We start from the raw sequence: 487,587 nt of genomic DNA, 5'->3' as shown, positions 1-487,587 counted from the left end.
TACCGTTGGCAGTGAAAAAGCACCCCTTCCCTTTAAGAGTTGAAGGCATGGTCTTAAGCCGCTCTAGCCAGCTTCAATTGGTACCTGGTTCGCTTAAGTACCCCGGTGGGCTGCCACTCTTTGTTACCTCCTGCAGATTTCCCGCTCACGACCATCTCACCTCCCGAGTCCCTGGGATACAATCAGGTGGACGTTGCTGGCGCTTTGGAAGCAAGACCCACTTTGACACCCGCGCTCACGCCCGCGGTGAACGAGGCGCAACTTCACGCTTTGCTATCATAGCGCGGCTCGCGATCGCATTGTCTTTCCGATTGCACGAGGGAGGGTTGTGATCCTTGTTTTATTTTAAAGCAGGAGGGAGAGGGGTGGGCAGGGGCTGATGTCTGACACGGCGAATCCGTTTTGAAATAAAATCCTACCCGATGCTTACTTTGTCGCTGGCGGCACCACACACACACACACACACACACACACACACACACACACACACATTGCCAATCAATTTGACCGGAGTCCCGCCCCGGCGCGTCACATGCGGCTCCCCAGTCAAACAGACAGTCAGAGAGACAAGGAGAGAGAGGTGGTGCTGCTTGAGGGTTGAGTGCACGCGTCTGTGACCCGGCCGGGAGGGGTGCTCGGCACGGAGCGTTCACACCTGAGAAAGCGCAAGAGGAGAGACGAGAGACAAGACGCCGTCCTCCCCACACCCTCCGCTCCTGGATAAAGCCTGCCAGCTCCCGGGGACCGCGGCGGCGGCGGCGGCGGCAGGATGGCTCGCTCCGCCGCCCCGGCGATGCTGTCGGCGAACGGCTTCGGCTTCCCGCCGCAGAATTTCGCTCGGGTGGTGGTGTGGGAATGGCTGAACGAGCACGGCCGCTGGAGACCGTATGGCGCGACCGTGTGTCACCACATCGAGAACATCATCAAATGCAATGCCAGGGGGAGCGTTGTGCTGGGACAGGCGGACGCTCAGCTCTCGCCTTATATCATCGACTTGCAATCCATGCATCAGTTCAGGCAGGACACAGGTTAGTGACACTTTCACCTTCCGACTGCTGTCACAACTCTCTCAAAAAACACACACAAATAACCACACCCACTTCCTGTGACATCCCTCTCCCCCTGGAAACCCGAAAATGTTTTAATTTTTATCATTCATTTTATGCACTGGTACCAAATACAAGTGGTTGCCGCTGTCAATCGGAGACCGTGCTTAAGTGGTTCCAACGCAGCATTGGCAGTGCATACGAGGGAGATCAATGGGCGTGCGATCAATGTGGCTTCACACCCAACATACGAGCTGCTCCCGCGTACAATGGCAAACACGGCTCCCCGGGGGTATCGAGTTTCAAGGGAGCTTCCCATTTGAGACATTCCATGTGTCTGTGGGTGAGATTTATGTCCTTAGTGCGGCAAAATATCAATTGCAGGGTTCTCTAGCCTCCCACAGCCCCTCACCCGCTCGCCAACCCAAAATGAAGCCCCCCCCTTTCCCATACCCTATCTGTCTCTCACACACACACACACACACACACACACACACACACACACACACACACACACACACACACACACACACACACACACACACACACACACACACACACACACACACACACACACACACACACACACACACACACACACACACACACACACACACACACACACCACCCCGACCGAGTCGAGATTGAGTTGGCCATCCGTCCAACATCTGCAGTAATGTCAGCGTGTTCCCACTTTAGTTGCGCTGGGTTTTGCTCGGAGGTGCTGGAGCTGCAGGCTGGATAAGCGAGGAGATAATGTTCTGGTTGTGTTGCGTGCCGAATATTATTATCATGCCCAGGCCCTTTTTGTTGGAGAACTCCGCTCAACAAAATGGTGTTCTGCGCGATGTGCGGTTGTGGTTGCTCACCCGGGTAATCTTGGGGTTCGGGGTTGAAAGAGACGGGCGCCAGTACAGCGTTACGGGTACTGGATCCATCCTTGAGAATTCTGGCGCAGCGGCACCGCAATATTCAGTAAAGTCATCCGAAGATTAATTCAGTTGAAGTGGCGGATAATGGCCCGTGTCTGACCTCGATAGAGTTGGTGAATAGGCTGTCAAAAGAACCTAAGACAATTGAAACGCATTCTTCTGATCTATCTTTGCTCCCATGATAGAGTGGCGACATATGTGCAGCTTTCTGGATAATCTAGGCATAGTGTTAGACATATAAAATGCCGTGCATTCTTTTGGATTTTGGACTGAGAGTTGACACTCTCTAAATATTTGAAGTTCATTCTGAAACTGTTTATATGACGATAATTCCAGCAGCACTGTACTCCCTGTTTACTGTGCAAAGACAGGAATAAGTCTTCCAAATTTATGCCAGCACATCGCATGAAATATTTTTGGCAAGGTTAGTTGATTTACTACAGGAATAGATAGAGGCTGCCTTTGTTTTACCCTGATGCTGAAAACAAAATAACCCAATAACACAACAATCTGAAGTAATGTGGCTGCCACTGACTGCACTGATGTGGTGGCCACGGTGAAGCCTATCAAATGCCAAGTCATCTTTCTAATACAGTTGATGCATGCAAGTAGCTTATCTTCTCAAGGAAATGCAGGTGATTATCAGATCATGTCAAATAGATAATGCAGTGACTGGGGGATGAATCTCAGAGCTACAATGAGTCTAGTCTTGATTTTTATCTCCAGATTTTGCCCAGAGTAGCAATAAGTAACAGCTATGAGCCAGCTCTGAGAAACCACTCATTTCATCATTTCTTTTTTCCCCATTACAATGCCTCCACTCCAGTGCTGTTGGATTGGAAGTCACAGTGGTGAAGTAACCTTGCGTCTTCATCACTGAACTGATCTGATGACCTCTCTTTGTTAACAGCAGAGTGCAAAATACCATATAGGTGCCAGAGATTTGTTAATGCAACATATGTTCAGATAGTGATGGATCTGAAAATGAATCTTGGGCTACCATATATGAACTTTGATAATAAATTTACTTTGAACTTTTCTTCACCCCACCCAAGCCTTTAATTTTCTCCAGCTTCCTAACCCAGTGCATCGTGCAATCTGTCATGCTTAACTACTGACAGTTGTGTGTCTTCAGTCACCAATGTTCCCTCCACAGGTCTCTCTGCTTCTCTATCTCCCTTTCTTCCTTTGGTGTTACTTTGATATTCAGCCCAGATATATAATCTCTGACATGTTTTGACTAAACCCATTGAAGAATCAAGGGACATTCTAATGTTAAGGGGAAGGGTGCTACACATGAGTCATTTAAACAAGATAAGAGCCCATGGTGTAGCAGGAAATAAATTAGTACAGATTAAAGATGGACTGACTGACAGAAGGCAAAGAGTGGAAATAAAGGGGGACTTTTCTGTTTGGCTGCCGGTAACCAGTGGTGTTCTACAGGGGTTGTTGTTGGTGCCTCTATTTTTTAATGATCTGGATGATGGAAACGATGGCTTTGTGGACAATACAGAGCTGGGTGAATGGGCAGGTAGTGTTGAGGAAGCAGTGGGTCTGCAGAAGGACTTAGACTGATTGGGAGAACGGGGAAAGATGGAATACAGTGCAGGGAAGTGTATGGTCATGCACTTTGATAGAAGGAGTAAAGGCATAGACTATTCTCTAAATCGGGAGAAAATTTAAAAAAAATCAGAGGTGCAAAGGGAATTGGGAGTCCATGTGCAGGATTCCCTGAAGGTTAACTTGCTGGTTGAGTCGGTGGTAAGGAAGGCAACTGCAAAGTTAGCATTCATTTTGAGAGGGCTAGACTATAAAAGCAAGCACGTAATGCTGAGGTATTGGTGGGACTGCATTTGGAATATTTTGAGCAGTTTTGGACCACTTACATGAGAAAGGATGTGCTGGCGTTGGAGAGGGTCCAGAGTAGGTTTGCGAGAATGATCTCAGGATTGAAAGGGTTAATGTGTGAGAGGCATTCGGTGTACTCAACTGGAGTTTAGAAGAATGAGCTAGGATCTCATTGAAACCTACCAAATATTGAAAGGACATGGAGAGGTGGAAGAATCAAGGACCAGAGGGCACAGGCTCAGAAAAGAATGGCCCTTTAGAACAGAGATGAGGAAATTCTTTATCCAAAGGTTAGTGAAGCTATGGTATTCATTGCCAAGATGGATGTGGAAGCCAGGACATTTGGGTATCTTTAAAGTGGAGTTCATAGGTTCTTGACTAGTAAGGGCATTAAAGGAAGCAGTGAAAAAGTAGTGAGGGGAGGAAGGGCTGCATTGTATTAGTTGCTCGCAATGTGAATGACCAATGTTAGCAACACATTGCAGAAGGAAAATTAATTTCAGGGACATGCTGACACATTATTTGGAGATTTTCCTTAACTTCATACCCTGCAGATTCATTCTGCTGGGTCTTACTAGCACGGGATTACTGTTGTCAAAGGATCCTGATTCGCAGATAAACATTCAGTAACTTGCCTTTCAAAAGAAAATCTGGGCATTTAATACTTGTGGGGGGGGGGAGTTTACTCAAATACACTCTAGCATTTTAAGAAAAATTATTAGAGCATCACTTTTATTTTGAGGTTCATACCAAAACATTGAATTTATTTTTTTTAATCACTGATTCTGATTTGACAGGATTAATCCATCTACGCACAGATGCTAAAGAGTGTTGTAAAAGCTGAAATTGAAGTATTCCTCATTGGTAACAATTTGTTTAAATAACTTGGAAGATTTTCAAAGTAAATTTTTTTAATGTCATTTCCAAACATTATGCCACTAACATTTCGACATGAAACCTGGAACTCAAGACAAGGTTGGCTTGGGGCTTTGATTCCAATAAAAAAAAACAGACTGTAGCTTTCTTCATCTTAAATTCAGAGTTCAAAGTATATTTATTGTCAAAATATGTATGCAGTATACAACCTTGAGATTAGTCTTCTTGCAGACAGCCACAAAACAAAGAAACACCTTAGAACCTCTTTAGAATTCAGATCGGCAAACAGTGAATATGATAGAAGTGATGATCACTCCACAATGCCTGTCAGTAAGTTAGCTACCAGTTTTACATATAAACAGTCCGAAACAGTTTAATATTCATTGTGGAAATCACAAGTACTTTTAAAAATGGGCACTATTTAATATTATGTATCTAACTTTCTGAATTACACTGTAGACAGTATTGGCATTTTGTTTTAAAGTTTTATGTGCCCTGTAAGCAGACAATACCATGGAAAAGGCACTGTAGGCAAATTTTGATGCATGTTGTTACAGTCAGAATACTCTGGTATAACCGAGGCTCGAATATTAACTTCATATTAAAATTGAATATTAAACTCTTGAACGATGCTTATGAGGCCAGAGTGCTTGTTATTATTAATTTCGGTTGGAAATTGTTCTGAAGGGTGCAGTATTACTTCAGTGAGAAATGGTCAGAGCAGACTTAATTTGAAGATAAAACTATTCCAAGATAAATGCAGCAAGCTGTCATTGCGACAGCCATCAATTGACTTGATATGTTTATTTATTGCATGCAGTAGGACGGAATTCGGTACAAAACGGGACATAACGTTGTGCGCCCTTTGATTCTGCATTTGCATCTGTGTAAATGTAATAGCAAGCTTTATCACCGAGGGACTCTTTTTAGCCAAGTCTCCTCCAGGCAGACTTTACTGGGCCTGGTGATGGGACAGAATTGGTGGTTGATGGCTGCTGAATAAGCTTCCAAATACTTTCAAAGGATAATATGACTCTGGCTTTCCTGGAACAACTATCGAGTGCTGTTCTTAAAGAGCAAACACGAGGAAATCTGCAGATGCTGGAAATTCAAACAACAACACACACAAAATGCTGGTGGAACGCAGCAGGCCAGGCAGCATCTATAGGGAGAAGCACTGTTGACGTTTTGGGCCGAGACGCTTCGTCAGGACTAACCGAAAGGAAAGATAGTAAGAGATTTGAAAGTAGTGGGGGTAGGGGGGAAATGCGAAATGATAGGAGAAGACCGGAGGGGGTGGGATGAAGCTAAGAGCTGGAAAGGTGATTGGCGAAAGTGATACAGAGCTGGAGAAGGGAAAGGATCATGGGACGGGAGGCCTCAGGAGAAAGAAAGGTGGGGGGAGCACCAGAGGGAGATGGAGAACAGGCAAACAACTAAATATGTCAGGGATGGGGTAAGAAGGGGAGGAGGGGCATTAATGGAAGTTAGAGAAGTCAATGTTTCAAGGATGGGGTAAGAAGTGGAGGACTTCTCTAACTTCTGTTAATGCCCCTCCTCCCCTTCTTACCCCATCCCTGACATATTTAGTTGTTTGCCTTTTCTCCATCTCCCTCTGGTGCTCCCCTCCCTTTCTTTCTCCTGAGGCCTCCCGTCCCATGATCCTTTCCCTTCTCCAGCTCTGTATCACTTTCGCCAATCACCTTTCCAGCTCTTAGCTTCATCCCACCCCCTCCGGTCTTCTCCTATCATTTTGCATTTCTGCCTCCCCCCACTACTTTCCCCCCTCTTACTATCTTTCCTTTTGGTTAGTCCTGACGAAGGGTCTCAGCCCGAAACGTCGACAGCGCTTCTCCCTATAGATGCTGCCTGGCCTGCTGTGTTCCACCAGCATTTTGTGAGTGCTGTTTTCGTGGTTTTGCTCCTTTCCTCACCAGATCAAATTATATTCAGTGGCCACGTTATGAGGTACAGGAGTGAAACCTGGTGTGGTCTTCTGCTGCTGTAGCCCATCCCCATCAAGGCTGGACATGTTGTGTGATCACAAGTGCTCTTTTGCACACCAGTGTTGTAACATGTGATTTTTTGAGTTACAGCTTGAACCAGTCTGGCCATTCTCCTCTGATCTCTCTCAGTAACAAGGCATTTTCTTACACAGAACTGCTGTTCACTGGATGTTTTTCTCTGTAAGCTCCAGAGAAGTGTTCTCGACCTTTTTTTTTGTCATGGATACCATTAACCGAGGGGTCAGCAGACCCCAGGTTGGGAACCCTGCTCTAGAGACTGTTGTGTGTGAAAATCCCAGGAGATCAGCGGTTTCTGAGATACTTAAACAAGCCCGTCTGTGACCAACGATCATTCCATGTTCCAAGTCGCTCGGATCACATTTCCTCCCCATTCTGATGTTTGGTCTGAACAACAACAACAACTTAATGTGTCTTGACCATGCCTGCATGCTTTTTTATGGCATTGAGTTGCTGCCACATGATTGGCTGATTAGATATTTGCATTAAGGAGCAGGCATACCTAATAAAGTGACCACTGAGTGTACACGGCAACTGAAATTGCCTTAAAATGTTGTGTGTGTGTGTGACTCAACATCCTGTTTGGCAATTGGAGTGTATCAGAGTGACCCAATGTCAAGTCTGGTACTGGGACTCTCAGTGGCCAGTGTATTGAACCATGCATTTCTGATTGCTGTTCTATATTTATGTTTCCTATTTTGTGCTTGAACACTTACTAAAAAGTACGTTAAGAGTAATAACATAGGAATGATTGATACATTCAATAACATGGAATTAGTGCTCAATGCCATTACGCTGTTTTGGTGATCAAAGTATGTATAAACAGGTATTTAACTCTTCCTAAATCCCATCATAGAATTAAAGTCATTTTTCATTAAGACTGGAAACATAGATTATAATTACAACATTTGTTTAAAGTACCTATGGCAAGAACTACTTAATCTATTTATTATTATTTTTGTATTTGCACAGTTTGTCTTCTTTGGGACATTGATTGCTTTTCAATCATCGTATGCAGTTTTTCATTGAATCAACTCTAATTCTATGTTCTACTGTGAATCCCTGCAGGAAAATGAACCTCAGGGTAGTATGCGGTGAAATTATTTACAAACTTTGATTATAAATGTACTTTGAACTTTGAATACTTGTGCCCCAAAACTTCACTCCTGTGTCATATGAAGCACCATGCCAAACTGAAGCTTCACCCCTTTTTTAAACAAAAGCTGTAGAAAATAAGGGATTTCAGGCATAAGTTTAGGCAGTCAAATGTATCACTGTAGGAAAGAGTATAAAGATCAGTTTGTGGATATGTTTCCCCACTGCTTGAATCTGTTTGCTTTCTCAACCCATGAAATATTGCAGATGGTGATTGAGGGTGACTGTGTAACAGAGGCTCAAACCGCAAATAATTCTTAATGCTCTGGCCATGAGTAAAGGACATTTGCTTTCTGTGTGGTAACTTATGAAACTCTTGAGGATTTTTAAAAAAACCATTAGTACTTGGAGCACCAATGGTTCAGTCTATAGATAAATAGGATTACTTTTGTGGGAAAGGAAAGAAGGTGCTGCACATGCAAAATGCTGGAGGAGCTCAGCAGATCAGGCAGCATCAATGGAAAAGAGTAAATGGTCAATGTTTCAGGCCGAGACCCTTCATCAGGATTTCCAGTATGTGCAGATTTTCTCGTGTAAAAGGTAATGCTGATTTGTTTTGATCCTTGGAGACAATGTAGAAGGAACGCTGCCTGCTAGTAAAGCAATGATTATCAAGCAGCTTACATTGACGACATCAAGACTAACTTTCTTTGGTCCTGCCTTTAGGTTTATATACTGTGAACCAAATTCAAATGAACAAGCAAACTAATAACTATAGTATCAAATGATGAATTCCAATCTAAAGTAATTGTTATTGAATCACATTTTTCAGGATTGTGTGTTCTTTTTAAATTGTAATGAGTTGTGCAGCCAATGAAAACAGAGCAAACAAAGTCTGACCAAAATGGTGGTGAGCACTTTTGGAATTGTAATAATGAACACAGCTGGAGCTATTTGTTTTGCAGTTGGAATTGTGTCACTTTGCAAAGATATTTTTACATCTTTATTGTAGATCCCAAGTGCTCAAGCAGCGTAATGTTCTGCTCCATAATTGAGGCTTTACTGAATTGAAATTAGTAATGTAGATAGAAGGTTTTGCTTGACTCTAAGGCCAGACATTTACAGGATATTTAATGAATTGAAACTGATCTTTTGTGTAAACAAGTGCAAGTAGATTGAAGGAAATGATTTGGAAGTGAATGGAATCCTTCCTCAAATTTAATTGTTCCAAGTGCTAACAAAACATGGTCTTCCTTTGTTTCTATGATGGATTCTTTAACTCTCAATTATAAATTTATGAGGATTATTATATCTTGCCAAGATTCCGTGTTGTAAACGTATGGAGAGCATATTCCTGTTCAGTAAACATCATTTTCTCCTTCAGTAAATTAGATCTGGAATGTGTGTTCAGTTTTCCAAGATATCTTTCATGACACATTGGAAGAATGTTGATATTCCCTTGTTTCAGTTTATATAGATATAGGATCATCATAATTTGTGGTTAAATTCAATCCCTTTATCTTCTATTTATTCACCAAATGGGTCGTCACATCTATCAATGCTTATTGTTTACAACTGTCTTTTAAGTTATCGTCTTTGGCAGAAGTTTCTCAGGGCATAGGCATTACAGAAAAAAAAGTACATCAGGCATATCAAGTCCAGTTTATTGCTATTTAACTACATACATGTATATAACCATATAATCTATATAGAAGCAAGACAATGTTTCTTCAAACCAGGCTGTAAAGCACGTATCTGGCTAGTTCCCAGAAAATGGTTATGTGTGACTGATTCGGCATGTTCACCCTGTTCTAGTAACCCTATCATTTTTACTGTTAGTTGTTCAGAATGGCTGGATTTGTTTAGAACGGTTTCTACAATTATTTTCCTTTATAAATATGTTTTTATTTCCTTGACCTTTCAAAATTACTTTTTGTGGTTGTTAATGTGTAACTTAATGCAAAGACTTTTATAATGTCAGGCTGTCATTTAACTCTTGCTCAATGAAAATTGGGGTATTTTTGCTGTGGTCATTTCTTCTTATCAACTCAACCATTAAGATAAGGTGGAAAATCCATCAATTTGTTTATTCTGGGTCAGAGCCCAGGAATACTAAATGATTATTTTCCCTTTTTTAAAAGGTTAGACTAACATATTTTGTTACTAAGAAATTGCAGATGTATTACAAGTCGCTATTTTCACTTTTTTTTGTAGATTGTACAATTGCCACATGATATTGATGGGGAATTAAAGAGCAACCAAGGGTGGAGTGGGGGAAGAAATAAAGTGTTCGTGCCATCAGGGCTAGTTGAGGAGCCGAGCTCTGGTGGAACAGCAAATCATTTTCCATTTGAGTCAAGTGACCTGTTTCAATGTTCTATATTTCTTATTATGTTAGTAGATAGTCCCAAATCCTTTTCCATAATCTGCTTGGAAGCACACATTACTTAGAAAATAATGTGACATTTGTGCTGGTGTGGCAGATTTTCTAGCCCAGCCATGGCATAATGAAAGTTGGGAACCCTTGTTCCAGACCATAGGAGATGTTATTCCTATTAATAACCCCAGCACATTTTTAGGTTGCTTTTTTATCCACTTATTACACAGTAGCATTAGAAACTTTATGATGATCAGTAAAGTAAGCAGAGGAAACAGTACTCCAGTGAGCTGAAAGAGAAGCAGGGCCCTTGTGAGTGTAAAGTGAGAGCAGGAAACAGCAACTGTTGACTCAGATGCTGACTCGTTGGCGCTCATTGGGCTAACAGAATGCTGGAGCTTTAGTGTATGGAATGATAGGTCACTGACAATGTGTTCAAAATCATTGGGATACTTGTGTATTAATGGTTGTTCGACATGTTCTGTACTTTTAAGCTTACTACTTAATGCCTGTTACGCCACTGGCATTTAGAGCAGCAATAAAGGTCCTCCATCTCTGGCGGTGTTCAGGGCTTCCTTCATTGTGTCAGTAGCTTCCTCTTGGTTTTCTCTCTTGTCGGTGATACAAGTCCCGGGTGGAGACTCAGGAACACCGTCACACTCTTCATTGATGTTTCCGTAACAGTTCTGTTTTATCAGTCAGGGTTGTTAGCCCTGAGCTGAACCCCTAAACCTGGAGGAATGGTGGGCCACTCTTAGTCTGCCCTCTACCCTTTGACCTGTTTGACATGGGTGACCTTACCAAGAGCCAAAGCATAAAGCCCTGACTCCACCCAGCACAGCTCTCCGGGTCATTGAGGCTCGCATGCCTCTAAACCCTACGGCAAGGCTGTGGTCCTCTAGGAGGACTTTTAAGCTTGGTATTATATTGAAACAATGTAATGTTTCATTTTGTGGTTATAATTTTTGTGTTGTGGTTTTCTTATCATTATTTATCAGTAATTGGCACTGATTTCACTTTGCCTCAGTCATTTGTCATCAATATTTCTGCAATAATCTTGAACTTGAAGTTTTATTTGTTTGACTATAATCATCCCCAAATCTGTTGTGGTGTCTTATGATGCTGAGGTACATCCTAGGATGCGCGGGACACATCATCAGTGATGTAACCTGCGGTCATCAGATGTCAGTCACCCTCACCCAGGTGACCCAGCCAAGGTTGAACAGGCTTGAGTCCCAGCAGTGTTGGTCCACGGGCCACACCTCTTGATCCGTGGCCATCTGGAGGCTCGCTCAGCAGCCTCTGTGACGGTCCTGATGGCTCTTTGCCAAGGAGAGGGTAGGATCTGCACAGTGAGCAGCCAGCAAAACCTCTAACACCCTACCCTGCTAGGTAACAAGGATAGAAGATGCTGTAAACATTCATCAGGAAGTTATCCATTTTCTGATATTAATCTCAGATTTCCAGCAGTGCTAAATTTGTTTGATTCTCATGACGTGGGGTAATGCGTGGTCGCTCACAAAGCTGTCACATTCTGAACAAAGTACTTCTTGTGCACAGTTTGCAGGGCCTGAGTATCATCAGCAAGTACACTGTTTATTGCCCATGATTAAATGACTTTGAAGGTAGTAATGAACCACTGTTGTCCTTTGAGTGGAGGTTCTTCCATAGTGCTCTCAGCGACTGAGATTCAGGACTTAATACCAGTCATGATAAAGGACAGATGTTGCATTTACAATTTGGACGATGCATGACTCGGAGGGGAACCTGCAGATTATTGTGCCACCCGTATCATTCCTAGTGGTGGTCATGGGTTTTGCATGAGAGCATTTTAGATAGATACGATAAATACAAGCATGCTTTTTCCACTGAGAAGGGTCCTGATGAAGGTTCTCGCCCTGAAATGTCGACTGTTTATTCATTTCCACGGATGCTGCCTGACCTGTTGAGTTCCTCCAGCACCTTGAGTGTTGATTTTTCCACTGAGGTTGGGTAAGACTAGAACTAGACGTCATGGGTTAAGGGTGAAAGATGAAATGCTTAAGAGGAACATGAATGGAGATTTCTTCACTTGGAGCAGGGGTTCCCAACCTGCGGTTCGGGGATCTCTCAGTTAATGGTAGGGGTCTGAGGCATTAAAAAAGGTTGGGAACCCCTGACTTAGAGAGTGGTGAGAGTGTGAATTGAGCTGCCAGTGGAATTAGTGGACTTGGGTTAACTTTCAATATTTAAGAGAAGTTTGGATAAGTAAAAGGATGGGAGAGCTATGGAGGGCTGCAGTCCAGGTGCGGGCCGGTGGGTTTAGGCAGAATGATTGGCATGGACTAGATGGGCTGAATGGCCTGTTTCTATTCTTTAGCACTCCATTTTCTAGATAGTACACCCTGCACCCTTTTCACTGAGTTGTACAGGGAATTAATGCACTGGGTGGTTAATTGGGTGCCATTTGTGTGGGCAGTTTTTGGGTTTCTTGAACACTGTTGGTGCAGCTCTCATCCAGGCAAGTGAAGAGTATTCCATGATTCTCAGACTTGTGCCTTGCAGGAGGTACAAATTGAAATGAGCTCCTCCAGCAAAAAAAAAGTCTCTGATCCACTCCTGAACCATTAGTATTATATTGAACTACTGGTGACTGCCAGGATGCCAATGGTGGGGAGTACACAATGATAATATCTTTGAATATCATGGTTACGGTGCTATGTTCCCATTTCTTGGGGGTGGTAATTGTCTGGCACGTCTGTGGTACCAGTGTTGCTTGCCACTTAACATCTCTAGCCTATTTGTCGTTTGGGTCTTGCAGCATGCACATACGGGCTGCTTCGTTTGCCGAGGAGCTGTGAATGGAAATCAAAATTCATGTAATGGTCAGTTCGCATTAGCATTTCTGCCACTGGGGGTGGGGGGGGGGAAGGAAAGTTTTTGAAGGTGGGCTGGGCTTGGACACTGTTGAAGGTTGGGTTGGCCTTGGACGCTGTTGAAGGTTGGGTTGGCCTTGGAAGCTGTTGAAGATGGGCTGGCCTTGGACGCTGTTGAAGATGGGCTGGCCTTGGACGCTGTTGAAATGGGCTGGCCTTGGACGCGGTTGAAGGTGAGTTGGCCTTGGACACAGTTGAAGATGGGCTGGCCTTGGACGCTGTTGAAATGGGCTGGCCTTGGACGCGGTTGAAGGTGGGTTGGCCTTGGACACGGTGGAAGATTGGGTTGGCCTTGAATGCTGTTGAAGGTGGGCTGGCCTTGGACACTGCGCTGAGGAACTCCTGTGGTGGGAATGTTAACATCTGGCAATCATAAACATCTTCTGTACTTTTCCAACTAGAATCTACTATGAAGAGAATTACTAATGATGATAATTTGGACATAAAAGTTTTATTAATTGACAAGGCACAGCAGTCACCATATAAAATAATCTGAACATTTATTATCACTGCATGGTAACTGAGATGAGCACTTCTAACAGTGACTGTGCCATATAAATTTAATCTAGAGAACAAACAATCTAATAGAAAAATCTTGAACATGCATTTTCATGATGTAATCCTTTAATTTCAATAAAGACCAAGTGCACTTTTCAATTGTATCCAGCAGCCACTAAATGAAAATTGGCTCCCCGTGATGCTCATTCATGCCCATTTACTTGAGGGATCCATGATGGCATACTCAAATCAAATGCTGCCTTGGTGTTGAGGGCAACCACTCTCACCTTCCTTCTGAAATCCAGTGATTTTGTCTGTGCTTGGATTACAAGCTTTGGTGAGGTTTGTCACCGAGTGTTCCGGGTGAAATCCATACTGGGCAATAGTGAGCAGGTTATTGGTGAATAAGTGCTGTTTGATGACATCTTCTATGGCATCCTCTTGGCCTCATCTATCACTAAGGTGGACAGTAATCAATGCTTTGAGGCTGAGAAAGGTGTTATTAAAATTACAAATCATCCTTTCTGTCTTCAATATCCATCTGTGCAGCTATAATCTAAATGCAAAGTAACCCACACAAAATGCTGGAGGAAACCAGCAGGTCAGACAGTGTCTATGGAAAAAAAATAAAGAGTCAATGCTTTGGGCTAAGTCCCTTCATCAGATTTTCAGCATTTGCAGAATCTCTTGGGGTTGTGCATCTAAATGCAAACACTTAATTTAAATCAACGGGCATAAATGGGAAAGGTTCTAGTGGTTGGAGTCGTACAAAATAAGAAGATTGTGGTTAGAGGAGTTCCTCAGGGTAAGTTCTCTCAAGTTCAGATGGACTTGTTTCCCTCCTTCCAGTTCTTATGAAGGATCTCAGGCCAGAAGTGTTAGCAATTTCCCTTTCCACAGAGGCTGCCGAATGATTTCAGGTTTTCCAGCATTTTCTGTTTTTATTTCAGATTTCCATCGTCTGCAGTTTTCTGATTTTCATGACCAAGTAACTTGTGTTCAAAAAATTATTTTTTTCCTCATCGCCTATTTGGCCATCAGAAGGCATGTTAATGTTGCAAAATCTTGAAATTTAAAAGCCTGTGAATGACCTTGATCTCTCTTTTCGTACCTGATTTTTTTCATTGCTGGTATCTAGTATTACCATTCTGGTAATACATCACTATTCTCTCTGTCTGCCAATATCCTTTCTTTGAAGTAATATGGAGGAAAAAAAACGCAAAGCGATACTTAAAATTAGGGCCAATGGCTGTGTACAAGTTTTCCTGTTTACTGATGCAGAATTCTACGTACATAGAAACATAGAAAACCTACAGCACAATACAGGCCCTTCAGCCCACTATGTTGTGCCGAACATGAGCTTACTTTAGAAATTACCTAGGGTTACCCATAGCCCTCTATTTTTCTAAGCTCCATGTACCTATCCAAAAGTCTCTTAAAAGACCCTATCGTATCTGCCTCCACCACCATTGCCGGCAGCCCATTCCACTCTCTATGAGTAAAAAACTTATCCCTTACATCTCCTCTGTACCTACTCCCCAGCACCTTAAAACTGTGCCCTCTCGTGTCAGCCATTTCAGCCCTGGGAAAAAGCCTCTGACTATCCACACGATCAATGCCTCTCATTATCTTGTGCACCTCTATCAGGTCACCTCTCATCCTCCGTCGCTCCAAGGAGAAAAGGCCGAGTTCACTCAACCTATTCTCATGAGGCATGCTCCTCCAATCCAGGCAACATCCTTGTAAATCTCCTTTGCACCCTTTCTGTGGTTTCCACATCTGTGGTGTTCAATTGCCTTTTTCCGTCAACAGTCCCATCCATCGAGAGCTCTGGGAAATCTTTTGTCATTCTGCAGATTGAAAGTCAAGACTTCAGATGTAATTGGCTGAGGGATAATTGGACCAGGAAGTGCAGTCTCTCAATTCCCATGCAGGTCATACACTAGGGGATGGTTCAATTACTGTGATGAGTTTACAAAAGCAATTTCTGTTGTAGATGTGGATGTAACAATTTAGAATGGGGTGGGTTGATGGGAAGTGCATGCTTTCCTAGATCTTGTTGTTCCATTAAAGTTTCATTTCAGTTTTGTTAGTATTTTTATTTTCTGCTTTCTAGAGTCATAAAGTCAGAGAAAAGTACAGCACAAAAACTGGCCTTCAGCCCATCTAGTCCATTCTGAAATAATTTAAGCTGCAGACTCCCATCAACCTGTACCTGGACCGTAGCCCTGCTGTACACGTACGTACCTATCTAAACCAGTTAGACATTGAAATCAAGCTCACATGCACCATTTGTGCTGGATGATTGTTCCACATTCTTATGAACTTCTAAGAGAAAAAGTTTCCTCTTGTGTTCCCCTTAAACTTTTCACCTTTCACTGTCAACCCATGACCTCTGGTTGTAGTCTCACCCAGCCTCAGTGGAAAAACTCTCCTTGCATTTACCCTAACTATACCCCTCAGAATTCTGTCTACCTCTATCAAATCTCCCCTCAGTCTTCCACATTCTAAAGAATAAAGTCCTAACCTATTCAATCTTTCCTTATAACTCAGGTCCTCCAGACCCGGCAACATCCTTGTAAATTTTCTGTGTAGTCTTTCAACCTTATTTACATTTTCCCGGTAGGTAGGTGACCAAAACTGCAAACAAGACTCCAAATTAGGCTTCACCAATGTCTTATACAACTTCAAAATAACATCCCATCTCTTGTACTCAATACTTTGATTTATGAAGGCCAATGTGCCAAACGCTGTCTTTACAACTCTATCTAGTTCTCATTTACATGTTGAGATTAGTAGATTAGTGTCTCAATATATCTGTTGACTATTGTGTTTAGAAAATACTTGCTTGACATATTTCATACCTGTTAATTTGTTCCCAGTGATCCCATATCAATCAGCTTATTCCAATTTTGTGCTACTCATGGTTTTCCCAAAGCAATATCAAATGGACACTTTAATGGTTATGTCCTCGATTCTTCCTGTTTCAAAATCAGGATTGTTTATTATCACTCTCTTAAATGATGTGAATTTTTTTTTTGGTGTCAGCAGTATAGAGCAAAGACACAAAATTACAATAAATTATATAAACAGTGCCGAAGGAAAATGAACATGTTCAGGAGCCATTCACAAAATCTGATGTGGGAGTCTAACGGCAGTAACGAAAGGAAATGTCCTCAATGGCGAGGTGCTTGGTTATAAGCGCCTCCTTCGTGAGGCACTGCCTCTTGAAGGTGATCAGCAGGTTATGCCCACAGTGGAACTGGCTGAGTCTGCAAACCTCTGCAGCCTCTTTGAATTGGAGCTTCCATACCAGGCTTGATCCAGACAGCCAGAATGCCCTCCAGCATCCATCCATAGAAGTTTGCTAGATGCCTTAGTGAGTACCTAATCTCCTCAAACTCCTAACAAAATAGTGTCACTGGTATGCCTTCTTTGTAAAGTACATCGGAGGACAGATCTCTGAGATGTTGACACCCAAGAACATAAAGCTGCTCATCCTTTCAACTGCAGACTACTCAATGTGTCTGTTCTCCTGATTTCCCCTTTCTGAAGTCCACAATTAATTCCTTAGTGTTGCTGACTTTGAGTTGCTGCGACACCCCTCAACCAACCACTCTTGTCTCACTCCTGTACACTTCCTTGTCACCATCAAGATATTTTTCCAACAGTGGTGTCATCTGCGAATTTGTAGGTGGTGCTTGAGCTGTGCCTAGCCGCACAGTCATGACTGTGGACGGAGTAGAGCTGTGGGCTAAGCATGCATTCTTGAGATGGGCCAGTGTTGATCGTCAGCGAGGAGGAGACGTAAGCACTGATCTGCACTGTGTGGTTTCCTGATGAGGAAGTCAAGGATACATTTGGAGAGCAAAGTACAGAGACCAAGATTTAAAAGCTTGGGTGATTAATATTGAGATGATGATGGTATTGAATGCTGAGCTGTAATTGATAAACAGCAGCCTGACATACAAAGCAGCTCACACAACATGCTGGAGGAACTCAACAGGCCAGGCAGCATCTATGGAAAAGAGTAAACAGTCCATGTTTTGGGTCAAGAGCCTCCTTCAGCCTGAAACATCGACTGTTTACTATTTTCCATGAACACTGCCTGACCTGCTGAGTTTCTCCAGCATTTTGTGCGCATTGCTTTAGATTTTCATCATCTGCAGATTTTCTTGTGTTTGTGGGAGCATCATGCTTTCCTGTTTATAGGTGTTCTAAACCAGAATGGAGAGCCAATGAGATTGTGCCAACTGTAAACCTGTTGTGACAGTAGGAAAATTGCCGTGGGTTCGGGTCCTTGTTCAGGCTGGAGTTAGTCCTTGCCATCACCAATCTGTTGAACCACTTTGTCACAGTAGATGTGGGCATATATATGTATTATGAAGTTTTGCCAGCCTTGAGCTTTCAGTAAAGCAATATTAATATTGCAGGAATGTCACAGGTACTGTATCATTTAGGAATTCCTGTAATTACACTTCTCTGAAAGTGAAACATTATTTATTGTGCATAATGGGAATTGGTACATAAGCATATAATTGTAACTGCAGAAGGCTTGCAGCTGATGTATATGAAGTCAGAACCAACTGTAGAAGCTGAAAGGACAATATATCTGGTTGAAATGAGAATTTTGGGTGGCTAAGTATAAGTTATTAATTAGTTTATAGTTCCATTGACTATAATTTTAAAAATTATTTTTGTATTCATTGATTCCTGCATCGGCTTTGACGATTTTAAAAGTAAAAATCCCTTCAATCTTAGGAAAATCACAAATTAGATCAAAAGTGCCAATACTTTATGAGGTTATTATTCCTTGCAAAGTAACTGTGGAGATAATAATCTTCTGGAAATGAAAACAGTGCTTACTTCCTTCAATAAAAATGACTTGAAGATATTTATGCATGACAAGATATTCAAAAGCACTAAGCAGTGATGCGACTGAAGTTTACAAAACTGAGAGTAGTCCAATGTTGTATCTAAAATACAGAAACATAACACTTATGAATGCTAAGTGAATAACACAGATACATACTATGCATTCTTTATACAATATTGATAATATTGTGAACTATATCATGAATACTCCATAGACTTGTGCATTCTTCTACAAGTGATACAGAGTTATGTCCTGGGATGTGCTGGGACAGATCATCAGTGATGTAACCTGGGGTCATCAGGTGTTTAGGTTCTTTCGCTCTCACCTAGGTGATCCATACAGGGTTGATCAGGCTCTGGTTTGTGTCTCAGTAGCTTTGGTCCATGGATGACACTTCTTGACCCACAACCATCTGGAGGCTCGCTCAGCAGCCTCTGTGACAGTCCTGATGGCTCTTTTCTTTGCAGCCCCCACAATGCCAAAGAGAGATTAGGTTCTGCACAGCAAGCAGCCAGCAATACTTCTACACTCTACTTCTCTAGGCTCACAATGTGCCCTCCACCCCTGTCTCGGGCATGGCTCTACCAGCTCTGGGTATTTGGCCTTCTTGCACTCAAATGCCTCCTCAATTCGGTCTTTCCAAGGAACTCAGTTCTACCATAGCCACCTGCTTTGAGGTTTCTGACAGAGTGACCATCTCAGGCCTCAGGGATGATGATGAAGCGATCAATATTTATATTTAAAAAATTGCATTTATGATGAAGTTATACTGGAATTGGATCATCAGTTTAAAAACGCAGCCTGTAATTTGGTTAAATTATGCAGCTCGAACATAATGAAATAAGTGTACAACAGAATCTGCATTTTAGGTTTTCAATTAAATATGATTAAACTGACTTTTGTGATAAATAGAAATATTTTGAAATTTTCATTCTGTTTTTCTTCAACGCAATTGCACCTTTGTGGTTAAAACTTTACTGGAAGTGCACGCAAAGTATTTTGAATGTTCATTTTGAAATGATATTGCAAACACTTGTGGTGCATTAAGTATTAATCAGGTAGAATATGAAACAATAATTATGTAAATGAATTGATACTTTGTGAGGTAGACATGATATGATGATAAGTGTATTTCTAATTGCAATGCTAGAAATCGAAAACAATTGCAATCCATACTTTCTTGGATATTTAGTATCCTCTCAAATAGAGTAATAGAAATATTTTAGGTATTTTCTCTGCTTAGATGTCATTTGCAAATTTTTAATCCTCTATAACTATACAAGAAACTGTTGATTTTTGAAAGATATTACTAATGCCTGCACAATCTCTTCCCAGGGTTCTGAAAGAGGTAGGTGGTGTATTTCATCTGGTCCAGGCGACTTATCTACCTTTAGACCTTTCAGTTTCCCAAGCACCTTCTCCTTAGTAATAGCAACTACATTCACTTCTGTCCCCTGACACTCTTGAATTTCTTGCATGCTGCTGTTGCCTTCCACAGTGAAATACAATATTTGTCCACCATTTCCTTGTCCCTCATTACTACTCTCCAGTGTCATTATCCAGCAGTCCAATATCTACTTTCATCTCCCTTCTATTCTTTATATATCTGAAAAAGTTCTTTGTATCCTCTTTGGTATTATTGGCTGGATTATCTTCATATTTAATCTTTTCTTTCGTTATAGTTTTTTTTAAAGTTGCCTTTTGTTGGCTTATAAAGACTTCCTAATCCTTGAACTTCCCACTCGATTTTTCTGTATTATATACCCTCTGTTTTGTTTTTATGCTGTCTTTGGCTTCCCTTGACAGTCACAGTTGCCTTCTCCTCCCCTTAGAATACTTCTTTGTCTCTGGAATGTATCTATCCTGTGCTTTTTGAATTGCCCCTAGAAACTCCAGTTAATGCTGTTCTGTCATAATCCCTTCCTATCAACTTCGGCCAGCTCCTCTCTCATACCTTTATTCCACTGTAATATGGGTACATCTGACTTTATCTTCACCATCTCAAACTACAGGTTTATTACACAATACTAATCCAAAATTGCTTTTCCCCTAGTGGGCTTAACCACAAGCTGCTCTAAAAAGACACCTCATAGGCATTCTACAAATTCCCTCTTTTGAGTTCTAGCGGCAATCTTGATTTTTCCAATTTACCTGCATATTGAAATCTCCCATGACTATCATAACATCGCCCTTTTTACATGCTTTTGCCATTTCCCGTTGTAATTTATATCCCACATCCAGAGTACTGTTCGGGGGGTCTGTGTGTAATTCCCGTTAGGGTCTTTTTACCCTTGTAATTGCTTACATTCTACAAGGATTCTACATCTTCTGATCCTATGTCACCTCTTTCTAAAGATTTGATTTCTTTTTTCATCACCAGAGCCACCCTTTCACCCTCTGCCTACCTGCCTGTCCTTTCATTACGTTGTGTATCGTTGAGTGTTGAGTTCCCAACTATGATCTTCTTTCAATTATGACTCCATGATTCCCACATCATAAGACCATAAGACATAGGAGCAGAATTAGGCCATTAGGCTTTTTGTACAGGTCATACCTTCCCCAGAAGAGATCCCAATGATCCAGAATTCTGAAATCCTGCCCTCTACACCAGTTCCTCAGCCACATAGTCATCTGTACTATCATCCTATTGCTGTCCGTGGTTCTGGGAGGAATCCAGAGATTACTACCTTGGAGGTTCTGCTGCTCACTGCCTATACTCACTGCCCAGAACCTCTTACCCCTTTCTACATCTGTCATTGGTGCCAATGTGCACCACGACCTCTGGCTAGTCACTCTCCACCTCAAGAATTTTCTGCAGCTGCTCTGAGACATCTTGGACCCTAGCACCTGGGAGGCAACTTTCCATCTTGGCTTTTCATTCACGGCCACAGAATCTTCTGTCCATCCCCTATCACTCTGCCTGACTTTACCCTTCCCTTCTGAGCTTCAAAGCCAGTCAGAGTGCTACTGCTCTGGTTGCTTCTGCTGTGCCCTGAAAGTTCATCCCCCCAGCAGAATCCAAAGGGGTATACTGGATGCTGAAGGGAATGGCCACAGGGGGCCCCTGCACTGACTGCTTACTCCCTTTACTTCTTCTGGTGGTCACCCATCTCCTATGTGAAGCCTGCACTCTGGGTGTAACTATCTCGGTGAAAGTCTCACCTATGAAGTTTCAGCCTCCTGGGTGCATTCAGCTGCAGCTCTAGATTCTTGACCTTGTCGGTTGGAAGCTGAAGTTGGGTGCACTTCCTGCAGGTGTAGTCATCATGGAGACCGTTAGGTACCCTGAAATCCCACACCTCACAGGAGCGCTTCAACACTTTGGTGATGTGGTCAGTCATGGCAGGGGTCTCAGGAGGGGACAGAGAGAGAGAGAGAGAACTGACGATCTCGGAGGGGTGATCCCCTGGGAGGTGGTTGATCGTGCATTTGTGTGGTCTGTGAGGCGGCAGGGTGCTGACTTCCTTTTCACTGAGTCGTGGTATTCCTGTGGGAGATTGAAGTTGAGGGCTTCCTCCAGCTCTCACCCCAAAGGATGTCCATCAACGGCCATGATGCAGAAGGCATGACAGATAGACTTGGTAGGGAGTCCAAATTGCAAAACCGAGTCCAGAATCTAACAGAGCCTCCTGTGCATGTAGAGCTGTCAGGGTCTGGAGAAGGACAGAAAGAATGAGCCAGGCAACGGTGGTGGAACAAGGAGATGGTGGAGAGCTTACTGGATAGACAACCCCTTGTCTCGATCTGACGGTGCCCTTACCTGGATACATTTGGGGTGTTGGTGATCGGCTGCTCCGTAGTAAGTGCACAAGATTTTTCTCCACCAACACTCGGGCTCTTGGGGGTTAAGGGAGCTCTCCCCAGCTGCATTGGTTCTGGAGGCACTGCTGATGAGGGTTCTGCAGCCTGAAATCGTCCTGGGAAATGAACTGGGCTTCTGACTGATGATCCAAAGAATTGTTCCATAAGATGCTTGACAATATCAGAGGGCCAAAGTGATGAGGGTTTTGAGGTCAGTGGGCATCTCTCAGGCAGACAACTCTGCCCTCCCCCCCCCCCCCCCCCACCACCTTTCAAATCTACTCCTCAGCTTTTTTTCTCCAGTCCTGCCAAAGCGTTTCGACTGTACTTTTTTTCCATAGATACTGCCTGGCCCACTGAGTTCCTTCAGCATTTTGTACGTGTTTCCTGGGTAGACAGCTTGCCTTTCAAGCATGCTGAGAGGCCATGGTGGTAATGGGCCAGCAACCCTTCAACATTCCAGCCACACTCCGCCACGAGGGTCCTGAATTCCGCCGTGTAATCCAGCACAGAGCGTGAGCCTTGATGTAGGCAAAGTATCTACTCCTCTGCTTCTCTTCCACTTCCCGGGTGGCTAAAAACCCGGCACACCTCAGCGGTGAATGCCTCTTATTTATTGGCTTTATTGTCCTGGTTGTTGGCAGCCCAGGTCAGAGCTTGTCCAGAAGAGAGAGAGAGATGACAAAGGCAATCCTGGCTCCGGCCATAGAATACAGAGATGGCTGGAGCTCGAGGGTAAGAGGCACTGGGATAGGAAGTTCTGGCATTGAATTGGGGATCTGTTGAAGCATTTTGAGCACTGGGACTCTGAGGGAGGGTTTAGATTGGTGCGTGGTTGCCATAGTGAGGCAGAGAGATGGTCGAGGGTGGCAAGCAGATGTTCAGTGGTTTCCTGCTGCTTCTGGATGGTGTCCTTGTGTCATTGGATGACTCCCTTGAGGCGAGCAAACTCTGCTGGGTTGATCGCTGGTTTACTCATCCCGTCAGGAAACATAGAGGAGGCTTGACCCGAGAGGAGAACAGCGGAGGCAACTTAACAGTGAACACTAACTTTAATAATGGACTACAAAGTAACAAGGCACAAGGGGCCACAAAACAAGAGAGAACAGATTCTAAACACAACACACAACAAGGTAACTGGAGGCTAGGAGCAACTGGTTGAAGCCAGCTGGTTCGCTGGGTGAACAAGGACTGTGGATGAGAACTGGGTTTAAATAGGCTGCAGGTAATCAGTTGGAAACATTGGCAGGTGAGTTATGTCAGCCGGGTGGAAATTGGGAGTTGCCTACCCATACAGGCCTGACAAGGCTGGCAAGTTGGAATCACCATATTCATAGAGTCGATACTTTTCTCAATCATAAAACTCTTAGAATTGTTTAGAAACATTACGTATGGATGTTTGAAATTCATGTAACTTCACAGCAGTACAGGAAAATTCTAGTTTCTGATCCTATAGGCTCTAGTAAACTACCCATGTGCATAATTTCAATAAGAAAAAAATAGCAACAATGACAACACCAAAGTAAACAAGTTGTAATTATGTCATTGAGTAGATGCCTTGATTCTATCTGTTATTTCTGGTGCCCATTCATTTCCATGATGATGACTTTAAGATTGAACTGTGTGTGGCTGGAGAAGTGCAAGAGAAATTAGTAGTATTCCATTCCGTAGTACTATTCTTTGCTTCATTGAATACAGGATCAGAAAGACATGGGACTTGTGTAAATTTCCCAGCTGAAAGTAGACACGTTACAGGAAACCACCCACTTAGGTTTATTTTTAATTGGGCTGAAATTTACACAAGAGGAATGGTACTGAGTATTAATGTTACATTCTCAAATATGATGACCCGATAGTGTGTAATTGGGCTGATCTATGCCAGTGTGTGAGAATTTTGGATGGCTTAACTGAGGGGCAATTATTTATAATGGCCTAACAAAAGATTCCTTCTCAACTTACAGAAAGGAACACCCCCACAGACAAATAAAACAAGGTTTTATACAGAACTGGGTTACATCAATTTACGTTCTTTGCACCCTGATTAAAAATTCATGAATATGCAGATTTGATTTCTGCACTGCACCAACCTGGTTACCAGTTTGCCTGTAGGCTTGCTGCTTGAACACTAGAAATCACTCTCTTCCTTTTCCAGCTGCATGCTTTACCGAAGTCCAGATAAGTCACAGATTCCTTCAGCTTCCAGCCTAACCTGAGACTTGCTGTCGTGCAGTATGTTAAGCCTGGTTTGATCCAAAATAATGGGTATCTTTATAAACCTACTTAACATACACGTTCCATTGCAAGACTGAAGGGGAAAGGAACTTGTTGAACTGTAAAACTGTTTAACTTCACATTGCATGTTATTTAGAATATCTTTGCCAATGCTCTATTATAATGTCTCTATACAGAAATATAACACATTTATTTACTTTTTTCTTTACTGAGATACAGCACAGAATAGGCTCTTCTGCCCTTTGAGCGGTGCTGCCCGGTAACTGACCTAACCCTAGCCTAATCATGGGACAATTTACAATCACCAATTAACCTATAAAACGGATACGTCTTTGGACTGTGGGAGGAAACTGGAGCACCCGGAGGAAACCCATGCGGTCACGGGGAGAACAGTCAGCACAGGAATTGAACCCGGGTCACTGACACTGTACAGCGTTGTGCTAACCACTAAGCCTCTGTGTCGCCCTTTTTATGTGAAAAATTACTGAATAGGTATTCTTAAATCTGAGATCTACAAAGAGTTCACATTAAAATTTACCAGTTTAATAACCTCACAATAACCAAACTTAATACGTTCACTGTGATACAAATGAAATTCTTTTGTATTTGTCATTTTTCTATGTTGGAAATGTAAAATGGTTGTAATTACCATTTTAATAGTAATCACCTTTGGTTGGAATCATTTTGCCCACCTGCACCAAGCCAATGGGTGCATGCAAGGGAAAAGAATTAGAGAACTATAGCTCTCCCTTCTGCTTGCACACACCTCTGTTGGGCCATGGGGCTCCTTTAAATTCTAACTACTGAACCTGCCACATATTCCAGATTTTAGGCAGAGTAATGGGGTTTTTACATTCCATTTCTTTTTAATTTCTTTCTCTCTGCTTCACACCAGCTGTTTGTAATACTGCCCCTGTAAATTAATCATTTGAATTTCTTAGGCTGTACTTTGAGATAAAATGCTTGTTTTAAAACTAGTTTACCAACCCCAGTTGTAATTGTATAGCTTTTCCTGGTGTTTGAGTACAGGACATTTACACTTCAAGGCTTGATGAGGCTTTTTTAAAAAATTCTGTTTTATCCTCCACTGTGGCCTCTAATTTTCATCTCTGTGTTTTGAAATCTGTTTTGCTCCATTTTCGGCCTTCAGTGTTCCAGCTCTTTCTCAATCATCAGTCTCAGCAGTTGTATCTGGGATATTTATTTTGCAATTTGTGTTGCCTGGTAACAAAAGAAGAAACGTAGAACTCTGTCTCGACACATCATCTTCTTCACTCCATTCCTCTTAGCTTGAACTTCCTTTTCCACCACAATGAGTAAAGCTAGTGATGAGGTTCCTTGTAGCTTCGGATCATGATGAACAAGAACCCGTGAAGCAACCACTTCAAATCTTGGAACTCTTGGCCCTCTTCCATGCTGTGTTATAGCTCAGCAGTTCAGCTAGAGCTCCTACACTTTGCTTAAGAATGGCAGGAAGCACGTAGTGAAGTTGAGGAATCCTAAGTAGGCCTCAACCCTGTCACTTTGGTCAACTTGGTGCACCCAGTGGTGTGGAGTCTGTCACCAGCTATCTCACAACCAAGGTGGACTATCTCCAAGGCAGTAGAGTTGCCCTTGACTTTCCTCATCTTTGCTCCTTTCCTCAAAATGGTTCAAGTATGCCTTCTAGATTTTTCTTGTGTTCTGAGTCTGCCCTTCCAGAATATTCCTTGGTAATCTTGAACTCTGAATGAACTTCGGATTTCCAGAAGATAGTCAGAAATGATGCAGTCAAGGTTGTATTGAAACACTCTAGGCCAGGGGTTAGAAAAAAAACACAGAAAACATAGAAAATCTGCAGCACAAGACAGGCCCTTTGGCCCACAAAGCTGTGCCGAACATGCACTTACTATAGAAATTACCTGGGGTTACCCATAGCCTTCTATTTTTCTAAGCTCCATGTACCTATCCAGGAGTCTCTTAAAAGACCTTATCGTATCCGGCCTCCTGTTCCCTTCTAGTAAAGCAAGCAAGTCATCAGCCAGAAGTAAGAGATATTGGTTTACCTCTACTATAGATTGTCTGCAGATCCAAAAAATGCTCCTTGTCTTCGCTACAGGAATGGTTGTTGCAACCTAATGAGATAACTTCAATAGCTCACCGATGCCATTGCCCTGCAAACTCTTCACCTTTTCCTTTACTCTTGGAGGCCACTGTATTAGGTACACCTGTACACCTGCTTGCTAATGCAAATATCTAATCAGCCAATCATGTGGCAGCAACTCAATTCATAAAAGCATGCAGACATGGTCAAGAGGTTCTGTTGTTGTTCAGACCAAACATCCGACTGGGGAAGAAATGTGATCTAACGTGGCTTTGACCTTGGAGTGATTGTTGGTGCCAGATGTGGGTGGTTTGAGTATCAGAAACTGCTGATCTCTTGGGAGTTTCAGGCGCAACAATCTCCAGGGTTTACAGCAGTGGTTCCCAAAGTGGGCGATGTTACCCTCCCAGGGAAAGTGGGAGTTTCTAAGGTGAAGATAGAGATAAAGGGGGCATTGGGGGTGGTACTTGTAGCAAGGGGGCAGCTGAGGGATTACAGGCTCACTTTAAGAAATGAATTACTTATTATAAGCAGTTGGTCCTCAGTAGTTACAATGATCACCTCATTGCCTCATCTCTTGCTAATCCACTGTTCTCTTAGAATTTGCTTGAAAGGCATTATAGTTGTTGAAGAGCATTTGACACTTCTGTTTTTTGGCATATGATGAGGTCTGGACTGAAGAAATTGTGTTATTTCTGGTGCTGGCCCATGCGTTATTGCTGTTTGCCACTGTAGAGTGTTAGCTAGTACAATTCCCACACTCCCGTTGTGCAGTGACACAATTCCTGTGAACTAGGATATGGCTTTCAACAGGGTAAAGTTCAGAAACTTCCCTTTTGGACAGTCTTGATCACATTTCTCTAGCCCATGACCAACTGAGACATCACTGCCCCACTTCATGTACCCTCAGGCGCAGAGTTTTGCCTGAGCTATCATGATGTCATAGCTTTCCCCTTTCTGAATCATAGCATTTGAGGTTGGACTCAAACAATAGGTGATTGTCTGTGGCTATTAATCCATAATGCAAACGTATCTGAAATATAGATTTATGCCAGCACCTAATTAAACTTTACACAATGGTCAACAGCGCGCAGAAGATGAGAGTTGGTTTTGTTCTGATTGGTTATGAGTTGAACCTCTCTAATGTTAACTATGCTTGTGTTAATGTGTCGGTCATCAGTAATGGGAGCAAATAATGAGACTGAGTCGACAAACTGACCTGCAATGATTTGATTTTAGATTAGATTTCAATAAGAGATTTCTTTTGGCGAGCTTTTTCGAATTTCAGTGTAGTGGAAAGTTATAAGCTTCTGTCACTGCTGATTGGTGAATAAGGCAATTCTCCAATTGGGTCATTACCTCTCACCAGTGAAATTAAGCACTGTTGTACCTATCAGAAGCGCCCAACCATGTTCCCTCCAGAAGGTGCAAGAAGGGTGAATGTGGAAGGATTTTCTCATTCTCTGTTAAACAGTTGCTGAGACTGTAGAAATATCTGGACCAGGAAAATGCAGAGCTGACAAAACTCAATCCAAGGCCAAGTCTCGCCCGTTCTGGGCCAGACTGCAGTTCCCAGTGATCTGTGTTCAACAAAACAGTGATGGTTTGCATGCTCCATACATTTCGCTGCTCATTGCCAAATCTGGAAAGCACCAGACAATTGGAGAAGAACTGACTCTGCCAGCAGTAAGGGAGGTTCTGAGTACAGTTTTGCTTAAGTCACCAGACCAAATAAAATTATTCCACTGAGTGATAACTCTGTTCAAAGATGAATAGATGAAATATCTGAGAATGTGGAAGATGCATTGTGCAACATACTTAGGACAACATAATTTGCTCTGCAGTTGGTTGAGCCAGCTATGCCAAGCAATGAATCTTTGCTTCTTGGTTATGTTTGCTTCATAAAAGATGAATGTGTGGTTTAAGAGTTGTTATTTGCAAGGGGACTCAAAACAGGTACAAAGGAGGAGTCAATATTTTGTGTTGTTGAGCAATGTCCTCCTCAGAGGGGAGGACGTTCCGCTCACCGGCTTTCTTGCTTGTACCACAGATGGGGCACCATCAATGACAGGACACCATCGTGGGGTTATTGCTTTCTTGAAAAAAAGCTGTAGCTAACATATTTACCATTCACAGACAACATCTTGTCACAAAACGCCTAAGTGATCGGCTGCACAAAGCATTAAATACTGTTATCACAGTAGTAAATAAAATCAAGTCCCATGCTCTCTCTCAACTATTTCAAAGGCTTTGTATTGAGAAAGATTAACAGTTTGAACACCTACTGTTGGCACGCAGAGGTCAGATGGCTCTCAAAAAGAAACTGCCTGAGATGTTTTTATGTGCCTTTTAAAACTGTGATACTGTAAAATTCTTTGAAGACTCAAACACATTCAGTAATCAACTCAAGAATATCAGGCATACCATTGCTTATTTGTCAGAATTATTTGCGAAGTTTAAATCAATCTTCAATTGCAAGGAAATGATAAGAATCTTATCAAAGTTAAATAGGTCTTTTCCACATTTCTGTCCAAGTTAACCCTATTTAAGTGCAACATTAGCCCCCTTGACCATTTCCAATGTTGGAGCCTCTCTGAGTTGGAAGAGGAAGAAAGAATACTAGATGATAATCTTCAAGGAGAATGTGCCCACCCACCCAGCAGAGTTGCATAAAGACATGTCAGAGAGACTTCAGGATCTTCTCTTGATCCAAATTCCAGCTTGCGTAATAAATCCATTCTTGAACATTTGTAATGTGGAATATGCAGGAAGAACAGATCTCACTACAAAATAACTTTGAGCTAAAGCTGAGGTTCAAAAACTAACTTCAAGACTTTTGGTTGCAGAAAGGAAATCTCCGAATGTGATCCTGCATTGTGGGAAAAAAGTCTAGATTTTCTTTATTGCCTTTCCAACATCATATTTGGTGGAGCGCAGTTTCACTGCAGTCACCCAACTTCTTTCAAATCAAGGAAACAGACTGGAAATGACTGAATGTGGATCTTAGATTCCCTCATGCACCCCTCATACAATCTCTTCTTCCTCCTGCCGTCTGGGAAAAGGCTCCGAAGCATTCGGGCTCTCACAGCCAGACTATGTAACAGTTTCCTCCCCCAAGCTATCAGACTCCTCAATACCCAAAGCCTGGACTGACACCTTGCCCTATTGTCCTGTTTATTATTTATTGTAATGCCGGTACTGTTTTTGTGCACTTTATGTAATCCTGTGTAGGTCTGTAGTCTAGTGTAGCTTTCTCTGTTTTTTTTTTACATAGCTCAGTCTAGTTTTATGTCTATATCATGCCATGTATGTCTATGTCATGTAACACCATGGTCCTGAAAAACATTGTCTCATTTTTACTATGCACTGTACAAGCAGTTATGGTCAAAATGACAATAAAAGTGAATTGACTTGACTTGAGTGGCATACAGCCTGACGTTGAGAAGCATCAACATCATGAAGAGCCGAGGGGACGGTAACCCGAAAAAGTTTGGGAACCCTTGGTTTAAAGAGAATGGTGCAAAAGACAAAAACATCTAGTGAGTGTCAGTTCTGTGGGCAAAAAGGCCTTGTTATTGAGAGCGGTCAGAGGAGAACGGCCAGACTGGTTCAAGCTGACAGGAAGGCGACAGCAACTCAAATAACCACACGTTGCAAAAGAGGTGTGCAGAATAACATCAATGAACACACAACAAATTCACACACGAAATGGATGGGCTACAGCAGCAGAAGACCGCACAGGTACCAGAGGTCTCAGTGACCACGGCGTGTAGATTAAAAGAAATGTGCTTTTTACGGCCAGGTTGCAACAATTTTAGTCTTTGTTTCAGAAACTTTCAAGTTTATTGTGAAACACTTTCTTCACATTCTTGTTCTCTCCCCTACTTTGTGTCTTCGATAATTCAATGGCCTGGAGCTGTCAGAGGAGGAAAGCTCTTTTCACTGTTTCTCACTGTAACCTCACATGTCCCCAGCAATTTGACCCTCTTCCCTGCACTGGGTGTTGAATTGATTTTATTACTCACATCCTTCATGCACATAAGGAGAAAAAATCTTTATGTTACGTCTCTGTCTAAATGTGCAATATGCAATTTATAGTAATTTGTAATAAATAGTATGCACAACAGGACAGTCAATATAACATAGAAGTACAGTTGTATCAGCATGAATTAATCAGTCTGATGGCCTGGTGGAAGAAGCTGTCCCGGAGCCTGTGGGTCCTGGCTTTGATGCTGCGGTACCATTTCCCAGATAGTAGCAGCTGGTACAGTGTGTAGTTGGGGTGACTTGAGACCCCAATGATCCTTCGGGCCCTTTTTACACCCCTGTCTTTGTAAATGTCCTGAATAGTGGGAAGTTCACATCTACAGATGTGCTGGGCTGTCCCCACCACTCTCTGCAGAGTCCTGCGATTGAGGGACGTACAGCTCCCATGCTGGACAGTGATGCAGCCAGTCAGGACGTTTTCAATCATACCCCTATAGAAAGTTATTTGGTTTTGGGAGCCCATACCAAACTTCTTCAACTGTGTGTGAGTTGGAAGAGGCGCTGTTGTGCCTTTTTCACCACACAGCCGGAATGTACAGAGATCCTCGGTGATGTGTATGCCGAGGAACTTGATGTCAATAGGGTTTAGCCTGTTTTCATTCCTCCTGTAATCCACAACCAGCTCCTATGTTTTTGTGAAAGGAAGGTAGAGAGTTGAGCTTCACTGCACTATCTAACCAATGATACTTAAGTTTCTATTCACTTATCACTGAGGACCGTGGCACGGTGTACTTTCCATTAACACTTTTTCCTTTAGATGTATAGCAAGATTAAGTAGAATTCTGACTTGGTACAAAGAGTTCATAAAATTTGTGGAAATCAAAAAGTCATCAGATGCTGGTAATCTGAGCAAGATTAAGTAGAATTCTGATTTGGTACAAAGAGTTCATAAAATTTGTGGAAATCAAAAAGTCATCAGATGCTGGTAATCTGAATGCAATCAGAATGTGGTTGGAAAATTCTGCAGCTCTGGCAGCATCTGTGGAAAGAGAAGCAGATAACACGTATTTTCATCAAAACAGAGAAATGAAGTTCACAAAAATTCCATGAACTTAAGATGTCTTACCTGAATATTGTCACTATAGCCACCTATTGTCTGTCAACTGCAGTAGAGCTACAGGAGTTGCAGTCATTCATGAAGTTCTGCCTTCCCTGGGTATTAACTGTTATGTGGTCTTGCCTCTTGGTCAAGTGTCATGGATACAAGTCCCACTCCAGACATTTGAGTGGACTCTTGTCTAGGCAGGAGGTAGTGATATATTATCAGAGATGTTATCTTTCAGATTAAAATGGGGCTCCCCCAGATGATCATTAAAGATGAAGTAGCCTTATTTTAAAGAAGAGGAGAGAGATTCTCCCTACTCTTGTAAATGATATTTAACCCTCAGATAATAATCAGGTTCAAGTTCAAGCTTATTGTCATCCAACCATACACATGTACACAGCTAAATGAAACATCATTCCTCAGGGGCCAAGGTACAAAACACAGTCCATGTTGCCCACATGGGAGGCCACAAAATAAAATTAGCAGAAGCCCTTGAGTGGCAAGGCCTGAAGATTGGCAGGTTTGACGTAAAGTGTGAATTGCACGTTTATGTAAGACAGTATAATGTTCCTGGCACTATTATAATAAAAGAAGCAGATCTATAAATATACAAAAGAGAAGCAATAAAAAATAAAAGTGATCAGTACAATATGAGAGTGTGTCTGTGAATTGGGGAGTTGGAGTGGTGGTGGCAGGCCGCAGATTAGATTAACTGGTGATACTGGCATGACTGTTTGTGGAATCCTGTTGTTCTCCTTGCATTCTAGGAACCTGTTAGGGAATATTTGGCCACATACTTAACAACAATCCATGCTGATTATCCATAGCCTCACCCAGGTTTTTAATCACCGGGTCTACCACGTGCTCCTGTCTTCATGCTAAAACAGGAAGCTGTATGACCACATCGTGAAGGACCATGGGCACTTTTAATTCTCCACCAAATTACAGACAGATGGGCCAGGTTAAAATTGTCCCTTTTGTCGAGATCGCAGCACTTTCTCAAAGCAATATACTTAGCCATCTCAATCAGCCGCTTAAATCTGTGTAACAGCCTAATTGGCTGTAAGATGGGAATTATCTATTTTGGTACACTTTTTAAAAGTGGCTTTTGGACAGCTGGCCATTTTAACATGTAAGGGATGTCTTGGCACAGCTGGAAGGTCTTTAGTACAGAATGCAGTCCCATTTAAGATTGTAGACTCCAATAACATTTGCTTGAAATCTTTGTCTTCTAATTGCACACTGACGGCAAATATTATCCTGATGCAAATTAATGCTTATTAATCACAGCATTCCTTCGTATCAGTTTAATGCACTCACATAGAATAAATTACAATTTTTAAAGACTAATTTTAATATCATCTGTTATTTTCAAATTCTTTGGTAAGGTATTGGAATATCGTTAGCGATTAACACAGCAATGCAGAGCGGCAGTGCTCGTTTCAGTGAGCTTGTGCATCAGCTGTCTGGAGCGCAGTCTCGGTTCTTGGACGTCTGCTAGTGTTTCTGAAAGCTCTGTGTGACATGCTCTGACATAATCCATATGAACTGTACTGGGATTTCAAATGTACTTAGAAACTGAAAAGGTCAGGTTAAGTAGGGAACTCTGTGGGAGAAACTCTGTGAGGGGAAGTTTCTGGATTAAAGCTCATTGTGAGGAAAAGGACTGTTTCTGAAATCTTATCACATGATGTAAAAGTCAACTAGGCCATTCTTAAGAGGTGGTTTAAAATCTAATGTGTGACTTTCCGAAAATTCGCGTGTTGGCAAGCTTTACATGGTGGTTAAATGTTTTTCATAAATTTGTGCTAGGTTGCTTCAGTGAATTGAGGGATTGATGCTGTGGTCTCAAGTGTTCAGTTCACATCAGTTATTTGGATGAAAGACCAGGTTTCTGATGAATCAGAGCTGGGAGATAGTATGAGAAGTAGCAAATAGACTTCAAAGACATATAGATAGACTACAAAACTGAATGAGAACATGATGGAAAAAGGTAAGAAAAGGTATTATTTTTAAGACACAAGAGGTACTGCAGTTTTCTGGAAATCTAGAGCAATACACACATTGTTCTGGAGGAGCTCAGCAGGTCAGGCAGCATCTATGGATGGGAATAAACAGTTGGCGTTTTGGGCCGAGACCCTTCATCAGGACTGGAAAGGAAGGGGGAAGATGTCAGGGTTAGAAAGTAGGGGGGAGGAGAGGAAGAAGTACGAGGTGTAAGGTGAAAGGTGAAACAGGAGAGAGAGGGAGGGGTGAAGTGAAGAGCTGGGAAATTGATTGGTGGAAGAAATAAAGGGCTGGCGAAGAGTGAATCTGATAGGAGAGAACAGAAGGCCATGAAAGAACGGGAAGGGGGAGGTGATGGGCAAGCAAGAAGAGAAGGTGCGAGAGGGAAGTGGGAATGGTGAAGGAAGGGGGGCAATAACCGGAAGTTTGAGAAATTGATGTTCATGCCGTCAGGTTGGAGGCTACACAGATGGAATATAAGGTGTTGCTCCTCCAACCTGAGTGTGGTCTTATTGCGGCAGTAGAGGCCATGGACTGACATCTCGGAATGGGAATGGGAAGTAGAACTAATCTCTCCCATTGAGAGATTCTGCTTTTTGTGGCGGATGGAGCGAAGGTGCTCAATGAAGCGGTCTCCCAATCTATGTCGGAGGCCACACCGGGAGTACCGGATACAGGAGATGACCCTACAGACTTGCAGTATTATTTTCGGAGACACCTGGATATCGTTGAATAAGCTATCATTCAAAGTTAATATACAGGTTCAGCAAACAATTAGGGAAACAAACATTATGTATTTCAAGAGAATTTGAACACAAGAATAAACATGTCCCACAGCAGTTACAAAAGACTAATTAAACCATACCAGGAATATTGAATACATGTCTGGTCCTTCTATTTAAAACTTGTTCTTGCAGTAGAGAGCAACTGAGATTTACCAGCTTGATTTCTGGGATGTGAATGATTGTTCTATGAGGGGAGATTGGAAGATTGGGCTATACTGCAATGAATTTAGAATTACCAGTGATTTCATTGATATTCCAAATTCGTATGGGATTTGACAGGAATATAGAGACAATTCCTTCCCTGGGCCCCTGTATATAGAAATAGTTTCAAAATAAGGTGTAGGCCATTTAGGATTGCAATGGAAAATGACAATTGCTACACCAGAGGTTCGTAGATCTTTGGCTTTCTGTGCCCGAGATGGCTGTGTAGGCTTAGTCATTGAGTATACCCAAGACTGAAAGATTGAAATATCTTTCTATTAAAGGATTCAAAGAATATGAGATGACAAGATATTTAATTCCTCTGAGGAATTTCAATTTAAACTTGTTTTTTCTTTCCAGCCAGGTTGGACTTTGAGTAGAACACAGCCAATAGCATTCTTACAGAGCCCAGACCATTTAGTTGATAGTTTTGACATCATGTGGCTGTTGCAGATTTGAGGTGGTGAGATGCTGTCTGGTTAATCTCTTAAACCTCAGCTGTATGTTTGTGAGCCTCAAGCATTATGAATGATAAGCTCTTCAGTAGTTAATGACTAACTTGAGATCTAAAAGGCAGATTGGAGCTGGTCCAATGAGGCAGGTTTAGTGATAGTGGCACACAGTCGGTTAGCAAAGAACTAGTGGATTTGGAGGAGATGGTGAATGTTCCTGACACACTTTTCTGAAACTGATGCTTTCGTTAAATCGTTATTTCTTACAGCTTGGACTCCTTTCACTAAACAGTTAAATGTGACGATGTTACTTGTGAAAAATCTGATATAAATTTGACCTTTATTCAAGAGTGTTTTCTTTGCTGCACATGGTGTAAATAGATATTAATCTAGTAAGTGTATATTGAAGCCAAGCAATTTCTCCAGATAAACTGCTATCAGAAAGCTATCATGTGACGAGGGGCTAGGGGAATCAATTAATTAGGTCGAGTAAAGAATAGCACTGAGTGTAGCAGTGGAGGAAGTCCATATTTTGAATTGACGGGGCGATCTAGTTTCGAGGTGCTTACCTGGGGAATCTCACTGATAACTAAAGTGCATGGGCTGTCCTTCGCAGCAGTTCCATATCCTTGATTCAAAGGAGAGAGTTGATGTCAGGACATTTCAAACCAGGGCTATGAACCCCTTAATTTCTCTAAATAAATTATGTCTCTGCCAAGTCCCTTACATCCTTGTATATGCTCTTTTGGGCTAGCATGGGAAACTTAATGCAGCCCAAGCACATGGAGCACAAATGGATTGTATTCCATTTTGTAAAATAAATGAATTCTGGGCCCTAGTTAGTTTTAACTCACTTTATTCATAATTTCTACAAAGAAGTCTCCAGGCCATTCTCTGTGCATTCCCTGAGCTGGAGCAGGTGTATCCACTGATGTTTAATGAGGGGGTGGACTTGTTCACATTTTAAGTGCACAAGAGTTCCTGGGTTTAGTCCTGGGATATGTCTAAAAATGTACTGCACACTCATTTGGTATTGGATCATAGCAGTTTCTTAAATAAAATTAGACTTCATGTTGAAGCGATAATGAGCGGCTCAGTCCAATATACCACAAATTTCCATTTATTTATTTACTGAGCTTTACAAAGCAGAATAGGCCCTTCTGGCCCTCCGAGGCGAGCCGCCCAACAAGCCCCCAATTTAATTCTAGCCTAATCACGGGTCAATTTACAATGATTAATTAACCTTTGAGCACATCTACATGAAAGGTTGCCATAGAAAAGCAGCATCCACCATCAAAGATCCTCACCACCCAGGACGTGCTCTTTGCTCACTGCTGCTGTCCGGTTAAGGGTGCAGGAGCCTCGGGACTCTCATCACCAGATTGAGGAAAGTTTCGACCCCTCAACTATCAGGCTGTTGAACAAAAGGGGATAGCTACATTCATTTAAGGACTTTTTTATATTGTTATTTCATGCTCGCTATTTATTTATATCTGCATTTTCACAGTTTGTTGTCCATTGCTCCTGTTTACAGTTACTGTACTGTAGATTTGTTAAGTATGCTTGCCCTGAAAGAATCTCGGGGTTGTATGTGGTGACCTGTACGTACTCTGATATATTTTGGCTTGCATGGTGTGCTATTAGCTTGTATACCTCAATTGCCAGTCCAAGCCAATCAATTGCCTGTCTGTGAGTTTAATCATCACAAAATTACCTTCTACCCCTTGCTCTCTTATGTGTCATTTCATCCTGAATTAAACTATAACTATGATCAAGTTTGATACACATTGATCAAGTCTGTGGAGATTAAACTGGTAACATTACGCCTGTGTGGAAAAGAATGATTTTCTGAAGTAAAATGATTTGCCAGCCCTTCCCTTTTTATTGGAGGAACATCTTTTTCCCCAGGCTCCTGAAATCTCCATCCGAAATACCTCCTGTTGCTTCTTTGCCTGACAGAAGCTGTTACAAAGACACTTTTGTGATTAAAATTGACCATAATTCAGAGCATTTTAATTGTTTCCTTAAATGTGCTGTGTTTGGCTGAATCGTGATCATGGTCATAAAATTGTTCCCCCTCTGATATTCGTTTCCCTGGCCAGTATCATTCCTTAAAGCTCTATCCAGAATTCCTCCCCCCCCCCCCCCGCCCCAAACCGCTCTATCAACTATTGTATCTCTCGCCTCAATATAACTGTGCCCATTTCTATCATGGCAAAATGTTTTGCCATTCTGTTAAATAGTTAGATACTGATAATGACATTGAATTGCAGTGGTTTCTTGGGAAATATGACACCACTTTGATGTTGTTATAAACTAATAGTAAAATAAATCTGATTTAAAGTGAGATAAAATCATTGAGCAGCAATTCATTACGGACGTATTTGGTAAATAACTTTGCTGTAATAATTCACCGCTAATGTGAAAATGTATTTAAAAGTTTGGTTAACTTTATTTTTGAAATAATACTCATTAAATTGCTTTATAATTCTGTGCCTATCATAATGCCAATTTAAACAATATATCCATTTCCCTTGTAACTGCTTCCAAAACATCCAGGCACCCACCACTATCTGTGTCTAAAAACGGCAGATCTTTAAATGGTGAGGGTGGAGCACCGCGGGAGGGTTGTGGGACAGGTGGCCAAGAAGGAGTGCTAAGGGTGGGGTTTGGTGCGGGTGCAGACACATCCAACCCTGAGACACCAGGCAAGGTCATTTGAGAATGTCTTTCTGGTGCTTCCCATTCCCTTCCCCCTTTCCCAAACATGATTCCCCTCTCCCTGTTCCCTTCTCACTCTCATTCTACTATACAGACCCGTAATCAGGATCAGGTTTATCATCACTCAATATGTCATGAAATTAGTTTTTGTGGCAGCAGTACAGTGCAATGCATAAAATTACTACAGCACTGTGCAACAGTCTTAGGCTACCTATATATATGTGTGCCTAAGACTTTTGTACCCTGCAGTACAAGGTCTTCGGCTTACCTTGAGATCAACTATGATACCAGTGTATCAATGGAAACTCAGACATTTTCCAGAACAGATAAAGTCAGAGGTTAGGGAATGGAGTTTGTGATGGAGACCAAAGACATAGCTTTCTTTAAAATATCTTTCTTTTTCAATCTTTTTATTAGTATTAATAATATTATGAACAAAATACAATTGATATATTAATAAAGGGATTACAAACATACAAATTCCCATTACACATGAAAGAATACATAAGCAATGAATACAGTATAAATAAGTTTTCCCAAAACATGAACCATATAGTATATATATATGAACAAGGTAAATCTAGATATTTCATAATATATAATATAAAAAAAGAAAAAAAATATATATATGCAAAATTGACTAACCTACTAATCTAGTATCTAAAGAAAAAAAGGAAGCAAAAAAAGAGGGAAAAAAAAGAAAAACTAAAAAAAAGAGAAAAAAAGGGCTGTTTATAGTATCTCACAAGAATACATAAACATCAATGTTGTCAACTCCGATTCTCTCAACATAAATACGATTAAAGCTGAAAAAACCAATAAGCTTGGAACAGGGTCGTATTACATCATATGAAAATATTGAATAAATGGTCTCCATATCTTTTCAAATTTAATAGAAGTATCGAATACACCACTTCTAATTTTTTCTAAATTTAAACATAACATAGTTTGAGAAAGCCAATGAAATACAGTGGGAGGATTAATTTCCTTCCAATTCAACAAAATAGATCTTCTAGCCATCAAAGTGAGAAAAGCAATCATTCGACAGGCGGAAGGAGATAAGTGAAGTGAGTCCATCATCGGTAAACCAAAAATTGCGGTAATAGGATGGGGTTAGCTTTCTTTAAAATATCTATCTCGTTTTTAAATACAACTTCATTTGAACATTCATCAATCTTCTGCACTCAAGAGACTGCAAGCCAAGTTACACAACCTGTCCTCAAAAACCAATCCTTTTAGCCTTGACATCATTCTGGTGTATCTGTGCCACAGTCCCAAAAAACCAGCTTCTCCTTGGATGTTGAAAGCGACGCTCCTGATGGAGCCCGATAGGTCACTGATGGAAAGTTGTCTTCTTCTCCTTTTCTATTTCAGTGTCCTTGAAGTAAGGGTCACCTTGAAATAAAGGCCTTCCTGATTGCTTTTGATACCTACACACGGGCCTTTCATGATTTGTCTGCATGAATAGTGAAGCCTTTGCTAAGCATTCCAGGTTTTCATCCTTTTGAAATTAACTCTGAAATCACCGTTATTGATCAGTTGTGGACACCTGCGCATTACCCACGTTGCCCCCACCCCCATTCTTGGTACGGCTCCTGAAGTAACAAAGAGAGAGGGATTCGTATCCACAGCAGGGAATTCTGGAAATTTTTGGAATCCTGAGTTCCTGCCAAATGCCCAGAGGAGACGCTTGGTGACGAGAAGCCCATAATAAAACAAGTAACTAATCAGGTTGACCTTACCTCAAGTTCTCACCGTCCTGGGATGGCCACTGGTCTTAAATTGTCCAGGTAACACCCGAGAATTCCTCCCACTGGGTTTTGTAGATTGATGGTTAGTGTAGTATTTTGTAGTCAGGACAAATCTTGCATTATCTGGAAATTTCCTTGTAAGAATTAAAAGCCTGGTCTAATATCTTACTTTCTCTTAAACAATATCAAATTTGACCTGGAGTAACACTCTGACTTGGGTTCTCTGTGGGAATGGGACCTGCTCTCAGGGCCTCACGACCAGCTGGGTTTTGATATCCCAAGGGTGCGGCTTGGAAGACTAGTGCACCTTCTGGGTGCCAGATTTTCGAGGCTCTGGAGACGGGCTGATTCAGGGCCACTGCCCCTGACTGAGGCGTCATGGGAAAACCTGGAACATTGGGAGCAGCGGGATAGCTGCTGGTTGCGTGTCCAGAGACCTGAGCCTTTCCAGGGCTGTTTCTGTGCGCACAGAGCTCGGAAAAAGCGGTGCAATAGACTTTTAACATCACAAATCAGCGAGCTGTTTGTCTTGGCTCCCCTCTCACTGTGAAACAGGAACACCTAATTTGCATGTGATCTGATTTTGTCTTCCTCGGACCCATACGTAGGGCAATCATCGCAAATCCCTTCTGATTGATTCTCTATTTTTCTGTGGCAATCCTGGCTTTTCAAAGTTGGTGAAAATATTTCATGTTTTGCAATGAATTTTAATTAGTAATCAAATGACATTAGGGCTGCTAATGGGTTAATTTTTAATAATTAATTCAGACTCACATTGCACTTGGCTGTAACAATTTAATTTTTGTTTTTCTCACTGACTAAATATATTACTAATTATCTTAAAGTTACATATTGGCTCAAATTATAAAGCAGGACTGTACACTTAATGGCCACATTATTAGCTACCTCCTGTATTTATTAAAGTGGCCACTGAGTGTATGTTCCTGATCTTCTGCTGCTGTAGCCCATTGACGTGTTCAGAAATTCAGGAATGCTCTTCTGCACACCTCTGTAACACATGGTTATTTTAGTTACTGTCAGCTTCCAGTCAGCTTGAACCAGTTTGGCCATTCTCCTCTGAACTCTCCCTCATTATCAAGGCATTTTTGGCCACACAACTGCTGCTCGCTGGATGTCTTCTGTTTCTCACACCACTCTGTAAACTCCAGGGATTGCTGTGTGTGAAAATCCCAGGAGATCAGCAGTTTCTGAGATACTCAAACCACCCCAACAGTCATTCCATGGTCAGTCACTTAGATCACATTTCCTCTCCACACTGATGTTTGATCTATATAACAACCAAACATCTTGATCATGTCTGCATGCTTTTCTGTCTTGAGTTGCTGCCACATAATTGGCTGATTAGATATTGGCACTAAAGAGCAGTTGTGCAGCTGTACCTAATAAAGTGGCCACTGAGTGTACAATCTGGTTTACTTTAAAATGCATTTTAAAGCTGTAAAAATGATATATATGAAGTAGGGGCTATTAATTATTTTGCTTGGAATGTTAGTATGCAGTTAGTAATTCCAGAGAGAAGAAAAGAACTCCACAAAACATTTTCAAACAGAAGCCGCATCCAGTGAAATGCTGGCACCAAATGAAATACTTGTGAAACTGTAATGAGAAAAGAGGTACTGGGCAAAGAAATGAAAGTGCGAGTTACCCGCCTGCATTTTACACTCAAACCAAAAACCTTGTTGACAGTATAATCTTCAAAATGGGACTTATCTTTCGTTCCTCAAAAATCCAAACACTTCGCCACTCACATCAATACGATGCCAGATGAAGTCCAGATCCTTTGACTTAGATTTTGGTCATTCCTTCTAATTTTGTCATTGTCAGGGTTTCAGTGGTTCAGAAGGTTAATTGGTAAACTTGTTCATTCTCGTCAGATGTCTGCCCTGTTGGTGTGGTCTTTCATTGGCTCTATTATGGTTCGTCGATTCCTCGTGGGCGTACACAGTAAAACGAATCTCAGGGTTGTGTATGGTGACATTTATATAGTTTGAACAGTGAACATGTGCGGTGTTTCATGTACTATCCATATAGAGGGTGGCATGGTAGCTTAGTGGTTAGCACAACGCTTTACAGTACCAGTGACCCGGGTTCAATTCCCACTGCTGCCTGTAAGGAGTTTTTACACTCTCCCCATGACCATGTTGGTTTACCCTGGGTGCCCCAGTTCCCCCCACAGTCTTTGGAGAAAACTGGTAGGTTAATTGGTCATTGTAAATTGTCCTGTGATGAGGCTAAGATGAAATTGGGGAATTGCTGGGAGGTGTGGCTCAAAGAAATTACTCTGTGTAAATAAATCATCATTTCATTGCACGAGTACATTGAGGTTGTTTAGAGGTGGTGGGGGTGGGGGGAGTCCAGACAGACAACAAAGTGTAGGGTCATAGGGTTGATTGTGGGGTAAAGGTTCCATCTTATCGTACTCAGGGCCTGCTCAGTCTTATAATGAGGTTAGAAGACGTCCCTGGGTATAGTGGTCTGTTCTTTGAGGCTTTAATGTAGGGGCTCCCAACCTGGGATCCACAGATCCCTTGGTTAATGGTATAAGATAGGTTGGGAACCTTTGCTTTAGTCTCTTCATCATTATGCAAACCAAGGCATTTGAAAAACCATCCCCATTGAATCCTGCATTTTTGATGAGAGGAAATCAATGGAGCATCTTCAGATACACTGTTTTTTTGAATGCTAGTTTTTAAGTACTCTGCCAGCAAAATTTGACATTATATTTAACTCATTTCAGTGTGTATATGAATCTGGCAGTTGTCCACTGTAAAAGCGAGCAAGCCACTCGCTAGTTAAACAGCTGGGTTCGAGCAGTTGCTCTCCCCGACGCTCTCAGAGATGTTATCGAAATCCTGAGGTTAATGGCTCGGACTGTAGTTCATATTGACCTCTTTCAGTTATGTTCTTTTTTCTCATGTTCTCACCCAGTCTTTCTTGTTGCTGATTGGTAGGCTGGGGGTTGGTGGTTTGGGGTTTGCTGTTCCTGTTGCTGTTTTTTCGTGTGGGGTGATATATTAGTTTATTTTGTGCGAGGGAGGAGTTGGGAGGTTTGGGGCTTGCCAGTTCTTGTTTTTTCCTCTTTTTGTGTGGGGGGGGGGATTGATGTATTTTCTTTCAGCTACTTCTGTAGTTTTTTCTGTATTTTATGGCTATCTGGAGAAGACAAGTCTCAGAGTTGAATTCTTTAATAATAAAATAAACCTTTGAACCTTTGCGTATACAGCATGAGCTCTGAGCGGGTAAAACTGACGAACAAACATTTTCTTAATTTAAAAAAAAATTCTGAAATCTGTTCCATTTCACAGAGAAAAATGTGCCGCTTCACCACTGCTCTGTAAAATTATCTCTCCAAATTCTTCAGAGAGCCAAGTAAACTTGTGATTGATTGTTGTGCTCTTGTTTCATTCATTCCTCCCACTTCTGTCCTCGACTGATTGCCTTTGTAATGAGGATGTTGTTCGACCTACATATGTTCCTTTGCACACAAACGTTGAAATGTTCCGCCGCTGTTTGCAGCCTTGACAAGTATTCTCAACAGCATTCAACTTGGTGTTGTGTAAATATAAATTTCTGTGATGCTGTGACAGCAAGTTAATGGATGACAGAATCAGAATAACGTTTAATATCACCGGCATATGAAATTCGTTAACTTTATGGCAGTAGTGCAATGCAATACATGATAAGTATAGGGAAAAAACAGAATTGCAGTACAGGCAGTCCCCGGGTTACAAACGTCCGATTCACGGACAACTCGTACTTACGAACGGACTGCCATAAAGCTTGTCCTTCTCTCCAAACACATGCTGCCTCTAGCATTTTGTGTCTGTTGATTGGGAAATCTGCTCTCCGTCTGGAAGGATAAATCTCGGGGAGATACTGGTTGTCTATCCGCTGTAGTTAGATAAAACCCTGGAAACAGTTCCTGTCGGCTACCCAACTGTGCCTGAGGCTCAGCGGCCTTCTCCCCAGTCCTGTAGGCCGTGTTGCCCGAGTCTCTTCCCCATCTGTCGCTCTGGATGTTGAAGCGATGCATTGGGAAATGGCGGTGTCTGAGTGTCGGAGGAGTGTGAGATGTACCGGAACACAAAGGGACCTCACTGACACTGGGAGGAGATTCACAAGCTGGGCTTGTATACTGGGATCAGAGGGATTCACATCACGGAGGTGCAGGTGGCGGGGAATTGGCGCTGGGGTCTAATGCATAGAAAGGTAAAATATATGCTATATACTAAGACAAACATTTTACTAACTGATGCTTAATAAGAAGAGTATGTACCTGTTCCTACTTATGTACAAATTGGACTTAAAGACAGACTTAGGAACGGATCTCATTCATAACCCGGGGACTGCCTGTAAGTGTGTGTGTATGTATATATGTGTGTGTGTGTATATATATATATATATATGTGTGTGTGTGTGTGTGTATGTGTGTGGTTAAGTTTAAAAATAAGTAGTGCAAAAAAAAAAGCAAATAAAAAAAAAGTAGTTCATGGGTCCAATGTCCATTCAGAAATCAGTTGGCAGACTGGCAGATGCTATTTTTGAATTGTTGACTGTGTGCTTTCAGGCTCCTGTGCCTCCTTCCTGATGGTAGCAATGAGAAGAGGATAAGGACCTGAGTGATGGGGGTTCTTAATGATGGATGCCGCCTTTCTGAGGCTCCACTCCTTGAGGATGTCTTGGGTACTACAGAAGCTAATACCCATGATGGAGCTGACTAATTTTACAAGCTTCTGCCACTTACTTTGATCTTGTGCAGTAGCCCTCTCCCTCCATAACAGACGCTGATGCAGCCAGTCAGAATTCTCCCCACAGTACACATGCAGAAGTTTTTGAGTGTTTTAGTTGACAAACCAAATCTCCTCAAACTCCAAATGAAACATGCAGTTAAATCAACTATGGGTAATGAATCAATAACAGCAGGTTATTTATTTCAATATAATTTGGTGCTCTGTAACTTTAGGGAACTGTTTACATAACTTTTTCCAGTCTACTCCCATAGGTGTTACTGCATATTGAACTGACGTTCCATGGCTGCCAAATATTGTCGTGTGAACAAAGTCACTGGAGAGATTTAGCTGGTGAACATGAAGTAATGTCTTTATTTGACAAAACGAGGCACAGCAGGCGTCATGTGGAGACCCTTTCGGAAGAAGAGGTCTTCTCGATCCAACACTTCATGACATTTTATGTGCTAAAGATCAAAGGACAATTCCATATTTACAATACATCCACAATGAACGACACATAACCCTCACACCTCCCACTTTGCACCCACACCACAGACATTTGAATGCATTTTTATCAGCAGTGTCTGGTCTTCCCTGTGATTCATGGCTTCTGGGATCCCATTGTTCAGAGCTGCATTTCAAATTTAATTTACAGTCTATATTCAGATCTGATGGTGGGTGGCCAAAGTTATTTGTTGCATGTGCTACCCCCAAAAGTGCCCTAAAACCAATCTATCTCTACTCTCTTGAGCAAATATGGATGGTTAATGTTGTATCGATGCTTAAATCATGGGGTCATTCCAGCTCAGCCTTAGCCTGTTAAAAGGAACAATATCATTCACTTGTCCCACCACTGACACACCTTGTCTGGAGTGTGTGTTGTGACTGTGATTGAAGTCCCCGGTGATAAAGAAGACTTCGTTCAGCACCACGAGGAGGCACCATATTGGAGACGCTCTTGGACGAAGAAGCCTCCTGACCCAGGACTGAGGTTTGTCACCTTTCAGGCAGCCTCTAAAGCAAGAAACCCAAAAGAACCAGTTAAAAAAAAAAGACTTAGCAAAACACCCAGTGTGCAGAGAGAGGGGAAAAAGACACAAACTGTGCAAACGACAAAAGCAAGCAACAGTATTCAGAAGTAAAGTGAGTCCTTAGAGATGAAATCTGGAGCAGCCAGAACAGGCCCACAGTCTTAGCCTTCGTTCATCACACAGTGGAACGAAACGGAGCTTGCAGACCCAAAGCCCGAGATAGCCAGAGCAGGCCACAGCCTCTGCCCCAGTTCATCACACAGTGGAATGAAACGGAGCTTGCAGACCCAAAGCCCGAGACAGCCAGAGCAGGCCACAGCCTCTGCCCCAGTTCATCACACAGTGGAACGAAACGGAGCTTGCAGACCCAAAGCCCGAGACAGCCAGAGCAGGCCACAGCCTCTGCCCCAGTTCATCACACAGTGGAATGAAACGGAGCTTGCAGACCCAAAGCTCAAGGCAGCTGCAGCAGGCCACAGCCTCTGCTTTAGTGGCGTGGAGAGCGGAGTAAACGTCGCAGATCAGTGAGCAGAACTGGCCTGACCCTCGCCTCCCGTCTTGACACTCTGCCTTTTCAGTCCAACTGGCATGGCACTTAAATTGTCCTTCTCCGCACTAAGACCCGGGTCTGTCACTTCGATATGCTCTGGGTCTGGACTCTCTGCCTCATTCTGGCCCATGCCTGTCCTTTCCAAATCAGCCCGGTGCTTAGATAGGTCAGACCTTGCTCCTAATTTAGGTGGACGGGCTCAGAAACTTCTCTGCTCCGAAACTTTCTCTGCCTTCACACTCCATCTCGACCTCAGAAGTTATGAAAATAATGAAAGTTATTCATCAGAGTCTTTGCATTAAATAATGCAACAAGGGCTTTGATATTTAGAAAGAAGCCTTTTATCTCTAGTACTACTCTTCAAAAGTCCTTCATTGACTATAAAGTAATTCAGGATATCCGTTGTGCTGAAGGGTGCTCCATACATTCAGGTTCTGTCGCTGTTCCATCTAATGCAATGAAACACTCTGAATCATGATTCTGATTGAAATTGGTTCTGGGAGAGTGAAGTGGAAAGCAAAGAGGAGGCTTATTCCTAACGTGTGAGCTTGAAAGTGCAGTTGTTGGGAATCTTCAATACAATAGTGTACAATAGTGTAACAATCCTTGCTGATTTGATTTGACACAAATGACGCTTTATCAATGTATTTTTCGATATACACTTGACAAATAATGCTAATCTTTATCTTTTGAACAACATCCTCAACCCCTTCTCAATGAATAGACTTGTTCTACATTGGGTGAAATAGAAATGGTAGATGGCTGTGTAAGATAAGGTCAAGAAAATGTTAAAATGTGGTTATTGATGTATTCTTTTTCCAGTGTACTTAGCATGAGACTTAGAATTTTGTTTGTGCCTGACAAAGGCTGTGTTTAGCCTTGTTAACTAAGCCAGAACTCATTTGGTGGCTATACTGAGCCGAGTAGGAGGAACACTGTGATGAGCGCAGGCCTAGGTGGATCCGCCACAGGTACAGAGCTTGGCAGTTGTAGGAAATACTCAAATGAGAACTTTTCAAAGCTACAAAACGTACCAACTTTCACCTCTAAAATCAGAAGGTTCCGGGTTTAAGTCCCATTCTGGAAGGGTGAGCTTAAAGCCTGGACTGATTTTCTACCGCTGTCCCGTTGGATGAAGCTTCAGACTGAGTCTCCATTTGTGTTGTGGGATGAATGCAAAAGACTGAATAGTAAAAACTTTTTTTTAAAAATGCAGTTGGGGAGCTCTTGCATTTCACCTGGTATTTCTCCCTCTACCAATATCACTGAATTAGAGTGCTGTTCATTGCAGCCTCCTGTCTGCAATTGTTTTGCTATGCTTCACATTTTAGAGGAGTGCTTGGGTTGCAAAAGTGACAATATTGAGTGTGAGCTATGAGTTATGTGTAGTTTATACCATATTCCTTTAATATTTGAGTTGTAAATATATTGTTTGATTAAGCATTTTTTTTGCATAATTCATTATGGGTTATACAATATGTAAAAGTACGTGAATGGCGTATGTCATTGCACCACCAGGCCGTATGTGAGTGCCTCACCTAAAGAAAAGCTAGGTAGGCACGTTTTTCCGGTTCCTATGTTTTTTTTTGGATTAGTTTTTGAAGTTACAGTGTACACCTCCATGAAAGGTGGTACAGAGATGAATATTTTTCCTTTACAGAAAATCAGAAAAATCTGCGGATGCTGGAAATCTGTAATAAAAACTGAATTACTGGGCAGGTCAGGCGGCATCTGCAGAAAGAGAAACATTACTTGTTGTAGACCCTGCTTCAGCACGGAAAGCTACAAAAAAACAGGTTATTTTTAAGTTGTGGAGAGAGCGAGGAAGGGACAATTAGACAAAGAGAATATCTCTGAAGGGTTAAATCTGCAGTTTACACAGTTGATTAATGAGGGAATTTGGAGGAAACATAAAAATGATATGGAAAAGCTGCACATCAGGCAGTACATGATGGTACCATGATGAAGTAATATTACAAATAGATGACCTTAAAATAGAACTAGCCAGTATGAATACAAACAAATAAGGTGAGTTACCCAAATTGTTGAATTTGATATTTAGTCCCAAGGGCTGCAATGTGCCTGTATAAAAGTTAAATGGCGTTCCTCAAGTTTACATCGAGCCTTGTTGAATCATTTCAAGAGCCATGCACTGTGACAGATCTGAGTGAGGGGGTTGCTGCTGTGAACTGATCAAAAATGCCCCCGAGAAGAATCGCTCAATCTGCATTTCGGTTCTCCAGCGTTAAGGAAACTATAGAGTGGTGGAGTTCAAAGGCAAAGCTGCAGCAGAACGTGGATTGCACAAGAAATAAAGAATATGCTCCATGTTACCATCATCGAGTAATTCAACATGAAGTCCTTTGTCAACAAATCCCAAATCCTCAGCTCAAAGTAGTGAAATTTTTTCAAAGCTAAATCAATGCCTCTACCATTTTTGGTTTATGCAAAATAGTACAGAACACAGAACTGCAAATCTTCAATCTGATTTGTGTTTAGACACCTGGCTCTTCGGACTGGCACTTTGCTGTTTATTGAGCATAGAGGAAACCTCAGCAGAATGCAATGAGGAAAATGTTGATAATACCTGTGTTGCAATTCTTCATCTTTGAGTCTTGCGTTACCTTGTGCATGTCCTTTCAAGTATTAAGTGTAGAAGATATATTTGCTGCTGAATGTGTCCATAAAGCTTTCCACTGAGGTTGGGTGGAGCTGCAACTGGAGGTGATGTGTGAAGGGTGAAAGGTGAAACGTTTAAGGGGAACATGAGGGGAGACTTCTTCACTCGGAGGGTAGTGAGAATGTGTGGAATGAGCTGCTGGTGCAAGTGGTGCATGCGAGCTCGATTTCAATGTTTTAGAGAAGTTTGGGTAGGTACATGGATGGGAGTAGGTACTTTAAATGGTTTGGCATAGGCTAGAAGGGCCGAAGGGCCTGTTACTGTGTTGTACTTTTCTGAGTCTTCTATAGCTGGAAGAATAATTTGCCGTGCATGATCACTCTTTTATTTGATACATGGTAGAATTATAACTAGGGAGAACATTGTGCGTACTGTAATTAAACTAACACACTTCATCTGGGTTGCAGCAGCTAGCGTGATGGTACTACATCTCAGGATGTTTTGCAGTTCAATTCCGGCGCTGTCTGTAAGGACGTTAGATGTTCTCCCCGTGAACCATGTGAGTTTCCTCCAGGTGCTCCGGTTTAGACGTAGAATCATAAAAAATCTACAGCACATCACAGGCCCTTCGGCCCACAATGTTGTGCCGACCATGTTACCTACTCTAGAAGGCTACCTGGAATTACCCTACCGCGTGGCACTCTATTTTTCTAAGCTCCATGTACCTATCTAGAAGTCTCTTAAAAGACCCTATTGTATCTGCCTCCACCACTGTAGCTGGAAGTGCATTCCATGCACCCACCGCCCTCTGTGTAAAAAAAAACATCCCTGATATCCCCCTTGTACCTACTTCCAAGCACCTGAAAACTATGGCCCCTTGTGTTAGCCATTTCAGACCTGGGAAAAAGCCTCTGACTATCCACACGATCAATGCCTCTCATCACCTTAAACACCTCTATCAGGTCACCTCTCATCCTCTGTCACTGCAAGGAGAAAAGGCCGAGTTCACTCAACCTATTCTCATAAGACATGCTCCCCAATCCAGGCAACATCCTTGTAAATCTCTCTTCACTCTCTCTATAGTATCCACATCCTTGCTGTAGTGAGGTGACCAGAACTGAACACAGTACTCCAAGAGGGGTCGAACTAAAGTCTTATATAGCTGTAACATTTCATCCTACAGTTCAAAGATATGCCAGTTAGTAGGTGAATTGGTCATTGCAAATTGTCCCATGATCAGGACTAGTGTTAAATTGGCGGATTATTAGGTTGGGCCAGAAGAGCCTGTTATTGGTAAATAACGAAATAAATAAATAAATTCATATGCTTATTGGGGAGAAAACTATTTTACTGACATTAGAGGATTTTGGTGTTGAAACAGCTTTTTGCTATGGCGGGTCAGTAAACAAAGGGAACATGATTGATTTGGGGATTATTTCATGGAACCAGCAGTCTCGAGGCATTGAAGCAAAAGCCTATGGGTTAGAATTTGAAATGAGCTGAAAAGAACTGTGGAGATAAAGGCTTGGAGGGTGTCTTTGTTTGCTAGGGTAAGTGATTACAAGACTATCAGCTGCTTGTCGTACTCCTCCCCCGCACAAGGGTTATTTTGATTTCGGTGGAACTGGATGTGTGGGCGTATGTACAGCTGACATTCCTGCACTCATTTACAGCTCACAACCAAGGACGCGCTCCTCCTCACTGGAGTTTCCACTTGCTTGTCTCTGTGGGCTTCACTGGTGGTGCAAATCTCCCCTGATGTTGGTGTAGCCACTGCAGAGGATGGTGAAACTGCAAGCACGTTAATGTTCTGCACTGAGGAGGCCTTCTGCAGTCCCTCGCATGTGGCTCCATTCCCGAAGTGAATCAGTCAAAATGTCACAGATGATCAAAATCAGAGTCATGCTAAAATATTCCTGGAACTGCTCAGCGTGACGAGGAGCATCTGTTGACAGACAAGTAGAGATGAAAGAGTTGTGTCTGTCGTCTTTCTGACAAAGTGTCAGGTGAAACAATGAGAAAGACACCTGCTACCCTCATCTGGTCATCTGAACTCCAGTTCCACACAATTGGCTCTCAGCTGAAGGAATTGAAACTTCTGCCCTTTTATCTCATCCCATCAACCAAGGACCTAAAGAGTTCCCCCAGATGAAGCAGTAATTCACCTGGAAATCTTCTGATGTAGTGTAGTACTTTTTATGCTCATAATGTGTTCTCTTCTACGTTGGAGAAACCAAATGCAAATGAGTAGGCAAGGTGTTACAGATGGGAGACCTACCTACAGTTGGGTGGCAGGGTGGAGAAACGTCTCTACCAAGGCAGGGTAAGGCACTCCTGCCCTCCGCTAGCCTGCAGGTCACCCTTGGGCAAGGTGTAGCACCTGCTTAGCCCCCACCCCCCGATCAGGGTCACGTAAAGTCACGGGAGCAGGTGGAGGATGGTCGTACGAGCAGCCGGTGCAGATCACAAGTCCTGGTTATGTGACCACAGATGCCAGGCAGACAATCTCTGAAGAGTATTGATAATGTCTAGGGTCACCCGTCTTGTAAAGACACTGCCCAGAAGAAGGCAATGGCAAACCATTTCCGTAGAACAACTTGCTAAGAACAATCATGGTCATGGAAAGAACAAACATACATAATGAATGAACAAACTACCTCACAGTACTAGTGACATGAGTTCAATCCAGACTTGGGGCTCTCTTGTGTTGATTTCCTCCAGATGCCCTGGTTTCCTTTGGAATCTCAAAAGATATGCTAACTGGCCGGTGTATTTTGGCCTTGGGCTGATGGTAAAATCTCAGAGGAAGTCGATGAAAATGTGGAAAGAATTTTTTTAACAAGGGATTAATGGGAGAATCAGTGTAATGTGCGTGGTTGATGTTTGACACAGGCTTGATGGGTTGAAGGCCATGTTTCTCTGCTGTTTTCTTTTGCCCTTCACTCTGACTAAACGTAGACTGGGTGATGACTTTGCAAAGCCCTCCTTGCAGCCTGCATGGATGGTCCTGACATTCCAGTTATCTGTTATTTAATTTCCCATTCCATCCACACGCTGACTTTTTTTGTGTGTGTTAGACCACTGATGCTGTTCCAGCAAAGTCCATCTTCAGCTTGACGGGCAGCATTCATCACCTGTCTAGGCACACCTCAACCTCAGTATTTAGTGTTGTAGATAACCAGCCATTCCAGTCTGGGTCAGAGCTCACCAATTTAGGTGTAAAAGGGCTGTTGGCCTTCCTCGGTTTAAATCTCCATTTTGGATTTCCAGAATCTGCGCTATTTTGTATCTCATTTTTCCAGTGTTGTCTTATTTTTGTAAGCTCTGCTTGTCCTCTAGTTCCTTCTCTTCCAGGCAAATTAGTTGCCATGGCAAACCTTCAGCACCTTCTGGTCCTCGCGGATCTGTGTTGCTCATTTTCTCTGACCTATCAGAGTCATTTCCTTTGTTCCCTGCTGAGTCTAACGAGTTTCCAAATTTTTCCCAGTCCTTAATAAAGGCCATCAGCTCAAACCATTGACTGCTCCTCTTTCTACAGGTGCCGTCTGACTTTCTGGCTGTCTCCAGTCATTTCAGTTTTTATTTTTGTAACTCATCTTCCCAACTAGCTAATTGTTTCAAACCAGTGCAGCCAGATACGGAGAAAGCCCATTGCTTCCTTTGCGAAATAGAAGGGGAGGGACAATACTGACTGAGCCACCGGGACCTGAGCACTGAGAAACTATTGAGTGTTTGAACACAGTAAAGCAGATGTCGGGAAAGGCCCGGGGCAGGTACTGATATTGCCGAGGCTGGCTGTGAAAGCTCTGTTTACTGGCTTGAGACGTATGCATAGAGTTTGTAAAACCACATCAAGACCACTCAAAACACTTAAGAGACTCTTAGATAAGCAGGAAAATGGAGGGTCGTGTGGGAGGGAAGGGTTAGATTGATCTTGGGTCGGAACAACATCATGGGCCAAAGGGCCTGTATTGTGCTGTACTGTTCTATGTTTGAAGACCACTGTCCACCTCCCTGCAGAGCATATTGATGACACCATCTTGTATGTGTTCTACAGCATGGAGGTAGAATCAGTGTGAAAGAGGAAGGCACTGGGAAATGCACCAGGGAATGAGAGGAAGAAATGTAAAATGTATCCAAAATCATGTAGGTTGTGATCTTTCCTCTTAAGAATCAATAATTCTCTCCTAATTTGTTTGAAAGTTGTCAGCTTGTTCACAGAATCTTGATGCAGAAATGTACCGGTCCAGCTACTTTGGCAGACTGTAAAGACCACAGGATGTTCACGTTGCAATTGGTGCTAACATGTTTCATTAGCAGAATCAGTTCTAATTAACATTAATTAAAACAGTAGTTTGGCTCTGATTCAATATTCAGAGATGCAAAGTACACTTATTATCAAAGTATGTATGCAGAGTACAACTCGGAGTTTCATCTTCTCCACAGACAGACATGAAACAAAGAACCATAACCAGTTCGGGGAGAAAAAATATCAAACCCCTTCCCATGCATTTTTAAAAAACCCACAAATTGCCTAAAACAGCAACAACAAAAAAACGAGCAAAAATGCAGAATATAAAACACAAAATCACAAGTTCAGTTCAGCTCAGTGTTCGTTATCTGCAGGCTGACCTGATTCAGAATTGGCCAAACTAGCTACTAAAGTCAGAGTGACCAGAAGACGACAGTCGCATCATACGTGACTTAGAGTCCAGAATCCACAAACCTCTGGCACCATTTTCCAACAGCACCGGGGAGAGGGAGGGAACAACAAACACCAAGAGACAAGCTTTGCCTGGGCATGTGGCGATCCGACAGCTGGCTGTTAGTTGGACTTTGTCAGTTATTTACTTGGGACAACTTGTTTCTTAAAAGGTGATTCTTTCTTTGATGAAACCATTTGTATTGCCTTTACTAACGACGCTTTAGAATACCATTCATCCTAGCTCTGTATATGTCTTCGGCATTGCAGATGGTTAACTGTATTTGTGTTCAATTAAGTCTGCAGTGGTCGTGTTCTAGTTACTTTGAAGTACCATTTACTGTCTGTGCACCTTATTGTTATGGTCACAGCCTATCCATTCATAGCCATGCCAAAGGCAGTCGGCATAACCGTGAATCCCACACAGCGCTCAGTGCACTTGTATCCACATGCTGATAACTTCTGTCTTAAAGTGCATTCCTAACAAAAAAGTTCCAAAATTTTGAGACTTGGTGACAAAGACCAACAGATTGCAGATGATGGAACAAGCTGAGATACAGGTTCTCAGTACAGCTTCCAAAGATAGTTAACTGGAGTTTCTATTCTTAATAATAACTCAAACTATCTGCTAGAAAATGCCCACATTGGTGACTCTGGCCAGCATCATGATGGTCTGTTATGTCTTCCAATGACCAAACAGCTTTTGGGAACTCTGTCTTCAAAACAATAAAACAGGAGATCAGCATGAGTGTTATGTTTAGTAACTTCAAAACATATAACTGATTCAAAGGAAGACACGGGACTTTACTTCAAGTGAAGCGTGCACTTATCACATGATAGTGTGCTGATGTATGCAGTCATGTATTTTTATATATAGCCCATAATGAATTATTTAAGGAACATGAATGCTTAATAAAAACGGTCAGAAAAGGTTCATTTATTATCGAAGTATCCATATACAACTCTGAAATTTGTCTGCTCCAGATAGCCATGAAACAAAGAAAGACCATGAAAGTTGTTCAGACAGAAACATCAAACCCACACCCCCGTACAAAAAAGATTATCAACCGCCCCAAAACCCCCTCCCCACACACAAAGCAGAACAGGAACATCCACCACCGAAAAACAACCTCCCCCGCACAAAAAACTAACAGTACACTACCAGAGCATCAAACCCCAAACACCCTATCCTCGCACATCAAAACAGAAGAGGAACAGGCAATAAAAATAACAGGGAATATAAAAAACCATGACTCTGAAGAAAGTTCACAATCCATAAACGCAATAGTCCAGGCCATCAGCACAGAACCATGATAGCATCCTATGACATTCAGTGAAAGAGAGGGACACCACAGGAAGCAGAGAGGTCTACCTGCCTGCCACAGTGAGCGATGCGGTGATAGGCCGCTCACAGACTCCTCCTCCTCACAGATCAAAAGTCAGGTGGTCAGTGCTGAAACTCTCACTCGCCTTCTGCAATGTCTCGGTCTTACTTGATGCTTTAATCGGCGACTAAGGGACGCTTTAACTGGCAAAATGGAGATGAACACTGACTTTGCATCGAGGCTGTCTGAGTACGCACTCACTTTCCAGAATCTTCTGGGAGACAGCAAAGTGCTGGATCACTCAAACAATATCCAAACTGTAAAGACTCTAACGGTCCCAGAAACACATTTAAGGAGAAAAACAGACCAATATGTTTTCAAGATTACTCAAATATTATTGAAATATTAAATACACAGCAATGAGGGAGTTCTTTTGAGGAAAAAATTGATTAAAATATTTTATACATAAAAGATGTATACATTAACATGTATACAATGGTTAATTTTTGACTTTAAAAGTTTGACCACAAATCAAAGTAAATTTGAAAGAAAGGGAATAACTGTGAAGACAACATTTCAGTACACTAAAGAAGAAACACTCACTACTCCTGTAGAGTAAGGTCTAATCCAAACATTAAATTTGCATTCATTATTTCTCATTGATCATATTGTATTGTATAAATCCAGCCCAGCAAATACACATGTTGCTGGTAGCCAGCTATGCCTTAGAATATGTTTAAGTTAAATAGTCATCTGAATAGTGCTCTGATTTTTGGTCAATTTTTGGTGAATATTACCACTTTTTTGTACTACTTATTTTTAACTTTATTTAATAGACATATATATACTTAATGTAACTTAGTTTTTTTCTCTATATTTATTTTTCATGTATTGCATTGTACTGCTGCCGTAAAGTTAACAAATTTCGTGACATCTGCCAGTAATATTAAACCTGATTCTGATTCTGATGCTGGTTTTGCAAAGTACAGATTCTGTAATTTGACATTTGGAATTGAAAGGGGGATGTATGATCTGCAGTTAAAAGAAGCGGAGTGGTTCAACAAGTTAATTCATTAAAAGTGTTAGTGTCATAAAGGATCGGAGAGGTGAATTAACAGAGTAAAGATAAACATTTTAATAAGAAGGAAAATCACCATGCTCATAAGACAGTAAACGTGGCTAAGGCTGGGATTGTATTTTGAGTAATCTTTAATTGTTTTCACTATGGACAATTACTTTGTGCCGTACACCTCTTCTCAACGGCCCTGATCCTTTCCGGAGTGCACCACACTACTTCTGCCAGCAGTGCAAGCGGCCCATCGGCACTTCCGAAGAGAGATTCTGAGCTCCCAGCAGTACAGTGACCACCTTCATCAGTGAGGTGGGGTTCTGGTCACCTTGTGACCGAACACCAGACTGGGTAGTCTACAATCAGTACAAGGTGGCGGGGTGGAGATATATTTTTAACAAAAGGAGGTGTAAGGCGCTCCTTCCCTCCACTAGCCCGCCAGTCACCTTTGGAGAAAGGTGTTGCACCTGCTTACCCCCCCCCCCCCCCCCCGCCGAGTCGTCAGGGTCACGTGAAACCACGGGAGCAGGTGGTGGATAGTCATACGATCAGCTGGTGCAGATCGCAAGTCCTGATTGTGCGACTACTGACACCAGGCAGATGATCTCTGAAGAGTATTGATAATGGCTGGGGTCACCTTTCTTGTACAGACACTGCCCAGAAGAAGGCAATGGCAAACCACATGGAGAGATCATGATCGCATACAGCATGGCACATAACGAACAACTATCAGTATAATGATCCCTTTAGGGCGAGTTTTCAGTCTTCACCCACATCGGGGAGCTTAAGGTATCACTTGTCAAACTTATCTGGAGTAACCTTGTTTAAAAATGCCTCTGACTTTCCTGAAGATGCAATCTTGTTCTTTCTCGTTCATAGATTTGTCATAGGGTCCTACCAAGTACTGACTAACAGGAACAGGGTGGTTTATAAATAGTTGTTCAGCCAACTCGAAAATGAGGCATGCTCTGACATTTGGTGAAAATGTGGGAACCGACATGAACCTTAATCTTACTGTCACCTGCTTGTTGCTAGATTTAGTATAAACCAGTCCCCTCTCCGTCGCTCGGTGTAGTGATATAGCATTGCATGTTAGAGCAGGAAAATGCAGCTTTTTGCACTGGTAGAGCAGGTTGAGCCACTTTGTCCCTTCACTCCCCTTCTAGCCGTTTTTCCACTCCTGTCTGTTCAGCCCCAGCTCATCTGTCTGCAGGAGGGCAAGAGCTAAAATCAGAGAAGAAAAGCAATAAAAGCTGTGTTTGGATTTTCCAATCACCACTTCACATAATGCATGCATTGTATGCTGTTTGGTGGGAAAACACGCTCAATCAAAGCCCAGGTCTGTGAAACCGACTTGCACAATTAGCAACCTTGAATTTCTTGAGTGGTGAGCTGGGAGGGAGAAATTAGTTGTGACAAGGACAGAACGTTTTGATGGATGCTGTGCATAAACACAGATCTAATCAGTGTTAACATGCAATCAAAGTTCAGTCGAGTGTCTCGGATACCCAGAGGTTGCAAAAGCTGGGTATTAAGTAAGAATTTGAAATGAGTTCAGAAAGTAGAAAGCACACTCATTGGGAGTTATTGATTTGTAACCAGAAGGCTACAATGGCAAATATTTTAAAATCAAATGTTGCACTTTGCCAGTAGAGGTATATACAAAGTCCTGGAGTCAAGTGAGAATGAAAAGTTTCCTCATCACTGTAGGGATTGGAAATGTGTACAGACACCACACACACCAACGTGGAAAGACTGAGCAGTTTCAAGTTCATGGGTGTCAATATCTCAGAAGATCTATTCTGGCCCAACATATTGATGCAATTACAAAGTCAGCAGCTATATTATTAGGAATTTGAGGAGATTTGGTATGTCACCAAAGACTGGCAGATTTCTACAGATGTTCTGTGGAGAGCATTCTAACTGTTTACATCACTCAGTGCCTTGTGTGGCAGAGGGTTGCAAACTCAGTTTACATCGAGGACATCTTCTAGGCCTGGGTACTGTCACTAAAATGAAGAGATGTTTGCCAGAATGGCTGTGTGTTGGGGAGGCACAGGTTGTGAACCTGAGATTGTAAACCTGTTGGAAGTTTGGGTGTTTGTGTACCAACAAATATCTTGCAGGACACATTCCGATGTCAGAAGCAACGACGAAGTAAACTCTTTGTGGGAGCCATGCATCAGTTCTCTTACTGCATTGTATTCTGTGGTGCGTGTTTGTAAGGGGACTAGTCACATGAGTGGGTGGGTAAAAACGAAGGGAATAAGTTCTGTATTCTTGCTTATTTTGTGGTAGTTTGTAGCTTGGGACCAGTGCATGTCATATCTTCTGCTGATTGCTCAATAAGGCTCAATTATGCTTAGCTTGCACTTGGGTATGGTTAAGTTTCATCACTTCAGGATCGTATGTTTGCTTATTGCTAATAAAGGATTTGGCTTTTGGAGCAATCACTGGAGCTGGGGGAATGTCATGGAAGAATAACAACTCCGCAGGGTCACAGGCAACAGCAATTATTTTGGTTTTTGGTTTTGCCGCTACACTTTATTTAGCTGATATTAGAGTTGGATAAACACTTATGTCAATACATTCAGTAGTTGTTGAAGGTGCAATTCATCTGTGCAGTTCTTGAGCAAGTCTCCAAAATCATTCCTGGGAGTTAATAAAGGGAAAGATGTTGATTTATTCACATCTAGGATGTGTTGCATTCTAGTTCAGCACCTTTTTCCTCTGCTCATGATCTCCATTCAGATGTTTTCAGTGAAAGGCACCCAGACATCAGTTTGCTCAACAACCTCTTTTGCTTCCTGCACCACACTGTAAAGTGATACTTTCAACCACCAAAATATCTCTGCTGCGTCCAGGAAGCGAAGGGAAACCACAGATGTGCGGGGGACCGGTCTGTGCAGAAGTGAGCTAATTTCGTGGAAATGAAAGGCCAGTTTAATGGGGAGATTTTCCTGAAACCAGAGTGGGCTGCTGCTTTTTGTGTTTCAGTCAGAGATTTCACTGGTGTTTCTTGGGTTTCGTTTTCATGTTTGCAATGTGTTTTTGCAATTACAGATCTTACTCAATTAGTCCCTTTAAAAAGAACCTCCAGTACACAAGCATACTCCCATTCATCTGCTTGGTGTGGTAAACTTTTGGCCAGATGTTCGCTCTTTCTTCCCTGTCGTGTAGGCATACAGCAGTCTTGAGTTCTGAACTGAAGAATTCTCACATTAAACTTACCCACCTTTCTATCTCCCTACTTCCCTATCCTCCCTTAAGATTCTGCTTATACCTTCACTTTTAATCAAGCTCACTTGTTCTAACACCACCAGTGTATCTCAGTGTCGACCCTTGCCCAATTTCACCATATTAAAGTTGTTCTATGAATGTCCATTTGTCTATTTCATTAAACTTCAACTTCTATGACTCTGCTGCTTCAGTTGAGCCTATTTTTCAGATGCAGCAATTTAAGTCTAATGTATTCTGTTCCAAAGGTTCAAAGATTAATTTATCGTCGAAGCATGTATGCATTATACAACTCTGAGATTTGTCTTCTTCAGATAGCCAAGAAACTAAGGAATCCATAGAAAGAAGAACATCAAACCCACACCCCACACAAAAAAAGGAACATCAGCCCCCAACCACCACTCCACCTGTACAAAAAATGAACCAAGTGCAACAAGAAGCAGTGGCAACAGCAAGTGACAAGATCCACAGGCTCTTTCTCCGGTATCAGAGATTCAAAAGGCAGGCAGGCAGTCGGCGCTGAACCCTTGCTTGCCTTCTGCATCCACCTCGATGCTCCAAACCCCTGCCCACCTGCACAAAAAGAAAGTTAACCAAACACAACAAGAACACTATCCTGAACCGCCTCCCCTCGCACAAAAAAAAAACTAACGAAGCGCACCATATGGAAAGAACAGGTGGAAGCACAGAATATAAAAACCATAAAACTGAAAGAGTCCACAGTCCAGTCCATCGGCGCAGAACCTTGGCAACATCCTCTGACACCTTCGGGAGAGGGAGGGAGGGGGAGGGGGAGAGAGAGAACACACGAAAGCAGTTCAATGGTAAATGGTATTATGCACACACAGGTTGTAATATGCTTAGTGGCTGTCCCCTATCCCCAGAATTGTGTGTGTGTCTCCATTGGGAAGAAAGTCCATGCAGAACAGAGATGAGGAGGAATTTCTTGAGCCGGACGGTGGTGAATATGTGGAATTGCCACAGTTAGCTGTGGAGGCCAAGTCATTGGGTATATTTAAAGCAGGGGTTGATAGGTTCTTGATTAGTAATGGGGTCAAAATTTATGGTGAGAAGGCAGGAGAGGGAAACTAAATTAGTCATGATTGGTGGAGCAGACCAAATTACCCGATTCTGCTCTAATGTCTTATGGTCGTGTACCTTCATGTTAAATGTTCAGCAGTCTTGCCTGTTTGTCCTGTTCAATGTGACATGTTTTTAAAAAATGTCACTGGCATTCTGTTGGTATAGTGACTGGTTGCTGAAATGGGAGAGCTCTTGGGGCATTGAACAAAGGCTGTGCTCTGCCAAGGGAATCAAAGAGAAAGGAATTAGTGCAAGAAAATGGTACTGAGGTAAAAGATCAGCCAAGATCTTAGTGAATGATTGAGCATGTACAATAGGTTGAATGGCCTACCCCTGCCTCTATTTCTTGTGCTTCTGTGGATATATTAACCTCTCATTCATAAAGGGTGAAATCTCACCCTTGCCTGTAGCCGGGCAGCTGTGACAAACCCTGGCACAAATAAATTCCACAGGGTTACTGCACTTTTGCACAAAAGGTTTGATGACACTCCTTTGAAGAGAGCTCACAGTGTCCTGGCCGGTGTTTACCCCTCGCTCATCCAAATGAGCGACTCTCATCACATCAGTGAGAGCTTGGTTTTTTGTAGAGTGTGGTGTCAGACACAGGTTTTATTGCCGACAGACAAGTAGCTATTTTACAGCAGCAGTACAGTGCAATACATAAAATCTACCATGAATTATCATAAGAAATGTATCAAAAAAATTAATAAGTAGTGCAAAAAATTTCCCCACATCCTTTCAAAACAACTAAAAGGTAGTTAGTACTGTTGTCTACAATGTTCTTTTCTATAAACAGTGTGTGGTTATGGTTCTGTTCACACATTGTGACTCGTACAGTTGCTGAGAGAAAAAAAACAGTCTGAAGCTCTGGCCGAAATTAAAATGGCATTGTGAAGAATGTTGAGTGATTGGAACAATGATGTTCTTCTCGTCAGGATAGACTAGGGTAGTCCATGAAAAACAGTTATATTTTCTTTCCTTCCAATCAGATAATTGTTTCATGAAAAGCTGTATTTTAGTATTGCTTTGAAAATCAGTGAGTTGTTTTGTTCTGTGAAACGGGGACAGCTCTTTCTCCCTTATTAGGGGAGAGAGAGAGAGCCTGTGGTTTGTCGAATTACCAGGTGAACGAATAGTCTTTAGTGTACTGCAAGTCTGTGTCTTTATCGATGCTTTGCTCCATGCTCGAGTGCTCGGTGGGGGGGCGCTGATGCTTTTTTACTGGTGGGGGAGTGGGAGTCATTGCTTTACTGCTGCTTATGCATGGGGGGGAGTTGGGTGGGTTTTGGGTTCTAACTGTCATTCATTCTTTTGGGGGAACTCCTCGGTTTTCATGGATGTTTGCAAAGAAAAAGAATTTCAGGATGTATGTTGTATACATTCCTCTGACATTAAATGTGCCTATTGGGACTTATTGAAAAGGAAATACCTTGTATGACGATATGAGATCAAAAGCCTCAAATGTTCACTCTTTTCTCTCTCCGTCAATGCTGCCTGGCCTGCTGAGTATTCACAGCATATTGTGTTTTTTTTTGTTCTGAAATAAAATCATTCATTGGTTTTGGTGCTGAGGGCAAGGTGTCCTGATCAGCAGCTGCTTTTTGATCTATACTGCCACAACATGTTAGCTTGTCAGTTGCTGTGGTTTGTCGAGCTATGCTGAGCTGCTTCAGTTATTTAGTTGTGCTTACATAACTGTAATTTGCCATGAAATGTCTTGAGACAACCCCTGCAGATAATGGTGCTAAATTCAGTTTAATTCTTTTTTTTAAAAAAGGGCTCCTTAGGAGTCAGCGGAGATTCGGCAAGACATCTTAAACTTTGACAAACTTCTATAGATGTGCAGTGGAGAGAATATTTACTGGCTGGATCACGGCCTGGTATGGAAACGCCAATGCCTTTGAATGGAAAGTCCTACAGAAGGTAGTGGATTTGGCCCAGTACATCACGGGTAAAGCCCTCCCAACCACTGAGAACATCCACATGAAAGGCTGTTATAGAAAAACTTCCTACCATCAGGCAGGAGACTCCGAGTCATAAAGACAGGAATGGTCAGGATGGGAAACAGTTTCTTCCCTCAGGCCAGTAGGCTTCTGAACTCCTTGTTGCATCATATTTGAAATATCATTGGTTAATCTGTTCCATACCTTACAGAATTCAACTTATGCTCTTCAGTTGATTATATATGTGTGATTCAGCTGTAGATTTTATCCTTACCTTCATAAATTATTGTGTGTTATATGTATTTTAACACCCTAGTTCAGAGAAACATTGTCTGATTTCTCTATACGTTATACAATTATATACGTTATATACATGTATATAGTTAAATGACAATAAACAACTTGACCCAACATCAGAAATTGCCACCACCCAGGCCATGCTCCTTTCTCACAGCTGCCATCAGGTAGAACATGCAAGAACCTCAGAATTGGCACCACCAGGTTCAGTAGCAGTTACTACCCCTCAACTATCAGGCTCTTGAACAAAAGGGGATAACTTCACTCACTTGCCCACCCATTGAGGTATTCCCACAACCAATGATCTCACTTGAAGGACTCTTTATCTCATTATCTCATGTTCTCATTATTTATTGAAATTTATTTATGTTTGCATTTGCACAGTTTGTTGTCATCTGCACTCTGGTTGATCTTTCAGTGATTCTGGAGATTTGCTGAGAACACCAGCAGGAAAATCAGTCCGAGTTGGATGTGGTGACATATATGTACTTTGATATAAAATTTACTTTGAACTTTGAACTTGAATTGTGCATTTAATATAGAGTCACTTTCCTGGACCTGGAAGTGATGATCAAAGCTCACTTTCTGAATTCAGGTGATTTTATGCAAACATTCCTTTGCGTTTATTAACATTGGATAGCAACCTGATAGGATTAGGCTTATCAGTTTGACATAGTAATTATACTTTGGTTTATTTTACCTACAGAAAATGGAGTTGAAAACGTCTTGTTTATTGAGTTATTAATGGAATGATGTTTCTTCATTTATTTTCCAAGAAAACAAAGCTAATCCTCTAGCTAAACCCAAATTAGAGAATGTGTTTGATTGCATATATATTTGTAATCATTGTTTCAACCTTTCTTGGCATATTTTTTACTTGCTGGATTAAATGACAATTTAATTGTTAGTTTCATCAGACTTGAAGGTTGTGTTGGACCACTTCAGACATAGTACTAATCCACACTCCTCTAATATGAAGGGTTCTGTTGTGTATTTGATATTTCAATAATATTTGAGTGATCTTGTGTATATAGAAATATAGTTAGATTAAGCATTCTTGTTCTTTAAATAATTCACTACGGGTTACATGTACAAATACATTAATTGGTTATGCCATCATGTACCATGTGATACATGCACACCTCACTTAAAGGAAACTCAAAATTGCACCGTAGTCCCATACTCCCTTCTTCATTTGAATTAATTTAATGTTTTGAAGTTACAAAACGTAAAGACAGATTCTGCTTAGTAAATTAATCTATCCTTTTTCTCTAAACGTACTGACCCTCTGTTTCATTCAAACATTTTCTGACGCAAGCTGTTATTTTTCTACTGATATTTATTTTGCACTGTCTAAATAGCAGTTTGAAATGTTGTCATGTTGGGGCTGTTGTTCCCTGGGCGAGATTGGAATTTGGCTGAATTGAAAACGCAGACAGTGCACATTTGGCCATAAGAGATTTATTCTGTGGCATTTATCTCTAACCCAAGTGCTGGACACTGTAGTAGATCAGACATATTTGTTTTTTTGAAACAATGTTTTTGCACACAGATGGAGAAGACATTTATGACAGCCTGCTGTGCAGTTTCACCCAGAGCGAAAACATGGGCACATGTTTCAGAAGGTAGCTTAATACTCCCTATTGTTTGATCGATGCCTTTGTGTTTGGATAAGCCCCGAAGAATAGCACAGAGAGTTGTGATTACCTTATCCAATCTGAATGAGATCTCTGTGGAGCTCAGGATATAGATGAGGCACTAGATGACAAAACAACCACTCGTGTTAAGATGTGGGTCTTTTTTTGTGGGAAATCAGGAAGAACTTCCAGTGTTGATGGAGAAGATGAATGAAATCAATTGCTCACAACTTGGTGACACTAGCTGATGGGAAAAGTTGGGAAGTTATTTAGATTCTAAATGAGAGTTTTAAGAAATAGGTCTTAAGAGCTTAAAATCAAAGAAAGAAGGAAAAAATGACAAGTGTATGAAGTTTAATAGCCGGGAGCATGAGAACTTCCATTACCAGTCAGTAGTGGATACTAGACTGATGATTTTTTTTGAAATTTCAACTAGTGTAAGTATTGATTCTCTGGATGAGATTGCGCTGTTTTGTTTAGAGTTGGATAAATGTGTGTGGCCTCCGTTGGTCGTGGTTGACCGTGGGTACTGCGCCTCTGGTAGTCACTGGTTTGTCGAGCAGCATTGACTGTGTCTATTGAGGCCAATCTGGAACGGTAGGCTCTGCCATAGTTGCTGCATGTGTAGGGCGTCATGGAATTGTTGACTGCTGTGCTCCCCGTTTAGCCCTCTTCTCCTCCAACTGACTCAGGATCACACTTTCGCCTTGCTCTAGGTGTTGTTGAAGAGTGCCTCGCCATTTGTTGTGGTCATCTGCTGTATCCTCCTGGCACTCTGTGTTGATCTTTAAGGCTTTCATGTTGCGCTTACAGAGATCCTTGAAGCGAAGCTAGGGTCTACTAACGTTCCTCTTGCCTGTTGCTAGTTCTCCGTAGAAGATGTCCTTTGGCACTCTACCATCCTTCATAGGACGGAAGTGGCCCAGTCAGCGCAGTCTGCGTTGTCTTAAAAGCGTGAACATTGTGGGAAGTGCAGCGCGGGAGAGGACCTCAGAGTTTGGGACTTTGTCTCTCCAGGTGATGCCGAAGATGTGGCGAAGGCTGCGCAGGTGAAAACTATTAAGTTTCCTCTCCTGTTTGGAGTAGATGGTCCAAGTCTCACTACCATACTGGAGGGTGCTGATAATGCATGCATTGTACATGGCAGTCTTGGTCTTTGTAGCGAGTTTTGGATTCTCCCAGACCAGCGAGAAGAGTCAAGCAAGGATCGATGTTGCTTTGTCAATACGCCTGTTGACTTCAGCATCGAGGGAGAGAGTGTCGCTAATGGTCGACCCCAAGTATGTGAACTTGTTGACCACTTCTAGATCGTAATTGTCGATGGAAATGACTGGTGTCTCCACTAAGTTCTGGGCAAGGACATTTGTTTTCTTTAGGCTGACGGTGAGTCCGAAATCCTTGCATGCCTTAGAGAAGCGGTCCATGAGAGCTTGTAGTTGCTGTTTGGTGAGTGAGGTTATAGCAACATCATTGGCAAAGAGCATGAGGGGAAGAAATGAACTGTTCTTTAATGCATCAAAATCATTTCAACAGAAAGAAAACATAGCACATGTTGAATACCCTTTATATGAACTTCCAAAATCTGTAAATCTCCAAGTTCTGAATTTTTTTGAGCATTGACATGACGTTACAAATGGAGGATTTGACAAGACACTGAGAAAGTTCCCAGGCAATGCACATGTCTCTGTGCACCACAGACACTTCTGAGAAGTGACCTCACATGGGCAATGAACAGAAGTTAATAACCAATCGAAAAACACTGCATAAAGCGAGAAATGGTGATCAAGATCATGTATTGAAAGAGTGGATTCATCAGCGTTGGGGTGAACATTAGCCAGTTAATGATATGCTGATCACGAAACAAGCAAAGATCTATCACATTGAACTGAAAATTGCAAGTATTTGTGAATATTCAGCAGGCTGGTTACAGAAATTTAAGAAAAGGAACAGCATTAAATTTTTAAAGCATCTGCTGATCATGAAAATATAACACTAGAACAAATCTACGATGCTGATCATTTTTATAACTTACATAAAAACCTAAAAAAAAGTAAAATACAAATACAATGTAGTGTAACCTTTTAATCAAAACACAGCATTGTGGGTGGAAACAGAAAGCCTGCCGTTGGGTGTTATTGTTCAACAGCTGATTCAGCTGATGCTTCTGTGCTGCCTTTGTTACAATGCATACATTATATTTTCATTATATTAATGGTATGTATGGGTGATGAGATATGCTTTTACCAAAGGAGGTGGAAGACACTCCGTCCCTCTGCTAGCCTGCAGGTCACCCTTGGGCAAGGAGTAACACCTACTTAGCCCCCCGATCAGGGTCACGTGGAGCCATGGGAGTAGGTGGTGGATGGTTGAATGAGCAGCTGGTGCATATCACAAAACCTGGTTATGTGACTACTGATGCCAGACAGACAATCTCTGAAGAGTATTGATAATGACTGGGGTCACCCATCTTGTAAAGACACTGCCCAGAAGAAGGCAATGGCAAAAGACTTCTGTAAGAAAAAATTCCCAAGAACAAACATGGTCAAAGACCATGATTGCCCACGTCATACAACACGGCACATAATGATGATGTCATACAAAACAGCAGATAGTGTAATATTTTTTCACTGTTAAGTACATACCGTATGTGCGATGGATAAATGTAAGTCAAAGACTACTTACCAGTAGCACGTAAATTCAGTGTTGGAATTGATGGCAATCTCAAGCTATCTCATTATATATACTAAAATCCAAAACCCTTCCAGTCCATTAGACCATAAGATATAGGAGCAAAATTAGGCCATTTAGCTCATTGAGTCTGCTCTGCCATTTTATCATGGCTGATCCAATTTTCCTCTCAGCCCCAATCTCCTTTTCCCCATATTACTTCATGCCCTGAATCTATCAGCCTCTGCCTTAAATATATTTCAAGACTTGGCCTCCACAGCTGCTTGTGGCAAAGAATTCCACAGATTTGCCATTCTCTGGCTAAAGGAATTCCTCTTCATCTCTGTTCTCAAAGGATGTCCCTCTATTCTGAGGCTATGTCCTTTGGTCTTAGAGTCTCCCAATATAGGGAAACATTCTCTCCACGTCCACTCTGTCAAGGCCTTTCACCATTCGATAGGTTTCAGTGAGGTCACCCCTCATTCTTCTGAATTCCAGCAAATTAAGTCCCAGAGCCATCAAACATATGACAAGCCATTCAATCCTGGAATCATTTTTGGCTAAAGGGTATTCAACTTGTATCAATATCCCTTGAGTTATATTTTCAAAATTCTAACATCATTTCTGTTAATATATTAGGCACATTTTCCCTTTTGATGATTGGAAGTATTTTCCCTTCTCAGTCCAATAGTGACTTCTCAGCTCACATTACCAGAGGAAGGGATGCTCCAACTTGCAGTGTTGGGGTGACTGATGATTTGAATTTTGCACGGTGTTGATTTTGCAGTGTGTTGCGGTGGGAAAATGGCAGTGAGCTTTGCAGAGCTTCTTGGATCACATGAATGCTCCTCGTGCTTTGCCTGATCCAAGCAGTCTGCCTCAACACTGAAAGTTCAAAGATGATAATAATCGTCAGTGACTTAGGAAATCACATGCTGCCGTCTATCCAAAGTATGTTAGGGAGCAATGATTCATTCCATGTGTTCACAATTTAGTCCATGCATATGTTTCTATTGTCAATCATACATGGGTGTTGCAGATACAAAGTATTCAGCTAATTGTGACTTGGAGTATTCCAAGCTGTGGCTGGGGGCCATGGGTGTGGCAGGTAGCAATGCATTTCAGCTAATTGCGACTTGGACTTTTCCAAGTCATGCATGGATGCCACAGGAAACATTCCATGACTGAGAAGGCAGTCAAACTTAGTTTTTCCATTTTCTTGTCCTAATTTAGAACCATCTCTCAAAGCAGAATTACGGATATTCCATCCAAAGGAATGAGGCTGAACACCAGACAATCCAAATCAGTAAAACATTTAATCCATGTTTACGTCCTTTCCATTCAAGACATTTTTAGCGGAGAGATGATGAAGGTCACTCTGTGGCACCAGACACAAACTCAATTAGAAGCAAAATAAGCATTAAAAACCTCACCCACTAAAAATAGTTCCTGGTTTACTTCAGGGTTATAATTTGAAGTACATCGAGACCAGAGAACGCGAGTCCATGGAGACTAGATAACGTATGAACATCGGGTTTTCAAGAGGAAAACAGAACAGGGCAAAACTGAGCTGAGAACAGAAAATACAAAATCAGAATCAGGTTTATTATCACTGGCATGTGACATGAAATTTGTTAATTCAGCAGCAGCAGTTCAATGCAATACATAATTTGGCAGAGAGAGAAAAAAATAAATAAAATAAAACTTATAAATAAACAAGTAAATCAATTGCATATATTGAATAGATTATTAAAAATATGCAAAAACAGAAATACTGTATATTTTTTTAAAAGTGAGGTAGTGTCCAAAGCTTCAATGTCCATTTAGGAATTGGATGGCAGAGGGGAAGAATCTGTTCCTGAATCACTGAGTGTGTACCTTCAGGCTACTGTACCTCCTATCTGATGGTAACAGTGAGAAAAGGGCATGCCCTGGGTGTTGGAGGTCCTTAATGATGGATGCTGCCTTTCTGAGACACCACTCCCTGAAGGTGTTCTGGGTACTTTGTTGGCTAGTATCCAAGATGGAGGTGACTAGATTTATAACTCTGCAGCTTCTTTCGGTTCTGTGCAGTAGCCCCTCCATGCCAGACAGTGATGCAGCCTGTCAGAATGCTCTCCACGGTGCAACTATAGAAGTTTTTGAGTGTATTTGTGACATGCCAAATCTCTTCAAACTCCTAATAAAGTATAGCCGCTGTCATGCCTTCTTTATGATGCATCAATATATTGGGACCAGGTTAGATCCTCAGAGATCTTGACACCCAAGAACTTGAAGGTTCTCACTCTCTCCACTTCTGATCGCTCTATGAGGATTGGTATGTGTTCCTTCATCTTACCCTTCGTGAAGTCCACAATCAGCTCTTTCATCTTACTGACATTGAGTGTCAGGTTGTTGCTGTGGCACCATTCCTCTAGTTAACATATCTCATTCCTGTATGCCCTCTCGTCACCACCTGAGATTCTACCAACAATAGTTGTATCGTCAGCAAATTTATAGATGGTATTTGAGCTATGCCTAGTCACACAGTCATAGGTATAGAGAGAGTATAACAGCGGGCTAAGCACACACCCCTGAGGTGCGCCAGTGTTGATTGTCAGCGAAGAGGATATGTTATCACCAATCCACACAGACTGTGGTCTTCCGGTTAGGAAGTCGAGGATCCAGTTACAGAGGGGGATAAAGAGGCCCAGATTCTGCAAATTCTCAGTCAGGATTGTGGGAATGATGGTATTAAATGCTGAGCTATAGTCGATGAACAGCATCCTGACATAGGTGTTAGTGTTGTCTAGGTGGTCTAAAGCACGTGATTTCCTCAATTTGCTCTTTGCTGTGATATTAAAAAAAGTAGGTACATATGATAGTAGTTCCAAAATCTGGCACCAAAATGAGTTGTGGAGAAACTTCTCTAATATTACCAGACCACATAGACAGGTGGAGGGAGGAATTTTTGTGGGAACTCAATAAAGTTGCAATTTTACCCAGCAGTATTGAATTTCTTTTTTAGCCAACTTTATCCAAACTCTTGGAAGAATCACTCGGTAGAAGAGATATAATGGAAGTTAAGAGCATTTGCTCATTCATCACAACGAACTAAATTATAAATAGCGAAATGGAGTTATTCGGGTAGACAGAGGGTGTGAGATGTTTTGGGAAGATTGATCAAACTAAAAGTGAACAGCAAGAGGGCAGGCAAAATATCCTTGTGTTGGTTATAAGCTTCCATTTGGCTGATGTACATGTTGAATAACATAATGCAAATTGAGGTTAATCCCAGACTAAAATGTCTTGTTAGTGTTTTGGAGCATCGCACACATAATCCAAATGGCAGCTTGGAATCTCAGTGCCAGATGTTGAATGCTTTTCTGTCACTTGAGAACCTCACAGTAGAACATAATATGAGGTTTATATGGGATGAAACTATTTTCGGCAAATGCTCAAAGCAGCTGGGATGAATGGAAGGCCTAAATGCAGCGTGGGGATTGTATTGTGAAAGCATCACAGGCAGAATTGGGAACTAAATATATCAGGTTGTGGAGTCCACAAGCTAAGGAAAGATGTTGAAGAAAGAGGGGTAACATTAGTGATTAATAATGAATTTAATGATGAGGTGGTCCCTTAAGATTGTTAGAGCAATGACAAGCTCCCTCTGCCTATTAAATGCTCCCAATGGAGTGCGTCTCGAATAGCCTCTGACAGCCAAGCCCAGCTCCTGGCTTTCACGCGCGGCTTAGCTACTAAGCCCAGTGGAACTGTTTTTACTGACAGGAGGAGGGGCAAAGGCAGGTTACTGGTGCCTTTTAACCAATTGCTTCAGGCAGATGGGGTTCGTCAGCCATGTTTGGCAGTTCATCTAGTGGAAGGAAGGCTTTGATCTCAACCCTCCACTACCCACTCAAATTGAAGGCTTCAGGAGTAAACTCGGAGGGAAAATCCGGAACTGGAGTCCCTAAGGCAATCTTACGTTGAGCTTAATGCTGACTGTCAACTCCTGCAATGCCGCTGGTGCCAAACTTAATCGGTCTCGGCCGTTCTTTTGAATTAATCAGCTGTGTGGAGAGGGGAGAGCCTGCTGCATGGGGAACAGCTTGCTCTCCATATTGTACTGCTTTGGCTTGCATATCAAGTAGGACATGATATCCATGGTCGATGGAGGATCACACAATGATGAGGCAGATCGATAAGAGTTAAGCAGAAAGTAGAATGGTTATTGATTGACCTGATTGGATTTTTCAGCAACATTAGTATACCTGCCCCTTGGTAACAGTAAGAGAGTGGAAGGCTTACGTGCAGAAATTAATACAAACAGGATTCAAGGGTAGAGAAATTTGTAGATTAGGATGTGGACAAGCTGACACCTGTGGATTAATTGGGTGTGTACAAAATAACCTTCTACTACAGTGTGTTGTAACATTAACAACTGAGCAGCCATTTTGATTTGGCACTGAGCCAGCTGTAGTTAACAAACTAAATGGAAGTATGTCACTGATGGGGTGGCACAGTAGCATAGTGGTTAGCACAATGCTTTACAATGCAGGCAACGGCTGCTGCTGCTGCCTGTAAGGAGCTTGTTTGTTCTCCCCGTGACTGCGTGGGTTTTCTCTGAGTGTTCTGGTTTCCTTCCACAGTCCAAAGATGTACCAGTTGGGAGGCTAATTGATCATTGTAAATTGTGCCATGATTAAATCGGGGGTTGCTGGGTGCTGGGACTTTAAAGGGTCTATTTCACTCTGAATCTCAATCAATTAATCACTATCAATAGTATTGAGTTTGTTGCAGTGTTTGAAAGCGAAAAACATGAAACAGTTACTATTGCTTAGAAGTCAGACCTGTTTGAAGATGACTTTTATATATTGTGCATCAAAGGTACTTTGTGCACATTTCATTTGTGCCCAATTCTTGTTGGAAAGTTACCCATCAGGAAATTGGAATGTGCACTACTCCTTAACCCTGGCTCTCTTTCCTGTTCTGTTTCATGTACAGGACTATTCGATCAATGCATGCCATTTGTTTTAATTGCTTTAACAATAGAAATTCCATCTGAAGATGACAACTTTCATAAGTAGCTCACAATTGAATAAGGTAAACATCACTCTGGCAGGAAGGAATAGTACATGAATGGGTGTTTCTTCCCTCTATCTCCATCTTGTATACAAAATAGCCTCGTAAAATATTCTGTAATCTTTATGTTAAAGAAAATCAGTGCAGAAAAATCACTGCAGCAGGCATATCATCAGTTCATAGATTGATGTGTCATTGAAGAGATCAGGTTTCACCATCGGACTAGAGAACAAATTAGGCTATTTAGCTTATCACATCTCTGCTGTTCCATCATAGCTGATTTCATTATCCCTTTCAACCCCATTCTCTCCACATCAACTCTATCTGACGGTGTAGGTGATGCCTCCCTCCCAAATGCGCTGAATAACTTCTACGCCCGGTTTGAGGCGGAAAATGACGTGGCGGCGAGTAAGTCCACCCCTCACACGAATGCCCAGGTGCTGTGTCTCTCCGTGGCTGACGTGAGAAGAACCCTGTGGAGGGTCAACCCACGGAAGACTGTTGGACCAGACAACATCCCTGGTAGAGTGCTCAGAGGATGTGCAGACCAGCTAGCAGATGTTCTCACTGACATCTTCAACATCTCCCTGAGCAGCGCCACCGTTCCAACATGCTTCAAGGCCGCCACCATCGTCCCCATGCCGAAGAAGTCTTCAGTGTCCTGCCTAAATGACCAGCATCCCGTTGCACTCACATCCATCATCATGAAGTGTTTCGAGAGGCTCGTCATGAGGCATATCAAGACCCTGCTGCCCCCCTCACTGGACCCCCTGCAGTTTGCATACCGTCCCAACTGCTCAACAGATGACGGCATTGCCACCACCCTCCACCTGGCCCTAACCCACCTGGACAAAAAAGACACATACGTTTGGATGCTGTTCATAGACTTTAGTTCAGCATTCAACACAATCATCCCTCAGAAACTGATTGGAAAGCTGAGCCTATTGGGCCTGAACACCTCCCTCTGCAACTGGATCCTAGACTTCCTGACTGGGAGATCTCAGTCAGTCCGGATCGGGAGCAGCATCTCCAACACCATCACACTGAGCACGGGGGCTTCCCAGGGTTGTGTGCTCAGTCCACTGCTGTTCACTCTGCTGACCCACGACTGTGCTGCAACACACAGCTCGAACCATATCATCAAATTCGCCGATGACACCACCGTGGTGGGTTTCATCAGCAAGAATGACGAGTCAGCTTACAGAGAGGAGGTGCAGTGGCTAATGGACTGGTGCAGAGCCAACAACCTGTCTCTTAATGTGAACAAAACAAAAGAGATGGTTGTTGACTTCAGGAGGGCACGGAGCAACCACTCCCCACTGAACATCGATGGCTCCTGGGTAGAGATCGTAAAGAGCACCAAATTTCTTGGTGTTCACCTGACGGAGAATCTCACCTGGTCCCTCAACACCAGCTCCATAGCAAAGAAAGCCCAGCAGCGTCTCTACTTTTTGCGAAGGCTGAGGAAAGTCCATCTCCCACCCTCCATCCTCATCACATTCTACAGGGGTTGTATTGAGAGCGTCCTGAGCAACTGCATCACTGCCTGGTTCGGAAATTGCACCATCTCGGATCGCAAGTCCCTGCAGCAGATAGTGAGGTCAGCTGAGAAGATCATCGGGGTCTCTCTTCCTGCCATCATGGACATTTACACTACACGCTGCATCCGCAAAGGAAACAGCATTATGAAGGACCCCATGCACCCGTCATACAATCTCTTCTCCCTCCTGCCGTCTGGGAAAAGGCTCCGAAGCATTTGGGCTCTTACGACCAGACTATGTAATAGTTTCTTTCCCCAAGCTATCAGACTCCTCAATACCGGAAGCCTGGACTGACACCTTACCCTACTGTCCTGTTTATTATTTATTGTAATGCCGGTACTGTTTTTGTGTACTTTATGCAGTCCGGTGTAGGTCTGTAGTCTAGAATAGCTTTCTCTGTGTTTTTTTTATTACGTAGTTCAGTCTAGTTTTTGTACTGTGTCATGTAAACCAGGTTCTGAAAAACATCGTCTCATTTTTACTATGCACTGTACCAGCAGTTATGGTCGAAATGACAATAAAAGTTGACTTGACTTGACTTGACTTGACTTGACCTAGTCTGTTCAATATTTGATAGGCTTCAAAAACTGGAGGAATAAGCAATCATTGTCATTGTTGTCTTATGGGCCAACATCCCCAACACTGACACCTGATTGTACTTTCTGAAGCAGGGTCACAATCCTGAAATGTTAACTGTTTCCCTTTCCATAGATGCTGTCTGTTTTGCCGAATGTCTCTGTTTCACTCCAATTACGCTCAAAGATTCAGAAGGCATTGACATAGCTGTCACCAGATTCCCAAAACAGGTGCTCTATTCCAAACTCTGTGGTTGGGAGAAGTTTTCTACTGATCAGAAGAAAATAATCAAGTATATATTCAAAATTTCCTTTGTAAAATGCCTCATCTCCACAGAATCATCAGGAAGAAGGTACAGGAACCTCAGGGCCCACATCACCAAGTTCAGGATACAGTTATTAGCCCTCAACCATCAGGCTCTTGAACAAGGGGATAACCTCACTGAGCTTCTTTGCCCCATCATTGAAATGTTCTGACAACCAATGGACTCACTCTCAAGGACTCTTCATCTTATGTTCTCAATCTTTATTGTTTATTTATTTATTATTGTTATTTCTTTCTTTTATTGTATTTGCATGTTTGCTGTCTTTTGCATACTGGTTGACTGTCCAAGATGGTGTGGTCTTTCACTGATTCTATTATGGTTATTATTCTATTATAAGTTTAAAGTTCAAATTGCATTTATCATCAAAGTATGTGTACTTATATACATATATGTACTTTGATAATAAATTTACTTTAAATTTTGAGCTTTGATATTCTGGGAATTCCTGGCACATGACAGCTTAAAGTGGTAAAGCAGTATTTGGGGCGGGATTAAGATCTACAAGTCCATGTTTCAGGAACACAATACAACCACTGCTCTCCTGCCCACCCACCAGGAGTTCCTGCCCCTTCTCTGGAAGAGTCGGTGGTTACATCCATCGGCCTCTTTCCAAAATCCACAAAACCAAGGCAGAAGGAAGTCATCCTTGTTCCCAAGGGAATATCTAAGAAGGGCAAGAATACAGGGATGAAGATAGTTAAATTAGATTAAACAACTGCAAATATTCATTCCCGAATGAGTACAAACTCTGGCTATGCTGCATTTTCAGTGATGTTGGGGAAAGGCTCAGATGAAAAAGAGGAGACTGTGAAACTTCGCCAATAAATAGTGAGCTTGAGGTTTGTTATGTTCCATGTCATGACTGAAGCGATCATGGTCCTTTGGTAAAGATGTATCTCCACCCTGCCACCTTTGAAGATTAAGCAACACACATAAAACGTTGGTGGAACGCAGCAGGACAGGCAGCATCTATAGGAAGAAGTACAGGTGAAGTGTTTCGGCCCGAAACGTCGACAGTGCTTCTCCCTATAGATGCTGCCCGGCCTGCTGCGTTCCACCAGCATTTTGTGTATGTTGCTTGAATTTCCAGCATCTGCAGATTCCCTCGTATTTGCACCCTTGAAGATTAGGTTGTTTTAAGACTTAGCAAAGGATGGCAAAAGCGTTTAATGATGAAGCAGAAAATTAAATGTCTCGGTAAAATAGCACGGTGTATTACAACAGGTTTTATGGAGTAGGTAGGCTGTAAAAGGGAAAAAAGTAATCATGGCTGCCTTGGAAATTGAAAAAGTGGAGATAATGAGCAATTATTATGTAGGTATCTTCCCAATTGAAAATCCAAAGAACAAATTGAAAATTGTGAGAATCTAGGGTGTAGTGACAGTGAGTGTCTTAATAGTAATTACAAAGATCCAAACCTTCTGAGTTTGCTCTTTTATCTTTAAAGTGCCCTCCAAACCAATTGTTTTGACAGGCTCTTGAGCTAATTGCCCTGCTGTCTTCTTTTGTGGTTTGTGTCAAATTTTATTTGAGACTTCCTTTGAGTGCTCTGGGACTTAACATGCACAGCACAAAAGTAAATTGTTAACTTGTTTCTAGTAAATAAGTATGGGGGAAATGAGTGGGATTAATGCTGACAAAACCCAAACATTTGATAGCCTACATCTTTGGATTTTAACAGAACTGGCTGCACAGATTGTGATCTTAGAAACTTTATGATCTTAAAAAAAAAGTCTGGCTGTTTGAAAGAAAATAACTTGTTAAGAAAAAAGGGAGCAAAGAATGAATTATATGTCAGGTGGCCTATCCTCAATAGGGGGGGTAAATATTGGACCTTCCATTAAGTCATTTTGTTAATCGAAGAATGCCAGTGTCTCTGCAGAGTTGCAGAGTGTGTCCACAATACAACTTCAAAAAAAATATATGTTAAATAATGCAGTCACTGTATTGGATTTTTCAAGTATTGTATTCATGAGTTCATGGCCATTCTCCCAATAGAAATTAAATTTTTGCTCGATAAAAATTAAGCAAAAGTGGCACGTAGTTGATACTGAGTAAAAATTAACATGACATTTAATAAGGTTGGTTAAAGTTTTTACAAAGTGTTACCTCAGGGAAACTGTATACAGGGAGATCAAGTAACATGTGTTTGGCACCGCTTTGTGGTGTGACCCAGCTTTCCTTACGCTTGTAACTCTAAGAAATACAATTGCTGAATTACGTGGAGCTTCAAAGACCTCAGTATTTTGCCAATACATTACTAACTGATCACAGCACAGCATGTTATTCATCTCCTACTTGATGGCATTGGCTATTCAAGTGGATAAGGAGCATTCAGGGTGGTATAGAGACCCTCAAGGTCCTGATTCAGGAGCACAGAGGGGAGCTGCAAAAGCAGGGCAAGGAGCAGAACATTTTGGCATTCTCTCATCAGTTGTACTACTTGTTCACCACCATCTCACCACCAAAGATCTCAGAAGGATCTGTGGCCTCATTACTCACCTCAGAACCCACAAGGCCAGAGTAGAAGTTAGTCATCTTTGATCCTGAGGGAGAAGGATAGACATCATTTGAAACAGTCATCCTAAGTGCATTGTACATCAGTTTATCAGTATAGCAAACTGGTAAAATTAGTCAGCTCTGTCATTAGGAGTTTGAGGAGATTTGCTATGTCACCAAAGACACTCAGAACTTTCTACAGATAAACTGTGGAGAGTATTCTAACTGGTTGGTTCACTGTCTGGTGTGGAGGTGGGGGGAGTGGGGGGGCTACAACACAGGATTGAAATAAGCTGCAGAGAGTTGTAAGCTTACTCAGCTCCATCATGGGCACCAGCCTGCATAGTATCCAGGACATCTTCAAGGAGCAATGCCTCAAAAAGTTGGCCTCCATCATTAAGAACCCCATCACCCAGGACATGGCCTCTTCTCAATGTTACCCAGATCCTGAGGCTGAATAGTACTTTAATTTAATCAATGGATCTCTTTTGTGCTTATTTCCAAATCTATCAGATATTTTAAAATATTTATTTCTCTCTGTAGTATCTTATTACTCAATCATTCACTTGGAATTATTGTTTTTCCAGTTGGAACCATTCTTACGTTTATTACTTGAGAGTTTTAGTGCAAACTGTATAAAGATTTAGATGTGATAATTCTTTTATGGAATTAATGAGAAAATATCTCGGTCATGAGTAAAAAATAGAAAGAAATGACTGTGTTACAGTAATATTTGTAAGGATAAGAGATAACTGAATCTTTATACCACTCTTTTTTTTTCAACAACCCTGAGCACTCCCAAAATACCACAGAAGAACAGATGTAGGCCATTCAGTTCCTCAAACTTGTGTTGCTTTTCTGTTACAGTTGCTCGCTTAATCTCAGATCTTGCTCTCTGCCTCGATCCCATTACTTCAGTCAACCAGCCTCCATTTTGATGCTTTTACTTGACCTAAATTCAACAGCCTTTTTGTGTGTGAGAGAGCTACAGATTTCATCTATGTTGAAACTTTCCTTGGGAAAGTAACTTATCTCTAGTCTCTATGAAATTTTCCATTTGTCTTGCACTCAATGTGTATCATGGCCATATCCGTAATCCTGGTCTGCAGCCGGTCTATAGTCTTTTAATGCTGTCTGATATAACCTGTAAGGCACCTTGGCTCACTCTGTGCACTGACCATGATGCTGAATTAAACAAGCCCCATCTACTCGCACATGCTCCATATACTTACCTTCTCTGCCTGTTCATGTGTTCAGGAACAGTCATTACCCCTCAACCATCTGGCTCTTGAACTAAAGGGGATAACTTCACTCAACTTCATTTGCCACATTATGGAAATGTTACCACAACCAATGGACTCACTTTCAAAGACTCTTTTTATGTTCTCGATGCTTATTGAGTACATTAATTATTATTATTATTGTTATTTTTTCTTTTATTTTGTATTTGCACATTTTGATGTCTTCACTCTGGTTGAACTCCCTGGTTGTGCGGTCTTTCATTGATTCTTTTATGGTTATTATTCTACATATTACTGAATATGACCACAAGAAAATGAATCCCAGGGTTGTACAGGTGACATTTAACTACTTTGATGATAAATTTACTTTGAACTTTAAACATCTTTACTGTATCTGCTTCTACCACCTCTCCTGGCTGTGTGTACCAAGTACACTCTCTGTCGTTAAAAAGAAATACTTGCCTTGCAAATCTTCTTTAAATATCCCCCCTCGCACCTTAAAATCTATGTTCTCTTTCGCATCTTTCCTGGTGGAAAATTTGTTGGTGGAAATTGCAGGGTTCTGTATAATCTTACAGAACACACTGGCCAATAGTTGAAATTAACAAAAGGTGACAAATAAGAGCAAAACTAATTCTAATTAATGGGACCCTCTGGCAGCGAGACATTGTTAATCTTTCATTAGCTCAAGAAGCTTTGGATTTCCAGCATCTTCAGACTTTCTTGTGTTTATACAGTAACTATTTATGTGTACCCACTGTTTAGTTTCACAAAGTTTGGACGTTAACCTTGATTTATCTCAGCAAATATGGGACTTAGTTGTCGAACTACCTTGTGATAAATTAAGTACTTAAATATTTTATTGTTAAAAACATATCCTGGACAAAGGCAACTAGGAATAAGCTAACTGTGTTTTCACAGGCTCATGAAAGTTCTTATTAACAGTAAAGACCTTTGTCCTTTTTTTGAAGGTGAATCAGAAATCTTGACATGTAAAACAAAGTTACCCCTTTCCTTACCAGATCTTGCCCAGAGCACAAAAATAGTCAAAGACTCACAGCATTTCACTCCTGGACTAAAAATTACAACAGCTGAAATTGGCAGCAAGGAAGAATGCTTGGAGATCAAGTAACATCAGAAGTATCTATAGAACTCAGACTTGGAAAATGAAAGAGCTATGAGTGAATATAGGTCGGAGCAAAGCATCATCAGGAATGTATCTGCAATTGGATTCACCTCAGAACACAGGACCTGAGAACTATTTTGCTCAGATAATGCTGATCAAAGCAAGAAATTGTGATAGTCAATAGCTTTGAAATGAAGGAGGTGGAGAGGAAGATACATGACTCAGTGCCATAAAGGTGGGGGGGGGGGGGGGGTGAATGGAGATAAGTTGTAAAAAGTGGCGAAGTTGGCATAATCCCAGGATTTTTAATTGCTTGGCACATAATTTTAAGAAGCTGTCTAAAAGGAGAACCATGCATTCCCATATCTGAATTTTTTTGAGAAATAGAAGCTCAGTGTGTTGCAGGAATGTTTTCAGCATGGGTCCGCTCGCACAGACAACAGAACAATGTGTGAAATGATTTAACAAAGTGTGCACACCCACCTTTTGATGGGTAGTCAGGTACTTCATGAATCTCAGAAACAGAGTTGGGGCAGCTCGGCAGTCGCAACGATTTACAATTCCAGTGGCTGGGGTCCAATTACTGCTGCTGTTCGTACGTTACCTCCGTGACCGCGTGAGTTTCCTCTGGGTGCTGCGGTTTCCTCCCACACTCCAAAGACGTACTGGTTGCTAGGTTAACTGGTCATTGTAAATTGTCCCTTGAATAGGAGAGGGTTAAGTTGGGGCATTGCTGGGCGGTGTGGCTCAAGGGACTGGAGGGCCTACTCCGCGCTGTATCTCAGTAAATAAATATTAAGTAGTCAGAGCATTTCATGAAGTACTGAGGGATTGCTGTATTGTAAAAGTCTTTTTCTTTTTCACTCACTCAGTCTCCATGTTTTAGTTCAGATGAGTTTGGAAGACCTTGGTTCCAATACTTCCCTCAGTTCATATTGCCAAAGTGGATAACTCAGCTCTGTGCAAAATGGTTGTCCTGTTGATCTGTGTGTAAATACTAACAACAGTAGAAAGTAATGTGTTGCGTCTGAAGTCCTGGTGGGACGTGCTGCGAGGTGTGAGATGTACTTAGCATTTTCTTTTCCCTTTCACTTTCTATCCAAAGTACCTCGAGTGATGTGCAGATCATTTGAATAAATGATATAGAGTTTAATTTTTTTCTCGCTCTGTTTTGTTCAAAAGGTTACAGTCAAATTATTCAGGTCAAATAACAATCAAGTTACACTATGTCCCGTTGTCAGCAGGTTCAAAGTAATTGGTTGAAAAATAAGTGAACTCACAGGCTTGATAACAGACAAGTGCTATATCTTCTTTGAGTGCTATTTCTCATTTGTTTTGAACTTATAATACCAGGGTGGTATGATAGTGGTTTGTATGTAATAGATTATTCTGAAAGCTGTGGACCATTTTTATTAATAAACATAAAAATGAACTTCTGCTTAGAAACATTATTATCATTTTCATTAAATCAGAGCTGGAAATCTTTAGGCTTGGAGTTAAAGGAAGTAAATTCTTACAAACCTCTTGTACTGTGTGATAAAACACTAGAATAAAAAAAATTGTCTCTCCCTCTCCCCCCCTCTTCACACCCCCTCCCCAATGGAGGCTTGTGTGCCTCAATGATGCAGAGTGGCATGTTGGCTGGAGTCGGGGCATTGTGCTTTGGCTCTTGGTAGGGTCACCCATGCCAAACAGGTCAAAGGGTAGAGGTCAGACTAAGAGTGGTCCACTGGTCCTCCAGGTTCAGGGGTTCAGCTCAGGGCTGACAACCGTGAATGGTTAAAAAAAAAAATTATTATGGAAACAGCAATGAAGAATCCTTCTATATCTGTGTGTGACAGTATTGACAGAGAGAGATGGAGGACCTTCATTGCTGCCCTAAACACCAGCGGCGTGACAGGCATTAAAAAAAAAGCGGTCAAACGGTAAATTTTGTTCACAAAAATACAACTGCAGATGCTGTGGATCAAAGAATACGTACACAATGCTGGAAGAACTCAGCAGGTCAGGCAGCATCCGTGAGCAAAGAGCAGCCAACGTTTCGGGCCGAGACCCTTCATCAGGAATGGGGGGGGGGAAGAGAGGGCCAAAGCCCAGTAATAGAGATAGGGGAGGGGTCCCTATAACTATATATATATATATATATATAAAACTCCCTGCTAACATGAATCTAAAGTGAATGTGCAATATGAAATGTCTAAAGTAGAAGAAAGCTTCAAAGTTTGTCCCTGAAATGCTGAGTGTGTTAAGTTGTCTCTGTCTATTTCATTGACGTTTATGACCAGATTGGAGGGTAATTATAGACGCTAAGAGAAGTCGCAGGGTTTTGCTTCAATTGTTCACTTAAATCAAACTGGATGAAGCATGAAGCAGTAAATACTCAAAATATGAAGTAACTGATTTTTGAGTTTGGTAGATTTCTAAAATTTGTAGAGGATGTTTCCATTGCATGAAGGAACATCAGGTTTTTATATCTGAACAGTGATATTGTCCTTTTTAAAAACCTGCCAACCAAGTTTTCTAAGGTAGTACATTTGCCCATTTTCACCTTTACTTCCATGTATTTAATAAATGTAATTGGCCAGCTGGTGGTGGAGTGGCATCAGCACCGGACTTCGAGGTGAGTGGTCCCAGGTTCGAATCCGGCCGGCTCCTTGCACGCTTTCCGTTCGTGCTGGGTTGAGTGTCGAGCTGGCAACTCGGCCTCAGAAACTTGCCAAAGAAACGGCAAGGTTGACACCCAATGCACCACGAGGCACGGAAAGAAACAACAACAATAAATGTAATTGGTAAACTTGGCAGTTAGCAATAGATGTCATAATATTGGATGCTACAAGTGCACATTTCAAGTGGATTACGTCATGTATTACCTCATGGGAGGGAGAGTTAACTCATCATAATTATAGCTTGCAGCCAGGGTCTGGGAATTGGTACTGATTATTATAGTGAGGTCCATGAATACATGTGCTGGCCTTTGATTGTGTTTACAGTAAATTATGGTCATTGACCCTGTCGTGGAAACAAATCCACTTTGATCTACCTCCCATTTACACTTAGGATACCAAAATGAATTGGAGATTTTTCTTCCCTTTAAATCAAGGCTACAATCTAGCTTATAAGAAATGAAACTCTCTCTCCCCCACCCTAAGGACATTGCTTGACTTGGATTCACATATTTTCCTCTTAGCTAGAAAGCCATATTATATCCCTTTTCAGTATTGACAGAGAGACCCCAAAGGATATAAAACAGACATTGTGCTTGTCATTTATTCTTACAACATAGTACCCAGCCCTTGCAGCTGAACTCTTGCACCTTAAAATTCTGCAGTTCTAATTCAGCATCCACCCTTTAGAACAATCCCTCATGGTTTTGACTTGCCCTGCTTGATTAATCCATTTGAGTGTCAACCCTTGAGTTTAAAAGGAAACTATCTTTTAGTGCCATAGTTATAATTTTATTTTATTTTCTCTGATTTTGACGCATTTTTAGCTTTTGTAACTTCCTCCTTTCTGTCAAACTGCCACTAAAGAAAATGTTTTAACATTGCTAGATATCGCAGTTCGCCTATTTGTTTATCTGTGGGATTGGGGAGAGGGGGATGTTGATGCTCCTGGTGCCATTGCAATTTAAACTTGGGGCAATTTGTAAGTTTTATGTGTGTGTGGTGGGGGGGCGAGGTTTCTTTGAACTGACTTGTATGGTTTTCTTTGTTTCGTGGCTGATGAATCTCAGAGTGGTACACAAAATGCTGGTGGAACGCAGCAGGCCAGGCAGCATCTATAGGAAGAAGCGCTGTCGACACATCTTTGATAATGTCCTGTGAACCTTTGATACTGGTATTAGAATTGAATCATCTTTTTACACTAATCTTAGCCTGACTGAACACAATCTAATGGGAAAAGACACTATCAAGTTAAATATTATTCCAAAGTGGCTCGAACATAATGGAATCGGCCTTAAATTTTATTCTATACTATCTTAGAGTTGTGTTGCTATCTAGAGTCACTTTGGAATAAAATTTAGATTTTATCTGATCTGTGCCTTAGTTTGTATGTTTCAGTCATGACCTGCTTAGCAGCTATCTGCCAAGGTGTTGGAGTTTCAGATACGCACATTTATCCTATCTTTCATTATTTTGTTCATTTATTATGTGCTGTATTGTATGATGGGGCGATCATGGTCTTTCAAGCTTATGAGAGGCATAGATGAGAGTATCGGTTTCCCAGTGTGAAAATGTATAATACCAGAGGGCATGCATTGAAAGTGAGAAGGGGTAGGTTGAAAGTAGATGTGTGGGTAAGTCTTTTTACTCAAGCGAGTGGTAGATGCCTGGAATGTGCTGCTAGGTATGGTGGTAGAGGTAAATACATTAGAGGCTTTTCAGAGACCTTGGGATAGGCACATGGAAGGAAGATGGAGGGATATGGACATGGTGAATGCGGGAGGGTTTAATTTTGATTTGCTTTTCAGCTGGTCCGGCACATCGTTATGGGCTGATTGGCCTGTTCCTGTGCTGTACTCTTCTATGTTCTGTGATTGTTCTTGGCAAGTTTTTCTACAGAAGTAGTTTGCCACTGGCTTCTACAGATGGGTGACCCCAGCCATTATCAATACTCTGCAGAGGTTGTCAGCCTGGCATCAGTGGTCACATAACCAGGACTGGTGATACGCACCAGCAGCTTGTACAAACATCCACCATCTGCTCCTATGGCTTCACCTGACCCTGATCAGGGGCTAAGCAGGTACTACACCTTGCTCAAGGGTGACCTGCAGGCTAGCAGAGGGAAGGAACACCTTACACCTCTTTCAGTAGAGACGTATCTCCACCCCACCACCCAATCATTACTTAGAATCATTTTTATTTCTCTCCTCTAATCCTCCTTCAGTGAACACTTTTGCACACTTTGCATCGAATTAGAACACCACACCCTGTATTGCCTAACCATTGTCTTCTGAAAATATAACCCCTGTGAACTTACACTGCTCTGTGCTAGACATGTTACGGAATTGTTCTTCGCTTTTTGTCTGACTATTGACCGGAGCTGTGGCCACGAAGCCAAAATCTCTGCACCTTGACCTGCAATTTATTTATCTTTCCACATAATGCTGCTGACCTGTTGTGTTACCAGCTGTGCACCTCACCCTTATGATAACACTAAGTTTGGACAAACAGTAAATGGGAGAAAGAAAATTCCAAATGGACATTGATAGATAGAATGAGTTCGCAAAATCCTAACAGGTAGAGTTAGGGCAAAGAGAATTGATTTTATTTGTGAATACCACACCTCAAGAACAACATTCTCTCTAGCTTTTTTATACCTGCTCAGACCAACCATTGCTCTGAGCAAGAAATTTTTACATGGCTTGAAAACTGTATGGTACTTTATAAACAATAAGCCATAGGGCTGGCGGTTTATTAACAAGGAGCTACCGACTTCCATTCTGTATTCATTGTTACAGTGTTGTAACTTGAGATACCGTCAAGGTAAATACATGGAAGTTCTAAAATGTTTCAAAGTAAAGGTATGGTACATCTATTATTTAGAAAATTTATGGATTATGTTCATTAACGCATAATTAATTGCAGGGTATTTCACAATTATATTAACGTGTTTCAAAATTATATTAACATAACTCAAAAATTGTATTAATGTTATAGAGAAGAAAATTCCAGCTGCGTGGCAACAAGGGCTATGTGCACGGGAGCATTTGAGTTACTGTGCGGCCTTGCAGCTTAGAAGGGACAGTGCTCAAGAAGAGGAAATAGGAAAGGACACAGGGCAGGTTTACTAGAATGGTTGCAGAGAAATGGTTGTGCGTGAGAACAGAAAATGCTGGCATTACTCAGCAGATGAGGTGGGCCTGTGGAAGACTCAAATGAAAATCTGGAGTAGTGACATCCCCCCCCCCCCACCCCCTTTAAAGAAAAGGTCAGGGTTTAACTGTATGCCAAAACTGATACTTCTTTATTAGCTAAAGTGTTAGTAGTTACAGAAGGCAAGTGGGTGGAGATAAAATCCAGTTAAATAGCAAAATGAATATGAGGGGCTGAATGGCTGGTCCCCGTTCTGTTTCTGTGGGAGTCTTGCACTTGGCAATTTGTCAAGTGTTTTGAAAGTCTTGAAATCACCAAGTACTGTATTTTGAATGTTAATATTTGTCAAGCACAATCCTTGTCTTTCAAAATCTTTGTTGACAGCACTTTGTATTTTTTTTTACTGCAGTTGAATGTTGTTAACCTGCTCTTTGGAATAATTTCTCCTTTATTTGCTTTGGTTGTGTTGGTGATTACTCAGTTGGTTGGTATGTAAGTAGATCATTGGGAGGGGATATTCGCAGAAATGAGGTGGAGACAGCGGAGTAGGAACATGGCTCTGCCCCTGGCTGGGTTTGCTTGTTTAGAAATGCTTGATTTTTCAGGGGACAGCACAGCCCAGCATTTAGATCAGAAGTCGCCAACGTGTGCGCAGGGGGTCGTTCGGAGAATTTTGTGTGGAGGCCGTGGTGCCGTCTATGTAGGGTCTCCCACGATGAGCGTTCATGCATACTTAATCACTTTTGTTGCCTTGACTACAGTTACAGAGATCTAACAGATGTACCTTCCTCAGACAGAGTCTCTGCAAGCCAGGCAGGGGCTTTCACTTTGCTGTTCTCCTCATTGAAACAAAGCTTTTGTGAAGTGTGGCTGCTTGGCAGATGGAGGAAGTCTAGGAAAAGATTTAATGAACTTAACAAAGACCCACCTGTTGGAAGCAGTCTTTGTCAACTGTGATTTTTGCAAGCTATTTAAAATACCTGAGCTTTCATGATGGCATCATTCGGTTCCAATGCATCTAATCTACGGCTGAAACTTTTTGTTCAGATTGTCAATTTGATTCCTTTTGATTAGTCTTCCTATTGGACATTTCTTGGAAGAATAACACAAGGAGAATTTTCACTAGAGAACAAAATACATGGGGAAAATAATGTTTGTGTTAGTATTTCTTTGATAAATGTGCCATTTTTCCCAATCTGTACTGTTCTAAGCTCTGTTTTATTTTGTGGGGTTCTCAGTGTATATTACATGTGATCCATTGTCAGTTTATTGATCATCTGGAATTGCATAAGTCATAGGAGCAGCAATAGGCCACTCAGCCCATCGAGTCTGCTCTGCCAGTCCATCATGAATGATTTATTAGCCCTCTCAACCCCATTCTTCTGCCTTCTCTCCATAACCTTTGACATCCATATTGATCGCAAACCTTTGCTTTAAATATACTCAATGACATGGCCTCCATAGCTGTCTGTGGCAATGAATTCCACAGATCCACCACGCTCTGGCTTAAGGAATTCCTCCTCGTCTCCATTCTAAAGGGACGTACTTGTATTCTGGAGCTGTGCTCTCTGATCCTAGATTCCCCCCACGATAATAATAATCATCATCTTCACGTTCACTCTATCGAGACCTTTCAATCTTCAATTTTCACCTGTCAATGAGATCCGCCCTCATTCTTCTAAACCTCAGCGAGTACAGGCCCAAAGCCAACAAGTGCTCTTCATATGTTCTCATGAACCTCCTCTGGACCCTCTCCAACACCAGCATACCCTGTTTTTTAGATCAAGGACTCAAAACTGTTCATAATGCTCCCAAGTGCAGTCTGACCAATGCCCTGTGAACATCAGTACTTGGACTCAATAAGAGGCTAATTTAGAGACAAAGAGAAAAGGGGGAGCAAATCGTAGACACAGTACAGATGGAGTCCATTTGGCAGATTGCAGGTGCTCAATCTCCTTATGGAACTAATTTGAAGAGTCAGCACTGGCCTAATGGGCCGAGTGGCCTTTTCCCCCCTGTGGGCTTCTATTACCACTGTCTGACTTTTAAGCCAAGTTGCTATGGGAAGTTTGTGGGTAGTTCCGAGAGAAGCGAGTGGCCTAGAGATGGAATGTGAGCCCATGATCGACTCCATTTCTCACCAATCTCGTTGATTAAATCCTGGAGGGTGAGGGTGGATGGCAAGCGCTCGTTCAGCGCCGTCTACCTGTGATTGACTAGTCTCTCTCACCCTCTGGCTGGCTGCTGCCGCAGGAAGGTGTCTGCTTGTGACGGCCCATCACTCTCCCTCTTGCCCTGTGCTCCCGGAGGAGGGTCCCTGCTGCTGGAGGATGGTGCCACACTCCTGGGTCTTGGGCAAGGTTTCGTCGACACAGTTTGTGGATTTCACTCTGTAGTTCGCGTTATGCTGTGTTTCTGGTTCCTGGTCACTCCTGTTTTCGGTTGCTGTTTTGACCAATTTTGATCAGGGCAGACTGGCTCTGAGGCCTGAAGTTAACGAACAACACAGTGCAAGATTGAACTGAAAAGAGTTGAACTGAATTTACCTGGACTGGTTCAATGATCTGTGGTTTGGTGTTTTATATTTTGTGTTTTTTACCTTGCTTTTTTTGCCATTTGCGTGATTTGTATTTTTTTTGCACATGGGGGGGGGTTTGACGTTTCTCTTTCAGTGGGTCCCGTGATATTTTTTTCTTCGTTTTCTGGTTGTCTGTGGGAAAAATGAACCTCTGGGTTGTATACTGCATATATATTTTGATTATAAATGCACTTTGAATCTTAAACACTCTTGAACTCTGTCCTTTTAGCAATTAAGGGTAAGGGATGTGTCGGCTGAGCAATTGCTGGTTAAAAATAACTTGGCCAAGGTAGGATGGGGATTTGGATCTCTAACACTTGGAGGTCAGTTGGAGCATCCTCCTCGTCGTAGTGGAAGGAAGAAAAGGGTGATGGCAAGCTTTTAGGAAGCATCTGTTTGCAAACTGTTACAACATCCATACAGTCAGCATGAGAGCGTTCATGTTTCACTTAGCTGGAATTGATTTTGCCGTTCACTTGATACCTATCCAACACACGCTGTTTCCAAACAAGTGTCAATATGATGCAGCAAATGAAATCTGCATTTGCTCAGAGATCCACTGGGGCTTTTTTATTTTGAATTATTGCCCTGCGCGTAATTCTATTTGTCATTGCCAATAATGCCTAAACATTGTCAACCCTCAAATGCTACTTCACCTTAAAAACAAATCTGAGCTATGTTTAAGTAAAGCAGTACTGTAGTCTCTCGTCGACTGGGACCAGAGTAAGTGGCATTGCACAAGGTGTGGTAATCATTATTTATTCCATCTATTTATTGTCCCCGTGTTTAGGAAAAACTTGACATCAAGGGACAATTTTCAAAACTTCCGATTTTCAGTTTATAATTGATGAGAAAGAGAGGGAACTGTTGGTCATTGTTGCTAGATGAAGAAACCCTTGGAGAATAGCTGTACTCGGAGTACAGACATCATCATTGTTAAGTGCCGTGTCGTATGAGCAATCATGGTCCCATGACCATGATTATTCTTGCCAAATTTTTCTACAGAGATGGTCTGCCATTGCCTTCTTCTGAGCAGTGTCATAACAAAATGGGTGACCCCAGCCATTATCAATACTCTTCAGAGATTGTCTGCCTGGTGTCAGTGCTCACATAACCAGGACTGGTGAGGTGCAACAGCTGCTCAGACAACCATCCACAATCAGCTCCCGTGGCTACGTATGACCCTGATCGGGAGCTAAGCAGGTGCTACACCTTGCCCAAGGGTGACCTGCTGACTAGCGGAGGAAAGGATAGATAGATAGATAGATACTTTATTCATCCCCATGGGGAAATTCAACTTTTTTTCCAATGTCCCATACACTTGTTGTAGCAAAACTAATTACATACAATACTTAACTCAGTAAAAAATATGATATGCATCTAAATCACTATCTCAAAAAGCATTAATAATAGCTTTTAAAAAGTTCTTAAGTCCTGGCGGTAGAATTGTAAAGCCTAATGGCATTGGGGAGTATTGACCTCTTCATCCTGTCAGAGGAGCATTGCATCGATAGTAACCTGTCGCTGAAACTGCTTCTCTGTCTCTGGATGGTGCTATGTAGAGGATGTTCAGAGTTATCCATAATTGACCGTAGCCTACTCAGCGCCCTTCGCTCAGCTACCGATGTTAAACTCTCCAGTACTTTGCCCACGACAGAGCCCGCCTTCCTTACCAGCTTATTAAGACGTGAGGCGTCCCTCTTCTTAATGCTTCCTCCCCAACACGCCACCACAAAGAAGAGGGCGCTCTCCACAACTGACCTATAGAACATCTTCAGCATCTCACTACAGACATTGAATGACGCCAACCTTCTTAGGAAGTACAGTCGACTCTGTGCCTTCCTGCACAAGGCATCTGTGTTGGCAGTCCAGTCTAGCTTCTCGTCTAACTGTACTCCCAGATACTTGTAGGTCTTAACCTGCTCCACACATTCTCCATTAATGATCACTGGCTCCATATGAGGCCTAGATCTCCTAAAGTCCACTACCATCTCCTTGGTCTTGGTGATTGGAGCACCTTACACCTCCTTTGGTCGAGGCGTATTTCCACCCGTCTGTCCAAGTATAGTATAGGGAGAGTACTGCAATGTTGGGGTTGCTATTTTTCAGCTGAGGAGTTAAACTGAGGACTCGCCTGCTTTCTCACATGGATGTAAAAGATCCCATGGAAGTATTTCAACAAAAAAGCCAGAGGCATTATCCCCGACATCCTGAACACTATTTACTCTCCTCAAACAAATAGCTGAGCATGACAAGCTTGCTGTGTGTAAATTGATTCCTACGTTGTCACAAAGACAACACATAAAGAGTGATTCAATAACTGTAAATATTTGCAATATTCCGGAACGGATGTGAAATCTGCTACATGAATTACGTGTGATTTTTTTCCCCTAAGAGCACATACTTGTGTTTCACTGTTGTGATTCTGAGGTGTTGCGCTAAGGCTCGGAAAGCACAAAACTAAAAAGTTCCACAGAAATGTTGGTTCTTATTTGGTTCGCAAGTTAGGCTTGGTATTCTCAGTTCTAAGAGAAAAGTATGTATTTCTCCAAATCGTTGGCTTTGGTCTTAGTCGGGGAGAAAAGAATTGAACCTTCTGTGCCAAAATGGTTAATTTGTCAGAGGTCTGCCTAGTTGTCGAACTCCCAGCGAAGCTTCACTTTTTCAAAGTATTTCTGGGAAAATTGCGGCTATACTGTATTCTCTATATCATGCTTCTTTCATAAGCATTGCTCATGCCTTCAGGACATTTTTGAAAATCTTTCAAGTACTTTATTCTTTAAGAATTTACAAATAGTTGCAGGATTATAAGGTTATCTCCGACACAAGGCTAAAATTCCAGTCAGCACAAAGAGTGTTGAATACTTGGAAATAGTGGGAGAGTTGTGGTTAATCCAGATGCAAGTTTTTAAGTGTCACTTTAACCTTCCGTCGCTTCACATACGGTGAGAAAGAAGTGAACTTGTGGCCTAAGTTCTTTTCCTCTCTTCACTGCATGTTGCTGGTTGTAGGATGAGGCAGCGTGCAGAATGAGAATTTTATGAGACCAGTCGAGATGATAAGCCCATGCGCGCTGCCAGGATACAGCAGGCTGCAAGAGGGTGCTGGGCAGGATATGGATAGCAGGATTCTGACTGGAAAAGAGTGCAGGGTAGGATATGGATAGCAGGATTCTGACTGGAAGAGGGTGCAGGGCAGGATATGGATAGCAGGATTCTGACTGGAAGAGGGTGCAGGGCAGGATATGGATAGCAGGATTCTGACTGGAAGAAGGTGCTGGGCAGGATATGGATAGCAGCATTCTGACTGGAAGAAGGTGCAGGGTAGGATATGGATAGCAGGATTCTGACTGGAAGAAGGTGCAGGGTAGGATATGGATAGCAGGATTCTGACTGGAAGAGGGTGCAGGGCAGGATATGGATAGCAGGATTCTGACTGGAAGAGGGTGCAGGGCAGGATATGGATAGCAGGATTCTGACTGGAAGAGGGTGCAGGGCAGGATATGGATAGCAGGATTCTGACTGGAAAAGAGTGCAGGGTAGGATATGGATAGCAGGATTCTGACTGGAAGAAGGTGCTGGGCAGGATATGGATAGCAGGATTCTGACTGGAAGAAGGTGCAGGGTAGGATATGGATAGCAGGATTCTGACTGGAAGAAGGTGCAGGGTAGGATATGGATAGCAGGATTCTGACTGGAAAAGAGTGCAGGGTAGGATATGGATAGCAGGATTCTGACTGGAAGAAGGTGCAGGGTAGGATATGGATAGCAGGATTCTGACTGGAAGAGGGTGCAGGGTAGGATATGGATAGCAGGATTCTGACTGGAAGAAGGTGCAGGGTAGGATATGGATAGCAGGATTCTGACTGGAAGAGGGTGCAGGGTAGGATATGGATAGCAGGATTCTGACTGGAAAAGAGTGCAGGGTAGGATATGGATAGCAGGATTCTGACTGGAAAAGAGTGCAGGGTAGGATATGGATAGCAGGATTCTGACTGGAAAAGAGTGCAGGGTAGGATATGGATAGCAGGATTCTGACTGGAAAAGAGTGCAGGGTAGGATATGGATAGCAGGATTCTGACTGGAAAAGAGTGCAGGGTAGGATATGGATAGCAGGATTCTGACTGGAAAAGAGTGCAGGGTAGGATATGGATAGCAGGATTCTGACTGGAAGAAGGTGCTGGGTAGGATATGGATAGCAGGATTCTGACTGGAAGAGGGTGCAGGGTAGGATATGGATAGCAGGATTCTGACTGGAAGAAGGTGCAGGGTAGGATATGGATAGCAGGATTCTGACTGGAAGAGGGTGCAGGGTAGGATATGGATAGCAGGATTCTGACTGGAAGAAGGTGCAGGGTAGGATATGGATAGCAGGATTCTGACTGGAAAAGAGTGCAGGGTAGGATATGGATAGCAGGATTCTGACTGGAAAAGAGTGCAGGGTAGGATATGGATAGCAGGATTCTGACTGGAAGAGGGTGCAGGGTAGGATATGGATAGCAGGATTCTGACTGGAAAAGAGTGCAGGGTAGGATATGGATAGCAGGATTCTGACTGGAAAAGAGTGCAGGGTAGGATATGGATAGCAGGATTCTGACTGGAAGAAGGTGCAGGGTAGGATATGGATAGCAGGATTCTGACTGGAAGAAGGTGCAGGGTAGGATATGGATAGCAGGATTCTGACTGGAAAAGAGTGCAGGGTAGGATATGGATAGCAGGATTCTGACTGGAAAAGAGTGCATGGTAGGATATGGATAGCAGGATTCTGACTGGAAGAAGGTGCAGGGTAGGATATGGATAGCAGGATTCTGACTGGAAGAAGGTGCAGGGTAGGATATGGATAGCAGGATTCTGACTGGAAAAGAGTGCAGGGTAGGATATGGATAGCAGGATTCTGACTGGAAGAGGGTGCAGGGTAGGATATGGATAGCAGGATTCTGACTGGAAAAGAGTGCAGGGTAGGATATGGATAGCAGGATTCTGACTGGAAGAGGGTGCTGGGTAGGATATGGATAGCAGGATTCTGTCTGGAAGAAGGTGCGGGGGCAGGATTCTGGTTGGAAGAGGGTGGGGGGCAAGATTCTGTTTGGAAGAGGGTGCAGGGGCAGGATTCTGACTAGAAGAGGGTACAAGGCAGGATTCTGTTTGGAAGAGGGTGCGGGGGCAGGATTCTCACTGGAAGAGGGTGGGGGGCAGGATTCTGTTTGGAAGAGGGTGCTGGGGCAGGGGATTCTGACTGGAAGAAGGTGCAGGGGCAGGATTCTGACTGGTAGAGGGTGCGGGGGCAGGATTCTGACTGGTAGAGGGTGCTGGGGTAGGATTCTGACTGGAAGAGGGTGCAGGGGCAGGATTCTGTTTGGAAGAGGGTGGGGGCAGGATTCTGTTTGGAAGAGGGTGGGGGGAAAGATTCTGTTTGGAAGAAGGTGCAGGGGCTGGATTCTGACTGGAAGAGGGTGGGGGCATGATTCTGTTTGGAAGAGGGTGCAGGGGCTGGATTCTGACTGGAAGAGGGTGGGGGCATGATTCTGTTTGGAAGAGGGTGGGGGCAGGATTCTCACTGGAAGAGGGTGGGGGCATGATTCTGTTTGGAAGAGGGTGGGGGCAGGATTCTCACTGGAAGAGGGTGCTGGGGCAGGATTCTGTTTGGAAGAGGGTGCGGGGGCAGGATTCTGACTGGAAGAGGTTGCAGGGGCAGGATTCTGACTGGAAGAGGGAGGGGGTAAGATTCTGACTGGAAGAGGGTGCAGGGGCAGGATTCTGTTTGGAAGAAGGTGGGGGTAAGATTCTGTTTGGAAGAGGGTGGGGGCAGGGTTCTGACTGGAAGAGGGAGGGGGTAAGATTCTGACTGGAAGAGGGTGCAGGGGCAGGATTCTGTTTGGAAGAAGGAGGGGGTAAGATTCTGTTTGGAAGAGGGTGGGGGCAGGATTCTGATTGGAAGAGGGTGGGGGCAGGATTCTGTTTGGAAGAGGGTGCGGGGGCAGGATTCTGACTGGAAGAGGGTGCGGGGGCAGGATTCTGGTTGGAAGAGGGTGGGGGGCAAGATTCTGTTTGGAAGAGGGTGCAGGGGCAGGATTCTGACTAGAAGAGGGTACAAGGCAGGATTCTGTTTGGAAGAGGGTGCGGGGGCAGGATTCTCACTGGAAGAGGGTGGGGGGCAAGATTCTGTTTGGTAGAGGGTGCAGGGGCAGGATTCTGACTAGAAGAGGGTACAAGGCAGGATTCTGTTTGGAAGAGGGTGCGTGGGCAGGATTCTGTTTGGAAGAGGGTGCAGGGGCAAGATTCTGACTGGTAGAGGGTGCTGGGGCAGGATTCTGACTGGAAGAGGGTGGGGGGCATGATTCTGTTTGGAAGAGGGTGGGGGGCAGGATTCTGTTTGGAAGAGGGTGCTGGGGCAGGGGATTCTGACTGGTAGAGGGTGCTGGGGCAGGATTCTGACTGGTAGAGGGTGCGGGGGCAGGATTCTGACTGGTGGAGGGTGCAGGGGCAGGATTCTGTTTGGAAGAGGGTGGGGGCAGGATTCTGATTGGAAGAGGGTGGGGGCAGGATTCTGTTTGGAAGAGGGTGCAGGGGCAAGATTCTGACTGGTAGAGGGTGCTGGGGCAGGATTCTGACTGGAAGAGGGTGGGGGGCATGATTCTGTTTGGAAGAGGGAGGCGGTAAAATTTTGTTTGGAAGAGGGTGCAGGGGCAGGATTCTGATTGGAAGAGGGTGGGGGGCAGGATTCTGACTGGAAGAGGGTGCAGGGGCAGGATTCTCACTGGAAGAGGGTGGGGGGCATGATTCTGTTTGGAAGAGGGTGCAGGGGCTGGATTCTGACTGGAAGAAGGTGGGGGTAAGATTCTGTTTGGAAGTGGGAGGGGGCAGGGTTCTGACTGGAAGAGGGAGGGGGCAGGATTCTAATTGGAAGAGGGTTGGGGGCATGATTCTGTTTGGAAGAGGGTGCAGGGGCTGGATTCTGACTGGAAGAGGGAGGGAGTAAGATTCTGACTGGAAGAGGGTGCCGGGGCAGGATTCTGACTGGAAGAGGGAGGGGGTAAGATTCTGTTTGGAAGAGGGTGCAGGCGCAGGATTCTCACTGGAAGAGGGTGGGGGGCATGATTCTGTTTGGAAGAGGGTGCAGGGGCTGGATTCTGACTGGAAGAGGGTGCAGGGGCAGGATTCTGTTTGGAAGAAGGTGGGGGTAAGATTCTGTTTGGAAGAGGGAGGGGGCAGGATTCTGACTGGAAGAGGGTGGGGGGCATGATTCTGTTTGGAAGAGGGTGCAGGGGCTGGATTCTGACTGGAAAAGGGTGCAGGGGCAGGATTCTGTTTGGAAGAAGGTGGGGGTAAGATTCTGTTTGGAAGAGGGAGGGGGTAAGATTCTGACTGGAAGAGGGTGGGGGCAGGATTCTGTTTGGAAGAGGGTGGGGGCAGGATTCTGTTTGGAAGAAGGTGGGGGTAAGATTCTGACTGGAAGAGGGTGCAGGGGCTGGATTCTGACTGGAAGAGGGTGGGGCAGGATTCTGTTTTGAAGAGGGTGGGGGCAGGATTCTGACTGGAAGAGGGTGGGGCAGGATTCTGACTGGAAGAAGGTGCAGGGGCAGGATTCTGTTTGGAAGAGGGTGGGGGCAGGATTCTGTTTGGAAGAGGGTGGGGCAGGATTCTGTTTGGAAGAGGGTGCGGTGGCAGGGTTCTGACTGGAAGAGGGTGCAGGGGCAGGATTCTGTTTGGAAGAGGGTGCAGGGGCTGGATTCTGACTGGAAGAAGGTGCAGGGGCAGGATTCTGTTTGGAAGAAGGTGGGGGTAAGATTTTGTTTGGAAGAGGGTGGGGGCAGGATTCTGACTGGAAGAGGGAGGGGGTAAGATTCTGACTGGAAGAGGGTGCGGGGGCAGGATTCTGACTGGAAGAGGGAGGGGGTAAGATTCTGACTGGAAGAGGGTGGGGGCAGGTTTCTGACTGGAAGAGGGAGGGGGTAAGATTCTGACTGGAAGAGGGTGCGGGGGCAGGATTCTGACTGGAAGAGGGTGCAGGGGCAGGATTCTGTTTGGAAGAAGGTGGGGGTAAGATTCTGTTTGGAAGAGGGAGGGGGCAGGATTTTGACTGGAAGAGGGTGGGGGGCATGATTCTGTTTGGAAGAGGGTGCAGGGCAGAATCAAGAATGGGAGCCCAGTCCAAGAGAATTTGGGAGTAGTTGAGGCTGGAAGGGACAGAAACATGGATAAGAATTCAGCAGTAGATAGGTTGAAGGTAGGCAGATGGTAATAGATCGCCTCTCTGGTACTGAGAGATACGGAGGTAGATATCAGTTATCCTTGTTTGCAGAACCGTTCAGGGTTGGTAGATGTGAGATGAAAAAATAACACAATTTATGGTGGGCTCAGAGTAAATAGATCCACTCATTCTCATTTTTAATTGAACCAACTGTGACATATTATGGGTGTCATGTGGAGCCTGACCAAAGTGGGTGGATGGAGAGTTTTGCTGGGAAGAACTGGGAATGCTCACTGTGTATTACATGCTTGTAGATAATGTTGCCCAGTGACAGGAAGTTTGTTTTTCTAATTTTCATTAATTCTTCAAAAACAGAATTTTATTGTTTAGTTTTCTAATGCTTCTCTGTACTCTTTGCAAAAGTTCCAAGTTTAAAGTCAAGTTATTAACAAAGTACATATATTTCACCTTATAGAAATTGGAGATTCATTTGCTTCTGGGCATTCACAGTAGAACAAAGAAATACAAGAGCCAATGTAAAACAGCACAGAATGATTGACAAACAGCCAATGTGCAAAATACGATGTGTAAATACAACAAGTAAATAAGTAAACAAACAGGTAAATAAATGAAACTGAAAACATGCGTTGTGGAGTCCTTAAAAGTGAGTCCATAGGTTGTGGAATCAGTTCAGTGTTGAGTTGAGTGAAGTTATCCATGCTGGTTCAGGAGACTGACAGCTGAAGGGTAATAACTGTTCCTGAACCTGGCGGTGTGAGACCTAAGGTTTCCCTTACCTCCTGCCTGATGGTAGCAGCGAGAAGAGATTTTTGTAAAGAATTGTTTCAAAGACCATGCTCATTGCTCTTCCTGATTCCAACCAGAACTACCATGTGAAATAATATTAGAGGAAGTCTGCCGTGGAGGAACATTCTTGTCTCTTTAATATTGATTCTGAAATGGTAAATATGCAAAGAGATTATATTAATTCGCGACAAGCATTACAACTAGTGGAGCACATTTTTGTCTCAAGGCACATTGATCTTAACATGGCATCCATTGTGATTTGGTTCTCCAAACATAATTGCTTGATAAAGTTACTCTTTGCTTCACTCATTCAAAGGCAGAGCAGACTCGATGGGCAAAAAGGCCTAATTTCTTCCTCTATCTTTTATTCTTATTAGAGTTTGTTTCCTGTTGCTGTCTGTTAGGAGTGCTTATGTTCTCCCTGTGAATATGTGGGTTTTCTCCAGGTCTCTGGTTTCCTCCCACATTCCAAGGATGTATGCTTCGGCTTCGTGAATTATGGGCGTGCTACACGGGCATTTCACTGGAAAAAAGTACAGTGGACGTTTCGGTCCGAGGCCCTTCAAAGGTCTAAAACGTCGAACATAGATGCTGCCTGGCCTGCTGAGTTCCTCCAGCATTTTGTGTGTGTTGCTTTGGATTTCCAACATCTGCAGATTTTCTCTTGTTGGTGAACACATTTCACCGTATGTTTTGATGTGACATGTGACAAATGAAGCTATTATGTCTCCCTTCTCCTCCAAGCCATGAACTACTGTGGCTCAGCGATGTATCAGTTGTTGTTTGGGCCAAACATCAGAAAGGGGAAGAAATGGAATCTAAGTGACTTTGACTGTGGAATGATTGTTGGTGCCAGACAGAGTGGTTTGAGTATCTCAGAAACTGCTGATCTCCTGGGATTTTCAAGAATGGTACGACAAACAAAACAAAACAAAAAAAATCCAGTGAATTACATTATCTTGAGGCTTCATTATCTTGAGGCTGGCCCTGCCCACCAGAGGTTCTGCAGTGGTTCAAGAAGACAACTCAAGGGCAGTGGGGGATGAGCACTGAATGTTGGCCTTGCCCAGATCCAGAACAAAAATGAAAAGGACTGCAGTGGTTGAAGAAGGCAGCTCACCATCTTCTCAGGGGGGATTAAACACCCTCATCCTATGAAGGCCTTAAAAAAAAAAGATGCATAGTGCACTCAGTGGCCATGTGGGTGACTCCTGTACCTTTTAGAGGCCACAGTGTCTGTGTTCATGACCTTTTGCTGCTGTAGCACATCCACTTCAAGGTTTGATGGGTTGTACGTTCAGAGATGCTCTGCTGTACACCACTGTTGAATTGTGTGGTTATTTGAGTTAGAGTAATAGTCGTAGAGAGGAACAGCACAGAAGCAGGCCCTTTGGCCCATCTACTCCATGCTGACACCATTTAAACTTAAACTGCCTACTCCCGTCGAGTTATTGGTGCCTTCCTGTCAGCTTGAATGCGCCTAGCCATTTTCTCCTGACCTCTCTCGTTAACAAGGCATTTTCGCCCTCAGAACTGCCATTCACTGGATTTTTGTTTTTGTTTTGTTTGTTGTACCATTCTTGAAGATCCCAGGAGATCAGCAGTTTCTGAGATACTTAAACCACCCCGTCTGGCACCAACAATCATTCCACAGTCAAAGTCACTTAGATTCCATTTCTTCCCCTTTCTGCTGTTTGGCCCAAACAACAACTTGACTATGCCTGCATGGTTTAATGCATTGAGTTGCTGCCGCACGATTGGCTGATTAGATATTTGCATTAACGAGCAGGTGTACCTAATAAAGTGGCCGCTAAGTGTATGTGGTTGCCTTGCATGATTGGAAAGATGACATGTCTTTAGTGTCTGCTCCAGCTTTCCATCAAAGAATTTTTCTCACCTCTTGGGTGTGAAGTTGATTGTCGCAATGTGGCAACGCTTCATTATTGGTGCAAACATGTTGTTACCCAGCTGGTGGAAGGTGAAGCAAACCTTGGTGTTATATTTCTTACAGGCCCCCACTCACCTCTTCACTGACTGTATTGTGGAAGGAGGTAGGATAGTGTGGAAGGAGCTGTGGTGTATTTATGCCAAGTGTCATCTCTCAAACTTCAGTTGTTACTGTTTCTGTCAGACAAATCAACATCTCAGGAAGAGACAATTCACAGAAATAATCAGACTACAATGACATAGGCACATTAATTCCGGTAATTATTTTTTAACACATAAAAGAACATCCACAGGATTGGCCAACTGTGTGTTGATTTCTCAGTGGAAAATCCCGCTCACCACTGATGAGGCCATATTTTCCAAAGAAAGATGCTCCTGACCCACAGGAGGCCTCTGGAAACGGTTTGCCTGCTTTTTAGTGACACTCAAAGCTGAATAGCAATTGGCTGATGAAATCTCTGTTAGTGAGCTGTCTTTGTGGCATGTGTTGTTGAAGTCTGCTAGCATCCTCTTTCCTTGAGAATTTTGAAGATGCGTTTTGTTTTCACAGGCTTCAAAGATATATAATTTGTGAATCACAGAAAAGCAGTTCCTGTGCACAGTATGGGTCACACTTGTGGGGTCAGCACACATTTCAAGCTGTTAATTACCTTTAATGACTTGTCAAGCTGCATTGAAACGCCTTTGGAGACAGAATGTTGTCATTCTCTTGTTTACCAATCCACTGGTGACACGGTAGCGTAACGTTTTACAGTGTCAACTGTAAGATCAGGGTTCAAAGCCCGCCGCAGACTGTAAGGCGTTTGTACGTTCTCCCAGTGAATGCGTGGATTTTCTCTGAATGAATGCTCCAGTTTCCCATCACATTATGAAGATATATGGGTTAGGTTTAGTAAGTTGTAGGCATGCTACATAACATAGAAAATTTACAGCACATTACAGGCCCTTTGGCCCACAATGTTGTGTCAACCATGTAACCTACTCTAGAAGCTACCTAGAATTTCCCAATCACATAGCCCTCTATTTTTCTAAGCTCCATGTACTTATCTAAGAGGCTCTTAAAAGATCCTATTGTATCCACCTCCATCACCTTCACTGGCAGTGCATTCCACGCACCCACCACTCTCTGTGTGAAAAGCTTACCTCTGACATGCCCCTTCTACCTGCTTCCAAGCACCTTAAAACTATGCCCCCTCTTGTTAGCCATTTCAGCCCTGGGTAAAAGCCTCTGGCCATCCATATGATCAATGCCTCTCATCATCTTAAACACCTCTATCAGGTCACCTCTCATTCTCCGTCGCTCCAAGAAGAAAAGGCCGAGTTCACCAGACCAATCCAGGCAACTTGCTTGTAAGTTTCCTCTGCACACTCTTTATAATATTTTCAGACAATCATTTGATGTACATAGAACATCTAAGAGCACAGGAACAAGCCCCTCAATGTTATACCCAACTCATTTAAACTCAAAATGAAATGCCTAACTGGACAAATCCCTTCTGCATGGATGAGGTCCCTGTTCCTCCATTCTCTGCTATTCCATTTGCCTATTTAAGAATCTAGTGTTTCCTGATCTCATTAATGGAGATTCAGTGTCCCATGGGCCTGCCACTTTGATCTGGCCCACGCCTTCATTAACCAGGCCCAACACTTGAATCTTCCTCCTCCTTGCATAAATTTTAAGGTTTATGGTTATGAATATGCTAAGGTGATGGGGTTATTATTCATACTTGGTTCACGTGTGTGTGTTCCATCACTTATAAACAAATAGCAAAGCTTTCAATTAAGGAATAGTATTCCTGCAGTCGCGTTGTATGTACACTGATCCTACATGAACTGCCCCATATCCCTTCAGTAACATTTCCGATTGGAGTTAAGCACCTGAAACAAGAAAGATTACCTACACTTGGTGGAAGATAGAACATTATAGCACCATATAGGCCCTTTGGCCTATGATGTTGTGCCAGTCTATTAATCTACTCTAAGACCAATGTAACCCTTCCATCTCACATAACCCTTCATTTTTCCTGTATCTATGTGCCCACCCAAGAGTCTCAAATCTAAGAAGTTCATTGATTGTGTGAAGAGATATTCCTAAAAAAATGCCAGTTTTATATGACTGCCCCTTTGCCTTCCAACAGGAAGTCTGATTGATATCCTGTAGCTCGCCTAGTGAATTTTACCGAGGCTGGAGCTTTGAAACAGTGGTATCTCTTTCCCAATGCACAGCATCTGCCCACTAACGATGTAACAGTTGCCTGTGGATACTCCTGCTGTTCATTACCCTGTTTCAGGTTGACGCCCCCAGGATCAAGATGGTGGGTGGTGGGTGCAGGGGACGGAAGATTGTGCTGGATGCAGAAGTCCACAAGTGGTCGCGGTTAGAGTGGAGGAGTTGATGCACCGGTGTGTGTCCTTGTTCATGATGCTCATTTCCAGTGAGGAAAGCCTGTGTATTCTGGTCGCTATAGAAATGATGGCCATCAACATCTCCGACTCAGAATCAGGTTTAATATCACTGGCATATGTTGTGAAATCTGTTGTTATGTGGCAGCAGTACATTGCAATACGTAATAAAAACTGTAAATTCCAATAAGATGCAGCGCTGAACCCTCAAGCTCCCAGGTCTCTGGTAGAGTTAGTGGATATATATATATACACACACACACACACATGTATATTCTTCTTTCTCACCCTTTACGGGTGATGTGTATCATCCCAGAGGCCTGGGAGCTTGAGGATTCTGCGCAGTATCCTTGCTGTTCCTAGTAGTGTGCTCTTCTGGACCGAGATCTCAGATGTTTTTCCCAGGATTTGGTGGAGCCACTCTTCCAGTCCAGGCATCACAGCTCCAAGTGCTCCTATCACCACTGGGATTACTCTGGCTTCCACGCCCTTCCTATCAGCTCTTTCAAGCCCTGGTATTCCTCCAGCTTCTCATATACTTTCCTCCTGATGTTACCGTCATTCGGGATTGCCACATCTATCACTATTGCTTTTTTATGTTCCTTGTCCAGTATGTATGTATCTACACACATATATTACATAAAAGTTAAAATAAATAATTAATACAAAAAGAGAGGGAAAAAAAGTGATGAGGTGGGAGTTATGGGCAGCAGATCTTCAAATGTAAGCCATTTGCCTCTGTTCCCCTTTAGAGAAACAGGGCCTTTTCTCTTTTGTATGCCTTTTGCTTTCATTCTTGCCACATTAAAAATAGAATTATCTTTTTCTCTTCACTTCCATGTACCTGCGTCCATGCCTCTGATCCAGCCTGTTCCATAAAGTTACCTAGAATCACTCCAACCGGTTTCACAAACAATGTAAGATCTTTCCCAGGGCCCGTTCTCAATGCATTGAACGTTATTGAAATACGGTGATTTGTGCATGTCTCCTGCATGAAAGAATGCAGGAATCTGACATTGGTAAAGGAGAACAACACAGAAGTGTCAAGGAGAAGGAATTTTGGATGCAAGCCTTGCCCCATTTGGATGCTGAAAGAATGCTACTCTGAGCTGCCTGTGCTATACTAGGATGTGCCAGTTTCCCAACATTATCTTGGTTTGTGAACCCATTACGTCAATCACATTTGCTCTAGAAAAGTAGCTTCTTCAGGGAATTGTTGGAGATTTCTTTGGTTATTTGTGTTCAGAGCAAAAGGCCCATTCTTCCTCCTCCATGTTAATAGCTGGGATATGAACCCTCACAGCTGCCCATGCTGTAATGGTACCGAGCTCCAGAGGAGATCTGACTCATATACAGTACTTCAACCAGATTTAAACCTGAGCCTAACCCACCTGGTGGGAGACTGAAAGGACTAACTGATACTTCCTAGTAACTCCTAGAAAGTGACATGCAGTCATGGGTGTACACAGAGCACGGTGTATAATGGGATTATCTTCATGCAAAGTACTGTTTGTATGATGGTTGTATGTGTGCACCATGCTTGGTGTATGTTACATATGTACATGACGTTCTGCATGTGTTAATTGTGCCCACAGTGATTCTAAGTCCATTTAAAATTAAAAGATTTGCAACCCACGACCGTGTGGTTAGGTACAGCTCAAATGGCATCTATAAGTTTGCTGACGAAACAGCGGCTGTTGGCAGAATTTCAGATGGTGCTGAAAGGCCGTACAGGAGCAAGATACATCAGTTTGCTCGGTGTAGGGAACAGACACCAGCTCATAGAGGGATCAGAAGTGGAAAGAGTGAGCAATTTCAAGTTCCTGGGTGCCACCATCTCCCAGGATCTAACCTAGGCTGAACATATTGATGTAGCTACAAAGAATGCATGATACTAGCTATATTTCATTAGAAGTTTGAGGAGATTTGGTATGTCACCAAACATTTGCAAATGATGTACCATGGAGAGCATTCTAACTGGCTACATAACTGTCTGGACTGGGGAAGGCAGGGGGCACTGCACAGGATCAAAATAAAGCTGCAGACAATTGTAAACTTAGTCAGATCCATTATGGGCACTAGCCTTTGTAGTATCCAGAACATCTTCAAAAAGATGTTGTCTAAGGACCTCTATCACCTAAGTCATGCCTTGTTCTCCTCTCATTGCTAGCATCAGGGTACAGAAGGCTGAAGACACACTGTCAATGATACAGGAACAGCTTCATTCCCTCTGCCATGAGAGAGAGAGAGAGAGAGAACGAGAGAGAGAGAGCGAGAGAGAGAGAGCGAGAGAGAGAGAGCGAGAGAGAGAAAATAAAAAATGTGTGTCTATATATATTTACTGTAATTCACAGGGTTTTTTTCTATCATGTATTGCATTGTACTGCCGTCGCAAAGACAAATTTCACAACGGACCCCGGTGATATTAAATCTGATTCTGTATTGTTTTAACAATCACATCTAATTTCTTGAGCCATTGACTGTGGGTTTGGGGGGATTATTCTGCTCAGCAGCCATTGATTCGGGCCTCATGGTAACAGCTGACTGCACCGCATCGTATGTGGTGGGATGAGTGAGGCTGCTCCAATCATTCCGTCCCTCTGCAGCCAGCTGGATGGACGTTTTGAAACACGTAGAGGATTGAGCTGCGTGTGGCTCACACTAGCAGCTAAAAACTGTCTTGCATCGATCTTGTGAGACATGTGTACCCCCTTCAGTGACATCGAGGCTTAGGCTGTGGGAAATTGAAGCATTTGACAGAGGAAGCGACCAGTAAATGCATTTACCTCCCTCTTCCATCACCCTGATCTCTCTCCAGTTGACGTGTTCTTTTGCCCATCCCCCATTCTCTGCAGTTCACAATTTCTACTTCTCTACCAGCTCTGTCGAAAGGTCACCAGTTTGAAATGATAGTTCAGATTTCCTCTCCTTGCCATATCTGCAGCCTGAACTGTTCTGTACATGCACCATTTGCAGTGCTTTTGTATTAATCATCCTGATTGAATGGGTCCCCTTTAAAGCAGAATGTTGTGCATGGCCTGCTGATTGCGATGGAGAACATAGAATCCAATGCCACTGACACCAGAAAAGGTTTTTTACGAAGATGGTATACAACAGGGTAAGGTATCTTTGACAGATCTGTGGTATTATTTATAGATTAATGATTACCTTTATTTCTCACATATGCATCAAAACATAGTCCAAAATGTGCGAGTGTCGTCACGCATCTCGCACCAGTGTTGCATGCCGCAACTTGCTCATCTGAACCCATATGTCTCTCCATCATGGGCACAGGCGTTCCCAGCATCCAGGACATCTTTGAGGAGCAATATCTCAAAAAGGCAGCATGCACCATTAAGGACCCCTATCACCCAGGACATGCCTTATTCTCATTGCTACCATCAGGGAGGAGGTACAGGAGCCTGAAGGGGCATGCACTCTCATATATCTGTGTGTGTGTGTGTGTGTGTGTGTGTGTGTGTGTGTGTGTGTGTGTGTGTGTGTGTGTGTGTGTGTGTGTGTGTGTGTGTGTGTGTGTGTGTGTGTGTGTGTGTGTGTGTGTGTGTGTGTGTGTGTGTGTGTGTAATTGTAATTTACAGTTTTTACAGTTATGTATACCAATGTACTGCTGCCACATAACAACAAATTTCATGACATATGCCAGTGATATTAAACCTGATTCCAACTCTGGAAATTGGGAGAAAGACAGATCGCCCGATGGTAACCAATATGGTCATGGGGAGAACAGCGGCAGATCGCTCGTGCTGTAAAACTTTATGCTAACCACTGCCTGAGTTATTGCTTCTACAATTTGGCAAAAGCCTCCTCACTGCAAATGAGCGGAGAGTATTGGATCGACCAGTGTAAAAGCCTCAAGAGTATCTCTCAGTTCCGATCCTATTTACCAGGCACCACTGGTTGACACCTAGGAGCAGATTGGCCCTCTGCCATGCCCAGTAAGTTCAAAGTAACAGTTTTTCAGTCATGTGAGTTGTTTATTTTGTAAGCTGTGGTGAAAAGATAGTTGTTTTGAGGTACCTTTAAAGGAAATTCTGAAGGAGTTCTATTTATTTGGGTTGGAGTTGAGGCATATTCATCCCATTGCCTTTCTCTTATCTCCCATCATTAACACAACATATCCGGCCGGTGGCTTAGTGGCATCTGCATTGGACTTCAAGGGAAATGGTCCTGGGTTCGAATGTAGCAGGCCAGCTCCTTGCACCCTTTCCATCCATCCTGGGTTGAGCGTTGAGCTAGCAACTCAGCTTCATAAAAAAACAGACAAAAATGCTAACGAAACAGCAAGATTGCCGGCCAATGCGCCACCAGACACGGAAAGGAACAAGCAACAATTAACACAACGTGGATTTGACAATCTCCACTGTTCTTGGCTGCTGGAAGCCTCATAATCGATTAATAGTCGATGTTTCAAGATGAGTTGCTTCATTAGCATTTTGTGTGTTTTGCTCAATATTTCCAGGATCTGCAGACTCTGGTGTAAATGATTTATCCCTCAAGGTTGAGATCACTTGTTTTCACTCCATTTTCCTGTTGGGATTCTCTACAAGGGCACAGATATTCAAGGCCCTGAACTTCATTCTATGGAGTAGGCATGGTTTCTTTGAATGTGAGGTAGACATTGTGCATCAACTATGACATGGACTTCATAGAGCAAGATCTCGATCCTGTGGTAATGAGGACCAAGATGACTCGGAGAGCATACATGGAAAAGTGTAAACAGTCGATGTTTTGGGCTGAGACCCTTCTTCAGGTCCTGAAGAAGCGCTTTGGCCCAAACCTTCGACTGTTTACTCTTTTCCATCGATGCAACCTGACCCGCTTGGGGTGGGGGGGGGTGGGTGGTGTGTGTGTGTGTGTGTGTGTTGCATGTTGCTTTGGATTTCCAGCATCTTTGGTTCAAAGTACCCAATTGAAGAGGCCCATATCACTACCAGTAGACAAGCATCTGTTATAAATAGCAGAAAATCTGACATCCAAGTAAAACACATAAAATGCTGGAGGAACTCAGCAAGCCAGGCAGCATCAATGGAAAAGAGTAAACAGTCAATGTTTCAGGCCGAGACCCTTCATCAGAGCATCTATTATATCAGATTCACAACCTGGGGGTCCAAGAACCCCTTGCTTAATGGTCTTGATTCATGGCATAAAAAGCTGGCAACCCTTTGTATTACATTAACTACCTTATTCTCACAGCTTCAATGACCTAGGTTCAATCCTAAGCTTCATTGCTGTCTGTGTGGAGTTTGCACGTTCTCCCTGTGACTGCACAAGTTTCCTCTGGGAGTTCTGGTTTGCTCCCGTGTCTGGATTGGTAAGTGTTTTTGTAATTTAACTGGCCGATGTAAATTGCCCCTAGTGTGTAGGGGAGTGTAGTAGGTTGGGGGGGCAGGGAATTAATGGGAATGTGGGGGAATAAAATGGGTTTGGATAAATGGGTATTTTATGGTTAGTACAGACTTGATAGACCAAAGAGCTGGTTACCAAAGGATGAATGAGGCAGAGGTGTTAGTTGAATATTGTCCTAATTGGAGATTTGAGTTTAACCCCCATACAGTTGATCCTTTTTTCCTCTTGCTTTTACATATAATCTTGTTTTCCTGGTGGGATAAACTTTGCGCATTGTCACAAGGACAGAAGCCTGCTAGGGCAAATCAGGTGCCCTTTGTTCAACTCGCGAGCTCTCTTTGACAATGATGTCCAGCTTATTTCAGTCCTCTTTTGCATGTGCTGTCTGCCCTACATCCTCTGCTGTTGTCCTTTCCCCTTCATGTGGAGTGGAGAATTAAAGTGACTGAAAATTAGTCTCACTTTTGGACTGAGTGAAGGTAATCTGCCTTTGTTCTTTTTCCTATAATGGGCCATTGTGAGTGTCTAATTGATTAGTTTTAACAGAATAAACCTGAATAAGTGCTTAAACTGTATTTTCAATGTCCCTGTGTAAACCCAACTCTCCATGCTGTAGATTGATGCATAATTATCAACATTATTAATGTCATCATTCCCATCAATGTTAGCAGATTTATAGTATTTCTTATAAACTTAATTGGTAAGCGGAACTGGATTCATTAGCTTACAGTGTATCGGTTGCAAAACACACACACACGCACACGCACACATGCACACACACACACACAAAATACTGGAGGAATTCAGCAAGTCAGGCAGCATCCTCATAGAGGGATCAGATGGGGGGGAGACTAGTAGGTTTCAAGTTCCTGGGTGTCAAGATCTCTGAGGACCTAATCTGGTTCCAACAGATTGATGCAACTATCTAGAAGGCAAGGCAGCGACTATATTGATTAGGAGTTTGAAGAGATTTGGTATGTCAACAAAAAACACTCAAAAACTTCTACAGATACACCATGGAGAGCATTCTGACAGGCTTCATCACTGTCTGGTATGGGGGGGGGCACTACTGCACAGGACCAAAAGAAGCTGCTGAGGGTCATAAATTTAGTCAGCTCCATCTTGGGTACTAGCCTACAAAGTACCCAGGACATCTTCAAGGAGCGGTGTCTCAGAAAGGCGGTGTCCATTATTAAGGTCCTCCAGCACCCGGGGCATGCCCTTTTCTCACTGCTACCATTGGGTAGGGGGAACGGAATGTACTCAGTGATTCAGGAACAGCTTCTTTCCCTCTGCCATCCAATTCCTAAATGGAAGTTGAATCTGTGAACATGACCTGACTTTTTAATATGTATTATTTCTGTTTTTGCATGATTTTTAATCTATTCAATATATATATATATTGATTAATTTTTTTCTATATTACATATTGCATTGAGCTGCTGCTGCTAAGTTAACAAGTTTCAGAACGCATGCTGATAATAATTATCCCGATTCTGATTCTGATCTACAGAAAAGTGTAAACAGTCAACAGTTTGGGCTGAGACCCTTCTACAGGACTGGAAAGGAAGGGGAAAGAATCACCCTTTTCCTCTATTCCGTACTTAGCCTTTCACCTGCCTATCTCTTCCATTGGGTCATCTCATCCTTCCCTTTCTCCTATTGTCCACTGTTCTCTCCTGTCAGATTCTTTCTTCTCCAGCCCTTGACCTTTCCCACCCACCTGGCTTCACCTATCACCTTTCAGCCAGTCCCCCTTCCCCTCCCCTCCACCTTCTTACTCTGGCATCTTCTCCCTTCTTTTCCAGTCCTGAAGAAGGGTCTCAGCCCAAAACACCGACTGTTTATTCTTTTCCATAGATGCTGCCTGACCTGCTGAGTTCCTCCAGCACTTTGTGTGTGTTGCTCTGGATTTCCAGCATCTGCAGATTTCTTATTTATAATCAGGAAATAAATCTGATGGAAGATTTCATGATCCGTCAGAAAGCTGGACTGCTTGTTCCATCACTTCAAGAATCATGCAGTTAAATCTTATTTATGTTTGTTCAACTTTGTCCGAGTTGATCCTAGTCAGGGCTGAAGCTGAGTGAAAATCACTGACAGTTGTAAAAAGTTGACTTTCTTCTGAAGTTTCCCATGGGAATTGCTTTATAAAACATCTGTGGTATTTTTTCTCACTATAATTACTCATTCTAAACACTAGCAATGATCTATTTAAATGTCACTTTATTTTGAATCTTTTATATTGAGGTTTTGGTTCAAATCCAGCAATTTCCTGGTCAGAATCAAGTCTTTGGATCCTCAATGATGAAGAACATTCAGGAATCTTCAAAGGCTGTTTTCACATTAATCAAATTAGAGCTGATGAGAAAAATAATTTTTAACTTCCAGATGAGAGTGTTGTCTAATATTTCTGAGAGTTTTTGGGTTATTACCACCTTGGTATTACACTGTTTGGAGTGAACTTTGGAAACATTTCCCGAAATTGGGAATATTTGACCAATGCAGTAGCATAAAGCTGGATGGCTCGGTAGCATAGTGGTTAGCACAAAACTGGGCCAGCTGCAAGATTGAAATTGGGTTCTAGCTGCAGTCTGTAAGGAGTTTTTATGTTCTCCCCATTGTGACTAGCAATGAAAGCCAACAGAGAGACATGCTGCTGGCAATAGAAAAGTATTTATTCAGCACACACTAGCTGGCAGCATATGGAGTTGCTCTGGAGAGAGGCTCCCTGACCCAACATTACATCACATTTTTATATGCTAAAGATCAATGGTAACAGCAGGATAATTCTGTGGTTACAGTGCATTCATACCGCTTCCTTTGATTCAAACACCTAGATTTTCAGAGCAACACTAATGACACCCTAAACTGAATGTCAATCACCACTGTCTCTGAATTGCATTCATGCATATGCAGACATCTCAGGTCAATGGGGTATTTCCAGGTTTGCAATCAACCCCAGCCTGCAGCTCCAAGAACACCATTGTTCTGAGCTGCATTTTAAATTTCAGTGTGCAATCCACATTCAGATCTAAAGAATCTGTTAGAAATTAGTATTTGCTAAATTCCAGAAGTCCAGGATACATCCTAACACTTCCCGAGGTTATGCTGATGCTCAGGTTTCCTTCCACATTCCAGGGATGAACATTTCAGGTCAGGGAGTTGTGGCCATTCTGTGTGGGCACAGGAAGTGTGGTGACACTTGTGGGCTGCCCAACACCATCCTCGTTGATTTGATTTGATGCAAACAACGCATATCATTGTACGTTTTTGATGTACTTGTGACAAACAAAGCTAATCTTTATCTTTAAAACATGCTGCAAAGGAAATATCTGCAGACAAAGCTGCTATTGAAAGGAAAGAAACTTTTAATTCCTTGTGTGGCATAAAAGTGCTTGAAATGAAATTTTTCCTTTTGATATTTTTAAAACAAACAGTCTGCAATAATAGTGTGATGAATTACTGCTTTCATTGGAGTCTCTAGAATTAGCAAAAACTTGGGTCCTGCTGCATTGCCTTGCATTAGTTTCAGCTTGAGCCCGGGATACAGATCCCGACACCAGTTCAGTCTAGCTTTGCTCTGCAGTACGCCTGAATGGTTCACCTTCTATTTCCTCAGACAGTGATAAGAATAAATTGTTTTGAAATATCTGAGTGCTTTTGCTGAATTCGGCCTGTAGAAAATATTTGCCTTATACAGATATTAGAGCAACTGTAGATGTTATCAACCAGACTGCAGGGTTTCTCAGAAATACACTATTTTTGAAATTCGACAAAGCCCTCTTGCCAATCTGTATCCAATCAGAGGGATATAGCCAGGGCATCTATCACGATATGAAAATATGCATGTGTTTAATTTCCTTAGAAAGTTCAGAGAGTCCAAATGTGCTATTTCAACAATTAAATGATCTGAATGACCATGTGATACCCTGTCCAGCTCAAAACATCAATTGTATAAGAATGTAGGCGGGGAGGAGCACAGGCTGTTCACCCACAAAGTTCTGCCAAAGTAATTAAAAGTTGAAGTAATAGTTAAAGTAAAGTCAAAGTTGGTATTTTCTTGCAGGCCTTTTGAGAAAAATGAATACAATAGAATTTATGAAAAACTATATGTAAACAAAGACTAACAACCAATGAGCAAATGATAGTTGTGCAAATTTGAAATATATCAAGAACATGAATTAAACATCTAACTAAACTAATCCCTACACAATGTCAAAATCCTTCAATTCTCTGCACATTCATTTGGTTATTGTTAGATACATGGGTTACAACCAAAGGGAAAAAGTGGCTGAGTTGCTAAGCATTTTAATGCAAGGGTGTTTATTAAGTGTGTTAAAAATCAAACTTACAAAAATTAGTGAGAATCGTGAATTTGAAAACTGCCATTATTTACAAAAAGTTCTCTACCAGAAAACAGAGTAATAGCTGCATACTTTGTCCAGTGTTAACTTCTGGCAGCCTCGATCTCTTTCTCTCTCACTGAGAGCGATGAGCCCCATTTACTTGGCACCAAGACATACCATCTTTAATTACCCACAAAATTAACTTAAGGCAACACATGAATTAGAATATGATGCACTGCACAATGTAGTACAGAAGTATCTACCTTCAATAGAGTATACAAACAACATATACACAATTATATATCCTGAGACTAAAGGAATGTCTGGTAGGAAAGGCACCATAACACCAACCATTAGGACCCATTAGTTGAATATACTGGGGAAGACATTGAAGTACACACACTCAGCGCAATGACAGCAGAATGACAAGGCACAGTGCGTGTGTGTAAATGCACACGTGCAAGGAGTGTGTTTACCGAGCGCTCTCCATCACAGCTATATAAGAGCATTTTAAATGTCTCTACCGCATATGTGTACCCACGAACATCCCTGGCATTCCAGGCACATGTCAGCATGTGTAAAAAAAAATCTTGCCTTCACATCTTTGAACTTGTTCCTCACCTTAAGTGCATGCCCTCTAGCATTTGATGTTTGACATGCGTTGAACAATGAGAGACAGTAATAAACCCTAGGTTTATTTAATGTAAACCACACAAATGTATACATTTCTCTGACATTAAATGTACCTATTGAACCTATTGAAGGGTTGTAACCTTGTATATCAGGTTGTGTCACCGTCCAGCTATGTTGTGTCAGCTGATTTGATAGCCGAGATATTAAAAGAATGTCAAAACACCCGGTCAATTCTGTGGCATTTCCCCCCCCCCCCCCCCTTTTCAGCGTATACCTAGTGGTGACATGAGGGCTTTCTCAAAGTTTTACTCCCTTTGGAATTCCACGAGTGGAATTGGAGGTGGTGGACTCTGGCGTGGGAGGAGGATCCCTCCGCTCTCTGCTTCAAACTGCCTCACTTCACAATCAGTCATAAAAAAGCAAGGACCGCTGTTTGCTTGGAGTTAGTTCGGAATAACATTGATGAAGCACTTCTATCTTTGTATGAACGTGCTGTTCTCTCCATTTCTATAGCAGCATGTATTTTTAATTCTACAAAGGGATCGTTAAGAGCACCAAATTTCTTGGTGTTCACCTGGCGGAGAATCTCACCTGCTCCCTCAACACCAGCTCCATAGCAAAGAAAGCCCAGCAACTATAAAAGTGACTTGAACTTGAACTTATTAAGTGAATTATTGGGAAGGTTGATTGTTACCGTCCTTGCCATTTCCCAGAGCTGCACACTGCTCGTCCCTCTATCCTTTGGTCTCGCCTGGGTCAGACTGTTGGCTGCCGTGCTGCATTAATAATTGCCACACCAATATCCTCCCTATTCCCAAGAATGGTCTGACAGAAATCTTGAAGCAGGTGGTCATGGTAGAACTGACGGTCCTTGGGGAGACTGGATTGAGGAAGCATTTGAGTGTAAGCCAAATACCAGGAGCTGGTAGAGCGGTTCGAGAGACGGGGTGAAGGGCATGTTGTGAGCCTACAGAAGTGGGGTGTAGAGGCTTTGCTGGCTGCTTGCTGTGCAGAACCTACGAGAGTTCATGGGGGCTGTAAAGAAAAGAGCCATCAGGACCGTCACAGAGGCTGCTGAGTGGCTGTGGGTCAAGAGGTGTGACCCGCGGACCAATGCTGCTGGGACACAAGCCAGGTCCTGATCAACCCTGGCTGGGTCACCTGGGCAAGAGTGTCTGATGTTGAAAGACCAAAAACACCAGATGATCCCAGGTTACATGGCTGACGATGAGTCCCAGCACATTCTAGGATATACCTCAGCATCTTCTTCGATCTCTGCTAGACCAGTGATCGTCATTCAGCTCTTAGCCGATCTCCAGCTGAGGCTTTCACCTATAGATTTCCTATTAAAACTTTAATGCTCTGAAATTTCCTGAGTCAACCTTTAACTTAGTATTTCCATAAATCATAGACTGCCCAAAGCTCTGCTGCCTGTACTCGTTTGTTGACTGTCCCACTTAGCCCACTAGCTGTCCTCACATTAGCTGCCTGGCTAAAATGCCTCAAAGTCAAAGCTTTGACTTTGCTGGTTTCATAATATTGTTCCCCTCTCCCTCCCCAGTCTCCAGTTATGTATTCAACTCTGTTTTCTTGGTTGTTGCCATCCTGCACAGCAACCCTTTGGTCCAACCTTGCAACTGTGGTTTTGCGACTAAAACTCCATTTTCCGTCTCCTTAAACTTCTCGAGCTCTCCTCATCCTTAAAAGCCTTCCTCAATAGAAGCTCAACCTTTGGTGCTCCATTTTCCCCACTACCACCCCCTTTATCTTTCCTCTTTATATCTGCACTCATTTCAACTGTTTAAAATAATATGTGCACACTTTTGTTTATTTCCTCCTGAATTCATGAGCAATCCAATGCAGTATTAGAGACATTGAAACTTTAGATAAGTTAGAGACAGTTTTAGAGACATTAGAGTATTACTCAGAGAGAGTCATTCCTCCTAAATTGCACTAAGAACTTTCAGATTTCTCTAAACCACACCTTCAGATGTGATTTATATCTGTATTTTTACAGGGTTTCTGTAAATGTGCTCCTGACCAAGGAGAGAAGATCCTGGAAACTCATTGAGAATTAATCTGCCCCCGTTTTTCAGTGTGTCATTTCTTTTTGTTTCAGCATCCATTGTCCTGACACCAACTGGCCCGCCTCAGCGCAAAATGTGTTTCTCCTTACAGAATTTGATAACTACAGCTGGCTAAACTTACAGCACTTGGGAAATGGAGTTGGCAACGTTCACATTAAATATGAACCATGAAATTGAGAAGTGAAGGCATGGGCTTTATAGTGACTTGGCCTGTCATTAATCTCCTTCTCAATAATAGACCAACTGAGACAGAGAGCAAGGAGTCACTGTACAAGTTGGATCAGAGACACCTATCTATTCAGGCAGTCTCTTTTGCAATTAGCTTTCTCTTGAGAGGGAATTCAAAATTCAAAGTAAATTTTATTATCAAAGTACCATATACAACCCTGAAGTTCATTTTCTTATGGGCGTACTCAGCAAATCTATAGAATAGTAACTATAACAGGATCAATGGAAGATCAGGCAATGTACAGAAGACAACAAACTGTGCAATGCAAATATAAAGAAACAGCAATAAATAACAAGAACCTGAGATGATGAGATAAAGAGTTCTTAAAGTGAGATTATTGGTTGTGGGAACATTTCAATGATGGGGCAAATGAATTCAGTTATCCCCTCTTATTCAAGAGCCTGATGGTCGAGGGTTGTAACCGCTCTTGAACCTGGTTTTGTGAGTCCTGAGACTCTTGTACTTCCTACATTGCTCACCCTTCAATGAGGATTGGTATGTGTTTCCCTTCCTGAAGTCCATAATCAACTCCTTGGTCTTGCTGATGTTCAAAGTAAAACTTAATATCAGAATACATACATGTCCCCACATACAACCCTGAGATTCATTTTCCTGCAGGCACACTCAGCAAATCTATCGAACTGTAACTGTAAACAGGATCAATGAACAACAAACTGTGCAAATGCAAATATAAATAAATGAAAATAAATGATGAGAGCATGAAATAAGAAGATAAAGAGTCCTTAAAGTGAAACCATTGGTTGTGGGCATACCAGAAATAGAATGAGTGTAGTTATCATATTTTGTTCAAGAGCCTGATGGTTGAGGGGTAGTAACTGTTCTTGAACCTGCTGGTGCAAGTCCTGAGGCTCCTGTACAGCTTTTAGAAGAGAGCATGACCGGGGTGGTGGGGATCTCTGTTGATGGATGCTGCTTTCCGACGACAGTGTTTCATGTAGATGTGCTCAATGGTTGGGAGGGCTTTGCAGGTGATGTACTGGGCTGAATCAGTCAGATAGATAATTACTGACTGTATGCTGTGAAATGTGTAGTATTGTGGCAGCAGTGCAGCGCAAAGACATAAAGTTACTATAAATTACAAAATTAAACAAATATAGGGTAGTGTTTATGGGTTCAGGGATCATTCAGAAATCTGATAGTGGAAGGGGAGAAGCTGTTCTTGAATCATTGAGTGTGGGTTTTCAGCCTTATGTATCACCTCCTCAGTGGTAGCAGCAAGAAGAGGCATGCCCTAGATGGTGAGGATGCTTGGTGATGAATGTTGCCTTCTTGTGTCACCACTTCTTGAAGATGTCCTCGATAGTCGGATGTGTTGTGCCTGTGATGGAGCCGGCTGTGTCTCAACTCTCTGCCTCCTCTCGAGATCCAGGTTGGATTATCCGAGATGTCGACGGCGAGGACTTTAGAGCTGCTCATCCTTTCCATCGTTGACCCCTCAGTGAGGATGGCTGTGTTTTTCCCTTCCTGAAGTCCATAATCAATTCCTCGGTCTTGCTGATGCTGAATGCAACACCACTCAACTTGCTGGACTGGGTTGAAGTAGACTGAGAGTGCTATGTGCCAGTAGATCTACTGCTGACAAGTGGAAAGAACTTAAGTTTGGATAATGTATGTCCTGTAAAGCAGATTTATCATGTCCTTGAAACTATGGATATTGAACGCTAGATAAAGAAGCTTATGGAAAACAGAGCACTGAAACTAAGAGTGTACAGGCATGGGGGTGATACTTAAGGAGATCAGGAAGGCAAAGGGAACATGAAATATCTCTGAGAAGCTTTAATGAAAATCTCAAGGCTTTTTTTTCAAGTATATAAAGGTCAAAAGGTAACTGGGGGAGAGATGGGTCCATGAGAGACCAAACTGGATGTGAAAGCAGAAGTCATAGTGCTAAAATGAATAATCCTCATGTGCATTCACCGTGGAATGGGTTACTGTAATTGGAGACACAAGGGACTCTGTAGGTGCTGGAAATCCAGAACAATACACACACAATGATGGAGGAACCCAGCAGGAATAAACGGTCGACTTTCCAGGTTGAGACCCTTCATTAGGATTGAATTCCATCTCATAGGACAAAAGTAGACCTGATGAAGGGTGTTGGGCTGAAATGTCGACTGCTTATTTCTCTCCATTCCTTTTCAATAATTTTGTGTGTGTTGTAATTGGAGAATTCGGGGGGGGGGGGGATTATGAAATTAACATTAATGAGGAAGTAATTGTCTTAGCAGGGCTATAGGTGGACAAATCCCTAAGACCTGATGAGATGGACCCCAGGCTTTTGGGAAGACAAGACACTTTTAAATCTTCATTGGCCCACTCGTGACAGGAGGTGCCAAATGACAGGATGGAAAAAATTGGTATTTTTAAATGCAGATAAGGTAGCATGGGTGACCATGTAATGACAAGCCTGTGAGCCTGGTGTAAATGGCTAATTCAAATCAAGTTTGATTATTATTTAAGCCCATATATAGATACAGCTAAATGAGACAGTATTCCTCTGGGACCAAGGTGCAAAGCATTCAAAATAGCAAGCAAACATTCAAAATAGCGAGCAACATTCAAAATAGTGAGTAAAGAAGCTTATTCACTCAGAAAGACATATATATATAGTCCAAGACCCTGAGCGACAATGTCGGGCAATCGATGGTACAATCTCTCGGCAGTATGCAGATAAATCCAATTCAGCCTGCATTTCCACTGCTCAAACATGGGAGATCAGCACCGACTAGAGAGGCCAGGCCCCAGCCGAGTGAGGATGCCATGCCTGAAATGTTTCTTCATCTTCAGAGGAGTTGTTGGAAATGGTGGTGAAGAAAAAAATTAATCAACACTTGCAAAGGCATGAATTAATCGGAGATAGCATATGCATCAACATGATATAAGCGCAATGCTTAGAACAGTGTGTTCATGATGCCTTGAGAGCCTTTGTAAAACCTGTCCTGCCATGTAGCATCCACCCTGCCTAAACATGCCCAGGCAAGCCTGGACGAGATAGAAAGTTTCTCAGCTTACATTATGGGCAACATTTTAATTGACTTGAATTCTGAATTGAAATAACAAATACAGGTGATGTCAAAAAGAATGGTGTGTGTGAGGGAAATTTCATGGTGATTTTATAATCAGCAACCCAAAGTCCAAAAGATACACCCAAAAGTATTCAGGACCCAAAATATTTGTTGTCCAATGTAATCGGCGTGTTTTTGTTAGAATGGTATCCTGTCTGACCAATTGGAAATTTTCAAAGCACCAAAATGAGGACAACGTCATTGTATAGTCTGTTTGGACTCCAGTAAGGCATTGACAAGACTCCATGTGGGAAATTAGTCCCAAACATTAGAGCCCATGAGATTGTAAACAAGCCGACAAGTTAGATCCGAAGTTGGTTTGGTGATGGTTGATAGTTGGACGGTTGCTGTTGTGAACCACAATCAGTAGGTTTGCAGATGATACAGAAGTTGTTTGTGATGTTGACAGTGAGGATGGAAGACTAGACTGGAATATGAATGTCGATGGGCAGAGCCATGGCAGATGGAATTTAATCCTGATAAGTGCCAAGTGATCCGCTTTGCAAGGACAAATAAGGATAGGACTTGCACAATGAATGGTAGGGTTCTAGTTCAAAGTTTGAAGTAAATACATATGTACGTGTCACCATACACCACCCTGAGATTTTTGCGTGTGTTCCCAGTAGATTCAAAGAAACACCATAGAATCAATGAAAAACTATGCACAACGCGGATAAGCAACCCTTGTGCAAAATTTAGCAAACTGTCCAAATACAAAAAAATAATAAATATGGAGAACATGAGAGGAAGAGGAGTTCTTGAAAGTGAGTCCATTGTTTGTGAGAATGGTTCACTGTTGGGGTGAGTGAAGTTATCCCCTCTGGTTCAAGAACCTGGTGGTTGAGGGATAATAACTGTTCCTGAACCTGGTTGTGTGAATCCTGAGGCTCCTGCACCAATGGATGGTGGCAGTCCAGTATTGAGAACTGCAGGAACCTAGATATCCACGTCCAAATATCTTTCAAGGTGGCAGGCTACACAAGCAGGTAATGAGTTGATAAGGTGTGTGGGGCATAAACTTTCAGTAACTAGGTAAGAGAGGGTATGTTATGATATAGGGTTCGGCCACTGCTGGAGCATTGTGTGGAATTCTGTTTACTGAAGTGTAGGGACATGATTAGAGAGAGTGCAGTCAGATATTGCCTGGGATGAAATGAGGAGTTATGGAGAAACCTCAGGCTGGAATAGACGAGGATGACTGAGGTAGAAAAAGTTATGAATGGTGTGGCTAATAGGTGGCGGGGTGGAGATACATCTCTACCAAAGGAAATGTAAGGCACTCCTTCTCTCTGCTGGCCTGCAGGTCACTCTTGGGCAAGGTGTAGCCCCTGCTTAGCACCCCCCCCCCCCCAATGTGCAGGGTCACATGAAGCCATGGGAGCAGGTGGAGGATGGTTGTATGAGCAACTGGTCCGTATAACAAGTCCTGGTTATGCGACCACTGACGCCAGGCAAACAATCTCTGAAAAGTATTGATAATAGCTTGTAAAGACACTGCACAGAAGAAGACATTGGCAAACTACTTCTGTAGAAAGTTTGCCAGGAACAATTATGGTCAATAGACCATGATTGCCCATGTCATATGACATGACACATAATGACGACATAGAGAGTGAACGTTTTCCCAGAACAGAGGCATCAAGTACTAGTGGATATAGATTCAGGAAAAAGAAGAAGAGATTTGGAGGAATTGGAGCAAGAATCTTTACACACGGAGGGTGGTTGGAATCTGGAATGCACTACCTGAGTACCTGGTATGGAAATACCAGAATGAAAAATCTGACAAAATGTAGTGAATTCAGCCCAGTACATCATGGGTAACGTCCTCCCATCTATGTGACACACTGTGGTAGGAAGGCAGCATCCATCATCAGAGATCCTCATCACCTGGGTCATGTTCTCTACTCGTTGCTGCCATCAGGAAGAAGGTACAAAAGCCTCAGGACTCGCACCGCCAGGTTCAGGAACAGTTACTACCCCGCAACCATTAGGCTCTTGAACAAAAAGGGATAACTACACTCACTTGTCCATCCGTTGATGTGTTTCCACAACACATGGTCTCACTTTAACGACTCTGTCTCATTATCTCACGTTCTTGTTACTTATTGCTATTTATTTATATTTGCGTTTGCACATTTTGTTGTCTTCTGTACTCTGGCTGATCTTTCAGTGATCCTGTTATAGTTACTATTCTATAGATTTGCTGAATATGTCCACAAGAAAATGCATCTCAGATTTGCGTATGATGACATATATGTACTTCAATAATAAAATTTAATTTACTCTTAATTTACTTTGTTGGAAATAGCTTTGGGCAGTGGATGAATCACATGGTATGTAAGACTATCAATTAAATGGTGGTAAATGGGATTAGTGTAGGTGGCTGTTTGATGGCTGGCAGGAATACAAAGGGCTGAAAGGCCTCATTCTGTGCTGTGTAGCTGACTGTTAACGTTTATTTACTGAAACCCTTCAGAAGTGGCCACATTTTAAACTCCTGAGCACACCCTGCCTTTGCTTAAGCATTGAGTGCTGGTGAGCAGAGGAAATGAAGTGGCTGCAGAGGTTTGGATCTGATTGTGGGAAGCTAAGTAAGCCATCATATTGGAAACAAGAAGCAGGGATGACTGTACGTTTTGCTGTTTCACAACCAGGGAAGGATTCTTGTGGTTTGTTGTGTGCTTTACAGTATTGTTACTGTAATCGAGAGATGATTATTCATTTCAATTCAAGTTTAATTGTTATTCAAGTACACATGAATAGAGCCAAACGAGACCGCGTTACTCCAGCGTCAAGGTGCAAAACACAGTACCAACAGTAAACACGGCACAAAGCACACATGAGATAGCAGGCACAAACAGTACAACAACCACGCAATAACTGAGTCACGCCATTGAAAGCTGGGAGGGGGCATGACTCAGAATTCAGCCTGGAGGCCGTGCCCCCACCCCCCGGCAACACAGGGGCTTAAGGCCCAGTCGTCGCACGTACAAGACAACAAGCACAAACAGAATATTACTAAAATACAACGGTGCAGAATATACGTGTAAATAGTCGAGACACCCCCAGCCCAATGAAGTCGTCGGTCAAACACGACGGAGTGAACACTGTGAAGAATTTGTACTCCAGCATTTTGTGTGTGTTGTTCTAAATGTGTAGTAATATAGGACTGGAGAAGGTCCCTGACATAATCTGTACTGTGGTATTCCTCCTCTCAAATCGCAATGATGCACAAAGCCCTGTTTGTCACTGACTACAGGCTTGACAATGTGGGAGACACTTTGATTGTTGACCCTTAGAGTTGCAGTTCTGTGTTTTGTTGTCAAGTGCACAAAAAGGACAAAGAAAAATCTCAGCAAACATTCCAGTGTAACTCAGTATTTCCTTCCATGAAAGTACTTGTAATCCGGCCTCTAAACAATTTCTCCGTATGATTTCAATATCAGTGGCATATGTTGTGAAAGTTGTCTTTGCAGCAGTAGTATAAAGAATACATAATCCATAATAAAAAATGCCTGGGTTTGCCTTTTCTTTCACGTGTTGAAGGGAGCAGGAGTCTAAGAGCAGCAGATAATTTTAATTTCCCACGAGCTCACCCTGTCTCCGCTCAACAGACCGAGAAAAAGTGACAGCACTTTAAATTGTCCCTGACAAATTTGCAAAACAATCCATCTCGGTTGATATAAGATACATAATTTCTTTCCGGGGATGGGGCGCCAGGCCTTGAATAACCACGCAGTTCGGCCGGATGGTTAAATCAGCAGCAGGGCTCTAACACTGAATCAGTACAGGGCTGGGTCACCAAGGCCGCGTGAAGATCACGGAACAGATCTGTGGCGTTCCATTTGCAACAGTGCTCTCTCAACCGGTGGAGATCAGATGGAGTTTGGCTGGGGATGATAGGAGCCTACCCTGCCTCCCAGGGTGAAGGGAGATGACTGGCCCGATTCACTTCCGTAGCCAGGTGGTGTTGAATGACTCGCCTGAGGACTTGCCACAAAAAGCTTCTCCACACAGCATGAAACCTGCTCTGTGCATTTTTACCAATGTGGTGTTTCATCCTTCTCATCTGCATCACAATCAAACGACAGGCACTTTAGCGCTGGTTAATTTAACGCACCGTATCACAAAAGTTTGGAGGTACGTTTATTTCTGATTCCAGTGATATATTCAACTGTCAAAAAATTGGACATTATCACACACAGACTTGATGGGCCGCAAGGCCTCTGTGCAGTCACAATTCTCTGATTTCACGAAATATAGCAAAGCTCAAAATTTCAAGATGTCTTCTCGTCATTCTTCAGTAATGAGTATAAAGGAGAACAAAATAATTGTTACTCCGGATCCGATGCTGCATAAAAAAACTAAATAAGTATAAAATCCATTAATGTAAAAGTAATCCTAAAATACACCATGTACAAGTAACACACACAAAATACTGGGGGAGCTCAGCAAGTCAGGCAGCATCTACGGAAGTGATTAACGTTTCGGGCCGAGACCCTTCAGTAGGACTGAGAAGGAAGGGGGGGAGATGGCTGAAGGGGAAAGAGGCTAGCGGGAAGGTGATAGGAGGAGCCAGGTGGGTGGGAAAGGTCAAAGGTAAGTAATTGTTTGTGTGTGGCTGTATGTAGATGAGATTAGTTAATATGCATAGACTGATACTATCTACGGACATAAAGTGACACTAGGTGCCTGTGTGGTTTTAAAGATTCAAAGTACATTTATTATCAAAGTATATTTGCGGTATACAGCAATCTCCCCGATTTAATTCCAGACTAATCAAGGGACAATTTACATTGACCAATTAACCTACCAACCATTATGTCTTAGGACTGTGGAAAGAAACCAGAGCACCTGGAGGAAACCCGTGCGGTCACGGGAGGAACATACAAACTCCGTACAGGCAGTAGTGGGAATTGAACCTGGGTTGCCTGCAATGTCAAACGCTGTGCTAACCACAATGCTACTCAATTCCCGTCATCGGGGGGAAGAGGGGGGGAGGGAGAGGAGAAAGAGAAGTGGGGGAGGGAGGGGAGAGAGAAAGAGAGAGGGAAGAGGGAGTGGGATGACTGAGAGAGAAGGAGAGAGACAGAGAAGAGCAGGGAGGAAGAGAGAGTAGGGAGGGGAGAGGGTGGAAGGGAGGAGAGACGGGAAGGGAGGGGAGAGGGAGAGAGGAAGGGGAGAGGGAGGAAAGAGTGAGGGGGGCAGGGAGGAAGAGAGAGTAGGGAGAGGAGAGAGGGGAAGGGAGGGGAGGGGCAAGAGAGGGGGGAAGGGGAGAGAGTGAGTGGGTAGGGAGAGAGAGAGGGAAGGGAGGGGAGGGGAGAGGAGAGAGAGAGGGGGAGGATGGAGAAGAGTGGGAGGAGGGAGGGGTGGGCAGAAGACCCTCATACATTTGTTTGTTCTTCATTCTCAGAAAGATAGTTATAGTAATTGTGAAATGAATGCTTTTTGAATCTGCCACTTTAATCTGCTTGTTGTGTATTTTCCATAACTATCTACAGCTTATTTTACCGTGCACATAGTAGACGGCCTGTAGGCCATTCAGCAGTTTGAGTTTCTTCTCCGTTCAGTTCAATCGTCACTAATCAGAATCAGGTTTAATATCTCTGACTCAGATGATATGAAATTTACAGCTGCAGTACCTGCAGTAACCAAAAATGACTGTAAATCAGAAAATAAATAGATAGTCCAACAAAGAGCCTTGTGCCATGTTGAGGTCACCCTCATTATGTATTCTGTCTGAGTAACCTCCAACCTGACAGCATGAATATCAACTTCTTCCCTCCCCCTCACCTCTTCTATTCCCCACTCTGGCCTTTTACCTCTTCTCACCTGCCTATCACCTCCCTGTGGGTCGCCTCCTCCTTCCCTTTCTCCTATGATCCACTCTCCTCTCTTATACATTCCTTCCTCTGCAGCCCTTTATCTTTCCCACTCGGATTCGCTTATCACCTTCCAGCTATCCTCCTTCCCCTCACCCACTTTTTTTATTCTGGTGACTTCTCCCTTCCTTTCCGATCCTGAAGAAGGATTTTGGTCCAAAATGTTGATTGTTTATTCATTTCTGTGGATGCTGCCTGTCCTGCTGAGGAGAGTAAAGCCATAGGTAGATTTTATTTTTGTTATTTATTCTTTATTGCTTTCTTATTGCATATTTGGAGCAGTGGGGATGCTCGACAGGACATTGGGATGCTCCTCTTGTAGGATGTGGGAAGGCTGGGAGACCTCCAGTGTCTCAGGCAATTACACCTGCAAGAAGTCCATCCAGCTACATCTTCTAACAGACAGTGTTAAGGAGTTGAAGCTGGAGCTAGAAGAATTCTGGATCATTCAGGAGGCTGGGGGTTGACAGTAAGGACATACATGGAGGTAGTTATATTGTAGTTGCAGGAAATGGGTGACTGGGTGACCGTCAGGAGGAGAAAGGGGATAGGCAGCCAGTGCAGAGTACTTCTGTGATCATTCTGTCAACAGCAAGTCTACTGCTTTGGATACTGTTGGGGGGATGACCTAAGAGAGGAAAGCCGCGTCAGTCAGCTTTATGGCACTGAATTTAGATCTGTGGCTCAGGGAAGGAGGGAGAAGAGGTGAGCTGAACTGATAGGGAACTCGTTAGTTAGGGGAACAGAAAGGAGGTTCTATGAATGAGATTCTTGGATGGATTGTTGTCTCCTGGGTGCCAGGGTCAGGGACATCTTAGATCGAGTCCACGGCATTCTTCAGTGGGAGGGTGAGCAGCCAGAGGTTGTGGTCCATGTAGGTACCAGTGACATAGGTAAGATGGGTGACAAATTTCTGCAAAGTTAGTTCAGGGAGTTGGGTGCTAAGTTAAAGACTGGACTTATATGGTTGTGATCTCAGGATTGCTACCCGTGCCACCTGCTAGTGAGGCCAAAAATAGGAAGATCATACTGGTTAACACATGGCTAAGGAGATGGTGCAGGAGGGAGGGCTTCAGAGTTTTGGATCATTGGGCTGTCTTCCAGGGAAGGTGGGACTTGTACAGGAGTGGTTTGCACCTGACCTGGAAGGGGACTAATATCCTGGCAGGAACGTTTGCTAGTGCTACATGGGGGGGGGGATGTGTAAACTGTTGTTGCAGGGAGATGGGAACCAGAGTGCCAGAACAGTTAGTGCAGTGGTTGTGGAGAAAGATGTTGTTAAGCCTACATGTAAAGTCAGGAATCAGAAGGTCAAGTGTGGTGGACTAATGTTCTGATCTGTGTAAATTTTGGTGCAAAGAGTATTGTACGAAAGGCGGGTGAGCTTAGTGTATGGATCAGATAGATAGAGATAGGCATCCATTAGACCATGGATTTGCGCCTTGGAAGGTTTCCAGGGCACAGGCCTGGGCAGGGTTGTACAGGAGACCGGCAATTGCCCAAGCTGCAAGCCTTCCCCTCTCCACGCCACCGATGTTGTCCAAGGGAAGGGCACTACGACCCAAGCAGCTTGGCACCGGTGTCGTCGCAGAGCAATGTGTTGTTAAGTGTCTTGCTCAAGGACACAACACGCTTATTGAGGTTCGAGAATCTCAACCTTATAAGGTTGAGATTCTAAATTGGAGAAAGGCCAATTTTGATGGTATCAGAAAGGATCTGGCAAAGGTATACTTGGTAAGCAACAGGCCTTTAAAAGTGAAGTTTAGAGAGTACAGAGTTTGTATGTTCCTGTCAGAATAAAAAGCAAGGATAACAGGTTTAGGGAACCTTTGTTTTTGAGATACATTGATGCCTGGGTTTAGGAAAAGAAGGAGGTGCATAACAGGTGTAGGCAGACAGGAACAAATCAGGTACTTGCGGAGTGTAAGAAATGCAAGGGAACACTTACGAAGGAAATCAGGAGGGGGAAAAGGAGTCATGAGGTTGCTCTAGCAAAGGTTCAAAGGTCCAATTTAATGTCAGAGAAATGCATACAATATATATCCTGAAAATGCTTTTTCTTCGCAAACAAAGTAAAGGAGAATCTTAAGGGCAAAAGGATAGCAATGGACAAAATTACAAAATTAGCCCTCTGGAAGAACACAGTGGTAATCTATGCATGAATCTGAAAGAGATGGGGGAGATCTTAAATGGATTTTATTTGCATCTGTATTTACTCGGGTTATGGACAGATTCTATAGATATGAGGCAATGTAGCAGATTACACAGGACGAGATGTTTGCCGTTTTGAGGCAAATTAGGGTGGATAAATTCCCAGGGAATGACAGAGTGTTCCCTCGCACTCAGGGGCCCCAGCAAAGGTGTTTAAAATGTTCTTAGCCACGGATGAAGGGCTGGAGAATTGGAGGTTAGCTAATGTTGTTCCATTGTTTAAGACGGGCTCTATGAATAAGCCAGGAAATTATAGGTCGGTGAGCCTGACATCGGTAGTGAGAAAGTTATTGGAAGGCATGCTAAGAGACTGAATATATAAGTATTTGGATAGACAAGGGCTGATCAGGGATAGTCAAGAGGGCTTTGTGTGTGGTAAGTTCTGTTTAACCAATCTTATAGAACATTTTCAGGAAGTGACGAGGAAAGTTGATGAAAGCTGAAGTATTCTATGACTCCTTCCTGTATCTTCTCCCCAATGGTAGTAACAAGAAGAGGGCAGGTTCAGGATGACCAGGTTCCATTGCCATTCACGTAAATCTGCACTGCACTCCCTCCAAGACTGATAAATCATCATGGTGAGGCAGAGAGTACCTCATGGTGATTGACTTGCCTCTTGACATCCCAAAAAGCATTTTCACCGACAAAGCTAAGTCTGGAGTTTCAATGGTATTTTCCATTTACAGTTCCAACAACACTCAAGAATCCATGGCAAAGCAGACCATTTATTTGACTCCCTAAAACTTTAATTTCCTCCACCATAGGCACACATTGACTCTCATCCCTATCATTTACATAATACACCTTGGAAAAGCCTTGGCAAGTCACTGGCAGCATCTCCCAAACCCACACCATCTACTGCCAAGGATAAAAACAGCACGTGCATGGGATCTCCCATTGGAATCTACCTTAGCGATACAGCACCATTCCTTTGCTATTGATTGGTCTCAGTCCTGGCACCTCTTAAGCAATAGAATCAGATTTAATATCACCAGCAAATGTCATGAAATTTGTCAACTTTGCGGCATCAGTACAATGCAATTCATGAAAACAGAGAGGGAAAAAAAGCTGTGAATTAAAGTAAGTATATATAGCTTTGAGAAAGTGCAGAGGGCTGTGGTTGCAGAAGGAGGAATTACAGATGAGGAATGCACAGCTGAGCAATAATAGAGGCGTTTCTGGGCTAGCCAGGAATGTTTCTATCTCAGAAATGAATAAAATAAAACCTCTGTGCACAGTGGTTAAGGCAGCTACATTGAAAACCACTGAAGATTTAATGTAAGCTTCTGACCATAATCCACTGCCACTTGCAAGACCTTAAACTGCCAATAATATCCAGTATTTAGTGACAATACACCTTATTAAAAGCCGAATGTCAAAAGTTTTTGGAATTCTTTCAGGGCTCCCGTGATATAAAGTAACAAACAAAAAAAAAGGAATCTGTATCTATGCAGAAAACAATAGTTAAAGAAGGGGAAATGATTTTTCATTGTTCTTTAATGTTGGTCGTTGGAAAACTTGCAAGCATTGTGAAATCTCCAGGCCTTCACATGAACTTGTGCTCTCACTGAGGGCAATGAACTGGCAGCAGGCTGCGTTCTGCAGGCCAGGCGAAGTTCCAGAGATGGTCCCAGGAGGTGAAGAGAAGGGCGACAGTCTTAAAACAGTTTTCCAGCAAATGCTCAACTGGAAGTCTGTTTTGATAGGCTTTTTGGCTGATAACACTGCTGATGCACAGCACTGCCAATTCCACTCTGTACGTACTGTATGTTCCTGGAGTGTGTGCCCAGTGTAAACACCCGCTTTTATAAAGGGAGCTCAACATTCAAGTGTGTTAATTGTCAGTCTTCAGTGCCTGAGTACAAAGGAGAACAAAATGATTGTGACTCTGGATCTGATGCAGCATATATAAAAAATAAGCACAAAGAACACAATGTAAATATAAAAACAATCCTATAAAAATGCAATGCACTAGTAACTGTTATAAACACTCAATTGCCAGTTTAGGTATACCTGCTTGTTAAGGTAAATATCTAATCGGCCAATCATGTGGCAGCAACACAATGCATAAAAGTATGCAGACATGGTCAAAAGGTTCAGTCGTTGTTCAGACCAAATTACTTTGACTATCGGACAATTGTTAGTGCCAGATGGAGTGGTTTGAGTATCTCAGAAACTACTGATCTCCTGAGATCTTCACGCACAATCGTCTCTAGAGTTTACAGAGAATGGTGTGAAAAAAAAATCTAGTGAGTTCTGTGGGTTCTGTGGGCAGAAATTTCTTGTTAATGAGCGAGGTCAGAGGAGAATGGCCAAATTGGTTCTAGTTGACAGAAAAGTGACAATAACTCAAGTAAACACACATTGGTGTGCAGAAGAATGTCTCTGAATGCAAAACGTGTCAAACCTTGAAGTGGATGGGCTACAGCAGCAGAAGACCCTGAACATACAGTCAGTGGCAAGTGGCCACTGAGAATAAATGTTATTTGGACTTTTGAAACTCAGAATGATAAATTTTTGGTGGTAATAGAAGGAACGTGATATGGAAAGAAGGTTTTCTCCTTAGCTACCTTGCCTGAACCATCAAAATTCCTGTCATTTTCTTTTCCTCACTCCTGTATCATTATGCTGCGGTCTGCGGCCCCTCCTGAACATTACCTCTCAGCAATCGTGTCCAAAGACACGGTGCCAGTTTCCACTCAGGTATTGCTGCCCATCCACTTCATCTCCCTCTGCTTTCTCAATGGTCAGACATCCTGCACTGGATGAGTACACATTTCCTCCAACTATAATAGTGAGAAGTCCCCCCCCCCTCTTGACTTTGAGCCACTCTAAGTTCCATTCCTTTGCCACACATCTCATGCCACTTCTTGTCTGAAGCTCGACCTGACTGTTCACCAGCTTGGCTCAGTACTCGGGCTTCAGGAAAACTTCCAACTATCACTCTGTGCTCTTCACCGGGATATCAGTCTGTGCTCTTTACCATGTCTCAGTTCATCTTCAACAAGAAACATTCTTCACTTGGTTACTCCACTGTAATGCACTTGCCTTCCATTCTCTTTAACTTGAGGTCTTTCAGAACTTTGTTCCCCACTCCCCCTGGTCTACTCGTGGAAGTTATCTTCATCGCCATCCACTAACTCTGGCTGTGTTCACAAGACTAATACTTAATGAAAAGTGCTTATATCTGCTAACAGTATAGAAGGGATCAGCCTGGTGTGATTAAATGGTGGGAATGCAACCGATTATTAACTTATATGGAGGGAGAGTGAGAGCTGCTGGAGTGTGATTAGATGCTTAGTGGAGTTGTTAAAATAACCCAGACTTTGGCACAGTGAGTGAATGAATTAACATGCTGTGCCATCATGAGGCTGTGATTAAGTTGAGGAAATGTTTGATCCCCTGCCAAGGATAGCCCACACGAGCTGACTGTCAGTTTGAAGAATGAGTAGATATAACTGATCGTGTCTCTGTAATTAGTGTCAGTCATGGCTCAGTTGGTGGCACGCTTAGTTCTGGGTCAGACGGTAGTGAAATCAGGTCTCTCAATTGACGACCTGTCATAAATCTGGTTAATATGACAGGCCAAAAGCAGAACTTTCCGGTGCATAGTTTGGGGGACCGCTTTGTCGAGTACCTCCACACCACTGGCCAAAAGCGGGCTTAATTCTGATTTCCATTCCCCTTCCAACATGTTGGTCCAAGGGTTCCTCTTGTGCCAAGATGAGGCCATCTTCAGGGTGGAGGAGCAAAACCTTATATTCTGTCTGTAGAGCTTCCAACGTGTTGGCTAGAATATCGATTTCTCCTGTTGGTAAAAAAAAAAATCCCTCCTGCTCCCCTCTTCTTCTATTCCCCTGGCTTTTTACCTCTTCACTCTTGCCTATCACTTCCTCCTTTCCCTTCTCTGATGGTCCTCTCTCCACTCCTATCAGATTTTTTAACCAGCCCTTCACCTTTCCCACCCACCTGGCTTCACCCATCACCTTCCAGCCAGCCTCTTTCCCCTCACCACCCCCCCCCCCCCCCACCTTTTCATTCTGGCATCTTCCCCCTTCCTTCTCAGTGCCAAAGAAGGGTCTCGGCCTGAAACTTCAATAGTTTATTTCATTTCCGTAGATGCTGAGTCCTCCAGCATTTTGTGTGTGTTGCTGTGGATTTCCAGCATCTGCAGACTTCCTCTTGAGTATAATTCCTTCCTCACTTGACGCTCAAAATCCTTAAGGTGCTGATTTTATTGGCTGCTACTTGCTGTGGATAACAAACACTCAATCGTTTTTCTTTGGTTGGTTCTGCACGGAACTAACTCATGTCTCTGTGTCCAGCGCACACAGTTGAACAATTTCCATTTCTACCGTCACCCCCCCCCCCCCCTTGTTTTTCTTGGCCGCTGTCAGGCAGGAGGATCTTCTGTACAGCTGTAAACTGCGACACTTCTAATGTCAGTTTGAAGACAACAGGATGTGTCTTTCCGTGTTCAAGAATCCCTGCGAAGCAGACCCAAGGATCGTGTTTTGACACATTAAAGACAGGCTGTGAATCTTTGGCAGTACGCTTGTAATTGTTGGTTGTTGCCTCAGTGAGATGAAGCAGACAGGAAAACGAGAGAGCCTGACAGAAGGAAGGAAGAAGAGAGAGTACTGTACATCAAGAGGGCAGCGATTAGGACTCATAGGCCAGAGCATATAAGTTGTATTCTAAATCAAGAAGCATACTTTCCTCTGCTTCAATTTAAAGAAAACTATAATGCATGGTAGTAAAGGTATCCAGTGCAGAACCTATCTAGCAGTGCATTTGATTGAAAAAGATCCTGCTGTTTTATTGGTCAATTATGGATTACGTGCAGCCAGAATAGACCTGTTTGCCTCAGACATGGTGGGCCGAAGCTTCTATTCCTGTGCTGTACTGTTCTTTGGAACTTTTGTTTGTGAAAGGTGGGCTGATAAAGAGATTGCTTTGTACCTCCAGTGATCCCCATTTGCTCGGGAGAAATATGAAAGTTGTAAACGCACACAAAATGCTGGAGGAAGTCAGCAGCTCAGGCAGCGTCCATGGAAAGATTCAAAGTACACTTATTATCAAAGAATGTATAAGTTACACAACCTTGAGGAAAGGAATAAAGAGCCAATGTTTTGGGCTGAGACCTTTCATCAGGGAGTGGAAAAGGAGGAGGAAGAAGCCAGAATAAGAAAGTGAAGGGAGAGGAAAGAGTACAAGCTGGCAGGTGAAACCAGGTTGGGGGGGGGGGGGGTGAATGAAGCAAGAAGCTGGCAGGTGATAGGGGAAAATGGTAAAGGGATGAAGTAGAAGGAATCTGATAGGATAGCAGAGTGGACCATGAGAGAAAGGGAAGGAGGAGGGACACCAGAGGGAGGAGATAGGCAGCTGAAGAGAAGAGAAGGGTTAAGAGGGGAGCTGGAATGGCAGAAGAGAGGAGAAGGGGGAAGGAATTACCAAAGTTATAGAAATTGATGTTCATGCCAGCAGGTTGAATGTTACCTAGACAAATTGAATACAAAATGGAATTGCCATTTTACAGCCATATTTATTTGTTGTTTTTTTTTTACTTATTGAGATACAGCACGAAACAGACTCTTCCGGCCCCTCAAGCTGCACTGCCCAGCAACCCCCGTTTTAACCCTAGCCTAATCACAGGAAGATTCGTCATGACCAAATTTTGTTTCTCTTTGCGTAATTCATTTGTAGATTTAATTCTCACTTTCCCAAGTTATTGTGTGTTATATGCACTACTACGCCTTACACCCTGGTCTGGAGAAATTTTGTCTTGTTTGACGGTATGCATGTATGTAGCTAAATGACAATAAACTTGTTTTGACGATGAACTGGTACATCTTTGGACTGTGGGAGGAAACCGGAGCACCAGGAGGAAACCCACGCAGTCACAGAGAGAGCAGACAAACTCCTTATAGACAGCAGTGGGAATTGAACCCGGGTCTCGGGCACAGTAAAGCGTTGTGCTAACCAGTAAGCTACTGTGCCTCCTGCCAAGACAGAATTTACTTCTCACTTGCTTTAATGTCTCAGTTCCTGATTTTGGTGTTTAAAAAAAACTGTTGGGTTCTTTGCTCTCTGTTTTCACTGGTATCCTAAGCAACAATTCACCAGCTTGCTCTTTGTAGGTGCTTCAGTCCAAATTTCACTTTCAAACTCAAATCTGTTTCCTTTGGAAATATTACTCATACTTCCTGAGCTGAAGAGGAAGCGAAAGATGTGTTGATACAAACCATAAAGGGGCTCTGGGTTCCATACTGTTTGTTATTTTATAGTTAATGTTGAGATCTCTGCTTTGACATGGAATGTTATTTTTGAGAGGGATAAGAGGCAGATCAGACAGGTATAATTTAAGGATTATAATTTTCAACTTTGGACAGGGGAAGAACATTTGTCTATAAAATCCACAAATCCTGAAAATTCCCATGGTGCATTTTTAAGAATCCAAACTCCAGTTCACCTCTTCCTTCCCTTTCTCTTAAGTTCCACCCTCCTCTCCTGTCAGATTCTTTCTTCTCCAGCCCTTGACCTTTCCCACCCACCTGGCTTCACCTTTCGCCTTCCGGCTAGTCTCTTTTCTCCCCCCCCCCCTTTTTATTCTAGCATCTGCCCCCTTCTTTCTCAGTCCTAAAGAAGGGACTCAGGCCGAAACGTCAACTTTCTATTCATTTCCATAGATGCTGCCTGACCTGCTGCGTTCCTCCAGCATTTTGTGCACGTGGCTTCATGGTAACTCCATCTCCTAGAAATAGCATTTGAATTTCCCATACATTTCCAATCCTTTTGCGTTCTTTCACATTCCAAAGTAAATTGGCTGCCAGTAAATTACTCCAGGTGGTGTAGGTGAGTGGTAGAATCTGGGGAGAGTTGAGGAAAGTGCGGTGAAAGTAAGATATACTTAGTGTAAACAAATAGCCCACAATGGGAGGCTGAAAGTCCAGTTTCCATAATGTAAAACTCTGTTATCCACTTAAAGAAACTGTGGGCTCGGTGCAGAGTGCCTGCTGGGAGTCTGTCCCTTTGGTGGAGAGGATAAGGAGTAGAGGTCACAATACTTCATAAGGGGGATGAGATTTAAAAGAGGCTTGAGGAAAAGTTTTTCCCCCACTCAGTATGTGTTTACGGGTAAAAAAAAGATAAAGATTATCTTTGTCATATGTACATTGAAACATTCGGTGAAATGCGTTGTTTGCATCAAATCAAACCAGCAAGGATGTTGCTGGACAGCCCAAGTATTGCTGTGCTTCTGATGCCAACATTCAATGTCGACAACTCACTAACCCAAAGCCTATGTCTTTGGAATGTCGGGTGAAACAGGAGCACCCGGAGGAAACCCCCATATGGTGAGGAAAAACATTTACAATTCTACAAAGAAAGAACGGGGTGGGGAGGGAGGGGTTGAAACATAAGTTTCTCTGGCATGGAGAAACATAACATACATAATGGGGCAAGTGTCCTCTGTCTTTGCTGCAGACCTTCTAGAATTGATTTGTAGAATACTTCATGGTTACCACCTGTACAAGAGACAGAATTTATAGATTCTAATTGAGAAATCTCGATCAGGGCCTACCAAATGTAAGATTGTACCTGTGATGATAATTTCACTGTCTCCTTGAAATAGCAGTTAATTTGCCATGCCTTCCCAATCATTTTGCTTTCTTTGTACATCATTTGTACAGAATTGCTTCCATGTCATTCTGTTGCTGTGCCCTCCTCCAGCTGGTGTCATGTGACATGGGCTTTATGGTAACGCCAATGATTTATGTTGCTTGACAATCAGATTGCTCCAATCTTACTGCATACAAAGTCATCCTCATGGAAGCCCCCACCAATGAGAGATAACCAAATATGACTGACATCCTAGACAGCAAATTAGTACTGAGCTTTAAGAACAAGGATTTTGATTGGTTGTGCTGGTAAACGATAAGAGTACAGGACAGGCAGTGCAGAGTCTGATTACCTCAGAATCAGGTGCATAACTACTGACATATTACATTAAGTTTGCTTTGCAGCAGCAGTGTTTATAAATTATAAAATTAAATAGTGCAATATAAGCAATAAATTTTGTCAAGGGTACATGGACTATTGAGAAATCTGATGGTGGAGGGGAAGAAGCTGTTCCTAAATGAGTGTTGGTCTTCAGGTTCCTGCCTCTCTTCCCTGATGGTAGTAAAGAGAAGAGGGTATGTCTTGGATGGTGAGGATCCCTACTGATAGATGTCATCTAGAAGATGTCCTCAGCGGTGGGGTGGATTCTGCCTGTGATGGAGCTGCCTCTTGCTATCCTGTGCATTGAAGCCTTGTGATGCAACCAGTCAGAACAATCTCCGCTGTAAGTTTATAAAAAATTGTAAAAGTTTTTGCTGGTATACCAAGTCTCTTCCAACATAAAATTTACAAAGCTTATAAAAAATTTGTAAAAGTTTTTGATGGCATACCAAGTCTCTTCGAAGTTGTAACAAAGTAGAGCCTCTGGCATGCTGCCTTTATGATTGCATCCATTTGTTGTGATCAGGATCGATTCGACCCCCCAGGAACTTTCCACCTTTTCCACTGCCAATCCATCAGTGAGGACTGGTGTCCGTTCTCCCAACTTCCCATTCCTGAAATCCACTATCAGTTCCTGTTGACACTGAGTGCAAGGTTGTTGGTTGCAACTGCATTAGTCAGCCAGGTAATCTAGTGATATGAGTACTGGCAGATTACGAAAGAAACCCACAACTGTCTATGTGACTGTGCTGTTTACTTGGTTCTGAAAAGTCAGATCGCTCTATCAGATAACCAAGGGTAAATAATATTGGTAATGAACTAACTGTGTTGTTCTTCCCCATGCCTTGTGGTGCATCGGGCAACAACCTTACTGTTTCTTCAGCACTTATTGAGTTTTTTAATGAGGTCGGGTTGCTAGCTCGAAGCTCAACCCAGCACAGATGGAAAGTGTGCAAGGAGCCGGCCGGATTCGAACCCAGGACCACTCGCCTCAAAGTCACTGCACCACTGGCCAGCTAATGAAGTAATACGTGCAGTTATATAACATTGCTTATATGCTAGCTTTCCTAAAACGCTTTGAGTTCAAAGGAATCTTTCTTTTAATAATTGGAAGCATAGCAGCCAATTTACATGCTTCATTCTTTCACGAGTAGCAAGAATGTGAATGACCAGTTTAGTTGTTTTAAATGCTGGTTGAAGGGTCTCCTAGCTGGAGGTCCCTCCTGCTTTTTGAATAGCAACTTGGGACATTTTACATCAGCCTGACAGGCAACTTGTTTGTCTGAGAGCCGATACATCTGTCACTGCTGTGTATCATTCCAGGACGGCGAGGCTGAGAGAGCTGGGCTCACTGCATCACTGGACAGGGAGGAGTGCCACTCAGCCCAAGAATGGAAATTAAATATTCTGCTTTATATCAGCCTCTGTAACCTGGAAACAGGTTCATGAGTGAGACACCAAACGGGTTTGATTATAAACGAGCAATAATCTCGTTTATTTACAAACAGATACTTAACTAAGAGTACAAGCAGGACTTCCAAATCTGGAGCATTAGTATTATTTCTTCTGTATTTGTATAGTTTATTGTCTTCTGCACGCTGGTTGAACGCCCGAGTTGAGCAGTCTTTCAGTGATCCTGTTATCAGAATCAGATTTATTATCACTGGCATGTGTTGCGAAATTTGTTCAGTTAGCAGCAGCTGTTATGGCTATTATTCTCTAGATTTGTTGTGTATACCTGCAGGAAAATGGATCTCAGGGTCATATATGGCAACATAAGAGTACTTTGATAATAAATCTACTTTGAACTTTAAAGCCTCCAGCAGCTCAAGAAAGTGCCCCCAACCATCACCTTCTCACGGGAATTTAGAGATCCCGCCTCTGCCTGTGAGGAGTTTGAACGTTCTCCCTGTGACCGCCTGGGTTTCCTCCGGGTGCTCTGGTTTCCTCCCACAGTCCAAAGACCTGCTGGTTGCTAGGTTAATTGGTCATTGTAAATTGAACTGTGATTAGGCTCGGATTCAATCAGGGTATTGCTGGGCGGTGAGGCTTGAAGTGTTGGAAGGGCAGTATCTCAACAAGATAAAATAAAGTAAAAAATAATAAATAAATGCTGCCTCCCCGGCATGTGCCCACAAAGAAAGACCAGAGGTAGAGGATTCTCTCTGTGGTGTCAATGTTCTACCAAATCCCATCTCCTTGGGGTACACCATGTGCCTGTGACTGATTTCTGGTGAATTAAGTTGAATTTGTGCAAGGGAATTTTGGATAATGCATTTGGAATGTCATTAAAGTTGCCGTACCCTGAAGGATTACTGATATAAGACAAGCGTGACAAAGAGGAAGGGTGGAGAGGGAAGCTGGAAATCAGCAATCCCATACTCACTAACTTTCATTTCTGCAGTCCTGGTTGAAATCCAGCACAACTGAATCAAACCATTGCCTTCAGGTGAAATGAATTCCGGAGTGTTTGGCAGGCTACAGGCTATCAGATCATCAGTCTGCCCTTCCAAGAAAGGGGTTGGTGATTCACAGAAAACAAACATTAAAAAAAACTGCTTATGGTATGTCCACACACTGTGTGAGATGTGTGTTTGTCCATTTTTATTCCCAGATTATACTAAAAAACTTCATCCAAATTCTCAAAGTATTTGGCTAGCTCGCTATTTTGATTGAAAACACATGTAAGCATGTGTTGCTCATCCATCAAAAATATCCTTCTTTAGAATTAAGCCCTAATCAAGCTTATGAGCCTTTTTTTCACATATGCTTCATTATGTAGTATTTGGATGATGTAGAGGTTTTGGTATCTAAGTTTGGTGCATAGCAAGCTGGTCAAATTTGTAGAAAGTTGAACATTAGTTAAATATGTAGTGCAAAAGAGAAAAAGTAGTGAGGTGGTACTCATGGGCTCAATGTTCATTCAGAAATCTGATGGCAGAGGGGCAGAAGCTGCTCCTGAATCATTGAATGTGTGCCTTCAGACTTCTGTACCTCCTTCCTGATGGTAGCGATGAGAAGAGGACTTGACCTGGATGATGGGGGTCCTTAATGATGGATGCTGCCTCTTTGTGGTATCGCTCCTTGAAGATATCCAAGATCCTACAGAAGCTAGTGGCCATGATGGAGGAAGTTTACAACTCTCTGCAGCTTGCATCAATCCTGTGCAGTAGCCATCCCCCCACACCTACCCCCCCATACCAGATGGTGATGCAGCCAGTCAGAATGCTCTCCATGGTACTTCGGAGAGAGAGAGAGAGAGAGAGAGATATAGATATAGATATAGATATATTTATTTAGGAAACACACAAAATGCTGGTGGAACGCAGCAGGCCAGGCAGCATCTATAGGAAAAAGTACAGTCGACGTTTCGGGCCGAGACCCTTCGTCAGGACTAGTCTTCTTCCTACAGATGCTGCCTGGCCTGCTGCGTTCCACCAGCATTTTGTGTGTGTTGCTTGAATTTCCAGTATCTGCAGATTTCCTCATGTTTATATATTTAGGACATTTTATTTGTTTTTTAAGATTTCTCCATTTTGTTCCTAGTGATAGCACACACGGGGCTGGGCACATGGCCTTTCATTATCCTTGTTTAGCTGCCAGGGAAGCTCTCCACTTCCCAACTCATCAAACCACTCCTTGACAGTCCGTTCTGTCTCTGTACAGTGATAATTAAAATCAATACTTTGTCATTCAGGAGAGGGTTCAGCAATACACCCAGGGCCACAGCCAACAATGTCCCCCCTGCCTCGCTGTTCAACAAGCTGCCAGAGTGATTGCAATTCCCCACCACGTTTTATTTTAAAGAAAATCTGTACAGAGCAAACTAGGCTTGCTTGGGAAAGAAGGGTTTGACAGGCACAACTTTGGAACTGGAGTTTGTAGATAAATTCAAGAGTAGTCTTAATGGATCGGATGGCCTTTTACATACTGGATTTTCAAGAATCAAGATGGCTTCATGTCGTTTCCTGTACACTGGTATAAAAGAGAACAAAATAATTGTTACTCTGGATCCGCAGCTGCCCAAAAAAAACACATGAAAGATAAAGGACACAGTAATAGTAAAAAAAACCACAATAAATATAAACACAAAAAAAGCTTATATAAGTAGATTAATTTTATGTCCATAAAGTGATGTGCTAGGCTGTACCAAAGTAGTGGTTGAGTTTGTGGGCGGAGGTGTTGATCGGTCTTACTGCTTCGGGAAAGTAACCGTTTTTGAGTCTGGTGGTCCTGGCATGGATGTCATGTAGCCTCCTCCCTGACGGGAATGGAACAAGCAGTTCATGGGCAGGATGGGATGGCATCCTTCACGATGTTACTGGCCCTGTTCGGCTACCTTTCTGTACATATGTGCTTGATCATGGGAAGGTGGTCGCTGTGATGTATTGGGCAGTTTTGCCTACCCACTGTAGAGCCTCCCTGTCTGCCACAGTGCAGTTTCCATACCAAGCAGTAAAATGCAGCTTGCAGGACGCTCTCCACTGTGCATCCAAAGAACGATGTGAGTATGGACGTGCAAAGGCCAGCTCTCTTCAGCCTCAGAACGTACAGGCATCGATGAGCTTTCTTGACTGTGTAGGATGTGTTCTGCAACCAAGACAAGTTGTGTGAGATGTTCACTCCTGGGACTTTGAAACTGCTGAGATATAAAAGGAAGAGAGAGTGGTGTGGGTTCTCCCGAAGTCGGTGACCATCTCCTTAGCCTTGTTGGCATTAAAGAAGACGTTACTTGCCTGGCACCAGCCCTCAAGCTCTTCCACGCCCTCTCTGTAGGCCATTGCATCGTTGCTGGTGATGAGCCCCACCACTGTTGGGTCATCTGCGAACTTAATGATGTGATTGATGATATGCAGTGCAACCGAAGCCATGAATTATTTGGTTACTTTGTATCTGATACAATTAGAGAAAAAAAATTATCCCATTTCTGTTCAGAAGGAATCGTTTACAAATACGGAGGAAGAATTACCAAATGTTCCATTTATAGTTGAGGAGGGCAAATAAGCCACTTTTCTCAGCAGTATAAGCCGATGGAGAATGTCATTCTTTGAGAGACTGCGGAAGTCTCCTCCTCCTCCAGATCCCAGTGTTGAACGTGTGACAGCAAAACCCTTTCATTTCAGTTCCTGTTCAACTTGAACTGTTCTAATTCAGAGAAAAAAGCACGTGAAGGTGATCCTGGGGTGCTGAGTGCTTCACTGGTCAGCGTAAAGTTTGCACAGCCTAACTGGGAGATAATCCCTCTTGCCCACACATACGCAGCAGCAGGTTATTTGTTGTTATCTGGAACAGGATGTGAAATGGAGTTGTTTTATGTATGGAGTTTGAAGAAAACTGTTTCAGCTGGATCCTGTGAATCCCGTGCTTGAACTCCCTAGTGGATGGCCCAAGAAGACCTGCTCCTTTCACTGCCACTGGGAAATTTAAATGCAGATAGACCTATTATTGAAATGTAAAGCTGATTTCTGCAGAAGTGCCTGATTTTCACTTACCAAAGCTCCGGAGGGCAGGGAATCAGAAACACAGGAGAATCGGCAGATGTCAGAGATCCTGAGAGAAGGGAACTGCTGTCCTTGCCTGCTGGCCTGAAGTGATTCTTGGCACTCAGTGATGTGGTTGACTTTTAACTTCCTTCTCAAGTGGCAAACAAACCAGACAAGGGTATCTGGGGATTCGGCAATGCTAAGGATGGGCATTAAATGCTGGGTGCCTGTTGTGTATTTAATATTTCAGTAATATTTGAGTAGTCTTGTGTATGAGTGTGTTTTATATATATGCATTAGGTTAATGTTTCAAAGCTACAATACATAACAGTGACAGTGCCCGGGCAATTAGAGAGAGGCAGTAAGGCAGCACGGTAGTATATTACACTATTAATGCTCCACTATCATGGGTTCAATTCCCGCCGCTGTCTGTGAGGAGTTTGTACATTCTCCCCATGACCGTGTAGGTTTCCTCCACTGCTCCATATTCCTCTCACATACCAAAAGACGTGCGGGTTAGTAGGTTAATTGGTCGCATGGGTGCAATTAGGTAGCACGGGCTCGTTGGGTCGGAAAGGCCCGTTACCGTGCTGTATCTCCAAATAAAAATTCTGCCCAGTAACGTCGGAGTGATTAGGAATGGGCGATAAATGCTGAAGGTTGCCAGCTAATTACAGACGGGCAATAAATTCTGCTGTTGCTATGTCCTGCGAGTCGATGTTTTAACTAAAGGTCTTCTCCAAGACCATTGCAACCAGAAATCCCAGCGCCTCTTGAGTAATTTTTCTTCATTATCTTATGGAGTCCCAGAACATAGACTGCATACAGAAGTGACACAGTTCAAAAATAATTAGCATTTGTAAAATGTTTATATATATATATATATATAGACACACACACACACTCACACTCACACACACACTTGACAAAAGAAACACTGGCTCGTGAGGCACGCTATGCAGAGGTAAGCACACTTTAATGCATGGGTTCATAACTTGGCTCATTGGCACTGAGGCAGGAGAATTTCAGTGTTGTTTCTATGTCTGTGCCGACATTTAAATGAAAAGTTCCTGCTGTGATTAAAGGTTTTTGCTTTAGGTATTTTCAGACATTACATGTTGATGAATTTTCCTTTAACCCAAGTCAGATCCAAAGAAATTCTTCACAACCCAAGCCGCGACATTTCACACATCTGTGTTTGTTTAAATTACCAGCTAAGCAGTTGGAACAATGTCTAGCCCCATGACACCACCGTAACTAAATAAAGGATCTACAGATCATCATGTCAGGTTTTCAAAATGTGTTTTTTTTGGTAAATTTTTGAACTGTGGGCTGATGATGAGATTGCTAGCCGCAGCAGCTTGTTTATGGTTCCATCGTGCAGTTTTTTGATGTGTTACAGATAGACTGTGGGAAGTTCCCCACCCGGGCATGTGTTGATCCCTAGCTTCACAAAAAGAGAAATGTCACCATTCAGGGCTCTGGAAGCGCAGTGTGTGCTGGAGGGAGGGTCTATCAGCGGGCCGCTTCCATTCGGTGCGTGAAATTGCTGGGGGGTGGGGGTTGCGTTCTGTTTGATCTGCTATTGAGTAAACTGTTATCTTTCATTTTTTCAGGAACCATGCGTCCAGTTAGAAGAAATTTTTATGACCCTTCTTCGGCTCCGGGCAAAGGCATAGTTTGGGAATGGGAAAATGACAGTTGTTCCTGGACTCCGTACGACATGGATATTTGCATAACCATTCAGAACGCGTATGAGAAACAGCATCCGTGGCTGGACCTGACTTCCCTAGGGTTCTGTTATATCATTGACTTCAATAGTATGTGCCAGATGAACAGGCAGACACAGCGGAAACGGCGCTTGCGCAGGCGCATGGACTTGGCCTATCCTTTAACCATGGGCTCCATCCCCAAGTCTCAGTCCTGGCCCATCGGAACGCAGTCTGGGCAACCGTGCAGCTGCCAGCAGTGCGTCCTGGTCAACAGCACGAGGGCAGCCTCCAACGCCATCCTGGCATCCCAGCGACGGAAAATCTATTCCGCCACCAATGGGACTCTGACGGTCCGCCAGAGCAACTCCTACAACGGTACGGCCTTGTGGTCAACCGTGGGCACAGCCGGGACCACCCCTCCGAAGCCCGAGCAGGCCCGTTCGCCGACAGCCACTCAGCTTTCTCCCATTTCGCAAAGCCAGGGCACCACCACCACCACCACAACTCCGATCCCAGGCCAGAACAACCTGAACAGGCCTGGAACCCAGAGATCAGCGGTAGTCAGCACAAGGGCTTCCATCCCTCCCGGGTAAGTTCAAATGGGGGGGGAAAAGATTCTTGACGTGTTGCTTATAAGCTGTGAGGGAAAAGAGAAAAGTCGAATCTTTGCTTAAGTGAGATATCTGTATGAGGGTTTTTTCAGCCTGCCTCAGCATTTGGTAGGGGACTTTAACAATACAGTCGCATTTAGTGTTTGCAGCACATTGCAGATGTTTAGTACCATTTAATGAAACACTGGTCTTGTAGGTGCAGATTGCTACTGCAAGAAATGCAATGGACTAACACCTGTTTGATGTCCGCCAGCCCTGTTCGATTGCAGATGTTGATGCTGAGTGCTCTGCAGTGGTTTTGACATTATCCTTCCTTGAAAACAGCTGCCGTGACAGGTCCTTCTCATTTTCAGAAGCCGTGTCACGTGCAGCTGGTTGTGAAGGTTGAGATTTTGATGTGGTTCTCTCTTGAACTGGGGCTTTGAAATCCACTCCTTTCAGCAGACAAAGCTGTGGCAAACAACAGCACAGGACAATAAACCAGCAACAACTTCCATTTATCTACAGCCTTCGATACCACGGCAACAATGTCCCAGGGTTCCTTGCAAGAGCATGATCAGACAGGAATATGAATTCAGGGCCAAAAGCTTGCAGACTCTCCAGTTCAGATTCGTGCAGTTGCAGTGAGAGTCATGGACTCAGTGGTGAGAGATTAATGTGTAAGAGAGGGACTGAAGGTGATACTTAGTCTTCCCAGTGTTTAAAAGTGGCTTTCCCAGTAAGCCATCAGACATCACAGACCAGGAATCAGTATCTGCCCTCATGTAAACCATCTGACGTCATAGACGAGGGGTTAATATCTTCATCCAGGAAATACCAGTGCTGTAGTGTGGACTCGGAGCTAAAGGCAAGTCAGGACGGTTTAGGTTTTCAAACATTACCTATAACAGGTCATTCATTTCCTTGAATGGTTGGTATCAGTGAAGACAGAACTAGAATTTCCTAGAATTAAAAACAAGTGGGATAGAGAGAAAGCTGGAATCGTATGTAATGGATGAAAGCACAGATATGATCAGTCAAACCATATTTGCAGTTTTGTGAGCAGTTTTGGGCTCCATACTTAGAAAAGCATAGAGTCAAAAGCAGGCCCTTCGGCCCATCTAGTCCATGCCAAACCATTTAAACTGCCTACTCCCATTGACTTGCACTGGGACCATAGCCCTCCATACCCCTACCATCCATGTACCTATCCAAACTTCTCTTAAACAGTGAAATTGAGTTCACCATACACTACGTGCACTGGCAGCTCATTCCACCCTCTGAGTGAACAAGTTTCCCCCTCATATTTCCCTTAAACTTTTCATCTTTCACCCTTAAACCATGACCTCTAGTTGTAATCCCACCCTACCTCAGTGGAAAAAGCCTGCTTGCGTTTACCATACCTATACCCCTCATAATGTTGTGTATCTCTATCAAATCTCCTCTCAGTCTTCCACGTTCCAATGCGCTAGCTTTGGCGAGGGTCCACAGGAGGTTTGCGACAATGATACAGGAACAAAGGCTTAATGTATGAGACGTGTGTACTCGCTGGAGCTCAGAAGAATGAGGAGATCTCATTGAAACATATAGAATACTGAAAGTGTTGACGGAGAGGAGATGTTTCCAATAGAAGGAGATTCTAGGGCCATGAGGCACAACACCACGATAAAAGGACATCGTTTGAAAACAAAGATGAGGAGGAATTTTTTCAGGGTGAGGATGGCAAATCTTTGGAATTCATTGTCAGAGGTGGCTGTGGACACCCAATGATTTGATATATTTAAAGCAGAGATTGATAGGTTCTTCATAAGTGAGGGCACCAAAGATTATGTGGAGAAGGCAGGAGAATGGGGTTGAGAGGGAAAATAAATCAGCCATGACCGAGTGGTGGGGCAGACTCCATGAGCTGAATGGCCTAATTCTGCTCCTATGTGTTGTGGTCTTATAAATCAGGTACAGAAATGTTAGCAGGGCAAGTGGACAGCTGGAACCAGCCGCGTTAAGAGGAGAATCATAGATTGAAATTAAACGAGAAGAGTCAGTGGTGTGAGGGGTGGGGGAGGTGACATTAATGAGGTTTAACTGACCGGATTCAAAAAGGGAGGGCTCAGTGATCAGACTTGTGAATTCTTGTGTCCGTAACAAAGGGCCACGTGTCCAAATGCTTCTTCATTTTTTAGTCCTTTCAGTTTGGTTATAAGTTCACTGTAACAGCTGCTTGTGAAGAGAAGTATAGCAACAATGTGGATCTGTCACCAGTAGAACTGAAGTAAAGCAACGTAGTCATCAGGTACCAGAAGAAAAAGTGGGTTCATGCTTCAGATATTGTGGCCTGTTGTGAGTGTTTGGGATTGGCCTGTTGTGAGTGTTTGGGATTGGCCTGCTGTGAGTGTTTGGGATTGGCCTGCTGTGAGTGTTTGGGATTGGCCTGTTGTGAGTGTTTGGGATTGGCCTGCTGTGAATGTTTGGGATTGGCCTGTTGTGAGTGTTTGGGATTGGCCTGTTGTGAGTGTTTGGGATTGGCCTGTTGAGAGTGTTTGGGATTGGCCTGCTGTGAGTGTTTGGGATTGGCCTGCTGTGAATGTTTGGGATTGGCCTGTTTTGAATGTTTGGGATTGGCCTGTTGTGAGTGTTTGGGATTGGCCTGCTGAGAGTGTTTGGGATTGGCCTGCTGTGAGTGTTTGGGATTGGCCTGCTGTGAGTGTTTGGGATTGGCCTGTTGAGAGTGTTTGGGATTGGCCTGCTGTGAGTGTTTGGGATTGGCCTGTTGTGAGTGTTTGGGATTGGCCTGTTGTGAGTGTTTGGGATTGGCCTGTTGTGAGTGTTTGGGATTGACCTGTTGTGAGTGTTTGGGATTGGCCTGTTGTGAGTGTTTGGGATTGACCTGTTGTGAGTGTTTGGGATTGGCCTGTTGTGAGTGTTTGGGATTGACCTGTTGTGAGTGTTTGGGATTGGCCTGTTGTGAATGTTTGGGATTGGCCTGCTGTAAATGTTTGGGATTGGCCTGCTGTGAATGTTTGGGATTGGCCTGTTAATGTTTGGGATTGGCCTGTTGTGAATGTTTGGGATTGGCCTGCTGTGAGTGTTTGGGATTGGCCTGCTGTGAGTGTTTGGGATTGGCCTGTTGTGAGTGTATATAATGCCGCAGACTCTAGCTCCATTCTGAAGAAGGTTTTCCATCTATAGATATCCACTTATCTTTCCACTTTCCAACATGACTGCACTTGCTATTTCTCTCTACCAGCATGAATCTGCTTCTGTGGTGATTATTCTGCTTTGTGAAATAGTTCACCCTTGAGTAAGTAAGTGAAAGAGATATCAGGTGTCAGTCAAGAAATCCACCGTTGATAGCCAAGATGAAAGTTCAAAGCAAATTTTTATTGTCAGTTGTCACCGTCTACAATCCTGAGATTCATTTTTTGTGGGCAGAGAAAACCTATAGAATAGTAACAATAAGTGGATTAATGAAAGATCAACCAGAGTGCAGATGACATCAAACTGTGCAAATGCAATTATAAATAAGTACCAATAAACAACAAGAACATGAGATAATGAGATAACGAGTCCTTCAAGTGAGATCATTGATTGTGGGAATATTTCAATGATGGGGCAGGTGAAGTTGAGTGAAGTTATCCCCTTTTGTTCAAGAGCCTGATGGTTGAGGAGTAGTAACTGTTCTTGAACCTGGTGGTGCAAGTCTTGAGGCTCTTGTACCTTCTTCCCGATGGTAGCAGCAAGAGATCATGACCTGGGTGGTGGAGATCCATGATGATAGATGCTGCTTTCCTGTCCATGTAGATGGTCTCAGTGGTGGGGAGGACTTTACCCATGATGTACTGGGCTGTATCCACAACTTTTTGTAGGATCTTATGTTCAAGGACATTGGTGTTTTCATTTCAGTCTGCGATGCAGGCAGTAAATATACCAGCCAGAATGTTAGATGGTAAGTATTGGATTTGGTTTTCCCAGTGTTATGCACATCACAAATTGTTCTATTACTCCTTGTGGAATTATTGCAGTGGCTTTATCAGCAAAAAGTCCCAGACCAAAACACAAAGGAATATTCTGATCTAGATAACCTTTGTGCTTACATTTTGAGCAGAATTCCCTGTGGGTATTACAAGCTAAATTGAGTGCAGATGTTTCCAAAACTGATTTTTCCCCAACAAGAAAGCAGTTGATGTAAATTAGCATGAAGCCAGGTAGTTTAGCCCAAGGACACTGCAATTTCAGATGTTTAGGCAATAATACCTTCAATAGGAATATTGCAAGGTTTTGGGGAGGCATTGCTCAACCCTACATGGTGATTGCAAATGAAAGGGCACAACATCTAATACTCAAGCGCGTGTATTTAAGGTGAGGGGGAGAGAGTTCAAAGAAGACATGCAGGGAAAGTTTGTTTTACACAGAATGGTGGGTGACTAGAATGTTCTGCCAGAGGTGGTATTGGAGGCAGATGCAACGTAGGAGTTTTAGAGGCTGTTGGAAAGATTCAAGTACATTTATTATCAAAGAATGTAGAAGTTAATACCACCTTGAGATTTCCTTGATAACAGGTAGCCCGCAAAGCAAGAAACCCGAAAGAATCCAATTAAAGAACAAATAAAAGACCAAAACTCGATGCGCAAGAGATAAAAAAAAATCATGCAAACAATTGAAGCAAACAGCAAGCAGAAAGGGAGGTGAATATGCAGAGCAACACACACAAGATGCTGGAGGATCTCTGCAGGGTAGGTAGCACCTACAGAAATGGAAAAAAAACCCTCAATATTTCGGGCCAAGACCCTTCTTCAGGACCAAGAGGAAATGGGAAGAAGGGTCTCAGCCCAAAATGCTGACTGTTTATTCATTCCCAGAGATGCTGCCTGACCTGCTGAGTACTTCCGGCATTTTGTGTGTGCTGTTTTGGATTTCCAGCATCTGCAGAATTTCCTGTGTTTATGAATACGCAGGGAATGGAGGGGCACAGACTAGTCTGGGCAGAAGGGACTAGATTAGTTAGGTATTTAATTTTGTTGACACAGCATTGTGTGCTGAGGGCCTCGATGTTCTATGAGTTTAGGCAGGTACCTTGTTCATAATCAATAAGTTAGGCTGGCAGGCCGGTTTCCAGGTTGTACGACTGTATGAAAACATGGACCTGTGTTCAAGCCAGAATTGGCGGTGGAAGGAAGAGTGTGGAGGCGAGGATGTTGTCAGCATTACTAGAGCAGCGAGTGAGTATGCCCACAGGGGAGGGGACTAGATGAAATGAGAGAGAATTTCTCTGAGATGTCAAAGTGTTGGGACGGACAGTAGTTTTTGATAGTCTTTGGGGGTGGAGGGTGGGCTTTGCTGTTGCTTTCAGAGTAGGTGGTGGTGGTTGATGCTTATCAGAATCAGGTTTATTATCACCAACATGTGACGTGAAATTTGTTAACTTAGCAGCAGCAGTTCAAGGCAATACATAATCTAGCAGATGAAAAACTAAAATAAATAAATAAGTAAATCAATTATGTATATTGAATAGATTTTTTTTTAAACATGCAAAAACAGAAATACTGTATATTAAAATAAGTGAGGTAGTGTCCAAAGATTCAATGTCCATTTAGGAATCGGATGGCAGAGGGGAAGAAACCGTTCCTGAATCACTGAGTGTGTACCTTTAGGCTTCTGTATCTCCTACCTGATGGTAACAGTGAGAAAAGGGCATGTCCTGGGTACTGAAGGTCTTTAATAATGGACGCTGCCTTTCTGAGACACTGCTCCCTGAAAATGTCCTGGATACTTTGTAGGCTAGTACCCAAGATGGAGCTGACTAGATTTACAATCCTCTGCAGCTTCTTTCAGTTCTGTGCAGTAGCCCCTCCATATCAGACAGTGATGCAGCCTATCAAAATGCTCTCCCCATTACAATTATAGAAGTTTTTGAGTGTATTTGTTGACATTCCAAATCTCTTCAAACTCCTAATAAAGTATAGCCGCTGTCTTGCCTTCTTTATAACTACGTTGGTATGTTGGGACCAGGTTAGAGGCTCAGAGATCTTGACACCCAGGAACTTGAAGGTTCTCACTGTCTCCACTTCTGATCCCTCTATGAGAATTGGTACGTGTTCCTTCCTCTTGCCCTTCCTGAAGTCCACAATCAGCTCTTTTGTCTTACTGTCATTGAGTGCCAGGTTGTTGCTGCAGCACCACTCCACTAGTTGGCATATCTCACTCCTGTACACCCTCTTGTTACCACCTGAGGTTCTACCAACAACAGTTGATTCGTCAGCAAATTTATAGATGGTGTTTCAGTGTAGGGAGGTGCTTCGGAATTGTAATGTTTTCTGTCATTTATTCTTTAGGGTTTTTCTTCTGTTTTTATTGGATGTCTGTGAAGAGTCAGGATTTCAGGTTGTATACTGTATACATTCTCTGATATTAAATTGAATCATTGAAAGGGAGAGGATTAACAGTAGAGAAGGGAGTCTGTAGCAGTTACTTGAAAATAAACCAAAACCACTGAGAGACTAAGCCAGGATAATTGAAAGTGTTTGACACGCTTCCAAATAATGAATTTCCAAATCGATAAAGGTACATTCACTCCTTTATTACAATACCAGCAAAGACAAATGATATTATAGTGATAAGATACTAACAAAACTGAATTAGTGATGTAATGGTCTAGTTAGTGATGTAATAGTCTAATTAGTCTTCTTTTAGAGAAGTTGGCGATCTAATAGTGTAATTAGTGGTCAACAAACTAGCAACCTCTAACTTTGACATCTCAGACAGGCTCTCTTTCAGTTTCAGCTAGCCCTCTCCACTGTGGGCACACTCACTCACTGCCTCTAACTAACTAACTAAGATCAAGTGGGACAGATGGCTCCTGCAGAGTCAGAGCCGTCCACATTGAAGTATTGGGAGAGGGTTGAACCAGTGGAGGCCACACGCCTATATCCCCGACGTTGCCTGCACACCATCGGCAATCGCATGTGAAGCATTTCTTCTCAGTGGTTCCAGAAGCTGTGTGTTTTCCTCCCTTTCCTCACCCCCAGTGGGTCCATGAAATAAAGGAAACAGAGAGTTCTGTCAGTCAGAAATGAGGGAGGGTCAGGAATTACATTGGAGGGTGTGGCCTAGGACACAGAGTGCTAGATGGTGTGAGGGTGGAGAGAAAATGATGCCATTTTAGTTGGAGAGGTGATGTTTACTTGTCTGAGAGAGTGGGCCGTAGCTATCTAAACTAGTCCCCTTTATAGACACTGAACAGTACAGCCTGTCTGAGAGGGCGGGGTTATTGGCTGAGTGGTTCCACTTCCCTGCCACTCCCTTGTACCTGTATACCTGGCTTTGAAAGACCAAACTACATTGAATAGAAAAAGCTGATAAATGCTGGATATAGTTAACAAAAAAAGCCAGATTCATTGACAGTGGCAGTTCATCAGCCTGGTGCTTTACCTCAGAATCAGGTTTAATATCACTGGCATATGTTGTGTGCCTCCTCGATGGTAGCAATGAGAAGGGGATATGTTCTGGGTGATGGGGTTGGGGGTCATTAATGATGGATGCCACATTTTTGAGGCATCGCTCCTTGAAGATGTCCTGGATGCTGGGGAGGCTGGTGCCCATGAAGGAGCTGACTGAGTTTACAACTTTCTGCACCTTATTTAGATCCCCTGCAGTATCCCTCCGCACTTCCCCCGCCCCCCCCCCCCCCATGCAGCCAGCTGGAACGCTCTCCACAGTACATCTGTAGAAATTTGTGAGTGCCTTTGGTGACATCTCAAATCTTCTCAGACTCCTAATGAAATGTAGCCACAGTCGTGACTTTTTTGTAACTGTATCGATATGTTGGGCACGGAATAGATCCTCAGACATATTAACAACCAAGAACTTGAAAATGCTCACTCATTCTGCTTGTGATCCCTCAGTTTCTTTCTCCACAGATGCTGCCTTACCTGCTGAATAATAGATAGATAGATAGATACTTTATTCATCCCCATGGGGAAATTCAACTTTTTTTCCAATGTCCCATACACTTGTTGTAGCAAAACTAATAACATACAATACTTAACTCAGTAAAAAAATGTGATATGCATCTAAATCACTATCTCAAAAAGCATTAATAATAGCTTTTAAAAAGTTCTTAAGTCCTGGCGGTTGAATTGTAAAGCCTAATGGCATTGGGGAGTATTGACCTCTTCATCCTGTCTGAGGAGCATTGCATCGATAGTAACCTGTCGCTGAAACTGCTTCTCTGTCTCTGGATGGTGCTATGTAGAGGATGTTCAGAGTTATCCATAATTGACCGTAGCCTACTCAGCGCCCTTCGCTCAGCTACCGATGTTAAACTCTCCAGTACTTTGCCCACGACAGAGCCCGCCTTCCTTACCAGCTTATTAAGACGTGAGGCGTCCCTCTTCTTAATGCTTCCTCCCCAACACGCCACCACAAAGAAGAGGGCGCTCTCCACAACTGACCTATAGAACATCTTCAGTATCTCACTACAGACATTGAATGACGCCAACCTTCTAAGGAAGTACAGTCGACTCTGTGCCTTCCTGCACAAGGCATCTGTGTTGGCAGTCCAGTCTAGCTTCTCATCTAACTGTACTCCCAGATACTTGTAGGATTTAGATACAGTAGCATTTTGTTTTCATTTCAACTTCCAAGTTGTAAAATAACACTGCAGTCAATCATATACCGAATAATTCTCTGTAATATCTGAAACCTTAGAGATCAGAGCAGTGTCACAGCTTGTTATTTTGAATCACTGGAAGATTTTTTAAAAAGTTTTCTCTTTATTAATGTGCTTTCTTGGAAGCTACACTTGTGTGATGACAATGGCATTTAACAAGACAGTGACTTATTCTGCCATGAACTAATTTTGTAAATGAGCCACAGTTAATGAGTCCTGTAAGACCATGTTGATTTAAGCAGCAGCTGTGCACTACCTCTGGAAGAGTCATGCCATCGTGTTAGTTTGCCCTTCAGACACCACAATGTAAATCTCCGATACTCAACTACCTTTGGGAATTTGATACTGCTGGACTAGTATATTTTCTAGAGTGGCCTTTGAATGGAAAAGTACATCATGGGCCCTCCCACCACTGAGCACATCCGGAGATCAAGACAACTAAGAGTTGGTCGCGGGAGGCCCGAGGAACAGTTACAGGATTGCCTTGAGTTAGTGGACTGTGCCGTCATCTGAGAACCTGAATGACTACACCTGGGTCATTGCAAACTTTATTAAAACAGCTGTGGATGAGTGTGTCCCCACAAAATCATTCAGGGTTTTCCCCAGTCAGAAGCCCTGGATGAAGCATGAAATCCAGAACCTGCTGAGAGCCAGATCAGAGGCATTCAAGTCTGGAGATCAAGTATGCTACAAGAGGTTCAGGTTTGACCACTGGAAAGCCACCTCTCCGATGAAGTGGAGATTCCAGACTAGACTGGAATCAATGAGGGCTGCTCAACAGCTGTGGCGGGATTTGAATGCCATAACCTCCTACAAAGTTAAATCTTGTGAAAAAGGGGACAGCAGAGCTTCACTTCCAGGTGATCTCAATACCTTTTATGCTCGCTTTGATCACCGGAACAGGAAGGAACCATCATGATAATCTCCTGATAATCCTTTAGTCTCAGTATCTGAAGATGATATGAGGGTTGCCTTCAAGAGAGTGAATCCAAGGAAAGCATCCAGTCCAGCCAGAGTACCTGGCTGAGTACTAAAGACCTGTGCCAAACAACCGGCTTGTGTATTCACGGATGTCTTCAACCTTTCACTCCAGCAGTGTGTGCTACCCACCTGCTTCAAGCAGGTTTCAATCGTACTGGTGCCTAAGAAAGGTGTGGTAACTTGTCTAAATGACTATTGCCCAGTGGCACCTACATCCACAATGAAGAAGTTGAGAGGCTGGTATTGAAGCACATCAGCTCCTGTCTGAATGGCAGCTTGGATCTGCTCCAATTTGCCAAAGCAATAGGTCTACAGTTGATGCTATCTCATTGGCTCTTCACACAATCCTGGAACATCTAGACAGCAAAGATGCAAACATCAGGATGTTCTTTATTGATTACAGCTCGGCATTTACCACCATCATCCCCTCAAAACTAATCAGTAAACTTAAAGACCTGGGCCTCAATGTCCCCTTGTGCAATTAGATCCTGGATTTCCTCACTTGTAGACCCCAGTCAGTTCACATTGACAAAAACATCCCCGCCACAGTCTCCACTAGCACAGGCACACTGCAGGGATACGCACTTAGCCCCCTGCTCTACTCACTTTTCACACGTGACCATGTGGCTAATTTCAGCTCCAATACTTTGATACACCCCACAACATTGGTGTCATCAGCAAACTTGTATAAAGTTGGTGGTGAATTAACATATGGAAGGGAAATTGAAAACTTGGCTGAGTGGTGTAATAACAACATCTCATTCAATGTCAGTAAGACCAAGGAACTGATTGTAGACTTCAAGAGGGGGAAGCCAAAGGTCCATGAGCCAGTAATCATTGGAGGATCAAAGTTGGTGAGAGTCAGTAACTTTAAATTCCTGGGTGTCACCATCTCAGAGGACCTGTCCTGGACACATTATATAAATATTATTGCAAAAAAAACCATAACTATGCCCCTGCTTACTCAGGAGTCTGCGGAGTTTCGGTATGTCATCAAAATCTTTGGCAAGCTTCTATAGAAAGTACGCTGATTGGCTGCATTTGAGCAGAAAATCCTACAAAAGGTGGTGGATTCAGTTCAGTACAACACGGGTAAAACCCTCCCAACCATTGAGCACATCTACATGAAACATTGCCATAGAAAAGCAGCAACCATGATCAAAGATCACCACCACCCAGCCCATGCTCTTTTCTTGCTCCCCCTCAGCCATCAGGTTCTTCAAAAAAACAAAGGGACAGCTACATTCCCTTAAGGACACACTTAAGGTCTCTGTTATCTTGTTATTCCATGCTCGTTATTTATTGCTATTTATTGATATCTGCATTTGCACGGTTTGTTTATACTTTATAGTTCATGGTGTTTACAGTTACTGTCCTATAGATTTGCTAAGTATGCCCGCAGAAAAAGAATCTCAGGGTTGTATGTGGTGACAGGCATGTACTCTGATAATAAATTTTGCTTTGAACTTTGAATATCCACATGAAAAGCTGTTGTAGGAAAGCAGCATCTATCATCAGAGCCCACTGCCACCCAGTCCATGCCCTTTTCTCGTTGCTGCCATCACGTAGAAGGTACAGGAGCCTCAAGACTCACATCACCAGGTTCAAGAACAGTTAATCTCTGTCAACCATCGGGCTCTTGAACAAAAGGTGATAACCACATTCACTTGCCCATACAACCAATGATCTCACTTTAAAGACTCTTTATCTCGTTATCTCATGCTGTCATTGTTGCTATTTATTTCTATTTGCATTTGCACAGTTTGTTGTCTTCTGCACTCTGGCTGATCTTTCAGTGATCCTGTTCCAGTTACTGTTCTATAGATACCCTGAGTATGCCTGCAGGAAATCAATCTCAGGGTTGTATGTTATGATATATATGTACTTTGATACTTTGACACACCTTTATTTTGTTTTTTTTTAAATCGGTTTACACAGTTGTTTAATAAATTTTCCAATAACCTTGGTGAATTAGAAATGAACAGCAAATGTATAAGCAACACACAGAGACACACAATTCTGTAGGGACTCAATCTGATAGGAGAGGACAGAAGACCATAGAAGAAAGGGAAGGGGGAGGAGAATCAGAGGGAGGGGATGGGCAGGTAGGGAGATAAGGTATGTCAAGCAAGCAAGAAGAGGGAATGGTGATGGAGAGGAGGGAGGGCAGTTACTGGAAGTTCAAGAAATTTGCAGATTTTTACGTGTTAGTAACATATAAGTACTCCAGTCTGGCTCTGGCCATAAATCTACCTATGATGATGCTGGTTTATTATTGCAACATATACCAAGGTCCAGTGAAAGCTTGCAAATGGTCCTGATGGAGCGTCTCAGCCTGAAACATCACCCATTGATGTTGCCTGACATGGAGGCAAAGGTCATTGTCATGACATCATTGCCATTAAGATCTCAATCTCCTTCCTGTACTCTGACCTATTATTTGAGATGCGACCCACTCCTGATGTTCCAGATCCCCAAGCCCAGCTCAGACCGCAAACCCAACTTGCACTCTGGACCCTGGCTCACACTCTGAACTAATAACCGGGTCAGCTGCCAGACCATCGGGATTTCTGAACAATTTAAAGCCAATTTGTTAAGAGTTTCGTTGTATTACTTTCGGTGTTGATACTGTGAATAATTTTGGTTCTTGGAAGTTTTTAACTGGACAGTTTCAAGATACAGTAAAAGCAAAGAGATAATTACCATTCTTACCAGTTAGATTTCAAAGCAGTACTTTAATTGCATTCTTGCAAAAAATAAATTTTAAATATCTTGTTAATTAACTAGATAGAAGCCCCACTTTAATTCAATTAATATAAGCTTGTTGTAATTCAATATTTTAAACAAAGCTCATATTGAAAGAAGAAATAAAATGTGGGAATCATTGAATTTTTATTTAATACTTGGAGAATATTGGGACTCCCCACACCACATAATTAATTTATATATTTGTTGCTGTGTTTCCTTTCTTGGAAGCCCAGATTGGAATTCTGACCAGTCCATGAAGATAGTGAAGAGTTTTTTTAATAGTTGATCTTAGTATTGTGCAACACCCATGAAACACTGGAGGAACTCAGCAGGTCAGGCAGCGTCTATGGAAATGAATGTTTTGGGTGGTTTGGGTCGATGTTTTGGGCTGAGACCCTTCTTCAGGACTGGGAAGGCAGGGGAGGAAAGATAGCAGAGTAAAATGGTGGGGGGGGGCAGGAAAGAGGCAAGCAGGAAGGTGATAGATGAAGCCAGGTGGGTGGGAAAGATAAATGGATGGAGAAGAAGGAATCTGATAGGAGAGGAGAGTGGATCATAGGGAACAGGGAAGGAGGAGGGGACTCAAGGGGAAGTAAGAGGCAGGTGAGTAGAGGGAGAAGGCCAGAGTGGGGAATAGAGAGGGGAGGGATCTTTTGTACCAGAAGGAGAAATCGATATTCATGCCATCAGGTTGGAGGCTACCCGGACAGAATATAAGGTGTTGCTTGTCCACCCTGAAGGTGGCCATGGACCAAGACGTTGGAACAGGAATAGGAACTAAGATGGTTGGCCACCGGGAAGTTACTCACTAACTTACAATTGATTTATTCCTAATCTAGACCTCTGAACAACCCAGGTTCAAAAGCACTCCATGTCCTTAGGTCTGCAAATACCGGGTGACATCATTGTACTTTGTACATTAGTCCACTTGCCATGTTTCAAAGCAATAAAACTTCAGAATGAGTTTTCTGGTGTACTGTTAGCTCTCTTACTATGTTTACAGCCTAAGAGAGTGTTTTTGACATGTCACTTTGCCTTTAAGTTAATAACTAATTAACCACTAATTTTATGATTTGCTGATAGTGAATGTAGGACCTCTTGATGACATCGAGGTTCTCCAAGATTATTGCCGAATCAATGTTTGGGAAGCAAGTGGGATGGATTTGCCGGCTGCCATGGGGCTGCAGGCAGCTTCTGTTGTGGGTGCACTCAGTTCTGGACTATACAGTGTATTCCATTTAATTGGGACACATCGGAACTAGTAATGTTTTGGCCCAAGTTTCATGGTAATAGTTAAAAAGCTATTTAAAAAAAAGACAAACTACCATTTAACTGAGCAACATACTATATATTTAAATGGAATACAGAACAAATTAAAACACTATCAATACTACTATGGTATTGCGAAACTGTATTTGTTCCTAATTATCAACAGAAGAATTCATCAAGTGTATGCCTTGTTCTTTTGATTACATGAACAAAATCAGTGCAGATACCTAGTGTAGATTATGGACTGTCTTCATACAATGATATCAACGATTGCATCCTGCAAATCATCATTTTCATTGTAACATTCAAGATGATTGTCAATACCTTCAAGTTCTTCGTAGTTCCTAACTTGTTGAAGTAGTCAAATCATTTCATTTTCACTCCCGGCTGTTTCTGTATCTCCAAGCATGAATGCTTGAAGCCGCAGTGAGCAAAACAGATCTCAATTGTCGTACTGAGTATTTGTTGTCAACTATCAGTGAAAAAAATCGCTGCTTTTTTAACACAAATGCACACGACTGTTTGCTCTAAGCACAGTGTTGTGTCTAAAGACCACACAAGTGCAAGTGCCTGATGCTAGTTAGAAACTGTTCAGCAACAGTTTTCTGCCACAATTAAGTGGCATTGTATCCAAAATAAATGAAGGGAATTCTGGCTATTTTCTCAATTAATTTTCAGTTTTTTAAGATTTGTCCCAAATAAGCTAAATTAACTGATGGTCCAATTAACTGGAATCCTCTGTATCTGAATAACCTGTTTTAATGACACATTTCCCATGGTTGGCCTGAGCTTTCATTAAATCTATTGCTAGTTGGCTAAGTTGCTGACTTATGAACTCTTCAGGTAATGAACAATATTCAGCAATGGAATCCTGTCTGAAGTAATAAGGCTGGAACGCTTGCAGCTTCACCTGTTAGCAAGCACGGGAGTTTTAGAACCCCTTGATAGCCCAATATATCATATGAAACTTACAAAGGACTCTGTCATCCAAAGTTGTGGACTTCTGTGCATTGGTAAATCTAAAGAGCCAGTCTTAACTCAGTGGATGCATCTGAGGTGAGAAACAATGGGATTAAGTATGACTTTGTGCACTTAATACCTAATCTCTGGCACTTCTGAGAGGTGAAATCCTACAAAAAGTAGTGGATATGGTCCAATCCATCATGGGTAAAGCCATCCCCACCATTGAGCATGTCTACATGGAGGAGTGTCCGTCATCAGGGACCCCCACACCCAGGACAACCTCTGTTCTCACTGCTGCCATCAGAAAGAAGTTATAGTAGCGTCAGGGTTCACACCAGCAGGTTCAGGAATGGTTACTACCCCTCAACCATCAGGCTCTTGAACCAAAGGGGAAAACTTCACTCAACTTCACTTGCCCCATCATTGAAATGTTCCTACAACCTATGGACCCACTTTCAAGGGCTCTTCATGTCATGTTCTGCTATTTATTGCATATTTATTTATTATTGTTTCTTTTTCTATTTACACAGTTTGTTGTCTTTTGCACACTGGTTGAACAACCAAGTTGGTGCGGTCTTTCATTGGTTCTGTTATGGTTATAATTCTTTGGATATGTTGAATATACCCATGAGAAAATGAATCTCAGGGTTGTATATGGTGACATATGTGTACTTCGATAATAAATTTACTTTGGTGATGAGGGAGTGCTACACTGTTAAAACTGCTTAAATTGAAGTCCTATCTAACCCCAGAGGTGGATATAAATAATTGCACATTGCCATTCAGAGAAGAGTCAGAGGAGTTCACCCAGATGTAATGGCATTAGAAAGTTCTCAACCAGTATGAAAAATAACAAAAAATATTTAATTGCTCTCTGTGGGATCTAACTGGATGCAAATTACTTACTGTCCATCCAAAGTTAGACAAGTAACTAGTTGTCCTTAAAGCTCTTTGGAATGTCTTGATGTGCAAGCCATTTGAAAATGGAAGCCTTTTCTCAGGTGAACCTCTATCTGGGCTACAAGTTTCATTGATTTGGAAACGATTTGGAGATTCAGAGTATGTTTATTATCAAAGTATGCAGTGTACAACATTTGTCTTCTCCAGAGACAACCACGAAACAAAGAAAACCATGGGACCTGTTCAAAGAAAATCATCAGTCTCCTTCCCACATGCAAAAGCAACAATTCACACAGATGGCAAAAAGAAAGAACGAACAAAAAGCACAAAATCAAAATCAAAAAAATCAAGAGTCCATATTCAGTTCGGCTCAGTGTTCATTATCTGTAGGCCGCCCCGATTTGAGGCCCGGAAAACCACATCATAATGTGAACTACAGTCGAATCTGAGATCAGAGGAGTTCTTTTAATATAAGATTGATTTTGTTAAGTCTAGAGAAAAATGGAGTCTATAACCCCAAAGTCACAAATGCAAAATCATATTACACAGGCATAATTATAATTCCAAGAGCTGATTAAATTAGTAATGTTCATTATTCTGGGCCTACATTAGTGTATTATTCAAGTTGAACTGTTTAATTCAATTGATATTATAATTTGCCTGTGTTATGTTTTACATTTTCTTTCTTTGGCTCAGTGTTAACCCTTGGGCTTGAGAATTCAACACAGCATTTAGAACCCATCAGAAATAGGAATTAAAAATCCTCTGGTTCCATTACATTAACTTGTGCTGTTGAACTGTAAAATGCTATTAAAAATGCCATTACAGATAATTTCAGCACAACTTGATAAGAGGGTGAGGAGGGTTTAATGTCCCACTTAAGCAGATGTTGACTTTAGAACAGTGCTTAAGACCCACTGTCACTTTGATCAAAGGTAACTTAAGTTGAGAATAAACTGCTTTTTTTCCCCTTTTGGGTGTTGTATAGACATTAATGAATGTGATTGTAGCATGATCACATTATCTTTGAAGTTATGTAAATACCAATTTATAAGGTTAAATGAAACCCTGTTTACCGTTGAGGTAGAAGATTTGAGAGTCTTTAATGTATTTGCCTGATAAGGCAGTTCAAACACCAACTAATGTCATCTGTTACCGTTGCTGGCCTTCCACACCAACAATATCTGGTGTTTTAAATGCTAATCAGATATGATAAACACAAGCACTTATAATGACAGTGAGAGGAGACCATGCCTGATGGTTTCTGCAGCTGGCTGATAAGGAAGGAGAGATTTGTTTTCCTGTCACAACAGCAAAGAAAAATTTGCTTATTGGACAGCCAGAATACCATAGCTAAGATTTGTGTTATGGATGAAGCTTGGTGGGTAGGGTTTGTTCTTCATTGGCTATCCCATAAATGACTTCTGTGGGATGGCAAACAGTGAAAAAAAACTGGCAGGGAACAGGGGAACACTCATTCCATTTTGTCAGCGAGCTTAAGGTATTATTTACAAGTTCAAGGAGCCAATCAAGAACTTTGGTTAGCATCTTTCGTGAAAGCTAGAATCTCCAGCTAACAACAACCAGAGCACTGAAATCCAAAAACGGTAGTGCTTACTCATGTATAACCTTGAAGGAAGACATCCAGAGCTACTTCTCACTGCCATCACTAAAAAATGGTTCGTTCGGGTCTGTAGGTGCCAGCCGTGAGCTCATATGTGCATAATGGTTGCCCTCTGTGCCTGAACATTTACACGTCTTTTTCTATTTAAGCAAGGTTGTGAGGATGTAATCTAGTGCAGCTTAAAATAGTTCAAAATTCAAAAATATAATTGTGAGGTACTGCAGGCAGTTGTTCATAGAAGTCAGTAAATTCAGGTATTATTGTGTCATAGAGCACAGAAAGAGGCCCCTCAGCCAGTCTAGACCTGATGTTCTGCATAGTCCCATCTATCTCCACCTGAACCACATTCCTCCAAGCCCCACCTCATCCATCTACCTATCCAAACTTCTCTAAACACTACAATCGATCCTACATTTACCACTTCTGCTGGCAGCGTATTCCACTGTCGCACCACCCTCTGAATGACGAAATTCCCTCCAGATTCCCCTTGAATATTCCACCTTTCAGCCTAAGCCTATGACCTCTAGTTCTAGTCTCATCCACCCTGAGGGGCAAAGGCCTGCAATTATTCAACCTCTTTATATCTCTCAAAAATATTTAAGCCTCTATAAGGTCTCCTGCCGTTCTCCTGAACTCTAGGTAATAAAATCCTAACCCATTCAACCTTCCCATCTTACTCAGGTCGTCAAGTCCCGGCAATATCTTTGCAAAATTTCTCTGCACTTTCACACTTCCTGACAGCTTTCCTATAGATAGGTGACCAGAATAATCTAAATTTGGCCTCACCACCATCTTATACAAACTTCAACATAAGATCCCAACTCCTGCTCTCACTGCTCTGATTCATGAAGGTCTTTGTGTTAAGTGTTAGGTGATGCTGCTTTAAAGGAATTATGCATCTGTATTCTCAGGTGACCTTGTTCCACCACATAACTTCAGAGCCCTACTGTTCACTGTGCAAATCTTTGTTCTCCCAAACTGCCATACCTCTTCATTTTCTGCATTAAATTTCACCTGCCACTTTTCAGCCCATTTTCCCAGCGGGTCCAGAACATGCTGCAAGCCATGATAGCCTTCCTCGCTCTCCACTATGCCCCCAATCTTTGTGTCATCTATAAATTTGCTGGTCCAGTTAACCCAATTATCATCTAAATCATTAATGTAGATGATAAACAGAAACAAACCCAACACCAATCTCTGTGGCACACCATTAGTCACAAGCCTCTGGTCCTTTGATAATTTCTGGTAAAATTAGAATTAACTTGCGGTACTAGAGTCATAGAAAATTACAGCACTTTTTACAGGTCCTTTGGCCCATCTAGTCCATGCCGAAACCATTTAAACTGCCTTCTCCTATTGGCCTGCATCGGGACCATAGCCCTCCTTATCCCTACCATCCATGTACCTATCCAAACTTCTCTTAAACACGGAAATCAAGCTCACTTGCACCACTTACCCTGGCAGCTCTCACGATCCTCTGAACCTAAGGGAATTTATGCCAAGTCTCCAATAAAAGGTGTTAAATTTCATTCAAAGTACACTCATTGACAATGTATACATTAAACGACCTTGAGATTTGTCTCCTTAGAAAAAGACTCCCAAATCTTCTACCTCAGCAGTAAACAGGGTTTCATTTAACCTTATAAATTGGTATTTACATAACTTCAAAGATAATATGACCATGCTACAATCATATTCATTAATGTCTATACAACACCCAAAAAGGGAAAAAAAAGCAGTTTATTCTCAACTTAAGTTACCTTTGATCAAAGCGACAGTGGGTCTTAAGCGCTGTTCTAAAGTCAACATCTTTGACTCCAAAGAAACCCAAAAAAACTCGTATGAAAAATTAAGAACAGCAAACACCCAATATGCAGAGAGAAGAAAAAACAAATCATGTAAATAGCATTTAGAATGAAAGTGAGTCCTCAAACACTAAGCCAGAGCAGGCCACAGTCACAACCTCAGTTCAGTGTAGATCAGAGTAAGCACTGTGGAGCCTGCAGACACGAAGCCCCATATTAAAAAGAAGTAACTCTATCATGGGCAATTAGGATGATTAACTCTGTGGCCATGGACAAGTTAAGCTGAAGGGCTTGTTTCCATGCTGTATAACTCTATGATTCTAGATAAAGAGTTAGGACTCTTATTCATGTGATAGAAGTTAGGGTAAGCATCTGCTCTTTAGAGTATGGCGCTGTGACTCCTGGCTTAGGTTTGAAGTTCCTCGTATTTCTCTGTGGTTAATGGAAGAGATGCTGCTAAGGATACACCTCAGTGTTACTTGAGACCATTCTTTCCATGACAATTGTGTGCAATTTTGTGTAAATCAGTCATCTACAACCAGGTAGTTAGGAGAAGAGTTGGTAGATAATCATGGTCTTGATCCATGTTTTACTAGCCCCATAATCATATGGTAGCAATGTTGTCTTAAGTCAGCATGGATGAGAATCTTCAAAAGTGACAATGTTGACTTGGATAGATCCAGGGAGGGTTTTCCTTAAACCATATATGTCAAACTCAAGGCCCGCGGGCCAAATCCAGCCCGCGGTGGAATTATCTTTGGCCCGCGAGATAATATCTAATTACTATTAAAGCTGGCCCCAGTAATCGAAGCGCCTATGGCGTATGATATGGCTAATGCTGAGTTTATTCAGGTACCAGGTTTTCAGGGTTTTTAGTGTTTATTCGGCAGTCTTGCTCGGCAGTCTTCTTCATAAGAAACGGAATTTGTAAAGTGAAACACTTTGTAGTTATAACAGAGACTGAGACACATGAGAGCAGGCTGAAAAAACGGAGGCAACGAAAGCTGCGTTCGCACGCGTCCGACTGATCCGGCCCGCATGAAGCTGCATTTTGCTCAATCTGGCCCGTGACCTAAAATGAGTTTGACACCCCTGCCTTAAACCAACACCTCGTTGCAGATAATTTCTGCAAAGTTTTTAACCAAAAGAGTTGATTTCTTTCCAGAGGCCTTACAAGCCATTTAAAATTCTCTGCAATGTTCTTCCAGTACTTGAGCAACCTTTCAAACTCCCTCAGGTCAAATTCTTCTAATGTGAACATGGCTTCTGTTAGCTAAGTGTACTGCTCCCTGTGCAAGTGTTATACAATAATGTGCTCAAAATATTGCCCAATAAATTCTATTACCAGTTTCTGATGTCCAATTAATTGGAAATTGAATCTACTGGCATCCTGATTAATTGGCCAATAAGATCTTAAATGTGTTCTGCTTTTTAAAAGTTTCACATCAAAACCTGTGTTTCATTTTGAAAAGAATAGCTTCTTATGAAAATACAAGTAAGACGTGACATGTGGCAGCAGTGGGCTTGATGAGTAAAAGTCTTTATAATGAGGTCCTTTGTTTCTTAATATTTTCCTAGGTACCATAAGTCCTTAAGTGAATTTAATTCAGAATCAGAATCAGCTTTATTATCACTGACATCTGTCATGAAATATAAAATACTTTATAAATTATATATAATAGTATTTTTTATATATATATATATAGAGAGAGAGAGAGAATACTGTGTATCTAAGACCATAAGACATAGGAGCAGAAGATTAGGCCATTCAGCCCATCTATTCTGCTCCACCATTCCATCATGGCTGATCCCAGATCCCACTCACCCCCATACACCTGCCTTCTCACCATATCATTTGATGCTCTGACTGATCAGGAAACTATCAACTTCCGCTTTAAATATACCCATGGACTTGGCCTCAACCGCAGTCTGTGGCAGAGCATTCCGCAGATTCATCCCTCTCTGGCTAAAAAAAATTCTATCTTACCTCTGTTCTAAAAGGTTGCCCCTCAATTTTGAGGTTGTGCCCTCTAGTTCTGGATACTCCCCACCACAGGAAACACCCTCTCCACATCCACCTTATCTCGTCCTTTCAACATTTGGTAGGTTTCAATGAGACCACCCCCCCCCCCCCCCCCCCCGCATTCTTCTAAATTCCAGTAAGCACAGTTCCAAAGCTGGCAAATGTTCCTCATATGCTAACCACTTTATTCCCAGAATCATCCTTGTGAACCTCGCCTGGACTCTCTCCAATGACAATGCATCCTTCCTGAGATATAGGGCCCAAAACTGTTGACAGTACTCTAAGTGCAGCCTGACTCTAGTGTCTTATAAAGCCTCAGCATTATCTCTTTGCTTTTATATTCTATTCTCCTTGATATGCATACTGTATATATAAAATTAAGTAAGTATTGCAGAAAGGGAGCAAAAATGGTGAGGTTCAGGGGTTAATTGTCCACTCGGATATCCGATGGCGGAGGGGAAGAAGCTGTTCCTGATACATTGAGTGCGCGTCTTCAAGCTCCTGTACCTCTGATCTGATGGTAGTTATGAGAAGAGGCTGTGTCCTGGATGTTGGGGGTCCTTAATGATGGATGCCGCCTTTTGAAGATGTCCTTAGTGATAGGGTGGTTAGTGCCGCTGATGGAGCTGTGGGCCCTCCATACAAGATGGTGATGCAACAAGTTGAAGTGTTTCAGACACATCCATATAAATTTGCTAGAAACTTTGGTGGCATACCAAATCTCCTCAAAATCCGAATGAAATATAGCCACTGGCATGCCTTCTTCATAACTGAATCAGTATGTCAGGTCCAAGTTAGATCTTCAGAAATATTAACACCCTAGCCCTTGAAGCTGTCGTCCTTTCTGCTGCTGACCTCTGTGTGAGGACTGCTGTGTGATCCCAGGACTTCTCCTTTCTGAGGTCCACAATCTGTTCCATGGTCTTACTGACATTGACTGCAAGCTGTTGTTGCGACACCACTCAACCAGCCAATCTGCCTCACTCCTCTATGCTTCCTTGTCACGTTGACAGTCCACTTTGGACGGATGTCAGATTAATCAAAGACTAGCAGTTGTTTTGATCTCATTATTTCTTTTTGGAATATGATTAACCTCATTGTTACTTGTCGGTGTGTGTACTTTGATGTGTATCATTTGTTGTGGTTCAGTCCATTTATATATTTATCATCTATTCAATATTTTAGTTAACCAATGTGTACCACTCAGCATTTCCTGTGACATATGGTGAATTTACCACCAGCTCACACATCAAATGCTTTAGAGTGCATGAAGAAACAACTTCATTAGAGCTTCTTAAAATTGAGTGATATACAGACGGATTCCACGTGTAATAATATTGTATGATAAAGGTTCAGGTGCATGATTCAATGGTTCTACTAATGGACATAAAGAAGTAATGCAAAAGGCCCATAAGCAAAACCAATGGAGATCCCTTAGTACTTAGTGCAAAATATTGGCTCCAGGGACCCACAGTTGTTCTTGTTTAAGCCTTGTCTGTATTAAAGTTCAAAGTAAATTTTATTACCAAAGTGCATATAAGTTACCTTATGCAACCCTGAGATTTCATTTTCCTGCAGGCATACTCAGCAAATTTATAGAATAGTAACTAGAGTATAGAGTGTAAAAGACAACAAACTGTGCAAATGCACATATAAATAAATAGCAATAAATAACAAGAACATGAGATGAAAAGTTCTTGAAAGTGAGATCATTGGTTGTGGGAGCACCTCAATAGATGGGCGTGCAAGTGTAATTATCCCCATTTTTCATGAGCCTGATGATTGAGGGGTAGTAACTGTTCTTGAACCTGGTGGTGCGAGTCCTGTGGCTCTTGTACCTTCTACCTGATGGCAGCAGCGAGAAAAGAGTCTAGTCTGCGTGGTAGTGATCTCTGACGATGGAGCCTGCTTTCTTACAACAGCGTTCCATGTGCTCAATGGTAGGGCGGGCTTTACCCCTGATGTATTGGGCCAAATCCACCACCTTTTGTAGGATTTTCCATTCCAGGCTGTGATGCAGCCAGTCAATATGCTCTCCACTAACGTCCAATCAACACCCAAGCTATAGAGTGTGTGATGATATGTAACTACTGTATAACCACGGCAATGTGTTCTAATATTCTTGAGCAAGAAATTGACTAAAGAGGAGATTAGAAGCAAAAGATTGAAATCATGTGGATGAGCTTCAAGTGAATATTCCAGCCAGACCTGTATGTTAAACTTTTATTTTATTGGAGGCAGTCTTCCACAGAGCCGTGCCGATGTGCACTCCAGCTGACGTGAATGCCTCTGTTTCCTCTGAATCACTCGGTTGCCCTGTGACTTGTAGATGGTGCAATATCACTTTTCAGTTGACAGTCGCACCCTTCCAACTCAATGACCTCTCTGCACCTACGCTGACCTCTCCTGCAGATTTATTAAAAATGAATTGGACGGGTGATCTGATATTTTGCAACGCTGTCAAGAAAGGCTTTTGAGCACTGCTGGGTCTTGCTGTCCTGGGACCGAGTCCAAGTCTCCTTGAAACCATGCCAAGCTTCTCAGCTGCTCCCTTTTCATATAAAGATACCACAACCTTGTTTCTGTTTGTTCTCCTGCGCTGCTCAGTGTTCTGCTTAAGAAAAGAACCAAAGCAACAGTATACACATGAAGTGTATAGTATTCAAAGTTAGTCTGCTTATAAAAAGGCAAGAGGGAATATTATCTGAGGGCTTTAAAGAGCTACTGTGATTTGATCCCACATCACCTAGTTTCTCGGTAACAATATTCATGGCTAGTGCCTCTCAAGTTTGCTATATAAAATACTCATGCCTTTGTGTAAGTCACCTCTAAATTTACCTACTGCTGTTTATACAAGTTTGCCTAGTTCAGCAATCTCTCTGAGCTTGCTATTCCTCCAGAATCTGGGTTTTGCTTCATCCAAACCAACCCCCTTCTCTTCGGCCAGCTTCTAGCCACTAGTGGGCCTCATTAGTTTCCTCACTAATCTCCTGTCCTGTAACGTCCTATGAAAAAGTTCACTGTCTGACTGAACTTCTGGACACACATCCTTCACGTAGGGCTTTGGGGTTTTGGATGAGCTGGCATTTATAGGTAATGGGATGTCAGGAAACTACACAAAATCAAGTGCACAGAAGTTAGAAAATAAGAACAGGCCCCTTCTCCCGACCCACTCACTCTGTGCCACCATCTGTGCTCATGCAAACAATGATTGTGAGCAGGAGACATGAGAGGCTGCAGTTGCTGGAATATGGAGCAACGTGCAAGACGCTGGAGAAACTGGCCAGGTCAGACAGCACCTCCGGAGGGAAGTGGACGCTTAACGTTTCAGATTGAAACCCAAGTGCAGTCCTACTTAGTCTTTGAATGAAGAACATTTCCTTGCCAGCATTCGTGAATGAAGCAGCCCTCAGCCTCACAGTGGTGTGGGTCGTAGAGCTGATGCCTCGCAGAGCAAGAAACCTGTGTTTGGAACCGGAGTCTGGTTTAATATCACCGGCACATGTCATGAAATCGGTTGACTTCACAGCAGCAGTACATTGCTGTACATAAGATAGAGAAAAAATGTGAATTATATTAAGTATCTATATACATATATATTAGTTAAATTAACTAAGTGGTACAAAAATAGAAATAAAAAAGTAGTGAGCTAGTGTTCATGGGTTCAATGTCCATTCAGAAATCGGATGGCAGAGGGGAAGAAGCTGTTCCTCAATCGTTGAGTGTGTGCCTTCAGGCTCCAATACCTGCTCCCTGATGGTAGCAATGAGAACAAGGCATGGCTTGGATTAACGCAGGTTTAGTGTAAGTGGATGGATGGTGGTCAGCTTGGACCTTGTAAACCAAAGGGCCTAATTTAGTGCTCTATGTCTCTATGATTCTAACTTACAATTAATATCAGTTTGATCCTGTAATCCTTTGTTCAGCTCACAGTTCAATGTGAAGTAATGTTTCAGATTTACCTTGTTAAGCAGAGGTGTCTTCTCAGTCAACTCACTTCAATTTGAAAAGTGCATCATCCTGCTTTCCTTACGACTCAAAGTAAATTTATTATCAAAGTACATATATGTCACCGTACACACCCTGAGTACACAAACCTGCGGGCATACTCAATAAATCCAGGGGGCATAATGGAATCAATGAACGACCGCACCAAAAGGGCAGACTATCATTATGCAAAAGGCTATGCAAATACAAAAACCAAGAAAAAAATTAATAATAATACCAGTAAATAAGTAAGTAATAAATATTAAGAACATGAGGTGAAGAGTCCTTGAAACTAAGTCCATAGGTTGTTGGAAGTGTTCAGTGATGTTGAATTAATTTAATCCCTTTGGTACAGAGGTCTGGTAGTTAGGGTAGTAACTGTTCCTGAAACTGGCTATGTGGGTTCTGAGCTTCATCCTGACGGCAGCAGTGAAAGCATGACCTGGGTGGTGAGGGACGCTAATGGTGGATGCTGCTTTCCTGCGACAACACTCCGTGTAGATGCGCTCAAAGGTGGGGAGGGCTTTGCTCGAGCTGGACTGGTCTGTATCTACTACTTTTTGTAGGATTTTCCCTTCTGCGGCTTTGGTGTTTCCATACCAGGCTGTGATGCAGCCAGTCAATAATATACTCCAGTGTTAAGGATTCAACTCTTCTCCACGTCGCCTCTCAGGCTTGAAAGTTTTCCTGGTGTCATTGTGGTCTAAGTAGGAAGCATTCACAGGCCAGAGAAGTGGAAGTTTTTAATGTCAGGAAAATTAAATAGGAGATGGAAGCTATTAGCTGCTGTAAGAAGGAATGAAATGTCATGTGGACTGAATTGGGGAACTACAAAGTGGCAGTCACATTACTGGAAATGAACTTTATCTTCATATAACTTCATATTTCTCTTTGAAAAGAAGTCATAAAAGAAGGCAGTCTGTCAGTTACTTGGAGGTAGGATCAGAAGGGAACTTAGTTAAATGTTTACATTCAATGACTTGGAGCTCATAAACCACAAGAGATTCTGCAGATGCTGGGAATCCAGAATGATGGATACAAAATGCTGGGGGAGCTCAGCAGGTCAGGCAGCATCTATAGAAAAGAATAAACAACCCACATTGTGGGCTGAGTTCCTTCATCGAGACTGGAAGGGATGGGGGGTGAAGCCCTGGAGCTCACATTTTAAAGGAGCTGGATAAACATTGTGAAAGAATCTGGATAATTCCTTGAAAAGCCATAACCACATGATTATGAGTCAAACGCCAGAAAATGGGATTAATATAAAGTCCATTTTTGGCTGTGTTAGAGCATAGGCTTGGGGTGTATAGCAAAATATTAATTTCAGCAACCAATCTTCAGATCTGAATATGGACTGTAGATTAAATTTTAAATGCAGCTCTGGACAATAGGATCCTACAGCTGAGAACTGCAGTTAATTGGAAAACCAGACAATACTGATATAACATTAATTTTGGAGACCTTCACTGTATATGCAATGTAGGAGCTGTGAAGATTATATGCAATTCAAAGGAAGCATTGTAGATATGTTGTAAATACTGAATTGTCCTTTGATCTTTAGCATATAAAATGCCATGTAATATTGGGTCGAACAGGCCTCTTCCTCCGAAAGGGTCTCAATAGGATGCCTGCTATGTCTCATTTTGTTGAATAAAGAAACTACTTCATATCTAGCAGCTATGTCTCTCTGGTGACTTTGTTCATGTTACAACAGGCTGATATTGACTTAATGAGCTGATCGTCCTCCTTACGTGTTAAAGACCTGCATGATATTTTGATATTCTTTTAATGGTGCCCATTTAATTGAACTTAAAGTGCAGTGTTCCAATTGCCTCATTGGCTGTGTCCTCAACTGACATCATCTTGTAACACACAGAGTTCATTTTTGGCTGTCCTGAAATTGTTCCTAAAATGTCAAATAATAGTTTTGTGAAATTTAATGGCTAAAATGGAATTGAAAATTCAAAAATAATTGTCTGAGAAACATCATAAGGAGACCAGAGCCAGCGGGTTAACATTCTCTGCATAATGTTATTGAGAGAGTTATCCATTTATCTACAAGTCTGAGATGCTCGGCGTTTGAGTATTTTTCATCTATTCGTTACTTTAGCTATGAGGTTAGACTGGAGATGGTGGCAGTTCATCTATTTATGAGGAGAATTGCCAGAGGGGAAAAGTTAACAACAGCTAAATGGGATAGCTGTTCCTTCAGCTAATATTTAGCGACTGAGGGCACAGATTCAAAGTTTTGTGCAAAAGGTTTTAGGGAGTATAAAGAAGAAAATACTTCATACAAAGACCAATGCTGGTTTTGGAATTCCCTAATTGACAAGGTGCTGGAGACTGTTGGTGAAGTCAAAGGGATTGGGCATTTGAGGGGAATTATTTAGAGGTCAAGGGAAAGAGCAGGAGATAAAGAAATACATGGCTGGGGAGAAAAGAAGAATGCACTGAGAATTGGATAGTTCTTTCTAAAAGTAAACTGTAGCAAGACACCCTCATGAGGTGTATCATTGGTTGCAAATATTCAGCAACATTGTGTGGTGCTAGCTACCTAACATCACTTGCAATTGGGTCAGAAGCTCTACGAGCGAAAGCATCACAAGTTCACATTTGATATGATGTGGCCTGAGTCTTGTGAACATTTGTTGATGTCTTGGCGAGCTCCATTAAGGAGTCAAGACAAGCCCAGGGATCCCTGGAAACTAATAGTTCTCCTATGGCCAGGGGAGTCAGAATGCCAAGTATTTTTATTTGTCTCTACTTATTTTCAACATTCTATTGAAACTACATGTTATTAAAACATTACGGACTCAGTACTGGAAAATGTAATCCACTGGCATCTCCTTTTTATTTTCCCAGTTTGAAAGCCACTATGCATTTGCTTATTGCAAATGTTGATTCCAAATTTGTGAAAGTAAGTACTGGGTAGGTTTGAGATGTGGGAGTAGCTTCCCAGGGGTGATCCCAGAATAATGAAGGAATCCCAGGAGCTTTTGGTGTATTTCCATTTGTGTTTCAGTTCAGAACAAAAACATCCTGCCTCAGATCAAGGCAACAACCATTAGAACAGAGAAGAAGAGGAATCTCGACTCATTTGGTCTGTCTTCAAAGATTCAAAGTATATTTATTATCAAAGAATATATTAATTATACAACCTTGAGATCCATTTGCTTGCTGGTAGCCACAAAGCAAGAAATCTGAAAGTACCCAATTAAAGAAAAAAAAGTAAAAGACCAACACCCAATATGCACGAGAAAGAAGAAAAACACAAATCATTGCAAACAATTGAAGTGAACAACAACATTCCAAACCAAATTGTGTCCTCAGATCCGAGCCCCCAAGCACTCAAGGTAGGCCCAAAGCCTCATCTATCAGTTCATCATATTAGCAGGCACGGAGCACAGCAGCTAGGGCCATCTTCTGAGCCTCTGTGCTATGGAGAGAGGAGTGACCATTGCGGAGAGCGAGTGAAACAACTTTAACCTGGGTTCCGACACCTTATCTTTTCAGTCTGCCTGGGCTAGTGTTTAAATTGACCAAACAACAGAGCAGCAAAAGGCTCCGGCACCTTGGAGAGAGGAATGAACATAAGCGAAATTAGCTCTTCTCTCCGATCTGGCCTGCTGTTTAAATTGTCCAAACAGTGGATCATTTCTTGCACTAGAACCTGGCTACTGTGAAGGGCTAGGGGCCTAGACCATATCACCCAGCAACTTACTCTGGGCCCAGATTTCACCACCCAGCCCGAAGCCGCTCTCAAGCTCTTCAAATCAGCTCGGTGCCCAGAGCAATCCAACCTCACTCCTTGGCCAGTTGTACGGGCATCAAATCTCTTCTGGCCCAACCTCTCCTCTAGGCACCCAGCACGATCCAACTTTGCAGCTGGGCTAGTTGTACGGGCATCGGAGCTCCACTGCCCCGACCTCTCCTCTCCAAATGGCTCACTCCATCCACATCAATTCTGCAACACGCCATCCCGGCTCATCCCCCAAGCTGGCCTCGCCATCGTTCGCCCCTTCACCGTTTGCAGCCATAATTTAACACAGTTTACCTCTGAAAAGTTGTTCTTTCAGTTGAATTTTTAACTGCCAGTGAGCTGTCACATGCGTTTGGTAGTGCCATCTTAACCGGAAGTTAAGTTACTTCTTTGGAATTCTGCGATGCAGAGGATGATGTGTGAAAACTGAGTGTACTCAAGATTTGAGGTCAATAGAATTGTAAACAGGTATGATGTCAGAGTGGACAAACTGGCGTTGTGCTGCTTAAAGCAGAGAGGAAATTTGGTAGAGCAGTAGGAGGAGATGATAATTCCCAACGGGGAACTGCTTTGGGGCACTCACACAAGGAACTGCCCTTATTGAAAAGGCAAAACAGTCTCGAGAGGGAATGTACCCTATCCTTGCACCTTATTTATAGTGTATAAGAGGTACGAGGAAGTTAGTTCAGTCCTGCAATCTAGTCTCTGGAGTTTGCATGTTATCTTTATGAAGTGTTTGGCGCCTGGTCTTACGCAGATTTTATTGTTGCAACCCCTCAGGAGAGAAGCCTGCGGGTCACCTGTAGCCGGATGTTCTCAGATTCAGCTGAAAGTCAATCAGAGGGCTGTGCCTGTCAGTCTTCATGGAATATTTATATATTTTCACTCGTGACTAAGTGCACTTATTAAAAAATAGACTTTAGACAAATGATCTCTCAACTTCTGTCTCCGAGGAACTACTTAGTTTAGCTTGTTCAGCAGCTCTGAAGTGCATGAGTGATTGGGAGTTTTGCCATTCTGCAATAGGTACAGCTCAGCGTTACACCACTGTTACTACAAGGCTATTATTTTTAAATAGCCTGTGTTGTAAAGTCAAGTTTATTTTAATTCATTTTTCAGGATCAGAGTACTGCTGATAATGTCAGGCAGTTATTGTTCTCCCCTCGTTGTCCTTGCTGGACCATTTCAGAGGTCATCCAAGATTGTTGTAAGGTTTATTTCCATCTTTCCCTAGCTGATCTGAGTGCTAGTACATCGGGTGGTCCAACTTTTACACACTCAAACAATGTTCCCGTTCACGGTTCTGAGCAAAATAGATAGCCTCGGAAACAAACCCAAACTGATTTCCAGGCCACTGGCAAATCTTCACTTGCTTTTCCCCAGTACAATTACTTCCAGCTCAGCTTCATAACCTCGTGGCTGTGCAGGCTTTCAATCAGTCTCACTGTTGCTCCCTGGGAACGAGGTGACACGAATGCAATCCTGGTGAAGGGTCTCGGCCCAAAACATTGACTATTTTCTCTTTTCCAAATCAAGACGTACAAAAAAGCTGGATGAACTCAGCAGGTTGGGCAGCATCCGTTGAAAGGAGCAGTCAACGTTTCGGGCCGAGACCCTTCATCAGGACTCTCGAAGAGAGGCGGAAATCACAGAGGGTGACTCAGTCCTGACGAAGGGTCTCAGCCCGAAACGTTGACTGCTGCTTTCAACGGATGCTGCCCGACCTGCTGAGTTCATCCAGCTTTCTTGTACGTCTTGATTTGACCACTGCATCTGCAGTGTTCTTTCTGTTCTCTTTTCTATAGATTCTGCCTGATCTGCCGAGTTCCTCCAGCATTTTGTGCGTGTGATGCAAATGCAAGTTTTATAGGCATGAATAGTCAGAATCAGAATCAAGTTTAATATCGCCCGCAGATGTCATGAAATTTGTTAACTTGGTGGCAGCAGTATAATGCAAAACATGATAAATATAGGGGGAAATACTGAATTACAGTAAGTATATGTATATTAAATAGTTAAATTAATTAAGTTGTCCAAAACCAGAAATTTAAAAATGTAGTGAGGTAGTCTTCATGGGTTCAATGTCCATTCAGAAATCTGATGGCAGAGGGGAAGAAGCTGTTCCTGAATTACTGAGAGTGTGCCTTCAGGATTCTGTACCCCCTTCCTGATGGTAACAATGAGAACAAGCCATGACCTGGGGAGAAGGGATCCTCAATGATGGACGCTGCCTTTATGAGGCACCGCTCCTTGAAAATGTCTTGAATACTCCGGAGGCTAGCATCCATGACGGAGCTGGTTAATTTTACAAGTGCTTGATGCCAACCTTGCTTGTGGAGGTGGCTTGGAACTGTGACCCAGTTCTAGCACAATTTCATGAATGTGCGTGCTGAAAGTGGCATTGACCCATGACTAGAACTGAAGGGCCCTTCCACTGTTAGAGGCGAGCTCAGTGAATGGGAACCACAGGAGTAATTATTAAAAAGGCTCTCAGGGCTATCATTTGGATTCTCCTTTGGTGGAGTTAGGCAGAACAAAGGCAGAGAAGAAGTGGACCTCATGGAAGTCACTGTGTCTTGGATTCCAGGCAATGACAAAGCCCAAGTGCTGGGAGAGATGGATATTGCAATATGTTTTAATCAGCCCACTGCTTGTGCATTGTCTAGATATGGTTCAGAACCTTGCTAAGGCCAGCAGTTAACGGATTTCTAACTTTTCTGGAGGGTAACAAGAAGATTGTCTCTTCAACTCTACATGTTTTTCAGGTGGAATTTTCAATGAGTAATGCCAATGAGCCTCATGCTGACTTCATTACGAACCAGACCGCAAATAGTTTCAGAACGGTGACATTAGAATTACAAACGTTTGTATATACTTTCCTGAGCAACAAGTGTGACATTGTGTTTGTTGTACCTTAGAGTTACCATGTTAAATGCACAGTCCTTGTATCATTGTTCCTCCAGGCCTAGAGAGAGCGTGCGAGCATCAAGAAATTTCATCCAAAGTTCTGTAGAAATAACTTGCTAAAATTAATTCATATATTCACATATTAATTCATATATCTACTGTGACCCAGAAGCCAAATTCTTATCTTTTGATGCAACTTAGATGTTGGTCCTTGCAGTATATAAGACACTTCCAGGTTTTCACCCAGTAACTTGACATCTATATGGCTGCGTTATGTTTTATTTTGTTTTCTGCTGACTTTTACTGATTTATTGAGATACAGGACAGAATAGGCCCTTCCGGCTCCTTCGAGCTGCGCCACCCCACAATCTGTTGATTTAATCCGAGCCTCGTCTCAGGACAATTTACGGCGACCAATTAACCTATCAACCGGTATGTCTTTGGACTGTAGAAGAAAACCAGAACACCCAGAGGAAACCCATGTGGTCACTGGGAGAACATACAAACTCCTTACAGGCAGCAGCAGGAATTGAACCTGGGTCTCTGGTACTGTAAAGCGTTGTGCTAACCACTATGCCACCGTGCTGCCCAGATTTTAATCAACTGCATCATATGGAAGTAGCAGAGGATTTTAATTGTCTTTATTATTTGGAGCACATTATCACTGTTCAGTTGTTTTCTCCTGATATAATTATATCCTGAGATTTTGCTTTGAACAAAACTGATTTTGCCATAGAACAACGAATGGAAGATCTTAGTTGCAAATGATACCAGTTGTACGGACATTCGCACAAAAGAATCCACAAAAAGTCCAGACAAATGCAGATTAGATCAAACTTTTAAATATCCAACACTACATATAGCATTGTGTTGGTTTGAATGTACCTCGCTCACAAACTACCTCATTAGGATCTTGTACTTTTACACTTAGCTGCACTGCACTCGTTGGTAGCCTTCACACTTTACTCTGCATTGTTATTGTCGATAAAGATCACGATTATTCATCACATATCACATCGAAGCATGAAACATACAGTGAAATTCATCAATTGCGTCAATGATCAACACAGGATTTGGGCGGGGGACAGCCCGCAAATGTCACATGATTTATTTTCTTTCTCTGTACATTGGGTGTTCAATGGTATTTTTAAAATTTGTTTTTTGGGTTTCTATGTTTTGTGGCTGCCTGTTGGAGGAGATGAACCTTGAGGTTATATAATGTATACAGACTTTAATATTAAGTGTACTTAGAACTGATTTGTAACATGTACATTGAAACATACAGTGAAATGCAGCATTTTTGCTGGGGACAACCCACACACATCGCCATGCTTCCAGTGCCAAATTAGCATGCCCACAACCTACTAACCTAATCCATACGTCTTTCGAATGTGGGAGGAAACCAGAGCACCCTGAGGAAACCCACGTTGTCATGGGGAGAACGTACAAACTCCTTATAGACAGTGGTAGGAATTGAACCCCCATCTTTTGATTGCTGGCATTGCAAAGCACTGTGCTACCTTCTGCCCTTACCGGACTCTAGCTCAAAGCTTTGTGTAATGCTTGACCTGTGTAAACAGTTTGCAGGACATGATTTTCACTTTTTTTTGGTGACAAATGACAAAAATAAACCAATACCAATTTAATGATGGAATTATAGCAATGACACAGTTAACCTTCCCTGAAAAGCAACCGTAACTGCTTTCAACATAGACTATATTTTATGCAATGATTTGGGGTGGCTATGAAAACTGACGTACTTGCAGAGAGAAATGATCCCACTCTTATATTTCAGTCAAGTGACACACTTGACCAAAGCAGTTATTATTCAATTATAGCCTGTTACGCCTCTGGAGTTTAGGGCAGCAATGAAGATCCTCCATCTCTCTCTGTCCTTGGCTATCTTCTCTATTGTACCCCAGGTGTACTTCAGGGTCCAAAGCTACACACAGATATAGAAGGATTCTTCATTGCTGTTTCTGTAACAATTTTCTTTTTGACTAGTCAGGGTTGTTGGCACTGTGCTGAACCCCTGATCCCAGAGGGCCAGTGGGCAACTCTCAGCCTGGCCTCTACCTTTTTACCTGTTTGGCATGGGTGACCCTACCAAGAGCCAAACCACCAGGCACTGTCCCCAGCCAACATAGCTCTCTGGGTTATTGAGGCCTGCAAGCCCCCAAACCCTATGGCAAGGTTGTTGTCCCCTTGGAGGTTTGCCAAAGCAGCACATGATGAATCACTAGTGTGATACTCAGTAGCGTACCTTGAAAAAATCCCAGAGGGTAACAGGAAATCGCAAATGGCCAAAGCAACTCCCTTTCTCAAAAAGGAAGGAAGATGGATGGCAGGGAACAATAGGGCAGTAAACTCAACATGTTTCTTGGAAAGATAATCAAATCAATAACCTAGGATAAAATAACTAATCATTTAGTTAAGTTGAAGGTATTCAGACGTTAACCTGATTTGATGAAAAATAAATCATGTTTAACAAATTTGTTCAACTTCTTTGAGGATGTGAGAACTGATAGAGGGAAGCCTGTTGATGTAGTGTATTTAGATTCTCAAAAGGCACTTGACAAGGTGCCATCTAAGATTCTGGTGCATAAAAGAAAATTGAGAATTGATGGACGTGTGTTAACATGGATTAGAAATGGTCTGTCACGTCAAAAACAGAATTGGAACAAATATATCCCTTAAGGCTGAAGGGATGCATCAGATCTTGACTCTTAATCATTTCCTTTTTACATTAATGACCTGGAACAGGAAACAAAACATAGGCAGAGATCTATATCTTGATTCTGTTATGAGACGTAGATCATTGAATGATTAGGTAGAAACTCAGCAAGTAGGGTTTAATGTGATGAAAAGTGAGGTCACACAGTTTGATGTGAAGAGGGATGAAAACGTGGATTATTTTCGGAGTGACTGCTCGAACTTCCAGTGATTGCCCCCCCTTCATCATTTTCCATTCCTGTTTCCCTCTCTCACCTTAAATCCCTACCTGCCCATCACCTCCCTCTCATGCTCCTCCCCCTTCCCTTTCTTCCATGATCTTCTACCCTCTCCTTTCGGATTCCTCTTCTCCAGCCCTTTATCTCTTACACAAATAAACTTCCCAGCTCTTTACTTCACCCCTCCCCACTCTCTCAGTTTCACCCATCACCTATCACCTTGCACTTCTTCCTCTCTTCACCCCCCACCATCTTCTTACTCTGACTTCTCATTCTTTTTCCAGTCCTGATGAAGGGTTTTGGCCCAGACATCAATTGTTCACTCTTCTCCACAGATGCTGCCTGGCCTGCTGAGTTCCTCTAGCTTGGATTTGTGTGTGTTGCTTGGATTTCCAGCATCTACAGATTCTCTCATGTTTGAAATATTATAAAGGCCTTTATTGTCGAGGAAGTGGAGCTTAAGAATAGAGAGGTTTTATTACAGTTATACAGCTTGTTGTTGCGGCAACACTTGGAATACTGTGCACAGTTTTGGACCCCTTAGCTTAATAAAAGGATATGGTAGCATTGGTGGAAGTCCAGCTGAGATCTTGAAGGACTATCCTGAAGAATGGTCATGGCCTAAAACATTGACTGTTTATTCATTTCCATAGAGTCTCCTTGACCTGCTGAGTTCCTCCAGAGTTTAGTGTGTGCTGCTTTGGATTTCCAGCATCTACAGTACTTCTCGTGTTTAGGGTAGATATTAAGATGTTCTCACTAGTGGGAGAGTCATGAAAAAGGGGACATAGCAGCAATATAGAGGCCAGTGCTTTAAATCAAGGAGCATAGAAATTTATTCTCTCTGGAATTCTTGTCTCTGAGGTGGTGATGGCCTGATTACTGGATGTAATTAAGGTGGAAGTAGATAAATAGTGGAAAGATTGAGGAATTGAGATTTCTGGCAAACTGACAGAGGCATGTCATCAAAAAACAACAAACTTCTATCGATGTGTGGTGGAAAATGTGCTGACCAACTGCGTTACGGCCTGATATGGGAGCACCAATGCCTTTGAACAGAAAATCCTACAAACGGTAGTGGATTTGGCCCAGTACATCACAGGTAAACCTCTCCACTGCCCCCCCCCCCCCGTAGAAAAGCAGTGTTCATCGTCAAAGATCCTCACCACCCAGGCTATGCTCTATTCTTGCTACTGCCATCAGGTAGAAGGTACATACAGGAGCATCACAACTTGCACCACCAGGTTCAAGAACAGTTACTACCCCTCAACCATCAGGCTCTTGAACTACACTCATTTAAGAACTCTCTTATCTTGTAATTTCATGCTCGTTATTTATTGCTATTTATTTATTATCTGCATTTACACAGTTTGTTTAAAGTTTACAGATCCTGTTTACAGTTGCTATTCTATAGATTTGTTAAGTATGCCCGTAGAAAAAGAATCTCAGTGTTGTTTGAGGTGACATGTATGTGTCTGATGATAAATTTGACTTTGAGTTTTGAACTTTGGGTTGAAGGCAGCATGGGTCCGTCACAGGTTTATAGACCAAGTGGCCTATGTATTCTTCCATCTTGTGATGTTCCTGAGCATTAGTATCCAAATCATTAATATATACCGCACATCAGTCAGGGTCCTAAGCTGTTCCTCCACACCAAGCACTACCTAGTAGGAGATCACATCAAGCAAAATTCCTAGCAGGAGTTGCAGCAAAAGCTGGCGGCATTATTTTATTTATTTTTAGTGAGGGCCCACATCAATGTTTGCTAACACATTTGGCTTTCATTTTACAAATCATCGGATAGTTGATAGAGTTGTGCTTGGTTTGGGGGGGGGGGTGTACTAGTGGCTTGAAGTGGGAGGGTGGGAGAGATTGCAGTGTGAAGGGGAAGGGGGTCAATGGAGCTGGGAACAGTTTTGAATGCTCCTTACTTTCTGTGCATTTTTGTCCCTTTTTTCCTTCCTCTTAATTGGTGGCAGAGGTATATGCCAAAACAATTCGAACTGAAATATTCATTTGCCTTGCAGCTTTGTAAGAAAATGCCTCATTTGTTTCCAGTATTGATGGAAGTATGGGGTCTGATTGCTGTTTTTATGCAGAGCTAGCTGTTCTCAGCTGGGGAGGAGCAGTAGGGCTGAAAATAAAATAGGCTCGAGCAGCCGTGAGCCTGGAAACAGAATGGAGGCTTAACAGTACTGAATTACCAGAGGCCTAGATTAGGTCTTATTTTCACTACATGTAGCATTTTTAAAAACTAGGGGATTAAAAGTTATTATTAGAAAGGAAATAAGAAAAAAAGAATGTTAGAATCAAGAATGGTTTTTCTGAAAGGGCGATCGAGTCAGAAATCCTCATTACATTTAAGCAGTACCTGGATGTTTATTGTAGTACCACGGTCTTGACAGCTGGAGACCTCGTGCTGCAAGTGCAATTGGGCTTAGTTTCACTGTTTTTTTTCTTGAAAATGTACAATGAACTGAATGGCCTCCTCCTAAGTCAGAAGTTTTCAATGAACTTTTATCTCTTTCCCAATGGTTAGCAGGTATGGGTCAGACCAGACTTAGATTACGTTCCTCCCCTCGCCAAGTAACCTGCGGCTACCCACCATTTAGGCTCGTTCTGGAGCTGAAAAGCTACATTGGTGAAGTATCAGAGAGCAGTGAAAGGAACAGTGGCAAAGGCCCAATTGTGGATTTCTGGTAAATAGGAAGAAAATAACAGGAAAAATATGTATTTAATAGAGAATGGGATAACCAGACATTTTCTTCAGTGCTTAATTTAAAAAAAAACCAGCATGAAGTTTAGACTTACTGATCTAATGTGCTGTCGAAAGCACTCTAGCTGGTTGCTTCACTGCCTAGTATGGAGGGGCCACTACAGTGGACCGGGAAAAGCTGCAGAGGGTTATAGACTCATCATGGGCACAGCCTCCCTGTCATCACGGTCACCTTCAAAAAGTGATACCCCTAAAAGGCAGCGTTCATCTGCAGGGATTCCAATACTGTGTCGCTGACACGTCCCTCCCTCCCCCTTCCAATAGGGAAAGGGGTCACCTCCATCACAACACACTCTTCACATCAGCCCCATTGGGAGCGTCAAAGCTGCTTTGGAGGGGTGTGGTAGGTCAAAGTCAGGGTTTTGTTCTTTGGAAGGCACTTTAGTATCCTGATGGTGAAGGGTCTGCAGGCTGTGCCACGATAACTTAAGCATTAGTAACATAAGAATCTTTAAGGCACAAGGGATGGTGCAGTCTTTTCCAGTGTTGCCTCTGTGCTGAAGGCCACACATGGAGTCATAGAGCAGGAGAGTGCAGAAACAGGCTCCTTGGCACATGTAGTCCCTGCCAGCCTGGTCCTCTGGCTTGTTCCACCAGTCCCGATGAAGGGTCTTGGCCCGGAACATCAACTACCCATTTCTCTCCTTGGATGCTGCCTGACTTGTTGGCTTCCTCAAGCATTTTGCCATGCGTTGCTCAGGATTTCCAGCATCTGCTGAATCTGGTGAGCTCAAAAGACATGCCAGGCATGCAAAATGCTTGCAAAACTTAAAGATATCATTGGCCATACAGCCCCAGAATGAGAGGTAAATACGACAGTAAAATGCAGCAAAGGTGTCTTTAAGTGGTCAACTTTTCCACAGATTATATTCCCATCCAAATAAAACTTTATAAATGAGCTTGGCAGAAAACATCTTCCCTCTGACAATGAGAGGGTAGGAGTGGTTGTCATTAATGTTTATTTTATTCTTTCACTCTAACAAAATGAATTTGTTTACTAGACTACGTATTTTTCTTCAACCACATAATGACTAACCCCAGAATAAAGCAAGTGAAAGAGACAAGGCTGGGGGAAAAGATATCTGAACTGCATTGGCAAAGTTGCTAAAACTCCCAGCCCAAACCTGAAGAAAAGCACTCGGATCAGGACTGTAAATAATGAGTTCAGAGAGATATGTTATGGTGGTTAGTTAAAGGTGCTCAGACATGCCTCGTCAGCAGACCGTTGAGCTGTTCTTCATGGAGCTGGTATTGCTAAGACTTTTTCTCCCCCACATCATATTTTGATGATCAAGATCCTATTACAGGGCTTGTTTGTTTGCTGAGTTGCGCAAGATGCTTCAGAATTTGCGAGCAGAAAAGGAAGTGGGCCTCAAAGAATTAATCATTTTTGTACAATTATGTTGTTAGTCTTACTCGTAAGTACACTTTCCAATAAGACAGCTGATGCATTTGAATGTTGCTGAAGGTTCTATGAATTGCTTGTTTGTGCGATGCGCTCCAAAGTCCTGCCTGGTCCCCCCAGAATCTGCTCATTTGCAGAGCCCCTTTCCGGTAATTCAACAAAGTTTTTTCTGTTTCTGCCTCATGCTAGAAACATTCTATAAACAGACATTCTTTGGCCAAGTCTAGTGACTTGTTGACTTTGCAAATGTTTTAGTGAGCTGCTGCCTGTGTGTGAGGGAATTGGGGAAGCTCTTGATGAGGAGAAAATATTGAGAAATTTGGGGATGAGGCTAATTCTTCAGCTTTCTGGTCTTTTCAAAATCAATTTAACCTCCTGTGTTTGGGCAAAGATTTATCCCATTTACAAGCATCTGGTCTGTTGCATTCAATGCAGGAGGTGTAGTAGCGTAACGGTTAGCAAAGCAGTCAGTTGATGTTGCGGTGTTCACCGAGCTGGGTAATTAGCTTACAGACGTTTCTTCACCTGTCGAGGTGACATCCTCAGTGCGCAGTTGTTGGTGTTTCTCTCTTGGAGTGCTCGCATTTATATTGGCCCTTATTTGCTTGCCTCAGTCCTGATTGGCTACCCCTTCTGTTGACCTTTGACTTCCATTGGCTTGCACTTCCTTGGCTCTTGGGAGTTCATAGATGGCGTCTATTTTGACATGTCTATTTATGGAGTTATTAGAAGAGAACCGCCTGTGCCTCAAGTCAAGCTGCAAATATTCACCACCATCCTAAGCATATCATTCTTAGAGCGCCAGTGGCCCAGGTTCATTTCCCACCACTGCCTGTATGTTTTCCCTGTGTTTCCTCTGGCTGACATACTCCAAAAATGTACGGGTCAGTAGGCTAATTGGCTACATGGGTGCAATTGGGCAGTGTGATCTCGTTGAGCCAGGAGGGCTTGTTACCATGCTGAATCTCTAAATAAAAAAAGTGCCCTGGACCGCAAGCTCTTATCTTGATGACTGCATAATGTTGTTGGAATCCCTGCCTCTACTGCCTCTTCTAGTTAGATGTTTGTTGTGTTGGTATTCAGAGTTAGAGCTGGAACCTGGAGCACACACAAGATGCTGGAGGAACTCCGTGGGTCAGGCAGTAACTGTGGAGGGAAATGGTCAATGCACATTTTGGGCTGTGGCTCTTCATCTAGACCAGGGATTCCCAACCTTTTTCATGCTATGGGCCCCTACTATTAACCAGGGGGTCCATGGACCCCAGGTTGGGAACCTCTTGTCTAGACTGAATAATAGAGGGGAGATAGCCAGTCTGTTGTTGTCAGTCTGGAAGAGGACATGATTGAAGAGGAGGAGGCAGAGAGTGAGCCATGGCAGAAGATCACTTGGACTGCCTGCTTCCCTCCATAGGTGCTGGCTTGGGCCTCATTGACCCAGAACAAGTTGTCCATTAGGAGGTTTCAGAGATAGAAACTGATCTTTACCAAGCAGTTGCCAGCTGTAATACACAACAGCCAAATCCTTTTCATTGATGTTAAGGGGAAATTAAATTGATTGTGGAGCAGAATTAGCACGTGGGTAAACTCTTACACCAGATCATCTGTAGTGGCCTTCATCAATGAAAGTATTGAGTACAGGAAATGGGATGTTATGTTGAAGTTGTGTAAGACGGTGGCGAGGCCTAATTTGGAGTATTGTGTACAGTTTTGGTTGCCTACTTACAAGAAAGATGTAAATAAGGTACAGAGAAAATTTCCAAGGACATTGCTGGGTCTGGAAGACCTGAGTTATAAGGAAAGACTGAATAGTTTGGGACTTTGTTCCTTAGAATGTACAAGACTGAGAGGAGATTTGATAGAGGTATACAAAATTGTGAGGTATATAGATAGGATAAATGCAAGCAGGCTTTTTCCACTGAGGTTGGGTGGGACTACATCCAGAGTTCATGGTTAAGGGTGAAAGGTAAAAAGTTTAATGAGAATATGAGGGGAAACTTCTTCACTCGGGGGGTCGTGAGACCAGCACAAGCGGTGCATGTGAGCTCAATTCGAATGCGTAAGCTCAGTACATGGATAGTTGCGGTGAAAGTCAATGGGAGTAGGCAGTTCAAATGGTTTCAGCATGGACTAGAGGGGCTGGAGGGCCTGTTTCTGAGCTGTACTGTTCCATGACTCTGTAAAGATATGTTTCAAGTTGTTTCCCCATAACTTATGGTGTTTTCTGTAATGACTTCACCAAAGTTCAAAGTACATTTCTTCTCCAAGGCATCTCCAATCCAGACCAATAACTTTACACCTGAACAGCAAACAAACCCCTACTTCTCCATTCCCATGAAGAGTAGTCCAGTGTGACTGGACATCTAATTTTTCTGCAGTCATTTTTGTTTGCATTTCACAACGTTAAAAAAAATAGCTCTTTGATGTTGCCTCCTTTAAATGATGCTGGAAATGGACTCAGTTGTGTTGTGTTGTGGTGTCTGTGTTTGTGAATGAAATTGTTCATTTGGTAAAGTTCAGTGAGAGACCCAAAACAATTAAAAACAAGATTCAAATGGCATGTTAGTTGCTAAAATAATTTTAGTGTCATTTGGGAAATGTTGCCCAAGTTGCATCTGCAGATAATAATAAAACTATAAGAGAGACCATATCCCATAAGGGCATATTTACAGCAGAGGTTGATCGATTCTCGGCTATTCAGGGCATGAAGTGTTAAAGGAAGAAGGCAGGAGTTTGGGGCTGAGAGGGAAATGGATCAGCTATGATTAAATGGCTTAGCAGATTTGATGGGCCAAATGGCCTAATTCTTTTATACCTTATGGTCTGATAGACATCCATTGGGAGTGCACTGTGCTTACAATTGCTATTTTTCATCTTGCACAGCAGAAAATGAACGTTGTGAAAATCTCGTGAAGACACTGACATTTGTACTTCTGGGATAGCTCTCTTACATGCTTACATTTTTCTCCCAAGCCATCGGACTACCAACCTGCTGCCCTCTGCTGTGCCTATTGTCTTGTTTATTATTTATTGTAATGCCTGCACTGTTTTGTGTACTTTATGCAGTCCTGGGTAGGTCTGAAGTCTAGTGTAGTTTTTGTGTTGGTTTACATAGTTCAGTGTAGTTTTAGTATTGTTCATGTAGCACCATGGTCCTGAAAAACGTTGTCACGTTTTTACTGTGTACTATACCAGCAGTTTAGGTTGAAATGACAATAAAAAGTGACTTGACTTGATGCAAATAATAAAATTAAACAATTTCCAAAGGAAATAAGATTCTAACTGTTTGTGCTGGAAATGTCAGAAATTATCAGCTGTGAAAAAATCTTTTTAACGAATGAGATTCCTGCAATTCATTTGATAGATCACTTATTGCAAAGAGAAACAGGTTTTTTCTTAATATTCCCAACAAGGCTTGTGAAACCAATTTCTTGAGGTCTAGAAGGACAGGACAGCTGAGGAAGAGGAGGAGTACCAAATCATTGCTGGTTTGACCTGGATTCAAGCACAATGTTAATGCACAGTAGGGGGAGCTTCATTCTGCAGTAGTTCATAAAACAGAACTCCAATGATCCAGCACCCTCAGGATTTTGATGCTGGACTGGCATATTTTCTGGATTAGGGGATGTTACTCATATTAATATTTATTTATTTACTGAGATACAGTGTGGAATAGGCCCTTCTGGCCCTTTGAGCCGTGACACCCAACAATCCCCCAATTTAATCCTAGCCTAATCACGGGACAGTTTACAATGACCAATTAACCCACCAACCGGTACACCTTTGGGCTGTGGGAGGAAACTGGAGCACTCAGAGGAAACCCACGCGGTCACAGCGAGAATGTACAAACACCTTACAAGCAGCGGCGGGAATTGAACCTGGGTCACTGGCACTGTAAAACATTGCGCTAACCACTATGCTACTATGCCACCCCAACATGCTTATATACTTTACCTAGTGATATATTTGCTAGTTCAGAAATAAGAGGAAGTAGATGTATATAATATTAGTTAATGTGGTCTACATTAAAGTTATAGATTTTCATTAATGAAGCAATAAACTAATATAACAGACAATAGAATCTATTATGATTCGGAAGTGGCTGAATAAAATGTTAAATAAATCACATTTAGCTATTTATTTCAATTTAATACCTATTCAAGTTTAGTAAAGGCACACTGGACTAGAATAGACTATTTCAAAGGTTCATTTAATATCAGAGTATGTATACAATAAAGAATCTGAAAATCGTACTCTTCACAGACATCCACAAAACAAGTAACCCCATAAAATGGATAAAACATTGAAGTCCTGCCTCCCTCTGCCTTCGCACAAGCACCAGTAAAAGAATCGACCTCCCCGCCTCCCCTCGACACCACGACAGCAGAGGTACTGGATCCCAATTCCCCATCATGCCAGCGACAACAGAAGCCCCAACGAGTTCTCGATCTAGATTCCATCAAACTACAGTCCGTAAACCAACACTTCAGTGTCTCAGACAGGCTCTCTCTCCCACAAAGGAGAAAGAGGTTGCTCCTGCAACAATGGGAGCAGAGACCCTGTTCCGATGTCACAATCTTCTGGGCCGTTTCATTGATGCCATTGAGTAAGCTTGATGCTCAGATTTCTAAACAATTGGATACCGGAATTTTAGATTTTTACTGTGTCTAGAATTGGCTCCAAGTACACTACAGTGTAAGTGCATTTTCTGGAATTGTTCACAGCCGATGCTGGGATGGGTAAATATTCCAGCACCTTGACCTAACATCCCTTGCTTTGATGAACTCAGAAAAGGAGAAAAGAATATGAAATGTATACAGAGGAAACTTCACGTTTGAGTTTAAATAACAAATACAACACTCTCAACGAAGTGATCCAAAAGATAAAGATAAACCATAAAGCAGGATACACTTTGATTTATGGTGTGTACTGTCATTTCGCCAAGAAGCGTTCAAGCTCTTGGTATATAGTGAAGTACTTAAGAGGCACAGTTGTTTGCTGGTGAAAACAGATACCATGTTGTAACAACTTCCTTGTGATTAACTAAAGCAGAAGTGAAACAGCAAAGTTAGATTCCCATTCTGAAAATGTCAACATAAATGCCCCTCAGTTGATGCAACACACCCTAATCACGTGTCCATGGTAGAACAAGTTTAAGATAAAGCAAAAGCAGGAGCTGTATGAGTACACTAGAAAATTGTACATACTTAATCCAAAAATAACAGTTCGAACTTCCTAATAACCTAATTTTCCCATTCTAAAAATATTCTTTAGCTTTATGTCCTTGCATCCTGTTCTTTCATGTTCTTGATGACCTGCAGCTAAGATATTGCACAATGTATGTCAGTTGTAGACCTGACTCCAGGATTTATTGTGGAAAAGTTGTGGGTTCAAACAGATACCACTGTTTATTCCAATTTAAGCACGTTTCAATTTTGACCAGAAATCTTTTGTCCAAGGGGTGGGGGGGGGGGGGGAGTGACCACATTAAAACCTATCGAATGGTGAAAGGCCTTGATAGAGTGGATGTGGAGAGAATGTTTCCTATGGTGGGGGAGTCTAAGACCGGAGAACCCAGCCTCAGAATAGAGGGGTCGTTGATTTAGAACGGAGATGGAGAGGAATTTCTTTAGCCAGAGAGTGGTGAATCTGTGGAACTCGTTGCCACCGGCAGCTGTAGATGCCATGTCTTTACATAGATTTACGACAGAGGTTGATAGATTCTTGACTGGTCATGAAGGGATAGGGGTAGGAGGCAGGAGATTGGGTCTGAGAGGGAAAAAGGATCAGCCATGATGAAATGGTGGAGCAGACTTGATGGGCCAAATGGCCTACTTCTTCTCCAATATCTTATGTTCTTATGGCCTCTTCTCATGTAGGGAGCCCCAAAATATATTGATCTGTGGATTGATTGATTGACTGGTTTAGTGATTGATTGAGATACAGCGCGGAGTAGGCCCTTCCAGCCTTCATGTCACACTGCCATCGATTTAACCCCAGCTTAATTATGTGACAATTGACAATGATCAATTAACCTACAAACCAGTACGTCTGTGGACTGTGAGAGGAAACCAGAGCGCCCGGAGGAAACACACACAGTCACAGGGTGAGTGTACAAACGCCTTACAGACAGCGGTGGGAATTGAACCTGGGTCACTGATACAGTAAAGTGTTGTTCCAACCACTACACTACCTCATCTTTAAACTCAGATTAAAAATACTTCCTATCGAAACAAAAGCTGCCCAAGGGTTTGTTGTAATTAATGGTGCTATTGGTGCAAACAGCTATTTTACATTAACATCAAAAACTGCACAGGAATAATTGAAACAGATGTCCCTTCAGTGCAAAGAAGTTATCAAAGATAGCAGGAATGGAAGGATTTAAAACAGCTGGGAATATAAACAAAAATCTGTAAATGTTCATGAACGTCACTCAATCAGGAACATCAATCAACAGGGTTATTTCTGACAGCGGTTTTTGACTTCAGAGTCAGAATCAGAATCAGGTTTAATATCACCCACATATGTCATGAAATTTGTTAACTTAGCAGCAGAGGTACAATGCAATACATAATATAGAGGAAAAATACTGAATTACAGTAAATACATATATATAGTTAAATTGAAGAAGTAGTGCAAAAACAGAAATAAACAAGTAGTGAAGTAGTTTTCATGGGTTCAATGTCCATTTAGGAATTGGATAGCAGAAGGGAAGAAACTGTTCCTCAATCATTGAGTGTGTACCTTCAGGCTTCTGTACCTCCTTCCTGATGGTAACAATGAGAAGAGGACGTGCGTGTCCTGTGTGGTGGGGGTCCTTAATGATGGATGCTGCCTTTTTGAGGCATCGCTCCTTGAAGATGTCTTGAATACTATGGAGGCTGGTGCTCATGATGGAGCTGACTAAGTTAACAACTCACTGCAGTTTACTTCGATCCTGTGCAGTAGCCACCCCCCCCACCAATACCAGATGGTGATGCAGCCAGTCAAAATACTCACCACAGTACATCTGTAGAAATTTGCAAGTGTTTTAGGTGACAAACCAAATCTCCTCAAACTCCTAATGACATATAGCCACTTACTTTAATATATTCCAATGCATCAAAAATAAAGTATATGAAAGTAATTTGCAGAAACCTGTCAAATAATTCTTTCACCACTGAATGAAACTGACCATTTCTGGTGAATATTACAGATGCAAGAGAATTATTTCACTCCATCTTGTTATTTAATAGGGTTAGATATTCTGTAATTTATGATTTATTCTTCCCTCATCATAGCATGGGAGTTGTTTGCCATTTTGTAGAGCAACTTACAAATGTTACCCTTCCTTAAGGCCTTATTTGCATTACTAGTTAACTTGTTGTTGTTACTCCTCTCCGCGCCTTGTGGTGCGTTGGGTGGCAACCTTGCCGTTTCTTTAGCATTTTTGTCCATTTTTTCATGAGGCCGAGTTGCTAGCTCGACGCTCAACCCAGCACGGGTGGAAAGCGTGCAAGGAGCCGGCCGGATTCGAACCCGGGATCTCTCGCCTCAAAGTCCAGTGCTGATGCCACTCCACCACCGGCTGGCATAATTAAACTGTGCTGACCTGAAAATCTTTCTTAATATAAAACTGCTCCATTTATCAGGCTTCAAATTTCAGCAAGCTTAAATTCTGTTACATTTTCCCCTCCTTCAAGTCCCAGTCTCCCATGACCATTCAGGGAGTGAACCTCGTCTTCATGCCTGAAGTAGCGAACATTCTCTATAAGTTACACCAGTGGCATGCCTTTGTGCTCAGTACTCCCATCTGTGGAAGCCCCTCGCAGCCACTGGTATATCAGAATTTAAACAATTAACAATTACAAGCTCCACTCTTGTTGGTGAGATATTTATTTGGGGAGGACAGATTGCTGGGGTCCCTTCCAAGCCATTTCTCTTAACCTTCCAAGTTCCCAAGGTCAAATTTATAATGAGTATCTCGTTAAGTCTTTTTTTTTACCTCTCTTGTTAAATCTTCGTGTTGCACTGCCTGAACAGAAAATAGTTCTGATCAGCTGTAGAAAAGTTGTTTAAGGGAAGGATTCTTTAATTTCTCCCACATTTTTTTAAAGAGATGTCATTTTTTGATAAACAATTCGCACATTTAGGCAAAGTCTTTAAACACCAAACAACTATAGACATGGACGTCTATTCATCCCATTTTAATTCACTCAACTAGAAAGAGTCTGGGGCCCCTTACCGTGAAATCTATTTCATTTGCAAATAATTCTGGAACTTTTGTTCCCAGCTCTCACTGGTGGTCTCCTCCATAAATTAGTTGTCCTGTCTTTATAACTTGTAATAATGTTTAAGAACTGCTTTTTTTTTAACTTCGAGCCCATGTCCTCTCAAGCTCTTCCACACTTGAGTTGTGAAACTACTTTTCTATATTCGCCTATCCCACGTTATGAAGATTTATCGGCCAGAAGGAGCAATTTCAGATGGTTCTGCTATTATTCTTCACAACTGAAATGACAAAGGTAGGGAGCGGACTTCTTGCTCTTACCATTTTTCTATTAGTATTCAAGTCCTGTGGCGAGCAAAGAACTAGGCAAAGTATTTAAGAAGCAGCAGAGTGAACAGATTCCCACCCCACCCTCCCCCCCCCCCAAGACACACATACACACACATTCACACACACATTGTGTGTGCAATTTTTCTGCTTTGACTGTGTAAGTCCATCAATAACTAAACTTAATTGCTTGCCTATTTGTGACGCTGTATCCAATAGGACTTCTGTTCATTTTGAATTATTTAATAGCACTTAGTAAGCGTGCGTCCATCTTAATTTTCGATTTTCTTCAGCTCTGTTCTGCTCACCAATGTATTTGCTTAGCTGCCTCCTCAGTGTATACACACAAAATGCTGGAGGAGCTCAGCAGGCCAGGCATCATCTGTGGAAAAGAGTAAACAGTCAACATTTCAGGACGAGGACCTTCTTTGGGATAACAATAAAAGGCCAAAGGGCTTGTACTGTACTGTACTGTACTGTTCAATGTTCTTTGCCTCACTCTGATAATTGCTCCAAGGATTTATTGTGGTGCATCTTCAGGCGCGCATCTGTAAAGCAACTGTCTCTCCACCAGAAGTGTAAGAGTACTTGAAGATTGTCTCAAGCATCCTCTGGGTGAATAAGGCCGAAGATGATTTGGAGCTTGGTACCTGAATGTATGGCAACAGAAGCGTTGTCTGTATTCTGCAGTTCGGTGACCGAAGCTGAAGTGGAGGTGATGTAGATGAGCAGATTCCAATCAGTCTTGTAGATTAGCAGGCAACTTCATGAGCAGCAGGTGTAGTAGGAAAGACTCCAGAAAGGTGGGGTGAGACATAGTCTATGTTGTCAACAGTCTGCACTGAAAAAGAGTTAGTGTCTGTCACCTAGAGTAGCTTGACTAACCCACTCCTGAAGATCAAAGCTGTGAGACAAGACCTCAGACAGGTTGTTGGAGAAATCACCTGAACAGATAAATTTACAGGATCTTGACCTCACCAACCTGAACCTTTTGGGGATGTATCTCTCTGTGACAGTGGCAGAAGAAGTGACGATTTCTTTCCTTTCCGGGGTCGCAAACTGTTCTAGAGCCATTGAACATCTTTCAAAACCAGGTTCTGTTGAAATGTAGTTCTACCTCTTAAGTAGGCTTATTCTAGCGATCTGTTCTACAGACCACTTAGCATCAAGCCAGTGGACCAACCACGGTGCACAGTAGGAGATATGACAGTCCATAAGCACGAATACAAATCTGCTGCTGTTTATGGTTCCCAGCTTTGCACGGACACCGTTCAGAGCTGCAGCATCTGTTCCGAATCTATCACGGTTAGCACTGCAGTCATTACACATGGAGTGACGGAAGGTGTCCTCCAACTGAGGATGTGACCTCTGCTCAAGGTTCTTGAACAACGGGGATAACTTCACTCACCTTCACTTTCCCCCACAAGCAATAGACTCACTTTCAAGAACTCTTCATTTTGTTCTCAATATTTATTGTTTATATATTTCTATTATTGTTTTTTTTCTGCATTTGCAGTTTATTGTCTTCTGCATTCTGGTTGAATACCCTAGTTGGTTCTGTTATAGTTACAATTCTATAGATTTGTTGAGTAGGCCCGCAGGAAAATGAATTTCAGGGTTGTATATGGTGACATCTATGTACTTTGATGATAACATTTACTTTGAACTTTGAATGAGATAGTTACATTTACCTTTACTGAAGTGGACAGGTGTTGCTGTAGCAGGCTAATGGTGAGGTCAAGATCAAGGTGACGGTCCAATGATTTCCCTGCCTACGTCTGAGTCGTCCCTCCGAACTACAGCAGACCTACCATCTGTGGAATGTCCCTCCTCCTGGTGGAGTGAGGCACACCCAGAGCGATGAATGGTAAACCCAGGATACTGGAGAGAGTAGCAACATCTTGTTGCTTCAAAGTTCCAACTACATTTATTATCAAAATATGTATATAAACAACCTTGAGGTTCATCCCCTTACAGGCAGCCAATAGAACCCCAATAGAAAACATTATAAAAGACCATCAAACACCCAGTGTCCAGGACAAAAAAATAAGTCATGCAAACAACACAGTTAAGCAAATAACATTCAGAACTGAAGTTCATGGAAGTGAGTCCATAGCCATGAATCCGGTCACCACTGCAGCTGCTTCAGAAGCCCATTACTTGCAGGCCACTGTCTCAGGTCAGTGCAGAGATGAGTAAACCTCATGGAGCAGCGAGCCGAACCAGCCCGCCCCTTGCCTCTGGCCCTGACACCCTGACCATTTCGATCTGGCCCGGTGTTTAATCATTTGTCTGTGAGGTAGCTCGTTTGGTTTTGCCATCGATCCCCAGGTGTCAGTGAGGGCGGACTCTCACTCTCAGCTTGGGTGGACTGTCACATCTGGCGCCTGGATCGAAGTACGGATCTCTGTCTGATTTTATTCTTTATTGTTTCGCCTGGCGTGCTACACTATTTCTGAGGCCAGAATGCTTCAAAATGGAAAAAGTAGTTATTAATCGAGACACACCGCTCTGCAATCCCCCGATCTAACCATAGCCTAATCATGGGACAATTTACAGTGACCAATTAACCTACCATCCAGTATGTTTTTGGGCTGTGGAATGTGAGAGGAACGCGGAGCACCCAGAGGAAACCCACGCAATCACGAGGAGAACGTACAAACTCCTTACAGGCAGTGGTGGGTATTGAACCTGGGTCGCCTGCATTCTAAATGCGTCGTGCTAACCACTATGCTACCGTACCACCTCTGGGGACTTATCACCATGCCAGTAACTTCATCGTTACTATATTCAGTATTACTGCTTTTCACTTCCAGATTGATTTAATTTTCTGATTTGTAAATTGCCCTGTGCCTTAAAGGGATTTGTACTCAATTCTCCTGGCTGTTTAGCCCAGGGCTCTGGATTACTAGTCCCGTCACATAACCATCCCGTCACTGTGGCCACATCTTCTGACCGTGACTAAGTAGCCGCCCGATGTTTAGTCTGAGCTTGCACATGGTAAGCTGGGGAGCCAGAACAGTGACCCACCTCAGCCAATGATAGTGACTATCTGTTCACATTTATACGGTTAGTGAATCACGGGGATAGAAATTTCAAGCTGGCCCAGACAAAAAATATAAAATAAAAAAACTGTTTTGGACTAGTGTCTGAGGCTGCTCTGGGGTCCCAGTGAGATGAAAGAAACTTACTCTCTGCTCCTCAAATTACATAAATTATGGTAATTACGATCATTGAAATTAAAGATTTATTTGATGGTCTGTATTTCTCTACAGCCAATATAATTAGGTAATAACTTAAGGCCCTGAGGTGTTGTTACAGTAGTGGCATCAGAAATTGTAGGGGCAAAGTCTCATGATTTATCTCAACATTAGGATGTTAATAGCTTGCTACAGTTCCAGGCAGAACACCAGCCATCCTTCATTCATTATAGATAGACAGTAAAATTAATATTTATAGTTCTTTGACGTAAAACAAATCTAATTTTCTGTGTTGAAATGTCTATTACCAGGGAGCATGTTTTTAAGGTGGGAGAGGGCGAGTTCAAAGGACATTGAGGGGCAAGTTTAATTTTTACACAGAGAATGGTGGGTGCTTGGAATGCGCTTCCTGCTGTGATGATGGAGCTAAATACGATAGATGTGTTGAAGAAGTCTTCCCAGCGGACCACAACCTTGTTATGTTTTGAGGGCTTGTGTGCCTCGATGACCCGGAGAGCTATGTTAGCTGAGTCGGGACTTTCTGCTTTGGCTCTTGGTAGGGTCACCCATGCCAAATTGGTCAAAGGGTAGACCCAGAAGTGGTCCACTGGTCCTCCAGGTTCAGGGGTAACAGCCCTGACTGGTCAAACAAAATAGTTATGGAGAATCCTTCTACATCTGTATGCAACAGTGTTTGTGAGTCTCCACCCGGAACTTGCAAGACTGACAGTACTGAAAACCGAGCTCCTGACATGATGAAGGAAGCACTGAGCACTGTCAAAGATGGATAGATAGATAGATACTTTATTCATCCCCATGGGGAAATTCAACATTTTTTCCAATGTCCCATACACTTGTTGTAGCAAAACTAATTACATACAATACTTAACTCAGTAAAAATATGATATGCATCTAAATCACTCTCTCAAAAAGCATTAATAATAGCTTTTAAAAAGTTCTTAAGTAGTTTACTTAAATACATTAAATACAATCAACCCCAGCACTTTAACATATCTTACTCCTGGCGGTTGAATTGTAAAGCCTAATGGCATTGGGGAGTATTGACCTCTTCATCCTGTCTGAGGAGCATTGCATCGATAGCAACCTGTCGCTGAAACTGCTTCTCTGTCTCTGGATGGTGCTATGTAGAGGATGTTCAGGGTTTTCCATAATTGACCGTAGCCTACTCAGCGCCCTTTGCTCAGCTACCGATGTTATACTCTCCAGTACTTTGCCCACGACAGAGCCCGCCTTCCTTACCCTCTTTGCTGCTCTAAACGCCAGTGACTCTACAGCTAGTAGAGAGAATTGAAGAAGCATGTGAATGTTCAAAGTTCAAAGTAAATTTATTATCAAAGTACATAAATGTCACTATATACAACCCTGAGATTTACTTTCTTGTGGGCATACACAATAAATCTAAAGAATAGTAACCGTAACGGAATCAATGGAAGACCACCCAACTTGTGCGTTCAGCCGGAGTGCGGAAGACAACAAGCTATGCAAATACATAAAGAAAGAAATAATAATAAGTAAACAAGCAATAAATTTCGAGAACATGAGATGAAGAGTCCTTGAAAGGGAGTCATTGGTTGTGGGAACACTTCAATGATGGGGCAAGTGAAGTTGAGGAAAGTTATCCCCTTTAGAGCCTGATGGTTGAGGGATGGTAACTGTTCCTAAACCTGGTGGTGTGAGTCCTGAGGCTCCTGTACTTTTTTTGATGACAGCAGTGAGAGGAGAGCATCTCCTGGGAGGTGGAAGCTGCTTTCCTGTGACAGTGTTTCATGTAGATGTGCTCAGTGGTAGGGTGGGCTTTACCCATGATGGATGGGGCTGTATCCACTGCTTTTTGTAGGATGTTCTGTTTGTGGGCATTGGTGTTTCCATTCCAGGCTGTGACGCCAGTCATTACACACTCTATTACACATGTATAGAGGTTTGTCGAAGTTTTGGATATCATGCTGAATCTTCACAAACTGCTAAGGAAGCAGAGGCCCTGCCGTGCTTTCTTCTTAATGTTCTGGGCCCAGGACACGATGTGTAGAGAATGGAGGGATAAGGACATTGTATAGGCAGAAGAAACTAGTTTAGTCAGGTACTTAATTCCTATTGTTGATAGTTTGGGCCAACAGGCCTGCTCCTGTGCTGTACTGTTCTGAGTTATGTTTAATCCTAACCCTAATGCTTCCAGTTTTGCCGGAACCGGGAGCTGCTATCATCCACATCAGTACAGACAGAGGCCACATGGGCCATCAGATCTACGGCAAATCCCTACGCAATTATTCCACCTCTTTATCCCCCTGAAAATTACACTGATTCAAAGGCCCATCATCTCCTCTTTAATTCCTTTGCCATTACTGCCACACTAAAGGAGTGATTTACAGTACCATTGAACCTACCAGCATTTCTTTGGGCTCAGGGAGGAAACAGGAGCACCCAGCAGAATCTCAGGTGATGACAGGAAGAAAATACAATGTCCACATGGACAATATCCAGTGCCAGGATCAAACATGGGTTCCTGGAGTTACAAGGTAGCATCACTACCTGCTCTGTACCAGCAACACCTCAGTGTTAACAGATGACTCTGTTAGCAGGATTCCAGGGATTCATCAATGGGTTGTAGTGTGGCAACCAGGAATCAGAATCAAGCCTGCCGAAGGCTCTCGGCCCGAAACGTCGACTGTACTCTTTTCCATAGATGCTGCCTGGCCTGCTGAGTTCCTCCAGCATTTTGTGTGTGTTGCTTGGATTTCCAGCGTCTGCAGATTTTCTCTTGTTTGTGACCAGAATCAGGTTTTTTTAAATCACTGACATATGTTGTGAAATCTGTTGTTTTGGGGGCAGCAATGCATAAAAATGTTACTAAAAGTTACATTTTAATAAGAAATGTATTAAAAAATAAATGGTGCTAAAAAAGGAAAGTGAGGTAGTGATCGTAGGTGTGTGGGCTGTTCAGAAATCTAATAATCTGGTGTGATATTTGTTTCCCTGCAAATAAATCTATTATGACAGTACATATCATTTGGGCAGCATGGTAGCATGGTGGTTAGCATAACGGTTTATAGTGCAGGCAACCCAGGTTCAATTCCCGCTACTGCCTGTAAGGAGTTTATTTGGAGTATTGTGTACAGTTCTGGTCACCGAATTGCAGGAAAGATGTCATCAAAATAGAGAGAGTACAGAGAAGATTTACTAGAATGTTACCTGGGTTTCAGCACCTAAGTTACAGGGAAAGGTTGAACAAGTTAGGTCTTTATTCTTTGGAGCGTAGAAGGTTGAGTGGGGACTTGATAGAGGTTTTTTAAATTATGAGGGGGATAGAGTTGACGTGGATAGGCTTTTTCCATTGAGAGTAGGGGAGATTCAAACAAGAGGATGTGAGTTGAGAGTTAAGGGGCAAAAGTTTAGGGGTAACACGAGGGGGAACTTCTTTACTCAGAGAGTGGTAGCTGTGTGGAACGAGCTTCCAGTAGAAATGGCAGAGGCAGGTTCGATTTTGTCATTTAAAAAAAATCGGATAGGTTTATGGACAGGAAAGGAATGGAGAGTTATGGGCTGAATGCAGGTAGGTGGGACTAGGTGAGAGTAAGCGTTCAGCACGGACTAGAAGGGCTGAGATGGCCTGTTTCCGTGCTGTAATTGTTATGTGGTTATATGGCTATATGGTTATATCACCCGTTCATTACATGTGATGTCATATGACGTGCATGATCATCCACCGCCTGCTCCCATGTCTTCTCGTGACCCTGATTGGTGCCCAGGGGTGACCTTCAGGCTAGCGGAGGGAAGGAGCGCCTTAAACCTCCTTTGGTAGTGACGTATCTCCGCCCCACCACCATATACTACCTCGAAATTCACTTTCTTGTGGGCATCCACAGTAAAACGAAGAGTAGGGTAGAATCAATGAAAAACTGTCCCTGATATCCTTTACTCAGATTTGCTTAACGTCCTTTTGATGGACTCCAATATGTGTTTAGTTCCTTTTATAGCGCACTTTTAATGGTGCAGAGTTAAAACGGCATGATTCAGTGAAAGTGTAGTTGCTGACCAAACCAGGGAGCAAGTTAAAATATTGTGAGAGTAACGTGATCAGCCATAACTGGTAAGAATTTGGTTTGTTGTAAATAAAATGTTATCTCTATTATTTTTCATTGACTGATTCTGAGAGCATAAACTATTATGGAAAATGGAAGTAGGATCTGATTTATAATAACTGAAACGTGCTATGGATTGAAATGATGCTATATAGGGCTCATATTTATAAAATATTGCTGGTGTGAGAGCCCTTGCATGATCCAAACAGGAGATTATAAGCAAAAAAATAATTGTACTTGTCATTTTTCCGTAACAAATGTAATTTACGGTTCTGATATTGAGGATTCATTGACGTGTGCACAGAATAATATATGAGGAGCAAATCTTCTCATGTCAGCCCAACTTTAATGCTACTTGCAATTAGATTTATTCAGTGGGAGTTTACTAAATATATAATTTATATTCTGTTGCCATGGTAACAATTGATTTTCATTATCTAAGCTTCTATATTGCAAGATTAATTTAACCCTCTTTTTATTTTTAAATGGTTTGATGCTTGTAAACCTTTCTAGTGCCTAATATCTCTGACTCTATTTTTTTTATTACACATCAGTCCTCTTTCTACAGGCAAAAGCAAAATTATCCTCTTTTCATGTGCCTGAATGATAAACATCCTCTTTATTTTTCACATAAAAGGATTGTGATTCCTTTTACTTTTAAATATGCATAGGGCTTTGCTTTGAATGTCCTCAAGTCAGAAGCAGTAACTTTCATTGAAGTATCATCTTCTATGTAGTAAAACGTCCTAAGGTATTTAGAGGCACGATAAAGATTACCTACATCTCCTCGAGACTCCGTTCTACTCTAACAACAGCCCAAAATTAGCTGTGATTTTGTCAGTATTAAATCTCTTCTGATGTTTCAACCCATCTCACCTGCATCAAATCTTGGGTGCAGTGTTTGACTTCAGTAACTATTGCGTGGAAGCAACCCCGGTGTTGTCATTGCTAAAGACAGTGGAATGAATGATGTCAGACTTATTCAATTACCCAGAGCCATGGACTTTTGATCTAAAGGCACAGGTTTTAACTTTAGCCACAATGGCTGGAGAGTTGTAATTCAAGAAAGGAAATTAGTCTGGAGATTAGGCATGACATCAAAAACTTGACAATCTTCCATTGATGTGTAGTGGAAAGTGTGTTGACTGGCTGCATCACGGTCTGGTATTGAAGCACCAATGCCTTTGGATGGAAAATCCTATAAAAGGTAGTGGATTTAGCCCAATCCATCATGGGTAAAACCCTCCCAACCATTGAGCCCATCTACATGAAAAGCTGTCATGGGAAAGCAGCATCCATCATCAGAGATCCCCACCGTCCGGGCCATGCTCCTTCTCACTGCTGCCATCAAGCAGAAGGTACAAGAGCCTCAAGACTTGCATCACCAGGTTCAAGAACAGTTACTACCCCTCAACCATTGGGCTCTTGAACAAAAGGAGATAACTACACTCACTTGCCCATCCATTGAGATGTTCCCACAACCACTGATCTCACTTTAAGGACTCTTTATCTTGTTATTTCATGCCCTCGTTATTTATTGCTATTTATTTATATTTGCATTTACACAGTTTGTTGTCTTCTGCACTCCAGCTGACCTTTCCTTGATCCTGGTATAGTAACTATTCTATAGATTTGTTGAACATGCCCACAGGAAAATGAATCTCAGTATGTGATTTTGAACTTGGAACTTTACACATCGACCAGTGGAAGTACTGGATTTTCAAGAAAACTTATTTGATTCACCAATACTCATCAGGAAGGGAATCTTGTCATCTTTGTCTGACCTGGCCCATATGTGACTTCCAGATCCACCAAAGTGGCAAACTCGTAAATGCCCACTGCAGTGGCAGTGTGTGTGCCTCTGTACGGTCAGCATTCAGGAATGTCCAAATCCTGTGACCGAATGAAAACAAGCAACCTGTAGTGGTTACTTTAAGACAAACCAAAACCACTCGGAGAGTAACCACAGGGAGTTGAGACTATGACACGCTCCAAGAATAACAAAGTTCTAAGTCGAAAAAACTACGTTCGATCCCTTATTAAGAAACCAGCAAAGACGACCTGTCTTGTAGCGATAAAAAACGAATGAAACTAAAACTAGCAAAATAACGAAATAAGCAGTCTAATTGTGTTCAAACATTCTTAAGCGTCTGCAGTCTTAGCGTATTTAAACATTAGCGTTAAACGGTCAACAAAAAAAATCATTCCCTCTTCTATCCCTGCTGCTCTAACCAGACTAAAGACAAAACATAAATATGTAACTATACTCTTCACTTCTACCACACCACAACCCACGTGACAAGTTACCCAAAGTAACCGTGCAACACAAAATACAACGCAGACAGAAAATAAATACCTGGCTCCTGCACAATCCAAGGGGAGATGTTTCTGTTCAGATATTTAAAGTTCCTTGATGTACAAATCCTCAGAATTTAACATAAGGAAATGACATCAGACACAAACCAGGTTTCTGCATTCTTCTTACAAATGTAACAACGCAGGAGGCCACTGGATCTCTCAAGTCCCCCAGTTGCTATCAGTTTCAATTTCTCCTTTCATTTCCTCGTACCCATGCGACTAATTCTCTCTCAGACGTCCATCAACTTGCCTTTCTTTCACTTACATCACAGAGTAATTTACCGTAGCCAGTTAATGTCTTTAATTGTATGTTGTTTAGTTGACACGTCTTTGTGATTTGGAAAGAAATCGGGTTATGCACAGAAAGCCGAGGTCAAGATCAAGCCCGAGCCCCTGGGGTAGTGGTAGCACTCACTGTGCATCCCACCTTTCTACCCTGGCTTAACTACCTATTAATGGAACCTATCTGTGGGTGCCACGGTAGCGTAGTGGTTAGCGTGATGCTATTACAGTTCGGGGCACTGGAGTTTGGAGTTCAATCCTAGCATCCTCTGTCGGGAAGTTTTTTACGCCCTCCCCGTGAAATGCCTGGGATTTCCCTTGGGCACTCGGGTTTTCTCTCACAGTCCAAAGACGTAACCAGATAGGTGAATTGGTCGTTGTAAATTGTCCTGTGATTAGGTTAGGGTTAAATCAGGATTGTCAGGGGTTGTTGGTGTGCTGTGACTCATAGGGCCAGAAGGGCTTACTCCACACTGTATTGGTAAATAAATTAATAAATAACACACCTTCATGAAAAACTGGACATACTCTCAGGGCTTCAGGAGTTTCATCTAATCAAAGAAGCTAATCGAGCTAGAATCTTTGGGTGCACAATAAATAACAGGCAAGCGTTAAAAGTTCTCAAATTTATCACATTTTGATTTTTATTATTCACTATAATAATAAGTAGTTGGTTCTGGATATTTTATAACAAAATAACATTAAGTGATTTGATTTGTGTCACTGAATATTTAGTGGATTGATGTGGTGAACTTTTCTCCCACAACACTCTTAAATATTCTAAATCAATTCTAAAATCTATAATCTTGTTTTCAAAGTGCTCCCCTATGATTGTTTGGTGATGTGCTAACTTTTTTGAGCAGAAGCTCAACTGTTTTAACTGCTTCCTTGCTGGTGTGGCAATCTGGCCTGGGGCTGCCTACTGCATTCAGTTTGCTTGGTCCTTCCCTGACCATGTGGGTTTCCACATGAATCCACACTTAGGACATCCCAACAAGTTGTGGCCCCATCTGGTGTGGGAGTAGCCAAGTATGGACCGGAAGTCCCTACAAAGGACTGTGAGGATCATAGGGGTCTCCCTACCATCAGGAGCACTGCATACACAGAGCTCTTTGTATTAAAAGGATCCCACCCAGCCATCCAACATCCTGTTTGACTTTCTACCATCAGGCAGGAGACTCTGCTGCATAAAGACAAGAACAGTCAGGATGGGAAACAGTTTCTTCCCCCAGGCCGTTAGGCTTCTGAACTCCCTGCCACGTCGCATTCAAAGTGTCACCGGTTAATCGGTTCTGTACCCTACAATATTTAATTTATGCACTTTAGTTGTTTATTTCTGTGTAATTCATCTGTAGATTTTATCCTTACTTTCTTAAGTTATTTTGTGTAGCACTTGTTCCACTTGCAAGGATAAGTGCCAGGAGGGAAATCAGTGGGGAGGGTCGAAAGGACAAGGGAGTTGAGTAGAGAGCGATCCGTGCAGAAAGTGGGGGGGGGGGGAGGGAAAGATGTGCATGGTGATGGGATCCCATTGGAGTTGGCTCTTTCACCAATTGACTTTGCAGCTCTTTACCCCTCCCTCTCTTTCACCTATCACCTACTACTTTGTATTTCTTCCTCTCCCCCCCCCCCCCCACCTTATTACTCTGACTTCTCGTCTTTTTTCTCCAGTTCTGATGAAGGGTCTTCGGCTGAAACATCAACTGTTTACTCGTTTCCAGTAATGCTGCGTGGCCTGCTGAGTTCCTCCAGCATTTTGAGTGTTCTCTGGGCCTCAAGTTTTGATTAGTATTGATCCAGGTTCCCTTGCCCGTTGTATGACATTGTAATTGAATTTTCTTTTTGCTTATTATTGAATAAAAGAGAAACACTTGCATTTGTACAATGTTTTAGCCAATTTCAGAATGCTCCCAGTTGGGCCAGTGTAGTCATTTTGAGGCCATTGTTGACTACAGTCCTATATGCCTACACAGAAAACTTTTAACAGAAATGAGAATTTATGGGGAAAGGTCTCTCAATTCCTCCTACTAAAACTTACAAAATAAAAAACCTAGATTTTAGAACTAATTGTTAACTATGAGGTCAGCAGATCAATATTTATATAACATTTAGCACCAAGATTAATCCATTAAATGGATTAGATAACACCACTGCTAAGATAGTCCACTATTCAGAATCAGGTTTATTATCATCAGCATGTGATGTGAAATTTGTTAATTTAGCAGCAGCAGTTCAATGCATTGCATAATCTAGCAGAGAGAGAGAAAAAAATAAAATAAAAATAATAATAATAATAATAAATAAACAAGTAAATCAATTATGTATATTGAATAGATTTTTTTTAAATGTGCAAAAACAGAAATACTGTGTATTAAAAATGTGAGGTAGTGTCCAAAGATTCAATGTCCATTTAAGAATTGGATGGCAGAGGGGAAGAAGCTGTTCCTGAATCACTGAGTGTGTGTCTCCAGGCTCCTGTATATCCTACCTGATGGTAACAGTGAGAAAAGGACATGTCCTGGGTGCTGGAGGTCCTTAATAATGGACCTTTCTGAGACACCGCTCCCTGAAGATGTCCTGGGTACTTTGTAGGCTAGTACCCAAGATAGAGCTGACTAGATTTACAACCTTCTGCAGCTTCTTTCAGTCATATGCAGTAGCCCCTCCATACCACACAGGATGCAGCCTGTTAGAATGCTCTCCACAGTACAACTGTAGAAGTCTTTGAGTGTATTTGTTGACATGCCAAATCTTTTCTAACTCCTAATAAAGTATAGCCGCTGTCTTGCCTTCTTTATAACTACACTCATATGCTGGGACCAGGTTAGATCCTCAGAGATCTTGACACCCAGGAACTTGAAGCTGCTCACTCTCTCCACTTCTGATCCCTCTATGAGGATGTATCTATTTTAGTGAAGGGATCACTCAGTCTGATTCACATCACTGGTTGTATTTATGCTGCTGTTCAATTAGTTCAGAGCCAGTGAGGGAGAAAATCATTTTTGTATTGGTAGTGCTACAGTATATCCTCAATATTATGGACCCTGTGCTACCCTTGCAATGTTTTCATTGACATAGAACCGATCTTAACTAAACTACATGTACAGAAGCTATTAAATTGAATGGTTTGTCTCTTCTGTCAACATGCCCATCTGTAGATGAGTGATTCAGATACTCCCACATGAAATTATCAAATTAAATTCAGCTTATTGGCCGATTTTTGCAATTGCTTCAAAAAAATGCCTCTTGCTTTCTGGTTCAAAGTTTGCTTGCAATGTCTATCCAACCTCTCCCATACTCCAGCCCTGAGAGGCACGGCTGACCTCTAATACACTTTAAATTAGCCAAGCAAACCAAAACAGCTGTAAAAGAAAAAAAAGAGAGGAAGAAGAAATATCTTCCATTTGCACATCACCATTTACGTTCTCAGGACATTTCTAAATACTATACACACAGTGAGTTCTCTTTGAACTATTATCTTTTGTAATTCTAGTGCCTTTTCATGCCTTGGCGGCATTTTTCCCATTTCCCATTACATTTTACTTTTACGAGGCTGAGTTGCTAGCTCAACACTCAACCCAGCATGGATGGAAAGTGTGCAAGGAACTGGCCGGATTGAAACTCAGGACCGTTCTCCTCAAAGTCCAGTGCTGATGCCATTACACCACCAGCGGGCACATCTTTTGTAATATAGATAAAGTTTACTCCTGACCTGGGATGAATCTACGTACTTGATTTGGCATGAGTCCCTGCTGATCCCAGCACTGAATTAAATTGAAAGAGTGATGGAGCTGTTAATTCCTGCAAGATTTCAAATTCCACCATGTGCAAAGCAGAATTAAATAAGACCCACATAAATTGGAAGAACGACATAATCCTAAACAGCATGAAATTAGATGAGGCAATGCAATTTTAGCAAGCTGCTAATGATTTTCCCAAATGAATTTTTTGCATGTTGTCAAGTAGTATACTTTGCTGAAATGTCAAAGAGCTCTGAAACAGCAGATGTCATGAAAAACTTAAGAAAATAAAATGTGTAAACTGAGCGGAGAATGTCCCGTTAGGTAGTGGAACTCTTTTGTATGAAAGAGTATCAAATACTGACCGTTTGTACTGATCTTGTACTGTAAGAAATGTAAATCATGCACACAAGAGGTACTACAGATGCTGTAAATCTAGAGCAATACACACAATGTGCTGGAAGAGCTCAGCAGGTCAGGCAGCATCTACGGATTGGAATAAACAACCGATGTTTTGAACCGTGATCCTTCATCAGGATTGCACGTAAGAAATATCACCTTGTACTGTTTTCTGTCTGTGTACTGTCCAAATGTGATCAAATGAGAGTTGCTGACTTAATTTTTACACCAAACTGATAAATAGAAAACTTTTTAAACCAAGGAAATGGATATGAGGCTTAAATCTACATCAATATCCCTAGGTTTGCTGACAAAGCTATTCAATTGATGAAGAGATGTAGTAGCTCAGAGAAGGCATTGAGTCAGAAGCAGAGACCAGGGAGGATAAAGGGGAAGAGGATGTACTTGTGAGTTCTGATGAAGTCAGTTGAAAACTATGAAGAAACGACAATTAAATTGGAAGGGAATATGAATCATGGTTCAGGAAATTGTTTCGGGCTTACCCTTGAGTAATAATTAGAAAGAAAATCAAAGCATCTAAATAATTGCTTAATTATGTATCACGAGAGGTTTCTGAGAATTATTAATGTTCCTGCTTTTTGTTAGGAAGTAAGTCAGTGCAAAGTTTATTGAGTTCATGGGATTAAGGCAATACTAGCACAAGCCATAAAACTCAATTACAAGAACATAAGGGATAGTTGCGACAGTTCATGATATGGTTCCTTAAACCTGAACCATTTAACTTAGAGAAGGGGTTTCCCAGCCTGTGTTATGCCATGGACCAATACCATTAAGCAAGAGGTCCATGGGCCCCAGGTTGGGAGCACTTGATTTGATGGTTGATCTGATCTTTGCAACTCAAAGGGTAAAAGAAAGATTATCCCAACCTTTTTTTCATATTTAATGACTCAATATCCAAGTGGAGAAGGGAAGTCCAAAATTCCACAACTCTTAAAAGAAAAAAAAATCTTCATTTTTGCCTTATTATCTTAAGGTTATGCCTCCTAGTTATGAATTCCTTGCCACATCTTTCCAATCGCTGCTCATTCTTTTCAGTTCCTGAGAATAAAGTTGAAAGTTCAAAGTAAATTTTATCATCAAAGTCCACATATGTCACTGCATACAATCCTGAGATTCATTTTCCTGTGGACATACTCAATATATCTATAGAATAGTAACTACAACAGAATCAGTGAAGGACTGCCCAGTGAGGCTGTTCAGCTAGAGTGCAGAAGACAAAAGCTGTGCAAGTGCAACTAGAAGAAATAATGAGAATAGTTTAAAAAAGCAGGAAATAAATAAAGCTCTGTTCTACGTATAAAATTCTAAAGGGATTGGACAGGCTAGATGCAGGAAGATTGTTTCCGATGTTGGGGAAGTCCAGAACGAGGGGTCACAGTTTAAGGATAAAGAGGAAGCCTTTTAGGACCGAGATGAGGAAAAACTTCTTCACACAGAGAGTGGTGAATCTGTGGAATTCTCTGCCACAGGAAACAGTTGAGGCCGGTTCATTGGCTATATTTAAGAGGAAGTTAGATACGGCCCTTGTGGCTAAAGGGATCAGGGGGTATGGAGAGAAAGCAGGTACAGGGTTCTGAGTTGGATGATCAGCCATGATCATACTGAATGGCGGTGCAGGCTCGAAGGGCCGAATGGCCTACTCCTGCACCTATTTTCTATGTTTCTACAGAATTTGTGCTTGTAAGGCAAGACTTTCATCCCAGGAGTTAGCCTAGTCAGCATTCTTTACACTGTCTCCAAGACAAGTGTATTCTTAATTAAGGAAACCAGCACTGAGGTATAGTCCTAACATTGTGGAGCAGGAGTTACACGAATAGCAGAGAAAATAGAGAGAGGCTAGTTCTGTTTCATGTGAGACATAGTGAACTGTTCCAGCTCATGTCCAAATTCAGAGAAGAACTGAGTTATTAATTTTTATGGTAGATATTTTGGATACAAATGTTCTTGCATTGCATTTTCACATCTTGGTACAGTAGTTTGTAAACTTGCTGGTTTGTGATTACAAGGCATACCATTTGGATTTCAGTTCCTATTTATGCTTTATTTAATGTTTAGGTTTTTAATGAGGAGTGTTTTCACTCTCTGTTGAACTATGCTTTCTGTGTCATAAACACCAGAAAATCTGCAGATACTGGAAATCCAAGGCAACCCACACACAAAATACTGGAGGAACTCAGCAGGCCAGGACCTGATGAAAGGTCTTGGCCCGAAACGCCAGCTGTTTACTCTTTTCCATAGATGCTGCCTGGTCTGCTGAGTTCCTCCAGTAATTTGTGTGTGTTGCAATGCTTACTATGTGCCAGCATTCTCCATGCTATATGTCATTGGGATAGATATTAATCTCCTGCAGCCTGTTTCTTAGAAATGACGCTGGAGACGTGCACCATCCCAATCAGACATCTTGCCCTTTGAGGCTCATTTTAATGTAAATCTGTTACTGTGGTAAAGCTGTCTCGCAACACTGGTGATGTTTCCATCCATGTGTATAGCTACGCTGTTGGGGCATGCTGTCTGTGTGTTAGCCTGCCATGTGTGGCAAACTCCCATCTGTGCGCTGGAACAAGCTACATGTGGGTCAGTGTACAAACATTTCACTTTGTGTTGGGACTTTTCTGGGTGCAAATGCCCGGGGTTCTTCTGCTGCACACACAGCTCAACACCTATCAGCTGCCGGCTTGTCCAGACTGTGGCGTGAACATGGTTGAATTCAGGAACTGAGTGCACTTGGACTAAACGCTGGGTGTGGGCTGAGGGAGCACAGAGTGCCAGAGCTCCCTCAGCTCTACATGGTACAGTACGGGAGATCCGGGTTCAATTCCCGCCACTGCCTGTAGGGTGTTTGTACGTTCTCCCCGTGACCGTATGGGTTTCCTCCGGGTGCTCTGGTTTCCTCCCACAGTCCAAAGACGTGCTAGTTGGTAGGTTAATTGGTCAATGTAAATAGTCCGGTGATTCAGCTAGGATTAAATCGGGGGTTGCTGGGTGATACAGCTCAAAGGGCCAGAAGGACCTATTCCACACTGTATCTCAGTAAGAATAAATAAATTGTGCCGTTACTTCTGATGTCACTGCCAATGTGTGTTTCCCAGTGTACTGTACGTGTTTTCATCTCAATAGCGATATCACCAGAGTGACAGGTTACTGCTGGTGTTCTCGGGTGCTCTGGGGCAGTTTGTTGAATTTGTAGAAGACTGTAGAGGCTCTCTGGACACTGGAGCAGCCAAACTATTTGTGCTAACTTCATCGGCAAGGGAGCATGTAATGCAACCATTTGGGTGAAAGCAGACATTTGAAAATCTGCAGATTGGTGGTCAGAAGCATCTCACTGTATTGGTCTTTTGCTACTTTGCTCATGCTGATCAACCTTTTACAACCTTATCCTCGTCCTTTGAATGGAAAATCCTACAAAAGGTAGTGGATTTGGCCCAGTACTTCGCAGGTAAAACCCTTGCAGCCACTGAGCACATCTACATGAAGCGCTGTTGTTGGAAAAACAGCATCCATCATCAGGAACCCCCACCACTCAGGTCTTGCTCTCTTCTCACTGCTGCCATCAGGTAGAAGGTACAAGAGCCTCAGGATTAGCACCACCGGATTCAGAATAATTACTGCTCCTCAACCATCAGGTTCTTGAACCAAAGGGGATAACCTCACTCTATGTCTCTTGCCCCATCATTGAAATGTTCCCACAACCAATGATCTCAATTTCGAGGACAGTTCATCTCATGTTCTTATCATCTGTTGCTATTTATTTATATTTGCATTTGCACAGTTTGTTGTCTTCTACACTCTGGCTGATTGTTCATTGATCTCGTTATAATCACTATTTTATAGATTTGCTGAGTACACCCACAGGAAAATGAATCTCAGGGTGGTACGTGATCTCGCACGCAGGCACACACACACACACACACATCAAATAATTAAAATTACTCTGAACTTTGAACAAGAAATTCAAGAAACTAAACAACATTTCTTTCGGATCAAGGAGCAAAATACAGTACATCTATCATATTCAGCACATAAAATAATATTAGAACAATAACATTAACAGTTAGTTCCTCTCCATGCCTTGTGGTGCATTGGACGGCAACCTTGCTGTTTCTTTAGCATTTTTTGTGTGTTTTGTATGAGGCTGAGTTTCAGGCTCGACGCTCAACCCAACACGGATGAAAAAGCGTGCAAGGAGCCGGCCGGATTCGAACCTGGGACTGCTCACATCAAAGTCTGGTGCAGATGCCACTACACCACCGGCCGGCACAATATTAACAGATAACTTTTACAAAATTCTGTAGATATACAATTTGACATAAAGTGCATATATGCTATATAGTTAAATATACAACAGTATAATGTTGCTGGTACTGTCATAAATAAAGTGTACTAGTGGCAGTAGGCTGCTCAGAAGCCTCACATACTGCATACAGCATGTTTCTGTTTTTCTGGTACCTGTATGAGGTAGAGTATAATTGGTACTGGACGGGTGATTTTTGGCATTTCTGAAAAGATCCTTTGATACTTACTGAATCCATTCAGTGCTGCATTGCCTTGAAAATTCAGTCAGCATCTTGCGATACGGCCAGGTTTTATTGCGTATCTTTAAAATGATTTATGCCGTCATTGCTCTGCAACTCCCACCAAATGCAGCAATTCACTTCCTTAACCGCATGTGCATCAGAACAAAGGCCTGAGTAACTTAAGCTTAGAGCAGTTTGTGTACCCTGCTCTTCTCACCTTTGCGATGCAACTTGTGGCATTTTGTAGGCATCTTTGTTGTTAATACGGATTTTCATTGCCTCTTACACATAGATTTCTGTTGTGCAGCCCTTTCCTGACTTGGCTTCTACTTTCTTCAGAAAAAGGAAATAACTGTGATTCATCCAAATAGATTGTGATATCCCTGTCTGAGAACCTCAGTCCTTACATTTGTCTGATTTCAGCAGACTGGTTATTTCATGTATAGTAATCTGTTCAAGGAATTTGACATCTCAATGTTCAAATTAAATGTATTACCAGAGTATACACTTGTCACCACAAACAACCCTGAGATTCTTTTTCTGTGGGCATGTTCGTTTTTCAGATCTAGAGAAGTTCATCAGTTTAAAGTAGAGGCAAGAAAGTACCATAGTATTGGGAGAAGGACTGCTAGGATGGGAAACAACATCTTACCCCAGGCTGTAAGTCGACTGAACTCCCTGCCACTACCCAGATCTCATCACTTATGAAGTGCCAGTAGCGTTAGACTATTTACTGCACCTTATGCTAAATGTCAATCTTCTGAAATATATTTTATTATTTATTAATTTATTTGTGGTAATATTACTTTGTGTTGTGTGTGAGTTATATGTACTGTGTTGTGCACCTTGGTCTGGAGGAACATTGTTTCATTTGGTGGTATACATGTGAATGGTTGAATTACTATAAACTTTAACTTGAAATTACATACAAAGCCAAAGAAGGATAGATTATTTGGAGGGAACGAGAAGCATGGTCAAACTGGTAGCTTTAATGAGATTCTGTAAGGAAAGAATGGCCTGGAAGGGCTGAGCTCTTTAAAAGAGAAATTCCACAACAGGATCTTAAGCCGTTGACACAATGATGGAGCGGAAAGAGGTTTGCACACAAGTAGATGAAGAAAGATTAAAGAGTTAGGGTGTCAAAAACTGGGGTGCCTAGAGAGGACTTTGCATATAATATTAAGAATTCAAGAAGAGTATGTCTCAGATGGTATAAGAATGCAAACTGTAATTTTTCCATCCATTAAAATTAACTAATAATCAAGATGTGCTGTCAGAAGGACCACCTGTCTAGTGGAATCAACCTTCTCTTTGCACTGATCTTTAAAACATCTGCTATATCATTGCATTCCCATTGGGTCTCCAAGTGGAGGACAACTCCTGCATTATACCCCCCCCCCCCCCCCGTGGCCAGTTTATCAGGTACCTAATAAAGTGGCCACCGAGTATATGTTTGTGTTCTTTTGCTGCAGTAGCCCATCCACTTCAAGGTTTGTCTTGTTGTGCGTTCTGAGGTGCTTTGTTTGCACACTACTGTTGTAATGGTTATTTGAGTTACTGTCCCCTTTCTGTCAGTTTGAGCCAGTCTGGCCAATCTCCTCTGACCTCCTGTATTAAGAAGTTGTTTTCGCCCGTAGAGCTGCTGCTCACTGGATGTTTTGTTTTGTTTTTCATACCATCCTCTGCAAACTCTAGAGATGGTTGTATGTGCAAATCCCAGGAGATCAGCAGTTTCTGAGATGCTCAGATCACCCCAACTGGCACCAACAATCATTCCATAGTCAAAGTCACTTAGATCACATCTCTTCACCATTCTGGCATTTGGTCTGAACAGCAACTGAACCACTTAACCATGTCTGCATGCTTTTATGCATTGAGTTGCTGCCACATGATTGGCTGATTAGATATTTGCATTAACGAACAGGTGTACAGGTGTACCTAATAAAGTGGCCACTGAGTGTAACTCCAGACTTGGTTTTCTGTACCAAAAAAGTACTTCCCATACTCCATGCCTTGATAAGAATCGCAGACTTCTCACCACAGAAGGAAGCTAGTGTGCAGTTGTTACTCTTTGTTTGCAGTGCTCTTTTGCTTGCTCTCATTTTCTACTTGTCAGAAGTCAATATTACACACTATTGTCTGTCACTGCCAGCTACCCTGTGGAGACTGCACCTAAACCTCAGTAAATCCATTTAATGCCTTTGTTCAATAATGCAAGCCCAAATTTTATGGTGAAATAAATTTACTTTACTAAGTGGTGGCTACCTGAGCAATAAGGCCTGTTAGAAATTTATGGCCAATCCGACTGTGTTGTACAATGGCAGTAAAATCGATTAACTCAGTTGACGTTGATTGCATTCAAATCACAAAACCGTTTTTTCTTTAACTCTGCAGTTGCTTTTGGGAATGTTTCTGAGTGGCACAAGACACAAGAGAATCCTATCAAAAACCGTTGTATGTTCCTCAATTTCCTTACTTATCACCTTACAGAGCAGAAGGTGCAGCAGGGTAGAGATAAGTCTTTACCTAAGGAGGTGTAAGGCGCTCCTTCCCTCCACAAGTCTGCAGGTCCCCCTTGAGCAAGGTGTAGCACCTGGTTATCCCCCTGATGAGGGTCACTGGAAGCCATGGGAGCAGGTGGTGGGTGGCCGTATGATCAGCTGCTGCATATCACAAGTCCTGGTTATGCAACCACTAGCACCAGGCAGACAATCTCTGAAGAGTATTGATAATGGCATTGAGTCTTGTAATGACACTGCCCAGAAGAAGATAAGAATGGCAAACCACTTCTGTAGAAAAATTTGCCAAGAGCAATCGTGATCATGGTATGATCGCCCACGTCATATGACACGGCACATAACGAACGAACGGAGCAGAAAGGGATCAATTTGATGGAGCTGCACAGCATCATTTGCATTCTGCTCCTCAAGCATTCAATGTCGATCAATTGAAGTGAACTACTTTGAGCCAGCACATTGCTATTCCTGGAACAATGGCTTCATTTTGATTGAGTAATTTCATGAAAATTACCTTCATTTTTAATAAAGCTGCGTAACCACTGTTCCAGATAAAGAGATGTTCTTGCTTTATTAAAAGGCTTTTAATGAGGTCAAAATATTACTCTGGATGGCACTTGGAATTCTGCTGCTTAAAGATTGCTACGGACTCACTGACTATTTTCTTTGAATAAAAGCATGCAACGTTTTCACAGAGAACGGCACGGACCTGGGCAGTATTGTAGAACAGAGTGACCTTGCAGTACAAGTATGTGGCTCACTGAATGTGGAATTACTGATGGACAACTGGTGAAGGAAGGTTTTGCCACACTGAGCTGTATACGTTAGACCATTGAGCTGGTAAAGCTGCACTTGGAGCCACCTTGCTGTAGGAAAGATGTTATTAAACTAGGAGTACTGAAAACAAATTACAAGGATGCTTCTAGGACTTGAGGGGCTGAGTTAAGTGGAGAGCTTGGACAGATTTTTACTTTATTCCTTAGAGCATTGGAGGCGGTGATCATATGGAGGTGAATGAAATTATGAAGAACATACAGTACATACCTCCAAGAAGACCACAAACTTGTCATAGGGTTTGGAGGCTTGCATGCCTCAATGACCCGGAGAGCTTTGCTGGCTGGAGTCAGGGCCTTGGCTCTTGGTAGGGTCACCCATGCTGAACAGGTCAAAGGGTAGAGGCCAGGCTAAGAGTGGTCTGCTGAAAAAAAAAATCGTTACAGAAACAGCAATGAAGAGTCTTTCTATACTGACAGAGATGGAGGATCTCCATTGCTGCGGTAAACACCCACAGCATAATGGGCAGTAAGTGACGCAGTAGATAGGGTGAACACATTCAGTCTTTTTTCCAAGAATTGAGGAATCAAGAGAGCGTAGGTTTAAAGTGAGAGAGGAAAGACTGAGGAAGGACTTGAAGGGCAAGTTTTATTTTTCTACACAAAGGGTGATATCTGTGTTGAATCAGCTGCCGGAGGAAATGTTTGAGACAGCTACAACAACAGTAACTCAGTAATTCTATGACTCTCATATTGGGTGTGAATCGTCAATAAGGAAAAGCCTTCGCTGTAAACTTGGAAGCTGTAAATGTGTCTGACCTTGCCCACCCTGTAAAGATGGATAATCTTATAACCAGTCAACATTTATCCTCTAACTATAGAGAGGATCCTTGTATACTCCACAAGGTGTGGTTGTGTCAACTCTGTTCTCAACAGGCACCACTTTGCTCCTCACCTTCTCCTGATTTTGTTGTGTATTTAATATTTGAGTAATATTGTAAATCTGTTGTTTGTTTAAGCATTCTTTATTGTCTCCATCATGCATTGTGGGTTATATGTAAAAGTACGTAAACGGCATACGTCATCATGCCACCGCATGATTCCAGCTCCCTTGTTCTCCTTTTGATTAGTTTTTTTTAATGCTTTGGAGTTACAAAATATAACAGTGGTGATGAGGAAGTTTTAAACAAAGTAAAGACAGCTACCTACATGTGGAAGCGTAGCAAGACATTTGGGTTAAGGTAAAAAACAAGCATAGCGAGAAATGGTTGAGTAAAGAAAAAGCACAGCATGAGCTTCTATTGAAGGGACAGACACAGTCAATTTCAATAAAGGCAGAAAATAGAAGAATTTATGGGTTCATAAGCAGTGAGTATCGGGTGATAATAATCATTAAAAAAAGCAAAAATGGCTAATGACATTAGAAAGATTGATGGGTTTGATTACATAACAGATAACTGGAATATGTACACTGAGCTAATTGAGCAACAGTTTAAAGTAAATGGAATAGCCATATAACAAGTACCAGTTTTGTTGAGTGCATTGAGTGGAAAAGTATACAGTTTGTTTTGTTGATTACAGAATGTTTTAGGTTCCATAAGTGGAATCAGAAGGAAAGGGAATCCATTTCAGCATACATGGCTGAATTGAAAAAACTGTCTGAGCATTGTCAGTTCAGTAATGGGCTTAATGGTGCACTGAGAGATAGTTTAGTTTATGGAATCTCACAATAAAGTATTTAAAAATGGCTCCTAACTGAAGCCCAACTTGCATGTAAAAGAGCAGTTGAAATAGCTGTATCAGTGGAAACAAGAGAGAGACACACAATTGAGTTGCAGTCAGGAATGAAAGTGAGCATGAACAAAATTGCAATGTATAAACAGAAACTGGCTTGACCGAACAAGCTGTGTTATCATTGTTGCAGGGGCTCATACACACCAGATCAATGCAGATTTAAAGGCTAAAACTTGCAGAAAATGCAACAAAGTAGAACACATTCAAAGAGTGTGTCAGGCAGACAAATGAAATGGACTGCATGGGGAAGAGAAAAAGATAAAAAGTCAAGTTGCTGTTTCAAAAAGAGCACTAAACTGCACGTTACTGATGGAAAAGCTGATAATGATGAGAGTGAGACAGGAGTGAGTAACCTTGAATTGAATTGAAAATTAATAATAGACAAGCGATACGGCTTACACCAGAAGTGTACAGCAAATTAATTAAAATGGAATTAGACACCAGCTCGCTGTTTCAGTTATTCCACAAAACAAATTTGAATGGCATTTCAAGGATACTGAACTGAAGCCTCCAGATATCCAACTAAGAACTTATACTGGAAAAAAGATCATTCCTATGGGAATGATTTTGTAACAGTGAAGTTCAACAACCAACAAGACACATTGGGCTTGTGTGCAGTAAAAACAGGAGGGCCGGCATTGTGGAGGAGTGATTGGCTGAGACAACTACAGCTTGATTGGAGACCTGTCTACGATGCCACATTCCCTGTAACAGTGTCAACTGAAAGAGAATTAAGAAAGATACTGGATGGTACCACACTATTTCCATGTAGTACACCATGAACTGTTGCCCAACGGAGGGCAAACAGATGTTGGTGCCAACCTCTGCCTCTGGCTGGAAAGCATAGTGGACCAAAGACGGACCATGCTCAGAGGAATCAGAGGAAACAAAATCAGTGGTCCGACTACAATAGTTTTTATAGGCTACATATTTGAGAAAGCTTCTGATGTGTTAACCAGGCAGTTACTTGCAAAAGGTGGACTGGTTTTAAGCTGGAAGAGAGTTCAAGGAGCTTCAGGAAAGTTGCAAGCATTTGGCTTTTGTGAGTACTGTATAAAGAACCAGAATCTTCTCTGTGTGCGCTAAGGTTATTGCATGAACTTCTAATGGGAGACAAAATACTGCTTGTAAAAGTAGAAGAAAAAACCGAAGCCCATCTAGATGAATCAGTGGAGATATGAAAACAGATTACGATGTGGATGAGGAAGCTAAGAGGAGAGATCAGATCATAAAGGGAGCAATAGAAGGATTAATAAGAGAATACTCCAGTGAACTAAGTGCACCTCCCCAGGATCAAGAAAGATGAAAAAGAAAGAGGTAGAAGGCATAAGTGCTATTGAAACAGAAGAGGATAAATAAGACCTAATTTCTTAAGAAATTAGCAAATTCAAGCCCCACCTGCCAAGCAGAGTGATCCTCCTTGTCAGGAAAGCTGTTATCCCACAAGAATAAGAAATCCTCCACAGCGATGAGATATTTTGGTCTAAGTGGGACAATTTAAAATTTACTATGCTGTGGATGTCTGTATATAGAGTTATATGATATAGTAGTCTATGTATTTAGTTAAGATGCATTCCATATTGAGTTGGAGTTTATAGCTAAGCAGGGAGGAGTATTGTGTATTTAATATTTCAGAGGTATTTGAGTAATATTCTAAATATATTGCTTCATTAAGCATTCTTTGTTGTTTACATAATAAATTGTGAGTTATATGTAAAAGTACGTAAATGGCATACGTCATCTTGCCACCATTTGATCCATGCATGCCTCACTTAAAGTAAAAATGGCATACATGACTTATCTCCTGTCAACCTTGTTTTCCTTTCGATTAGTTTTTATGTCTTGGAGCGACAAAACATAACTGATTTATATAAATAGATAGATATTGACCATATGTTACTGACTAAACAACGTTGTTGATGTGATATACATTTGTGTTACATTGATCTTGGCCTGTTGCTGAGTACTTCAGCACACAGTTTTGCAACATTAGTTCTTGTGCAAGATGTTCATAAAGCCAGGAACTGGTGAAGAGGGAAAATCTGGAACAGCGAGGAAGAGGAACAAAGAGCGGGAGTGTGCTTCTTGGAATGTAAATCAGAGGGAAGAGCAACCTTAGCTCCATTAGTAACATTATAAGAAATTTATAAAACATTGCCGGGTCTTGAGGACCTGAGTTATAGAGAAAAGTTGATAGGTTATGACTTTATTCATTGGAACGTAAGAGACTGGGTGGTGGGGGGGGGGGGGGGGGAGAGATCTCATTGAGGTATATATTAAATTATGAGAAGGACGGATTCAGTGAGACAAGAACTAGAGGACATGTGAGATGAAAGAGTTACAAGGAAACAAAACTGATCAGAATACAACAAGAAATTAGACTTTAATAATTTGGTGCATTCTTATCACAGCAAGTGAGTTGAGATAATGGATATAGAATCAATGCCTGCAACATCACTACTTAAAATAGTCCAGTTCTATATCTGAATATGCTCTGCATTTGCTATGTGTCAGCTGTGGTTCAGTCACTACAGTTCTGATCCATATGTCAGTTCAAATCCCACCCCAGAGACTTGAGTGTAAAAACCTACTTGATCACCACAGTGCTGTAAAAATGGGACCGTGGATTGCTGGATGAGACATTAAGCCAAGCCCCTTCCTCAGACAGACATTTAGTGACGTTATTTTGAAATAAAGCAGGGGAGCTTGTCAACAACACATTTGGTGCACAAAAGTAAAGTTAAAGAGCTTCAAAGTCTATACTGTATGAAGCAGTCCTTTGTGGCCAATGTAATTCCACACATAACAATATCTCATACAGAAGTTGATTTTACCTAGCTATATTCCATTATAGTAGTCTATTTTCTAACCAGATATTTGTGTTCTTTTCTGTAATTAGCTTATTGGATTCTGTATTGTTTCATCTATGGGTCTATTCATTATATGGAGTTCTACTGAAGGGTGTGATTGACTGGGTATGGTGGTGCAGGGGAAATACAAAGAACTTTAATCCCAACTTTACATGATAATTTTAAAGTTTTACTTCCTTTTGTGTTCTGTATTAAACAACATTTTACTATTGACAGTGCTAAATTAAAATCAGATCCCCTATCAACATTCTCCCTGTGACTGTGTGGGTTTCCTCTGCATACTCTGGTTTGCTCCCACATTCCAAAAAGACGTACTGCTTGGTAGGTTAATTGTCCCTTGATTAGGCTAAGCTTCAGTCGGGGGTTGCTGGGCAGCAAGGCTCGAAGGACCTATTCCATGCTGTATCTCAATCAACACAGTTAAGGATTGTATGTCTGAGTTCATAGTAAATACTCGCATGTACTGATAACAATAACAGTTTACTCAAAGTATCACAAACAAGAGAAATACTGCAGATGCTGGGAAATCCAAGCAGCACACACAAAATGCTGGAGGAACTCAGCATCTATGGAAGAAAAAAAGTACAGTTGATGTTTTTGGGCTGAAACCCTTTGGCAGGATATCAAAATATAATCAGGTTAAAGAATGGAATTAAACTACAATTTCTCTCAATCTAAGCAAGGTAATTTAATGAAAATAAACACAAGGATGATGATTTAAGCGTGGGCCAGATTGAAAAGGTCAGGGAGTTGGGGCCGTGAGCTGAACCGAGGCTGTGGCTTCATGTCTGTGGACGGTCTCTCTTTTGTGGACTTCAGTTCAGAATGCTATTTGCTTGCTTTTATTGTTTGCGTGATTTGTTATTTTTCTTTCTGTACATTGGGAGTTTGACAGTCTTTTTTTAATGGATTCTTTTGTGTTTCCTCGTTTTGTGGCTGCCTGTAAGGAGACAAATCTCAAGGTTGTATAATGTGTACATACTTTGATAATAAATGTACTTTGAACTTTGAAGAAGGAGCAGAAGATAGGTGCCACCATCATCTGTGATCACTTGTAGTTGAGTATGATTCTTCTCCTGGTGGTTGATCCGGTCACTTGTGGACCTTGAGATGACTGAAGGGGCCGGTTTGTGATCCACATGTCCTGTTGCAGTATTGGCAGGTGTAGGTCATTGAAATGGTGGCGGATGTAGCTGGTTGGGTCTGTCTCAGTCTCTCCATATGTTGAAGCCACTTATTCTCAGTGGCACAGCGAAGGTATTGTTACAAGAATCACCCCTTGTAATAATGATCAGTGAGGCACAGAGAATCTGTATTTATTGACAGGTAACTTTTATTATTTCAACTAAAAAAGCATGTGGGTTCACACTCTTATCTACCTGTGTGCTCCCTACTAGAACCCCTGACACTCCTTGAACAGTCAGTGACGAGAAAAAGATATTACCCGGGAAAGGAGTCTACGCTGGCCTCCTCGTGGTCACGATCTCCACGTGTCCGTGGGGTCCTCCTTATCCGCAATGGTTGGTCTCTGGCTGCTGGAGAGTTATCGCCCCTGTGTATTTGGAGCTCCTGAGTCTTGTACTGTTCCTCATCAATTGAACCATTGGATCTCCATCCCATTGGCTCAAGGTCGCCTGACCTACCTGGGTCACCTTCTTACTGGTCATTGTATGGGCCACAACCAACATTGTTCCATGGCTCTGCCCACAGCCTTGTGTATTTGTGTCTTTACACTCTGACTGGTCCAAACTAGTCATAATAGGTAATGATAGGTATAATAGGTATGAAGCAACCCAGACAGAGTCTAACGAGATTACCGATTGCAGGTCTGGCATTTTACAAAACAAGTAGCTACTCCTCTGAGAATGGCCTCAGGTATATTGCTCTGATTAAATTGTCCCAGAGCTAGGATCAGTTCAGAGTTTACATCACAGATGGCTATTTGTTTGAGAATGGTCTCAGGTTTAGCAGATCATTACCTGAAGCTTCCTGTGTCCACATTCAGTTGCTCTGATTAGATTATCCAAGAGCAAGAAACTGTTCAGAGTCTGCAAAATGGCAGGGAAACAAAGACAACTGTCTTGTTTGCTTCCCCTGTCCTTGATCAGACTGCAGTTTCTTCTGGCCAACAGTATTTTTTGAAGTGTGCAGTCCCCTCGTAAACAGTCCTTCTCCAGTTTTTCCTAACCTGTGCTAATTTCTCCCATCCATTCAGGTTGATGTGGCCCTTCCTCAGGTGGGTCTTTATATTGTCCTGGAACCAATTTTTCTGCCCTCCAGGAGTGTACTTTGCATCCTTGAGTTGGTCAAACAGGAGTTGTTTAGGGAGGCAGGAATCAGGCATACGGATGATGTGGCCAACCCTTTGCAATTGGTGTTGAGTCACAATTGTATCTATGGAGTGTAATGTTAGCTTCCTCCAGGATGCTGAAGTTAGTACATTTGTTCTTCCAGCTAACTCTCAGAATGTTTCGGAGGCATCTTTGATGGTAAGTTTCTAGGGATTTTATGTGCCTCCTGTATGTTTGTCCATGATTCTGCTCCTTATAGCAAGGGGAGGAGAATTTGTAGACCAGAAGCTTAGTGTTGCTCTTGATATCCCAATCTTCAAAAACCCTCTATTCCAGCCTGGCAAAAGCTCCACTCGCACAGCCTAGTCTGTGATTTATTTCAAGGTCAGTATTGGCTGTCGAAGAAAGAAGGCTGCCAAGATATGGGAAATGATCAGTGTTCTCCAGAGGGATGTTGCCAACCTGGATGGTTGGAGGTTTAGGAGCTTGATCTGGAGTATGTTGTTTCAGGACTTGGGTGTTCTTGATGTTTAGATCAAGTCCCAGGAGCTTGCATGCTCTGGCAAAAGCATCCATTGTGCACTGTAGATCTTCCTCTGAGCGAGCTAAGTTGGCGTTGTTGTCTGCATTTTGGAGCTCCATGATGGAAGTAGTTGACACCTTGCTCTTTGCCTTGAACTTATTATGATTAAACAGCCCCTACCCCCATCTGTTCTGCAGAGAATCTGGACTCCTTGTGGGCAGTCATAGTCTGTGAAGTGAAGAATGGTTGTAATGAAAATGGCTAACAGCATTGGAGCAATTATGCACCTCTGTTTGACCCTGGTCTCAACCTTGAAAGGTGCTGTTTCAGAGATGCTGTTGCTGATGACGATTGGACTCATATTGTTGTGTAAGAGTGGCAGGATCTTGAGGTATTTCTCTGTGTACTCAATTTTGGACAGTACAGTACCTACCAAAGGGCAGCATGATTTCCAGAGGCAAATGCTTTTGTAAGGTTTTTGAAGGCCATATAAAGTGGGAGATTTTGTTCCCGGGCCTTCTCTTGCTGTAAAAATCATGTCAGATGTTCCTCTGGCTGGACAGAGGCCACACTGAGAGACTCAGGCAGATTTTCTGCCAGAGGTGAAAGCCCGTCACATAAAATTCGGATGAGTGCCTTTCCTGTAGTAGAGAGGAGGGAGATGCCTCTATAATTTCCACAGTCAGCTTTGTCACCCTTTTTGAAAAGAGTGACAATCAGTGCATCCCTGAGTTCAGCTGGAATCTTCTCCTGTCCCAGATCTTGACAAACGGATCATGAATGTATTTAAAAGTTCTGTGCCACTGTCCTGGAGAAGTTCTGCTGCAAACTCCGTAGTCCCAGTGGCCTTGTTGTTGCCCAGATTCTTGCAAGCCATCTGCACCTCTTTGATACATGTCCTCCTCCATGGGTCATTCTGGGAGCTGATTGATGACTTCTGTGTCCACAGTGGTCTTATGGTTAAGTAGCCTCTGAAAGTGTTCATTTCATCAAGAATTGATGGCATCCTTGTCCTTTAGCAGCCTCTGTTCATCTTTGGAATCTGCAGGGTTTAGGCCATGATGGTTTGGGCCATACACTGCCTTGGTGGCAATAAAGAAACCCTTGATATCACCAGAGTCAGCAGGCTGCTGTATTTCAAGGGCCCTCTCAGTCCACCGCTAATTCTTTATTTCCCTTACTCTGTGCTGAACTACGAGTTCACCTTTGGAGTGGGCTTCTCTTTTTGTCTTGGTGCTGATGTCTTTCTGCCAGGCACAGAAAGCTTTCCTTTCGTTGTTGATTAGCTCTTCTATTTTGTTGTTGTTTTCATTAAACCAGTCTTTGTTTTTCCTGGTCTTGTATCCAATGATGTTTTTACAAGAATCAAGGATGGTGATCTTCAGTGTGGTCCAGTGTGCTTCAGTGTCCTCTGGATATTGCTCTGGGAGTCTTTCAGAAAGGACAGCCTGGAGATGCTGTACCTTTGCTGCGTCTTTTAGGCTCTCGATGTTGAACCTGGGACAGCTCAGCTTCTTTTACACTCTACTCTTCCGCATGATTTTGATGGCACACATACAACATACTTCTGTTCAATCTTAGTCACTTACAGTGAGACATCACCAGGCAAAACAACTGGATCTCACACACTCTGCTTAGAATAGCATGCAGCCAATGAGAATTGCGTAGACAGTTCACGTAAGACTATGTGATTAAAGTTGTAAAAAATGCAGTGCCAATGTTGAATCAATGAAGGACCTGCTCTATTCTCCAGCAAAGAGTTTGATTACTTTTGTTAGCCTGAAATTTCCCTCAAAAGCAATAGATATGGATTCCTAGGACAAATTGCTGGTGATATTGAATTTTGGTAATTCTGATCTGTTACAGTGGGACCATAAATTGAGTCAACTATTTCTACTTCAAAAGCTAAGAAATACTTGTCATCATCCAAAATTAAATAAAATAACTGTACCCAGAACACATGCACATTTATGACTCAAACATACTTGTACACATGGAGAACAGCATGGCCCTGTCACCCCACTGTTCTGAAGCCAGGACAGAAAAATACTATTTTTATACAGAATTGGCTATCAGTTACAGATATTGACCATTTGGTAAATTGTGTATGTTTTAATTATTTTGTGCCATTCGAAGTTCAATGTAAATTTATTATCAAATTACAGATATACAACCCTGAGGATAATTTCTTGTGGGCATCCTCAATAAATCCCTAATAGAATAACAACCATAATAGGATCAGTGAAACAACACACCAACTTGGGCATTTAACCATTGTGCAAAAGACAACAAACTGTGCAAATACAAAAGGAAAGGAACACTAATGGTAAATAAACAAGCAATAAGTATCAGGAATATGACACGAAGAGTCCTTGAAAGTGAGTCTGTTGGTTGTGGGAGCATCAAAGTGATGGAGCAAGTGAGGTTGAGTGAAGTTATCCCCTTCACTTTTTTTGCAGGATTTTCCATTCAAAATCATTGATGATTCCATACAGGCTGCGATGCAGCCAGTCAATAAACTCTCCAATACACATCTATAGAGATTTGCTTTAGATGTCGTGCCAAATCTACTCAAATTCCTAAGGAAATAGAGGCACTGCCGTGCTTTCTTTGTAATTGCACATAGATGCAGGGCCCAGGACAGGTTCTCCAAAATAATACCACCAAGGAATTTAAAGTGGCTGACCCTTTCCACAATCAGAACTGGCTCATGGACATCTGGTTTCCTCCTCCTGAAATCAATAATCAGCTCCTTGTTCTTGCTGATATTGAGTAAGATTTTGTTGTTAAGGCACCACTCAGCTAGATTTTCAATCTCCCTCCTATATGTTGATATGTCACTACCTTTAATTCGGCCTACGAGAGCTGTGCTTAACCCCGCAATTGTAAGTGTAAAGTGAGTAGAGAAGGGGGCTACACACACTGCTTGGTGGTGGACTTATGCTGATGGAGAACGTGAAGGAGATGTTGTTGCCAATCTGGACTGACTGGGGACCGCAAGTGAGAAGATTGAGAATCCAATTGCACAAGGAGGTGTTGTGGCCAAGGTCTTGGAGCTTATTAATTAGTTTTGAGGAAATGGTGGTTCAGAATGCAGTGTTGTTGTTGATAAAGAGCATCTTGATGTATGCATCTTTGCTCTCCAAATATTCCAGGGGTGAGTCAAGAGCCAATGAGTTAGTATCTGCTGTGGTCTGTTGCTCATTGGAGCGGATCCAAGTCGCTTCTCAGGCAGCTCATTCACAAAGTCAATAGAAACTACAAGCTGACAGCCTGTGGCACTTTGATATTATTAAAACCATTGTCTCTTATTTCTTGGGTTATATTTCACATTGTTCCATTATTCCCATCTCATCTGTCACCGAGTCCATACTGTGTAATGGGGAGAAATGTTCAAATTCCTTTCTAGAAATGGTCTTCAGAGAATGCACTCTCTACGTTGATCACACACTGCCACAGTCAATCCCACCTACCTGTCTACAGTAAGCAAGATTGACCCTAGTGGTCTCACTTCAAAGTTATGGGTTGACTACAATGGCCCCAGGCTGTCCTTGTCTGGTCTTTAACCCTTGCCTTACTGCAGCTCCTGACACACTGACGCTGTGACGCTGGGATTGCTTTTCATGGAAAACTGATGGATATCTAGAGTGATGTACACATTGTCCTGGAGGAACTCAGCAGGTCAGGCAGCATCTATAGATGTGATGAACAGTCAACGTTTCGGGCAACATCAGGATATCTATGAATCTCTTTGTTAGGTGCACGTGAGGATTTTCAAGCTCATACGGAGCTTTCCTGCTTCTCACAGCGTTTTGAACAGCCTCCTCATGCTGTCTCATGTTAAAGAAGATTAAATCCAATACATTTTGTTTGCACTCTGCTTTTCTTCTGCTCTGCATGTGTAGGACCAACATTTGAGGATCTTCCAGCTGAAAAAGATGGCAAGGAGGTGCATAATGGAGCCTCCACTAACATCTGAGCAATCTCATAGAGTTGCAGAGCATAGAAGAACGTCCTTTCACCTACCGTGTCCATAGCTAACTACTGAAAACTTATCACATGTGGTCTGTAGCCTCTGATGCTTTGGCAATTCAACTACTTGTGTTGATACTTAGAAATGTACAGCACAGAAATAGGCTCTGCTGCCCACCCTTGTCCATGTTGACTGCCATGACTATTTATGCTAGTACTATTTGCTTGCATTAGGATGTAGCCCTCTGTGCCTTTCCCATCCAAGTGCCTGTCAAACATATTTTCAGCATTGTATGTGCCTCCATCACTTCCTCGAGCAGTTCATTTCAGATAACCACCACCATCTCTGTGCAAAATCTTCCATGCAGATCTGCTTTAAGTTGCTCCCCTCTCATAGATTCTCCTGCCCTAGGAAAAAGATTTCTACCTCTTGTCTCTGTATCTCTGCAAATGTTATAAAGTACCTGTTTTCACCACTTCCTCAGGTGCCGTGTTCCATTTTCAAACCATGGGGAAGGGAGAAAATATTTCTCCTTGCTCTATACCATCTATTTTTTTCGCCTCTTATTCTCTAGTGAGAGAGAAAGAAAAAACTGCCTATATAACCTCCCTTATAACTAAACTCCTTCATTCCAGCCAACATCCGGGATGATTCAGAAACAGCTTCTTCCCTTCTGCCATCCAATTTCTGATTGGACATTGAACCCGTGAACACTACTTCCCTACTTTTTTTTCTCTTTTTGCTCTACTTATTTAATTTAACTTTTCACATATATATACTTGTAATTTACAACAATATTAACAGTTTTTATTGCATAATACTGCTGCTGCATAACAACAAATTTCACAACATATGCTGGTGATATTAAACCACATTCTAAAACTGAATCTCTTCCTCCCTCTTTCTTTCTTCAGTGTTGTGAGAGTATCTGTCTCCCAATAGCTAGTTGACGAGATAGGAACAGATATTTAGGGAGGTCATGTCTATGACCAGGCAAGTTTTGTACAGGACCTAATTCAGCGTGGATCCTATGTGATTTGATCTTCTGGACCAGCTGCACTTTACACCCAGACCACAGCACCAAATGATTAGCTTGTCAAATATCAAAAAGGATGGAAGATGTAAAAACAGGAAATAGCTTGCTGCCAGTGCAGGGTTTCCCAACCAGAGGTCCACAGGCCCCTTGCTTAATGGTGTTGGTCAAGCTAAGCTTGTGGCCTGCTCTGCTCTGTTGTGGCCAGGCTATGTGCCTCTGAACTCACATTTGTTCTGAATGCTATTTGCATACTTTTATTGTTTGCACAATTTGTTTTTTTCTCTCTCTCCCTCTGCACATTGGGTGTTTGACAGATTTTTTTATATGGGTCCTTTTGCATTTCTTTGTTTTAAATCATCTTTAGATACTTATAATACCTAATACAATGTAAATGCTATGTAAATAGTTGTCATACTGTATTGTTTAGGGAATAATGACAAGAAAAAAAGTCTGTACATGTTCAGTACAGATGCAACCATCGTAGCTCTTCTGGGAACGCTGATGTCACCTCGGTATCAGCCAATGCTGATTCTCCCATGATCTTTAAGTTCTTGAGGCTGTAGCACTTTACATAGCTAGCCAGCCATCCCTTACTAGCCTTAAACTCCTTCCTCTCACTCACAACACAAGTAATGAACGATCGAGACGCAAGGTGAACAATGCTCAACTTCCAGGTTTTCCCGATCCGTGGTTGGTTGAATCCGCACATGCAGAACCCGTGGATAAGGAGGGCCAACTGTACATATTTTGACAATAAATGTACGTTGAACTTAAATTGACCAATCAGGGTACTAGACTTTGTCGTGGGGAATGATTGCGGGCCTGTGTCTAAAATTTCAGTGGGGGAGCATCTTGGGAACAGTGATCACAATTTTGTAAATTTCAAGAAAATTTGCTTGGTCATAAGACAACTGAGGCTATTGACGGAGAAGTGTTTTTCTGACTGGAAGTGTGTGACTAGGGCTGTTCTGCAAGAAGCAGTACTGGGACCTCTGTTGTTTGTGGGGCGATGCATTTGAGGAGATCAAATGTATGAGGAAAGGATACAATGAATGGCAGGGCCCAGGGAGAACTGACATACAGAGAGAAATTGCAGTGCAAGCCCATGGCTTTTTCAAAATGGTAACACAAGGGTGGTAAGTAAGCTGGTTAGCATGCTTGTCTGTACTAGTTGGGTGTTGAGTATATAAGTTGGCAAGGGATTTTACAGCTATATAGAGCAGGCCATATTTGGGCTACCAACTGGAGATCTAGTTGCCACACTACAGCAAGGATGTGAAGATGAAGGAGAGGTTCCCCAGGATGTCACCTGGATTGAAGGGTATTCGTCGTAAGGAGAAGTTGCATGAACTTGGATTGTTTTCTCTGGAACTTTGGGAGCTGAGAGGTGATGTGATAGAAGTATGTAAAACTAAGAGAAACACAGTTAAGATAGAAAGTTGGAGATGTTTTTCCCGGGGGGGGGGGGGGGAATGTCTAATACTGGAGGACATAAGATGGAAGGGCGAAGGTTCAATGGAACTGTGTGAGGCAGAATCTGAATCAAGTTTATTATCACTATCTTAGATGATGTAAATTTTATTTTGTGGCAGCAATACAGTGCAAAGACAAAGTTACTAAAAAATTACAAAATAATGCAAGAACAAGGAATATTGAGGTAGTGTTTAAGGCTGCAATGCACTGCCACGGGGGGGGGGGGGGTTGTTAGAAGCAGATACAAGAGCAACGTTAAGAGGCATTTCCACAGACAGGCATGAAATGAAGACAGATGGGATTAGTTAGATTGGCATCATGGTTGGCATAGATCAAGTTCAGAGTACATTTATTATCAGAGTATGGATTCTTTATACAACCTTGAGATCCGTCTCCTTGCAGGCAGCCACAAAACAAGAAACCCAAAAGAACCCATTAAAAAAAATCCAACACCCAATGCGCAGAGAATTTTTTTTTAAAAAGTAAGTTGAGCAAACAGTAAAAGCAAGCAAGCAAACGCATTCAGAACGAAAGTTAAGTCCATAGACACGAAGCCCAGTGCTGCCAGAGCAGGCCCACAGCCTCAGGTCTTCACACAGAGTCTCTCTTCCATCCATTCGAGATATTTAGCAAAACGTCATGGAGCTCACACGAAGCCCAGAGCAGCTGGAGAAGACCCACAGCTTCGGCCTCCGTGCAGCGAAGATATGGTGGGCCAAAGTATCTGCCCTGTATTCTTCTGCGCTTGATGTCCTATGTTCCTCCCTCACCCACTGTACAGATCTCTCTGACTCCTAGCATTGAGTAAGTGGACAGAAACCCTCAGGTTTACTCAGCCACAAGGTAGGTTGGGCCTTGCTCAGTGTGGACTACACTTCCACCCTACTCCCAACCGACCCTCCCACTAAGGAACAAACAGAAAATGGAAACCCTCAGACCAGGCAGCACCTGTGGAAAGAAAAACAAAGATGTCTGCCCTGCAGAGTATTTCCTGCATTTCACCATCTTGGTTTCGGGTTTCCGGCATCTGCTGTCTTTTTGATTTAGGGCTGGAAATACTCAGGAGGAGGAAAGAGAAAGGTTAATCGTCCAGTCTGATGAACAGAAAGATGTTTCTTCACTGGTGTTATGCTGCCCATCCCTGTGAGTGTTTGCAGGACGTTCAGTCATTACAGATCTGTGTTGTCCTTTAGCTTATCCTGAAGAATGTGTTGTCCTTTAGTTTATCGTGAAGAATGTGGCCAGCCTACTGGAGAGTGGCCCACGGTCAGTGTGATGGTGGTGGTATATCTTGTGAAATCTACTACATCTATAATAACACACTCAAAATGCTGGAGGAACTCTGCAGGTCAGGTAGTAGCTATGGAAAGGAATAAGCAGTCGATGTTTTGGGCCAAGGCTCTTCTTCAGGACTGAAAAGGGTCTCGGCCCAAAATGTTGACTGTTTACTCTTTTCCATGGATGTTGCCAGACCTGCTCAGTTCCTCCAACATTTTGTGTGCGGTTGCTTTGGATTAACAGCATCTGCAGACTTTCTCGTGTTTGTAGATTTGTAATAATTGCTCTGATCGTGGCGGAGACCTTGTTGGTGGTAGAGGCAGGCTCAGGGAAAATACATCCTTACTCGGTGTCCAGACGGAAGGCCGGGAGAATCACTGAAGCGTCGGCGCAATCTGAATGACTGAACAGCCACCTATCACTCAACAACATCTGAAACGTGAAACAGCTATGGACCCCGTAGCCACCGTGTTTGGAAATGAGTTACAGTCAAGAACAGTGCGTTTTGCTCTCCTGCTGTGTCCGTGAAGACTCCAAAGAGCGCTTTGCTTGCACCGACGCTGCGGCGCGAGTTTTCCCAGCCACACCGGAGAAAGAGCAGAACGTGAATTGTTCTCGGTCGCCAACCACGCAAACTAATTCACACCCCAAACTCAACTTCCGTCCGTCTCACATATTCCGACACCTTCGAATCGCCGGGGGCTTTGTGTTTTAAAAATAACACACAAACAAGTGTGGGTTTCGGCAGTTTGCAGCGAGCTTGCTCTCTCCCACAAGTTACGGTTAAACACACAAAAAAAAGTTCCATCCAGTTTGCCTGTAGGTTGCAACCGATGATTGAGATAACATTAAGAATTAAATAAACGGAGCATTTCCAGTCGCTTTGGTATTGTATCTGCATTCCTCCGTGAAGTACCATTAAACGAGAATGACCTCAAAAAGACGGAGTCCATCATTAAGGACCCCCAGCACCCAGGACATGCCCTCTTCTCATTGTGACCATCAGGGAGGAGATACAGAAGCCTGAACGCACACACTCAACGACTCAGGAACAGCTTCTTCCCCTCTGCCATCCGATTTCTAACTAGACTTTGAACCCATGAACACTACTTCACTAACAACACACACAAAACGCCACTCCTGCTGAAGGGTCACGGCCCGAAACGTCCACTGTACCCTTTTCTTTAGATGCTGCCTGGCCTGCTGAGTGCCTCCAGCATTTTGTGCGTGTGTGTGTGCTTGGATTTCCAGCATCTGCAGATTTTCTCTTGTTTGTGATTGAACACTACCTCACTAAGTTTTATATTTCTGTTTTTGCACTATTTATTTACTTAACTATATATATATACATACACACACACTTTAATTCTTTTTTTTCATATTATCATGTATCGCTGCCGCAAAGTTAACACATTTCACCTCGGATGGCGGTGATATTAAACTTGATTCTGATTCTGACGTAGAGCACTTTGTCAAAACGGAAGGTTGAGAGATACCAAAGAACGACCGCCACGTAGTTGTATTTACATAAATGCTACTTTATACAAAATAGCTGTTCGGGCAGGGGGAGAAAAAACGCGAACGTGACAAACTGACGTCTGGTCAGTTAGAGGAAGTTAAGTTTCTCTTTGCTGAGGAAGCTCGTTCGGCTTTTGCAACTGTGCAGTTGGTTTGGTTAGCAGTGGGAGCACAGCACTGACAGATGGATGAGATCCTGTAAGTAGAGCTCAATAACTGACTCAGGACCTTGCCTGCTAGAAGACGAGAAATTTCTTTTAAATGGAGGCGGGGGTACGAATCAATCATAGAATCAAAACTTGGTGAGGTTTGGGTTCGTCTAGTGCTGACTGCTCCAGAGTCGCCTCGGGTGATGCGTGCTGCCTTGTGATCTCTGCAGTGGATTGGTCAGATCACCTGTGTTCATCTGAGTTTGTGGCAGGATGGAAAGTTAATGACTTGGGTTTTTTCCCAGTAACCGGAAGGTCTGCAGTCTCGTCAACTTCAAGCGGAAAGAAAGTGTTTTATGTGACTAGTTGAAAACTATTTTAAAGAATGTAATTTCCATAAAGATACAGTCAGATAAGAAAACTGCGCATTTTTTAAAGTTCCTGATGATGGAATACGATCGATTTTATTGAAGTTTTCCATCTTTTCAGTAAAATTCTGATGCATTTCCCAAACCTGTGCTCCCTGGGCAGATCATTCCAAGACTATTGAATGTGTGGAAAGTTCTGATGAAGAGTCTGAAACTCAAATTCTTAAGTACAAACATAACTTCCAGCAGCATTTACAGGCATCATATACGCAGCAGTCACAAGAAAAATGTAAGTTATGCATAAAATATAAACATTTTTAGCAGAACAAACACATTTGGAAGAAGATGGTCCAATTTTAGTGCCAAGTAGTTAAAGGGCCCTTGGTGTTGTGCTCCAGTGATAGGGTTGGTTCAAGGACTGCATGGTTGACAGGAAGTAGTTGTGTTTGAATCTGGTGGTGTGGGATTCCGACCTGATGGTAGCTGTGAAAAGATGGCATGACCTAAATAGTAGGAATCTTCAGTGGATTTTGCCTTGAGGTCACGCCCAAGATGTATTGGGCAGAGTCCGCTACCGACTACAGCTTCTTATACTCCTGCACGTAACCTACCAGACCAAACACAAGGATGTAATGTTGAGGCTTTATGAAGCAACTGGTGAGGCCTCACTTGGAGTATTGTGAGTAGTTTTGGGTCCCTTATCTAAGAAAGGATGTGCTGACATTGGAGAGGGTTCAAAGGTGGTTCCTGAAAATGATTCCAGGATTGAAAGGCTTCTCATGTGAGGAGAGTTTGATAGTTCTGTGCCTCTTCTCACAGGAATTCAGAAGAAACCTCATTGAAACCTATGGGATGTTGAAAGGCCTTGATAGAGTGGATTTGAAGAGGATGTTTCAATAGTGGGGGAGTCTAAGACCAGAGGACACAGCCTACAAATAGAAGGATGTCTTTTTAGAAAGGAGATGAGGAATTTCTTTAGCCAGAGAATGGTGAATCTGTGGAATTCATTGCCACAGGTGGCTGTGGAGGCCAAGTCTTTGAGTATATTTAAGGCTGAGGTTGAAAGATTATTGATTAGTCAGGGCATGAAAGGATAGAGAGAGAGGGAAGGGGATTATGGCTGAGAGGGAAAGTGGATCAGCCATGATGAAATGGCGGAGCAGACTCAATGGGCCAAATGGCCTCATTTTGCTCCCATATCTTATGGTCGTATGGTGCAACTCCTCAATTATTCCTCTTTCTGCTAAAGCTGGCTGACTGCCTAAGCATTCCCAGTATTTTCTGTTTCTATTTTATGCAGAAAGTTGGTTCTTTAAATCTTATTCCAGAGACATGAGCATCAAAATCCTGGTTATTACTGAAGTACAGGGTTGAGAGAGTACAGTGCAGCTGGAGATGTCTTTTTCAGTGGAGACATTAAGTCAGTTTTTATGTATGAATTAGCAAGCAGTCTGACTTGGGGACTCATCAGGTCGTGCAGCTTCTTTCGGGGTGACGGTGAGGAGGAATCAGCGAAGTTTTGGGTCAAAACGTTTCATCAGTCCTGCAATATATGCAGGGGTCAAGCATCTGGAATCTTGCATCTCTGCAAGGATGTTTTTTTTTTAAATCAGTAAAACCAGCAAGGCCATGTGTTTGTCATATTCAGCTGCAATAATTGATACTTGTGACTTTATAAGGGGTCATAGTTTAATTTTTAGAACTTTTGATGCCTTTTGAAGACAAGGCATTTTGCAGCTGTCCCTCTATAAACACAGCTATTCTATAGATATAGCCACCAAACTCTTTCTGGTTACTGGTTAGGAAAAAATTGCATTGTACTGTTCTGACAATGACCAGAATCAGAATCAGTTTTAGTATCACCGACATATGTCATGAAATTTGTTGTTATGTGGATGTTATGCTGTTATGTACATTGCAATACATAATTTTTTTTAAAACTTTAAATAGTAAGACAGGGGTTCCCAACCTGGGGTCCACAGACTCTCAGTTAATGGTTGGGGTCCATGGCATTAAAAAGGTTGGGAACCCGTGCAGTAAAAAGTATCATCATTATCATTATGTGTCATGTCGTATAACGTGGGTGATCATGGTCCTTCCATGACCATGATTGTTCCTGGCAAACTTTTCTACAAAAGTGGTTTGCCTTTACCTTCTTCTGGGCAGTGTCTTTACAATATGGGTGACCCCAGCCATTATCAATACTCTTCAGAGATTGCCTGCCTGGCATCAGTGATCACATTACCAGGACTGGTGATATGCAGCAGTCCTCATACGACCATCCACCTCCTGCTCCCATGGTTTCATGTGACCTTGATCAGGGGCTAAGCAGGTTCTACGCCTCACCCAAGGGTGACTTGCAGGCTAGTGGAGGGAGGGAGAACCTTACCACCTCCTCTGGTAGAGACGTATCTCCAACCCGCCACCTGGAGTAACAAGTGTGTGTGCATACATTGCAGGCCTGATGCAATGTTTTGACCCGAATCATTGCCGATTCCTCCCCACCATCCCCCCTGAAAGAAGCTGCATGGGGGCCCTTAATGATGGATGCTGAGTAAACACCTTTTAACGATAGTCACATCTGGAATTTGTGTACATCAAACTTCTGCAAAGAGCATTGTGATGATGAATTAATCATTTGTTTTAGTGAAGTGGATAGAGAAATAAATATTGGCCAAGACACTATGAATAAATCTCTTGCTTATATATAGTTAGCAACGTGGCATCTCTCGCGTCCGCCTGGGAGAATGACAAGTTCACTATCACATCAGAAAAAGGAACCTCTCTAACCAGTAAACTGAACTAACCTATTCAACCTTTCCCTATAACTCAGGTCCTCAAGTCCTGGCAACAACCTTGCAAATTTTCTTTGTACTTTTTCAATCTTATTGACACCTTTCCTGCACTAAACTACCAGCCCCAATTTTTGTTGGAAATACATTAATCTGGGACATGAACCAACAGTCCTCTGACTTGGAGGTGACTGTTTGCTACACATTTCAGAAAAGTCCCATAAATGACCTGAAGTGAAATTGTGTCTATTTTTTCCCTCAAACGTTGAACCTAAGCATGTTTTAGCCTACTTTTGATCTACTTTCAATTATATTAAAGCTTCCAAACTGGAGACTAAATCAAATCAAACCTCAAAACTTAATGTTGGCCTGAAACAAAACGTGTAATTCTCTGAGCACCAATACCCTGGATGTCCATTTGCTTCTGTGGCTTCAGAAAGGATGAGTCACAAAATATTGTCTAAATGGCAGTTCCTCATTTTTGTATTCTTGAAGGATACTAAATGTGGTATGGAACTATGGAAAAGGGATCTAGAGCTATGGAGCAAGAAAAAGAATGACATTTCATGTCAATGACCTTTCATCATACTGAGGAGTGGGGCTGACAGGTTTTGGGAATAACGTGGGAAGCAGGGTTGAATGGTGGATCAAAATCAAGGGATTCAGGGGTTCTCCAAGTAGATCTCCTGCACAGATCTTTGTTTTTCATTAGCTCTCTAATGCTAGTGAAGAACAAGTCATTTTTCATTATCAGTCTAACCAGTATCAAAGTAGACAACTTCAATCAAAAGAGTTTCTGCTCCATGTTTTTAAATGAGGATGGTCCCATTATGGACGCAGAGTCTGTAGAAGTGAGGCCAAGCAGCAGCGAGATCATGGACAGTATACAGGTTACTGAGGAGGAGGTGTTCACTGACTTGAGGCAAATCAGGGTGCATAAATCCCCAGGGCAGAACAAAGTATTCCCTCAGACCCCGTGGGAGGCCAGTGGTGAAAATTGCAGGAGCCCAAGCACAGATATTTAAAATGTCCTTAGCCATGGGTGAGGTGCCGGAGAACTGGAAGATAGCTAATGTTGTTCACTTGTTTAAGAAAGGCTGCAAGAATAAACCAGGAAATTATAGGCCAGTGAGCCTGACAACAGTAGTGGGAAAGTTATTGGAAAGTATTCTATGGGACCGGATAGATAAGTATTTGGATAGACGGGGACTGAATCCACATGGATTTGTGCATGGCTGGTCATGTCTAATCAGTCTTATAAAGTTTTTTGAGGAAGTTACCAGGAAAGTTGATGAAGGCAACTTTCATGTTGTCTTCATGAACTTTGACAATCTAACATAGGAGGTTAGTCAAGAAGGTTCAGACATTTGGCATTCAAGATGAGGTAGTAAATTGGATTGGACGTTGGCTTTGCAAGAGAAGGTAGAGAGTGGTGGAAGATGGCTGTCTTTGTGACTGGTGTACCACAAGGATCAGTGTTGGGTCCTTTGTTGTTTGTCATCTATATCAATGATCTGGATGATAAAATGGATCAGTAAATTTGTGGATTATACCAAGACTGGGGATTTAGTGGGCAGTGAGGAAGACTTAAAGCTCGCAGCAGGATCTGAACCAACTGGAAAAATGGGCAGAAAAATGGCAGATGGAACATAATGCAGACAAGTGTGAGATGCTGCACTTTAGAAGGACGAACCAGGGTGGAACTTATACTGTGAATGGTAGGGCACTGAGGAGTGCGGTAGAACAGATGGATCTGGGATTACAGATACATAATTTTTTGAAAGTGGCATCACAGTTAGGTAGAGTCACAAAGAAAGCTTTTGGCACTTTGGCTTTCATAAATTAAAGTCTTGAGTACAGGAGTTGTGATGTTATGTTGAAGTTGTATAAGACATTGTTGAGGCATGATTTGGAGTATTGTGTGCAGTTTCGGTCACCTACCTACAGGAAAGATGTCAATAGGTTTGAAAGATGGAGACAAAAATTACAAGGTTTTTGCCAGTACCTGGGTTATAGGGAAAGGTTGAATAGGTTAGAACTTTATTCCTTAGAGCATAGAAGATTTTGAGGGGAGATTTGATAGAGGTATACAAAATTATGAGTGGTATAGATAGAGTAAATGGAAACAGGCTTTTTCCACTGAGGTTGGGTGGGACTACAACTAGAGGCCATAGGTTAAAGGTGAAAGGTGAAATGTTTAAGGGGAACATGGGGGAACTTCTTCACTCAGAGGGCAGTGATTATGTAGAATGAGCTGCCAGCAGAAATGGTGGATGTGGGTTCAGTTTTAACATTGAACAGAAATTTGGACAGATACATGGATGGGAGAAGTATGGAAGGCTATGGTCTGAATGCAGGTCAGTGGGAGTAGGCAAATTAATAGTGTGGCATGGAGCAGATGGGCCTGTTTCTGTGCTTGTAGTGTTCTATGACTTTGACTTATTATATGAAAAGTTTGTAGATGCTAAGTTTTCAATGACTTTTATGAAGTTCTCTCATACAGTATGGCTAGTCTCAATGCCTTGAATTATTAGAAGCTATGTCTTAAGTAGAAACCAAAAAAAGAGTTGGGGTTTGTTCCCAACCTTTTTTATGTCATGGACCAATACCATTAAGCAAAGGGTCTGTGGACCCCAGATTGGGATCCCTTGGAATATATAATACTTGTTATATATATAACAATATATAATATATATTATATATATATATATATATATATTAACAAGCTTATATAATAAGCACTCATTATCTAGTGCTGGAGATATTGCAATTTGGATAGGTGTTGATAGTTGAAACTGTTTGGTCATTGAGTGTTTACTCAACCTCACCAACGTACTTTCTAAATGAATGGGAAAGAGAAATAAAGTTAACCTTTCACTCAGACATGCTTCAAAAGGTTAACTATTTTTCTCTTTCCACAGAGGTTGCCCGACCTGCTGAATGTTTCCAGCAATTTCTGTTTTTATTCCTAGCAATTGTGTTTTGTTTTCTAATCATTCAATCATTTTTTTTACTCAGAATACCTGAGGGAAATCATTTATTCCATCCATCTCAACCACATTATTTCAATCTTGGCAATTTACTTGCAAACATTTTGTCACTATGTGAGGAGACATTGTCAGTGCGCTGTTGATTGTTCCATGTCCTCCGAATGCTTGGCCTTAATATACTTTTCACTCAGCTGACTGGATGTCTTTTCTGAAACTCAGTCGTGATGTGGGGAGGAAATCTTGTCACTGATCGGCTGTGTGGCAAACTTCATGCAGTGTAGTCCGGAATTCTGCCCACACCAGCTCATAAATAGGACAAAGGTCTACGTGTTTCCAGGATTGTTCACGGAAAACCACACTTCTAGGAATTCTCTAGCGTGCCGCGTGTTTGCATCTCACTGATGCCCAGTCAAATTTGTGCCCCTCTCGATCTTCATGGGTAGAGACTAGGGAGAGTTGGTCATGCTGCTTTACTCGTGGATAGTTTTCTCCCAATTTGGCCAACATAATATTTGCTGCAGTGCCCTCATTGGAAACTACAGACCACATTGGTCTTGTCCAATAGATTGGTTTGTTCTTTTGATCTGCAAAGTACTCTCCTCAATGTTGCTTTAAAACTGCATGACTAACTCTCCCTAATCTCCACCCTAGGACAGCGAGAGGGACACAAATCTGACTGGGCATCAGCAAAAGTCATAGAGCCCATTTTGCTCCTCTTTGCTTATGGTCTTGCACAGCTGTTAGTTGAGTCATAGTTAGATACAGTCTGATGAATTTCCAACCTTGTTAATGAGAACAGTATGAAACAGCATCATTATTCTAGAAGGACTGACTCATCAACATTTCCGTTGCATGGATTTGTTGGGGGTGTGAGTGCTATTATGCAAAAAGTATGAAAACTGTGGCAACACTAAGGATCAAATCGATCACTTTCTGTTATTAAACATTTATCAGTGTATTTCATATTTACATTATCATGACTTGTTGAAGAAATTACTAACTGATGAACCTAGATTAATATTCACAGTGACATTTTTGTCATTAATGTTCAGGTGAGAATTTAATAAAAGGAGATGTATCTGAAATCTTAAGTAGGTCAAAACAACATCCACTGCACATGAAAGGCAGCTTTGTATTTTTCTAGTTAACAATTTAGTATGACACCAATGGCTCACAGCTGTTCCAAAATCCAGATTAGTTTCTGAATTTGCCACTGGACTTATCAGATTCTTAAGCTATAAGTAAATCCTCTTGATAAGCGATGGGCACGTTGCTGCCGAGCCTTTCTTCATTGGTGTAGTTAGCAGAAAGCTGTAGCAAGTGCAGCCAACTCCAGCCTGGCAAGTACAGCACACGTGGATGTCTCAATAACACAAGGTCAGGTAGATCTTCCTTCTCATATCCTGCCACATCCTATCTCAGACCTGTTTATGGGCAGGCAAGGGTTAGGGTACTCAGTGAATGATGACATTAGAGTCAACCATCAGAAAGATTCCTTGGACCATGATGTGGGTGATTCTTCTTGGCCCCAGATTGGGCTAATGACTGAAATCATACTGCATATTTCTCCAGGGGCACAATTGAGAGCATCCTGACTGGCTGCATCACTGCCTGGTATGGGAGCTGTACTTTCCTCAATCGCAGAACACTGCAGAGAGTGGTCCAGACAACCCAGCATATCTGTAGATGTGAACTTCCCACTATTTAGGACATTTACAAAGACAGGGGTGTTTAAAAAGGGTCCAAAGGATCATTGGGGACCCGAGTCACCCCAACCACAAACTGTTCCAGTTGCTATCATCTGGGAAACGGTACCGCAGCATAAAAGCCAGGACCAACAGGCTCCAGGACAGCTTCTTGCACCAGGCCATCAGACTGATTCATTTATGCTGATACAACTGTATTTCTATGTTATATTGACTGTCCTGTTGTACATACTATTATAAATTTCTATAAATTGCACATTGCACATTTAGATGGAGACATAACGTAAATATTTTTACTCCTCATGTTTATGAAGGATGTAAGAATTAAAGTCAATTCTGTTCAAGATTTAGTTTCCAAGATGCGTTTATTTGTCTCTCCTTTAGGATGTGCAATAGCTGCCATATTCGTAACTTTTGAAAGCAATAGATAATATGCAGAAAGTTAAATACCATCAAGATAGCTGTGCATTTTTGTGGGCCTGGGTTGCATATTGATGGCTAACTTAACAGCTCTGATGGAGACAAGAAAAATTGGGAAAGGGAAGGGAAGAATCAGAGATGGATAATGAGTAGATAAAGATTAGCTTTATTTGTCATATTTGCATTGAAACATCAAAACATACACTGAAATGCATTGTTTGCGTCAATGACCAACACAGTCTGAAGATGTGTTCAGGACAGCCCGCAACCCACCGTGCTTCCGCTGCCAACATAGTACGCCCACAACTTATGAACCCGTATGTCTTTGGAATGTGGGAGGAAACTGGAACACCTTGAGGAAACGTGTGGCCTTGGGGAGAACAGAGAAACTCTTTACAGACAGCAGCAGAATTGAACCCGGGTTTCTGGCACGTTAAAGGAGTTATGCTAATCGCTACACTACCGTGTTGCGCAATGAACACCAAACTGAGAGCAGAGTGAAGGTAATCCACAAAGGTGAGGAAGCTTTCAGAAAGCAACAGCAGTAATTATCAGCTACTGAAATGAGAGGCAAGAGAGGGAGCCTGAGTAGCATTCGAACAGGGACTGTTCCATGTATCCCACAAAGAGGCTTGGCTTGGGATCAGGTGGGTTTGCATAGCTACACTAATGAGATGGAAAGACTGAGCGGAGTTCAGTGTCGAATGAATTTAGCCACCTGAGGGGAGGAGGACGGACCAGGGAGCTGGAAACTGTCGAAGTGGCAGTGGTTCAAGATTCAAAGTAAATTTATTATCGAAGTACACATATGTCACCATATACAACCCTGAGATTCATTTTCTTGCGGGCATACTCAGTAAATTCAAGAACCATAATAGAATCAGTGAAAGATCGTACCAAGCAGGAAGGACAAACAACCAATGCATGAAAGGAAAAAAATTGTACAAATACAAAAGATAAATAATAATAAATAAGCAATAACTATCCAGAACGCGAAATGAAGAGTCCTTAAAACTGAGTCCATAGGCTAAAGGAACAGTTCAATGATGGAGCAAAGGAAGTTGAATGAATTTATCCCCACTGATGGTTGAGGGGTAATAACTGTTTCTGAAGCTGGCGGTGTGAGACCTGAAGCTCCTGTACCTTCTTCCTGACGGCAGCAGCGAGAAGAGAGCATGAACTGGGTGGTGGGAAGGGAAGATGCTGCAGAATGCTGCTGGAAGGAGAGTCCCCATTGCGAGATGTGCTTTGTGCAGATGAATAGCTCCAAGAAGGAAGGGCCAGTACTCCTGAAGGAGCCTGTTCGTCCGTTGAAAGAAGTTCGGAATGTGCAGGTGCTTTTATGCAGACCATGGGTCTAGTGCGAGAGTAAAGTGATAGTCCCCTGACTATTCAAGAAATGAGCTCCATTGTTTATGTGCACGTTGGACTGGTTTAACAGTAATGGGCCCTTTTATTTTTCTGTAACTGTTTACTATAAGTTGAAAATTTGGTTACCGATATCTGTATGGGCAGTAGTTACACAGCATTTGTTACAACCTGAGTTCCTTAATTGGAATATCCTAACATTCTTGTTTGGTTGAACCCCAGATCTTTATGATCCTAGCCGTATATTGTTTATGAAAGGTGGCCTTCTCACCGCTGTCATGTGGCTGTTAGCAAAGGCAGCCAACGAGCCCAATTTATATACAAGCCCCGGTGAGAGGGTTACACATCTACAGAAGTTTGTCAAAGTATTAGATGTCATGTCAACTCTTCTAAGGAAGTAAAGGTGCTGCTGTGATTTCTTCACAATTGCCTTTGCATGCTGGGCCAAGGACAGCCCCTCTGAAATGATAACACCAAGGAATTTAAAGTTACTGGCCCTTTCCACTTCTGATCCCCTGATGAGGACTGGCTGATGGACCACTAGTTTACTCCGCCTGAAGTCAATAATCAGCTCCTTGGTATTGCTGACATTGAGTGAGAGGTTGTTGCTGTGGCACCACTCAGCTAGATTTTTCAATCTCCCTCCTATATGCTGATTTGTCACCACTTCTGAATCAGCCAACGACAGTGGTGTCATCAGCAAACTTGAATATGGCGTTGGAATTGTGCTTAGCCACACAGTCACCAGTGTAAAGTGGGTAAAGCAGGGGCTAAGTACACAGCCCCCCTTGTGGTGCACCTGTGCTGGTAGAGATGTTATGGCCAATCCAAACTGACTGGGGTCTGCAAGTGAGGAAATCAGGGATGTAATTGCACAGGGAGGTAGTGAGGCTCAAGTTTTGATGCTTGTTGATTAGTTTTGAAGGGATGATAAAGCTGTAGTCAATAAAGAGCAATCTGATACATGCATCTTGTTGTCGAGATGTTCCAGGATTGAGTGAAGAGACGATGAACAAAGAACATCGTCGTAATTGGGGGAAATACAGAAAGGGATAAGAAGAATTGAATTAAAGTATAAAGGAATAATTCTATGGTATTGGGCAGGCTGATTTAACGAGTCTGATGGTGGATAATAGAGACAAGTTAGAAGCAGAGTGTGCAGAGTTAATGGATTAGGAAGCTGCAGTTTGTGGAGGGAAGTTCTCCTGAAAAACTGATGTTAATGACTATCTAGTGACCAGTGGTGGGGTCGTGGTTCTGTGGGAAGTCTGAAGAGGTGTCAGAGAGTTGTCTTTCAGGTAAAGGTCACCAAACAACAACGATGCCACCCTTGTCATCGTACGTATTTGATGACAAGGTTTTGGTTGGTCCCATGTGAGTCAGAGCAGGACAGATCAGAGTGGGTGAAGGCTGTGGAAAATTCATCATGAGGGATGTCATCCCAGCAGTGGATCCTGAACGAGTGAGGAGACAGAGGAAGAGATCTAGATAAATTGGGATTTTTAAAGTAATGGAGCGGAAATCTTGTTTCTGTCCTTTCTATGAAATGGACTTCCAAATTCTAGTACAGAGCTTTGATTTCAGGCAAATAGAGCAGTTACCTAACAATGGAAAATTACCTAGATTTAGTAATGTCACGTGAAACCATTCATGTGATGTGGTTATGTACATCTTCACCCCCATACTGCTTGTAATATAACAACTGGGACACCTAAAAATGCAAATCATTATCAGGAGACCGTCAGGGTTTAGCCATTTCTTTGTTATTTTTTTAACAACTATATACTGTAATTAAAGAAAGGAACGATGAGGCAAAACAGAAGGAGAGGAGGCTATTTAAACCCTTGTGTCTGTTCAGCTATTAATGTGAACTAATGATCAACTATTACTGATCCGTGACCTAATTTCCACATCAGTTAGTGCAATCAGGAAACTCAATCAATTTCAAGGTTAAGAATTGACCCACCGTCAGTTAACTCCAAGACTGTAAGACTTGCAGTATAGGCATCGAACCCTCACGACTTCTTTTATTTCTGGTTTCCACTACTTTTTTAAATTTAACTAATTAATGTGTGTATACTTACTGCAATTCATATTGTTTCTATTATTATTTCTTGCATTGTACTGCTGCTGCTAAGACGACAAGTTCACAGCATATGCCTGTGGTGTTAAATCTGATACTGATTCTGATAGGAGCAGAATGAGGCCATTTGGTGTTTCAAGTCAGCTTCACCACTTGATTGTGGCTGATTGATTTTTTTTCTCTCTCAGCCCATTCTCTTGCATTCTGACCATAACTTTTGACACCCTTACTAATAAAGAACTCCTGAAAGTCAAGGCTCTAAATTTAACTGCATGTCCTGGAATCCCCAAACAACGTCGTCTTCCATCGGTGAAACTGTTAATTTGAAAATTTCTACTAAATTACAAACTTGCCAGCATACAATCGTACAATGCTAGGTGCTAGGTCAGAGGATTGGACAGAATTTATAACAGCAAGTAACAAATAACTCAAAGGTGAAAAAGGCAGATAAATTAGAATGAGATAAAGCTAACCAGAAATCATATATAAATCGATGGTTGATAGATTAGGAAGCTGCAGTTCATGGAGAGAAGTTCTGAAAAACTTATGTTAGTGACGATCATGGTTTTGTGGGAAGTCTGAAGAGGAGTCAGAGAGCTGACATTCAAGTAAATGTCACTAAACAACAACAGCACCATACTTGTCATCATGTGTGCTGTATTTGAGGGCAGTATTTTGGTTGGTCCCATGTGAATGGAATTCTGCAGTATCACAACAGGACAGATTAGTGTTTGACCAATTTATTGGATTTCTTTGAGGAATTGATAGAGTACTGTGCATAAGTCTTGGGCATATATACATATTTTGCACTGTACTGTAGTAATTTTTTGTATTGCACTGTATTGCTGCAAAAGAAATTCATGACATATGTAAGTGATGATAAACATGATTCTGATATGGGTCTCTATTGTGGACTGAGAGTGGGAAGGGGGCAGGGAGAAGGGGAATCATGGTTGGGAAAAGGGGAAGGGAGAGGGGAGGGAGCAGGAAGCACCAGAGAGACGTTCTGTAACGATCAATAAACCAATTATCTGGAAATGAAAGACCCTCTGCTTGCTGTCTCAGGGCTAGATGTGTCTGCACTCATGCCGCCCTCCCCTCCCCCCCACACCCCAGTACTCCTCTGCCACCTGTCCCACACACCTCCTGCAGTTCTCCACCCTCATCATTCCCAACACTCCTCTCCAAATCCATCTGCGACCCTGTGAACACATTGCGCATCAGCTTTGTGATGCACCCGCACAGCCCATCCTTCAAGTTAGCTTCACCTTTGCTTGCTTCTTCATTGTTTGGGGTGATAGTTTACCAAAATTTACTTCAGAAAAGATGTTTCTAGTCAAATTTCTTGCCTTTTGAATTACCAGTGAACTGTCGCACAAGTTCAGTAGCGCCATCTTAAACCAGAAGCTTCTGATTTGGTAAACTTTAATCTTCATCATGCTCTTCGGAAGCACTGACTTCTGTAGACTCTTTATCTAACTGAAGTATTGTACACCTGATACCACAGCTTTACATCTTAATGCTCTTGATACATTTCCTGGAATATCGTCATCACTATTATGTGTCATGTCATATGACATCACCATTATGTGCCGTGTCATATGATGTGGGCAATCATGGTCCCATCACCGTGATTGTCCTTGGCAAATTTTTCTACAGAAGTAATTTGCCATTGCCCTCTTCTGGGCAGTGTCTTTATGAGACAGGAGGCACTAGCCTTTATCAATATGCTTCAGAGGTTGCATAACCAGCTGCTCGTAGGACCATTCACCACCTGCTCCTATGGCTTCACGTGACCCTGATCGGGGGGGGGGGGGGGGGAATAAGCAGGCTCTACACCTTCCCCAAGGGTGACCTGCAGGCTAGTGGAGGGAAGGAGCATTTTGCACCTCCTTTGGTAGTCACCCCCAAAAAATCTGGAATATAGAGCCTATAATTGATGGTGTTGCACTTGAACCTCAACCATCTTTATAAAGCTTCATTAAAACTTTCGGCTTCACCAGGTATCAACCTGTGGAGTCAAGAATTTTGTACTCTTTTGTTTTTAAACACTTCTCAGCTTGCTCTGTTGCCTTCAAATGCTTTGTACTCCCAGTGCTGCTACTTACTCTTGCTTGCTGTGATCTATCAGTCCTCATTTGTCTTCCATCTGAATGTCTGTTAGCTTTCTCCCCCTGTAATCCTGGATTGGTCAAGTGGGTCAGTGGCATGCAAGCCTCAGAAGATTCTATTTATACAATTAATAAGCTGTCAGTTAGATTACGGTATCCTGCATTGGGCTGTCAGCCACAGGAAGGATATAAAGAATTTAGAAAGGACGCAACACAGATTCACTAAAATGCAGCTTGGTATGAAGAAGGATATTTTTTTAAATAAATTTTTTTATTGAATTTTCAAATGGTTACAGAAGGAAAAAAAATTATCAACCCTTCCCCCCTCCCCTTAACCCCTCCCCCCTAACATATCCCTGTAGAAAGAGAAAAAAATAGAAAGAAAGGAAGAATGCCTGGAGATCGGAAGATCCCCCCCATGCTCCATGGAGTTCATAATAGCTTTAGTATATATATTTATTTCTTTCCCCAAATAACCAATAATTTTATCTTCGGAGCACCTATGTATTTAATCCTATCTTTTGTAAATACGGGCGCCAAATTTTCAGAAATATTTCATATTTATCTCTTAAATTATAAGTAATTTTTTTCAAATGGAATGCAGCTAAAAGCTATATCTATTTTCATTTTCTTAATGTATGTTAAAGTTCTTTTTCTTTTCACCGGTCCATTAAGCCCATTAACATTAAAACTTTAAAAAATTCAGTAAATTAGTCATTATTTTTAACAGGGTTACTCCAGTCTATAGTAATACCTTGGAGAATCTTTTTAAAATTCTCCGTGTTGCTATGTGTCTCCCCCCCGATTGTCCAGGCAAAGAAAGAAAGATTAAAGAAAAATAGATTATAAAGAAAAAAAAACAAAATACCCCCTACTAATGTTGTGAATAAAAAAAAAACACATTACCCCCCCTCCATTGTACGGGTCATGGCAATCACCATGATTACACACGTGAATCCTGTAGCAATCGATCCGAAGTTCCCCCAGCTCCCCTGTAAGATAAAAAAGTATATATAAGAGAAGAAAATATATCACTACTCTCGATTAATATTTCTCAAATTTTTACCTTTCTCCCCCTGTATCATATAATTAAGAATATATTTAAATATTCTTCTGTCCTTAAACATCCATCAACTCCATTCACTGTCCCTGTCTTCATCTTTAATCCGTTTCACTTTTAAATCTTTGGCTGTGGTTAGCGAATATTTGGGAGTTCTTGTGCAAATTCTTCCACATCCCGATAATCAGTAAAAGATCTTCTTTTTCCGTCATCCAAAAAAATTATCAGGGTTGCTGAGTGGCGCAATATAAATTTCTAACCCTTTTCCCATAAAACTTTTTCGCTGGGTTAAATTCCTTCTTTCTCTTCAAAAGGTCATAACTTATATCAGGATAGAAAAGAACTGTTTTCCCTTCTATCGTCAATGGCCCATTTCTCTTTCTGGCACGTTGGGCAGCCGCCTTCAAGATCTTTTCTTTATCTTGATATCTTAAGCATTTTATCAAGCTTGATCGTGGGTTTTGATCAACAAGGTCTTGATCTTAAGGCTCTGTGAGCCCTTTCAATTTCAATTTACTGGATTCCTTCTTCCATTTCCAAAATTTCCGAAATCCATTTTTGAAAAAAATTTATTGGATCCTCTCCCTCTATACCTTCTTTAAGTCCAACAATCTTAATATTATTTCGTCTGCTAAAATTTTCAAGTACATCCAATTTTTCCAACAACCATTTTCTTTCTGATGTCCAGGCAGAAATATTATCTTCCATTTTATTCATTCTATCAACGGTGTCTCCCGTTGTTTCTTCCAAGTTTTTAATTTTCTTGTCCATTTTGTCCTGTCTTTTCATCATTTTATCAAACATAATCTTCATATTTTTAATATCTTTTTTATTACTTTTAATGCTTTTAATTCATGCATTATTTGCTCCAAAGTTTTTTTATGTCTCCAATATCACCTCCAACCTCTTCCTGTTGCTCTTCTTTGTTTGTCTCTTCATCTTCAACTGATTTATCCAGAGAATCTGATTCCACCTCATATTCACTTTCACTTTCAGTTCCGCTCATAGCTGGGATTTGTAGTTTGGGTTGCTCGTGTTTGCGCATGCCCCTTCCTTCACGCATGCGCAATTCCTGTTGCTCTTTTTTTTGGAAACGGTTGATGTTGCTGCAGTTTCCTGTTCTATATCGCCGAAGGTAAAATGCTCTTGAGCCAGAGGCTCTTTCATGGCAGCCGGCCTTGATTCTTTTCCAACTTGTGTTGTCTTCAAAGTAGTAGTTTTCTTCTGCTTCTGTTTAGGAGACATATCTTAAGACAATACTGAGTAGTTTATAAGTAATTTTTAAAAAGTATTTACTAACTTTTCTTCACTTAAACATTATTTTACTGTTTTTTTTAAACGGGAGAGCTGGATTTCCACGTGTGACGTCCCCCAAGAAGGATATTAAGATGGAAAATTTGTTTTTAATTAGAATGGCGTTGATCATGGGGCAGTATAAGAAAGGACGGGGTAGGTTGGGTTCAAACAGTCTGTTGTTACTGGTGGGGCTGAGAACAGGAAATAATTCGAGTGCATTTATTATCAAAGGGAGCATAAATTATGCAACCTTGAGATTGCTCACAGGTAGCCCCAAAGCAAGAAACCTGAAGGAACCCAATTAAAGAAAAAGAATAAAAATAAAAACAAAAGACAGCACCCGATGCTCAAGGAAGTTTAAAAAAAAAACACAAATCATGTAAGCAATTGAAGCAAGCAACATTCCAAACCAGATTGAGTCCTCAGATCCGAACCCCAGAGTAGGCCTAAAGCCTCGCTTATCAGTTAGTCATTTTAGTGGGCACGAGGCGCAGCAGCTGGTGGTCTTTATAGCCCCAGCGTCATGGAGAGAGGAGTGACCATCGCAGAGGAAGAGTGAATTCATCTCTCGCCCCGGATCCCAACATTCAGAGCAGAAGAACATCTTTGCACAGAGAACAGCAAGACAGTGGAATTTAGATTTAGATATTTTTTATTCGTTGAGATACAGCACTGAATAGGCGTTTCCTCCCTCCGAGCCACACTGCCCAGCAATTCCCCTATTTTAATCCAAGCCTAATCATGGGACAATTTACAAAGAACAGTTAACCTACCAACCTGTATGTCTTTGGATTGTGGGAGGAAACCAGAGCACCCGGAGGAAACCCACATGGTCACGGGGAGAACGTACAAACTCCTTACAGGCAGCGGCGGGAATTGAACCCGAGTCGCTGGTACTGTAAACCGTTGTGCTGACCACTGTGCTCAGAATCAGATTTGAAGAGAGGATAGATGAAGAATGTGTAAATGTCATCAGAACTATTTGCTCGAGGGCAGAGAAAACACAAGGATGGCCCTTTTCAATGAACCAGAGTTACTGTTTATTTCACAAATGCTGGCAATTCAATCAACCAAATGCAATGCGGGGTTCTAGTGTAGGCTGTCATTGTCCTCCTCAAGTAAAACGCCTTTTGGAACAACAAGCAAAATATTTTTCTTATAATCTCTGTTTGATTCTGATATCTCAACAATTGTTGATTTATGATATAATGTATATATATCAATAAATAATCGTAGTGAAACCATCCATCATGCAAAGTCTTGACCCCAAAATAAACCAGTAATCCAAATTTGCATATAAATAATCAGATTTGACATCAACTCATTTTAAAGTTGGACCGGTTTATTAAACAAGATTTCCTGCAGTGGTTGAGAAATCTTGCCTGTTGTGCACTTATAATTGGAGTGACGATGTCTCAGTTATTCATGTTGCAAGCTCTGGGAATCTTTTTCTAACAGTCCTGATGAAGTGTCTCGGCCCAAAATGTCGACTGTGTACTCTTTTCCATAGAAGCTGCCTGGCCTGTTGAGTTCCTCCAGCGTTTTGTGTGTGTGGCTTTGGAAATATATGTTTGTTTGCTTCAAATGTTTATGCACAAGCTGGTTTAGCCCAGATGTGCAATTTTCAGTAAGGAATATCTCCATATTGCTCTATAATAACATCCTCCCCTGCCCCCTCAAACATTCTTTGAAACTTGACCAGTCACGGACAGCAAATAAACAAAGATTTATTGTTTTTTTTAGAGGCACTAGACGCGGCCAAGAACAGTATGGTCACGCAGGTATAGGGATTTCTGGTTAGTGCAAAAGGCCACTGTGAGCATAGAGGAGGAATACAGAAAATCAATCAACCAAACAGTGTTAAGTCTTCCCAGGAGGCTATACAGTGAGCAGACATTTTAGTGTTCCAGACTGGAGAGAGTGCAGGCGACTTGTTAGCTCCTCAAAGAGTGGTGTGTGAGGTGCCCAGCTGATGGAAGAAAGGGAGTATTATTAAATAAGCTAATAAATGACAGCGCGTCATTGTCACCAGCCTACCTGGCATCAAGGACAGATGAGAAAGCGGCCAGTGACATCATGAAGGATCCACCCACCCTACTCTTGGACTGCTTGACCCATACCCATCAGGGACAAGGCAACGTAGCAACCACACTAAGACCACCAGCCTCAAAAATGGTTACTTTCCCCCAGCAGTAAAGCTGACCAACACTTCCACCCACTAACTCACCTCTCCACATTCCCAACTGCCACTACTTTATCATTCCTTGTCACCTTTATATACAGACATTCCTGTGCCCAACGTAACTTTACAGACATACAATCAGTCTAAGTATATAAGCTACCTTATGCATTTATAGTTATTGTATTTTTTTATATTATTGTGTTCTTTATTTTATTGTGGTTTTTTCTGTGCTGCTTCAGATCCGGATTAACAATTATTTCATTCTCCTTTACACTCCTGTACTGGGAATGACATTAAACAATGGTGGATTTTGAATCATGGAAGATTTGCTGCCAGCCAACAGCATCCGGTTGTATTTGTTTATGTTCGATTTTTTTTTGAATGGAGAAGGTCAGTTGTTTCTGTCTGACATGTAGTAATGGAAAAGCCGGGCTTAATACGTGCGTACGTGCCTGCAGGAGCGGCTTGTTTACGAATGAAAACGTGGCTGATTCCCAGTTAATCTCTGCACATGCCACATTACGCACAAGGCTAGTTGTGATGTCACTGAAGTTACGGTGATGGACGGGATTAAACTGCTTTATACAACTAATCTAGACACAGCCAATGACTCACAGGGTGGTTTCTTTTATACCTGCATCCATTTAAGGAAAGTGCCATATCTGAAGGGGAACATTAGTACACAATTCCAGACTGCTGCTTTAAGGAAGATGAAGATTTCTTTGCGAAGGGGGTAAGTGCTTTCAGTGGTGACCACTGTTGTACTCCCAGACGTACGGCAGCTGTCTGCAAAGGACCTTTGCAGAATGCATTCTTTCAAGCCACAAGATTGATTATTTGGGAAGAGTTTGTGAGTGTTCAGATTCTGATTAGAGGCTTTCTGGGCTCTAGGGTGGCCCCGAGATGTGGAGAAAAGTCAGGCTGTTATGACAGAAACCACCAACGTATAGTCAAGCCCAAGGAGCTTGTTTATAGCGGACTGTCCTTGCCTTGGAAGAACAATTATGTTGTTGAAGTCTTGTTCAGTGGAAAGATTAAACACTGGTAAATCTCATGCCAAGGAATTGTCTGCATGAATCAGGATAATGCGTGGATGAGGCTTTCTTGCATGAAGGTCGGTCATTTGTCTGATTAATCGCTAATTCAAAAATTTTAATGCATGCAGGGAGAACAGCAACTTCCCCTTGTTTATCCACCCTCAGCTCCAATTGCAAGGAGTCTGTGGACATTTTGTGACTGAGAACAGCTAATCAAGCTGTCGCCTCATTCTTTCTAGTCCACAGGCCTGAAGCTAGTCTACGGTCTCTTCTGTACCATTCAAAAATGTGCAACCCACCCTCCAACTTTCCCTCCCACCTTGACTACATGGCCTACCTCTTGCTTTCTACTTCCTTGATCTTATTCCCACAGAATGATAACCCAGCCTTCTTTAATGAATGCAGTGTTAGCCAGTAGCTCCCTCTCTTCAGATCTGCCCCTATCGCTCTTTGCCTCAGAAAAGCAGTGCTGGCTTTCTCTATCGTCACACATCCTGTTGATGTCCAAGTCCTCAAATATCCCAAATCCATTAAAGTGTTCCCTAGAAATTCCAAATACTTCCAGCCAGTTTTCTGTTCCTGCTCTTATGGAAGTCACAATGGCATTTGACGTGACCATTGACAAAGATAATCCATCCTGTTCCTTTCTAAACTTCTCTGCAAACTTTGACGTGACTATGATAACTCCCACTATCGCAACACATACAAAATGCTGGAGGAACTCAGCAGGCCAGGCAGCATCTATGGAAAAGAGTGAACAGTCGATGTTTCGGGGTGAGACCCTTCATCAAGACTGGAAAGAAAGATGAGAAGTCAAGAGTAAGAAGGTGGTGGGAGGGGACGAAGAAGTCAAAGGTAGTAAGCGATGGGTGAAGCCAGGGGAGGGAGCGGGGTGAAATAAAGAGCTGGGAAGCTGATTGGTGAAAGAGATAAAGGGCTGGAGAAGGGGGAATCTGATAGGAGAGGATAGAAGGCCATGGAAGAAAGGGAAGGGATAGGAACACCAGAGGGAGGTGATGGGCAGGTAAGGAGATAAGGTGAGAGAGGGAAACAGGAGGCCATGGACTGGCCTGTCGGAATGGGAATGGGAAGTTGAATTGAAATTGGAACTCACCAATATACTGGAGACGTCACTGGGATCACCGAATACAGTAGATGACCCCAACAGACTCACAAGTGAACTTCCTCGATTGCCAGGTTTCTGAATGGGTCTGCACTGGTCTGGTTCCATGCTTATCTACCCAAAAGATCACCTACACTATTCCCTGCTTCCCCTCAGAGATCTAGCCATGGCCTGACCTCTTGATTTTCTCCCTCCTCCCACTCTAATTTCTAACAAAACATTGCTTGCAAACACAGACATTCTCTGCTGTCTCTGAACCATCAAACTTGCCTGTTCAGTAACAGTACGGAACAATCAGTAACATCCTCCAACCTAGTACTGCCTTTGATCTCAGTCACAAACTGTTTCATCATGTCTAATTCTATTCCTCTCTTATCCCTGGTAGCCACAGGTCACTGAAGCAGACTGCTTTCAACTCTGCTGTGGTATGTGACCCACAGACAGCACCTCTATGCATTTCAGTCCTATCCGAACCATTTCAACATTGCCCGGTTGTTCCCCTGCCTCAGATTATCTGCTGCTAGAACCTTCATCTGTGCTATTATCTCTGGCTCTGACTATTCCAATCAACACCCACCTGTCTTCTCCTTTTTCACCCTTCGGAAACTTGAGGTCATCCAAAACTCTGGAACAGATGCTGGTGTAACTTGCACCAAAATCTGAACAAAAACAGAAAATGCTGGAACATCTCAGATCGACTGCACAGCGTTCTGAAGGGGGAGGGTCAGCAGCCAGAAGCCGTGGTGCGTATTGGTACCAATGAAACGGGTAGGAAAAGGGGTGAGGTCCTGAAGATAGAGTGTAGGGGGGCAGGTTGGAAAAGCAAGATAAACAAAAGCTCAAGGGAATTGATGTCTGTATTGCTGCTTGTACCACGCGCCAGCGAAGGTAAGAATAGAATGATGTAGCATGGCTCAGAAATTGGTGCAGGGTCTCAGCCTGAAACATCGACTGTTTACTCTATTCCACGGATGCTGCCTGGCCTGCTGAGTTCCTCCAGCATTTTGCGAGTGTTGCTCAGATTTCCAGCAGCTGCAGATTTTCTCTTGTTTGCAATTGGTGCAGGGGGCATGGTTTCAAATTTGTGGATCATTGGGATTTCTTCTGGGGAAGGTATGACCGGGACAAAAAGGACGGGTTACACCTGAACCAGAGGGGAATCAATATCTTTGCGGGCAGGTTTTGCTAGAGCTGTTGAGTGTGAAAACTAGTTTGGGGGGGTGGGGAGTACGGTATGGTGAGATGGTGCAATTGGTGTACAGGTAGATGCTGCCTGCAGAGAGTCAGTGAGGAACAGTAGGCAGATTGGCACATTTAACTAATCCAGGGATGAATTTCTATCTTCCTTTATGATGCCTAAGCCCACCACCCCATGGGATATCTGTACAGCTGCTTGGAAAAAGCCCCTTGTGTCCCACTGTTCCTGTAAATCAGGGGTGTCACAAACACCTCGGTTAATGGTAAGGGTCCATGGCATCAAAAATGATGGGAACCCATTCTGTAAATAGTTTTGGAAAGGCTTGGACCATAATACAATGGTTCTGTGCTTTTAAACAGAACTGCTATTATTGATTCACGGAATGTGATGTCACTGGAAGGCTGTAATTTTTTTCTAAGCTGACTGCCTTCGTTGGGCAGTTCAGGGGGCAGCTGAGAGTCAGTCGTCCTGCTCCATTATGGACTATGTCAGGTAAGAATTCAGATAGCCTTCCCTGAAAGGGACTCAGTGAACCAGATGAGCTTTTATGATAGATCAGTAGTTGTCATTTCTGGTACTGGCTTTTCATTCTGCATTCACTTAATTAATTAAGTTAGAAAGTTCCCACATGGAAGGTGGTGAGTATATGGAACAGGCCAACAGAGGAAGTGGTAGAGACAGGTGAAGTTATGATATTTAAAGGCACTTGAACAAGTACATCAATAGGACATGTTTAGAGCAGGAGTTCCTCTCAGTTAATGGTAGAGATCCATGGCATAAAAAGATTAGAAACCTTGGTTTAGAGGGATAGGGGTCAAATGCAGGCTAATTGGACTAGCTCAGGTAGGCAACCTAGTTGACATGAATTAGTTGGGCCCAGAAGCCTGTTGCTATGCTGTGTAGGTCTATGACTCAATAGTAATAGCAGTCTGAATTATGCAGTTTACACCATTGTCGAGAAATTCAGTGAGGAGTTTGTAGTTGCAAGTGGATTGTCTGAGGAGGACTCAGTGTATACAACATGTTCCTCCACTATTAGGCTGATACCATTGCAAATTATACCATTATCAGTTTAGTTCTTTTGGTTATCCAGAAACTGTCAAAAGTGCTGCGTTTGTGAACGTTCCACTTTCCTTTCATCACAGGCAAAAACATTCACATCCAGACCCCATGCTGGAAACAAAAATGTTCTGCTGCTAATGGCCTGTATATTCCTGTAGCTAGTGCCAGCCACATTTCACTACCTCAAATGTGGTTGGCACCATACCAGCTGACCCAAGTGAGCATCCTTTAAGGGGTTGCCAGAGGCTGCCAACCTAAAGGGTTGCTTCTAGGAATAGTTTGTGGGGTCAGGTCAGAGTGAAGTGCTTATCAAACATTTTTTTTTTAATTTGGGGAATGCCAGTGTTGATTTTCTTTTCATTCTTGGAACTTGCTCTGATTTTTTTTTTGTGTGGACGGTTTCCCAGTAAATATTCATATCTGAATCAGGAATTCTTCATTTCAATTAACTCTTTGAGATTACTGCTGATAAATGGACTTTGCATGTAAACGAATGCAGTGAAACATTATTTAGTTTAAAATTGTTTCAAAAACATGTTGCCTGTTAGTAGTTTCTGTCTTTAAGCTGTTCTATCTTAATTAGTGGAATATTTCAGCATGAAGAAGTGTACTGTGTTGCAGACTTTTTAAAGCTGTGCCTGTTTTTTTTTTAATGTTAATGTAACTGACCTTACCTACTATCTGGAAAGAGTGGAGTTTGTACGTTCTCCCCGTGACCACGTGGGTTTCCTCTTGCGGTCCAAAGACCTACCGGTTGGTAGGTTAATCGGTCATTGTAAATTAGGCTTAGATTAAATGGAAGGATTGCTAGGCAGCATGGCTCAAAGAGCTGGAAGGGCCCATTCCGCACTGTATCTCAATAAATAAATCCCTTTTTTAATACCTTCAATCTTCTGGTAGAAATAATTTATTTTTAATGGAGTTGATTAGTAGTTCAGTTTCATATTTGGCGATCAAGTTGTTTAATTTTGTCACCTCAAGTTGATTCTTGATAAATCTGCTTCGAAATTTTTTTATAGGAAATTTTAATACCCTCAGTATTGCCTGGAGCCCATTTAGTGCAATTTCAAGGATGACAGAAGGTAGTTGTACACTGATAATTATTCAGTATAATGGACCATACTGTTGTGATCCAACAGCAAGCAGGACAATATTGTGAAGTTTATTGTGTGTTTGAACCATTTTGATTGGTCCGTACTGTAAATTGAAGCCTGAAGCCATGATTGGTTGTTCAGTTTGACATTTGGAATACTAAGCTTTCTAAGTTATTTAATTCCTCAAATTTTGGGGGAAAAAAGTTTGCAGAATGTGTAGAATGCTTTAGTGTTGTTGATATCCGCTGCCACATACAGCAACTTCAAAGTTGCTGAGTCGATGCAGAGTGTCAGCCTCCTCCCAGTTAGATAAGGAGTTCCTGGAGTCGAGGCCCAGCAACATTGGAGGAATCTGAAGACTGCAGCTGTGACTGCATTGACCTGCTTTCCTCCCTTTTCACAGTACAGTCTTTTATTGCTAATCAGTCATGGCTTCAGCAACTTTCTTTAAACCCTTTGTGACATTTTATGAGCCTCTTTAATCGGCTACAAGTAACATGATAGATCTCAAAATCAGCACACAAAAGCTAACGGGAGCATTTAGTTCACACTTACTCAAGCATGGAAAGGATCTTTTGATGGATCCTTAATCAATGCTGGCATTTGTCAATAGGCTTCAACTTACAATATTTGACCAATCACAATGTTGGACTTCAAGCGCTGCCTGAATAAATTCTTCTGAGATTGCAAATGTGTAATGTATACAGCAATTCTGATATGTAGACTGGCTTAAAAAAACGTAATAAATGTATTGACAGTGAATGAAATCTGTGTTAAGGACGCTAATGGTCTCTATTTGCTTTCTTACAGGGTACCTGCCCTTCCAGTGAAAAACTTAAATGGGTCTGGCCCCGTTCACCCAGCACTTGCAGGTATGAAGCGAGCTGCTCCCTTCACTCTGCAGAAGAGTAGTCAAAAAGCTGTAGACCCAATGCAATGTGTGGTACCAGCAACAACTGATCCTAACACCCAAGCAACGATGAAGCCAGAAATAGGTAGTTTGTGCACAATCCACTAAAACATTTTAATTATTCTCTACTGACCCCCTTCCCTTAGCCGAGCAGCCTGTGTGTCTTGTGTGCTACTTCATATTCACCAGATTTTTTTTTAAAAGAGGGCTGATGGAAATTAATCTCTCCACATTACCCTGTCAATGGAAGTTTGTATGTATGCAACTCTGTAATCGCTCGCAATTTAACTTGAGCAGTGGCCAAGTTGGAATGCCTGTGCTATTGCCTTAACATGACGGATTGCAGAAATTAAGGGCGGTCTTTAATGGCTGATACCCAAGGGTGTCTGTCAGGGACAGAAACTGACCGTTGTTTATGTTCCACTACAGGATTACTGTACTCTCATCAGAAAGTAGTTTCATTTATTGATGTTGATCATCCTAATTTTAAATCAATATGGTCATTTTGAAGTTAGAAAATAAAGACCAATGGCCATCACTAGTGTGCTATGAGGCCTTTTGGGGTTCTATATGTTTACTGCAACCCTTGGTGTTGCTAAAACAATTAGGCCCCAGGTTCACTGTCCAGGCTGAGGTGCAGTGTTCACTAAAACATCTGAAGTTCTCACTCGTTCTTGTTATAAAGTCTCACGGATGTAGTATGGGATCTTTAATTGGGAGACTTGGAGGGGGCTGTGACATGTTTGGAGCTTGCATTCTTCTGACCAGAGTGTTGTTGTTTGAAGGGGAGAGAGTGAGAGGTGATAAAGGGGTTTGGCAGGGGTGGGGTGGATGAATGGGAAGTGAGAGCCCCAGCTGGTGACATTGTTCACTTGGCATATAATTACCTCACCATCTCTGCTCGAACATTAGATAGTGCTGCTAATGACGAGTATGTTATTATTTGAGATCAAGAAGCTGAGGATTTAAATACAGTGCAATATCCTGCTGTACCTTACGTGTTATTAATCCCAGTCAAAAGGAACGCATCAGCATTTCCAGAGGAAGTATGTGTGTCCCATGCTATCACAGTCTCCTTTAAACACTTACTGTACGCTAAGCTCCATTTTGGCAGCTGCAAGCAAATTGCAAATCCCAATGAATAGACATTGAGCAAAAAGAGTGATCACTGCAGACTGTTTTAATACGCTGAGCGAGCTATTGGCACATACCTTTTAAGAATTCATCGAGTGTCAAGTAACCTTGTCTGATCAGTCTTTTTAGACTCTAACGTTCACTTGTTCATTATCTGCCATGTCATCTCATAGGCAATCATGGTTTTGCCATGACCATGAATGTTCTTGGCAACATTTTCTACAGAAGTGGTTGGCCTTTTTCTGGGCAGTATCTTTACAAGACAGATGACACCAGCCATTATCAATACTCTTCAGCGATTGCCTGGCGTCAGTGGTCGCATAACCAGGACTTGTGACATGGACCATCTGCTCACATGGCCATCCACCACCTGCTCCCATGACTTCATGTGACTCTAATCTGGGACTAAGCAGGTTCTTCACTTTGCCCAAGGGTGACCTGCAGGCTAGCAGAGGGAAGGAGTGCATTACACTTCCTTTGGTAGAGGTGAATCTCCACCCCACCACCCATTCTGTAACTTTAGCATGCAGTATTAGTTTCCCTACCATTATGCAGCCTTTGGCTGGTATCAGAGAACAATGTACACAGCTGAAAGTAGTTACGTCTTCTGTAAGCTGAGTATCGAGTCATTTAGCTCGCCACTGAGCAAAAAGGGAAATGGCAGCTGTGAGTTAATACAGGAACATGGTGACGGAACTATTAATGATGCTTCTGCCTGATAGGATTGTACAGTGTTACTAAATAGCTGTGTGGGTTTTCATTCAGGAAGTCTGACTTAAGCAAATCCACAAAGGATAAACCTTAAGAATGAGTGCATGTGTAGTCTTCATTATTAAGTAGGATTTTACCTGAGAGATTTGATGTCAAGAACAAGCAAGTGCTCTGATTAGCTGAAATGCTATTTAAAAATAATTCAATATCTTCAAGTTAGCAAAGGAATGGTGGGAAGTTTTGGATTATAATACCCATGGAACGACTAACATTATTCTAAAATTGTCTTCAAGATGGTGACTTTTACGATTTACAATGAAATCGATTTACTGGCTAAATTATCTTCCTTGGCATTCTGCGCAGGTATGACTGGGATTCTGATGTGTGCTGCTGGGCTTCCAGTGTGCTTGACTCGGGCTCCCAAACCCATCCTTCACCCTCCGCCGGTCAATAAGAGTGATATAAAGCCAGTGCCTGGGATATCTGGCATCTGCAGGAAGACCAAGAAAAAGCATCTGAAAAAAGGTATGTGTGGAGTTGGTGCTACTCAGTCTGTAGGCCTGCTTCTCAACGACTGGATAATGAGGGAGATTCATTACTGTAAGTCCTTCAGAAACAAAGCAAGGAGATTTTCCATCCATGTGCCAGTGCTTTAAACATTTCAGTTTCATTTCTGGTGAAGCCATTCTGAGGAAACTGTATTAAAGGACACAGCTAGAAATGACATGGACGCCCAGTGCGGCTGATTTATCATGCCGTCTCTGCTCCCATTTATTCATTCCTTTCATGCGGTCATATTTAGTAGTTTCTCTCAGTTTGGTCCGTCCCCTGATGAGATTAGCACTGCAGTCCATTTAAGAATGTTAACAGGAATGTGGAGAAGAGGTTAAGCCTCCATTTCCAAAAAAGAACCACGAAGAAGTTTGATTTTTAAAGCTGCGGCACATCTCTCATCACTGCATTTAGTGTCACCAAAGGGAGCTGGTCACATGCGCAATTTACATATAAACTAGACTGACTACGACGCAAACTGAAGAGTCATGGGACAATGGTATTTTTAGGAAGTGCTCTACTCTTGATACACTTTCATGTCCCTTCCACACTATGTACTGATGTCAGTCAGTCCTTATTACAAGGTTCCTTGAACAGAGCAAGTTTTACAGAAACTGCACAGGGTTTTAGTTAAAGGGCATTTGGTCTGGTGGTAAGTTAAAATGTGTATGCCTTGCCATCAGAACGGAGTGAGTTTGTTACGTGCCTCCTGGGATGCAGGTGCTTTATAAAGGGCCCTGAACACAATTAACCCATGTTCACCATAGTTCCTGACATCCAAGATGCTGAGGACTGACAGGGGACCTAGAGCACCCTTTTCCTTCTGTTGGAGAACCTAGGACAGGAGCTCCCAACCTTTCATTATGCCATGGACCAAAACTATTAAGCAAGGGGTCCATGGACCCCAGATTGGGAATCCTTGGATCAGGATATGAGCTTATAAAGAGGAGTTGGCCACCTACAAGGAAGATCTTGACACTAACGGTTATATATTTTTGCAATTCCCTCCCAAAAGGGTGTGGTTATTCAGTTGTTGAGAACATTTATGGCTGAGTTCCATAGATTATAGGACCTCCAAGGTAATTAGAAGATAGAGTGACCTAGAGTCAGCAGAGTGGACCTAAAACACAAGATGATCCAAGATCCAAATTTCTGGAAAAAAACTTTAAAAAGCAACAGGCAAAGAGAAAAAGTTGGAAATAATACAGGAGGGAGCAGTGGGATTGTGAGGATTAGCAGCTGGTCTGGACTGTTACAGGAATGACTATGGGAGAAAATGCTGTACATGTGGCAGATAAAATTGGGAGGTCTCCATGTACAGAAAGTAGCAGGCATTTCATTGGTTGTATTTACAGGACAGCAGAAGTTTCTTCTGTCTTCTTCACTGTTTGAGATCTACAGTTCAGCAGTTTTTAAAAACTTTATTTCAATCAATTAAGCTTAATTTGATAATCATTCTATCACCTTTTATCTACAACCTCTCCCACAATGTCGAAAACAAAGGAGCTGGTTGTGGGCTACAGGAGGAATGGAGACAGGCTAGGTCCTATTGACATCAATGGATCTGGGGTTGAGAGGGTGAACTGCTTTAAGTTCCTTGGCATAAACATCATGGAAGACCTCATGTGGTCTGTACACACTGGCTGTGTGGTGAAAAACGGCACAACCGCGCCTCTTTCACCTCAGCCGGTTGAGGAAGTTTGGTACGGGCCCCTAAATCCTAAGAACTTTCTGTAGGGGCACAGTTGAGAGCATCCTGACTGGCTGCAACACTACCTGGTATGTGAACTATACTTCACTCAATCGCAGGACTCTGCAGAGAGTGATGCGGACAGCCCAGTGCATCAGTCGATGTGAACTTCCCACTATTCAGGAAATTTACAAAGACAGGTGTGTAAAGAAAGGGCCCGAAGGATCATTGGGGCCCCGAGTCACCCCAGCCACAAACTGTTCTAGCTGCTATCATCCGGGAAACAGTACCACAGCATAAAAGCCAGGACCAACAGGCTCCGGGACAGCTTCTTCCACCAGGCCATCAGACTGATTAACTCATGCTGACACAATTGTATTTCTGTGTTATATTGACTGTCCTGTTGTACATACTATTTACTATAAATTGCACATTTAGATAGAGGCGTAACATAAATATTTTACTCCTATGTATATGAAGGACGTAAGCAATAATGTCAATTCAAATTCATTCTTTTGATTATTAGTTTAAAAAAATTGCCATTTCATGACACCTTTTTTAAAATCCCGATCTCCATCTTGTCTGAAAACCCCCTCAACAGGAAACATTCAGCCACTAGCCCTGTCCTCCTTAAACTACCTGCTTTCACACCTCATTTTCTTGTCCACCTGTGTCCGACTCAAATTGTTTAAAAAAAAAAGCTAGAAGTGCTCAGCAAGTCAGTCTGCGTCTAAGGGAAGAGAAAAGGTCAAAGGAAAAAGAGCTGTTGTAGGATTTAGGAAGGAAACAAGAAGTTTGGAAAGCTTAGGAAGGATGGGGGAGGGGATGTCTGAGATAGGAAAGATGGGGATTGTGTTATTAGTGCAATTACTTTATGTACTGGTTTCCTTGCTTTTAGGTATATACATTTTATTTTAAACCATTTTCTAACCTTGTTAGAATTGGACATGAAAGGTGTCATGAAATGGCAATTTTTTTAAACTAATAATCAAAAGAATGAATTTGAATTGACTTTATTGCTTACGTCCTTCATATACATAGGAGTAAAATATTTATGTTACGCCTCTATCTAAATGTGCAATTTATAGTAAATAGTATGTACAACAGGACAGTCAATATAACACAGAAATACAATTGTGTCAGCATGAGTTAATCAGTCTGATGGCCTGGTGGAAGAAGCTGTCCCGGAGCCTGTTGGTCCTGGCTTTTATGCTGTGGTACTGTTTCCCGGATGATAGCAGCTAGAACAGTTTGTGGCTGGGGTGACTCGGGGCCCCAATGATCCTTCGGGCCCTTTCTTTACACACCTGTCTTTGTAAATAATTGGAAACAATTATTTCTTGATTAACTTAGAGCTGTGTAGCCCTTCTGCATCTAGGCCAGTCATCTTGCCCTAACCCCACCCCTCTGCAGTAGTTTCATAAACCCCTGTGCCTTGGTTTTTCAGATAATCTGTCCAGGTGGTAAATGTTGTTTCTGTTCCTGACAACACCACCAATGTTTCCTCTAATTAGTAATGACCAATGTGTGCAAAAATCTTGTGCCATGCAATTTTTTGCCCAGTGACAGTAACACATGCACACTGAATTTTATATATAGAGGTATTCATAATAACAGCTAGCAAAACAGTATCGATAAGATTTTGATCTCCTCTGGGTTTGATGGTTTTTGCTGTCGTTCATCTGCACTCTCACAAAACATACATTAGCAGGCCTGTAGTGGGTAATGAAGGGTTTTCTCGCCAGAGCTTTTGCACACCGTCCATATGTGATTTGCTTGCTAAATGACACGTCTAAAAAGTCAAGTTTCCAAATATCACTCCACTTCTTCCCACTTGCAAATTCTCCAGCAACTTTGGCATCGCGACAATACACGCAGGTAACACCAGTTCCTGTATTGTACAGAAATATTTCTCGTAGCTGCACGTTTCTGACCTTTCAGTGTAGCGGTTTCTGCTGTCTCATGAAGCCATTCTGCTTTAAATTAACTAGCAGTTTTTACACCACACCCTTTGCTTCTTCGGAATTCAACAGTGAATCAATAATTTCTTCAATAAAAACAGTATAAATAAGGCAGTTCTAAAATCTGCAGACAAATCGTGAACTCCATGTTGTCAACGCCATCCAGGTCAGAAACCAGAAAAGGAAATGTGATTATGTAAAATTGTGACATATACTTAACTTGTCAACAGGGTAGAGGGTGACAACCTTTTGTGCGCAGTTTGAGTTCCTTTGTGCACTAGTGGCCAATGGTGTGTGCACACGAACACGTGCATACCTTAGTGGGAACATTGAACACCACCATCTTTGGCAGCTCATTCCAGATACCGACTACCGTGTGGAAAAATATACCCTTCAAATCTCATCCCACTCACCTTAAATCAATGCCAGCTGGTGGCACCACAGCCTGGTGTGGAAACACCAACACTCTTGAATGGAAATCTTACAGAAAGTTGTGAATACGGCCCAGTCCATCACAGGTAAAGCCCTCCCTTCTGTTGAGCACATCTTCAAAGAAACGCTGTCATAGGAAAGCAGCTACTATCATCAGGGATCGCCCACCGCCCAGGCCATGCTCTCTTCTCACCGCAGCCACCAGGAAGGTGGTACAGGAGCCTCAAGACTCACACTGCTGGGTTCTGGAACAGTTACTAGCCCTCTTGAACCTGTGGGGATAACTCCACTTGCCCCCATCGCCGAATTGCTCCCACAACCTATGGACTCACTTTCAGGGACTCTCCGTGTCATGTTCTCGATGTTTGTTTATTTATTATTATTTTCTCTCTTCTGTATTTGCACATTTTGTGGTATTTTGCACATTGGTTGGTTGTCTGACTTGTTACGTGTGCTCTTTCCTCGCTTCTGTTCCGGCTCTTGGATTTACTATGAATGCTCAGAAGAAAGTGAATCTCTGGGTTGAATACCATGACACACATGTACTTTGATAACAAACTTACTTTGAACTGTCATGGTAAGCAGATTACTTAGCAACTGATAATTCCACATCACTAGGCCTACACACATAATTTTTTTCAGGAATCCGACTGCATTTAATTGACTGTCTTTTATCCAGTACATCAGTGTCACCAATAAGAGGCTGAATCTGAATTTGACGCAAAATGGAACCTGATGGCACTTGCTTTTATTAATATGCAAATAGTATATTTGTTCAAAGAGCAAAATTAACTATGGATTTTTCTAAATCTGCAATCCCCAGTTAGACTTGCAACATTCACCTCATGACCCAAACACCAGTGAAAGCTGAATATTGGGCATCTGAGCAAATGAAATCTCACCTCATGTATTTCAAAATAATGACCTCTGATTGGCAAAAGTATTACATGATAGGGACAAACTTATTGAATTGAAATCAAATTTGAAACTTGGATCTCATTCTTTCAAGTTTTAATCATTACATATTTTGAAATACAAAGTTCAAATTTTTTCCTTTGGCTCTTTTCTTTACTTGGTAATACAACACTGTTCCTTGTTTTTCTTTTGTGTCCTGATTTAATATCGCAGTCACCCATTTCAACTTGAACTTCAGTCTTTGCACTTACTTCACTCAGTCTGATTGATTGGCAAATGATTTATGCTTGTGCCCTTCGCACCAAGTCTTTCCCCTGAGACTGTCTCCCTCATCTTCAGATCACTCTACATTTTTTTTTTAAAAAAGAGCACGTCACTCAAAATCTTAAAACCTTTGCAGACTCTGGCAAATCTACCTAATGACAGTGTCTGTGTTTCATCAAACGCTAACTTGTTATTTGTGCAACACTAATCTCTGTTGCAAGTTGAAGTGTTTCAACATGTATTTCAACAGATATCCTTCATCCTAAGCTACAAGTCTCTATGCAACTAATAGTCACCGAAAGATATTAATTAGGCAGGGAATAGCAAGATTCAAGCTCGGTAATGATTAAAAGAGATGTGGCCAAAGGAGATAGGCTGGAGGATGTCTGCAAAGCTGAAGAAAAAGCCAACATTCAGGAGTTTTGCAATACCATCTGAGCCAAGTATTCACAACCACTCCTATCCTTAAACAAGTAATTTGTCAGCATAAACACGAGATTCCGCAGATGCTGGAAGTGTAAAGCAACACGTGTAAAATGTTGGAGGAACTCAACAGGTCAGGCAGCATCTATGGAAGTGAATAAACAGTCAATGTTTTGGCATGAAGAATGGTCTCAGCCCAAAATATCGACTATCTATTCATTTCCTTTGATGATGTCTGATGTGTTGAGTTCCTCCAGCATTTAGTGTGAATTTGCTAACATTGTGTGCACTGTGTGGCTGGAAGGGATTTTTTTTTGCTCTTCCACTAACAATTCTACTGACATTATTTGCTACTGCTATATACTTCCTTATTTTATACTGTCTCTAACTCACGAAACCCACTGACGTCACACCTTATTCACGTTCAGCCATAGCGTTGGAGAGAGAGCGCACAATTTCTTGGTATCATTGTGGGAGTAGTAAAGAGCAAAGGGGCAGTGTAAGTTAAATGACACTGCCCCCACCAGGCCATGGCACTACAGAGCACAAAGACCATCTGCAAACCCTGCCTATACCAGCTCGTCAAAGTTGCTGTGCAATACGCTCCCTAACCCTGCTCCTTCCTCTTGCCCATGTGAATTTCTCCCACCACCCCCATATCTATTCCCAATGTGTAAAGTTCTCCTTCCCTGCAGGTCACCCTTGATCAAGGTGTGGCTCCTAGCCACCTGCAATCAGGGTGAAATGAAGCCATGGGAGCAGGTGAGCAGCTGGTGCATATCACAAGTCCTGGTTATGCGACCATTGACGCCAAGCAGACAGTCTCTGAAGAGTATTGATAATGTCTGGGGTCATCTATCTTGTAAAGACACTGCCCAGAAGAAAGCAACGGCAAACCGCCTCTGTAGAAAAATTTGCAAGAACAGTTATGGTCATGGAAAGACCATGATCGCCCACATCCTATGATAAGGCACAGAACGAATGAATGAACAATCTGTTCCCAATGAAGAGCTTGCTCCCTCCATTGTTTTAGGCAGTCTAGATCATTAATAATTCATTGCATGCAATTTTTTTCATGTTTCTTCTCATACCGTTTACCAATTACTTAAAGGCTCCTTTCTCTCTTGACATGTGCTCCCTTCCAGAAAAAAGTGGGAGAATTTTAAAAAAAGCACGGGATAAAGATGAAGCAACTTTTTGTTGAACGTTTTCTGGAACACTGTAGTCATGATTAATATGTATTTCAGTTGATCCTTTAAGCTGCCCTTTCACTTGATGTTCTGCTTTTACCAATTCCCTATTTAAATAATCTTGGTACAGGGCTTTCAGGATTGGCCAATGATTGGAATAAACATAAAAGTATTTCACAATGTATTCTTGGACAGAGGATGGTGGAGAGGAATAGCAAAAAAAAAAGCAACGTTGGGAGATTTTGCAACAAAAGGAAAAGACAGTCAGACTCTCTGGAGCCTGATTAGATTCTGTAAGTGGCTACAGACCACTAACAAGGTTATACCGTACAAGGGAACACTTGCCATGTTAAATAAGCATTGGAGACTCTGGAAATTTAATTTGGGATCCTGAACCTTTCGTCATCCTTTCAGAGTACGAGATGCTGCCTTTGCAGAATTCTGCTAATGATGTTTGCTGACCCACATACAGCACCTGAATGTTTAGAATGAGGGATTTTTTTTCCTTCTTCCCGGTGCACATTTAATAAGGATGTACAATATTTTTTTTGTCTCTTACAGTAAAATCTCCGGAGGATGTGGTGCGAAGATACCTGCAGAAGGTCAAGAATCCACCGGATGAGGTAAAGGGTCACTATCAGACAATCTCTCGGTCAGAGTACTATAGAAATACTGGGAGGAGATGAGTGGCCAGGACAAATCAGTTCACTGGGTCCTTTCTTTACTCCCCTTTTCACAAAGTAACAAAATGTATGTTCATTACAATGGTCACACTTGAACAAAATTCAACTGTGATTTTGTTCTGCTTCCTTGAAACAAGATTTCTATTTATTTATTTATTTATTTATTTATTTTTATAATGCAACACAGGGTAGAAATCTGGCCTGAACTAAGATAGAAACCACACACACACACACACGGTAACTGTTTCCAAATTTAAACATTTTTAGTTGTGTGTGCTTGTCATTGGTTCATCATTCATTTGGCACATATTGCCCTCTTGAATATCACTGTTTGAATTATCTTTACTGTAAACTATCCCACATCCTGTAGTGTGAGTGAGGGAGTGAGACCTCTGTCAGTCAGGGTCTACCATGGATATTGCGTCCTAGCAAGCCTGGGCAGCACCATATGGAGGTCAAGCTGTTACCCATGTAGCAAGTTCTCCCACTCCACACATCTGATGAACCCAAAGGAACGGCAGATACCGATATAGTGTTCCTAGTGTCCCTATGCTGCTGATACCACCAAAGAATGATAGATTTTGCATTTAAAACAATGGCTTTCACAACCTCTAGGCATTGCATAGCCAATTGTCATAGTCATTGTTGCTGTACCTGAGGGAATGTAGTCATCATTGTAATTTAAGGAGAAAAAAAAAATGACAGCAGATATTTCTAACTCTTTAGTTTTTTAAGATAATAAATTTTCAGTAATCATCAGGATCAAAGCCTTGGTTGGATTTATAATGACATTGAGGCAATGCAAGAAATTGATTAATTTTAATTTTCAATCTATGGGTATAGTATATTTGTGTCTTATTTGAACCTTATCGGAAAAAGATTTCAATAATCTTACAGTATTAGATCACAAATAACTTAAAATTGCCAAGTCATTTCCTATTTATTTTTTAAAAGCTTGTATTTATAATGGGATCTCTAACCTGGTGAAACATACTAAGGTGCTTCATTATCAAACAAATGGAATTAAAGCCATTCAGGAGATTTTAAGAGTCATAACTAAAAATATGGTCAAAGTTATGAGTTTGGAGAACAGTTTTAAGGATAAGGGTGAGGCTGAGAGGCTTCGTAGGAATATTTCATGTCTTTTGAATTGGATTTCAAGACCTATTACCACAGTCAAGTCTGAATAATTCACAACCACTTTAGCCAAAAAGCCAAACCGATGATCCATCTCTGCTTCCTCCCGAGATCCCACCAACAGAGAGCAATTTTTCAGCCAGTTCAGTTGACCCTACAGGATATTACATAAACATCTGTGTACACTGGGTACAACAAAGGCCACATGTTGAGACAGCACTATGGCTGAAGTACCGAAGAGCTCTGCTCCAGAACCAACTTTACATCTAACCAAGCTCTGCTAGTTAAAAACTAGCATCTTTCAAATTAGATTAGATTAGATTCAACTTTATTGTCATTGTGCCGAGTACAGATACAAAGCCAGTGAAATGCAATTAGCATCTAACCAGAAGTGCAAAAGAATAGTGTTATTTACAAAATAACTGCAAATAAAAAGTAAGTGCTACAGCACACAAATATAAAATACTGAGACAGTACAATATGGGTGCAATACTGCTTAGCAATACAGGAAATCTGCCCAGGTATCTCATCTACTAAAAGGCAGAACAAATTCAATTTGAGTTATTACCAAATCCTACCCCTCCAATCCATTAAGTCTACAAATAATCAAAGTGGCGAATAGTGTCAATAGCCTAGTTAGTTTGAGAGTTACTCTACTGCAGGAGTCCCCAACCTGGGGTCTACAAAACCCTGGCCTAATGGTATTTGTTCATGGGCATGAAAAAGGTTGGAACCCCTACTCTACTCCAGATCTAATCACAACCTTTATCCTAATGTGGACCAAAGAGCCTGATTACACAGGTGAGGTGAGAATGACACCCCTTGATATCAAGGCATCACGTAACTGAGTGTGGAATCAAGCGGTTCTTGTGAGCGCAAGTGAAATAAATGATCATCAAGAAAGAATGGTTGGAGCCATACCTCACACTAAGAAGATTGTTGTGGTTGTTGGTATTCAATGATTCCACCTTGGGACGTTGCTGTAGGAAGGGTGCTTAAGCCCCCTCCACCTTTCTTGCTTAAGCTCATCACCTCTGCTGGGCAATAGGCTAATGACAGGAGCTTACCAGAGTCTCTGTCCTTAGCCAGTCTTTCAAGTTGTCCAAGGTTTAGCACGTCTTCAGAGATCCTTTTTCTCCCAGGGATGAGGCCATTGGAGCTTCTGTTAGCATTCCTGTAGCTCTGGGTTTTTACAGGATGGGGTTGCTAACCCCATGCCCAACCCTCATTTCGCAGCCAGCCTTGGGACCACCCACAGCGGGGTTCTGTACGAAAGGTGCCAAGCACAAACACCATCGGATGCTTCATCCATTGCAAGGCTGGATTGCAAATTATTCAGTGTTCAATTCCATTCCCAACTTCTGTGAAAAGGAGTCAGTCCATGTCTGCATTAAGCAAGGCTTACCCCATAAAGGAATCGGTCCACATCTGCATTAAGCAAGGCTTATCCCATACTGGTATGAGTTGAGAAATAGCAGATAACATTTGCATGACTATTCTAACAAGAAAAAGTTTGACCACCAACTCCATTGACATTCAATGTGATTAGCATTGCCAAGACTTCAAGCATCAACTTCCTGGGGTCACTAATGACAGAATACCCTGCAGCAAATGACTCAAGTACTGACACCCCAAAGCCTTTCCACCATATACAAAGCACAAAACAGATGAACCAAGACTTTCCACCTACCTGGAAATGTGCAGCTCTACAACAGTCAGGAACCTCACTATCATCCCGGACAAAGTTTATTGGATGGGTTCACTATCGTATCTTAAATATTTCTTTGCTTTGCCAGTGGCTGCCAGCTATGGGGTTGCATTGCAATCATTTAGTCTACACCAAAAAAAAACTGCAGAAAACCACATCTGTCGCTTTGTCTTCAAATTGTACACCATACTGACCTCAACCTATACCACCTTTCTCCATCATCACAGAGTCAAAGTCCTGAAACTTCTTTCCCAACAGCTGGAGTGACAGCAGAGGTTCAAGAAGATATCACCTCAGTAAGACAAAGGCAATAACCACACCCTGAAAAATCAGTGAAACAAAATAGAATTATGATAGTGAAGTGGAGCAGAATTGGAAGAGCCTCTGAGTATGGAGAAAATGGAAGTGGGCTTTTGGATTAGCTTACTTAAGGAGGCTGAAGTACTTGGTATAATTTATGTGGTTTCATCGTACATTACGTCCAATATCTGACATTTGTTGAAGCCAGTCAGCAAGTTGCAATTCACTTAAAATAATTCAAATTAAATTTATTCTCTTTTGGACATTGCAGACTGGTTTCAATCTCCTGTAGTGTACTGTCCTAACTAATTGCTGTACTAAGTACTTCAGGTTCACATATCTGTGATAAACATCAAGCTTTTACCATCTCATCTGAAAATTACTCACCCTTTTTCCTTATTCCTGTTTCCCTATTTCCCTATCTAACTGCTTCAGTCTGTTTCTATCCTCTGTCATTAACAGCGCAGTTGGTTTTCTGCTGCTAAGTGGGATTTGGAATAGAACGGTAGGAAAGCAAAACTGCAGTTTTTAAAACTGACAGTAAATAGCATAACTGAATCACTTAACCTGTGGATATAGTAGTGACGGGATACAGCCAGCCATTTTGCTGGAGAATTAAAATCGACACCTAATAATTCAGATTTACTCTTTACAGTGAGCTGAGCAGCTTCTCCTCCAGAACCAGTTTACTGCCTGATCTCAAAATTAGTACTGTGGGCTGTGAAGTTTATCAGTTAGAAAAAATAAATGGAAAAGTCTGACAGGGAACAAAGGGAGCCTGGTCAGGCAACTTATTATCAAGTGCAGTGGAGCATCGGTAAATAGAAAATAAAAATCAAAACAACATGCAGATGCAGAGATCTGACGTAGAACCAGAAACCACCAGAAGCGATCTGCATGTCAAGCCGCATCAGTGGAAAGATACACTTTCCACAGATACCACATGATTAGCTAAGTGCTTTTAGCTGGGGGGGGGGGGGGGGCGCACGGTAGCATAGTGGTTAGCTCAACAGTTTACAGTGCCAGTGACCCAGGTCCAATTCCCACCGCTGCCTGTAAGGAGTTTGTACGTTCTTCCCATAACCACATAGGATTCCTCCAGGTGCTTCTCCCACAGTCCGGAGACCTACTGGTTGAGGGATTAATTGGTTATTGCTGGGTGGCGCTGTATCTCAAAAAATAAAATATAACAAACAGTAATGGAACATCGGCCATCCAGACCCAGAATCTGCCTGTCAGTTGTGATAACGTTGGCCTGCAGTGGAAAGAGAGAGAGTGGGGAGGAGGTTTGAGTTCAAGGAGGTTTATGCCCCAGGCAACAGGGGCAAACAGGGACAAGTGTTGATAGGGGGCACTAGGCTTGTAATTGGCATTTACAACTGATCTGACGGCTGAGTTCCTCCAGCATCTCGTGTGTTTTGCTTTGGAATTCCAGTATCTGCAGCGAATTTCTGGTGTTTATGATCTAATGGCCCTTTAGTCAGAAAATATGCCATCTCTCCAACTGTAACTGCCCAGTCAACAAGTTTTACAAATAAACATGTAATATAAAAGTAATCACTGACCTAACACACCACAACTCCCCCCCCCCCCCCAAGTTTTACAGCAATTTGTCCTACTCTCCTTTCAGTCTCCTTGTTCTCTTGTGATCTTCTCATTGGGAAATGCCTACTTATGGAACAGCTGGTTAGAACAGAAACCTTAAGTCTGGACAGAGAGACCTCTAGTGCCTAGTATGCCATATATCCTATTGAGTTCAGCAATACTTACTCAAGAAGCAACACTCTGATGGAATTGTTGCAAAGAAATAATCCAAGGTAGATCCTTTGGCCGAGCAAGTTTAGAGAACTCAGGTGTTAAACTCTGAAGAACAGCAAAGTCAGAGTTGTGCAAGGCTCTTGGCCTGGTCATCACGATCATCCCACTCTACATTCTTCCAATGGACATTAGCTGCAAGCATATTGTGTATCAATTTGGATTCACAAATGCAGTTGTAGCGCCTACTGTGAGGATCAAAACTTAGCACTAATAAGTGTGAACATGAAAAGAAACATTCCTGTATCAGACTCCCATGATATTTTAAGTTGGCCTTCCAATATCTTCAATGGGCCAGGTCCTTTCCAGTCCACTGCCCACAATTCCCATCTACCACACTTAGCTTCTCTAGAAAGCCAGAAAAGCTGACATGGTCAGCAAAGCCAATTGGACTAAAGCCTCTGGCACTGTCATCAGAGATACCTACTGCCCAGGTCATGCTCTCTTCTCACTGCTGCCATCTGATAGAATGTACAAGAGCTTCAGGACTCATACCACTAGGTTCAAGAACAGTTACTACCCCTCAATCATCAGGCTCTTGAATAAAAGGGGATAACTACACTCACTTGCCCCATCTATTAAGATGTTCCTACAACCAATGTTCTCAGTTTAAGCACTCTTTATCTCATTATCTGATATTCGCATTTTTATTGCCATTTATTTATATTTGCATTTGCAAAGTTTGTTGTCTTCTGCACTCTGGTTGATCTTTCATTGTTCCTGTTATAGTTACTATTCCATTGATTTGCTGAGTATGCCCATAGGAAAATGAATCTCAGGGTTGTATAGTGACAATATTATGTACTTGGATAATAAATTTACTTTGATATTTGTTAATGTGCTTCTCTGGCATGGTATCTTGACTACTTATCAGCTGTAAAAAGCTTGTAAACTTTAAATGATTCTGATAGTTGGTCACATTTGAAAGCAAGGCAAATAAATCTAAATAATCATAAAAAAAGCAAACTTAATCTGAATGTTTAAAAATTTTGCTGTGCTTATGTATTAAAGTTACCTAAATTTACATGTGTATGGGGTCAACATTCCTCATATCCACTCTGACGGAAGTGTGTGGAGGTCTGTGCCTCAAAGGGTCTCTGAATGTATTGGCGAGCTATGCAAGGAATGGGAATCCAAATTGACCAGCATCAGACTTTCTGGACATCTTGGACCTTCACACTTGGTCACACGCATAGATGTCCAAGAGTTCCAGAGGTCCAAGCAGTTGACAGAAATGCAGGTGTTGAGCCTATGTCATATAGGGCAGTGTAACAAAGAGTGGAAATAAATGCAACAGAGGCAGGGGGATTTTTTTTTTTAAAAAACTTCTACTTCCACCTATAGTTTTATATTTAAAACACTCATCAATCTTTACTTATTTACTGCTCATGACTTTTAGGGCAGCAAAATAGACCCTCCATTTCTGTCTATATAGAAGGATTCTTCATTTCCGTTTCCATAACAATTTGTTTTTGACCAGTCAGCCCTGAGCTGAACACCCAAATCTAGAGGACTGGTGGACCTCTCTCAGTCTGGCCTCTACTCTTTGACCTTTTTGGCATGGGTGACCCTACCAAGAGCCAAAGCGTAAAGCCCTGACTCCAACCAACACAGCTCTCCAGGCCATGGAGGGGTACAAGGCTGTGGTGCTCTTGGAGGTCATCCATCTCCGGGAATGATTTTATTGTGGAATCTTTAATACAGATACGAACAAATGCAGTTAAATTTAGGTTCTATCAGCCATTTATTTCTTCACTACAGGCAGTTTCTGAAAAGGAATTAAAGTAGTAACAAAGCAAGGGCAATTAAAACTGGGCCATTATCTCCTAACATGATTAGTTAATCCGGCCTTTTATCAAGAAATCATTAATTCATGGCACAGGAGGTGGCTGTTCGGGAATGTTCTCAATGTCAACTAATGGATTTAGCCTTATCGCTTTCTCCAGCTCTCAGTTGAAGGTTATATTTTAGTGTTATAAGAGTTTTTAATATGGTTAGTTCTGACCATAACACCCACTGGTTGATAAAAAGCTTTACATCCCTTCTCTACTCCAATCTACAACCATTCTGACAGTCACTCCATGACCTTCTCTTGTGCTATGGTGAGGCCACCCTCAGAGTGAAGGAGCAGCACCATGTATTCTGTCTGGGTACCCTCCAACCTGATGGCATGAATACCAATTTCTCCTTCCAGTAAACAAACTTGCCCTGCCCTCCTTTATTCCCCACTTCTTCTCCCTGGGTCCCCTCCTTCTTCCCTTTCTCCTACAGTCCATACTCCTCTCCTATCTGATTCCTTGTTCTTCAGCCCTTCACTTTTGTCATCCATGTGGCTTCACCTATCACCATCTAGCTATCCTCTTCCCTTCCCCCCACCTTTTTATTCTGGCATCTTCCTCTTTCCCTCTCAGTCCTGAAGGGTCTCACCTGAAACGTTAATTCTCAATCCATCTCCGTAGATGCTGTCTGACCTGCTGAGTTTCTCCAGCATTTTGTGTGTGTTGCTTTGTTAGTCATTTATATCTACCAGTTGTCAAAACTGTCCCATGGAATTTGCGAAGATTTAATGTTCAATTTTACCTCTCTCCCCCCCCCCCCCAGAATGAATCATAAAGTGGGGGGGGGGTCATACAGCATAAAACCAGAACATTCTACCTATTATATCCATTTTGATATGTTTCTTAACACAAACCACCTAACTTGCCTCATTTTTGTTTGCCATCCATCCCTTTTAATAGTTTTCAAGGAAGTATTTTCTTCTCATTAAAAAATATGACCCTAGTTCATTAATATTTCTTTTCTCTAATTTTCCCTTTAATTGGATTTATAATTATTTCACACTGGTGCCTTTAACAAGGTTTTAAGATGTGTTACTGCTTCAAAGTTTAGAGCAAATTTATTATCAAAGTACATATATGCAAAAGTCTTAGGCACATATATATTGCTAGGGTGCCTGAGACTTTTGCACAGTACTGTAGTAATTTTATCTGTTGCACTGTACTGTTGCCACAATGAAAAACTAATTTCATGACATATGTGAGTGATGAAAAAGCTGATTCTGATATGGGTCTCTATTGTGGACTGAGAGTGGGAAGGGGGCAAGGAGAAGGGAATCTTCATTGGAAAAGGGGAAGGAGGAAGTGGGAAGCACCAGTGGAACATTCTGTAATGATCAAATGAGCTTACCTGGTGTTTCAGGGCTGGGTGCGTCTGCACCCGCGCCACCTACCCCAGGCACTCCTCGTCTACAACCTATCATGCACTTTTCTCGCGGTGCTCCACTGTCGTCATTCCCATCACACTTTGCTCCCACCAGATTTAGTTCCTGATAGTTATCAGAGGAATTGATGAAGTGCACTTCTTTGACCTGAAACATAGACTCTGTTTCTCTTTCTTGGAGATTCTGTCAACAACTCCTGTTTATATTTTAGATCAGGGGTTCCTATGGACAATTCCTTGCTTAATGGTATTGGCACGTCATAAAAAGGTTGGGGATTGTCTGCATTTGCAGTTTCTTGCTTTTCATTTCCTGTGTTTTTCTCCCCCATCTCTAACTGTCCTTTTGCTCTGCCACCAGGACTGCACCATCTGTATGGAGAGGCTGGTCAGCTCATCGGGCTACGATGGGGTCCTGAATCTGAAAGGTGTGAAGCCGGAGCTGGTGGGGAAGCTCAGTAAATGCAGCCACATGTATCATCTCCTGTGTCTTGTAGCCATGTACAACAACGGCAACAAGGTAAGATCAGACAGCCAGATGAGACCGTACTCCCGAAGCAACAACTGACTAATATCTGAAGTTAAAGTTTTCTTTTGCTTCACACTAGCAAGGAAACAACTGCATTAGAGTTAACCTCAACTAGCATGGGACGAAAAGAAACGGACTCAGCAAGTTCCAAAAAAAAAGGCAGAAAGATTTGTTTAATGAAGAGGAAGCCATTAACCTGCATGCACGCATAATATTGTGTGTAATGTGACATGAATTAATTAATAGAATCAATAACACTCCTTAGATAACTCAGTGATACTGTAATCATGACCACTAATTGGTTGACCAAGAGTCAATGAAAGGCATACTGTGTGGAAAAAATATTAATTCATTAGTTGAAAGCAAACTTGTGGTAACACCAGGTTCAAGAACAGTTACTACCCCTCAACCATCAGACTCGTGAACAAAAGCGGATAATTTGCCCATCCATTGAGATGTTCCCACAACCAATCATCTCACTTTAAGGGCTCTTATTATCATATTCTCATTGTTTATTGCTATTTATTTATATTTGCATTTGCACAGTTTGTTCTCTTCTACACTCTACTTGATCTTTCATTAATCCTTGTTATAGTTACTATACTATAGGTTTTGTGTGTATGCCCGCAGGAAAATGAATCTCAGGGTTGTATGTGGTGACATATATGTACTCTAATAATAAAATTTACTTTGAACTTTAAGAACTTTGCAATTACAATTGACACAATTGGGCTGAACAATAAAGGCAGTCCTGAAGAAGGGCTGATGGACTTTCAGTTGGCCTGAAATGTTGACTGTTTATTCATTTCTATAGATGCAGCCTGACCTGCTGAGTTCCTCCAGCAGTTTGTGTGTGTTGCTTTGGATTTCCAGCATCTGCAGAATCTCTTGCATTTATAATAAAGGCTTGAGCTGGCCATTGACAACAAACTAGAAGACTGGCAAACTTTGCTTGAAAACTCTGCTATAATGGTTGGCATTCAGTCAGTTTTACTGGTATTACGAAACAAAAATGTTTTGTTCACGGCTTTATAAAGCATTGGTCAGCCACACTTGAGGTATTGTGAGCGCCTTTGGGCCCCTTATCTCAGGAGAGATGCGCTGGCATTGTAGAGGGTTCAGAGAAGGTTCACGAGAATGATCATGGGAATTTAAGGTTTAAGGTATGAGGAGCATCTTGATGGTTCTAGGCCTGTACTCACTGGACTTCAGAAGAAAAGTTCAAAGTAAATTTTATTATCAAAGTACATAGGTCACCTTATTTAATTTCCTGAGATTAATTTTCTTGCAGGCATAATCAATAAATCCATAGAATAATAACAGTGAAAGACCACCCAATTTGGGAGTTCAGCCAGAGTGCAGAAGACAACAAACTGTGCAAATGCAAAAAGAAAGATATAATAATAAACAAATAAGCAATAAATATCGAGAACATGAGTCCATTGGTTGTGGGAACACTTCAATGATGGGCCAAGTTGAGTGAAGTTATCCCCTTTGGTTCAAGAACCTAATGGTTGCAGAGGACGTGTTCTGGGCCCAACACATAAGTGCAATTATGAAGAATGGGGGGGGGGGTGGAATCTCATAGAGACCTATCAAATATTTAAAGGTTTGGATAGAGTGGCCTTAGAGTTTCCTGTAGTGGATGAGTCTAGGACCAGAGGGCACATCCTCAAAATACAAGGATGAGATAAGGAGGAATCTCTTTAGTCAGAGGGTGGAGAATCTGTGGAGGCCAGGTCATTGAGTATATTTAAAGCAGAATTTGATAAATCGAGTCCTGAGTAGTCAGGGCATCACTGGTTAAGGGGAGAATGTAGGAGTGTGGGGTTGAGAGGGATGATAAATCAACCATAATGGAATGGCAAAGCAGACTTAATGGGCCGAATACATTGGTTATTGTAAACTGCCATGTGATTAAGCTAGGATTAAATTGTGGGTTGCTGGGTAGCATGGCTTGAAGGGTCAGAAGGGTGTATTCCATGCTGTATCTCAATAAGTAAGTAAATAATATCTTATTGTCTAGTGCAAGTGACTTTCTTTTTATTGATCTCAAGATTTTTGGTGGAGATCAGATACCAGGGTACTTTATACAATTACCCTACTATTCTTTTACCTTGTGTCAATTACCATTCAGCCAGTAGTGTTCATGCATCTCCAGAGTCTTGAACAAATATCTAGGCTCTCAATCCATGCAGCACTCAGAGATGGCCGTATTAGACCAAGTAACCGCCTGCTCCTCCAAGGAGCCTCCACGTGCTTTGTAGAAGAGGAGGGAAGTTCCCCTGTATCACTCCTCAGCAATCACTACTTGGACTAATTATAGAACAGTATTGTATTGTTATTTGTGGAGCATTTTGATAAGTAAATTGGCTGTCACTTCCCCATAATGAGACTGACCTCAGTTTGAAAAGTACTTACTTTACTGTAAATCAGATGGGAAGATTTAATACTTGCTCACACCTGTGATTTTAAATAAATCACAAGTCACGGTACGTTAAAACCCATTGCATAGTCTTGTTATTAACTGTCCATCAATAGTTAGGCTACTAGATTAATTTACCTGCCTGTCGAGTTCTTATATCGACACAGTGGATGTTGAGAGGATGTCCCATCTTGTGGGAAGATCTCAGACAAAATTTAATATAGAGCTGAGTTGATATTTTTCTCTCTCATAGTGTGCATGTCTTTGCACTCTCTCCTTCGGGGTAGATGGAAGTAATCTTTGAACACTTTCAGGGTAGAGTTAAATAGATACATAGTAATAGGATATCAGGTTCCAAGGATAGGCAGGAATGTGGAGTCTAAGTTACCCATCAGTTAGCTATGACCTTGTTGAATGGGAGAACAGACACAAGGGGCTGAGAGACCTGCCACTTTTCCTAATTTGTATGTTCCAACTTCCTTTAGCTATCATGAAATTATTAATCAGTTGCGCTTGCCATAATGTCATTTTTCAGTCATGTCCCTGCAAAGATTAGTAGAGGTTTGAAGTACCCTCCAAAGGCTCTTTGATGAAATCTAAATATAGACTGGTATTAGTAAAATATTTAACAAGGAGAGGCTTGTAAACAGAATGCAAATTCCACAGGTGTTGCTGTTGTATCATAGGTTACGGAGAGAAAGAGCATGGGATTGAAAGGGGGTAATAAATCAGTCATGATGGAATTGTGAAGCAGATTTGATGAGCTGAAAAGCCTAATTCTGCACTGATGTTCTATGGTCTTACAAGCACGGAACAAATTTACATGGAATTACCATGCAGTACAGACTTCTTAAAGCAGCAACAATCCTCAGTGTAACATGTTTTCTGAGTTGTTAATAGACATGTATTACGCAAGCCTCCAAACCCTACGACAAGGTTTTGGTGCTCTTGGAGGTGGCACCGTAAAGCATTGTGCTAACCATCATGCTACGGTGCTGCCTCATAATACAGGACAATCCTGTACTGTCTGATTTGCACCAAAATTTCTGTCGGAGCCAGACTCAATCAGAAGTTTTCATCCAGCTTTCTGCTGTGCTTCGTGTCTGTGAACTTTGCGGCAATATGCCCCACTAATGTGAAGAACTGAATACCAAGGCTTTGGGCCTACTCCGAGAGATTTGGGTCTAAGGACTCAATTTGGTTCAGAACTTGTTTCTATGATCTGCATGATTTGTTTTGCTTTCCCCCCCCCCCCCCCTTTCTCTGTGCACACTCAGGGTTGGTCTTTTTTTTTTAAATTGGGTTCTTTCGAGTTTCTTGCTTTGCGACTGCAAACAAATCTCAAGGTTGTATAATTTACAGTCGGCCCTCCTTATCCGCAGGATGCGGATGCTCAAGTCCCTTATTTAACCTGTCTGAATACAGTGGTCTTTAGGACCCAGCGGAACCCCGGAGTTTATTTAACCTGTCTCAGTGTGGTGGGCATTAGGACCTGGCATAGCTCTGAATCGGCAATGTTTCTGTTTACGAAAATAATCACGATCACGCTTGAAAATAAGGTGGAAGTAATAAAGCGATCAGAAAGAGGTGAGACGCTAACAGCCATTGGAAAAGCGTTAGGCTACAGTCAGTCAACGATCCGAACAATTTTAATGGAGCATGTGAAAGGCCCTGCCCCGATGAAAGCTACAAGTATTACTAAGCAACGCAGTGGTTTAATTATTGAAATAAGTATGTTTCTTAAGTGTTTTATATGCAGAGAAAGGTAAAATATATACTATACACTAAGACAAACGTTTGTCTAATTGACGCTAAATAACACCAGATGTACCTGTTCCGATTTCAAATCCAACTTAGACGGACACAGGAACGGAACTCATTCATAACCCGGGCACTGCCTGTACTTTAAAGTCATTTTTAGATTACTTATAATACCTAAAACAATGTAAATGCTATGTAAATAGTTGTTATACTATATTGTTTAGGGAATAATGTTAAGAAAAAAGTCTGTATATGCTCAAACAGTGAGTGCTAGAGAGAGAACTTCCGGGTTTTCCTGATCTGCAGTCGGTTGAATCCGCGCATGCGGAACCCGCGGATAAGGAGAGCCGACTGTATACATTCTTTGATAATAAAAGGCACTTTGAATCATAGCTGCTAGAGCTACAGTTTGAGGTATTGATCAAGTAGGAGAGAGGTTAAGAAGGTAAATGAAAATTGAATAGTTTTTGCCTGCCTGCAATATAGTACCAAGAGAACTTATTTTACAATCGGAGACCTTTGTAAGCATTTGGTACTTGAAGTAAAATATAGAATGTTAAATAAGTTACTTAGAAGAATATTTAGTGACTTAGCAAGTGAAAAAAAAAATTGATATTTTTGTAATTTTCCTCGTTCAGGATGGCAGCCTGCAGTGTCCCACTTGCAAGGCTATCTACGGTGAGAAAACTGGAACACAGCCACCCGGGAAGATGGAATATCACGTAATCCCACATTCACTGCCTGGATATCCTGAAGTCAAAACAATTCGCATTGTCTATGACATCCCAGCAGGACTACAGGTGAATGCTTTTAACTATGCTCAATATCATAGGCTTCCTCGTTTTGGTATAATTTTTGAAAAATATTTACAGATGTAGTATTGAGAAAGTAGGCTATATATTGCCATGGTACAAATGGCTGTACATACCATTCCCCACATTTAGTACAGAAATGGAAGAGAATATACAAAAGGCCATGCAGAGTATCAACCTCTGGTTCTTCTTCTGCATATTCAGAACCACTGAGGATAATGGAATCCAGTGAGCGTAGGTGATAATGTAGAAAGTAAGCCAGTTACAACCTCAATTAAAAAGCTTTACAGAAGCTGATTGTAAAGCTAGATCTGTTCAAAAGACTTCATGCTTTTACAAAATTTTTCCTCAATTATGTAATTTCATTCTCATAAATACCACAAATTGGATGAAATGTTGCTGAAAAGCAAGCCCTAGCCAGCCGGCTCTCCAATGGACATTAAATTGGACTACATCTGTGGCAATGAAATACTCGGCGGGAGTACAGATACAGACGGAATCCCAGATGCCGACATTCAGCTGTTTATTTATCTAACAGGTTTTCCCCCAAGCCATCGGACTACCAACCTACTGCCCTCTGCTGTGCCTGTTGTCTTGTTTATTATTTATTGTACTGCCTGCACTGTTCTGTGTACTTTATGCAGTCCTGGGTAGGTTTGTAGTCTAGTGTAGTTTTTGTGTTGGTTTACGTAGTTCAGTCTAGTTTTTGTACTGTTTCATGTAGCACCATGGTCCTGAAAAACATTGTCTCGCTTTTACTGTGTACTGTACCAGCAGTTATGGTCGAAATGACAATAAAAAGTGACTTGACATGAAAAACTTGACATTTTGTGTTGAGCCACATTAAGAGCTAGCCAGCATCATTATGTGTCGTGTCGTATGACATGGGCGATCACTGTCCATGAACATAATTGTTCTTGGCAAATTTTCCTACGGAAGTGGTTTTTATTGCCTTCTTGTGGGCAGTGTCTTTGCAAGACAGGTGACACTGGTCTTTATCAATACTCTTCAGAGATTGTCTGGCTGGCGTCAGTGGGTCACATAACCAGGACTTGTGATATGCACTAGCTGCTCATACGGTCATCCACCACCTGTTCCCATGGCTTCATGCAAACCTGATCGGAGGGCTAAGCAGGTGCTACACCTTGTCCAAGGGTGATCTGCGGGCTACCAGAGGGAAGGAGTGCTTTATCTCCACCCTAAGTGTAAGTAGTGATGGTATTGAGGCAAGGTCAAGGAAATGGCAGAGAAAAGCAAAGATTTGTCAATAAAGGAAGGTTTTAGAAGTGAGAATTATGGCACTTATATCAAAGGCAGGCTCAATTCCTGAAGCAGGTGGCCCAGAAAATGAATTTGGGCATGAGGTTACTCAGAAATTGGGTGCTAGGCTTAGGCTTGAAAAGAAGGAGGGGAAAAAAAAAAATCAGTAAATGATGCGTAGACATGAAGAAGAAACTGACCAACAAAAGCTAGGTAAGCACAAAGAAATCCACAGACAAGAGAGACAGGAAAACCACAATTAAAGTGATTTTGTGGCGGCACACTCCTGTATTTTAGTGGATAAGACATTGCGGGCAATGTGGGCATGTAAAATTACCTCGGTTGCTCTGTTATTTGCATGAAATCATGTTTCACTTGTCAGTCCAGTTTTCTTTATCATTCTTTTTCATTATTCAAAGGGTGTTGAGCACCCCAATCAAGGAAAGAAATTCACCGCCAGAGGCTTTCCACGTCATTGCTACCTGCCTGATAACGAGAAAGGCCGCAAGGTAAGTGGAACGTCTTGTCATCTTTGTGCCAACATTACCAAAAACTCTAATTGTCCCAATAAATTTTAAAGCTTTAGAAACAACCAGTACTTTATATATTTATTAAGATGATTGAACTAAGTTCTTGCTTGCCTGTGGATTCCGAGAGTTTTGGTATCACAGGACACAATGCAGAAAGGCATTAGGTCCACATCTCTGCCATTCTAAAAATTAACTAATTGGCCAAATCCCACCTTTAAGCACTGAACCCACAGCTTTTCAAGTACACACCAAGGCTCCCAACAGCCAGTTCTCTTTGGAGTAGAGTTTAGGAACGTTAGGACTGTATATTAGATAAGGTTGTGTTAATCAAGGCAATGTGGATAGGGCAAACTATACTCGCTCTTGAAACTTCCTGGTCAAAGAATTTTAAAGAGAAAAGATTGCTTCCAGAAATCAGTGCACTGATAGCAGGTGGTATATAAATCATTCACACTGTTGTCATGTGAACTAAGTCAACGAGAGGCATAGCTAGTAAATATGAAGTAGTCTCTTTAGTTGACAAAATGAGACACAGCTGGCATCATATTAAGACCCTTTTGGAGGAAGAGGCCTGATCATCCCAACATTACATGACACTTTGTGCTAAAGATCAAAGGACAATTCTGTATTTATAAAGCATCTACACTGCATCCCTTTGGATTACATGTAATTTTCACACCTCAGTCGCACCCACACTGCAGACACCCAAATTAATTTAAATTAGTATTGTCTGGTCTTCCAATTAATTTTGGTTCATAGCTTAGGAACCCATTGTCCAAAAGTGCATTTTAAATTTAATCTACAGTCCATATACAGATCTGAAGATTGGTGGCTGAAGTTAAATATTTTGTTGTGCACCCAAAGTCCAGAATATGCTCTGCTACACATTTATGACTTGGATCAGAAACCCTGGTTGATGAGATTTCTCTTGTCATAGCTTGGTATAATCGAGCTCAGTAAGTTATACAAGGACTGAATTGAGTTTGTAAACCTCTTGTCATCTTCTGACTGTAGCTTGGTATTTTGTCATCCATCTTTGCAAAATTTAAAGAACAACTAAACATCAAGTGAGGGCAGGTGGCAGTGACGTGGAGGGGGGGAAAAGAGGGCAATATTTAATGTAACTAATGAAAACTCGTTTGCATAAGACTCCCACAGCTCGTCCATTCAGTAGAGGCTCAGGACCCAGTCTCGCAAGTTTCCATTCACACTTCAGACACGGTGCACAAGAGACTGCAGTGGAAGGAACCTAGTGAAACTGGATCAGGCCAGAGGTTTTCAACCTGGGAGATGTATTCAGATAGCCTGGGGTCAAGTAAGAAAAGTCATGCATACAAGACCATGGATATTTACCAAGGCAGAAAGATGGGACTATGGATTGGGGAAGAAACACTGTGTAGTTCAGGGCAAATGAATAAACATATCAGTAGGAAGGAAAAAAGTATCAGGCACATAACCATGAGTGATGCCAGTAGATTAGACATGGTAGTGGATCAGGGAAGAATAATAATTGTCATTTAAAGGGTTAAATGTATGATATGTGTTGATCAGAGTACGTAAGTAGCTGATAAATCTAGTGGTTCTATAAAAAGAACTTAGGAATCTCTGTTCCAGTCTTTCTCATGACTGAAATTTTTTTTTTGTGAAGAATTTGAAAAGTCCCAATCCAAATATCTTTTCACTGTTGAATATTTAATTGTCCATTTCTAGATTTTGAAGCTCTTGATTGTGGCTTGGGATCGCAGGCTGATATTCACCATTGGAACGTCCAATACCACTGGCGAGACAGATACAGTAGTGTGGAACGAAATTCATCACAAAACAGAGTTTGGATCAAATTTAACCGGACATGGCTACCCAGATCCCAACTATTTGGAAAACGTGCTGGCAGAGTTGTCTGCCCAAGGGGTCATGGAGGACAGCATAAAGGACTGAGGAGGAGATGAGAAGCAGCAGCGAATAAGGATGTTGACAATGAAGACTACACCCTGTAAAGTACATTACTAGGGTTCAAATATGCTTTGCTTTACTGCCTTGGCCACTACTTTGTTAACTCCAGTTCGGGCTAGTTAAAAGCAGACTGCATTGGCCTGATTCAGTTTATTGGTGGCAAGTTACAGTGACATACTGTGCCAGTCTGCAACTGTTATTCCTCATGGAAAGACCCACTCAATATAAATAATTAGAGGCAGGTAAATGAAGAAAAAAAAATGAGAGAGAGAGAGAGAAAGGGCTGTCGAGTTGACAGTTGCTTGCACTGGTCATTCCTTAAAATAAGAGCGAAGATGTTTCCCATTTGGTTGAGTTGTATACAGTGCACCTCCTGCTGTGTTGCAGCTAATGGTGCACATAGAGGCAAAAATACTAAGCACGCCTGGTTAGTTGTAGGAGCGCTGGCATCAGATGCTTTCTAGAGGTCACAACCCGTAAAACATGCAGCAGCATCTTCATGAATAAAGTGTCCACATCTCTCAGGGATGTTAGTCTTTTTGCTTGGATGTGTCACTGTAAATGGTGTACAGTAGACAGAACGAAGAGGAAAGGAGCTTTGCATGTGAAAACTGTTTGGCTTTTAAAAAAAAGTGCCCATATTAACTTTCTTTATCACAAGGACAGCAACACCATGGAGCATTTTAAAAAGTTTTGACGAAGGTAGTTTAAATTTAAAAACACTGCTTATTAAAGTGTTTATTCAGAAATAACTAAGGGCTTGTTCTGTGTTAAAGGTCTGTCTCGTTACTCCATTAGTCCAGCTGAGTATTAGTGTCCTGGTGACCCATGCTGCATGTCAGTGACAATGAATACATGCATCCTCAGACGAGGCTCTTTATTTAAAGTTAACTTTTCTATCTATAGATGTTGCTATACTTCATAGCGAAATATGTCAGTGTCTTAACCGAACCATTTATGTCTGTGTTCAAGACTCTCTCTAATCGATTTATGAGTTTGGTAGTGAATGCATCTGAAGCCAAGAAGTAGTTAAATTTCTTTTGATTTTTCCCCCCCCCGCAAAGTGGATGTTTCTGTTTTTAATTTCATAAAATGACTCCCACATTCTAAATGAAACTCAGTATACTTAGCTGTCAGATGAAGTGAGAGGATTACTTCACTAAGGGAAATCCTGGGATGCAGGACCTTATTAAGTAAAGAAGAGGATTTCAAAGACACAGCAATTATACTTCCAGCCCAGAGACAGAAACTGGATTATAATCCTGCCAAAAACAGTCACTGGCTCAGTAAATGAATGTCTACTGACATTTGCTTTGGACTGTTCTGTCAATGGGAAACTACACAGGATGGAATGTTGCAAAGCTATGAACAGTTTGCAAAGTGTTGGTAGCTGTAGAAATATTCAACATTATCCTGACAATTGCTCTCAAATCCATTATGTTCATAGTCATTACTGGCAAAAGTAATGTTCAACAAATGCTGTTTCTGCAAATTATGTTCTGGTTGCTGAGTTGTATGATGTTCAACTTACAAGATTTATTGCCAAAAAAATCCAAAGAGGAAATAAATATTGAGGGAAAAGGAGGAGGAGGAAGATAGTGACAGTTCCCTTAAGTTTTGTTGCAGCTGTGAAAAGGTGTGATGCAAAGATGTACTCAGCAGTCTAAGTGTTTGAAAGACATGGGGTATGACGGCAATCTTTCCTGATTTATAGGACAAACTGGGAAAAGCAGCAAATTGAAATTGTTATTTTGTTTTAAAATAAACATTCACCCAAAACTGGGGAAAGCTTGATTCAGATGTGAAACCTATCTCAACAAAACATGCAAAGCTAAATTTTAAGAATTTTTAAAAAGAAATATAAAGGGCTGTTCATGTATTTTATCATTGGGGAAAACTGATACAACACAAGTATAGGTAAACATGGGGCAATGCAGGAATAGGCAAAAAAAGATGGAAACCAAGCTGCCTCATATCAGCAGTTTGTCTAATAGAGAATGCTATCCTGATCATTTGTTCTGTTGGCTCTTGCAGTCAAAATCCATGAGTGAACCTAAGAACTGCTGTAGAAAAGCACCAGAAGAGCAGCAAATGTACCATATTTGATATTACAGAATGTATCTTAAATTTTAAATGCATTAGCTGCAGAGCCTACTCTAAATTTGCCAACGTTGTTGATCTGGCAGTATAGGAGTCAGCAGCACCCATACAGCTACTGGCAAAATAGTGTAGAAGATTCTGAAACAAATCCATTTTTATATAGAAATAAACATTAACAAAGCATGTGTAAATAGTGTATTGATGTGATGTGTTTCAAACAGTGTAGGGAACGGTATCTTATAATGGGCAAGGCAAGTACAATTTGTATAATTGTGCAGATCCTCATGCTATTGGAAAATGCAAGGTACAGTAATTTCATTAACTCTCATTTGGAAAGCTGAATATAATCATAGCTATTTTAGGAACTTATGTCTGAAGTTTTAATGCAGGTGACAGAATATTAATTTTACAACTGTATTTGCAAAACAAACTAAACTTGATTCTAACCATCAAAGGGCTTATTACCAAAATGGCAGTATCACTTCTACAGAGCTGATGAACTAGCTACAGATTTAAAACCTGCTTTCCATATCTGTAAGGTGCAGGTGAGAATTTAGTTTTAAAAAAAAAGGAACGTGTTCTTTTTAAGGGTCAGATTAGTGAAATTAGCCATGGTAATGCATAGGAGAAAAATCCAAAATAATCACCATTCTTGATAATATACAGGTCCACTACAGTCAGCAATGGATTCAAATTAAAAATTGGTATTAAGCAATTAATTGGATTTCATTTTGTATTAACGATAACTTAGCTGCAGTTACCAACAGCAGTGATAGATTTTACAGCCCATCTTCCTACACCTAATGTACAGGGGAGGAAAAAAGAGATCCTGCAATGTTGACCATTTTGCAAATAAAAATTTAAAAAATGAAATGTATTTAAGAAAGTAGTATGACATACACAAGATTATTAACATGTTGGGGTATTAAAGACAAGCTTTGATGATAGTTTGATTCATACTTTGTAATATACAAATTTATTTGTTCTCATCAGGATATGCTAAGATAGAATTCAAAGCTCAAATTACAGCCCACTTCAATATTGCACTTGAATTATTAAATTCCCTCACCTAGGAGAGCAGTTTGTATAGTCTGCTGTTCTAAAATGGCAATTAAGGAGTGGGGGGAAAAAAAGCTTATTTAAGCTCATTTTATGAATAAATGCCCCATAGCTTGGCTTTCCTAATTACACAGCCTACCTAATTACATAATGTCCTCAGAAACCCACAGGTCCACTGACTGAGACTTTTGCCCAAGACATATTTCAGACACAATTTGCCAAAGATAACACTGCTTTGAAAATAGGCAGAAGGGTGCGATAAGTAACAAGGATAAATATCTTTCAAATCATTGTTAGGATGCAGCTAATAGAGATACTGAAATACAATTCAAAATACGGACAATGTGATTAATGACACCCACAGAGGTGGTATTAACCCATGTCATCTCAAAGGATGGGGCGCAACAATGATTTTACATGCTGTTAATTACTTAAGTGAATGAAATCAGGCAGGGTATAAAACTAGAGTTCTACCTGACATTTGCATTTTTCCTCTGGCCAAGATAAGATTGCAATTGCTCCCTACAACACGTGGTCTCAGAGAGTATCTATGATGGTCAAGAATGGTTTTGATAACCTTCTCAATAACAGAATCATTTTAACCTCATATTTTAGGAGTGTTCTAAAAGTTTGGAAGTTAGAGGAAGCCACAACAGAAAATGGTATTGAAAAGTTGTGCGTTTCAAAGTAGCTTCATGTAGCTTTTATTAAAGTGAAGGACAAGTGTGCATTGATACAAACTTAGTTTTGCTATTGGAGTACACGTTGGTAATAACTCCAGATTGTTAGATGGGACTTATACTCTGAAGAATCACTTCAGATGTTAGACCTGCTGTACAGCTCCCACCACTGCTGTTTTCTTGCTAGGAAACAAGAAAAACAGGCAACCTGATGTGATGCCATTGCAGTAAAGCACCAATATTGTTAGGTAAGGCTGCTTACGCGCGTTTACTCCGTGTTACTACTGTAAATGGCAATGGGAGTTCCAGGGTGTTCCCATAACAAAGCAGATATTTCTTTCAAATCAGTTTGGCACAACCTCCTAAGGAGGGAACTTCACTTCGCAAAATGCAGACGAGACTTCCTGCTTTGAGACCAGTTGTTGTCAGAGCTAGTTGTGTGGCATGGCCAGTTTTTCCCCCATTAGCAGCACAACAAAGCTACTGAATGTGAGTATTGCAATGTGCTATAAAAAAAAATGAAATGCACTAAGCAAGCACCTCCATTCAGCCCAAACATACAGAATTGTGTGCTGCAGATTCACTGAATCACAAATTCTACAACAGTCCCTGTAACAGATCTAGATAGAACAATGTCACAAGTTTTAACATACTCTTAATTTTTTGCTGGAAAATTACAATTTCTAGCCATTTTGTGAACAATTAAATTAACTATCACACTTTAGAAGAAGCCATTATGGAATTGTGTATATCCCAAAGTAGCAATGACTCGATTGGGCCTGACCATTTGTCCTGGGTTCCAAATGTAATATTCAGTATGAATTGCCATAAATAAAACCATATTAATTAAGTGGTATAAATCAACAAGTTTGCACCTAATACCTCAAAACAGAGTAATGGGGACACCGAGAATTGTTTTATGAGATGATTTAATAATTTTACTGGATTTAAAATCTCTTTTAACATTAAACTCGGCCAATTAACAGTAGGGGTCTATGACCCCAAATCTGGTTAACATAGAACCACAGAACATATCAGCTGTGTCATGTTGAAAAGGGATGAGGTCTGTAAATACTTGTGTCCTTTTCCAGTTTTAAGGAGAGATTGCCTTGGGGGAAATGTGATGTGTTATATTTCATGCGGTTTGGTTCTCTGGAGAGTGTCAATGTGGATTCTGATACTGCAGAATGCGAGAGTAATCACAAGAACAGTCATCCATAACTAGGTCTTGTGTTGTTATTTACTCACCAGCATATCCTGAATTTATGTAACAAACTCATGTAATATGTATAAACAATTGGATTTGCCTGTAACTGTTAGTACTAAATAATGAATAAACTTTATTTGGAGGATAGCTTTTTACTTTTGCCAGTGCTTTTATTTACAGAAGCTTCAACCTACATTTCACTACTGTATAAATTTATATTCTATAATTAATCTCAGTGGTTCGCTAGGATTTCCTGGATGATGAATCATTCCACAACAGTGGTCGAACAACTTAATTCATTTTCTATTTCCCAAGGCCAAAATATTGATGCCATGAAGTAATGTACAAAGCCAATTGTTTTACAGGACTTGCCTGACCTAGTTGTATAAGATTTCTACAGCTTTCACTTCAAGATGACTGGCTACTTTTTGATTCAAAGGGGTTGGAATTTGATTTAGGCAGATACTGAAACCAAAATGCAGAGGTGCAAGTATGACTTTTTAATGATGCCATTTGTATCCAGATGTAAAACTGAATGATAACCAGGTTGGAGACTGTTCATTACAGACAATCCCCAGGGTTAGGACAATCACAGAAACATTAGACGTGTGAAGAGCAGCTACCAGCTGGCTTACTGAGCAAGTGAATGAATGACCCTGGTCCCCAATCCTTAACTCTGCTCAACCCAGCCCAGTTGTGTGACTCAATGGGGAGAGAAGGCCAGGTCCTCATTCCCATCCTGCAGAAGGTGCTTGCAACCCTGCAGCAACCAGCAAAGCCACTCACATCCATCGTAGTAGTCTCTCAAACATAACCTGAGGAGGACCTGTTCATCTGCACATCTTCCGACTACGGAAAAAGTATCAAATTACTACTGTGGAAATGTACTTGTAGTAACAAAATGGCACTTTTGTCTGTAACAAAATGGAACCTGTGTTGTACCAGAGTCCTTTGCTAATAGTGTTCATGCAACATTATACCAATGGAACCCGAGTCCTTGACAAACTGCAGGCCAGCAGATGAGTTACTGGAAGAATGCCAAGTACACTGATTAAGCAGATGAAAAGAACGCACCCTGTCCTTGAATTGAGGTGCGGTAGCCATACTTGTGTATAAAGGTGTGACTATGCTGTATGTTTTTTTTAAAAGCTATCACCGGCTCTTGTATGGTGCTAATCTTCCCTTGCTGCAAGTAAAATAAAGACAAATATGATTGATCCACTGAGTTAACTGTTGTTTGTTATAAGATGTAGCAAAACATTGCTCAACACTACCAGATAATTTGAAATCAAAAGTGCATTGTTTTAATTCAGACACATATAGAGATGGACTAATAGAAAGAGTGCATTCAAAAGGATTGATAAAGTAAATGAGATACAAATTAATGTGCATTGTTCTTCAACAGGAACTACCACCAGAGTTATATTTCTTTTTTTATTAAATTGAATTTTTTATGCATTTCTACAACATTACAACAAAAAAAAACCAAGACCAAAATAAGAGATTAATACAGTGCAAGATAACCACACAATGATAATATGGTTCAAAATAATGATTAAAAAAGCACCCAAATTAAAGTCATATAAAGTTCCCACCCCCCGCAAGAAAAACTCCAGACCAACCACAGCATAATGTAGGAAATACAAATCAGAACATTCAAACCCCCAAAACTGTACATGAAAATAAGAGCAAAAGATAATGATGCCTACTACCAAGAAAAAAAAGCTGAAAGTAAGGGACTGAAAAAAAGTCTAAGGAAGAGTTCTGAAAATATTCAGGAAAAGGTCCCCACACCTTATGAAACTTTATGTCCGAATTAAGAAGTGAGTAGTGACTTTTTTCAAGGTCTAAACAGGACATAATATCATTAAGCCATTGAGCATGCATAAGTGGGGCAACATCTGTCCACCTAAAAAAATAAATAATTTTAAAAAGGGAGTTATACATTTCTCCAGCGATGGACACATTTAAACATTCACAATCAACTGCAGGCCTGTTGGAGTCCACCTGAAAGACTTTGGAACAGAATGGGATAGGGACTCACCACTGACTTCAAAGAGGGGCATTGGCAGAGTTTCAATAGGGTTAGTTCTCCTTGATCTTTCATCTAACATTAACAAGGTTCTGTAGTGATGGGGGACAAACATAAAGATGATGGAGCAGCCAATACAATTGAAGCAAATTTATGGACAAAAAAACATTTAATTATAGGAATAACATTTTGAGTAACATTCTATCATCTGAAATAGTAAAAGCATACAACACAGAAACAGTCCCTTCAGCCCACCATCTAGTACCTATGTATACTCATACCAGCACTTTGTAGGCAGCCTACAATGCCTTATCTCATGCAGATGCTTCTTAAGTGCTGGAAGTGTACCTGCCTCCAACTACTGCCCTCTGGTTCTTGGCATATTGCCATTGAGGCAGCTTTCTTCCTACTTATGTCTATCAAATCTTATGTATCTGTCTCCCCCCACCAACCCACACACACCATTTCTGTTCCAAGGTAAAATAATTCCTTGCTCTTACAATCTGTAGCCTGACGAATGAAGTCATGCATTCTGAATGCCTTCTTCCCGTGCTACTACCTTCAGTGATCCTTTGGCATGGACTTGCTAATGCCTTTTGCTCCTTCAATACTCCATTCAAAGTTCAATGTAAAATTTATGACCAGAGTATATAAATGTCACCACATACAACCCTCAGGTTCTTATTTCCTACAGGCATACTCAACAAATCTAAAGACTAGTAACTAAACAGGATCAATGAGAGAGCAAAAGCATAGAAGACAACAAACTGTTGGAATGCAACTATAAATAAATAGCAATACATAACTAATGCATGGAATAACAAGATAAAGAATCCTTAAAGTGAAATCATTGGTTGTGGGAACATCTGAATAGAAGAACATTATTATCCCTCTTTTGTTCAGGAGCCTGATGGTTGAGGGGTAGTAACTGCTCCTGAACCTGGTTGTGCAAGTCTCGAGGTACTTGTATCTCTACCTGAAGTCAGAAGCAAGAAAAGAGCATGGCCAGGGTGGTGAGGATCTTTGATGATAGATTCACAATAAATGCCCTAGTCATATTTGACCCACTCCCCCAAAAACAAAAATCACGCTTATCAGGATCTACCGTGCCCTACACAACTTATCAACTAACTGCTGTCACCCTGTAGCCCGAGAGTTCTCCAGGGGTTCCCAACCTGGAGTCCACAGACCCTTCAGTTAATGGTTGGGGTCCTTGGCATAAAAAAAGATTGGGACCTTCTGCTCTTCAAAATCAATATCACCAATTTTCACATTCACATCTAGGTCATTGACTTATTGAACAAACAGCAAAGATCCTAGCACTAAGCCCTGTGGTACACCACTGATCACAAAAGCTACCCAATTTTGGACGCAGTTTGAATTAGGGCAGGCATATTTAGTTACAGCAGAAAGAAACATCTGAGATGAAACTCACTAAAATGATGGCATCCTCAATTCACATTTAAAACTTTTATAGGGTCAAAGAAGTTGTTAAATAGCAATAATAATTTAGTAATCCACTAAAACTCAATGTGCTTATTCATGAGGACTTCTCCAACATTTTTAAAAGCAAAATAACCTGATTTGATTATGAGCATCATGTTAAGTCAAAGATACATCATTTAATGTCTACAAAATAAGCAACAATGCAGCCTCCAATGAACACTTCCAGACTTCCACTGAAGTTCTACATAGTAAAGAGGCAAGCATTCTCAGCTTTCCTGTCATTGCCACCTGGAATTCCATGCCAAATATCTACAGACACATTTAAAAATACAGAAAGATGAAGTGAAAGTAAATTGCTACTGAAAATAACAAGTAAACTTTCAGGTGATTGATGCACATAATTTTTGCAAGCATCTAATACTTCTCCATCTTGCTACCTCTTTTCCTTCTTAAGATACTCATATTTCCCATTTCTTATGTTTTTGTTCTTATTTGCACCTTGTGGCATATTGGGCAGCCTTTTTGCCGTATCCATAGCATTTGGCTGTTTGTCCACGAGGCCAAATTGCTAGCTCAATGCTCAACCCAGCACGGATGGAATGCAAGGAGCTGCTGGATTTGAACTTGGGACCATTTGCCTCAAAGTCCAGTGCTGATACCATTATGCCACTGGCCAGCTGATAGCTTATGTAGCTGGCTATTCATTTTTGTTTTGTAATACACATATGAATCACCCTGAGATGATTTACCATGCAAAATGGCATAATGCAAATACAGATAGTTGTTTTTACTCACCCTTCTGCTGGTTAACAAGCTGGTCAGAGTTTTCATGAGCACAACAAGCACACGATGCTCGATAGAAATAGGTTGATAGTTAATTATTATCTTGGGATTGGCTGGGCTTCTCAGCTCCAAACAAGCAGGTGTTTATAATGAGGTTATTAAAAAATCATTATGCTTAATTAAAAATCTTGTAACATCTTTGAAACAGGTACATTCAAGGCGTCTGAAAGAGTCCAATAGTGCATTTCTGGAGAAGCTGGAGATTAATTTGCATCAATAATTACCTTCAGGATATCACAGTATGTGCCTCTTCATTCCAAAAATCTAAATGTTCCACAGCTGCTTATCATTTAATGGCATCAGGCTGGAAAGACTAGGATGACAGAAATTGTCCTGTGATTAGGCTGGGCAGCTTGGCTTGAAGGGCTGGAAGGCCCTTTGAGCTATGCTGCCCCAGGAGTCCCGATTAACCCTAACCTAATGGCCAATTACCCTACTTGACAAGTCTTTGGAGAAAACTGGAGGACCCAGAGAAAACCCATGTATTTCATCAGAGTTGAATTCTGCACTCCAGAATGCCCGAGCTGTAAGTACCTGCTTCTACCACCTCTCAGAGTGTGAGGCAGATTCCAACCAAACAGGGTGGAGGAAGGAGAGAACCTTCTTTAGGTCCTCTTCCACCCCCTCCAAACCAATTCTCTCAGTCTAGGCACCTCAGCTATGGAGAAAAAGTCCATAAATGGGTTTCTTCTTCTCAGCCCCCACCCCCAGCAAGGTAAACAACACAAACATAATACTATATGTCACAACTTGGGCAATTCATTATTTCCTCTGCACCCTCCCCAGCAATGGTATCCTGCCTGTAACTGTAGTAACCAGACCGTATGTACTAAACTATGGCCTAACTCATGTACCATATTAGAAAACTGCACAACTTACTCAGCTCCTTTACTCTCTCTTCCCACCCCCCGTGTCTTGGGAGTGGGGAAACCTTCACCAGAACTGCAGTGGTTCAAGCAGGACTATCACCATCATCTTCTCAATGGCAATTGGAGATGGGGCAACACATACTAAATTTACCAGTGACACCCACAATCCACCGAACATTATTGATGAGACCAATGTCATGTTGGAGAAAATCTCACTATAGTCTAGTTATTATTTGTATGGTTATCTCTCGGTTTCTTTCTTATTTTCCTCATTCACGTTCCATAATTGTGAAGACATGCCATAGCAACACACACAAAATGCCGGAGGAACTCAGCAGGCCAGGCAGCATCTATGAAAGTCGACCTTTCCGGCCGAGACCCTTCAGCAGGACTTCATCGGTGAAAGCTGATTTGCGAGGATCTTTGTTTTGTTTTACCTACAGCAATCATAAAGATTTGCAGACACGAGAAAAATCTGCCGGAACGGAAAAACGCATCACACACAAAATGCTGGAGGAGCTCAGCAGGTCAGGCAGTATCCATGGAAGAATAAACAGTCTCCGTTTCAGGCCGAGACTCTTCATTTACTCTTTCTATAGATGTTGCCTGGCCCGCTGAGTTCCTCCGGTGTTAATAAAGATTTGTATATTAATTGGGTACAACCAGCAGCGCACTGGGTCCGCTTCCTCCCAATTTTCCGACTAAATTTTGTAGATGGGTGAGGTCCACTCTGCATTTTTCTTCACACCCACCGCGTCAGACAATGAGGGGCGATGAGAACTCGCTGGGCATGGGGAGCCAGTAGGTATTCAATGAAATTCAAATGACACAAAAGACAGCTACAAAAAAATGACCCGGCGTTCCCTTTCGGCCTCTTACTCCTGAATGCGTGCACAGAAGAGATACAAGCTCTCACCGAGAGGAGACTGACCTTCGATCATGGTGGGCAATATAATGGCACCAAATGCTTTTATTGTATCAAGGAAAACAAGCCCCCACCCCCCAAAAAAACAATCACGATCTAAGCCTCGAAGTTCTGAGCGATTAAGGCGTGGAATCTAAAGCAGAAAGTATCTGTAATGACAGGCCAAACCCTATAAACGTCAAATGAATCCTGAGACAATGTTTAATAGGTGGTGCCCGACTTGTTGAGATCCTCCAGCATTTTGCGTGCGTTGCACGATATTTAATTACTTTTTTATGTACTTAAGCATTAGCTTGCACACTATCATCTGTCAATCTATGAGCTGCTATAACCATAGACTTCGACGTTTATTTAAAATTCCTCTGAAGAATAAACAATGGACGAAGCTGTTGCTAGGGACGGCCGTCGCTTAAATTCAGCAATTGATCTAGTGAGATCATATTTATCGGACTCCTGGACCACCTGTAATTCCGGGCCGGATTAATGGAAGCGTTCTCCTCCAAAAGGATCTCTTTATTTATTCTCTTCGCTGGAGAGGAACTGCTCTAACGTCGGCACCTATTAAAGTCATCACAGAAACTCAACGGGAGCACACGGCAGGTGTTAGAAAATCCTGAAAACAGCGCATTATCAAGCCCTGTCCTTTAATTGTAACAGCGAGGGGGGGGGGGGGGGGGGGGGGGGGGGGAATGAGAGACTAATTTTTATGTACTACCTTCAGAGAAAGTGCATTTCTACTGAGGGATGTTTGCTGGTTTGGAAGATAGCGCGCGTAAGGTTTGGTGTTTCTAAATCGAAAGGATGAAGGTGGGTTATAAATAGAAAATACGTTTCTTCAGCAGTACAATGAATCATCACTCCCTGTACTGCCTCCGTTACTCTGAATAATTTTCCTGGATGTTGATCTGGGTGGAGCATCGGCTGGGACGATAACGGCGTAAACGGCTTTGAAAAGGTTCGTGTGTTTTTGTGCTCCGACCCCGTTAAGCTCAGTCAAAAAGAAATCTGCACGTCTTGGCGGTCTGTTGTTTTTGATCAGACATTCCGCCGTTCAAATTGCGAAATTAGACGCAAGCCCTGCGCGTTATAATGAAGGAATGAATTCACCTCCAATACGCGCTTCTGGGTCGCGCCGAAATGTAGACCTGGCTTTCATGGAGCTTCTGCCAATGGATGTTGTTCAGGTTTATGTATTTGTTTTGAAGACATAACCGTCATGATTTTACACCCACTGAAATAATAAATGATTTTTTATATACTAATAACTTTTATTTTTGATTTACCTTCCCCTTTCACCGTAGTTGCCAACCCTTCTGCCGAATGTTCTCTTCTGGAACGAGCTTAGCTTTCATCTCGGTTGCCATGGTAACCAAAGGGTTCGCCACTGTAGCGCAAGATTATTTTTATCCTGAAATCCTTCAAAGGTTTTATTAGAGTTGTCACCATGGAGAGCAGAGCAGGGGTACAGTAGAGGTGGAGAATTCTCACAGGAAGCTCCAGGCACCTCTCAGAATCGGGTTCAATATCGCAGGCATGTGTCGTGAAATGTGTTGTTTTGCAGCAGCAGTACATTGCAATAATAAAACTATAAATTACAATAAAAGTGTAAATTTTTAAGATAAATAATAGTGCAAACAGAAGCGGAAAATACGGAAATGTTCATGGGTTCATTGTCCATTCAGAAATCTGACGGCGGAGGGGCAGAATCTGTTTCTGAAACATTGAGTGGGTGTCTTCTGGTTCCTGTACCTCCTCCTTGACAGTAGCAATGACAAGAGGGCATGTCTTTCATAATGAATGCTACCTTTTTGAGGCATCGCCTTTTGAAGGTTATGCACATACAGGAAGGCATCAAAGCTCTTTTTTTGGACACCAGACAGACATACTTTATTGATCCCGAGGGAAATTGGGTTTCGTTACAATCGCACCAATCAAGAATAGTGTAGAAATATAGCAATATAAAACCATAAATAATTAAATAATAATAAGTAAATAATGCCAAGTGGAAATTTGTCCAGGACCAGCCTATTGGCTCAGGGTGTCTGACACTCCGAGGGAGGAGTTGTAAAGTTTGATGGCCACAGGCAGGAATGACTTCCTATGACGCTCAGTGTTGCATCTCGGTGGAATGTGTCTCTGGCTGAATGTACTCCTGTGCCTAACCGGTACATTATGGAGTGGATGGGAGACATTGTCCAAGATGGCATGAAACCCAACCATTTCCCCTCCACCACCACTCTCCTCCGCCTACCAGAATTGTCCTCGGTCTTAATAATTTCTCCTTTGACTCCTCCCACTTCCTTCAAACAAAAGGTGTAGCCATGGGCACTCACATGGGTCGCAGCTATGCCTGCCTTTTTGTCAATTACGTGGAACAGCCTGTGTTCCAAGCCTATACTAGTGGCTGTCCCCCACTTTTCCTACGCTACATCGATGACTGCATTGGTGCTGCTTCCTGCACCATGCGGAACTCATCGACTTCATCTACTTTGCCTTCAACTGCCCTCAAATTTACCTTCTCCATTTCCAACGTCTTCCTCTCCTTTCTTGATCACTCTGTCTCTGTCTCTGGAGACAGGTTATCTACTGATGTCCATTATAAACCAATGGGCTCTCACTGCTACCAGGACTATACCTCTTCCCACCCTCCTACGTGAAAAAAGCCATCCCCTTCTTTCAGTTACTCTGTCTCTGCCACATCTGCTTTCAGGATGAGGCTTTTGATTCCAGAACGAAGGAGAAAGAAAGAAAGGGGCTTCCCTTCCTGCACCATCAATGCTGCCCTCAACCACATCTCCTCCATTTCACACACGTCTGCAATAACTCCATTCTCCCGCCTCCCTACCAGGGATAGGGATCCTCTTGTCTCACCTACCACCTCACCATTCTCCACAACTTGCACCATTTCTAACAGGATCCCGCCACTAAGCACATCTTTCCCTCCCCCCCCCCACTTCCTGCTTTTCCGCAGGGATCACTTCCTATGCAACTCCCTTGTCCATTTGTCCCTCCCCTTCTAATCCGCCTCCTGATATTTAACCTTGCAAGCGGAACAAGTGCTACACCTACCCCTACACCTCCTTCCTTAATACCATTCTGGGCCTAAAATGTCCTTCCAGGTGAGGCGACATTTCACCTGAGTCTGTTGGGGTCATATACTGTGTCTGGTGCTCCTGTATATTAGTGATACCTGACATAGATTGGAGTCTGCTGCACCTGTGCTCTATTTGCCAGAAAAAGTGGGAACACAAGTGGCCACCCATATTAATTTCACTTACCATTCCCATTCCGATGTCAGTCCATAGCCTCCTCTACTGTCACAATGAAGCCACACTCAGGTTAGAGAAGCACCTTATATTCCTTCAGGGTAGCCTCCAACCTGTTGACATGAACATCGATTTAGAAACATAGAAAACTTACAGCACAATACAGGCCCTTTGGTCCAAAAAGCTGTGCCAAACATGTCCTCACCTGAGAAATTACCTAGGGTTACCCATAGCCCTCTATTTTTCAAAGCTCCATATAACTACCCAGGAGTCTCTTAAAAGGCCCTATCGTATCCACCTCCACCACCGTTGCCAGCAGTCCATTCCACGCACTCACCACTCTCTGCATAAAAAACTTAACCCGACATCTCCTCTGTACCTGCTTCCAAGCACCTTAAAACTGTGCCCTCTCGTGCTAGCCATCTTAGCCCTGGGGAAAAGCCTCTGACTATCCACACAATCATTGCCTCTCATCATCTTGTACACCTCCGTCAGGTCACCTCTCACCCTCCATCACTCCAAGGAGAAAAGGCCAGGTTCACTCAATCTATTCTCATAAGGTATGCTCCCCAATCCAGGCAACATCCTTGTAAATCTTCTCTGCACCTTTTCTATGGTTTCCACATCCTTCTTGTAGTGAGGCAACCAGAACTGAGCACAGTATTCCAAGTGGGGTCTGACCAGGGTCCTATATAGCTGCAACATTAACTCTTGGCTCTTAAAATCAATCCCTTGACTGATGAAGGCCAGTACACCGTATGCCTTCTTAACCACAGAGTCAACATACACAGCAGCTTTGAGTGTCCTATAGACTTGGACCCCAAGATCCCTCTGATCCTCCACACTTCCAAGAGTCTTACCATTAATATTATATTCTGCCATCATATTTGACCTACCAAAATGAACCACCTCACACTTATCTAGGTTGAACTCTATCTGCAACTTCTCAGCCCAGTTTTGCATCCTATCAATGTCCCACTGTAACCTTTGACAGCCCTCCACACTATCCACAAAACCTCCAACCTTTTGTGTCATCAGCAAATTTATTAACCCATCCCTCCACTTCCTCATCCAGGTCATTTATAAAAATCATGAAGAGTAAGGGTCCCAGAACAGATCCCTGAGGCACACCACTGGTCACCGAACTCCATGCAGAATATGACCCTTCTACAACCATTCTTTGCCTTCTGTGGGTAAGCCAGTTCTGGATCCACAAAGCAAAGTCCCCTTGGATCCCATGCCTCCTTACTTTCTCAATAAGCCTTGCATGAGGTACCTTATCAAATGCCTTGCTGAAATCCATATACACTACATCTACTGCTCTTCCTTCATCAATGTATTTAGTCACATCCTTAAAAAATTTAATCAGGCTCGTAAGGTATGACCTGCCTTTGACAAAGCCATGCTGACTATTCCTAATCATATTATGCCTCTCCAAATGTTCATAAATCCTGCCTCTCAGGATCTTCTCCATTAACTTACCAATCACTGAAGTAAGACTCAGTGGTCTATAATTTCCTGGGCTATCTCTACTCCCTTTCTTGACTAAGGGAAAACATCTACAACCCTCCAATCCTCCGGAACCTCACCCAACCCCACTGATGAGCCAAAGGTCATTGCCAGAGGCTCAGCAATCTCCTCCCTCACCTCCCACAGGAGCCTGGGGTACATCTCATCTGCTCCTGGTGGCTTACCCAACTTGATGCTTTCCAAAAGCTCCTGCGCATCCTCTTTCTTAATATCTACATGCTCAAGCTTTTCCATCCACTGTAAGTCAAGGTCCCTTTCCATAGTGAATACTGAAGCAAAGTATTCATTAAGTACCTCTGCTAACTCCTCCGGTTCCATATACACTTTTCCACTGTCACACTTGATTAGTCCTATTCTCTCACGTCTTATCCTCTTGTTCTTCATATACTTGTAGAATGCCTTGGGGTTTTCCTTAATCTTCTCCACCAAGACCTTCTCATGGCCTCTTCCGGCTCTCCTAATTTCATTCTTAAACTCCTTCCCACTAGCCTTCTAATCTTCTAGATCTCTATCATTACCTAGTTTTTTGAAACTTTCGTAAGCTCTTCTTTTCTTCTTGACTAGAATTCTTGAATTTCTGACAATAGCCTTCTCCCTCCCCTCTCCTTCACCACTCCCCATCCCCTTTTCCCTCTCTCACCTTCTTACCTGCCCATCATCTTTCTCTGATGCTCCACCCCCCCCTTTTCTTTTCTCCATGGTTTTCTGTCCACTCCTGTTATATTCCCCCTCTCCAGCCCTGTATCTCTTTCACCAATAAGCTTCCCAGCTCTATACTTCACACCTATCCCTCCTGATTTCACCTATCACCCTGTATTTCTCCCTCCCCCTTCATCTTTTAACTCCTCATCCTCTTTTCCTCCATTCCTGCTGAAGGGTGTCGTTCTGAAACGTTGACTGTTTACTCTTTTCCATAGATGCTGCCTGGCCTGCCGAGTTCCTCCAGTATTTTGTGTGTGTTGCCTGGATTTCCAGCACCTGCAGATTTTCTCTTGTTTGCCTTTTGAAGGTTTCCTGGATACTGGGGAGGCTAGCTCCCATGATGGAGCTGGCTGAGTTTACAACTTTCTGCAACCTCTTCCGATCCAGTGCATTAGTTCCTCAATACCAGACAGCAATGCAGCCAGTTAGAATACTCTCCAGGGTACATCTCTAGCAACTTGCGACTGTCTGTTGTGACATACCAATCTCCTCAAACTCCTCATGAAATATAGCAGCTGCCTTGCTTTCTTTGTAACTGCATCGTTATGTTGGGCCCAGGATAGATCCTCAGAGATGTTGAATCCCCAGGAACTTGGAGCTGCTCACCCTTTCCACTTCTGACCTCTTGATGAGGACCGGTGTGTTCCCTCAGCTTAATCTTCCTGAGGTCCACATTCAAGTCCTTGGTCTTACTGACACTGAGTGCAAGGTTGTTGCTGCAACACCACTCAACCAGCTGATCTATCTTGCCCCTGTACACCTCTTCATCACCAACTGAAGTTCTGCCAACAATAGTTATGTCATCAGCAAATTGATAGATGGTGTTTCATCTGTGCCTAGCCACACAGTGCAGAGGCAGAGAGGCTGGCTAAGCATGCATTCTTGAGGTGCACTAGTGTTGATTGTCAGTGAGGAGGAGATGTTATTTCTGATCCACTGTCGTCTCAGGTTTTGGAGCTTTTTGATTAGAACTGAGGGTATGATTGTGTTGAACACTGAGCTGTAGTCAATAAAAAGCAGCCTGACATAAGTATTACTATTATCCAGGTGATCCAAGACCGCGTAGAGAGCCAGTGATACTGCATTCATTGACCTTTTGTGGTGATAGGCAAATTACAGTGTGTCCAGTTCTTTGCTTAGGCAGAAGTTGATTCTAGCAATGAATAATCTGTCAAAGCACTTCATCACAGTCGATATGAGGAGTGCCACTGGGCAATAGTCATTGAGGCATCACACCCTGCTCTTCTTGGGCTTTGGTATATCATTCAATAGATGGGAAGTTCCTCACCATTCAAAAAGGACACACCCTCTATTCTGAGGCTGTGTCCTCGGATCTTAGACTCTCCCACCGTAGGAAACTTCCTCTCCACAACCACTCTGTCAAAGCCTTTCACCATTTGATAAGTTTCAATGAGGCCCCCCCTCATTCTAATGAATTCCAGTGAATACAGGCTCAGAGCCATCAAATGCTCTTCATATGACAAGCCATTCAATCCTGGAATCATTATCGTGAACCTCCTTTGAACCCTCTCCAGTTTCAGCACATCCTTTCTAAGATAAGGGGCCGAAAATTGTTCACATTACTCCAAGTGAGGCCTTAGCAGTGTTTTATAAAGCCTCAACATTACATCATTGCCTTTATATTCAAGTCCCCTTGAAACAAATGCATTTGCATGAGGAAATAAATTGCATTTGCCTTCTTAACTATAGACTGAACCTACAAATTAACATTTAGGGAATCCTGCACAAGGACTCCCAAGTCCCTTTGCACCTTACATTTTTGAATTTTCTCTCCATTTAGAAAATAATCTATCCTTTCATTTCTTCTACCAAAGTACATGACCTTACACTTCCCAACACTGCATTCCATCTGCCACTACCTTGCCCATTCTCCTAATGTGTCTAAGTCATTCTGCAGCCTCTCTACTTCCTCAAAACTACCTGCCCCTCCACCTATCTTTGTATTGTTTGCAAACTTTGCAACAAAGCCATCAATTCCATCATCCAGGTCATTGACATATAACGTAAAGAAAAGTGGTCCCAACACAGACCCCTGTGGAACACCACTAGTCACCAAGGGCCATTCAGAAAAGGCTCCCATTATTCCCACTCTTTGCCTTTTGTCAATCAGCCACTGCATTATCCATGCTAGAATCTTTCCTCTGTCTATCTTGCTTGTTATTTCTTCAAAGAATTCCAATAGATATGTCAGGCAAGATTTTCACTTGAGGAATCCATGCTGTCTATGGTCTATTTTATCATATGCCTCCAGGTACCCCCAAAACCACCCACCCCCTTAACGATCAGTTCCAACATCTTCCCAGCCACTGAGGTCAGACGAACCAACCCATAATTTCTTTTCTTCTACTTCTCTCTCTTCTTGAAGAATGGAGTGACATTTGCAATCTTCCTGTCTGCCGGAACCATTTTAGAATCTAGTGATTCTTGAAACATCATTACTAATGGCTCCACAATCTCTTCAGCCACCACTTTCAGAACAGTGATGTGTAAACCATCTGGCCCTTGTGATTTATCTACCTTCAAATCTTTCAGTTTCCCAAGAACATTCTCCCTAGTAATGGCAACTATTACACCACTGACCCCTGGCATTCTGGAACTTCCTGCTAGTGCCTTCCAAGGTGAAGACTGATGCAAAATACTTATTCAGTTCATCAGCCATTTCCTTGTTGCCCATTACTACCTCTCCAGCATACTTTTTCAATGGCCTGATACCCATTCTCACCTCTCTTCAGCACTTCATGTATCTGAAGAAACTTCTGGTATCCTCTTTAATATTATTGGCTAGTGTTACATACACACAATGGTTTGAAAGAACTGGCAGCAACAGAATACACCTGGAGTCTAGTTTTGATGTTAAAAGCCACTATTTATTAGTAACTACTTAATATAGTAACTTAAACCAAGTAAATCAAAAATTAGCAGTGTATTGCATATATATGTGTGTAAATATAATTCCCAAACTCGTTCAAGCTCGAGTGGCAAGATTTAGAGTCTTACGATGGTAATGTAAGAAAGTTCAGTTCAAAGCATGGAGTTGGTGGGAGGGCGAGAGGTATTTGTAAGCCAAGGTGAAATCCACAATAGGAGAAGAACAAATAAACAGATGCCATTGGCCTTCCATCATCGGACTCTGAATCCATTCTCGAATTAACCAAACGTAGCTTATCACAAAAGGGTACTGTCTTCAAGGGAAAACTACCACCCAGACAAGGGTAAACACACTGGTAGCCTCCACGCACCGTGATAGCTACTGATCGATTCTCCTGATTGATCCTCAACCCACTCTTGTGGGCACTCGGAAGTTCTATCCAGTGACTCTTCTGTCACTGGTGCCCTTCCATGTTCGATCCCAGCCACGACTCTGACTGTATGAGAAAGTATCCTTGTATAAGTCCAAACACGCTGTGAGGTTAGGTAAACATCGAACTGTCTATCACATAATTCCACCTCTCTCATCATAGCAACCCAGAGGCAGGCAGCAGCACTGTTTTTTTTTTTCTTTCTCCCCCCCCCCCTCTCTCTCTCTCTCCCCACCCCCCCACCAGTCCATGTCCGTCACAGCTAGCTCACATTCATATTCCATCTTTACCTTCTAATGACTTTTTAATTGCCTTCTGTTGGGTTTTCAAAGCTTCCCAATCCTCTAACTCCCCACTAATTTTTCTCTATTATATGCCCTCTCTTTGGCTTTTATGTTGGCTTTGACTTCTCTTGTTAGCCACTGTTGTGTCATCTTGCCTTTAGAATACTTCTTCCTCTTTGGGATGTATATATCCCATTGCTTCCAGCCACCATCCCTGCCAGTGTTCTTTTCCAATCAATTTTGGCCAACTACTTTCTCATGGCTCCGTAATTCCCTTTCCTCCACTGTAATACTGATACATTTGACTTTAGCTTCTCCTTTCCCTTAAAGGTTCTTTTACCTTAAACTCTCTAATCAATTCCAGTTCATTACATCCAGTCTAGCCGATCCCCCAGTGGGTTCAACCACAAGCTGCTCTAAAAAAAAAATCTCATAGCCATTCTAGAAATTTCCCTTCTTGGGATCCAGAACCAACCTGATTTTCCCAAACCACCTGCATATTGAAATCCCCCATGACTATTGTAACATTTCCCTGTTGGCATGCATTCTCTATCCCCTGTTGTAATTTGTAGACCACATCCCTACTACTGTTTGGGGGTGAGTATATAACTCCCATCAGGGTCTTTTTACATTTGCAGTTCCTTAGCTCTATCCACAATGGTTCAACACCTTGAAATGACAAAGGAAGGGAAGACATCATGCCCGCTGACGATGGAGCCTCGCTCCTGCAGTGCCTGCTGATGTTGGCCTGAGCTGGAATGTACTCCACTGCAAGGAAGATGGCAGAAAGCTCTCTCAGCAGATAAAAACGACAACATTTAACCATTAGATGTCCTAGTTCGGGTGAGCAGGACTGAGACAGAATCGTCACGTATGTGCGCAACGATGAGTTAATTATAAAGCATATTTCACCTCCTTTGCCATGAAAAGACTGAGCTGTCCTGTCTTTACGGTGAATGTTGAAGTCATCGAGCCACAGCACTACATCCAGAATGGTGGGGGAGAGCCATGTGTCCATGAAGCAAAGTACACATCAGTACCTGATGTCCCTCTGGTCCAGCAATCTTGCTTTGAGCTCTCGGTTTTATTTTCCAGAGACTGTACATTCACCAGAAGGATAGTAGGGATTATGTTTCAACCTTACTTGCAGCCCAACAAGCTTTCCTTGCTTCCTTTTCCTTAAAAGAGGAATTGCACTTGCGACCTGAGTAAGGAATCCGTCTACTTAGTGTATTGACAGATTTTTTAAATGTCTAAAAATGATATTGCTTGCTGAACAACCCATGGCCGTGACTGCGGATTCAGCTGTAGAAGTCCTGAATGGGAATATATGATGATTCCCATTGGAGCTACATACTACATAAGAAATAAGAGCAGGAGTAGGCCATCTGGCCCATTGAGCCTGCTTTGCCATTCAATGAGATCATACCTGACTGGTCATAGACTCATCTCCACCTACCTGCCTTTCTCCATAACCCTCAATTCCCCTGCTCTGCAAAAATCTATCCAACATTGTCATAAATATACTTACTGAGGCAGCCTCCACGGCTTCATTGGGCAGAGAATTCCACAGATTCACCACCCTCAGGGAACAACATTTCCTCCTCATCTATGTCCTAAATCTATTCCCCCGAATCTTGAGGCTGTGTCCCCCAGTTCTAGTCTCACCTACCAGTGGAAACAACTTTCTTGTCTCTATCTTATCTATCCCATTCATAATTTTATATGTTTCTATAAGATCTCCTCTCATTCTTCTGAATTTCAGCGAGTACAGTCCCAGGCGAGTCAATCTCGAGTCGCCCCCTACTCGGAGCCCTCTATCAGAACAGACCTCATTTAGAATGGTGTCTGTAAAATGCTCCTCACAGTTCAGGCCCCATTGTGTCTGTCTCTTGAAGGAGCAGACATTTCCCAAGGCAGTGACAGTTACGCTCAGCTGGTCATCCTCCCCATTCGGACATTGGAACGTGAACACACAATGGCAGAGAGAATGCTCGGCTACTCCCCAGCTAACGAGAGACGAGAGAGGCCCTCACACACATACACAAAGGCAGGACTGTGAGGTTACCGCAGCTGGGCAGTATTCTGTGGAGAACGGTCAGAGGCCCTTCATGCCATTAAGACAAAAGTTAGCAGTATGAAGGAATATTCTGCATTTTATTTGATAAATGCAACTATAATATATCCAATAAACCTGACAAAATGCAGGATAACATATCATGGATACAAGAGCTTTACAGATACCAGAACAGACATAAAATACTGGAGGAAGTCAGCAGATCAGGCAGCATCTATGGACGGGTATAAACAGTCAACGTTCTGATGAAGGGTCCTGTCCTGAAATATCAACAGCTTCCATAGTTGCTGCTTGACCTGCTGAGTCCCTCCAGCATTTTGTCTGTGGTGCTCAAAATCCAGGACAAAGCTGTCCACTTTATTGGAGCCTCATCCACCAGTTTAAACGTTAATTCTCTCCACCGCCAGGCCAAATCAAGGCAGCAAGGTCCAGGCACCAGAGCGGATCAGGGCAGGACCGAATCGGAAAGGACAACTACAGGCCGAATCCAGGTGGTGGGGTCCTGGCCCCAGAGCGCGTCAAGGCGATTGAACCTGATGTTTGGACATGGATTCAGGCGCTGGGCCAGATGGAAAAGGTCAGGGTGTCAGGGCCTGAGACAAAGGACAGGTCAGTTTGGATCGCTGCTCCATGACTCGGCTCGACGCTGAACTATGGGATTGTCTTTGAGGACTTCAGCTCAGAACGCTATTTGCCTGTGGGCATTGTTTGCATGATGCTTTCTTTCTCTCTGCACATTGGCTGCTCAGCGGTCTTTTTTTCAACGGGTTCTTTTGGGTTTCTTTGCTTCATGGCTGCCTATTAGGAGGTTGTATAATGTATAAATACTTCGATAATAAATGTACATTGAACGTTGAAAACTAACAACTGCATGCACTCCAGGGGCTAGCTGTAACTTCTGTGACAGCACTTCCAAAACCTACAACCTTCCTCACCAAGGAGGATAAGGGGACAACAGGAGTTATGATTGTTTCCATCAGCATTTGGTGCAGTCAAAACCCCACTTCTTCCCAAGCTGACTTTAAAGTTGGTATCAATTACTCGCAGGATTGCTGATGATTAGTAGGAAGGAAACTTGTCTGTAAAGAATTGAGAAACAGGCACAAATCTCTGGGAGAAATCAGCAGCTCAGGCTGCTTCTATAAAGAGGAATAACCAAAGCTTCAGGCTAAGACCCCTCGTCAGGAAGCGGGAATGAACAGTTGGGTCTTGGCCCAAAACGTCAACTGTTCATTCCCTTTCATTGACCCGGTGAGTTCCTCTCGCATAGGGGTTCACAATCGGGGGTCCACAGCCCCTCAGTTAATGGTAGGGGTCCATGGCATAAAAAAGGTTAGGAACCCCTGATCTAGCATTTTTTGAGCGTTGCTCAAGATTTCCAGCATCTGCAAAATCTCTTGTGTTGTAGACAGTTGATGGTGTCTGCTCTCTGGACAAGATTGCACTTGCAGAGTCTTGAGGATGCAATGTGAGTGAAGCCCTTGATGTCACCTTTTTCTCTGAGGCCATTCTTTTGTTTCTGTGACGTGACAGGAAGGAGAAAGAATGGAAGCCTCCACCTACAGAGGAGCAGCTGCTGGTTGGGGGAGGTGGAGGAGGAGAGAAAATGTCCTATCCACAAAATCACTTGGAAGCGTATTTCTGTTATGTCTTTCTCAGCAAAGAGAAATGTGCAGAGGGATTCTACTTCTCTAAGGAGATGCTCGCAGGACACTTCACCATCTTGGATTCATAACTGCAGAGCAGTGCCTGGATTGCACGGCAAGGAAAGGTAGGAGCATTGTTTCTGTCAACTTCTCTTCGTTTGGGCTTGTTGAAGCTGGATGTGAGGAATTCACTAACGTGTTGCCTTTTGTAGCGAAAGCAGGCAGAAGGAGGCTCTCTACATAAGTAGAGCTGAAGTTGTGACTCTCCCACAGAGCAGCAGATGCTAAGACAGTTGTCAAGGATTGCAAGTATCCGGTGTGCAGTATACTCCCCCTACCTTAAGACTTCCACAGGAGAATCTGCTGAGAAGTTTCACTCCAGAGTGTTCATCCACTCACTCCACAAACCAAGGTCTCAGGAAAAAGGTACCCAGTACCTGGCAACATTGATAGTCAGCCCCACTGCCACCCTGAGCATTATGCAACAAAAAAAATTAAGCTCATAAATTGTTTCCGCTGTAATATACCGTCAAGCAGGTGTCACCTTTACAATGTGATAACAATGCTGCCTTAGCCCTTGTCAGAAGCTGGGAAGCAGGAGGGGAAGTACATCGAACAGTACAGCACAAGACGGGTAACTACATATACCTGTCTGGACATGCCCCCTGCTGACTGCTCCTGTGGCTCCTCCCACAGACCCCGGTATAAAGGCGATTGAGGCCTAAGCCTGGCCCTCAGTCTCCAGGATGTAGTATGGTGGTCAACTACTGCTTGTTCTTTCTTCCAGTCAATAAAAGCCGTTATCTCGCCTTGCGTCTCAGAGAGAGTTATTGATGTTGCATCGACAGGCCCCTCAGCCCACAATGTGGCTGACTAGCTAAAAAGAAGTGAACTTAAAAAACCCCAAAAACTGATCCGTCCGACCTACACAATGTCCATATCCCTCCATCTTCCTCATATTCATGTGTCTATCTAAACTCCCTTAAAAGCCTCTAATGTAATTTCCTCTACCACCATACCAGGTAGCACATTCCAGGCATCCATCACTCTGAGCAAAATACTTAACTCTCACATCCCCTTCGTACCTACCCCCTCTCACCTCCAATGCATGCCCTCTGGTATTAGACATGCCTACTTTGGGAAAAAGAAACTCCCTGTCTATCTGCCTGTGCCTCTCAAAATCTTCTAAACCTCAATCAGATCCCCCCTCAGCCTCCGTCACTCCAAAGCAGACAACCCAAGTTTGTCCAGCCTCTCATGACAGCACAGGCCCTCTAAATGAATGAGCATCCTTTTAAACTTCTAGTAAAGTAGACGGGCTTAGAGAAAAATGGGGGAAAGGATAAGATAATAAAAACAAAGCATTAGAAGCTCTTGTTGCTCTCCCTACTCCAGGCAAGAGGCCAGGTAGTGATTACAATAACGATGATGACACCGACTCAGGCCTGAGAGGCTGGCGTTGGGCATTTTCATGCCTTACAAGGCGCGAAATGAAAGACTGGGTGGCGTGCCACTCCTCACACTGACATTTTGCAGTATTTTTCTTTTATTTTACGAGGTCGAGTTGCGAGCTCAACACTCAACCCGGCACAGACGGAAAGTGTACTCGGGAACGGCCCGACTGGATTCGAACCCGAGAACCTCCGTTCCGGAGCCCGGCGCTGATGTCACTGCGCCACCAGCCGGTGAACAAGGTACAAACATCCATTCGCAATTTCTCAGCTTACACCTGCTTGCTGCAAGATCTAGGAAAAGGCTGATAATATTCATAACTCTCATTCATGCCTTGTTACCTCGAGCCTTGCCCATTCTGATATACACCTGGTATCTATAGTCTCGTCTTTCCAGTCCCTCTAAATATTCAAGATGCATGTCTTCCTAAGTATCCTCAGGTTTAGTGATTCCATCATTGATGACTATGTGCTCAGCACCCAAGGCCCTAACCTCAGGAATATCATTTCTAAATGTCTCTGCCTCATCTTACTCCATTCAAAACCCTCCATTGAAGAGGTCATTTCCCTAATGTCACTGTTTGTGGTGTGCAGTTCAACCCTGAGAACTCTCACGTGAATCAGTTACAGCTTCCATATTGTTACATGCTCATTATTATCATTATGTGCTGTGTCATGTGACATCATCATTATGACTCGTTTTGTGTTTCATGGCCGATCATGGTCTCCATAACCATGTTTGTTCCTGGCAAATTTTTCTACAGACGTGCTTTCCCATTGCCTTCTTCTGGGCAGTGTCTCCACCAGATGGGTGATCCAGATATGATCAATGCAATTCAGACATTGTCTGCCTGGCGTCAATGGTCGCATAACCAGGACTTGTGATCTGCACCAGCTGCTCATATGACCATCCATCACCTTATCTTGCGGCTTCACATGACCCTGATTGGGGGTGGCTAAGCAGGTGCTGCAGCTTGCCCAAGGGTGACCTGCAAGGCCAGCGGAGGGAAGGAGCACCTCCTTTGGTAGAGACGGATCTCCATCCTACCACCCACATCAATTGCTGGAGGAACTAAGCAGGTTAGGCAGCAACTATAGAGAGTAATAAATGGTCGACGTTTCAGGCTGAGACCCTTCATCAGGACTGTGTTTCTCTGGATCTCCTGCATCTCTGGGTTTGTTTACGGGGTTGTTACTTGTGCTTGCAGCATTTAGGCTTGGCCAACATTGTGCGGTCTTGCCTGTGATCTCCTAAATGATGGCTGACCTTCAAAGAAAGGACACGGCATATACAGTGCAAAATGAGATGGAGCACTTTCAGGGTGCAGCACAAGTCTAAATCGGTTATTTAGTTCTTCAGGCGATTATTTTATTTGCTGAGATCTGCACAAGATGTGGCAGTTCATGCCTGCAGATTGAAATTCCCTTTGGTGCCCTGCTTGGGATTTTTCTGCTGCAGCGCAAATTAATCATGTTATTTTGACTCCGTCCCAAGATACTTAGAAAGTATGATTGTGTTCTATATCTTTTTTTGATTGTGCAGTCTCTTTAGAGTGAAGCAATTTATAATAAAATCTTGCAGAATCAAAGAGCTTTCAGAAATCCATAAAAAAAGGGATTAAGATGAAATGACTGTTATAATCCATTGAAGAAGCAAGCAAGCTCTCACTGGGAATGTTCCCTTGAACCAACGGCATTACGTATATAATGCAGAAGCAGTGACACATAATTTTGTGTGACGAGACAGAGGAAGGGAATTTTCCAAGTCAAGTGTAATGCACAAATGTTTCTATATTATATGTCGTAGGAAAGCAGCATCTATCACCAGAGATCCTCAGCATCCTGGCCATGCTCCTTTCTCACTGCTGCCATCAGGTAGAAGTACAGGAGCCTCAGGACTCGCACCACCAGATTCAGGAACAGTTACTACCCCTCAACAATCAGGCTCTTGAACAAAAGTGGACAATTACACTCATCTATTGAGATGTTCCCACAACAAATGATCTCACTTTATCTTGTTACTTCATTCTCTCATTATTTATTGCTATTTATTTATAGTTGCATTTCAACAGTTTGTTTACTTCTCTGCTCTTGCTCTTTCATTGATCCTGTTTACAGTCACTATTCTATAGATTTGCTGAGTACGCCTGCAGGAAAAAGAGTCTCAGATATGTATGTAGCCTGACAATAAATTCTACTTTGAACTTTGGGAGCTACAAATCCAAAGTAAATTTTCTCCTCTCCTGGTCCAAACAATGATTCAATGGTTTGATCTAATACCAGAGAATGTATATAGTATACGACCTAAAATTCTTACTCTCCGCAGACATCCACAAAACAGAGAAAAGAAACCCAAAGAATGAATGACAGAAAATGTTAGAACCCCAAAGCCTCCCCCTCTCTCAGGCACAAACAGCAGCGAAAGCATCAGCCCTCCAACAAAATGCATCAACCCCCACCACCCACCATGCAGCAATAGCAAAGCCCCCCAGAGACCGTATCTAGTGTCCACCAAAAACTACTGTCCATCCCAACACTTCAGCATCTCGGAGAGGCTCTCTCTCTCTGACTAGCGAGAGAGATCGCTCCTGCCACGACGAGAGCGGAGATCGCTGGTTTGATGTTACAACCTGCTATGTCGTTTGAGTCCCCAGACTCAAAGAACAACAGACTCTCACTCACCTTTGAGAGAGAGAGTGCAGGGGTAATTTGGTGTAAGCAAACAAACCAATACAGTAAATGATAGATTCTTCAGGAAGTGCAGAAATAGCCGAGGATTAACCTGGTGGGGTCTCTGGAATCTCAGGACTCAGCACTCTTGTTATGTTTGTAACTTCAAAACATTAAACTAATTAAAAGGAGGACACAGGAGTCCAAAATGTGAGTCTAACTGAGTGTTTACTTTAAGCGAGGTGTGTGTATGTCACATGGTAGCGTGATGACGTATACAATTCATCCATCTTTACATATAACCATAATGAATTATATAAAGAACAAAGAATGCTTAATCAAACAATACAGGATAACACAAATATTACTGAAATACACAACAATTCTAAATGGGGATGATTTTCAACCTCCTCCTGAAGATGAAAAGGAAATTAAATTCAGTAAAAAAGATAATTAAAGTAAAAATATACTGATTTATCTTCTAGCTCTTAAATTCCACTGCATTATGTCTATTTAAATAAGATGGTGATCTCCAAGCAAAGTGGTGAGGGATGATAACATGACTGGGCTTCTCAGAAACGTGGCGGTTAGTCCAAAGATTTACGTTGACAGTGATCACTGATCGAGGTTCGATTGCCGCCACTGTCTGAAGAAGTTTGTAGGTTCTCCACTTGACCGCATGGGTTTCCTCCTTGTGCTCTATTTTCATCCCACATTCCAAAGTTGTACAGTGCTGTGCAAATGTCTTAGGCACATTTACATATGTAACTAGAGTGTCTACGACTTTTGCACTGTACTGCGTTTGTCAACATGGAACGTAAAGTGAGTTGTAGATCTGGCGGGAGGAAAGGATGTTGGGAATGGCAAGGGCAGTGTGCCACGGGAAGAGTGTGGGACAGGTGGCAGAGCAGGAGTGCCACGGGGTGGGGAGGAGGGTCCAGGTACAGACACACCCAGCCCTGAGACACCAGCCAAGGTAATTTAATTCTAAACAACTGGTTTATTGATCAATACAGAAAAACTCCTTGGTGTTTCCTGCTTCCTCCCCTCTCCCTTCCCCTTTCCTCACTCTCAGTCCACAATAGAGACGCGTATCAGAATCAGGTTTATCATCACTCATGTGTCATGAAATCTATTTATTTGAGGCAGCAGTACAGTGCAATACGTAAAATTACTGAACTACTCTGTGGAAGTCTTAGGCTCTCTAGCTATATATATGAGCTTAAGACTTCTGCACAATACTGTCTGTACAGTTATGATCAGTGAGTTATGTTGGCATTGGAAGTGTGACAACCCTTGCAGGGTGCCCCCAGCACCATTGTTGGACTATGTTGGTAGTTAACGCAAACACCGCACTTCATTGTGTGTTCCGATGTACCTGTGACAAATAAAGCTACCCTCTCTGCCCCTGGAATTTGCATTGTATCCAGGAGTGATCCTGTGACTCCAGGTGTGCTCACTTGGCATGTTCCGTACTAGCAGCGGGTCCGCACAAGTCTTGGACCTGCCTGGAGCCGTTCCCTGTGGAATCCGGGGCCTCACACAGTCCACTGTTTCCAAGAACAGGGAATTCAGTGAACAAAGGAAGATCTGATGTTATTGGCAAGTAACTCAGAGGTGACCAGAGAGAAACTTTTCATACACCTTGAGTAGCTGTCATCTGAAACTGTCGGTCTGCAAGCATGGCAGGAACAGATTTAGCTTTCAAGAGGGAAGTGGTTAATAGGTGATCGGGAAAAAGATACAAAGCTATTGAGATAGATCAGGGCTGGTGAGTGTCTTTCTCCTTCTTTCTCAGTCCTGAAGAAGGGTCTTGGCCCGAAACATTGACTGATCTATAGATGCTGCCTGACCTGCTGAGTTCCTCCAGCATTTTGTGTGTGTTGCTTTGGATTCCAGCATCTGCAGAATTTCTTGTGTTTATGGTGAATATATTGAATTGAGTTTCAATTTATTGTCATTTAGAAACCACAAATGCAATGCAGTTAAAAAATGAGATAACTTTCCTCCAGAATGATATCACAAAAGCATATGACAAAACAGACTACACCAGAAAATCCACGTAACATTTGGCAATCCCCAATCCAGAGTCCGGAGAGGCAGCTGCGTATTAATATCGCGCTACCGTCTAGTGCGTTCCCCGGAAAGGAGCTCCAAAACCACCAGACAAAACAAGACTACCCAGACATAGCAAGTCAGGAGACCAACTCTACCACCCAACAAACCAAAAACTAAAGCTACAAGACCTACACAAAACCACATAGTTACATATAGTTATAGTTAACATATAGTTACAACAGTGCAGACAATACCATAATTGATAAAAAAAAACAGACCATGGGCACAGTAAAAAATAGTCCAAAGATATATCTGCCAAATGGACGTCATCAGCCAATACCTCACAGACTTCGTCCAGTTTCCTTCCACAGTCCAAAGACACACCAGTTGGTAGGTTAATTGATGATTGCAAATTGTTCTGTGATTAGGCCAGGACACCCTTACTAATCAAACTATCAACCTCCACTTTAAATACACCAAATGACATGGCCTCCATGGCTGCCTATGGCAACAAATTCCACAGATTTGACACACTGTGGCTAAAGAAATTCCTCCTCATCTCTGTTTTAAAGGGTCATTATTGTATTCTGAAGCTGTTCACTCTGGTCCTAGACTCTTCCACTATTGCAAACACCCTCTCAATGTCAACTTGGTCTGAGCCTTTCAATATTCAATAGGCTTCAGTGAGATCCCCCTCCCCCCCCCCCCCACCACCACTCTTCTAGACTCCAGTGGGTATATGCCGAGAACTATCAAAAAAACCTCATAGATTAACCCTTTCATTGCCAGGATCATACTCGTGAACCTCTTCTAGACCCCTTCCAATGACAGCATATCTTTTCTTACATAAGGGGCCCAAAACAGCTTACAGTACTCCTGAACAAAAGAAATTTTGCAGATGCTGGAAATCTAGCATAACATTTGTTGTTCAGTCATTAAGTCGACTCCAACTCTACGTGACCTCATAGACTTTTCCATAAGGTTTTCTTGGCAAATTACTGGAGTGGGTTGCTATTTCCTTCTCCAGTGGTACACTTAACATACACAAGCTGTTTTACCAAAAGGAGAGATCAATAGTCATGCCATCAGGTTGTAGGCTATCCAAACAGAATATAAAGTGTTCCTCCTCCACCCTGAGGGTGGCCTCGTTGTGGCACATGAGAGGGCCATGGATTGACACGTCAGAATGGGAATTGGAATTAATATGTTTGGCCACTGGGAAGTTCCACCTTTGGCGGTGGAGCGGTGGAGCTCCTCAAAGTCATTCAATCCTGGAATGATTTTAGTGAACCTACTTTGAGCCCTCTCCAGATTCAGCACATTCTTTCTAAAATAAGGGGCCAAAAACTGCACACAATACTCCAAGTGAGGCTTCACCAGTGCTTTATGAAGTCTCAAAATTTCATCCTTGCTTTTATGTTCTAGTCCTCTTGAAATGAATACCAACATCACATTTGCCTTCCATATCACCAACTCAACCTGCAAATTAACCTTTAGGGAATCCTGCACAAGGGCTCCCAAGCCCCTTTGCACCTCAGATTTTTGTATCTTCTCTCCGTTTAGAAAATAGTCAACACTTTCATTTCTTCTACCAAAGTGCATGACATACACTTCCCAACATTGTATTCCATATGCCACTTCTTTGCCCATTCTCCTAATCTGTCTAAGTCCTTCTGTAGCCTCCCTATTTCTTCAAAACTACCTGCCCCTCAACATATCATTGTATCATCTGCAAACTTTGCAACTAAGCCAATCATCCAAATCATTGACATGTAAGATAAAAAGAATCGGTCCCAACACAAACCCTGTGGAACACCACTAATCACCGCCAGTGGACCAGAAAAGGCTCCCTTTATCAGCCAGTGCTTTATCCATGCTAGAATCTCTCCTCTAATACCATGAGCTCGTAGCTTGTTATGCAGCCTCATGTGTGGCACCTTGTCAAAGGCCTCTGAAAATCTAAGTACACAACGTTAGCTGATTCTCCTTTGTTTAACCTGCTAGTAATTTCTTCAAAAAATTCCAACAGATTTGTCAGGCAAGACATTCCCTTGAGGAAACCATGCTGACTACGGCCTATTTTATTAAGTGCCTCCAAGTACCCTGAAAACCACATCGTTAACGATCAATTCCAACATCTGCCCAGCCACTGAGGCCAGACGATCCCTGTAAACAGCCAAAGTGCTATATGTGCCCATTGTGTCTGTCTCCGAAATGCTTGCCCACTAAGAGATCATTTGCTTGACCGGGCTCATAGCTTAGTACTAGATATAGTGGGCCTCTCTTCAGGTTGGCCTGTCCTCATATTATGTCATAAGTCTTTCCTGGACACACCTAACAAACCCTACCCCATCTCAAACTTTTGCACTGTGAAGAGATGCCAATCCATATTAGGGAAGTTGAAGTCACCCATTACAACTACCTTGTTATTTTTGCACATTTCCAAAATCTACCTCCCAATCTACTCTTTGGAGTTCCTGTTGCTTTTGGGGGACCTATAGAATACTCCCAATAGAGTTATGGCTCCTTTCCTGTTTCTGACTTTCACACACACTGACTCTGTAGGCAATCCCTCCAAGATGCCCTCTCTTTCTGCAGCTGTAATGCTAACATTGATTAGCAATGCCACATCCCCACATCTTTGACCTCCTGGTCCCTGCCCATTTTGAAACATCTAAACCCTGGAACGTCCAGCAGTCCTTCCCACCCTTGTGCCTGCCAAATCTCTGGGACGGTCACAGCATCGTACCTCTATGTACTGACCTATTGCTCACCCTTGTTCCCGATGCTTCTTGCATTAAAGTAAAAATATTTCAACCCATCCCACCGACTGCATTTATGCCCTATCCACAGCCCATCCTTCCTCACAGTCTCTCTACAAAATTGCATCTACCTGTACACCAATTGTTCCATTATCTGAGCTCTCAGTATGGTCTCTACCCCGCAGCAAACCTGGCTTAAACCTTCCCCAACAGCTCTAGAAAATCTGCCTGCAAAGACATTTGTCCCCCTCAGTTTCAGGTGTAACCTGTCCCTTTTGCACAGGTCATACCTTCCCCAGAAGAGATCCAGGTGATTCACAAATCTGAAATCCGGCTCTCTTCAGCCACACATTCATCCGCCATGTCATTCTGTTCTTACCCTCGCTGGTGCTGGTGCTTGGAAGATTGGTGCCTTTGAGCTCCTGCCCTTTTAGCTTCCTCTCCTGCTCTTCAGAAACTCATCCCTTTTCCCTAGCTGAAATCAATATGCCTCACAGCCTCTGGCAGCTCACCTTCCCCCTTAAGAATACTGTGGACCTGATCTGAGATGTCCCTTACTTTGGTCTCTGTGAGGCAAAATCCGGGAGTCTCTCTTACGTCCACAGAATCTCCCGGCAATTCCCCTAACTATTTAATCTCCTATCACCACCATTTTCTTCTCCTTCTCTTATGAGCTACAGTGCCAGAAACCCAGTCTCTGTGGCTTCCTCCTGGTAGGTCATCCCCTCCAACAGTATATAAAGAGGTATACCAGTTATTGAGGAGAATGGCCACAGGGGTACTTTGCACTATCTGCCTATTCCCTTTCCCTCTCCTGACATTCACCCAGGAACCTGCCTCCTGCAACTTAGGGGTGACACCCTCCCTGTAGCTCTTGTCTGTCTCCTCCCATATTCTCCCAACTGATGCACAGATCAATCGGCTCCAGCCCCAGTTACCTCAGCAGAACAAGGCAGCGCAGAGATCTTGTGGATGAAGGAGAGAAAAATTAGGGTGGATTAGTCCCGGCTCTGTATCAGGCAGTAACACAAGACCCCTTCACCGAGACAAGGGCATTTTACCACAAAGCTCAGCGGTTAACTATCTGCAAATAAACTACTGGAAGTCTACTACAGTACAGACCTTTCTTCACTGCAATATTTGTTCTAAAATTCTATTTGCCAGATTCATAGACTTTTTTTTTAGATTAAAATAAAATCAAGTATTGTAAATTTACTGATGTTATGTGCAATTGCCTTTATTACAGTGAAATATCTAATTGGACTGTCAAAATGCTTAATAAATGGGTGATTGGAAATTCATTGTTATTTAAAGTTCTCTTTAGTCCAGTGAAGTGAATGTAGCGTAAATAATACGAACTGTTGATAAAAAGAACTAATTTACTGTTCTTAATTGCATTTACAGAGTGACCTTAATCAAAGTTTCAAAGCACATTTATGATCAAAGAATCTATAAATTATACAACCTTGAGATTTGTCTGCTTACAGGCAGCCACAAAGTAAGAAACCAGAAAGAACCCAATTTTAAAAAAAACTAAAGACCAAGCCCTGCAGAGAAAGGGGAAAAACAACAAATCATGCAAACAATAGAAGCGAGCGGCAACATTCTGAACCAAAATAAGTCCTTAGATCTGAACCCTGGGCAGTCCGGAGTAGGCCCAAAGCATTGGTATCGGTGCATCATATTAACGGGTACGGAGCACGGCAGCCGGGGCAGTCCTCGTAGCGCCAGTGCCATGGAGAGAGGAGTGAACATCACAGGACAGCGAGTGAAATTGGCTCCCGCCTCCGATCCCGACACCCTGCCTTTCCAGTCTACCTGGGCTGGCATTTAAATTGTCCAAGCAGTGTACGGTATTTTGTACTAAGACCTGGGCACTGCAGCAACGAAACACGCCAGGCCTAGACCACGCAATTTCTAGCCTTCTGAACTACCAGTAGGCTGTTGCACCATCTTAAACAGGAAGTTTAATGCAGTAAACCTTAATGTAGTAAACCAGCACACAATACATTTCTGTGCTATGAAATTATTTTTTCCCCGAATTAGTAAAAGAGTTAAGGATAAAGGATAATTGACGCACAAAATAATGAAGATGCTTGGCATCTGTTAAAGACCAGAACTTCTCATGGAAGGTCATTGAGGAGGTGAAATGGTTACTCTCTTCACAGATGCTGCCTGACCTGCTGAGCACTTTGATCTAATCCTTTTTTGTTGATTTCAGTTTTCCAGTATCAGCAGATTTTTTTGCTCTGTGGCACTGTTAAAGTGGTGGGTTTTATCATCATCATCAAGTGCCATGTCATATGATGTGGGTGATCATGGTCTTATGACCATGCTTGTTCTTTGCAAATTTTTCTACAGCGGTGGTTTGCCATTGACTTCTTCTGGGCGGTGACTTTACAAGACGGGTGACCTCAGCCATTATCAATACTCTTCAGAGATTGCCAAGCATCAATGGTCGCATAACCAGGGCTTGTGATATGCGCCAGCAGCTCATTTGACCATCCACCTCCTGCTCCCATGGCTTCATGTGACCCTGATCGAGGGGAGCTACATTGCCCAAGGGTGACCTGCAGGTTGGCGGAGGGAAGGAGCACCGTACACCTCCTTTAGTGGAGACTTATCTTCACCCGTCACCCAGTGGGTCTTTCAATGGCTTTAAAAGGGGGAACAGGATTAATCAGGGAAGAAATTTTGGTGGGATTTTGGTGTGCGAGAGTGTGAGGGAGAAGATGCAGAGTTCAACGAGGAGAAAAGGTGTGAAAACAAATCTGAATCAGTGCTAGAGTCAAAGCAGATGCATAGAAAAAGGCAAGTCCATCTGTAACATTTCACAATGATCCAATGCCCTTTTTCTGCAAAGTGTGAGCACGTCTCCCACCTCCACAATTTTGCTGATCATTCCCATCCCACTCCATTTCCCATTCCTCACCAACTCTAGAACTTATGGAGATCCACTGTAAAACCCAGATTTGTCATGTTTCAAGATGCACCCCTCCTCAGAGAGCACGGAACACAAGTGAAAAGGGAAATATATCCATCACGTCTGATGCAACACACGCAGAGTGTTGGAGGAGCTTAGCAGCATCTACAGAGGGGGAGAAACACTCAAAGATTCAGGCCGAGATCCTTCATCAGGACTTCATCAAAACAAAAGCTCAATTCAGATGATTGTTTCTTACCCAGGCTGTAGCTGTTACTAGAAAACAAACCAAAAGCAGGGAGAGAGTGAGCACAGAGATTGACACTGTGATGCACTTCCAAATAACTGAGTTCCGAGTCGAAAAATGTATGCTTGATCCTTTGTTATGAAACCAGCAAAGATGAATGATCTTCTAGCAATATTACAAATGAATGAAACTATTAAAATTAGCAATATAGTGGAATAAGAGTAAATAGCATAATTAAGCAGTCAATAAGAAAATATCATCCATGTCCCCGGCTGCCTCTAACTAAACTAAACTAAACTAACTAGGACAAAGTGTGAATACATAACTATATTCACTTGTTTCTACCATTCCCCAACCCACGTGACAAATTACTAAAACCCATAATAAACGCACAACACAAAATATAATACAGACAGAAAATAGATACAGGGCTTCTACACGTAAGTTATGCATTACATTGAAATTGTGCTTCATAAGATCATCTTTAAGGGAAATAATTAACATAAGCACAATGAACTTTCACCCCTAGTCAATCCATAATTCACTGTATGGAAAGAAATATTTCTCAGAGAATAGTAATTTTTTTCAACTTTTCTGCCTTACAAGCCACTATTTCTTTGTTGGAAAAGTCTAATATAGGTTCCAGCTGAGAGGAGTTTGTTCAGACTTCAGGAAGTTGGATCTGAGTATAAATTCAGTCAGAATGAGTGAAAGCTCCTGATATTTGGTGCCAATCAGGTTGAAGTTAACACCTTTTCTCATCACATTTACAAAAATGGCTGCTGTGGAGGCATTACATTAACATGGATTAGTTGCTATAGTTACTGTTTTGTTGGGCTCAAACATTTTCTTTTGTGCAATATGGGAGGAAGATTAGAAACAGGATAGTCAGCACCCTTGCTATATTTGTCAAGGCAGGTCATTCTTCAGATAATCTGAGTGATCATCTAAAGACTCATTACAATGGGTCATGAGACCTCCTGAAGGATCGTTCTGAGGATTTGACACCCAGTGCTAGAAAGTATAATTTATTTAAATTCAAGGCGTTGGTCCATGGAACCAGAATTTTTTTACCCTGCTAATCCAATGAATAGGTGCAGGGTGGAGATATGTCTCTACCAAAGGAGGTGTAAGGCACTCCATCCTTCCACTAGGACAATGTGGTTAGCCTCTGCTTATCCCCACAATCAGGGTCATGTGCAGCCATGAAAATAGGTTTTTCATCATGTCTTTAAAAGCCAAGGAGGTGCAGAAGAGAGGGAAGTGATATTTAATGGCAATAGAAGGTATGATTTATTTGTAAAAAAAAATTGAATATTAACTATTGGAGCATTGCAGTGTTTTCAAAGGTAATCTTTGGATCAGGCATGATCCAGGTGGATGATGGAGCATGTGAGAGGGACGCTCCTGTTATGACCCCTTCCATAATTTTCAATGAAGATTTAAATCAACTGATTGATCAAAATCTGCAGATTTTCTCTTTTTTTGTAACTGATGTTAATGTAAGTTTTCCCTTGGTTTATTCCACAGCAACCTTGAGATATTGTTAATGTATTTCCATAGAAGAACATAAATGCTGTTAGAGTCAAACTTGCTGGGAAATGCTAATAGCTCTTGCATCAGTCATCACATTTCATGCCTGTAAGACAAGTTAAGGCAGGGCTCCTTATGAATCTGTCTTCAGGTTTTTGACATGTTCCAACATTGGAAACCAGGTGGAATCCAACAGTAGGAGGTGAACTTCTTGCAAATTCCCCAGCACCCATGTTGCAAGAACAGTGAATCTCTTTGCCAAATGAAGAAGGACAACTGTAAGGGTATTGCACAAGTATTGCAAAGCGCAAGGCTTTAAATTTATCGAGCTGTGGTGAATTTTTCTAGTGTTCGTAAATGTTCCAAGTTTTTTTTATTTCTTACATTTAAATAAGTTTTTTTAAGAAGAGTTCATTAATTTATTTTTGAAATATTTTGAATGCCAGAAGCATTCAAGAACATCTTTGACAAGTTTGACAGGGTGTAGCCTCACTGGGTGTCAAAGTCAACTGTTTAGCGAATTATGTTTGATTCAGTATGTCTATGTGATGACATTAGACTGCGTAAGGCCTGCTGCTATTCATTCAGGTTCAGTACAGCTTTGGGCGATAAATTTATCTCAGCAAGTCTGGAAAACGTAACTTCATTCTTAACCTTGTAGGTCAATGTTAAGGGTCAGTGGATGTGATGGTGCAGTTAACTATCCTAAAAATGCCTGTTGTCGTGTGAACAAAGTCACTGGAGAGAAGCAGCTGGTAGATATGAAGGAATCTTTTATTTGACAAAATGAGACACAACAGACATCAGATTGACACACACAAAATGCTGGAGGAACTCAGTAGGTCAGGCAGCATCTATGGAAAGGAGTAAACAGTTGACGTTTCGAGCAGAGACCCTTCATCAGGATTGGCCCAATACGTCGACTGTTCATTCCTTTCCATTGACGCTGCCTGATCTACTAAGTTCCTCCAGCATTTTGTGTGTGTTGCATTGGATTTCCAACATCTGCAGAGTTTCCTGTGTTTGTGAGGCATCATAACTGAGATCCTTTTGGAGTAAGAGGCCTGTTTGACCTAACATTACATGACACTTTATATGCTAAAGGTCAAATGACAATTCTATATTTACAATGTATCTGCAATGCTTCCTTTGAACTACATATAGTTTTCACACCTCCTTCATTGCGCCCACACACCAGACAAAATTAATCAACGTTGTCTGGTTTTTCAATTAACTGGCATTTTCACAGATCTAGGAACCCATTGTCCAGTGCTGCCATTTTCTGATCTGAAGACTGGTTGCTGAGGTAAATGCTTTGCTATACACCCCGAGTCCAGAATATGCTCTAACACTGTCTACGTTATCTTGAACAATCAGAGTACTAATTATTGACGACACTAAGTTGCATTATACATAACAGGGACACATGCTTCCAGTTTCAGCCCATTGATTGCTTTACATTCAGCATATAGCAATGTAAATTTACACCAAAAATGGCTGGTATTGGAAAATCTGTTAAGGAATAAGCACAAATTTAAAACGTGAATAAATCCAATTAACTTTGCTAGGATTTTTTTAATGCAGAGACTAGTAAGTATATGGAATCTGCTATCCCATTCACCTAATTTTGAAGTAATGTAGGCATTCAAAAAGTATTCAAAGTATGTTTTGTTATCAAAGTATATATGCAGCATGCGACCCTGAAATCTGTCTTCTCCATAGACAGTTACAAAACAAAGAACACATTCAAATAAAAACATCAAGCATCAAATCCTCCTCCCCAACCCAACACACCTAAGACAACAAAAAAATGAGTGAGAAAACAAAATTAAAAACCCACAAATTCAATAGGCATACTTAAGTACAGTTCAGCTCAACGTTCAATATCTCCAGGCCGCCCTGATTCAAAAATCATGGAAGAATATAGGAGCAAAAGGATACACCGGATAGGTGCACTTCTTGTTAACCAGGGAATCAAAGATTCCGAGGAGCAGCAAGAAAGTGTTGAGTCCAAGTTCAGATTAGTCAGGGATGACCCAGTGTTGCAGCTGGTAGAGCTGCTGCCCCACAGCTTCCAGTGACCTGGATTTGATCCCAATTCCCAGTGCCGTCCGTGTGTGCAGCTCATGTCTGCCTTGTGACCGTGGATGGCTGGCCGCATGTGGTTTCTTGTGGGTGCACTGGTTTAATTTAGAATCCCAAAGATATACAGGTTGGTAGGTTAATTTTCCACTGGAAATGTGCAGGTTAGTGGTAGAATCAGCGGGAAGTTGATTAAAAAGTGGGGAGAAGTTTAAAAAAAGACATGGTTAATGTGGAATGAGTGTAAATAGACAGTTAATGAGTGGAGTGGACTTGGTGGAGAGAAAGGCTTGTTTTTCTGTTTTTCTTCTCTCTCCTTCTCACACACACACATCTATTGAAGAGTGGGTCTGGCTAGATGGACCGCAGGACATGATCTCTTATTTCTTATGCTTTTATTGTTGTGCACTTAACATTTATCTTTGTTCATGTAAATAATTTGTTACAAGTTATGTATGTCATCATATTACCATGTGATAGGTGGTGCCTCACTTAAACTGAAACACCAAGTTAGACCTGGTCCATATTCCTGGACTTCCATGTCTTGTTTTGAATTAGTTTAATGTTGCGAAGTTACAAAACATAACATTTATGGTGATAGAAGGCTTCTTCATGCACTTCTTCAGGGTGCAAAGCCTGTTTTTCCATCCATTTCATGTAATCTTAAGTCATTAATAATCAGTATCCCACTATTGCGCTGGCTGGTGGTGTAGTGGCATCAGCTCTGGACTTCAAGGCAGATGGTCCCGAGTTCAAGCCCAGCCGGGTCCCAACTTGGGCAGCAGCAGTATCTGCGTGGAAGAAAGGCCTGGCAATCTACTTCCATATCTTGCCATGAAAACCCTGTGGTCTGTGAGGACACGAAGAGTCGGACTTGACTGAATAACAATCCCACTATTAATAATCATGCAAGTACTTGTGCTACAATAATAGTGATTGGACCATTAGATTTAAAGGTGTGAAGATAAATATCAACCTGTCTTTCTGACAAACTGTTTAATATATGAAAATCATTTGAAAAAGTAGTTGGCTATTACTGACTTATAGTATTTATACAATCTCTTTTGATTCTGTGTCTTTTAATTTGAGACTGGTGGGGTGGAGATACCTCTCTACCAAAGGAGGGGTAAGACACTCCTCTCCACTAGCCTGAAGGTCACCCTTGGGCAAGGTGTAGCACCTGCTTAGCCCCCAGTCTGGGTCAGGTGAAGCCATGGGACCAGGTGGTGGACGGTTGTATGAGCAGCTGGTACATATCACAAGTCCTGGTTATGTAACCACTGGCACCAGGCAGACAATTTCTGGAGTATTGAATATGGCTGGGGTCACCCATCTTGCAAAGACACCGCCCAGAAGATGGCAATAGCAAACCACTTCTGTAGAAAAATTTACCAAGAACAATCACAGTCATGGAAAGAACATGATCGTCCACGTCATACGACAGGGCACATAATGATGATGATGAATGAATGAATTCAGCACACACACTCCTGCTACTTTATGTCAAATCTAATCTAAAATAAAAATAATAGAACTATCTATTTCCTCCCACTCACTGGTGAACATTTTTTTCTTTCTCCTACTCATTTTCATTGCCTGTGTTCCTCTGTTTTATCACTTCATCGGTGAGGTATTCCCACAATGACAAAATTTCATTGTCCTGACTCATCATCCCTTTTTATCTTCCCACAGTTGCCGTAAGACCTGTTAGTTCCAGCAACTTTCGTTCATACCGTCTCTGCTGCTGATCAGGATGTGCTTAAAACCGCAGGAATGACTGAGCTGGAGACTGTAGAGAAATATTTCACACCCTCTTTATTTTAACGTATCACACATGGAAGCAAAATGTGACTCTAGCTGCCACAGTTACTCATTCCAGTCTTACCCTATTAGAGATATTTTCTTCATTCAACCTATTTCTCCCCTACTTGCTCTACTACTGAAAACTAACTGATCTCAGACTTGAAAGATTAAGTCCATTCCTTTTTCCACAAACCTTGCTCGATCAGCTAAGTGTTTCCAGAATTTTCTGTTTTTAACTCCGATGAAGCAGACAGGAATCAGTGGAATCTGATACAGTTTGTATATTAATAGGAAGAAGACTTAAAATGTGATGTCGATTATGATGGAACACAATGGATGTTTCACGCAGAGCAGATAAAGTACAAAGATTGTCCCCAGTGGAGGGAATTCCTGTTGTTGGAAAGAAATGGATGACTACGACACACTAAAACTTTCCAAGGTGTTTCACAGGAGCTAAATCAAAAAGAAGTTGATGTTGATTTATATCTGTAGATACTAGACAGATGGTCAAAGAGACGTTTTAGTTACGTCTCAAAGGAGATGAAAGATTTATGGAAGAAATTCCTGGAGTTTAAATTCAAGACAGCTGATGGGACATCTGCAAATGTGGGAGCAATTACAGTTCAGCCAGGACTTGGGGAATGTAGAGATGTGAAAGGCTTGAATGACAAGAGTGAGACAACAGAGTGAGAGGAAGTTTTGAGATGTTGCTCAGTGGATGCTGACAAATAGCAATGGTTGTAGTTGATCTTGAGTTTATAGTTGAGATTTACATGAACTCACCGTCAAGGAACCATAGCCTTCATTCACAACTGAACAGACAGGATGGTACAAACTGCTTACCAAGACTGTGGCATAACAGGAAAATAAAGAGAGCTTTTGGTAGAGATGTAGGCAGAGAAGATAAACGAACGAGGCAGAATTAACCTAGTTATATTGATATTTGCATTTGCACAGTTTGTTGTCTTCTGCACTCTGGTTGATCTTTCATTGATCCTGTTATAGTTACTATTCTATTGATTTGCTGAGTATGCCCACAGGAAAATGAATAGTAGGGTTGTATATGCTGACATATGCATTATGTATTTAGATAATAAAATTTACCTTGAACTTTGAAATCTGAAATGAAATGACAGGTTGACATGGTAGCATTGTGATTGGCATAATGCTATGGACTTCGACCCAGATAAGTGTGAAGTGGTTCGTTTTGGTAGGTCAAATTTTAATATTAGTGGTAAGGCTTTTGGCAGTGTGGAGGATCTGAGAGATCTTCGGGTCCGTGTCCATAGGACACTCAAAGCTGCTGTGCAGGTTGACAGTGTTGTAAAGAAGGTGTTTGGTGTGTTGGCCTTCATCAACCGTGGGATTGAGTTCAAGAGCCGTGAGGTAATGTTACGGCTATATAAGGCCTTGGTCAGACCCCACTTGGAGTACTGTGTTCAGTTCTGGTCACCTCACTACAGGAAGGATGTGGACACTATAGAGAGGGTGCAGAGGAGATTTACAAGGGTGTTGCCTGGGTTAGAGGGCATACCTTACGAAAATAGGTTGAAGTGAACTTGGCCTTTTCTCCTTGGAGTGACGGAGGATGAGAGGTGTATAGGATGACAAGGGGCATTGATCATGTGGATAGCCAGAGACTTTTTCCCAGGGCTGAAATGGTCAACACTAGAGGGCATAGTTTTAAGGTGCTTTGAAATGGGTACCGAGGGGATGTCAGGGGTAGGTTTTTCAAACAGAAAGTGCGGGGTGCATGGAATGCACTGCCGGCAGTGGTGGAAGCGGATACAATAGGGTCTTTTTAGAGCCTCTTAGATAGGTATATGGAGCTTAGAAAAATAGAGGGCTGTGCACTAGGGAAATTCTAGGCAGTTTCTAGAGTAGATTACATGGTCTGCACAACTTTGTGGGCCAAAGGGCCTGTAATGTACTGTAGATTTCTATCTTCTATGACAGCACCAGAGCCCTGGGTTCAATTCCCACCAATGCCTGTAAGGAGTTTGTATTTTCTCCCCATGATGGTGTGGGTTTCCTCCCACAATCCAAAGACATAAGGTTTAGCAGTTTAAATGATAAGGCATCCTTTTTTTTGGGTCACAGTCTGCTTTGGTTGGCACCATGTGTGATGGAAAAGTTGGAGCTGGAAGAGTTATTACACCCACCAGATGACTTTAATCAACATTACTAAAGCGTATGACTTGTTAATAAGGAGGGTCTCTAGAATATCCTCCTCAAACTTGTCTGTTCCAAGAAATTCATCTTCATCTTGCATTTCCTTCAAGACATCACACAAGTCACAAGAATTCTTTAACAGAACCGATTTAAGTGAAGACCAATGTCAATGACAATGATCACTGTCCTGTAAGTTTTTCCTCAGTCTTGAGGAATGTTTCACTTTATCTCCAACAAACTTCCTCTGGGAATCGAGTTCTTCTTCAGAACTGTTAGGAAAATGTTCAACAACAGCTATGCTCCAGAACCAAAGTCAGTTAAACATCAGTAGTTGCAGTACTGCAGCCAAAATGCAGTATACACTTGATGCTTGTGCTTGGAAGCCAAGCTCCAAGACATCATCAACTCTTCATCTAGAGGATGGACCTTCCACTGGCCAACCAGAGCTTCACCAAACTGCCTCTTCTGCGTCACTCTTCCTTCCGATAACAGGGATTCATAAGGACACACTGGAAAATGGGCACCTCTTCCCATACCTTGAGAGACACCTCTCAGCAAAGAATAGAATAGAAGTTTATTGCTCAAGACAAAGAGGTTGTGGTACTACTCCTGTCCATGCAAAACAGATGTTTACAATGCAGGCAGAGTACGTCAACCAAATCCCATGTTTACAGAAGGAAGACATAGTGATGAAATTCTCCGCTGCAGTCAATGCACCAAAACAGCCTTTGGTTGATAGAGGAAAAGGTTATTTAAAGGTCAAAGCTCAGACATAAAATGCCTGGTCTACAAGATAGATAGATAGATAGATAGATACTTTATTCATCCCCATGGGGAAATTCAACATTTTTTCCAATGTCCCATACACTTGTTGTAGCAAAAACTCATTACATACAATACTTAACTCAGTCATAATATGATATGCATCTAAATCACTAACTCAAAAAGCATTAATAATAGCTTTTAAAAAAAAAAGTTCTTAAGTCCTGGCAGTTGAATTGTAAAGCCTAATGGCATTGGGGAGTATTGACCTCTTCATCCTGTCTGAGGAGCATTGCATCGACAGTAACCTGTCGCTGAAACTGCTTCTCTGTCTCTGGATGGTGCTATGTAGAGGATGTTCAGGGTTTTCCATAATTGACCGTAGCCTTCTCAGCGCCCTTCGCTCAGCTACCGATGTTAAACTCTCCAGTACTTTGCCCACGACAGAGCCCGCCTTCCTTATCAGCTTATTAAGACGTGAGGCGTCCTTCTTCTTAATGCTTCCTCCCCAACACGCCACCACAAAGAAGAGGGCGCTCTCAACAACTGACCTATAGAACATCTTCAGCATCTCACTGCAGACATTGAATGACGCCAACCTTCTAAGGAAGTACAGTCGACTCTGTGCCTTCCTGCACAAGGCATCTGTGTTGGCAGTCCAGTCTAGCTTCTCGTCCAACTGTACTCCCAGATACTTGTAGGTCTTAACCTGCTCCACACATTCTCCATTAATGATCACTGGCTCCATATGAGGCCTAGATCTCCTAAAGTCCACCACCATCTCCTTGGTCTTGGTGACATTGAGACGCAGGTAGTTTGAGTTGCACCATATCACAAAGTCCTGTATCAGTTTCCTATACTCCTCCTCCTGTCCATTCCTGACACACCCCACTATTGCCGTGTCATCAGCGAACTTCTGCACATGGCAGGACTCCGAGTTATATTGGAAGTCAGATGTGTACAGGGTGAACAGGACCGGAGAGAGTACGGTTCCCTGCGGCGCTCCTGTGCTGCTGACCACTGTGTCAGACCTACAGTCTCCCAACCGCACATACTGAGGTCTATCTGTCAAGTAGTCCACTATCCAATCCACCATGTGAGAGTCTACTCCCATCTCCTACCCTTCGAAATGCCTTTGATACCAGGATCTCCTTCAATGGGTACCTCAAGATGCCGGAAAATGTCCCCAGTGTAAGGGAATCAATATAAGGGTTCCCTCCGAGGTTACTATCTCCAGTATGAGTCCCCAGTTACTCTCAGTTACCTGTGTTAGACTGGCAACATCATCCACATGTCCAAGACGTTATTCCTGTAACAGACTCACTGCTGAGAAAGGAGATTACTGGGCAGGCAGAGAAGAGGATTCAAAGATCCCCGTCAATTCCAGAGAACCTCTGACCTATGACTGTTCAAAGTGAAGGAGAATTAAGGATGGTAGTGAAACAGTTGATTCAAGGTAACACATGAGGAAGAGATGGGCTATGTAAGTTGCAGAAAGAGCCTCCACTGCCCATTCAGGAAGTCACACCATACCCCATCTGTGGAAGAGTCTGTAGTTTCCATATTGACCACATCAGTCACTTCAGACCTGAGGAAACAGGACTGAGAGCAGATTATTATGCATCTTGAGACACTGGTGCTTATCAGCTACACTTTAATTATCTCCTTCTGTAACTGTTCCATACCCAGCTAAAGCATGATAGATTTCAATCATTCTGCCATGCTCAAGTCAATGAGGCTGGACAGCCAGTGAGAATATAGGGAGAGGATGAGGACATTCAACCCCTCTAATCCATGAGTTCCCAACCTTGTTTTATGCCATGGACCCTTACCATTAATTGAGGGGTCTGTGGACCCCAGGCTGGAAATCCTTGTCTGATGTTCCATTGAGTTAGATAATAACCAATCTTCATCAAAGCTTCATAAAATTTCCAAAACTACGTTCATTCACATGTGCTATCCTTCTCTTATCTGATCTATATATGACTCCAGACCCAACAATATGGTGGATTCTTGACTCTCATCTGAAATGGTTTAACGAGCCATGTGGTTTGGTATGAAACACCCTGGTTTCCTTGGCTGCGTAAATCTAGGGAAGACACTCTCAAGTCCCGCAAACCTGTGAGATTAAGACGACTCATCCCACCCCAAACCCTGGTTTGTGTGGATGCTACCCTGTTACAAATTAGTGCCATGAGAAACAGACAGTACACTGCACATGATTAAATGGATTATATTTATGAATTTTAACTTAACTAAAGGGTTGGTAAAAAATAACACAAAGAAAAGGGCCCATTGTAATTAAACAGTCAAATGTGGACAAGTTGAAGCACATCTTGAATTCTCTGTCATTCGTGCGCTGGGCCCTCCGTCAACGTGAAAGCACACACCAACTCCCAAATGTCCCTCGCAACCCATCTCGAACAAGTGGGTCTCCCACTGGATCATATGTTATGAACAGATCCCCCCCCCAGCGTCTTCACTCTCCATCTCCCGTCAAACACAAGCCCCAAGCCCAACCTTAGTGTTCCCTCACCAGAGAAATCTCCCTTTAATTCAACCATCCCAATTAGATGGCACACATTTCTCCTTTTCTCTTGTCTTCAACAATAACACAAACAGGTTGAAAACGTAACATCTTGCTCTTACAGAACTGCTAAATAAAATGCATATAGCATAGCAGTAAAAAATATGAACCAGGGCATTACAGGTACAATTAGGTGTGTGGAAATAATTGGCAATATTTTCTCTTGCCAATGATGCCAACACCTTATTGAATGGATAAGTACTTTGCCATAACCCTATCTTACAAAAGCCTGCTTATCTACGAAGACCTGCTTGGGGGCATCTCAGTGGCGTAGCGATTAGCGCGAAGCCATTACAGCTTGGGGCGTTGGAGTTTGCAGATCATTTCTGGTGCCGTCTGTAAGGAGTTTGTACATTCTCTGCCTGAACGTGTGGGTTGCCTCCGGGTGTTCCGGTTTCCTCCTGCAGTCTGAAGACGTACTGGTTAGTAAGTTAATTGGACATTGTAAATTTGGCTAGGGTTAAATAGGCGATCTGCTGGGTGGCACAGCTAATGGGCTGGAAGGCCTATACACGCTGTATCACTAAATAAATAATTAACAATCATCATCATGTACCATATCGTATGATGTGGGCAATCATGATCATGATTGTTCTTGGCAAGTTTTTCAACAGAAGAGTATTTCCATTCTTCTGCGCAGTGTCTTTACAAGACGGGTGACCCCGGCCATTATCAATACCCTTCAGAGATTGTCTGCTTGGTGTCAGTAGTCACATAAGCAGGACTTGTGATATGCACCGGCTGCTGGTGTGACCATCCACCACATGCTCCCATAGCTTCATGTGACCCTGATCGTGGGGCTAAGCAGATGCCACACCTTGCCCAAGGGTGACCTGCAGGATAGTGGAGGGAAGGGGCATCTTACACTCTTGGTAAAGACGTATCTCCACCTTGTCACCCTAAATAAATAAATATGAATAAATCTAAAATCCAAAGATGGAAGTAAGCCAGTTTGAGTCATTACAGTCTACTGATAAGAAAGTGGCTAAAGCCATATTTCTGATGATAGGAGGTTGGTAAAAGTATTGGTTTGTAATTATTACCACATGTACTGAAACACAAGTGAAAAGCATTTGTTTTCTGCATCTCACACAGAATGCTGGAGGAACTCAGCAGGTCAGGCAGCATCTGTTGAAATGAATAAACTGGCAACATTTTGGGTTGAGACCCTTCTTCAGGACTGGAAAAGAAGGGAGAAGATGCCAGAATAAAATGGTGGGGGAGGGGAAGGAGGCTAGCTGGAAGGTAATAGGTGAAGCCAGGCAGGTGGGAAAGGTAAAGGTCTGGAGAAGAAGGGCTATGATCCAGACAGACCATCTTTACATCGAAGTAATGAAAACGGAATCCAGAATACACGGTGATGCAGTTATAGAGATGTGGTGCAGGTAAACAAGCAAAGTCAGATGTCCATGACGATGTAGGTTGGGGTGTCAGGATTTCAAGAGTTCATTTCTGAGTGTATGAGAGATGATAACAGTGTCCTTGAGTCTGGTGGTTCCTGCTCTCAAGCTTTTATATCTTCTACCCAATGGGAGAGGGGACAAAAAAGAAATTCTTGGGTGGGTGGGGACGTTGATCATTTATTTATTTAATTATTGAGATACAGTATGGAATAGGCCCTTCTGGCCCTTTGAGCTGTTCTGCCAAGTAATCCCCCAATTTACACTTCAGCTCAATTTACACTGACCAATTAACTTACCAACCGGTAGGTCTTTGGACTGTGGGAGGAAACCGGAGCACCTGGAAGAAACTCACGCGGTCACAGGGAGAACGTACAAACTCCTTAAGCAGCAGGAAGTTAATGGAGTGGAGTTAGATTAGTTTGTTAAGTGAGTTACTGTAATTTATTTCAGTCTTGGGCAGAACAGTTGCCATACCAAGATTAGATGGACCCTGGATAGAATGGCTTCTAAGAAGTAACTACTGTATATAAATTACTGAAGAATCATCGGGACATGCCATATTTCCTTAGCCTTCTGAGGATTTTGAGGTTTGGCTGAGGCTGGGACTCAGGCAAAAAAAATAAGCATGTTATTAAGAAGCAACACACATTAGCAATGATGTTTTCTATCAAATGAAGATGCATATTTTTCATTCAAAAGTGTACAAACCTAAAGCAGCACACAAAATGCTGGAGGAACTCAGCAGGTCAGGCAGCATCTATGGAAAAGAATAAACAGTCAATGCTTCAGGCTGAGACCCTTCTTCAGGACTGAGAGGGAAGGGATGAGATGCCTGAATTAAAAGGTGAGGGGAGAGGAAGGAGGCCAGCTAGAAGGTGATAGGGTGAAGTCAGGTGGGTGGGAAAGGTCAAGGGCTGGAGAAGAAGGAAACTGATAGGATAGGAGAGTGGACAATGGGAGAAAGGGAAGGAGGAGGGGACCCAGGGGTGGTAATAGGCAGGTGTGAAGACGTAAAAGATCTGGGGTGGGGAATAGAGGTGGGGGTGTGGATTTCGTTCAATGGAAGGAGAAATCAATATTTATACCACCAGGTTGGAGGGTATCTATTTAGTTATTTCTGTGAAGTTCTCTCGCTCAAGTTTATGGTGGGCTGCTCTCTAAAAAGAGAACATGAGTAGTGGAATGATTTGTTTCATACAAGTACGTTTTAATGAAAGCGAAGTCAGTTCATTCCCCGACATCTCCCTGGAGCTGCAGCCAATGGTATTTACTTGTGCTCTGATCACCCTCCTGGGCAAATACCATGTTGTCTGGTGAGAGTGGGCCTCTTCATTTTCTTTCTCAATTTACCAAGGATGAAAAACATCTGGAACCACTAAGCACATAGAGCAGACCGTAGAGATCTTTGGAGCCTGTTTTGCAGATATTTCATGTCTCCATTTATCTCCTCTCACAGTTCCTGGGGTCTCATAAAACACGTTCTCCCCTGCTGAAAATAGATGTCAGTGCCAGGGATGCCGGGGGTGACTCTGAGTCACTCTAACCATCCCCATACATTGTTTTGACTACTCAAAGCAAGGCTTCTTGAATGGCAAAGTATAAACAAGCCAGAGTAGTCTCCTGAGCAGAGACAGACTCGTAAAATTTTGTGGTTAGTGTCATGGACCAGATGCACTGTAATTAAATGGAACTCCTTCTGATTTATAAAACTCAGGAGATACTTAAATTGCCCCTTTGATGCATGAGTTTCAAGGGCACTGTGTGCCTGGGACAGCCCTGCTGGCTTATGAAAGTTGAGTGCACACTTCTTTATGTAGTGCATTTTTATTAAAGAAACTTGATACAATGATGTGGCTGTCCAAATAGAGCATCCATCTCTGTCAGGATACAGTGAAGCACACCGGATTACTACTCTGTCTGAGTGCAGCCAAAAAAGCTGTGGAGAGTTGATAAGCTTATGACGTGGAAGGTGGCCATTTTGGCCTATTGAATCCATACCAATTCACAGAGCAAACCGTTCTGTCACCGAGTTTTCCTTCAACCTGTTCTTCTCACTTTCCCATTCGCTTTCCTTCAGATCCTCCCACTCACCCACACACAAGGGATAATGTACAGTAGCGAATAATCTACCAACTTGCACGGGTTGGGACCTGTGAGGAAACCAGAGCACCTAGGAGAAAACTGTGCCATCACAGGGAGAACTTAACATCTCCACGCAATCAGCACCTGGGGTTGGGATCGACCATACATCGCTGCGGCATTAAAAAGTTCAAAGGTCAAAGTAAGTTTTATTCTCAAGGTACATCTTTGTCAATATATACAACCTGGGATTCATTTTCTTGTGGGCATACTCAATAAATGTATAGACTAATAACTATAACAGAATCAATGAAAGACTGCCCAACTAGGATGTTCAATCAGAGAGCAGAAGACAACAAACTATGCAAATGCAAAAACAAAGAAGTAATAATAATAAATATCTAGAACATGAGATGAAGAGTTCTTGAAAGTGAGTCCATTGGTTGTGGGAACATTTCAATGATTTTAAGTGAAGTAAATCATTCCTTTACTAGATACATCATTAGTCAGTTTTTGCTGTCACTGCCAAGGTTATAATCCCAGTTGAAATGGGCTGCAGCTCTTCATCCACCGTAACTCCGAGGGAAGAAGAGTTAGAGACAAAAGCACTACTTAAAGGATGTCCAGGTGAGATGCATGACCCCAAAGAAGAGGTTCCCAACCTGGGATCCACGGACCCCTTGCTTAATGGTATTGGTCCATGGCATAAAAAAGATTGGGAACCCCTGGTCTAAATCAATTATACTCCATTCTCTTATTCCACAATGGAATTACAGGGATATACCCAGAGGAACATTATTTCCTTACTCATTTAATATATAAAATTTCAAAATTACAGAAAGGATTCCTTCATAGTCTGCAGAAAATGTGGACTCAAGCAATGGCTTAAATGATGCTCTGGGCCTGTATTCCCTGGAATTCAGAAGAATGAGGGGTGATCTAATCGAAACCTACCAAATATTGAAAGGCCTCGACAGACTGGATGTGGGACAGAATGTTTCCTATGGTGGGAGACTCTAAGACCAGAGGACACAGCCTGAGAATAGAGGGGTGTCATTTTAGAATGGAGATGCGGAGGAATTGCTTTAGCCAGAGAGTGGTGAATCTGTGGAATTCGTTGCTAAGGTGGCTGTGGAGGTGTCGTTGGGTGTATTGAAGGCAGTGGTTGACGGATTCTTGATTGGTCAGGACATGAAGGGATAAGGGGAGAAGGCAAGAGATTGGAGCTGAGAGGGAAGATGGATCAGCCATGATAAAATGACAGAGCAGACTCGATGGGCCAAATGGCCTAATTCTGCTCCTATATCTTATGGTCTTCTGCTCTATGGTCTTAAACACTGGGGAATTTCTCTTGGAATATGTGCAAGGCTTCCTATGATGCAGGGGCTTCCAATCATTTTTATGCCCTGGACCCCTACCATTAACTGAGGGGAACATGGACTCCAGGTTGGGAATGCCTGTAATGCTTGCTTGGGTCAGAAATAGAAAACAGTTTGCGTTTCCGTGCTTTTTTTGTGGCACAACTAGAAGAACTGCAGCCTCACAGACCCAGAGACTCAGGTCACTCCTGACCTTGGGTATTGTCTCTGTGGAGTTTGCATGTTCTATGTGCCACTAAATTCGGAGGTGGAGCTTAGGATAATGGCGCCTTTTGGTGACTCCTTTACTTGCATCTTCGGAAACAGCTCTATCTCTTTCTTCAATATCTCTTTTTTTCCTTTTCAGGGCTCTTTTGAAGACGCTGACCTGGAGTTATATGCTGACTTTGGTTCTTTGCGGGAATGGGACCTGCTGTCAGGGCCTCACAACCGGCCGCTTTTCAATATGCCGAGGACGCGGCCTGGAGGACTAGCGCACCTTCAGGGTGCCGGATTTTCGTGGCTCTGGAGGTGGACAGATTCGAGGTCAGTGCTGCCGCCTGATGTGTCGTTAGAGTACACGGAAGATGGAAAGCAGCGAGCTGGCTGTGTGCCCAGAGACCCGAGATCTTTGGGCACAGAGCTCGGAAAAAGCAACGCAGCAGACTTTTAACACCATAAATCAGCAAGTTGTTTTGTTACATCTCCCCTCTCACTGTGAAATGGGGACACCTCTTTTTCCCTTATTAGGGAGAGAGAGAGAGCCTGTGGGATGTCAAATACCAGGTGAACGAGTAGTCTTTGGGGTACTGCGAGTCTGTGTCTTTATTGGTACCGTGCTGCACGCTTGAGGGCTCGGTGAGGGTTGCCGATGCTTTTTTGCTGGTGGGGGGTCATTGCTTTGCTGCTGCTTATGCAGTGGGGGGGGGGCTTTGGGGTTCTAACATTTAACTGTCATTCATTCTTTGGGGCATCCTCTGTTTTCGTGGATGTTTGCGAACCAGCCATTGCAAATGGATGGTTGATAGTCAGCACAAGATGGTTGGCCAACTAGTCTGTATCTCTCTAAGACTATGACAATGAGATTTGTTGGACTGAGCCCAGCCACCACGTTTACTTGTGGTAGAATGACCTCGGCCAAGTGGGCTAAGGCAATAGCAGCTCCCCGTAGTTTAAGAGTACAGGGTTGTTGTTCAATGCCTGTCTGCCCACGTCCCTTGTTTATCTGATAAACCAATGGTAATAAAATCAATGTGTTAAGTGGAAGAGGGACAAAGTGCGTTGACATGATCGAAAGATGTGAGTACTAATCATGCAGAAATGTGCCTGACTTAATCGTAGAGAGATGGAGTTTTCCGTGCTGTTACAACTGATGAGATCATTTGAAGAGAAGTGGAACAGAGGTTCTTTATGATTGATGGACCGCCTTTGTTATTTATTCATGGGGTGCAGGTGTCATCAGCAAGTCCAGCAGTTATATGTTACCACTGATTGGTGAAATTGTTTTGCAAATCTTGCCGAGTGTGTCACAATGGAGCAGTGGCACGAGGAAACAGCACTCATTGCCAAGGACTTCCACCATCCAGACCACGCTCTCGTCAGGAAGGAGCTACAGGAGCCTTAGGGTCAGGAACGGTTATTACCTCACAACCACCATGCTCCCGAACCAGCGTGGATAACTTCACTCACCACATCACTGAACTGATTTCACAACCCGCGGGCTCACTTTCAAGGACTCAAATCTCATATTCCCCGTATTAGTTATTTATGTATTTGTTTGTTTGCTTGTTTCTTTCTTTCTTTTTGTAGTTGCACAGTTTGTCTTCTTTTGCACATTGGTTCTCAGTCTTTGTAAGTAGTTTTTCACTGATTCCATTGTATTTCTTTGTTCTACTGTGAATGCCTGCAAGAAAATGGATTTTGGGGTAGTTTATGGTGACATATACGTACTTTGATAGTAAATTTACTTCGAACTTTGTCAAGTGTAGACTTCCACAATTGATCCACCTACAAAGAAATGGCAATTTGGTTTCTCGTCAGATGGGAGATTGTGTCTCCAGGTATATGGAATATTGTCAGAATCAGAATCAAGTTTATTATCACTGGCATGTGACGTGAAACTTGTTAACATAGCAGCAGCAGTTCAATGCAATACATAATATTGAAGAAAAATAAGTAAATCAATTACAGTATATGCATATTGAATAGATTTTAAAATCATGCAAAAACAGAAATAATATATATTTAAAAAAGTGAGGTCGTGTTCATGGGTTCAACGTCCATTTAAGAATCGGATGGCAGAGGGGAAGAAGCTGTTCCTGAATTGCTGAGTGTGTGCCTTCAGGCTTCTGTACCTCCTACCTGATGGTAACAGTGAGAAAAGGGCATGCCCTGGGTGCTGGAGACCTTCAATAATGGACGCTGCCTTTCTGAAACACCGCTCCTCGAAGATACTCTGTAGGCTAGATGGAGCCAACTAAATTTATGACCCTCGGCATCTTCTTTCGGTCCTGTGCAGTAGCCCCTCCACATACCAGACAGTGATGCAGCCTGTCAGAATGCTCTCCACGGTACATCCAGAGAAGTTTTTGAGTGTATTTGTTGACAAGCCAAATCTCTTCATACTCCTAATGAAATATAGTCGCTGTCTTGCCTTCTTTATAGCTGCATCGATATGTTAGGACCAGGTCAGGTTCTCAGAGATCCTGACACCCAGGAGCTTCTAACTGCTCACTTTCTCCACTTCTGATCCCTTGATGGGGATTGGTATGTGTTCCTTCATCTTATCCTTCCTGAAATCCACAATCAGCTCTTTCATCCTATTGATGTTGAGTGCCAGGTTGTTGCTGCATCACCACTCCACTAGTTGGTATATCACACTCCTGTACACCCTCTCGTCACCACCTGAGATTCTACCAACAATGTTTGTCATCAGCAAATTTATAGGTGGTATTTGAACTATGCCTAGCCACACAGACATGGGTATAGAGAGAATAGAGCAGAGGGCTAAGCACACACCCCCGAGGTGCAACAGTGTTGATTGTCAGCGAGGAGGAGATATTATCACCAATCAGCACAGATTGTGGTCTTCCGGTTAGGAAATTGAGGATCCAATTGCAGAGGAAGGTACAGAGGCCCAGGTTCTGTAACTTCCCAGTCAGGATTGTGGGAAGATTTTCCCATTTACTACCTCACAGAGAAGAGCAATGCAGAGGAAATCTGGGTGATATGGCAGCCAGAGTTCCCCAACCAGGTCTTTGAGCATCCATTCCTTCCAAGAGCTTTGCAAATTGCATCCGATCACACCTTGTGGTGCTCGACATGAGAAGTAACAAAGCTGAGGAGTTGTTAATTCCACCTCCCCAAACCCGTCACATACCAGTCCTGCTGAATGCGATGAAGAGTTGCCTACTAACCTTTTTTACTGTTGCCTTACTCAAAGCAATCAAAGATTTTAAAAAATATATATTTTATAGGTTCTCGGCACCATCAACAAAGCCAACGTTATCCATCCTAAATTGCCTTTGCAAAGGTGGTGTGAGCTACAGATGCCACAGGTGGATAGTGAGGAAGAGGGCAAGTATCTTTATCACATCTGTTGATTCATTTGTTACCCACCACAAATCTAGTCTTTGAGGACCTGGCTAGCACTCTTACTGATAGACATTGAAATAGCCCACCGAGAGATCATTCTGTACCTTTGATCATCCTCTCCTTACAGTAGATTTCTACGTTCCATAGGGCTATACATTCAGGTTCTGATTTCTTCTCATACTGACAAGAATCTAGATGCGGCAGAACTGAGGTGAGACGAGCAGAGGCAAGGCAGAGCCTGGGCCCAAGAGCGAGGGAAGACCTGAGGTTTGATTGATTTAAGTGCTAAGCCGAATTGGAAAGGTCAGGTACAGGCCGAATCGATGTGGCAGAGCCCGGGACTGAGAGCAAGGAACGACCCGAGGTTTGGACGAGTTAAGTGCAGGGCTGATTGAAAAGGTCAGGGTGTCAGGGCCAGAAGCGAGGAATGGGCTGGTTCAGTTCGCTGCTCCACAAGGTTTAGTCGTCTCTGCACTGAGCTGAGGCTGTGGCCTGCAACTAACAGGCTTCTGTGGACTCACTTTTATGAACTTCAGTTCTGAATGGCATTTACTTACTTTTATTGTTTGGTTCTTTTTCAATCCTACCCCCATTCCCATTTGATTGCCTATAATCTTGTGGCATCTTAATGCAGGAGAGAATGCAGGAAATTGGAAATTCCAAAGTGTGTTAATTTTTTTCAAGGTTCTATTCAGAGTCTTGGGTTGTGGAGTGGAGGTACATCTCTACCAAAGGAGGTATAAGGCACTCTTGCCCTCCACTAGCCTACAGCTCTAGCACCTGCTTAGCTCCCCCCCAACCAATTAGGGTCATGTGAAGCCATGGGGGCAGGTGGTGGATGGTCGTACGAGCAGCTGGTGCAGATCACAAGCCCTGGTTATGCGACCACTGATGCCGGGGAGACAATCTCTGAAGGGTATTGATGATGGCTGGAGTCACCCATCTTGTAAAGGCACTGCCTGGAAGGTGGCAATGGCAAACCAATTCTGAAGAAAAATCTGCCAAGAACCATCGTGGTCATGAGACCATGATCACCCATGTCACACGGCACAGAACATAATAACGAGTCTGTACGAGTCCATTACAATAGATGCATGGTCAGATAGGCTGTCCAGTGAAGTTACACATTCACACATAGTTCATTTGTATCTAGAATTCATCCATGACCAGACCAGTGGAATGTGTTTTGCAGACAGAGCGTAATGTGATGTAATGGGACTATGCGTGTATGGTCCATCCACATGGGACTAAACTTCCAAATGTTGGACTTCTGATAACGCTCCGCATGAATTATTTTAATTAAGATGAAAGCCACGACAATCCAGCAATAGCACACAAGGCTGGATGTGAAACAGGATAAAGAAAATCTATTATATGAATCACAGTGGAGTAATTCTGTAATCTATAACCAAGATCCCTCTGCTGGTTCAAGTTTGTGCACTACAATTATTTTCAATGATAACTTAAGAACAGCAGACTTTTTAAATATAATTATGAGAGGCAGGAGGATAACTGCAGCTACTGGTGAGAAGCATTCTGCCAGCACAGCTGTTCTTCCAACTGTGTATTATAGAAAGTTTAATAGGGAGCAAGACAATTTAAAAAAATTGAATCGGCAAGGTCAATTGACTGGCCTGATCTGACTTTGATTCAGTAAGTGCAGTGTAAGCAGTTCATCCTCCTTCTGAAGGAATTCAGTGGTCAAGCAACATCTGTGGAGGCAGAGGGATAGTTTCAGGCGAAGACCCCACATCAGGACCCGACCCCAAACATCATCCATCCCACTGCCTCCATCGATTTTGTTTGCTCCACTGAGCTCCTCCAGCAGTTTGCTCTTTGCTCTAGACCCAGCTTCTGCTGTCTCTTGTGGCTCTTGTATCCTGAGTATTGTGGAGTCCTGACTTACAGACCCGTCATTTGCTATGTGTTGTATGACGTGGGCGATCATGGTCTCATGACCATGATTGTTCATGGCAAATTTTCTACAGAAGTGGTTTGCCACTGCCTTCTTCTGGGCAGTGTCTATACAAGACGGGTGACCCCAGCCATTATCAAAACTCTTCAGCTATTGTCTGCCTAGTGTCAGAGGTCGCATAACCAGGACTTGTGATATGCACCAGCTGCTCATAAGACCATCCACCATCTGCTCCCATGGCTTCATAAGACCCTGATCGGGGCTAAGCAGGTGTTACACCTTGTCCAAGGGTGACCTGCAGGCTAGCAGAGGGAAGAAGTTTCTTACACCTCCTTTGGGAGTGACATATCTCCACCCTGCCGCCCAGTGTTTTACAGAGGAGGGTCCATTAACAAATAATTTTGTCTTCTGTACACGCTTCAGTGAATAATTTGATGATTTGGAATCTGGTCTCTAGTTTCAAGTCTACAAGTGTTGTCTGTACATTGTAAACCAATGAGCAATATTTGTCTCTGGATATTTTACCAAGTATTCTGCCCTGTGTCCGGGTGTACTCTCGAGATACACTGTGTGAATGTTTGCTGCCAGTCACAATATCTAATTTGGTAGAATATACTGTAAATGTTGCCAGAGAGAATCAGGAAATAAGCCACATATCTTGGTGATGTCAACTGGACTACGTTTACTGAATGAAATCTGTGCTAAAAACCTGTTGTGTGCATGTACCTTCTCATTTATAATATTGGTGATTTAGACTTCTACTTCCAGTTAAGTAAGAGGGCAGTGTATGTGTGGTCTAGATTTATATATACGTAGACTGGTGAATCTCACTGGCAAAGTATGCATGGGAAGAGCGGGGGCAAAGTACAAGGGCAGGCAGTGGGACAAGTAGCTGAGTGGAAAGAGTTGTTTGTCCAGCACTGGACTCATGGACAAATATGACAAGTTCTGACAGAAAAGCCGATGTGGAAGGAATAGACTCCATGCATCCTAAATTGGTAAATCGGTTCATTGTCGTCACACGTACTGGGGTACAATTCTCAGCTTGAAATGCTGGCTGTTTATTCACTGCCATAGATGCAGCCTGACCTGCTGAGTTCCTCCAGCATTGTGTGTGAGTTGCTTTGTTTTACATGTCATCCGTACAGATCATGACATTACAAAAGTGCATTAAGCTTGCACAAAGGAAAATAGAAGTTTATTGTCTTTGCTCAAGACAACAAGATTGTAGTGCTACTCGCTACTCCAGTCTGTGCAAAACAGATACTTACAATGCGTGTGGTGTGGCTTATTTTTTTTTAAATCCCATATTTACTTGCAACAAGTAACTTTGATAGTCTATAACACTCAAAAGCCATTGGCAAGCTGGGGTGTAGCTTTATTTAGCTGCACAACAACCCTCCGGAAGAAGCTGCTTTTCAGACTTACTGTCTTGACTAAGATGTTTCTGTACCTCCTACCAGATGGCAGGAGATTGAACAGACGGTGTCTGGGATGGGATAGGTTTTTAATGATGTTACGAGCGTGCCGTGGTAACAGAATGCAAAATAAAAAAGTTGCGGTTACAGAGAAAGTGCAGTGCAGGCAAATAATAAGAATCAAGTCCATGACAAAGCAGATTGTGAGGTCAAGAATCCATCTTATCAGACTAGGTGGCCATTCAATATCCCTATTTCAGTGTGATAGAAACTGTGTTTAAGAAACAATAGACTTGGGCAACGTCTATAGGATAATCAAGAGCACTAACTAAACAACCTTCTATTACTTTGTTCAAAAGTTGTCGAAAGACGTAGCATTCCATATCAGGTTGACACCCAGTTCCTACTTATTCATTGGAACTCTGTCACTGATTTAATAACAGCTTCATTTCTAATTGTTTGATTTTCATTTTTGCTTTTGAATTGCACCCTTATTGAAATGGTATCACAATGTTGTCAGCCTTACTTGTTTGATTTATTTTGCAATTAATTTGATGCATCACCGTCTGGTACGGGGTGGGAGGGTGCGCACTGCACAGGATCAAAATAAGCTGCAGAAAGTTTTGAACTCAACCAGCTCTATCATGGGGCTCAGCCTCCACATCATGCAGGACATCTTCAAGAGTGATGTCTCAAAAAGACGGTGTCTCCACATCACCCAGGACACGTTCTCTTCTCATTGCTACCATCAGGAAGGAGGTACAGAAGTCTGAAGGCACACACTCAATGATTCAGAAACAGCTTCTTTCCCCCGCCATCAGATTTCTGAATGAACCCAATGAACACTACCTCACTATTTTTTTTCTCTTCTTGCACTACTTATTTTTTTACTTTTTAAATATATATACTTCTTACTATAATTTACAGTTTTTATTATTATGCACTGCTGCCGCAAAACAACAAATTTCATGACATACGCTGGTGATATTAAACCCGATTCTGATGATTGTACAATACATGCAGCGTTTAATTGGATCAGTGACGTATCAAATTTGAGCATCACAATTCAGCTTTATTATTTTCTAAGATACTGTAGCATCAGGAGAAAGTTGAATAAGGACTCACTGACATTACTTCTGCTACAGAACAATCAAATGGTTATATCGTGCTATGTGGGAAGATTTTGACTGCTCCATGTGTGTCACATTATATCTGGCATTATCAAGCCAAAGCTGAACAGAGCAGCGATCTAAAGCCAGAGGCGCAGATACCGATGTAGACTCAAATGAGTTTAGATGAGATCAGACAAGCCACCACATGCATGAAAGGAAACAGATTATTCCATATTCTGTCTACAATACAAACCAGTGGCTGTTAGTAATACGCAGGCTCTCAAATTTCACCTCTTCATCCCATCGTTCAGGGACTCCAATTGAAAGAGAGTTTTCTAATGTGATAAGCACATTACTATTCCCACAGTAAGATGGGGGCATGGGATGGCATGGTACTTTTGATATTGTATACAATCACCTTCTTTCCTTTGGAGATGAAAATATGCAGTTCAATCAATGTTTCAAAGCCTGTGGCTTTAGAAAAAAAAATTGGTGCTATTTCTCCCATGACTCATGTTTTACTAATAAGGCAGCATGGTGATTGGCTGACTTTAGAAGGCCATCGACAATCTGAGAGATAGATATGCAAGTTATGTAATCAATAGAAGAGAAGTTTATCTGCATTTCATTCACAGGTACTACATTGCAAGTGAAGAGTTGCTGTAGTCAAAGTATTCAGCTTGCTTAAGATAAACCTAAGTATAGTAATTACTAGTTAAAACTGTGCCAGCTCACTGTTAAACCAATCCAAAACCAATTTTGTTGACCATTCTTTCTGTATTGCTTCCTACAAATTTTTCTCATAAACTGGAGCTCGTCCAAATCACTGCTGACTGTATCTTCATTTTGTTTACTTTTCTGTGTTGACTGCCAGATACGTGATGTCCTGATTTTATGATCTTCATCCTTATTTTTAAATCCCTCACCCTTAAATTTCCGCTAATAGTAAAATTACAAGACACCTGTATTCCTCTAATTCTGCTCTCTTGCTCATCTGGTAAATGAACATTGAGTGGTGTTCCTTCTAAGAAAAGGCCCAGAACTATCTAACTAAGGCTATTTTGGATGGCTGTGTATGTTGTGTAAACAACAATTATCACTGCATGAATGGGAAAATGTGGTCAACTCTATCTGGCAATTTCTGGTCACTCAGAACCAGAATGAGTGAGAAATTACAGCTGTTAGAGCTGGAGGAAAGATGAGTAGACCATAAGAAGTATAATATAATAAATTCCAGTAAATTGGGACAGATTGGAATCAGTACGCTTCAATCTGAGCAAGCAGCTAACCCAATTACCCAAAGTTTCATGGAAATAGTTAGAAAGGTATAAAAAAGACAAAAATGGGCAACAAATTCTGTATTCAAATGAAATACAGAACAAATTAGAACGCTATTAACAGTACTGTGTATTGACTGTGTACTAACAAAACTGTGTATTACCGGTAATTCTTAATAGTTATCAATGGAGGAACTTAATCCAATGTACACAATAAACAAAATCAGCTCAGACACCTAGTACAGATAACGGGCTGCCTTCATACAATGATTGCATCCTCCAAATCTTCGTTTTCATTGTAACTTTTAAGAAGAATGTTGATACTTCCAACTTCTTCGTAGTTCCCAGCTTGTTGAAGTAGTAAAATCCTTTTGTTTTCACTCCAGGATATTACTGACATGTCCAAGCCTGAATGCCTGAAACTGCAATGAGCAAAGCAGATTGGAATTGTCTTTCTGCAAACAATCAGTGACAAAAATCACTGCTTTTTGAACACAAACACACACAACTGACGCTATTTAAAAACTGTTTGCTCTAAGCACGGTGTAGAGTCTAATGGCCACACAGGTGCACACGACTGATGCTAGGTAGAAGCTGTTTGGCAACAGTTTCCTGTCTCAATTGAGCAGCATAGTGCTCGAAGTAACTTAAGGAAATCCCAGTAATTTTATCAATTAGTTTGTTCTTTAAGAGTTGTCCCAAAAAAGCAGATGCCCCAATTAACCGATGGGCCAATTAACCAAAATCCTCTGTATGTTATATGGTGCACCCACTTATTTCAACGCCATGCAAGTTGATAACTCATCGTTGCTGCCCCCACAATGAGGTCACAATCGATTTCTATGCCTGATGGCGCGTTTAGTCGCAGTGGCCATCTGCGTCCAAAGAAAGGTGTAATCGATTGTGTAAAGAAAGGTGGAAGTTCATCTTCTACACCTTTTTCACAATCACAAGGCACTGCTGGAAATTAAAAGCACCAAGACCTGCAGGTCTACCCCACTTGTGAGTTGCTAGGTAGCAGTGGAGTTAGATTTGACACACACTGTGTTGCAGCCTGCTTCAGCTAGAGAAGAAGGCATCAGAGGCAGTGTGCGTTCCTACGGATGGTGCAGGTGATTGTCTTGGACATTTGTGTTACAATTGCAAGACCCTGCTGGACATTGGTAATGCAGAATACTGTGAGTCCGTTTCACTGGCCCATTGGCAAGACCGACAGCGGGGCAGATGCATTGCCCCGGTCGTTGCGCGGACAAGGACTTGTGCATGGGGGGTCGCCTGTGGCGGCCACTGGAAAGGAGACACTGGAGCCAGCTGTATGCCCCTGGGCTGGGGTCTGGCCCCTCACCAGTGCAGCCCTCCAGTATTCGCTCAATGGAAGAAGAGCTTGATTTCGTTCTTCTGCGGCTACGTTTGGGGGAGATGCCTGTTTGGCAGGAACATGGCTTCAGGACAATAACCAGCTGGGGTGCCTAACATTTTTGCACAATACTGGAGTAATTTTATGTATTGCACCGTACTGCTGCCACAAAACAAAACCAGATTTCATGACGTATGTGAGTGTTGATAAACCTATTTCTGATATGGGTCTCTATTGTGGACTGAGAGTGGGAAGGGGAGTCATGGTTGAGAAAAGGAGAAGGGAGAGGGCATGGACCAGGAAGCACCAAAGATCAATAAACCAATTGTAATGATCAATAAATCAATTGTTTAGAATCAAATAACCTTGCCTGGTGTCTCAGGGCTGGGTGAGCCTGCACCTGGCCCACCACCTGTCCCAGCACTCTGCCACCTATCCCACACACCTTCTGTCATGCTCAACCCTCGCCATTCGAAGGTTCAAAGTACATTTATTATCACAGTATACAACCCTGAGGTTCATCTTCCCTCAGACAGCCACGAAACAAAGAGGCACTGCGGAACCCATTCAAAGAAAAATCGTCAAATCCCCAACGCACAAACGGTAAGAAACGGGTGAGAAACACAGAATATAAGACATCAAAGCACAAAGACACTGAAATTGTCTAGGAATGTTGATTCTTTGCTTTTGCCAAATTTACAAACTTGCTCTCTGCTCCACGTTGACAAAAATAGTGCTGTGCAAAAGTCTTAGGCATGCTAGCTGGATATACGTACACAGTACTGTATGAGTGATTGCTAGTGGGATAAAAACTTCCCTGAGAAACCAACCATGCTGTTTCACTGTCAATAATGGAGTGGGGGACTACTCTTTGTAAGCACACACTGACTCAGTGAACACCGAGACTTAAAAGAACACTAAGCACTAAGCACATTTCAGTCTTCTAGCCCTCCCCAAGCTCTCCCAGACACTGCCGTCCTCCTCCCTTATGTGAATTTCATGATAAGCCGAGCGGGATTTGTCATTTCATGTAATTGCCAATTAGTAACTTTCAGATAGTTCCCAATACACTACTGTGCAGAAGCTGACCTGAATCTCAACGGCAGAAAAATATAACCATCGTACCAAAACAAAAGTTATGAGTAGAAAACAGAAAAAAATGCAGATGCCGGAAGTCCAAAATGAAAGCAGAAAGTGCTGGAGTTCTCTGCGGGTCAGGCTACTCATGTGAAGAGAGCGTCAGGGCAAACTGAAAGGTCGATTTCTTTTTTTCTCTCCACAGATGCTGCCTGGCTTGCTGAGTAGATCTAGCATTTTCTGCTTTTACTTGAGAAACCAACAGATATTCTGTGCAAACACGAGGAAATCTGCAGATGCTGGAAATTCAAGCAACACACACAAAATGCTGGTGGAACGCAGCAGGTCAGGCAGCATCTATTGGGAGAAGCACTGTCGACGTTTCGGGCCGAGACCCTTCGTCAGGACTAACTGAAAGGAAAGATAGTAAGAGATTCTGTGCAGATGGGACTGACGTGCAAGCCTAGTCAATCTAGGTTTGTTGATTGCAACTGTTAATGGAATGAATATTTCACAGTTGCTTTTGACTTAACCACAAATTGACTGAAATATTTAGAACATCAACTGCACTGCTCTTTAAATAAACATGATAAAATAAGAAAACCCTGAGATTCTCTGGGACGAAAGTGAATGATGGTCAAATGTCTCCAGTAACAGCAAACATTTAAACTACACTAAAAAACACAAATGGATTGCCCCAAAGGTTATGGCTTAATTCCAAGGGACACTGGGATCACTGTATCCAGTGCTGGGATCACTGTATCCAACACTGGAATCACTGTATCCGGCCGAAAATAGTCCTGAGAAAATTATCTACATGGATAGATATTGAAAACAGCAATCCAAAATCAAACAAACTCTTAAAAGCTGTTACCTGAGCTGTTCTTGCTTACATTGCCATCCAGGGGCCTAGGTAAATCCTGTCACATGGCACAGAGAGAAAACAAGAGACAAAGATTTTGTAAAGAAAAGTTTTATCTTCACAGGATACTAAACACAGGATTTTCTTTTTGGATAACTTGGCAGCTGCTGAAATTAAATTCATTAAAGCGAAGTAACTCAAACCTCTTAGGATAGCGTTGCAATTAATTTTGTCTGTTTCCACTGGGGGACGTGGTAAACTTCATGCTGATTGTTAGATTTGATGTTATTAGCCAGTGAGGTGTTGCAGTGTGGGGTACTTCATTAGCAATGTGTGAGAAGTGAAAAGAAGATCACAAACAGTCAGAATTAAGTCATGGGCAATATTGAAAAGTGTCTTTTCCTGGGAAGCAACCATTGTATTTTAGCTCTGTAAAACGATACAGAGCTGCTGGTAACTTTGCTGCAGTATTCACATAGAAAAATCAAAATTAAAAACAACTTAGAGTTCAGTTAATTTAACTTATTTTACCAATTAATATTTAGGAAGCAAATATGACCCTCAATAGAGGTACCACATTCTTAAAATTATGATGTAGTATGGCATATTTGTGTATTATCACTGTCTGTAGGTAATTCAAACAATAATTTTTAAAATCTGTCAACAAATAAATCAGAATCAGGTTTAAGGCATTTGTTGAGAAATTTGTTGTAATGCGGCAACAGTACATTGCAATACATAATAAAACTGTAAATTACAGTAAATACATATTTTGAATATTTACTTACGGGACTTTGCGGGAGGGGGATCTGGGGGGACTTTGGAGTTCTCATGTTTAACTGTCATTCATTCTTTGAGGCAGTTCTCTGTTTTCGTGGATGTTTGTGAAGAAAAAGCATTTCAGGATGCATATTGTATACATTTCTCTGACATTAAATTCGACCTCTGAACCTTTGAAATGCTGGCCGTGGTGTAGTGGCACCAGCACTGGACTTCAAGGCCAGTGGTCCTGGGTTCGAATCTGGCCGGCTCCTTGCACGCTTTCCATCCACGGTGGGTTGAATGTTGTGCTAGCAACTTGGCTTTGTGAAAAAACTGACAAAAAAATGCCAAAGAAACGGCAAGGTTGCCCCTGAAGCACCACAAGGCGCAGAAAGGAACGACGATATATTATAAAAGTTAAATTAAGGAAGTAGTTCAAAAAGAGAAAAACAAAGTAGTGAGGTAGTGTTCATGGGTTCAATGTCCGTTCAGAAATCCAGTGGCAGGGGGAAAGAAGCTGTTACTGAATTGTTGTGTGTGTGAAAATATCTGTTAGAATTTAACAGATAAAAGAGAAAGCGTGACGTTTGGTAGAATATGTGTGGGGAATGGTGAGCTGACTTCTCAGAATGCAGTGTGGCCCAGTCCCAGTGACTTTCTGTGCTGCTGTGAATTGTGGGATCACTTTAATAAATAAGAGACCCCAAACCCGAGCTCTCTCCAGCAGGGAAGCAAATACTGCCAACAATGCAAACCTATAAACGATAAGGACTTTCAACACTGGTGCTCACAACACAAGATCGGCCCCCGGGCTATCAATGGACAAGGAAGAATTGGATGGCATCCGTTAGTCTCGCGAGAACATGGATCCGCGCCTGGAAAGTTTTGCTTCAGCCTCTCCAGGGCACAGGCCTGGGCAAGGTTGTATGGAAGACCGGCAGTTGCCCAAGCAGCAAGTCTCCCCTCTCCACGCCACCGATGTTGTCCAAGGGAAGGGCAAGGGCCGATACAGCTTGGCACCAGTGTCGTCGCAGGAGTTGCCAGTGAGGTTGAAGACAACGTCGGACTGCCTTAGGGACTCCAGCTCCGGATTTGTCCTCAGGGTTTACTCCCGAAGCCTTTCCCATGAGTGGGTATGGCCGCAAGGCAGCGGAGGTTTGAAATCAGAGTTTCCCCTCTCTTAGAGGGACTGCCTTCCCAGGCTGATGAGCTCCATCTACCCAGAACACTGGTTTTAAAGCACCAGGACCTGCCTTCGCCCCTTCTCCTGTCAGTAGAAACAGTTCCGCCGGGCTTAGAGGCTAATCCACACGAGAAGGCCAAGAGTTGGACTTGGTTGTCAGAGGCTATTTGAGGCCCACGCCGTGAGGAGCACTTTTAGGTAGTGGGAGCTTGTCCCCACTCCCACTCCTCAGCTTGACAAGGAGGAATATTTTCTGTAAAAACAGAAAATGTTGCAAGTATACAGGAGGTCAGGCAGCATTTGCAGGAAGAGAAACAGAGTTAATATCCCAGATCTGAGACTTTTAATCAGAATTGGGAAAGAGAGGAAACAAGTCGTTTTTAAGTTGCAGAAATGTGAAGGACAACGGATAGGATCAAGTGGAAGCCCAAATGGATTCACGTGATAGTTAGAAGCAAGGTAGAATTGGCCATTCCCAATATTTACAGAAAGAAAGAGCAAATCACTTAAGTGTGCAGAATCCACAAGACAGAATTAGGCCATTCAGCCCATTAAGTCTGCTCCACTATTTTATCATGGCTGATTCATTATTCCCCTCAACCCCATTCTCCTGCCTTCTCCCTGCAATCATTGACACCTTTACTCATCAAGAACCTATCAACCTCTGCTTTAATTATACCCAATGACCTGGCCTCCACAGCTGTCTGTGGCAATGAATTCCACAAGTTCAACACCCTCTACCAAAAGAAATTTCTCCTCATCTCTGTTCTAAAGGAACACTCAGAGGCTGTGCCTTCTGGTCCTAGACTTCTCCACCATAGGAAACATCCTCTCCACATCCATTCTATCCAGGCTTTTTAATGTTCATTAAGTTTCAATGAGATTCCCCTCTCCGCCCCCCAGTTCTTCAGCGTTGAGTCCCGAAGGCTGCAATGTACTCGGCTTGTTATTCCTTACGACTCCATTGGGTCCCCTTGTCAAAGTCCAGGATGCCGCAGGCGAGATGATCAGAGTGAGAGTGAGTTATAGAATCAAGGGGCGGGCAAGAGGAAGCTTAGGATCACTCCTGCAGATGCTCAGCACGCTGCCTGTGCCTAGTTTCTCCAGTGTAGTGGGGCCATATCGTGAACACCAACTGGAGTACACTGTTTTGCTGGAAATGCAAATGAATTGTTCATGTCCTTAGGTGGATGGAAGGGAAAGGGTTAAAGAGCAGGCGTTTGAAGTCCTGTGGTTACATAGGAAAGTCTCGTCAAATGAGATTAGTAGGGATGGGAGAGCAAACGACGGGTTTGCAAAGGGACTGACCCTCCAAATGCTGAGTGGGGAGAGGAGTGGAATATGCATCTCCCTTCTGTCACTCTGGAACAGGAAGGACCAGTCCGCGGTTTGATCATTTTATGGAACGAGCTGGATTGGAAAGGTCAGGGTTTTGGGGCCGGGGGGGCGAGGGACGGGCCGGGTCAGCTCGCCGCTCCGCGAGGTTTACTCGTCTCTGCGCTGAACTGACACTGTGGTCAGCAGCTACCGGGGTACTGGGTCGGCTGCATTAATGAACGAGCCCCGTGGCTACAGGCCCGTTTCTGTCAGCTTCAGTTGCTTGATTTGTATTTTTCTGTGCATTGGGTGTTGACAGCCTACGTTTTTTAAAGGGTTCGATTGGGTTTCATTGTCTTGTGGCTGTCTGTAAGGAGATGAATCTCAAGGTTGTATAATGTACACATACTTTGATAATGAACGCACTTTGACTGGTCTGTGACCTGAAGTGCAGGAAAGGAGATAGTTAATTGACAGGCCTGTCGACCTGTAGCCTGTGGGACTTTGACAAAGATTCCATTCAGGATGATATCATTTTTTAGCCAGAAAACTCGGCATCCTTAAAGGACAGTCGGTGGGGAAGAGATTAAAATTATGTACCTGCAGGGAACCTGAGGGAATGTGGTCACAGGTAAAATTACTTACCTGCAGGAAGCCTGGAGGAATGTGGTCTCAGGTAAACAAAATCACACTGCCTCAGCTATTATTGCTTGTTAACCTCTTCATGCCTTTATCAGCACCGAACGGCTTACTCTCAACAAAGATGGTGTCCACAGGGCCCAACAGCGCCAAGTAAGTGGAATTCTTGGGGGACCTAAAATTACTTGGACTACGATGAATAGTGAGACCTCTGTCACTCATCTTGCATCTTGGACATTAGGCAGGAATGCGACAGATCTGGGCAGAACTACCACTGGTCTCCAATGCTGTGGAAGAAATCCAGATGTACACCTTGGCCCACCCCAGCAGCTCTGGAAGTTGAGAAGACAAGAGAGGGACAAACTGTCCTTGAGTGAGTATTTACCTTAGTCCCTTTCAAAGTTCGAAGTACATTTATTATCAAAGTATGTACACAGTACACATTATTGGTGTGAATCCTCAGGAATTGCAGAGAGATCTTGATCAGCTGGGTGAGTGAGCTGAAGAATAGCAAGTGGAGATGTTCTATTTTGGACGGCTGGAATTTCACAGTGAACGATAGAGCCCTGGGGAGTGTTGTAAAGCAGGGGGATCAGGGCATGGTTCTTTTGAAGTGGTGTCACAGATAGAGAGGGTGGAGATAAATGTTTTTGGCGTGCTGCCTTTCATCAGTCAGGACGGTGAGTAGGGAAGTTAGGATGTCATATTGCAGTTGCATAAGACGTTGATGAAGCCAGATTTGGAATGTTGTGCTCAATTTTGGTCACCCTTATACCATTAAGCTGGAAAAAGAGTTAATAATTCATCTCCTTCTACCGTAGGCCACGAACTTATCAATCGCCCCGATGAGTTATTAACTTCAAACTTTCTGTATAATCACTCGAAGAGTTGAACTGCATGTGCATGTAACGAGAGCTGTATAACTCATCTCCCTCTACCTTAGGCTACGAGCTTATCAATCACCCCTGCTGTGGACACTTTCTGGAGGTCCAAGATCCGTATGCTCCACGACCGCTGGACTAAGTGTGTAAATGTAGGAGGGGACTATGTCGAAAAATAAACGTGCTAGGTTTTCTAAAATTGACGCCTTCTGTCTTAGGCCACGAACTTATCAAACACCCCTCGTAATTTGTCATAAGTTCTATTGTAGGTTTGTGCAAGTAAAACAAAGTGGGGCATTGTATCTTTAAGAAAGACACATAACACGTTTTGTTGGACTCTGAAGCCTGAACACAAAGTGCATTAAAAACTCTTTTTCATAAATACGTCATCACATCAGACCTGCCCCTTAAAGCAAACCCCAAATGAATGTCGGTGGTCGTGGGTGATGTATGTCTCCACCAATTAAATTACCCTACACTATATTCTGCGTCACTATGGCAGCTGATTCAAAGTACAAAGTAGATTTATTAATGATGTATGTATACCTTATAAAACCTTGAGATTCGTCTCTTTGCAGGCAGCCACAAGACAAGAAACCCAAAAGAACGCATTGAAAAAAATGACCAATAAACATCCAATGTGCAGACAGAGAAAACAAATCTTGCAAACGATAAAAGTAAGTAACTAGCAATGAAAGTGAGTGCATTGACACCAAGCCCAGAGCAGATAACCAGACTATGATCGCATAGCTTTGCAGGGTGAAATTATTGTTTATTTTCCTACAATTTCTTAAACTCTCCTCTCATGCCTGCACGTATTGGTAATCGATAGCAGTCAGCTGTTGTCAGCCAGAATGCTTAGTTATAAATCTTTTAAACAAAGGAAAATGACGCTGGTTAAGATAAGCAAGAGGGTAAATGAGACTCTGGGGAGAAGAAATAAAATCGTTGTGGAACAGTTGCAAGCAGCTGATTGATAGGCAATCAATAAATGCATACTGATACAGAGACTACATCCTCTGTGGAACTGAAAAACTCCCATTTCTAACCATAGCTTCATTTTGCATCTGATAGCAAAGGTCTCAGATTAGGAATCACAATAATCATCGTCGTCATTATGTGCCGTGTTGTATGACATGGATGATCGTGGCCTTGACCATGATTGCACTCAGCAAATTTTTCCTACAGAAGAGGTTTGGCATTCCCTTCCTCTGGGGCAGTGTCTTTACAAGACGGGTGACCCCAGCCGTTATCAATACTCTTTAGAGATTGTCTGCCTGGTGTCAGTGGTTGCATAAGCAGGACTTGTGATTTGCACCAGCTGCTCACATGACCATCCACCACCTGCTCCCATGGCTTCATGTGACCCTGATCGGGGGGCCAAGGAGGTGCTACACCTTGCCCAAGGGTGACCTGCAGACCAGTGGAGGGAAGGAGCACCTTACACCTCCTTTGGTAGAGACATATCTCCACCCCACCACCCAGTCATGATCATCCTTCCCATTATAGTATTATTTATTCTCTCAATGATTTCAGAACAGTGCACCTGGGTGAAGTGAAAGTCGTTTTGAATTATGAACACTCAGTACAAGTGGAGAAATCCTTAACTGCTCCAAGTATTCTCTTCGCATGATCCTCTGCAACATCACTTTTGATCTTCAATAATCATTTCACAAACAATTGATTTGACATCACCTTCATACAACAGTGTTCTTCCTTATCCCTCACAGGACAACCAGCATTACTGAAATGCCTTGTGTTAGCCTTGATTTAAAGATGCTATATTTCAGGTTTTTTTGTTGTTTGCTTTTAAATTATAGTAATGTTTTATATATTGCACTGTACTGCTGACACAAAACTATGAATTTTATGATCGATGCCAATGATAATAAACCTGATTATGTTTATGCAAGTTGTGATGTCACTTGAGGTAGGGCTACAGGATCTTTAATGTTCAAAGTTCGAAGTAAATTTATTATTATGTCACCATATACAACCCAGAGATTCATCTTCTTGTGGCATTCTCATAAATTCACAGCAGAATAATAACCATAACAGAATTAATGAAAGACCAACTTGGGCATTCAACCAGAGTGCAAAATACAACAAATTTTGCAAATATGAAGAGAAAAATAATAATAAGTAAGCAATAAATATCAAGAACATGAAATGAAGAGTCCTTGAAAGTGAGTCCATTGGTTGTGGGGCCAATTCAGTGATGGGGCAAGTGAAATTGAGTGGACTTACCTCCTTTGGTTCAAGAGGCTGATGGTTGAGGGGTACTAACTCTTCCTGAACCTGGTGGTGTGAGCCCTGAGGTTCTTGTACCTTGTGATGGCAGCGGTGAGAGGAGAGCATGACGTGGGCGGTGATGGTCCCTGATAATGTCCATCTGAATAAGGGTCATTTATGATCTCACCTGCAGTCTGCCACCTCCCACTCTGTGGCAGCCTGCAAGCAGTGGGTTCTTAATGGTGTTTCCCATAGGGAAATATGGGCTATATTATTTATTTGTGACTGGATATTTTTCTCTGCTATCATAACTATGTGCTGCGGGCAACTGGTGGGACCGTATTTCGCACCTTGGCCCTACTGGAACACTGCTTCATTTGGCTGAGGTCACGTGTATGGTTTAATGACGATTATACTTGAACTTAGAAAGGATACAATTCCACCCATCTAATTCTGTTTTCGGGGTGGGGGGGTAAATAAAAGGAATATGAGGAGAAAGTTGCTAATTTAAAAAGGAAATTAAGAAATCTTTTGTTTTATACTCATATAAAAATAAATATACAGTATATACTCATGAACAAAATAAGTGTAAACTTACCTCTCTTCAGACTGAAGAGGGGTAAATGCTAAACTCAGAGCTCAACAGCATCCCATCACAGGGACTACACTGCCACCTACTGCTCTGGATGATGATTCGCTTGACCCCTCCTGCAAAGGGAGGAACTGTTTCTGGCATTCCTCAGTACTGGAGCAGATAGATTTAATGCAAGATAGAAAAATATCAAATTGATTAATAGCTTAAGACATCTGACCTAGAAGGAGCAGGTAAAAAGCTGGCATTGGTTACACTGGCGTGAGGAACTCATAAGGAAGCTGTTATTCAAAACTCCGAAGGGGGAGAGAGAAATTGTCCTTGATGATATGTTGAAGATTTCCTCCTGCCGGTCAGAGACTTAAATTTAAAGAGGGGTTTTGTGCATAAGATGGTAGTTGTGACACTGATTATCCTGGAGACAGGTTACATAGAAAGAAAACAACAATGGAAATGGGTTTCCCGAATTTAACAATAGAACATAAAAGAGTACAGCACAGGAACAGCCCATTTGGCCAATGAACTAGCTAAAAAGCAAGGCAAAAACTAATTCCTCCTACCTACACAATGTCCATATCCCTCCATCTTCCTCACATCCACGTGCTTCTCCAAATATCTCTTAAACGCCTCTAATGGCCATACCAGGCACTGCATTCCAGACATCCATGACTCGGAGTAAAAAAATTATCCCTCACATCCCCTCTCACCTTCAATGCATGCCCCCTGGTATTAGATGTTTCAATCCTGGGAAACAGATACTCTGTCCACTCTATCAATGCCTCTCATAATCCTATAAACCTCTATCAGACCTCCCGCCAGCCTCCGCTGACAAACCAAGTTTGCTCAGCCTCTCGTGATAGTACGTGCCCTCTAAACCAGGCAGCATCCTGGTAACCCTCTTCTGCCCCCTCTCCAAAGCCTCAACGACCTTCCTATAGTGGGACAACCAGAATTGTACGCAATACTCCAGATGTGGCCTAACCAGTATTTTATAAAGTTACAACAAAACCTCCTAACTTTTGAACTCAATGCCTCGACTAACAAAAGCAACCATTCCATAAGCCTTTTTAACCTGTGTAGCCACTTCCAATGAGCTATGTTTTAGTCTGCAATACGAGAGGTGATTGATAAGTTTGTGGCCTAAGGTAGGAGTCAATTTTTAAAAACCTAGCACATTTATTTTTGAACATAGTCCCCTCCTACATTTACACACAGTCCAGCAGTCGTGGAGCATACGGATCTTGGACCCCCAGAAAGTTTGAAGTTAATAACTCATCTCCTTCTACCTTAGGCCACAAACTTATCAATCACCCCAATGAGTTGTTAACTGATGAGTTATTAACTTCAAACTTTCTGCATAATCAAAGAGTTGAACTGCATGTGCATGTAAAGAGAACTGTATAACTCATCTCCTTCTACCTTAGGTCACAAACTTATCAATCACCCCTGCTGTGGACACTTTCTGAAGGTCCAAGATCTGTATGCCTCACGTCCGCTGGACTAAGTGTGTAAATGTAGGAGGGGACTATGTTGGAAAATAAATGTGCTAGGTTTTCTAAAACTGACTCCTTCTACCTCAGGGCACAAACTTATCAATCACCCCTCATACTGGTTTAATACCACAGATGCTGAAAATTTGAAATAAAACAGAATATTTTGAACTACCCAACAAATCAGGCAGCATATGCAGAGAGTGATACACAATCAAATGTTTTAAGCCAATGACTTTTCTTCTAAACTGTTGAAATGTCAGATGAAAAGTAATTGACTTGAAATATATTTCACTCCGCACAGATACTACCTGACCTGCAGAGCGTGTTCAGCTTTCACTGATAGCTTGATACTAAACAAAAGCAAAATCTTATTTTTATGCACATAAGGGAAGATGCATGTTAACAAATTACAAGAATTTTGGTCTCACTCAGCCTAAGGCAAGGTCACACTAAGGGGAGATCTGATGCAGGTTTATAAGATTATGAGAGAGATAGATAGAGTAGACAGGGAGTACCTGTTTCCTGAGGTTGAAATGTCTAATACAAGAGGGCATGCATTGAAGGTGAGAGGGGGTAAGTTGAAGGGGGGATGTGGGGGGTAAAGAGAGTGGTGGATGCCTGGAATGCACTGCCTGGTGTGGTGGTAGAGGCAAACACATCGGAGGCTTTTAAGAGACGTTTGGGTAGGCACATGGATGTGAGGAAGATGGAGGGATAGGGACATGGTGTAGGTAGGAGGGATTAGTGTTTTTTTTCAATTTACTTTTCAGCTGGTTCAGCACAACATCGTGGGCTGAATGGCCTGTTACTCTAATATGTTCTATTAGCCGGCAGAATGGCAAATGTGACCTACAGGCATGTTGTTAAATCTTCCCACTCGGCAGAGGAGGTGGAGCCAAAAGGATTGTTGGGTGGGGGAGAAAGAGGAGGAATTAATCATTTAAAAATAGAGAGTGCATGCCTAAATCATATCAGATGCTGTCTTTAAGGTCACGGGCTTTGAGGTGTCCAAGAACCCCACCATGAGGCACATAATTTAAATCAGGCTCCCAGAATATTATAAGGTGCCTGCATAGGTTTGACTGGGTGCTGAAGGAGGCCGGAGCTGCCTATTATACAAGCTGATAGGCTGAGAGGGTTTACCCCCTGTTCCTGGCAACACCCTCTGACATTGTCGGCTCCCTCTGGCCCAAGCCCAGCTTCCTTCCTGCTGCCTTGACTGCGGGATACTTCATTCTCCCCACTAATCAGATCTCAAACCACACCCGAACGTTGTCTGGGACCATCCCCACGGGGTCACCTCTCGGCTGTCAGGTTGTGGGCGGGAGGTGAATGAAACTGAGCAGGATCGCCACAATTCTGGGCAGTGCTGGATTCTGTGGTTCTTTCTGAAGTCACTGACCGCCCATAAACCCGGAGCCCTTGTCCTGCCATCAAGAAAGCTGCTGAAATGCAATCTTGTCACCAGCTTTGCTTCCTACACCAACATAAAATACAGTGCACTTCCAGATTCTGGACTTAATCTTGATGCCCAACAGGTTGGCCATCAAGGCCAAGGCTCCAGAAGTTTATTCATTTAAATTACTCAAACAGGCTTCAGGAGCCAATCAATTCAATACATGTTTAAACTACCTCCTGGGACTCAATATCCCTTTGGAATAACTCAGATATTTATAAAATCTCAAAGTAAGCCTATTTTGTAAAACAGATGCAAGAAATACAAAACAGTATACTTTGAATAATAAAAGGGACCTTTTGTGGTCAGATGCCAGAGTCTAGGGGAGTACCACAGGGTCAGTGTGAGGTCCTCTACTTTTCACATTATATGTTAATATTGGAATTGATGTCTTTGTGGACAAGTTTGTGGGTGATACAGAGGCAGGTGGAGGGGGAGGTAGCGTTGAAAAAGCAAGGAGTGTGCGGAAGGACTTGGACAAGTTAGGAGAAGTGGCAGATGGAATATAGTGTAGGGATGTGTATGGCCATACACTTTGGTAGAAGGAATAAATGCAGAGACTATTTTCTAAATGGTAAATGAATTCAGAACGCGAGATGCAAACAGGCTTGGGAGTCACAGTGCAGGATTCCCAAAAGGTTAACTTGCTGGTTGAGTTGGTGGTAAGGAATGTTAGCATTCATTTCCAGAGAACTAGAGTATAAAAGCAAGGATGCGGTGCTGAGTGTATCATCAGGAGGGCTCTGGGAACGGACCCAAATGCAAGACACAGACACTGAAGTACCAGGAACAGGACGGAACAAAACTAAAGGACGGGACAGGTCGCAGACTAGGCTAGGGAAGCAGGACCAGCCGAGGGGACTGGGAACAAGGAGCCTGGGGTGGACTCTGAGCCAGAGACTGGACAAGGACCCAGAACCTGTGTCTTGACTCGGGCTCGGACCCCAAACCAGGCGAAGATGTGACGAGGCCTGGGTACTTGGCTTGGCTTGAGGCTGGGGTCTAGAGGCTTGGCTTGAGGCAGGGGTTCTTGAAGCTTGAGGCTTGGATAACTCAGAGGCTGGAGCTTGGAAGCAGACTAGGAACTGCACATCAACACAGAGCCCGGACTTATCCTTCGACAAGCTGGGACTCCTCTTTAACAGGACACTAACATGAGACTAGGTGATACATAGACATAGAGCCAGGACTTATCCTTCAACAAGCCAGGACTCAACTTCCACTCCACACCAAGGTGGGGCAGGACTATCTGTCGGGTAATGGCAGAACAGCCTGACTTACCCGACGGAGGCAAAGACAAGAAAGAATCCCCCCCGCAGGCAACGGCAGAACGGCCTGACTTACCCCACGAGGCGAGGACAGACATCGAAGAACGACAGACAGTTCCATCTCTGCATCGGGGTTGCTCCGAGTCGCAGTTACGGCCAGCAACCTTGGCTGGCTATGGAAACAACAGGATCCCTACCTAGCTCGGATTGGCTGACGGCCACCCAGCTGGCCCGGGAAACGGCCGAATCCATACCACAATGACAGCTCCGACTACTGACAGCAAGGATCCAAGAAGCAATGGTTCTCCAACATGACCTACAGATGGCAAGTGGCCATTCTAGCCTTCCACCGGCCATTTGCTCCCAGGGAATCTTGACAAGACAACCTCCCCCCCCCCCCCCCCCCCCCCCCCCTCAAACCACACTCAATCCCAGGGCCACTTATATTCCCAGCCCCCAGGATGAGCATCAGGTGCTTATGGTTAAGTCCAACCGAAACAAGGGACAGCCGGAGGACCTGGAGTCCGGAGTCCGCCGACTGGACCGTGAACGGAATGCGGTCTTCGGACCGGACCATGACAGAATGAGGCTTTATAAGGCATTGGTCGAGCCACGTTTGGAGTATTGTGAGCAGATTTGGGCCCCAAATCTAAGAAAAGACATGATGGCATTAGAGAGAGTCCAGTGAAGGTTTACAACAATGATCCCAGGAATGAAAACTTTTGAATATTGAAATGCCTAGATCTAGTGGGTGTGGAGAAGATGTTTCCAATGGAGTCTATGACCAGAAGTCACAGCCTCAGAAAAGAGAGGCATCCATTTAAAAAAAGAGATGAGGAGGAATTTCTTTAGCCAGAGGGTGGTGAATCTGTGGAATTCATTGCCACAGACTGCTGTGGAAGCCAAGTCATTGGGTGTATTTAAAATGGAAGTTGATAGGTTCTGGAGTAGTCAGGGTGTCAAAGGTTATGAGGTGAAGGCAGGAGAATGGTGTGGAGAAGGATAATAAATCAGCCATGATCAAATGGCAGAGTAGACTCGATGGACCTAATGGACCATTTCTGCTCCTAACTCTTATGGTCTTACAGTCTTATGAAAGGGTTAATGGATTGCTGTGTTTTATAGCTCTGGTGCTGAATTTATTGGAGCTTAGAAGACTGAGGGAGGATCTCATTGAAACCTACTGAATACGGAAAGGCCTAGATAGAGTGGACATGGAAGGAATGTTTCCAATAGTGACCCGAGAGCACAAACTCAGAATAGGACACTCCTGTAGAACAGAAAAGAGGAGTAACTCCTTCAGCCAGAGAGCTGTGAATCTGTGGAAGTCACTGCCATAGACGGCTGAGGAGGCCAAGTCATTGGGTATATTTAAGATTGAGGTTGATAGGCTCTTGATTAGTAAGGGCATTAAATTTTACAGGGCCAAGGCAGGAAAGGGAAAATATATCAGCCATGATTGAATGGCAGAGCAGACTCGATGGGCCAAAAGGTCTCATTCTACTCCTATGTCTTAAGGCTTCGTGATCTTATAGTAGATTGCTTTCTCACCATTCATTATATCGTGCTGTCTATACACTCATGGCTCCACTGCCTTGTGGGCAGCCTCGGGAGAGATAAAGGCTATGGGCATAAACTCAAACAGAAAATCTGGAGTGGAGCCCCTCCCTAAGCTGGCTGGACATCACTGAACATCCTTCTGGCAGCTCCAGCCGGTGCCAAATGTATTGCTTCATAAGCTTTCCTTTGGACTACACTGGTGAGGCCGAGAGGGGGATCGTGACGACCGGGCATCTCAGAATGTCCATGCCTTCCACTCAGGCTTGACACCCATTGTCCTTTGAGACAGACGAATGTCATCATCCTCATCATCATCCACGCATAATACAAGAAACTTACTAGATAAAATTCCTGAGTAGTAATAATGAATGTAAGCATTCAATACACCCAACAGATCAAGTCTTTTTTAATGCACAGAGAGACAGGGGAGGAAACTAATTACAATTGACTGGGTTAATACTCAGCATCTGCAATGCTTCATTTCCTTTTGTAATTTTTCTTCTGACTTGGTATACTTGCCCCAACAGTTCCTGTTCAGATTGAAGGTATTGCTAACAAGGTCAACGCTTATCACCCTTTCCAAGCTGCCCCTGAGAAGCAGGCCGAGGATGCTCCAGAATCAAGATCCTTCACTTGTTGCTTGAACTGAATTCAGAATCATAGTTTCCATTCCTGTGAGATTCAGAGATTGGTGTTCACGTTGTTCATTGCTGTCTGCTAAATCCATTCATTATCCATGCATCAAATGGAATGGTTGATCTTACCTTCTAAATTCCCTTGAACAGAAAAGCCTACAAAAAGTAGTGGATGCGGCCCAGTCCATCACGGGTAAAGCCCTCCCCACCACTGAGCACAAAGTGTTGTTGCAGTGAAGCAGCAGCCACCATCAGGGACCTCCACCATCCAGGACATGTTCCCTTCCCACTGCTGCCATCAGGAAGGAGGCACAGGAGCCTCAGGACCCGCACCACCAGGTTCAGGAACAGTTATTACCCCTCACCCATCAGGCTCTGGAACCCAAGGGGGTAACTTCACTCAGTTTCACTTGGCCCATCATTGAAATGTTCCCACAACCAATGGACTCACTTTCTCTTCACTTCATGCTCTCAATATTTATTATTTTTTTTAATGATTATTATTTCTTCCTTTTAATATTTGCACAGTGTGTTGTCTTCTGCACTCCGGCTGAATGCCCAAATTGGGAGGTTTTTTATTGACTCTGTTACGGTTATTATTCTATGGATTTATGGAGTATACCCACAAGAAAATGAATCTCAGGGTTTATATAGTGACATCTATGTACTTTGATAATAAATTTACTTTGAACTTTAAATATCCTTAGTAGAACTTAAGTTTGCACAATGTGCTAGTTTATTATCCAAGTCGATTGGTCATGAACAGTAAAGGGAGCAACGAGCCCTGAGCACTGCTGGAAGGGATTTTATTTTGCTGGTGACAGATACGCCATGCCCTGGTAGTCCCATTTTAAACATCAGTAACAATAAGCTCTTTCATATTCCTTCCACTGCTGAGATTATTCATAGTGAAAACTTCCCTGGGTAAACACTGCTGAACACTGTGCAGATGAAGAGATGATGTTGGGATTTTTAAATAAAAACTTTGGACTCCTTGCAGGTAACAAAGAGTAGTTAGTGTTGTAATTATAGGGAAGCAGGGCAGCTAATTTGATCTCAGCAAGCTCCCAGAAACAGTGGCATGATGATCTATATTAACAATTCTAATTTTAGAACAAATATTGACCGTGACACATGAAAGCCCTCAATGGTGCTGAACTGTTTTTTATGGGGGAGGTGATGGGACCTCAAGATTACTTTATCTGCTGATCCTCATTGCCACACAAACTGTGCAACGATTGCACGAAACACGATGATTTCACTTGTGTTCTGGCTTAACAAACACATAAAATAAAGGTTTTTATTTTTATTTATAGTCTATTTACTTATTGACATACTGAATGGAATAGGCCTTTCGAGCCATGCCGTCCAGCAATACCCCAATTTAACCCTAGCCTAATCGTGGGACAATTTACAATGACCAATTAACCTACTAACTGGTCTTTGGAACGTGAGAGGAAACCGGAGCACCTGGAGGAAACCCATGTGGTCACTGGGAGAACATACAAACTCCTTACAGGCAGCAATGGGAGTTGAACCCATATCGCTGGTTCTGTAAAGCGTTGTGTTAAGGTTGTTATAGCCGGGGGGTGGTGGTGGACAAGCACTCACTACCTATTAAATGCCCCCAATGGCGTGGGCCTCAAACAGCCTCTGACAACCAAGTCCCTGCTCCTGGCCTTCACGTGTGGCTCAGCTACTAAGCCCAGCAGAGCTGTTTCTACTGACAGGAGAAGGGACAAAGGTGTGTTACTGACACCTTAAAGCCAATTGCTATGGTAGGCAGCTCATCAAGGAGAAGGAAAACTCTGGTCTTAAACCTCTGCTGCCGGGTGACTATACCCACTCATGGGAAAGACTTGGAGTAAATCCCAAGGGAAAAATCCAGAGTTGGAGTCCCTAAAGCAGTCTTACACTGAACTTAATGCCGACTGGTACTCCTGCAATGCTGCTGGTGCCAAACTGAATCGGTCTCTGGTGTTCCTTTAAGTTCAGCAGATGCATGGAGAGGGGGAGCTTGCTACATGGGCAACAGCTTGCTCTCCATAATCGTACTGCCCAGCTTGTGTAGACAGCTGGGATGCAACATCCATGGTCAACCATGGTCAACCCCGACTGATGGAGGCCTCGTCATCATGTCTTAAGCACTACGTTACCGTGTCACCTCTTCTCAGTATTTTGCCAGGAAAACCACGCTGCCTTAATGACAAGTTCGATATCCAAAGATAACTTCCTGCAGCCAGAACCTATATGACAGAATTTGAGATCTGACCCATTCAGGCCAGCTCGCCTCCTGGCTGCACTTTTCAGGGTGCACCGGTTGGAAACCATCCTTTCTAAATCAATACATTAATGTTAGCAGCACAGAGAGATGAAATACTCCTTCAACAAAATTATACTTTGCTCTTTCAGCAGAAAAAGTATCCAGTTACAATAACTCAGGTCTTTTAAAATCTCCAAAACAACCCTGGTTTATGAAAAGAAATACAGAACTGTACAGGGCTTTTGTTAAATCTGTTGTATTTGTCCAGTCTATCCCTTCATATTGTGCTAACATTAACGGGCAAAGCTCTCCCAGCCATTGACACTTCTACATGAAACAAAGTGGCGTCCATATCAGGGACGCCCACAACCTGGGGATCGTGTTCTCTTCTCGTTGCTGCCATCAGGAAGAAGGTACAAGAGTCTCAGGACTCGCATCAGTAGGTTCAGGAACCCTCAACCCTTGAGCACTTAAAGCAAAGGGGATAACTTCACTGAACTTCAGAAATGTTCCCGCAACCAATGGACTCACTTTCAAGAACTCTTCACCTCATGCTCTCGATATTTATTGCTTATTTATTTACTATTATTATTTCTGAATTTTAGTACTTGCACAGTTTGTTGCCTTCTGCACTCCAGCTCAACACCCTAGTTGGGCAGTCTTTCATTGATTCTATATTGGTTATTATTCTATAGATTTATTGATTACGCCCACAAGAAAATGAATCTCAAAATTATATGGAGACGTATATGTACTTTGTTAATAAATTTACTTCGAACTTTGAAGTCTATTAATTCACAATGTAGTCAAATAAGTATGTTTGATGTTCAAAGCACCAGAGTTTCCTTATATGATCTCTTTAAATAACCCGAGCCCTTCATGTCCTGTGGCAGCAGGAACTTAGATTGCAGATCTTTCCCCAAAACAGTGGCTGCTCCACGATTAGTGCATCCCTAAGCATGTTCTCCTGCAGCCTGGAAATTGCCATTCACTTACAGTCATCTCATCGCACTGGAAGACCAACACGTTTCACGAAGAGAGAGTTGATGATCTTCCAGCAGCAAACAATGTTTGTTCAAAAAGTCAAAGGAACGGAAAGAAATGCTTAAATGAACTGAACTGTAAAGTGGACACCTGAATTGTTCAGTAGTAAAAGAAATCCCCTTCACGAGCTTAGGGTATCCCAAAGCACCTCGAGATCAATGAAATCATGATAAATGGAGGTGATGCTGATATGCAGCAAGTGAGACTGACAGTTTGCATGCTACAAGCCTCCTCAAGCAGGAGCAGAGAGACCGTGTTAAGGGATCAGATGGGTCCAGAAATAAGCCCCCTGTTCCTGAAACATTACTACAAAGACTGTTGAAGCCTTCTGAGCAGACTGTGCACCAACAGGGCAGTAGTTATCAGTTGGAGTTCTGCATGCAGCCACCAGTCCTATTTTAGTTCATGAATCCATTGCCAAACACCAAATTTTCTTTAAGTTATCTTTGCCCAGTTTCCTGAGTATTACCAGAAGTCCAAGTGCGTATTTGCAATACGCACAACACATGTATTTTGCAACAAAAAAAGGCTGAAACCCAATGTTTAGGCATTGATCTTGATCAGAATCAGAGTCAGATTTAATATCATTGATTCATATAGCGTGAAATGTTATCTAAATGAATTTTGATGCAAGAGCTAATTGATTCATTTACACAAAACCCTGTTTACATAAAGACCTATTTACATAATGACCTGTTCTGCAAAGAAAGCACAACAGCGCCTGCACTTCCTCAGGAGTCTGTGGAGATTTGGCATGTCATCAAAAACCTTGGCAAACTTCTACAGATGTGTAGTGGAGAGTGTATTGACTGGCTGCATCACGGCCTGGTATGGGAACACCAATGCCTTTGAATGGAAAATCCTTCTAAAGCTAGTGGATTCAGTCCGGTATGTCACGGGTAAAGCCCTCCCAACTATTGAACGCACCTACATGAAACACTGTCGTAGGAAAGCAGCATCCATCATCAGAGATCCCCACCACCTAAGCCATGCTCTTTTCTAGCTGATGCTATCAGGTAGAAGGTACAAGAGCCTCAGGACTCACACCACCAGGTTCAAGAACAGTTACTACCCCTCAACCATCAGATTCTTGAACAAAAGCGGATAACTACACTCATCAATTGAGATGCTCCCACAACCAATGAGCTCACTTTATGGACTCTGTATCTTGACAGTTCATGTTCTTCCATTTCATACTTGTCACTTATTGCCATTTACTTATATTTGCATTTGCACAGGTCGTTGTCTTCTGCACTCTTTCATTGATCCTGTTTACAGTTACTATTCTATAGATTTGATGAGTATGCCCACAGTAAAAACAAATCTCAGGGTTGTGTGTTGTGACATGCATGTACTCTGGTAATAAATTTCATTTGAACTTTATCATAGTTTAATTTCTTTAAATTTTAAAACTCTAAATGACAGACAGATAACATGCTGAACTGCAAAATGAACTCCAGAATTATTCAATAGTGAAGTCCCAATGTATAACCTTTTCCCCTTCTTCTTGCTGACTTCTTTCTGATTACTTGAGTAAGTGAAACCCAGGGCAGTAAATCAGATCAAATAAAAGGCGTTTCTGAGCTGTCGTCAACAGCAATATAGAGTTAGTGTGTGTTTAAAAGAGTTGCCTTTTTTGCTGAGCACTTTCCACATCTTTGGCAAGCGGCAAAGTGATTTGCAACCAATAAGGTACAGAAGTTGTTGTTTAATATGCAAGTGACAGCTAAAGTGCACACAACACTGCCCACACAAAGTGGGGATGAATTTCTAATTGAGCTGTTCTTTTGCCAACGGATGATGGATTAATGTTGGACATTGTACAAAGGGAATTCACTGTTCTTTGACAACAGTGTGCTATAAGGTCACCTGCACTCACCCAAACAGAGGGATAAGACTTTAGTTTATGGTCTTTTTCAAAAGGTGTGTGTGTAAGTAAGTGATAGGTCTGGTTTGCTCCATATATTGCACAAATTTTGGCTATGCATGGAACTCGATGACATTTTCCCAAGCTTTATACAGTTCCATTTGATTTGCAGAGTTTTTGACAATGATGTCTTGATACAGGTAAGAAATTGTGAAGATGTCATCTTCCCCTTTATCATCATTTTAACAGAAAATGTATAACAGGTGTACGCTATCTGCGTATACCTTGTTAACAGTATGTATAACAGTTGTACAAGTTAACTGTTTATGCTCAAACCTCTCCCATCAAGATCCTACGGGAGGTAGGTTAGAATGGAATAACGGCCTTTAGGATTGATTCAACTTTCATTTGTGAACTATCTTCACAGCATCCATTCCATAACTCTGCACACTTTCGTCACACCGAACATGGGTCCTATCAGATTTAAAACATCCATAGCAACAGCCTAAATGGGAAGTGAGCTCCAGATCGTCAGGACTGTTTATCTAATGGAGAATTTAGTGATGCATCATGCTTTATTGATTCATGTGAGTTCTGCAGGTTTCTGTGCATGACTTTATATAACCTTAGCTTCCATAAATGACAGGCCTTTACCTTTTATCTACTTTCAAAATACTTAAGAGGTGAAGAGGCAGAAGTACAACTCCAAGCATTAGGGGCTCTGGGAGTGGTTCTATATATCTTATTTATTGCATCTATCTATTAATCTAACCATTTATTTATCTATATATTAATTATATATTTATATAGAGATACAATACAGTAACAGGCCCATGCAGCCCAATTAACTTCTAACTGATATGCCTTTGAAAGATGGGAGGGAATCAGAGCTCCTGGAAGGAACCCACGAGGGCACACAGAAAGCATAGGGACCCTTTACAGTCCGCAGCGGGAACTGACCCCAGTCTCTGGCACTGCGATAGCGTTACGCTAACTGCTACTCTACTGTGCTGCCCTCCCCCCACCCCGAAGATAATTTTATCATGATCTTCTCTGCCAAACAGAAACTGTGAACGTATCGTAAAACCACTGCAATGGCCACTTGCACCCTCTGTTGGGATGCGTGCTTTTGGCAGTGTGCAGTCTTGGCCTGTCGCATATTACAGACCTGCTGTGTGAAGTGTCTCTCTGTAACGGTGCCCGCAGCTCGCTGCCCCACTGCATCCAGTCCGGTGGATTTGTCAGCACCAGACAAAAGCCTGTGCACACATGGTTGGTTCCAAGTCACAGCTCACAGTCTTGTATGTTGTCGAACGGCTGCAGTAAGGTCGAAACGGGTCACTGAGCTAAAGGGAAACAGATATCTCAGCTCCACTGAGAAACAATCCGGTGTCAGATTTGGCGGCCTGCCCTCCAGAGGTGGTTGAGAAGGACAGAGCATCGATACAGGGATGAAATCCTAAAGGGGGACACACAGGCATTGTTAAAAGCTCCATAGATCAATCTACTTGTCGTGTGCTGGCATTCATTTTGCTCATACCCACATCTAAAAATATTAACATAAGCATTGATTCCTTCATCCCCACTTTTTAACTCCCCGTTACATTGTAATTCTTGGACTTCCATTGGGTAAAATGATAGTGGGTGATATCTGGTACAGTACTGTGCAAACATCTTTGGCACATGTAAAAAAATCTATAAAGCTATCACGCTTTCAAAAATAATGAAATGAGAAGTTTCTAAATATCAAAAAGTTACTATGAATAGCAGTAAACAGTAAAAAACTATGTTAAATCAATGCTTGGTGTGACCACCCTTTGAAACCTATCGAATATTGAAAGGCCTAGATAGAGTGGGCATGCAGGGAACGTTTCCAATAGTGGGAGAGCCTGGGACTGAAGGGCACTGCCTCAGAATAGAAGAGAAATGATGTATCTGTGGAATTCATTGCCACAGAGAGTTGTGGTGGCCAAGTCATTGGGTGATTTATAGCAGAGGATGATAGGAGCTTTGTTAGTAATGGCAGCAAAGATTATGGGCAGAAAGCAGGAGAATGGAGTTAAGAGAGAAAATATATCAGCCAGGATGGAATGGCAGAGCAGACTCAATGGGCTGACAAGCCCAATTCTGCTTCTGTGCCTTATGGTCTTAAAATACAAACGGCTGCTTTACTAAATCCTTTCACATCAAGAGATCTTTACCCTGTCTGCCCTGTGTGTAACTAGAACCCAGCAATGTGATTGCTTCTAGATGGCCGCTGAAATGACCACCCAGTTATTTGTCAGTTAGAGACAGACCTTAAGTGCTGACCTTCCCAGCATCCTACAGAGTGAATGAAAAATAAATAAATAACCACGACCCAATCCCACAGCAGCCCAGCCTTGCAATATTGAAATCTGCATTCCAAATGAACCAAAGTTCTGATCTACGGGGCTTCCTCTTTTTCCCATCTGCTGAACCATCTCCTTCAGTCACCAAATATGCTGACATAGAGTATGCTTCAGCCAAAATCCAGTAGTGCATTCCACGTCCTCACAATTGTTGATGTAAAAAATGTTCTCCTTCTGATCCACATCCTCAGCCCATTAAATGTAATTTTATTCAGAAACTAGATACAGAGAACAAGCAGAGACTAGAGGCCAAGAAAGGGAACAAAGTTATAGTGAAATGCATGGGCGCAAATGTGAAAAACATTAGGAATAAGATTCCAAAATGACTTGGCAGTGAAGAGTTACGGTATAGCTGAAATAAATGAAAGGTGCCACATCCCAGACAGCGTTAATGAATACAATCTATGGGTGCAGAGTGTTTAGGGAAAAAACCCAGTGCCGACAGGAATGGGGAGAGTGCGACCCCATACGTTAAGGAAACCTGAGACATCAGACAAGTTGAATATGAGGAGATTGAAAGCTATGAAATGAATTCCTTGATGAGAAGGGAATAAATCTAATGTAATGAGTATCAGGTTAGTGTTAAATTATAAATTTTTGCTTTATGGCGTGATAAGGATATGTGAACACCGAATATTTATCTAGTGGGTGAGTTCGATCAACCAGAAGTAGTTAATGCCCAGGTGGTTTTGAAGTCTGAGATAATAAACATCGTGGTTGACCTGGAATGGAAGACAATTCACTAGAGGCAAACAGATCTTGGTATGGTCGCAGTTAGTGACCCAGACAAGCTGCAAAGGAAAGAAATCACTGTGGAGGTGACAGATGCCACAGTAGAAGCTAAATTTTAAAATAAAGCAAAATGTTTAGACAAGGTGAATGGGACTGTGTGAGAGGAAGGGGTTGCTCAACTAGGGAAAATAAGATGATGAAGGATTAATGATGAAATTAACAATGACGATGAAGGGGAATAAGCCAGCCGGTGGTGCAGAGGCACCAAGGTGAGTGGTCCTGGGTTTGAATCCAGCCAGCTCCTTGCATGTTTTCCATTCATGCTGGATTGAGCATCGAGCTAGCAACTCATCCTTGTAAAAGAAAACAGACAAGTGCTAAAGATAGATAGATAGATAGATAGATAGATAGATAGATACTTTATTCATCCCCAAGGGGAAATTCAATGTTCCTCCAGTATGATATCACATAAACACAAGACAGACCAAGACTAACTGACCAAAAAAACCACATAATTATAACATACAGTTACAACAGTGCAAAGCAATACCATAATTTGATAAGAGCAGACCATGGGCACGGTAAAAAAAAGTCTCAAAGTCCCAGATAGCCCATCATCTCACGCAGATGGCAGAAGGAAGAAACCTCCAACGTGGCAACTGTGAGTCCGTCCGAAAACTTCCGACAACTTCGTGCCTCCGACCAGCCCTCCGACACCGAGCACCGAGCACCATCTCTGCCGAGTGCTTCAACCCCGGCTCCGGCCACCAAGCAACAGGCAAAGCCGAGGATTCGGGGCCTTCCTCTCTGGAGATCTCTCCGATCGCTCAGTAGCAGCGTCAGCAGCACAGGCATGTCAGAAGTTTCGCCAGATGTTCCTCCGTGCTTCACACATCCGTCTCAATCAAATCAGGATTGTGCACGGCCCCTACTTACAGATAACGGATATTCCTTACTGGAGTGGCCGCTGCGCCCTGCGTCGTCGCGCCGCCATCTTGAAACGGCAAGGTTGGCACACAGAGAGGAACAGCATCAATGAAGGGCAGTGATGAGAGATGATATAGGATGTCTTAGGGCAGGGATTCCCAACGTAGGGTCCACGGACTCCTTGGTTAATGTAAGGCTCCGTGGCATAGAAAGGAAGTTGGGAACCCCTGCCTTAGGGATCAGTACTGACACCAGGCGAGCTACTTGCCTAATAAACACAAACACGTTTGCACATAATAGATAACTAAGCAGATGAAATGTAACTTTATGTGCTAAATCACTGATAGGAAGAGGAAAATCAAAGCACAATCTCTGATTTCCGGGTGTCCAATGCTTCACTCACTGTAGCCATGAAGCATAAGATTAACCTATATGAGCATCCACAATGGAGCCCAAACAGAAGGGCAGGTCTTTACCGGAGGGTGAAGGCCTGTTGCAGCACATATTCGAAGTATAATCTTTACCAGAGCTGCAAGTGTGGAGTCCTCCAGGCAAAGGCCTCCATTGACTCTCCTCCAATGGACTATAAACACAAGAGATATCTGCACGGGCTGGAAATCTTCAGCAACACCCACTATGCAGCAGGTCAGGCAGCATCAATGGAGTGGAATAAACCAATGACATTTTAGGGTGAGGTCCCTCATCAATCCTAATCATTCCCCTCGATAGATGCTGCCTGACCTGCTGAGTTCCTCCAACTTTTTGTGTGCTGCTCCAACGGACCAAGTGTCTTGATATTCATTCTTTGCAGTGCACGCTCAAAGGGTCCAACACCTCTTCTGGATGCTGTTGGATCTGAGCAATTTTCAATCTCTGGGTTCTTTCAGGAGTTCAAGAAAGAGTAAAAGACTTTGATTCTTCATGATTGTTTATTTTACCATTTAAACAAAGGAACAGATACTAGGCAGACAAAGTAACGGTGATACAAAGCAGATGAGAGGTGAGAAATTAAAGAGATTCAATATGGCACCTTTGAAAAATGATTGAGTGTATGTTGCTTTTGGAAAATCTATCACCTTTATACTCTAGATAACAGAACCCAGTCAAAAGGCTACCCAATTATAACACCTGTATAATGTGCTAACACTTAGACAATTAAAAAATGAAAATGTGTCAAACCATCATGTAACCTTTGTACCACTGTCTGCCAGTAAGTGGGGCCGAATCACAACATAAATGCACAAATTTGTTAGCAAAAACTATGATTTTAGTCTTGCATTAATTCAACTAATATCTTATAAAAAGTGTAACTGATTCCAACAATGTCTAATTCTGAAAACACAGCGCTCAATCGCCCTGTGGGGGAGCAGGCTGATGACTCTTGGATTTCTCCTATTAGTCCCAGGAAAACCCCTTCAATGCAAACCCACATGGTGAAATGGAAGTTCCTCTGTTGCCTTCCGGTACTGCTGGGGGATTCCCTTTCAGCTCCTGATTCTCTGCACGGTTAATCTTTGCTTATTGTGTGCATAAGAAAACCGCCAACCCACAGCCCCAAAAGAAACTGGCACCAGTGCAATTTCGCACAACTTCTCAGTCGAGTTAGAGGTTCCACCTCACTGTGCCTTGGTGAAGCTGAGGGAAGAGTTCAATGCTTTGAGGTAGATTTTAATTAAGGTGCTGAATCCAATGTTATTAAGCACAGGAAAGAAAGTATAATCTTTTTAGCCATCAGATCTTTACATCTAACTTCTCCAAGGATTTTATCATATTAGTTTCTTAATAAATACGGTACTGTGCAGAAGTTTTAGGCAGCTAGGGTGCATGCATGGTACTGTGGTAATCTCATGTATTGCTCTGCACTGCTGCCGCAAAAAAGAGAAAAAAACAAAATTCATGATATATGTGAGTGATGATAAACCTGGTTCTGATATGGGTCTCTATTGTGGACTGAGAGTGGGAAGGGGACAGGGACAGGGGAATCATGGTTAGGATAAGGGGAGGGAGTGGGAAACACCAGAGAGACATTCTGTAATGATCAATAAACCAATTGTTCGGAATCCAATGACCTTGCCTAGCGTCTCAGGGCTGGGTGTGTCTGCACCCCACAGCACCATCCGCCCCGGCACTCCTTCTCTGCCATCTGACCCACACCCCTCCCATGGCGCTCCACCCTCACCATTCCCAACATCCTTTGCTCCCGCCAGATTTACAAACTCGCTCTCCGCTCCACATTAGACAAATACAGTACTGTGCAAAAGTCTTAGGCACCCTCGCTATCTATTTTAGACTTTTGCACAGGACTGTATATCATTGCAAAACCATCTGCATTACTCATAGCAGCAACGTGGAATGTTATCTGTTATGACAGCGGTATCCCAACGATTTCTCTTTCTCTCTGAAAATGTAGTCAACATGCTTCAGGTAAAATGATATGCGAAAGCCTCATAAATATCAGCACAAAGCATTCCAAATAACCCACAGGAGGATTCCTGTGGGCAGCAGAGGATAAACACTACCAGTAAGTTAATTATTGATTTGTTGTTTCATGTCATTGTTTGAAAGCCTCTGAATTCTTCATTTCTCTGGAGGAATTAAGTTTAGGTAATGTTTCACATTTTTAAAAAAACTTTCTTCTGAAATGGCATTATTAGTTCTGTTATGGCGATTTTTCACAAAGGTCTTCGAGACAGTTATTCTCACAGTAGCAGCCTGGGTGAGCTGAATTGCTCCAACCCAATTTACACGCTTAAGTGAGTCTGAGAATTCTCTCACATCAGCTCCTTGTTCGCTTTGCTTCAAAAGAATATGCCGCTAGCAGGTAAATATTTAGAGTAAAAGGTTTCCTCTTAAGTACGTCCAAGCCAAATTTGAAAATTATAGAAAATCAGACATTGGTGTGTACCTGCCCCTCGACCACGCTCTGAGCGCAGGGACAGGCTTCCGAGACTCCCTGCCGCTCTCATATAACGGTTTGACAGACACTGCTTGTGAACCTCAGCAGTCCCAAAATACATATCAACACTCAGGATGTGTTAAAACAAGGAAAACATTGTTACATCAATTTTTATTTTACATCTAAAATCACAAAAATATTCATGTCCTAGAAATGAATTCCAGCTTTAAAATGAACTCAGGTACACAATTTTAAATAACTGAACTTCCCCCAGTCATCCATGTCTTTCATTCATTTGAGCAGTAACTCTGCAGTTGAACGTGATATAACGTGTAAAGGTTTATTTTATACAACAGTGTAAAAGTCTTATGCACACACATATAGCTAGGGTGTTTAAGACTTTTGCACAGTCTGCTAGTAATTTTATGTATTGCACTGTACAGCTGTCACACAAAAAAAAAATCACATTTCATGATATATGTGAGTGATGATAAACCCGATTCTGATATGGGTCTCTATTGTGGACTGAGAGTAGGAAGGGGGCAGGGAGAAGGGGAATCATGGTTGGGGAAAAGTGAAGGGAGAGGGGAGGGAGCAGGAAGCACCAGAGAGACGTTCTGTAACGATCAATAAACCAATTGTTTGGAATCAAATGAGTTTGCCTGCTGCCTCAGGGCTGGGTGTGTCTGTACCCGTGCCCACCCCCGCCCCTAGCAATCTTTATCTGCCTCCTGACCCACACCCTTACCACCCTCTCCATTCCCAACATCCTTTGCTCCCGCCAGGTTTACAGACTCACTGTCTGGTCAACAAGTTGGCCCAAGTAAAGTGAGTAGCAGTCTTTGATATACAATCACAATCAGTGGTCCAACCATGACCAAGAAAGCTTGCTCTTCAAGAGGCTAAAGAAATTTGGCATTTCCCCCGTCAACCCTTACCAACACTTATCGGTGCACCATAGAAACCAAACTATGTAGATGCATAAAACCCTAGTGAGGCAAATTCTCTGTCTGTGACCACAAGAAACTGTAGAGAGTTGTAGACACAGCTCAGTAGATAACAAAAGCAGTTGCCCCCATGGACTCTTCATATATTTCTCACTGCCAGTATAAACAAAGACCCAACTTGCCCCAAATGTTCTCTCTTTCCCTCTCTTCCATTGAGCAGAAGGCATGAAAGACTGAAAATACATACCATCAGGCTGAAGGACAGCTTCCACCCTGCTGTTCTAGGACTATGAACGGATCCCTGGTACAATAAGATGGAATTTTGACCTCACAATCTACTTTGTGATTAACCTTAATGTTTCCCTGCACTGCACTTTCTCTATAGTTGTTACACTTTATCCCGCATTATTATTGTTTAATCAAGTTCTACCTCAATGTACCAGGTAATGATTTGATTTACCAGAAAAGCATGCAAGACAAGCTTTTCACTGTGAAAATAACAAACTAATTCTAATTCCATTTCCAACATTCACAGCAACAAACATTGGGGTTATTTTCTTTCCATTTCAATAGGGGCTGAGAGCTGAAGAGAATGAGCTAGCTGATTGTACACATTGTGACAGATTTTCAATTGTAATGGCTTCAGTAGAAAAGGATATATGATGAGCAAATGATTGACAGCTGTCAGTTTTCTGCATTCACCAAAAGAAAAGCACAAATCGTGTTACTTTCTCTAATGTTAACATTGCTAAGACACCACTCTCAAACATAAGCATTCATATTGTGCACAATTCTCAGATTTCCTGCATTAAGAAATGTATCGGCATTCTGTCCTTGGGAGGAAAATAGCTCGAGCTTTGCAATCTGCTTGTTCGTAAGTAAGTAGTTTCGGGCTGAATTGAGAATGGAAGAAGGAAACAGGAGAAAATTTGCAGATGCTGGAAATCCATACAAAACTAACAAAATGCTGGAGGAACTCAGCAGGCCAGGCAGCATCGATGGAAAAGAGCACAGTCGACTTTTCAAACCAAGACCCTTCATCAGGCCTGGGAAAAGAGATGAGGAGTCAGAGCAAGAAAATGGAGGGGGGGAGGAAGAAGCACAAGGTGAGAGGTGAAGCTGGGAGGGGGAGGGGTGAAGCAAAGAACTGGGAAGTTGATTGGTGAAAGAGATACAGGGCTGGAGAAGGGAGAATCTGATAGGAGAGGACAGAAGGCCATGGAAGAAAGAAAGGAAGGGGGAGGATTACCAGAGAGAGGTGATAGAGGGTAAGGAGATAAGGTGAGAGAAGGAAATGGGAATGGGGAATGGTTGGGGGGGGGGGGGATTATTGGAAGTTCAAGAATTTGATGTTCATGCCATCCTGAATGTGGCCTCATCGCAACAGTAGAGGAGGCCAAGGACTGACATGTCGGAGTGGGAAGTGGTATTAAAATGGGTGGCCACAGGGACATCCCACTTTTTCTGGTGCTCAGTGAAGTGGCCTCCCAACCTATGTCAGGTCTCACCGATATACGAGAGGCCACACTGGGAGCATCAGATACAGTAGGTGACCCCAACAGACTCACAGGTGAAGTGTCGCCTCACCTGGAAGGACTGTCTGGGGCCCTGAATGGTGGTGAGGGAGGAGGTGTAGGACAGGTGTAGCACTTGTTCCACTTGAAAGAAATTTGCTTTCTTTAAAAGGATTGGAGTTGTCAATTCACCGTTCCTTCTAACTGCAAAGCTCCCGCACACATAACTTTTGTTTCCACGCAGCTGGAACAAAGAGAGATGAGAAAAAGTTTTCCAAGTGTAAAAGATTTTCTTTGTAATATGTATTTCATTAGATCCTTCAGTTAATAAATAAAATAAAAAGAATGTGATTTTTCAATTTTCATTCTAAATATTCATAGTATGCTAATTACAGGGAAAACATTTAAATTTCTTGTTCAGAGCAATGGTTGGTCTGTACATCTATAACTAAGATTAGAGAGAAGGTTGGTTGTCATTTAACTATTGCCCATTAGGCATATCATTTGAAATGCAGAACTGAGATTTAGGGAGAGTGACAAAATTAGTGATTGCAGTCAAAACTTCAGTTATCTTGTCACTCTCCCTAAATCTCAGTTCTGCATTGTAACCAGTCACTGTGCTCCGAATTCTGGTCCGAACAATGTAACGGGCGGTAAAGGACGATAACTGATCTTTGACAATGGCACTCCCAGCAACTCACATTGTCAACAGAGTTCTTACCCGCACCTTGTTTGACACATCGGGCGGCAACCTTGCCACTTCTTCAGCGTTTGTCTGTTTTACGAGGCCCGGGTTGCTAGATCGAAGCTCAGCTCAGCACGAATGGAGCCGGCGGGACTTTCCGTCCCAAAGTCCGGGTGCAGATACTACATCACTGTCATAGTGTTCTAAGTGTAGAGGGGGAAATGGTACTGAAGTTTTTATAGTGTATTTGGCATTGTCTTGCTGAATCTCACATTGAATTGTTTTGACTTCCAGTGAATTAAATCACCAGAGCCTGTGCTAAGACTTTGTGTAAGGCAGCAAGAATGGCGACGGAATTGCTGCAACACTGCTCGCCTTACCATGTGCGAACTGATGACCTGAGACGCATTTATCACTAGGCAATGATCTCAGGAAGCAGCCAAGGGAACGGCAGGCCGAGATACAGAATGTAAAGATTAGCAAGGAGTGAATCTGCCCACCTCAACACTCATACCAGAATAGTTACAGTACGTCGGCAGCGGTTCAGGACACGGTCGCAGACGGAGCTGGTATCACTGTCACTGTTGGAGTGACGATTTGGAGAGGAGTTTTGGTTCCCGTCCACCTAACCCAAGTGCGAGGTTGGATCACTCGAGGTGCCGAGCCGATTCGGTGAGATCGAGAACGGCTTCGGGCTGTGTCGGCACGCCGGGATCCGGGTCCCGGAGCAAGACACCGCCCGGTGCTTGGACTATTTAAGTGCCGGTCCAGTTTCAATTTGAATCACAGCTTTGTTCTCCACACTGACTACACTTCAGAAATAGGCGGAAAGTCAGTAAAGGTTCTGTATAGAATGCGGGTGGTGGAGTGGAGATAAATCTCTACCGAAGGAGATGTAAGGCGCTCCTCCCCTCCGCTGGCCTGCAGGTCACCCTCGGGCAAGGTGTAGCATCTGCTTAGCCACCTGATCAGGGTCACGTGAAACCATGGGAGAAGGTGGTGGATGGTCATGTGAGCAGCTGCTGCATATCACCAGTCCAGGCAGACAATCTCTGAAGAGTATTGGTAATGGCTGGGATCACCCGTCTTGTAAAGACACTGTACAGAAGAAACCACTTCTGAAGAAAAATTTGCCAGGAACAAACATGGTGAAAGGCCATGATCGCCCACGTCATTGGGTAGGGCCCATAATGATGATGATAAAATGCAAGTCTGCCATTTCCTTTTTAATCTGATAATTGCAGTATTCTAATGTTCCTTGTTAAACTATAAGCACATAAGGAATGGGAGCAGGATGAAGCTAATTGGCTCCTTGGACCTATTCAGCCACGGGATAAGGTCATAGTTGATCAAGCTTTGGCCTCAGTAACGTTTCTCGCTCTCTTCCCCCCCACACAAACTGTTAAGCTCTATTGGCACACATGTTTCATCCACTCTAAAAGGAATCCCAAAATTATGGTAACTTTGTTTATTTTGGTCAAATTCTCCCTTGGAGTCAGTAGTTTAACCACAGTGCACTTTATTACAACAGCTACATTGGTGAGGAAATAGCAGATTGCAACCAATTACATTAAAGGCAAGAGGATCAATAACACTCAAAGGGACATAATGATTAAAAGCTTCTGTCGTGAATAGGCAGAGCAATCTATCGCTCACAGGGATAATGTTTCTACAAGTCTCAGAGGAAACAAAGAGTTTGTTAATTAGATTGGTTTATAAGAGGCCCAAAAGTTACATTAATAATCCAAATCAAGGAATTGAGTTTCTTTTAAAAAAAACTAACTTTGGAGTTATTTGTAAAGATAATTTCAGAGCTTGGTAAAAGGAGAAAGCTGCCCTTATCCAAACCTCTTGTGATGTTGGGATGAAATACCAGCCAGCTGTTGCTCAGCCTCTGAGTAAAGGCTCTTTACTTGTTAGAACTGCTAATGCAGCATCGAATTACCAAACTAGGCCTCGATTACACTTGGGACCAGATTGAATCAGGTTTATGAGCATAAATCCAATGATGGCGACTGGGGGATCTGATTCAATTAATATAATAAAATAAAAATAAATACCCAGTGGCAGTAATGAAACATCATGAGCCCTGTGGGCCTCCGCAGCCTGACGTAGAGCATTGGACTTGAAGGTTTCTTGAGCATCTGGATTTACTAATTGTTGCCTTAATGAGAGTCATTAAGCCCTTGTGCTTTCTGTGCAATCTTGTCAAGTTAATTGTAACAGGCACAAGTTTTCCACTTCCTATGATTATTTAATGTGGACTCCTGTTTAGCATTTATTGCGGAGTCCTTGTGTTGTGAGTGATTTGTCTTGTGGTGTTGCTCAGTCGAGCCACCCTCTATGCACTGGGGCTCAGTCGTTGCTAGCGCTCACCTCGTCAATGAAACATTTTCAAAAAGCATTTCTGCCTCACCAGTTCCTTTAGAGAGAAGGAACTCTGTTATCCCTCCCTAGTCAGGACTGTATTGTGTGACCCGTGACTCACAGACCCTGAATACTCCCTTGAATGGCCCAGGAAGTATCTTCAGTTACACGAAATTGCAGTGAATTCTTTTAAGAAAGGAACCATCATCCTCAGGGAATTCAGGACAGGAATTACTGCTTAGTCAGTAGCATATCCCTTGAATATTGAAAAACTTATCGTGCAGGAGGAAGCATTCTCTCTGTGTTCTGCTTTGGTAGGACGTTCTAAAGCAGGGGTGCCCAACCCTTTTTTTAAACCATGGACCAATACCATTAAGCAAGGGGTCCATGGACCCCACATTGGGAACCCCTGTGCTCACTAGCTCATAATCTCAAAATCCTTAATTTTTCCCTGTTCCATATGCTCTAGCACTTTTCTCCTTTGGAATAGTCTTCCTCTTACTCACCTCTTCAACAGACCCTCCTTAGAAAACTGAATGAGGCGAGGAAGTGTTGGTGTGACCACTCTTATTGCAGGGTTTAGTAAATTAACTGGAAGTCAATTCCCGAGTTGGTCTGGTGGGGTTTGAACCCATGAACCTGGGCTAGTCTGTGCCTGCCCACAATGCAGCCCAGTCCCCGTCTAACACAGAACAGTCCAGCACAGGAATGTGCCCCTTGGCTCACAATGTTGTACTGAACTGGCTAAAAAGTAAATTAAAAAAAACCCCAAAAACTAATCCTTCCTACCTACTCAATGTCCATATCCTTCCTTCTTCCTTATATCCATGTGCCAATCCAAATATCTCTTAAAAGCCTCTAACTTATTTGCCTCTACCACTATTCCAGGTATCCACCACTCTCTGAGTAAAAATCTTACCCCTCACATCCCCCTTTGAACCTACCCTCCTCTCACCTTCAATGTATGGCATCTGTTAGTCTCGCGAGACCATGAATCTGTGCCTGGAAAGTCTTCTCCAGGGCGCAGGCCTGGCAGGGTGGTATGGAAGACCGGCACTTGCCCAAGCAGCAAGTCTCCCCTCTCCACGCCACCGATGTTGTCCAAGGGAAGGGCAAGGGCCGAGACAGCTTGGCACCGGTGTTGTCGCAGGAGTTGCCAGAACGAGGTTGAAGGCAACGTCGGACTGCCTTAGGGACTCCAGCTCCGGATTTGTCCTCAGGGTTCACTCCCGAAGCCTTTCCCATGAGTGGGTATGGCCGCAAGGCAGCGGAGGTTTGAAATCAGAGTTTTCCCTCTCTTAGATGGACTGCCTTGCCAGGCTGACGAGCTCCATCTACCCGAAACTTTCAATGCATGCCCTCTGGTATTAGGCATTTCTATCCTGAGAAAAAGACACTCCCTGCCTATTCTATTCATTGATCTCATAATCCTATAAACCCCTCTCAGATCCCCCCTCAGCCTCCGCCACTCCAGAGAAAACAACCCAAGTTTGTCCAGCCTCTCATGATACCACGTGCCCCCAAAACCGGGCGGCATCCTGGTAAACCTCTTCTGCACCCCCTCCAAAGCCTGACCATCCTTCCTAGAGTGGGGTGAGCAGTCCAGTTTAATCAAGGACTTGCCATTGGTATTTCAGTAGTTCATGAGGCTCACTGCAGCACAGAAGGAGTTAAAGTGCTCAAAGGTGCCTGACGAGGTGGGATAACGTACATTGGTTAAAGAGGACTGACCCCAGACTGGTTCCGAGACCTGGAATCCATCGAATGGAAACACGAGATTCTGACGATGCTGGAAATCCATAGCAACACCCACAAAATGCTGGAGGGACTCAGCAGGTCAGGCAGCGTCTATGGAGAGGGATAAAGAGTCAACATTTCAGGCTGAGACCCTTCTTCAGGACTGGTGATGATGAGGGGTCCCGGCCCGAAATGCCAGCTATTTACTCATCTCCATAGATGCTGAGTTCCTCCAGCATTTTGTGTGTGATGGCCCATCGACTGGAACCTGTCTGGCAACTTCCCTTTGGACAAACATAAAACACCCGTCAATGTGTCAATGAGAGTTGTGGCAGTGACATCACATGACATGTCCTTGGGGGGTAAAATGGGTAACCTGGGTTTATCAGAGGTGGGTGCAGGGAGAATACAAAGAATACAAAAACATTTATTATCAAAGTACATTATACAATCTTGAGATTCTTCTCCAAAAAGGCAGCCACAAAACATTAAAAAGACAGTCAAACACCCAGTGTGCAGAGGAAAAAAAGAATAAGTGCAAACAAATAGCATTCTGAACTGAAGTCCTCAAAGAGTTTGTCCATGGACTCTTAGCTCAGTGTATCACAGAGCAGCGAGCTGAACCAGCCCATCCCTCGTCTCGGGCTCCGACACCCTGACCTTTTCAATCTGGCCCGGCACCTAAATCGTCGTCCAAACATCAGGTTCTGTTGTGTCGATACGCTTGGTGGTCTGGACCCCACCACCTCGATTTGAATGTGTGGACGATGGATTGTAATGGGTAGTGTGGTCTAGCAAAGCCAAGAACATTACATTTCTTACTGAAAATAAGGTTATTCTCAGCTAATGGCAGTGCCTGATACAATGTTTAAAAAGTCATATTGGTTCTTAAAATTATACATTCAAAGTACATTTACTACTGAAGTATGTGTATACAACCTTGAGATTTGAGCCACAAAGCAAGAAACTGAAAGAACCCAATTAAAAAAAAGACCAACACCCAATGTATGGAGAAAGAGGGAAAAAAACAAATCATGCAAACGATAAAAGCAAGCAACATAATTCCAATCCAAATTGAGTCCAGAGACCCAAACTCCAGAGCAGCCTGGAGTAGGCCCAAAGCCTCCGTCTCAGTTCATCATATAGCGAGGTGAATTTCCACGAATTTGGCAGACACAAAGCCAGAGGAGCCTCTCAGCCTCAGCGCCGGGAGAGCAGAGTAAATCGTTGCAGAGCAGAACCCGTAAGGACTCGGCCGCCGCTTCCTGGTGTATCATATGCACACCCGGGAGTTTTTCAGAAACGGAAGTGCGTGGTGTGCAAGGGGCAGTTTGCACACCTTTCAAGGAATGTGTACACACAAAATTTAGACAGAGGCCATTTCTGGCGATTCACTGGAAAATAAATGAACTCATAATCCCAGACATAAAGAATCCATCTGCTTCATGGAGTTGGTCATTTTTCTTTATTGGAATAACTTGTGAGGAAAGAATCATGTATTAATGGATGACGCTCCACAATTCACAGTGGTAGACAGAATTTCAGTGCTGGGAACAGCACTGATAAAGATAGTACATATTTTCTCCTCAGGATCATCTCTAATAATGTTATTTCTCCATAACTTGTCACTGGGTATTTGATCCGCTATAATTTTGTTTGTTATCTTCAGCCATTGTACTTGCCAAGGTTCCCACTTGCTTAAGGACAGTGTCGACCCATATTATATTGTTCAGATATCCTTATTTGTTGGCTTTACATTTGCTCTGAACTGGTCTTGTGGAAGTGGAATTACTAATGGGCACATGAATGTGAAGTTACACTTGGAATTGCCTGCCTTCGGGTACCCATTTGACCAATTTCAATTTACGCTCATTGGCATTCACTGGACAGTAAAAGTCGGCAAAAATCAGCAAAAAGCAACTCAGTCATGAAAAGCAATTCCAACTCATACTGTTTACATCTTCTTAATATGTGAAAATTAAAATTCTAATGTAATCCATCTAATAATTCATCATACATATTAGTGAGAAGCCTTTGGAAACCTGAAGTTTTTCTGTTTTGAGGTGACATGCTAACCTCACAAAACACATTCAATCAAGCTGAGATGTAATGACTTATTTTTTAAATTTATTGCAGAGTAGGCCCTTCCTTCCCTTTGAGCCACATCACCCAACAACCCCTGATTTAACCCTAGCCTAATCACAGGACAATTTACAATGACCCATTAACCTATCAATTGGCAGGTCTTTGAACTGTGGGAGGAAACCAGAGCACTCGGAGGAAACTCACGTGGTTGCAGTGAGAACGTGCAAACTCCTTACAGATAGCGGCGGGAATTGAACCCAGGCTGCTGGTTCTGCTTCTGGGATGGAACTTGTTCAGACTCTCACCCCTACCACTTCCCTCCTTCCCCTCCTACAGTAAGGGTTAAGCCTCCATGTAAGGCCTCAGCACAGAGATTGCCAAGTTAACCTCAGTGGATCTACAGAAAACAAGGACATACAACAGAAAGCGCAGGCAGTTTACTACTAGCAACAATTCTGGCCCAGTGGCTCCATGAAATCTGTCCTCTTCTAGAATGAATCTGAAAATTTTGCACTCATCAAATATTTATTTACTTATTGAGATACAGTGCGGAATAGGCCCTTCTGGCCTTTTGAGCCACACTCTCCCAGCAATCCCCTGATTTAATCCTAGCCTAATCATGGGACAATTTACAAGATCAATTAGCCTACCCTCTTTGGACTGTGGGAGGAAACCGGAGCACCCGAAGGAAACCCACGCAGTCACGGTGAGAACGTACAAACTCCTTACAGGCAGCAGCGGGAATTGAACCGGGGGGTGGGGGGGGGGGGGGTTGTGGCAATTTGCAAGCAGTGTTAGCTAAGGAACCTGAACTGAGCCTGATTGACCTAGAAATTTTATGCTGGATAGGCAATTGGATTTTACAAAAAAAAAAAGAAACATAGGAAACCTACAGCACAATACAGGCCCTTCGGCCCACAAAGCTGTGCTGAATATGTCCTTATCTTTGAAATTACCGAGGCTTACCCATAGCCCTCTATTTTTCTAAGCTCCATGTAGCCATCCAGGAGTCTCTTAAAAGACCCTATCGTTTCCGCCTCTACAACCGCCGCCGGCAGCCCATTCCACGCGGTCACCACTCTCTGAGTAAAAAAACTTTCCCCTGACATCTCCTCTGTACCTACTTCCAAGCACCTTAAAACTATGCCCTCTCATGTGAGCCATTTCAGCCCTGGGAAAAAGCCTCTGACTATCCACGCAATCAATGCCTCTCATTATCTTGAACATCTCTATCAGGTCACCTCTCATCCTCCGTCGCTCCAAGGAGAAAAGGCCAAGTTCACTCAACCTATTCTCATAAGCCATTGCCCTCAATCCAGGCAACATCCTTGTAAATCTCCTCTGCACCCTTTCTATAGTTTTCACATCCTTCCTGTAGTGAGGTGACCAGTACTGAGCACAGTACTCCTAGTGGGGTCTGACCAGGGTCCTATATAGCTACAATATTACCTCTCGACTCTTAAACTCAATCCCACGGATGATGAAGGCCAATGCACCGTATGCTTCTTAACCACAGAGTCAACCTGTGTAGCAGCTTTGAGTGCTCTATGGACTCAGACCCCAAGATCCCTCTGATCCTCCATACTGCTAAGAGTCTTGCCATTAAATCTGTATTCTGCCATCACATTTGACCTACCAAAATGAACCACCTCACACTTATCTGGGTTGAACTCCATCTGTTACTTCTGAGCCCAGTCTTGAATCCTATTAATGTCCTGCAGTAACCTCTGACACTATCCACAACACCCCCAACCTTTGTGTCATCAGCAAATTTACTAACCATTCCCTGCACTTCCTCATCCAGGTCATTTTTAAAAATCCTGAAGAGTAAGGGTCCCAGAACAGATCCCTAAGACACACCACTGGTCACCGAACTCCATGCAGAATATGACCCGTCTACAACCACACTTTGCCTTCTGTGGGCAAGCCAGTTCTGGATCCACAAAGCAATGTCCCCTTGGATCTCATGCCTCCTTACTTTCTCAATAAGCCTTGCATGGGGTACCTTAGCAAATGCCTTGCTGAAATCCATATACACTACATCTACTGCTCTTCCTTCATCAATGTGTTTAGTCACATCCTCAAAAATTTCAATCAGACTCGTAAGGTAAGACCTGCCTTTGACAAAGCCATGCTGACTATTCCTAATCATATTATGCCTTTCCAAATATTCATAAATCCTGACTCTCAGGATCTTCTCCATCAACTTACCAACCACTGAAGTAAGATTCACTGGTCTTTAATTTCCTGGGCTATCTCTACTCTCTTTCTTGAATAAGGGAACAATATCTGCAACCCTCCAATCCTCTGGAACCTCTCCTGTTCTCATTGGTGATGCAAAGATCATTGCCAGAGGCTCAGTAATCCCCTCCCTCACTTCCCACAGCAGCCTGAGGTACATCCTATCTGGTCCCGGTGACTTATTCAACTTTATACTTTACAAAAGCTTCAGCACATTCTCTTCCTTAATATCTACATGTTCAAGCATTTCAGTCCACTGCAAGTCATCCCTACAATCACCAAGATCCTTTTCCATAGTGAATACCGAAGCAAAATACTCATTAAGTACCTCTGCTATCTCCTTCAGTTCCATACACACTTTTCCACTGTCACACTTGATTGGTCCTATTCTCTCATGTCTTATCCTCTTGCTCTTCACATAGTTATAGAATATCTTGGGGTTTTCCTTAATCCTGTCTGCCCAGGCCTTCTCATGGCCCCTTCTGGCTCTCCTAATTTCATTCTTAATCTCCTTCCTGATAGCCTTATAATCTTTTAGATCACTATCATTACCTAGTTTTTTGAACCTTTTGTAAGCTCTTCTTTTCCTCTTGACTAGATTTACAACAGCCTTTGTACACCACGGTTCCTGTACTCTACCATCCTTTCCCTGTCTCATTGGAATGTACCTTAGCAGAACCCCACGCAAATAATGAGAACATCTGTTTCCAATTTATACTTCCAAGTTCCTGCCTGAGAGCCTCATATTTCCCCTTACTCCAATTAAATGTTTCCCTAACTTGTCTGTTCCTGTCCCTCTCCAATGCTATGGTAAAGGAGATAGAATTGTGATCACTATCTCCAAAATGCTCTCCCACTGAGAGACCTGACACCTGACCAGGTTCATTTCCCAATACCAGATCAAGTACAGCCTCTCCTCTTGTAAGCTTATCTACATATTGTATCAGGAAATTCTCCTGAACACACCTAACAAACTCCACACCCTCTAAACTCCTCACTCTAGGGAGATGCCAATCAATATTGAAATCTCCCACCACAACAACCCTGTTATTATTACTCTTTTCCAGAATCTGTCTCCCTGTCTGCTCTTTGATGTCCCTGTTACTATTGGGTGGCCTATAAAAATACCCAGTGGAGTTATTGACCCCTTCCTATTCCTAACTTCCACCCACAGAGACTCCGTAAACAATCCCTCCATGACTTCCTCCTTTTCTGCAGCTGTGACACTATCTCTGATCAACAGTGCCACACCCCCACCTCTTTGGCCTCCCTCCCTCCTCTTTCTGAAACATCTAAAGCCTGCATCTCAATGGATTTCTTGAATGTTGTTATCTCCAGCCACTTTAAACGGAATTACTCACATTTAAGGGAATGTGTATACACAAAATTTGGATAGAGGCTATTTCTGGTGATTCACTGTGAAACAAATGAATTCATAAAACTTTAGAATAATCCCATACATAAAGAATCAATCTCCTTCATTGAGTTGGTCATTTCCCTGTATTAGAATAATGTGTGAGGGTTCTTTTGGATTTCTTTGTTTTGTGGAGATTGTATAATGTATACATACTTCAATAATAAATATACTTTGAACTTCGAACTTTGTATTTCCTCTGCACCCGCCTCTAATAAACCCAGGTTACCCATTTTACCCCCCCCCCAAAGGACATGTCATGTGATGTCACTGCCACAACTCCCGTTGACATATGGACGGGTGTTTTACGTTCGTCCAAAGGGAAGTTGCCAGACAGGTTCCAGTCGATGGGCCAACACACACAAAATGCTGGAGGAACTCAGCATGTCACATGGATGTTGCTGGGCAGTCTATCGTTTATTTCCCGGGGCATTGAATAGATGACAGATTAGCTTGGTCTTCCTTTAAGGTTAATAAAGGAAAGGAAACTATCCTAGTGTCCTGGCCAATTTTTATCCCTCAGTTAGCACCACTCAACAAGGTTAACAGACTCGCTTCCTGTTGCTTTGAGACCATAAGTTGTAGGAGTAGAATTAGGCCATTTGGCCCATTGAGTCTGCTCTTCCATTCCATCATGGCTGATTTATTATCCCTCTCAACCCCATTCTTCTGCCTTCTCCCCGTAACCTTTGACACCCTGATTAATCAAGATCAAACTTCCACCTTAAATATACCCAATGAGTTGACCTGCGCAACTATCAGTGGAGACAGATTCCACAGATTCACCTCCCTCTGGCTAGCAAAACTTCTTCTTGATCTCTGTTCTGAATGGACATCCCTCATTTCTGAGACTGTGCCCACTGGTCTTAGGCTCTCCCACTGCAGAAAACTGCCTCTCCACATCCACTCTATACAGACCTTCCATTAGTCGATACATTTTACTGGGATCCCCTCTCATCCTTCTAAACTCCAGCGAGTACAGGCCCAGAGCCATCAAACATGCCCCTTTTGTTAACCCTTTCATTCCTGGGATCATTCTCGTGAACATCCTGTGCACTTCTTCACTTCTATTAGAATTTCATACAACTTGATTGGATCTAAAACTACCTTAGTTCCACCATAAGTGCAAGTAAATACAGGCCTTTTATCTATTTCCAGACTAATTAAAATTAAGTTTTAGACTGCCATATTGAGATTAGTGCTTACCTTCTCTGGGCTATTTATACCGGCTTGTGGAGAATTAAATGCAAAACCTACTTGTCATAGGGTCATAGAAAAGTACAGCACAAAAACAGACCCTTCAGCCCATCTGGTTTGTGCTAAACCATTTAAACTGCCTTATCCCACAGGGACCATAGGCCTCCCTATCCCTCCCATCCATGTACCTATCGAAACTTCTCTTAGACGTTGAAATCAAAATCACATGCACCACTTGCGGTGGCAGCTCGTTCCACACTCTCACCGCCCTCAGAGTGAAGGTTCCCCTCATGTTCGCCTTAAACATTTCAACTTTTACACTTAACCCATGACCTCTGGTTGTAGTCCCACCCAACCTCAGTGGAAAAAGCCTCTTTGCATTTGCCCTATCTATACCCCCTCACAATTTTGTATACCTCTATCAAATCACCTCTCAACCTTCTATGTTCTAGGGAATAAAGTTCCAATCTTTTCAATCCTCCTGTCCTTGTAAAGTTTCTCCGTACTCTTTCAACCTTGTTTACATCTTTCCGGTAGGTAGGTGACCAAAAGTACACACATTATTCTTATTATTTTGTATAGATTTTTCACTAAGTACTAAGGATGATTCAAAATTTAATGTAGGATGCCAAAAATACTGCTTTTTAGATTGGTTTAACTGACATATTAGGAATTTCAGTGTTGATGTGAGTCGAAATTCATTAATAGCCACTAATGTGATTAAATACCTTCACGTGCTGATGCTACTGTATATATTATATAATTGAATTAAACTCCATGTTCTTATCAAAACCATCTTTTCCTCAACTGAAAATCAATCCAATAATCTACCTTGTGGCTCTCATTATTCACAAATTTCCTCCTCTGCAAACTGCTGTCAATATTGACTTTTGGGGTAATTTTGGCAGGACAGATTTCTGCTGTTTGGTGATGGGGTGATCCATTATTCCCTCTAGCAATTGGTTTCAGACCCAATTTTGAAAGATCATGTGGGATGACCTCATCTGCTTCTATGTGAATCCATAATAGTTCCACATGTTCTTCGCTGCTCAGCCAATTCATCATTTATTTAAACCGTTAAGATGGATAATAAAGCTAGATGCTAGACAATAGTCCCCCAGGGTCCATGTTTGAAATGTTTAACAACGCAGGGAGATAAATTTGATAGCCCGCAAGAACAACCATGGGGTTTGTGATGTGTGATTAACCTGCACCCAGTTCTTCAAATGCAGGCAACAATCCAACTTCACATTAGCGAGTCATTTTGATGCTCTCAGCACACAGCTGCTATTTTCAGTGGTGTTAGTGAGGCGTCAAGATTAAGAGAAACTGGACTTGCAGCCAGCCAATTTCGCTCAGAGCTAGCTTCTCTGAAAACTGCCCTCACTTTTTAAAGCTAGTCTGTGACTCTTAACCTCAGCTGAACCTCTTGAAGGGAGGTGCAGTGTGTCCAGGGGAAGTGCTGACACAAGGCGAATCATTGACTGGGAACTGTTGACGAATGAGATGGGCTAGTGGAGTTCTGGAGATGTTGATGAAAAGTTGCAAAATAGAAAGAATCCTGTGTATCCCACAGGAAGCCAGGATGTCCTTCAAACAATAGGCCAGAAGCCAATGAGAAGAGCAACCTGTGGTAGGCAATGTCATACATCACATGATCAAGAGCCTTCGATCATCTGATGCAAGTACTCCATCGTCCTCGCTTGAGTACCTGACGTCAGTGAATGCAAATCTCATCTGCTGCTTCATTATTCTCACACCTCACCCGTCTCTGGTCACTTAACCCCGCAAGCAGCCCAGTGCTACACCTGCCCATTCACCTCCTGCCTCACCTGCATTCTGGGCCCCAGACAGTCCTTCCAGGTAAGGCAACACCTCACCTGCGAATCTGCTGGGGTCACCTGTTGTGTCCGGTGCTCCTCTGTACTGACGAGACCTGTCGTAAATTGGGGGACCGCTCCGTCGAGTACCAGCACTCCATCTGCCGGATGCGGAACTTTCCGGTGGCCAAACACTTTAACTCCGATTCCTATTCCCGTTCGACCATGTTGGTCCTTGGCTTCCTCTTGTGCCATGATGAGGCCACCCTCAGGGTGGAGGAGCAACACCTTATATACCACCTGGGTAGCCACCAACCTAATGGCATGAATATTGACTTCTCTTTCTGGTAAAACATTTTTTCCTTCCCCTTCCCCTCTTCTTCTATTTCCTACACTGGTCTTTTACTTCTTCTCACCTGCCTATTACTTCCCCTAGGTCCCCTCCTCCTTCCCTTCCCCCTATGGTCCACTCTCCTCTCCTATCAGATTCCTTCTTCTCCAACCCTTTACCTTTCCCACCCACCTGACTTCACCTATCACCTTCCAGATAGCCTCCTTCCCCTCCCCCACCTTTTTATTCTAGCATCTTCCCTCTTCCTTTCCAGTCTTGAAGAAGCATCTCGGCCCGAAACGTGGACTGTTTATTCATTTCCACAGATGCTGCCTGACCTGCTGAGCTCCTCCAGCATTTTGTATGTCAGGCTTTGGATTCCCAGCATCTGCAGACTCCCTCGTGTTTCTGGTCAAATCTGTTCGTCAGGATTCCTTTCCATCATTGCTTCACCTCACCTTCACGTACCTAGTGCAGTAGCTTTCAACCATCAGGCTCCTAAACGTGAGAAAATGAATCTGGTGTAAGGTGTAGTTTGATACTAAATTTACTTTTGACTTTGACTAAACCGATGAGGGTAACTTCACTCACCTCAACACCGAATTTATTCCAAAACCTATAGACTCACATTCAAGGACTCTACAACCTATGCTCTCAAAATTATTTATTTACTTACTTATTATTGTTATTATTATTTGTTTTTGTTTGTATTTACACTTGTACTTTTAATGGCACAGTTTATCTTCTCTTGCACAATGGATGACTGCCAGTTTTTCATTGATTCTATTGTATTCCTCTGTTCTATTGAGTATGCCTGCAGGAAAATGAATCTCCAGGCAGTATATGGTGATATACATGCACTTTGAAAATACATTCACGTTGAACTTTGACAAGGAAGAGACAACAAGCAGAAAGACCCACCAACAAAGAGCTGTGGCTCCCAGCTCAGGCACTGAAACCCTCCTAGGATGTTCACAGGGGCGAGTCCTGAGGCCCAGCATGGCATAGGGGCTGTCCAGTCCCAGCGAGAGGTTACAGGCAGATTTTGCTTCAGTGGATTCAGGTTTGGACTTTGATCAGATAGGGTTAGAGAATGCAACTGATGGGGATGGGCCCAAAACAAAATGCACGGCGTGTCGAGAAGCTTCCCAGAGACTACAGTTTGATAAGATAGGGCATCGAAATGGCACAGTGACTGGTATTGCATCTGGATCCCATTCTTTCCAGAATGCAGTGGTGCTCCACACCGTGTGGTCTCACTCAGACCCAAACGTCTGACGTCAATCTGCCAGTATACACTGCAGAACAGGTCAGGATCACCCAGTACTGCAGGGAGGCCACCCCCGGCATCCATGCCACCATTCAAAGTCACCTCGCTGCCTCGGAGGCGCAGAGTGCTGCCAGCATCCAGGGTGTCTGGCAGTATTTTACACCAGCCTCCCTGTCGCCCGTGACCATATTTACTTGGGTTTTGGCAGCGTCTCCCTGGAGGAATAATTGTGGCGCTACACCGAGGCGGTGGCCCCATGAAGTGTCAGGACTCAGTGGGGAGACGGTGGCTTCACAAACAGGCAGTGGCTCAGTGCTGAATGTACAGGTATTGATCTATATCTAATAACATGCTACTTGAAGGGACAGGGATGGATTAGGAACAGGAGTAGGCTACTCAATGCTTCAACCTTGCCCTGCATTCATTAAAATTCAAAGTAAATTTATTATCTAGGAACATATATGTCACCATGTACAACCTTGAGATCCATTGTCTTGTGGGCAAATGCAATAAATCTATAGAATGATAACCATTACAGAATTAATGAAAGACCTCCCAACTAGGCTGTTCAACCAAAGTGCAGAAGACAACAAGCTGTGCAAATACAAAAAGGATGAAATAATAATAAATAAATAAATAAACAAACAAACGAACAAAAAATATGGAGAACACGAGATGAAGAATCCTAGAAAGTGAGTCCATTGGTTGTTGGAACATTTCAATGATGAGGTTGAGTAGAGTTATCCCCTTTGGTTCAAGACCCTGATGGCTGAGGAGTGATAACTGTTCCTGAACCTGGGGGTGTGAGTCCTGAGGCTCCTGTACCTTCTTCTTGATGGCAGCAGCGAGAAGAGAGCATGAGCTAGGTGCTGGGTGACCCTGATGATGGACGCTGCTTTTCCTGCAACAGTGCTGTGTCGATGTGCTCAATGGAGGAGAGGACTTTCCCCGTGATGGACTGGACCATGTCCATTCCATTTTGTAGAATTTTCCATTCAAGAGCATTGATATTTTCATACCAGCCAAGATGATAGTTGATCTGACTGTAACTTCATCTCTGTGTTCCTGTCCTTTTAGACCTCCTTGCTTATCAAGAATGGACCTGGCTCTGCCATTAATGTGTTCACCACCTCTGTTTCAAATGGGCAACCCCTTTCATTATTCCAGACTCTCCCAGAAGAGGAAGCAATCTTTCCACCTTCACTGTGTTCAGACCCTCCCCCTCCCAAAATCCTACATGTTTTAATCCCATCCTCTGACAGTTTGATTTTCCAGTAGATATTTGATATTAAGGAACCTCTCATTTGTACTGAGCTCTGCTCAGTGACCCATTTACATCTAGGGTAAATTAAACAATCAATTTGCCACCAAGCTATGGAGTGATAGAATGCTTGCTCTGTCAATAATATTATCTCAAATATGTGAACAGGTTCAAGGAGTTACTTTCCACCACAGGCCAATGTCAATCAGGCTTTAGATGATCTCAGCAATGGGATCAACATGCACGAAATAGCGCACCCTAATGCCTTCACCATCGTTTTGGGAGATTTTAACCAGGCCAGTTTGAAAAAATCACTAAGCAACTACCATCAACAGATCACTTGTGATACCATAGGCAACAGCACACTGGACCATTGCTACACCACCATCAAGAATGCCTACCGTGCTATTCCACACCCTCACTTCGGGAAGTCTGATCACCTGGCTGTACGTCTACTCCCTGAGTATAGGCAGAGACTGAAGACTGCAGCACCAGTAGTGAGGACCAAGAAGGTTTGGACAAGGGAAGCACAGGAGCGCCCACAGGACTGCTTTGAATCAGTGGACTGGACTGTATTCAGTGATTCATCTTTGAACCTGGATGAGTATGCTGCAGTTGTTACCAACTTCATTAAAACCTGTGTGGATGAGTGTGTGCCCACAAAGACTTACCGTACATTCCCAAACCAAAAGCCGTGGATGAATCAGGAGGTACGTTGTTTGTTGAAGGCTAGGTCTGTGGTATTCAAGTCTGGCAACCCAGGTCTGTACTAGAAAACCAGGTATGATTTGCAGAGGGCTATTTCAAGTGCCAAGAGACAATTTTGAACGAGGTTGGAGGCAACATCGGATGCGTGGCAACTCTGGCAGGGTCTGCAAGACATTACTTCCTACAAAGCGAAACCCAATAGCATGAATGGCAATAATGCTTCACTACCTGATGAACTCAACACCTTCTATGCCCTCTTTGAAAGGGAGAACACAACTACAGCTATGAAGTTCCCTGCTGCACCTGCTGACCCTGTGATCTCTGTCTCAGAGGCTGATGTTAGGCTGACTTTAAAGAGAGTGAACCCTTGCAAGGTGGAAGGTCCCGATGGAGAACCTGGTAAGGCTCTGAAGGCCTGTGCCAACCAACTCAAGTACTCAAGGACATTTTCAACCTCTCACTGCTATGGGCGGAAGTTCCCACTTGCTTCAAAAAGGCAACAATTATACTAGTGCCAAAGAAGAATAATGTGGGCTGCCTTAATGACTATCGCGCGGTAGCACTCACATCAACAGTGATGAAATGCTTTGAGAGGTTGGTCATGACTAGACTGAACTCATGTCTCAGCAAGGACCTGGACCCATTGTAATTTGCCTATCGCCACAATAGGTCAATGGCAGACACAATCTCAATGGCTCTCCACACGGCCTTAGACCACCTGGACAACACAAACACCGATGTCAGGATGCTGTTCATCGACTATAGCTCAGCATTTAATACCAGCATTCCCACATTCCTGATTGAGAAGTTGTTGAGCCTGGGCCTCTGTAGCTCCCACTGCAATTGGACCCTCAACTCCCTAACCAGAAGACCACAATCTGTGTGGATTGTTGATGATCTAACACTGGCACACCTCAGGGGTGTGTGCTTAGCCCACTGCTCTACTCTCTGTATACACATAACAGTGTGGCTTGGCATAGTTCAAATACCATCTATAAATCTGCTGATGATACAACCATTATTGGTAGAATCTCAGGTGGTGATGAGAGGGCGCACGTGAGTGAGATATGCCAACTTATGAAATGGTGCTGCAGCAACAACCTGGCACTCAACTTCAGTAAGACGAAAGAGCTGATTGTGGATTTCAGGAAGGGTAAGGCAAAGGAATATATACCAATGGTCATAGAGGGATCAGAAGTGGAGAGAGTGAGCAGTTTCAAGTTCCTGGGTGTCAAGACCTCTGAGGATCTAACCTGGTCCCAACATATCGATGTAGTTATAAAGAAGGCAAGACAGCGGCTATACTTCATTAGGAATTTGAAGAGATTTGGCATGTCAACAAATACACTCAAAAACTTCTATAGTTGTATTGCGGAGAGCATTCTGACAGGCTGCATCACTGTCTGATATGGAGGGGCTACTGCACAGGACCGAAAGAAGCTGCAGAGGATTGTAAATCTAGTCAGCTCCATCTTGGGTACTAGCCTACAAAGTACCCAGGACATTTTCAGGGAGCGGTGTCTCAGAAAGGCAGCGTCCATTATTAAGGACCTCCAGCACCCAGGGCATGCCCTTTTCTCACTGTTACCATCAGGTAGGAGGTATAGAAGCCTGAAGGCACACACTCAATGATTCAGGAACAGCTTCTTCCCCTCTGCCATCCATTTCCTAAATGGACATTGAAGCTTTGGACACTACCTCACTTTTTTTTTTAAAGTATATAGTATTTCTGTTTTTTTTGCACTTTTTTAATATATGTCTACTGTAATCGATTAACTTGTTTATCATTATTATTATTATTTTTATATTATTTATCATTTTTTTCTCTTCTAGATGATGTATTGCATTGAACTGCTGCTGCTGACAAATTTCACATCACTTGACAGTGATAATAAAACTGATTTTGATTCTGATACCCCTTAACCATCAGGCTCTTGAACAAAGGGGATAACTACGCAGACTCGATGGTTCAAATGGCCTAATTCTGCTCCTATATCTTATGGTCTTTCTTTCTTTTTCTTTTTACAATATTTTTATTCAGAAGAAAAAACAAGATTTACAGAGTGCAACACATAGATACATCTCAACATAAATTGTGTACATTCATATTGTAATAAAATTGATCAAAATGTTATAGCACATCACCTAAAGGTATACCACTCTGTAATCAAAAATTTAAAGATAGGTCATACATCATAAAAGAAATTTTTTATATAAAAAAAGTCTTATTCCATCTTCAGTGTTCCCACAACTGATGGTTTCGCTTTAAGGACTCTATCTTTTTATTTCATGTTCTTTGTTATTTATTGCCAGTTATTTATCTTTGCATTTGCACAGTTTGTTGTTCATTGATCCTGTTTACAGTTACAGTTCGATAGATTTGCTGAGTGTGCCTGCAGGAAAATGAATTTCAGGGTTGTATGTGGTGACATGTACGCACTCTGATAATGAATTTTACTTTGAACTTTGATTGGCTAATGGCTCCAGTCAACTGAAGAACAAAGATATACTTAAGGTTTGCAGTATTACACTTAAATTTTAGAAAGGTAATGACTTCCTTAACAGTTGAATATTAAATATTAAGTATTGATTATGTACAACTCATGTCTGAAATCACGACCATGGCAGAATATCCAAGCACCAAGGATGGAGAGATTGCTTCTTTAGTGAGGCAATACCGGTGGAAAAGCTCTCCAGGCAAAGCTGCTCCAATCTGACTGAGCTGGAGTTACTGACAAGGCAATAAAGGCTTGAGATATCCCAGGAAGATCACTCACTCTGACTGGAACGTTATTATCTCACTTTCAGCATCGGGCTGCTGCCCTGAATAACCATTTGGACACAGGTCGTGCTCGCTACTGTAGACCCAATGCTCAGCAAAAGATTATTCATGTGAGAAGGAGATTCTGGTTGGTGTTGAGATCAGGTGAAATAGCTGCACAACTAGCTTTGATATATGTACAGTCTGAGTGTGGAGCTCCCGATTGCTTGAGGAATTTTAAAGCACCTTGTGCAATAATGAACACACGGCACAACAAAACAGATGTCAAGTCTCTTTGGCTTTATCATGTCTCTGCTGTATGGGCAGTTTTTATCCAAATAATGATTTTTTCATTTCTTAATACCCTGTATACAAATGTTATTGTTAAATCGTGCCATTTAAACTGCTAGAACTGGAATTTTGTCAATAACACGAGAAAGTCTTCAGTGCAACTCACACAAAATGCTGGAGGAACTCAGCCGGTCAGGCTGCATCTTTCGGGCCGAGATCCTTCTTCAGGACTGAAAAGGAAGAGGGTAGCCTCCAACCTGACGGCATGAATATCGATTTCTCCTTCCTGTAAAATAAATCCTTCCCTCCTCCTCTCTTCTTCTATTCCCCATTCTGGCCTTTTATCTCTTCTCACCTGCCGATCACTCCTCCTTCCCACTCTGGCCACTGACCTCTTCTTACCTGCCTATCACTTCCCCCTGGGATCCCTCCTCCTTCACTCTCTTCTCCTATCACATTCCTTTCTCTCCAGCCCTTTATCTTTCTCTCCAGCCCTTTATCTTTCCCACCCACCTGGCTCCACCCATCACCTTCCAGCCAGCCTCTCTTCCGCCCCCCCCCACCTTTTTATTCTGCCATCTTCCCCCTCCCTTTTCAGGTCTTATGAAGGGTCACCGGCCCGAAACATCGACTGTTTATTCATGTCCATAAATGTTGCCTGACCTGCTGAGGTCAGTTTGGTGTGTGTGGCCGTTTTATCAACATGATGCTCGTGGTGGACACAGTAATACAGGGTGTTACAGTGCTCTAGGCCTGCAGCAGTGGAGTGTTCTATGTGTGTCTGCTGGCACACAATGAGTACCAACAACTGTTAATGTCTGCTGTTACATACAATAGTCAGACCGGACTGAGGGTTTACTACAGGTGAAACTATCGGTATTGTTGGAAACCACTGTTTTTCTAAAAGCTTTTTATAAGGTGATTTAATGCAAGCCTGAAGTTGTATTTTAATCATTTGTACTTTTCAACAAGCACATATGTTTTTCACAGTATCTAGGGGGCCATCCCCACTCACTGGCAGAAAACCATATAGCAGCTGCAAACAAGGGAAAATCTGCACAAGCTGGAAATCCAGAGCAACACACACAAAATGCTGGAGGAGCTCAGCAGGCTGGGCAGTGTCTGTGGAAAAGAGTAAACTGTCGATGTTTTGGGCCGAGACCCTTCAGCAGGTCTGGGGAAAGAAAGATGAGGAGTCAGAGTTGGAAGGTTGGGGGGGGGGGGGGTGTGGGAGGAAGAAACACGTTGTGAAAGGTGAAACCAGGAGGGGGGAGAAGGGTGCAGTGACGAGCTGGGAAGTTGATTGGTGAACGAGATAGAGCTGGAGAAGGGGGAATCTGATAGGAGAGGACAAGAAGGTCATGGGAGAAGGAAAGGGGGGAGGAGCATCAGAGGAAGGCGATGGAGAGAAGGTGAGAGAGGGAAAAAGGGGTAGGGAATGGTGAAGGGGGTGGAGTGTGCATTACCAATTCAAGAAATCGATGTTCATGCCATCTGGTTGGGGGCTACCCAGACAGAATGTTCCCACTCCTCCAACCTGAGTGTGGCCTCATCGCAACAGTAGGAGGAAGCCATGGACTGACATGTCGGAGTGGGAATGGGAAGCGGAACGGAAATGGGTGGCCACTGGGAGATCCTGCTCTTTCTGGCGGATGGAGCATAGGTGCTCGGTGAGGTGGTCTCCCAATCTATGTCGGGTCTCACCGATATACAAGAGGCCACACTGGGGGCACCGGATACAATAGTTGACCCCAACAGACTCATAGGTGAAGTGTTGCCTCACCTGGAAGGACTGTTTGGGGCCCTGAATGGTGGTGAGGGAGGAGGTGTAGGGGCAGGTGTAGCACTTGTTCCGTTTGCAAGGATAAGTGCCAAGAGGGAGAACCATGGGGAGGGACAACTGGGCAAGGGAGTCCCATAGGGAGCGATCCCTGGAGAAAGCAAGAAGTGTGTGTGGGGTGTGGGGGGAGGAGGGAAAGATGTGCTTGATGGTGAGATCCCGTCGGAGATGGCGGAAGTTATGGAGATACAGTTGCATACACTTTTGTCATTTTTCACTGGCTAAGTATCAGTACATTACCCACGCAACGTAATTGTGCAACCAGTGATTGGTTTAGTCTATCTAAGGAATTTTTTCCTCCCTCAATTACAGAAGTGATAGATTCTTCAGAGGTGCCACCTTCGCCTCTTTTATCCTCTCGTTCTTTGCTGTTCTTTCACCCTTCTGCTTTGTTTCTCAACCTTTTATTTAGTTTGCTTAGTATTTGTACTTTAAATTAAATGGTAGTTAAGAATTTAAGACTCCTCACGATTCCTGACTTCTGGAAGAACCCCAAGGATCAGTAAATAAACAGAGATACAGCCGTGCTTATGATATTGTGTAACTGATGTTGTATGCTGTTACATACAGGAGGCAGACTGGACCGAGGGTATACTACAGGTGAATCTATTGGTATTTATGATATTGTATAACTGATGTCGTATGCTGTTGTATCACATGCACCAGGCAGCTGCATCACTGCCCGGTTCGGAAATTGCACCATCTCGGATCGCAAGACCCTGCAGCGAATAGTGAGGTCAGCTGAGAAGATCATCGGGGTCTCTCTGCCCGCCATTATGGACATTTACACTACACGCTGCATCCGCAAAGCAAACAGCATTATGAAGGACCCCACGCACCCCTCGTACAAACTCTTCTCCCTCCTGCCGTCTGGGAAAAGGCTCCGAAGCATTCGGGCTCTCACAACCAGACTGTGTAACAGTTTCTTCCCCCAAGCCATCAGACTCCTCAATACCCAGAACCTGGACTGACACCTTACTGCCCTCTACTGTGCCTATTGTCTTGCTTATTATTTATTGTAATGCCTGCACTGTTTTGTGCACTTTATGCAGTCCTGGGTAGGTCTGTAGTCTAGTGTAGTTTTTTTTTCTGTGCTGTTTTCACATAGTTCAGTGTGGTTTTTGTACTGTTTCATGTAGTACCATGGTCCTGAAAAACATTGTCTCGCTTTTACTGTGTACTGTACCAGCAGTTATGGTTGAAATGACAATAAAAAGAGACTTAACTATTACATACAGGTGACAGACTGGACCGAGGGTATACTAGACTGGAAATATCTGTACTCACGCTGTACCCTGCCAGTAGTGTTCACACTCAGGCTACATCGGGAGGTATTCTTTGGTTCAGTGAATACTGCACGATGGCGAGAAAATATCTGACCTTAATCACCGAGCATCTTCTCAGAAATATTTCATTCAATGATATGTATAGAGCCATGGGACACTAGGTCACAGCTGTAGCTAAGGATAATGAACAGCAGCCTGGGTGAAGCTACGTGTCTGGAACTTTTTCCTTTTGTGCTGAGTGATTCACGTGCTCCTAAGAAGTCCAAGAAATCCAAATGTGATTGTCAGTGTAAAATCCATCAAAAGCAGAAAGTGCGATTGTTGTATGCCTGATAACATCTTTATTTTTACACTGTCATTTAGATACCATGATATAAATTGAAATACACATTAGTGTACATAACATGAATGCAGTGCAAAGCACCGTGTATTCCAGGGCCTGACTTTAGACAGAGTTATCACAGTGAAAGCAAACACACTTCATTTGAAAATTCTCAGCAAAAAGAAGCTCATTTGCTGTTTTTTATAAAACACTTATACAAATGAAAACCTGGCAAACGACGCTTGGCCACGGCAGGTCACCCACTGGCAACGATATAAACACTTGTGTTCAGCACACAAGACCACTTTATAGAATAAGTACAAATCATGATACATTCACGAACTGCAGATATTGATGCCCACTATAGAGTGAACGCGTGTTTAAAAAAAAAGTCACGTTAACAAGTTATCGAAAATGCTTACAAAATCAAATTTAAGGCAGTATTGATCTACACAGGCCACTCCACTACCTCAGCATGTATACAGAATGCAAATACGGTATATATGTACATATAAACAGAATCCTCACCTACGTACAGTAGTTTCAACTGTGAAATACATAGACCAATTACTTTGATACAATCATGCATGTTTTTGTTAACTCTTGTAGCATGCACCAATATTTGATGTAACCTCACACTGTACAATACATTCAGAACACTGACCACTGTAAAATCTTTGCATTTAATTCACTTCAGCTGAGCTATTGAGGGTAATGTATAGCAACGTACCAAATATGCCACAAGAATGATGGCTTTAGTGCAATTAAACAGCAGTGATGGCATGGGATCTTTATCCTCTCTCACCCCGCATGCGGTGCTCCTCTCCACCCACCCCCTTCGTCCACTCATCCACAGACACGGGCCACCGTCTGCAAGCGTCACCACGTCACGATGTACAACACTGGCAACCGCTCGGCGATTAAGCTTGAATTTTTAAAAAGTTAAGAAGATTGCACACCTGCTCCCCAAGCTGTTTACAAGCAGGAGGTTGCTGCTTTTTTTTCCCCCCTAACTGCTCTATGTTTCCACTATCCTTAGTCTGGTTGAACATGACTTAGTGCGAGGTTTGCTGGGTGTGGAAGTAATTAGTTGGGCTAACTCACTGTGGCCAGTGCTTGCTTCATGGTTTTTTAATGCTGCATTAACCGAACATCTCAGAATAGACAGAGCCTGGTGGACCCTTGCAAAACGTGAATGATAGAAAGAAATTGAAGAGTTTTCAACAACTGTAGTGCAGGGAGAGGCTTAACACAGGGGGAAATTCTAATCCCAGTGCAGTGGCAGTTCTTAAATGTCTTTGTAATTTTGACAAAAGGTAATCAACTGGTTGGAGATTTACCAGCTTTGCTTCAGGTTTGATTCAGCTCCTGGTGCACAGCTGAGCACCTCCAGATGTTGGTGTGGACATTACCTGGTCCTAGTACTAGTACCATATCACAATATAGCATATATCATGTTATAAATATATAATAACTATGTGGCACATGAATGATAGAAGTAAATTGAAGACTTTTCAAGAACTGCAGTGTAGGGAGAGGCTTAACACAGCAGGGGAAGGAATATATATATTATATATATATATATAGGATATGGGGAATATGGTACATCCTATAACATATTATAACACTATTACTATATTGGTTCCCAAAGGTTGTTATAGCTAGAGGTGATAATGGGGACAAGCTCTCACTACCTATTAAACGCTCCCAATGGCGTGGGCCTCAAACAGCCTCTGACAACCAAGTCCAGCTCCTGGCCTTCACGTGTGGCTCAGCTCCTAAGCCCAGCGGAAATTTCTGCAACACTGCTGTATCGGTCCCTGCCGTTCCTTGGGTTCATCAGATGCGTGGAGAGGGGGAGCTTGCAACTTGGCCACAGCTTGCTCTCCATATCGCACTGCCCAGGCTCGCATATCTAGACAGCCAGGACACAACATCCATGGTCGACCTTCACCGACAGAGACTTCAGATTACTATATCATAACACTTTGCTGTAAACAGTATTTAATGGTGGACTAAATTAGCATTATACTTTAAATACAGATTTCCATTAGCAGTTGTGTTGGACTAATTGCTCTGTTCTGTAAGGAGGGGTCAGGGAAAATTGTGCTAAAACATTGTGTTCAAATCCTTTCAAACCAATATAAACAGCACAGGGGAGGGGACCGAGGGAGAAGCAGGTGAGAAGATGTAAAAGATCTATCAGGTTTGGAGGCTACCCAGATAGAATACTCCTCCACACGGAGGGAGGCCTCATCTTGGCACAAGAGGAGGCCATGGATTGACACATCAGAATGGGAATGGGAATTGGAATCCTCGTGATTTTTGGCTTTGAGGTTGTTCATAAACATGTTGAGGAAAAAATTAAAATGCTCCTGGTTTTGTGGCTAAATTTACAAAAGTAACTCCCATGGTGAAACGCAGGTATCTAGATAGTCATCAAAGAGCAATGTACCATTTTATTGGTCATCAGATTAGATATAATGGAAGACAATAATAAAATGCAGACAGGGTTGGCATGCAAGCTGACTTTAAAGATACACTCATTTGGTGCCTTGATCTTTAAACCAATGCAAAAGCTTCCTAAACATCTTATTTGTGGGATTTTTCTTACAGGTTTGTAGCAGGTGAGAAACAGCACACCTCCAAGAGGACCATAACCTTGTCTTAGGGTTTTGGAGAGCTATGTTGGCTGGAGTTGGGGCTTTACGCTTTGGCTCTTGGCAGGGTCACCCATGCCAGACAGGTCAAAGGGTAGAGGCTAGAACAAGAGTGGACCACCGGTCCTCCGGGTTCGGGGGTTCAGCTGAGGTCTGGCAAAAAACAAGACTGTTATGGAAACAGCAATGAAGAATCTTAAAGGGACATTCATTGCTGCTCTGCACGCCAGCGGTGTAACGAGCAAAAGGCAGAAACAGCACAAGTGATCAAAACCTCATTGACACACTACATTAATATTTTTTTTTCTTACTTAAAGGAAACTGGCCAGGCTTTTGATCTGAGGGAATAGTAATTACTTCCAAACACAGTAACCTGTAACAGTAAGATGCAGCCTGAAAACTACGGACAAGAGAATCTCAGATTGATGCAAATTTCGATCAATCCACAAGCAGACTATCCGGAAAGTCGACTAGATAATAAATCTGCAATTCGTTCATAAATCATTAAAAGGAAAAACACAGATGATCGCGTTTGCCCCACGGCGTCTGCGGCTCTAAGACATCACTTCACTGCAATAATAAGCTCCTGACAAAAGAAAACAGATCACGGCTCAGACTCCAGCTGGCAACAAAATAATACTGCCCTGCGCTGTGGTTCCACTGAACACGTTTACAGCGGTACAGGGATGCGTTAAGCTGATGCTGGGGTCAGTGGAGCAGGCCCCACCTTAGCACTGAATCACTTTGCAGACATTTATTACCATTGACTTCCTGTGTTAACAACACAACTTCTCCTGCTCATGCACGGCAAGTGCTTTCCCTCAGCCTCATCACATTAATAATAGTTGAAATCTCCTTCTTCCTTTCCCCCAAAAGTTGCTTCGGATATGACTCGTTTGTGATAATGACCATCCTAACCCAACAAGTGTCACTCATAGGCCTCTGCATGCACGTATTTCAATTGGCCAAGAGATGAATTGTACAAGTTGGCCTCGTTTAGATCCGCGGCACCTCTAGACCCATCCGTGGCACACTGCACATAGAACACAAACTGATGTCTCATATCGAATTACAGGAAATGACTCAGGGAATGGACATCTCGTTGGCCCACTTCTCTTTCTCTCTGCTTTCAAAAGCTTGATGAGCACGTTCAAGGTCTTGTATGATGTCCAGAAGCCTGGTCGCCACGGCCCTCCCTCGATCATGGGAGGAGTCCCTCTCGTCTGTGCCAGCTGTTTGAGATAGGGTTTTGTTAGTTGTGAGTTTGCGGAGCAACCCAAATAAACACTCCCTCTCGATGTAAAGATAGTTTTAGGTTGTTGATGTTAATAAACATTTCATAACTTTGACTTTTAAACCATGAAATATTCAAGACCATAAGACTTAGGAGCAGAATTAGGCCATTCAGCCCATCAAGTCTGCTCTGCCATTCCATCATGGCTGATTTATTATCCCTCTCAATCCTATTCTCCTCTTTTCTCCCCATAACCTTTGATAGCCTCACTAGTCACAAACCTACCTTAAATATACCCAATGACTGGGCCTTCATAACCACCTATGGAAAATAATTGCAGAAATTCACCACCCCTAGCTAAAGCAAATCTCTATTCTAAGGGATGTCCTTCTATTCTGAGACTGTGTCCTCTGGCCTTAGACTTCCCCACTATAGGAGATATCTTATCCACATCCACTCTATCTAGGCTTTTCAATATTTGATAGATCTTTGATGAGTGTAGCACAAGACTATTTCTACCAGGACACTGGCCCACATTGAGACTGTTCTTGCCTTTTCAATTTGTTTCTTGAGAAACCAGAATCAAGTTCAACATCAGAAGTTCTTCCTGAAACATCATGTCTCTTCTGGCTCCTGTACGTCCTTCTTGATGGTAGCAATGAGAAAAGTGGATGACCTGGGCAATGGGGATGACACCTTTTAGAGGCATTGCCCTTTGAAGATGTCCTAGATGCTGGGGAGGCCCGGTGCCCATGATGGAGCTAGCTGAGTTTACAACTTTCTGCAGCTTATTTCAGTCCTGTGCAGTGGCCACCCCCCTCCCCATATGGCGATGCAGCCAGTCAGAATGATCTCCACGGTACATCCGTAGAAATTTGTGAGTGTCTTTGGTGACATACCAAATCTCCTCAAACTCCTAATGAAATACAGTCACTAATCAAACAAGAAACTTTTACAGTACTGACTTGTTTTTTTTTTGCAAGTTACTCTTTCTAAAAACACTTTCTTTGAAATTGGTAGCATATGGATTTTTGAAAGAATGCGATAACCCAATTTTATTGTGTTATAAACTTTTTCCAAATACTGTATATTGCAAATAACTTTGCCATGTGTGGTTATGAGAGTACACTTCTCCCTATACTTACTTTCTCAATCCTCAATCACCCCTCGCCACCACACAACCCACCACACAATTTCCCCAGCTTCCCCATTGCCCTGACTCTGACTGAACCCCCTGTCTGGCTGTGAGCCACTGCCCCGAGCAATGGCCATCGGGAATGCAGTAGGGACTGGGAAGAAAGAGCCGGCTGGGCTTTTCCTGCCTCCTTTGCTCTTTGTTGACAAGCTTGATGAGAAAAGTTCAACTCCCCCAATGAGACAGCTCACCATTGCCAAATGGCTTAAGGAGAACAAATAACTTGATGGAAAATTGGACTTGCAGCTTCTCTCTGAAGACCACAAGTTAACTATTTTTTTACATGTGCAATAAGAGTTTCTGAGATTTAACTGCAATAATGACTTGACTCCGGGACTAACTTTTAGTTCACTTCAACATCTTTCCTCATCTTTCATTCTGTTCAAAGTAGCAGTATAGTATCCCTTATCAGTCCTGAGAATAGATTAGATTTTTTAAACAAACTCAGCAAAAGTCTTAGGCTCCTTAGCTATAAATCAATGTGTCTTAAGACTTTTGCACGGTACTGTAGTAATTTTATTTATTACATTACACTATTGCCGCAAAAAAGAAAAACAAATTTCATGGCATATGCCAGTGATGATAAACCTGATTCAGACATGGGTCTCTATTGTGGACGGAGAGTGGGAAGGGGGCAGGGAGAGAAGATTCATAGTTGGGAAAAGAGGAAGGGAGAGGGAGGGGGGGAGAGGACTGGAGATGGAGAGGGAGAGGGGAAGGGAAAGGGGAGGAAGAGGACGAGGAAGAGGGGGAAGAAGAGGGGAAGGAAGAAGGGGAGGAAGAGGGGACAGGAGAGGGGAAAGGGGAGGGGCAGGGAGGGGAGGAAGAGGGGACAGGAGAGGGGAAAGGGGAGGGGCAGGAAGAGGGGAGAAAGAGGGGACAGGAGAGGGGAAAGGGGAGGGGCAGGGAGAGGGGAGGGAGAGGGGGAGGAGGAAGGGAGAGGAGAAGGGAGAGGGGAAGGGAAAGGGGAAGGAAGAGGGGGAGGGAGTGGGAAGCACCACAGAGACATTCTGCAATGATCAATAAACCAATTGTTTGGAATCAAATGATCTTTAGCAGGTGTCTCAGTGCGTCTGGGCGTGTCTGCATCGGCGTCACACACCCTCCACCCGGTACTCCCTCTCTGTCACCTGCCCTGCACCCTTCCCACGGTGCTCCACCCCCACCATTCCCAACATCCTTTGTTCACGCCAGATTTACAAACTCACTCTCTGCTCCACGTCGAAAAATACAGTACGGTACAAAAGGCTTAGGCACCCTAGCTATATACATGTGCCCAAATATTTTGCACAGTACTGTATATTATATTAGAGGATGGTTGTAAACAACTCCTTTGAGTTATGATATCATCAGGACACTCTACGAAATAGTCTGAACTTCAGTGTTTGCAGCTACATAAAGCCCTGACTGGTATTGGTATTGGTTTGTAATTGTCACAGATATCAAGGTGCACACTATTAATATAGATCAAACCATTACACAGAGCATTGAGCAAGAACGAGGTAAAACAGTAACAATGCAGAATAAAGTGTGAAAGCTACCAAAATGATTCAGCGCAGGTAAATGGTAAGTGGAAGATTATAACGAGGTAGCTGGTGAGGCCAAGCCCATCTTATTGAACAGATGTCCATTCAAGGATTGGATTAGAGTGAGACAGAAGCTGTCCTCGAGCCTGGCAGAATGTACTTTCAGGATTTTGTATCTTCTGCCTGAGGGGAGAAGGGAAAACGTCCGGGGTCTTTGATTATGCTGACTGGTTTACTGAGGCAGCAAGAAGCACGGGCAGAGTCTATGAAGGAGACTCATGTCAGATCTCAGCTAAACTACTCCCAGCAGTTCTGATTGTCACACCACAGTAACTGGCCTGAGAGGATATGCAGTGGCTGGTGTAACAGAGTCTCAACTCCAAGTTCGCCAATTATGAGGAGAGTTCACAAAATATTGAAACGTAGAGGCTGGAATTTAAGGTGAAGAATTATTTCATTGAAGATGCAAAAGGGGTTGATAAACAAACAGAATACTGTAAAAAAATGGAACTCTCTTCTGCAAATGGCAGTCAATTGTTAAATAGTAGATAATTATTAATAAATTATTAAGGGATTTGAGGAAAAGGCAGTTCTAAGGACTTGGGTCAAGGGTCAGGCAAGATCTCACACAATGGCTGAAAAGCTCCAGTTCCTATTTGCGGCCTAGTTATAATACACGCACCTTTCACTCAACAGTATTATTAAAACATTTTTAATAATTCTCTACAATGAAAGTAGTGTTCAGAATGGTGCTAGTAATTTACTAATCATAAGGCTTAATCATTTTAGAAAGCAGAAGTTTTTTTTCTTGAATAAATGTTTCCATTGTGTAAAAATTACTTTACCCTCTTTAATTCCATCACTGTCTATTTTTTCCTCCTGCTCCTTCACTGTGTTTGAGTCTAAAGATTCAAGGTACTGCTTTCTAAAAACAAAAAAAAACAAAGTTAATTAGGTTTGATTGTACAATTATTTTAGTTACAGTAAATATACTATTAATTCAGTTAATTTAAAATAATTTCCAACTGACATTGATTATTGTCTGTCACAATTCAAAAAAATAATAATTACCGTCGATTCTATTAGAAACTTCAGTGAAAAAAGCACAAGACAAAATAAATACCATTTTTAATCAATAGAGATAGAATAGAATTCCCAGCCAGTTATACCTTGTGGAATCAATGTCGTTTTATTTTTAACAAGTTATTTTAAACACAAGAATGTATTTCAACAAGTATTTCTGTCAACATAATGTAAGACTTGCCATGTTAAAAATAAAGATTGCAACACCTTAGCTTTAAGCCTTTCATTACCATTAACTGTTAAGCATTCCAATTAACAAAAAGTTTTGATACTTTAAAACCAACTGAATTATTTGTTTACTATACCAGTTCTTTCTGATATTATGAACAGATGTTAACTTTGAAGGAGGAAATTTACAAGTGATTAATTGAATAACCACATTCGTTAAAGGTACTATGTCATTTGACACTTCACGCTTCAACTTACTGCTTGATAAGCAACACACACAAAATGCTGGCGACACTCAGCAGGCCAGGCAACAGTCGATGTTTCGGGCCGAGACCCTTCAGCAGGACAGAAACGTCCTGAACTGTCATCTGTACTCTTTGCCACGGATGCTGCCTGGCCTGCTGAGTGCCTCCAGCACTTTGTGTGTGGGGCCCGGATTTCCAGCATCTGCAGATTTTCCTCTTGCTCGGCATGCAATGACTGGTGACTACTGCCATCTAGTGGAATAGTTTATGGTTTCGCTATCTGGTATTCTGGGTACTTTCTGATTTCAGTTTGGTTGAGCAATTGATTTTACCGAGAGAGAGTGGTGCAAGATGATGGCAGTGGTAAATACAACATTTTGTAACGTGTCTGATCGGTTCACTTGTTGCAGTGAAGTGCTGCAGTAATCGAAGCGCCTATGGCGTATGATATGGCTAATGCTGAGTTTATTCAGGTACCAGGTTTTCAGGGTTTTTAGTGTTTATTCGGCAGTCTTCTTCATGAGAAACGGAATTTGTAAAGTGAAACACTTTGTAGTTATAGCAGAGACTGAGACACATGAGAGCAGGCTGAAAAAACGGAGGCAACGAAAGCTGCGTTCGCACGCGTCCGACTGATCCGGCTCGCATGAAGCTGCATTTTGCTCAATCCGGCCCGTGACCTAAAATGAGTTTGACACCCCTGCGTGTAAAACATGGATAAGCACTTAACTACAAAGTCCTGTACTACCACCGAATGTAAAATTGAAAGCTTTTCATTATTTGCTTTCATTCTCAACAACTGTACCTTTCTTACATTGTTCTATATCATTCAGTTTTTTTGTTGTACACCGTATTGAAATTTGGTTTGAGTTTTAAGAGTTAGAGGCATTCCTAAAGAGTCTGTAAACTCTTACATGAAGACTGGGAATAAGGAAGGTTGACAGATATACATGTGGACGGGCGGTACGTCAACACATTCACCGTCTCAGGAGGCTGCGGGAGGTAGTGGACCTTTGACAGATTGGGGACTGGAAAACTATGGGGATTTTGCACAACAGGGGAGCTGAGGCCTGGGTTATATCAGCCATGATCGAATGAACAGAGGGATTGGCTTGAGGGGCCTGTTGGCCGACTCTTTTTTGTGAGAGTGTGTGTCACAGAGGGGAGAGGGAGAGAAGGAGAGGGGGAGAGAGAGAGAGAGAGGGAAAGAGAGGGAGAGAGAGGGGGGAGAGCAAGAGAGAGAGGGAAAAAGAGAGGGAGAGAGAGAGGAGGGAGAGAGCAAGAGAGAGGGGGAGAGAAAGAGGGAGAGGGAGAAAGAGAGGGAGATGGAGATAAAGGGGGAAGAGAGGGAGAGAGAGAGGGGAGGGGAGAGAGGAAGAGGAGAGGGAGAGAGGGAGGGAGAGAGAGGGAGAGGGAGGGAGAGAGAGGGAGAGGGAGGGAGAGAGAGGGAGAGGGAGGGAGAGAGGGAGGGAGAGAGGGAGAGGGAGAGGGAGAGGGAGAGGGAGAGAGAGAGAGAGAAAAAATCCTGATGAAGGGTTTCGGCCCGAAACGTCATTACTACCTCCTCCCATAGATGCTGTCTGGCCTGCTGAGTTCTGCCAGCATTTTGTGTTTTTATTTGAGATTGAGATTGAGTTAGTTTTATTTGACTGGGGTAAACACCTCTGTGATTGGGGTGTTTTACAGAGCATTGCAGGTCCAGATGTTACACCACTGTTCCCTCTAAGCCGTGGGGGTGCAGGGCCGCACAGTAACGGCAATGGGGCATGCACATGGCCTTTGTGACCACGCAGCTGAGCTGTGAGTTTAGAAAACGTGAAGAATTTATTTGTTGTACTGCATTTCATTATACCCTTAAATTAATAAATAAAATCAAATGTTCGCGATTTTTCAATTTTCATTCTAAATATTCATAGTATATCTATTACAAAAAAAAGATTCAAAGTGCCGCTCAGTTTTCAGGCCAGGTTAAGGGTTTGTGCTCAGAGCAACAGTTGGTCTGTACAGCTGTAAAAAACTGTTAGAGGGAAGGTTGTTGTACACCATTATTACCAGCATTTGATTGGGCCAAGGTATTTCTGTGTGACTCCAGAATAATTAATGGGACATCAATGAACTCCCAATGTCTACAGCCCAGTTGTAAAGGCAGTCAGGTTGGATCTAGCAGTGGCTTCTCGTGATAGTCAATTGTGGAATAATGGACAGTCCCAGGAACCAAAGCTCAAAGTAAATTTATTATCAAACTACATATATGTCACCGTATACTAACATGAGATTCATTTCCTTGAGGGTGGACACAATAAATACAAGAAACACAATAGAATCAATGGACGACCTCTGCCAATCGGATGGACAATAAAAGAGCAAAAGACAACAAATTGTGCAAATACAAGAGGAAAAAAAAAAGAAATAATCGTAAATTAATAAGCAATGAACATCTAAAACCATGTTAGAGGTGAGGCATTAAGGATGGCACTGATAATTCTAGACATTACTTGATCCAGCAACTTGTGTTTGGGCTGCTCTGAATCAATTCCAGCCAGCACTTTCTGCCCAAACTTGCAGGCACCCCATTATTCCCCCTACTAGAGTGTGGCATCAGGCTATTCGACTATCTCACCGCTGTACAAGTGGTTACAGCACTTGCTCTCTCTGTTACCTTCATTAAAAATAAAGACTACAGCTACCCCACTCTACAGCTCCAGAGGGTATAGTAGGAACAAACCACCTCAGTGGGATAGATTACCAAAAGTGATGAACTGTTATACTTTGTGCAGGGAATGTGCCAAGAGTTTTGCATGGAATTATTCCTATTTCTCCATGTAAGTGTAGCTCAGACCTGCGGTTGCTCGTCGCCAACAGCTTTCCAACAGTACCCCAGTTGCAGACTCTTCGTTCAGTATATAGAGAGGTGATAGAGCACAGTCCCCAACTCTCTTGAAAGTGTGGTGCTTAAACCCCACACAGTGGGGAGCTGGAGGAATCAACAGCAAGGGAGTTCTGGAAGAGACCAGTTGGTGTCCACCACATTGGTCTGGGTAGCTTATTGCTGGCTGCAAGCGGTGCTCTGCTTTTGTATCTATTGGTTTATTATTGGCACGTGTACCAAGATACAGATCAAATCATTACACAGAGCTTTGAGCTAGAATAGGCAAAATAACAACAGTGTTGGATCAACTGTAAAAGCTACCAAAGGGGGGCAGTGCAAGTAAATGGATCAGGTACAAGGTCATAACAAAAGTCTTAGAAATATAAATAAACAAACAAATATATGTGCATTTCTATCTATATCTATATCTAGTGAGAGAAAGAGACAGATAGACTGTGAGAAAGAGAGAGAGAGGGAGAAAGAGAGTGCCTAAGACTTTTGCTCAGTACTGTACTTGTCAACGTGGAGTGGAAAGCAAGTTTGTAGACTGGTGGGAGCGAAAGGTGTTGAGACTGACGAGGGCGGAGTGCCATAGGAGAGGTGTGGGACGGGTGGCAGAGAAGGGGTGCTTCCCATCCCTGAGACACCAGACTAGGTCACTTGACTCCAAACAATTGGTTTATTGATCATTACAGGATGTCTCTGTGGTGCTTCCTGCTCATCACTAACATTTGTCACAAAATTTGCTTTTTTTTTGTGGCAGCAGTACAGTGCAATGCATAAAATGACTACAGTACTGCGCAAAAATCTTAAGCACCCTAGCTATATATATATAAATGCCTAAGACTTTTGCACAGTAGGACATGCGGGCAAATAGTAACAACATCCTTTTTCATCTGGAGGCAAATCTAATTCTTACAGTAACTAACCCAAGTTTTAAATTAACCCACATTATACATTCATTCTGTCTAGGGACATATAAAGCCCTAGATTACGTCAATGCTGAAATGTTAAGTCTTTCAGATTCTCCCCTTCCTGTGAGAGCTTCAGGATGTAGCAGTGCAGTGGGGAGAGGAACAGAGTGTACCCGTGACTTACTTCAGCTTTTCTCTGCCTTGCAGCAGCTGCTTGTAAACAGTCTGGGTCTCAACGTCGGGGTCCAGAGGGTCACTCCAGTCACCGAGAGTTACGGCCGAATGCGTGCGGCTGCATCCCTGCACTGTCAAGCAAACATAAAGTATTCAACGTAGACGGACAATATTGTAGTCACGACGTTATCAGTCTATGCTTCATTATTCCAACCTGGTGTACTGTATTTAAAAATGTCTTTTCAATGGAATGCGCCACGAAAACCAATGCACAGGCATGACATGATAACAGACATGATTGTCTTTATCTACCGAACCATGGTAATTGAATGCAATGTTTTCACTTGAGTTAATTAAAATATAATCAGCTCACTGAGATGGCAAGGGTAACCAAACTTACTGTAATCACTACATGCAAGCAGACCGATTAAAATGTACCTGCAAGATAGATTAAATGAAGAGCTGTACGCTTCGTGGCCACCCGTTGAACCTAAGAAAGTGGCCACTGAGTGCATGTGGTCTGCTGCTGCTGAAGCCCGTCCTATTCAAGGTTCAATGCGTTGTGCGTTCGGAGATGCACTTCTGCACACCGCTGTTGTCACGTGTGGTTATTTGCGTTACTGTTGCCTTCCTGCCAGCTTGGAACAGTCTGGCCACTCTCCTCTGACCAAAGCAGAGGGAAGAACTGCCACTCGCTGGATGGCTTTTGCCTTTCGCAATATTCTCTGTAAACTCTAGAGACTGTCGTGCGTGAAAATCCCAGGAGATCAACAGTTTCTGAGATACTCCGCCAATAATCAGTCTACAGTCAGAGACACTTAGATCACCTTTCTTCCCCGTTCTGATGTTTGGTCTGAACAACAACTGAACCTCCTGACCATGTCTGCGTGCTTTTTTTGCATTGAGTTGCTGCCACGTGATTGGCCCCCACCACTCTGCACAACGTTCTCTTCTTGCTCCTGCCATCAGGAAGGGGGTACAGGAGCCTCAGAACCCAGACCGCCAGGTTCAGGAATAGTTATTACCCCTCAACCATCAGGCTCTTTACCCATTCACTCAACTCCACTTGCCCCACTGCCACTTGTTCCCGCTATCTACGGACTCACTTTTCAAGGACACTTCATCTCATGTTATTGATATTTATTGCTTATTTATTATTAATATTATTATTTCTTTTTCTTTTATATCTGCAAGGCCTTTCATTGATTCTACTACCTTTCTTAGATTTACTGGGTATGCCTGCAAGAAAACAAATCTTAGGGTTGGATATGATGACACATTCAGTATTTACTTTGATAATAAATTTACTTTGAACTTTGATTACTTGCATTACTTTTCATGTGCATAGGTGTACCTAATAAAGAGGCCAATGTGTGTATAATCAGATCACTGAGGTAGCAAGGGTAACCAAGCTTACTGTAATCATTATATACAAGCAGGCTGATTAAATCATCATTATAATCATCATATCTACATAATACATATTTATATTACTATTTGCTTAATTATTTAAGATATTTAATCAATATATTTATCTATTATAAAAATTATATGAAGATGTTTAAATTACAAAACCATTTCCATTCATTCTAAGAATCAAATACTATGATTAAAAACTATTTTGCAAAATCTTTTGTGTTTAATTTTTCTTTTGAATAATCATTTCACTTCTGGGTTATCTCCAAATAAATACCTACTCAGTTAACGGTGTCAAAGTCACAGTAAGTTTATTATCGAAGTATGTGTTTACCTTAAGATTAATTGGGCATAAATTAAAGACCCATCATAAAGGAAACCTGGGTGCAAATGTAGCACACACATATTTGTATGTACTAAATCCTTTTTCACATATTTGTAACTCACCTGAATTTCCCTCTTCCTTTATAGCTATCAATCTCTGCACCCCAATGCATATTAACTCACATGAATTGCTCCACACCCAGATTAACATGCTGTTCATGTCAAATGATAGCTGTTGCATTGATTTAAGAGAGGTATGTGATTAAGTCAAAATTCTGGGCAGACCAGGAAACAAGATACATTGCCAATAAATTATTGCATTTCTTTCAGTACTTAAAGAGATTATTGAGATTTGCTTGGCGTTTTTATGTTGTCAATATACATCTAATTAAAACTAAGGAACTTTCACAACTTTATATTCCGAAACACTGATGAAAAATTTGCCTTTGGATGCTAAACCCACAGTGCATAGTAACTTTATTGCACTCGATCGTCTATAATGCTGCATTGGTATCATGCTGCAAGACACAAAAAATGTTAGGAATCCAGCAGGTCAGGTAGCATCTATGGAAATGAATAGACATTTGCCGTTTTGGCCCAAGACCCTTCTCAGAACTCAGCCTGAAACATCGATGATTTATTGATTTCCATAGATGCTACCTGGCCTGCTGAGTTCCTCCAGCATTGTGTGTGTGTGTGTGTGTGTGTGTGTGTGTGTGTGTGTGTGTGTGTGTGTGTGTGTGTGTGTGTGTGTGTGTGTGTGTGTGTGTGTGTGTGTGTGTGTGTGTGTGTGTGTGTGTGTGTGTGTGTGTGTGTGTGTGTGTGTGTGTGTGTGTGTGTGTGTGTGTGTGTGTGTGTTGCTTTGGATTTCCAGCAACTGCAGACTTCACTGTGATTAATATCCTACAGTTCGCAACATTTCCAGGCAACATAGCCAGTGTACATAAATGATAGATGACTTTAACTTTCAAAGATAAAGAAAGAATATGCACTTGGGAGTCTGGTGCTTTCCTCCAAACCCATTGACTTATACTGAATTGGGTTTGGAATAAACTTAACATATTGGATAATGGGAAAGAAAAGGAATAATTAAGAGGCGTAAAAGTAAGTAAGTCCGCTGGATCAGTAAACCCACATCCTTGGGGTGAAAGTGACGTGATGCCAGGAATGGTGATCTGCCAGCTTTGCTTCTGCAGCAGCCTCTATGACAACTAATCTGACAGTAACCTTTAACAACGGAGGCAGAGAGAAATGTAGAAATGCAAATCAGTTGGACTGAAAATGGTTCTTGGCAAAACACTAGAATCCAAAAAAAAAACTAAACTCAGCACCGAACTTAGATACACTGGAACAACTGAAGATGTCTAAGAATGTTGTTATCCTTCACAGCTATTCTCATCCACTGAATTCAATGGAGAGGTCAGCTCTAAACTGGAGCAGGGTGTTGGAAAGAATTCCCCATTGGAAGTGCTGAGGAACTTCCTGCTTCCATTCTGAAGCAGCTGATGAGACCGGGAATATGATTGGAAAGCTGCTGCAAGTAACGCACAGCCCCTTCGTGACTTCCGCACATGCAAAGTTTCCATAGGTTGCTGTTAGTTACATAGAAGATGTCAGCAGCTATACAGGAGACTGCTGATAGTTCTCTGAAAAACCTGTCTATAGTACAACAATTTCTTAAAAGGCAGATCATTACTTGTATATTTTATATATTAAATAATAGGCCTGGGGACCACTTATGCTTTGAAAATTCAGTGCAGTGAAAACTCCTAGATTAAATAATCATCTTTTATTGGTATTTGCTTAGAAAATAAGCTCTGATTAGCTGTGCTAAGTGCTCTGTGAATTCATCGCAGTAAATTGTACTTGGCTTCTGAAATTCATTCTCTTTACTGTGAAGCATTCCAAGTGCTACCATCCAGGAATGAATTATTGGGTGAATTAACCAACAACTAAATGGTGAGATTTGCTGATCATTGGCCAGAGAAATTACAGTACACTGGGCAATAATTTTTTTCTAAAGTGTTGCTTCCTCAGAATTTTTGTTTTTGTTTATGATAGACCTCTTGAAGCTGAAAAATATAATTTCACACTAATTGTATCACGTAGCAATTTGGATAATTCCCATATCCTTTGGTTCTCCCTGGAAACTGAAGATCTATGGATGTCAGCCTTAAATATATTCAATACTGCAACCCTACAGTAGAATCCATCACACTCTCTTTTCATTGGTCATTTAACATAAATTTTGAATAGTTGGAGACTGATCAGTTTAAAAGAGACTAAGTTGGTGTGTGTGTTGCCGTGGAGTTCTAGAAAGAGCAGCCTTTCTCATGTTTCTAGTTTATCCCTGTTCACCCTCTGTTCTGACTTTCAAGAAGGAGCTAGATAGGTATCTTATGGATAGGGGAATCAAGGGATATGGGGACAAGGCAGGAACCGGGTATTGATAGTAAATGATCAGCCATGATCTCAAGGGTGTAGGCTCGAAGGGCAGAATGGTCTACTTCTGCACCTATTGTCTATTGACCGGGTTCACAAATCAATAAGTCACCCCAAATTAACTTTATACATTTTAATGAATGTATGACCTTTTGAAAATCCATGTATACTAAATCTACCAGTTCCTTAAGCTACAGTACTGTGCAAGAGTCTTGGGCAAACATACATAGCTAGGGTGCCAAGACTTTTGCACGGTACTGTAGCAATTTTATGTATTGCACTGACTGCTACCACAAAAAAACTAATTTTATACGTGAGAGATGGTAAACGCCTTTCTGATATGGGTCTCTATTGTAGACTGAGAGAGGAATCACGGTTGGGAGAAGGGGAAAGGAGAGGGGAGGGGGCAGGAAGCACCAGAGAGACATTCTGTAATGATCAATAAATCAATTCTTCGGAATCAAATTACCTGGTGCAATGCTTCATCTAATTTGTAATGACCAGTGTGCGTAAAAATCTAGTGCTGTGCAATTTTTTGCCCAGTGACAACAAAATGTCTGCACTGAATTTTTAAGTGGAAGTAAACCTGAAGCTATTCTAAGGATAAAAAAACTACCAAATCTGGTTTGTTGTTCTTTGTTTAAAAGAAATGAAATAATACACAACAATGAGTCTTCTCAAATACTATACAACAGCATTTAATAATATAAACTTTTTCACGTTATAAAAGTTGTTTGAAATGATCAAACAAAACTTATAAAATTAAAAAAAATTAAAATTACAAACACCGTCAATAAGAATTTTGGGTTTGACTGTTTTTGCTCTCATTCATCTGCACTCTTGCAAAACATATGTAGCAGGGAATGAAGGATTTTCCTGCCAGAGCTCTTGTGCACCAATATGTGATTTGCTTGCTAAATGATGCATTAAAAAGTCAAGTTTCCAAATATCACTCCACTTATTCCCACTTGCAAATTATCCAGCAACTCTTGCATCGTAACAATACACATAAGTAACACCGGTTTCTGTTCCGTACATAAATATTCCTGACCTCATGAGCTTTCGGTGTAGCAGTTTCTACTGTTTCATTCAGCCATTTCGCTTTAAGTGAACGAGCAGTTCTTTTGCACTTCACACCTTTTCCTTCTTTGGAATTCAAAATAGTGAATCAACAGTAAAAATTGTTCATCTAAGCCAGTCCTAAAATCTGCAGACAAATCATCGCAAACTCCACGTTGTCAACACCGTCCGCATCAGAAACCGGAAAAGGAAATGAGATTGTGTACCAACAAGGTAGAGGGTGTCTGCCTTTTGTGGGCAGTTCAAATTCCTTTGTGCGCTAGTAGCCAAAGATGTGTGTGTCCGCACACGCGCACACCTTAGACGAGACATTGGCCTGGTGTCTCAGGGCTGGGTGCGTCTGCACCCTGGCAGCTGTCCCACACCCCTCCTGCGGTACTCCACTCTCGCCATTCCCAGCATCCTTTGCTCCCACCAGATTTACAAATTCGCTCTCCACTCCACGTTGACAAATAACAGCACTGTGTAAAAGTCTTAGTCTTAGTCACCATAGCAATATATATATATATATATATTTGCACAGTACTGTATTTTCTAAATTTAATGCATTCATTTTAATTACAATTTGCAACTTACCTAAGAAATATTTGTTCAATTGAGATAACGTAGTGATGAGAAAAATATAAGAGAAAATTCTTGAATGCATTTGTGAATGACTGCTCTGACAGGAAAAACTCAACACTGAGAAAGATTATGTCAGCCAGAAATTAAACCTGTAAGAAATTGGCTTGCCAATTGACTTAATGAAATTTTGTCTAAAGGGAAGTCACATTTTCATTCAAATAATCATCTTTCTCCTAATTGAAACTGTCCATCGATACATAAGCTCTGTTTTAACGGGGGAGATTGTTGCTAACATACCAGTTCTATCTGTGTGCAGACAACACGTCCAGCGGTTGCTCCTATAAGAGCCTGGATGAAAGGAAGGAAGCATTCGCTGATTGTAGATACTGGCTTTCCTGAGAGCTGACAGCCACTGATTCAGTTCATTCACGTTCTAAAAGAGATAATAGGCAGGTCAGATCTAAATATCAAAAAGACATGTCACGATCCTATCAGTTCTTATGTCATTAGGTAGTCTTTTAAACACACACATTTTCACCATGTTGGGCTTTACTCGTCTTTCTCTAAAGAAAGCCAGCAAGCATGGAACAATAGTTAAAATATGATTCATTTGCAAATGCCAACACTGAACTGAACTGAATATGCCTGGACTCTTAAGATTATATTCTGTGTTTTTACCTTATTTCGTAATTTGCAGAAATTTTTTGCGTGTTGGTGAGGGGAGTTTGACGTTTTTCTATGAACAAGCTTTGCGGTTTTTTGTTTCATGGTTGTCTGTGATGAAGATTAATCCCAGGGTTATATTCCCTCCCCTCCTCCACCTTTTAAATCTACTCCTCGTCCTTTTTTCTCCAGTCCTGCTGAAGGGTCTCGGCCCAAAACGTCGACTGTACTTTTTTTCCATGGATGCTGCCTGGCCTGCTGAGTTCCTGCAGCGTTTTGTGTGTGTGTTGCTTAGATTTCCAGCATCTCCTGTTTGTAAGCTATGTACATACTTTGATAATAAACAATCTTTATGTATTTATAGAGATACAGTGCAGAATATGCCCTTCTGGCCTTTCAATCCTCGTCTAATCACAGGACAAGCTACAATGACCAATTAACCAGTTGGTAACCAGAGCGCCCGGAGGAAACACACGGTCACAGGGAGAACGTACAAACTCCCTACAGGCAATGGAGGGCATTGAGCCCGGGTCACCGGTACTGTAAAGCGTTGTGCACCTTAGTTATATCCCAAAACAATAAGAAGAAAGGCTGTTTGTGATTGTCAGTTCTTTGCGAGGTACACCAAGGACATTTCTCAGAAGAAGAATATGCTTTTACTCTGTGTTTCCTTCTTTCTCCAAGTCATTGGGTGGGTATGAGGGTAGAGTCAGACTGACTTTAGAGCAGTTAAAAGGTCCATACATCGCCATAAGCCAAAGAGCCTGCACTATGCTGTACCGCGTCCTACACTCACTGACTACAGGTGACAGAAAGTCCTTCACAAAACACCCATTCGTCCAGTACTGGTCCTTTTAGAGCAGGGGTTCCCAACATGGCGTCCACAGACCCCTCGGTTAATGCTTGGGAACACCTGGTTTTGTCACGACCACGGATTCGGCAGCGGGTGCTTGTCGAGACTTGGCCAGAACACAGCGAGGCTTCACGGCCTGTTTGCTTTCGGCCTTCCCTGAGGAATCGGACTTCTGAGTCAACTGACTTCGAAGACGAGCGGTATTCATTCAATGTTTAGACTTTCTCTTCGGCCGCAGTGTAGGCTTCGTTTCCTATTTGAGAGTTTTGTTAACAGCCCTGTTTGGCCTAGCATTTATTGTCTATTTTCTCTTTAACACTGTTCACAATAGAGCTTGTGAACTATCGGCCTGCTTCAGTGTCCCGCACGCCGCACTTGGGCCACATCCGAACCTGGTAACAGCAAGTCTCGACCCGTCACGACCACGGATTCGGCAGCGAGCGCTTGTCAGACGTTACTGTGGCTCGGGGTAGCACTTTCACGAACCGAACTGCTTAACCACTGAGACGCGAAAATCTCCAACCTGAAGCAAAGTCAGCATTTTCACCAGGTACTGTAGGGTCTCTGTTTATCTCTGACCCTTAGGGTTCTTCCGGGAGTCAGGAATGACGAGCAGTCTTAATCCCAAGATTTCAATTTATTTTAGAGTAAAAACAAACATGCAAATACTAAGCAAGATAAATAAAGAGCTGAGAAACAATGCTAAGAGGCGTAAGGATGTGAAGGCAAAGGGATAAAGAAACCAAGGTGGCACCTCTGTAAATCTATCATAAGGGAAATTCCTGAGATAGGAATGAATTGATCAATAGTCTACATAATTAAAACAATTACATCACGTGGTAATGTACTAATATTTGGACAAAGAAAAATGAGAAAGGTGACAAATCGTTAGCTTAGTTGCTATACCGCTTTTTGCCAGTGAGTGTGAAAATACATGAGCTTGTTAAAAAGTACAAATCTTATAAAAAGTATTATTAAAACACAGTGGTTCCCAACAGTAACATACTCCTGCTTCATACAATCTGTCTTGTGTCATCTTCCACCATTACAAACTCTGTGCTACTTTCTTCCATTCACATTGCTACTTGGCACATGAAGGCCCTCTGTTGGTCAGGGTCGACCACGGACGTTGCATCCTGGCTGTCTACACATGCCAGGGCAGTACGATATGGAGAGCAAGCTGTTGCCCACGTAGCAAGCTGCCCCTCTCGACGCATCTGATGAACCCAAAGAAACGGCAGAGACCGATACGGTTCGGCACCAGCAGCGTCTCCGGAGTTGCCAGTCAGTGTTGAGCTCAACATTTTTCCTCGGGGTTTACTCCTGAAGCCTTCCCCACAAATAGGTACAGCCTCAAGGCAGCGAAGGTCAGAGTTTTCCTTCTCCAAGATGAGCTGCCGACGAGCCCCATCTGCCCAAAGGGAGTGGTTTTAAAGTGCCAGGAACCCGCCTTTGCCCCTTCCCCTGTTCTGCCGGGCTTGGCCAAGATCTGGACTTGGTTGTCTGAGACTATTTGAGGTGCACGCCATTGGGAGCATTGAATAGGTGGTGGGAGCTTATCCCCCATTAACACCCCCAGCTATAACAACCTCAGGGAACCGGCAGATAGTGAAAGGAGGGAATGCCAATAGATCTGGAGGAAGATGCCTGCACTGTTCCACTGTTCAGTGACCCAGCAGTGTTCTTGTATTTATAACTGAAGAAAAGAGAGTTTTATCCGTTCTGCATTTTATATATGTCCCAGCTCATGTGGTGGTATCTGCCTGCTATCAGATCAGTCCAAAGCAGGGCCAGTATTTTCCTGCAGGTCATTCAGGTTTCCCAATGGTGGAATGTACCAGTGATAACAATGTCAAATGAGGCTGTTCCCACACTTATTCCAGATTATATTAAGTTGTTCAGATAAGATGCCAGTGTGTGAGAGAATCAGACTAGAGCGTCAGGAGCCCTATGGGTCTCTGTGGCTTGCCATTGAGCATTGGGCTTCCTGGTTTCCTTGGCAGCTGTACTTACTAATTGTTAGGGCCGTTAGCCCTGGTGCTTTCTGCTTGATCTTGTCAGGTTAATTGTGACTGGCACGGGATTCTCGCATCCTATGATTATTTAAAGGGGACTCCCATTTAGTGCTTCAGCGCAGTCCTTCTGTTTATGGAGAACGATTTGTCTTGCAGCGTCTCTCGGCCTTGCCTCCAGTGCTCTGCTGGCATCACTATGTCGAACCTCTTGCTCCCATCTCTTCATGGGGAGTCTGCAGTACCTCCATTCCTGGGCCAGGACATTGCCAGCGCTCACCGTGACACAGCATGCCGTTCCTCCGCTGGCTGAGTCATTGTCAGTGCTCACCGTGACACAGCATGCCGTTCCTCCGCTGGCTGAGTCATTGTCAGTGCTCACCGTGACACAGCATGCCGTTCCTCCGCTGGCTGAGTCATTGTCAGTGCTCACTGTGACAAAGTAGGCTGCTCCTCCACACCCGGGCCCAGCCCTACCAGCGACCAATGTGACAGGTGTTCACAGGCAGGAATCGAGGAGGAAGACCCTGGAAGATACCCATCCCTCTCCTCACCTCAGAGCAATTACGATTTTGAATGAGAATAGAGAAGACAGGAAAGATCAATCAGGCACACACCATTTATCCTCTTTGTTCCAATGTGGACCATGTGCTATTTCTCAAAAGTTAAGTCAACGCTCCAGGCAAAACTGGATTTAAAGTGAATACTGCTACCTTTTGGCACCCTGCTGAACAACATTGCCCCTTTAGTTTGCTCTTTAGATAAATATGGCTTGTCCTGTTCTGTCTGTCTTTAGTGAGTCATTTCATAAGATAATTTCTGAGCAACCACAAGCGTCAGTGTGCTTGTCCTGGCAACATACTATACCTGAAGATGGTTGGAGCATACCATTTATCTATAATATTGGCCGTACACAAACATCGTCGCCTTAAACATACCCCTCTTTCTAGATTTGTACCCTGTGACTACTTACTATTTGTACATTGTAAGAAGGCATGTTCTGGAGGCTGTGGATAGCTCTGAAAGAAAGTCAGGGTATGAACGTTCAATGACGTTGTAAGCCTTAGTTTTGTTTAACTAATTACCTTTGTTTGTTGGTTTGAGATGTCAACTAGTTTCCAGAACCTTAGACAGAGATTATTGTTGCATTACCATGTGATGCCACTAGATGGCGCATCATCTCCGCTAGCGTCCATAGCAACAGGCTTTACAGACCCCAGCACACCGACTTCAACATTAGGCAATGCCGGGATTATAAGAGCAAAGGGCCTCGCTGTCCTTACCTTGCATTGGATGTACATTATATGAGGCTGTGCCTCACTGTCCTGCGTGATGATCTGCATCATGTGGAGCTGCTGGAAGGCATTTTCGTCCACTCGCTCGACTGCACAGATGCGCTGGATTGGGATGGACGACCTCACCTGACAAGCGTCACATAGAAAAGAAAGACAGGTGGAGCGGGCTCTGTGAGTTCGTCAGCTCATGCCTACCTCAGGCCCAGAAATGGCATGTTAACAGAAAACATTCACATACCACCTGAAATTGGTAAGAAAATAGCGAAATGTGAAGTGCAAAAGAACCTAGTTTTAAAACCTGGATTTGGAAGATTATTCCTCATCGAGTGTCCACCAAATTAAAACGGCGAATTTCACTTACACGTGTGTGTTGACTCTCTAAACCAGGGGTTCATATGCTTGTTAGGCCATCGACCCCTACCATTAACAGAGGGGGTGTGGACCCCAGGTTTGGAATCCCTTCTCTAAATAAATGACAAAGCTGAGCATGGAGTGTAGGAGAATGAGGGGAGATTTGAATAGGTTATACAAAATTATGAGAGGTACTATAAAGATTGGGTGGCAGGGTGGAGATATGTCTCTACCAAAGGAGGTGTAAGGCGCTGTTTCCCTCCGCTAGTCCATAGGTGTAGCACCTGCTTAGCTCCAGATCAGGGTCATGTGAAGCCAAGGGTGCAGGTGGTGTACGAGCAGCTGATGCAGATCCCAAGTCCTGGTTATGTGAGCACTGACACCAGGCAGACAATCTCTGAAGAGTGTTGATAATGGCTGGGGTCACCCATCTTGTAAAGACACCGCCCAGAAGAAGGCAATGGCAAACCACTTCTGTAGAAAAAAAATCGCCAAAAACAACAAAAGACCATGATCTCCCACATCATATGACACGGCACAGAATGATGACATCATACGACATGGCAGAGTTTGGTCAACTCTATAAACTGACCATGGAATCCATGCAAGCTGCAGGAAGAAGCACTTAAACCAACAGGTTGCTAAGCGACAACACAGGATGGTGAAATGATACATCAAACCACACCATGCACCTTATTGAAACAACAAGTGGCAGCGAATGAAAGGGACAGAATTAATTTTATTGAGGCAAACTATGCCCTAAGATATGGGAGCCATGTCTTGGATCCTGCCTATCCTGTTACTGTTCTGTTGGTTTGCATGTCTCTCAGGGTAGAGGCAACAGGAGCAGAGCTGATCTGCTGGCTGGTGTGATCTAATTAGTTCCGCTCTCTTCATTAACTCGTGCCTTCTAGCTGCATTTCCCTTTGAGTCATCTTCAGGAAAGAGATAGAGTGTTTAAAACCTGATTCGAGTTCATCGCCAATGTAATCACTACCATCCATAAGACCACCAGAGACAGCAGCAGTATCGAGTCCGCTCCACCAATCCAACATGGCTGATTTACTGTCTCTCTCAACTCTATTCTCTTGCCTTCTCATAACCTTTATACCCATACTAATCAAAAGCCTATCAGCCTCTGCTATAAATATACCCAATGACTTGGCCTCCACAGTCATCTGTGGTAATCAATCCCACAGACTCTCCACTGTCTGGTTAAAGAAATTCCTCCTCATCTCTGTTCTAAAGGAACGTCCTTCTGTTCCGTCTGGCTCTCACCACTTGGTATTAACCCTCACTCGGATCAAAGGGTCTGATAGCCCTACGGCTTCCGTGGCAGGACACTCAGAACCTCCCGATTCAGAGAAAGGCAAGCTGCCTCATTCTGCTCGTAGCTCCGCACTTTGAACTTTCAGAATAACTGACACCAAACAAACAGCATCTTATGCACAGGGTGAAACCAGATTATTGATAGCCAAGGCTGGCTCACAACAAGCTGTAAGCCTTGGTATCATTCAATACAATGCGCAAAAAAAAAAGCTAAAATTTACATTTTTCATAGAGAAAGCAATTTAAGGTTGTTATAAACAGGGGTGGCAGTGGATATAATCTCCCACTACCGATTAAATGCTCCTAACGGCATGCATCTCAAATAGCTTCTGACAACCAAGTCCCTCCTAGCCTTCACGTGCGGCCTGGCTACTAAGCCCGGCGGAACAGTTCCTACCGATAGAGGGGGCAAAGGCAGGTTACTGGCGCCTTAAAACCTCTCACTTCAGGCAAATGGGGCTCGTCAGCAGCGGCTGGAGAAGGAGAAGGAGAACTCTGATCTCCAGCCTCCGCTGCCTTGCGGCGATACCCACTCATGGGGGGAAGGCTTCGGGAGAAAATCCAGAGGAAAGATCCGGAGCTGGAGTCCCTAAGGCAGTCCTACACTGAGTTCAATGCTGACTGGCAACTCCTGCGACAATGCTGGTGCCAAACTGTCTCGGTCTCTGCTGTCCCTTCGTATGGAGAGGGGGGGGGGCGTGCTCTCCATATCGTACTGCCCTGGCTTGTGTATCTAGACATCCGGGACGCAGCGCCCATGGTCAACCCGATCTCACTCACAGAGAAAGCAATCTCAATCAACAGAATCTTAATGTTGTTCAGACCAGAAAGTTAAGTGTCAAACAAAGTTGTATGATGCAGGGTTGGTTTTCCAAAGGCATTCAGCACTACCAGCTGGGCCTCCTGTTTTGTAACCAAGTGAATATCCCAGGATAACGTCAGCTACTCAGCTGGAGAGTGAGAAGGAGGGAGAGACAGGTGAACAGCAATGAGGGAGGACAGGAGAGACGGAGTAAGGACATAGATCAGCGGGAGATAGAGATAATGAGAAAACAGAGCTGAGAGAAAGATGGAGAAAGTGGAAGAGAGATGGAGAGAGAGAGACGCGCAAGGAAAGATGTGTAAAAGATACAAAGGGTGAGAGAGATTAAGGTCAGAAAAAACGAGATTAGCAGTGAGAAGGAGAATCTCAAATTTAGACTGAAAGACAAAGAAAAATAAAAAACAGAGAGAGAGAGAGAGAGAGAGAGAGAGAGAGAACAAACAAGGAGGGGGGAGAGTGGGACAAGAGCGAGAGAGAGAAGGAGCATTCAAGTGCATTTGCAGAAAGATCGTTAAACAAAATCCAGAAATCCATCAGAATCTGTTGGAAGGGATCAGAGTTTCAGCAGAAGTCACCTTTTCTCCCTGTGTGGAGTGCTGTCTACTAACTCCCTAACCGTGTTATTAAGGGTAGGATCGTTTGGCCCTCTCTTTAAGTTAAAAATGGCCTTCTTCAGAATTACTTTTCTTCCTAAAATAAAGTGGAAATCTTCGTGTATAAGTAACATGATTCCATCGCTGGTAAATGAGACTATCCTGGGAGGAACCCTGGCGCAGATTGTCACGGCTGTTTTACATTAAACTACACAAATGGACAGGATCAATGACTACAGCAAATTAAAGCATATTACAAACTTACATCAATTAAGATAAAAATAACTTTGGACAACAAAGATTTTGCTTCCTGAATACTTCTGGGTATACTTTATGGATTTTGGACTGCTGATCATGAAAATCACCGCGGAATTTCCCTATCATGCACCATTTTTTAAAAATCGCCTATATTGGCTATTTCAATTCATAATTCAGGTCAGAATAACTGATGCTAAGGTTAAGGAAGGCATTTTTGTTGGTCCACAAATCAAACAGGTAATCAATGACAGGCAATTCGAAGAACTTCTAGTGGGACCAGAGAAAGTCACAAGGAAAGCATTCAAAGATGTTATTGAAGATTTTCTTTGCAACTACAGAGCACCAAACTCCATGAGGCCGTTTGACAACATGCTTCAAGCATACAAAACCATGAAGTGCAACATGTCACTGAAGATACATTTTCTGCATTCCCATTTAGACTTCTTCCCTGCACATCGTGGTGCCATCAGTGAGGATCATGCTGAAAGGTTTCACCAGGACATTGCGGTCATGGAGAAACGGTATCAGGGCAACTGGAATCCATCAATGCCGGCTGATTATTGTTGGACACTTAAGCGAGAAGCTCAGACACTGAGTACAAACGAAAATCATCAACAAAACAGTTTTAGCTTAGTTGAACTATTGCGCAACATCGGCACCATTATGCAATATTACATTCAATAAGAGTTCTTGTTTCTCCAAATTCCTACATGATGCAAGTAGTCTGAAATTGTATTTGTGTTCAGTCAGCTTCAACCAGTCTACAGTCAACAAAGAAAAAAAAATTCTGAGGAAGCAACTCCTTTGAAAAAAAATTGTTGTCCAGTGTTATTGGATGCACATAGTAATGATGTCGCATAGTATGATGCATGTGTGGCAGTATCTCCAGGAGTCATGGGAAACAATGTGGTCCTTATCCCAGCCTCAGGTGTTTCAATGCTGCCAGATTCCCCCTGGGATTCTCCCAGAACTCATTCCATGTATATGCTGGGCTGAGCAAGCAGGGCAGGCATTATTTTCCCCGGTAGGTAATTAAACTGGATGGGTATAAGCAACAACCTAATAGGATTGCAACTCAGACAAAGTGCTGGAGGAACTCAGCAGGTCAGGCAGCAACTATGGAAATAAATGAGCAGTCGACGTTTCGGGCTGAGACCCTTCTTCAGGATGGCAAAGGAAGGGGGAGGATGCCAGAATAAAAAAGTGGGGGTTAGGGGAAGGCTGGAAGGTGATAGGTGGGTGGGAAAGGTCAAGGGCCGGTGAGGAAGGGAGCTGGTGAGAGAGGAGAGTGGACCATAGGAGAATGTGAGGGGCGATGGGACCCCAGCGGGAAATGATCGGCCGGTGAGAAGAGGTAAAAAGGCCAGAGAAGGAGACAGAAGGAGGAGGGGAGGGGGAGCAATTTAAAGAAAAACACTGGAAGGGGAAATCAATATTCATGCCATCAGGTTGGAAGCTATTTGTCACCATTGCTGATGCTATCTTTATAATTCCAGATCTATTTAAGTAAATTTAAATTCTCCAGCTGCCATGGTGGGATTTGAACTCATGTCTCTAGATCAACAGTTCATATACGTTACTGGTTCTGTAACCAAACCATGATATTACTATACCAATCAGAAAGGTCAATTACTACACTCAACCGAGCTGGTTTCAACCGGCTCTTGCCAGATCAAAGTCCAAGGTTGGCTACGTGTTGTACAAAGTCTCCGTCCAGCATTTGGCAGACGGAGGGCAAGGACAGGGTGAGGAAGGATCTGAGGGCAGAATTTCCCTGCACTAGGATCACACCACTCTGGAAGAAGAAATGAAGGGATGCTGTGAGAATGTCCATCAGTCACCAGAGAAGTGGCAGTAAACCCCAAGCATGAGGGAGCTAGAGGAGGAAAATGACCGGAACATTTGGAGAGGAGGGAATGGAATTTATTTTAATATCTATAGCGTTGTATTCCTTTACAAAGAGGCCAGAAAGTGTGAGGAGAATCTGGGAGATCGCGGTCCCTTGATACTGCGCAAGATTTTCCTCACGGTGAAAAGGTAGGTGCTAGAGAGGCACATGTATGGCAGGTTCCCTGTCCCTGTGAACTCCAACTAGGCCGGGGCTGTCTGGTGTTGGCATGTATCAGCCCAGTGTGAAATTAGAATCGCACTGCAAACTGAAGGAAACCAATAAAGAGCACCCATTCCCTATTCACAACACATCAAGCAGTGAGATATATCTTAAACCACAGCTGCTGCTTTCTCCCTTTAATTAATTATTTAGGTTTGCATTGCCTCTTGATCATTTTGTTTGCTCTATCTGTAAAAATGGGGCAATGCTCAAGCTCAGAACATTCTGCTCAATGTCATTTTGAAATTACAATTGGAAAATACTTCAAACGTTCAAACAGCATTCTTCTGTTCGAGATTTCAGTGGCACGCCAACCCATTTCTCTTAAATGAACTAATGCTGTGGTTAAACCGACAGAGAAGTGTGCATAAACAAAGATAATTCAAAGTGGCCTCAGTCACGCTCTGCAGTCACTCTGTCCCGCCGGAAGCAGTTAGGCTTTATAGCACGCGCTATAACTTCCTGGGCTGTGATTGACGCATTGGAAAAGCTGAACAATCTCATTGAAATGGAAATAAATGTCTCCATCTAATCAAAAACAAACTGAGTGCACAGTCAGCATGCTCCTGGAAAGCCTGCTGTCAAAGATTTCAGACACACCACACTGTGAGTGACGTCCATCTCATCTCACCAAAGTTCCCAAAGAATATCCATAATATTGAAGTGTCAAGTTTCTGGCACACACCGCGGCCGTAGCTGGTACTAGGCCTCATGCCGCGCGCGGGCTTGCCTGTTGCTGTACACAGGAGGCGGTGCAATGCGGTGTCCGTGCTTGGTTGGGGTCTGGCCTCTCCTGGTAGTGCTGCCCTCCAGTGATGATCATGTGGAATGACAGGCTGGATTGCAATGGGGGGCTGTGGACTACCGGGGATCTGTACAATCAATTTGTGGGACATGTCGCTCAGGGTCTTGTTTTTTTTTTGTGTGTGTGACTTTTTCTTGCTCGCTATCTTGAACGTGCTGTGTATGTTTTGCACCTTGACCCCAGAAGAAAGCTGTTTCGTTCAGCTGTATCCATGAATGGTTGAATGATAATTACACTTAATCTGATTTGATTTGACGCATACACTCAGGAAGAATTCAAATCTCCTGAGATTATCGACTGTTGTAATAATTGTTTGTTTCTTTAAAGTGGCAGTAAGACCTTATTTTAATTTTGGACATACTAGTTTCAAATGCAAGTTTGGTTATAATACTCAGTGTCCTTAGTCTCACTGCACCCTTCTTTGTAATTAAACGGTATGATTCATGAACTAAATTTGGACAACCCAGTTCAGACCTGTATTTGACTCTGTGCATTAACTAATGTTGAAACATTCCAAGAGAACCCACTCAGCTGTCTACATTGTGCCAGAAACCAGATCTGAGTTGTCAAATCCACCCAGGATTGAATAAACCATACACACCTAAAATCACTACTTACTCAATAATTCCTGACGCCAGCTACAGATTCTCAACCCAGCCCATAGAACCAACAATCCCAAACATCATGCTACGAAACCGATACCAAATATGATTGGTGTGTAAACACTCTTGGGATGAAGGACAAGCAAAAGTTTTGGATAAATCTTCAAGCAGAATGGGAAGCTTTTTCACACAGAAGCTGGAGATTGAATACTGCAGCTGTACATCAAAAATTGAGCTGATTAAATAAGATCATAGGACCGTAAGGCATAGGGGGTAGCATTAGGCCATTCAGCCCATCTTCAGAGACAGCAGTAATTCTGCCAGACATAAAGCCATTGAGTTGATGAAAGTGAATCAATTGTCAGAACTGATTGTCTGCTCCCCCTTCCAGAATTACATCAGTGCCTGAGGATCCCTGGAGAAGGGGCATGCAGTCAGCATCATCACTATGTGACATGTCGTATAACTTAATGAATAAATAAACAATAGCTTCATGAATAACGATTAACGGCTTTAGTTCAAATCTCACTTATAGGTGAATTATACATCATCATCATGTGCCATGTTGTATGGCATCATCATTATGTGCCGTGTCGTATGGCATCATCATCATGTGCCATGTTGTATGGCATCATCATTATGTGCCGTGTCGTATGATGTGGGTGATCATGATCTACGACCATAATGATTCTTGGCAAATTCTACAGAAGTGGTTTGCCATTGCCTTCTTCTGGGTAGCATCTTGACAAGAAGGACGACCCCAGTCATTGTCAACACTCTTCGGGGAGATGTCTTGCCTGGTGCCAGTACTTGTATAACCAGGACTTGTGATCTGCACCGGCTGCTCATAGGATCATCCAGCACCTACTCCCGTGGCTTCACATGACCCTGATTGGTGTGGGGGGGGGGGGGGGGGGCTAAGCAGGTGCTACACCTTGCCCAAGGGTAACCTGCAGTCTAGCGGAGGGAAGGAGCGCCTTACACCTCCTTTGGTAGAGACGAATCTCTATTCTGCCAACCAGATGGAGTATCGACAGGTAAAATGGGAAAATTCCAGGATCAGTGGGCATCACAGGGGCCCAAGTGTGTTCTGGATTTAGATAACTTTGTTACACATATATTTGAAACTATAGTGAGTATTGTGGAATACTGTAGTATTGTAGAAATGTGATACTGTAATCACTGAATACATATCCTTTAGAATGGGGGGGGGGGGGGCGGGCCTTAGACTGGATCAAAGTTAAAACAGCCCTGAAGATCTAAAGTTAAAAAAAACTAGTCTGGATCATTTTGTATGGGTGATGTTCAAAATGAATGCAACCCTTTACTTTGAAAGGTTTGTTTTAAGACAGGTCCAGACACTGCAATCTCTCAACGTGTGAATCATATATCATTGTTACAGCTCTCCCCTCTTACCTGCCAGTCTGAAGACTTGGCGTATGACAGACTTTCACTGCTGAGCCAGAAATAGCGCTTTTTGAAAGTGAAGCGAGTGACAAGGTTCACACCCTCAGCTTTCCTCTTGTACAGGTAACCCTCCTTAATGATTACTGAAGGGTGGAACACCAGGCGTTGCTGCAGGTCAGTAGCTAGGGAAAGACAAGACAGATGAAGTGTGGTGCTCTTTCCGCAGAGATCTCAAGAGAATTCTTAGTCTGAGAAACAAAGTTCAATTGTTCCATTGAATAACACCACCTGAAACTCTTGCTCTCCGCAGACCTCCTCAAAACAGAAGAAAAACCCCAAAGAATGAATAACAGAGAAAATCTATGAACTCCAACCACCCCCCCCCCCCCACCACATGCACAAGCAGCAGCTAGCAGCATCAACCCTCCACCCCCACTTATTCTAGCAGGGAGCTTCAGAATCTCACCACCCACCATGCAAGCACCAGCAAAGCTCTCAAAAAGAGACCACGGGCTACAGTCCAAGAAAAACTACTGTTCATCCCAACAGTCCGACGTTCCTCGGGCTCTCTCTATCTCTCTCTCTCTCTCTCTCTCTCGTGAACAAGGGAGAGAGATATCACTCCTTCCGCAGCCAGGCAAACAGTCACCCTTTCGATGCTACAGTCCCCCCAATTCGAGATTCGGTAGTAAGCTCTCATTCATGAGAGAGAGAGAGAGAGAGAGATAGATAGATATCACCGGGGGGGCAACTAATTTTAATGCACCACTCCCTGCCCCACCACGTTACACATTCCCAGATTCCAGATATTTCCCGTGAGTATCAAAGGATAAGAACTGGTGCAAAGCTCACACAGAATTCTAACTTAATTTACATTTGCTAATCCTTTGAACATTGTTAATGAGGTTATACAAAGGTATAACAGCACGGTGATTCAGATTTGTTAAGGCAGTCCTCATTTTTCGTACCTTTTAATCTCCCCCCTCACCTGGGACCACTTCAATCCCCCCTCACCTAGTGAATTTCACAAGTTCTTTTTCTCCGACAGCATTTGCTTCTTCCCATCGGGCACCGCACCAAGCACTGATAAGTACACTTTTCCACCGAGGAAAAGTTCTGAAGTTTGAAACTTTTGCAAAGGGGTTAGAAAGAAGGAGGCTGTAATTGGATGCATTTTACAACATATTAAATTTCAGAATTGGAATATCAGCACTGGGGATTCGGCAGCTGACGTAGAGAACAAAAAGATGTTAAAACCAGCAGGAGCAGAAATCCTGGAAAAAAAGATTATAAATACTGAGAATTCTCAACAGCTGAGGAAGAATCTGCAACTTCATTAAAACACCTATCACAGAATAGCAGGTAAGAAGTAAGAAAATTATATTCAAGGCAGAGGCTGATAAATTCTTGATTAGTCAGGGCATGAAGGGATATGGGGAGAAGGCAGGAGATTGGGGCTGAGGGGGAAATGGATTAACCATGACAAAATGGTAGAGGAGACTCGATGGGCCAAATAGCCTAATTCTGTTGTGAAATACAATGCCCTTATGGTCTAAAAGAGGCCAAAATAAAAAGAAATGGATTGAAGAAGATATAAAATGACCTGTTGAGTTTTCAAGAGAAAATAGATGCTTAACCAAGGACTGTTCTAGCATAAAGGTTTTGGGAGTCATATTGGGAGAAGCAAAAGAAACTTTAGACACTTATGATGTACCGTGAAAATGTCAACAGTTGCAAACATCTAGAACCTGGGTAGATAGGAAAAGAATGATTGAAGTACAAAACCATAGATAATAAAAGAAAAGCAAAACTCCGTGGATGAAATCTGGAAATAAATTAGTAGGCAGCAGGACAGGTAATTCATGTGAACAGAGGGAGATGAAGTCAGACACAGTGGTTGTGACAAAAATAAGCCACTGCTTTAACTATCAGCACGTCATGAATCTGATACGAAATCTGGGATTTCTGCACGAGTTATTTGACATGGAAATTCTAAAACCACAGCTGGTGACTCAGCCCTCCTTCACACATTGCAGCTCTCTTCACAACAGAACTAAGGGAGATCATTTGTCAATTTCAGACGTGTGCAAACAAATTCTCATTTTGTAAATCTGTTGTATTGTGTTGCATGAGCTCTGATTGCCATGCTAAGAGTTTACTAAGTGCTAGCAAATTCACTCGCCCAAGCAAACTTATTTTATGTACAACATCCTGGCTCCTGTACCCAAAACCTCGTGCAAAAAAGACTCAGCGTTGACAGATGACTGTGCTTGTTCTCTTTGACTGGAGTTCATGGACTCCCAGGTCCTTGTGCAAATGAACACATTCCCCAGCCCATCACCACTTAAGTAGACACTGTCTTTCCAGTTTTCTGAATGGAGTGGATAATTATATATTCATCCAGTCTTATCCTACATCGGCTCTATTTTTTCCCTCTCAGTTTGTCTAAATCACATTGAGACCCATTTTATCCTCCTTACAACTCACAAACCACTCCACTGTATTTTGTTTGCAAACTTAAAGATAATAACATACCGTTTCCTAAAGGTCCCTTAACTGCCAGATCTCAATACAAGACATATTCAAGACAGTTCCTTCATTGATTCCTGACCAAACCCATCTAAAATAGCATCTCTTATACAAAAGGTCCTAGTTTTCAATTTCAAATTATCCCTCAAAGTATTAATTTCAAAACGTCAGTTCTTTTCTTGCACTAGGTTTTTTTGTGATATATCATAATGGCATATCTTTGCACCGTACTGCTGCCACAAAACAAATTTCACACCATCTAAGTCAGTGATAATAAATCCGATTCTGAAATTGACTATTAATATTTTCTTGTTTACTTTCATTTTTTTTCAGATACAGCATGGAATAGGCTCTTCTGGCCCTTTGAACTGCGGCGTCCAGCAGTCACATCATTTAATCCGAGCCTAACGACGCGACAATTGTTATATACCCCTGGGGTTCATTTTTTCTGTGGACTGTCACTTTAAAACGCCGAGAGAATGAGACGGACTTTTGGACACTGTGTGATTTCTACTGACTACAAAATTGCTTGGTTACTATGGTGACAGAGGTGGAGTTATATGAGGGACATTTTTGTTCTGCGGCTTGTTTTGAATATACAAGGACACAAAGGCACACGCGGTCAGAGTCGAGATGGTTTCGGTCAATGAAAGACACCAGTGAGTGGGGTCGCTGGTTTAAACTTTCAGTAGCCCAAAAGGGGGTGAGTTGAGATCGATCCAGAGTATTAATAAATGACTCTCACAAGTGCTGCAACTAGAAGAAGTTTGCAGAGAGGGGAGAAGAGGAAGGTTTGAAACAGAAGAAACCTAGTGACAAAGAGATCACTGTTTGGAGTCTCTCCAAGTAGCCCATAAGGGTGAGTTTGATTCCATTCGAATACGAAAGTGTGATTGTCACATAGTTAATCCACAGCAGTGGGTTCTCTGGTGAGGGGGAAACCTTTGTGAATACCACATGTGTGTTTACCCTTGTCTGGGTGTGGTATTTCACTGAAGAAGGCATCCCGTGGCAAATCACTGTTGGAGTTACTTCATATGTCATGGAACTGGATCAGTGGCTGTCACACTGTGTGTGTAAGGGTGACCCTGTGGGAACTATCGGTGTGTTTAACCCTTGCCTGGGTTAGTAGTTTTACCACTTGAAGATGGTACCCTTAGTGGAGTCACATCTGGCTAACTTGAAGGATTCAGAGGACAAAGGGAAGATCAACGACACCTGTTTATACGGATTACAAATATCTCTCTCATACCAACAGTAACAATTCTGTTGTTTGAACTAAACTTTCTTACGTACCATCGTCAGACTGTAACTCTTGCCACCTGAGCTTCAATAAGTGTGGGAACTTCATTTTTACACCTATATATGCATAACACTGCTAACCCTTAGTTTACCTGGCTTAAGTTACTATATGAGTAGTTACTAATAAAATAATGAATGTTAACAGTAAAACCAGACTCCAAGGGTGTTCCATTGCTGCCGATACTTTTACAGCGTTGTGTGTACGTAACACAATTTACAATGTCTGATTAACCTACCAACCGGTACGTCCTTGGACTATGGGAGGAAACCGGGGCACCTGAAGGATACCAAAGTGGTCACAGGCAGAACACAGGGAGTGGCGGGAATTGAACCCCGGTCTCCGGTACTGTAAAGCGTTGTGCTAACCACTACACTACCATGAAATATAAAACAGAGCAGCAGGTTAAGGCCAAAGGTTTCATTTGGAATTCTTTAAAAGAACAGTTCCGTTTGTTTCCTTGCTGTCCATACTGACTAGCAGGATACACACATTTTGTTTTAACTACACTGGGCATTCCAGAGCAAGGCTTAGAGTAAATTATACTCTAAGTGGATTAGATAGATAGATAGATAGATAGATAGATAGATAGATAGATAGATAGATAGATAGATAGATAGATAGATAGATAGATAGATAGATAGATAGATAGATAGATAGATACTTTATTCATCCCCATGGGGAAATTCAAGTTTTTTTCCAATGTCCCATACACTTGTTGTAGCAAAACTAATTACATACAATACTTAACTCAGTAAAAAAAAAATATGATATGCATCTAAATCACTATCTCAAAAAGCATTAATAATAGCTTTTAAAAAGTTCTTAAGTCCTGGCGGTAGAATTGTAAAGCCTAATGGCATTGGGGAGTATTGACCTCTTCATCCTGTCTGAGGAGCATTGCATCGATAGTAACCTGTCGCTGAAACTGCTTCTCTGTCTCTGGATGGTGCTATGTAGAGGATGTTCAGAGTTATCCATAATTGACCGTAGCCTACTCAGCGCCCTTCGCTCAGCTACCGATGTTAAACCCTCCAGTACTTTGCCCACGACAGAGCCCGCCTTCCTTACCAGCTTATTAAGACGTGAGGCGTCCCTCTTCTTAATGCTGCCTCCCCAACACGCCACCACAAAGAAGAGGGCGCTCTCCACAACTGACCTATAGAACATCTTCAGCATCTCACTACAGACATTGAATGACGCCAACCTTCTTAGGAAGTACAGTCGACTCTGTGCCTTCCTGCACAAGGCATCTGTGTTGGCAGTCCAGTCTAGCTTCTCGTCTAACTGTACTCCCAGATACTTGTAGGTCTTAACCTGCTCCACACATTCTCCATTAATGATCATTGGCTCCATATGAGGCCTAGATCTCCTAAAGTCCACCACCATCTCCTTGGTCTTGGTGATATTGAGACGCAGGTAGTTTGAGTTGCACCATATCACAAAGTCCTGTATCAGTTTCCTATACTCCTCCTCCTGTCCATTCCTGACACACCCCACTATAGCCGTGTCATCAGCGAACTTCTGCACATGGCAGGACTCCGAGTTATATTGGAAGTCTGATGTGTACAGGGTGAACAGGACCGGAGAGAGTACGGTTCCCTGCGGCGCCCCTGTGCTGCTGACCACCGTGTCAGACCTACAGTCTCCCAACCGCACATACTGAGGTCTATCTGTCAAGTAGTCCACTATCCAATCCACCATGTGAGAGTCTACTCCCATCTCCGTTAGTTTGTGCCTTAAGATCTTGGGCTGGATGGTGTTAAAGGCACTAGAGAAGTCAAGGAATGTAATCCTCACAGCACAACTGACCCCCTCTAGGTGAGAGAGTGATTTGTGCAGCAAATACGTGATAGCATCCTCCACTCCCACCTTCTCCTTATACGCAAACTGAAGAGGATCCTGGGCGTGCCTGGTTTGTGGCCTCAGATTCTGTATTATCAGCCGCTCCATGGTCTTCATAACGTGCGACGTCAAGGCAACAGGTCTGAAGTCATTCAACTCCTTTGGTTGTGGTTTCTTCGGTACCGGGACAATACAGGATGTTTTCCACTGTCTGGGTACTCTTCTCTGCTCCAGGCTCATGTTGAAGATGCGCTGTAGTGGTTCTCCCAGCTCAGTCGCACAGGCCCTCAGTAATCGTGGGGAAACTCCATCCGGTCCAGCCGCCTTGCTGGTACAGATCTTCCTCAGTTGACCTTCCACCTGTGCAGCTGTAATCCTGGGCGTGGGCAAGGTCTCCTGTGAGTGGCTATTTTCCTGTGAGGGAAGTAAGCCTGGTGTGGAGTTCTGCGGTGAGGATGAGATTGAGCTGTCGAACCTGTTGAAGAAGTTGTTCAGCTGGTTCGCTTTCTCCACATCTCCACTTATATTCGCCCCCCGCTTTGCACCGCATCCGGTGATGATCTTCATCCCATCCCACACCTCCTTCATGCTTTTTTTCTGCAGCTTTTGTTCTAGCGTCCTCCTATACTGCTCCTTTGCCCCCCTTATCTGTACTCTGAGTTCCTTCTGAACTCTTTTAAGCTCCAACGATTATACGGCTAAAGTAAACTCATGAATAAACCTGTCACAAGTGCAAACGCAGGTCTTATTCCATCATTAATATGGATTACAGGAGGAATGGAGACAGGCCAACCTCTACAGACATCAATGGATCTGGGGTTGAGAGGGTGAACAGATTTAAGTTTCTCGGCATCCACATCACTGAGGACCTCACGTGGTCTGTACACACCAGCTGTGTGGTGAAAAAGGCACAACAGCGCCTCTTTCACCACAGATGGTTGAAGAAGTTTGGTATGGACCCCCAAATCCTAAGAACTGTCTACAGGGGCACAACTGAGAACATCCTGACTGGCTGCATCACTACCTGGTATGGGAACCATACCTCCCTCAATCGCAGAACTCTGCAGAGAGTGGTGCGGACAGCCCAGCGCATCTGTAGTTGTGAAATTCCCACCATTCAGGACATTTACAAGGACAAGTATGGAAAAAGGGCCCATGGGATCATTGGGGGCCCGAGCCATCCCAACCACAATCTATTCCAGCTACTACCATCCGGGAAGCGATACCACAGCACAAAAGCCAGGACCGACAGGCTCCAGGACAGCTTCTTCCACCAGGCCATCAGACTGATGTAATATAGTGTATTCTATATTACATTGACTGTTCTGTTTATTAAAAATTACTATGATTGCATATTACACATTTAGGTGGAGATGTAACGTAAAGATTTTTACTCCTCATGTATGTGAAGGAGTTAAGAAATAAAGTCAATTCAATTCAATTCATTGCTTCCAAGAGGATCACAGCTTTCTCATGGTTTGGAGGCTTGAGGGCTTCCGTGACCCAGGGATCTATGTTGGCTGGAGTCAGGGCTTTCAGCTTTGGGTCACCCATGCCAAACAGGTCAAAGGGAAGAGGTCAGACTAAGAGTGGTCCACTGCTCCTCCAGGTTCACGGGCTCAGCCCAAGACTAACAGCCCTGACTGGTAAAGCAAAATTGTTGTGGAAGCAGCAGTGAAGAATCCTTCTACTTCTGAGTGGCCAAGGATAGACCAAGATGGAGGACCTTCATTGCTGCCCAAAACGCCAGCAGGCATAACGGGCATAAGTAAGGGATATGGGCACTGAGTATCTGCTATAACTATAGATAGTCATTTACAGGCCCTTGATGATATCCTATCATGCCTCCTTAACTTCGGAAAAGCCGTGCTAAATAAATAGCTGACTCTATACCTATACACCTCTGTGCAGCTCATTCATATTTCTCTATCATTATGCCACCAACTTGTTTTGTTGATATAGTTTCTTCCTATGTGATGATGGGCATTGCTGGAAAGCTGCTACTAAGTGCCTTTCAGAGTACAGTTGAAATGTCATTAGATAACATTGCTGTAGGCCTGACGTAAGTCACACTAAGGAACGATTGCAAATTTCTTTCATTAAAAAATTAAGGAAGTAGATGAAGTTTTGCAATAATGCAGTAACTATTTCCAGTTTTTCTTAATGTATGTATAAATCTTGGGTGACGGGGTCTCTACCAAAGGAGGTGTAAGGTACTCCTTCCCTCCGACCCCCATCACCCAGGATGTGCTCACTTCTCGTTGCTACCATCAGGGAGGAGGTACAGGAGCCTAAAGGCCCACACAACAATTCAGGAACAGCTTCCTTGCCTCTGCCATCAGATTTCTGAATGGACTTTGAACCCAAGAACACCATCTCACCACTTCTCACTCCAGGTGGCAGGGTGGAGATATGTTTCTACAAAAGGAGGTGTAAGGTGCTCCTTCCCTCTGCTAGCCTGCAGGTCACCCTTGGGCAAGGTGTAGCACCTGCTTAGCCCCCCAGTCAGGGTCACGTGAAGCCATGAGAGCAGGTGGTGGATGGCCGTATGAGTAGCTGGTGCATATCACAAGTCCTGGCTATGTGAACACTGACGCCAGGCAGACAATCTCTGAAAAGTATTGATAATGGCTGGAGTCACCCGTATTGAAAGACACTGCCCAGAAGGCAGCAGTGCAAACCATTTCTGTAGAATTTGCCAAGAATTTTCATGGTCATAGACCATGATTGCCCACATCATACATAATGATGATGTCATATGACATGGCACATGATAATGATGATGATGATGATGATATATAATTCACCTCTAAATGCACATGGTCAGATTTGAACTAAAGTCATTAATCATTTGTCAAGAGGCTATCATTTATTAATTCATTAAGTTAACTATTCTGTTACTGCATGCACAAATATAAAGGTTTAAGTCAGACACCTGCAGTCTTTCTCTCCAAGAACAATCAGTGGTGGCCACGAGGAATTTGCTGGAGTTACTCGATTGCCAGCAGAGGGAGTAGGGTTACATACACTGCCAAATCGTACATGTACTTTGAGAAAAAGGAATGATTATTCATCTCACAGGAACAACTATATCAACAGAATGAGTTGTTGGCATAATGTTACAGAAATACAAATGAGCCATTCTGAGGGAATATGGGTATACTTTCTGCTTTTCTGAAGATAAAGTGGCATGATAGGATTGCATCAAATGCCAGAAAATGATTCATCTCGCTAGTTAAACTACCCAAACACAAATTTGGAATAATAGGGCCATATAGAAACAGACCTTTCACCCCACTAAAAGATGTAAAACAAGGTCAAAAGAATACAGTGAAAATTTACAAGGATGTTGCCGGGTCTGGAGGACCTGAGTGAAGGAAAGATTGAATAGGTTAGGACTGTGTTCTTTTGAACGTAGAAGATTGAGAGAGGATTTGAGAGAGGTTTAAAAAATTATGAGAGGTACAGACAGGATAAATGCAAGCAGGCTTTTTCCACCGTGATTGGATGGGAGTACAGCCAGAGGTCATGGGTTAAAGGTGAAAGGTGAGAAGTTTAAGGGGAACGGTGGGGGGGGGGGAACTTCTTCAGTCAGAGGGTGGTGAGAATGTGGAATGAGCTGCCAGCACAAGTGGTGCTTGTGAGCTCGATTTTAACATCTAAGAAAAGTTTAGATTGGTACATGGATGGTAGGGCTATGATCCCGGTGCAGGTCGATGAGAGTAGGCAGTTTAAATGGTTCGGCACGGACTAGATGGGCTGAAGGGCCTGTTTATGCGCTGCACTTTTCTACAACTCTAACCCCTTACGCTAAAGTTATGTTCTGGGTTTTAGATATATCTATTATGGGGTAATGATTGTCACTACCCACCATATCAACCTGAAATGAGGCTCATTTGAAAAAACCAAACATAAAAATTGAGCATGGAAATACAAAACTGACATTGAAAGTTGTAAATCTGAGCACTGTACAAATGCAAGATAGTGAAAAACATATTTGACACACAAAGTTGGCAGCTACAGAGCTGAGGCCCACCAGATGTGTGTTGACATCAGATGGTGCCAGTGCCATTCTAAATTCTAGGCCTCAATAGACAACTAACAGTTCCACCTTCTACTTTACTCTGTCCGTGAGCTCCAATATTAAACTCAAAGATGGGTTGGCTCCCATGTTGGGTTCAAACAGGCCTGCAGAGGCCAGAGGTTGTCCTTTGCAGAGACCCGGGAATCCAAAAGGAACATAGTGTGAGCTTATTTGCTCTGAAATTTATAAGCTGGCTCGTTTGCTCCCTCATTGTCCATTCCTATTAACTACGTTCATTAACATCTGGACACTCTTGAACAGGCGTTCCAGGATCTTGAAGAATATTTGTTTAGAAGGCTCCAACAGAGTTAAGGCATTTGCACTAAGTCCATTTTGCGTCATTTTGTGGTTCTAACACTGTACTAAATGGAACAAATTCAAATACTCTGAATGGCAACCAAAGCCATGACAGAGCCCCTCAGAATTAATTAAACCACTATTTGTAACCCGAAAGCCTGGAATGTTCCTTCCCCCCTCCACTATTCTTCATCAAAACAGAGAATTGTTCACCTCATCGGGCTTCCTGGATAGCGGAAAGCCTGTGAATGGGACTCTGGGCTGGGTCGGTTTGGAAGGATCTCAACGGCAACTTCCGAAAATGAACATCTTGAAAACAGAGTCAGAAGAGTCTGCAGATAATGGAATCTCGAGCAACAAACAAATTGCTAGGGGAACACTGCGGATCAAGCAACATTTGAGGAGGCAGAGGGGCAGGTGACATTCCAGGTCGAGATTCTGCATCAGGGTTGAGCGTGAAGAGTGGAGATAGCCAGTATAGAGAGGTGGGAGGGAGTGGTGAGGCGGGGGTTGGCAAGTGACAGACAGAACCAGGAGGGGATGTTTTTAAAGACTGCAACCGTCCAAGGTCCTCAACAAGTGATGAAGAACCTGTAATTTTTTTTTTAAACAAAGGTATCACAGAGAAGCAGCATCCAAAGAGGGGTCAGAATTAAAGAAATAGACCGGGAGAAACAAAAAAAAACAGAATGAGAAAAGGCGTTTCCAAGCGAAAACTGATGGTTATCTGAGGAATGATTTAGCACAAGGTGATGGGAGACACACCGGGAGAAATGAGAGACTTGTAGACACTACAATGCACAGTGAATACCTGAATGGATAGGAAAAGAATTATCAAAGTACCAAAGAAAACTCAAAACGATAAATACTCAAAATTCTGCAGATGCTGGAACCCTGATGGACAGGTGAGACTCCTTTTGAAAGCAATCCACTTGGAGAGGAGGCCACTGATAAAGCTGAAGATGACTTCCAGTGCCAGGGCTACGTCCTCCTCTCCAGTGGTTCAATGACAGCTGTTCTATACTGACTGAGGACTTCATTATCAGATGCCTTACTCTGGTTAAATGGTCAGCAACCCATTACCAACAAGACACCCAGTTCAGATACTATTTGTGTAGTATATTGTGGTTCGCTTCCTATTTCATGATACAACGTCTTTCACGCAGTGTTCCACCGTAGTCTCCAGCTTCACGTGGACGCCTGATGGAAGGTGTAATAAGGCTCCTGAGCAAAGAACTTTTGTGTTTTAATTTCATGCCAAGCTGATCCTGGGTGAACAATAGCTTAATTTATCAGCTCAATAAATTCAAGTTATCAGTCCTGCTGAAGGGTTTCAGCCTGAAATGTTGACTGTACTCTTTCCCTAAATGCTGCCTGGCCTGCTGAGTTCCTCCAGCATTTTGTGTGTGCTGCTCAAGTTATCCACATGTTTAGTATAAATTTTGCCCTCCATTTTGGATCCAGAAAGAACATTAATATTTATTTATTTATTAAGAGTGCGGAATAGGCCCTTCAGGCAGCACCGCCCATCAATTCCCCGATTTAACCCCAGCCTAATCACGGGACAACTTACAATGACCAACTAACCTACCAACTGGTACGTCTTTGGACTGTGGGAGGAAACTGGAGCACCCGGAAGTAATCACGCGGCCACGGGCAGAGCACACAAGATCCTTACAGGCAGCGGCGGGAATTGAACCCGGGTCACCTGTGCAATAGAGCGTTGTGCTAACCACTCCGCTACTGTGCTGCTCTACACACATGAAAAATCACTAAACTGCATGTCATTTATGATTTCATAAGACTACATGCCATAGAGACATAGAGAAGCACAGCACAGAAACAGGCCCTTAGCCCATCTAGTCTGTGCCAAACCATTTCAACTGCCTACTCCCATCAACCTGCACCGGGACCACAGCCCTCCATACCCCTACCATCCATGTACCTATCCAAACTTCTCTTAAACACTGAAGTTGAGCTTGCATGCGCTACTTGTGTTGGCAGCTCATTCCACACTCTCACCACCCTCTGAGTGAAGAAGTCTCCCCTCATGTTCCCCTAAACTACTCACCTTTCACCTTTAACCCATGACCTCTAGTTGTCATCCCATCCAACCTCAGCGGAAAATGTCTGCTTGCATTTACCCTATCTATACCCCTCATAATTTTGTTTACCTCTATGAAATCTCCCCTCGGTCTTCTACGTTCCAAGGAATAAAGTCCTAACCTATTCAAGCTTTCCTTATAACTCAGGTCCTCCAGTCGCGGCAACATCCTTGTAAATTTTCTCTGTGCTCTTTCAATCTTATTTACATTTTTCCTGTAGATAGGTGATCAAAACTGCACACAGTACTCCAAACTGGGCCTTGCCAATGTCTTATACAACTTCAATTGTTAAGTCAAAGGACCTAGTAGTTGGTAGCCTACTCGATATCATTTTTGTTGCAAGAGGTAACAGATTAGGCCATGATGTTGGGTAAATATAGCAATGAAACCCATTAGGTTTTGGGACATGGTCGACAGAGGCCCAGTTCCCCCACCATGCCTGATCTCATATCAATTTGAAGCCCTGCAGCCAATAGAGGGAGAATGTCAATATTTTACTCAATGTGTCCCTCATCAATAGGTAAACCAGCCACATGGCCTTCAACACATGCAGAGAACTGAAAGAGCTGCCCATGGGATGGACTGCCAAACTGTCAGGTGATTGATGGAGGAGAGTTGCTAAGCCATAACTATAGGGAAAAAAGGCCCTCAGCGTCCAGTTGGACATTCTGGCCCAGTTCTGCTGCAGGCTCTATGTACAATTCCTCTTCAGTTGCCAGTTCTGAAACAGGATCCTGATACAGGGCTTCAAGAATGGCTCTGGTGAAGCACAGCAATGACCTGCTGGCAGCAAAAGCAACTATTAATTACTTTATTGATCACAATTTTTCTCGAAATGATCACTGCAATCAATAGCCTGTAACTTCCCTTCCGGAGCCAGGCCTTTGAACCTGGTAATTTTGCAGTGTGAACCAAAGTCTCGAGGGTTGCTACCTGGCATATACGGGCCAAATCGAGGCAGCGGGGCCTGGGCCTGTGAGCGGGAAACAAGCCAAAGTTTGGCTGCTGGAGCAGACTTTGAGGTGCAAAGCAGAGCTGAAGAGGCAGGGCCCAGGCTGGAGATCGATTTAAGTGCCCGGCCAGATTAGATAAATTGGCTATGGACCAATTTGAGGCAGCAGGTCCAAGGGCTGAGAGCATATCAAAGTGGCAGGCCCCAGGTCCAAGAATGAGGAATGATTGCTGTTTGGCCGACTTAAGCACCAGGCAAGATTGAAAAGGTTAGGGTGTTAGAGCTGGAGGCGAGGGATGGGCCACTGTTCAGCTCACTGCTTGGCAGGGTTTACACATCTCGGCCCTGCACTGAGGCTGTGGCCTGCAAATAACAGGCTTCTAGACCTGGTGCAGGGATGACTGGCTTCGTGGCTGTGCACTCACTTTTGTGAACTTCAGTTTTTGCTTACTTTTATAGTTTGCACAATTTGCATTTTTTCTGCACAGTGGCTATTTGATGTTCTTTTATTTAATGGGTTCTACTGGGTTTCTTTGTTTTGTGGCTGCCTGTAGGCAGACGAATCTCAAGGTCGTATAATGTATGCATACTTCGATAATAAATGTACTTTGAACCTGAAACATTGACAGTTCCCTTCCGTCCCATACATGCTTCTCGACCCACTGAGTTGCTCCAGCAGATTATTTGTTGTTCCAGATTCTAGTGGCTGCAGTCTCTTGCGTCTTTGCCTGCTTATACTAAGAATCAGCTGATAGTTCCACCCATCTGTGCACATTTGGTTCCACCAGTTATAACAGAGCTGCCCCATAGTCAGGGAGAAAGTTCTTCCCTCAGAGCCGTGGTGATGGCAGAAAGGCACGACAGAGATTCCTGGGCGTTTTGTGGACACTCATCTCTGGAAGTTGGCTGCCACTGGTTTCCCAATGCCGTCAGCCTTCGAGGCTCGGCTCCCATCGTGTCTCATCGGACCCAGGGCTCCCCTGAGCCCCTGACGTCACGGCGCGACACAGCCTGTACCTCAGCACCGCACACACTGATAAAGCAGCTCCGCTGCAGCACGTCAGTAAGAAACAAATCGTTGCTGACATCAAGGCCCGCGTAGCTCAGGCATCCAGACTCACAGGCTTGCAGGACAGCAGCTGAAAGCTGATCTGCATGGAAACCACTACCCTGCCTTAAATGTAAGCCTGGGAAAGCATCACACTTGAATTATTCACTCCAAGCCCATACTGCAGTGACAACAGGTCAGCTGATGGGCAGCACAGGAGGTCTAGTGACCAACACCCCGGAGACACGACCCTAGACTTTTACCCCCTTTGCCGTGCTTTCAGTGAAACACTTAAAATCAAGCACAAGCCCAGAAATACCGAATCACCCTGGCAACCTGTATCTGGGCAACGAGCTGCCTCTCAGGGAACAAAATCAAAGTGAGAGGAAAGATTTTGTCGGAGGTTGCCTCTGTGATGCTCTAAGTCTAACTGGCAATATCAAGCTAATATTAATATTCACTCAAATTCTCAGATTTGGGTGTTGAAGTGGAAGAAGGGCACTATTGCGAGGGCTAATGTGATAGCTGCCAGCCACAGACAAAACCTAGAAGCAGAGACGTAGAATGCAGCAGTGACAACACCCAAGTTTCAGAAACTTCGTTAATTATTCTGTAGCGTGCACCCATTGTTGTAATAGAAACGGGATTTACTGTTGGTCATTGAGTCGTAGAAAAGTGCAGCACAGAAGCTGGTCCTTCAGCCCATCTAGTTTGTGCAAGCCATTTACACTGCCTACTCCCATTGAGCTGCACCAGGACCACACCCGTCCATACCTCGATTATCCGTGTCCCTATCCAAACTTCTCTCAAATGTTGAAATCGTGCTCGCATGCACCACCTCCTCACTCCACACTCTCACCACCCTTTGAATGAGGAACTTCCTCTTCCTGTTCCCCTTAACCTTTTAACCTTTCACCATTAACCCATGATCGCTAGTTGTAGTCCCACCCAAACAAGAGATGCCGGAAATCCAACGTGACACGCACACACACACCAAAGTACTGGAGGAACTCAGCAGGTCAGGCAGAATCTATGGAGAGGATAAGATGGCACCAGCGTACAATGCTCCCTCAGTTGACATCTTCCAGAGAGCCCACGGGAAAATGTATATTTTCTTTTATGTCTGTTTTTAACCTGAAATGTGTTTCTGGGACTGTTAGAGCCTGTGATTTACAGGAGATCGATTGAGTGATCCAGCACTTTGCTGTCTCCCAACAAGATTCCGGGAAGCGAGCACGTACTTGGACGGCCTCAAGGTGAAGAATCTTAGCGATGGGACGCGAGCCGATGTCTGACTCCATTTCGCTGATAAGAGCACGGAGCTGAATGTAGAAGGCGAGCAAGAGTTCAGCGTTGACTGCCTGCCTTTTGATCGCTGCCGGATCAGGGGTCTGTGAGCAGCCTATCGCTGTGTGGCTCACTGTGGCAGGTGGGTAGGCCTCTCTGCCTCATGTGGTGTCGGTGATATCAGAGGTCGTCACCATGGTTCCATGTTAACGGATTGGACTATTAACGCTTATGGACTGTGGATTTTTTTCAGAGTCAGGATTTTTACATTCTGTGTTTTTTGCCCGTTCCTTTTCAGTTGTGTTGCCCATGGGAAGGGGCAAGGGGGTTAAAGTTGTTGATGCATTAATGACAGTTTTTTTTGTGCGGTGGGAGGGGTTGTCTGAGAGTTGATGTTCTTGATGCGTTCTGATAGTCTTTTTGTGCGGTGGGAGGTGTTGTCTGGGAGTTAATATTCTTGTGTTTTGTGCGGGGAGAGGGAGTTTGGGGGACGTCAATGTTCTTGTCGCATTTTGTGTGGGGGAGGGGGTTTGGGGGTTGGTGATTGGGATGCCATTCTTTTTTTAAGTGTGTGTGGGGGGGGGTGCAGATCTTCACTCTGAATGACTTTCATGGTCTTCCTTTGTTTCGTGGCTATCTGGAGAAGACAAATCTCAGAGTTGTAGATGGATACAAATTTTGATAATAAATGAACCTTTGAATAATAGTTGACGTTTCTGGCTTCAGGACGGAGAAGGACATGGGAGGACACCAGAAGAAAAAGGTGGGGGGAGGGGAAGGTGGATAGATGGAGGGTGATAGGTGAAGCCAGGTGGGTAGGAAAGGAAGGAATCTGATAGGACAGGAGAGTGGACAATACGAGAAAGAGAAGGAGGAGGGGACCCAGGAAGAAGTGATAGGTAGGGGAGAAGAGGTGTAAGGTCAGAGTGGGGAATAGAGGAAAAAGGGTGGGAATTTGCTGTTGGATTTACTGTTAGACCTGTGGATAATCATTTTATTCTGTAATCAGGACCTAGTCTGCTACTTAATTAAGTCTTTCTGTAACGACCATTTTGCTATCAAAATGTAGTTATTCTGGTGATCTCATCAACTGAGAATATAAAGCTGTACTCAGGTTGATTAGTTTTGACAGGTCTCCTGGTGCAAACCAGATTTTTAATAAATCGCACATTATTTCAAACAAAAACTCCACGTGGCCTTTCAGATTGCTCCTATAGTATATGCCAAAATAAAAGCAGAAAATGCCAGAGAAGCTCAGCAGGTCAGGCAGCAGAGTTACAGAGACCTACAGCACAGAAACAGTCCCTTCGGCCCCACTCGTCCATGCTAGAAATGATGCCCATCTAAGTTTGTCCAATTTGCTTGCATTGACCCAAACCTTTCCTACCCTAGTACCTGTCCTCTAAAGACTGTTAATGTACCTGCCTCGACCACTTCTTATTTATTTATAATAGGCTTTTCCAGCCCTTCGAGCCAGGCTACCTAGCAACCTTCCGATTTTAATCCCAGCTTAATCACAGGATAATTCACAATGACCAATTAACCTCCCAACTGGGAGGAAACTGGAGCCACTGGAGGAAACCCACACGGTCACGAGGAGAACGTACAAGCTCTGTACAGACAGTGGCGGGATCTGGTAGCTCATTCTATACACAGACTACGCTCTGGTAAACATTTGCCCTTCAATTTCCTACAGTATCTCTCCTCTTTCACCTTACACCTACTGTATACAGTAAAAGTAAAAGTAAAAACGTATATTCCTCAGTCGTCAATTTCCTGGCCGGGGGAAAGATAGGAACATTCACCCTCATGATTTATACATCTCTGTAAGGTCATTCCTCACCCTCCTACTCTTCCAAGAATAAGTCGTAGCCTGATCAACCTCCCTCTCTACAGCTCAGTCCCTCGATCCTGGTAATATCCTTATAAATCTCCTCTGCACCCTCTCCAGCAGATCAGGAGTGAAACCGAATGAATGTCAAAACTGCAAAAATTAAGAATATAAACAAGTTTTAAACTCAGCAGACGAGGGGGGCGAGCTTCCTGGAAGTTCGATGTTGCAGTGTTTGTCGAACTTGGCAATTCATTGAACACCCTAATATCAAATGCCTCAACCTTAGCCACCAATATTCACCACCATCCTTCCTAGAAATCTCAAATAAAGGGGAAAGCTGGAAATTTTCCTGCTGATGATAAGCTCCACCATTGTAAAAACAACAAACAATCCTAGTAATTTCAAATCTTTTTAAATTAAAACATTTAGTTTTTCACTTCTGCATCAGGATTCAACAACTTGATCGTCGAAAAGAATGTGAAATAGTGCACAGAATTTTTCGCCTTTATAACTTGTTCATATAAATGGTAGATGGAAGATCACAGAGCTCTTGGGGAACAGAATTGGCTTGTGGGCTGTCATAGAATCAATAGTCTGAAATGGCTTCCTTCCAAATCATAAGGAAAGCCATGAGCATCTTCCAGTCATGTAGAAGATAGAGAGGAGATTAGATAGAGGTATGGAAAACTATGAGGGGTATAGACAGGGTAAATGCAAGCAGGCTTTTTCCACTGAGGTTGGCTGGGACCACAAGAGGTCATGGGTTAAGGGTGAAAGGTGAAAAGTTTAAGGGTAACATGAGAGGAAACCTCTTCACTCAAAGGGTCATAGGAGTGTGGAAAGAGCTGCCAGCAAAAGTGGCGCATGCGAGCTCCATTTCAACATTTAAGCGAAGTTTGGACAGGTACGTGGATGGGAAGGCTATGGAGGACAATGGTCCCGGTGCAGGTCGATGGGAGTAGGCAGCTTATATGGTTTCAGCATGGACTAGATGGGCTGAAAGACCTATTTCTGTGCCGTGCTTTTCTACACTCTGTGACTCTATGACTCATTTCTCCAGCGCAGAGCTGTGCACCATCTCGCCTCCTCACATCTCTTCCAAAATTACTCTTATCCCTCTAAAATAATCCTATCCCACAGTGTTGGAGGATGGTGTACCAATTTATATAGGGACCTCTGATGATTCGCTAATGAAAATATAAAGGTGGCAGGAATCCTTTCCAAGATGTTTGATTGAAATCAGGGGTTCCCATCCTTTTTTATGCCATGGTTCCCCCACCATTAACCGAGGGGTCCATGGACCACAGGTTGGGAACACTGGCTCTAAATGGTCTTTATGGTAGCAGCACCTCCTTTGAAAATCAGTTGCCATGACATCAGGGGAACTTGACTTCAAAGTAAGTAAAATATATTACTTATTTAATACTGGTACCTGGAAATGCAAATTGCCCGAAGTCCTCTGCTACCTCAACCCTCCCAATAAAATATTTTGGGAAGATTGATTTCTAGGGGATTATGCCACAGGAGTAAAATGAAATATTGATGTCTGGCACTGTAAAATCCACATCAAGCGGTGAATATGAATAAACCTGAATCTGATCATTGTGTATGTAAAGCTGATCGCATACTGCACATGCAAGCATGCATGTCATCTGATTCAAGCGCAATATTGTGGATAAAAAAATTCCCGGCACAAGACTTGTTTCAAGAAATAGTTATGAAAAATGATTAGAGAGTTATGGGGAAATTTACTTGAAAAATAGTTTAGTTATTAAATAATTTCCAGCATGTTTGCCGGGGATTGATGTTGCATTCGGTGGAGATTTTCATTTCTAATTTTAGGAAAATTACATTTATTTATTTGTCTGTTTGTTTATTCAGAGATACAGCACAGAGTAGGCCTTTTGAACCGCACCACCCCAGTAGCCCTCAACAATCCCAACTTAACCCCAACCTAATGAAGGGACAGTCTTTGGACAGTGGGAAGAAACCTAAGCACCTGTGGAAACCCACACATTCCACAGGGAGGATGTACAAACTCCTTTCAAACGGAATTAAACCCCGAACTCTGACACCCCCCAGCTGTAAAAGCGTCGCGCTAACCACAACCCTACTGTGGTGTTCTTAACGCACCTTAAATCTTTGTAAAAGGAAAAGCTTATATTTATTGTTTGTGACGTCCGCTTCCTGAGTAGGAAATGACAGTCACTGCCAACGATGTAAGTGAAAACTTTACTTCAGACCGGAAGAAGCTCCTATTTAGGAACTTCTTACTTTGTGACAAATTACATGCAGAGCTGTTACCCCAGTTCAATAAATCAGGTCACTGAAATCAGCGACAGCTAGAAACTAATTAGAGCTGTCACTGTAGGAAAGACGTGAATGTCTCGTTCATGATTAATTATTTACAAGAAAGCCAAGAAATTTCCTCAAAAGCAAACCATACAAAGTGCATTTGTTCAATAATCAAATCGCTTTGCTGCTACAATTAATTCTGGCAACGAACGCTGTTATGGTAACAGGCCGTCTGTCTACCTTCTGATCGCTGGTGGGACTGCTCTGCTGCTGGAGGGGGGAGCCTGTGTGGCCTATCGTCGCGCCCGGAGGCTACGCCTTTGGGTCTTTCTCTGTCGTTGATGCTGGGGGATGTAACTGAGGATCTCAGCAGTTATGGATTTGGACTATGGATATTATTTTCATTCTTAAAGTTTTTATATTCTGTGTTTCCACCTGTTCTTTCTCATTTGTTTTTGTGCGCAGGGAACGGGATTTGGAGGATGATCTTCTTCTGGTATGTTGTATGAGGGGTTTGTGGGGGGGAAATTGATCTTCTTGTTGCGTTTTTTTTGTTAGTTTCTTTGCGCGCGGAGAGGGGGGTTTGGGGGACGACGTTCTTGTTGCGTTTCGTGCAGAGGAGGGGGGCATTGAGGAGCTGATGATCGTGTTGTTCCTCTTCTTCGTCCAGGGGTGTAAGTTTGATGTTCCTCTCTAAACTGACTTCCATGGCTTTTCTTTGTTTCATGGCTATGTGGAGAAGAAGAATCTCAGAGTTGTACACTGCATACATACTTTGATGATAAATGAACCTTTGAACCTTTAAAGGTACTAAGCATTTCCTGGGCTGGAACTTTGTGAATTTGAAATAACTATTGTGCAAATATCAGCTTTACTGAGGATATAAGTGTGGTAAACTATGTGTATACCTGTCTGGACACGCCCCTCTGCTGACTGCTCCTGTGGCTCCTCCCACAGACCCCGGTATAAAGGCGATTGGAGGCACTGCTCCCCCCTCAGTCTCCAAGATGTTGTGGTCACTTTTGCAGCTAATTAAAGCCTATCATTTGCCTCCCTTCTTCGAGAGTTATTGATGGTGCATCAATAAGAGTTCAACTATCTTTATCTATTTCATGCCAATATGTTACTGTGTGCTAATTTTCTGCATCTAAATGAATCTATAGATAAGTAAACCTATAAATCTACCAACCACTATCGAAAAATATTGACGATTTTTTTCAAGAAATTGTTTTGAAGAATGATTAGACATTATGGGGAAATATACTGTGGAAAATAGCTTAGTTATTAAATAATTTCCTACACATGCTGGTCACGGATTGATGTTACATTCAGTGGGGATTTTCATTTCAAGTTTTAGGAAAATGCTATTTATTTATTTGTCCCTTTGTTTGTTTGTTTGTTTACTTAGAGACACAGCACGGAGTAGGCCTTTCCGGCCCTTCAACCCGCGGCACCCCAGCAACCCTCCACAACCCTGGTTTAACCCTAACCTAATCACGAGACTAATAACCAATTAACCTACCTGGCATGTCTTTGGACAGTGGGAAGCAACCTGAGCACCGGGGGGAACCCACGCATTCCACAGGGGCCTTACAGCTGAAATTAAACTCTGAACTCTGACACCCCCAGCTGTAAAAGCGTCACGTTAACCACAACGCTACTGTGGTGTCCTTAACGCACCTTAAAAATTTTTTAAATAAAAGGATTATATTTATTGTTTGTGACATCCGCTTCCTGAGTAGGAAATGACAGTCACTGCCAACGATGTAAATGAAAACTTTACTTCAGAATGAAAGGATTCCTATTTACATGCGGAGCTGTTATCCCAGTTCAATAAATCAGGTCACTGAAATCAGTGACTGTTAGAAACTAATTAGAGCTGTCACTGTAGGAAAGACGCGAATGTCTCGTTCATGATTAATTATTTACAAGAAAGCCAAGAAATTTCCTCAAAAGCAAACCATACAAAGTGCATTTGTTCAATAATCAAATCGCTTTGCTGCTACAATTAATTCTGGTGACAAAGCACTATTTTAATTTGCAATGCAATATTTCATACATAGCAGTTATAAATATTCAGTTCCCTGTTATAGTAAAGGTGACAAACGCTTCCTGGGCTGGAATTTTTTGAATCTGAAATAACTATTGTGTGAATGTGGTTGGTGGGGTGGAGATGCGTCTCTACCAAAGGTTTTAAGGCGCTCCTTCTCTCCACTAGCCTGCAGGTCACCTTTGAGCAAGGTGTAGCACCTGCTTAGCCCCTCGATCAGGGTCACAAGAAGCCACGGGGGCAGGTGGTGGATGGTCGTATGAGCAGCCGGTACTTATCACAAGCCCTGGCTATGCGACCACTGACTCCAGGCAGACAATCTCTGAAGAGTATTGATAATGGCTGAGGTCACCCGTCTTGTCACTAACCAGAAGAAGGCAATGGCAAAACACTCCTGTAGAAAAATTTGCCAAGAGAGTTCATGGTCGCGAACAGACCATGGTCACCTACGTCATATGACATGACACGTAATGAGGATGATGATGACTGTGTGAATATCAACTTTACTGAGATTATGAGTTCAACTTTTTTTAAATCTATTTTATGCCAATATGTTACTGTGTGCTAATTTTCTCAGCGAATTATCTAAATGTAACTATTAATAAATAAATGCCTTCTCTGGCAGCCATTCTATCTACCAACCACCATCTAAAAATATTGCCTAGTAGCTGTTTGAAACTTCATCTTCATACCCCTCATGAAAAAGGACGCTGGATTATTGTAAAAGGAACTCCGTGCTGTTCAATTTGCTGAGTTCCTTCAGCAGTTTCCTTTTCTCTCCAGATTCTAGCATCTGCCATCTCTCCGGTCTCTGTTTGGGACACCACGGTAGTGTGGCAATTAGTGTGACAGTATTACAGCTCGATGAGCTGTAACGGATGGGCAATAAATGCTGGCCTGATTGATAACATCCATACACTGGGGTTGAAAAGAGTCCTCTCCATTTAATGTCACAGAACAGACACCGGAAAGGACGATGTGCTTATACGGTACATCACCTTTCAGTTTTCTTTATCCCAAATGCATTACAGCCAGCAAAGTACTTCTGATAAACACCGGTGATTCTGCAGATGCTGGAAATCCAGAACAACACACACAAAATGCTGGAGGAACTCGGCAGGTCAGGTAGCATCTGTGGAAAGGAACAAGTCCTGATGAGGGGTCTCGGCCTCAAACGTCAGCTCTTTATTCTTTTCCATAGATGCTGCCTGACCTGCTGAGTTCCTCTGGGACAGGGGTTCCCAACCTTTTCTTATGCCATTAACCGAGGGGTCCGAGGGACTGCTTTGGGATGTTGTGGGGAGCTAAAGTACTTTTGCAGTGCACTTCTGCTGTAATATAAGAAACACAAAAGCCAGTTTATACATAGCATGCTTGCACAAATCCAGTGAAATGATGACAAGACAAATAAATACTTTTCCAAAGAACAAATCAGGAATAGTTCCCTTCTCTTTGAAGTAACAGCAGATTTAGCATGTCCTTTGAAAGAGCAAAGCCTCCAACAGTGAAACAATAACACACTGGAACCTCTGCCAGGATATTTGTGCTCCAGTGTCGATAGAGGAGGGTTATACATCTGAGCCCAGAGTGCTTGCAGCTCACTGATACTCTGGACAATACCAGCCGTGTAAGAAGGTAATCGAATTACGGAGCATGTAATTAAATTTAACATGCACCATATTGTCTTCATTTAAATAAATAAAAGACTCACCATTTTCATTATCGATGTCTATTAACTTATCAAGGAAGTCCTTCACACAGCTAACACTCTGTAAAATGAAAGGGTGTAGGGGAGTCATCCAGAGCTCTTTACCGTGTCCCAGCTGAAGACCCAGGTTACCGATACTCTGCACAGCCTGAAAGATTAAAACACAAATAAACCCATCACTGCTGGAATACCTTTTGCTTATCCATGTGTCTGACAGAATTAATTTTTAACTTTATAGACCACATGCCGTGACAGAGAGATAGAATGAGGACCGTAGACACAAGGTCAAATGGAAAAGGGCAGTAGATACAGGGTCAAATGTAAAAGGGCAGTAGATACAGGGTCAAATGTAAAAGATTCAAGCCATGCCATCCAGTAACTCCTGGTTTAACCCTAGCATAATCATGGGTCAAGTTACTATGAACAATTAACCTACCAACTGGTACGTTTTGGACTGTGGGAGGAAACAGGGGCACTGGAGGAAACCCACGCGGTCACAGGGAGGACGGTGGCGCCTTACAGGCGGCGGTGGGAATTGAACTTGGGGTCTCCGATACTATAAAGTGTTGTACTGACCACTATGCTACCCTGCCGCCCCAACGTCAGATGGCTGGATGAAACAGACTCCGTCCATTTTTCATGTTAAAATTAACTCATTGGCTATCTGAACTGCAGCTTATCTCTACTGAATGCACTTCTAAATTTGAACTCCTACTGCATACAAACCCTTGTCATTCTATCTTAATCAGTAGTTTTGCTGCTTTTGCCTGCTGCTCTGATAGAAGATCTTACCTGAAACATTAATCTGAACTTTCTCTCCAGCATTTTTATTCTATTATTGACATTAACCAAAAGAAACCGAACCCGCTAAAACTCGTTCACAAGGTAACTTGGAAATAACATTTTTATTGTATCATTGCTGTACAGGTTGAGCAGTAAATTGCTGAAATCACAATGGAAACTTGAATGAATAATGAATGCAGACAGGAAGCAGCAAATTCAGTTTGCCACTGGACCATTTAATCAAGGATGACAACTGGGATAGAATTATCTTTGTGTAACAGTAGAAACCTATTGAAAGGGTGGTGAATGCCCAAAGCCACCGAAATGTGTGCTCTCTGAAGCGCGGCAACAGAAGTACTTTTAATAAACAATACAAAATGATGTAACAGCGCAAATCCTCTGACCTGAAACCAAGTGCATCAAAGTTAATTAAAGTAACGCACAAGGCAGATACAATATTCTCAGTGCCTTTCTGTACTAACTCTTCCAGCAGGAATGAAAGCACATGCCACTGGTTTATATAATAAAAGAATTTACATGCTTATCAATGGTGGGAAACTCCTGTCAAATGACTAGTAATATTGTACAAGCAAAGAAAATTAGAATTTTGACAATGAACGATCGTCATCATCATTATGTGGTGTATCATGGTCTATCTGCATCCGTGACCGTGATTGTCCTTGGCAAGTCTTTCTACAAGACGGGTGACCCCAGCCGTTATCAATACTCCTCAGAGATTGTCTGCCTGGCGTCAGTGGTCGCATAACCAGGACTGGTGATATGCACAGGCCTCCACCTGCTCCCATGGCTTCATGTGATCCTGATCAGGGGGGGCTAAGCAGGTGCTACACTTTGTCCAAGGGTCACCTGCAGGCTAGTGGTGGGAAGAAGCACCTTACACCTCCTTTGGTAGAGACCTATCTCCTCCCCACCAACCAATATGTACAATAGCTACATACAAAAGACCTTTGGGTAGGTATAGTACTGTATGTGGACAGGAATGTGGGTCAAATATGAGCAAACGGGACTAGCTTAGAAGGAAGGGTACATTGACCAGCATAGTTAGGTTGGGCTGAAGGGCCTGTTTACATTGTTGTATTACTCTGTGACTTTACGTCCAAAAACAGAAAATACCCGAAATACTCCACGCGTGTTCGTATGCCATTAACATAGTGAAGACCATACTTTGAACAGAGGACAGTGTAGGAGGTCCAACTCAAGCTTTCAGTTAGGGCATTTTTGGGCAAAATGTTAACTTCAGCAACTACCTTCAGCTACCAATCTTTAGACCTGAGCATGGACTGTAGGTTAAATTTAAAACACAGCTCTGGACAATAGGTTCCTGGAGCTGTTGACTGAAAAAACAGAAAATGCGGAATTGCCAGTTATTTTGGTTGTCTGGAGTGCTGGTGCGAAGAAGGAGGTGTGAAAGCTATATGTAATTCAAAGGAAGGATTGTAGATGCACTGTAAATATAGAATTGCCCTGTGATCTTTTAACATATAAAATGCCAGGCAATGTTGGGTCAAGCAGGCCTCTTCTCCCGAAAGGGTCTCAATATGATGCCTGCTGTGACTCATTTTGTCAACTAAAAGACTACTTCATATCTCCCAGCTGCGTCTTTCCGGTGACTTTGTCCACATTACAACACTTTCCATGAAATCCTTCTCCATACTATCACCAATTCAACTTATATTGCAGTTTTGGGAGTATTTTTTTGTGCTGCCGGATCAAGTACAACATAAGCCCAACCTCCATCGTCTGGAGCTGTGAACCCTTTTTCCACCATGGACACCAACTGTAAATATAACTGGTGAAGCTTCATGCTGAGAAATGTGGTGTAGTTCAAAGGCATGCTGACTATGGTATGTGCAATGCGCAAGTTCAATATGAATTATATTTCTGGAATAGCACCTGAAAATCTACAGGAAGGCCACCAAAATGTTGTTAACATTCATATTACTTTTACTTATATCTGACCAGAAGAGAATTCTCATCAGTGCATTTACACAACATGCCCTCTTCAACTTACCCTATTTAGCTGCAACATCATTATGGACAGGCCAAAAAAATAAAAGGTTGTTTTGCCAGGATCACCACTTTACGAAGAAAATAAAAATGAGGAAGTCAAAACTAGACACGCTGATCATTGCTGCTGAGTATTTCCTCAATTCTGGACCAGCAGTTCTTGGAATGTTACACTGGTTAAGTACCATTGTGAAAAATTACCACAGAATATGCTTTCATCACTGCTTACTCAACCAAGCCAGCTGGTGGTGTAGTGGCAGCAGTACCAGACTTTGAATTGAGTGAATCCGGCTGGCTCCTTGCACACTTTCCATCTGTGCCTGTTGAGTGTCAACGGTAGCAACTGGCCTCGTTTAAAACAGACAAAATGTTGAAGAAACAGTAAGGGTGCCACAAGATGCAAAGAGGAGCAACAACAACTCAACCAAGTACTTCTCAAGATTTCACTCGTAACCCCAAACAGTGTTTTACACTGAAGGCTGCTCACACTGTCGGCAATAGCTCACATTCGTACTGTATCTGCAAATACCTGATTCTCCGCAGTAATCAGTTCAGGAGAGAGAGAAGATAAATCACCTTTGCCAAAAGCAGCAGCGTCCTCCCCGTTCTTTTATCAGCGTGATGATCTCGGAGACTGAAGAGCTTTGGTGTTAAGATAGCTGGAGCAAAGAACCTCAGAAACAGGAAACCGCTAATAGCCAAGTACTTTACATCCTAGAAATAAAAATTTAAAAAGAACATATCACAGTCAGAGACCGATCCATCAGCCCACTGTCCGCTTGTAAAGCGAAATTAGCTGCAGCCTTGAGTTGTTATTGAAGTTTAAAAGTTCAAAGTAAAGTTATTATCAAAGTACACATATGTCACCATATACAACCCTGAGATTCACTTTCTTGTGGGCGTACTGAGTAAATCTATAGAGTAATGACATTACAGAGTCAATGGAAGACTGCCCAACTAGGCTGTTCAACCAGAGTGCAGAAGACAACAAACTCTGCCGACAATAAAAATAAGCAATAAATACCAAGAACAGCAGATGAAGAGTCCTTGAAAGTGTTGTATAATTAATAGTTCAATAAAATTTGAGTACTCTTGTGTATATATATATTGTTTGATTAAGCATTCTTGTTCATCTAAATAATTACTGGTTATATGTAAAAATATGTTAATTGCATACATCATTACCATGTGATTCGTGCGTGCCTTGCTTAAAGTAAACTCAAACTAGTCCGTATTTTCAGACCCCTGTGAGTTTCTTGAATTCATGTAATGTTTTGAGGTTACAAAACAGAACAGAAAATAAGCCCATTAGTTGTGCAAACATTTCAATGATGGGGCAAGTGAAGCTGAATTAAGTTATCCCGCTTGGTTCAAAAGTCTGACGGACGAGGAGGAATAACTGTTCCTGAACCTGGTGGTGTGGGTCCTGAGGCTCCTGTACCTTCTTCCTGAAGGCAACAGCGAGAAGAGAGAACGATCTGAGTGGTTGTTATGTGATCTCATTCAGACTGTGTGCACCAGGTGAGATGAACCAATTGCATCCATCCACTGGCTGGAAATCTTTCAGTGGTGCCATTGCTAGTGAAGTCTATGAAGATAATTTCCCCTTTCCAGGAGTTCATTGCATTCTGCTTCACTGTAAATTGGAATTAACAATGAAGAATGCAGCAAACTCACAGTTAAAGGACAAGAGACTGCAGATGCTGAAATCTGGAGCAACGCATACAGAAGCTGGAGGAAGGATCTCAGCCTGAGACGACAACTGTTTATTCATTTCCATAGATTCTGTCTGACCTGCTGACTTCCTCCAGCATTTAGTGCATTTGGTGCTGGTGGAACTCATCCAAGTAGGCAGCATCTAGAGAGGGAAATGGACAGCCAACGTTTCAGGCAACACATCCAAAATGCTGGAGGAACTCAGCAGGGCAGGAAACATTATGTAAAAGAGTAAACAGTTGAGGTTTTGGGATGAGACCCTTCATTGAGACTGGGAAAAAAGACGTTAAGTCAGAGTAAGAAGATGGGGGGAAGGGTGGAAGAAATACAAGGTGGCAGGTGATGGGTGAAACAGGAGAGGGGGAGGAATGAAGTAAAGAGCTGGAAAGTTGATTGGTGAAAGAGATTAAGTGCTGGAGAAGGGGAAATCTGATATGAGATGGTAGAAGACCATGGAAGAAATGGAAGGGGAAGGAGCACCAGAGGGAGGTGATGGGCAGGTAAGGAGATGGAGTGAGAGAGGGAAATGGGAATGGGGAATGGTGAAGGGATGGGGGGGCAATTACCAGAAGTTCAAGAAATTGATGTGTATCCCATCAGGGTGGAAGCTACCCAGATGGAATACAAGGTGTTGCTCCTCCAACCTGAGGGTGACCTCATCGTGGCAGCAGAGGAGGCCGTGTTTCAGCTTGACAGCCTTCATCTGGACCAATTAAAGAATATGATTTCCAAACTATTTCAGACACTCAATAGAATTAAGGTAGAAATTGAGATGTTATACATAAATTTTGGGGGAAAAAAAGATAAACTCTCCTACTAAACTAGAATAATGAAGTAGTCATTCTGAGACAATGTGGCATTTCCAAAATGCAATTTTCTGGGTCAGACCAGCCTTTAGTATTAATAATGACTTCATATGCCACTAATAATGCAGTTACGTTTCACTCAGTGATGCATTACTTTTAAATAATTCCCACAGTGAGAACTTAGGTCCTAAAGGTTTCGGCAGGGCTTAATTACACAAACTGTTTGGAACCCACAGTCAGAGTTGCAACTGCAAACTGAGCTCCCAAATGGCAAAAGATGAATGCAGCTTTGCAGCAGCAAGCAGAACTACACCATCAGTCTTCTAAATGTTCGTCCTTGTGTAGAGAATGTACATAAAGTCAGGGATTTGTAAACTATAACTGAGTTGATATCAATTCAATAATTTAAAGAGCATTTTCATTTTTCAGAGTAGAGTATCACTGAGAGCAGTTTCCGCATTTTCAACAGCACATCAGGTCCCCAAAAGTTGCTATCAATTTCACAATGTAACAATGGCTTGACGGGCAGAATTGACGTCTTTCTTTCAACTACGCCATGGTTTTCTGTGTTTTCTGGCTATCGGGAGAAGACAAATCTCAGAGTTGTATTCTGCACACATACTTCAGTAATAAAATGAACCTTTGAACTTCTGAAAACATTGAGAGTTACAGCAACAAATTGAGTGCAGCGATTTTTTTTTCCAGAAGAACATTATATTCTTGTGACAGATTCGTAACTTATCAAACCACATTCACATCTGAACTCAAGGGTACTTACACTGCAACATCTTGCTTCTCTTAATTTTGTTCGACAAAACAGGAAAATATAACCAAACTCAACAGAACGAGACCTCTTGGCCCATTGACTTTGAAAAAGAAGCTCTCCAATTACGCTCCATCTACTTCACAGAGATAACCCGCCAGTGTCAGGTAGTCTGGGAGGTCTGCCCGCTTTCCTTTGTCATGTGCACGTCTAGTTCTATTTTGCCATAAATTAAAGGAATGCAAGGACAACACTGGAACAAGCTGTCACTACTCACAAACTATGTGCCATTAATGGGCTTCACCAACATTTCAACATGAAAGCAGATGTGCAAAAGGAATTAGCTTCTCAGCTTTTAAAGTATACTTTCAATTCCCCAGAGTTTGGGAGCTCAGAACACCTATAATTCGGCGTTTGAAACACAATATTTATGAAATCATTTTCCCAGTTGGTTATGACAGTGAATGTGGCTTTGTTACTCGCTGGGTAATCTGTACATGCTTCCAGAACTGACAGCAGAAATTGTAACGATGACTCACTCAGAAGTGTCAAAACCAAAATAATCATTTCAATTTAATGCTGCAATAACTTGCTTTCCAAGTATACATATCTCAAAAAGACTTAATATTTAACATTATTCAGATAACTTACTTACTCCAGTGTCATGGAGGACTGCAGCACAGAAACAGGCTCTTCTGCCCTTCTAGTTCATGCTGTAATATTATTCTGCCTAGTTTCATCCAAATCATTGCCCTCCATACCCCTACCATCTATGTACTTACCCAAACATCTCTGAAATGTTGAAATCAAACCTGCATCCACCACTTCTGCTGGCAGTTTGCATCACCCTCTGAGTGAAGAAGTTCCCCTCATATTCCCCTTAAGTATTTCACCTTTCACCTTTAACCCATGACCTGTAGTTTTAGTCTCACTCAACTTCAGTGGAAAAAGCCTACGTGCATTTACCCTATCTATACCCCTCATAATTTTGTATACCTCTATCAAATCTCCCCTCATTCTGCTTTGCTCCAGCAAATAAAGTACTAACCTATTCATTCTTCCTCTGTAACTCAGGCCCTCAAGTCCCGGCAACATCCTTGTAAATTTTCTCTATACTCCTTCAATCTTATTGATACATTTTCTGTAGGTAGGTGACCAGAACTGCAACTACTTTTGCGTCAGATTAACTAAAACTAACTCTACATATGCTGAGCTCCATGCTGTACAACCTTGGTGTCTTATCTGATCCCAGCATGAACTTCGCTCTCTGAAACCCATTCCTCTCCAAATCAACCTAATCACATTTTTGCCATACTGCCTCTCTCTCTGTCCCTCTGCCATAACTTCATCTCACTCATTCCCCATGCTCCTGACTCTCCTCCTCATAGTTTCATCACTACCAGACTTCCTCTACGGTTGGCGCCAGCCCCACCGGGTCCATTTTACATACACTTCAATACTGCACCATGCAGTCCTTGGTTGCTTCCTTTATGCATTTCTTCAGGACCTCTGCCACAGTAAAAGCTCTACAGAAATTCATCTCAGATCCTTCTCAAGCCTTGAGCTGTCAGAGCAACAGTGAAGGCTTGGCTCCTTTCCTTTTGTTGGCTGCTTTCACGAGTAATCACCTACTCCACAATAAAATTTGTCATAAGTGACACATTGAAATGCCCAAGATCAAGATATTCACGAGGAAGTTATCCAGGATGAGATCATCACATGCCCTTAACAAAAACGGATCCTCCGCTGGGTTTCCAAACATTTCTTTAAACCATGGACCGATAGCATTAAGCAAGGTGTCGGTGGACTCCAGGTTGGAAACCCCCGCCAGGCTGAGGAACACACACCATAGTACAATAGTCTCTGTTTTATTATTTCATATGCTATTATTGCACATCGGTAAATTATTATTGTGTGTCTTATTATTCTGTACTTTATTATTAGTTAAGTCTGCACACTGCTAAGTGTTTTTTTTAAATGTTGCTGCTGTAACAAAAGAATTTCCCAGTCGGGATCAATAAAGTATTTATTATTATTATTGTTATTTAGGAAGTCAATTAACAGCTTATGCTGCACTCTGATAATCATTGGGATTTCCTACACCTGGGGATTTGAAAAAGAAAACAAATCTCAGTCTGCTCATTATTCTCTCCCCTGTCAATTCTGTTGTTAGGCATTGTTCACTGAGGCTGAACTATTTCCAAGGACAAATGGAAACACTGTGAGTAATTTTCAAACTTGTCTTGGAGGGGTTTTCTTTTCTGGATTTCGGTTCCTTGCAAGTATGTGATAAGGTGACCTGGCCCTCCACCCACACGTGGTCCTGAACTCAAACTGTGGGGTCACAATGCAAGAATGGGAGGTGGGGAACTCGGCATAGGGCGGTGGTGCCTGCAGTTGAGAGCAGGAGGTGCAGGGTTAAGAGGAGACAGGAATATAACTAACCAAGTCGTTCCTCTTGTACACTCCACCAGTGCTTGAACTTTGGTAGGAAATGAGATGAGGGGAATGGGGCTTGGATAGAGGGGATCAGTAGGATGAAGGGAACTTGTTCATGAAGTCAGCCAAAGTTAATTAGGAGGTGGTTGCCATGTGCAGCAACATAAATCACTGTAATCCAGTATCATTGTTTCAATCAAATCTTTATCAATTTTTGGTGCAATAAGAATTTCTAATTATTCAAGAGGTTACAAAAGCATAGCATGCTGGAGGAACTCAGCAGGTTAGGCAGCGTCCATGGAAACGAATAAATTGTCGAAGTTTCAGGCCAAGACCCTTCATCAGGACTGAAAGGAAGAGGGAAGATGCCAGAATAAGAGGGTAGGGGAGGGGAATGAGGCTAGCTGGATAGGTGAAACTGGGAGGTAAAGGGCTGGAGAAGAGGAGAATCTGATAGGCGAGGAGAGTGGATCATGGGAGCAATGGAAGGAGGAGGGGCACCAGAGAGTGGTGATAGGCAGATGAGGAAAAGAGGTAAGAGGCCAGAGTGGGGAAATGAAGAAGAGGGAAGTAGGATGGGGGGGGAAAGTAAATTACTGGAAATTAGGGTGGAGATTACCTAGAAGGAGGTGTTGTTCCTCCAACTTGACTGTAGACCCATCATGGTAAAAGCAGAGGCCACAGATTGACATGTCAGAACAGAAGTGGGGATAGGAATTAAGATGGGTGGCCACTGGGACATTCTGCTTTTTGTGGATGGAGCTGATGAGCTCAACAAACCAGTCCTCCAATCTGTGCCAGGTCTCACCAATATAGAGGAGGCTGCACACAGCAGACGACACCAATTGGTGGAGTGTTGCCTCACCTGGAAGGACTGTTTGGGACCCTGAATGGAGGTGAAGGAGGAGGGTGAATGGGCAGGTGTAGGAGGAGAGTGAACGGGCAGGTGTAGGAGGAGAGTGAATGGGCAGGTGTAGGAGGAGGGTGAATGGGCAGGTGTAGGAGGAGGGTGAATGGGCAGGTGAAGGAGGATGGTGAACGGGCAGGTGAAGGAGGAGGATGAATGGTAAGGTGAAGGGGGATGGTGAATGGGCAGGTGAAGGAGGATGGTGAATGGGCAGGTGAAGGAGGATGGTGAATGGGCAGGTTTGCACCTCTGCTGCCTGCAAGGGTAAGTGCCAGGAGGGAGTTCAGTGGGGAAAGATGAATGAACAAGAGAATCATGGAGAGTGCCAATTCAATGAAAAGTGGGGTGGGGGGGTGGGAATGATATGTTTAGTGGTAGGGTCCATTGAAGATGGCAAAAGTTGTGTAGAATGATGTGTTGGATGCGGAGGCTCCTGGTGTGGTAGGTGAAGACAAGAGGAACTCTATCCCTGTTAAGGTGGTGGGAAGATAGGGTGAGCGCGGATGTCCAGGAAATAGAGCAGATGCGGGTGAGGGCAGCATCACTGGTGAAGGTAGGGGAAACCATTCTTAGAAGAAGGTTAGATATTTCTGATGTCCTGGAAAGTTTCATCTTGGGAACAGGTGCAGCAAAGATGAAGGAACTGAGAGAAGGGAATGGCATTTTTACAGGAGATAGAATAGGAAGAGGTATGGTTATGAGAGCACTGGGAATCAGTGGATTTATAAAAGATATCAGTAGATAGTTTGTCTCCAGACAGAGAGATCAAGAAGAGGAGAGAGATATCTTAAATGGACCAAGCAAATTTAAAGACAGGGTAGAAGATGAAGGCAAAGTTGATGAAATTGGTGAGCTCAGCATGGGTGCAAGAAGCAGCACCAATGGAGTCGTCAATGTAGTGCAGAAAGAGTTGTGGGGCATTACCAAGGGAAGTTTGGAACGTACTGTTCCACAGAGCCAACAAAAAGACAGGCGTAGCTGGGCCCACGCGGCTGCCCACGACTCCACCGCGAGTTTGGAGAAAGTGGGAGGAGCCAAAAGAGAAATTGTTGAAGTTGAGGACCCAGTTCAACCAGATGGAGGAGTGTGGTGGTGGAGTGGAACCGGTTGAGTCCCTTTGTCAAGAAAGAAGTGGAGAGTCTTGAGGCCTTCTTGATGGGGGTATAGAAGTGTATAGTAACTGGACATCCATGGTGAAATGAAGTGACCAGGGTCGGAGAAATGAAAGTTGTCAAGGAGATCAAGAGCAAATTGAAAGTTGTCGAGATCGAGGATAGGACACGAGATCCTCGCTTGATTACTCGTTTAGTGGGTCACCTCGAAGTTTAACTACCTGAGCACTGGGGTCATCCAACTGTCTAATTACCCATTCACTCACACTCCATTCTTTAGTTATCCACCGGCAGGGTCAACTTCATTGTTTATTCATCCACTCACTTGGGTCTCCCTCAATGTCAGGACCATGGGACCATAAGACATAGGAGCAGTATTAGGTCATCTGGCAAACCATCATGGCTGATTTATTATCCCTCCTAAGCCCATTCTCCCGCCTTCTCCCTGTAACTTTTAATGCCTTTAGTAATCAAGAACCTATCAACCTCTGCCTTACATGTATCCAATGACTTGGCCTCCGCAGCCGTCTGTATAAGTGACTTTCACAGATTCGCCATCCTCTGGCTAAAGAAGTTCCTCTTCATTTCTGTTGTAAAGGGATATCCTAGTATTCTGAGGCTGTGTCCTCTGGTCTTAGACCCCCCCCCCCCCCCATTATAGGAAACACCCTCCCCACAACCGCTTTATCTAGGTCTTTCAATATTCGATAGGTTTCAATGAGATTCCCCCTCATTCTTCTAAATTCCAGTGAGTACAGGTCCAGAGCCATCAAATGCCCCTCACATGTTAACCTTCTCATTCGTCATGAACCTCCTCTGGGCCCTCTTCAATGCCAGTACATCCTTCCTTAGATATGGAGCCCAAAGACTGCTCACAATACTCCCAAGTGTGGTCTGACCAATGACTTATGAAGCTTCGGCTCAAATTGCCCACTTGATAGGAATTTCTCCATATTTTGCTGGGACTCACCTCATTCTCAGCTTCTGGAAACTGCTCTTCCACACGTTTATGTAACTGTTTGAATACCACCCGCATAACAGAGGGGCACTGCTCTACCGAACCCACAATGGCATCCATCACATCGGTCAGGTAGGACTGTAACGTCTCCTGGCTGCACTCCCGCACATTGGCTTCCGAGGGACCCACTTTGAAAGAGATTCTCCTTTCAAATCAATAAAAAGACATTATTCATTGCAGATAGTCTCCACTTATGATCCTTGTACTCTTTGCATTTTTTAAAAAAAATTTTAATTAGTTTTTCAAAACATTTTACAAAATTAAAAACCCCAAATCCCAATGAGGAGCATTAATACAGTGCAAAATTAAGCATACAATAACAATATGCTACAAAGGAAGAGAATTTAACAAAAAAGCACCTAAATTAAAGACAAGTGAGCTTAGTGTCCTCCCCAAGCCCCACAACACAAGAAAAAAACAACAACAACTCCAGACCAACCACCACACAATATAAAGAGTGTAAATCAGGACAGTCAAACTCCCAGACTGTGAATACACTTAGCAACAGAGGATAATAATGCCTACTACCAGAAAAAAAAAGGGAGCTGAAAGCAAGGGACCGAAAAGAAAAAAAAAACCCTAGTCAAGAGGAAGGTTATGAAAGTACTCGATAAAAGGTCCCCAGACCTTATGGAACTTTAGATCCGAATTAAGAACTGAATAATGAATTTTTTCGAGGTCCAAGCAGGCCATAATGTTGTTAAGCCATTGCGCATGAGTGGGCGGGGCAACATCTCTCCATCTAAGGAGGATCAAGCGTCTCGCCAGGAGAGAGGCAAAGGATAGTATTCGGCATTTGGTCGGACCCAGACATAAATCTGTCTCGCCCCAAAAACCGAACAGAGCAATTAAGGGGTTAGGTTCTAGGTGCTGATTCAGAATACCTGATAGTGTAGTGAAGACATCTTTCCAGAATTTCTCCAAGCTAGGACAGAACCAGTACATATGGATGAGAGAGGCCACGCCCCTCTCGCATTTATCACAGAGCAGACTAATGCCAGGGTAGAATCGAGATAGTTTAGATTTAGACATATGGGCTCTATGAACAATCTTAAACTGTAAAAGGCAATGGCGAGCACAAAGGGAGGTTGAGTTAACCGATTTGAGAACTGAGTCCCAGCTCTCCTCGGATAAGGAGATATTTAAATCCTGCTCCCAGGCCATTTTAATTTTATCCACAGGGGCCCGTCGTAAGGCTGCTAGTTTATCTCGGATAATTGATATTAAACCTTTACCTAGTGGATTAATGGAAAGAAATAGGTCCATAGCATTTTTCGCAGGCATTTCAGGAAAGTTAGGAATTAAAGGAGCAGTAAAGTGTCGGATTTGGAGATATCTGAAAAAGTGAGCGTTAGGCAGGTTGAACTTAACAGAGAGCTGCTGAAAAGAAGCGAAGCGATTATCAATGAAGAGATCTTCAAAATGTCTAATGCCCTTCCTGTACCAAACATGGAATGCTGAATCGTACGTAGTAGGTAAAAAAAGGTGATTATGTGCGACAGGGCTAGAAACGGAAAACCCCTGGAAACCATAGCATTTCCTGAACTGAGCCCATATACGCAAAGTGTGTCTAACCAGAGGATTAGCTATTGATCTGGGCAGACTGCTAGGGAGTGCAGAGCCAAGAAGTGCAAATATAGATACCGTAGATTCCGGACTACAGAGCGCACCTGATTTTAAGCCGCTGGCACTAATTTTAGAAATAAAATCATTTTTTTAAATGTAAAGGCCGCACCGGATTTTAGGCCGCACCGGATTTTCGGCCGCAGGTGTCCCACGTTGTAATATGAGATATTTACACAGAAAGATATTACACGTGAGGATTTTTTTAACTTTTAATTAAATCCATATGGTAACAAAAACAAATACATATTGCAAATGCTTTTTTTCGAACCGTGCCCGTACGCGGCTACTTTTAAATATACGTTGCGTATACTTCTTTACTGAACAACATTCCAATATCTCCTAACGACTGGTAAAAAATATATATACTGCAGCCTACCAGGAAAAGTTATTGATACCTTTAACTTAAAAGCAGAGTTCGCTCAGATCCAAAGCCGCTCGCGTAATCCGCTCCCCCCCTCCTTTCCGTTTATTCGCAAACGGCATTTTCCCACAAGACGCCGCGAAACCGGGTGTGACGTCATAGCATCCCGCGATGTAGTACAGAAAACAAATATAGTTTAAACTAAGTAGGGTAGGTAGCACAATGCTTCGAGTGTTTTCCATGTTGATGAGGGTGAGTACAAATGACTGATTTACAATAATTTAATTGTGAAAGTGCGCTTGATTTATCGTACAATTTCATTGGACCTCTGTGAACTACTCATCAATTTTATTGGTCTACTGTTACGAGGCAAAATGTTTACGAGGCGGCATGAAAAAAATAATGTATTAGCCGCTCTGGATTATTGGCCGCAAAGTTCAAAGCTGTTCAAAATGTGGGAAAAAAGTAGCGGCTTAAAATCCGGAATCTACGGTAATTCTTTAGTGGAGCTCAACTCCATTGCCACCCAGTTAGGGCACTCGGGTTGACCGTGGAAGAAAGACCAGAAGGCAGCACAACGTATATTAGCTGCCCAGTAATATAAGCGAGAGTTAGGTAAAGCCATGCCACCCTCTTTTTTAGATTTTTGGAGGTGGATTTTATTAATTCTAGAGCGCTTATTCTGCCACAGATATGACAAAATAATAGAGTCTAAGGAATCAAAAAAAGATTTAGGAATAAAAATTGGGATAGATTGAAATAAGTATAAAAATTTGGGGAGAACATACATTTTAACAACATTAATACGACCTACCAAAGACATAGATAGAGGTGACCATTGTACCAGACTCTGTTTTATAGCATATGAAAGATTGACAAAGTTTTCACGAAAGAGATCTTTAAACTTCCTTGTGACTGTAATTCCAAGATAGGTAAATTGATTATGGACTACTTTAAAAGGGAGATCACGAAATATTAGTTCTTGTGCTTCTTTATTAATTGGGAAAAGTTCACTCTTATGTAAATTGAGTTTATAGCCAGAGATCTGGCTAAACTGGTCAAGAAGTGAAAACATTAGAGGTAAGGATGTAGACGGATTTGAGAGAAAGAGTAATAAGTCATCAGCATAGAGAGAAACTTTATGCTCAACACCCCCCCTCCAAATTCCGGTCAATTCAGGACAATTTCGAAATGCTATCGCCAGAGGTTCTATAGCCAAATCAAAGAGAAAGGGACTTAAGGGGCATCCCTGACGGGTGCCACGTTTGAGATTAAATACTTAGGATTTCTGAAAATTAGTTAGAACAGAAGCAGTGGGACACAGGTACAGCAATTGGATCCAAGAGATGAAACTTTGGCCGAGGTCAAATTTTTCTAAGACTGCAAAAAGGTAGTTCCACTCTATACGATCAAATGCTTTCTCCGCATCAAGGGAGATAACACATTCAGGAGTCCCAGTTGGAACTGAGTATAAAATATTAAATAGACGCCGAATGTTAAAAAAAGGGAGACGGTTTTTAATAAAGCCTGTTTGGTCATCAGAGATAATGGAGGGAATAACGGTTTCTAATCTATGAGCCAACACTTTAGCTAAGATCTTTACATCAACATTGAGCAGAGAGATCGGCCTGTACGAGGAACACTCTGTTGGGTCTTTGCCCTTTTTTAAAAGAAGAATAATAGATGCCTCATTGAAAGAGGGTGGCAATTTGTCGTAATTAAACGAGTCAGATAATACTGAAAGTAACTGAGGAGAAAGAAGTGAAGAGAATGATTTATAAAATTCCACAGGGAACCCATCAGGTCTAGGAGATTTCCCTGAGGACAGAACAGAAATTGCTAAAGGTATTTCTTCTGGTGATATAGGCACATTGAGTTTGGCTTTGAAATCAGATGAAAGTGAGGGGATATTCAGATTCTGTAAAAATTGATCCACAGAGATATTGTCATTCAGAGATTCAGAGGAATAAAGCCGAGAATAAAAATTTTTAAATGCGTCATTAATTTCTAAATGATCCGATGTAAAGTCTCCGTACTCCTTCCGGATCTTTGTAATATGTTGTTTGGCTTTGGAACGCCTCAGCTGATTGGCTAGGAATTTACCAGACTTATCCCCATGAATGTAAAAGCGACTCTTGCTCTCAAGAAGTTGGCGTTCGACAGGTTGAGTGGACAGAAGGTTAAATTTAGTTTGGAGTTCAACGCGCTTCTTGTATAATTCAGGGTTCTTAGTTTGGGCATATATTTGGTCCAAATCTTTAATCTGGTTAATGAGGTCTGCTCGATCTGCACGGGATCTTCTATTGAGATTTGCTGTGTAAGAGATTATTTGACCCCTCAGATATGCTTTCATTGCATCCCAGACAATCTGGGATGGCACTTCAGGTGATGTATTAGTGTTAAAATAAAAGGTTATCTGATCCTTAATAAATTTTACGAAATCATCATCCGATAATAAAGTTGAATCGAACCGCCAGTGTTTATTCCTCTGAGGGAGACCAGGAAAGTTCAGAGAGAGGGTAATTGGGGCATGGTCAGAAATCAGTATACTCTGATAGTCACAAGAGTGGACAAATGGGATAAGTTGGTTATCGAGTAAGAAATAGTCAATTCTAGTGACGGTATGGTGAACATGTGAGAAAAAAGAATAATCTCTCTCCGTAGGATGGAGGAAACGCCATATATCAGAGATACCAAAATTAGAGAGAAACGATTGAATAGCTAAGGCAGATTTAGTAGGTGATCTGGTAACAGAGGACGATCGGTCCAGTTTAGGATCCAACCAACAGTTGAAGTCACCACCCAGTATAAGAGAGTATGAGTTTAAGTCTGGTAGTGAGGAAAAAAACCGTTCAAAAAAGTTAACATCATCAAAGTTGGGGGCATACAGGTTTGCTAGTGCAACTTTAGTGTTATATAGTTTACCAGAAACAATAATAAAACGGCCATTTGTATCAGATATTTTATTATGGAGTTCAAAAGGAATATTTGAGTTAATAAGAATGGAAACTCCCCTAGCTTTAGCGGCAAAGGATGAATGAAAATGCTGACCTGCCCACTTTGACAGAAGCCGGGAGTTATCAAAACAACGAATATGAGTTTCTTGGAGGAAAGCAATGTTAGCTTTGAGTTGTTTGATATGTGAGAATACCTTCCTCCTTTTAACAGGGTGGTTCAATCCCTTTACATTCCAGCTCACGAATTTAAGTGCACTAGCCATTATCAATTACTAATGCATAAAAGGCAGCAGGCATATAAAAAGTCAAGCAGTACACTAGCAGTCTGGGAGCAGAGATGTAAACATAGATTCATAAGGTCAAAATATAAACATGTCCTGAGCAATAAAGAGAAACAATAAATACAGTGAGTGATGTTGGAACTGGAAAATCCACCCCACCCGCACAACCCAAAACTAGACAGCTACCAAAACAAGTAGCTAGCTCTACCAAAAAAATTAACCCAAATACAACTTCCAGATCTGTGTCATTAACAACAGTTCCGTATAAGTACTATAGCAAATAGTAACTAGTTTATGCACTAGAAAACATAACTACAGATTAGAACACCTTCTACAGAAATATAAAACTTAATACAGAGAAAATCGGAAGAAAACCAAAACTAACCTACCCGCGAAAAATTATAGAAGAATAAAGTAAGAGAAAGGGAAAAAAAAGGTAAGAAAGAAAAAGAAAAAAGAAGAGGAAGGGGAAAATTATAAATTCAAGATGAGTATTTATCAACCATTTACAGAGAAGGGAGAGAAAAATTCAGAGATTAGAAAAAAGGGGTGAAGAAAAGAAAAAAAAAGATAAAATAAATAAATATTTTTTAAAAAAAGGAAAAATAAATCAGCAATTAAACTGTGAACCAACAAACAGGGAGGCCTTCACTAAAGACTTCGAACCTCCAAAACAAGTTAGAGTTAGTTGTAGAACTCTGTAGGTAAAGTTATACAAGAATAAAAATAGATTACACACACACCAAATCCCGGGAGAGATTGTCAACAGCCCTTAAAGTTTCAATGAATAATGTCTGAGTGATTCAAGTGAAGTCCAAGTCCAGAAAAATTAATTTTACTACGAGGAGTACTTATCCACCATTTTAGGAGGTCCGATCAAATTCCGAAGATGACTGGATAGCCGGAAGACTTACCACAAACGCTTCAGCTTCCTTCACTGATTTGAACCACTTGTATTTCCCGGTATTAATTTGATTCGTAGATCGGCAGGATTGCGAAGAGAAGGTTTGAAACCACGATCAAAAAGCACTTTCATTGCGCCTTTAAACAGCGCGCATCTTTAAGGTCTGGGGTGCAAAATCTTCCACAAAGCGAATGGTTGTATCCTGGAAAGGAAAAGACCCCCTGTGACGCGCCTCTACAATCAGACTGTGTTTTACCTGGTATTGATGGAAACACAAGATTACTGGTCGTGGACGGGAACCCAGAATTCCGGGGAGAACGTAAACTCTGTGTGCCCGTTCGAGCTCGGGCGGCTTCGGAAGCAAATCTTTCCTGAATATCTCACAGAGAAACTCGGCGAAAAACTTCACGGTTTATCCCTTTTCGGTTGCCTCTGGCAATCCAAGAATTCTGATATTGCAGCATCTGCTGCGACTTTCGAGATCCACCATTCTGGAAAGAAGTTTGTTAGATTTTTCCTCTAAGCTGGAACAGAGAGTCTCTAAGTATCGAACACGACTTTCTAAATCTTCAGAAGTCGAATCGATGCGAGATAAGTGTTCAGCATGTTTGTCCACTTTATCGTTGATCCGATCCAGTTTGTCTTCTGTTTGAAAGCGGTTTTAAATTCCTTTAAAATTTCGTCTCGGAGCTTTCCGAGCGCAGCCAGGGTCTCGTCCGAAGGGGTCATAGCTTCTTTTCTCCCGGATTTAGAACTCTTGCTAGACATTGTAAGTTAGATATATTCACAGGCAAGTAAGAGATACCGAAATAATTCCTAACCAAGGTTTAAAAAATGGAGACATTTAGTGCAAAGATAGCGACAGTAACGGAACAAAAGTTCGGAGCAGCTAAACAATCGCCATCTTACCGGAAGTCCCCTCTTTGCATTTTTGTCTGTTGGAAATACTAATTTCAATGAAAGTCTATAATGTACATGTTCATTCATTGTTCAAATCCACCGGTTTATACTGTTATGTTTGTCCTTAATAAAGACAAACAGTGTGTGCAAAAGCAGTAACACATATTTATGTTACAGGACATTTCAGTCATGGCTTCAGCTCAAATTGAGCGAGTGCAACCAACTCATGGCCTCAGCTGGACCTGAGCACGCACATCCCGCTCACTGTCACTTCCAGCTCCAGGGTGAACCACCCGGTGCACACACAACACACGCCTAGATCATTTACTCCAGTGTCTTCAAATACACAAATGAGAACAGAATTCAAATAAGAATAGAAAACATATCAGATGCTAATATATAAAAAAGGGAGAGACCTTTATTTTTACAGATAATGTGTAAGCAAATTAATTTGGTGAATTGGGGTTCCTGTTTATGACAAGGTGAAATGTTAAAACTTGGGAGTTGTGCTGTTCCATAGGAAGCAGCAGCAGCATGAATTATGGGAAAGGTCATATCCTCAGGTCCTGATCTTGGGCTGGTTTCCAGGGGAACATAGCCTAGGAAAGCACTGCAGAGATAAAGGAGAAAATGTAGAGGGGGGCCAGTCTGGGCTCTCCACCCAAATCCACCATCCCAGAGGCAGAGACTAAGCAGGTTTCACAACTATCACCCAAGGGGTGATATCTATGGGGTAGGAAAAGGAGGGAATTAACCTAAAAAAAATTGAATGAGATCACTGCTAACAACAAGCACCAAGGGAATGGCTACAGTAGTCCTGAACCACGTCTTCATAATGGTATCCAAAAAAGCTTACGGCGGATGCCACCTTGTGCAGCAAAGATGATGCATAGAAAGCTCAAAGTTAAGAATCTACACAGGAACAAGGTCACAAATTTTAATTTAATTTTTAGAAATGCAAGCTCTAAAATTGCATGTTTGAATTGTGCATTAATAAATGAGGCAGGATAAGAAGTAATAGTAAGCTAGAATCTGGAGGCATATACAATAATTTAAAGCGGTGAAAATGTTTCAAGGTACCCTCAGATCACTGAAGCAACAAATATTCCTGTAGGTTTTATTATAATAAATTGAATCAATAAGACGCAAGTGGACATATTATTTATGCTAACAAACTGATTGATTAAAAGATGATGAAACTGCATTACATTTAGTTTAAGAAATAACTTCTTCCTTCTTAAATAAGTTTTATTCGGCACCAAACATCATTTGTTGGTTTAGTGTCGATACAGGAAGCATTCTGTGAAGCTTGGGAGACCCAAGTGTGTGTATTTCAGAGACTGGGTGAGGTCAGATGCTGTGGAGGCGTAGGAGTGGGCATAATGATGTAATGTTTCATTGTTGGGTTAATAATGTAGATCAGGGGTTACCAATATTTTTATGCCATGGACTAAGGCAAAGGGCCTGTGGATGCCAGGGTGGGAATCTTTGATGTAGAGAGAGTGCCTATTACACAGAGTACATGAGTTCAAATCCTCATGGTACATTCAAAGGGAACCAAAATTAGACTATTTTAAAATTGCTTGGGTCCGTGGACAGGTGTGGGATGTGTCCTCTCCTTCACCCAACATTCCCCCTCCCCTAGGTCAATCCTACTCAGGGTTAGATTGAGCTTTAATCCATAAACCTTCGGACCTCGAGCTGTTGGGTATCCAAACAAGATGACTCACCAACTAGCCACCCAGGAGTTAATACCGCTGATCCCTCGACACATCAGTTCACACCATGGATGCTGACTGACCTTCTGAGTCTTTCTCAGAACTTACTAATTATATTTCTTATTGTTTCAGATTTCCAACAATGGGAGTGCATGACTTTTTACATTTATCCGCAAGTACTTAACAATCCCATTGCTCTCTAAATTTTACATCTTAGTCAAGGTACTGGCGTACCTTCAGAGCTTACTGAAAGATGAGGTTCTGGCCCAAAAGACTGTACAAAGAGCAGGAACTTGGACTTCAGCTTAAAGTGGAATACGAGGATACAAAATAATAAATATTCATCCCTGAAACATGTTTTCAATGCACACAGCCAGATTAGTACATTGTGTGCCAGTCTGAAAAAAAAAGGGTTTACCTTGCTATCAGAAGTGTAACTTAGCAACCACAGTAAGCCAGTTTTATGTGTGCTGTGTATTTAATGTTTTTGTAATATTTGAGTAATCTTGTATATCTACTGGCTGATGAAGCATTGTTGTTTCATTTAAATAAATCATTATGGGTTATATGTATAAATGCCGGACAGTGGTGTAATGGCATCTGCAGCGGACTCCGAGGTGAGCGGTCCCAGGTTCGTATCCGGCCAGCTCCTTGCACGCTTTCCACCTGTGCTGGGTTGAGCATCGAGCTGGCAACTCTGACTCGTAAAAAGCAGACAGATGCTAAAGAAACAGCAAGGTTGCTGCCTGACGTGCCACAAGCCGCGAAGAAGAATAACAATATGTACAAATACATGAATTACACAAGTCATCGTGCTACCATGTGATCCGTGCGCACCTCGTTTAAAGTAAATACAGAGTTAGACCCCCAGTCCCGGGCTCCCTCTTCTTCCTTTGAATCAGGTCAATGGTTTGAAGTTATAAAACATAACAATGTGGATAAATGGCAAGCTATTAAATAGATTCATTACTTGCATCAAATAAAATTCAGTGTAATTAACTTCTTGACCTGTTTCGATTCTAAGGGAAGCCTTTGTATTAGATTAAAGCCTTTTAGAATTACTTTCACTTGGTACCTTCTCTTAAGGATGTCATTAGTATTTTGACAAAATATTAAGAAGAAATGTGTATTGTGAGTTATTTATGCTGATTATTAAGTTCATGTAGAAGTAATAGGCTTCACAACAGGACATTCATTTCAAGAAGACTAGAATATAAAAGTAAGGTTGTAATGTTGAGACTTTATAAGGCACTGGTGAGGCCTCACTTGGAGTGTTGTGAGCAGTTTTGGGTTCTTATCTTAGAAAGAACGTGCTGAAATTGGAGTGGGTTCAAAGGAGGTTCATGAAATTATTCCACGATTGAACAGCTTGTCGCATGAAGAGCGTTTGATGGCTCTGGGCCTATATTGGGGTGACCTCATTGAAATCTATCAATTCGCGAAAGGCCTTGATAGAGTGGATGTGGAGAGGGTATGTTCTATGATGAGAGTGTCTAAGACCAGAGCACACAGCCTCAGAATAGAGGGGTGTCCTTTTAGAATGGAGATGAGGAGGTATTTAGCCAGAGAGTGAATCTGTGGAATTTGTTCCTACAGCTGGCTGTGGAGGACAAGTCTTTATGTATATTTAAGGCGAGGTTGATAGATTCTTGATTGGTTAGGGCATGAAGGGATATGAGGAGAAGGTAGGAGATTGGGGCTGAGAGGAAAATTGGATCAGCCATGATGAAACAGCGGGGCAGACGTGATAGACCAAATGGCCTAATTCTGCTCTTATATCTTATGGTTGTATGGTCTTATGTTGTTTATTATGAAGCTGCATGATTAAATGTCAATTGCCCAGCTGGTGAAATGTGATCACTTCCATAATCCTGAAAGCTCACACCAATTCCCATCCCTGAAGTGCTGCTAGAGCAAGTGAAAACACAGATATAAAAGAGCCATACCTTATTTTGTTAAGGTCTATCTTACAAGGATCCAGTTCGATGTATTTCTTCTCATCAAAAATGCGGTTAACGACTTGCCTCAGCACTTCATGTAAGTATGGCATTCCCACCAACTGCAAGAAATGAAAGTGACCATTTAAACTAGTGCATGGGCAATCAAGTTATAACTTTTAATTAACTTACTAAAAGGTTAAGAAGTATCCGTTGAAAGGACCTCTCCCTGTCAGAGAATAAATTAATACACAGTCCTTTTTTTTTAATACTATATTTCATCATTACAATGAACTTGTTGCAGAACAGTTGTACAGGATATCTCCTCACTTCTGCCAGGGGAACTGGTGGATGAAGGTTTGATTTCAACATTTAAGAGACATTGGATTAGTGTTTGGACTATACACATATATATTTAGTGTGTTTCTATTCCTGATATCCTATATGTGTTTGCTATTTTGTATGTGCGAGGACTAGGCCTCAAGCCGGGGTCTTGCCTGTTTACAACTGCCAGAAGAGAGGTGTCTGAACTGGTGTGCTCCACCAGGGTTGCATGGCACCAGGCTAGAGTCAGTGCTGCCCTCCCACCTCCCCCCCACCCCCAGTGGTCCGCTAGGTAGATGACAAACAAGCTCCGTTGTTGGTTGCCTGTAAATTTCAATGGCGTTGTTTGGCTTAAGTTTAGTCTCATATTGAGTAGCTGTACTTTCTATCTTATACCTGCTGTGTATGCTTTGTTCTGTGGATGACTGTTGGTACTGTGTTTTGGACCTTGGCCGCAGAGTAGTGTTGTATTTATGAGTATTCCTATATGGTTGAATGACAATTAAACAAATTAAGTTGAATCGAAGTACCTGGTTGGGAGTGATAAGGAGGGCTATGGCCTGGGTGCAGGTCAATGGAATAGGCAGAATAATAGTTTGGCATGGACTAGATGGGCCACATGGCCTGTTTCTGTACTGTAGCTTTCTGACTCTATGACTGTTTCTAATTTTCTACTGCAGAATTTACCAATAACCATAAATATTCAGATCATTAAATGCAGTAACCCCACTGCCATGTGGGCATCCTCGGGAGAGACGAAGGCTACGGGAGTAAACCCAGACAGCAAATCCAGAGTGGAGACCCTAAGCTGGCTGGACGTCACTAAACACCCTTCCGACAACTCCTGCAGCCAAGCTGGTGACAAAGGTATTGCTTCGTAAGCTTTCCTTTGGACAACACCGGTGAGGCAGAGAGGGGGATCTTGACAACTGGCCATCTCTGGATCTCCGTACCTTCCGCCCAGGCTTGTGATGATGATGATCATCACACATTGTCCTTCGAGACAGATGGATGCCAACTAACAGAACTCTGATTACAAATATTAATAACAATTAAGATAATGATGGTAAGCTCAAAACATTTGGCCAGGTACTAACAGTGCAATCTAACCAATTGCAATGAAAAATAATGGAGTATTTATCCTCAAAGAAATATCTTAAGTGTATAAGCTCCTGGTAGAAAATGAATTTTTGGACTCAGTCTTAATGTCTCTTGACCTGCTGTGAGCTTCAAGCTGGAGATCAGTTTGAACTTTCCCAATGTAATGTGCAGTCAGAACTTTGGCAGCACTTCACATGTTTTATTTTTAATCTACTAGGTCAGTCTGTAGTTCTTTATCACAGCCTTGCCCACTCAGGATAGAGGAATGACTCATTCTTTTAATTAAGATATGCACAGACACACAGGACATTTTAAAATTAATGCACAATTGGCCTATTAAAATTCATTTAAACTCATTATCCATCAATGATTTGACATAGACTGAAGCATTCCAATGCACAGAGGCAAAATCAAAGAAAAACAATAGGATGTTAAAGCAGAAATTAAAGTGTTTTTTTCCAGTTGTGTATTTCTGATCACTTTAGCTGAAGGCCAAATCATGAATATAGCATTAGGTTGTTCTCCACAAAGCATAATTAATGATCAATATCCTTTCTTCCCCTCCTCAGCCTTCACCCCGTAACCTTTGATGCCCTGGCCAATCAAGAACCTATCAATCTCCACCATAAATACACCCAATGACTGGGCTCCACAGCTGCCTGTGGTAACAAATTCCACAAATTCAACACTCTCTGGCTAAAGAAATTTCTCCGCATCTCTGTTTCAAATGGCACCCCTCTACCCTGAGGCTGTGCCCGTTTGTCCATGACACACTCACCATGGGAAACATCCTGTTAATCTGTCTAGGATTTTCAACATTCAAAAGGTTTCAAAGAGATCCCCCCCACCATCCTTCAAAATTCTACTGAATACTCTTTCATTCCCAGAATCATCCTTAACCTCCTCTGAACCCACTCCAATGTTAGATGAGGAGACCAAAACTGTTCACAATCCTCAAGGTGAGGCCTTACCAGTGCCTTAGAAAGCCTCAGCGTCACATCCCTCCTCTTGTATTGTAGACCTCTCGAAATGAATACTAACATTACACTTGCCTTCCTCACCATGACTCAACTCGCATGTTAACCTTTAGGGTGTTCTGTACAAGGACTCCCAAGTCCCTTTGCATCGCCGGTTCTTGGATTTTCTCCCCATTTAGAAAATATTCTGCACATTTATTTCTACCACCATAATGCATGACCATGCATTTTCCAACATTGTATTTCATTTGCTACTTTCTTACCCATTCTTCTAATCTGTCTGTCCTTCTGCAGCCTTCCTGTTTCCTCAACACTACCTGCCCCTTCACCAATCTTCATATCATCTGCAAACCTGGCAACAAAGACATCCATTCCATCATCTAAGTCATTGATAAACAGCATAAAAAGAAATGGTACCAACACCGACCCCTGCGGAACACCACTAATCACTGGCAGCCAAGCAGAAAAGGATCCTTTTATTCCCGCTCACTGCCTCTTACCAATCAGCCAATGTTCTAACCATGGTCATAACTATATTGTAATATCATGGGCTCATAACTTGGTAAGCAGTCTCATGTGTGGAACCTTGTCAAAGGCCTTCTGAAAATCCAGAAATACAACACCCACAGCATCCCTTTATCTATCCTACTTGTAATCTCCTCAAAGAATTCCAACAGGTTTGTAGGGCAAGATTTTCCCTCAAGGAAACCATGCTGACTTTGTCCTATCTCGTCCTGTGTCACCAGGCATTCCATAACCTCATCCTTAACAATGGATTCCAACATCTTCCCAACCACTGAGGTCAGGCTAGCTGCTCCATAATTTCCTTTCTGCTGCCTCCCTCCTTTCTTAAAGAGTGGAGTGACATTTGCAATTTTCCAGTCCTCTGGAACCATGTCCAATGATTCATTGAATCCAGTCCAATGAGTCTTGAAAGATCAATACTAGTGCCTCCACAATCTCTACTGCTACCTCTTCCAGAACCCCAGGGTGCAGTTCATCTGGTCTGGGTGACTTAAGAACCTTTAGGTCTTTCAGCTTTTTGAGCACATAACGAGGTGGCCTACAGGGAAGAAGTCATCTCTCTGACACAGTGGTGTAAAGAAAACAACCATTCCTATATCTTGCAAAAACAAAGGAGCTGGTTGTGGATTACAGGAGGAATGGAGATGGGCTAACCCCTATTGACATCAGTGGATCTGGGGTTGAGAGTGTAAATGGCTTTAAGTTCCTCAGCATCCACATCACCAAGGAACTCACATGGTCTGCACATACCAGCTGTGTGGTGAAAAAGGCACAACAGTTTGTGCCTTTGGTATGGACCCCCAAATCCTAATAACTTTTTACAGAGGCACAACTGAGAACATCCTGACTGGCTGCATCACTGCCTGGTATGGGAACTGTACTTCCCTCAATCGCAGAACTCTGCAGAGTGGTGCGGACAGCCCAGCACATCTGTAGTTGTGAACTTCCCATGATTCAGGACATTTACAGAGACAGGTGTGAAAAGGAAGGATCATTGGGGACCTGAGTCACCCTAACCACAATCCATTCCAGCTGCTACCATCCAGGAAATAGTATCGTAGCATAAAAATCAGGACCAACAGGCTCCAGGACAGCTTCTTCTACAAGGCTGTCAGATTCATTAACTCATGCTGATTTGAGTGTGTTCCTATGTTACATTGACTGTTCTATTTATTATAAATTATTGTGACTGCACATTGCACATTTAGATGGAGACGTAACGTAAAGATTTTTATTCCTCATGAATGTGAAGAATGTAAGAATTAAAGTCAACTCAAATTCAAATTCAATTCAGATTCAACCTTCTCCCTTGTAATAGTAAACGCATTTACTTCTGTTCCCCCACACCCTTCAACATCTGGCGCACTGCTAGTGTCTTCCACGATGAAGACTGATGCAAAATACTCATTTAGTTCATCTGCCATTTCTTTGTCCCCGTCATGATTTGTCCAGCCTCATTTTCTCGCGGCCCTATATCCACTCTCCTCTCTCTTTTAATCTTTACATATTTGAAAAAACTTTTACTATTCACTTTGATATTGTTTGCTAGCTTGCTTTCATATTTCATCTTTTCCCTCCCACTGATTCTTTTAGTTGCTGTCTGTAGGGTTTAAAAGCTTCCCAATCCTCTGTCTTCCCGCTCATTGTTGCTTTGTTGTTTGCCCTCTCTTTTGCCTTTCCCAGCCACCTGGCTTCACCCAATCACCTTCCAGTTAACCTCTTCCCCTCCCCCAACCTCTTTATTCTGCCATCTTCCCTCTTCCTTCTCAGTCCCAATGAAGGGTCTTTTACTCTTTTCCATAGATGCTGCCTGACCTGCTAAGTTCCCCCACCATTCTTTGTGGTTCAGCAGCAATGTGGCTTTCTGAAATGAAAAGGACTATGATTATGACAAATCTTAGGGGGTGCTTTACGTCAAGTTTGGAGACTCAGTGCCACATGTTTTCTAAAGTCACAATCTTTCCAGAGGACAAGAATTGGAGCAATTTAATAGTAGTGTGATCACTCGAGTTGAGTCTGAAGTTCTTCTAAGGGGTTATCTACTGGTTGGTCCTCAGTTGGCTGTAGAGGGCGATCTGGGATCAACATAATCTGATGCAGTGTGGGCAAGTGCAAGTGGTGACTGTGGTTATTGACTGAGTCTATTGATTGTCCATTCTCTCCTCCTCGACCTGCCTCTTGTTCTCTGAGGCATAGTGGTTTACGTAGTTCCTGTGAGTATGTTCTCATCATGCGCTGATGCAAGAAGATAGTTGGAGAATTTCACAAACCCACTCGAGGTGGCTGAAATGAACTTTTGCAGCCACATTAGACTTTTCAAAAGAAAACACACTCAAGGAAAGTAAGGGGCTGAAAGTATTTGATAGCTCAGAAACGTAGAAATCTGCAACTCATTACAGGCCCTTCGGCCCACAATGTTGTGCCGACCATGTAACCTACTCTAGAAACTACCTGAAATTTCCCTACCGCATAGCTCTCTATTTTCCTAAGCTCTATGTACCTATCTAAGAGTCTCTTAAAAGACCCTATTGTATCTGCCTCTACCACTTTCGCTGGCAGTGCATTCCACGCACCCATCACCCTCTGTGTAAAAAACGTATTTCTGATATCACCCTTGTATCTACTTCCAAGCACCTTAAAACTATGCCCCCTCGTGTTAGCCATTTCAGCCCAGGGAAAAAGCCTCTGGCTATCCACACAATCAATGCCTCTCATCATCTTGTACACCTCTTAGCAGGTCATCTCTCATCCTCTGTCGTTCCAAGGAGAAAAGGATAAATTCACTCAACCTATTCTCATAAGTTTGCCAATCTTTCATATACTATAAAACAGAGTCTGGTACAATGGTCACCTCTATCTATGTCTTTGGTAGGTCGTATTAATGTTGTTAAAATGTATGTTCTCCCCAAATTTTTATACTTATTTCAATCTATCCCAATTTTTATTCCTAAATCATTTTTTGATTCCTTAGACTCTATTATTTTGTCATATCTGTGGAAGAATAAGCGCTCTAGAATTAATAAAATTCATTTCCAAAAATCTAAAAAAGAGGGTGGCATGGCTTTACCTAACTTTCGCTTATATTATTGGGCAGCTAATATACGTTGTGCTACCTTTTGGTCTTTCTTCCACGGCCAACCTGAGTGCCCTAATTGGGTGGCAATGGAGTTGAGCTCCACTAAAGAATTATCTATCTCTGCACTTCTTGGCTCTGCACTCCCTAGTAGTCTGTCCAGATCAATAGCTAATCCTCTTGTTAGACACACTTTGCGTATATGGGCTCAGTTTAGGAAATGCTATGGTTTCCATGGGTTTTCCGTTTCCAACCCTGTCGCACATAATCACCTTTTTTTACCTACTACATACGATTCAGCATTCCATGTTTGGTATAGGAAGGGTATTAGACATTTTGAAGATCTTTTCATTGATAATCGCTTCGCTTCTTTTCAGCAGCTCTCTGTTAAGTTCAATCTGCCCAATGCTCATTTTTTTAGATATCTCCAAATTAGACACTTTATTGCTCCTTTAATTCCTAACTTTCCTGAAATGCCTGCAAAAAATGCTATGGACCTATTTCTTTCCATTAATCCACTAGGTAAAGGTTTAATATCAATTATTTGAGATAAATTAGCAGCCTTATGACGGGCCCCTGTGGATAAAATTAAAATGGCCTGGGAGCAGGATTTAAATACCTCCTTATCCGATGAGAGCTGGGACTCGATTCTCAAATCGGTTAACTCAACCTCTCTTTGTGCTCGCCATTCCCTTTTACAGTTTAAGATTGTTCATAGAGCCCATATGTCTAAATCTAAACTATCTCGATTCTACCCTAACATTAGTCCGCTCTGTGATAAATGCAAGAGGGGCGTGGCCTCTCTCATCCATATGTACTGGTTCTGTCCTAGCTTGGAGAAATTTTGGAAAGATGTCTTCACTACACTATCGGGTATCCTGAATCAGCACCTAGAACCAAACCCCTTAATTGCTTTGTTCGGTTTCTGGGGCGAGACAGATTTACATCTGAGTCCGACCGAATGCCGAATATTATCCTTTGCCTCTCTCCTGGCTAGACGCTTGATCCTCCTTAGATGGAGAGATGTCGCCCCGCCCACTCATGCGCAATGGCTTAACGACATTATGGCCTGCTTGGACCTCGAAAAAATTCATTATTCAGTTCTTAATTTGGATCTAAAGTTCCATAAGGTCTGGGGACCTTTTATCGAGTACTTTCATAACCTTCCTCTTGACTAGGGTTTTTTTTTTCTTTTCGGTCCCTTGCTTTCAGCTCCCTTTTTTTTCTGGTAGTAGGCATTATTATCCTCTGTTGCTAAGTGTATTCACAGTCTGGAAGTTTGATTGTCCTGATTTACACTCTCTATATTGTGTTGTGGTTGGTCTGGAGTTGGTTTTTTTTTGTGTTGTGGGGCTTGGGGAGGATACTAAGTTTACTTGTCTTCAATTTAGGTGCTTTTTTGTCAAATTCTCTTCCTTTGTAGCATATTGTCATTGTATGCTTAATTTTGCACTGTATTAATGTTCCTCATTGGGATTTGGGGTTTTTAATTTGTAAAATGTATAGAAAAACTAATAAAAAAAAACAAAAAAAAACCTATTCTCATAAGGCACGCTCTCCAATCCAGGCAACATCCTTGTAAATCTCCTCTGCACTCTCTCAGTTGCACTGTTTTACTTTTCTAAAATGTATGTGACAAAAGCAAAGGGTATAGTGTGGTCCATTACTGGAAGACTTGGGGAATCATTCATTTTTCTAGTGTTTGCAGGAAAGGAGAAAGGGCAGAAAAATCCACCTGCTTTACACCCACACTTTCACACTTACTGAAGCTGACTGGGAAATTAATTCTGTGGTATAAATTGGCTGCTAATTTCCTATCCTCGCTATCCATGCTATCCTTCTCCCAGGTCTAGTTTCACCCACATTGGATGAAGGGAATACAGCAATCATGGTGCCTGTTGATTTTGCTGTCATATCCACGTGCCTTCTGCAAATCCTAATGGGCTAGACTGTGCAGTAAGCAAGACATTACGGCTGTCCACATTCAGTGTAAGGATTGAGGAAGTCTGACAGGAATTCCAGGAGTTCTGCGGTGAAATGCAGAATTTCGTGGGCTACTTTCCTCAGGTAGTTTGCATTTGTGACAAACCTTGCCAATAGACATACTACTAAAAAAGAATGCAACCATGCAAACACAATGTATCTATCCACAATTTACACTAAACCTATTTGAAAAAGGTACTTGGTGGAGCAATTAGTTTGATCTATTCTGATAACGAGCGAGACTCTAAATACTTACATGGCTCCCAATTTGATTAATACAGGACAATGCTCACTGGTCAGCATGGATGATTTGGGCCGAGTGGCCTGATTCCATATTGTATAATTTTATGCTTTTAAGGTAAGGTTGGTGCATCCATATATACAGCTAATGTGTGACAAAGACAGTCTTCAAGCTTTAGTGTTACCATCAGGAAGGAGGTACAGGAGCCTGAAGGCACACATTCGATGATACAGGAACAGCTTCTTCCCTTCTACCATCATATATCTGAATGGATATCAAACCCATGACACAACCTCACTACCTCCTATTTCTTTTTTCCCACTACTTACTTAATTTAACCATGTAGTGAATATTCATACTGCAATCCACAGATTTTCTCTATATTTACATACTGTATTATACTGCTGCTACAAAGTTAACAAATTCCATGACATATGCCAATGATATTAAACCTGATTCTGACTGTGAGTCTATTTTGCACTGTTGCAAGAGTTGCTTGACTGTAGTGAGTGCCAAACCTTCTTGGAGTTGTGCCTCTAAAAAATGCTTTTCCACAGTTATTGACCGCAGGCTGGTTATTAAAAAATAAACAAATCATAGGGGATCTTAAAAATTAACCGTCCACTCCTCTTGAATGACTGTTTTTTCCTTATAAGTGTGATTAGATCTCAGTCATATTTTAATGCCCTAATCCTTCTGGTAGTCCCTCCTAGTCCGGGCAGACTTCCATAAAACCCAGTTCTGTGAGTTCTTAGGTGCCTGATGAGATCAATGAGATAGCTACAGGTTCTACCACAGATGCCAGAAGGTCCTAATTAAGGACAGAAGATGGCGCATTCAATCTGTTGATGATGTTGGGCTTCAGTATGCTCTAGGCAAAGGGACTCAAGGGGTAGCAATGAGAACACAGCATGACCTGGGCGATGGGGGTCCTAACGATGAACGCCACCTATTTGAGACATTGCTCCTTGAAGATGTCCCAGATACTATGGAGGATAGTGCCCATGATGGAGAGGATTAATTTTACAACCCTCTGCAGCTTATTTTGATTCTGCGCAGTCGCCTCATGACCCCCACACCAGATGATGATGCAGCCAGTTAGAATGTTCTCCATGCTACAAGATAAATATATGGAAAGAATATTTGGAAAAAATAAAGGTGATTACCTTCATAAACTGTTCCATTGCCTTGGAGGCCAAGGAATTCGATCTGAAAAGCGTGTTTGGGTCAGCTGCACAAAAATAAAGAAAAGCATATGGTTGAATAACTCTTATTAGTAAAACTAACACCCAACTCCAGAAATATGCAGCATGCTGCATTTTACTTGTTCCTGAATTGAAGTCAACATTTCTTCGTAATTTTTTTCTCTGTAAAACACTTTGAGTAGGTTAGGATGTAATAACATACAACATAAACCACTGCAGCAATTCTCACTTCACTGCCTAAAGAAAACATCTTAGCATTCTGCACCATTTTCATCTTGAGGTATGCAATTGCTAATTAATGAAGAGTTATACCACACACCTCCACATTCATAATTATACCATCTTCTAACTCAAAATGATCATTAGTTCCGCCAGTTAGATTAAAATCTTTTCTGAAGCGCAACAGGAGGAGGTTAGGATGACATTTACGTGTTTGGCTAAGCAGAGACTTAAGCTTGAATGACTTCAACTTTGGCCTATCTGGATAACAATGACATTTCATCAGCTTCAATCAAGCTCAAGGGTTCCCAAACATTTTTTATGCCATAGACCTGCAAGGGGTCAGTTGATTCCAGGTTGGGAACCCCTGGTCTAGCTTTAAGGAAGTATCAAACTCTGTAACCCTGCTCTGAATTTAATGTACATCAAGCTGGGACCCCTTCAGATGAGAAGAGTGTTGAGATGAATGAGACGTGAATGAGATGATTCCACATTGGAAAAGGGTTAATTTGAATGTTCCTCACTTCTGCTCTTGGACCTCACGTAAATGTGTTCCAATTCTGGCCACCTCATTATAGGAAGGATGTGGAAGCTATGGAGAGGGTGCAGAGGAGATTTACCAGGATGTTGCCTGGATCAGAGAACAAGTCATATGAAGCAAGGTTAGCAGAGCTGGGACTTTTCTCTTTGGAGCGTAGAAGAATGAGAGGGGACTTGATAGAGGTCTACAAGATTATGAGAGGCATAGATAGGGTGGATAGTCAGTACCATGTTTCCCAGGGCACCAATAGCAAACACCAGAGGGCATAGGTACAAAATTAAGGGAGGGAAGTTTAAGGGAGACATCAGGGGTAAGTTGTTTACACAGAGGGTTGTGAGTGCCTGGAATGACTTGCCAGGGATGGTGGTGGAGGATAAAACATTAGGGGTATTTAAGAGCCTCTTGGACAGGCACATGGATGAAAGAAAAATAGAGGGTTAAGGGGTAGTGTGGGTTTAGTACTTTTTTTAAGGATTATATGGGTCAGCACAACATGGAGGGCTGAAGGGCCTGTACTGTGCTGTAGTGTTCTATGGTAAGTGCTACCAGTCAGCTCCTTGACTAGTTTCAGCTTCAGTTAAGGACTGACCAAGTAGATAGGTGGATTTTACTTGAATCAGAAGCATCAGGAAGACAGGTGTGTTGATGAGGATGGCAGGGTGTAGAAGTGGGAGGGAGACGATGCAAGACATGTGGGACAGAAGGGGCCTGTTATTTTCTTTTCTTTTTCAATCTTTTTATTATTGTTATTAATATCAACAAAATAAAATTGATACATAGATAATGGGATTACAAACATAGACATTTCAACTAAACATGAAAGAATACATAAGCAATGATTACAGTATAAATGAGTATTCCCAAATCATGGACGATACAATATACAAATAAACAAGGCAAACCTAGGTATATCTTAGTATATAATTAAAAAAAAACAGAAAAAAGAAAAAGAAAAAAAAATTATGCAAAAAAAAACTAATCTAATAGTCTAGTAACTAATAAGGAAATAAAAACAAAAAAAGAAAAAAAAGAAAAAGAAAAAATGTAAGAAAAAAAAGGGCTGTTTATAATATCTCACAAAAATGCAAAATCATCAGTGTCGTCAACTCCGATCCTCTCAACATATATAAAATCGAAACTGGAAAATCAAATAGGCCTGGAACAGGGTCATATTACATCATATGAAAATATTGAATAAATGGTCTCCATATCTTTTCAAATTTAATAGAAGTATCAAATACACCACTTCTAATTTTTTCTAAATTTAGACATAACATAGTTTGAGAAAACCAATGAAATACAGTAGGAGGATTAATTTCTTTCCAATTCAACAAAATAGATCTTCTAGCCATTAGTGTAAGAAATGCAATCATTCGACAAGCGGAAGAGGATAAGGGCCTGTTATTTTCATATGTTCTACTGAGCCCCACCATACAAAAAAAACACGTCATTTTCGGTGATCTGGTCATCTGCAACCACAAAGGACCACCTGCTCAAAAGCAGATTAAAATTTCCATGGGTTCTGCATACACCACGGCATCCCACATTCATTACCACTGCCACTGAAACCTAGAAGTTTTATGATCAATGTTATAGATGACTCCTGATCTTTCCCCAGTTGTCAGTGAACTTAAATATTCCTGTAAATTTCTTCTCAGTCACAGAAGCATGGTGATTTGATGAATAATTCATATTTTAAGAGTTATCCTGGGGAAAAAAAGTTGATGAAAATGTTATCACAGCTCTGAGAGTGGTGTCTAACCACAATTCTTCTCTCCTATCACAAATACGTATTCAAACAGAAATGCACAATATACATTGGTTCCTTGTTAACTCTCAATATGGGTATGGAAGAGGGAGAAATCCTAGAACGGACAAAAAAATGTCACTCAACAGTAAGTAAAACAACACACACAAAATGCTGATGGAACACAGCAGACCAGGCAGCATCTATAGGAGAAGCACTGTCGATGTTTCAGGCCGAGACCCTTCGTCAGGACTAACTGAAAGGAGAGATACTAAGAGATTTGAAAGTAGTGGGGGGGGGGGGGGGAGAGGGAAATGCGAAATGATAGGAGAAGACCGGAAGGGGTGGGATGAAGCTAAGAGCTGGAAAGGTGATAGCCGAAAGTGATACAGAGCTGGAGAAGGGAAAGGATCATGGGACGGGAAGCCTCAGGAGAAAGAAAGGGGGAGGGGGGAGAACCAGAGGGAGACGGAGAACAAGCAGGGTGATGGGCAGAGAGAGAGAAAAAAAACAAACAACTAAATATGTCAGGGATGGGGTAAGAAGGGGAAGAGGGGCAACTGAACCTCTGACCATGTCTGCATGCTTTTATGCATTGAGTTGCTGCCACACGATTGGCTGATTAGATATTTGCATTAACGAGCCCGTGTACAGGTGTACCTAATAAAGTGGCCACTGAGTAGAACTGAAATCTCAGTGGCCCTTCATTTCAACAAGGCATAACCATGTTCAGTTGGCCTGGAGGGAGGATGGTGAATAAAATATAGAAATGTCCATCTATTCCAATTCCACACTGATTACTCTGGCAGGGTCTGTAATGATGGCACCAGTGAAGGAACAAGCTATCATTGACAACATCCTCTAGAGTTTTGTGCTTAACTGCCCAGGTGTAACTGGCAAAGTTTCAGATACTGTTCCAGACTAGAGGTTGTGTGGTGAACTACATATACCTGTCTGGACACGCCCCCGCTGACTGCTCCTGTGGCTCCTCCCACAGACCCCGGTATAAAGGCGATTGAGGCCTGAGCCCGGCCTCTCAGTCTCCAGGATGTAGTATGGTGGTCAACCACTGCTTGTTCCTTCTTCCAGTCAATAAAAGCCGATATCTCGCCTTTACGCTTCAGAGAGTTATTGATGGTGCATCAATTTTATTGACTGGAAGTTTTAAAACATGGAAAGCGTTTTACATCCGGAAAGATTGGATTTGGACCCCCAAGACCCTGAAGTAGCTCTTGCCTTTGAACTCTGGCTTGCATGCTTCCAATCATACTTGGAGGAGGTTAGTGCAACTGAACCCGCTGTTATGCACCGAGTTCTCCTCTCGAGGGTCACCCCGAAAGTTTACTCACTTATCAGGGGCCTGTCGACCTACGAAGGGGCACTGGACACCCTCAAAAGACAGTACCTGCGGCCGGTGAACACCGTCTACGCAAGACATCGCTTAGCTACGCGACGACAGCAGCCTGGAGAGTTGAGCGCCGAGTTTCTCCGAGCCCTACAGACACTCGTCCAAACTTGTGACTGCAAAACTCTCACGGCGGAACAGCATGCGGAGTTAAGTATTGTATGTAATTAGTTTTGCTACAACAAGTGTATGGGACATTGGAAAAAAAGTTGAATTTCCCCATGGGGATGAATAAAGTATCTATCTATCTATCTATCTATCGAACTCTTGGTACGAGACGCCTTTGTTACAGGAATCAGGTCAGTGTATGTGCGTCAGCGGCTGCTGGAAAATGCCGATCTTACCTTACGCTGGGCGATCGAGACGGCCGACACGCTGGAGGCTGCGCTGCACAACGCTGACGCTGTCCAGCCGCGCGATCCCCCGCCGCTGCCAGTGGCGATTCCGCGAACTCCCCGAACCCGACCACAGCTGCGGCCAGTCAAAAGCCCGCGCAGTGTTACTTCTGCGGACTCGAAAAGCACCCCCGAAAACGCTGCCCGGCCCGAGAAGCGACCTGCTCCAGCTGCGGGAAGAAGGGCCATTTCGCCAAGGTCTGTAAGTCTAAACCACGAGTGGGATCGGGCAGCGCTGCATGTGAGGCATGGGGGCCGCCATCTTGCATGCCCGGATGTGGGCGGCCATCTTTGTCGGCGTCAACATACCCCGCCCCCGACCCACCGGTGCTTACCGGGCACCAAGACAGCAGTTCAACTCTGGCCACCGTAACCCTCAACCAAAGCGCCCCACACCAGCTTGCAAGGTCAATGATGGACATCCTGGTGGAGGGGCACAGGACTAGCTGCCTGTTTGACATGGGCAACACAGAGTTTTATTGACCCGGACACAGTGCAACGCTGCAGACTCGTGACACGGCCGGTAAGCCAGAGGGTCACCTTGGCTTCTGGGTCACATTCCACAGACATCCGGGTGGGTTGTGTAGCGACATTGGTGGTGCAGGGCACAGAATATCGGAACTTTGCACTACTGGTCACGCCTCAACTGTGCGCACCTGTGCTATTGGGGCTGGACTTCCAGAGCCACCTCAAAAGTGTGACTATGGCATATGACGGGCCCCTCCCACCACTCACTGTCAGGAATCCTCAGTTTTGTGGGACCGCCATGTACCCCGCTACTGACCACACACACACACCGAACCACATGTCCCGCCCAGCACCATGCCGACAGCTGCACTACCGACACCACTTGCAGCCTCTCCACCCTCAAGATCCCTCCCCCAACACTGTTCGCCAACCTGACCCCCAACTGTAAACCTGTGGCAACTAAAAGCAGGAGGTACAGCGCAGGGGACAGGGCCTTCATTCAGTCAGAGGTGCAGCGGCTGCTTGGGAAGGGGATCATTGAGCCAAGCACAAGCCCTTGGAGGTCCCAGGTAGTTGTTGTTCGGACCGGGCAGAAAAATAGGATGGTCGTGGACTATAGTCAAACCATCAATAGGTTCACGCAGCTTGACGCGTACCCCCTACCCCGCATCGCGGATATGGTCAACCAGATAGCTCAGTACAAGGTGTACTCGACAATAGACCTGAAATCCGCTTACCATCAGCTCCCCATCCGTCCGGAGGACCACCCCTACACCGCCTTCGAGGCGGGCGGCAGGCTTTATCACTTCCTGTGCGTCCCATTTGGTGTCACAAATGGTGTCTCGGTCTTCCAGAGGGAAATGGACCGGATGGTGGACCAGTGCCAACTGAAGGCCACATTTCCCTATCTGGATAACATCACCATCTGTGGTCACGACTGGCCAGATCACAATGCCAACCTCCAACGATTTTTCCAAGTGGCCGAAACCCTGAACCTTACTTATAATAGGGACAGGTGTGTGTTCGGAACCACCCGACTCACTATCCTTGGGTATGTCGTGGAAAACGGGGTCATTGGCCCTGATCCCGACCGTATGCACCCCCTGTTAGAACTCCCTCTTCCCACCACTCTCAAAGCCCTCAGACGGTGCCTGGGCTTCTTTTCCTATTATGCCCAATGGGTCCCCCATTACGCAGACAAGGCCCGCCCCCTGGTCAAGTCTACCACTTTTCCCCTCTCTGCCGAGGCCTGCGCGGCCTTCAGCAGCATTAAAGGGGACATTGCCAAAGCAACGATGCATGTGGTGGACGAGACCATTCCCTTCCAAGTAGAGAGTGACATCTCCGATTTCGCGCTTGCTGCTACCCTCAATCAGGCAGGCAGGCCAGTAGCATTCTTTTCTCGTACCCTTCAAGGCTCTGAAATTCGGCACTCCGCAGTGGAGAAAGAAGCCCAGGCCATAGTGGAAGCTATTAGGCACTGGAGGCACCATCTCGCCGGCAAAAGGTTCACCTTGCTGACCGACCAG

At 42.6% G+C, this 487,587-nt stretch overlaps 2 protein-coding genes across 5 annotated transcripts in view; one reads left to right on the top strand and one right to left on the bottom strand.

Annotated features, from left to right (window-relative positions):
• The first annotated feature begins 548 nt into the window (after positions 1–548).
• Positions 549–283,760, top strand: LOC140738423 (E3 ubiquitin-protein ligase DTX1-like). Of its 3 annotated transcripts, none has more exons than XM_073065694.1 (9): positions 549–1,028; positions 139,579–140,263; positions 251,070–251,131; positions 253,378–253,539; positions 261,003–261,064; positions 269,662–269,820; positions 274,654–274,815; positions 276,507–276,596; positions 278,328–283,760. In XM_073065694.1, exons 1-9 carry the CDS (start codon positions 770–772, stop codon positions 278,550–278,552), a joined length of 1,866 nt encoding a protein of 621 aa, XP_072921795.1. In that variant the 5' UTR covers positions 549–769; the 3' UTR covers positions 278,553–283,760. The 3 variants fall into 3 exon arrangements, with proteins under 3 accessions (XP_072921795.1, XP_072921794.1, XP_072921793.1); XM_073065693.1 differs by having other exon boundaries at positions 251,070–251,254; XM_073065692.1 differs by having other exon boundaries at positions 251,070–251,257.
• Positions 283,761–395,280: 111,520 nt separating this feature from the next.
• LOC140738422 (rasGAP-activating-like protein 1) overlaps positions 395,281–487,587 on the bottom strand; it is a 271,421-nt gene continuing 179,114 nt past the window's right edge. For both annotated transcript variants that reach the window (XM_073065690.1, XM_073065691.1), the window contains 11 exons: positions 481,245–481,309; positions 471,864–471,976; positions 461,123–461,315; positions 452,986–453,123; positions 449,602–449,746; positions 426,274–426,446; positions 417,975–418,112; positions 413,461–413,596; positions 407,348–407,468; positions 402,730–402,809; positions 395,281–399,161 (listed from right to left, as the gene is read on the bottom strand). In XM_073065690.1, coding sequence (XP_072921791.1) covers positions 399,013–399,161; positions 402,730–402,809; positions 407,348–407,468; positions 413,461–413,596; positions 417,975–418,112; positions 426,274–426,446; positions 449,602–449,746; positions 452,986–453,123; positions 461,123–461,315; positions 471,864–471,976; positions 481,245–481,309 — 1,451 coding nt within the window. In that variant the 3' untranslated portion in view covers positions 395,281–399,012. The remainder of the gene's footprint in view (positions 399,162–402,729; positions 402,810–407,347; positions 407,469–413,460; positions 413,597–417,974; positions 418,113–426,273; positions 426,447–449,601; positions 449,747–452,985; positions 453,124–461,122; positions 461,316–471,863; positions 471,977–481,244; positions 481,310–487,587) is intronic.

Source organism: Hemitrygon akajei, chromosome 14 (assembly GCF_048418815.1).
Source record: "Hemitrygon akajei chromosome 14, sHemAka1.3, whole genome shotgun sequence".
Taxonomy (NCBI): Eukaryota; Metazoa; Chordata; class Chondrichthyes; order Myliobatiformes; family Dasyatidae; genus Hemitrygon; species Hemitrygon akajei.
Note: the sequence above shows the minus strand (reverse complement) of the source record. Positions and strands in the feature narration are given on the sequence as shown.

Coding starts and splice junctions, on each gene's coding strand:
- LOC140738423 (XM_073065692.1), top strand. CDS start 770: ATGGCTCGCTCCGCCGCCCCGGCGATGCTGTCGGCGAACGGCTTCGGC. Junction 140,264..251,069: donor AGGGCTTCCATCCCTCCCGG/GTAAGTTCAAAT, acceptor GCTTTCTTACAG/GGTACCTGCCCTTCCAGTGA. Junction 251,258..253,377: donor GATGAAGCCAGAAATAGGTA/GTTTGTGCACAA, acceptor CATTCTGCGCAG/GTATGACTGGGATTCTGATG.